General features: G+C 39.3%; 5 protein-coding genes, 6 long non-coding RNA genes and 4 pseudogenes across 31 annotated transcripts, besides 21 other annotated features; 6 read left to right on the forward strand and 9 right to left on the reverse strand.

Moving 5' to 3' along the window:
• OLA1 (Obg like ATPase 1) lies at window positions 622-176,707 on the reverse strand. Of its 3 annotated transcripts, none has more exons than NM_001328688.2 (11): window positions 176,627-176,707; window positions 174,890-174,990; window positions 157,483-157,626; window positions 151,208-151,335; window positions 70,000-70,175; window positions 51,770-51,850; window positions 51,355-51,452; window positions 10,099-10,176; window positions 9,327-9,423; window positions 7,143-7,265; window positions 622-3,702 (listed from the first exon to the last, which is right to left on the reverse strand). In NM_001328688.2, the coding sequence occupies exons 2-11, from the start codon at window positions 174,988-174,990 to the stop codon at window positions 3,601-3,603; spliced, it is 1,128 nt and encodes a 375-aa protein (NP_001315617.1). In that variant the 5' UTR covers window positions 176,627-176,707; the 3' UTR covers window positions 622-3,600. The 3 variants fall into 3 exon arrangements, with proteins under 3 accessions (NP_001315617.1, NP_037473.3, NP_001011708.1); NM_013341.5 differs by having other exon boundaries at window positions 10,099-10,239; NM_001011708.3 differs by lacking the exon at window positions 174,890-174,990 and having other exon boundaries at window positions 10,099-10,239.
• Window positions 11,950-12,552: an enhancer, noted in NCBI's record as "NANOG hESC enhancer chr2:174948503-174949105 (GRCh37/hg19 assembly coordinates)". NCBI's record gives its function as "activates a minimal SCP1, AML or CMV promoter by ChIP-STARR-seq in primed H9 embryonic stem cells {active_cell/tissue: H9 hESC(primed)}" and the evidence as "EXISTENCE:reporter gene assay evidence [ECO:0000049][PMID:30033119]".
• Window positions 48,991-50,911: an enhancer, noted in NCBI's record as "VISTA enhancer hs243". NCBI's record gives its function as "enhancer in: limb[9/10]" and the evidence as "EXISTENCE:transgenic organism evidence [ECO:0001131][PMID:17130149]".
• Window positions 52,184-53,810: an enhancer, noted in NCBI's record as "VISTA enhancer hs244". NCBI's record gives its function as "enhancer in: forebrain[11/14]" and the evidence as "EXISTENCE:transgenic organism evidence [ECO:0001131][PMID:17130149]".
• Window positions 86,343-86,392: a silencer, noted in NCBI's record as "silent region_12123". NCBI's record gives its function as "represses an Ori minimal core promoter by ATAC-STARR-seq in GM12878 lymphoblastoid cells {active_cell/tissue: GM12878}" and the evidence as "EXISTENCE:reporter gene assay evidence [ECO:0000049][PMID:35858748]".
• Window positions 113,175-144,270, reverse strand: LOC124907906 (uncharacterized). The gene is made up of 2 exons (XR_007087307.1): window positions 140,935-144,270; window positions 113,175-139,579 (listed from the first exon to the last, which is right to left on the reverse strand). It is a non-coding gene; the product is annotated as an uncharacterized LOC124907906 (long non-coding RNA).
• Window positions 161,282-161,482: a silencer, noted in NCBI's record as "peak3933 fragment used in MPRA reporter construct". NCBI's record gives its function as "represses an SCP1 promoter by STARR-seq MPRAs in K562 erythroleukemia cells {active_cell/tissue: K562}" and the evidence as "EXISTENCE:reporter gene assay evidence [ECO:0000049][PMID:32103011]".
• Window positions 168,318-168,632, reverse strand: RN7SL65P (RNA, 7SL, cytoplasmic 65, pseudogene; annotated as a pseudogene).
• Window positions 176,493-177,012: a silencer, noted in NCBI's record as "silent region_12124". NCBI's record gives its function as "represses an Ori minimal core promoter by ATAC-STARR-seq in GM12878 lymphoblastoid cells {active_cell/tissue: GM12878}" and the evidence as "EXISTENCE:reporter gene assay evidence [ECO:0000049][PMID:35858748]".
• Window positions 228,179-229,158, reverse strand: LRRC2P1 (LRRC2 pseudogene 1; annotated as a pseudogene).
• On the reverse strand, window positions 237,794-239,198 carry HNRNPA1P39 (heterogeneous nuclear ribonucleoprotein A1 pseudogene 39; annotated as a pseudogene).
• On the forward strand, window positions 254,202-258,818 carry LINC01305 (long intergenic non-protein coding RNA 1305). Its single transcript, NR_038897.1, has 3 exons — window positions 254,202-255,585; window positions 256,632-257,011; window positions 257,460-258,818. It is a non-coding gene; the product is annotated as a long intergenic non-protein coding RNA 1305 (long non-coding RNA).
• Window positions 254,306-255,123: an enhancer, noted in NCBI's record as "H3K27ac-H3K4me1 hESC enhancer chr2:175190859-175191676 (GRCh37/hg19 assembly coordinates)". NCBI's record gives its function as "activates a minimal SCP1, AML or CMV promoter by ChIP-STARR-seq in primed H9 embryonic stem cells {active_cell/tissue: H9 hESC(primed)}" and the evidence as "EXISTENCE:reporter gene assay evidence [ECO:0000049][PMID:30033119]".
• Window positions 254,591-254,710: an enhancer, noted in NCBI's record as "active region_16771". NCBI's record gives its function as "activates an Ori minimal core promoter by ATAC-STARR-seq in GM12878 lymphoblastoid cells {active_cell/tissue: GM12878}" and the evidence as "EXISTENCE:reporter gene assay evidence [ECO:0000049][PMID:35858748]".
• Window positions 256,760-257,575: an enhancer, noted in NCBI's record as "H3K4me1 hESC enhancer chr2:175193313-175194128 (GRCh37/hg19 assembly coordinates)". NCBI's record gives its function as "activates a minimal SCP1, AML or CMV promoter by ChIP-STARR-seq in naive H9 embryonic stem cells {active_cell/tissue: H9 hESC(naive)}" and the evidence as "EXISTENCE:reporter gene assay evidence [ECO:0000049][PMID:30033119]".
• Window positions 259,490-260,561: an enhancer, noted in NCBI's record as "VISTA enhancer hs860". NCBI's record gives its function as "enhancer in: forebrain[5/9]" and the evidence as "EXISTENCE:transgenic organism evidence [ECO:0001131][PMID:17130149]".
• Window positions 261,169-263,151, reverse strand: LOC102724194 (uncharacterized). The gene is made up of 3 exons (XR_427194.5): window positions 261,915-263,151; window positions 261,732-261,800; window positions 261,169-261,235 (listed from the first exon to the last, which is right to left on the reverse strand). It is a non-coding gene; the product is annotated as an uncharacterized LOC102724194 (long non-coding RNA).
• SP9 (Sp9 transcription factor) lies at window positions 263,129-266,675 on the forward strand. Its single transcript, NM_001145250.2, has 2 exons — window positions 263,129-263,288; window positions 264,282-266,675. Exons 1-2 carry the CDS (start codon window positions 263,268-263,270, stop codon window positions 265,713-265,715), a joined length of 1,455 nt encoding a protein of 484 aa, NP_001138722.1. The 5' UTR covers window positions 263,129-263,267; the 3' UTR covers window positions 265,716-266,675.
• Window positions 265,061-265,270: a silencer, noted in NCBI's record as "silent region_12125". NCBI's record gives its function as "represses an Ori minimal core promoter by ATAC-STARR-seq in GM12878 lymphoblastoid cells {active_cell/tissue: GM12878}" and the evidence as "EXISTENCE:reporter gene assay evidence [ECO:0000049][PMID:35858748]".
• Window positions 266,710-268,342: an enhancer, noted in NCBI's record as "VISTA enhancer hs953". NCBI's record gives its function as "enhancer in: neural tube[13/13] | hindbrain (rhombencephalon)[11/13] | forebrain[10/13]" and the evidence as "EXISTENCE:transgenic organism evidence [ECO:0001131][PMID:17130149]".
• Window positions 269,756-270,050: a silencer, noted in NCBI's record as "tiled region #8106; K562 Repressive DNase unmatched - State 4:PromP". NCBI's record gives its function as "represses a minimal TATA promoter and a strong SV40 promoter by Sharpr-MPRA in K562 cells {active_cell/tissue: K562}" and the evidence as "EXISTENCE:reporter gene assay evidence [ECO:0000049][PMID:27701403]".
• Window positions 276,197-323,887, reverse strand: CIRSR (corepressor of RBPJ and splicing regulator). The gene is made up of 10 exons (NM_004882.4): window positions 323,726-323,887; window positions 315,860-315,954; window positions 309,879-309,952; window positions 308,979-308,989; window positions 308,826-308,890; window positions 308,377-308,425; window positions 307,098-307,215; window positions 279,794-279,900; window positions 278,835-278,920; window positions 276,197-277,347 (listed from the first exon to the last, which is right to left on the reverse strand). Exons 1-10 carry the CDS (start codon window positions 323,795-323,797, stop codon window positions 276,672-276,674), a joined length of 1,353 nt encoding a protein of 450 aa, NP_004873.3. The 5' UTR covers window positions 323,798-323,887; the 3' UTR covers window positions 276,197-276,671.
• Window positions 320,235-320,399: a silencer, noted in NCBI's record as "fragment chr2:175256788-175256952 (GRCh37/hg19 assembly coordinates)". NCBI's record gives its function as "represses an EF-1alpha promoter that drives an FKBP-Casp9 reporter gene in an ReSE screen in K562 erythroleukemia cells {active_cell/tissue: K562}" and the evidence as "EXISTENCE:reporter gene assay evidence [ECO:0000049][PMID:32094911]".
• Window positions 323,786-323,835: an enhancer, noted in NCBI's record as "active region_16772". NCBI's record gives its function as "activates an Ori minimal core promoter by ATAC-STARR-seq in GM12878 lymphoblastoid cells {active_cell/tissue: GM12878}" and the evidence as "EXISTENCE:reporter gene assay evidence [ECO:0000049][PMID:35858748]".
• SCRN3 (secernin 3) lies at window positions 323,905-358,246 on the forward strand. 11 transcript variants are annotated; one of them, NM_001412208.1, is made up of 9 exons: window positions 323,905-324,468; window positions 325,511-325,579; window positions 326,450-326,617; window positions 328,097-328,278; window positions 329,165-329,364; window positions 332,278-332,490; window positions 351,060-351,222; window positions 352,650-352,824; window positions 355,888-358,246. In NM_001412208.1, exons 3-9 carry the CDS (start codon window positions 326,459-326,461, stop codon window positions 356,068-356,070), a joined length of 1,275 nt encoding a protein of 424 aa, NP_001399137.1. In that variant the 5' UTR covers window positions 323,905-324,468; window positions 325,511-325,579; window positions 326,450-326,458; the 3' UTR covers window positions 356,071-358,246. The 11 variants fall into 11 exon arrangements, with proteins under 11 accessions (NP_001399137.1, NP_001399135.1, NP_001399131.1 ...); NM_001412206.1 differs by having other exon boundaries at window positions 323,905-323,992; NM_001412202.1 differs by lacking the exon at window positions 325,511-325,579 and having other exon boundaries at window positions 323,905-325,050.
• Window positions 324,333-324,833: an enhancer, noted in NCBI's record as "H3K4me1 hESC enhancer chr2:175260886-175261386 (GRCh37/hg19 assembly coordinates)". NCBI's record gives its function as "activates a minimal SCP1, AML or CMV promoter by ChIP-STARR-seq in naive H9 embryonic stem cells {active_cell/tissue: H9 hESC(naive)}" and the evidence as "EXISTENCE:reporter gene assay evidence [ECO:0000049][PMID:30033119]".
• Window positions 337,784-338,385: an enhancer, noted in NCBI's record as "NANOG-H3K27ac-H3K4me1 hESC enhancer chr2:175274337-175274938 (GRCh37/hg19 assembly coordinates)". NCBI's record gives its function as "activates a minimal SCP1, AML or CMV promoter by ChIP-STARR-seq in naive and primed H9 embryonic stem cells {active_cell/tissue: H9 hESC(naive and primed)}" and the evidence as "EXISTENCE:reporter gene assay evidence [ECO:0000049][PMID:30033119]".
• Window positions 358,247-359,745: 1,499 nt separating the features above from the next.
• On the reverse strand, window positions 359,746-415,204 carry GPR155 (G protein-coupled receptor 155). Of its 7 annotated transcripts, none has more exons than XM_017003485.3 (18): window positions 415,048-415,204; window positions 411,185-411,333; window positions 411,048-411,093; window positions 409,672-410,162; window positions 401,140-401,539; window positions 398,565-398,730; window positions 397,087-397,242; window positions 394,719-394,802; window positions 393,960-394,077; window positions 389,763-389,847; window positions 389,577-389,667; window positions 388,053-388,263; window positions 381,912-382,016; window positions 374,786-374,922; window positions 373,256-373,351; window positions 370,294-370,358; window positions 368,073-368,210; window positions 359,746-364,591 (listed from the first exon to the last, which is right to left on the reverse strand). In XM_017003485.3, exons 4-18 carry the CDS (start codon window positions 410,129-410,131, stop codon window positions 364,291-364,293), a joined length of 2,613 nt encoding a protein of 870 aa, XP_016858974.1. In that variant the 5' UTR covers window positions 410,132-410,162; window positions 411,048-411,093; window positions 411,185-411,333; window positions 415,048-415,204; the 3' UTR covers window positions 359,746-364,290. The 7 variants fall into 7 exon arrangements, with proteins under 7 accessions (XP_016858974.1, XP_047299488.1, NP_001253979.1 ...); XM_047443532.1 differs by having other exon boundaries at window positions 411,048-411,110; NM_001267050.2 differs by lacking the exon at window positions 411,185-411,333.
• Window positions 414,719-414,901: a silencer, noted in NCBI's record as "fragment chr2:175351272-175351454 (GRCh37/hg19 assembly coordinates)". NCBI's record gives its function as "represses an EF-1alpha promoter that drives an FKBP-Casp9 reporter gene in an ReSE screen in HepG2 liver carcinoma cells and phorbol 12-myristate 13-acetate-treated (for megakaryocytic differentiation) K562 erythroleukemia cells {active_cell/tissue: HepG2 | K562(+PMA)}" and the evidence as "EXISTENCE:reporter gene assay evidence [ECO:0000049][PMID:32094911]".
• Window positions 414,755-414,824: an enhancer, noted in NCBI's record as "active region_16773". NCBI's record gives its function as "activates an Ori minimal core promoter by ATAC-STARR-seq in GM12878 lymphoblastoid cells {active_cell/tissue: GM12878}" and the evidence as "EXISTENCE:reporter gene assay evidence [ECO:0000049][PMID:35858748]".
• Window positions 415,165-415,344: a silencer, noted in NCBI's record as "silent region_12126". NCBI's record gives its function as "represses an Ori minimal core promoter by ATAC-STARR-seq in GM12878 lymphoblastoid cells {active_cell/tissue: GM12878}" and the evidence as "EXISTENCE:reporter gene assay evidence [ECO:0000049][PMID:35858748]".
• Window positions 415,563-420,977, forward strand: GPR155-DT (GPR155 divergent transcript). Of its 3 annotated transcripts, none has more exons than NR_183818.1 (3): window positions 415,563-416,002; window positions 416,210-417,089; window positions 417,183-420,977. It is a non-coding gene; the product is annotated as a GPR155 divergent transcript (long non-coding RNA). The 3 variants fall into 3 exon arrangements; NR_183817.1 differs by having other exon boundaries at window positions 415,563-415,704; NR_183819.1 differs by having other exon boundaries at window positions 415,563-415,591.
• Window positions 417,995-418,094: an enhancer, noted in NCBI's record as "active region_16774". NCBI's record gives its function as "activates an Ori minimal core promoter by ATAC-STARR-seq in GM12878 lymphoblastoid cells {active_cell/tissue: GM12878}" and the evidence as "EXISTENCE:reporter gene assay evidence [ECO:0000049][PMID:35858748]".
• On the forward strand, window positions 430,089-430,687 carry RPA3P1 (RPA3 pseudogene 1; annotated as a pseudogene).
• Window positions 430,688-449,397: 18,710 nt separating this feature from the next.
• On the reverse strand, window positions 449,398-476,198 carry LOC124906097 (uncharacterized). Its single transcript, XR_007087309.1, has 3 exons — window positions 472,958-476,198; window positions 463,451-463,619; window positions 449,398-451,171 (listed from the first exon to the last, which is right to left on the reverse strand). It is a non-coding gene; the product is annotated as an uncharacterized LOC124906097 (long non-coding RNA).
• LOC124906096 (uncharacterized) lies at window positions 451,592-478,254 on the forward strand. Its single transcript, XR_007087308.1, has 4 exons — window positions 451,592-451,848; window positions 474,562-474,713; window positions 475,279-475,423; window positions 475,544-478,254. It is a non-coding gene; the product is annotated as an uncharacterized LOC124906096 (long non-coding RNA).
• Window positions 478,255-479,810: the final 1,556 nt, after the last annotated feature.

A 479,810-nucleotide genomic window follows, 5' to 3' on the forward strand; every position in this document is an offset into this window, starting at 1 on the left:
AAAAGAATTGCTAACATTTGTTGAGCACTTACTAGGTACTAAGCAGCTTTAGCCTTTTCCATGTATACATAAGTTAATTTAACCCTCACAAAAACCCCATGAGGGTGGTCCTATTATCCCCATTTTACAGGCGAGGAAACAGATTCTGAGTGGTTAAGTAGCTTGTATAACTAAGGTCATACAACTAGGAAGTGGTACAGTCAGGTACAGAGCCTGGCCTCCTGACTCCTGAGGATGGGCCTTAACCAGCATCTGTTACTGATATATCAGGAACATCTACTGTAAGTGAAGAACTTGTCATTCTAATTTATAAATTAGGCTCTTAGATGTTTGGAAAGTGTTATAACACGGCATTGCTGAGCTGAAGAAAATCAGTTCCTAGACCTGCAGGGCCAAAGAGCAGATTAGATGTGTGGTTTGAGAACTCTGTGAAGCGCTTGCTGCCTGGGTGGTCACGTGAGTCCCTTTTTTGTATTTCCTAATTGCAACACAAGGCTTTTCACTGAAGCACTAATTTACAAGTGGTTTGGGAAATTCATAGACCATGAAGGTGATTCAAGAACGGTCAGTTTTTATAAGGGGCCCAAAACCAGTTAGGAAGACAAAAAAGTCACTCAAAAGTCAAACCCAGCTCTTTTATTTTATCACCACAGTGTATTTTACAAGCTTAAAATAAGTTGAAATGAATTTTCCCAGCTAAAGTAGTTTGCCATTAGGAACAACCGACATTTCTCAAGTCTCTTGTAAAATAAAAAGAGCATCAAGTGAATTTAAGTAGACTAATCAGAACAATAGAAGAGGCAGGAGGAGGAGATACCGTCTCTGACTCTCTGAATGAAAGGAGACGGGGTTTACAAAGGAGCTTTGGAAATATTATACACAGACAACTAGAGACAAACATCAAACTGGAATTTTAATATAGGAATATTGATGAATCATGAGTAAGGGGACTTATTCCACCAATGAAACTGGCAAGTTATAAGTGAACAGAGGCTTCACTCATAACTAAGTTAGCGACAAAAACTATTTGTGCTTCCTTGGGAGATCCGGCTCTGCTCTGAGCCATATGCAAAATGCATGTTATGAAGATAACATGATAAAACACAACTAAATGCTATTACAATCTTTCTTCAAGCTTTGGGCACAAGCCTTCTCAAGTTTCTCTTTCTCTTTGGAGACAGGGTCTCACTCTGTTGCCCAGGCTGGAGTGCAGTGGCATGATCATGGCTCACAGTAGCCTCCACCTCCCAGGCTCAAGCGATCGATCAATCCTCCCATCTCAGCCTCCTAAGTAGCTGGGACTACAGGTGTGTGCCATGATGCCCAGCTAATTTTTGTATATATGTATTTTTTTATGTAGAGATGATGTTTCATGATGTTGCACAGGCTGGTCTCAAACTCCTGTGCTCAAGTGATCCTCCCACCTCGGCCTCCCAAAGTGTTGGGATTATAGGTGTGAGCCTCCACGCCTGGCCTCAAATCTCTTTTAACCATAAATTTGATTAAGATGGAGCTACAGATACATGCAAAAATATTTACATAACATCCTAAAATATATTAACTTTATCAATATTAAAGGAGGGAAAACGTTTAGATATAGGCATATATATGATTATATGTAACAGTTCTTGGAATTCTCGACTTTCAGAGAAAATGAAATTTTGTATATGTACATACAATGTTGTAGAACTTCTAACCAAATTAAACATTTTTAACATTTATTTTCAGCCCCTAATGAATGCAGTTACCTCAAAACTAACTCCTTTCTTTTATTAATGGTTCTGTTGCACAATGTGCAATTTACCACATTAGAAGCTAGACAAAGTAAAATTGCATGATCCTAATGTCTTTTTACTGATTTCAAACTTCTTTAAGAAGTCCATGCAATTTACTTTGGAGAAGACCCAAAAGCAAGATATTTGATTCTTTCTTATACTGCTGAAATCCCTAACAATCCACTAATCTACACATTACTCCAATACAGAAATAGATATAACAAGGATTTTTCACAGCAAACTTGGTCAGCTATACCTGTAGCCTAGTTTTATTTGTTTTATTTAGTTCTTTTAAAAAACCCTTCATTAGTTTTATTCTTATTTCTCTGCTGTAGTTTACTCATTTTTATGTTAGCAAAAGAAGATCACTATTTGATACTAAAAAAATACTCACTGGAGAGCTTCTAAATTATACTCACGACTCAACCTCATCCTCTTTAAATATCTTAAGTATAGCCAAATCTTTAAAAAATCACCCCTTTTCTTGCCTCTAGTGCTACATTTGGTAACTTTCCATTTTAAGTTTGTGTGTGTTCTAATACTTCTGCATCTTTAAAGTCCCAAAGCGATACAGTAGAGGCAAAGGCTGGCTGGGTATGAATCTGCATTCCATGGAAATGGTCCTGTGATCACAGAAGAGCACAAAAGGGCAGAGGACAAGGACAAGGAAGGGAGGTCTCACAGGAATGGAAACATGGGAGAGAAAGGGAGGCTCAGGGCCGAGAGAGCTTTCAGGCCATCATCACAAGAGAAGGCTAAGTGGCAAAGGGTCTCCAAATTACCAATTTGTTCTAGTCTTTCTTTTGGAATTTTCTGCTACAATGTTAAGAAGTGCTTAACTTACCCATACTACCACTTCGACTGCTCTCAAATATCTGAAAAGTAAGAATGAAAGAATTTTTAAAATTTTCAAAGTCTGATCTTAGTATTTCAAAATCAGTGTAGGAACTTTTATACACATTGCTGAATTGAAGCAAAACATAACCCACCAGACATCAATGGGTCAGTTTTTACAATTTAATAATTTCAAAGGAAAGATTAAAAGTGAACCTCTTTTCAATATGGTCAGAACAACAATAACAAACAAAATTCTTTAATTTTTGAGACAGAATTTTCTTCTTTGTGGTCAGTCACCTATCTCATATCCCTCATAATATCATTGCTATCATCTTTCAATAAATGTTGATCTATAAATTAATTAACTTTTTTGAGACAAATCCCTGGTATACTATTCTTCTGATTCCCATGAAAGACTCACTTTTAAGATACAATTGCAGCTGCCCCACACTGCCAGTTACTGTGTCATACACACGCCTTAAAATTCTGTAATCAGCAACCACCAGGTGCCGTATCGCATTCAGCACACCACAGTCAGTCAATACAGACATCCCCAAACACACCAAGGCTGGTTTTGTCAAATGTTTTATTGAGTGTAGACATCTGGAGTACTGTAAAACATGCATTATCTGTAGATTCAAAAAGGAGCAAGCCACATTGTCCTCACTGTCAAATGTGTCAGGCTTGGCATACATGATGGAGATTAATGAAGTATCATGAGAGTAATATGGTTCCTGAAAAGCTTCTACAATTTGGAGTAGGGTCTTAATCACGTGAAAAGCAAAGCTGTTCACATTTAGTGAACCTGCATTTCATGGGGGGGGGGGGGTACACAGTATTTTAATTTTAAAACAAATAAAAATAATTTGTTTGTCAAAGATTCCCATCTCCCCAACTTTATTTGTCGCATTGGTTTTCAGAAATTTTAATTTTTTAAAAATCAGATGCCTTTTGGAAGTTGTATGTTTATCTGAGCAATAACTAAATTTTATTTCTTCTTCGGTTGTTGAGGTGTGTTAAATTTGAAGAAGATAATATCTCCATCTTCAACAATATAATTTCTGCCTTGTTGTCTGTACTTTCCAGCAGCCTGCAAACAGAAAATATAGAGGAAATGGGTTATTAGTTTACAACTAAATACATGGGGTAAATGGTGGCAGCAGATATAAAAAGTATTATACTACTTGGGTGATATAAAAAAAGAAAAAATGAAATATAGGAAGGCATACAAGTTCAAAACTAGACTTGGAGAGAAGCAAAGTATTCTTGATTTGGGCAGAACTAGATTTTCCATATATACATAATCATAATGTATTCTCCACTAAATTGTTGGTACATAAATGTAATTATACCAATATCATTAAGTTTCATTACACGCTGTTTATGGTACATTTCTGATGTGTCTGCAAACATCCAGCAAGTCACTGTAACAAAACAGATCAAACCAGGCAGAAAGAAAAAGACTATATAACTAGTTAAAAGCTGCTTTATTTGCTTAAAGAAATCCTTTGGTGACACTGGTGATGCCAAAAATATAGTTGGTATAAGGAAAATTATGATCAGTTGTTGTGTAAGATTCTGAACTACTTCCTTGTAGTTTTTAAAATTTAGTCTTGACAATGTGTATACATAGAAGTATGTACTAGAATTCATCATACGGTTTCCTGACTAATGGCCCTAGTTACAAGGAGACTCTAACAGGTTGCAGTTGCAAAGACAGATATTTCTTCCACTTGTAAATTAGTCAGCAAAGCAACTGATTCCACCTGCTGGTATGCAGATCCAGACATGCAATCTGCTGGTAATTTTAATAGAAGCAAGCAGCAGTTCCAGAAAACCAGGTTTAGTCCATGGCATGAACTTTACTTTACCATAAGTAAAACAGGCTCTGCAGCACCCACACTTAACACTGCACACAGCTGACATGGTCCCACATGACCCCACCATCGACTCCTCAACAATAAGGACTTGAGGATCTTTTGGGGGAAATTCTCAAAAGTTTTTCCCTTCTGTTAGAATGTATTGAGAAGAAACCTTTGCCCAACAGGATTAGTGCTTCTCTTTGAAGATATTGATAAGAATGTTCAAAGCCAAGTGAAATTATACTAATCTGTAACAAAAACACTAATAAAGATCATACATCTGAGGGTAAAATCAACAAACCAGATTGCAGAGCCCTAGTAAGCATATTTTCAATTATCTAGACCACATATAAAACTGTCCTGATTTTAACAGAATATAAATATATGAAGAATATATAAAGCTTATTTCTAGAAAGCCAACGTAACGTACCCTACAATTAAAGGCATATGTGTGTGTGTGTATACATATATATTTATATTTATATATATTTCATATATATGACACATATGTGTGTGTGTATATATATAAAAATACATATTTTCACATGTTTTTATAAAGACATGCAATGTATTGAAGGCCATAAGCTACTTATTTCTAGAATCTATAGCCCACTGTTATAAAACTATATAGACAATATAAATCAAGTACATATTGACATGACATATTAATGTAACTTTATATACTTTGTTACCACTCAAGTTTACTATTAATTAAAAGTGACAGTGTTCCTTTAAATTCTCTAGAGACCATTTAATCCATTTCCACTGCTATCAGAAACACTGGTTGAAAAAAAAAATCAATACCCATTTGTGAATCTTGAGTATGTATTAAACAAGACACGTCTAACCAGTTCATTTGCACTTGAAAGCAGCCATCTGTAGAAGCCAGCTTTGCCTAAGCAGATATGATTGCTAATAATGTGATATCCCTGTAGACTACAAAGCCCACACAGAGCTATTCAGTATATAGTTCACAGCACTGGCATTAAATTAGTTATGCTGCACTGGTGTTAGAAATACATATACATACATACATACATACATACATACATACATACATACATACACACACATATACACAATTTTGCTCTCAAATCTAAAACCTACTTGATAATCTGCAAGTAAACATTTGTTGAATAAAGGAGCAGAGAGCAATTCCTAAATGCTTCATTTTACTTGGACTTCAAATTTTGAAATATTAGTTTTGGAGGTTAAAACAACGTAAAATATTTAATGGTATCCTAGGTGAAAATGTCAGAGTCAACCTTTTCTAATTTATAGTATAAAAGCTGCCAGTTAGTGGTAAATAGTCTTACAAGCAGGAAATATTATTTTATTGGATATTATAAAGTTTCTCTCAATTGTTAAAGGAAATATTTACAATTCATCTATCAAGTTTATTACAACATAGATCTACTAAGGATTGGTAAACAGGCTTACCATTTTAAGAGTATAAAAAAAGAAGCATCTGATCTCTGAATTCTAGTAATAGAAAACATCCTCATTTTTATCTTCCTTATGAAAAATAGATATGCCAACATGATGTAGCATGTTGACAAATAATCTGAGATTTTTGTTCGTCTAATTAGTATTCCTGACAAAGTTCAATCTCAGTATTTTTGCACACCTACCTATATCTATACAGATGCCACCATCAAAAAATTAACAACTGTGTTTACTTGTAAACTGTTATTCCTTCCACTCTTTCAAAAAAACAAAATGGTTCTCATTCAACATTGAACCAATTATACCAAGATTTTCCCCCTCCTCTTCCTGGTGTTCCAACAGTTCTATTAAAGTCCTGCTGTTCGGTATGACCTTTCCAATGATACCAGTGAAAATAAAGTAAACCTGAAATAAACTTTTTTGTATTCCTTTCAACTTATGAAATAGTAAACACAAGAATCTTCTTTAAATTCTATAACATTTACTATAGTAGTCTTCAAATATTAAATTAAATTAAAGAACCTTCCTACAATGTCAGTTTAACCAGCTAATCTGTCTATATTAGAGATTGCTAGATTTCTCTAAGTAACATCTAATAAATCAAACAAAATTAATTTTGCAACAGAATTTACATTTAACAAGTCATCTACTACTCATGTATAAAACTGCTTCACTATTAGTGTCTGCAAACCAAATTATCCTTATTAGCTAAAATAAAGCACAATTTTGGACCTGCCCTCTAGTGTTGAGAAAGCAAATCAAATCCCCAAGTATCTTTAAACAACAAACAAGTAAAACCATGAAGTTTTAGAAAGAACAGCTTTTATTTAACTAACTTTCTATCTCTATTCTTGAAGTAATTATAAGCATATATATTATACTTCAGCTATTCAAATGTAATAAGTACAATTTTTCATTGGCCATGAGTGAACAAATTCTTCGAAATTATTTACAATTACTTAAACCTAATTTATTTTATTTTCAATTATAGAAAAAAACCTCCACAAAACTACTGACAATTCACACATTTTTAAAATGATCTAAAAGTATGTAAACATCTATAGCTCTTAAGTCAGTTGATAGTAACACTAAACGCTGATCATCTTATTACTTTATTTTAGACTACACTCAGTTTAAAAGATAATTATCATTCATTTTTATCATGACTAACTTCGCATCAGTGGAAACATTGTGAAATACAAAAATAAAAACAATTCTTTACCTTGACTGCATTTTCAGAACCTTCCTCTTTAAAATCTTCGTATTTCATTACTTCAGCCATAATGAATCCCTTTTCAAAATCTGTGTGAATCTTTCCTGCAGCCTGAGGAGCCTTAGTCCCTTTCTTTGAAAAGAAAGACCAGAGAAAACTAATTGCATTTAAGATGACTGATTGTAAGCACAGAGTTTCTTTTCTCTGATCTGCAGTTGGGCTCAACTAGAACTTAGTTTAATATCTGTTAAGATGTCAGGTATATAATTAGTACATTTTCAACACTGGGTAGTATCTGTGCAGCAGATTTAGCATAGATCAGTAGATATTAAAGAAGCGTGGCTTTGTTTTTCCTAACAGTCATCCACTGTTTTATTGATTTAGAAGCAGTGGTCTGGTTTTGGTGTAGGTTTCATTTCGATTTTCTATTCTTCACAGTGGAAAAAAATAGATTTTTAAGTAACTTTCAAGCTGAATTATCAAAGGTTTTAAAAAGATAAAAAGCTCTCAAAATTTCAGCTCATCTAAAGAACATATAAAAATCAATATACAAAGGGACATTTTAAAGGCATTTCCAACAAATCATATTGGAAATCTACATTCAGCAAATAATTGTGAAACTCTCAAAAAATTTCGATAATAAAATTTTTGAACATTTTGCATAATATTCCCTGCCTCTAACCATCATGAAGGAAATTCAAGTTGATATAGGGAGAGAAATGTCTTATAATTAACCCATATGTTATATTACAAGGATATATATTCCACACACACATAACCATGGAAAGAAATTTGAGAAATAACGGTGACCTAAAGGCTGCTTAATAAAGCATGTTAAAGTGATAAGGAGTCTGACACTAGAAAGCACAGTTTTTACAATAAAAGATGTATTGGGTTAATATAGCTACTCACTGATGCTTACCTGACTAAATATCTTAGCACATTAAATCATGGATACTTACAATCAGTCTTAAGATAAACCAGCTTTCACATTTTCAAGCCCAGAACATGCTATCTTTCCTACCTCCACATACTTAAGTTAGAAAGTTTTAAGGCTTTAAAATACATCTTTAAAATATATAGTAAAAATAAATCCTGGCAATTTGTTTACCAACTTGGATTTGCTTTGACATTATTTTTAAAATCTATATAAAAGGACCTTGGTTAGAAGTCAATCAAACATTTTTTTACAAAGGGGAGAGGAGATAAAAGAAAAGTAAATCTCACATTCACACAAGGCATTTAACATTATGTTAACTGCCTCCATGTTTCTATCCATATTAAATCAAAATACATGTAACAATAAATTACAGTAGTCACTGAAAACAGGAATCAAAGCACCACTAAAATTTATCGTGTAGCATATATTTAAAAAGCATAATAAAAGACTGAATAAGACACTATTTCTAAAAGTTCTGGTATTATTTTTATATTCTGTAACATACTATTTAGGATCACATATATTTCAAAATATTTTTCAATAGTAACTACTATGTTACAATATATTTAAATTTAAAAGCAAACCATTACAGTTCAGTTTCTATTGTCCTCTGGGAATAAATTAGTCATTCTCTCTGTTGTATTCAGTATACATCAATTTTTAAAATACATATCACATTTTTAAAGAAGTAAGACTGAACATATAACACTGAAAATAAACATTACTTCTATGAATTCAAATTTAAAAAGGCATGAATTATTACACGTTGAGTTTAGCTTTTTGAGCCCAACTGTGTATCTATGAAGAGCATAATGATGTCATATTGCTTTTATTGCTGAAAATGTAATCCGAGCAAAGCAAAGGAGGAAAGAACCACCCGCAACCCAAACAAACTTAGCGAATACAAAATGAAAAGCAACATCAATTTCACTGCAGACAAACCCAGTCACACAGATTAAGCAAGCACAATACTGGTGCGTCTTATCTCTGACCACAGGAGGAGGGTAGACAGATTCTACAGGATGAAGAAATTCAGACTATGTAATAGGCAGAATCAATTGTTACCTGCCTCAATCAATGCCGCTCCACTTTCACTGTTCAGCAGCTCACAAATAATTAAAGTTATCCTGGACAAAAACCTCATCTGTAATGACTAGCTAACCGCCACCATGACAAACTTCAAAGTCAGTGATATCAATCTGAATTCAATAGTGTGGAACTGGATATAGCTGATGAATAAGTATGAATCTTACCCTGATGGTCCATGCACGCACTTCATCTGGGCCTGCAGTGAAAAAGTATTCTAGTTGGAGTGCTGCAAACCCAGCCTTAATGATCTTTGGCAAAGCACTGAAATCAAATGAAACAAATTCACCCAACACATAAGTTGATTGTGCCAGAAATTGGTATAGAGCTAAAATTATTCATTTCAAGCAGAAAATGTTAAAGATAGTAGTAAATGACCATTCATCTTTCAGAATACACTGGAAGGGTTCAGAAAGCAAGTAACTGTTTTTAAAAACCTCTCTTCTAAAATTGGTTTTAATTGTATTAGCCTGAAGATATTATTTTGAATTGTTTGCTATTTAAAAAAAGAAAAATTATGACTATTTTCATCCAAAATTAATTATTTCCAGGACCTGGCCATAAAAGCAAAATTATTTGATTGAAATCTGATATTTAAACAATATATTACTGTTACTCAGAAAAAATTATGGCAACTGATTCACCCTTTCCCCTCCCCCACTGAACATGACGAAAGAGTTTTGGCGATCATTCCTTCTCAAAAATATACATAACTAATACCTATGTTATAATTAAAACACTGTACGGAGATGACAGATGACAGTTAAAAACTTAATTTAAAATAAATCTTTTCACTCTGTCTCATGGTAAAGAAAGGAGAAGATTCCCTCTTTATAATGGTAATTACTCTGTCATTTATTATTCTATCAGCGCAAGCAATTAAATTACTGCAAGGAAATAGTTGATAATAAAGTGTAGGGAAAATGAATGCTAATTAACCTTTGTGTCATGTTCGCTTCCAGATACTTCTGTCTCTCCTCAGCACTCAATTCTTGCAACTTGAGTTCCAAGGCCCCACTAAAAGGAATGACCAAAGCACCTGGGTCATACTTGTCCACCCACTCTTTAATTTTTATCAACCTGTAGACAAAAAAGGGCACAACATTATCTTGTAGTGCATGCATGACTGTACCACATTCATTATTATCAAGTAGCACATACATATTCATAAGAATTGCACGGTTTTATGATGCCATCTTTTTGTATATAGCTTTCCAAGGTCAAGGCATTAACAGGCAGCAACTGCTTCAGGTATACGCCATAGTATTTTACTGTAACCTAGTTTTACTTTAGCACATTATCTATGGAAACTATTATACAAATATTTAAAAACTTTTTTTAGTTACACTAAAATTGTTCAGCATTAACACCTGTACCCTTGAATAAAGCTTCCATTTTATAATTTTTTGTTTTCCTTACTTTACAAAGTAAATTTTTAAAAGAAGACATAAAGTTCTGTTTGTACAGGAATCATACCTAAAAATACCAGCTAATTCTGAAGAGCCCTTCACAAATAAATAATTTGTTCCAGCCAGATATCTATATGCCTGGTTTAGTTCCTTCATGGACTAACAGAACTCACAGTGGTCACTAGTTTTGAGGAAGCTTTTTCCTAGCCAGAACAAGCACGTGCAGAAATACAGATTTACAAATATGGTTGATCACGTACGCAGCTGTATGAACCTGACTTTTGTGAGAACAAGAATAATAGAACTGCAGAGGAAAGAAATTCCTTTAATCACAAAGGATTTGGAAAGCCAAATCAGTTAGGAAACTGATCCTAGTTGTTACCTGAAAAGACATTATTGAGTCATTTTTTTTCCTTCCAAAGCATGGAGTATTTGGCAAAGTAGTAATTAGAACATAAATGAAATAAGTGTAGTGAATATATTAATTAGGTTCAGAGCCTAACACTTTCCTAGCTTTTTATTACTGGGCAGGTTACTGAACGTTTCTAAGCCTCAGTTTCCTCACTTGTAAAAATAGAGATAATAATAGTACATATTATATTGTAAGGAACCTAGAAAAGCCTGCAAATAGTAAAGAATTAACAGCAGTTACTATTATTAATTTTCCTTCTCAGATAATCATAGCATACATTCCTATGAATCTGGAACTGAGTTTAGTGTGAGACTATACATTCCATTAAAATTTTTATAAAATTATGCTATAGGCTTACATAATTCCACTAGACTGCTATATTTAGACAAAGGTTTTAATAGTTATTATGGCAAAATGCTGTGGCAGAAGTCCTTTAAATAATTAATGTAAATGCCACTTTAGGGGAAAAGAAAAACAAGAACTAAGTCACAAATCCATCAATGGCAGGGGAGCAGAGTTATTAGAAAATTAAGACTATGGCCCATTGAGCAGGATTTAGGATGGGAGAAAGGAATGAAAAACAATCACACAAGAGTTTGTATATGTTTGTTATACAAAGGTAACTACTTATTTAGTATGTTATTTGTGGTTTTCAATCTTCATAATAGTATTTTTTCTTTTGTTCATATCCCAAAAAATGGACCAAGTCCTATGATTTATGTTGCCTTTAACATAAAATTCAAACTAGATGTTTTCTTAACCAAAATTAAGAAGGACAGGTTAAAAAAAAGGTGGGGGGACTGAAATTGGTGCTTCTGTCTCCGTTAACATTATGGTATTCTAAGTTACTTCACAGACTTACACTATTCAAACAAAAGTCTATATTCAAATGTTATCATCAATGGTTTAGTAACTTACTTTCATTATACAAGTTAAAATCAAATATGTAATTTTAAAAAAGCAGATCACATACCAAATAGATTCAATGAAAGTGAAATAAAACAAGCCCATGTAAAAGGAGAATATAAAAATATCATACACACTTTATTTCATAAATATGGTCAACAGAACTAATAAAACTAGAACTGTTATGAAACAACAAGATAAGAAATAATTACTTTAGCTAACACATCAATTCAGAATAACAATAGTCCTACCCTGTCATTTTAACAGCCTTTCCTGCAGAGTTCTCAGAGGGATTATTTGCATTCCTCAGGTGTTCTATTGTACAATTCAAATGAATAAAGACTTACAAATCATTCCTCTACCGCCAATGTGAGACTTTGATCTGGTGAATACACTATTGTACCTTAACTATAATTGGCAAAAAACCTGACAGTGTAGAGCATCACAAGCTTAATAACAAAGGAGAATATCTCAAAGTGTTGACAGATGATCTTCATAATGCAGAAGCAGAGCTGGTACATTTTAGCAGTAAATGAGCACTGAGGTCTAAAGGTCTCTAAAGTGACTGACATCAGACCTGCTATAGCCTCACTAAAAGAAAAAGGTACCGTAGCACTCTCCCGTAAAGTGAGTTAGGCTCTTTGCCTGCCAGCTTCACTTTTGTGACTTTCACTGTCATAGAAAACACAGGGAAGATGAAAAGTGAGTGAGGTTCTTTGGCTGTCTGCTTTACTTTTGTGACTTTTACTATCAAACAAAAGTGGGAAATGTCCCAAAATGATTTTTAATTACATCTATGAAATAAACCTAGGGTAATTAAAAATATTATTTGATTTCAAGATTATAGACTGAAATATATGTGGTGTATCTATTAGGTCTGATGGTTACAAAAGTGTGATAATGAGGCCAAGATCACAAATCTGAACCCCATGGGGACCAGTTACCTTTTGCAGAAAAATGTCTATTCTCTTTCTACAAACCATACCCCAAACTATAGCTAGTCATCTCAAAAATGTGTGCTATTGGCACGAGGGATATAGAAAATTAAAGTTGAGCTCAGTACCACTACTAGAAAAACAATTCCAAGCCATTCTGCCGAAGTGCCTGAATAATAATCTCTATGTACAAATGTTAGCAAATGTCTAAAGAAAGTCATCCAGTTGCTAGTGATCAAAATAATAATGATATTGTCAAAGAATATCAAATTATATGGTGGGTGGGAGGAGAAGGAACAGTAAAGACAGTAGACCCCTAAAGAGTTAAACTGTAAAGCCTTTCATAGACTTCATTTTGCAAATCTGTCTGAGCAGATTACTGCAAAGGGATCCATCCTTCCTCATAAGCAGCCAAAGACACACTTGATTTCCTCAGTCTTAGGAGTAACAAATGGAAAGTGGAAATGCCATTAGTTGTATTTTTCTTCCCGGTAGTGATTCCACAGCAAGGGGACAAAGAAAGGACAACTAGTTTTAAGACAAAAAGGATGATACTTTGAGATACACTGGCAAGTTGTGGTCTACAATAGGAGTCCTCAACCCCTGGACTGTGGACTGGTACCAGGCCATGGCCTGTTAGGAATCAGGCTGCACAGCAGGAGGTGAGTGGGGAACGAGCATCACCACTTGAGCCCTGCCTCGTGTCAGATCAGCGGCAGCATTAGATTCTCACAGAAGCCCAAACCCTATTGTGAATTGCACGTGCAAGGGATCCAGGTTGTGCGCTCCTTACAAGAATCTAATGCCTGATGATCTGAGGTGGAACAGTTTCATCCTGAAACCACACCCCCATCACCCACCCATGGAAAAATTGTCTTCCATGAAACCAGTCCCTGGTGCCAACAAGGTCGGGGACCGCTTGTCTACAGATTCTTCGGCAGAATGAGACCATTAGTATTAAATTAATATCAAATTTCCAAAAGATCATGTCTCAAATTTACTTTTAGCCTTGTGATCTGACTTTCTTAGCCAGCCTTAAAATTCCAGATGCCAAAACTTGATTTTCCCAGGGTTAGTTTACATTGTTTATATTTCTTTTCCCAGATATGAATTTTATTACTAAACATTCTATTTGTTTCTTCCAAATCTACTTGCTTTAATTGGGTAATATTTTAAACTTGTTTAATAAGTTCTTTGTCCCTTTCAACATTAATTTGCAAGTTCTTTTCAGACTGCTTTGACTTATAGTTTCTTAACTCCCCTCTCAAATCCCCCTGTCCCCATTTGTCATCTGCTAATGATCTTTCAGGACAGTTGGTTCCTGCATATGGGCTATATTTGTGTATGTGTGGTCATTTTGGCAGCTGCAGATATTTCTAAGGGAGTCTGGTGGTCCCCAGGATTGAGATGTATCTATGGGGTAGTCTTGTGGTTACTTCTTCTAGGGAGAGATCTACGGAGGGTCCTGGGATCCAGGGAAGTTTTATTAATGTTTTTAGGCTTAGTGTTTCTGCACTAGGTTATGGGTAATGCTTCTTACAGTGCAGTCTCAGTTTCTAATTTCCTGAGAATAACAGTTTCCTCCCTTGTTTGGAAGCAGGGAGGGGTATTTTTCTAGTATCTGGTCATGGAAATGACAGCTTCTTCTGGGCTTTATGAGTGGGCCTCGCTCTAGTTATCTACAGCCTGGAAACTGTTCCTTGACTCTTATTCCTATATGGACACTAAAGCCTCTAAACCACATACGGTAGCCCCCATTTTTCCGATGGGGATATGTTTCAAGATCCTCAGTGGATGCCTAAACCCTCGGACAGTACCAAACCCTATATATACTATGTTTTTTCCTGAAGCTGAAAACTTTCCACCTTTTCACTTAAAGGAAGCACTTTATGGCTTCTCTTTGGCAAATCCAAATTGCCAGCATCATATACTTAATAATGCCTTTGGGGCCATTATTAAGTAAATTAAGGGACGCTTGAACACAAGCACCATGATACCTTGACAGTCTGGATAACCAAGACGGCTACTAAGTGACTAATGGGCAGGTCGCATCCACAGTGGATACGCTGGACAAAGGTACAGTTCACATTCGGGGGTGGTGGTTCAGGATTTCATCAAACTACTCAGAGCGGTGTGTAATTTAACACTTAGAAATTGTTTATTTTTGCCCATTTAGTATTTTCAGACTGCGGTTGACAGCGGGAACTGAAACGGCAGAAAGCAAAACTGCAGATAAGGGGGAGCTGCTATATTAGCTCCGTTTTCTCTGAAGGCCATGCACCATCAACTTCATTCTCTACTGTTACTGAGTTTCGTTCTTGTTTTTGGCACCTAGAGAGTCCTTTTCTTGCTTTCAAGTCCTATTGTATATTCTTTCTTTTTTTCTTTTTTTTTTTTTTGAGACAAAGTCTCGCTCTGTCGCCAGGCTGGAGTGCAGTGGTGTGATCTCGGCTCACTGCAACCTCTGCCTCCCAGGTTCAAGTGATTCTCCTACCTCAGCCTCCTGAGTAGCTGGGATTACAGGTGCCCGCCACCACACCCAGACAATTTTTGTATTTTAGTAGAGATGGGGTTTCACCATGTTGGCCAAGAGGGTCTCGGTCTCTTGACCTCAGGTGATCCACCCGCCTCGGCCTCCCAAAGTGCTGGGATTGCAGGCGTGAGCCACTGCACTCGGCCCCTATTGTATATTCTAAAACTACCACACCATCATCAATACCAATTTTTTCTGATTATTGTTTCTGGTGTTTCTACGTATTAGGAACAAGAAGGAAGGAAGCTTCCTGTATTGGCCCAGTTCACCATCTTAACAGGAAGCACTTCATACTACAGTTAAATGTCCATTCTATAATGTTCTAATACAATATCTTTCAAACTTTTTTTTGACCACACCCCCTAGTAAAAAATAGATTTTACACTTTGACTCAAACATATGGTATACAGACATATTATTTTCACACACATTATAAAGGGAACAGAGAAATCCCAGTAGTGCTATTTGATATTTTGCATAAAATCCAAAACCAAATTCTTGCAACTTAAAACACAACCCTGAAATAGTTTTCTCCAGCATACGTTAATAAGAAACTTATTGTATTATTTTCCCCACCTCATGCCTTTCTAACCTTTCAACTACCTCTAGCCACTCAAATTCTGATTATAATTTCTGAAAATCCTTTAAAGATGGGTCAATCCAATAATAAAGCCAAGTTATATTACCATTTATGGCATCTTTGTTGATATACATTAGGACATTCTCAAATCTGATTTTTTTAATATCAAAGTATACTTAAAATATATTTTTAAATGTTACATATGGTATTATTAGACATTTACAAACACCTTATATAGTTACCTGTTTGAACTTACATCTTCACTTTAAAAATAAATCAACAGTGATATCTTGCTTCTCTAATTGTATATAACTGGTGTCAAGAACCACATCTCAATATACACAAAATGATGCAACTTACATAAAAGAGGCTCCAGGGCTGGTTAATTAAGTAACGTAGCATCATTCAGTCATTAAGGACTTGGCTTTTACTAAGCTAGCTCCCCTCATGTTGTCCATGGTATGGATGTACCATTAATCCAGGGGGTTCTGTTAAACACTGATGTCATTTCTACTTTTCTCCCTTGAAGGTTTACACTCATTTCTATTACAACTGCTCAGAGTCCCAAAGCATGACTTCAAGATATCAGAGTCCTCTTTACCACTTTCCAAATAAGATTACTATAAATTAATGTCAGTTTATAGTATTAACCTGTAAACCTGTTATAGCAGGTTTATAACCTGCACTAAAATCAATACCACAAACAATATACAAACTAAAATATGTCATAAATAATATTCTTTCAAAGTCAAAATTCCAAAATTCTCAACTCTTCAAAATTCTTTGAATAAAATTATTAAAATTCAACACATCTTTACTTTTATTTTACTTCTGCTTATAACCATTTTCTGAATGGAGGTTATTAAGGAAGTCTGTGGTGAAAATAAGGAGAAAGAAGAAATACCAAAAAAGTAAATTCTAGTTTAACTAATGTTTGAAAGTCTAATCCCTCTTCTAAAAGAGAGCTAAGGCCGGGCTTGGTGGTTCATGCCTATAATCCCAGCACTTTGGGAGGCTGAGGCGGGAGGACTGCTTGAGCCCAGGAGTTCAAGGCTACAGTGAGCTATAAGAGCACAATCATACTCCAGCCTGGATGACAGAGTGAAATCCTGTCTCAAAAATAAATAAATAAATAAATAAATAAATAAATAAATAAAGCTCCATCTTCCATACATGTAAGAGACTTCAAGTTTCAATGTTCTTGTCTGACTTCACGGAGTTGTACAGAATAACATAATTGCAACTTTGCTACGCAAAGTGTGATCATATCACTTGAGTGTGTGATAGAAATGCAGGAATCTTAGCTGGTCATGGTGGTTCACACATGTAGTCCTAGCTACTTGGGAGGCTGAGGCAGGAGGATCCCTTGAGCCCAGGAGTTGGAGGCTACAGTGAGCTATGATCCTGCCTGGCCAAATGAGTGAGACCTCATCAAAAAGAAAAGAAAAAAGAATAAAAGGAAATGCAGAATCTTGAACCCCACCTCAGATCAGAATCTGCACTTTAACAAGCTCCCTGGGTGATTCATATGCATGTTAAACTTTCAGAAGCACTGAACTAAAGGACTTTGAAAATAAACGCACATGAACTGAAAGTACAAAAATGTCTGAGATAACTATGCAGACCAACTGATAAACTAGAGGCAGATATTGACTACCTATACTGCTGATAGTGGAGAACAGTAAGGATAGGAAAATTCCTGCTTATATTTCCCAGGTTCAAAACCAGAAAAGGAAAATGTCACCAAAATTTCAGGAAGTATAAGGAAAATGTTTGCTCTGAATCCTCTGCAATGTCAAAGAAGTCTCAGATTCACATTACTATGGTCAACAGTGTCTTACTTTATAAGACATAATTATTGGCTGGGTGCAGTGGCTCATGCCTGTAATCCCAGGACTTTGGGAGGCCGAGGCGGGGGGATTGCTTGAGCTCATGAGTTCGAGACCAGCCTGGGCAACATGGTGAAACGACGTTTCTACAAAAAATACAAAAATTATCCAGGCATGGTAGCCCATGCCTGTAGTCCCAACTACTTGGAAGGCTGAGGTGGGAGGATCGCTTCAGCCCAGGAGGAGAAGGTTGCAGGGAGTCGAGATCATGCTACCGCACTCTAGCCTTTGCGACAGGGCGAGACCCTGTCTCAAAAAAAAAAAAAAAAAAAGGACATAATTATGCTTTTCTTATCCTAATAACCTCAATACCTGGGGAAACATCTGTAGTAAGTTAGCTTTGGAGTCTAGATTCAGAATATAAGAAGTGATTCCAGCACAGAGGACTGTGAAATCTAAATTTATATCAAGTGAAAGATACATTACCACAAGTTGTTCCCTATGAGAACCTCACAGAACTACTGGCTGAAAAACCCCATTCATTTTAGTGACTATAATAAGACAGCATGTGTGTGTGTATGTGTAAGAAAATAAATTCTAGAGAAATGGCCATTTCTTTTGCAGCATATAAAAATTGGATTTCAGACTTTCTGTTTTGAGGATTAACGCACTTTCTGATTCCAGTGATAACTGGAAGGCTACCACAAAATTGAAATGACGAGTGTTACAACAGGCAGGCAACCTTAAAAGCAAATTAGAATGTTTAGCAAAAAGGCTCCACTTAAAAAAAGTTCTTTACAATGAATGAATAAACAGGTGGAAAGAAAACATTAGGGTAAATTCTAATTAGTTTGAGTTAATCATAGTTCCCCATTCTCCAGCTGGCAAACGGTTTGAGGGGGCATGTGAACCAGTTCTAATCAAAGGAGCCAATGGAGTTTGTGGGAAGGCCTGCTAAGAGACTTTAGGAAAAAGAACCAAAAGGCTCCTCTGGCTCTTAAAAAGAGAACAGAAGAGGCTCTCTGGTGGAGACTATTTTGGATTTCATCCTTGGAACTCTAGTGGCCATTTTGTGACCGTAAGAAGGGAAGTGGGGAAAGATGGGAAAACCCTTGTTCTTGAAATCATAGGAACACTTAATTAACCAACCCAGGAGACAAACTACCTCGGGTCTTAGGTACTGGGATTATAATATTTGTAGCTGAAGGCATCCCGATACTGATAATGATGACATTTAGGGTTATTTTCAAGTAAGTATATAACTGTAGCTCCTCTTAACTGGTCTAACTCTAATTTGTTCTTTAAGATAAGAATCTCCTTGAGAGCCTTCCCTGAACTCCCATGTGGGCCAGAGCTATCACCACATTCCACTGTATACTATAATATTGCCCATAGTTTTCTGTTTATCTCTTCACACTATAGAAAACAATTTCTTGAGGTCGGAGACTGTGGCTTTACTCCCTATTGTATCCACAGAAATCTCCTAGCACAATGCCTGGCACATAGTGGGTGCTCAAATATTTTCTAAATAGATAATAAGGGGGAAAGAGTCTCAGCTAATACCTAGCTGAGTGACTCCAGGTGGTTATTTAACATCTCTTAGCTTTAATATACTCATCTGCAAACTGGTCTAGATAAGTAGTTTTCAACCTCTTCTGAGTTCTGTAAAAGGATTTCCCAATGTGGAAGGAAGAGAAAGGGCAGGGAGAACAAGGGAAGAAGGGACAGTGAGGTTTTGGATTTTCCACTCTTGCATTTTAACCAGAAATGCTTCATTTTTATATGATGGGTTTCTGCATAAGATTTTATCTGAAGATTTTATCTGTCATCATCTGTTTTATCTGTTGTTTTTAATGACTCTAAAGTTCACTGGTTAAATTATCTCTTTCAGATGGAAAATTCTGTAACTTTATGGCATATGCCAGAAATTAAACAAGTACAAGTGCTGAAATCTTCAGGTACTTCATTCAGATTTCTGCTTAAATGTTACTTTTTAACATCTTTTAAAAAATAGCAGCTGGGTACGGTGGCTCATGCCTGTAATCCCAGCACTTTGGGAGGCTGAGGTGGGCAGAACACCTGAGGTCAGGAGTTTGAGACCAGCCTGGCTAACATGGTGAAACACCATCTCTACTATGAGCCGGGTATGGTGGCGGGCACCTGTAGTCCCAGCTACTCAGAGGCTGAGGCAGGAGAATCGCTTAAACCTGGGAGGTGGAGTTGCAGTGAGCGGAGATCATGCTACTGCACTCCAGCCTGGGAGACAGCGAGACTCTGCCTCAAAAAAAAAAAAAAAAAAAAAAAAAAAAAAAAAAAAAAGCCTCTCCCTTCTCATTTTCTGCCAATCTCTATTCCCTTACATTGACTTATTTTTATTCATGGCACTTATTATATTATGTACTTAATGTTAACTGTCTTCCACCTGGCATTAGTGGATAGATAAACAGAGAATCACTTGAACCTGGGAGGCGGAGGTTGCAGTGAGCCAAGATCATGCCTCTGCACTCCAGCCTAGGCAACAAGAGCAAAACTCCATCTCAAAAAAAAAAAAAAAGAAAGAAAAGAAAAGAAAAAAGGAAAGGAGAGGAGAGGAGAGAGGAGGGGAGGGGTTATTGACCAGTTATTGAGCCAAGGAACTTTTCGATTATTTTGTACACTGCAGTAAATCTCCAGCACCACCTATAATAGTGCTTGGCATAAGCAGATGCTCAATAAATGTTGGATCAGTGAATATGAATAAATTGAGTTGAAACTTAATCTAAAAAAGACTAGGTAAAAGAACATTTAGGGCCAGGTATCTGGGTGGTGGCTCACGCCTGTAATCCCAGCACTTTGGGAGGCAGAGGCAGGTGGATCATTTGAGGCCAGGAGTTTGAGACCAGCCTGGGCAACATGGTGAAACCCCGTCTCTATAAAAAAATACAAAAATTAGGTGTGGTGGCATGTGCCTGTAGTCCCAGCTACTAGGGAGGCTGAGGTGGGAGGATCACCTGAGCCCAGGAGTTCGAGGTTGTGGTGAGCTGTGATCGCACCACTGCACTCCAGCCTGGGTGACAGAGTTAGACTCTGTCTCAAAAAGAACATTCAGAGAAGCATGTATTATTCTTACATACCTTATCTACTTGTCTTCTACCAGAGTCAACCTTCAGAAATTAATATGCTTGTTTAGTTTAGAAATTAGTATGCTTGTTTTTTAGCTGGAACTGTGAAGTGAAAATCACAACAGGACCTGGGGAGGCATATCTGATTGCTATAAGGCTATATATAAAAAAATCATAGTACAGTGGGGTTATTTTCATTCCCAGGTTATATCTGTTGCTTGACCTACTACAATTCAAGTCTGAACCGTCAAGCTACTAACCACCTCAAGGTTCACTGTGAATGTACAAAACAAGCACCTCAAACTTTTAGATCATTCCCGAATCTCCGGCTTCTTACTCTGCTTCAAGGCTACTAAGACTTGTGTTCAGACTAAGTGGCCTCCAGCAGGTTACATTTTTGAAACTTTAAAGCAGTTTTTCTCAAAATATCGTTTGTGAACAACCTGTGAATCCAGGCTTTACAAAAAAAGCTAAATTGGCTGGGTGCAATGGCTCACGCCTGTAATCCCAGCATTTTGGGGATTTGGTGGGAAGATGGCTTGGGCCCAGGAATTCAAGAATAGCCTGAGCAACATAGTGAGACCCCATCTCTATGAATAAAAAATAAAATAAAATAAAATAATAAAAAAATTAGCCAGGCATGGTGGTGAGCACCTATAGTCAAGCCACCCAGGAGGTTGAGGTGGGAGGATCACTTGAACCCAGGAGAGGCTGCAGTGACCCATGATTGCACCGCTGCACTGCACTACAGCCTGGGTGACAGAAGAAGACCTCTTCTCAAAAAAAAAACCAAACAAACCACCAACCAACCAACCAATCAAACACCGCCACCACCAACAAAAAAACAACTAAATTTACGATCTCTAGAAGCAAGGAATATGCATTTAACTCTTACAACACTTTGTACTCGGACGTCTGAAAATCACTATTTTTTAATCTGTATCTATTCCTTGTAATTTTATATTCTGGTTGTAAACATCGCACATGGAAACATTCTGTAATTATAGTTGTCACGAGATATGAAGCCAATATTTGTATCTAGAGACTGTGAAACTCAGTTAGCTACAAGAAAATTTCCCAACCCTATATTATGTTCCTATATACAAGATAAACTTATATCTGGCCATGAGGCCGCAGGATAAACTATCTCTCTTTTCCATTTTTGTTCAAAGAGGACAACAACAATAGGCTGATGTAGTTTATAATCAAAATATAAGTTTATAGGGAGAGCCACAAATCTTGATTTAACTACCACTACATATCATTTTCTTAGAATGTGATCAGAGATGGAACTTCCATATCCAAACTATTTATGAAGATGGAAGAAAGTCAAAAGAATCCCTCTGATATACCGGGATAGATGAGGAGAGGATGCTGAGACTAGAGAGGGCCTGCATCACAGCATGTGTGGCCCAGTGGTACATAAGGAAGAAACACTACCTTAAAGAAGACAAAAACGTCAGTAGAGTCTTTCTGAGACTGGCTGAAACTGCAGGGTCTACAAATGACACAAACTAAACTGAGACAGAAATATATTTAACAAAAGAAGTGTAAGACTCTTACATGGAAAAAGACAAAGCATCACTGAAAGAGATTAGAGAGCTAAGTAAATGGAAAGACATCCATGTGAGTAAACTGAAAGACTTAATCTTAACATGGCAACGTTCCTCAAACAGATCTACAGATTCAATGCAATTCTTTTCAAAATCCCGGATTTTTTCCCCCAGAAACTGACAAGTCAATCCTAAAATTCATATGAAAATGCAAGGGCCAAGAATAGCCAAAACAATCCTGAAAAAGAACAAAGTCGCAGGGCTTAACCTCCCCTCTTTTAAAACTGACTATATAACTACAGTACTCAAGACTCGGCAGCACTGGCACGAGACTAGACGTAAAGATCCGTGGAAGAGAATTGGGAGTCCAGAAATAAATCCATACACTTATGGTCAACTGATTTTTTAAAAAATTGGGGTAAAGAACACTTGCATTTACTATCTTAACACTTGTAAATTTACCAAGTATACAGTTCAACAGTGCTAACTCTATTTACATTGTTGTGCAACGGCTCTACAGAACTTTTTCATCTTGTAGATCTAAAACTCTATAGCCATTGAATAACACCTTCCTGTTCCCCTGACAACCACTATTCTATTTCTGTTTTTATGAGTTTGACTACTTTAGAAACTGCACATAAGTGGAATCATATAGTATTTGTCTTTTTGTGACTGGCTTATTTCAGTTAGCATAATGTCCTCAAGGTTCATTCATGTTTTAGCATGTGACATGATTTCCTTAATTTTAAAGCTGAAAAATATTCTATTGTTTGTATGTCTATACTACATTTTCTTTATCCATTCACTTATTGATGGATATTTGGGTTGCTTCTATCGCTAGCTGTTGTAAATAATGCTGTAATGAACATGGGTGTGCAAATATCTCTTCAAGCCCCTGCCTTCAATTCTTTAGGATATTTACCCAGAAGTGGGCTTGCTGGATCACATAGTAATTCTATGCTTAGCTTTTTGAGGAACCATCAAACTGTTTTCCATAGTGGCTGCATCACCTTTTACATTCCTACCAGTACTGCACAAGGGTTCTAATTTCTCCACATCTTTGCCAGCACTTGTTATTTCCTGTTTTTTTTTTTTTTTTTTTTTTTTGTTGTTGTTGTTGTTTTTATAGTGGCTTCCCAATGGGTGTGGGATGATGTCTCATTGTGGTTTTGATTTGCATTTCTCTTATGATTACTGACGTTGTGCATCTTTTCATGCTTGTTGGCCACTTGTATATCTTCTTTGGAGAAATGTCTACTCAAGTCCTCCGCTCTTGTTTTTAACTGGATGGGTTGTTTGTTGTAAAGTTTATTTGTGGTTAATTGATTTTTGACAAAGGTACCAAAACAATTCAATGGGTAAAGAAGAGTCAACAAATGGTGCTTAGACAACTGGATATCCACATACAAAAATTAAAATGGACCAAAGATCTAAATGTAAGAGTTAAAAAGTAAAAAGTTTATGTAACAAAAGATACTATCAAGAAAGTGAAAAGGCAGTCCACAGAATGGGATAAAATATTTGGAAGTCATACATATGACAGAGGTCCAGTATCCAGAATATATAAAGAACTCTTATAACTCAACGATAAAAAGACAGAAATTAAGTTTAAAAATAGGCAAATAATTTGAATAGACAGGTCTCCCTGGAGAATATATAATAACAACAACAATATTATATAGCAATAAACATAAAAATATAATAATATAGCAATAAACATAATAAAAAGATGTTCATCATTAGTCATTACAAGAATGTAAATCAAAACCACAGTGAGATACCACTTCACATCTACTAGGATGATTATAATTAAGAAGACAGACAATAAGTAGTATATCCATACAACAGAATATTATTCAGCAATAAAAAGAAATGAGGTACTGATACACACTACAACATGGGTGAACGTTGAAAACACTATGCTAGACACAAAAGGCCACATATTGTGTGATTCAATTTATGTGAAATAGCCTCAATAGGCAAATCCAAAGAGACTGAAAGTAGGTTAGTGGTTACCAGGGATTAGGTTGGAGAGGCAATGGGAAATGCTTGTTAATAGGCATGGGTTTCATTTTTGGGGTGATGAAAATGTTCTGGAATTAGTGATAGGGACACAACAATGTGAATATACTAAAAACCACTGAATTGTGTGCTTTAAAAGGGAGAATTTTGTGTATGTGAATTATATCTAAAAAATAAAACCCCAAAAGTAAACTGAGAGCTAATCTAAAGATTACAAAACAGAAATGCTAATATTCCCCACATTATGATCATATGACGTCTGACCTTCCTTTGGAAATAGTATGGGCCAATAGAAAAAGCAGAGATTTTGGAGTAAGGTGAGTATCAATTCAAATTACAGCTCAATTACATACTAGCTATAAGATCCTGGGGAAGCCATTTAAGCCTCCCCAGCCTCAGTTTAATCACATGTAACTAAAATAATACCTACCCTCACAGGTGGATGTTAGGATTAAAATCCCTTGAATATAGGAGGCCTGCACACAGTAGCCCCCAATTTTAACTGTCTGCTGTCAGTGAGTGGGTCATTCTCAATAGTTACTGTAGAGTTAAAAATACTGTTATATTGCCTATGAATAAAGAATGGGAGCTCTTTTGAAAAATCAGGTCTTGGTTGGGAGTGGTGGCTCACGCCTGTAATCTCAGCACTTTGGGAAGCCAAGGCGGGCAGATCACGAGGTCAGGAGTTCGAGACCAGCCTGGCCAACATGGCGAAACCCCGTCTCTACTAAAAATACAAAAATTGGCCGGGCGTGGTGGCAGGTGCCTGTAATCCCAGCTACTTGGGAGGCTGAGGCAGGAGAATCGGTTGAAACCGGAAAGCGAAGGTTGCAGTGAGCCGAGATCGCACCACTACACTCCAGCCTGGGCGAAAGAGCAAAACTCCGTCTCAAAATAAATAAATTAATTTTAAAAAATAAAAATCAGGTCTTTATTTCTGAGAAGTCTTGCCTAACTGAATATTTATAGATAGGGAGGTAACTGGAAGGGAAAGAATTCAAGCACAATGACTGGAAAAATACATTTAAGCAACTATGTGTATTAATAAGCATTATGCTGGATCTTGAGGATGCAACTTTGAAAAAGGAGTGTAGGGGATGGGAAAGGAAAGCAATATATTTAATAGTCTTTTCAGTGACATACATAAAACTTTTTTAGGTTAAATTCAGTTAGAACAAGAAAAACAGAAAAGGAAAGGTTTTTGTTCATAACAGAGCTGGGATTCTGTGGGGCCAGTAAGAAAGTGAGAAACTCCTGGCTGGGTGCAGTGGCTCATGCTTGTAATCCTAGCACTTTGGGAGGCCGAGGTGGGTGGATCACTTGGGGCCAGGAGTCTGAGACCAGCCTGTAATCCCAGCTACTTGGGAGGCTGAGGCATAGAACCTGGGTGGTGGAGGTTGCACAGAGCTGAGATCACGCCATTGCACTCCAGCCTGGGCGACAGAGTGAGACTGTCTCAAAAAAAGAAAAAAAAAAAAAGAAAGTAAGACACTTGCAAGGGAAAGATAAATGTGGATGCGTATGACAGAACCCACTTGCACAGACATCCCTTCCCAAGTGGATCTTTCTTCCTGAAGTTGTTCTTAATTCATCCTCTGGAGGATGCTTCCTTATTCTAATAAAAGAGTCCATTCCATGATCCCATTTATCCAAATCGTCTCACTATTTACCATGTGGGGTATATGTAGTTTCATAAAGGAGTAGACACTGAAGGATACAAAGCCAAGGCAAACAGTCATTGTAAAAAAGGGAAAGTCACTGTTTCTGGATCTTTAGAGAAAAGGAATTTGAGCACAGGGGAGAAACAAGAAGCACTAAAAAAGGACTGGTGGCTCTTATTCAAGCTTTAATAGTTACAAAGTTTCAATAGTTTAGTTACAAATAGGCACGTGAAACAATTCCTATTGACATATATTTTCAGTGGAACCATGTTAGATGAGAAATAAAATATTTTGGGAAAAACATTTACTCTATATACTTTTCCCTACGAGCAGTACGCATGCAACCTGTGGCAAAACTTTCAGCTGCTTCTGAAAGACTTATTCTTTCTTAAAGAAATGTTTATTTTAACATAATTTGGTGTTTACGGTCTTATACAAAGTGCCACTGGCTTAATGGAATATTCTGACATGAGAAAAGGAAGGATCGGGAAATGTGTGAGTAGAATCATACCCACCAAAATTTGTAGTTGGCTTCATAGCTTATAGTTTTACAAAAAGAATTTTACAAAAAGAATTTTTGTAAATAAAATACAAGAGTTAATTTAATTTCATTAAAGAAATTCTATAATTAAAGAACTCCCACAAGCAACCTGTTTGCAAAGGAGGTAGCATGGAATATGGTTATAGAACACTGGGGCCAGACAAGGGGGATACGGGCCATGCCATGGAACTTTCTAAAGTCTCAGTTTTCTCACCTATAAATGGAGGTAATAATAGTAGCTACTTCAGAGGGTTATGATGAAGATTAAATAAGGACGTACACAGAAAATGCTTAGCATGGTATCTGATACAAGGTAAATGCTCAACATGTATTAGCTATTATTATTATTTATAAAGTGAAGAATGGCTTCCACAATGTTCAGGTCACATTTTCCTAAACAGAATTCTGTTGTATTTACCTGTGATGTGGCTATTAATCAGTTTTATCTGAGAAGGCAGGTCTAAGCACTAATCACTTCAAAGGCATTTTTTTTTCTTTTCCTCCTTAAATTATTCTGTCCGTTGTATAGACAAAGCAAGTTTTGCTATTCATTAAAAATCACTGCTGAGTGATCACCCTGCAGTTTCTAAGAAGGGGCAAAAAAACTATGTAGAGTTGCAAATACCATACAAGAAATAGATTTGAGGTAAACCAGTAGAAAGCGTATTTGAGTTTGACTTTGTTATTTTATTTATTTTTTTTTTTTTTGAGACGGAGTCTCGCTCTGTCACCAGGCTGGAGTGCAGTGGTGCGATCTCAGCTCACTGCAAACTCCACCTCCTGGGTTCAAGCGATTCCCCTGCCTCAGCCTCCCGAGTAGCTGGGACTACAGGTGCGTGCCACCACGCCCAGCTAATTTTTGCATTTTTAGTAGACACAGGGCTTCACCATGTTGGCCAGGATGGTCTCGATCTCTTGAACTTATGATCCGCCCGCCTTGGCCTCCTGAAGTGCTGGGGTTACAGGCGTGAGCCACTGCGCCTGGCCGACTTTGTTGTATTTTCTAAATCAATACCACTCTAAGTAGCCAGTGAAGGAACTATTTGTTACTTGGCCCTGTGTATGAAAAGCTGTTTCATATACTCCATTCTCTGGCCATATTAGGGAAGACAAACACCGATGAAACATTTATTCCTTTGCTACTATCCCCATTGCAAAGTTCTTTCCATCATCCAGACACATTGCCTTTATGTTTACCTACTGTTTACATATAAATTAATTCACTTGAAAATAAATTGCCAAAATAATTTTATTAATGACATATAATAAATATTCTTGAGTGGTTTCTCATACTTTAAGATTTCTGCTCTTAGTATCAAAATAATAATCATAAATGAGAAATCAAATGCTATGTAATTGACTTAAGTCCATTTTAAATTTTGTTCCCAGTGGAGACACAGAATAGGTTTCCATCTTCTAATAATTAGTCTAACAGTTATTAAATGCATCTTATCTTTCCATTGTAATCAAAGAAATAAAATGAAAACAATATATCACTATTTGTCTATCAAATTGGTACAGATTAAAACAATAATAACAACCCAGTGTTGGCTGGGGTTAAGACAAATGTATTTCCTAGAATGGCTGCATAAGTGTTTAATGTATCTTATTTTTTAAAAAAGTAAATAACCAAAGCAAGAAACACTGGGGGACCTGGATCAATAATATGTAGTACATCAAAATAATAATATGTCACACAGCAATGAAAATATGTGGAAAAACATTCATGGTAAATTGAGAATATTTATTCACACAAGAAGTATTTATTAAATATTTACTATGTGTCAGATACTGTGCTAGCTGGGTAATGGGTTGGTAGGAATAAGTAAGACCGACATTGTCCTTGTCTTCACAGAGATGACCAAGTCTGCTGTTGATTGACCTCTCTAGGTATTTTGTATGTATATTTATATATACCTAGTAGGAAACAAGGAGACATTAATAACTTTTTTTTTGGAAACAGGGTCTCACTCTGTTGCCCAGGCTGGAGTGCAGTGGCACAATCATGGTTCACTGCAGCCTCAAATTCCTGGGCTTACCAATCCTCCCACGCTCAGCCTTCTGAGTAGCTGGGACTACAGGCATTCACCACCACACATAGCTAATTTTTAAATCAATTTTTTAAGAGACAGAGTCTCACTGTGCTACCTATGCTGGTCTTGAACTCCTGGCTTCAAATGATCCCCGCCTCAGCCTCCAGAAAAAAATATTTTCTATTGAGGTAGAATTAACAAATAATTAAAATGTACAGATCTTAGATGTTCTGTTGAATGAGTTTTGAAAATTTTATATGCACATATAACTATCCCCCCACAAAGATATGGAACATTTCCACAGAAAGTTCCCCTATGCTCCCTTCCATGAATCCTCACCTTCTTTCCAAGTTGCTCTGTGTATTTTCTTGGTGAGGTGTATGATTTCCACAGCAAAAATAGACCACAACTTATCCATTTTCCTATTGATGGACATGTGAGCTGTTTCCAGTTTTGAACTATCATGAATAAGGCTGCTACTCTGTGTAGTAAATGCATGTATAAGATATGAACATGTTTCTATTTCTTTTGAGTAAATACTGAAAGTTGGAATTACTGGATCACAGTGTAGATACATGCTTAACTTAAATGAAAACGCCAATTTTCCAAAGCAGTTGTACCACTTTATATTCCCACCAGCAATGCATGACAGTTCCTTTTGTTCCCCTTCCTTATCCACACTTGGTGGTGTTATTTTCATTTTAGCCATTCTATTAAGTATGAAATCATATTCAATTATGGTTATAATCTGCCTTTCCATGATCGCTTAAAGATGCTGAGTACTTTTCCATGTTTATTCATTTATCTTCTTTTATAAAGTATATGTTCAAGTCTTGCTGATTTTAAAAGCTGGGTCATTGGTCTTTATATTGTTCATTTGCAGAAAATTTAAAAATATACATTCTGAAAACAAGTCCTTTGCCAGATATTTGTGTTGTGAATATATTTTTGTAGCTGGTGGCTACTCTACTTAATGGTGTTTTTTGATGAACAGAAGTTTTTCAACATAATGAGGTCCATTTATTTTTCCTTTTATGGTTAGTGCTTTTTGTGACTTATCCAAGAGATCTTTGCCTATCCTGGGTTGTGAAGATATTCTTCTATGTTTCAGTGAAGGATTCTGACATGAGAAAATGGCAGAGTGGAAGTGTTTGAAGCTAATCAGAATGCCCTGCATAGGAAAAGAAGCAACAGAGTCAAGGACAGTAAGTTAGGAGGCAGTTACCTAATTTCAAAATGAAGTGATGCAGTTTTAGTCTTGCTTGACAAGCAGTGTAACTGAAGAGGAAGAGATGAATAAAGGTGAGATTTAGAAGAAAAAAACATGAAACTTGATTAACTGAATATCATATATAAAAGAAGATATGTTAAAATGATTTGAAGAGCCCAAGCCTAAATGACTCACAGGGTGCCAATACTAACAAAGACAGGAAAGTCCGAAAGTAGATTCCATTGTGGATATTACTATAGAAAAAATAGGCAGTTTAGTTTTATATATCTTACATTTAGTACGATAAGAGAATATTCAAATGAAGATTTCTTGTTGACAATCAGGAATAATGAAACTTGAAAAGGGCAAAGAGGAGAAACTAAGGCTAGGTTTATAAGTCATTAGCAGAGAGCAATCCTTCTCAAAGTATCATCCAAGTGTCAGCAACATCAATATCACCTGGGAGCACGCTGGACAACTGTCAGGCCCCATCTGAATCAGAAACTTGGAAGGTGAGGTCCTGCAGTCTGTTTTAATAAAGCCTCCAGATGATTCTAATGCACACTAAAGTGTGAGAACCAACAGCACACAAGCTACAGCTGAGGCATAAGCACAAAAGGCAAGTGAAAAAAGTTAACAATTCCACAATTACTAATCCCTAGGGAAGAGTCATGGCCGACAGAGAAAACTCAGTAGAGACGAGATTAGAAATGAAAGGCTAATAAGCCTGTCATCCAAAAGCCAAGCAGAAGAGGGTGTCATGAAGTTTCTAAGTTTGGTTTATTCTGAGAGAGAAAGAGACAGAAAGAGAAAAGCACATAGAATGAAAGTGCTCTTTCTCCATTCAAGACCCCCACCCCCAAAATGAAGGTCATATAGTTTTGAGGAAGAACATTAATCATGATCTACTTTCCAGACTAGCTTTCCTTCGAATAAGGGAAATCTGCAGAGTAATAATAAAACATATATTGCTACACAGCCACATGTTTTTGAAAGGGAAAGCAGAAACTGACAGGCATTTTACATATGCCATTTCATTTACTACTTAATGATTTCAGATTGGTATCATTTGTCTACAGTGGTAAATGCAGGATTCAAGCCCATCTAACTTCAAAGTTCCTGATCTTCCTATTGTATCAAGTTGCCTGTTTATTTTCAAAAACTCAATTTGTGAATTGAGAGCTATACTTTTCAAATGATATTTTTTCCTTCATTTGTACACAGAAGACTGCTGAGCTTTTTATGGGGGCCCAAGTGACAATGAGTAATATGCCACTTTCAAGGAAGAAGGAGAGAAATGAGCAGTAGTGTGAAAGGCAAGCAGGGTCAAAATATGCTGTTGTTCTAAGATCGGAGAAATAACATCATGCTTATATGCTACTGGGGAACATCCACTGAGGGAGGAAGAACTGATGATGCAGGAGAGAGAGATGAACTACTTCAGGAGATGAATGGAGATATATAATCATGTGTACATGTGTATCATGTGTATTTGGCTAATAGCATAACTGGGGGTTAAGCAAATCACTGCACATATTTTTGTGCAGCGAATGGCCTGTAGGCTTTTAAATGACTTAAAAAAAAGAAAAATATTTTGTGACAGTGAAATTACATAAAACTCAAATTTCAGTGTCCATAAATAAAATTCTGTTTGAACAACGACATGCCCATGCCCATCTGTTTACACTATTGTCTATGGCTGCTTTTGCATTACAATGACAAAGTTGAGTAGCTACAACAGAGACTGTGTGGTCCTAGACAAAAATATCCTGATCTATTATAGACAGTATGTGCTAACCCTGGCATACACAGCCTATCCACCTGTGCTCTAAACTGTAGATGTATCTAACCAGAATAGATTGACTTCAAATCATCCAAATAGTTTATTAATGAAGACTAAAAGTCAGTGTTGAACAAAAGGGATACATTCAATGGATTTCATCCAGCCAGCTATTTGATCAATCAACAATATTTACTGAGTCCAGTGCCAAGCATTGGAAATACAAAATGAACAAAACATGCATGGTCCTTATTCTCATGGAATTTAAATTCTTACAAGACAAAAAACAAAACAAAAACAAGAGACAAGTAACCAAGATGATACAGCTTGTGATAAGTGCTCTGAAGGAAATAAACATGATGCTATGATAGAGAACAAAAGGGAATCTGGGGGTGTTATTCTAGACAAGGCAGTCACACAAGGTGTTTCTGTGGAAGCACAGAGTCATCCATCGTAGGGGGAAGTGGTATGGGTAAAGCAGACCATTAAATACTCTGAGATTTCCGTAGACATAGAAACAGGAGGATGGAGAAATTTATACATTGTGAAGAGCATATGCAGAGACTACTTTCCCTGATGAATTTTCCAATGGTATTTTTACTACAAAGTACACACAGTGTAATTATATAATGGGTCCAAATGGTTCAGGAACAAAATACAAATTAAAAAAAAAAACACAACACTATATAATTACTTAATTACCCGAAGGACAAGAATGGTTCCAGAGAGCCATTTCTGCTTATCAGGTATATACAGTAACACTTTTGTCTTTTTTAAAATGGGGGAAAAGCATTCCACACAATGTAAGTTTTCAGGATGCTGGCAAATGTGCACATACCAAAGAAAGTATAAATGGTAGGCACTGCTTAAAATAACATTAAACTTTTCCTACTTTTTAATTCTAAGAACACATTACAACAATTAAATATCAAAATGATCATAAAAGAATAAATATTAGAAAGAGTAGAATATTCTTTGGTTGTAATTCATACATAGCTAATGCAGCATAACATAGCAGTTGAAGCTTGACAAACGATAAGCTATGAACTTTGGGAAAGAGCTAGCGTCACTTGGTTCTTAATTTCTTTCTTGGCATATACCAGCATAACTACTTAAAATACAATCTGTCCATTTTGTGGGATGGTTATGCAGTTTTTTCCATGTTTTAAAATAAATCTTAAATTAACCTGTTTCTAGAGTAAAACCAACTTTCTACTTAAAATTTAAGCAGTTTGAAGCAGCACAAAAACTGTTCAGTAGTCTTTTAAATATTTATAAAATAATTATGCAATTCCGGTTTATTTCTCCTGATGAAAAATGATAAAAACACATGATTTTCAACCACTTGAAAAGCCAGACACACAGGTCTATTGAAACATAGGTACAATTCAATGTAATGATTCATAGTGTCTCTAATAGAAAGATTCAGCAGTTCTCAATCGAGACCTTTATTCCTTCTCTGAATAAATGATGCCTGAAATTTTTATTCTTGTTCTAATGGAATTTCAATGGCCTTCACTGCAAATCTACTGGAAATTTTTGCATATTAAGTGGAAAAAATTAAATGATGTTAACCACATTTTAATGTGATTAAGGCTGACAGGGTCATTATTTCTGCTAATCACTCAGTTTAAAAAGCTCAAACAAAACTTTATAACAGACAAGGTTTTTAATTTTATGTATATCTTGTTGAAATAGAAAAAAAAAGGTAGAAGAAAAAGAAGGGAAAAACTACACTATAGTCCTTGAGAAAAATCAATGAGTAGTTCCTACAATTTGCAGATGGGTTTCATTATACTTAATCTGGTGATGTAAAAACAGAAATGCAAAACAATCTTATACTGCACATCATCCTCTGGTTTCTTTCCTTTTAAATACGAAGATGGCAAGAAAATGTACTTTGTAGAATTTTGAGTTCTGTGTTTTCTATTTGCTGCTAAATGAAAACAAATATAGTTTTTTCTTTAGATCTTATAGCAAACTAAAAACAGAATTAATGTATAACACCACCTCAAACAATTCTTCAATGTTCTGTTTTCTAGATTAATCTATGCCATACAACTACGAATATTTCAAATATGTCAGGGTAAACTGAAAATCTTCACTGACAGAAAATCTCCAAAAAGAGTGACCCTAACTGCTATCAGAAGAATAATAAGGATTCTAATGAACAGCAGTACTTACAGATAATCTGTTTGCTGATAAGTTTACTTTTCTCACTGGTTATTCTATACTAGAAGCTTAATATTAAATTAATTCTTTAAGATTGCAGGTGTATTTGATATAATTTTGGTGCTCCAATTGCAAAGGACTGTTTTTAAAAGTACGTTATAATATTCTTGAAGCAAAAATGAGTACGAACCTAGCCAAAAAGACTTAACGAGTATCTTCTCTAACTTTCTGAGCATTTCAATATTTTCCGTAAACGGCAACAATTAAGCTAGGTACATACACACACAACTATACAAGAATGAATCAAATATCTCAGTATCTCTTTTTGTTGGCTGTCAACTGCTTAACCAATACTTGTTGAAAATTATCTTTATCTTTCAGCTATTAAAATGGTAATTTCTAAAAATCATTTGAGGACATATGAAAGTAATATCACTATTCCTAATCTAGTAGTTATAGTGTTTTACACAAACAAAATTAATTTGCTTTTTAAAAATAGGACAAGCAAATTGTTTTTAAAAAGAAATACACACCTGAAGTTCAGACAATCTAATTCATACTAATTCATCCCAATCTGGTAAACTTAAACCAAATTCATTAACTAAAAACAAAACATCTCATATATAAATAAGTAAATATATTTTGTATTGTCGTTTTCTAAAGCAGTATGAAACTACGATCATTGCAAATAATAGTCAAACCAACAATTATAAAACTTAAGCTACAGGTGCAGTACCTTTATCCAAAACCCGATCATTCTTTTCATGGTAAATTACTCAATTGCATGCAAATAGATAAATGAGTTTACCTCACTGATCACAATCTAAGCAGCTAACAAAAGCAGAGCACCTGGCCACAAACAAGTCTTTTGAAATGCAATTTAGTATTAAAGTTTGAGAAATTGCTGTTGTGCTTTCGTATTAAAAATCATAACCAAACTGTTTTCAGCAAGAAGTTCAGCCGTTTGTGAAGAGAAAGTGATTGGAGCCTAGTAGATTACATAAATATCAAGAAAAGAAGTCAATAATAATGCTGCATTGTGGCCATAATCTTTGGTGTCCACAGACAGGATTATTGTTAAGCTATTCTTATTTTAGTGTGATGCTATGCACTGGTGCATCAACTAATCACCCTCCAGAATTTCTGTGCTCATCTAAAAAGAGTCCCTGCTGAATGTTCTAATGCATCTTATTGTGAATCTTCAGCAAATAAAACTTCATGTATCAGCTCATGATGTGCTTTGCTGCTGGAAAGTCACAGACTCTGTGGGAGGCTCTTTATCTTCCCAGCAGTCAGTTCTCTGAGAACATCAGTGCAGCTACTGTAGTTACCTGTAGATTACTTGTATTTTCTCACATCTGTGTCCAGCAATCTAAACCATGATGATAAAGGGTCATTAGGTTTTGAGTGAGGAAGGGGATGGACTAGACAATTTGCTCTGATAAGCTCCTTGTTGGGAGCTCCAGTTTAGAATGTGAAATGTCGATTATGTACAGTTTTACACTAAAAGGAAAAAAGGATTTCACTTTTCTGCATTAACAATTAAAAATGATGTGGTTTAATGTCTCACTCTTGTCTACTGACTCACATTTTACTTGGGTACTTTATAATTAAAAGTATTTAAGAGAAATAATTTTCTGTTTGTAAAATGGACGTCCACGCTCTATTAGCCACAAAGAATTCAGGTACAATTACTAAGATAACTGCTGTTTGGAGCACAGCAAAGCAATTTCCCACAGTGGGACTTACAGTTCAATTTACCAGTTGGGCAAATATTTTGTGCTCTGTAGTGGCCTAGAGAGTTAAAAGCTATAGGTAACATTCGAGTAGTGTTATACTTGGAGAAAAGTTTCTTCAATCTAAATGAATGGTTTAGATTTCAAAGCAAAGACAGTATCCTAAAAACATTTCCCCAAATTAATAGTATAAATTTTAAAACCAACATAAAATACAGTTGTCACAGAAACCCTGACTGACCTCTCGTTCCCCTAAAACAGGGGCTGAGAATTTGGAACTTCATTATTTTCATATTTGTATTGGATCCTAAATCATTCTGATATTTAATCACATTTTGGAAGTCATCAGCTGATAGAATATACTATATTCTCGATTAGATTATAGAATGAGAATATGAATTGCTTAATTTCAAATGGTTTAGGATAATTGTGTCAGATTACAAAAATATAAAAATAATTTGGACAGGGCATCCTTCAGATATTATACACCATATAGATAGGATAAAAAAGGGAGGTGTTTTAAAGAAAGATAGAGGGGCTTAAAATATGCTCTCTAAATTTACTTTCATAATTTACCCCTTTATTTAGGTATGCTTATTGTAGTACAATATTATCTCTTTTCAAAATTTCTACCTATCATCCTTTGAAAGGAAATTTTAAGAGAAAATAGTGACTGCAACAAATAAAATACTGCCTTGCCTCAAAGAACTATGTTAAAATAACAAAAGTATGTGAATAAAAGCGTATAATATTTTAAAATGAAACATCAGTGATTTGGTTTTTTTGGAAATAGTTTTAAAATGGTATTCATTTAGACTGTTTGAAGGCTTTCCAATGTTGCTAGGGAAGAAAAATAAAAATACTTATTTTCAAAATCGTTTGCTAGCACTAAACATAAGCAAGCAATATTTTCCAACAGATTAAAGATAATGTAAGCATTTAAAAACTCCTGTTCTTCCTTTCAATTACATGAATTGTCTAAAAACCTTTGATGAAAGTCTGTAAGATAGAAGATATGTCACAATTATCAATATAGAGACATTTCTTAAAATAAAAATTATCATAAAATATAACATTTTGGTAACTAACATTAACATCCAAAGGCAATATGAGAACTCAAATCCATAATAATTATTCATACACCAAACCACTGTAAACCTAAATCATTTCTGAAGACCTGAATGTGTCAAGAACTTTGACAATTATGACTGGAGCCAGGAAACTGGAGCAGTGCAGAATTTCTTATGAATTTCTCCAGTTACTTTTTATAAATGCTGTCTTGGATGACAGCTTAATGTGTACCACATGCAATATTTATTCTTCTTCAGTGTCAGACTGTCTAGCCATCCAAGGGAATACAAAGAATGTCACTTATTAGGATAAAAGCACAAGGAAGGTAATCAAGGACATATGTAACATCAGCCAATCATGCCCTATTTCAACATCCTATTCCATTCATAACAGTTCAACAATTATTTGCTTACTGATAACTTGCTTTCAGGCTGTTTGTGTTCACCATAATGGTGGTTTGCATTTATTTTGCTCTTTAGAATGGGACACTTGCTGTGCCACACGTGTTTGTCAAAACTTTGTATCTTCCATCAGAAATGGCTTAGAGTATCAAATAATTTCTATTTGTCAGGAACTACTAATGCAACAATTAGTAACCCTTGATGTTAACAGGGCAGGGAAATAACTATAAAATAGCAAATGTGTAACTATTGAATATTTCATAGCAAAAAAAGTCTATTAAGTGATACATAGTAAGAAAGTAGGTATTATTAGCTAAGCCACACTCACATATCTTCTTATGGCTAAGAATGTTTAATCAGCATTGTTTTTTCTTTTTTTCTGTTTTCCAAAATTATGAAGCTGACAAAACTTCCCAGTCTACCCCACTGGTCTTTAAGCTATATATGCAAAATGTCCAAGATATAGCAAGTTGTACTAAAACTTATACTTGGCCACCAATACATATTTTACTTAATAATAGATTTTAAAAAAATAATGTCCCATCACATACCATAATCATGAACTGTGTAATTGCTGAAACAATTATTTAATTGTGCTTAATCAGAAAATTTCAACCAGATATGGCTTTAACAATGTATTCCAGTAACACTTAAAAGCTTTTACAAGTACTAATTTCAAGAGATCCAGGCAACTGAGATGTTTGTCTTTGAATACGGGAAAGGAAACAAATGGCTGATATTCTCCATATCCTCTTTCTTGGTCTCTTTCTTTTCTGTCTCTATTTCAATTTGGCCTGAAGCAGAGCAAGTTCTATGATGCAAGGAATATGCCATGCAAACTATTCTGTATAATTTTTCAAAATAAGACTCAGGAAAAAAAAACACTTTTAAATAATAAAAGCATTATCACCCATTTTTCTCTTCCAGTCCTAAAACATGATGAGAGTTAACAAAATTTTTATTTTGGGTTTGGGGCTACATGTGAAGGTTCGTTACATGAACACATCACAGGCTTTTTTTGTACCTATCACCCAGGTATTAAGCTCAGTAACCAATAGTTATCCTTTCTGCTCCTCTCTCTCTTCCCACCCTCTTTCCTCAAGTAGACCCCAGTGTCTACTGTTTCCTTCTTTGTGTTCATAAGTTCTCATCATTTAGCTCCCGCTTATAAGTGAGAACCTCTGGTATTCAGTTTTCTATCCCTGTGTTAGTTTGCTAAGGATTTTTTTTTTTTTTTTTTTTTTGAGACAAAGTCTTGTTCTGTCGCCCAGTCTGGAGTGCAGTGGTGCGGCATGATCTTGGCTCACTGCAATCTCTGCCTTTTGGGTTCGATCTCCGCTCACTGCAACCTCCACCTCCCGAGTTCAAATGATTCTCTTATGTTTCAGCCTCCCAAGTAGCTGGGATTACAGGCATGTGCCACCATGCTTGGATTTTTTTTTTTTTTTTTTTTTGTATTTTTAGTAGAGACGAGTTTTCAACATGTTGCCCAGGCTGGTCTTGAATTCCTGGTCTCAAGTGATGTGCCCACCTCGGCCTCCCAAAATGCTGGTATTACAGATGTGAGACACCGTGCCCGGCCAATTTTTTTTTGAGACAGGGTGTCACTCTGTCACCCAGGCTGGAGTACACTGGCACAATCAAAGCTTACTGCAGCCTCGAATTCCTGGGCTCAAGCAATCCTTCCACCTCAGCCTCCCACATAGCTGGGACTACAGGTGCAGGCCATCACAAGAGGCTAATTTCTTTTTAATTTCTGTAGAGGCAGGGTCCCACTATATTGCTCAGGCTGGTCTTGAATTCCTGGGCTCAAGTGATCTTCCCGCCTCAGCCTCCTGAGTAGCTGGGACTATAGGCGCATGCCACTGTGTCTGGCTAATGTTTTTATTTTTTGTAGACGTAGGATGTACCTATATTGCTTAGGCTGGTCTCGAAATCCTGGCCTCAAATGATCCTCCTGCCTCGGTCTCCCAAAGCACTAAGATTACAGGAGTGAGCCACTGCACTTGGCCTAATTGCAACGTTTTATATAAGCAGGACTCAAGTTAGTTAAGAGAGTTTATTATGTAATTACAACTGCCAGGAACTAGCCAATTAACTGTCAATCTATCTATGTTCATACACATACATATGCTTTTCTCTTAGAATTATGATAAATAAATTATATTTCAAGTCAAACAGATCTGACACAGAATAATTTCTGCCACAGGATAATTTCATTTAATATATGTAACATATTTTATTTAATTCTCATAATTCTATAAGAAAATCATTACTCTCTCTGACAGGTGAGGAAACCAAGGGCTATAAGGCAACTAACCAAACATTCTTGAGTCATGCTTACACAAAATATTGCAATTATGTTTGCTCTCCGATAGGTATAAGTTTCTGTGTAATTTTCACTAGGATACAAACAACATAAAAAACTCCTTGTCTACTTTTGTTGCATGAAAAGCATGCTATAAATGCATAAAATGTTTTATACTTTCTCTCATGAATTTGAGCTAAAAGAAGTTTCCAAAATATTTAACTAGATTTCTTACTTCACTTCTCTGAGCCTTAGGTTCTCATTAGTAAATGGATAGAAATTTGCCTTCCAAGGTTGTTATGGGGATTAAACGAAATGATAGAACATATGTAAACACCCCAAAGTGCAGCATATAATAGATGCTCAACAAATGGTAGTCATTAGTTTTGCCCGACCTGGATGTACATGTACATATACATATACATATACGTATACAATGTTCATTATATTGCTATGCACTAATATAGTACTAAACCAGAACATTATACAAAACATCCATTTGTATTTCAGCTAATAAAGGAGATATGTACAAACACACACAGTCTCACACACTTCCCTACTCCCAAAGTAGTTCTCAAAAACAAATCCAAGTTAGTGAAAATGCAAGGAAACAGAATAAGTCAGTACATGGTTAAAAACAAATACACAAATAAAACAAGTGGTTGAAGAAAGTAGTTTTCTTGAGAAAAGTAGCAATAATATGTATTTTCAATATAAAAATATATAAACTCTTTTATGTACTGTCCCTACAATGGCTATTAAATTGGAAAATAGTTTTTAGAGAGAAGTCCATACAATTAAAGATACAATTTTAGGTACAATTTTTTAAAAAATACCACTCTCAGTTGGCATTTTCTAATTAGGTTATAATGAATTTTTAGTCTCAGATTTTATAGTGCATGAACTGTCTAACAACAAAACCTTACCTAAATGAAATTCATAGTAATAGGAAATGTGACTGGTATATGACACATTTCTCAGGCCTTGTCTACCTTTCCAGCATCACCAGTGCCCCAGTGCTGAGATACTATGGCTTAGCAGTTAGTGAGGAACATGAGCTCTGCAGATGAACTGCTTACAATTGGATGTCGGCACCACTGACTGGTTATGTAACTTTGGCCAAGTTCCTTAATCTCTCCATACTTGCTTTTCATTTCCTTAAAATGTGGGTAATAATGGCACCTACTTTACAAGCTTGTTGGGAATCTTAAATATAACTGGCATAAGGTCAAGTGTGAAGTGTTGACTGAATGACGACTACTACAAATACAACATTAGGCATACAAATTATCTGCCATTGCTCTACCTCATAGTGCTGTGGTTTGAATGTGCCCCCCAAGGTTCGTGTGTTAGGAATCCTAAGCCCCCAGTGCAATGGGATTGGGAAGTGGGACCTTTAAGAGGTGGCTAGGTCATGAGGGCTCACCCCTTATGAAGCAATTAATGCTGTAATCATGGGAGTAGGTTAGTTATTTCAGGAGTGGACTCCTGATACAGAGAATGAGTTTGACCCACTTTGCTCTCTGTCTCCCACTTGTTTCTGCCTTCTGCTCTTCTGCCATGGGATGACCCTCAGAAGATGCCAGTGACATACTCTCAGGCTTCCTGGGCTCCAGAACCATGAACCAAATAAATTTCTCTTCTTTATAAATTACCTAGTCTGTGGTATCTGTTACAGCAGCAGAAAACAAACTAACACGTGATATTCTCTCATTTCCCTATTTCTATAACATCAACTCCCTCACCCCATCACTGAAGAATTATTATTATTACTATTTTTGAGATGGAGATTCACTCTTGTTGCCCAGGCTGGAGTGCAATGGCATGATCTTGACTCACTGCAACCTCCATCTCCCAGGCTCAAGCGATTCTCCTGCCTCAGCCTCCCGAGTAGCTGGGATTACAGGTGCCCGCCACCAAGCCCAGCTAATTTTTTTGTATTTTTTAAGTAGAGATGGGGTTTCACCATGTCGGTCAGGTTGATCTCAAACTCCTGACCTCAGGTGATCCACCCTTCTCAACCTCCCAAAGTGCTGGGATTACAGGCTTAAGCCACTGTGCCCAGTCAAATAATTATTTTTAACAAATTATGGTTTGCTATAACAGAAAAAGTTAAATCCTGTTTATCATATCAATATATAAAAACCAATCTGTGGTTACAGGTATGTTTTTGGGGGGTTTATTCTGTACCACTATTTTAGACTTGGCAATTTCATATAATTTTTAATTTCGGTTTCAATAAGAGCCATTGTATTTTCTCCACCAAAATTTTTATACATGATATTGCGTAAAAATGCAAGCTAAGGTGGGTCCTAAAATATATTGCTGTTGCCTCTTAACAATGTTATTAAATAGTTAATAAAATTACGAGACAAGGCAAAAACAGCAGCAGCAAATGCTTATTATCCTAAAAAAAAACCCACAAATGTTGTCTTGAGAATTGTTCTTTTTAACTAAAATCCTAATTTAGTTTATTAACTAAACAATTGGATGGAGATTAAACTTTCTGAGATAAAACAAAGCAAAATGCTAAAGTTGCTGACGTGATATTTTCAAAGATTTCTGGAGATTCACAAACATATCTTGTACTGTCGCTTAGCTGTCAGTCATCCTGTGTGGAACAGTCGCATTCAGGTCAAATGGATCTATTTCTACCACTTACCTGCTCCAAGAACTTGGGCATGTTTTATAATCTTTCCAACCGCCTGCCCTATCTGTAAAATGGGCATGATAATATCTGCTTGATAAGTATAATATCATACATCTCAGCAATTTCCAAGCTCAGAATGCCCATCACATAGCAGGAACTCAACAATAAATAATGGTTTGCTATGTATGTCTTTTAGTTTGGTATAAGAAAAGCTAAATCGGCCGGGCGCGGTGGCTCATGCCTGTAATCCCAGCACTTTGGGAGGCTGAGACGGGCGGATCACGAGGTCAGGAGATCAAGACCATCCTGGCTAACACGGTGAAACCCTGTCTCTACTAAAAATACAAAAAAAAAAAAAAAAAAAAATTAGCCAGCCTGGTGGCGGGCGCCTGTAGTCCCAGCTACTCGGAAGGCTGAGACAGGAGAATGGCGTGAACCCGGGAGGAGGAGCTTGCAGTGGGCAGAGATCGCGCCACTGCACTCCAGCCTGGGCGACAGAGCAAGACTCCGCCTCAAAAAAAAAAAAAAAAAAAAAAAAAAAAAAAAGCTAAATCAATTATATTAAATGGAGGAAGCGGGGAAGCAGGACATACAAAAGAAAAATGACAAAACTTAAAAGTCATGTTTGAAAACTGCTAGTGACCTTCATGTTGGACATCCATATACGTTCCTGGGGAAAAATCTTTTAAAATTTCATTTAAAAAGGCTAAAAATGATTACCAATGAACAGATGCTATTTGATCTTTTCCTTTTAAATTTCAAAATGGATTAAATCCAACAACATTTCCCACAGCCCCATAATACATTCTTTTAAAAGAATCTCTAAGGAAAATGCTGATTATCACCCAGGAATACTGATGACTACCCCTTGATTTCAATGACAAATATTTAAAGTACTGAAAAGGCACTGCTAAATCTTTGCTAATGAAAAGACAAAGCTTATTTCTCTCTCTGTTGGAGTAACCCATTCCTAAACTAATATGCAGAACTCTTATTCCAATGATGCAAATGCTTCATTTTGGCCAGGTATAGTGGTTCACACCTGTAATCTCAGCACTTTGAGAGGCCAAGGCACGTGGATCGCTTGAGCCAAGGAGTTCTAGACCAGCCTGGGCAACATGGGAAACCCTGACTCTTACAAAAAATACAAAAACTAGCCAGGTGTGGTAGCCTGCGCCCGTCAGGGAGGTCCAGACTGCAATGAGCTGTGATTGCACCACTGCACTCCAGCCTGGTCAAGAGAGTGAGACCCTGTCTCTGAAAAAAAAAGAAAAGGAAAAAAATGCTTCATTTTAGTAAACATTCAATTCAAGGCCAATGTAATAGTGTAATGAGGGTCATCTCGGAATTTGAGGATCAAATGAAATAAAAAAGCTGAAACACCGTAAGGCTCTAGACAAATGTTGGCTGCTGTTATTTCTTAATAAAGTTCAACCTATTTCTTTGAAGTTGTACATCGAGGGGCTTTTAAAAAGTGCTTCATAATTGGTAGCATGAATCAACAAGTCACTAGACAAGCATGGAAAAGGAAAGATGAAATTTGAAATAAATTGCAATTATTACTTTAAAGGCTGTTTAAAACACTTAGCAATCAAAAATATTTCTGGACTATAAGAAATCAACGAAAGCAAACTAGAAAATACATTATGGTTATTCTTAAAACCCAAATAAAATTTTAGAACACATTTAGAACATGTTTAAAATGTTTCAATGGTATGTACTTAAATAAAAACATATACGTTTTTTCAAGTGGTTGTCTTCACATTTTATTCCTTTTTGATGGCCCATTATGCTCTACATCAACTGACTCCTGTTTCCTTCTCCAACTTCAATTCCTATAACTCGTATTCTGTTTTATTCCATCTAGCTACCTCAGAGCCTTTGTACTTGCAGTTTCCTCTCCCTGAACTGAGCTTTCCATGGATTCTCTCATGGCATGTATCCTTATTTCATAAGGTCTTCCCCAGCCGCCCTAACTAAAACAGTTTCCTCTTACTCTGCTTTGTTTTTATTCACGGTCCTAATCATTCCCTGCATTATATTAAATGTCTGTTTGTTGGATGTCTATTACTCCATGAGACTGTAAGTCTTCCAGGAGAAAGGGCTTTTTCTGTTCACCACCTAAGATAATACATGACACACAGAAGGGCTTAATAATTCTTAATAATTATTTGCTTAAAAAGGAAAAAGAAAACAGTACCCACCTCCTCAATGAGCTCACAGTCTTCAAAAGGAACATAAATTTGAAATTTGCATTTATAATGACAGTTTTTTTTACCAAGTTTTGCTTTTCTTGATGTAAAGCATTAAAAATACAGATTGCACAGCAATGTGCAGTCCCAGCCTTATATAAACAGGAGTATATGCAAAGTTCATAAGTCGGTTATTTTAAAACACATTTTTAAAAAGCAGAATTTTAAAACTGGTCGTAAAAATGGTCACAGATACAAAAATATTTCTCAAATTGTTCTATTTCTACTACATTGTGAATTAAATAGGCTTTTGAGGGTGAGTCTCACATTCTAATGTTTTTGATGGGACATGCTTTCTAGGTCAATTTAGAATAAAGGAATATAATAGTTTAAGTAATGTTACTGATCTCAAATATAGATATGCCAATTCACTTTGCTCTTATTCTAGCCAAAGCAACAGCTGCCCACTAAGATAAAAGATGGGAAGAAACATGGTGAGATGCAGAAAAGGCTTATTTTCAAGGCCCTGAGATATGGAAGAGGGAATGAGAGTAGGAAAAAAGATCAGGTCTTATCTGTAACCCAGCCCAGAAAAGTTGCTCTTAAATTGGGCTGCAACCTCAGGAATGCTCTGTACGCAATTAGGAAAAGTTACTATGGCAAACCTAGATATTTGCATGGGTATCTTTTCTTTATGAATTCATTACACTTCATTAAAATCATAAAATTCTAGCCCTGGAAGGGAACCTTAGAGATGATCTTTAATTCTTTACTAACTTGCACTGCCTCACCCCCAACACATACATACATACATTCATACTCAGAGAGACTGAGATATATGAAATCACAATGAAACTGTTTTAAAAGGTTTTTAAAAGAATAAACAATTTTCTTTAAAAAATCATGCTACTGTAACATGATTTTACATAAAGACTGTACATATTGTAACAATGTAAACAAAGAATGATTTACTCTAATGGAAGCCAAGGGTGACAATAAAATCCTCTAAGCTGCAAATGGTGAAGTTATAGGGCCCAACCTGAAAGAGGGGATGGGGTTGTAGAGAACATGGCAGTGATATCATGGGAGTCTCACTGTTATATTTATACATGTAATAAATTTTGTTCCTTAATCCAATAACAGAAATAAAAACCAAGGTAATGTATCCAAAAGATGCATTCACAAGGCCAAAACAAGTTCTTTTTCCATTATTGAATACTTTTTGAGCTATAAGTAAATTTGGGAAACATTATTTATACAGAACACATTTTATATGAACAATCTCAATGAATTATCTTCTACATGAAAGGCTAAGTAATTTAAATGGCCAAGTTCAAAGAGCTACTTATAGTAGCAAATAAAGACCATAGCACTTGTATTTCAAATTCTAAAGTAGTATTCTTCTTAACACACCCAACTCCTTGATAGTTTCTACTCCCTAGGTTACAAATAGACCATATTCTCCAGTTTTTTAGGATTCGTTTTCTTTATAGAAACAATATTATTAATGGTCCCTAACATTTTGGGCTAGGCTTCAAGTCTATTTAACTCATCAAATAGTTAAACTACAACATTAAATCCAAAGGTAGATGCTGTGTCTGGGGAACATGCTGCACAGGAAAGAACGGTAGAGACAAATAATGCTCTTCCTCCTATCCCACACAAGCAGGACACATTAGGCTGTAAAACACTGACATTGTTCACCTTTCCTTTTCTCCACCCTTCTCCCAGGAAAACCTGTTATTCAAATCCTACAAACTATCTTGAACCTCCATTCTAAATCCTTCCCGAGGTCCTGCCCTATATTTCCCACTCCCAACAGTCCTGAGATTTCTGAGCTTCAAAATTCTCCACTACCCTCTTCACCAACTACTAAACTCCTGTATTAGTCCATTCTCACATTGCTATAAAGAAATACCTGAGACTGGGTAATTTATAAAGAAAAGAGGTCTAACTGGCTCACAGTTCTGCAGGCTGTGAGGCACGGCTGGGGAGGCCTCAGGAAACTTCCAATCATGGCAAAGGTAAACAGGAAGCAGGCACAGCCGGAGAAGGAGGAAGAGAGCAAAGGTGTAGGTGCTACACACTTTTAAACAACCAGATCTCATGAGAACTCACTCATTATCACGAGAACAGCAAGAAGGAAATCCACCCCTGCGGTCCAATCGTCTCATACCAGGCCCCTCCTCCAACACTGGGAATTATAATTCAACATGAGATTCGGGCAGAGACAAAAATCCAAACCATATCAACTCCGGTTGTAAAAGTGTAGCTCATCCCAACTCAGTGTTTTGGTAACAAAATATGACTCAGAGATCCTTAATCTCTAGTGCAGATTTTTAAGGGGATTGTTTTTGAATTATTCAACAAAGTGAGTAGGGTAGGGAAGCAAAGAAATTCTTTGTGTAGATGAATCATTTGTAATTTGAAGAACACTGGATAGCTATAAACCAAACTTTATATTTCATTTCCTAGAACATAGATGTGTGTACATGTATAGAGAATATATATTTTAATTTCACATGACAGAATCCTAAGGAACACTTAATTTTTTAAAAAGTACTTATAAACCTTTTAATCTGTGGAAGCTAGAAAAAATTTTATATAACTTTTCCTGTTTATGTGGAGTGAAATTCTTCAGCTAGTTTGAAAAAGATGAAAGTCCTGACATATTTGATAAATTACATCACTCACAAATCAGTAAGTCAGCAGATGGTGCTAATGAAGATTACAACGGGCACTCCCAAATGTATCACTTTCTTGAATTCAGTGAACCATCTGGCAAATAGAAATCATTGGCTATAAATAGTATTGCAAAAAATACAAACAGGCCAAGGGAAATTCCTAATATGCATAGGGTCAGTAGCATTATGTTCATATAAAAAAAGTGCTTTCGTATATAATTATCTCTTTCATAAGAAACCAGAAGTGCACTACTGTATTGTTATCTCTCGATAAGAATATGAAATTGTCGAAAGAATATTCAAAACCCATTTAATGAAAACCAAATAGGAATTCACAAATATTATTACATGTAAAAATATATTCAAATGCAAAAGTACATTTGACCAAAAAAGAAAAAAAAAAAAGATTCCTGAATGGGCAAAGGTTTTTCCCCATCCCCACTTCTTTCAGCCTTCCATCTCCTGTAATAAAAAGATCATTTTTCTTTATCATATTCTTTTTAATTCTAAAGATTCTGATCAGAGAAAGAAATAATCAATTCCACAAAATTCATTCACCAAAAAATTATTTGAAATCCTAATTCATAGTATAAATAATACTGTTAACAATAAGCTTTATCATAATACAAAGTAATCTTTCCAAAGCAGAATGTCTGTGTTATATTTCTAGCTTAAATGATCTTGTCAGAAACTGATGACCTCCTACAATAGTTCTATAGAAATAGTTTTTTATATTTATATGCATATATGTGTTTGTATATATATGCACACATACAGAAATAGAAAATTGTGTGTCAAAAATATACACACTTCCACCTACATATACACTTACTGAGATATAGTAGCTGTAATTTTTATAGGCAGCTCAAGAAATCAAGAAAATATATTTATTCCATGATTCCCCCCAAACCAAGCACATAATGTGTAGTATCCCCAAACTATTTTTAGTTGTTATGTACAAATTATGTGGAAAACTAATGAACACATAAAGATGGGAAAGGGGAAGGAACTGAATCATGGTATAATAAGAATAATAAAACATTTTTCTATTTAAAATGCATTTAGTGAACTTGACACATTGCCCTTCATTATTAAACAACTTAAAAGACTTTCCAAGTATTTGTCTACCTATCTTGAATCAATTTCATCACTCAGATTAATTGACTCATATAATATTACCCAAAAGGTAATGTTAAATGACTACAAGCCCACCAGGGCATATGAAAATGTGTGTATAACACACACACACACAAACACACACACACACACACACACAGTCTGCGTATCTAAAAGTTTAGTTATATTTTCCAGTTGAACATAAATATGTAGTATAATAAATAATAAAATATAATTATCCTTTATTAACAGTTTCAAGAAAGGTAGGATCACAAAAATGAAACATAATTGATGGCTGGTAGGTGTAAAAAATATGTAAAATTAGTTTATTCTACTGATTTCATAATTGGATGGCATATTCTACTAACAGAGCAGCAAGGGTGCAAAGATTGAAATTTAAACCCCTAATTAAGCAGTAGTTTGACAGTTCTAATGTCCTGTACCTGCTTGACACCATGACTCAGTAAGCAATCTCAAATGAAAATTAATACCGTCTATAGTATAATCTTAGTTATAAGTAACAGCTGATCGTGTTTAGAAAATGAAAACCTCAAGTGTTCAAAAATGCTTGTGCTCACCAAAAACAACAAAAACTTCTATATAGTTTTACTCATTCAAGAAACAGCAATTTGTAATAATAAAAAATGGTTTGTGGATTCACTTACAACATCTTGATTACTGTCATTTGATCATAACACAACTGCAACCAACCCGGCTGCCATGTCAGCTTCTCTTCAGGGGCTAGGTCTTTAGTCATAAATCAATGAAATGACTAATTCAATGACTAATGCTTGCAGCCATTCCAGTTTTTGCATCTCACAAAATGTCAATATAGCTACTCAATAACACAATAGACTTATCTTTCAAAATGCTTCCTTCTTTTCTAGGGTTGAAAAATAACACATTACCATTTACATTTAGGGTGAACTTCAGTAACTAAAGTGTTCAATACTTCTGAAATGGTGACCTGCTAAAATAACAACAGTTTTAGTCTCCTCTTGTGGCCAAAGTCACAAACCTCTCCTCTCCTCTTTCTTGATGGTTTAAAATAGTTTTCCAGATCTAAAAGACCCATGAAAGTATTTATTACTGTTTCCTGCATCAGTCTTATTTGCTATAGTAACATTACATGTTAATCTTAAAAAACAAAAACTTTTTCTTTTGCTAAAGAAGCAACTAATAATGCAAATGGAGCTTAGATGTAAACATTACCAAAAAACAAGATGCTAACACAATTAAAAGGATTTAGTAGTTAAAATGGATTTTAACTATTTACATCTGCTTTCAGTGTTATAAATGATGAAAACCTAGTGTTCATATCCCTCATAATAAAAATTTATTCTGCACTTTAATACAAAGGCTATGTTGCATAAACAGAGAGGATTTAAAGCTGTAGCAGAGTGGCTGAATGAAAGGAAAATGGCAATCTTTCTGGCTCCAGTAGATGCCATTCCCTATCACACAATATTTCCCACTCATAAATATATGACAAATACTTCCTCAATCATTTTTTACGAGCAGGGATGCACAGGGGGTAGTCAATGGCTAGCTTGAGGGAAAATAGGAACAGCAGGCGGCAGAAACTGTACAGAAAATGGCTATGTGGTAAATTCTCTTCTGGAACATCATTCAGTTACCCAGTCTTTGATCTTTCAGCTACAATTACACTAACTTCCACAAGATCTGGATCCCTCCCAACCCTCCCCCCAAGACATACACACACCAACCCCAAGCCAGATCATTAGTTATACATAAAACCTATTAAGATTTGGTTTTATAAAATAGGATCATTCATACCTCTACATTATTATAAATTAAAATTTGCTATTTAGACAAGGGTTTACTTTCAATTGGCTATAACCATGTCATCATCACAACTGGTCTCACAAAAAACATGGGGTGTCTGGCGACAGCTAAATCACAGACTGGCGTCTCCTAAGCAGTCTGTCTACCATTAGGGTCTGGGAAATGGTATTTACTATACAATTAGAGCCAGGGAGTTCTACCTGTAATCATCCAAATACAGGTGTGAGAAGTCCCTTTGGGCAAGGAAACTGACTCATCCCTTTTCATGTAAACTTTGATGTCTGTATTGTTTCACAGAGCCTCAGGAAACCTTACCATTCATACCACAATGAGAAGATTTATTAACTGAGGTCAAGTAATAAATTTTAAAATTCATTCCTAAAGGTAACAATTTTTAACACATTAATCATCAAATTTATAAGAATTTGAAAGGCGACAGAACTGATTATTTTAAAGTTAATTACCTGATGGAGGATACTGACCAGCTGAATGAAATCTTTATGTTAAATTTATGCTTTTTAGAACATTACCAATAAAGAGGCTAAATTCATCTTCCTATCAGGAACACAAAATGTCTTATAGTAATATCAACAGGGCATTTTTAGTTGCAGTAATTTCACAGAATTTATTCTAATGATTTATTGGAGTTAACCATCTGACATTAATTATTGTTTTGGCTTCCAGTCTATGAATGTTTATTTTTCAGTTTAAAGCCTTCTCACTCTTTGATATCATATGGAAATGAGAATTTTTAATGGAAAATTGAAACCATGTGCATCTAAGTACTTAATGAAGTACAGGGAGAAACAGACAATATAGTTTAGGAGAATTCAGATATTTTGCTTTGGATAGTTTTGATTTGTTTGTATGACTCAATAGTATAAAATACTTAAGAGTCCAGTGAGGCAAGTCAAAGTGAGTGGTATGCCAAATGTGGACATGCCCACAGGTACATGAACATATAATTTTCTGAAGTTATCAGTGATAGTAACAAATCTTGTACATTTTGGTTACATGCCAAAAATGACAATCAATACATGAATGCATAGTTTTTACCTCGATGTACTTTTAAAGCATTTGAAACAGGTACTGGTCTTTCCCCACACACAGTCTTTTTTTTTTTTTTTTTAAAGCATTCAATCTGGATTTTAAAATTCATGCCCAGCTACAACCCCAGGTGGGTATTTTAAAGTCACTTATAATATCAACACAGCTAGAAATTCCTAGTGTAAGAAGTTTTATTGTTGTGACTACATTTATTCTCATTTTGCAATGGAAATAAACGATAATGTCTAATAAACTTACATTTGATAAGTAAATGTATATAATTCAATATTGCTTATTTAATTCAGTTTTTCTTAAGTTCTCTAAGTCAATTAGAAGACTCATCTGTGAAGGTAAATACCAAGCACAGCTTTCTCATCCATTTTAAACTTTTTAATAAGGAGAAAAATATTAAAATTAAACATTGCCGTTAAGTACATATATGTGGGTGTGTGTTTGTGTGTGTACAGAGATGATGCATCTGGGTATATCTGGTGAGGAAAAACTTACCATTTGTTTTTCTTTCTAATGTAGTCTTTTTCAGAAAGATTAACCAAGTAGACCATTGGTTTTGAAGTCAAAAATAAGTGTTTATTCAACACTTCAATCTAAAGTGGGAGATGGAGAAAGAATCCCTTTTAAAAGTTTAGTAAATATGGAGTAAATCACTGAAGAATTTGAAAGTAAACATTCCTTAAAACAAGTAGGCATTTTCATTTTTATAATTCTTCTTTCCAAAAGATTAGTGGTTATGAAATATCATGAGTGGGGGAAAAGAAAAAAATAACAAGCCCAGGAATAAGCAATCACTGACAGAAATAAAAATTTAGATATAATGGTAAGTGTAAAATAACAACAACTCTAATTTGTTCCCTAGCAAATGAAAGCAAAGGCAGTAATAGATGGCATGATATTTACAACTTACCTCTTTGTCATTCCAATCATGATAGAAGCGAACAGGTTTCTTTTGATCTATAACCCAGGATTTTACTTTGCACATTATATCCTACACATGATTGAGAAAAAGGTAAATATATATGAATAACTAAACATTTAGATACTAAATATTAAAAAGTTTTCAAATTTTCAAAATAAAAATAGATTGTTTTAATGAAAGGGGGCTAGGTCACACAAATAATTATTTTCAATATCTCATTTAAAAACCAATTACTAATAAAACATTGTGGCATTAAATTTTTAATGTATAAAATGGACAATATTAGCAAAAATTAGTAACAGCCTGAAAAATGTCAAGACAATTCAATTACATCAAAGACTAATACAAGAGTTACTACCATTTCAATATTACCTAGTGATGCCATATAGAAGACAAACATGCTATTAGAAAATGGAGTGAGGGGATATACTGAAGAAAGACTAAATTATATTTTTCCCCTAAGAAGAAAAACAAACAAGACAAAATTGAGCCTATTATCGATGATCCAGCCTCCAAAATATTAAATCAACTGACCAGATCCCTTTTTATTTTAGATTAATTTTTTGCCAACACCTTCTCCCTGCCCACTTCTCCCGCAGCCGCACCCCCAATACCCCCAACTCCCCCACCCCCCGAACCTGCCAAAGCCTCCATTACACAATGGCAAGAGCCCTGCACTGGTGACCTCCAACCAGCTGCATTCACTTTCAGAACATCTCTCTCTGCTGGAAATCTAAAGGCCTTTTAGTTAGCAAGCTAGTGTGCATTCAGAAGGAGTAACTGCAGGAAGAGCCCAATGTGCTTTGTTTCTCTGGCCTTTCTTCACAGAAAGATTAATCATCTGTGAAATGGAAACGGCAAACAGCAAGTGACACAAACTGAACCCTTCAAGCCTTTCCTCATCAGTTTTGTGGTTCTGAATCTAAAAGCTGCGTGTGGCAAGGTTCTCCTTACAGGCAGGTGTTAATAAAAGGCTCTGGGGTCTGAAAGGTCAAATTTAGCTCTTCCAGAAGAAGTGCATTTGAGAGTCATCTGGGTGTCTGTTGTTGTTGTTACTAAAGATAATTTATGGATATGTTTTAAATATGCATTTCTCAAAATTTATTGTAACACAATTATTAGTAATCAATTTCCTGGATTTTTATCAATGTATTTTACTTTACCATAATCAGTTATTCTTCTTTAAATATCCATTTGTATAAATTATCTCAATATTTAGTATACCTTCCTTCCAAATTTTGCTGTTACCAACAGGAAAAATAAGGAAAAAGCCTTATATCCTTAGATCCTGATTTGAAACCCTCCAGGCAAAGGACTTCCCACAGATTTTAACAAGGAAGGGGCAAGCTGAAAACTTTTAATGAAATCTAACATGTTCGGCTTAAGAATAATCACTTTTACTCTTCTATAACTGAATTTCACTCATAAATGTTTAAAAGTGGCTAATGTAACACCATTTCCTACAAGGAGAAGATCAAAGTGCTATATTACAAATGCATTATGATTAAAAAAGCCCTGTGCAGCCTTGCTATTAACTGTTCTTTAAACCCTAAAAGGCTTCCCATAGATCTCACTTGGCACTGCATATACAACCTTTGACAAGTAATGTAGACCATTTTTATTCATTGCCTAAAATTGTAGGCAATTATGTGCGTCACACTGGCCACCTGCAAATTCTGAATGCCTGCTCTAGTTGTCAGTGCAAAAAACTAATGTCGGAGGGGATTAATCTAGGGGGAGAGAGTCCTCTTTAATGGCTCCAGCAGGTGAAATGGCCCAGCTGGTTACTATGATGAGTGGCCAGAACAGCTTATGTAGAGACACGCAACAAGATTATACAAAAGAAAGAAAAAACAGTCGTACCATCTTATATTTGGTTCCATTAGTTTTTTCAATTAAAGAAAGAAAACAGACAAAAGAAAGCCAAACAAAAAATAGGGGAAGAAATTAAATTTTAATCATATAAAAAGTATAAAATACTTCTGTAACTACAAACATTTTTACAAAACCTCAGAGCCTCAATAAGTGCTGATCACCAGTGAAGGAATTTCAGTATTTCTCTTTCATTTTAAATTAACTGGACCATTATTTCAGATATAGAAATCTTATCACAAAAGCATTTTGGCATTTGCTTTTTCTCACATTACAAATTACATTACAAATTAGAAGCACTCAAAAAATTTTTTGCAGTCAAGTTTTAATTAAATAGAATTCACTTATAATCAAAGTTCTTGAACAGCACAGTATTCCTTAAAGCCACATTCAAATATTTTTAGAGAAATTTATATATTATAACCTAGTTTTTGGACAGTTGAAATAAAAACATTTTGTACTCAGTGCTCTCTTAATTATTCCCACAAAAGATTTAACAGCCAAGAAAAGACAACTTAGATTTACTAAAAGATGTCAGTTTTATTTAAGACAAATCAAAAATAGATTGCTTTTCAGATAAGACTATCTTATATAAATGATCAGTATATGGTATAGTTTCAATGTGCTCTTTTTCTTACATAAAGTAAAAATTCTAATTTTAGCAAAAAATTAAAAGATGTTATATTCTTTATCGGAAAAACTTCTAAACAGATGAAAGAAAACATTTGGGCTTGTTTGGATATAATACTTATTGGTTGATTGAATTTATTTCCTTATGTTCATATATATAAATACATATATAAATAACGATGATTAGAACAATAAAAGGTTCCAGTTAACTGAGCTTGGTTAACTGGAAAAAAAAATTGAATACCCAATGCATTCAGAAGTTGCCTTAGGTTCCATATTTCTTTACTATCATTATATAGAAATGCAGATGTAGGGGTACTAAATTGGGCTGTTTTGGTAACTTTAACAAATCCCTCATTTTCAAAATAAATTCTGTACATTATAGAGATACATAAAAATTCCTGGTCATTTGAACTTTTCGGTTAGACTGCAGTTACATGAGTGGACTAATTCAAGAGGTAACAGTATAATGCTTAAGCATGGGAATAAATCCTAGCCACTTACCAGGTCTGTGACCTACTTCATTGATAAAATGCAGAGGATGAGATCTACCTCCTAGGGAGTGTTGTGAAGATTAAAAGAGATAGTGCATATAGTGTTTAGCACAGTTCTTGGCACAGAATGAATTCTCAATAAATGTGAGTAGTTGCCATTGTTGTTATGATTGCTGAAAGATTAAATCCCAGTGATCTACAAAATGGCAATATGTTCTCTTGGGTGCTCCTTTAAAGCATATGTATACTTTTTCATCTGTATAATTGTTCACTAGTCCTTTTCTTCAAATTTCTGAGTTTCTAAAAATACTGGCTTTTTTCATGAAATCTCAAGTCAGGCTTCTAATCTTAACATTCTGCAAGAACTAGCTTTTGCTAAATGACTATCTTTTAACTGCAAAGAAACTTAACCCAAACTCACCTTGAATACCTCACTCTTCTGCTTTGACTCTTCTTACTCAGAGCTTCACATTTAAAATTAGAAATGCTCTATTTTCTTGATATATTTTATTATTGTTATTGTTAACAGCAACTGTAATGTATTTAGACTCACAGCTTCATGTGTGACTTGCCTAAATTCCCATAGCTAGTAAGTGGCAGAGATGAGATTCAAATTCAGGTCTAAGTGACTTGAAGGTTCATGTTCTCTTCCATACCCTGGCATATTTGTCTTCCTTACTGCTTTTATAACTGTTCCTTGTTTAGCCTAGACATCCCCCAAGGTTGTTACCCAAAATCCTCATTCTCATTCAGGCTATCAGAGAAATTCAATATTCTTATTTTAATTATTTGGGTACAATAGCTGATCATTAATCCATGTATCACAAAAATAGTAATTTTTCTTTGCAGACAATTATATAATAATCCAGTCATTTATTATACATTCCTAAAATACTAGACTTCTCTATCTTGGTATCTTCAGTTCCCATAGCAGGAATTATTAACCTATGATCCATAAATAGATTGCAGGGGTTCCTTACCACCCTGAAACTGTACATAAAGTTCCGTTTATGTGCCTTTGAGGGAAGATGGCACATAACTTTCAAATGCTTTTCAAAGGGATCCATAATCCAAAAATCCAAGAACCATGGCTATTAGTGACTTTGATGGCAATACTCAAATGTCCCAACAACAGTTAATTAAGTAAATGTTCTAGGTCCAGGGACTCCCAGACCAGAGGTTGAGACACTGACCCAAAACATGCTTTAGCCAGACCCTGCACTGAAAATTTCTCTATCCTGTCCAATACTGCACTGATAAAAATTCCACCTTTTATAATGTTTATCTAACAAATTCCAGTTAAAATCATAATAGGGATGTTGGAGAATATTATATATTAAATATATCATTATTCTAAAAGAACTACTTGCTCGAGGGTAAAAAAATGTTTAGGGAGAAAAATATAGGACTTGTCCTACTAGATATTAAAATAAACCATAAAACTATAGTAATTAGAATAGTATGACACTGGCACAAGAAGACAGATATAGATTAGAAACAATCTAAAAAGCCAGGCATGGTGGCTCATGCTTGTAATCCCAGCATTTTGGGAGGCTGAGGCAGGAGGCTGGCTTGAGGCTAGGAGTTTGAGACCGTCTTGGGCAACATAGTGAGACCCCATCTCTACAAAAAATAAAAAAATAAAAAATTAACTGGGCGTGGTGGTGTGTGTCTGTAGTTCCAGCTACTCAAGAGGCTGAGGTTGAGGGGGGTATTGCTTGAGTCCAGTATGAGGCTGCAGCAAACTACGATCACGCCATGCACTCCAGCCTGGGTGACAGAGCGAGACCCTGTCTCCAAAAAAAAAATGAAAGAAATAAACATTTTTTTTTTAAATAAAATATAGGCTGGGCACAGTGGCTCATGCCTATAATCCTAGCACTTTGGGAAGCCAAGGCAGGTGGATCACCTGAGGTCAGGAGTTTGAGAACAGCTTGGCCAACATAGCGAAACCCCATCTCTACTAAAATAAATAAATAAATAAATTAGCTAGATGTGGTGACAGGCACCTGTAATCCCATCTACTCAGGAGGCTGAGGCAGTAGAATCACTTGAACCCGGGAAGTGGAGGTTGCAGTGAGCCGAGATTGCACCACTGCATTCCAGCCTGGGGGACAAGAGCAAAACTTGTCTCAAAAAAAAAAAAAATAAAATAAAATAAACAAAGAAAATCTAAAAAGCCATTAATTGGAGATTTGCTAATTAAGTTATGGGGCACTGATACAACAGAACACTTTGTAGTCATTAAGATGAGATATATCTATATGTACATTTGCATGGGAAAATGTCCAAAATATACTGCTAAGTGAGAACAGCAGGTTTAGAACAATGGAATATGGTTAAGAATATGGATTTTGGCCATATTCCTCAAGATCTGAGTTCAAGTCCTGGTTCTAACACTTTCTGGCTGAGTAATTTTGGGGAAGTTACCTAACCTCTCTCAGCTTGTTTCTGTGAAACTGTATAACTCCAATAAAATATGGTGATTGTGAAAATAAAACAAGAAAATACATGTAAAACAACTGGCAAGTTCTAGGCACACAGTAAATACTCAATAAATAATAATATTTATGGAGCTGGGCGCAGTGGCTCACGCCTGTAATCCCAGCACTTTGGGAGGCCGAGGCAGGCGGATCACGAGGTCAGGAGATCGATACCATCCTGGCTAACACAGTGAAACCCCGTCTCTACTAAAAATACAAAAAATTAGCCAGGTGTGGTGGCAGGTGCCTGTAGTCCCAGCTACTCGGGAGGCTGAGGCAGGAGAATGGTGTGAACCCGGGAGGCGGAGCTTGCAGTGAGCCAAGATGGTGCCACTGCACTCCAGCCTGGGCAACACAGCGAGACTCCGTCTCAATAAATAAATAAATAAATAAATAAATAAATAAATAAATAAATAATATTTATGGCAGAATGCATAATGTGATTCCATTTATGGTTTTGAAACTATATATAATATATATAAATAGACATACTCAAATAATGAAACTGGTTAGATAACACACTAAATAATTAGCAATAGAAATCTCTAGAAGGTTAGATGCCAGACAGCTTTTCCCTTTCTGCCTTCTTTTTAAAACTACAACATTTTAAAAAATTTTAACCAACAAATATCACTGTTATAATAGGAAAAAAATAAAGGTATATTCACAGGGTAAGGGGAGAGGGGAAACTTCATCTATTCTCTGTCCACCATCTGTAATCCTAAAATTTGATGGCTAAATGGATAGACTTGGTGGTTTATCAGGGTGACTCACTCTTATTCTGTAATAATTATAACTTCCAAGTTATACTTACCTTCAGGAAAACCTGTCACCACAATTCTAATGCTGATATCCAGATGAACTGACTTATGCTGGTTAGGTAGCTTTAACAAAGACAGCCAACAATGCACTCAGACTACAAGAATTAGGGCAAGGCTTCCGGTTCAAAACAGTCGCTAGAAGTCCACTAATACAGCATCCTCCAACTATTCCCTTTAAACACCCGAAATTGAAGAAAAAAAATCAAACTAAGCTTTCTCTTATAAAATAGACCTCCACTGTGTATTCTACTAATGATGTTTGGGATCTCTCTGAATCACAGTATTAAGCATTTGTTGCTCTACTAGATAAATGCTGCTATTTATGGAGGCAGGAGTACTGATCCCTGGACAACATCTTTCTATATACCTGAATGACTGAAACTCCCAGAAAAGGATTGGGCAATAATGAATGGAACTAGCAGTAATGCTCTACATGACTATGCGTGTATGGGGGTGAGGGGAACCCCCCAAGAATTAACACAATAGGCTAATTCTAGCAATAACCTTGGTAGAATACATGCTGCCAATTGTAGGCTTTCAGTTATATGATTCACTGAAGTAGATAGTAAGACCACCCCCAGAATATAATGTTCCTGGCCCCTGTCTGCAATAAAGTGGCAACCAAAATGGACACCAATTTACTTCTGAGGCATAGATCTCAGCAAAGGATCTGGCTATTAGTAAAGAGAAGAAGGCAACTGTCCCTATGATTCCTGAAAATAAGTTTGAATGCATTTTACCATGTTTGAGGAAGGGTCTGGAAGTTGTGGGGAAGCCAACAAATCTGATTTTAATAAAAGGAATACTGATAATTTATGGAAAGTAGAGTCATAGAAAAAACACATCTTTAAAAATGACTGAGAAACAAAAAAACCTCAATGAATTATTTGTCATACTTAGTAGAATGCAAAAAGATAAGAGCATCTACACAATAGGAGCAGATGAACTGACTTATGCTGGTTAGGAAGCTTTAACAAAGACAGCCAACAATGCACTCGAGGTCACAAAAAGAGAACAGTGAGGTTAGAAAAAAATGGATGAGATATATCTAGAGAGTTGATAAAAGTACAAATATTTTTAATGAAACCAAAATCAAAGTAGGAAAATAAATACATTCAGTATAACATATCTAAGTGCCCAAATGAACTACCAGAGAATGAACACGTCTGTAATTACCACCCTGATCAACATATAGAAGATTATTAGTAGTACAGTTACAATGTTCCACTCCTCTTCAGAGATAATCACTACTTCTGGCTTCTTTGCATCACAAATTAGCCTGTTATTGAAACTTATAGAAATAATCACACAATATATATTACTTTGCGTCTGGCTTCTTCTGCTCAATATTATTTGTGAATTCATCCATGTCATTCCATGTAGCAGTATTGTGTTTTTCTCTGTGGTATAATATTTCACTGTAGGAATAGTGCACAATTTATACATTCTACTGTTAATGGACATCTAGGCTGTTTACACTTTAAGGCTATTAGGAATAAAGTTGCTATAAACATTCTTGTACATATATTTTGGTAAATTTGTGCATGCATTTCTCTTGAGTATATACCTAAGACTGGAATTGCTTGGTTGTAGGTCAGGTATTTATCCAAACTTCATACATATTGCTAATAAATTTTCAAAAGCAGATGTACTAATTTATACTCCCATCAGCACTGTATGACAATTTCATTTGCTTCACATTCTTCCCAACACTTGGTATTGTCAGTCTTATTAATTTATGGCAAGTGTATGGTATCTCACCGTAGTCTGAATTTGCATTTCTGTGGTGATTAATGAGGAATTTCTTCTTTTGTGAAGTACTTGTGAAGTCTCTGCATATTTTTCTATCAGGCTGTCTTTTTCTTATTTATTTGTAGGAATTCTTTGTTAGATGCTGCAAATATCTTCTTTCTCTGAGGAATGGCCTTTTATGTTCATGAAAGAGATTCACCTATAATTTTTCTCTCTTACATTGTAAGATTTTGGTATCAGGACTATTCTGACCTCACACAAGTTTTTCCTCTTTTTCTACTGTATGGAAGAGTGTGATTGAGACTTTACATGTATAGTAAAGTCATCTGGGTCAGGACATTTCTTTATAGTAAGGTTTAAAATTATGAGTTCGATTTCTTTGATAGATATAAGACTATTTACATTTTTTATTTCTTTTTACACTCATTTTCTTAAGCAGTCTTTTAAATTTGCCCATCTCATATATTTTTCAAATTCATTGCCATAAGTTGCTTATAATATCCTCTTAGTAGCCTATTGATGTCTACAGAATCTACAGTAACACATTTTCGTTCATAATGCTAGTTTCGCTTTTCTTTTTCCCCGTTCACTAGTCTTGCTAAGAATTTATATTTTACTAGTGTTTTCAAACGACGAACTTTTGGCCTTTTTGATCCTTTTTATTACATGCTTCTTTCCTATTTCATTAATATTTACTTTCATCTTAATTGTTTCCCTTTATCTAATTTCTCTGGGTTCCTTTTATTGTTCTTTTTCTAACTCCTTCATAAGAATACTTTCAGATCACTGATTTCACCTTTCCTTATTTTGAGACATATACATTTATGACTAAATGTATAGAACTTGAGTTTATACATTAGAAAACAACAAATTTGGTATATTGCATGTTTATTATCATAAACTATTTTCTTTCCATAGTGATTTCTTCTTTGAAACATGACATCTTTTAGAATTATACTGCTTAACTTCCAGACATTTAGACAATTTCTAGTAATCTTCCCATTATTGACTGCTAAGTTTAATTCCATAGTGTTCAGGTAATATATTCTTTATGACTTCAATAATTTGAAATTTGTTTAATTGTTTTATGGCCAATGAAATGGTCAATTTTGGTAAATGTTCCATTTGTACTTGAAAAGAATGTACATTCTACTGTTGTTGGGTGTGGTATCCTATATATGTCAATTAGGTCAAATTCCTTGAGTTGTTTAACTCTTCTATATTCTTTACTAAAATTCTGTCTGCTTATTCTATCAATTACTAAAAGTATTAAGATTTTCTTTTAGTACTACAGTTTTTGTTTTGTTTTGTCTTTCAATCCTGCCACTTTTTGCACTATGTGTTTTGAGGTTATATTATTATGCATATACAAACTTAAGTTATTGTGCCTCCTAGTATACTGAACATTTGGCATTATGAAATGCCACTTTTAACTCCTTTAAAGTCTACTTTGATATCGTATACTACACTAACTTTTTTGTTGTTGTTAGGGCTTGCACAGTGTATATTTCTCCATTCTTTGCTTTCAACTTTTCTGCATCTTCAACTTACAATGGTTCGTTCGATTTAAGATTTTTTACTTTACTGGGACATAACCGCATTGTACGTCAAGGAGAATTTGGACCTATGATGGTTTAGCTTATGACTTCTGGGTTTTATGATGGGTTTACTGGGTTATTAGTGCTTTTTGTTTTGACATACAATATTTTCTTTTCTTTCTGAGACACAGACTCACTCTCTCACCCAGGCTGGAGTGCAGTGGCGCAACCTCGACTCACTGCAACCTCCGCCTCTCAGGTTCAAGCCATTCTCGTGCTTCGGCCTTCCAAGTAGCTGGGATTACAGGCATGTGCCAGAATGCCCAACTGATTTTTGTATTTTTAGTAGAGACAGGGTTATGCCATGTTGTTTTCTTGGCCTCAAGCAATCCACCCCCTCAGCCTCCCAAAGTACTGGGATTACAGGCGTGAGCCACTGCACCAGGCTGACATACAATACTTTCAACTTATGGTGTAACCCCAACGTAAGTCCAGGAGCATCTGTATTTAAGGTGTGTTTCTTGTAAGCAGCAGAGAGGTGGACTTTTCAAATCCAATCTGACATTCTTTGTCTTTTTTAATTTTTAAAAAAATTACATAAAATTAGCCATCTGAACATAATCTAGTACTAAAGCATTTCATGCACTCACAATGTTATACAAACCACCTCTATCTAGATCCAAAACATTTCCATCACTCCAAAATAAAGCAATGTATTCATTAAGCAGTTTCTACCCATTATTCCTCCCCCTAGTCTCTGACAACCACCAATATGCAGTTCTGTCTCTATGGATTTGCCTATTCTGAACACTTCATATATATGGAATCATTCACGATGTGACCTTTTGTGCCTGGCTTCTTTCACATGGCATAATGTTTTTGAGGCTCATGCACATTGTAGTATCAGTACTTCATTCCTTTTTGGCTATTATGAATATTGCCACTATGAACATACATGCACATATATTGTTTGAGTAACTGTGTTGGGTATATACACAGAAGTAGAATTGCTAGTTCATATGGTAAGTCTATAATTAACTTTTAGAGAAACTGTCAAACTCATTTTTTTTCTTTCCCCAGAGAAAGTAAATTTCGTTGAAGTTTTATTTTTAACTGACACATAATAACTGTATATGTTTATGGGACACAGTGTGATGTTTTGATAGACGTACACTTTGTGTAATTATAAATCTGGGTATTAAGCATATTCATCACCTCATACATTCATCATTACTTTGTAGTAAGAACATTCTTCTAGTTATTCTGAAATATAATCTTTGTCTTTTATTGCAGTATTATAACATTTTTACTCCACTACCCTCTCTTGCCCTTTCTGTATTATTGTCATGTATTTTAACTGAACTCTATACATTAAAACATGTTATCATTATTGTTTTGTTTTTACTTTTTATTTTGAAAACATTTTAAACTTACAGATAAGCTGTAAGAATAATAAAGGCACAAAGTTCCAGTATGAAATGATGAAAAAGTTCTGAAAACATATAGGGGTAATGGTTGTACAATATTATAAATGTACTTAATGCTAGTGAATTGTATACTTAAAATGGTTAATGGTATATTTTATGTTATGTATAGTTTACCACAATAAAAAAGTTGTTTTTAAGGAACAAGAAACTTTTGCTTTAGGCTATGTCTTGAAGAATGCCTAAGACATGGGAATGGGGCCGGGCGTGGTGGCTCATGCCTGTAATCCCAGCCCTTTGGGAGGCTGAGGCCGGCGGATCACAAGGTCAGGAGATGGAGACCATCCTGGCTAACATGGTGAAACCCCTACTCTACTAAAAATACAAAAATTAGCCAGGCATGGTGGCGGGCGCCTGTAGTCCCAGCTACTCAGGAGGCTGAGGCAGGAGACTGGCATGAACCCGGGAGGTAGAGTTAGCAGTGAGCCAAGATCGTGCCACTGCACTCCAGCCTGGGCGACAGAGCAAGACTCCGCCTCCAAAAAAAAAAAAAAAAAAAGAAATGGGAATGGAAGAGCACCAAACAGGTAAAGTTCTGGTAAATGACCTCATGTAAAATCAGTACGTTTAAAGTCCTACGTTCACTGTCAGGAGAGTTGAGAAAAAAGTAATGGTAAGCCAGGCAAACCCAAATCACAAAGAACTTTGTGAGCCATGGCCTTTATGTTGGCACTATCCCATAGGAAATAGGTAATTTAATCAAGGGAATAACATGATTAGTTCTTCATTTTGTATTTGTGGAAAACAAGAGCAAGCTACAGACAAAAAGATCAGTTAAACTGCAAAAATAAATTAAGCATAAGTGAGGCTCAAACCAAAGAAGTAGTAATAAAAGCAGGAGGAAGAAAGAGGTATGGGGAATATTCAAGAGATAAAATCAACAGGATGAGATGTAGATGGTGCAAAAGAGGAAGGAGTCACAGATACAGCTTTTCTGTTAAACAATTTGGTTCCACTAACTAGAGATTATGAGGACTGAGAGTTCAGCCTTACCAAAAATTAGTATCACGTTCTTTTAGAAATGATCTCTTTAAGTCATATATGAATAGACCTGAAAGGACACACAACAGTCTAAAGAGAAGAAAGAGGTAAATGTGAAGATAAAAGGAGGAAGAATATATTTTTACAGTACAACCATACCTCAGAGATACTGCAGGTTTAGTTCCAATAAAGTGAGTATCGCTATAAAGCAAGTAAAAGTAAGTGCAATAAAGTGAGTATCGCTATAAAGCAAGTCACACAAATTTTTGTTTCCTAGTAAGCATGAGTTATGCTTAAACTATATTGTAGTCTATTAAGCGTACAATAGCATGTCTACAAAAACAATGTATAAACCTTAATTTAAAAATATTTTTACTAAAAAATGCTAATGATCATCTCTGCTGTCAGTGAGTTGTAATCTTTTTGCTGGTGGAGGGTCGTGCCTTAATGTTGATGGCTGCTGACTAATCAGGGTAGTGGTTGCTGAAGGTTGGGTGGCTGTGACAATTTCTTAAAATATGAAAACAACGAAGTTTGCCATATCAATCAACTCTTCCTTTCACAAAAAAATTTCCCTGTGACATGCAGTGCTATTTCATAGCATTTTACCCACATTTCAACTTCTCTCAAAACTGAAGCCAATCCTCTCAAACCCCGCCACTGCCTTACCAACTAAGTGTATGTGATATTCTAAATCCTTTGTTGTCATTTCAACAATATTCACAGCATCTTCACCAGCAGTAGATTCCATCTCAAGAAACCACTTTCTTTGCTCACCCATAACAGGCAACTTCTCATCCATTCAAGTTTTATCATGAGATTACAGCAGTTCCATCATGTCTTCAGGTTCCACATCTACATCTAGTTCTCTTGCTGTTTCCACCACATCTGCAGTTACTTCCTCCACTGAAGTCTTGAGCCTCTCAAAGTCATCCATGTGGGTTTGGAATCAACTCATCCCAAACCCCTATTAATGTTGATGTTTTGACCTCTCATGAATCATGAATATTCTTTTTTTTTTTTTTTCCTGAGACGAGTCTTGGTCTGTAACCCAGGCTGTAGTGCAGTGGTGTGATCTTGGTTCACTGCAACCTCAGCCTCCCAGGTTCAAGCAATTCTCCTGCCTCAGCCTCTCGAGTAGCTAGGATTACAGGCACATGCTGCCACGCCTGGTTAATTTTTTTTTTGTATTTTCAGTAGAGACAGGGTTTCACCATGTTGGCCAGGCTGGTCTTGAACTCCTGACCTCGTGATCTACCCTCCTTGGCCTCCCAAAGTGCTGGGATTATAGGCGTGAGCCACCACGCCCGGCCATGAAAATTCATCTAGAATGGTGAATCCCTTCCAAAAGGTTTTCAATTTATTATGCCCAGATCCATCAGATAAATCACTACCTATGATAGTTACAGTCTTATGAAATGTATTTCTTAAATAATAAGATAGGAACATCAAAATTATTCCTTGATCTATGGGTTGCAGAATGGATGTTGTCTTAGCAGGCATGAAAACAACATTAACCTCCTAGCACATCTCCATCAGAGCTCTGGAATGATCAGGTACTTTGTCAATGAGCAGTAGGTCTCAATGAAAGGAATTGTTTTTTCTGAGCAGTAGGTCTCAAGAGTGGGCTTAAAATATTCAGTGAACCATGCTGTAAACAGATGTGCTGTCATCCAGGTTTCGTTGTTCCACTTATATAGCACAGGCAGAATAGATTTAGTATAACTCGCAAAGGCTCTAGGATTTTCAGAATGGTAATAAGCATTGGTTTCAACTTAAAGTCACCAACCGCATTAGCCCTTAACAAGGGAGTCAGCATATCCTTTGAAGCCAGGCATTGACTTCTCTTCTCAAGCAATTAAAGTCCTAGATGGCCTCTTCTTCCAAGGCTGTTTTGTTGACATTGAACATCTGTTGTTTTCATTGTCTTCATCAATGATCTTAGTTAGACCTTCTGGAGAACTTGCTGCAGCTTCTACATTAGCACTTGCTGCTTCACCTTGCAGTTTTATGTTAGGGCTATGGCTTCTTTTCTTAAACCACATGAAACAACCTCTGTAAGCTTCCAACTTTTCTTCTGCAGCTTCCTCACCTCTCTCAGTTTTCTAACTCTAGAATTAAAGAGAGTTAGGACCTTGCTCTGGAATAGTCCTTCGCTTAAGGGAATATTGTGGATAGTTTGATCTTCTATCAAGAACGCTAAAACTTTCTCCATATTAGTCAGGCATGGTGGTACACACCTATAATCCCAGCTACTTGGGAGGCTGAGGCAAGAGGATCACTTAAGCCCAGGGGTTTGGAACCAGCCTGGGCAACACAGTGAGACACCATGTCAAAACAAAACAAAACAAAAAATCCCTTTCTCCCTATCAGCAATAAAGCTGTTTTGCTTTCTTCTCATTCGTGTGTTCTCTGGAGGAGCACTTTTAATTTCCTTCAAGAACTTTTCCTTTGCATTCACAACTTGGCTAACGTGGTGCAAAAGACCTGGCTTTCAGCCTATCTTAGCTGTCAACATGCCTTCCTCACTAAGCTTAATCATTTCTAGCTTTTGATTTAAAATGAGAGATGTGACTCTTCCTTTCACTTGAACACTTAGAAGCCATCGTAGGGGTATTATTAATATTTGGCCCAATTTCAATGTTGTGTCTCAGGGAACACAGACAACCCGGGAGAGGGAGAAAGATGGGAAATGGCCAGTAGGTGGAGCAATCAGAGCACACCCAACATTTATCGACTAAGTTTGCTGTCTTCTATGTGCATCGTTCATGGCTCCCTAAAGCAGTTATAACAGGAACATCAAAGATCACCAGTCAAAGACCACTTTAACAGATACAATAATAACAAAAAGGTTTGAAACCTTGTAAGAATTACCAAAATGTGACACAGAGACACAAAGGGAGCACATGCTGTTGGAAAAATGGCATTGAGTTTCTCAACACAGCGTTGCCACAAACCTTCGATTTGTAAAACAACAACAAAAACCCCCAAAACCCACAATATCTGTGGAACCGAATAAAGTGAAGGTCAATAAAATGAAGTATGCCTGTATGCTACTCTGAATCTTTCAATGTTCGTTAAAAACAAATAGCTTAAATATTTCAAAAGTTATGTTAATACCAGTTTTAAAAATTGCCTTAAGAATATAATAAGAAATCTGCTAACAGCTACATATTACTGAGGACATTAATTTTTTACTCAGATGTTTTCAGAAAAAAAGACTCAATTATAATTTCTGGTAGTCTTTAGTTCTTCAATTAGCTAATTATTAGTTCTATGAATATTTTCTAAGTATAATGCTTTCCAAATAATCGATACAAAATAAATTGTTCCTTAAGCCCTCCTAACTTCATTTTTCAAATTTCATTTTTCCAAATGGGATGTACATACACTTAAATAGATTTAAAATTAACCTTGATCTTGATGACTTGGTATTATAGATTGAATCCCATCCCTGATACTCAGAAAGTGAACTTATTTGGGAATTAATTAAGATGAAGCCATACTTAGAGGAAGGTGGGCCTTTAAGCCAATATTACTTGTGTCCTTATAAGAAGAGAGAAATTTGGACAGAGACACACAGGAAAGGTGGCCATGTGAAGACTAAGGCAGAGATTGGAGTTCTGCTGTCACAAGGCAAGGGACACCTGGAGCTACCAGAAGCTAGAACTTCTCCCCCAGAGAGGCTTCAGAGAGAGCATGGCCCTGCCAACACCCTGACTTCAGACTTCTCATCCTCCAGAACCGGGAAAGAAGACATTGTTGTTTAAAGTCATCCTGTTCATGGTGCTTGTTACAGCAACCCTAGGAAACAAACACACTTGGCTGATACCAAGAGAAAATGCTTATCCCACTCCTGCCTTCTTTATTTAGTGCCTGGGTTTTACTTCAGACAGCAAGACTCACTATAGAAGGTGTATCTTGGCCGGGCACAGTGGCTCACGCCTGTAATTCCAGCACTTCGGGAGGCCGAGGTGGGTGGATCACGAGGTCAGGGGTTTGACACCAGCCTGGCCAATACAATGAAACCCCGTCTCTACTAAAAATACAAAAATTAGCCGGGTGTGGTGGCATGCACCTGTAGTCCCAGCCACTCAGGAGGCTGAGGCAGAAGAATCACTTCAACCAGGGAGGCGGAGGTTGCAGTGAGCCGAGATAGTGCCACTGAACTCCAGCCTGGGCAACAGAGTGAGACTCAGTCTCAAAAAAAAAAAAAAAAGAAAGAAAGAAAGAAAAAAAAAAGGTATATCTTATGTCAGAGTATATCTACCTTGCTCTCAGGAAAAACTCTTCTTTAACATTAAAAAGTCAGCTCATGTTTCATGCTAGAGTATATTTAACCTAAGTCTTTCACGCTTATTGACATAAAAATACAAATGGCATCCAAATCTAGAAACTGGAAACTTAATAGGAAAAGAGGTTTGAATGTTGAATTTCTGAAAGATTACCCAGAAAATAAAGATACATTTAAATGAACAGGAAGAATCAACAACATTAAAGAAGAATAGGTAAATACCTGGTAAACAAAATGACCTGCCTATCTTTCTCATAAATTTCAAGTAGCTATCTCTTTTATATCCATCACATTTTTGTACCTTTAGACCATTTGCTAGAGAACTTAAGAAATATATTTCTAAAAGAAACTTCCCTACAGTAACTAGTTGATATCATAATCATATAGTTATCCCTTTTCTTTTCTTTTTCTTTCTTTTTTTTTTTTAATTGAGACCGAGTCTCACTCTGTCGCCCAGCCTGGAGTGCAGTGGCATGATCTGGGCTCACTGCAGCCTCCACCTCCCAGGTTCCAGTGATTCTCCTGCCTCAGCCTCCTCAGTAGGTGAGATTACAGGCGTGCACCACCACGCCTGGCTAATTTTTGTATTTTTAGTCGAGATGGGGTTTCACAATGTTAGCCATGCTGGTCTCAATCTCCTGATCTCAGGCGATCCACCTGCCTTGGCCTCCCAAAGTGCTGGAATTACAGGATTACCCTGCCCAAAATCCCCTTTGCCATCATGGGTCTAGTACATGGTGATGGCTTAAGGTAAGCATCTGTTAGTCTGACTAAATTCTATGCTCAAACCACAAAGACATCAGGCACCAAGGAGTTAACACTCCTAGGAGTAGCCCATAGCCAGTAACTGATATAAATTGGTTGATAATTACCCCAGCTTCTTTACTCTTGCCAATGGGGGTAACCTGCTCATTTACATACTGTGTGTTGGTTACTTTCTCTTACTAGTTTCATTTTATTTTATTTTTAAAAATATTTTATTTATTTATTTATTTGAGACAGAGTCTCACTCTATCACCAGGCTGGAGTGCAATGGCACGATCTTGGCTCACTGCAACCTCCGCCTCCCGGGTTCAAGCAATTCTCCTGCCTCAGCCTCCCAAGTAGCTGGGATTACAAGCACCTACCACCACACCCAGCTAATTTTTGTATTTTTAGTAGGGACAGGGTTTCGCCATGTTGGCTAGGCTGGTCTTGAACTTCTGATCTCAGGTGATCCACCCGCCTCAGCTTCCCAAAGTGCTGGGATTATAGGCGTGAGCCACCACGCCTGGCCAGGGCACCGTTTCTTAAATGTTAAAGACAATTCAATCATATGTAAACTAAAAGCTTCAAAATACATTTTGGAACATTTATTACAATGTTACTAATAATCATTCATTATAATGTGATAGAAAACACATTTGAATATTAAGAACAATGAGGCATGTTTTCATTCCATAAAATATTAAAATGATCTGTCTACTTTAAGAGTGTATTCATTTAGTCCACCCCTATGGAGAACCAGGTCTTTGTATAAATCACTTCTTCAAATCCATGAAAACTGTATGAGTCATTTCACCAAATCCAGTAAGTTTTTCATCATAAACCACACTTTATTAACACTAAAACTTGAAGGCCTACATAGTAATCATGTAAACACTCACTATTACTGCTAACTACTGCTTGCTTAGAACCGCCTAAATAGCCTATCACCATGGCCCTTGGTTGTTTAAAAATAAAGTTCCTTAACAATTTTTTTTAACAGAAATAACCCTTGGCTTCTAAAATTCCATAACAATATTAGATGTATCATATGCATTATTTAAAAAATTTAATCAAGAAAAATAAACTCTTGAGTATCTAAAGAAGCTGTAAATTTTTACTTACATATTCAGGTTTTAGTTTTTTATCTCCTCCTCTCACAGCCACCTTTTCTAGTTTATCTATAATGGGCCCAATCATTTCCTCATCTTTAAGCTGAAGCTCTTCATGTATTATTTCTATATCTCGAATAGGATCTACACTTCCTTCAACGTGCGTGATATCATCATCTTCAAAAGCACCTAAAATGAATTAAAGGGAAGCAATTCAATAAACAAATAATACAGCGTGTTCATTATGATAGAGTGAAAGATTCCTAGAAGGTTAACAAATAAATATAATAAATAAATTACTCTGGCTTCTTGGCAAGTAGGATATAGCATTTTTCCCCCATTTAGTAATACTGAGGCTACTGGCAATAAAACTATAGTTCAAGAGCCTCCATATTTCAAAAATTGATTTAAATAAATAAAATTATGGTCTTTACAAAAACAAAATTATGTTCTAGAACTACTGGCATTTCCAAGTTTGGTAAATTAAAAGATACTGAATTCCAGGCATGAAAGATTGAAGTTCTAAACTGCACTATTAGGGTTTCCAAGGGAAACCAGATTTAGGGAGGGGGGGTCTGAAATCATCTGGCAGACCTCTTCCCTGCTTCAATCTACTTTATCACTGTGGTTCTGACGGTGATTAGATAATGAACCACTCAGACACACAATTTACACAGCAGCTAATTTCATCGGCCTGATTTGAGGGTATGGTTTTTAGGGGGCTATCAAAGAAGCAGATGAAGGTGCATTTGTCATATATGAGTGACAACCATTCACACTATCTGAACAAAATGATGCTGGCCCTTATTAGAAACACATGCTATTATCACATATTTAAAGTGCAGTTGAAGCCATAATTTCAAATTGCCAACTGGAAACATAAGGGTAAAACAACCAGATATTACTGAAGCATGTGTACTGACTTTATGCCCTTTTGAAGACATAATGTGGCAACATAATTCAACTGGGATTTACTCAAATTACCAGATAAAGAATAGTATCATAAAAAATGAACAAATACTAAGAAATATTACAAACAGAAAGCAATGATATATCCACCAAACAATACACACATTTATAAACAAATTAATTTCATTAAAACTACCAATTAGATTATAGTCCCAAAATGAGATGTTTTCAAACATAAAGTATCAATTATTTTAGACAGAGGTATCAAAAAAATCATGAGAGTTTGATTGAGTTTGGTAAGAGAAACAGTGAACACAGCTCATTCTTAAATACCAAAAACCAAGATACTCTTGATACAAGTTATAAATTGTTTTTAAATATAATTTCCCAGAATTAAAAATAATTAAGTTGTATCTAAATGTGGATTATTCAGTAACAATAAAACATAAATATACTATTACAATTAAAGTATAGGTATGTAAAGCAATATTTAAGTTTTTTGCATACAAATAATATACTATTTAATGTCAAATTCATATGAGCAAAATTAGCAGAAATGAGGAGCTATATTATGTTTTACTAACAAACACAATAGACAGTGGTTTAGGTAAATTTTTTGAATCTTTGAAAATATGAAGGAAATCTCCCTAAAAGCACAATATTATTTACTTCTTGTCAAGATTTGAGGCATCTTATGCAAATAGCATGATAAAATAGGAAAATAAAAATGGAAGCTTCCTGGCAGTCAAGCAACACAAATAACACTGTAACTTACAGGAGTGACTAAGCTTTCTGTGACACTCAGAATGAAAAATATCCTATATAGTTGTCTCTATGTAGGGTCCAAAGACTAACCATAGTGATGTCCTCAACAACATCCCTACAGTAAATGCATTAGCAGGTTTTAAATGGCAATTCTTAATTACAACCCCCAATTTTAACCAAGTGGATAATAGAGAGAAACTTAGTAACTGCAATTCTTCTGAAAGCAAAGAAAACAAAGCCCTCTGATGATCTAAAAGAATCCAAAGAAAAAAAGAGAATAAAGGAGGAAGGGGAAGAAATCATGTGTCTATCTTGCAACCTTCAAATTATCTTTTAGGTTGGGTGTGGTGGCTCACACCTGTAATCCCAGCACTTTGGGTGGCCAAGGTGGGAGGATCACTTGAGCCCAGGAGTCTAAGACCTGGGCAACAAGGCAAGATCCTGTCTCTACAAGAAATTTTTAAAAAATATAGTCGGGCATGGTGGTATGCGCTTATACTCTTGGCTACTGGGGAGGCTAAGGTAGGAGGACTGCTTCAGGTCAGGAGTGAGCTGTAACAAGCCATGATCATGCCACTACACTCTAGCCTGGGCAACAGAGCAAGACCTTGTCGAGCAAGACCTTGTCAAGCAAAAACAAAAACCTACCAAAAAAAACCAAATTATTTTCTAGATTGTACCTTACCTAGACTCTGCCAAGGACTAGCCTAGGAAAGGAGTTATGACTGTATCATCACTAATCTATTCCCCCTACTATAAGAAAAAAACTCAAGCCACAGACCTTACATATGCTGGTGGCACTGTTGCTCCCTGCCCCAAGGTTAGTATTATTGTTATATTCCTTTGTATTGTGAGGTGGTAACATACCATAAGTAGAATTTAAATTTATTTCTGAAAAAAAATTGTCAAATATTAAGATAAAAATTAAGTAATGGGAACACTAAGGCTATCCTGTCAAATGGAATACCCTAGAACGGGCCTAGAACACCCATAAACTAAAAGCTTCCATAAAATTTGGTGGCCATTTGGGTAACTTCTCATTTCTTAGAGCTGAAAAATTGGAGATTCTTTTCCAAAGACATGCTTCTGGGTCAACGAACTTCATCATACACTTATGTCATAGCATTTTTTTTGCATCTTGCCTTCTTTAGTACAAGATTTAATGCTTAAGAATATAGTCTTTGAGGCCCGGCATGGTGGCTCACACCTGTAATCCTAACACTTTGGGAGGCTGAGGCAGGAGGATCGCCTGAGCTCAGGAGTTTGAGATCAGCCTAGGCAACATTGTGAGACCTTGTCCCTAAATAAAAAAATTAGCCACGCATGGTGGTGCACGCCTGTGGTCTCAGCTACTTGGAGATCTGAGGTGGGAGACTGCTTGAACCCGGGAGGTTGAGGCTGCAGTGAGCTGTGATCACGCTGGGCGACAGAGTAAGACCCTGTTTAAAAAAAAAAAAAAAAAAAAAATATATATATATATATATATATATATATATAATCACGGAATATATATATTCCGTGAACTCAGAAAGGTTTGCTGATCATAGAATCTTAGACAAATTACCTAACCTCTATAGATCTTATCTTCACATCTTTAAAATGAGGATGCTTCTACCTCTCAGAGAATGCATATGATTAAATCAGATAATATATGTCAAGTGTTCAGCAGAGAGCCCAACACACAAAATTCTTTCAGTGATTGGGGAATATACTATTTTTTTATAATGTAGGAATTACTAATTTAGAAGAATTCCTCAGCAATATACTCAAAACATTAATTTTGAGTAATATAGTTTCAAGCTATTCAATTCACCTTGGAAAGAATTAAAATAAACAGAGTTTCTAGGGTTTTTTTTCCCCCAGAAATTCTCACTAGTTCACTAGCACACTTTTACCCTAGTCCATGGCCTAAGTTATTTCAACTTCACATGAACTAAAATAGCATTTAGTTTTAGTGCACTGGTAAATTCAGAGGACAGACTACACTACATTACACTGCAACGCTCGATGAGAAAGTTACTTTTATTACAATTCTCTTTCAATTTGTCTATGTCAAGAAGGTCTCAGTTTAATGCTGTTGGTCTTTAATGTTTATCTTTTTCTCAACAGAGCAAGCCTTAGTCTCAGAGCTTCTAAAGAGTAAAAAAAATTAAAAACTGCAATTTTCATTGTATTTATTTTTATTAGCTTCAATTTTGACATGTGATACTAATTTTCCACTTACATTAGTGACAAAGTTCCCTGTTTAAATAAATTTAGCCAAAAATGTGAGTAATTATGTATAAAGTAACAATCATATATTCTGGTAAAATAACTCCTATCAAGAGAAATGCCTGAAAATACTAACTATAATCATATTGATGATGATAGGATATGATACAGTTTTTGTGAAATTTATTTTTGGTGCCAGTCTACATAAAATAGGGCAATATGATAGAGCACGTATGTGTGTGCTGAGAAGAGTGAGGAGTTGTGCAATACTTCAGCTAGGATAGGCAGGAAGAGCTCTCTGAGATGACATCTGAGCCAAACGGCCAGAGGGAGGCAGTAATGTGAGGATCTGAGGGAAGAGGGTTCTTCTAAGTATAAAAGCCTAAAAATAGCAATAAATTTGAAGTGCTTCAGAAAGAAATATGGTCAGTATAGGTGAACCATGGCAGGGGATGGAAGATAAAGAGTTTAAGGTGGAGAGGTAAAGCAGTTCACATACATTTGTAAACCATGAGAGTTTGGATTTATTCTAGCTGTAATGGGAAGTCTGGATATTGACTGGATAGTTTTAAACAAAGGGAAGGCAGGGTGATAAGATAAGACTTATGATTTAAAGAGGACACTTTAGCTACTTTAAAAAGAACAGATTCCAAGAGAGGAGGCAAGAATGACTGCAGACAAAGTTAGGAGGTGGCTTTAGTGGTGCCAATGAGTGATAACCAGATAAGTGGTACTCAAGACTGTGGAGAACAAGAGGAGCGTTTGTACTAGGACTATATTTTAGAGATAGGCTAGATGTAGGATGTAAGATCATGAATGAAGATATAAAATTGACAGTTATCAAATGTGTTTAAAGTAACAAATCTGAGTGACATCACCTAGAGAGAGCACTCCAACACTCAGATGACTGAGGGAGGAGAAGAACTTGGCAAGAGACTGAGAAGGACTGACCTAAAGTCAGAGAAAAACTAGGAGTATGCTCTTATGAGAGCGAGGGAAAAAAATGTTTCAAGAAGGAAGGTGTATTCAACCGTCAGATACTATTTAGAGATAAAGACAGATAAAATTTCTTATAACTCAAGAGTCCAAAAGAGCTAAATTTTAGCTTTTCTAAATTCACTGAATTTTGAGAACATTTCCTCTTTCTATAAGCGCACTAATTATATAAAGTAAGAAACCCTAAGATTTCCTACAGTCTGTGAAAGTGATCCTATCAGTCAAGAAGGTGGCCTACTTAGAAATCATAGCCACTTTCAAAGGCTCACATTCCAAATAAAATGGCATAAATAAACACCAAAATAAAAAGTATACTTGACCAACTGCAGGATGGTCAACCAACTGACACCACACATACCATCAAGAGCAGCAGAAGAAAACTACACTCATACAAGCATTAAAATCAAGTCACACATTTTCAAGTTGTGTGACTGAACAGCAACAACAAAAAAGGCCAGGTGCGGTGGCTCACCCCTGTAATCCCAGCACTTTGGGAGGCCGAGGTGGGCGGATCACCTGAGGTCAGGAGTTCGAGACCAGCCTGACCGACATGGAGAAAACACATCTCTACTAAAAATACAAAACTAGCCGGGCATGGTGGTGCATGCCTGTAATGCCCAGCTACTCAGGAGACTGAGGCAGGAGAATTGCTTGAACCCGGGAGGCAGAGGTTGCGGTGAGCCGAGATCGTGCCACTGCACTCCAGCCTGGGCAACGAGAGCGAAACTCCGTCTCAAAAAAAAGAAAAAGAAAAAAAATCAAGTCCACCTAAGGCTTCAGAATTCTCTCTTATGGCCTAAAGGATCATTTAAGAACCTATCTTTTGTAAAAATAAAAACATAAAAAAACCATACTTGAGGTTCAGTAATTTCTTCTGTATTATTTCTTTTTCTTTCAAACTCAAAATAAAATTTAGTAGTCTATTTGAAATAGCACATACACTACATGATCACATTTGTATAAAGTCATTTCTCTCTCTTAATGACACCGACCAAATGCTAATGAGAATTTCTGGGAAGTGAGCTACTGAGTAATTTTTTAAAAACTTCTTCATCAGTTTTGTCTCATTTAAACTTTTTATAATAAACATGCATTGTTTATAGAAAAACAAGTCTTTTTTATTGTTTGTTTGTTTATTTATTTATTTTTGAGACAGAGTCTTGCTCTGTCGCTCAGGCTGGAGTGTAGTGGTGGGATCTCAGCTCACTGCAATCTCCACCTCCCAGGTTCAAGCAATTCTAGTGCCTCAGCCTCCTGAATAGCTGGGATTTCAGGTGCGTGCCACCATGTGTGGCTTTTCTGTACTTTCAGTAGACGGGGTTTTGCCATGTTGGCCAGGCTGGTCTTGAATTCTGGCCTCAAGTGGTCTGCCTGCCTGGCCTTTTTAAGTCACTTTTTAAAAAAACAAAATAGGCCGGGCGTGGTGGCTCACGCCTGTAACCCCAGCACTTTGGGAGGCCGAGGCGGGCAGATAACCTGAGGTCAGGAGTTCTAGACCAGCTTGGCCAATGTGGTGAAACCCCATCTCTAATAAAAATATAAATAATTAGCCAGGCTTGGTGGCATGCGCCTGTGGTCCCAGCTACTTGGGGGTGCTGAGGCAGGAGCACTGCTTGAACCTGGGAGGTGGAGGTTGCAGTGAGCCAAGACGGTGCCACTGTACTCCAGCCGGAGCGACAAGAGTGAGACTACATCTCAAATAAACAAAACAAAACAAAAAACACAATAAACAAGTTTAATTTGCACAAGGAGAAATACTCACATAATGCGTAACTAAAATGTTAACTATGGTAAACTCTCATTTAAAAAACTATTTGTTACAGAAAAAAAATTAACCATAATAGGCTTAAGCTGGATTCTATCACAGAGATTTCTTACCCAGCAATCCTACAGTGTTTCCTTTCACAACAAAGTACTCTTTTCAAACCTTCTTGACTTCCCTCACATTTCTAGTGCTTTCTAGTTCTCCCCTGCTACCTTAACCTTCCCCACTTCACAGGGAAATGCATGTCATTTCTGGAGAGCCAACCCCCTTTTTGTTGTTACCTAACTAACTTTTCCTTCTTCCCAGCAGTAAAATAGACAACATCACCCCTTCTACTATTTCTGGTTAGTCTCCCTCCCATCTCTGTGCTGGATATTAGCCCCTCCCAAGGAAGTTTGCACCATAGATTGTTGCTTCTATTTCCTCAGACCTCAATCTATTACACCTCTCTCCTGTATTTGTATCTCCTCCATTTCCACTAACACTTTCTCATCAACATTTAAGCATGCTTAAGATTCTGCATTAAATCAATCATGTCATTCACCCTGGACGTTAATTTCTCCTCTAGTTATTGCTTTCATTCCTCCAGTTCAGAGCCAAGCTTCTTGAAGGAGCTGTCTACATGTGCTCTCTCCACTTTTTCCGCCTATTTACAACTCAACCCACTATAGTCTGACATATGCCAGCACCAAGCTAACAAACTGATCTTAGAAAGGACATCAGTGATTTGCCTTAATGATTTTAAATCTAACAGCCATTCTATAGGAATCTTGAATGCCCACTCAGTAGCACCTAACTTCAGAGCACTGAAATAGTAGTCTCTTTCATTGCTTCTTTCTAACTGCATTCTCCTGATTTTCTTTTATTTTCTCTGGTCATTTCTTTTCTTGTTATAACTTCCCCATATATGTTGATGTCTTTCTTAGCTCTCTTCTCTTACCCCTCTATTACACTTTCACTAACAGAATCTCCAACTCAGAACTCCCCTGAGTGGCTCCAATATACTCTGAGGCAGTATCAAATGAAATAAACCAAAAAATATTTTTAGTTAGTTATATAAACCGTTTCTAATATAAAATCTATTCACTAAGTGAATAAACGCAAAATGTCAATGCTTACTCTAAAATTATGACTTTTCTAATTTCTGTACCTCCCTTACTGAGGTCCACTCAAAACAGATATTTACGTGGTGAGATACATTTGACTATTCCTGTGGTACTGGACATTCTGCATGCTACTTATTTATTGGTATGATTTGGCAGAAATGATGAGTTGGCTCTTTTCAATGATTATAAATGGACTGAAGATTAATCAGTTTGCTCATTCACTCAAGGCCTGTTCTTACTCCATAAAGATGTGAGTAAAAAGGATAAATCTACACTCTGTTTAGGATGCTGAATCTAACCTGAAGGACTTCAGAAACAAAAATATACTTTGGAAATTCAGGACTTCAGTGAACCACTTTCCTATATTACTACATAAACTTGGGTTGCATTCAGTTTCTAGAGTAAAGAATCCCTAGATAGACATAGAAATACATGATGTATTGAAGAGTAGAGGCTTCATTCACAGCAATACTTATAAACCATCTGTCATAGAAAACCTGGGCTATAGTTTCAATGTGTTCCGCGAAAGTTCATGTGTTGGAAACTTGATCTCCAATGCAGCAGTGTTGAGAAGTGGGATCTCTGGGAAGTGACTGGGTCATGAGGGCTCTGCCCCCACAATGGATTAAGCCATTCATGGATTTTTGGGTTATCAAGGGGGTGGGCTACTTATCACCAGAGTGGGTTTGTTATAAAAAGTTCGGCCATCTCTTATGAGCTCCACCACCATATGATGGCCTGTGCTGTGCTGCCTTGGGACTCTACAGAAAGTCCCCACTAGCAAGAAGACCCTCACCAGCTGCAGCCCGCTGAGCTTGTACTTTCCAGGCTCCATGATTGTAAGAAATAAGTTTCTTTTCTTTATAAATTACTCAGTCTCAGGTATTCAGTTACAGCAAGAGAAAACATATTAAGATACCTTGATATTCCACATAGCATGTCTAGAGTTTTCTTGGGAATAAGAGGGTATGTAATCAAAATAGACCTATCTGACTTATGCTTTTTCCATATTCTACCACTATACAATACAGAGACACAGAATTCCTTGGTATATAAACCAATGCATAAACTGCCACCCTTTCAACACATATGCAAACTACAATATGCCTTGTTAAATATAAGTTTTCCAATTGGAGAAAGCCTCCTTATATACCCAACAATGTGCTAAGTCTGTGAGAATTAAAATCAAAAGTCAAAATAAAAGGATCTTGATCTCAGTAACTGGACAATCTGGTTAGGAAACAAATTTAACCTATTAAAAAGGGAGAGCAATATTCACTAGCAAAGACTTTAAATCTAAGCATAATTAATAACAGGTAGCAGCAAGGCCTTTAAAAATAGAAAAAATTAGAATAGGTTAAGAAGAAGAAGAAAGGCATGACAAGCAACAGGAGAAAGCATCAGATAAAAAATAAAATTTGAAATGAACAAAGCTTACTGGAGAGTTGATCACAGTGAGAAATTGTGTTGAAGAGTAGAAGATGATAAAAGGTGGGCATGGAGGATAGGGAAGTCCAAATATCAGGGTAAGTCTGGAGCTCATCTTCTAGTCATAGGGAGCCAATCATGAGTCTTACATGAATGAGTAATACAGAAAGCAGCATTTTAGAAAGACTAACCAGAAGTAAAGAACCAGCTAAAAGGGAATCGCTGTTCTCTACATACGATCAGAAGAACGGCATTAGAATTCTGATGGGACACATGAAAACAGGATGAACAGTGCAAATTAACTCAAGAAAACGATGTCAACCAGATAACCACTCTTCTAAAATGCAAACTTCAGAAAAAGAGAAATAAAATTATTACACAAATATATGGTCATATCAAATCACAGCACCAAAACAAACTATATGCTACATTATTTTACATTGCTTTCCAGTTTGTCCTACGCGTTAACAGTAAATGTTTTGAGTATTTATATTCTAATCCAGAGTCCCACCACAATCATTCAGAGGTTAGGGGCCAGATTCCTAAACCAATAGAAGATCAATTATTAAATACAATGTTAGAAATCAAGACAAGAATATACTGCTAAAAAAAAAACTTTATGTTTTCAAATTTCCAATCCATTCTTCAAAACAAAGTATTACCTTATGTCAGAACTCTGGTTCCCAACTCCCTTATAGTTCTCTAGCTCATTAATATTTCAAGAGAAGGGAGAGAGCTAAACATGCATTGGCAATTCATTTAATATCTATAGTTTTATTAATAAACACTGGAAAATACAAACTCCTATTTATTTTCCATAAATGACATGACAAAAATTCTTTATTGCATTGGGGTGCGAGTGGGGATGTGAACGGGACGAGGGACGAGGTATAAAACTAGTTATTGCACACTCCAAAAGCTCTGATTTGAAAATATAGTTTAAGCCCTGGTTTACAGAAACACTTTAAAACTCTAGTCTTAATCTAGCTAAAGCTCCTTACCATCTTGGCAACAAAAGCAATTTGAGCAATTTGAGCAAAACCATAATCTAATTTAACCTAAAGCTTGTAATATGTATCTTTGCATTAAGTAAGATGTGTAGTTTTAATTACTTTCCTTAAGTTAGAAAGTAGGGCCCAGTGCAGTGGCTCACGCCTGTAATCCCAGCACTTTGGGAGGCCTAGGTGGGCAGATCACCTAAGGTCAGGAGTTCGAGACCAGCCTGGCCAACATAGTGAAACCCTGTCTTTACTAAAAATACAAAATTAGCCGGGCATGGTGGTGCCTGTAGTACCAGCTACTCAGGAGGCTGAGGCAGGAGAATTGTTTGAACCTGGGGAGGTGGAGGTTGTAGTGGGTGGAGATTGGGCCACTGCACTCCAGCCTGGGTGACAGAGTAAGACTCCGTCTCAAAAAATAAAAATAAAAAAAAGTTAAAAAGTGGGAGAAGAGCATCTCAATTTATTATATTCACTTCAAAAATCAATTTGCCTTTCTTAAAACAAGGCAAATTTTGGAATACACAAAATAACTAATAGCACATTCTGCTAACAAGATTCCACTCAAAAAGATGTAGGTTTACGTTTCTAGCCTTCAGAGTTTGAAACAAATGAAAAGAGTCGTATTAATCAGTGAATATATATTTAGATCTCTGGAGAAACAAAATATTTTGTAAATATATAAAAATGGAAATAATTGGTCTAGTAATGTAAACTGTTAATTACTTGATGCAAAAGCATAATGGAATAGTATAACTGGAATTGGTGGGTTGTACTGATTTACAATAAGATATCAATCAAAAGTAACTCTTAAGTCTTTAATATTTGTTTTCCAGGGAAAAGTCTATTAAAATAGATATAACAAAGGCCATAAAATAATCCAGTCTGTGCTAGTCTAATTGTTTAATGCTGGAATAGAAAACAGAACTACAAGTAGCCAGAAGAATGTGCTTTTGCTTTGCTTCTCTCCCCTCTCCTCTTCCTTCCTCCTCTCTCATTACAGGAAACAGCTCTAAAACTCAATCTAGACCAAGAGGAATAAAACTACCATCCCTTTGACACATTCAAAAGTTGATTAAGTTTTCAAAAAGCTTAGTAAAATAAAAGGCATATGTAGCTGACTTTGAGGGACTAGTCTAAAATTAAAGAAATTATAAATGATTCCTACAGGACTTTCACGCAAAGTAAACTTACATGGGAGCAATCAAGCAAGGCTGTAAGTAAAAATAATTCCAAACCTTGAGATAAACAGATATTTAGCATAGGAGAGAATAATAAAGTGGGTCAATTCAGTTCTGAGAAACCTTAAAAATTGTTATTTTCTTCTAATTTTAAGAGTTCTCTTAAATTAAAAATAATATACTTTAAAGCAGTGAAAAACAATATTGAATAGTAAGATGAGATAAAGAGAAAGCACGTAGAAAGACATGAAAAACATTAAAATTGGAGCTTATATTTAGTATAGTAGCAATCAAAAAAGCCTTCTGGTTATCACTGACACCACTTAACTGACAAGAAGCAACACATTACAATATTATACAGTGTAATTCTTCTAAATGTACAGAACACCAGAAAATTCTGCCTGGTATTTTACTTGTACTGTAGATAATTAGACATCCGCACCATTAAAGAATCCTTAAAGTCACTTAAAAGTTATGAATTATAACCCAGAGTCAACACCTGTACTTAATTATATTCAATTGCTCAAGGGTTTTAAATTTTTAGTTGCTGCAACATAGCAACTCTTTTCAAAGAAGTAGGCAAAAAAGAAGTATCTTAATGAGAACTAGCATTCGGCTTTCAACAAGATTTTTCACTTCTTATTCCTTATTATATAACAGATACTTTAAATGTGTAAAAGGCAAAATTAACCAATGTTATTTTGTTTTTGTTTTGAGGTGGGGTCTTGTTCTGTTGCCCAGGCTGGAGTGCAGTGGCACAATCACGACTCATTGCAGCCTTGATCTCCTGGTCTTAAGCCATCCTACTGCCTCAGCCTCCTGAGTAGGTGGAACTACGAGTGCCTGCCACTGAGTCTGGCTAATTTTTTTGTTTGTTTTCAGTAGACATGAGGTCTTGTTATCTCGCCCAGGCTGATCTTGAACTGCTGGGTGGAAGCAATCCTCCCGCCTCAGCTGCCCAAAGTGCTGGGATTACACGTGAGCTGCTGCACTCAGCCAATCAATGCTATTTTGAATTAATATTGAGATTCTGCCCTACTTCCAATATTGAGCTGACTGTTTCTGTTGTATTTACCCTTTGCAATAGCCATCTCGCTATTTTCTTAACTTACAAAACATCACTTAGCCTTCTGCCTGTAGAAATAGCCCTGTATAAACTGACCTTGCCCTCACCCTTCAAACCTTACCATCACCAACTCTCCAGAAATCCTCAGCTCAAGCCAAACTCTTGTGCTGACTCATAAAGGCCAGAAAGTTCCTCATGTTCAACTGTCACTGTATTTTTTTCCCACTGACTTTTTTGGGCCTAAAAGATAAAAAAAAATCCTTTCTTTCTATTACAAATTACATCCGTCCTTAAAATGTACAGTTTAGTTTCCCCATTTACAAGGCAATTCTAGAGGAATTCAGGTCTAAGAGATCTCTACCATACTTGAGTCATAGAGGAGTTGTAGAGACTTGTCTGGAATAAAGTACAGTAAAACTGGTGGTTACATATTTTACCTTAAATATGGCTTCTGAGAAAATCCATTTTTACACCGAAAAAAATGCAAACACAGAAATTAACAAAAACTAGAATTCTGTCTTTATTAGCAATACTGTAAGATATGGATAAAGGGGACATGTGAACCATTCATTATTCAAGAAATAAACTAAACAGCAAATCAGAGCTTAAATTTTTCTAACATTGGCACCCACAATATCCATTTTCAATCAAACTGAATTACTATCAATGCTTTCATTTCTCATCTTTCATGCTGTTACTCATCCCTCTGCTTGGAATATTCTTCCTTCTTACTTCTGCCTTTCAAAAAAACCTTACATATCTTTCATGGCCTTAATGAAATGTCACTGAAATGGTATCTCCATAGCAATATGCCTTCTCTAACCATACCCTCTATTTGAACTGCCACAATAATCTATCCATTCTATTCATCTGACCTATAGCATGTACATCTAGTGTTAGAATATGTGATTCTATGCCTAGTTACCTAAGCTTGGGGATTATGTGTATCTTAAGTGTCTTTCTAGTTCCCACAAGGGCCCTGATCAGAGCTGATGCACAACAGGCCCAAAAAAGGGGTGAGCAAAAATACAAGTGAAGACATGACTGAAGAAGGAATCAATGAATGAAAGAACGCCTCAAGCAGTTATTGGCACTTGAATGAAAAACTGTTAGAGGGAAACTACAGATTCTAGATGAAGCTAAACATGCAGCACAACAGAAAAAGATCAATTTCACAGCACACAATAAGACATTTAGTGAGCATTTCAAAGAAACTAGTGCTAAGCATATCAATCACAAAAATTACTAGAGAAGCAAAGCATAAAACATGGCAAACTACAGACTGCAATAGAAGACACAAGAAATTTCTTGTTATCTCTTCATCCCTGAATTGCTTAACTATTAGTGAAGGACAGACAATTACCTTCTGAAGACTTCTTGGGTGTTTGCATTAGATTACATATTTTAGTAAATACAAACAATTGTTTAAATGTATAAGTCAAACTAAGGAGCGGGAACACATACCTACATACTATAACTAAGACCAATGAATGTAGCAATAAAAAAAGAGAAAAAAGACAGACCGAGAGAGCAGGGATAGATCAGCATGAATCAGGATTAAGGAGGGAAGGTCAGCATAAAGACGAGGACTTTCAGGGACAGATATTTGCAAAGGGACGCAGAGAGTAAAGAAGAAATTCCAGCAGGATGGAAGTATAACAGAAGTGATTAAGGGCACATACTCTGGAATCAGAACATCTGGATTCAAATCTGGATTTCAGACTGACTGATTAGTTGTTGGATGAATTTCTCTATGCCTTAGTTTCCTCTGTAAAATGTACACAATAACAGTACCTACCTCCTAAGACTGTCCTGAAGATTTAGAGTGATAATGTATGTAAACAGCTTAGGACAGGACCTCATACAGAGCAGGCCCTCAATGTATTTAACTATTAAATATATTTATAAATGAAAAGCTAAAGACAAGGTATACCAGGGTTCCTCAACCTTGGCACTACAAACATTTTGGGACAGATAATTATTTGTCGTGAAGGGCTGACCTGTGCATTGTAGGATGTTTAATGGCACCCCCTGGCCTCTATAAACTAGATGCCAGTAACACACACGCACACAAGCACCCCAGCTATAAAGATAAAAAATCTCCAGACATTGCCAACCTACAGTTGAAATGCATTAGTACATACTGAAAGACAAAAATTGTGCTATGTAGTAACCAAAAGATATTACCATAGGTTCAAATGTGTAGATGTCAATTGATGGAAAGGCTCTAACACTGAGCTGAGGAGTTGAAATTTAATTTCTTAGATGAGAAAATTCTATGGAGATTTTCAGAGACGTATTCTTGTGATCTTGCTCATGCTGGCTTGTTTGCTCCCACACTCTTTTTTTTTTTTTTTTTTTTTTTGAGATGGAGTTTTGCTATTGTTGCCCAGGCTGGAGTGCAGTGGCGCCATCTTGGCTCACTGCAACCCCCACCTACCGTGTTCAAGCCATTCTCCTGCCTCAGCCTCCGGAGTAGCTGGGATTACAGGCGCCCACCACCACACCCAGCTGATTTTTGTATTTTTAGTAGAGACAGGGTTTCACCATGTTAGCCAGGCTGGTGTCGAACTCCTAATGTCAGATGATCCACCCACCTCAGCCCTCCAAAGTGCTGGGATTACAGGCATGAGCCACCATGCCCAGCCTGCTACCACACTCTTTAAATGATTCTGTCAATTATGTTGAAGATCTAATAGCTTGGAGAGAGACTGATGGTCACAAAGTAGTTGACTGTTGGGTAGTAGTAACAGAAATGACATCAAAATGGTCAAATCTAAAAAAAAAAAAAAATGAAAGAAAACAAAGTAGAATTTACAAAGTTTTTTGGTCTAGTGGGCAAAAAGAATGATAACAAACTGAGAAGAAATAAAATGTGGCATGTCATCCACTTGGAGGTGTATAAATAGTTAAAAAGATACATATTTTAAGAGACATATTTAACAAATGTTTACTGGATGTTAATCACAAAGAGAATGGTGCCAGGAGCTGGAAGGCAAATTTCTGAGATAAGAAAAAGCGGAACACAACTAGTTTCTGCTTTCAAAAGTGATTACAGCCTAACAGGGGAGACAGATCAGCATATAATAAAAACAAGAAAGTAAACCCAAGATGAAGGGGAACAGGGAAGGAGTCAGTATTCACACAAGTTGATGGAAAAAGACAGCCTTCAAGGTTTCAAATTTGAGCACTGGTGTTATGTAGATGCCATTTAAAAGTTATACTAAGAGTCATGTACAGGTTTTGATGAAAGTATAAACTATTTTTAATCCCATATTTAAGTGTATTTTGATGCTGTGAGAAGAGAGAAAATACTGTCTCTGCTGGAATTTGAAACTAGTGTTTAAATGCTTGGAAAATGTAAACATGGGACAGGTATTAATCAGTCAAGTAAATGCCTGGCTGTTTAAAAAAACTATTTTATAACCTTTATTCATAATGTCAATGGATTTTGACTTCTATCTAATTTTTCTAAGATATAGAAGGGGAAATACAGAAATGTAAGAGGGATGACTCACCAAGAACACCTAGTGTTATAATAGGAAGATGATGGTCTGATTAAATCCACATTACACAATAGAGATCACATTCTTGGGTCCAAATGAAAAGTACTGTGATGGTAGATGCCCTGAAACCAGATAATATACCTCACAAAATACACCATTAAATGCATTAACACACAGTTCTAAAATGAGAGTAGAAACATGTAAGAAAGGATAAGACCTAGGGAGATGAAGGACAAGCAAGCAACCACATCCTTTGGGAGCAGACTGTGTAAGGGAGGCCACTGCATCCTCAATACTTTTCTGATGTAACCCACCTCAACTGGCCCAACAAAATGGGTATGATCTCCCTGAGATCTTTCTAGAATTTCTACTGCAATCTTATAACGTCCTAGTCAGTCTACAAGATCTAGTCCTCACCAGTTAAGCTAGAGCTATCACCACCAGGTGGTGCCAAATCAAAGCCAGTATCAGAATGGATTTGGATGGGCCAGGACCTTGTGACACCCCTTATTCCCCTGTGGTCAGCTGTGCAGGTTCATCCTGTCATTTCATTCACCTAGAAATACAGTGATCGCATATTTTATGCAAATGAAACTTTTGGACCCACACAGCACGTTATGGTACAGAAGGGGTGGTTATTGTATTATATTCTTGGTGGGCGACAGACAGTACAACCGGGCTGTTTTAAGACTAGTTACAAATGAATACATTAAAAAAATTTCTTTCCTGCTTTATGCCATATTTCATTAATATAAACTCAGATACAGTCTTGAAAGTAATCAGAAAATCATAAATAAGAATGCAGTGTACAAAAAGTTCTGACATCATCAAGACTTTAGTTAAATATGAATACATTTAATGCATCAAGGCTCTTACTAAGGAGCCATGATCTTTACGACATGATTTTCCACAAAAGTGAAAGGATATTATCAACGATCCTCCTGCAAAAAGTTCAGTGATCCCATTAGCTCTTTTGTCTACAGAACTATTTTGTCTTTAGAGCAAAAAACAGGGGGACTATTGTAATAAAGTAGAGAAATCTCTCCACCTATTTACCCCTCCAATGTAAAATCAGAACGAAAAAACTATGAATATTTATCTAAAGTCCTCTAAGAATCACCTCAAATTTTACAGTAAAAGACTTCATGGCAAACTTATTCCCCTCCATTTCCATCTAATCCCCCCACCATGGGATTTTAGCACTGCTAATATGTTATACCTGTCAAGATCTGATGACTGTATGTTATGTATTCATCTGAACAGAACCACTACACTTAGTTACAGGCTATCATCAACCAATTCATTCTCTTGCTAAAATCAAGTCATCCAATTACTCCTTGACTAATCAAGGCTGTTTTGGCTTTTTCTTTTTTCAAAAGGTACTCAACAGCATAAACAGTTCACTTACAAGAAATGGAAAGGGGCTAATCAGCAGAATTATTGTTTTGCTGCTACAATTTGCAGTATTTAAATTTAGTTGCTGATTGGACTGAAAGTTTTATGATATAGCATATGAAACTAGTTTAATACAACTGTGAAGCTGTGTAGCTGTATTGTCTTGCCACGGCTATATTGGTCTACTTTGTAGGATAAATAAGTGACTACTTTCTTTAAAATAAGGATATTTTAAAATAATAAGTTTTAGTGTACTTTCCCACATACACTGATTTTATAAACAAAGGTACACAGCTATTCATTCCCCAGTATTGTTTTTAAAGTTAGCACCTGCATGCAACACCATACACATGTGTGTGTTACATGTGTACAAAAAAACCCACAACTGCTTTGGTTTTTCACCTACATTTATTTTGGATTTTAAGCAATAATAAACTAAGGACAGAATTATTATTTAAGAAAATAAGACTTATCTAAATGTTTAAAATAAATACATGTTACTGCTTATATAATAAATAAAATGATTAACATTACTTCTAAAATGGGGAGTATTACAATTATAAGAATAATTCTGGGTGCCATAAACTATAAAGTTATTATCCATCAGTATTGCTATTCCTATCTATATAGAATGTCTGAGAGAACATCCAACAAAATGACTAATGTTGGAACACCAGACTAAAGCCTTGAGTTATATTTATGTTATGTATATATTTATTACAAAGTATTTAAAGAAAATGTTTTTATATGTCACACCTTGATTAAAATCTTCAGAAAATTTTGAAAAGAGATGAGATCCAGTCTTGAGACTGAGATTTATTTACTTCATTAAATACAGCGATATATTAACCAAACTAACAAGTTTTACTTCATAGGAGAAAATAAATTTATAAAATGCTATTATATTAAAATAATTTAACTTTTTAAAACCTTAAACCATAAATAAATTCTTTGTACCTTGAAATAACAATATACATTAATCATCAACAAGAACATACATCTTAGAAAATACAACATACATATAGGATTAAAACAATTTCTGAATTTTTTATACATATGCACATAGAAGTAACATTTCATAGAAGTAATCCTCCATAGGCTTATATTTTGCATACTAAAACCTATCTGGAAATGAAATTCTATACAAAATTGTAAAACTATACTTCCACTAAATGTCTGATACGGTTATTCAACGTATAAACATTTCAGCAAAGTCTTGATTTCAGAAATGCATTAACAAGGCATATAAATGCCAGTACATTTCAAACAAATTATTCTCAATTTTTTAAAAATTGCTACCTTTTAATAATATTTTTGAAAAGAGATTCAACCTGGTTATGCTGAGATTCAAAAAAGCAAATAAATTAAAAACCAAAATAAATGAACAGAGAACTAATATTCTTTAAAGATGAATACTTCCCAGAGTAGGCACACCTGCCAATATATTAAAAATAAGTAAAATCAACTACAAAAGTAATAAATCAAATGCCATGGTAGACTTGACTTCTCGAGACAGCATTTTCAAGCCGTCTTTGTGGCTTTGTTTGGCGCCATGGTCCTTTAAGTTTTGTCTTCATAAAGCCCTAACTAGTTGTAATCATTTGCAGCCTAATTGTGGACATTTATCTGCTTTTCTTATGCATAGAACATAGCTATTAAAGCTGAATGGTGATGGTGTGAAGTATAGGTTAAATTGGGTGAAATTAAAGCAAATTACTCCGGGATGTGGAAATCTGAAAATAGAAACCACCAATGATTTGCAACCCTCTTGATGATCAGCTTCACAGAACCCTAAACGACAAGAAAACTTACATATTTTAAAGTTAACTAGGTTTTTAAAAATAATATGTATAAATGTATTTTTAACTACAGCACCTCTTGGTAATGGTGGAAAGATTATTTGTTTAACTCAGCTGCAACGTTAAAAAGATCATGAGTTTCTATTTTAAATAGTGCAGTTCATTTTTTAAATAAGATTTCCATTTCTTCATATAAATTTTTACCTATAAGAATGCATCCAACTATATCACATACATAGTTAATACAATGCCATATAATATTTTGCTAGCTAAGTTTTAATCCTGAATAAAAGTATAATATGAGACAACATAAGTTATAGTAACAAAAGCAAACTAACAATGTAAACATAAATGTATTATATGCCTATAACTTATATAGGCCTACTTATACACATGCTGTATATAAATATGCATGTGACTAGCATAAAGAAAAATACACAGTGGCCTAGAAATAAATGTAAAACAGTAAAATATAAGAACTTTATTTTCATTTATCTAAAATCTTATTGCTTGACTAACAGATTTGGATAAAGACAATAAAAACATATATTGACCAGGAGCAGTGGTTCACGCCTATAATTAGCCAGGTATGGCAGCACACACCTGTGGTCCTGGCTACTTGGGAAACTGAGATGGGAGGACTGCTTTAGCCCAAGTGTTCGAGGCTGCAGTGAGCTATGATGGCACCACTGCACTCCAGCCTGGGTGACAGACTAAGACTTTGTCTCTTTAAAAAAAAAAAAATACACACACACACACACACACACACACACACACACATAGATAGATAGACACACATACATACATTTGCACCCTGCATATTCTCTTAGGTAACCAAACAAAGTAGTCGAAAAAATGTACTAGACCACATCTAGATAAGCTTACACTGAAGTAAGAAAAAATTTCTAGCAATGAAACTGATATCCTTCCTCCTTTTATTGACTGCTATGTAAAAAGCGTATTTTAGGTATCTAGGGAGAGATGAAATTAAATGACATGGCCCATACTGTCAAGGAGTTTACAGTCTAGTAGGAGAAATAAGACAAGAATATGTAACTAAACCATGGCATCAAAAAATGATCCTACATGTAGAAGGCTCCTAATCTCAAAGGCAGGAAAAGTGAGCAAAAGGGGGACAGACGAAGTTCACAGAGGATATGGACCTTAAAGGACAAAACTTAGCTAGAGGTACAGCAAAGGCAAGGGTAGAATACATAAGGTACATTCAGGACACAGAGTAAATATGTCTGAGGAAAATTTAGAACAGAAAAGAAAGCACTGGAAAACATACTAATGTTTAACAATGAAGAGTATTGAGTACCAGGCAGAAAATGGAATTCCCAGGAAGGCACGAATGTTTTACAAGAGGCAGTAACATAATCAAATGCAATGACCCTCAAGCAATGATACATCTAATTTCTCAAAGGCCATATCACAACTAAAGGTGATATGCCAAATATGTGGTCCTATGGAATAACAGCAATACTCATGGACCTTAAGTCCTTGTCCCATACCAGGCTACGAAGGTATTATTGCTTCCTATTTAATAACTGTATGCTTATGTGTTATCTTTTTGTTTTATAGTTAGTATAGTACAAAATTGAATATTCACTGCAATGTTCAGCTACTGGTAGATTTTTATTTGTGTGTATTTTCAAACCATGGCAATAATATATACGTCTAAATAATACTATGATGCTGATAAAACTTAAGTTAGAAATTTAACAAAATACACATAATTATTTTCTGTTTTGTGAAAAATAGACTTTTAACCCCTCTATGGTATAGGAAACCAAGTACTGGGGCAGATCACTAAGTGATATAATTGTGGTTAAGAATCACTGCTCCTATAATCCCAGCCCTTTGGGAGGCCGAGGCGGGCGGATCGCTTGAGTACAGGAGTTTGAGACCAGCCTGGGCAATGTGGCGAAACTCCTGTCTCTGCAAAAAATACAAAAATTAACTGGGTGTGGTGGAACGTGTATGTAGTCCCAGCTACTCAGGAGGCTGAGGTGGAGAATTGATTGAGCCTGAGAGATGGAGGGTCCAGTGAGCCTTGATAGTGCCACTGCACTCCAGCCTGGGCAACAGAGTGAGACTGTCTCAAACAAAGAAAAGAACCACTGCTCTTAAAGGAAGAAACTGGAAGAAGACTGTAACAGTTATTCTCAAAAATCTTCTAGTGTGCAGATGATTCCCAGCCCACTCCTTGATTCTGGATTACTAGGGAGAAGCCTGAGATTCTGCATTTTAAAGCAAACATATGTCTGAGACAAGTGATTACAGGGTCACACTGATCAGAAAAAGAGAGCCCCAGCAACAATTTATTAGTAAGGGCAGTTAAATGGTAGTGAAAATAGAATAAGGCAAAAAAAGAAGAGAAGTACTTCCAGAAAAGACTGATAGAACTTGATGACAGATAATAGCAATAATATAAGGCAAATCAATTTTATTAATTAAAAATAAATATGCCGGGTGTGGTGGCTCACGCCTGTAATCCCAGAACTTTGGGAGGCCAAGGCAGGCGGATCACCTGAGGTCAGGAGTTAGAGACCAGCCTGGCCAACATGGTGAAACCCCCGTCTCTACTAAAACTACGAAAATTAGCCGGGCATGGTGGCAGGCACCTATAAATCCCAGCTACTCGGGAGGCTGAGGCAGGAGAATTGCTTGAACCCGGGAGGCAGAGGTTGCAATGAGCTGAGATCGCGCCATTGCACTCCAGCCTGGGGGAGAAGAACGAGACCTTGTCTCAAAAATAAAATAAATAAATAAATATATATATATATATATATATATATATATATATATATATATATATATATATATATATATATATAAATAAATGTTTGGGTGCCTGCTTAGAAAGCTGATCCAAAAAAAAAGTTTTTTCATTTAGAGTACAAAACTACTCTATTTAACCACATAGACTGTTTAAAAAGAAACAGAAATGAAACTTTTAAAACGTGGTGGTACAATTTGGCTGTGTCCCCAACCAAATCTCATCTTGAATTGTAGTACCCACAATCCTCATGTGTGGTGGGAGGGACCTGGTGGGAGGTAATTGAATCATGGGAGTGGTTACCCCCATTCTGTTCTTGTGATAGTGAGTTCACACAAGATGTGATGGTTTTATAAGGGGCTTTTCCCTTTACTCATTCTGTCTCCTGCCGCCCTGTGAAGAGGTGCCTTCCACCATGCTTGTAAGTCTCCTGAGGCCTCCTCAGCCTCATGCAGAACTGTAAGTCAATTAAACCTATTTTCTTTATAAATTACCCAGTCTCGGGTATTTTCTTCATAGCAGCATGAGAATAGACTAATACACACAGCATTTAATAAAGTTTCAATTTATCCTATGCTCTGACTTTCTCCCATATGGACAAGGTTAGAAGGTTAGAGTTGGCACTACGCAATACCATTCTGCATAGTGCAGAATGGATACCATTCTGTTTTATGTTTGGTGATCCCACGAAACGGTTTAATTTTCACAAACAATAAGCTTCACCACATATTTAATGAAGAGGAAACATTTTTATTACAATTCTGGTAATGAAATTTCATCAGAATTATACTGCTCTAACTCTCATAATAGTGTGATGTTTTAAACCAGTATTATGAAGTATTACCAAGATGAGATAAATGTATTTTCCAGTCAAGAATCAAAGTAAATAGGTTCTTAAAATTTTTTAAGTGTAAAATTTCACAGGTATTTTCTCCCCTCTCCAAATTCACAGAATTATCAATAACAATTTCAAGTTTATCACTGATAGGTAGAGATTTGTTGTTCAGGCATTTATCTATACTCTCTTCTAGCTCCCCAACTACTGCTTAGGAATTTACGTAACTTCAGGTAAGATTATTTTATCTGCTCACAGTGACTACTGAAGGATTGATTGGGCATGTGACTTAAGCTGGTCCAATGGAGGAAATTTCAAAATTTATTGCAAGACTTGAACAAAGTCAGTCTTTTTCCTCTGACAGATGTGAACTAAAAACCACATGGCCAGTGAAATGCAGGAAGCCATGTTACAACCATGAGAGGAATCAGCCAAAAGATGAGTAAAGCTGGCCAAAAGGTAGAGTAGAGACAGAAAGAAATTAAGACCTTAGGGAAAGTTCTGAGTCAGTGCACTGATCATGTATTGCATGAAACCATGTATCTTATCTTCTCAGTAACTGCAAGCCAATATATAGACTATCTTTATTTTCTAAGCCATTTTGAACTGGAATTCTACTGTAACTGAAAGTATTACAACTCATATATTACGCTTCCTACCTAAATAAAACATTGTAATAATGAGTATCTACTGTCCCATATTTAAAATGGGATACAGCAAAAACAAGGGTGGAATGCATAAGGTATATTCAGAAAACAAATATGTTTAAGGAAAATACATCCAACTGACATAAGAGGTGAAAGAAAGGGTATGTTCAGGCCAACAACAGTCCTGTCTTCAGAAATTGTGAGTTCTGCCATTAACTTGCCCAAGGTCATATAGCTAACAACAATCTTTTTCAAAGGTTTCTTCGTTTCCAAACACTGATAATATGTACTGAAAAACACTGTGAAGCGAAATTTCTGACACAAAGATGGTATAGAACGAATGTTGATCCTATTCCTGCCTTTGCTGGAGAGTCCACGCCAAAGAAATTCTTGTTCCCTTTCATCTAACCAAAGTCTTTCCAGTTAAAGTTTTCTTCCTTAAATGTAAAATAATTTGTTTAAATAATGTTTAAGCGCTTATCATATGCAAGAGTATCACCTATCAAAGGACCGGATTAGCTTATCAAATTAAATAATTTCAGTAACAGAGACAAAAAGAAACACACTTTATAAGAATGAGAATGCCGTTCCTCTATTCATTGTCTAGCAAATGATTTACCATTCATAACTCAAATGTCAGGCTGGGCGCAGTGGCTCACGCCTGTAATCCCAACACTCTGAGAGGCTGAGGCAGGCTGATCACTTGAGGTCAGGAGTTTGAGACCAGTCTGGGCAACATGGTGAAACCCCATCTCCACCAAAAAATACAAAAAAAGTAGCCGGACATGGTGGCATGTGCCTGTAGTCCCCAGCTACTTGGGAGGCTGAGGCAGGAGAATCGCTTGAACCCGGGAGGCAGAGGTCACATGAGCAGAGATCGTGCCACTGCACTCCAGCCTGGGCAACAGAGTGAGACTCCATTAAAAAAAAAAAAAAAACCTCAAATGTCACCTCCTATTCCTTATTAGAAGATAGTATCTGATAAATTTGTAACTAATTGATGAACATTTAATTTTTGACCTAATTCAGAACATTTCAATTCACATACTAAAAATAAGCCAAAGTATTTACAAGTGGGACCAAAATTTACCACCTGCAGAGGAAGAAAATATGATAGAGCCTCTGAGAAGCAGTTTCTTAGACAGATTGAGTTTCTTAGACAGAACAGATACCAGATTTGAGCAAGCAGATACAAGAAGACAAGGAAGCTCTCCTTAGAAACCCAACTGTGGGAGTCGCAGTACTGGTTCACATACTTGGGAAACATGATCTGAACATGAACTCTCAACAGCAATAACAACAAAGATTGGCAGCCAATTCAAATTCCTTCTGTGTATCACAGATCTAGGTAAATGTTTACTTGAATGGGTCTCTGATTTCCTAGAAGAAAGTCATTTCTATTACTACTATAGCACGGTGCAATAGTGCTTTTTGTCATTTTGCTAAGTATTGCCATTTATATGATTTTAAATATCTACAAAATTCTGTTCTGTAATAACACAGATGTCTACAAAATTTATCTAAGTGAAAATCATAACTATTATCTTTAAAGTATGGGGGCACAAAAATGCAGCAGATTGTATTTCTTGTACTGTTGATTTACCCAACTACTACTCCACCTTATGGCCCCAAATTACCCTGCTAAAAGATTGTATTAACTTTTTTAGGGTAATTTAATAAGGGGCCTTCTTTATGGGAAAAATATTTTTAAGTTCCCCTTCTTTCTCCTATAACCCCCGTTTAGTTAAGAATTCACTTAATGTCTACTTTTGTAATAGTGTCATAATAATTGTTATGCAAGATAAAGATTAACTAACATTAAAAGGAGTCAACAATTATGTCTTAAAGAAATTTTGAGTAAACTGAAAAAGAAGAGAGGGAAAGAACCCACAAGTCAACACAACATTTAGCCTATCCTCAGCAAAAAAAAAAAAGTGCCCCATTAGACATCAGTAAATATAAACTAGTTACAATTTAGTCACTATCATACTGGACTGAATCTTTTACATCTTCTTCAATTCATCCTCAAAGACTACATGAGAGATAGGACTCTGGCACAAGTAAATTCAGAATTTATAGAAATACAATCCTTAGCCCAGGCGCAGTGGCTCACGCCTGTAATCCCAACACTTTGGGAGGCCAAGGTGGGTGGATCACTTGAGGTCAGGAGTTCAAGACCAGGCTGACCAACATGGTGAAACCCTGTCTCTACTAAAAATGCAAAAATTAGCTGGGCATGGTGGTGCATGCCTGTAATCCCAGCTACTTGGGAGGCTGAGGAAGCAGAATCGCTTGAACCTGTGAGGCGGAGGTTGCAGTGAGCAGAAATTGCACCATTGCACTCCAGCCTGGGCAACAAGAGCAAAACTTCATCCAAAATATACATATATAATCCTTATAATTATCAGTTATTCACTTGATAAAATGTATTACATAGTAATTAAGGTATGATGGTAATAAATTAATACTAAAGATTAAATAGTATGTAATAATCAATATAAGAATATGATTATACTTGGTAGTAAGTTAAAATTAACTATAAATCACAAATATTTTTTCCTTAAGGTTCAAAACCCACTGTCTTAGTATGCATGCTATCACTATAGGAAGTAAAGTACTGGTACATAAAACTGATAAGAAGTACTACTGACTTATTACGTAGCCTAAAATTCCAACCAAGGGCTTTCATTTTCAATAATGACATAGTAAGATCTCACTGGAAAACTACCACTGACCACCCTGGTGGGGAAAAACACTATAAAACACAGACAAGATACAAAAAGCAGCTACCTAAGCTGCACTGGAGAGCAAAGGAAATCAGAAAGACTGCTTAGGAGTACATGCTCAAAGAAGGGGAATTATATGAAGGAAATTCATCTTTTCAAAGCTTTTAGCTCGCAACCAAGTGTTGCCAACACAGGGCAAGCTACAGATAAATCATGGTCTTTCTGTCCTAGAGAAGCAGAAAACCAAAGCTAGGGAAACTGTAGCGATGGAAGAATGCAAAGGGAAGAGAAAGAGACAGGAAAAATAGAAGAAATCCCCACCTCTTTGATTGATACCAGAACCATGCATAGGGAGGGGAGACTCAAAGCAGACCAGCTAATGACAAACTGAAGTGAGACTGGAGCTGCCATCTAAGAAATCGAGGTTGCAGTTCAAGTCCAACTGTCTACTAATACAAAACCAAAAAAAAACAAAACAAACCCGCTACACATATGAGAGAAAAACTGGAACCTAGAATCGCCATAATGTAACATTCATAATGTCCAGGATACAATCTAAAATTACCTAAAAAAATCAAGCATAATGCTATCAGAAAACAAGTGAGATTGAATTTGAGATTATCCAGATGCTGAAAGTAGCTGAAAAAAATTTTAAGTGTCTATTAAAACTACCTTCAATAAATAAAAGTAAATTATGCACACAATGAACTGGGAGACAGGCACTCCCAGCAGAGAAATAGAAATGGTGGGAGAGAAGGAAGAAGAGAAGAAGAAAGGAGGGCAGGGAGGAAGGGAGACAAATTTAGAACTGATAAACACAATATGTATATCTATCTATCTATCTATCTATCTATCTATCTATCTATCTATCTATCTAGATATATGGACATAACAGCCAAATTAAGATGACTGAGGAAAAGAATATGTCAAAGATAAATCAACAGAAACTAATCTGAACACACAGAAGACAGAATAAAAACGAACAGAGCCTCAGGGACCTACTAGATAATATAAAATGGTTCAACATGCATATAATTTTTCTTCTGTTTTGAGACGGAGTCTCGCCCTGTTGCCCAGGCTGGAGTGCAATGGCGCAATCTCAGCTCACTGCAACCTCAGCCTCCCAGGTTCAAGCGATTCTCCCAAGTAGCTGGGATTACAGGCACACACCACCACGCCCAGCTAATTTTTTGTATCTTTAGTAGAGATGGGGTTTCGCCATGTTGGCCAGGCTGGTCTCGAACTCCTGACCTCATGATCTGCCTGCCTTGGCCTCCCAAAGTGCTGGGATTGTAGGCATGAGCCACTGCACCCAGCCCCAACATGCATATAATTAAAGTCCTAAAAGGAGAGGGGAAAGAGATGGGGAGAAAAAAAAACTTGAAGCATTAATGAATAAAAATTTACACAATTTATTGAAAGCAATTTACAAATTGAAGTGCAATGCTAAGACATACAATAGCAGAGGTATGACACAAATGTCGAAGGTAAAGAGCAATTCTTGAAAGAAGCAAAAAAAGTTTCAATTAATCATTGACTTTTTCATTAGAAATTAAGGACAGAAGAGAGTGCAACAATATTTTTAAAGTGCAGAAAAAAAATTAAACAGACCTGTCAACCAAGAATTTTATACCCAGCAAAAATATTCTTAAAGAATGAATCTTGTAATAAAAACATTTTCAGATGAAAGAAAACTAAGAGAATTTATTGCCAACAGCCCTGCGCTATAATTAATGCTATAGAACGGTCTTCAAAGTTAAAAGAAATGATAAGTAGAACCTCAGATTCTCAGAAAGAAAAGAAAAGCATCAAAAATGGCAGATATCTTAGTAAGTGCAAAAGGCTTTTTGTTTTTTCTTTTCATGGTTTCCTCATAATACAAATATATGTTTAAACAAAAGTCATTTATGATGTACTAAATGCCACTGAAATGTACATTTTTAAATGGTTAATTTTAGGTAAGGTAAATTTTATCTCAATTTTTTAAATTGTGGGATTTACAAAATGTGTAGAGTATTACATACAACTATGGCATAAAAGACAGGGAGGGAATATGGGATTATATACTTTCAAGTTTTCTATATTTTACATGAAGTGATACAATATAAACTGTAAACTAACACGGTGAAACCCCGTCACTACTAAAAATACATAAAATTAGCCGGGCATGGTGGCGGGCGCCTGTAGTCCCAGCTACTCCAGAGGCTGAGGCAGGAGAATGGCGTGAACCCGGGAGGCGGAACTTGCAGTGAGCCGAGATCGCGCCACTGCACTCCAGCCTGGGCTACAGAGCGAGACTCCGTCTCAAAAAGAAAGAAAAAAAATACAAAAACAACAACAACAACAAAATAAAAATAAAGGGCACCTGTAAACAAACTGAAAAGTTAAGGAGGTATATTGTAATCACTAGAGCAATCACTTAAAAAAAGTGAAATCTAGTTGGAATCCAAGATGAATATTAAAATAAAATCCTAACAGATATTCAAATAATCAAAAAAATGTAGAGAGACAGAGGAACAAACCACAGAAGCAACAAATAAAACACAAATAAAAAGATACAAATCCAAACCTATCAAGTCCATTAGACAATGAAATAAGCACTTTAAAAGGTGTTGACTATCAGAATTGATAATAAAATAGAACACAATCATATGTTCTGTATAAGAGATACATTTTAATATAAAGACATGGCAAGCCCAGTGGCTCACACTAGTAATCCCAACACTTTTGGGAGGCTGAGACAGAAGGACTGCTTGAGGCCAGGAGTTCAAGATCAGCCGAGGCAACATAGCAAGATCCCATTTCTACAAAAACTTAAAACTAAAAAATTAGCCAGGCATGGTGACATGAGCCTGTAGTCCCACTTACTCAAGAGGCTGAAGTGGGAGGATTGCCTGAGCCCAGAAGTTTGAGGCTGCAGTGAACCGTGATTGTGGCACTGCACCCTAGCCTGTGTAACAGCATAAGACTGTCTCCAAGCAAACAAACAAACACGGATAGGTTGAAAGTAAATGGATGGAAAACAGTAAGTATAAGACGGCTATAGTAGCTGTATTAATATCAGATTAAATTGATTTCAAAATAAAAAGTACTGCATATTTTTAAATGAGAAAAAAGTAAATTCATCCAAAAGGCATAATATTCACATAAGGCATAATATACACATAATGTGTATGTGCCTAATAACAGCTTCAAATTACAGGGAGCCAAAATCAACAGAAGTAAAGATGAAATGAACAATTCTACAATCAGAACTGGAGATCTTAACGCCCTTCTCTTAACTAAATTAATGGAACTAGACAAAAAAATCAGTAAAAATGCAGAAGATATGAACAATGCTATTAATCATCTTGAACGAAATATTTATAGAACATTACATTCAATAATAACAAAACATATTCTTTTCAAGAGCATGTAGTTCATTTGGCCCAGACTACGCATAGCCAAAAGACAAGTTTCAAATTTAAAAGGACTGAAATCACACAGAGGATGATCCCTATCTATTAAAAAAAATTAAATTAGAAATCAATAACAGTAAGAATGTTAGAAAAGCTCCAAATACTTGGAAATACACAAACGTTTTAAGAATCAACAGATCAAAGAAGTCACAAGAGAAATAAGGAAATATTTTAAATTAAGGGATAATAAAAATATAACCTATCAACGTATGTGGGATGCAGCTAAAGCAGTGCTTAGAGAGAAGTTTGTAACTTTAAATAATCATATTAGAAAACAACCTCCAAAATTAATAATCTGAGTTCTCACCCTAAGAAATTAGAGAAAGAAAAAGTAAATTAAAACCAAACAGGCGTTTGATGGGCAGCAGGAGAGGAGAGTGGACTCCAGAGAGCCCTGAGCAGCCCCCAACCACTACTGCCTTCGGGGCCTCACACGGGAGGAGCCGCAGCTGGTGCAGCAGGCCCACTCACCACCTCCGCAACCACTGGGGAGACCCAGCAGACGCCGCGCCCCCGCCCTCAGCGCTGCCAACAGCCAGCCCACCACCACGGGCAGCGGCACAGGGAGCGGGGCCCCGGCGGTCTCCAGCTGGGACAACATAGACCAGCAGGGACAAGAAGGTCATCACTATGAAAGTTTTGGGAACAGTAAAACGGTTCAATGTAAGAAAAGGATATGGATTCATCAACAGGAATGACACCAAGTGAGATGTATTTGTACACCAGACTGCCATAAAGAATAACCCCAAGAAGTACCTTGGCAGTGGAGGAGCTGGAGAGATGTGGCGTTTGATGTTGAAGGAGAAAAGAATGTGGAGGCAGCCAGTACTGCAGGCCGTGGTGGAGTTCCAGTTCAAGGCAGTAAATATGCAGCCAACTGTACCTTTATAAGCTCCTATCTACCTCCTAGGGGTCCTCCAGGCAACTGCCAGCAGAATTACCGTAATAGTGAGAGTGGCGAAAAGAGTGCTCCCGAAGGCCAGGCCCAACACGCAGGGCCTACGGAAGGAAAAGTTCCCACCTTCCTATATGTGGGCAAGGAAAAGTTCCCACCTTCCTACCTCCTGACAAGGAAAAGTTCCCACCTTCCTACATGCGGAGACCCTATATGCGGGGAGAAGTGCTGGAGGGTACCCACAACCAGTGGGCAAGGGAACAAGGCAGACCAGTGGGGCGGAGTAGGTATCGGGGATACAGACCATGATTCTGCAGGGACCCTCTGCCAAAGGTAGTCTAGAGAGGACAGAAATGAAGAGGATAGGGAAAAATCAAGGAGATGATATCCAAGGTCAGCAGCCACCTCAGCAACAGTGCCACTACAACTTCAAGTACCAGTGCAGACACCTGAAAACTCTTGATATGGTTTGCCTGTTTTGTCTCCTCCAAATCTCATGTTGAAATGTAATCCCCAGTGTTGGAGGTGGGGTCTGGTGGGACATGCTTGGGTCATGGTGGCAGATCCCTCATGAAAGACTTGGTGCTGTCCTCACCATAAGGAGTTCTTGCTCTGAGTTCAGTGCGATCTGGTTGTTTAAAAGAGAGTGGCACTCTCTCTAGCTCCATCTCACTTGTTCCCTCTCTAGCCATGTGATATGCCGCCTCCCCCTTTGCCTTCTGCCATGACTCTAAGCTCCTGGGGCCTCACCAGAAGCAGATGCTGGTGGCATGCTTCCTGTACAACCTGCAGAACCATGAGCCAAAATAAACTTATTTTGTTTATAAATTACCCAGCTTCAGGTGTTTCTTTATAGCAATGCAAAAATGGACTAACACAACTCTAAACCACAAGACAGCAAAGTGGCGAAAAACATCAGATCCACCAGCAGATAAGGCTCTCAAGACTCTCTACCATCATCCTGTTTAGTCATCTAATAAGAAGAAATGATTATAAAATTCCAGCAATAAGAAATTAACAAAATATTGGAGCTGAAGACCTTAAGTACTTGCTTTCGTCGAATGGTCAGATAACTAGAACTATTTTCATTACCTATACGGCGTGAGGTTTTTATTACTTTTACCTAAATATGTTTCTTTCTGTTAATAACAAACATATTTTTAAGCCTTTTTTTCTCAATCTGACTTTAAAGAAAGGTTTTAAAATTGTTTTGTATTTGTTCAAGTTAAGATTTTTAAGAACTTCATTTTAAATCTGTGATAAAAGTTTACAACTTGATTTTTTTTATAAGTCAAAAAACTGCAAGCACCTGTTAAAAAAGGTCTTAAATAATTTGAAAATACCCAAATAGGTAGAAAGAAGGAAATAATAAAAGATATGAGAACAAACTGGTGAAATAGGAAATGAACAAAGAAAAAAAAATCAGTGAAACCCATAGTCCTTTAAAAAGCTCAATAAAATTGATAAGCCTCTAGATAGACTAATCAAAAAGAAAGACAAAAATTACACTTCATTCTAACATCACAAAGGAAAGAGGAGACATTATAGGTCCTAAGTCATTAAACATATGAGAATATTAATAACTTTATGCCCAATAAATTTGACAGCTTAAATGAAGTAATCAAAATGCTAGAAAGACAAAAATTACCAAAACTGAACTAAGAAGAAATAGAAAACACGAATAGTCCTACATCAGTTCAAGAAATTGAATCTGAAATAAAAACCTTCCCATACATACACACACACACACACACACAAAAAAAAAAAAAAAAACAAAAAAAAACTCCACGCCTAGATGGCTTTACTGGTAAATTTTATCAAGCATTTAGGGGAGAAATAACATGAATCCTCCATAAACTCTTCGAGGAAATCAAAGATAAAATACTTTACAAGTGATTTTACAAGGTTCATATTACCCTGCTATCAAATTCAGACAAAAATTACAAGAAAAGAAAACCACAGAAACAATAATCCCTCATTAATACAGATGTAAAAATCCTTTAAAATATTTTTAGCAAATCAAATTCAAAAGCACACAGGTTTATTTATAATGATGGAGTGAGTTTATCTTGGGAATAACAAAAGCTTACCAATCAAAAATCAGTCTATGTAATTTACCATATTAATAGAATAAAAAAGAAAAACCAGATCATTCCAATAGATAAAAGAAATTCATTTGACAAAATTCAACACCTATTCAGGATAAAAACTCTCAGCAAACTAGGAATAACGAGTAACTACTTCAACCTGATTAAGGGCTTCTAAAAATAACCTATAATATCACTTATAATAGCAGCAAAATATTAAACACCTAGGGATAAAATTAACAAAATATGTGTAAGATTTGTATTCTGTAACCTATAAAATACTGTTGAGAAGAGACCTAAATAAATTTAAAAATTTAATCGCCTTCATGGATTGGTAGTCTCCACTGACAGTTTCAATACAAAGTCAAAAATCAATGAAATTCCAGCAAGCTTTTTTTTCAGGTTCTTAAATTTATACAGAAATGCAAAGGAACTAGAAAAGCTAAAGCAATCTTAAAAAATAGGAAAAGGGTCAGAAGACCTACACTATCTAATTTTAAGACTTACTCTAAAGCTATAATAATCAAGACAGTATGGTATTGCCAAAACAAATAGATCAATGGAACAGAATAGAGTGTGTAAACTGACCTGCACTTGACCTCCTAAACAGTTATTTGATTTTTGACACGGTGCCAGGTTAATTCAGTGAGAGAAAAGATATTCAACAAATAATTCTGGAAAAACTATGCATCTGTATGGAAGAAAATTAACACCTTACCTCATGCCATATGCAAAATTAACTAGAAAGATGACAGGCCCGAATGTAAGAGCTAAAGTTATTTAAAATTAAACTTTAACAGAAGAAAATATCTGTAACACAGCGCTGGGTAAAGATTTCTGAACCGGACACAAAAAACACAAATATCAGAGAAAATCAACTGATAAAATGAACATCCTAATGAAAAATTTTGTTCTTTTAAAGACAGAATTAAAAAAAAAAAAAAGCCAGCCACAGACTAGGAGAAAATTTCATATAACATATACTTGACAAAGAACTTGTATCCAGTTCTTTGATACTGGATCAAAATAAGACAAACAATCCAATTAAAAATGGACAAAAGATTTAGACAGATACTTCACCAAAGAAGATATACAGTTTGGAAGTAAGCAAATGAAAAGATGGTCATCACTAATAGGCTGGAAAATAGAAATGAAAGCCACAATATTCTCTATAATGCCTAAACTAGAAACAATTGACAATATCAAGTGCTAGAAAGGATGTGGAGGAACTGGAACTCATATTGCTGGTGTGAAATCAAAATGTTACAGTCACTTTGGAAAACAGTATGGCAGTATTTTATAAAGCTAAACATACAGTTACCATACACTTCAGCTATCCCATTTCTAGATATTTACCCAAAAGAAATAGAAACATATATCCATACAAACATTTCTACACAAATAATTCGTAACAATAAAAACTGGAAACAATTCAAATGTCCACCAGTTAATGAATGGATAAGCAAAGTGATAATATTAAAGGCTACATAGTAATAAGAAAGTATTAACGTACACAATATGAATGAATATCAAAAACATTATGCTAGATCTAAAAAAAGTCAAACAGAAAAAACTACATACTATATGATACTACATGAAATTCTAAATATGATAAAAATGCAACAATAGAAAGCAGATCAGTGAGTACTTAAGCATAAGGGTTAGGGGAGAGGATCAACTGCAAAAGGACACAAATAAACATTTTAGGATGATTGAAACATTGTGTATTTTGACTGTGACAGTAGATCTACGACTGTGTACAATAAACTTCATCAAACTGTACACTAAGAATATATGATTTTTGTTACATGTATATTTTACCTTAATGATGTCTGGAGAAGACACCATACAGACAAACTTGATATACATACATTATCTTTGATAAGGTTTCATACTTGATTACTAAAGTTCAACATTATAGGCTGATATGAAATTAACTAAGATTGAATTTTACCTATTCTGAAATCTTAATATGGGAGAATAGCAGTTTATAATAATTTGCTGTTAAATGAATTTCAAAAATTATTTTGGCCTCAGGTTTCTGGAAATAAAAACAAAAGTTGATTTAATAAAAACAAAAATTGGAAAAAATATCAATTTAAAATACATGTCACAAATATGCATAATAAAAAACAATTTGAGGGGAACCAATTTGCTATAGGGGATTAATTACTTTCTACTTCTAATGATTTGGGGATTTTCCTAGACTCATTCTCAATGACCAGGGGCTTTTCTAAACTCCTTCTCAGGTGCCCCTGTGCTTATGCAAGAAGGCTCTTGAAATAGTACTCTAGGATATTAAAAGCTAAACATTTCACCGTGGTAAGGTCTTACACCTAGAGAGACAAAGAGCTCTTTACCACAAAAAAGTGGGAGGTATGGGGATGAATTAAAATAAAGTAAACAATGCATGTTTCTGCGAAAACTTTATTTTCAAAAAGAACCATTTTATTTTAGATGCTAAACTCATCAATTCAAAATTTTGTTTTCAAAAGATTCCCTCAATAAAGCAATTCATTTCTGTGCTATTTAGTTTGCTGTATTTTTACAAGCACCAGACTGAGCAAACCATGATTGAGAGAAGCCATCTTATGCACATTGCTGTTGTCCCACATCATTCAGAACAAACCTTTTTAGATCGTTAACTACCACAGGAGTGCTGATTACACAGGCACCAGCAATTTCCTAACCAATGACCACCTGAACAATGATGTGTTCAGCTTCTCAGACCCTGCAGCCTTTCAAAGGTGAATCATTTCACAGTTTGGAACTAGATCTCCATAGCAACTTCCCTTTGAGGGTTTTAGAATCACCATCCAGTAATTCTATGATCATCAAGCTCAACCATTCCCAATGGTTCTTTTCACAGCAGATGGAAAAGGAAGCCTTGAAATTTTACAGTCTATTTCAAGCAATTCATCTGGCAGCCTATTAGAATTCAAAATATTTCGACCTTCAATCACAAAGCATGTTATCTGAAGCTGTGGTGATCTCAAGTCAAGACAAGCAGACGTTTTAGTCTAATCATCCATGATGAGAAGAGACTGACAAAAACTCTTAATTCAACCACCATCAAAATGCTTATTTTAACTGCATGAAAGTCTTTCAACAGGCAATGAAAACATACCATGTGCCATTTTATCACAACCTTCTGTTCAAGGAAAATATGAATTCTGAATATTGACATGCATCTCTGCACTTCTTAGACTGCTTGGAACAAATATGTTTCTTAAAAGTTAGCATAAATCCAATTTAAGAGCACTATTATTCACTGCTGCAAAAGCTAGAAACCTTAAGCAAATAGCAATGGACTTTTGACAAAGTCAGCTAGCTTAATAAAATCAAGTACATTTGGATTTCTTAAATTTTTTTCAGACTTTTGACAAAGTCAGCCAGCTTAATAAAATCAAGTACATCTGGATTTCTTAAAGTTTTTCCAGACTTTTGACAAAGTCAGCCAGCTTAATAAAATCAAATACATTTGGATTTCTTAAATTTTTTTCAGATACAACCTAAAATGATTAATCAGAAAATTAATATCAACTCCTCAGGAAATTAATATCAATTAAAAGGAAAGAATAGATCTCAAAAAAAACTTAATTTACAAAAAGTTGTTGACTTTTCCCCAATTCAACTAATTCTCTAGTGATTTCAAAATATACTAGCCCTATTTTTAAAACACTGAATTAAACCACATAAAAAAGCTGTACATTTCAAATTGCTACTGAACAACAGTTAATTTATCCAAACTCTTTTTATACCTAAAGTATAAATGCTTTTAGGTATAAAAAGATATAAATAAATGCTATGTAATAATTTCATTAATGTTCAGTATTTATTATAGGTATTAGCCAAATACAGGCATTTATTTCAGTATTTATTATAGATGTTTGATGGCATAAGCCTACGCAAAAGTTAAAAACACCTATTTTCTATTTATTAATTAAATCAAAACACAGCTCTCTGGGAAGAACTAAACTAATTTTACAAATAAACTAAATCAAAATAAACACTGGTAAAACAAGACAATTTTAGTTTATAAATCCACTCCTTCCACAAAGGAACACTATAAATAATCACCAGTTCCAAAGCCTCAGTGATTTGGAAAAGTAAGATCAAAATTTAATTAATTCATGAGCAAGAAAAAATATAGTAAACTTACTCTACTTCCTTAAGACAAACATACACTTGATATGATCAAATTGTTACTACTTTCTGCATGCGTTATGTCAGCTAACTTAAACTGTCTTTATATGGGCCTATGAACAAAGTACATTTCAAATCAAATATAGTATATATGCTATTTTCTATTCAACATCTTTAACCTAAGCTTTATACTTGGTTTAAATGTCTAATCACAAAATGAGAAGATAGCAAAATTATTTTATGTTGTAAAACTAGTTCCAAAAAACTTGTACAAACTTGATAAATTCCTGACTTCTGAAACTAAGTACAAATTTGCAAAGAAATAAGCAATTTATCAATTATTTCAGTAAGAGCAAAATTAAAACTTTGCTCCTAAACAGCATTACCTTTTATTTGCAAAAGTTCTACTTCCACCAGAAAGGAATGAGTACAGCAAGAAAGATGCCATATCTTATCCATTTCTTACTTGCCTTATTTTGTATTGGTTTAGTTTATGATCTGAGCTATATAACTTATATTAAAACTATATTAGATATTTTAAAGAGCAAATGCGAGTAGAGATTTTAACCAAAGATAATGCTTAAGTTAAAAGGATAATGAATGAGCAGAAAATTATATGCATATGCATGCACGTATCTTTTAACTGTAAGTAGTTTATTTTACACATATCCAGGATAAAACATAACCATGAAAAAAAAAACGTGCTAACGAAATTCCTAAAGTACAATTTTATGGTTACAGTTTGATAAACTGTGAGAAATGACTGGCTATTAGTACAACACATCAAAGTTTAAATAAATAGAAACGTCTCAAAATAGTTATGCATGAGTACTCAGTATAATACACTGACTGCAGTTTATTAAATATTCAAAACTTCATGTCCATGTGCTAGATATTTAAATATATATATATTTGTTAGACTAAAGGCTTATTTATGGGAACCTTATATTAACTTAGGAATACTTCTTTAAAAAACTCTTCAATATCAACAGTTACGGAACCTGTAAATATTTTTGCTGAATTATCTGAAAAACAGAAAAAGACTCATGTGGGATAAACATATAAAGGTTTTTAGACATATCTACTGGATAACAATATTATAATAAATTTCCTAAAACTACATGCTCCTTACAAAGCAGATTTACTAACATTTACATACTGACTAAATGGTTCCACTGGGCTTTGAACTTCTTAAGGACAGATATATTATGAATTTTACTAACCCAGACCTTAGGGTTTTACATCTGACACTGTAAGCACTTAATAAATGTTTGCTATCAATTATTAGACAGTAGTGAAGCTATAATTGAAACACTCCTTGTTTCTGAAACATTCTGGACTGGCAACTTTTCACTTGCAAGTCACATAATGAGAACCAGAAATAAAAACAGATTAATTTAATGAAAAAGCATAATAAAATAGAAAAATATCTTGATAGAGCTTTGTTTTTTATTTTTATCTTCTCCTTTCCTCACAAATTTATAAGAAATCTGTTTCTAGGTTATAAGCTAACATAAAACTACTGAGTCTAACAGACTAGGGCAACCTTAAGTTTATTTTATAACATATAATCAAGCAACATACTGTAATTGAAGCACACTGAAAACAGCAGTTACTAGCTAATTAACATTAGCAGAAACATTTTTCTCAATGAAGGTTAAAAAAATCTAAAGATTCCATAATAAAATATAGTTTGTTATAAATATTATATTTATGTGGAAAACTATTAATATTTTACCTTCAGTCTAATACTGAGACAATTATAAAACAAATGTATCCATTTCTATTCTTATCAATAGCTTTATCTGCATTTTGACTACAAAATGCTGGGATCAGATAAGTAAAACCAGACTACTCAGCTTTAAGTACAGCACCAGAAATCCAGCCATATAATCTGAGTACAAATTTGTTGTATGTGTGTTAGTGCTCTATTTCTTCCATCAATATAGCAAAAGTGTAGTTACCACAGTACTTGACCTCTGACTGGGGCAGCAATCTAAAGGAAAGCACCTCTAGCAAATGTGTTATTCCTCAGATAAGACAGCAGGATGCAGTATAATGGCTAAAACCTTTTTTCCTAAAGACAGTCATGCTGCTTCAATGACATTCTAAGTATCCACTGTCCTGTGGACACAAAACTTGAGGAGAACCCTTTTCTACTGGCCTACTTGGCCCTAACCGAATATTCAAGTATGAAAATACAAGTTACACTGGAAATACTGCATATATCATTTGGTCCTGGCAGTCTGGGAAAAGATAGAAATCAAAAGTAGTAAAATAATCTGTTTTAAGAAGTGTCCATGATAAATGCCATAGTTTTAAAAACAAACAAATCCTAACTGCATGTTTTGGTTAAGGAGGTTGCTTACTAGCAAGTAATAAAAGCCCTTAAAAATGCACACACCCTTTGACTCAGTACTTTTAGGAAATTATCATTTTAGTACCTTTAGGTATTTATCTCAAAGGAAAACAAATCAGGCAAGAGGACAATGGCACATACAAGGAATGTACAAGGAGGCTGGTAGCATCATTCACTCACTCATTCAACAAATATTGAAGAGCACCCACATACCTATGGTCTTGGATCTTACATTCTAGTATGGCAAAACAAATAATAAAAAAAAACATGATTTGCTAATACTTAATCAGAGAAAACTATGGAAAAGGAGCATCTGGCAACATAGAGGTCACTGGTGACATAAACAAGGGGGCATTTTAAAATGCTCTTTTGGGAGCAAAACTTCACTGGAGTAGGTTTTTAAAAGGAATCGAATGTGAAGAAGTGGAGATGACCTCTTTTTAGCTTTGTTGTGAAGGCAAACAAAGAAATGAAACAGTAGCTGGGGAGAGGAGGGAATGAGGGCCAAGGGACTCTGTTGTTTTGGTGTTTTTCTTTTATGTTCATTTTTTAAAGATGGGTGATATTACTGCATGTTTGCAAGCTCAGGGGAACCAACTAGAGAGAAAATGTGAAATACGTAAGAGAGGGCATGACAGCAGGATCATAGTCCTATATGACAGAGGGAAGCAGATTTCACGTGCAAGTGGATGGGGTTGGCCTGGGCAGGGACAACTCACTTGTTATGATCAGAGGGAAAGGTAGAGTATATGATGCAAGTGGATGTAGGGTGACAGAACTCAGAAAGAGCAGGCCTCACTCAGCTTCACGGCACTCGCATTTGCTGTTGCCTCTGTTTACAAATATTTACGTGATTTTTTCCCTTACCTCCTTCAGTTATTTACTCAACTGTCAACTTCAGTGAGTCTCTCTCCTTGCCTTTAAAACCGCAAACTCCACCCCAACACTTACTATACTATGCTCCTTCCCTACTTTTTCTCCTCAGTATTTATTGCCATCTAATATACAACATACTTTACTTTTGAAACACCTTGTTTATTGTCTATCTCCCTCCTTTAGTATATAAGCACTTTGAGGGCACAGATTTTTGTTTCATTTGTTCACTATCATATCCTTGAGTGAATAAATTGTGGGAAAAGAGGGAGGTAATTCTTTTCTGACTGCTTCTGTTTTCTCAATAAAATAAGGAACTGAAAGAGGGAAGAAAGAGTTAAATATCTGAAGAACTAAAAATCTGAAATGACCTAAATATCCATCATTTAAGTAAACTGTAGTATGTTCCTATGACAGAATGCTACATAACCATTAAAAAGAGTAAGAGTGATCTACATGTATTATATGCAATTTAATTTCTTTTTAAAAATCTCTTTCGGCCGGGCGCGGTGGCTCACGCCTGTAATCCCAGCACTTTGGGAGGCCGAGGTGGGCGGAACACCTGAGGTCGGGAGTTCGAGATCAGCCTGACCAACATGAAGAACCCCTGTCTCTACTAAAAATACAAAAAATTAGCCAGGCGTGGTGGCACATGCCTGTAATTCCACTTACTCAGGAGGCTGAGGCAGAAGAATCGCTTGAACCCAGGAGGTGTAGGTTGTGGTGAGCCGAGATCGTGCCATTGCAACTCCAGCCTGGGCAACAAGAGCAAAACTCCGTCTCAAAAAAATAAAAATAAAAATAAAAATGAAATTAAAAAATCTCTTTCAATTTCTGTGAGGTATAAATGGGTGTTGAGGAAGGTGCACACATATGACAGCAATGGGCCACTTCACCTACAATATAAATGTATTACTGTGGTCATAATTAGACAGAAAATAATTTTTGTTTCTCCCAAATAAAAAAACCCACTGTTTTCATCCCTCAATTCACCATCTTTTCAACAACCTTCCCAAGCAGGTCTCTCCAGGTTAGGGCTATGTCTTTTTATCCTGTTTTTATAAGATGCCATGCAATATGCAAGATGTTTTGAGTTGATTTGATGGTGACAACAAAACTGCCAGTTACTCCATCCCCAATTACCTCATCTAATTGCGGGAGTTAAACTAAAAGTTTTCCATAAATGCCAGAATCTCACTGTTTGTCAAAGAATTTAGTTCACTGAAAAGTAGGTGTGTACTGCCTCAGCTAATAAAATGTTAAAGACAGTTTCACCCTTAAGTGGCTCCATACGATCTCTAAAAACGTCATTTTTTTTTAAAAGTCCAGTATCACATCTTTAATAAAATGGGACACTACTTCAGCAAAAAAAATGGTCAATCTTGGCTAATGTAACTACTGTATCTGCACATAACTTACTCCCAGAAAAAAAACACAACAAGTGCAGTTCTGAGGGAGGGATTAGTTACAATGTGTTGGCATACCAAGACCCGAAGTTAGCAGAAAGTAGGCCACTGGCATCAGAATGAGCTGGCCAATAGCAAAGTCAGACTTGATAATCCAGCCACCAGCTGTGCAATGATGAGCCAAACTAAGACCAGAAGAGTTCAGTCTCTCATGGGTTTCTTCAGATATTTCAGGAAGTATGCACTAGGGCAGAGAAAACAGGTGGAAAACAGAGTGCACAAGATCCAGGTTGGAGAAGAGAGAACCCTAGCTGGAAAATCTGAATTCACCACTTAGCATTAGTGGCCTTTATCTCTCCATGCTATCTGTTCAGTACTCCCAAATAGCTACCTTATCCCTCTATCAAATACCATACTCCTCTGATAACTAGATTGTTCTCATTGATATAGAACTAGTGGTACTGTGATGTGTAAGAGGACAAAAGCAAGCAAACAACGATTTTGATCTGGAGGCTACCACTGCATGTTGAAAGTGTTAAGCAAGTCAAAATCTAAGTCTCAGTTTCCTCATTTGTAAAATGTAGATAATAGTAGTACTTTCCTCTTAGGATTAAATGAGATGATTCATGTAGAAGGCCTTGCAGAGTCCTGACCTCAAGTGGAACTCAATAAACGGTACTCAATATCTCTTCTCATTAATACTACCAGAAATGTTCAGGTCTCTAGAGACAGGAATTTAGCTTTGATTTCCAAATCAAGATGACCAATAGAAAAACTGGGGCTTTGGGGTTGAGACACAGGTATATTCTTTGATTTCATTTCTTCCTCTCCTGTTCTCAACCAGCAGGCTATACTCCATGCAACTAAAGAAGGAAATTCCAGCCTGATTCCATGCTGGCTGCTCAGCTGTCCATAGGATGAAAATTTTTTATAAAAATCCAAGTATCCAAAGTTGGTCTGGTGAACATGAAAACTAACATCTATCAAATTAAATTTAGCATTTAAGAATGAGTGTTTCCTCCTCTGCTTTAAGAGTGGCCCAAGTTTATCCTGCTTCCAAAAGAAAAATATGGAAAGGAAAGAACAGTAACTTTGCAGGGGAGAAACCTGACCAACATTACCTTAACCAAGCAAGGAAGATCACTAATGGCATGTAGTTATCATGTACTCCAGGATATGATGTGAAGTATACTTTACCTCTATAATATTCTTTCCAAAAACCCATAACTCCAGTTTAATGATGAGGAAGATACCAGATGAGCCCAATATAAGGAATAGACTATAAAATATCTGAACAGTGAAGTATGTCAAGGTTATGAAAAATAAAGAAAGACTAAGAAACTATCAGGAGAACAGAGAAGACTAAGGAAACATGACAAGTAAATGTAATGTGATATCCTGGATTGAATCCTGGACCGGAAAAATGACATTAGTGAAACTGGTGAAATCTAAATGAAGTCTAGAGTTTAGTTAACAGCAATATACCAATGTTGGTTCCTTAGTTTTGACAAATGTACCATAGTAAAATGATAACATAAGAGGGAATTGAAACTGAGTGAGGGGTATATGAGAACTCGATGTATCATCTGTGAAACTTTTCTGTAAATCTGACACTGTTCCAAAATAAAACATTTATTTCAACAAAATGGGCAAGATATTCAGACTATGTTAAACAAGAAAAACAAGTTTAAGCATCATATGCATAATATGTTCTCAAGTTGTTTGAAAAATAGCTTTTTAAAAAAATTATAAAGTAATATGTATGTATATAATATGTGAAGAAAATGCAGGTATATTAGCTAGGATAAATAAGGCTATGGAAGTGAAAGGGATTCCAAAATACTATGGCTTAACAAACAGAAAAGTTTATTTCTCTTTAATTTCAATCTTAACATAAATGGTCCAGCTTGGTGGAGCAGATCCCCGTTCCTTGTAGTCATTCACAGATTCAGGTACTTTCCAAGTCATGGCTCTGCTCTTCACTAAGGCACTGTCATCATCTGAATGGTCTGAGTACTTCCAATTAAAACAGCATAAAAGGAAAAGAGCAACTACTAGGAAAGGCACAATGTCTTGAGATCCAGTCCAAAAAGTATCACATACCAATTCCTTTCACAACCCATTGCAGAAAACACAAACACATATTCTCAAGGTTAACTGGGAAGTGTAGTAAAAAATAAAATAAAATAAAATGTAGTAAAGATGAGCAGCCATGTGCCAAGAAGAAGGAGAGCATGGATTATGGTTGACAACTAGTAATCACCACTAAAATAGGTAGGCAAAAGAAGAAATCATCTAGAAATCTATAAATAACCACTGTCAACATTCGAATACTTATTTTTTGAGACTTTTTTCCTATGAGCATTTTTTTTTATATTCAACCTATATATTAGTCACCAAGGAAGAAAGAATATTTTTCACATTTTCCTTAGGTAATCTCTACAGTACTTAATAAAGAATTACACAAACAAACTGATCTTTTAAAGTATTTTTCAGGCCGGGCACGGTGGCTCACACCTGTAATCCCAGCACATTGGGAGGCTGAAGTGAGTGGATCATCTGAGGTCAGGAGTTCAAGACCAGCCTGGCCAACATGGCAAAACCTCGTTTCTACTAAAAATACAAAAATTAGCCAGGTGTGGTAGCACGTGCCTGTAGTCCTAGCTACTTGGGAGGCTGAGACAGGAGAATCACTACCTCCAGGAGGTAGAGGTTGCAGTGAACCAAGATCATGCCATTGCACTCCAGCCTAGATGACAAAGCAAGACTCCAACTCAAATAAATAAATAAATAAAGTATTTTTCACATATAAACAGCAATCAGAAAACATTACATAAGAGAATAACACATTTACAATACCAACAAAAAAGAGACAAGACATCTAGAAATAAACTTTACAAGAAATGTACAAAACCAACATGAGAGACCTTTAACACATTTCTAAATGCTCTAATAGTAGACTTCAACAAGTAAAAGAACATATCATGTTTTTGAATGGGAAGATTCAAAACATGTAAGTAAGTTAACATATAAATTTATTGTCTTCACAATAATAATTCCAACAAGATTTCTGCTTGTAGGATGAAGAAAGCCGATTCTTAAGTTTGTATGGAAAAAATAAACAAGTAAGACCAAACACTCTGAATATGAAAGGAAATAAGCTTGACAAGATAAGGTTGAACTCCATAATCCAAAAATCTGAAACCCAAAATGCTCCAATATCCAAAACTTTATGAGCTCCAACATGACACCACAGGTGGAAAATTTCAAACCTGACTTCTGTGACAGCTCACAGTCAAAATGCAAGTGCACAGCACACAGTTTATTCAGCATCCCCAAGAGAAAAAAAGACCCTCTTAGTCCTCTTGAGCTGGCATATCTTTTCCGATCATACCCAGATTCCCCCAGGCAAGCACATCCACAAAGGGTAGTAAAATGGCACGTGTTGTACAGGCTGGACACACAGGTTCCCTGCTGATGTTCCTACCTAAGGCCAAGACCTATGTGCATTACTCGCTATTTTTTTTTGCTTATTCTGTGCTCTGCGGTGTAAAAAATTATCGAAAATGTTGGAAAAAAGGCCTGCAGATGCCCCTATAGGTAACAGTGATAAGAAAAAAAGGAAATGTTTATGTTTATCTATAGCACAGAAAGACCTGGAGAAACTGGACAGCGGGGTAAGTGTGAAACGTCCTGCAGGAGAGCATGATGTTGAAATGTCCACCATATAAGACATGAAGAAACAAGGGCAAACTGTTGACACTCCATACCAAAAGTGATGAACAGAAGTTAATGAAAAACAGAAAAATACCAAATAAAGCTAAAAATGAAGATCTCCATCATGTATTGAAAAAGTGGATCCATCAGTATCACAGTGAACACATGCCATTTAATAATATGATCAAAAAACAAACAAAGATTCACATGAAGAACTAAAAATTAAAGGGAATTGTGAATATTCAACAGTTTGGTTGCAGAAATTTAAGACACTCTATTCAATTTTTAAAATTTTGTGGTAATAAAGCATCTGCTGATCACAAATCAATGAAAAATACACTGACACATTTGCCAAGGTCATCACTGATGAAAATGTGATGCCAGAACAAGTCTATATTGCTCGAGAAAAATCACTACTGTTTTGGTGTTATTGCCCCAGAAAGATACTGACTACAGGTAATAAGACAGTTCCTAAGGAATTAAGGATGCCAACAACAGAATACCTGTGCTAGGATGTGCTAATACAGCAGGCACATTTGCTGTGAGAGCCAAAAGCTTGCATCCTTGCTATTTTCAAGGAGTGAACTTCTTACCAGTCCATTATGCTAACAAAAAGGCATGGATCACCACAGACACCATTTCTAATTGGTTTCACAAACATTTTGTACCAGCAGCTCATGCTCACTGTAGGGAAGCTGGATTGGATGACACTGCAAGATTTTGTTATTCCTTGGAAATTGTTTTGCTCATCCTCCAGCTGAAATTCTCATCAAAAGTAATATTTATGCCATGTACTTTCCTCCGATGTGACTTCTTTAACTAAGTCATGTGATCAGGGTATCCTTAGATCAACGAAGAGTAAATAGAAAAACACTTTCTTGAATAGCATGCTAGTAGCAGTGAACAGAGGCAGGGGTATGGAAGGTTTTCAAAAGGAGTTTAGCATGAAGGAAGCCACATATGTTGTTGCCAATGTTTGGAACACAGTAACTAAAGACACAACCTCTGTCCTGTGACTATGCTGAGTGATGATGAATAAGGTGGTGACTGTGAAGGATTCTGTATGTCCAGTGAGAAAAAATGATGCCTGACCTCCTTATATATGCAAAATATATACCTTCAGAGTCTGTCAGCAAGCTGGAATGAGGCTCCAGTTGTTCATTCATTGACCAGTGGTTAAACGGCCAAAATGGTTCTGAATCAAGGTGATCATGATAAAACCAATGATGGAGAGGACATTAATTCTGCAGAAGTACATATGGACCACATGGTGAAAATGTGTGATGGGCTTATAGAAGGACTAGAACAACATGCGTTCATAACAGAACAAGGAATCATGTCAGTTTACAAAATCAGAGAGGTTGTTAAGACACAAAAATGTTGTTAATGAGGCAGATGATCTGGAGCAAACATTTTAAAAAGCCATCGAGCAGAATGTCTCCTCACGCCTACAAAACCCACTTTCTGGTCCTTCAATTGCCTCTAATGTTTCTTTCCTCCTAAAAATAATAATAATAATAATAATAATAAATACCGTATACAGTAAACTTTTTGTCAAAATACAGCATCATAGATGGAGACTGAAAGCCTGCTGCTGTTGGATGTTGTTGTCTAACAGCTGACACGGGTATTCTGGTGATGCTACTGTGCTGCTGAGTTACCCTGAACACATTATCTTTTCACATATTAATGACATGTTATATTTACTGTTAAGTACTTAGATGTAAATAAGTGTAAGAAAATGGCTGCTTATCAGCAGCATTTAAATTCAGAGTCAGGAAGGATGGTGATGCAAAACAACTACAGATTGTCCCCATGGGTGGCTGAGATACTGACACCTTTGCTTTCTGATGGTTTGACATATACAAACTTTTGTTTCATGCACAAAATTATTAAAAAATATTGTATAAAATTACTTTCAGCTATGTGTATAAGGTGTATATGAAACATAAATAAATTTCATGTTTAGACTTGGGTCCCATACCCAAGATATCTCATTATGTATATGCAAATGTTCCAAAATCTGAGAAAATCCAAAATCCAAAACACTTCTGGCCCCAAGCACTTCAGATAAGAGATATTCACCTTATATTACTATATCTTAATTATATAAAAGGTATGGCATTAAGAAAAATACATTGGCATATTGATGAAACAGAATAGGAAGATCTGAAATGGCCTAAATACTCATAGGAATCTAGCATATGATAAAAGCAGCTCAAATCCATAAATATAGACTTTTTAATACACATTATTGAATAACCAAAGAGCTGTTTTCAAAAAACATAAAAAGGTAGGATCTAGGTCTCAGTGCATATAAACTGTAAGTGGATTAGAGATTTACAAAGAAAAAAATGAAATAATAAAAGTACTGAAAGAAAATATAAGTGAATTATTTTGTAACCATGGGTTGAGGAAAACCTTTCTGATAACTCAGTTCAACTAAAAAAAACTTTGAATAGCACAAGACATCACAAAGAAAGTTAAAGCACAAATGACAAACATGGAAAAAAATCTGCAACTCATACAACATAGGGCTGATATCTATAAAGAAGTCTTAGGTGTTAAGAAATTTAAAAATGAAAGAAAGAACAATACAATAAGGGACAAGCAACTTGAACAGGCAATCCATTAAAAAAATAGCTCTTAAATATGAAGAGATGTTCGGTCTCACTCACTCATAATGAGAAAAGCAAAGTAAAACTATACCAACATATCAATTCTCTCCTAGCAAAGTGCAAAAATATGCAGGTTTAACACATTCTGCTGGCAAGGTCATAGAGAAATAGGCATTCGCATACACTGTTGGTAGCAGTACAAAATGGTATAACTCCTAAATGGGAAACTTGAATATCTACCATAATTACTGATGCATTTTCTCTTTGACCCAACAATCCCATTTTTGTAAATCTATCTCCCATTCAGTATACAAGTAGGAAATGACATATATACTGAATTATGAATTTGGCCTTGTGGCATTATAATATAATCAGAGCAAAAAAAAAAAAAACAAAACACACACACACACAACTGGAAAACACTCAAGTACCCACCAATACTGAATGATCTGAATAAACAACATTACAGCCATAAAATGAAATAAAATACATCTGAGAAGAAAAATGAAAACAATAACTGTGCGCTGCTGTGGAGGCCCTCCAGGAGACTGTAAATGCCAAAAGTAAGGTACTTCAGTGTACCTGGTAGGCTATTTTTCATTTAAGAAAGAGGAAAAAAATATTGAATTGCATTTGTTTATATTTGTATAAAGAAATTACAGAAAAATAAATAAGGAACTAGTAAAAATAAATGCTGTGGGCGTGAGGAGGGACATGGTAGATACAGACAAGGAGTAAACCTTCTCGGCATATACCTTTATGTCTGTTTTACTTTTGTGCCACATACGTAATTACCTGCTCAAAACAATTACTTTTGGATTTAAATTTGTTTAGTATTTCTCAGTAATTAATATTTGACATATATCTCATTTAATTATGACTATAAACCGAATATGAAAATCATCTCCATTTCACATATGAGGAAACTGAGACTCACGAAGCTTAAATATTACTCCTTGCACAAAACTAGTAAGTTACAAAGCTGGGACTAAAATACACAGACCTATTTCCAAATATTGGGTTATTTGAAATATATGAAATATATTCTATATTTATATATTTTATAGAATTTCATAGAATGAAATTCTATGTTGGATACATGAAATTCTATCTTCAAAGGCAGTAAGTACTGCTTCAAATGATTTACCTGAAAGTTACAAGCACAATATTAAGAACAGATTTTGATCAACCACACATTAGTAATTATCAAAGAGTAATGTGGAAGCATTCCTATTTTAGTACATTCAGCAGTATTCCAAAGGACAAAAATATACCTTAGCTCTAGGAATAATGGGTGTGTACCTAATAAAAGGTTATGTTTCACAAATCAATTCTGAAAACTTCTTACATTAGAAAGTAACTCTGGGTCGAATGGCTTGAACCCGGGAGGCAGAGCTTGCAGTGAGCCGAGATTGCGCCACTGTACTCCAGCCTGGGCAACAGAGCAAGACTTCGTCTCAAAAAAAAAAAAAAAAAAAAAAAAAGGAAAGTAACTCTGGGTCAAAGGATATAAAATAAAATTTCACTTAGACAAGAAGAATCCATTCAAGAGCTCTATTGTACATAACAGTGAGTATAGTTAATACTATATTTGTATCCTTGAAAATTGCTAAGAGTAGATTTCAAGTGTTCCCCCAACCAAAAAAATGACAAGTATGTGAGGTAATGTATAAACACCTTGATTTAGCCAATCCACAACGTATACATATACGAAAACATCATGTTGTACAACATAAATATACAATTTATACTTAAAAATATATGTATATACAGAAAAATAATTCCTGATCCAATGTCATTTAGGAAACTGACAAGACAGAACAGCTTCAGCGTATGTTTACAATAACACTTTCTCCTTTATTTCAGAAAAGTCTTCCTAAAGTCTAAAACACAATGTCCCCTTTTATCTTTACCCACATTCACCCAAGTCAATTTTTTCCCCTAAAATGAAAATTCTTTTCTTTTTTTTTTTCTTTTGTGAAGACAGGGTCCTGGCTCTGGCTCTGTCGCTCAGGCTGGAGTGCAGAGGTGAAATCACAGCTCACTGCAGCCTTGAACTACTGGGCTGAAGTGATCTTCCCGCCTCAGCCCACTGAGTAGCTGGGACTAGAGGCACCCGTCACCATACTCAGCTAATTTATTATTTTTTAAAATTTGTGTAGATATGGGGTCTCACTGTGTTGCCCAGGCTGGTCTCAAACTCCTGACCTCAAGCAATCCTCTCAGCTTGGCCTCCAACAGTGTTGGGATTATAGGCATGAGCCACCACATCCAACCAAAAATTGTTTCTTGAAAAAAAAATTACCAGTAAACTGGTGGATCACACCGTGCATTATCTAAATTCTTCCTCATGCACATGTTTATGGCTGTCTAAATTCTAGATGCACTCTAAGTCCAGGAATTCTCTCGATCACAGCACATATGTACAAACAAATGAAACTAGCCGGCAGCAGTTTGCCAATCCCTGATTTAGAATATTCACATTTAATATTATTGATATGACTGGACTAAAATCTACCATCTTGCTAGCAATTTTCTACTTACTCCAGCTATTCTTTCTTTCTTCCTCTTTCTCTGACTTGTGCTAAGGATTTTTTTATAATTCCATTTTGTCTCTTCTATAGATTTATTATTATGACTCTATTTCAAAACTTTCAGTAGTTGTCCAAAGGTTTACAATATACATTTTTCATTAATCTGAGTCCACCTTTAAGTGATATTATAAGTATCCCTTATCCAAAATGCCTGAGACCAGAAGTGTTTCAGATTTTGGATTTATTTTGGATTTTGGAATATGTGCATTATACTTATCAGTTAAGCATCCATAATCTAAAAATCCAAAATCTAAAATGCTCCTACAAGCATTTCCTTTGAGCGTCATGTCAGCCCTCAAAAAGTTTCAGATTTTGAAGCATTTTAATTTTGAATTTTTAGATTAGAGATACTCAGCCTACACACCACTTCATATTTGGTACGTGCTCATTCATTCATTCATATTTCACACGACAACTGCAAAGTTGAGTAGTTTCAAAAACCATATGACCCTCAAAGCCTATAATATTTATTATCTAATCTTTATATAAAAAGTTTGCTGATTCTTATTTCAGAAGAATTAGCAATAAAATATCAATTTTTTCCTTCATTTATTCCATCTGCCTGAAGAACTTGCTTTAACATTTCTTGTAGAGTAGGTCTACTGGCAATGAATTCCTAGTCTTTGTTTGCCTATGAAAGACTATTTCTGTTTCATTTCTGAAAAACATTCTCATTAGGCACAGATTTCTGGGCTGAGTTTTTTTCTTTCAGCACTTCCAAAGTGTCATTCCACTGTCTCCTAGCTTCCATAGTTTCGAAAAGTCAGCCATCACACAAACTTCCTATCATTGTTCTCTATACATAATGTTACCTTTTTCTCCGGGTGCCTTAGAGATTTTCTTTTTACCTTTCATTTTAAGCAGCTTGAATACTACATGTCCACGTGTGTAAGCGTATGTGTGTGGTATTTATCCTGCTTGTTATTCTCTGAGCTTTTTGGACCTATGGTTTTGTGTCTCATTAATTTTGGAAAATTCTTGGTCATTATTTCTTAAAATATTTCTTTCTTTCTTTTTTTTTTTTTTTGAGATGGGGGTCTCGCTCTGTTGCCCAGGCTGGAGTGCAGTGGCACAATCTCAGCTCACTGCAACTTCCGCCCTCTGGATTCAAGCGATTCTCGTGCCTCAGCTTCCCGAGTAGCTGGGATTATAGGCATGCACCACCATGCCCAGCTAATTTCTGTATTTTTAGCAGAGATGAGGTTTCACCATGTTGACCAGGCTGGTCTTAAACTCCTGACCTCAGGTGATCCACCCACCTCGGCCTCCCAAAGGGCTGGGATTACAGGCGTGAGCCACTGCACCCAGCTGTCTAAGGCTAGTTTCAATGATTGCTTTATCCCTGAGTGCTTTTTTTTCTTGCTTTTTAAATACATCTCATGGTTTTTTGTTGTTGTTGTTATTGGAAGCTGATCCTCTTGTGTGCAACAGTAGAAACTAAATAGTTTTTATGCCTAAAATGGGGCAAGACTTTTCTTCTCCTAGGCCTTTACTGAAGGGTTAGAGTTTATCTAGTTAGGCACTGGGCTGGGTTTGAAGTTAGCACTATTGTTACCCTGAGTATACTACAGGCTTTAAACTCCTGTAGAAATATCTTGTTTTTATGATGGGCCTTAATTTATCAGAGTAATGTCTATTCTATTGTGAGTTCAGCTCTTTCTTTTACACCAGGAATCGCTGTCTATTCTTTTTTCCTCTCCTGTCTCTAACCCAGCAGCTGTTAATTATTATTAGAAACCTGTTAGTTTGATGGTGAGAAATGGTTGGGGGCCCAGATCAATCCTCTGTTGTTCTGAGCAAGGCTCAGCCTTAGTCACATGTCAGCCTGGGTCTTGAAGATATAGCTGTATCAGTTATCTAACCTCCTGCCCTAAACTACAGTTGTGGGCCCCGCATATTCCTGACAAAGTAGACACACACACGTGCACGCACTTTCCTCTCCCCAACTGCAATGAATTTCAGAATTTCATCAAGGCCCTAAGGCTTGCTGTGCTTACTACCTCCTTTCCACTCCACTGTTCCCAGATGATGGCTTTTGTTGTATAGTGGAGAGAAGGAAGAAGCCACGTGTCACCGCTGTTCTCGTCCCCAGGGTGTGTGCCACATCGCATACTTTTGGGGACTCTTTCCCATTTCCCATCTCCTGGGATTCCTACCCCATCCACTAGTGAAGAAAGAATATACAAGAGGGTACCAGGTTCCCCAATTTCTGCAGCCTTCACGGACATCACAAATTCTTGCTGGCCTGGACTCAACCTTCACTAATCTGTCCCAATTCTAGCTGAACTCTTCTCACTGGTGTCCCGTTGTGTCTATCCAAGTTGAGTGTGGGTTCATGTCTCCTCCATCCCCATAGGCACTGTATATCCTTACATTTTAAAGTTAGTCAGGCTCTTTTTCATTGCGAGGGTGGGAGTGATACTCCTTCCGGCTCTCTACACCCCAGGGCAAAAACTAGAGGGCCTCACAACTTTTTAAAACCCCTTTTTAAAATAAAAATATTTCCCGATGACTGGTCTATATTTCAAAGATTTAAAAATCCCAATACGTAAATTAACATGTGCCCAATTCTTACTCAAACCCCCATATTCTCCTTTAATTACACTCATTATTTTCTTGTAAAAAAGTTTAATTGAACAGCTAAGTATAAATTTTTGAAGGAAAGAAGAGCCAATTTCTTCTTTCGATTGCACCCTTTAGTGAAAATTAACTATGATCACAAGAATTTGTCTCCTGTGGCTTGTTGATTATAAAGAATAAAACATACATACATTTACCACAACTCTATGTCATCATCCTCTGGTATTCTACAATGTGCTCTTGGTTAGGAGTTTTTATCTTGTATACAACATACAAACGTGCATATTCATATTTTCTCTCTCTCTCTCTGCAACTTTGAAACTATGGTAATATTCCAGATCGGAAGGGACCCACGATATGGTCTGCAGTTTCAGTTAAACATCCTATCTGAATCCTGCTGTGCTTCAGCCTTCATCTGAATTTATGTCCTGTTGTAATAACATTATTTCTAAGAATATTTCCTCAGGTAAGACATTAAGACTTATGGGTCTGTAATGTAAAATCCTACCATAAATAACCATTTTAAGGCATATAAAAGTTAAATTTTATACACTTATTGCTATCCTTTATTACTATGCTCAAAAAAAAAATCACTGCTGTAATTTTTTTATTCCAATATCACAGGCACAAATTTTCCAGTTGCATGCATGAAAAAATTTTTTTTAAATATGCTGTCTTCATATAGTAACTAATCCAAAATAGAAAACTATCCTTGTACCAACTGAAGTCTCAGGGACAGATGCACTGATTAGAGACTTCAACAACATAACTCATGCTGTCTGAAAGGCCTTCTCAGGCAGATGTTCCATCTTATGACTCATTTAATCATTTACTTATATACTAATGTCCACTACATTATACTGCTCACATCAAAGCAACCAAGCAGTGAAAAAGAAATGCCAAATCTTGTTCCTGCAAATATAAAGTTCTCATTTAGATTGTTTCTAAAAAGAACAAAAAGGTCTTATTTTAAGTAGTTTTCCTGCTTTTAATCACTGAATTCATGTAGAGTTTCTGTATGCCAACTATTATTGAGGTTTAGCAAGCCAATTATATTGCAGAGGCATACCACTGGCTACTTTAGAAAACATCCTTATACTATACCTTTTACCTGTTATTAAAATTAAAACTAAATATACCTTTTACCTATTATTAAATAACAGTGACATTCTTAAAGCTTTTTACAAAGTACAAGATAATAAACTTACTTTAAATGAGTAATTTTATTCCATTAGTCCCGAAACATGTTCAGTGAAATAATTATCTAAAAATACTTGTCAACCCAAATAATGTCAATATACTAGTACTGTTAACTTACTCAAATAAATTATAACCAGGATTATTTAACAAAACATTAAAGGAAAAAAACTCAATTACTTAGAATGCATTGGTATGGTTCTCTAAGCATCTAGATTGCTGTGTAGAGTTAATGCTCATGCGAATATAAAAGAAGTTATCTAACAGTCTAAATATTTATTCCAATATCAATCTTAAGTTTTAATCAGTTATATTTTGTTCCTTTTTAACAGAAGAAAATGAATTAAAATGAGTGCAAAATGCTTTTAACTGGGAATTTAAAAATTAGAAAAATACTATTAAAGTGATCATGAATGTATCATATTAAGAGCATTAAATTTCATTTGAAAATCAAATTGTATAATTGAAGGATTTTCACACACATGGGATTTTCCACACTTTATCTCTTAATGTAATATTTATTCAAAGTACATTTTAAAATTGAGAAATACCTTTAATATTACAACACCTTCTTATTTGCTACCAAAATAAGGGAGAGATTTTTATGAAACTGTCATTTTAAATAATAGTCAATAGCTGCACACATTAAGTAAACAAATTCAGTTCAAGGGAAGAACTTCATCACCATTTGGTGGTTGTAATTTAGATTATTCTAGCGTGTAATACTTTAATTGTATAAAACAAAGCTGATGTCACAAATACAAAAGAATTTCTTGCAAAGCAAGTACCACAAGTAATTTCTATGCTGCCACTGATGGCTGACAAGTGATGAGCACTTTGTTCAAATGTATATGCTATGCACATAAGACAACAGGTGGTTTATAAAAAGAAAATACTGAAGAGAAGCTTTTAACATGTTCACAATCAACGTTTTTATAATATGCCCTGTCAGAATATCTGCTATAATCTTTGAATAACTAAAAGAACTCTTAAATAGGGAAATATAATATTCTCAACCTAAAAAAGAAGCTGAATCAGACAAACTAGAATTAATGCTGGGCTAAAAATGTTTATATAAGACAATGTATTGATATATTACCAATGTAGTAATATGTTGCCAGTGTATTCTATAGGTTAATAATTTATGTTACAATATTTTCAAATATTTTTTAACATTTGTTCTATTAACCCATTTACACCAGAGGTGGCAAGTTGTTTTTTTGTGTGAAAAATCAGACCATGGAGAAGACCTTGTGCAGTAAGATATAAATAACTCCCACAAGCTTAGTGTTCCAATAATGGAACACTTAGGCATAAATAGGTTAATTGATATCTGGCTACTGTTACTCAGTGCTGGAGAAAACCTTCCCATAGAAGCTAAACAAAACAACAAACACCCAAGCTCTAAAGGCCTAATTAACTGCAGTGTTGGGGGCAGTTTCTCACTGATGGCAAAAATTGAAACAGATGGCAGTGTCCAGAATGATTAGCATTCCCCCCTACTACCACCACCTAAGGATTTAACCTTTTAATAAAGCGCTAGAAGGTATGTTGTTTTGATGTTGTTGGTTTGTTGTTTTTTTTTTTTATGAGAATAATTCCAAGTCAGAATGAAATTAAACTTCAAAAGTCTGAAACATAGGTACTCGCTCTCCCACCCCCAACTCCAATGAAGCCCAGGGGGGAAAATTTTTGATTAGGAATGAATTACACTGTGAAGGATTCTTCCCACTTCCCTACCTCTAAATGTTCCTGTACACAAAGGATCCTTATTTCTCTTAAGTGATTTTAGCTGTTCTAGTTCAAAGGGTGACAATTGCTGTAGTTTAAAGGGTGAAGAGGGATGGAATTAAGCTACTAAGAAATGAAGAAAAAATAAATAGGCAAATGTGATCTACAACTTCTCTTACAGTCACATTAATATAAGCAAGGAATACCTCAAACCCACATTAAAACTGTTTAATGCTGGAGTGTAGGTTTAACATCCAATTTATTGACACAGTATAGCCAAATATTAATTTGTAAGCAAGGGGTTCAAAACATACAATAGCTATTCAGTCTTTTCAAATGATCACGTAGCTGAAAGCTCTGCACATTTGCAATAAAGGTTTGTTTTGTTTTGTTTTGAGATGGAGTCTTGCTCTGTCGCCAGACTGGAGTGCAGTGGCATGATCTCGGCTCACTGCAATCTCTGCCTCTCAGGTTCAAGCGATTCTCCTGCCTCAGCACCCCCTAGTAGCTGGGATTACAGGCATGCCACCACGTCCAGCTAATTTTTATATTTTTAGTAGAGACGGGGCTTCACCATGTTGGCCAGGATGATCTCGATCTCCTGACCTTGTGATCCGCCTGCCTTGGCCTCCCAAAGTGCTGGGATTACAGGCATGAGCCACCGTGCCCAGCCTGCAATAAAATTTTATATGCAATGCTTGCAAAGCAAAAATGGTAAAACTGAGTTCTAAATTAATGTCATTTACATGCACTTGTAGGAACTGAAGAAATCCAAGTTAAAAACAAGAAAGTGGGCAGATTAATAAAGACTAATATAGGCTTCTGGATATTTTCAAATAACTTAAAGCAGGGGTTCTTAAAGTATGGTCCATAAACCCCTGGGAGTCTTCAAGGTCAAAATATTATTTTAGGCCAGGCACAGTAGCTCATGCCTGTAATCCTAGCACTTTGGGAGGCCAAGGCAGGCAAATCATTTGAGGTCAAGAGTTCCGAGACCAGCCTGGCCAAGATGGCAAAACCCTGTCTCTACTAAAAATACATAAATTAGCCGGGTATGGCAGTGGGCACCTGTAATCCCAGCTACTCAGGAAGCTGAGGCACAAGAATTGCTTGAACCTGGGAGGCAGACGTTGCAGTGAGCCAAGATCACACCACTACACTCCAGCCTGGGTGATGGAGTGAGCCTCTGTCTCAAAATTTCTCTCTGTCTATATATATATAGTTTTACATATATGTAATTTCATAATAATATTAACATGTTATTTGCCTTTTTCACTGTATTGACATCAGCAGTCATGGTACAAAAGTAATTGTGGGAAAAACTGCTAGTATCTTAGCATGAATCAAGGTCATATTGTACTTGGTCAATGTATTCATCACAATTAAAAATAAACAACCCAGTTTCACCTAAGGCAGTCCTTGATGAATCAGTAAGGGCTATTAATTTTATTGTATCTCAACCCTTGGGTATACATCTCTAACGTGCTGGGTGAGGAAACAGAAGTATGCATAAAATGTTTCTGCTACATACCAAAATAATGGTTGTTAAAGGAAAGCATTTGGGTTGCAAGCTGAACTGGCCACTTTTTTGTAGAACCCCATTTCTATGTGAAAAAATAACTGACATTCAAACTATGGTTATTTAATCTTTTGTATCTGGCAGCCATTTTCTTGTAAATTATAAAATTCAGGCTCTCAGCCACCGGGGGAAAGCTCAGGATGGGGCAGACACAGACCACACCACCCAAAAACATTCCCATGTTCCCAATTCCCTGAATTACACACTAGCAGGGGGCAGCTGCTCAAACACAGCCAATGCTCCATTCCTTGTCAAGTGTTAATAAGACCTGGCAAGATAGTGGGGGGTTGGGAGGTGGCAGGATTCAGACTTTCAAGTAAAAATTATAATTTTTGAAAATGTGCATTTGCCACTGTAACCCTGACAACTTCCCAATATTTAAAGATTTTTCTGATGAGATCTGTGGTGATATCAACAGATTTGATTTTTTTGATACTGTATCACATAAGGTCTCAAGATTTGGAATATCTGTATCACTCACCAAGAATCAGCATTTTCCAAACAACCAAATGGGTAAAAGAGTCACTCAAAGTACAAGATAGACTAAGGGACTTTAATATGAGTACAGAATGTTCATTGTTATAGTTGCAGATTCCACATTCCGATTAACTTTTAAGATACTATTATTTGTCAAGTTTTGATGTAGTATCAAAGAAGAATATTCACAATTATCTGAAAGGTTATTAAAATACTCTTCCCTTTTCTAACCACATATCTGAGGCCAGGTTTTCTTTATATACCTCAGCCAAAACAACATACAGTGTTAGATTAAATGTACAAGCAGATATAAGAATCCAGCTGTCCTCTCTTATGCTGGACATTAAAGAAATTTATTTAAAAAAAAAAGCAATCCCTCTTGGTCTCATTAAATATTTTTGTTTTAGAAAATGTAATCATTTCTCAAAAAATATATTATGTACACATATAATGGGTTTACTGTGGTTTTAAAATGAATTATTAAGTCATTTTAAAAATCTTAGTTTTAATTTTTAATACGGTAAATACTGATTGACATTTACCTACAAAAGCACAAGGTTTTGAGAGCCCTTAATAATTTTAAAAGTTTTAGAGTCTCGAGATAAAAAATTTTGAGAACCATTACTTTGGAGGCTATTAATACCAATTCCTTCCAAGATATATTTCTGTCTTTCCATAGGAAGACAGGTGGATGAAGAGTTACATTCTTTTCTATAAAAATACGTTTTTCTAGGAGCTACAAAGGATAGTTGAGTGAGAAAGATTATAGCAGTTAGAAAAAGAAACCAAGGCTCCTTGGACACTTGGCTATTTCCAGAACTGGGGAGGATATAAAAAGATAGGCCTGGAACACCCTTGAGATCATACCAGACAGCAAGAAAGCTATCAAAGACCACTAATGTGGCATCAAAAGTGCTCAGGAACCAACTTGAAGAGATTCCCCTGGAACAACTGGAATATCAATATGGATAACTGCAATGGACGGACACATAACAAATGTTTAAACCCAGGAGGTTTAAAGAAATCAGAAGGTATCATTATCTACCTTTGGAGGAGCCTAATGAACCAACTCATTATTTTAACAACTTTATCCAAAGAAAACATCAATATAATTCTTTTTTTTTTAATCCCATCCACATCTCCAAGGAGTAAGGGGAGGAGGCTTAAGACAGTAAAGCATTTCAATGGAATCCTCATTTGGTAAAAATAAGATCTTGTAACCCTTAAATACAATTGTTTAAATTCTGCAGAAAATACTGATTCATTGATACTAATCAATAGTAAGCATCTACTTTCTAAAGTAAACTATATTTCCCTTACCATACATAAATTGCCTTCAAAGAAACCTACACCAAACACCTACCTTTAAGAACCAAACAAAATTACAACTTGTCTGACTAAAGATGATCTCTCTTGCCCTCTCCACTCTATTCCTAGAAATGCTTGTCGGCATCAAAGTATCATCACGAGTATTTTAGGTTCAAAAAGAGAATGCGAAGATTTTCTTAAGTAAATGGGTTGTAAGGTAGAGGAGACTAAAGGCTTAAAGCATGTAACCATGAGTGTTATAGTCAATTAACTAAAAATGCACACAACATACAATATGAGAGAAGTTAAAATGATGGGTTTCAGGTCACAGATCCTAGATTAAACTCTCAGTTCTTCCATTTACTAACTTAAGCAAGTCACTTCATCTCTCTTTTTAAGAGACAGTGTCTGGGTCTTCCTTTAATGCCCAGGCTGGAGTGCAGTGGCACAATCATGGCTCACTGCAGCCTCAAATTCCTGAGCTTGAGTGATCCTCCCACCTCAGTAGATCCTCAGCCACCTGAGTAACTGAGACTACAGGCACACGCCACCATGCCCGGCTGATTTTTTTTATTGTTTAGTAGAGAAGGGGGGTCTCACTATGTTGTCCTGGCTGGACTTGAACTTCTAGACTCAAGCGATCTTCCTGCCACAGCCCCCTCAAAGTACTAGAATTGTTTCTTTAGTATGCAAAATGGGAATAGTACTGCGTACTTCATGCAAATCTTGAGAGAGTTAATAGATGTAATAATAAAGCCTTTATTATACTGCTTATAACACATTAATCCTCAATAAATAAAGCCTCTCATAAAAGTACATTGTTACCATTCGTATCATGTAATGGGAAAGAAAGAAGATAATGGGAAAACGCTGGGTAAAACAGCTCCTTTTACCAACTATCAAGGGATATCATTATCAGTCCAATAAAGGTAAGCTACCATTTTGCCTTTAGCCAGTATGGGTAGTTATAAAAATGACATGGAAATATAATAGAATTGACCCTGAACAACATGGCTTTGAACTGAGAGGGTTCACTTGCCTGTGGATTTTTTTCAATAAACATATTTTTAAATTTTTGAAGATTTGCAAGTTTGAAAAAAACTCACAGATAAACCGGGTAACCTAGAAATACTGAAAAATGTTTACAGTTAGGTATGTCATGAATGCATAAAAATATGCAAACACTAGTCTATCATCTACTAACATAAAATATATATAAATTATAAAAACTTAAGAATTTATCAAAATGTACACATGCGCACTTAGATTGTTATATGACACCATTCACAGTTGAAAGAAATGTAAACAAACATAAAGATGCAGTATGAAATCATAACTGCATAAAATTAACTGTACTCCATACTGTACTACCATAATAATTTCACCGCCACCTCCTGTTGCTATTGGGATGAGCTTGAGTGTTGCGAGTATCCGCTTAAGACACTGTGAGACATTAATCATCTTCCTGTGAGCAGTTTATCTCTCCAGAAAATTGTGTATTACAGTAAAAAGTGATCTCTTGCAGTTCTTGTGTTTTTTTCATTGTGTTTAATGCTATATTGTAAACCTTGAATAACACCATGGGAGCCATACCAAGTGCCACTAGTGATGCTGGCAGTGCTCCCAAGAAGCAGAGAAATGTCATGACTTGACAACGAAATGTTGAATTGGACCACAGATTAGAAGGTCCACTTAATAGGGACCGTAGATTGAGATCTACAGCTGTGGTTGCTACCATTTCAGAAGACTCATCTTGTAAACAGATAATATGAACTTATGGTATCAGAAGTACAGTACTGTAAATTATTTTCCTTATGATTTTCTTAATAATAGTCTTTCCTCTAGCTTACTTCAAAAATACGGTATATAACACATATACAAAATATGTGTCAATCAACTGTTTATGTCATTGGTAAGGCTTCTGCTCAACAGTAGAGATTTTGGGGAGTCAGAATCTCCCCAGAACTCAGTTACACACAGTTCAACTGAGTGGGAGGTCAGCATCCTTAACCCCTGTGTTGTTCAAGGGTCAACTGTACATAAATGTGCACACATTTTCACAGAAACCATCTGTAACTATACTATCTGAAATGACATCAACTTTGTCTCCTTTTCTAGATTTAATAAAATATTATCGAACATGTCATTTACTGAAAAAAAAATAGTGACGTTTAAAACATAATGATCCTTCTACGTAAATATTCAGTATAAACCTTCTATTTGCAAGTAAAATAGGCCAGTCTCCTAAGGCTTCTCAAATCAAATGAAGCAAACTAAAATTCTCTCACCATAAATTACAATGTTAGCAAAGAAAGGGTGATGAGAAGAACAGAAAGGGATTTTAACAAAGAGGGATTAAAATTCAAATTTAAATTATAGCCTGATCTTTATTTACATCAAATTCAATTCGTAAAGATTAACTGCAACACCCTGCCAATTACAGCAAACCAGGTACAAACCATCACCCTAACAAATTCAAGTGCACTCACTCCTAACTACTGTCTAGCTAACATCTTTTTTTTTTTTTTTTTAAGAGATGGGGTCTTGCTTTATTACCCAGGCTGATCTCGAACTCCTGGCTTCAAGTGATCCTCTTGCCTCAGCCTCCCAAAATGCTGGGATTACAGGCAGAAGCCACTGTGCCTGGTCTCTATCAGCTTTAGAAACAGTTCTATTCTCGGGACTTCTCCAGCTGTTTCCACATGATGGTTCCCCAGCTCCTCCATTTTACTCTAGATAGGGTAAATAGATGCTTTGTTATTTTATTTTACTGAAATACATACACTTTAAGTTATTCCCTATGTATACTGTACAATTTTATATTTACAGTTGGTTAAACGGAGTAGGATTTTTTTTTTTTTTTGACAGAGTCTCACTCCGTCGCCCAGGCTGGAGTGCAACAGCACGATCTCGGCTCACTGCAACCTCTGCCGCCCGGGTTCAAGTGATTCTCCTGCCTCAGCCTCCCGAGTAACTGGGATTACAGGTGTGCACCACTGCGCCCAGCTAATTTTTGTATTTTTAGTAGAGACGAGGTCTCACCATCTTGGCCAAGCTGGTCTTGAACTCCTGACCTCGTGATCCACCTGCCTTGGCCTCCCAAAGTGCTGGGATTACAGGTGTGAGCCACTGTGCCCAGCCAGTAATTATTTTTAAAAAGCAAATTTAGTCCAGGCGCAGTGGCTCACGCCTGTAATCCCAGCACTTTGGGAGGCCGAGGCGGGCGGATCACAAGATCAGGAGATCGAGACCATCCTGGCTAACATGGTGAAACCCCGTCTCCACTAAAATTACAAAAAATTAGCCGGGTGTGGTGGCGGGCGCCTGTAGTCCCAGCTACTCGGGAGGCTGACGCAGGAGAATGGCATGAACCCAGGAGGCAAAGCTTGCAGTGAGCCGAGATGGCACCACTGCTCTCCAGCCTGGGCGACAGAGCGAGACTCTGTCTCAAAAAAAGAAAAGCAAATTTAAAAAATCCTTTTGGAAATCAACATGGTATTGTATAACAAGAGCCACTAGAAGAGAAATATAATCTTTGATTCATTAATTTATCTCCAATAAATACTTTGTAAGGAAAAATTCAATAAAGATAAAAATATAAATGGATAAAGTCACTCACTAAAGAGCTACCTATAATAGCAAAATAACTGAAAACATCCAGCTGTCTAAAAATTAGAGAATGATAAATCGTACACCATTGAGACAATGAAATATTATTCCTTCACTAAAGCTATTATTAATAATAAAGCTATTCCAAAACAAGAAAAATGTTTTAAGATATAATATTCATAAAAAAAAACTTTAAGAAATAGATATACAGTAGAGGAAAGATAGAAGTTTTGCTAAAAATCTTGATTCCGCCACTTAGCAGCTATGTGATTTTTTGACAAATTTTTAAATTCTCCGAGAATCAGTTTCCCCATCTCTAAAATGCGGTAATAATATGAAATTCATAGGTTCCTAGGAGAATCAAATTATATCACCATAAAGTTTCTGGCCCCCTAACATCAATAAATTCCCTTCCCTGTTACTCAGTTGACTCCCTTCCCATTACAGCACCATAAGTATATAAACAGCAGGTCATATCTAAAACGGTGTTAAAGTGTTAAGATTGTGGTTCTACATTTAAATTATCGCATATAGTAAACTTCCTTATTGGTATATCTTCCTCAGTTCTTTAAAAGTCATCAACCCCTGGTATAGCTGTTACCCTGAATATAACACTGCTTCAATTTTTTAAAAATCATATTCAAAATAATTTCAATTTAGAGTTCTTTCCCAAATGAAATTGTTACCTACAATATACAAATCAGAATTCAGCCTATATATACAAAAATGGGGAAAAAAACAAGTTAGGAAAATGGGCGGAGAAGATTTCAAGACACCTGCCCTGCACCTTCACACCTAATACTTTTAAATATACTTGAACATTGAGTTAATTGGAAGATAAAGAACACTATTCCCAGAAATCTATAAAGTAATCCCTAGTTTTTGATTCTACTCATCTGGCAACCTGAAATGCAAGAGAAGACCTTCATAGCTGAACTGAACAGAAGGTGGATACAGTTGTCCTTTTCACCTCAGGAACTAGGGAAGAGGAACAAGACCATCTCCCCTGACCTAACCCCTTACCTGTGAGAAATACAAACAAAATATCTAAATCTCTGCTGGTTCAATGGGGTCTTCCTTAGGTACTATGGCAAGAGCTGAGTCAGTCAAATCCAGGACAGTCAGGTAATGTTCCTTCCTGCCACAGAGTGAGCAAGGACAGCAAAGACAGAGTTGGAGTGGGAGGAGAAGATGGACCGGTCAAGGGGACACCATGGCCCTGAATAAACAAATTCCAGGCACATGGACAGTCTGGGGATTCTGAGGGGAAGCCCTGACATCGCCAATGTAGAGACAGAAAACTTGTGATTATTTTGACCAGTCCTGCAACACAGCCTACAGCCCATAGAGCCTTAGAGCCCTATAGCCCTGCCTTTCCTTCAACTGCCAGGGCTAGCAAATGGCACTACCAAGCCATAAGCTCAAAATTATAAGTCACTGACGTAGGAAAACTGTATCTGGCATGCAATGAGTGGTGTAAAGGCATCAATGTAAAATTTGAAAAAGGACAGTTATAAGGAAATGAAGATTCACTTTAATAAAACACAAATGCTCAACTGATTTCATTCATCCAAGTTACATATAACAACAAGTGCCTTCATTTTCAAAACCAAATCAGTCTCAATACTTACATTTTTAACTTATAATGACAGCATTCTGACAAGAAAAATGAGGTTCAAACTTGATGCTAAGTTGGGCACAGTGGTGCAAGCCTGCAGTCCCAGCTACTCAGGAGGCTGAGGCAGGAAGATTGTTAGTGCCCAGAAATTTGAAGACAGCCTAGGCAACATGGTGAGACCTCATCTCTTAAAAAAACAAACAAACAAACAAAAAAAAACTGATCATTAAAGATCAAGAGACTCTCCAGTACCTTAGAAGTTGCCCTCACATCCCTGAGGAATTTCAAGATACCAGAGTTTCTGTATCAGAACCCAGTCAGCTATTTTGGGCAGAGAGGACAGGAAAGAAGACCTTCAAAAACATGTCAGAAAAGATATTCCAGAAAAAAATACAAATGCCTCAATCACCAATCACTTAGATATAAGACCACCATGAATGAATATAAGGATATATTCATGAAATTAAATTGTAAATAGCCAGTAGATTAAATAGCTTGATACAATATTACAATGCAAAGTAGAAGGAACTGCTTCCTACTGCTGCAATATTTTCCACAATAAACAGAAGTTGGTTATTAGAATGCATTGTATATGTAGATGAGAACCACTGCATAATTACTTAACCCATTGAATTTGTACTGAAGAAACAAAGAAAACATATGGTTTTTGGTCAGATTGTTTACTGCAATCCAATACTAGAGTAATTTAATAAATACTGCTGAAAAAGAAAATTACAGGACCCAAGGAAAAAACTCCATTATTTTAGGATACAATCAAAGACAGCTTTATATTGGCAATTTGTGTCTAGGCAAAAATGTGTGACTCATTTAAAACTTTTAAATGATGTGCTTATGGCGGAGGAAGGTGGGCTCTTGAAAACAGTAATTTATGTTCATGGTTACTAAAGGTGATTTACAAGACATATAAACAACACCTAACTTAACCTAAGTTGGGGGGGAGCAATTAAATGAAGGCATTTTTACCTTCTCATTTAGCAGTTCAATAAAGCTGTAATGCCTTAAGGGCTACAATTCCATATAAACTAAAAAGGCAACTTAGAAACTATTTTTTCATCAGTGCCACCTTCACCTCTTTTTAACCAAACACCCACAACAAAACTAAAGTAGCTCTCTGGAATCTTATTTTTAAAGCCCTGAGCAATTTAAACATATGAAATTCAAACAGATACAGAGGAACAGTGATATAAAACAGAATGAAGTCACATCTGTCATTAATAACAAAGGAAAAAGGATAAGGGCTTTTATTTTTCCTAGCCAAAAATTCTAACCATTTGCACAAAAATCACCTACATCGATTGATGTTAGTTCTATTTCCTTAAGAACTTGTCTGACCAGCCTATGAGTGGTGAAGGCCAAGGGAGAAGTGAAATCAGTCAATGGTGAATATCACATTTGGGGAGATGGGGGCAAGAGATGGAATTATTTTTCTAATAACTATAAAACTGTATAGATCTTTCAAAATAAAGAGTGACATCAAAACCAGTACAGCTAGCAGTTATTCAAAAAAATTGATATGCTCTACTTACTAAAATAGACTCTTTTAAGGAAAATACAGATTGAAAAGTAAAATCAAACAGAAATTAAATTATTGGCTAAAAAAACTTAAGTCTAACATTGCAAATATCACTATGAGAGAAAATAAGTAAAGTTGACTCTTGAACAACACAGGTTTGAACTGCACAGATTCACTTAAACACAGACCTTTTCAACCAAATGTGGACAGAAAATACAGTATTGGCCCAATGCAAAATATAGGCACTCGTGGAACTGATCTCCCTACATATAGCGAGGGATGACTGTAATGCATTTCTATGTTACAAAATTTGCACACTTTATTTAGATTTGCAAAGGACATTAAGGCTCATAAATACAGTTCACCTATAACCTTTATCATCCACGACTTTATAAATACAGCAAAAAAATTGATGTTACTGCTGGGAGAAGGATGCGTAGAAAACAATAAAATGATCTGCTATAATCACTTGGCTAATCAGCCTCTGAGCTCTAGCCATTCAAATTAATGGGTCAGCAAAATTACAAGTAAATATCATGTCCTGTATCTTCAGAATCGCTTAAAAATAGTCCAAACCATTATTATTAAATTAGAAAAGGTCAAGGGTCTACTATAATGCCTATATTTCTACTTTCCCTCAACTTCTTTGCCCCAAAAAGGGGTAGTATGAATTTTCCTCCCTCTGAAAAATGCACCTCTGAAAATGCGCCTCTCTAATCAGCTATACAACATACCACGTAGCAATCATCTTTGCTATTCATGACTCTCTTCCTCTCACCTCAGAAGAATATAGGGCTTGGTCTGTCCAAGATGTTTCAAAATCAAATTCGGCGTTAAAGCTTTTTTATGGTCACCAATATCAATTTACCATGTGATGGGAGCAAAGCAGTACCAGGAGTCAAATTGAAAATTTTAAAAGCTGAAAGTAGATTATACATTTCCCTCTTATTCAAAGCTCTCCCACCAAACCTGATGTTCACCAGTGGTACTATCAGCATAAGGTGTGCTCTGTTTACTCTACATATCTGTACTCCCTCCTCCATGCATATCCATCACCAACTTCCACACACACAACTTCTTATCTATTCCCTTAGCCAGGTTCTCTTCTCAGAACTTTGGCAGAAAGGACAATAGCTTTAATGTATCAGAGCATCAAATAAATGGACAATATACAAAAACTGCGTAAAGTTAGTAAAAACACTACCATCAACTCTATACTCATGTCTACGTCTTTCAAGTCTGTCCCTTCCTTTCTATTTTGAGGCCTCTAACATGGACTGTTAAAACAATGCATTCTCTGGGCATGGTGGCGCATGACTGTAGTTTCAGCTATTGCTTGCGAGACTGAGACAGTAGGACTGCTTGAGCTTAGAAATTTGAGACCACCCTGGGCAACAAACATCATGAGATCCAGCTTCTAAATAAATAAATAAACAAAACAATGTTTTCACTAATCACCCATCTTATAGTCTTCTTCAAATCTAATACATTTCCTGAAACACTTACGAAGCTATACACTTGCCAGCATAAAAATCATCAATACATTCTACTACTCATAAAAATAATTCTGTATTTTCATCCTGATATCTATATAACCTGACCCAAACTATCTCTAGAGCTTCTATCCCTCTCTGATATATGACTAATTTTATATACCATTCATCTGGCCACTTATCACATGCTGTTTTTCATATCCCAAGTATACATAATTTCCAATTTTTTTTCTAAGCAAATGAAAGGGCCCAAGAATCCTGGGCCGGGCTAGGTTTCCTGAGCACACAGAGTGGGCACATTGGGCTAGCTGCCAAATCAAGGGTCAGCAAGAAACATCAACTCCAAAGGAGCAGGGAGAGATTAAAAACTCGGGCTGAAGCAGAGGTGAACAATTTAAGATAAGGAGATTCAAGAAGTAGGGGCAAAAGAGACTCTATTGGTAGCTGCATACAGTAGAAACTTGGGCTCTAAAGAAAAAATAATCATAATGTTGGTTCACTGTCCCCTCCCAGGTGGCCTAATAAGACTGTAAAGGTGAAGATCTTAGAATTTTCCTAAATGAAGAAATAAATTGATGTAATTATAAAATGATATATTTTTAGAATAGTAATTTCACTTGGGATCTATCCTTCAGAACTATTCACATAAGTTTGCAAAAGAATAACGTGAATGTTCTGTGTAACAATGTTCACTTCAGAATTGTTTATAACAATATTATAAGGAACTATTAACCAATGATATATCCATATAATGAAATCTGTATAGCTGCTAAAAAATAAAGTATCAATATTGACAAGGAAAGATGAAAAAATTATATCAAAGATCAAATTAAATCATCAAGGAAGTATATACAGAATTATTCTACTTGTGGGAAAAAATTAACAACAATTTACATTAAGATATATTCAAGAATAAAAACAAACTTGGAGGCATATGCTCCAAAACTGACAGTAGATGTCATAGGATTTCACTTTCTACATTATATCTATCATATTTTAATTACTGAAAACGAATACTGTACAACATACATGTGCTACACATATAATCAGGAGAAGAAAAGCATATGTCCTTTCTGATTTTAAAAACAAGGAAAAGCAGTTACTTCTGGAGACTGGGAACAGGGGCAAACATGATATTTTATTTTGAACCTTAATTATTTCCTATTTTGTTTAAAATACGCATACATCATTTAGAATTTTTATATATTACATATACATTTTGTAACATGTATTACAAAGTTACAATTAATTTTTTTAAGTAATAGCATTTGTTTGGTCATTTATAATCAAAAGGAGTGCAAAACTGATAAAACCAAAACTGTCTACTCATAAGGTATAAGGGAAAGGGGTGTAAACACATAATTAAATCATAACTTTATATGTACTATAGAATGACCCTCATTTTTTCTAAAACACAAGTTTTTGTACCTAAATTGCATACAGTTAAATCTACTATAAGGGAATGCTTTTTGCTAGCAAGTAGATGACTACTGATTATATCAAACAACAGTGGCTGGCATAACTAGCATAGGTTTTCCTTTGCTTTGACAAATCAAGAAAAGAATTTTGTTTAAGTGATTCTGCACTGCATATATTAAAACAACTGGTATAAAGACAATAAGATTGCTGAAATCTACTTAAAAGGCTGTGCTTCTTCCTCTATCATCATTCTTACCTTTGAAAAAGAAAAGGCCATATGAAATGAAATACTGAATTCTCAATGATGTTCCCTCCAGCTTTGCATCCTTCTAAGTCCAGCTTAAGTTAAGTGGCCACTTCCTGGCTCTACCTGGCAGAGGATAGATAAGGCCCCTTCACACTCCTGAGGTGGAAGGAGGAAGCTAGATAATATTCCCTCACCAAGAATACACAGAATAGGGAAAAGTCAGTTGCGTGCAAAGAAATTCATTTGTTATTAGGACAAAGAGGTAAGGGCAGCCGTCCCTTCCCTTAGCCTCCCTTCCTCCTCCCCACAACACACACACACACACACACACACACTCTCTCTCTCTCTCTCTTTCTCTCACTACACTAAAGTTTCTTAGAATATCACTTTATGGTAGAACAGAGTGTACAAACATAACACTATGAGAACAATCGAGGAAGTAAGTTCTCTAACAACAGAACCCACTAAGTTCATTATCTGAGGGTAAACCCCTTACCTAAATCATCCTGGTAGAACCACCATGATTAGCCCAGCTTAAAAAACAAACATTTTAGAAATACATTATTGATAACTCCATACATCACATCATTCTAAGCCAAAATCATCCTATCATTGTTTTAATGCAGAACTCTAGAAAATTATATTTGAATCATTTGTACATATCATATCCAAAACTGGTATTTAAAATGAAAAATTCCTCATATTTAAAAATCAGAATAATACATATTCGCTTTTTTAAAAGCAAAGGGTCTAAAATGAAAAATAAAAATCACCCATTTCTCCCTCCACCCCAGTTCTATTTTTCAGAAATCTATCAATAGTATAATGTATCTTTTTCAAATTTTTTTCTATGCTTATAGTACAGGGCTTGGCTGTCCAATACTGTAGCAAATAGCCACAAGATATTAAGTACCATTAAGTTATTAAGAAGTACTTGAAATATGGCTAGTCCATACTGACATACTGACATATTGAAATAATATTTTTGGTTACATTAAATATTATTAAAATTGATTTCACCTGTTTCTTTTTAACTTTTTTAATGTGGCTATCAGAAAAATTTTAAATTACATATGTAGCTCACATTTATGGCTTTTATTATATTTCCATTGGTCAGCACTGGTACAAAGGCAAACAGTGCTGTTTTTAGAGTCAGACTTGCCTTATTGAGTACTATTCCCAACTACAGACATGAGTTGCTTAATAATGGGGACACATCTGAGAAATGCATCTTCAGGCAATTTCATCATTATGTGAACATCATAGAGGGTACTTACACAAACCTAGATGGTATAACCTACTACACACCTAGGCTAAATGGTATAGCCTATTGCTCCTAGGCTACAAACCTGTATAGCATGTTACTATACTGAATACTGAAAGCACTTGTAACACAATGGTAAGTATTTGTGTATCTAAACATATTTAAATATAAAGTACAGTAAAAATGCAGTATAAAAGACAAAAAAAATCATACATCTGTATAGGGCACTTGCCATGAATGAAACTTACAGACTAGAAGTTGCTCTGGCTAAGTCAGTGATTGAGTGGTGAGTGAATGTGAATGACTGGAACATTGACATAGACAAGTGTAGACTTTATAAACCATGTACATTTAGGCTATTCTAAATTTATGTTAATTTTTTTCTTCAATAATCAATTAGCCTTAGCTTACCATAACTTTTTACTTTATAAACTTTTTAATTTTTTTAACGTTTGGACTCTTGTAATAACAATTAGCTTAAATCACAAACACATTGTACAACTGTATAAAAATATTTTCTTTATATTATCTATAAGCTTTTTTCCATTTTTTAAATTTTATTTTTATTTTTAAACCTTTTTGTTAAAAACTAAGACACAAATACACACAGTAGCCTAAGCTTACACAGGGTGAGGATCATCAGTGTCACTGTCTTCCACCTCCACATCTTGTCCCACTGGAAGGTCTTCAGGGGCAATAACACCCATGGAGCTGTCATCTCCTATGATAACAATGGCTTCTTCTGGATAGCTCCGGAAGGACCTGCCTGAGGCTGTTTTACAGTTAACTTTTCTTTTTAATAACTAGAAAGAGTACACTCTAACGAGAAAAAGTATAGTGACTGAAATTCACACAAAAAGTTCAAAATAAATCCACAGGCAGAAAATTTAACTACAACAATTGGTGACCAGAACTCAGGAAAGAATAGGGCAATATATTCCCTACTCCCACCATCACCGTCAAACACACATACACACATACATGCACATGCAAACTTAGCTGAAAATAAATTATATTTGAAATTTTGTTTTCCACAACTATAACTAATTATATACCAGTCCCATATATGAGACCCTCCTACTATACGTTTCTAAACCGGGAAGAAAACTGTCCCATAGCTCAGAAAGCAACACTCTTGCTTCTAGTCTCCAAGGTCATATCTCTAAGTACCTATTGAGAAACCTTAACAAGTTTTATCTGTGAATAGCCTGACAGTAGGTATAGTGATACTGCCAAAGGTGCTATGCTTCAAATAACACACAAATGTCTTAGATTCCTGTTGAAATGTAACTTCAAAACTTCTAACGACAGCTTTAAAAAGTTAAGAATCTTTACTCAGTGATCTTTATGTGTCAAAAGAAAAAAAAAAGGCTAAGGATTTGGTGAAATCAATAGCTTCATCATATTCAAATATTTAAAAATCCAGCAATAGTAAGTTATATTGCTTCCAAAAACTGGCGAAGTCATATTGGCTCAATGAGCCCTAGAGAAAAAGTTAGTGGTTTTTCCAAATAACGCACCCTGCTTTCAGATAAGTTACTGTATGTATGAATTTAAAAAGAATTTGCTTCCTATAAAATGATTGCTGTTTCCTTCTCCTGTATTTAATCTTTGGCAGGCCGTTTTATCTGAGCATGATTCTGTTTACTGAAGATGAAAGAGAAAAATCTATCATAAAAGTTTTTTAAAAAGGGTATTCATTAGCAATGTCATTTGTAATTTTTTAAAAGTACATGTGAATGTACTTAATGCCACTGAACTCTATACTTAAAAATTATTAAGTAGCAAATTTTATGTTATGTATATATTACCATAATTTTTTTAAATATAAAAAATGAAAAAAAGTGTTGAAATTTAAAACCTACTTTCACCAAAAAAAAAACCCAACAATGCATCATTAAAAACAATAAAGCAAGGCCAGGCGCAGTACCTCACGCCTGTAATCCCAGCACTTTGGGAGGCCGAGGCAGGCAGATCATTTGAGGTCAGGAGTTGGAGACTAGCCTGGCCAACATGGTAAAACCCCGTCTCTACTAAAAATTCAAAAATTGGCCAGGCGTGGTGGTGCACACCTGTAGTCCCAGCTACTCAGAGGGCTAAGGCATGAGAATAGCTTGAACCCAGGAGGCAGAGGTTGCAGTGAGCCAAGACTGTGCCACTGCACTCCAGCCTGGGCAACAGAGAGAGACTCCGCCTCAAAAAAATAAATAAATAAACAGTACTAACTAAGCAAAGTGCTATAAAAATATTCATTATTATAATTGTAAGTTGCACTTAGTAGTTTGGTCAGGTAGGCCTCTTGGTTGCCCTAGGGTTATATCTTAACCTAAGATCCTGCCTCTCAAACTGGGACTGCTGGAAATACAGAAAACAAAAAACCATGAGATTCTAAAAACTTCTCCTTGAAGTAAAGTGTGTGGCACTACACCACGTACCAAAAGTCATCATGTTCCTTATCCTTTGTGGTTAGGGCCCTTGGGTGGAAAAATTTAACAAACACAAGAGTCTTGCCATTTTCATATTATCCTGTATTTTCCAGACATTTTATATGTTTCAGAAATAGGCAGCTCTGCCCGTTAGTTCAAAATTTAGTTTGGTTTAACACAAAATTTTGTTAAGCATTTTAAAAAGGGGCTGGGAGTGGTGGCTCATGCCTGTAATCCCAGCACTTTGGGAGGCCGAGGTGGGTGGATCACCTGAGGTCAGGAGTTCGAGACCAGCCTGGCCAACATGATGAAACCCCGTCTCTACTAAAAATACAAAAATTATCTAGGCATGGTGGCAGGTGACTGGAATTCCAGCTACTGGGGAGGCTGAGGCAAGAGAATTGCTTGAACCCAGGAGGTGGAGGTTGCAGTAAGTCAAGATCGCGCCATTACACTCCAGCCTGGGCGACAGAGTGAGACTATCTCAAAAAAAAAAAAAAGAATTTTTAAAAAGCAAACTTCGGAAGAAAATAAGAGCAATATTTCCAAAACAACAAGAATGAAAAGAACATTCTGGTATTTAAAGACACCTAAAAGATCCATAAAAGAATGTGAGTAGAAGGGAGCTTTTGGGGTGATGAAAGTGTTCTGTAGCCATACTCTTGTGGTGGTTTTATGAATCTATAAGCATGTTAAATTCATAGAACTGTAAACCCAGAATGTTACGTTACTGTATGACAATTTGTAAAATAAAATATGTAAACTCCTGAACTTTACAAATATTTTTAAATGCTTTACATAACAAATTTACTAATAAACTCGTCAATAAATACTTCAGTTCATCCTTGAACTTAGGTTTGAATTTCAAGGATTTGAATTTCAAGGATTCACTTACACACAGACTTTTTTTCAATAACTATAATGGAAAATTTTTTGAAGATTTGCAACAATTTGAAAAAACTTGTAGATGAAACATGTAGCCTAGAAATATGGAAAAAAATAAGAAAAAACTAGGTATGCCATGCATGCATAAAATATACATAGATACTTGTCAATTTTATCACTTACTACTGTAAAATATATACAACTCTATTATAAAAAGTTAAAATTTATCAAAACTTAGACACACTTACAGACCATACATGGAACCATTCACATTTAAGGGAAATGTAAATAAACTAAAAATGCCATATAAAATCATAACTGCATAAAGTTAATTGTAGTCCATATTGTACTACCATAATTATTTCACAGCCACCTCCGGTTGCTATTGGGATAAGCTTGAGTGTTCCAAGTATCCTTATCTTAAAACACTGTGAGACATTAATCATCATCACATGAGCAGTTCATTTCTCCAGTAAATCGTGTATTGCTGTAAAAAGTAATCCCTTGAGGTTCCTGCATATTAATATTTTTCATCATGGTCGCAATACTATAAATGTTGAATAACATAAGCCAGGCAAGTGGCTCACACCTGTAATCCCAGCACTTTGGGAGGCCAAGGCAGGAGGACTGCTTGAGCCCAGGAGTTTGAGACCAGCCTGGCAACACAGCAAGACCCTGTATCTACAAAAAAAAACATATATATATAATTAGCTGGGTATTGTGGTGCACACCTGTAGTCCTAGCTACTTGAGGGGCTGAGGCAGGAGGATAACTTGAGCCAAGGAGTTCCAGGCTGCAATGAGCTATGATTGTACCACTGCACTCCAGCCTGAGCAACAGAGCTAAACCCTATCTCTAAAACAATAATAATAAAATAAAAAATAACATTATGGGACCTATACAAAGTGCTATTAGTGATGCTGGAAATGCTCCCAAGAAGCAGAGAAGAGAAAAGTCATTGACAATACAAGAAAAAGGTGAACTGCTTGATATGGACTATAGACTGAGGTCTGCACCTGGGGTTACTGCCATTTCAGACAAACAATTAATCTTGTGAATAGATGACAGTATCAATAAAATACAGTATAGTACTGTAAATGCATATTCTCTTACTTTTTATTTTTAAGACAGGGTCTCACTCTGTCACCCAGGCTGGAGTACAGTGGCACAATCATAGCTCACCACAGCCTCAAACTCTTGGGCTCAAGCAATCCTCCTGCCTCAGCCTCTTGAGTAGCTAGGACTACAGGTGCACGCCACAATGCTGGCTAATGTTATCTTTTGTAGATGTGGATCTCTCTATGTTGACCAGGCTGGTCTCAAACTCCTAGACTCAAGCAATCCTCCTCCCTCAGCCTCCAAATGCTGCGATTACAAGCCTGAGCCACCGCACCTGGCCATGATTTTCTTGAAAACATTTTCTTTTCTCTAGCTTACTTTATTGTAAGAATATAGAATATAAATATATAACATACAAGATGTGTGTTAATAGTTTATATTACTTGTAAGGCTTCCAGTCAGCAGTAAGCTATTTGTAGTTAAGTTTTTGGGGAGTTAAAAGTTATATCCGAATTTCAACTGTGCAAGGGTCAGCTCCCCTAACCCCAGTATGTTCAAGGGTCAACTGTATTTTGGAATCAAGTTTAACAAATTCTGTAACTGAAAATATTTTGTACTTCCAAGACTGATGTATCAGAGAGAAATAATTTCACTACAATTGCACCAAAACCCAAAGTTCTTCATAAAATGTTAAGGCTCAAAAATAATCAGGTTTTATTTTTCCTTTCAATTTTTTTTTCTAGAGATGAGATCTCACTATGTTGCCCAGGCTGCTCTCGCACTCCTGGGCTCAACTAATCCACTCGCCTCAGCCTCCCAAAGTGCTAGGATTACAGGTATGAGCCACTATACCCAGCCCTATTTTCATTTTTAAATCAATACAAATAGCTGCACCAACCTGCTAATTATTATCTAAAAATATGACATTATTTCCAACGCTTACAGTGCTGAAACAGAGTACAAGCAAAGCTCCCCTAAAAGGAAAAGTATAAGAAAAGTTTTCTTTCCCACTTTTTTTGCTTTAATGAGGTGAAAGTGACATACAACAAAATGTGCAAAAAGTGTACAGTCAGATGTATACATGTCTTGACATATGCATACACCTGTGAAACCATCGCTACAAACAAGATTATGAGCATATCCACCACCCCCAAGAGTTTCCTCACAGCCCTTTATAATCCCTCTCTCTGCCCCTCCCCCAGGCTACCGTGATCTGCTTTCTAATTAGTATGCATTTTCTAGAATCTTATATAAATGGAATCATAGTATACGCTCTTTTTTTGGACTGCCTTCTTCCACTCAGCATAATTATTTTGAGATTCATCCATATTATTGTGTATAGAAAAATTTTTAATGCTGCATCTACCTGCTATATAAAATTAGTCCACATTTGCTGCAAACTGGGCTTACACACAAGATGAGAATCTTCAATTAGCTATATGTGAAGCTTCACCTAGACAGCAGATTATTAGGTCATTCTTGAATCAGTATTCTCTTTCTTTTTTTTTTAAAGAAGCAAAGTCTCCCTGTGTTGCCCAGGCTACAGTGCAGTGGCTAGTCACAGACACAATCATAACACATTACAACCTCAACTACTGGGCTCAAACAATCCTCGGGCCTCAGCCTTCTGAGTAGCTAGGATTACCAGCATGTGCCACTGCAACTGGCTTTGAATTTTTTTTTTCAGCTCCTTACTATCAATGAAGAACCAATATTTTTTTGGAAAAGTATTCCAAGGATTTAAACTAGGGCAAGAAAAATAAGTGACCCTCCGATAAATGAAGACTGATTCTGTTTTCAAATTAAATTTAATAAGCAGACATTCATTTGTACTGTAAAAACACTTCTCACAAAGCTTTCCTGATGAAAAAAAAACCACCAGAATTAAAAGATGAGCTCTTGTAATTCCTCATGCAAATTCTGACAGTTGTTATGTTTATTAAGTGTCAAAATAAGACCTAACTTTCACCTCAGCAGCACTTGTTTAGTGAAAGATAAACTCCCGTTTATATAGCTGAATCCATAGTTACGAGTTAGCATACAGTAACTTCAAAAATATACTTTAAAAAACTACAGTAACTCCAGATCTGCACATATTCAAACAAGAAAATAATCTTTCATTATTTCTACTATCTTGCATGTCCTCATTAGTACACTTTGCAAACAAACCTACTGAAAATAAAACTTCAGCGAAAACTCTAAATGACTAATGGGGGTAAGGATCTGAAATACCTTTACATTAGGCAGCAAACCCCAGGGGTGGGAGGGGACATTATTTGGGGGTAAACAAACTAAGTAACATGTATTGATTCTTTTAATCTTTTTTATTTTTTTAGAGAGAGGATCTTGTTGTCATCCAAGCTGGAGTACAGTGGTGCAATCACAGGTCATTGCAGCCTCGAACTCTTGAGCTCAAGTGATTCTCCTGCCTCAGCCTCGCAAGTAGCTGGAACTACAAGGCACAGGCCACCAAGGCCGGCTAATTTTTTTTTTTTTTTTTTGTAGCAATGTGGTCTCCCTGTGCTTCCCGGGCCAATCTTGAACTCCTAAGCTCAAGTGATCTGCGTAGGTCTCCCAAAGTGCTAGGATTATAGGCATGAGCCACCACACCTGGGCAAATACATGTTGTGTGTGAAAGAAGCTTTACACATTACTGGCCGGACACGGTGGCTCATGACTGTAATCCCAGCACTTTGGCAGGCCAAGGCGGAGGACTGCTTGAGTCCAGGAGTTCAAGACCAGCCCGGATAACATAGCAAGACCCTGACTCTTTAAAAAAAAAAAAAAAAGTATTCTAAGTATTCTATATTGTTTATGCTCATACATCATCTAGGGAAATCATTATCAGTATCTTGGAAATATAGTTTTATACAAAATGAAAATTCAAACTATTGGCAACTTACTCCATTTTATTTCCCTTTTTTTTTTTTTTTTTTTTTTTTTGCGATGGGTCTCACTCTGCCACCCAGGTTGGAGTGCAGTGGCGCAATGTTGGCTCACTGCAACTTCTGCCTCACAGGCTCAAGCAGCCCTCCCAATCCAGCCTCGAGTAGCTGAGACCACAGGCACATGCCACCATACCCAGCTAATTTTTTGTATTTTTGGTAGAGACAGGAGTCTAACCATGTTGCCCAGACTGGTCTTGAACTCAAGCAATCTGCCTGCCCCAGTCTCCCAAAATGCTGGGGTTACAGGCATGAGCCACCGTGCTCAGCCCATTTTGATTGGTTAAAACATTAAAAGTGCAACTCAACTGAATACTGTAATTGCAAAATAAGCTACTGGAACAATTTCATCTGCCTCCATCCCCACCTCAACTGTCCATTTAAAATCCTTTATATTTAGGCTGGGCACAGTGGCTCACACCTGTAATCTCAGCACTTTGGGAGGCTGAGGTGGGCATATCACTTGAGGTGAGGAGTTCAGGACCAGCCTGGCCAACATGGTGAAATCCCGTCTCTACTAAAAATACAAAAAGTAGCCTGGTGTGGTGGTGTGCCTCTGTAATCCCAGGTATTGGAGAGGTTGAGGCACGAGAATTGCTAGAACCTGGGAGGTGGAGGTTTCAGTGAGCCGAGATGATGCCACTGCACTCCAGCCTGGGAGACAGAGCAAGACTCCATCTCAAATAAATAAATAAAATCCTTTAGATTTAAGCCATTTGAGATGGATATCTTTAATATGGTGAACTTAATCACATCCCTAACTATATCCCTGGGCTCTTTTCCATCGCTCCTACTCCTCATCATTCATTCTAACCACCATGGCAGTTCTTAAGGCAGCAGGCTCCTTTCTACCATAGGGCCTTGAAACAAACCATTTACTCTGAATAATAATCTTTCCTTTCCTCCTTTTGCTAACTTAGTTCCCATTCAGCTTTTACCTCTCAGCATCACTGTCACCTCCTCAAGGTAACACTGCATACTCACACACATATTCCTTTCTCCTTGTACACAACTAGAAAGACATCTAATATTTATGTGACCATTTTATTCAATGTCTGTATCCTCCACTGTATTATAAGCTCATGAGAAAAATGGTCACATCTGTTTTTACTTACCAATACATCCCTCAGCATCTAGCACACTTATAAGAGTCAAATCAGTCAAATGAATAAGATAGAGTGATTTAAAGATTTAAAGCCAAAGCAAATCCACCAAGATGAGTATTTGCATTTTAAACAAGTATATGTGTTTGCAACAATGTATATATTTTACATATTTCTAATAGCCAAGGGAAGTAAACAAGGTGAGGCAAAAGTTAATTTTTAAAAATTAATCAAATTAATGGAGAGAAACATGATATTAATAAATTAAAATTCAGTGATAAACTAAAACTTCTCATTAACAATTTTTTCTGTCCCCTAACTTTCGGATGTTCTAATAGAAAGCTGAAAAGTACTCTAAACACTAACATATATCTGACTGTTGAAATTAAAGAATTATCAATTTTCATAGCCTCAAAGTAATCCATAATCTTTCTAATCTCTACAAGTCTTTTTTTCTGACTATAAATCTAAGGATTTTTTTAAAATTCTGATTATAAATGTATCATTCAGTGCTTTATGTACTATACAATGATATATACACTGTATTTCATCAATTCTAAGATGCGTATTTTGGCACTTTCACATTCTGAGATCAATCATACTAAGAGAGCATAGTATCTACTTTAATTGGATTTTCTTTCCTTCCTTAATGATGGTATCTTTAGCCTGACTTAAATACAATATAGTATGTATGCTCCTCACCAAATTCATTTCCCCCCCCACAAGGGTTAGAAAATCACATCAAATGAATATTATGTAAGAAACAACAAAACCAGAGATATTTTTATTACCAACATCATCAGGACCTTACCATCATCCTAAATTGCTCCAGCCTGGAAAATTTTAAGTCAAATATCCCTCCCTAACCACACGACAGCCTTACACTCAACCTACCTGTTCTGAAACCTTATCAGGGAATCAGATCCATAAGCCTTCCATTTTTCAGTGCTCTCCTATTTTCACTCCCACTCTATTTTAAGTTCTTTTCCACCCATCAACTCACTTTCTCATACCCAAATCTTCAGTTCTCTTGCCCCGATCCTTCTGTCACGTGTGTCCTATCAATTCTACTTTCTGACAGACACCTATCAGGATGCCCCAACTACAAAATTTTTTAAATTGTCCCAAACTGAACTCATCATCATCTCTCTCAATACTTGCTGCTTTTTCTGTGTTTAACGTTTCAACAAATGGTATCACAATTCATTCAAGTGACCTGGTCCAGAAATCCAGGAGTCACACTTCACTCTACCTTCTCTATGAAATCCTCACATCAGTCACCAAAACCAGAAGAAAACCAGTCAGGAAAACAGACGTTCTGCCAATGTACAGGCTTTAGTTAAAACTTCTCTACAAAACTGGATCACTTCCCCATCACAGCCTCATTCTTTTATCTAGACTTCCCAGAGGTCTCACCATACCTTCACTCAAATTTAAACTACCTAGATCAATGCTTCTCAAATTGTCTGTCATGGGGTTTTGTAAAATACAATACAAATGAATTATATGGTTGGTACAAAAGTAATTGCAGTTTTGGGCATTATGTTGGCAAAATTGCAATTACTTTTGCACCAACCTGATTCTAGGCAAACAAATCTTTTTTCTAGCCAGCTTATGCAAACCACAGAGGTAAATGGTGTTTTATAAAAGGCACACAAAAAGTACCGGCAGAATTTTATTATTACTTTATTCAAATGACCAAAAAATTAGTCAAATTGCTATATTTTCTAAATGCTTACTCTCAGTTACTATAGTTATCTAGTTGAGGACCAGAAACAAATGCACTTAACCAGACACAGCTGGCCCTCTCACCTCTAACTTGTGTTTTCTTGTTTCTATTAATTTGCTCATTATAATACTATTAACACAAAGTACAGCCTTGACCTAAGCCTTAACCTAAACTCTATTTTGTCAGAAAATTACTATGTGATTGGCTCACTTTTATAGTCAGTCAACAGAGCCCAAACTAAGCCACAGTCCTATTTTTTCTCTTTCCTTTATATTCCTCTCTCCATAAGGACTAGCTGATCTATAGTTTCTCTTTAATCCTTTCATCTCTAATAGATAACCCAGAAGCCTTTCTCTGTTGTTAAATAATCAGAATCCCCTTCTCTAACAATTCTGCCTCCTTAACACACAGAAAAGCAATAAAGTTCCACAATTTAAGATAATTTCAGAATGCCTTTACAATGAACAAAGTTCCATATAGAAACACTTCTTGATTGCTCTAATCCAGAACAGGGAATAAAGTTCAATTAGAATATAATCTCAATGCAGCATATACTTGCTATGGAATAAGCCTTCAGATACGGAGATGATACTAAGTAACATTAAAGTCACAGATTTACAGACAAACCCAAGATTCATCTGGTAAAGCAAAGCAATCTTCCATTAGTCATTTCTAATTTTATTTGTGCACTAATGGAAAGAAAACACTGATCTGAATGAAATCAATGATTAAATAAACAACTGTACTTACGTGTTAGATGAAAGATGCCATCACAGGCACTAATATGAGATAAAAAAGCATTCCCCAGGCCCTGCCCATTGTGAGCTCCTTTCACAAGGCCAGCAATATCCACCACATTTAGAAAGGCAGGAATTTTGCTGAAAAACAAAAGATGGCTTTATTATAAAACAGTACTAAAAACTTATCTATCAACCAAATGAATTCTCCAAACATTTCACATAAATTCTTTCCTTTCTAGAACAATGGAACAATAATGATTTGATAAATGAATATCCACCCCTCCCCCCAAAAAAAATTAGAAATGGCCTTGTAATACATTTGGACTTTCTTACCTAGGATAATAAGTGAGAAAACTAAAACAGAATAAATGTATTTATCGTGTTTCTGAAATTAAAACTCTTATCATTAATTTTACTATAAAGTTCTATTGGCACATGCACACACACTCAAAAGCGGTGAAGAATGTTTAGAGTATGCTGAGGTAATCATCATAAAATGAGCCAACTAACTTTGTGCCAGACACTAAATTAAGTATTCTACATGTATTATCTCACTTCAAAGTTCAAATCAACTCTATAAGATGGATGCTATTTATTAAGCCCACTTTACAGATAAGGAAATTATGCCTTAGAGGAGTTACGAAATCTATTGTATTCAAGATCACTCAGCCAGCAGTGACAAAACTGGGATTCAAACACAGGCTGTCTGGGTTTGCATTTGATCACCCACATGTTATATAGACAAAAAAAAAAAAAAAAAAAAAAAGCGTGTAATGCTGAGAACCAGTTATCAGCATAGTAATAACCTAGCTGTTGATAACAGCAACCAAATTAGGCTATATACAAAATAACCTTTGCTTTGCTAAATAAAGGCACATTTAACACCAGTTAAAAACCAAGTTAGGAAAATCAGTTTGCCATGTAAAAATGGAGATTTAAGTATATCAATAAATAAAAGCTACTTTTAATGTCATATGACAAAGGTATATATAATGTAATTGTGTATCCTTTGTCAATTTTCAAGAGCATTCATTTTTCAGAATGTCAATTTCACTACCTGATAAAATACAACATAAAAGTTCCACAAAAGACTTCCCTATTATTGGCATGGAAAATGAGTCCTTTCAAAACAATTATTCTATGAAGTATTACAGATTGAAATTACTTGATTATTGTTACCACCAAATCCACTAAAACCACATAAATGTGGTTAGTTTTTTGTTGTTGGACACAGTGACTGCCTCCCCAGCATCCACTGCCCCCTCTCGGTACCTATACGGATTTTCATTTTGGTAGCCATTCCTCTCCAGCAGAGCCCAGCGCTTTGGAGAAGCTTGCTCTACCCCTAACTCTAGAAGTGGGGCATGTAGCTCCGGCCTTCACTAAGCAGTTTAATCGCATTCCTAGGGAAAGTAAAACAATTCTAGGACCTTCACCTTGCCCTAATTGCCTCAAAGAACTTAAGAAGCCAGGCATGGTGGCATACATCTGTAGTCCCAAGTATTTGGGAGGCTGAGGCAGGAGGGAGGATGGCTTGAGCCCAGGAGTTCAAGTTCAGCCTGGGCAACATGGTGAGACTCCACCTCTTAAAAAACAAAAAAGACATGAAAAGACTTAAGAAGAGGTTTACTGGAGGGGGTGTAGGAGGCTGTTAAATAGAAGCTCATCAGTCTTCTGGGAGAACTTCTAGAAGCAATCCCGTTTCACTCTGAACATGGATGAGAAAGTACACAGATCTATCCTGTGACCACAAGGGGAAGACAACCTTATGGTCAAGTTGATAAAGTAAATTGAAGAGGGGAAAGAAGCCAGGCCTTTGATGATATCACTGAGCTAAACACTGTGCTACCTGTTACTAACTCAATAAATCAGCTCTTTAAGTCACTGTGTTAAGGGCAACTAAATTCATCCTAAATGATATTTCTAACAACTAAAACCACTCATATGATAAATATGAAGTTGATATAGTTTGGATGTTCTGTCACCTCCAAAACTTATGTTGAAATGTGATGCGTAATGGTGGAGGTGGGGCCTGGTGGGAGGCGTTTGGGTCACGGGGTGGATCCCTCATGAATGGCTTGGTGCCCTCTCCATAGTAATGAGTGAGTTCTCGCTCTGTTAGTTCACTGGAGAGCAGGTTGTTTAAAATGGTCTGGTGCCTGTCTCCACTCTCTCTTGCTCCCCCTGTCTCCATGTGACACACCCACTCCCCTTTTCATCTTCTGGCCATGAGTTAAAGCTGCCTCGTCCGGGTGCAGTGGCTCACGCCTGTAATCTCAGCACTTTGGAAGGCCAAGGTGGGTGGATCACCTAAGGTCAGGAGTTTGAGACCAGCCTGACCAACATGGAGAAACCCCATCTCTACTAAAAATACAAAATTAGAAGGGTGTGGTAGCACATGCCTGTAATCCCAGCTACTCAGGAGGCTGGGGCAGGAAATCACTTGAACCCAGGAGGCGGAGGTTGCAGTGAGCTGAGATCGCGCCATTGCACTCCAGCCTGGGCAACAATGGCGAAACTCCCTCTCAAAAAAAAAAGCTTTCTGAGGCCTCGCCAGAAGCCAAACAGATGCTGGTGCTGTGTTTATATGGCCTGCAGAACCATGAGCCAAATAAACCTATTTTCTTTATAAATTACCCAGCCTCAGGTAACCCTTTACAGCAATACAAAATGGACTAATGCAGAAGTACAGTAAGTAGCATGCATTTGGGTAGAATGGCCTAAATTTGAAGTGAGAAGCTTTGAGTTCTATTTCTGGTTGACATAACTATAAGTGTGACCATGAACAAATTATTTCATCTTTCTAGGCTTCACGTTTCTTTTTATGAGGAAACTAGACAGGAAGATATTCAGCTCTGAGATTCTATTTTCTATTGAAAATGAGCTTCTCGGCCGGGCGCGGTGGCTCACGCCTGTAATCCCAGCACTTTGGGAGGCCGAGGCGGGCGGATCACGAGGTCAAGAGATCGAGACCATCCCGGCTAAAACGGTGAAACCCCGTCTCTACTAAAAAAAAATACAAAAAAATTAGCCGGGCGTAGTGGCGGGCGCCTGTAGTCCCAGCTACTTGGGAGGCTGAGGCAGGAGAATGGCGTGAACCCGGGAGGCGGAGCTTGCAGTGAGCCGAGATCCCGCCACTGCACTCCAGCCTGGGCGACAGAGCGAGACTCCGTCTCAAAAAAAAAAAAAAAAAAAGAAAATGAGCTTCTCAATTCTGATTTGTGATTTATGGCTAGGATAAGGTTTAAACTATTAATACAATATCTCAAAAAATTAAAACTTGAGATTTAATTCAGGGATTTCTGATGTATTACACTAATGATCTCATGACTACTTGAACAAAATACTTCTAGAATAAAATACTACTTTAGAACTCTCGAGACTAAAATGATGTTAAAAATATTTTTAATCGCTATACTGTAATGAACACAGACTACCAAAAACATTTATTAATGTTCTTTTTTTTTTTGGCAGGAATTTCTTTTGTTCTTTTTTTGAGACAGTTTTGCTCTTGTTGCCCAGGCTGGAGTGTAATGGCGCCATCTTGGCTCACTGCAACCTCTGCCTGCCAAGTTCAAGCGATTCTCCTGCCTCAGCCTCCTGAGTAGCTGGGATTACAGCCATGGGCCACCACGTCCGGCTACTTTTGTATTTTTAGTAGAAATGGGGTTTCTCCATGTTAGTCAGGCTGGTCTTGAACTCTTGACCTCAGGTGATCTTCCCACCTCGGCCTCCCAAAGTGCTGGGATCACAGGCTTGAGCCACTGCACACGGCCTTATTAATGTTCTTCAATAGAAACAGGCTGGTGGGGCTCGGCACAAATTTGGGAGGCCAAGACAGGAGGATTACTTGAGCCCAGGAGTTCAAGCCAGCCTAGGCAACATGGCAAGACCTCATCTCTCCAAAAAATTTAAAAATTAGCCAGGCACAGTGGCATGTGCCTGTAGTCCCAGCTACTCAGGAGGCTGAGGTGAGAGAATCATTTGACCGTGCCCAGGAGTTTGAGGCTACAGTGAGCTGTGATCACACCACTGCACTCCAGCCTGGGCAACACAGTAAGATTCTGTCTTTAAAAAAAAAAAGAAAGAAAGAAAAGAAAGGCCAGGCACAGTAGTTCATGCCTGTAATCCCACCATTTTGGGAGGATGAGGCAGGAGGAATGCTTGAGGCCGACAGTTCAAGACCACCCTGGGGCAACACAGCAAGACCCCATCTCTATTTTAAAAAGAAAAGAAAAGGAAAAAATAAGATAAAACAACTGAACAAACACATGATCCTGGTTTAGATGCAACAAAGCATATTATTGGAACAACTGAAAAAATCTAAATAAAGTCTATGAATTAGATGGTAATATGGGGTCAGTGTTAATCCCATAGTAAACTACCCTGATTTTGATGTTTTACTATGGTTGTGTGGGAGGATATCTTTGTATTTAGTAAATACAAACTAAAGAACCGAAGTATAATATGGCACATGTCTACAACTTATTCTCAAAAGTTCTAAGAATCTGGGTATGCAAGGGTATATAAGCACTTGTGTACTTTTGCAGCTTTTATATAAATTTAAAATCATTTAAAAATAAAAAGGTTTTAGAAAGGACACTGAAGTCAGCCTGAAGAGCCAATCTGAGGGATATAATTTGAGCATCAAATCAATGTTTGTGACAGATTAAAACCAATAAAATAACACTCATCTGAATAAATACATGAATGAACAGATGAAGATGAGAAAGCTTTTCCTTACAGTACAATAGTAACAAATGAAGGAGGAATGATAGAATTACAAAATCACCATGTGAGAATCCTCATAGTAAAAATTAATTCATCAAAAAAATCAATGGATGCTACAACTAGTAAGTGAAAGTGAAAAAAGTGAATGAGTTCAGTATATACTTTGTAATTAGAACTCACAAAATTGCTGATAAGACTGGATACGGGGTGAGGGGAGAGAAGAATCAAAGATAAATGGTGGGCACTGATTTAAGCAACTGAGGAAATGACAGTGCTATTTATTGAGTTATGGCAGTCCTAAAGAAGAATTTGGTGCAAGAAGGTGAAATCAAGAGGTCATTTTGGACATATCAAGTCTAAGGCACCTATTCAGACCTCCAAGTGTCAATATCAAGGAGGCAGTTAGATATAGAAATCTGGAGTTCTGCAGAGTTCAGGACACCAGACAGAAACCTGGGATTTATCAGGACATTAAAAATAGTAAAATATTAAAAACAAATTATATTATCAATAATAAGCAAATGGTAAACTGTGCTACATTCATATAATATAGCAATAAATATAAGTATTATATTAGAAATTATTACTTAAGTCTGTATTGCTTAATCCAGAAAGATATTAATAATATCCCAAGTAAAACAAGTATTCTATTTCTGTAAGTAAGTGTGCACAAAGTCAGGAAATTATGGAAGGATATATCCCCAAAGTATTTACAACTGTTATATCAAGGTAGAGGAAGTAGAGGTGGTTTTCACCCCTCTCATTATATATTTCCCTACTGTCTGAACTTCCTACAATGAACTTAAACTATCTCACTTTTTCCTAATAAAACAGTTTTACTTATTTTTTTAATTGAAGACATAATACATGCTTATTGTAAAAAAATTCAAACATAGAGGAATATAAGAATAAAGTAAAAATCACCTAAAAATTCTACTACCCAGAGATAATCATCAGTCTATGATCATTTCATACATTTTTTATGCATATAAACAAACACATTTAGTTTTACATGAACGAGATCATATAATACAGACTAATTACTCCATTTTATACTCCCCAGAAAAAAATAATTGCAATGTTAACAACTGGGTATACCCTTCTACACCCTTCTCCATACTCTGCATTACTTTTTTCTTTTTGAGACGGAGTCTTGCTCTGTTGCCCAGGCTGAAGTGCAGTGGCGTAACTTGGCTCACTGCAACCTCCACCTCCTGGGTTCAAGCAATTCTCCTGCCTCAGCCTCCCAAGTAGCTGGGATTACAGGCACCTGCCACCACACCCAGCTAAATTTTGTATTTTTAGTAGACAGTGGTTTCACCATGTTGGCCAGGCTGGTCTCAAACTCCTAACCTTGTGATCTGCCCTCCTGGGCCTCCCAAAGTGCTGAGATTACAGGTGTGAGCCACCGCACCCAGCCCTCTGCATGACTTTTATAATCACCCAAAACAATAATGCTACATTAATTTTAAAAGAAAAACTCTTCTATATGACTTTAAACATCTGCCCAATCTACACAAAATCACCAAATAAATAGCATAAAATATCTCTTACCTTGCTGGTTTGTGGTATTGACAAAGAAAGTCAAACCTTTCATCTGGCACAGGTACTCTGCTCTCATTAGGATCAATAGTGCAGAACGGGAAGTTTTCTGCTGAAGCCTGACTATTGGTTAACACATTGAAGAAAGTAGATTTCCTAAAACAAATAAAAGCAATTTCAATCAATTCTTAGGTTAACACCAAGAAAAATTTATCTCACTCTAATTTCAATGCTCAAATAAGATCCATGAGGAATATAAAACCAATCTACAAAGAGAGGGAAAAAGGAACAATACATTTTTTACTAACAGAAGTGAATGAAATTTACAACAGTAAAGCGGCAGCTCATGACTTATAATTAGGTTATTTCCCCATCACAGTCTATTTGAAACTTGAAAAGCATGTTCTCAAAGAATCTTTGTTATAAGTTAGAGTTTCATGTCATACTACAAAATCTATTTTTTTTCCATAATATACCTGATCGTACCAGCATCACTTCATCCATACCTAACAAAACCTTCTCTAGCATGAAATGTAGAAGTCATGTCTCTAGTTAAGTCAATGACTTTCCAAAAACTCTGAATTGGGAAAGAGATGCTAAATGTCTGGTATCTGATAGGAAATGGGAGGTTGGCACTCAGAACTGCCTTCTAATCATTAGTATGTAAGGATTACTGGTAAGTCTAGAATTGTGAATTATGAAAGTCAAAATGTGAATTTTATTCAAGGTATGACTTAAATCAAGAAAATATAATATCTATTAATATGGAATAAACTAGTCACTACTTTTCTAATCATTTGACTGCTATCAAGTAATACGTGCTCAGAGAAAGCCCACTCACGTTAACATTTTTAAAAAATGTGATAACACTTTATCATTCATGTCTTAAAAAATGAAAAAAGAAATAAAATTTTAAAAATAAAAAATAAAATATGATAATACGGTGCCAAATATCATACAGAGTAAAATCCAAAACAAAATTTTAAACTCACAGTGGCCATCTTTTAAGAATGCTAGGTGATTAACTCTTTGAAGACTGTTAAAGTGGTTACCGTGTCTTTCCTATAGAAACTGTACTTTCAGAATAACCAATAGTTATGAAAAGAAAATTACTTTATAGACATATTCCAGCCAATAAATGAGGAAAGAATAAAAACTTAGAATAGCACCATTCTGCATCCCCTAACAAATTAATGGATCTTGGTAATAATTACCAATGACAGTTAGTGCTGCAAAAACAGGAGAAAAAAATAGTACCTCCTGAAAGAAGTATATACATCATCTGTCATCTTAATCTGACCAACACTTTACATGTTACTGCTAGTTTACAGGAAATATAGAGGACAGAAGAACATATTAAATGATACCATGGGGATAAAGTCAATAAAATCCAGACTCTGGAAAATTTTATAAGACTAAAAACCAGATTTCTTCAACAGGTCATCTGGGGGCTGGAAGTAAGTGAGAAACTTCTCCTTCTGGATGAGATGTAGAAGCTAACAGCAGTCCAACAATCCCAACCAGAACTAGAAAAGCCATCTAAAATGCAGGATACAGAAGGCATCTGTTTGAAGGGTCTGGGATTCTGAAAATGAAAACAAAAAATTTGGAAGAAGTGATTTGACCTCTACAGCCACTTTTACCCTGGGGACCTGTGCCCATTCTGGGCAAAAGAAGGATGCAAGGATCCAGACTTTATACACATAGAAAGCTGATGCTGAAGGAGAAAGAAACCAGCAAAACATTTGGAGGAAACTTGGAGAACCTCAGGCACACCACCAGTTTTCCCACTGGGGATATTTTCCTCAAGAGAAAACTACAAAAGCCTACTCAAGTAATTGGTAACACAGACTGGCCCACTCTCCATTCCTTCTTCCCCTCTCCATGAAAAAATTTAAAATAAAGAGTGATAGTTAAGTTGCCAGAACAGTCCAGGAATCCTTATTTATCTAAAATGTAATGAAAATATTGTATACCTACAATGGAAATATTGCAGAATAATGTTGTAATAAAAGTACTTAAGACAAAATTTAAATCTATTAATTTAAACATTTATAGGACACTTGGGCCTAACGTTATGAAGACAAAATAAAATGCTATTGCATTTTCGTATACTGTAGTTTAAAAACTGCTCATTACTATTACCACAGTCAGCTGCAATTCTAAAAAGGCCATAGGTTGTTTATGGAGTTTTTTTCAAATTTATGGCGATTACTGTGTACAGTATTTTATATCGTCTACCTGGACAAAAATAAGTATGTTTTGTGATTTTTTAAAATGTATCCCTTAAAACATATTATATGGTAAAACATAGCAAAAGAAAATTCCTTAGGCAGAAAAAATTCTTACATACATTCAAACTAAACTTAGAAGACAAATATCCATATTCACAGACTGTCTCATTTTAGATGAATATTAAATGTCGTGAAACCCAAGTCATCTGTAGCTTCTAACAGCTTTGCAGGTATAAAAAAAGTAAAAAGAAATAAGGAAGAAGGAAAAAGAAAAATTTCTAAGGATCATTACTATAGGCTTCAGTGGCAACTAAAGACATTTTGATCTATTCAAATCTATTAAGAAAAGCCTCGCGAAAGCAAAGAATTTGAAAGTTTTGGCCTATGCCTGAAGTGTTAAAGCCCATATGCTTTTTGTAAAATGAGAACTTTTTAAACACACACACACGCACCCCTAGATCCCTTGAGGTTAATATTAAAGCTTAAAAGCAGGAGAAAGATTCAAAGTTGTAGGAATTTCTCTCATGCAAGAATGGGTTTACATAACTTATTTCAGCAATGATAGATAGCATTAAAAGAAAAAAAACACAGTGACTAGACTAAATGTATGCCCCCTAGACTTAGGACCTACATACTTTATTTTGGAAATTACTATTTTACTCTGTTAAGTCAATCTGACTGAATAGATGTTTTATGTAAAACTTTACACAAAATTGCAGCATGTAATGGGAAGTAGGGATACCAGTGCAAATTCCCACAGCATTCTGAATTAACTATTTATATATAATATCCATCCAAAACATGGGAAAAGAAGTAGAAAGTTCTTTCAAAATGTTTTCAATTAGATATAACTAAACTGTTAAAAGCATCTATCTGATAGATACACAAATACGTAAGATGACAGAAATAAATGCCAATCCATGTATACATGGGTGAGTATAATTACATATTTTCTACTTCCATCGGAGAAGAAGGCCTAAAAACAGCAACACTTCAGCAGCAATGATCACACCTAGAGAAATGTCTGTTCTCAACAGATTATTTCTCCAAAGAGACACAAATGGCTAAAAAAATATGAAAAGATGCTCAACCACTAATCACTAGAGAAATGCAAATCAAAACCACAATGAGATATAACCTTACAATTATTAGGATGGCCACTATCAAAAAAACAAGATGATAAGTGTTGGCAAGAGTACAGAGAAATTAGAACTCCGTGCACTGCTGGTAGGAATGTAAAGTGGTATAGACGCTACGGAAAACAGTTTGAGGTTCCTCAAAAAAGTAAAAATAGAATTACCATACGATCCAGCAATCTCACTTCTGGGTATATATCCAAAAGAGTTGAAAGCAGGATCTCAAAGAGATATTTACAAACCCATGTTCATTGATGCATTATTCATAATAGCCAAGAGGTAGAACCAAATGTCCATCAACAGATGAATGGATAAAGAAAATGTTATCTACATATGATAGAACATTACTCAGCCCTTAAAAAGAAGGAAATCCTGTCACATGCTACAACATGAATAAACTTTAAGGACACTATGCTGAGTAAAATAAGCTAGTCGCAAAAGTATAAACACTTTATGATTCCACTTATATTCATATACTCAAATATGAATATACTTATATGAGATATCTAGAGTAGTCAAAATCATGGAAACAGTAGAATGGTGGTTTCCAGGGGCTGGGGGGAAAGAGAAATGGGAAGTTGTTCAATGGGTATACAGTTTCAGTTACGCAAGATGAAAAAGTTCTAGAGATCTGTTATACAACAATGAATACAGTTAACACAATTGAACTGCACATTAAAAAACGATTAAGATGGTAAATTGTATAATATATTACATTTTTTATTTTGAGACAGAATCTCACTCTGTCACCCGGCTAGAGTGCAGTGTCACGATCTCGGCTTACTGCAACCTCCGCCTCCTGGGTTCAAGCGATTCTCATGCCTCAGCCTCCAGAGTAGCTGGGACTACAGGTGCATGACACCACGGCCAGCTAATTTTTTGTACTTTTAGTAGAGATGGGGTTTTGCCATGTTGGCCAGGTTGGCCTTGAACTCCTGAACTCAAGTGATCCTCCTGCCTCAGCCTCCCAAAGTGCTAGGATTATAGGCGTGAGCCACTGTGCGTGGCCATATATTATGTGTTTATTACCATAATTTCTTTAAAAAGTATCAAACTCAAATGGATAAATATTATACAAAATACCTAACCAGTACTCTTCAAAAATAAATCTTTGAAGGTCAGGAAAAATAAAACATTCAGAAACTGTCAAAGATTGGAGGAGATAGGAGACATGAAGACTAAAACACAACATGGTATTCAACACTGGAAAAGACAAAGGACATTAGTGGGAAAACTGGTGAAATCCAAATAAAGTCTGTGGTTTAGTAAAGCAAATACAGTTAACCCTTGAACAACACTGGTTTGAAATGCATGTTCAAAGTGCATGTGTCCACTTATACACAGATTATTTTCAATAAAATTTACACTGAATGTGCCTGCCCCTCCTTCCTCTCCTTCCACTTCCTCTCTATCTTCTGCCTCTGCCACCTGAGACAGCAAGACCAAACCCTCCACCTCCTTCTCCTCCTCAACCCACTCAACATGAAGACAACAAAGACCTTTATGATGATCCACTTTCACTTAGTGAATAGTAGCTACGTTTTCTCTTCCTTATGATTTTCTTAATAACATTATTTTCTCTAGCTTAGTTTATTGTAAGAATATAGTATAGAATAATACAACATACAAAATATAGCTTAATCAACTGTTTATGTTATTGGTAAGGCTTCCAGTCAATAGTTGGTTATTAGTAGTTAAGTTTTGGGGGAATCAAAAATTACACACAAATCTTTGACTGGGCCAGGGGTCAGTGCTCCTAATCCCCGAGCTGTTCAAGGGTCAACTGTAATTTCTTTTTTAACTTTCTTATTTTTTGGAGATAGGGTCTCACTTTATTGCCCAGGCTGGAGAGCAGTGGCATGAACATGGCTCACTGCAGCCTTGACCTCCCAGGATCAAGAGATCCTCCCGCTTCAGCCTCTCAAGCAGCTGGGACTACACGTGCGTACCACCACCCCTGGCTAATATCTGTATTTTTTGTAGAGACAGGGTTTCACCCTGTTGCACAGGCTGGTCTTCATCTCCTAAACTCAAGCAATCTGCCAGCTTCAGCCTCGTAAAGTGCTGGGATTATGGGTATGAGTCACCATGCCCAGCCCTCAACTGTACCTTAAGGAGAAAAAAAAAAATTATTTGAAATTATGTGGTGATACAGCAATACAGACTAGATTAGAATTCTGAAAAAGAAACTCATTTAAAATTTTAAAACTAGGCGGGGCATGGTAGCCCAAGCCTGTAATCCCAGCATTTTGGAAGGCAGAGGCGGGCAGATCACTTGAGGTCAGGAGTTTAAGACCAACCTGGTCAGTATGATGAAAGCCCATCTCTACTAAAAATACAAAAATTAGCCAGGCATGGTGGCACATGCCTGTAATCGCAGCTACGTGGGAGGCTGCGGTAGGAGAATTGCTTGAACCCAGGAGGCAGAGGTTGCAGTGAGTGGAGATCGCACCACTGCACTCCAGCCCGGGCAACAGAGCGAGACTTTGTCTTGGGAAAAAAATAAATAAATAAAACGTAAAACCCATTAATCTATGAAGTACCTCTAAGGCACACAGTTACTGCTGAATACTAGGAAAGAGTGATTAGGAAAACAGATCTGTTATTCAAAAAGATCATTCAGAACATATTAAAAAGAGAAAGTAAATAAGTCCCAAATCATAGATTTCTATGAAAGAACAGGCATTCTGGAATATTGACAAGCAGACAGTAAGATTTAAATTCATTTAAAATGGTTTTGGGGAGTTTTGCTTCCCCTCTGCTACAAGAACTGCCCTCCTGCTACAAAGAGCTAGAAAACCAGACAAAAATCTATGAAATAATAGTTTTCACACAAAGGACAATATGCATCACAGGACTGTGTTCCCTGAGAGAAGAATAACAAATAAACTAAGCTCTACAATTGCTCCAGCTTACTGCCTACTGATGCTTTCAAAGTCACCATTCCAAGAGGGGAAACCAACAGAACCCAGTAGTCACACCAAGTTGAAGAGACTAAGATGAGAGTTAGGAGGCCAAGGCAGCTAGAATTTATGGGAGAGTATACTAGAAAGGTGGGAGCTGCACAGAGAAAACGCTCTGAAGAGCTGCAGAGGGTCCCCTCAAGAACGCAGCTAAGTAATGATTTGCGCATGAGTAAATTCAATCACTACAAGTCCAGGGAAAGAACCACCCAAACAGAGTAGGATGAACAGTTCTCAGGGCTCACATGGAGATTGGAACAGTTCACATTCCTATGAGCCACAGTGGAGAGATCCTGTAATACAAGGGAATTTGGATAGAGTCCTCAAAAGGGTCAAGTCTTAGTACTAGGGCTTAAGTAGCACCAGAGCACAAAATCATATTAATCCATCATAAGAAGACTCAAAACAATTAATCTGATACATAAATAACTAAATGCCATACCGAGGTCCAACACTCTTTAAAGGAAAACAACAATATTTAGCATTTAACATAAAATCCACAGTGTATAGAATCCAATAAAAATTATAAGACATGCAAAAAAGCAGAAATATATATACCAAAATCAGGATAAAAGTCAGTAAATACAAATATAGTAATGAGAGATGAAGTAGCATAAAAGGACCTTAAAATAAATGTTACAAATCTTTTAAAATTTTTCTTAAGGATATAAAAGCTAATATAAAGACAGTGAGGAAGAAAATGAAACACATAATATCCAAATAAAATTATTGTTAAAAAGATACAATATTTGAAATAAAATGAAATTGAAATGAAAAATACACTGGACATGATTAACAGAAGATTGGACACTGCAAGCAAAAGACCTTGAAGACAGCAATAAAAGTATCCAAATGAAGCACAAAGAGAGAAAAAGACTGGAGAAAGAAATAACCAGAGCTTCAGCAGGATACTATCTAGGGAAGAACATGCATTTACAGCCATACATCGCTTAATGATGGAGATACATTCTGAGAAATGGGTCCTTAGGCAATTTCATCATCGTGCGAACATTACAGAGTATATTTACACAAACCTAGATGGTACAGCCTACTACACACCTAGGCTATATGGGATAGCCTATTGCTTCTAGGCTAAACCTGTACAGCATGTTACTGTACTGAACACTGTAGACAAATGTAACACAATGGCAGGTACTATATATCTAAACATAGAAAAGGAACAGTAAAAATACATATAAAAGTGAAATAGGACGCTTACCATGAGTGGAGCTTGCAGGCCTGGAAGGTGCTCTGGGTGAGTCAATGAGTGATGGTGAGTGAATGTGAGGGCCTAGGACATTACTGCACACTACTGTAGACTTTATGAACATTGTACATTCAGGATACACTAAAATTATTTTTTAATATTTTTCTTTCTTCAATAAATTAGCCTTAGCTTACCAATACTTTTTACTTTATCAACTTTAATTTTAACTTACTGACTCTTTTGTAATAACACTTAGCTTAAAATACAAATACACTGTATAGCTGTACAAAAATATTTTTTCTTTATATCCTTATTCCATATGCTTTTTTATATCTTTAAAATGTGTGCTTTTTTTAAAAACTTTTTTGTTAAACACCGAGACATAAACACATACATTAACCCAGGCCTACATGGAGTCTGATCATGAATATCACTGTCTTCCACCTACACATTTTGTCCCACAGGAAGGTTTTCAGGGGCAATAACACACATGGAGCTGTCATCTCCTATGATAACAATGCTTCCTTCTGGAATACCTCCTGAAGGAACTGCCAACGGCTGTTTTACAGTTACTTTTTTTTTTTATAAGTAGAAAGAGTACACTCTAAAGTAACCATAAAAATTACAGTATAGGCTGGGCATGGAGGCTAATGCCTGTAATCCCAGCACAAAGAGACTGAGGCAAAGAGATCGCTTGAAGCCAGGAGTTCAAGACCAGCCTAGGCAACACAGGAAGTCCCCATCTCTACAAAAATATATCTTTTTAATTACTCAGGTGGGGTGGCGTGTGCCTGTAGTCACAGCTATACTCAGGTGGCTGAGGCAGGAGGATTGCTTGAGCCCAGGAGCTCTAGGCTGCAGTAAGCTATGATCAGGCAACTACACTCCAGCCTGGGCAATGGAGCAAGACTCTGTCTCAAAAAACAAACAAACAAAAATTAACTATAGTAAATACATAAGCCAGTAACTGTCATTTATTATCAAGTATTACGTACTGTACATAATTGTATATGCTATACTTTTATATGACTGGCAGCACAGGCTTGTTTACACTAGCATCACCACAAACGTGAGTAATGCCTTGCACTATGAAATTACCACAACTACAGTATCACCAGGTGATAGAAAATTTTCACCTCCATTATAATCTCATGGGACCTCCGTCATATATGCAGTCAGTCATTGACCAACATCATTATGCAGCACTTGTCTGTAATAGGCATCCCAGAAAGGGAATAAAGTAGAAGATTATCTTCAAAGCACTAGAAGAATAACTGTTAACCTAGAATTCTACCCAGTGAAAATATCTTTCAAAATGAAGAAGTGATAAGCACATGAAAAGATGTCAATATTCTTAGCCATCAAGAAAACACCAATTGGCCAGCCACGGTGGCTCATACCTGTAATCCCAGCACTTTGGGAGGCGGAGGCAGGCGGATCACCTGAGGTCAGGAGTTTGAGACCAGCCTGGGTCAACATGGTGAAATCCTGGCTCTATTAAAAATACAAAAATTACCTGGTGGTGGCGCATGCCTATAATCCCTGTTACTTAGGAGGCTGAGGCAGGAGAATCACTTGAACCCAGGAGGTGGAGGCTGCAGTGAGCCAAGACTGTGCCACAGAACTCCAGCCTGGGCAACAGAGTGAGACTCTATGTCCAAAAAAAAAAAAAAAAAAAGAGAAAAAACACCAATCAAAAACTTCACAACTTGGCTATAATCAAAAAGATAACAACAAATGTTGACAAGGATGTGAAATATTGGAACCCACATACACCACCTGTGCGCACATAAAATGGTGCAGCCACTTTGGAAAACAGTTTGGCAGTCCTCAATAGTTAAATATACAGTCACATGTGACCCAGAAATTCTACTTCTAAATATATACCTAAGAGAAATAAAATCATATATCTAAATAAAAATTTATGTATCCTAAGGCTGAAGCAGACAGAGTACAAATAACATATTGTACTGAAATATAAAATATGTTGTATATAACTGAAAGATACTGTGGTGTCAGAAAGTAGAAAGCACTCAAAAAATAAAGAGGACATGTCAAAAGGAATATAAGTGAACATAAAGGCTCCTAATCACCAAATATGGGCAATTAGAGTGACAAAATAACAACAGTAATGGATTATAACCAAAAGAATAAATTAAGAATCTATACTGATATAAATAAATTATAATCAAATACATGAATAAATGGGAAACTCTTTTGTACAATAGGATTTTACACAATAGAAGTTCCATTGTTCCTTCTACAAATTGTTTCTTCTAAATGTAGAAGAAATAAGGGATATTTTTTAATCACCATTTGGCAAACACCACAATAATAACTGTTTCAGTAAGAATCAATAACACATGCCAAAATTAGGGGGCAAAAGTATGAGAAACAATATATGTACAAAATTTCAAAGGACCCCCTACAAGATGCTTATTAATTGCAATGGGAAAAATAACCCTTTCAGTGAAGAAATCTGTCAGATACCAACGAGCAATCAAAGTTAATATCACCAAAAATGGACAAATCAACATCATGTGCTTTCTAATACACTGTATTGAAAAGCATATGTCACTTATGTGCTCAAAAGTACATAACTTGAAATTAATTATGAGGAAACATCAGACAAACCCCAAATGAGAGCTGTACATAATAACTGGCCAGTACTCTTCAAAAGTGTCAAGGATATCAAACACAAAAAGAGACTGAGAATGTGTTCCAGGTTAAAGGAAACTAAGGAAACAAAACACTTAAATGCAGCTGGGCACAGTGGCTCATGCATATAATCCCAGCACTTGGAAGGACGAGGTGGGAGGATCACTTGAGGCCAGGAGTTTGAGACCAGCCTGGGCAACATAGTGAGAACCCATCTCTACAAAAAAAAAAAAAAAAAAAAAAGTTAAAAATTAGCCTGACATAATAAAATGTGCCTGCAGTCCCAGCTATTCAGGTGGCTGAGGTGGAAGCATCACTTGAGCCCAGGAATTTGAGGCTGCAGTGAGCTATGATCAGGCCAAGGTACTCCAGCCTGGATGACAGAGCGAGACTCTATCTCAAAAAAAAAACAAAAAACAATTAAATGCAACATACAATTATGGATTGAATCTTGGACCAAAAAAAGGACATTAGAGGGACAATTAGTAAATCAATGTTTATTTCCTGATTTTGATCATTGTATTATAGTTATAAAGATTTTAACACTTAGGGGATCCAAGCAGAGGTTAAATAGGAATTTTTAAAACTATTTTTGCAACTGTGAGTTTTTTTAAGCATGAAATTATTTCAAAAGAAATTTTTTTTCCATATGGGTCTTACTATATTGTCCAGGCTAGAGTGTAGTGGCTATTCAGAGATCTCACTACCCATCAGGACAGGAGTTTTGATCTGCTCTGTTTTTGACCTGGACCAGTTCACCCTCCTTAGACAACCTAGTGATCCTCCACTCCTGATAGGTCACCATATTGATGCTGAACTTAGTGCTGACACTGGATCACCACTGTGGGTGGCGTTGCAGACACCCAATCAGCATAGCACAACACAGCCCAGAACTCCTGGGCTCAAGGTATCCTCCTACCTCAACCTCCTGAGTAGCTGAGACTACATGTGGGCACCACTGAGACCAGCTCAAATTTTTTTTTAATTTAATCTTAAGTGAAAAGTCAAGCAAACTGGCAAGAGATCATTGTAATACATATCCAACAAAGAACTCATATCCAGAATAAAAAACTAATCATTAAGAAAAAAAAAGACTTTTTACATAAGATATCCAATAACATATGGAAAGATGCTCAAAATCACAAGCCATCAAGAGATATCTCTGATATCCATAGATACCTGTCTTCTCGGTAGACATGGGAATCTGACTCTTAGCTTAATTTTATCAGCTCTTTAGAATGAAAATACTCAGATCATCAGTATTTGCAGCCTAGAGAATAATTTTCCTCCTGTGAGTTCCTTTGAGCAATCAAGAATGGAGCTTCTAAAACACAAGTGAGCTAAGAATCAACTAGGCAGACTTCTAGGAACACATAGACATCACATATTTTGTATCAGGAAAATAGTGGACTGCAGTGGATTGAAGATGGCCACACATTTTTTGTCACTCCTCCCATCAAGAGGTAGAGTCTATTTCCCCTCTCCCCATGTCTCTGGGCTGGTGTCATGACTTGCCTTGACCAAAAGATTTCTGTGTAAGTTTGCTATGCCACTGCCACACCTCCATTCTCTCGAGAGCCAGACGCCAAGATATAAGGAAGCTTGGTCTAGAGACCACTTAGAAAGAGAATGAGGCCAAGTATAAGAGAAGTGCCCCAGACTTCCAGTCAATCCAGCTAAGGCCCCAGATCTGTTAAAATGGCCATCTTGGATCTTTCAGTCTCAACTAGCCACCAGCTGAATGCAGTCACATGAGGGATCCCAATGAGACTGGCAGAAGACCTTTCTAACTCACTACATTCCCGACGAACAAAAATTGTTACTATTTTAAACCATGAACTTTTGGAATGGTTTGCTACACATCAACAGATAACTATACAATGGTGATAATTCTCTTGTGATTTTTTCTTTTTTTTAGCATTTTCTACAACCTTTTCCCTCAGCAATGGTAAATGGCTTTCACAGACGCTGTGATTGGTCTGCAGAAATTTGGGAGAAGGCAATTTGCAGGGACACCAAAATGCATTCCCAGAAGGATCAGCTAAACAAGACAATTACTCTCCTGGGGCAGTTTGTGAGTGTTTGAACACAGTATACTAGTTGCCCATAATATCCATTTTCCCCTTCTTTCAGAGTAATCGTTTTTTGTTTTTTCTTTTTAAGACAGAGTCGCACTCTGTGGCCCAGGTTGGAGTGCAGTGGCACAATCTTGGTTCACTGCAACCTCTGCCTCCCAGGTTCAAGCCATTCTCCTGCCTCGGCCTCCCGAGTAGCTGGGATTAGAGGCGTGCGCCACCACACCCAGGTAATTTTTGTATTTTTAGTAGACATGGGGTTTCACCATGTTGGCCAGCCTGTTCTCAAACTCCTGACCTCAAGTGATCCGCTTGCCTCAGCCTCCCAAAGTGCTGGGATTACAGGCGTGAGCCTCTGCACCCAGCCAAGAGTAACAGAATTTTTAACCAAACATGTGGCTGTCAAAATAAAGACTACATTTCCTTGCCTTCCTTGCAACTAAATTCTTGTGACTAAATTCTGGACAAAGGGATGTTGGCAGAAGTATGGTATGGCAGTTTACAGGAAAAAGGCTGCTAGTCAAGTTTGGCCCCCTGACCCTTCGGATAACCAGCTGCCTGGAATTCACAACACCTTAGACCAGCAGCCGCCAACCTTTTTGGCACCAGGGACTGGACCGTGAATTGGCTGATGGAAGCCAATTTTTCCACGGACCAAGGGTGTGGGGGATGGTTTCAGGATGAAACTGCCCCATTTTAGATCATCAGGCATTAGTTCGATTCTCATAAGGAGCGTGCAACCTAGATCTCTTGCATGCGCAGTTCACAACAGGGCCTGCGCTCCTCTGAGAATCGAATGCTGCTGCTGACCTGACCGGAGGTGGAGCTAAGGTGGGAATGCTCACTCGCCTGCTGCTCGCCTCCTGCCATGCAGCCTGGTTCTTCACACGCCACAGATCGGTACCAGTCCCCAGCATGAGGTTCGGGAACCCTAGCTCTAGACCATGAGGATGAGGCCACATCCTAGGGATTGCCAAGCTGTGAAGTGAAAGGAGCATGGGTTCCTGAGGACTTCATAAAGCAGGTCCACTATACCAAGCTATGACTGCAAAATGTACATTTTTACATGAAGAAAAAAAACTGGTTATCTGGGGTTTTCTGATGCTCTTAATTGAACCTAATCCCATCTGATGCAGTGGATAGCAACAAGAAGAGCTATCCCTCACAGAAATAAAGAAGTTTGGAACACTGTATCAAAACGTACTTTCGCCCCCAATATTCTCTAAGCCTCACAACCACAATAATACACTGCTCCAACAGGAGCTCATTTATAAAGGGTCACTCAGGTAAGAAAAAGCAGTACAGAACTAGAAACCAAATCTCCATATTCTTTCTACTTCATTAAAAGAGGTCATTTAATTGCCCAGCACGGTGGCTCACACCTGTAATTCCAGCAGGCGTGAGCCACCACACGGGGCAAGGAGACAGGCTTTTTTGTGTTTTTGTTGTTTTTTTTTTCAGATGGAGTCTCGCTCTGTCACCCAGGCTAGAGTGCAGTGGCGCGATCTCAGCTCACTGATACCTCCGCCTCCCAGGTTGAAGCAATTCTCCTGCCTCAGCCTCCTGAGTAGCTGGGATTACAGGGGCGTGCCACCACACCTGGCTAATTTTTGTATTTTTAGTAGAGATGGGGTTTCACCACGCTGGTCAGGCTGTGAAACCAGCCTCAGGGCAGCATGGTGAAACTCCATCTACAAACAATACAAAAATTAACCAGGCACGGTGTTTTGTGTGCCTGCAGTTCCAGCTATTCAGGAGGCTGAGGAGTAGGGACTGCTTGAGCCCGGGAGATTTAGGCTGCAGTGAGCCATGATCATGCCACCGCACTCCAGCCTGGGCAAGAGAATAAAATCTTGTTCAAAAAACAAAAACATGTCTCCTTATCACTAAATCTACATCCAGCCGTCAAAGGGGAAATATGTATCCCATTAACAAATAATTACTAAATATCTACTATGTTCCTAACACCATCGTGTCCCGTTAACAAATAATTACTAAATATCTACTATGTTTCTAACACCAGTCTAGGCACTAGAAATATACCAATAAGCAAGAACGAGACAATCGGTACCTTCCTACCTTCACAGAATTTAAATTGCAATGGAGGGGAATGTCAAACCACTTATTAAATTAGATAATATATATAAAGTACTCAAAATAGCGATTGGCATATAGTAAATGTTCAATATCTGATTAGCTATAAATATTACCTCTAAGTTTCTGGGTCATCAGCCTTATGCAGACTAAAAAGTAAGCCTTCCTATTCACCCAGCTAAAAACCAAGAGATTCTCTAGATGGTTTTGTACTGAATGTCCTTACTTTTGATCAGCAGGCCATCCTTTAGAGAACCGTCTCCCTCCCACAATCTATATCTTGTAGATCTATACAGAAGCACACAAGTCCGGTCGGATTTCCTTACTCAGGAATTGGAATTACAGGAGAGACAGGAAATGAGAAACACCCAGAAATCCAGGGATTCACATGGCTGAGCTCCACATGGACCCATTTCTGCCAGCACCACTTGGCTCTTATCCCTCTTGAGGCCTGGCTGTTCAGATTGTAATTCACTTATTCCAATAAACCTCTTTTTCCTGCTGAAAACAGCCAGAATTGTGTTGCTTACAAAGAATCCTACCTGATACAGTTGTGTGAAGTAAGATCATTCTACAAAAAGTAGTGTTTACAACCAAATACAATTGCCGAAACTCATTAAACTGTACCTTTAAAATGAGTGAATTTTACTATTTGTGAAGTATACCTCAATGACACTGGGAGGGGAAAGCATTTTATTTAAAAGTGTAAACAGCACACACACTTATTCTGAATAATAAAATATTTTTAGGTTACTTCCACGTACATTAATTTCATTATGCTCTATGACTAAAAAGCTATGGTCGTCCCTCCATAGCTGCAGGGGATTGGTTCTAAGATTCCAGCAGATTGAGTCCCTTATATACAATGGTGTAGTATAATACCTAATGCAATGTAAATGATAGGTAAATAGTTGTTTACTATTTTTTTTACTGTTATATTCTCATTTTTTATTTAATTAAAAAAAAATTTTTTTTTTTTGAGACGGAGTCTCGCTCTGTCACCCAGGCTGGGGTGCAGTGGCGGGACCTTGGCTCACTGCAACCTCCACCCCCCGGGCTCAAGCTGTTTCTCCTGCCCCAGCCTCCCGAGTATCTGGAATTACAGGCTCCTGCCACCATGTCCGGCTAATTTTTGTTGTGTTTTTTTAAAGTAGAGATGGGGTTTCGCCATGTTGGCCAGGCTGGTTTCAAGCTCCTGACCTCAAGTGATCCACCCACCTCGGCCTCCCAAAGTGCTGAGATTACAGGCATGAATCACCATGCCCAGCCAATTTTTTAAAAAAATATTTTTGATTTGAGATTGGTTGAATCCAAGGATGTGAAACCACAGATACAGAGGGTTGCCTATATGTACAGAAAACACTTAATATGGCCCATTTTAATATAGTCCCATTTAAAATCAAGTTGTAGTAACTGCAACAATTCTAGAATGAGAAGTATGTCAATATCTCAAAACTTAACTTCCTTACTAGTGCAATAAAGCTCACAACATAAATAATGATCATAGCTTGCTTTCACGTTTATTGATAGCACCCTACAGTATTTTGATTAATTATTTGTTTTGCTTACATTTCAACTCTCTACTTAGTCTTACTCTGCAAGCAGACTATATCACAGCAGGAAACCCCTTCAAAATGAAAACCTCTTCAAGCTCCAGGAAAGACTGAAATCAGGACAGCCACACTTGCTCATGTTTTACATTACATGAATTTAAGACATGCCTCACTTGGTCACGCCATGCTCTGTTCATTGAGGAATCTCTATGACAGGAGCTCCTCGGAATACCTAAGAACATGATTGTCCTACTTGCCACCAATCTAAAAGGCCACCCTTGATCACTTTCACAAATCCACACTGAATCTGCTACCTATTAGTACACCCTAATCACTTTTGAGATGTTTTATATTTTAAGGTTAGTGAAAGGATAAATAATGAAAAAGGAACACTTGGACCCAGTGCAGTGGCTCACACCTGTAATCCCAGCACTTTGGGAAGCCAAGGCAGGCAGATCACCTGAGGTCAGGAGTTCAACACCAGCCTGGCCAACATGGTAAAACCCCGTCTCTACTAAAAATAGAAAAATTAGCCGGGCGTGGTGGCACATGCCTGTAATCCCAGCTACCCGGGAGGCAGAGGCAGGATAATTGCTGGAACCTGGGAGGCAGAGGCTGCAGTGAGCTGAGATCACGTCACTGCACTCCAGCCTGGGCAAAAGAGCAAGACTCCATCTCAAAAAAAAAGAAGACTTTGAACACTTAAGTTGCGTGTGTATAGAGTTATGATAAACCCCACATATATTTCCTATCACTCTCTTATTTGCATATATTCAATTCACTGTAACTTTGAAAACATTACAGCTGGGCTCAGTGGCTCATGCCTGTAATCCCAGCACTATAAGAGGCTGAGGCAGGTGGATCATATGAGGTCAGGGGTTCAAGACCAGCCTGGCCAACATGGTGAAACCCCGTCTCTACTAAAAATACAAAAATTAGCTGGGCGTGGTGGTGCGCGCCTGTAATCCCAGCTACTCAGGAAGCTGAGACAGGAGAATCACTTGAACCCGGGAGGCAGAGGTTGCAGTGAGTCAAGATCATGCCACTGCATTCCAGCCTGGGCGACAGAGTGAGACTCCATCTCAAAAAAAAAAAAGAAAAAGAAAAGAAAATATTACAAAACTCAAATTTCTGCTCTCAGAACTTTCAGATTTAGACTCTTTATAACAGCAAACCTTTTACGATTTCCACTACGAAATTCAAAACTGTCACCTCCTTCTCCATCAAGCTTATTATGGTGGAGCTTTCAAATCAATTTCCTAAAGTAGCCTACTGCATGGCCTCTGGTAGACAGCCTATGTAGGTACCACACATAGCCAACCAGCACTGAAATCAATAAAATACATCTAAACTAAAGCCTAATTTTGCAATATTAATAGTCCAGCTTCCTGGCCTCTTTTCTTCAACTTAAAGTTTAATTACCTCACGGTTCCCATTTCTACAATAGGACCCAAAATATTTACAAAATGAAAATCACAAAAGCCCCAACGTTCACCTACCCAACATTTGGCAATCCAACAATACCAATTTTCAGTGAGGTTCCAAATCTTCCAATGATTGGGGGTGGTTTAATTCCATCACCTCCCTTTTTAGGGGGCATCTGAAATACCAAAGCAAACATATGAACAAAACTTTTTACTATCCACATGGACCCAAAACACATTTCATCACATACAATATATTATTGAATTAAGATTAAGAACAAAACATACTGTATATAGCGATCCAAAACTAACACAGAGCTAAATCCACTTTTTTTTCAGCAAAAATGTTTAAAAAGTTCTGTAAACATATCCGTTGTCAAAAGAGTCATTGCTGAGAAGTCCCAGAAAGACTGATCTAAAATCAATATTTGTTGGGCCGGGCACGGTGGCTCAGGCCTGTAATCCCAGCACTTTGGGAGGGGGAGGCCGAGGTGGGCAGACTGCTTGAGACCAGGAGTCGAGACCAGCCTGGCCAACACGGAGAAACCCCGTCTCTACTAAAAAGAAAAACAAATACAAAAAAATTAGCCGGCCATCAGGCGCGCAGCCTGTAATTCCAGCTACTCGGGAGGCTGAGGCTCGAGAACTGCTTGAACTCGGGAGGCGAAGGTTGCGGTGCGCCAAGATCACGCCACTGGGCTCTGCCTGAGCGACAAAGCTAGGCTCTGTCTTAAATAAATAAATAAATAAATAAAATATTTGTGGCACCAGGAATCAAAGATAAACTTAGAGTTTAGCTACCAATCTTCCATCCAGACTGCTCACAAAACACTTTATATCTTAACCTGATATATGGTTATATGAAAGAAAGCATTTGGAAGCAAGTACACAGAAGACAGTCAAAGAAAATTCCATTGTGGAACCACCAGCAGCCAAGTCACCCTTCACACCAAACCATTCCTCTATAATCTGGAATCTTATCTTTCCCATTCGCCCACAACCCCCATTTTTCACATAGATGAACACCCACCAGGTACTGGGGTCCTTCCACCAAGTCCCTCCCACCTTTGGCACTGAAGGTACGGCTCATCAGTCCTCATAAGCAACCTCCAAAATCTACATTATGGTTACTATTTCTAATGGTAAATTAATCGACGGAACCTTTTTATTTACAAGTCGAAACTTTCTCTGTCCCTTACTAGTTCTGTCTCCAAATCATGCGTGCAGAATTACTCCCACCCTTGGACTGCAAAGTGAAATCACAAAGACCGCTAAGCTCACGTCTCAGAAGCTGGGAACTAAAACTGTCCCAGTCTTCTGGCTGAGAGTTGTACCTCCTAGGACCACGCTGGGGCCCTGCCCTTGCAGTAGTATTCCAGCCTCTGATCCCTGACCCCGAGGGCCAGGAATTTCCCTTCTCAGCGTCCTGACACCTGTTCCTGGCCAACTCCCAGGCCTCCAAAGAACAGATACAGGAACAGCGCCTGTCGGGTCCTCTGGCCTACAGAGAGGTGGCCGGCAGCCCACCCAAAGTGGGCCCCACCCCCCATCCTCCTCTCCGGACTGGGCCACCGGGCGTCCTGGCGTCGGGAGAAGGCTTTCCCCAGGGCTTTCCCGCGTGAGGCGTAGGCCGATCTCCCGACGCGCGGCCTAGTCCGACAGCGCCTCATTCATCCACACATCCCCAAGCCACCCGCTGCCCTGGCCCCATCTTGGCCACTGGGCCCGGGCCCCGCGCCAGCCTCAGGGCAATGAGCCCAGGCGCCGAAGACCTGGCGGAGATCGCGCCCCCGGGCTCCCTGAGGGCCTCACCGTGCTCGGCCTGGGCGATGACACGGGGTCCCAGCGGCAGCGAGAGAAAGGTCCTGCCGGCAGCTGGAGGCGGGGAGGAAGGAGGAGAGAACGCAGGCCCGTCCCCTCCGCCGAGCGGCACGCACGACGGCGGCGACAGCGGCGGAACGGGCGGGCCGGGCGCCGAGCGGCACCTGCGCGCAGACCATGGGCCCCGCCCCTCCCCGCCTTGCCCGCGCGTCCCGCCCATTGGCCTAACCGGCCGGGGAGGCGGGAGTAGGGCGGGAGGAGCCCAGGGTGGGAGGAGCCGCGCGGCGGCAGGGAGCTGGAGAGGGGAAGGCGCTGGCTAGGCCGTTCCCGGGAGCTCTAGTCTTCCGCTTCGGCACGTGGGCTTCTCGGTTCTAGGTCTCCGCTTCCGTCTGGCTGCGCGGCCTGGGTTACCTGCTCACGTTCACTCGCGGGCCTACAGCCCCAAGCTTTCCCAGCTGGACTGCGGAGTGCCTTGGGCCCTGACTTCCCTCCGGGAGATCCGGGGCGTCTGAAGTCAGGCAAACAGCCACACCAGCCCCGAGGACCGCGTGGCCGCTAGCCCATCTCCCTTTTCTATAACTTTATTCGCTCAGTCTGTGCGGAGAGAAGCTGTTAACTAAAAGTTCTTGAAGGAAAAGGGGCTAAGGGAAACTTTGGTCTAGGGATTTCTTCCTCGCCTTATAGTTAAAGCGTCGCACACAGGTACTGGATCACAGAATGCGTTTAATTGAGCCAATTTCCCCCCTTTTCCTCTTGGTAGTTGAGAGCAGGGGCCTTTGAAATTTGGGAATTTCCAATCTGGATTTCGCCACTCATTGACTGTATGACCCTAGACAAATTAACTTCTCTGGACTTCAATTTCGTTCTGGATAAAATGAGGCTATTAAAACCACCTTATGAGGTTATTCGTGTGAGAATAAAATGAGACAATGCGTGTTGAGCTCATAACAACAGTACTCAGCACATACAGAAAAGGCTTGTGAGTAGTCGCTGTTGTTAATATTAGGATTTCATCCCATCTCACCCACATCATATCAATACCATGAGCGCCACTGGAGAAGGAATTCTTTCATTTAGGTCCTGGCCTTCAGATGTCATTCAGGTATTTGTTGTAATGAATATGATACCTGTCCAAAAATTGTGACACTAGAAGCTCCTTTTAAAGGGATTAGTTGCTATTAATATTAAAGGATGTAAATAGGTCGCCATCCCCATTTTACAAGTGAGGAAACAATATCAGAAAGGTTGATTAATTTGGATGAAGTCACACAACTAGTAAATGGCAGCAGCATATTTCAAACCACAATCTAACTGAAAATCTGGCCGTAATCCCAGCACTTTGGGAGGCCAAGATAGGGGGATCAGTTGAGCCTAGGAGTTGGAGAACAGCCTGGACAACGTGGTGAGACCCCATCTCTACCAAAAAACAAAAATTAGCTGGGTGTAGTGGCACATACCTGTAGTCCCAGCTACTCAGGAGGCTGAGGTGAGAGGATGGCTTGAGCCTGAGAGCTCAAGGTTGCAGTGAGCTATGATCACTGCCGCAGCACTCTAGCCTGGGTGTAGAGCAAGACCTTATCTCTAACAAAATAAATACAAATAAAAAGTAAAACTAAAACTATCTGAAAAATCTGTTTCCTTTCAGCGAGAATTCATTTTTATTTTTTGAGATGGAGTCTCACTCTGTCGCCCAGGCTGGAGTGCAGTGGCGTGATCTGGGCTCACGGCAACCTCCGCCTCCCGAGTTCAAGCAATTCTCCTGCCTTAGCCTCCTAAGTAGCTGGAATTACAGGTGCACACCACCACACCCAGCTAATTTTTGTATTTTTAGTAGAGACGGGGTTTCACCATGTTGGTCAGGCTGGTCTCGAATTCCCGACCTTGTGATCCACCCACCTCGGCCTCCCAAAGTGCTGTGATTACAGGCGTGAGCCACCGCACCCAGACGAGAATTCATTCAAATAGAGACTCCCTATAAGCTCTGAGCCAGTATTCATAATAAAATTGCATTAAGGCTTTTCCTTAGCCCTGTAACAGTGCTCTAGTGAGGTGAGTTAAAGAGCTTTCTCTACAATTTTGGAAATTCTCAAGGACACAGGCAACTTGATTTGGTTTTGTATTACTTTTTCTTAATATTATATATTAATGTGCCCTATTTATATTCTTGGTCTAGTACCCTTGTCACCAAAACTATATATGTATAAAACAGCTATCTTGGTGCACTTTAACTATGAAAAAGAGGGCTAACTAGCCCAAATTTTGTGGCCACTGTGAAAATAACTCTCAGGAACAGCCCTTCAAAGTGATTCCTGAATCATGTACTGATATTTTAGTAATGAAGCTCTATAGTGGATTCACACTGCTGCTTGTGGAAATAGAGAGGAACCATTACTTAAAAAGCTTGCCGGGTGCGGTGGCTCACGCTTGTAATCCCAGCACTTTGGGAGGCCGAGGCGGGCGGATCACGAGGTCAGGAGATCAAGACCCTGGGGAAACCCCGTCTCTACTAAAAATACAAAAAATTAGCCGGGCGTGGTTGCGGGCAGCTGTAGTTCCTGCTACTCGGAGAAGCTGAGGCAGGAGAATGGCATGAACCCGGGAGGCGCAGCTTGCAGTGAGCCGAGATTGCGCCACTGCACTCCAGCCTGGGCAACAGAGCGAGACACCGTCTCAAAAAAAAAAAAAAAAAAAAGCTCAAGAGGCCAGGTCTGGTGGCTCACACCTGTAATTCCAGCACTCTGGGAGGCCAAGGCAGGCAGATCACCTGAGGCCAGGAGTTCAAGACCAGCCTGGCCAATATGATGAAACCCCGTCTCAACTTAAAATACAAAAATGAGCTGAGTGTGATGGCGGGTACCTGTAATCTCAGCTACTCGGGAGGCTGAGGCAGGAGAATCGCTTGAACGTGGGAGGCGGGGGCTGTAGTGAGCCAAGATCACACCACTGCACCCCAGCCCGAGCAATAGAGCAAGACTCCATCTCAAAAAAAAAAAAAAAAAAAAAAACTCAAGAATCCCAGAGAGCCCTCTCTGCCCAGCAACCAGCCACTCCAATACTGATTGAAAATGTTCCCCGGTCATGGAGTACTAGAATCATCTTCAACTTATCACTGTCTTTTGGCCAAATCTAGATACTTCTTCAATATCAGAATCTCTCAGATCTACCCATTTCCTTAAATCTACACTATCAAGTTCTTAATCACTTGTTTCTCTATAACTACATCTTTCTTACCTGCACTTTTAACCACCTTTAAAGCGCCTTCCCAAAACAGGTTACACAAATCTCAGGCAGTATTCAGGAGTGGCCAGCTGGTGCTGCCAACACTTGCCTGATAATAGGACTCCATTTCCAACTCACTGTCACTGGGGGTAAATTTGTATTCACAAGAAAGAAGATGTGATTGGCCCAGTTCTGGTAAAGTTCTAACAAGGGTCCCATCAGCAATGGCTACGTGGGTAAGGGTCACATAGTCAAAAAGCTGTATGAGTGACCTCTCCCTGCCTACCAACGAAACACATAGTTCTCAGAAAAGACCCTAGTGGGTATCTACTATTCTACAACGCTAAAGGAAGACTCAGTGAAACAAACAGGATATTAGTAGTTAACACTGGCCCCCGCCACGGTGGCTCATGCGTGTAATCCCAGCACTTTGAGAGGCTAAGGTGGGCGGATCATCGGAGGTTGGGAGTTCAAGACCAGCCTGACCAACATGGAGAAACCCCGTCTCTACTAAAAATACAAAATTAGCTGGGCATGGTGGCGCATGCCTGTAATCCCACCTACTCGGGAAGGCTGAGGCAGGAGAATCGCTTGAACCCGGGAGGCGGAGGTTGCGGTGAGCCGAGATTGCACCTTTGCACTCCAGCCTGGGCAACAAGAGCAAAACTCTGTCTCAAAAAAAAACAAAAACAAACAAACACACAAAAAAATAGTTAACACTAATGCCAAGCCTAAAAAAGGGACTTTGAATAGAGGAAAGCATGTTTTTGAGCCTTTGCACAAAGGGAAGTCTATTTAGTACCCATTGGGCTCAATGATTAAGTTAAACCTAGAGGAAAGAATCAGATGTGGTCTAGAATGAAAACTGAGCAAAAGATTTCAGTCAGAGGGGGAATGAGAATAGACCATCAGGTCAGGTCAACAGAAGGTTGCTACTAAGGAAAGATCAATGGAATGAAAAAAAGTAGAGCCCATGGTTTCACTCTTTGCTATCGTTACCCTCTCTGGATTTTTCTTTCCTTACCAGGCTCAGCCAATGACCAGGGATCAAGTGAGTTGACCTAAGGTCACAAAGGATCTAGAGAATGGCTTGGGGTCAGTAATTTATCCCCAAATACAGAGTAGCTCTGCTGGAAATTCAGAGATTTATTGATCCTGTGCAGAAAGCTAAGCAACAGGAGACAGAAAGAGTACACAAAGAGAGAGGATGAGAAGGAAAAGAGGAAAATAGCAGCAACGTATTCACCATGTGCTAGCACGGCCTGACTACACCTGTTGGCCAGCCCCGTCCACATCTGTGAGGGGCATAACAGAAAACAGAATAATAGTAATAACTACACTAAAAGGGAAATTGAGTCCTGATAATAACTTTAGGAGGGGAAGGGGACAAGTGCACAAAAATAACTACCCTATATAGGTAGTTAACTTAAATTGCACTTTTCTTTTATTACCTGTATCAGATGTTTTTCTCTCTCTACACTAAGCTTACTATCATATCCAGAATTCAGATGAAGGACTAGGATAGTCCCATATGCTTAGAATATCCTACTCTGAACATTTTTGTTATTGTCTTTTATATAAAATTATGTTCTTGAACACCTACTCCATCCCAGGCATTGCTGTAGGCCTTGGAGTAGTGAAGAATAAGATAAATATGATTGGCCGGGTGCGGTGGCTCACTCCTGTAATCCCAGCACTTTGGGAGGCCGAGGTGGGCGGATCACGAGGTCAGGAGATCGAGACCACCCTGGCTAACACGATGAAACCCCATATCTACTACAAATACAAAAAATTAGCCAGGCGTGGTGGCGGGCACCTGTAGTCCCAGCTACTTGGGAGGCTGAGGCAGGAGAATGGTGTGAACCCAGGAGGCAGAGCTTGCAGTGAGCCGAGATTACACTATTGCACTCCAGCCTCGGTGACAGAGCGAGACTCCATCTCAAAAAAGCAAAAAACAAAACAAACAAACAAACAAAATATATATAATATATTATATATTATATATAATATATTTTATAATATATATAATATATTATATATTATATATAATATATTTTATAATATATAAAATATATTATATATAATATATAATATATTTTATAATATATATAATATATTATATATAATATATAATATATTTTATAATATATATAATATATTATATATATTATATATTTATATTTATTTATATATTCATAAATATATATTTATATATAATATATTTTATAATATATTATATATAATATATAATATATTTTATAATATATTATAATATATAATATATAATATATTTTATAATATATATAATATATAATATATTATATATTTATATTTATTTATATATTCATAAATATATATATTTATATTAATATATTATATATATGTTTTGTTTGTTTGTTTTGTAATATATATATATATATATATATATATAATCCTTGCCCTGAAGGAGCTAGCAATCTAGTGGAGTAGACAAATAAGTGACTACACAAATAATTATATAAGAAGCTGATAAAATATATAGAAGGATACCTAAATAACTACAGTTTGAAAGTTTAAAATAAACCATCTTGGTTTTCACTTACCTTCACAACTTCTGATATTATGTACGAGGCAGTGCCTAATCATCATCCCCTTTCCTTTTCCATCACCAGCAATACTCAGACCCTCTTAGGCATCAGCAAAGAAACAGATTTTCCATTTTCTTTCTTTCTTTTTTTTTTTTTGAGACAGGGTCTTGCTCTGTTGCCCAGGCTGGAGTGCAGTGGCCAGATCACAGCTCACTGCGGTCTCGACCTCCTGGACTCAAGCGATCCTCCTATCTCAGCCTCCCAAGTAGCTGGGACTACAGGTGTGCCCCATCATGACAGGCCTTTTTTTTTTGTATTTTTTGTAGAGGCGAGTTTTCTCCATGTTGCTCAGGCTAGTCTCGAACTCCTGGAGTCAATTGAGCCACCCTCCTAAGCCTCCCAAAGTGCTGGGATTACAGGCATGAGCCACCGTGCCCGGCCCAGATTTTCCATTGTCATTCTTATGCTTGAAGAGTCTGTTTCTTGAGTTATTGAATTTGGACCATAAGTTACCAGTGAAGTAAAACACAAGTAATCAATTGCTTCTATTCTAGAATTTCTCATAGTATTTGAAAGAATGCTGATTAAAAGAGCCATGTATCCTAGAAACTGCTGGAGTTTTGTAATATCTATTGTAATTCATGGTTTAAAATTTAGGAATCATTTTGTTCTTGTTGTTAAGATACAAAGTCTCCCTATGTTGCCCAGGCTGGAATGGAGTGGCTATTCACAGAAGTGCAGTGGCTATTCACCAAGGGCTGTTCATAGCACACTGCAGCCTTGAACTCCTGGGCTTAAGAGATCCTTCCACCTCAGCCTCCCAAGTAGCTGGGACTACAGGTGCATAACACCACACCCAGCTAATTTATTTTTCTTTGGTAGAGACAGGGTCTCAGTATGTTGCTCAGTCTACATTCAAAGTACTAGGGCTCAAGCAATCCTCCCTCCTCAGCCTCCCAAAGTGCTGGAATTACAGGCATGAGCCACCATGACCAGCCTCAATTTAGGAATTCTTAAAAGAAAACTATATATATTATTTTCTCAGAGGCAACATAAAAAGACATATCCTAATCCAGGAAAGTAAATATATTATCATTGTATTAGCTAGCTAATACTTTGAGATATAAATAACAGAAGTTTTGATTCAATGAAAATGTATCATATATAACAGAAAGTACAGAGCGGGAGAACAAGGGTGATAGATTCAATAGCTCAACACTATTTGCAAGGAGACTAGTTCTTTCCATATAATGTCCCTGTCTTCCTTGGGCTTCCCTGGTTTTATTCTTAAGCTAACAGCAAGCTATGATAGCAGTTCTAGGCAGCATAACCAGAATGACAATATTGGGGTAGAGTGGGACCATCTCTTTCAGTAGCTCTCTTTTAGTAAAAAGGGAAACATGTTTCAGATCTCTCCAGATAACTTCTTCTATTTCACTGGGCAAAATTGGGTCTCATGCCTGTGCCTGAACCAGACACTGGCAGGGAAAATGAACTTACCCTTAGACCATTTAGTCCATCCTTGGGACTAGAGGAGAAGTCAACTTCCTCTGAGGCACATGGCTGTGTGAAGTATGGATAGATATCTGAGCAAAAGCAGGGTTGTATAAGAAAAGGACACCAGCAATATTCACTTCCTGAACCATTTTTTCAAGATAACACATTGAGCAGAGTATGGTAATTCTGGAAAATATCAGTGGCATTGGTGGTCATCTGATATGATATATACAAATTGTAATATGATAAACGTTGGCACACCTAGTTCACTGAGAAAACATTGAAGAAAACTGATCATCTTCTAACAACACTTAATGGTGTTATAAAATGACAGCATGTGAAAACAATATGTCTACTAACCTTTACAAGATACTAAAAATTCCCATCATGGAAGTGGAAGGTTGCTTACCAAAAGGTGTCACAGTGGTCACATCGGTTGAGCTGGAAATTGGGGAATCTTGTGCATGGGCCTAGGTCACCCAATTCATGGCCTCAACATCAGCTCAGCTTAATGTATCATTTTCATTGCAGTTTTGAACCTGTGTCGTTCATTTCAAAGAATACTTGTACTACTCAGAATAGGCTATATAATAATATAATAGCAAACAACTCCAGAATTTGAGGGGCTTAACAGAATAAAATTCTTTTCTTCCATTAAGTCCACTGGAGATCTGCCAGCTGTCCATGAGTTGGCCCATTACTTTTCAGGATGCTTCCATCTCAAAACCCTTCCATATCAAGGTGCTGTTACCCAAATGTAACATGTCATTGGCCAAGTTAAATCACATGGCCACATCTAACCTCAAGGGACTGGGAATCCTCCTTGTACCCAGAAGTAGAGGAAAATTAGGTATTGATAAATAGTGATAATGCCTAACCCACTATTCATTCAGAAATAGATTCGTGAAGGACATTCTTTCTGAATGAATTTGGTATTGTAATGCACATTGGGTATCCTTTATCCAAAATGCTTGGGACCGGAAGTGTTTCAGATTTTAAATGTCTTTAAATTTTGCAATATTTGCGTATATGTAATGAGATATCTTGGGGAGGGGACCCAACTCTAAACACAAAATGTATGTTTCAGGCTGGGGGCGTTGGCTCACACTTGTAATCCCAGCAACTCAGAAGTCTGAGTTAGGAGCATCACATGAGGCCAGGAGTTTGAGATCAGCCTGAGCTACATAGCAAGAACCCATCTCTACAAAAAAATTTAAAAATTAGGCTGGGCGCGGTGGCTCACGCCTGTAATCCCAGCACTTTGGGAGGCTGAGACGGGGGGATCACGAGGTCAGGAGATCAAGACCATCCTGGCTAACATGGTGAAACCCCGTCTCTACTAAAAATAAAAAAAAAAAATTAGCCGGGCGTGGTGGCGGGTGCCTGTAGTCCCAGCTACTCAGGAGGCTGAGGCAGGAGAATGGCATGAACCCAGGAGGCAGAGCTTGCAGTGAGCCAAGATCGTGCCACTGCACTCCAGCCTGGGTGACAGAGTGAGATTCTGTCTCAAAAAAAAAAAAAAGAAAGAAAGAAAAAAAATTTAAAAATTAGCCAGGCATGGTGGTGCATGCCTGTAGTACCAGCTACTCTGGAGGCTGAGGCAGGAGGCTCACTTGAGCCCAGGAGTTCGAGGCTGCAGTGAATTGTGATTGCATCACTGCACTCCAGCCTGGGCGACACAGCGAGATCCTATCTCAAAAAAAAGCAAGTCCACAACACAAAGAAATGATAAATATTTGGGGTAATGGACATCCCACTTACCCTAATTTGATCCTTAGACATTGTATACATGTATCAATGTGTGTATCCCATAAATATGCAGAATTATTATTATTTTTTTGAGATGGAATCTCACTCTGTCACCCAGGCTAGAGTGCAATGGCACAATTTTGGCTCACTGAAACCTCCACCTCCGAGGTTCAAGTGATTCTCCTGCCTCAGCCTCCCAAGTAAACTGGGATTACAGATACGTGCCACCACGCTCGACTAATTTTTGTATTTTTAGTAGAGATGGGGTTTCACCATGTTGGCCAGGCTGGTCTCAAACTCCTGACCTCAGGTGATCCGCCCACTTCAGCCTCCCAAAGTGCTGGGATTACAGGCCTGAGTCACCGTGCCCAGCCAAATATGCAGAATTATTGTATGTCAATTTTTTAAAGTTTCAGATTTGGAAATATTTTAGGTTTTCAGATTAGGATGCTTAACCTATATATGAAATACTATAATCAAGGCTAGCCTTCTAAGATGAGTCTTGTTTTTTTTTTTTTTTTTTTTTTTTTTTGAGTTGGAGTTTTGCTCTTGTTGCCCAGGCTAGAGCCAATAGCACAGTCTCGACTCACTGCAGCCTCCGCCTCCCAGGTTCAAGCCATTCTCCTGCCTGAACCTCCGAAGTACCTGGGATGACAGGCATGTGCCACCACACCCAGCTAATTTTGTATTTTTAGTAGAGACGGGATTTCACCATGTTGGCCAGACTGGTCTCAAACTTATGACCTCAGGTGATCCACCCACCTCAGCCTCCCAAAGTGCTGGGATTACAGGCGTGAGCCACTGCACCCGGCCCTAAGATGATTCTTAGAAGTCATGACTTTGGTGGTGCCTATCATCCCATAACCCCTTCACTCTAAGAAGAGTTAATTTTCCTCATCAAACTGAGACCAAGCTTTTCTGCTTATAGCACATGAACCCTCCAGTTACAGTAGATTGGATAGGGATAGATGAAAACCTGACCCAAGCTGTGCAAATTGAGATTCTCTTTCTCTATAGAAGCTGGACTTAGAACATAGCAACAGATAATATCTGCTGCTTAAAAGGGAACATAGGATCAGGTCATGTCAGACAATTTCTTGACAGGTGGATACTCTAAAGAAAGAGAAAAATAAAATATGCAGGGAGGAAGAAGGGTACTTAATCAACCATCTGTATGGTCCTGGGGAAACTGAGAGAGGAGAGAGTCATCACAAGTTCTGAGTTTCCGGTTCCAGAGTTTAGTTCTCCTAAAGCCTTGTGTATTTTCTGGCCTCGGACTCTGTGAGATAGCACTGTGTTCTACCAAGAATTTCCATTTTCAATTTAAATACATGTGCAGTGGTTTCTGTTTCTTATAGCCAGACAATGGTTGCAATGGCCAAAGCAAACAAAAATGTATACTCTCCTGAAAACTGTTAATATGTTTTGGGGCATATTGGTCCAATGTTCCTCTTAGCTGTAGTTTTTTCTTTTGGTTTGTTTTTTTGTAGAAAGAGTCTTGCCATGTTGCCCAGGCTGGATTTGAACTCCTGGCCTCAAGCCTCCCACCTCAAGCCTCCCACATTAGTATTGGGATTACAGGTGTGAGCCACCACACCTGGCCCCTCTTACCTGTAGTTTTAGGTTATAAGACATTATTTCCCACAGTGTATTCTGTGGAACAATGACACTCCATGTTGCTCTGTGAAATAAGAGATCCAGGATCAGATAACTTTAGGAAGTGCTGTAAAACCCCTTTGGGAGACTGATAATATATATTAGTATATTTAAAGTTTTGAGAAATTCTGCAGGAAAAAAAGATCTGTTAACACCCCTTAACCCAGAATTACCAAATGTGTATAGCCTTCTTGATATAATGAGCACTAAAATCTCTTGGAACACATACTCTCTGGAGAGCAACTCTTTGAAGATTGCTACTATAGTGATTTAGGAGAACTCTTGTTGCAGAAAAAAATATTGAAGAGTGCTCTCTTCCCTTGCCTTTTAACAACTAACAAACAAAATGATTACTTAACAAGGAAAAAGAAAAGTGAGTTTCAATCCTAAGGAAAACAATGCTCCCACAAGGTGTCTATCAAGAAAAAATTTAAAATTAGAATTAAGAGTCTGGCCGGGCGCAGTGGCTCACGCCTGTAATCCCAGCACTTTGGGAGGCCAAAGCGGGCACATCATGAGGTCAAGAGATCGAGACCATCCTGGCCAACATGGTGAAACCTCGTCTCTACTAAAAATACAAAAATTAGCTGGGCGTGGTGGCGTGCACCTGTAGTCCCATCTACTCAGGAGCCTGAGGCAGGAGAATTGCTTGAATCCAGGAGGTGGAGGTTGCAGTGAGCCAAGATAGCGCCACTGCACTCCAGCCTGCCAATAGAGCGAGACTCCATCTCAAAAAAAAAAAAAAAAAGAGAGAATTAAGAGTCTTGAACTATATTTCATTCTGGATGAGAAAATGTGTTTTCAAGTGGAGTAAAAGATCTCCAAAGAGTAGGATGAAATTTGTAGCTTTTCTTAAATGACCTTGTCAAATTAGGGATCTCTCTCTAGAAACTATCTTTAGGATGTCCTGTCTGACAGCCAGTACAAGAACCCCTGATTAGAATAGCCACTTTTTAATACATTTCTGTGCCCTGTATGAGCTAGCAAGACTAAAAAGATTGCTTAATACATTGGCTTCCTGCCCAGCTGAAGTAATAAATAAGGGCTCAGTTTGGTACTTCTTTTAAATTACAGCTGGATTACACAAATGACCTAAAAATCAAGGGAGGACGGTACTAACAATCATTCTCAGGATCAAGCCATTTTTTCTGTTTATGTTTGCCTTAAGAGGTTTTTAGGTTGAGAGAAAGATAATGATTAAATCCCTATTTTATGAAATACTGTGCTAGCCACTTTACATTTGGGACCTAATTTACTGCTCAAGATAACTTTCTATGAGTATGTATTATTACAACCCGTTTACAGCTAAGGACACCAAGTCTGTAAAAAGTCAGGAAATTGTATTAGTTTTATTTATTTATTTATTTATTTATTTATTGGTCAGAGTCTCGCTCTGTTGCCCCCGCCTGGAGTGTAGTGGCGCGATCTCGGATCACTGCAACCTCCGCCTCCCGGGTTCAAGCAATTCTCCTGCCTCAGCCTCCAGAGTAACTAGGATTACAGGCATGTGCTACCATGCCCAGCTAATTTTTGTATTTTTAATAGAGACGGGGTTTCACCATGTAGGCCAGGCTGGTCTTGAACTCCTGACCTCAGATGATCCGCCTGCCTTGGCCTCCCAAAGTGCTGGGATTACAGGCGTGAGCCACTGTGCCCAGCCACTGTTTTTTATCAACTTTTAACAACTGTTAGGTTGCATAAAACCAGTTCCATCTGACTTCAGAGTTCTTGTACTTTCTATTTAAACAGTTTTTCCAACAGTAGCCAAATGATGTTACATAGTATAGTAAACAATGCAATCTGACTAACAGTATAGATGAAAAAAAAGTGACTACACACCTATTAGAATGGCCAAACTCCAGAACACTGAAAACACTGAATGATGGCAATCACATGGAGCAACAGGAACTCTCACTTATTGCTGATGCGAGTGCAAAATGGCACAGCCACTTTGGAAGACGGTTTGACAGTTTCCTACAAAATTAAACATACTTTTGCCATACAATCTAGCAAATTGCACTTCTTGGTATTTACCCGAAGTAGTTGAAAACTTACATTAACACAAAAACCTGCACATGGATAGCAGCTGTATTCATAATTGCCAAAACCTGGAAGAAACCAATATGCCCTTCAGTAAGAATTCTGGATAAATAGTGTTACATCTAGACTATGGAATATTATTCAGTGCTGAAAAGAAATGAGTCATCAAGCCATAAAAAGACATGGAGAAAACTCAAAAAGCATATTGCTAAGTGAAAGAAACACATCTAAAAAGGCTACATATTGTATGATTCCAACAATATGACATTCTGTGGAAGGCAAAAACAATGGAGTCAGTGAAAGGATCAGTGGTTGCTAGGGTTAGGGGGAAGGGAGGAATGAATAAGCAGAGTACGGAGGATTTTTACGGCAGTGAAATTACTCTGTATGATACTATAATGGTGAATATTTGTCATTATGCATCTGTCCCAACCCACAGAATGTACAACACCAAGAGTGAATCCTAATGTAAACTACGGACTTTGGGTGATATTGATGTGTCAGTGTGTAGGTTCATCAGTTGTAACAAATGCACCACTCTGGTGAGGACGTTGATAATAGGGAGGTTATGCATGAGTGGGGCAGGAGTATATGGGAAATCTCTATACCTTCCTCTCAATTCTGCTGTGAACCTAAAACCACTGTAAAAAAATAAAGTCTGTTTGTTTGTTTTAGAGAGTCTTGCTCTGTCGCCCAGGCTGGAGCACAATGGTGCGATCTTGGCTCACTGCAACCCTCACCTCCCAGGTTCAAGCAATTCTCTGCCTCAGCCTCCCAAGTAGCTGGGATTATAGGTGCCCACCACCATGCCCAGCTAATTTTTGTATTTTTAGTAAAGACAAGGTTTCACCATCTTGGCCAGGCTGGTCTTAAGCTGCTGACCTCGTGATCCACCCGCCTCCGCCTCCCAAAGTGCTAGGATTACAGGCGTGAACCATCGCACCTGGCCAGTCTGTTTTTTAAAAGAGAAGACAGCTGGGCATGGTGGCTCACACCTGTTATCCCAACACTGTGGGAGGCCAAGGAACGCAGATTGCTTGAACCCAGGAGTTTGAGACCAGCCTGGGCAATATAGTGAAACCCTGTCTCTATAAAAAATACAAAAATTTAGTTGAGCATGGTGATGTGCACTTGTAGTCTCAGCTACCTGCAGGCTGAGGTGGGAGAATCACCTGAGCCCAGGGAGGTCGACACTGCAATGAGCTGTGATCATGCCACTGCACTTTAGCCTAGGTGACTGACTGAGACCCTGTCTCAAAAAAAAAAAAAAAAAAAAAAAAAGGAAGGAACGTGTGTGGGTGTGGGTGTGGGTGTGTGTTCTTTTTACTGAAGCAAAATATTAATTCAAATATTTTATATAAAAAAAAGAATTGACCGCAAAGGGAATTTCTGGCTAGGATTTCTGTTTTTAATCATGACTATTTCAGTTCTGTAAATATGACTATTAACAGTGTTAGAAGACATATTCCATATATCAGTAGACTTCGGTATTCAAAGAGAAACAAGAGCCTGGAAACATTAAGGCTTCAATGTTCATGATGTGACCAGGATTATCTAAATTGAGGCAATGATTAAAATGTTTTGTCAGGGAGTAGTTTATTCAGGGAATCCTGGATGAATTGCCGTGAAATCAATGGTGAACTATTAAATGATGCATATAAGTAGGAAGATGAGGTCCCAGACGGTTTTGTCCCATTTCTTCTGTCTTTTAACCTCAGTTCTCATTGCAGCTTGAAAACAACTATTTTCTAATGATGCTTATAAAATAGAACAAAGAACATTGCCTGAAAAAGTACCAAAAAAAAAACTGTTCTAAAATAAATAAACTTAACTGTATATCAAGTTGACATAATAAAAAAAAACTGTTCTAAAACAAATGAATTTAACTGTGTATCGAGTTGACATAACCATAAAGGAAAGAACTATTTACAATTATTTTAGAACATAAGACTTTGACTATGTATTCTTAGAAATACGTATTCTAAGGTCAAAAAGGTGAATTTTTTTTTTTTTTTTGAGACAAAGTCTCACTCTGTCACCCAGGCTGGAGTGCAGTGGCATGATCTTGGCTCACTGCAACCTCCGCCTCCTGAGTTCAAGTGATTCTCCTGCCTCAGCCTCCTGAGTAACTGGGATTATAGGCATGCACCACCACACCCGGCTAATTTTTGTATTTTTAGTAGAGATGGGGTTTCACCACGTTAGCCAGGCTGGTCTCAAACTCAAAAAGGCTAATTTTAAACTTCATTTAGGCCAGGTGCAGTGGCTCGCGCCTGTAATCCCAGCACTTAGGGAGGCCAAGGTGGGTGGATCACTTGAGGTCGGGAGTTCAAGACCAGCCTGGCCAACATGGTGAAGCCCTGTTTCTACTAAAAATACAAAAACTAGCCGGGCGAGGTGGCATTCACCTGTACATCCCAGCTACTTGGGAGGCTCAGGCAGGAGAATGGCTTGAACCCAGGAGAGACAGGTTGCAGTGAGCCAAGATCACACCACTGCTCTCCAGCCTGGGTGACAGAGCAAGACCCCATCTTAAATAAATAAATAAAATTTTAAAAACTTCAATTAATAGTCTAATGGTTAGCAAATATATATATGTGTATGTATCATTTTGAAACTTTTGTAGCTATTATAGTAAAAATGATTATGTTAATGTGTTAGGTCTAAAACTTTCCATGTGAGAGATAAAAGATACAAATAGAAAAACGAAGAAGTAAAAGCCCTATAATCTTTTATTTCCTGAAAAAAGCTTAGATGCAGTGGCAACCTAGTAGCAATGAACAGTCATATGCCCAGATTATACAATGATCCCCCTTAACCATGGTTTCAATTTTCAAGGTTTCAGTTACCCATGGTCCAAAAAATATTAAATGGAAAATTCCAGAAATAAACAATTCATAAGCTTTAAACTGTGCAATGTTCTGAGTAGCATGATGAAATCTTGAGCCGTCCCTCTCTGTCTTACCCAGGATGTGAATCATCCCTTTGTCCAGTGTATCCATGCCCTGTATGCTACCTGCCCATTAGTCACCGACATCATCTGTTCCTGACAGCCAACCGTTGCCACTGTCAGGGCTGGGTGATCCAGGATCACCCAAAGCAAATCCTCTTTCTTTTGATGTATTTTCAGGTTAATTGTAGTCTAACACTAAGTTACAATGCCTATGTCATTCACCTCACTTCATTTAATCACATAGGGATTTTATCATCTCACATCACCACAAGAAGTATTGTACAGTACAGTAAGATATTTTGAGAGAGACCATATTCACATAACTTTTTTTTTTTTTTTTTTTGTCTGAGACAGAGTCTCGCTCTGTCGCCCAGGCTGGAGTGCAGTGGCACGATCTCGGCTCACTGCAAGCTCCACCTCCCGGGTTCATGCCATTCTCCTGCCTCAGCCTCCCGAGTAGCTGGGACTACAGGCACCCACCACCATGCCTGGCTAATTTTTTTTTATTTTTTATTTTTAGTAGAGACAGGGTTTCACTGTGTTAGCCAGGATGATCTTGATCTCCTGACCTTGTGATCCGCCTGCCTCGGCCTCCCAAAGTGCTGGGCTTACAGGCGTGAGCCACCACGCCCGGACTCACATAACATTTATTACACTATATTTTTGTATTTGTTCTGTTTTATTATTAGTTAATTTTGCTAATATTTGCCTGTTTTAATTTATGAATTAAACTTTTTTTAGGCTAGTCAAGTAAAGAAGTGGGAGTGAAGAAGGAACAAAAGGAACATATAACTGGTTGTGATCAAATTAGTTGTAAACACCACTGCACTTGGACAAGCCTATAAATTAAACTTTATCACAGTTATATGTAGGAAAAACTTCTTATACATAGGATTTGGTACTATCTCTGGTTTCCGGCATCCACTGCAAGTCTTGGAATGTATCCCCCATGGATAAGGAGGGACTACTGTACCATTTTTAAGATAGTTGCTTCCAGGTCTAGGACAGAAAATGTACCTGAAAGCAAGAGAGTTATCAAAGACTACCGGGGTTATATCAAAATGACCCAAAAATTAACTTCCTCTGGGGCTTCCTCTGGCCAAATATGGAAATATTTAAACATTCAAAACAAAAAATAACTGCAACCAATTGAAACACACTGATTGTATAAAATCCACGAATTCACAGTGATATGAAAAAGAAAAAGAAAGCTAATTAATCAGTTAAACAAAAAGTCACTGGTCATCATTAGAAGTAGCTGGCTACTATAATGAAGGACCACTGACTGGGTGGCTTAAAACAACAGGAATTTATTTTCTCACAACTCTGGAAGCTAGAAATTTGAGATCAAGGCATTGACAGGGTTGGTTTCTTCTGAGGCCTCTGTCCTTGACTTGTAGATTGCCGTCTTCTCTTGTGTCTTCATATGGTCTTCCCTCTGTACCGTCTGTACCCAAATTTCCTCTTCTTATAAGGATAGCATTTATATTGGATTACAGCCCACCCTGATGACCTCATTTTAACTTAGTTACCTCTTTAAAGACCTGTCTATAAAAACAGGAATGGAAGGTTAGGACTTCAACATATGAATTTCAGGGGACACAATGTAGTAAGGACAGGCACGAAGTGTATACTTTGAAAATTTAAAATTAAAGGAGAAGAAGAAAGAATTTATCCTGCCTCTCCTGTACAAACTGTATTTTAAAATCACTAAATAGCCCTAATTGAAAAGAGAAGGGCCAGGTGTGGTGGCTTATGCCTGTAATCCCAGCACTTTGGGAGGCCAAGGTGGGCGGATCACCTGAGGTCCGGAGTTCGAGATCAGCCAGGCCCACATGGCGAACTCTGTCTCTACTAAAAACACAAAAATTAGCCGGGCATGTGGCATGTGTCTGTAATCCCAGCTACTCGGGAGGGTGAGGGGCGAGAATGGCTTGAACCCGGGAAGCAAATGTTGCAGTGAGCCGAGATTGCGCCATTGCACACCAGCCTGGGTGACAGAGTGAGACTCCATCTCAAAAGAAAAAAAAAAAAAAAAATGAAAAGAGAAATCCAGTTAATAAATGTAAAAGGAATGATAGACTTAGAAAACCACTATTATGTGGGTTAGGCAGTGCTCATCAATGAGATGATTGATTGATAGGCAGATGATTCATACCGTAGGCGTCAAATGAAAAAAAAAAGATCAATAGATGGAAGATATTTATCATAAGGCATTGGCTTATGCAATTATGGAGACTGAGACGTCCCACGATCTCCCTCTGCAATCTGGAGCCCTGGAGATGGTATAAATCCAGTTGAGGGCAGGAGGAGACATGTCCCAGCTCAAGCATTCAGGCAGAGAGAAGGAATCTCCCCTTCCTCCACCTTTTTGTTCTATTTAGGGCCCCACTGGATTGGCTGATGCTCACCCACAATGGGGAGGGCAGTCTTTTTTGCTCAGTCTCCCAATTTAAATGCTAATCTCATCCAGCAACACCTTCACAGACACATACAGAAATAGTGCTTAATCTGCGCACCCTATGTACTGGTCAAGTTGACCTATAAAACTAACCATCACACTGAGCGTCTTTTCAAGACTCATCCATGTTTTAGCATGTATCAGTACTTTACTTCTTTTTATTGCCAAGTGATTTTCAATTATATGGATATACCACATTTTGTTTATTCATTCATCAGTTGATAGACAATTGGGTTGTTTTCACTTTTTGGCTATAAGAATAATGCTATAAACACTAATTTATAGTTTTATTTACTTTAAAATAAGGATTCCTACAGAATATTTTAAGTAAGGTTAATATTTGTTTCTGTTTTTAGTTTAGTTTCTTTTTTCTTTCTTTTTTTTGGGGGGGGGTTTACTTTAAGATCGTAGACAATATTTTAAAAAAGAAAGCTGTCTAAAGAAAAACCGATTTCTGGAGGGAGAAATTGGGGCTATAATGAATGCTTAGATGAAGTGTAGAGTGTGAAGTTAGAAATTACAGGTCCACTCTACTAATCAAACTCATAACCCCAGGAGGATGACAAGAACATAAAAGAGAATTCAAGCTGTTTTTCAGAGGTGGGGGGGGATTTATACAACAAAACTTAAATAAAATTTCTCTTGTTTCAAGATTTATAGGAAGTATAAACCAAATAAAATTGCCTTGTTATGAAGATTTGGGTAAAGAATTCTTTTCCAACTAGTTATTTAACATAGCAACAGACAGAGTGCTTGCCTCCCCGTCCTGTTTCTTGTTCTGAGAGTGTTTTGTTTTTACATGTAATTAACGGTCCCCAGATGTACTTGCTTTTCAGAGCTTTATCTTCTCACTTTCATCTTCCTTAGGGAACAGAGGTTTCCAATATTTCCTTAAGCCTAAAGTTAAAAAGGACCAAACAACAGAGCTATGTTGATAGAACTTTTATGGAATGTTTCCTTTAGGTCTAATAGAAATGTCTCTTATGTAATCTCTGCACACAGCTCCTCTCATTTAATACTGACTTTAAGACCTTGTGACTGTGTGAAACTGCTCTTCCTCTGAAATCTTTCGGCAGACTCCTCACTTTTTCACCACCACTGCCTAAGCATCTTCATTCCATGTCTATCCTGTCATGAAACCTGCTCTTCAGCCTCATCTCTACCCCTAGTATCTTAGATGTTCAGACTTCTAGCCCCTCCTGCTTCCTTTCCTTCCCCTCATGCCTGGATCCCAAATCATCAGCCACCCTCTCCCCAGCCCCCTCAATTCCCTCAGCCCAGGGTTTTGGCCCCCTCGATCCTGTCAGCCGTGCAAACAGAAATCAACCCAGTTCAATTTCTTGGGTCCAGGACTGCTGTCCTCTGGCCTCTTAGCACCCTTAAGAGAATCTTACCTCTGCTGGGGTTTCAGTGTGGCTCAGAAATGCCTATTTTCCCTTTCTACTTACAGTGACTATCCAAACATTTGCTACTCTCTTCAATCCCAGATTATCCACCATTCTCGTGGTAGAAGCAAAAGCAACAAAATAGAGGCCGTCAGGCTGGCATTTTAAGATTCTCACCCATTTACAAACGGATTTGACCCTTTCCTCATCCTCACTTTTTTTTCTCCTTTCTTCATGGATCTCTTTCTCTGTGCCTTTTGTGCCCCTTTCTTTTCCTTCAGGACCTTATTCTGTCAACTTCCTCATTTATAGACTCAGGTACTTCCACACCATTTCCTCCCCTACAGTGTCTGCATGCCATCCTAAAAACCCTCTCCTTCTAGCTTACCTGGCCTCTCCAGATTCACCTTTAACTTCTTAGTTTCTCTGCCTTCAAACACTTTTCCTTTCTACAATCCAGTCCCTACAATGCAGACAGAGCATTCAAAATTTGGTTGTGTTATTTCCATAATTTAAATTTTTCTATGGCTCCTCATAGTCTTCAGGATAAAGTCTAAACTCCTTAGCTTGGCAGGTAAGACCCTTAATCCTATGAGCCCCATCTACCTGTCCAGCCCCATCTCTCCTCCCTCTTCCAGGGGCGCATTATGTTTCTACCACAGCAAACACTCAGTGATCATGATGTGCTTTCATGTCTTCATGCCCCTGCCTACAATGTTCTGTTATGGGCTGAATTAAGTTGAATTGTGTTCAAAATTCATATGTTGAAATCCTAGCCTCCCAACCCCCACACCTTATAATGTGGCTGTATTTGGAGACAGGGCTAAGACATAATTAAGGTAAAATGAGGTTATACAGGTTGTTCAAGCCAATATGACAGGTGTCCTTATAAGAAGAGGAGATTAGGACACAGACAAAAAAGGATGACAATGTGAAGACAGAAGGAGAAGCTGGCCATCTACAAGCCAAGGACACAGGCCTCAGAAGAAACCAAACCTGTTGTCACCTTGATCTTAGACTCGTAACTTCCAGAACTGTAAGGAAATAAATTTCTGTTGTTTAAGCCACCCAGTCTGTGGCACTTTGTTATTGCACCTCTAGCAAACAAATATATTCCCTGTGCACTCCTCCAGAATCTTCTTTTAAATACCTATTATATAGGCCACCTACTCCTTCCTTCAAACTTTGTGAAGGGCCTGCTAACACATGGCCCTCTTATCTGGAGCTGCATTTTTCCGGGGGTCCTGCATGACCAATAGGCACCATTACATTATCACCATAATCTGTCATCAGTGTTCTGTATGCCTCAGTTGATTTTTAATCCAGAAGCAGCTAAAGGCCGTATGTGTATTACTGTTGTAATCAGACTTTTTCTCTGGACACTGACTATCTAGGACCATATATTTCTTTTTCTGATAGAGACACCAGTAGCCTTAGAAACTATCAAAATTTCATTCACATCCATATGAAATTTTCTCAGAAGAAGGCTTCAGATGATCAAATTACTCTGAGCTACGGGAGGACATTCAAACCAAAGGCAAAGAAGTTGAAAACTTTGAAAAAAATTTAGAAGAATGTATAACTAGAATAACCAATACAGAGAAGCGCTTAAAGGAGCTGATGGAGCTGAAAACCAAGGCTCGAGAACTACGTGAAGAATGCAGAAGCCTCAGGAGCTGATGCGATCAACTGGAAGAAAGGGTATCAGCAATGGAAGATGAAATGAATGAAATGAAGCGAGAAGGGAAGTTTAGAGAAAAAAGAATAAAAAGAAATGAGCAAAGCCTCCAAGAAATATGGGACTTTGTGAAAAGACCAAATCTACGTCTGATTGGTGTACCTGAAAGTGATGGGGAGAATGGAACCAAGTTGGAAAACACTCTGCAGGATATTATCCAGGAGAACTTCCCCAATCTAGCAAGGCAGGCCAACGTTCAGATTCAGGAAATACAGAGAACGCCACAAAGATACTCCTCGAGAAGAGCAACTCCAAGACACATAATTGTCAGATTCACCAAAGTTGAAATGAAGGAAAAAATGTTAAGGGCAGCCAGAGAGAAAGGTCGGGTTACCCTCAAAGGGAAGCCCATCAGACTAACAGCAGATCTCTCGGCAGAAACCCTACAAGCCAGAAGAGAGTGGGGGCCAATATTCAACATTCTTAAACAAAAGAATTTTCAACCCAGAATTTCATATCCAGCCAAACTAAGCTTCATAAGTGAAGGAGAAATTAAATCCTTTACAGACAAGCAAATGCTGAGAGATTTTTGTCACCACCAGGCCTGCCCTACAAGAGCTCCTGAAGGAAGCGCTAAACATGGAAAGGAACAACCGGTACCAGCCGCTGCAAAATCATGCCAAAATGTAAAGACCATCGAGACTAGGAAGAAACTGCATCAACTAACGAGCAAAATCACCAGCTAACATCATAATGACAGGATCAAATTCACACATAACAACATTAACTTTAAATGTAAATGGACTAAATTCTCCAATTAAAAGACACAGATTGGCAAATTGGATAAAGAGTCAAGACCCATCAGTGTGCTGTATTCAGGAAACCCATCTCACGTGCAGAGACACACATAGGCTCAAAATAAAAGGATGGAGGAAGATCTACCAAGCAAATGGAAAACAAAAAAAGGCAGGGGTTGCAATCCTAGTCTCTGATAAAACAGACTTTAAACCAACAAAGATCAAAAGAGACAAAGAAGGCCATTACATAATGGTAAAGGGATCAATTCAACAAGAAGAGCTAACTACCCTAAATATATATGCACCCAATACAGGAGCACCCAGATTCATAAAGCAAGTCCTGAGTGACCTACAAAGAGACTTAGACTCCCACACATTAATAATGGGAGACTTTAACACCCCACTGTCAACATTAGACAGATCAACGAGACAGAAAGTCAACAAGGATACCCAGGAATTGAACTCAGCTCTGCACCAAGCAGACCTAATAGACATCTACAGAACTCTCCACCCCAAATCAACAGAATATACATTTTTTTCAGCACCACACCACACCTATTCCAAAATTGACCACATACTTGGAAGTAAAGCTCTCCTCAGCAAATGTAAAAGAACAGAAATTATAACAAACTATCTCTCAGACCACAGTGCAATCAAACTAGAACTCAGGATTAAGAATCTCACTCAAAGCTGCTCAACTACATGGAAACTGAACAACCTGCTCCTGAATGACTACTGGGTACATAACGAAATGAAGGCAGAAATAAAGATGTTCTTTGAAACCAACGAGAACAAAGACATGACATACCAGAATCTCTGGGACACATTCAAAGCAGTGTGTAGAGGGAAATTTATAGCACTAAATGCCCACAAGAGAAAGCAGGAAAGATCCAAAATTGACACCCTAACATCACAATTAAAAGAACTAGAAAAGCAAGAGCAAACACATTCAAAAGCTAGCAGAAGGCAAGAAATAACTAAAATCAGAGCAGAACTGAAGGAAATAGAGACACAAAAAGCCATTCAAAAAATCAATGAATCCAGGAGCTGGTTTTTTGAAAGGATCAACAAAATTGATAGACCGCTAGCAATACTAATAAAGAAAAAAAGAGAGAAGAATCAAATAGACACAATAAAAAATGATAAAGGGGATATCACCACCGATCCCACAGAAATACAAACTACCATCAGAGAATACTACAAACACCTCTACGCAAATAAACTAGAAAATCTAGAAGAAATGGATAAATTCCTCGACACATACACTCTCCCAAGACTAAACCAGGAAGAAGTTGAATCTCTGAATAGACCAATAACAGGATCTGAAATTGTGGCAATAATCAATAGTTTACCAACCAAAAAGAGTCCAGGAGCAGATGGATTCACAGCCGAATTCTACCAGAGGTACAAGGAGGAACTGGTACCATTCCTTCTGAAACTATTCCAATCAATAGAAAAAGAGGGAATCCTCCCTAACTCATTTTATGAGGCCAGCATCATTCTGATACCAAAGCCGGGCAGAGACACAACCAAAAAAGACAATTTTAGACCAATATCCTTGATGAACATTGATGCAAAAATCCTCAATAAAATACTGGCAAACCAAATCCAGCAGCACATCAAAAAGCTTATCCACCATGATCAAGTGGGCTTCATCCCTGGGATGCAAGGCTGGTTCAATATATGCAAATCAATAAATGTAATCCAGCATATAAACAGAGCCAAAGACAAAAACCACATGATTATCTCAATAGATGCAGAAAAAGCCTTTGACAAAATTCAACAACCCTTCATGCTAAAAACTCTCAATAAATTAGGTATTGATGGGACGTATTTCAAAATGATAAGAGCTATCTATGACAAACCCACAGCCAATATCATACTGAATGGGCAAAAACTGGAAGCATTCCCTTTGAAAACTGGCACAAGACAGGGATGCCCTCTCTCACCACTCCTATTCAACATAGTGTTGGAAGTTCTGGCCAGGGCAATTAGGCAGGAGAAGGAAATAAAGAGTATTCAATTAGGAAAAGAGGAAGTCAAATTGTCCCTGTTTGCAGACGACATGATTGTATATCTAGAAAACCCCATTGTCTCAGCCCAAAATCTCCTTAAGCTGATAAGCAACTTCAGCAAAGTCTCAGGATACAAAATCAATGTGCAAAAATCACAAGCATTCTTATACACCAACAACAGACAAACAGAGAGCCAAATCATGAGTGAACTCCCATTCACAATTGCTTCAAAGAGAATAAAATACCTAGGAATCCAACTTACAAGGGATGTGAAGGACCTCTTCAAGGAGAACTACAAACCACTGCTCAAAGAAATAAAAGAGGATACAAACAAATGGAAGAACATTCCATGCTCATGGGTAGGAAGAATCAATATCGTGAAAATGGCCATACTGCCCAAGGTAATTTACAGATTCAATGCCATCCCCATCAAGCTACCAATGACTTTCTTCACAGAATTGGAAAACACTACTTTAAAGTTCATATGGAACCAAAAAAGAGCCTGCATCACCAAGTCAATCCTAAGCCAAAAGAACAAAGCTGGAGGAATCACACTACCTGACTTCAAACTATACTACAAGGCTACAGTAACCAAAACAGCATGGTACTGGTACCAAAACAGAGATATAGATCAATGGAACAGAACAGAGCCCTCAGAAATAACGCCGCATACCTACAACTATCTGATCTTTGACAAACCTGAGAAAAACAAGCAATGGGGAAAGGATTCCCTATTTAATAAATGGTGCTGGGAAAACTGGCTAGCCATATGTAGAAAGCTGAAACTGGATCCCTTCCTTACACCTTATACAAAAATCAATTCAAGATGGATCAAAGATTTAAACGTTAGACCTAAAACCATAAAAACCCTAGAAGAAAACCTAGGCATTACCATTCAGGACATAGGCGTGGGCAAGGACTTCATGTCCAAAACACCAAAAGCAATGGCAACAAAAGACAAAATTGACAAATGGGATCTAATTAAACTAAAGAGCTTCTGCACAGCAAAAGAAACTACCATCAGAGTGAACAGGCAACCTACAAAATGGGAGAAAATTTTCGCAACCTACTCATCTGACAAAGGGCTAATATCCAGAATCTACAATGAACTCAAACAAATTTACAAGAGAAAAACAAACAACCCCATCAAAAAGTGGGCGAAGGACATGAACAGACACTTCTCAAAAGAAGACATTTATGCAGCCAAAAAACACATGAAAAAATGCTCATCATCACTGGCCATCAGAGAAATGCAAATCAAAACCACTATGAGATACCATCTCACACCAGTTAGAATGGCAATCATTAAAAAGTCAGGAAACAACAGGTGCTGGAGAGGATGTGGAGAAACAGGAACACTTTTACACTGTTGGTGGGACTGTAAACTAGTTCAACCATTGTGGAAGTCAGTGTGGCGATTCCTCAGGGATCTAGAACTAGAAATACCATTTGATCCAGCCATCCCATTACTGGGTATATACCCAAATGACTATAAATCATGCTGCTGCTATAAAGACACATGCACACGTATGTTTATTGTGGCATTATTCACAATAGCAAAGACTTGGAACCAACCCAAATGTCCAACAATGATAGACTGGATTAAGAAAATGTGGCACATATACACCATGGAATACTATGCAGCCATAAAAAATGATGAGTTCACGTCCTTTGTAGGGACATGGATGAAATTGGAAATCATCATTCTCAGTAAACTATCGCAAGAACAAAAAACCAAACACCGCATATTCTCACTCATAGGTGGGAATTGAACAATGAGATCACATGGACACAGGAAGGGGAATATCACACTCTGGGGACTGTGGTGGGGTGGGGGTAGGGGGGAGGGATAGCATTGGGAGATATACCTAATGCTAGATGACGAGTTAGTGGGTGCAGCGCACCAGCACGGCACATGTATACATACGTAACTAACCTGCACAATGTGCACATGTACCCTAAAACTTAAAGTGTAATAAAAAATAAATAAATTAAAAAAAAAAGAAATTTTCTCTGTATCTTTCATTAGACCCACAACTTGATGTGGTCTGAAAATATATTATGTCATACAAATTTTCATTAAAGAAGTTTCAGTTGACCTTAACTGAACGTTAAGGTATAATTAATAACACGTATGTTATTTACCATGTATAATTTACCATGTATAATTAATAACATGTTTATAATTCTTAAACTGAGCTTTTCAGATCTTACTTGTAGCCTTTACACCTCCTGAGTGCATTGTTGAGCCTAGTGATTAAGGACTTGGGGGGAATTTTACATAAGAAAACAGGTGGTTATAGAGTGTTGCTTTTATAAAGACACCCCAAAGTAAAGAGTTACAACCTTTGTTGGACCAGCTGGAGTTCTTACAAGATTGCAAAAGGCATCTTCCTTTAAAGATAGCACTTTCTGCAGTAACGATGGAGACAGAATCTGGCTGCATGCTATCTGAGGTCAGAGGAGTAAAGAGAAAGGAGCGGTGACATGTGTCTGTAGCCTCACTCATTAGAGCCGGAAAGAGCATCCTAGGCAGACATACAACAAAAGAGACTACAGGAAGATCATCTCTATCATGATGAAGGCATTGGGAGAACCGTGTGCTTGCTATACAGTTTGAGGTTGAAATCATCTCACTAAAGCTTTGCTTCAAGCACTTTTCAGGATGATTGTATGGCTATCCAGCTTCCTTGTGACTCGATTCTTACATTTTAAAGGAAATGAAAAATTCGGTACACACTTCAACTGTAGAATTTAAAGGCAGAAATTCCATTTTGCAAGTAGAAGATAACACCTCCAAAAAATCTAGTCTTTTTTTTATTATAGTTTAAGTTTTAGGGTACATGTGCACGACGTGCAGGTTTGTTACATACGTATACATGTGCTGCATGTTGGTGTGCTGCAACCATTAACTTGTCATTTAACATTAGGTATATCTCCTAATGCTATCCCTCCCCACTCCCCCCACAAAAATCTAGTCTTTAAAAAACAAACAAACAAAAGACAGCTCAGGGAATTATGGAGGAAGAGTTGCCACAGAAAATAATACATGGGAGACTATAGAGCGTCATTTTCATTGCTACAAAATACTCTGGAGCAGTAAAGGAAGACAGTCCCATTTCTTGGCCTATACCTTCCTCACTTATTGCTTGAGTCACTGTCCTCTTCAGTTTCCAGCAAAAACTTCCTCACTTATTGCATAAGTCACTGTCCTACTCAGTTTCTAGCAAAAAATCAGTCTAAATCCAATCTGGATTTTGTGCTAACTCTGTTACCTTGTCTGTTTCTGACTTTGCATTATCCATCTTCCATCCTATATAAATTGCAGTATCTTATTAGTGTGGAAGAGGAGAGTGACTTAAGCAATTGGAAAAGTCATGGTCGACGTAATGGGACAGATGCCCTTTGTTCTCCAGGGCTTTAATACAGCAATGGAAATGAGATTAGGGACCATGCTTCTTCTTCCTTTGTGGTAATCAGTGTCAGATTTCTCTCTTTCTTGTCCTCTTTTCCTCTCATTTACGAGCCGAGATCGTGCCACTGCACTCCAGCCTGGGTGGCAGAGTGAGACTCCGTCTCAAAAAAATAAATAAATAAAAATAAAGTTAAAATTTTTAGGTGTGAAGAAAAGGATATCTGGGGCAAAGTAACCAAACTGCAGTACTCCCTACCAACCCTTTATGTGATCATATGTTCTGTACATTTTTCCATCCTGTTGGTAACTTTATGTTATATCTGTGGAAAACACCCTGGACTCAGAACCTGGATTTAAAGTTTAAATTTAGGCTGGGCGCGGTGGCTCACACCTGTAATCCCAGCACTTTGGGAAGCGAGGTGGGCAGATCACCTGAGGTCAGGAGTTCGAGACCAGCCTGGCCAACATGGTGAAACCCTGTTGGTGTGCCAGGTGTGGTGGCACTTGCGTGTAATCCCAGCTACTCAGGAGGCTGAGGCAGGAGAATGGCTTAAACCCGGGAGGCAGAGGTTGCAGTGAGCCGAGACTGTGCCGCTGCACTCCTGCCTGGGCAACAGAGTGAGACTCCATCTCGAAAAAAAAAAAAAAAAAAGTTTAAATGTGTTGGCCTGCACTCTTCATCCTCCTAACTGTCCCAATTGCTGCCCTGCTGTGTGTTGCACGGTCTCATAGGCAATAACTCATTTTGTTATTGTGACCTTGAAACAAAGTGATGTATTGAAAGCTCTGTATAAACTCACTTGTTATACAAATATTAGGCCACGTGCGGTGGCTCACACCTGTAATCCCAGTGCTTTGGAAGGCGGAGGAGAGTAGATCACTTGAGCCCAGGAGCTTGAGCCCAGCCCTGGTAACACAGTAAGACCTTGTCTCTACAAAAAATACAAGAATTAGCCAGACACGGGAAGCTGAGGCAGGAGTTCGAGGTTACAGTGAGCTGTGATTGCTCCATTGCACTCCAGCCTGGATGACAGAGCAAGACCCTATCTCAAAAAAAACTAATATTAGTAGTCATTTTTATTGTCTAACATGTCAGATACACTGGAAACAGTGCCCTACAATTCATTTGTTTCTTCACACATTCATTTATTCATCAACATATTGCTGACTTTAGAGATACAGAGGTAAATAAATATGTTTTATAATGATAGCTACCATTTCTTCACTTTTACTTTGTGCAAAAAACTATATAAATACTTTACATAATTTATTTTATTTAATTCTCACAAAAACTCCGTGGATAGGTATTATTCCTGTTTGCATACGAGGAACCTGTGGCTCCTATATAACCCAAGATCTCCTAACTTTTAAATGGCAGAAATGGTTCTCAACTAGTCCTTTTTTAAAAATTGTGGTAATATATGCATAACATAAAATTTACCATTTTAGCCATTTGTAAGTGTACAATTTAGTGGCATTACACATGTTCATATTATGCAACCATCACCACTGTCCATCTCCAGAACTTTTCCGTGATCCCAAATTGAAACTCTATACATTTTAAGCAATAACTCCTCATTTTCCCTTTTCCCTACCCCCCGGTAACAACTATCCTACTTTCTGTCTGCTTTCTGTCTCTAGGAATTTGACTATTCTGTGTATCTCATGTAAGTACCATCACATAATACATGTCCTTTTGTGTCTGGCTTATTTCACTTAGCATGTTTTCAAGGTTCATCTGTGTTGTAGCATCAGAATTTCATTCTTTTTTAAGGCTGAATAATATATCATTGAATGTATATACCATATTTTGTTTATCTAGTTATCCCTTAATGGACATTTAGCCCAGGTCTTTTGAATGACAAACCTCTTAGCCACTAAACCAAGCCTAATTGTTATTCTAATTGCTATTATGCTGACAGATTAAAGCTAAACTGGTGCCCTCAGAATTTTACTCTGGGTGATTCTGGGAATCATTTAATTTCCTTAGCATGGTTGGACATTAAATTTAATAGGGGCCAAGCATGGTGGTGTGCACCCATAGTCCTAGCTACTCAGGAGGCTGAGGCAGGAGGATCACTTGAGCCAGGAGTTTGAGGCTGCAGTGAGCTATGATTGCAACACTCCACTGCAACTTGGGGGACAGAGCAAGACCTCATCTCTAACAAATGAATGAAAGAATAAAATAGGATTTCTAGTCTAATATTATAATGTGAACTCAGATTATCAAGGACAGTAGGAAAAGAATACCTGGCAGAATTGTATCATTCTAAAATCAGAGTTTATTTTGGAGAATTACTTTTCTTATTTCAAAGTTAAAATCTATTAGCATATTGGCAATTGGTGCCAATCACCAATTCTTTTTTTTTTTTTTTGAGACAGAGTCTCACTCTGTCACCCAGGCTAGACTGCGGTGGTGCGATCTCGGCTCACTGCAAGCTCCACCTCCCGGGTTCACACCATTCTCCTGCCCCAGCCTCCCGAGTAGCTGGGACTACAGGTGTCCGCCACCACACCGGGCTAATTTTTTGTATTTTTAGTAGAGATGGGGTTTCACCGTGTTAGCCGGCATAGTCTTGATCTCCTGACCTCCTCTGATCACCAATTCTAATTGTATACAATAAGAAAATGTTTCATGTTCAAAAACAGATAATCTAATGGTAACATCGGAATTTAGCCTAATGGAAATTTACCAAGGGGGAGGGTGATCTTGACCAAATTCTGACCTCTCGTGTTTATCCATCCACAGGAAATCCTAACCCTGATGCATTCCAATTATGATTTCGAAGACTTCTGACAATGTCATCTGGCAATTACGTGTTTGATCTTCAGAAATTGGATATTTATTTATTTATTTATTTATTTATTTTGAGATCAAGTTTCACTCTATCACCCTGGCCGGAGTGCAGTGGCGCCATCTCAGCTCACTGTAACCTCCACCTCCCAGGTTCAAGTGATTCTCCTGCCTCAGCCTCCAGAGTAGCTGGGACTACAAGCATGCACAACCACGCCCAGCTAATTTTTTGTAATTTCGGTAGAGACGGGGTTTCACCATGTTGGCCAGGCTGGTCTCGAACTCCTGACCTTAGGTGATCCATCCGGCTTGGCCTCCCAAAGTGCTGGGATTACAGGCAAGAGCCACCGTGCCCAGCAGATCTTTATGTTGAAGTATAAATGACATACAATGAACTATATTTAAAATGTGCAACTTGGTAAGTATACACACATTCATTGTTTTGCATGTGGATATATAAGAGTTCCAGCATCATTTGTTGGAAAGATTATCTTGAATTTCCTTTATACCTTTGTCAAAAAATCTGTTGTCCATATAGTATGGGCCTATATATCTTAACTCTTTTCTATTTCATTTGTCTATATTTGTGCCAATATACCTAAACGTATACCTCAAAATACACTCAAGTAATTGTCTTGGTTACTGAAGCTTTATAAAGCCTTGAAATCAGATAGCATAAGTCTTTCAACTTTGTTCTTTTTTGGTTGTTTTGGCTATTCTAGATCTTTTGCATTTTCATGCAAAATTTAGTATCAGTTTGTCAATTTCTACAAAACAGCCTGCAGAGTTTTTTTATTTTGATTGCATTGAATCTATAGATCAATTTGGGAAGAACTGACATCGTAGCAATGTTGCATTTTCAACTCCATGAACAAAGTATAACTTTTCTTTATTTAGATCTTCTTTAACTTCTTTCAGCAGTATTACATCATTTTTAGTGTAATTGTTTTGTGGGTCTTTAGACAAAAACATAGTTTTGATGCTATTATAAATGCTTCTTTTTCTTAAAAAGTCAAATCTTTAAATTGTATTAATTCATCTTTAACTACAGAATATTTGAGTATATAAGAATATGGCTGTGGCCGGGCATGGTGGCTCACACCTGTAATCCCAGTACTTTGGTAGGCCAAGGCAGGTGGATCACTTGAGGTCAAGAGTTCGGGACCAGCCTGGCCAACATGGTGAAACCCCATCTCTACTAAAACTACAAAAATTAGCCGGGCATCATGGTGCATGCCTGTAATCCCAGCTACTCAGGAAGCTGAGGTGGGAGAATCACTTGAACCCGGGAGGCAGAGGTTGCAGTGAGCCGAGATTGTGCCACTGCACTCCAGCCTGGGTGACAGAGTGAGACTCCATCACACACACACACACACACACACACAAGAAAAACAGAAAAAAAAGAAAAGAATATGGCTGTATGTTTTGGGTGTAGATGTGTTATGGGTTTTAATGTCAAGAATCTGTAAAAGTTTCCATACTTCTGGTTCTTTTTTTTTCTTTTTCAAGACAGGGTCTGGCTCTGCCACCCAGGCTGGAGTGCAGTGGTGCAATCACGGCTCACTGCAACCTCTGCCTCCTAGGCTCAAGCGATCCTCCTCCCTTCTGAGCCTTCTGAGTAGCTGGGGGCTATAGGCACACACCACCATGCCTGGCTAATTGCGTGTGTGTGTGTGTGTGTTTGTGTGTTTTGTGTGTGTGTATGTGTATTTTGTGTGTGTGTGTATTTTGTGTGTGTGTGTGTGTGTGTGAAGATGGGGTTTCACCATGTTGCCCAGACTGGTTTTGAACTCCTGAGCTCAAGCAATCCGCCCGCCTTGGCCTCCCAAAGTGCTGGGATTAGAGACGTGAGCCACCATACCCAGCCTAGTTTTGTTTGTTAGGGCTAACAAGTAGAATAAATGGTTTTGGTGGAAAGGCTTCATCCAAATGGTTAAACATTTCAGTCCTTATTTATAGTTATACCTTCCCACTACAAAGAAAACTTACTTCTCTTTGCTGTCTCTCTCTCTCTCTTTTTTTTTTTCTGAGACAGAGCCTTGCTCTGTCACCCAGGCTGGAGTACAGTGGCATGATCATAGCTCACAGCAGCTGACAACTCGTGAGCTCAAGTTACCCTCTTGCCTTATCCTCTAAAGTAGCTGGGACTACAGGCACACCACCATGCCTGTCTGAGAAGAAAAAGGTCTCCTTATGTTGCTTAGGCTGGTCTCGACTTCCTGGACTCAAATGATCCTCCCATCTTGGCCTCCCAAAGTACTAGGATTATAGGTGTGCGCCACCACTGCACCTGGCCTTCTTTCTTTTTCTAACTAAGAAACTCATGAAATATAAATATATATATATATATATATATATATATTTCAGTGGGAATTTTGGAGCCAACTTCTATTTTCTATTTTTCTGTTGAATAAAAACATTTCCATCGAATAAAAACATTTCCATCTTTCCATCCCAATCCTGGAAGTTGCTTAACAAATATTTGTTTTGAAGGAATGCATCATTAACACATGAAGTGCAAAGGCTCTCTGGGAAGATGCTTTCTGCAGTTGGAGGAGTCACGTTCTTTTATCAAAGCTCTGCCTGGGTTTCATCACTTCACACAATTTAGTTGTACTCACTACTTGGTATTTCAAAGAACCTTTAAAATGAGAGACACTTGAAAATGCTTAAATGTCGATGGAAAGGAGTCAGTAGAGAGGGATTAAAGTTAATAAAAGGAAAAAGCAGTAACAGTTCAAGTTCTCTGAGAAAACAGAGGAGAATGGAATCCCGGGTGCAGATGGAGGGGTTGTCATTACACGGGAAGGGAGTGAAGTTGGAGGAATGTGGGTTATAGATGCAGTGTAGGCTGTAGGTGTGTTGCCAAGACATTGAGAGACCCAGACTAATGGCACCTCCTTTCTCTGAGAATGAGGAATGGGGTGGTAAGGCAGGAGAACAGGAAAGTTGTGCAGGGAGAGTCCAGTGGAGAAAAATAGCATCATATTCTACACTGTCTATTAGTGAGAGGTTTATGTTTAGACTACAGAATTATTCTGTTTTCTTCTCCCCACCACTATCCCAAACCTTTGCCAAGATGTTGGTCAGAGCTACAGTCATATGAAGGCTGCTTGGAACTAGAGGACAGCTCATTCACACGGTTCTTGACAGAAGGCCTCACTTACTCATGTGGGCTGTTGGTGGGAGGCTTCAGTTCCTCACCCAGGAGGGCCTCTCCATAGGACTGCTTGAGTGTCCTCATGAGATGGCAACTGCTTTCCCCAGAGTCAGTGTTTCAAGGGAGAGCAAGGATGAAGACATAGTGACTTTTATGACCCAGTCTCTATAGGCAGGACTCATCATTTTCATCACATGCTATTTGTCATTAAGTCCAGCCAGCTATCAAGGAGAGGGGAATTAAATGCCACCTCCTGAAGGGAAGAGTTCCAAAGAATCTGTGAAGATATTTTGAAATCACCACAGAGCTAATATTGTTTCCTTATGGTAATGCAGAGAGCAAAGCTTTGTAAAAGGACTTCCTAGTGGCCGGGCGTGGTGGCTCATGCCTGTAATCCCAGCACTTTGGGAGGCCGAGGTGGGCGGATCACCTGAGTTCAGGAGTTTGAGACCAGCCTGGCCAAAATGGTGAAGCCCTGTCTCCACTAAAAATACAAAAATTAGCCGTGCGTGGTGGCAGGCACCTGTAATCCCAGCTACTCAGGAGGCTGAGACAGGAGAATTGCTTGAACCCTGGAGGCAAAGGTTGCAGTGAGCTGAGATAGTGCCACTGCACTCCAGCCTGGGCAACAAAGAGTGAAACTCTGTCTCAAAAAAAAAAAAAAAAAAAGAAAAAAAAGGACTTTCTAGTTTAAGTTCCTCAGAAATGCCCATAACTTCCCACCCATCTTTTTTGGGGAACATGGTGAAGAAACCGGCCTTACAGGGGCTGTTTTGTGCCAGACATGACTTGCTTTTCTAATTGTGAATGGGAAGTAATCCTCACTATGCTCCTCCTTCCCCTCCAAGCAGGCTGTGGCTCAGCTAGTGGTTAAAATAGCTCAACAACCTGCAATCATAAATGTTGTAGAGCTATAGGAAGAGAGAAAAAGCTTGAAGTGGGTGTTATTTTCTCCCTCTGTGGTATACATAGCGATGGAAATACCAAGTGGAATTACCACAAGACATTGCTGCATGGTTCCAGGACCTGTCCAACCAGAGGCCAGCACTCCATAGCCCCATAGCCAATGGACATATGAGCATTCACGTTTTAATAAAAACACCTTCATTTTATACAACTTTGGACTGTGGCATCCCTTTAAGTAGCCAAGACAATTAGCACATTTAAACTATTTATTTTAAAATTTGATTTATAGGGATACATGAGAGATACATCGGCAGAGCTCTAGGAGCCTATCAAAGTTATACAGCTTCCTAAAGCATCTAGTTTATAAGCAGCAAGTAGTTTAAGTAGTGAAAGCATTGGGCTGATTCCAGGGCTGCCTTAGCTGACAATCTGAAGGGAAATTGAGTGCAGTACAAGATGGAATCAAATTCTGATCTTTCTTCGAATGCCTATTGTCCGTTTTATCAAAGACATTCGATATCGACAGTGCAGGCTATTGAGTCTCAATAAAATCTATTATTCGCTTTCTTCTACCTCATCTGCAGACTGTTGACATTTTCTTTTATTTCAACACTGATGTTTTTCTTTTACATGGGAGATTTTAGCACTGATGTTGTAATTGCTTATCACACAGCTGGCCCTGTTATGATGTTCTCGTGAATGTCCCTTCATTTTCCTGATGGTCCTGTGATCCAATCTACAATCCATTTAAAAACAAAACATTTCATGTGCCATTTTATGCGGTGGCTCTTTTGGAGTTCCATTTCAGCTTCATTAATATTGATGCTGTCTGTCTCCTTGCTTATTTCAGAAGATTCTTTTAAATTAATCTTCAGAATTTGCTGTGATTTGTTGCTGTTTTGTGCGTCAGCCCCAGTACAGCTTGTCTCTCGTTAATTTTGTTTTTCTTTATTTTTATGCGTCTGCTATGACTGTTCTCCTACTTGTACTACTGATGTGTGTCAGGTCCTTTATGGAATCCCGGTTTCGTCTCTGCCTTTCACGGTGATTTTCCATCATTAGGGACCTCTTGAATAAAAATGTAGCCCTTGTTTCTGACAGAGTCCATGTTCCTTTTCTTTTCTTTCTGTGTGATTTTCCATCATTATGGTTCTTAAATTTCTTGAATAGTGATATATACATGAACAGACGGACAGAGCAGTAATGGCTTCATCAGTGTTTTCTAAAATATATCTGCAGCTTTGAGAGCACACAGTGCCACATTAGAATCTACTATGTATGTAAAAGAATTTTTAAGATAGATTTTGTGGTCTGTTGGTGACAATGCTATGGTGCATTAATAATTCACGTTCTTGCTTACAGCATCTGCTTGTTAGAATGCCAGTTCCACGGCAGCCAGATTGGAGATTAGCCTTAGGTCTGAAAGTCTCTGAGGAAAATTGGTACAACGCTATCTCTGCTTTTCTTTCTATAACATTTTCAAAGGTAGCCAATATTTCTTTGATCAAGAATGCTAAACTGGCAATTGCACTAATTTCAAAAAATGAGGTAGATGAAGTCAAACTTTCCTAATTTGAGATATTTTGTCTGTTGGGTCAATTAATTTCATTGACCACTTCTGAATAAAATAACTCCATACCTTCAGTTACAAAGAGGCAAGGGATAGAAGAACAGGATTTAGATCTAGCAACTACTATTGACTAAATCCAAGTCAATAAATGCAATGAAATAAGAGGGTAAAGCTCAAGTATTGGCTGTCCAATCATTTCTAGAAAAATAAGAAGAGAAAGTAATACTAAAATAAGACATGTAAAATACACTTTTCACCATTGGTTATATATGCTTGCTTCATGTTCAGAATACCAATTACCAAGTGAAGAATTCAGAGTCAGCTCAAGCAGTTTGCTCTTTGAAAATGCCCTATTTAAACTATAAAAACCTATAGCCAGCAGGTCATTCAGAGAGTTATACAAATCTATGATGCTCAAGTGTTTACAAAATTAAGTTAAAAATATTTAGTGGTTTCCCTTAGATGAAAACCAATGTAACTTGGACTTGAACCTAGAATTCTGAATCTTCAGTTTTATTGTTAATACTGTATTTCATTATAATTATATTAGTTCTTTTATCAATACTTTCCATGTTTTAAATAGAAGCAAAAATAGAAAAAATTAGCCAGGCGTGGTGGCGCACACCTGTAGTCCCAGCTACTTGGGAGGCTGAGGCAGGAGAATTGCATGAACCCAGGAGGCAAAGGTTGCAGTGAGCCGAGATCGCACCACTGCACTCCAGCCTGGGTGACAGTGCAAGACTGTCTTAAAAAAAAAAAAAAAAAAAAAGAAGCAGCAAAAATGCCTTGAAAACAAATAGATATTCAAATGCAAAATAATGAAGTTGGATCCTTGTCTTACAAGATACAAAAAAATTAATTCAAAATGAATCAAAGACCTAACTGTCGGAGCTGACACTATAAAAGTCTTAGAAGAAAACATAAAAGTACATCTTCATGATCTTGGGTTAGGCAGTGACTTCTTAGCTGTGACACATAAAGTACCAGAAACAAGAAAAAGTAGATAAATTGGACCTTAACAAAATTAAAAACAATTGTGTTTCAAAGGACATCATCAAGAAAGTGAAAAGACAAACCAAAAAAATAGAAGAAAGTATTTACAAACCATATACGTGATAAAGGTCTAGGATCTAGAATATATAAAGAACTCTCATGGCTCAGTAATAAAAGACAACCCAATTTTTTTTTTTTCTTGAGATGGAATTTCACTCTCTTGTTGCCCAGGCTGGAGTGCAACGGCGTGATCTTGGCTCACTGCAACCTCCACCTCCCAGGTTCAAGCGATTCTCCTGCCTCAGGCTCCCGAGTAGCTAGAATTACAGGCTTGCACCACCACGCCCAGCTAATTTTGTATTCTTAGTAGAGATGGGGTATCTCCATGTTGGTCAGGCTGGTCTTGAACTCCCGACCTCAGGTGATCTGCCCATCTTGGCCTCCCAAAGTGTTAGGATTACAGTCATGAGCCACCACACCCGGCCGACAGCCCAATTTTTAAATGGACAGAGGAATCAATAAACATTTCTCCAAAGAAAATATACAAAAGGCCAAAAAGCACATAAATGGTGTTTAACATTAATCGTTAGGGAACCTCAAATCAAAATCACAAGGAGACACCACTTCACAACTACAAGGATGGCTATAATAAAAAAGATGGACAATAACAAGTGCTGACAAGGATGTGAAGAAATTGGATCTTTCATACATTGATGGTGGCAAAGTAAAATAATACAACTACTTTGAAAAACACTGGCAATTTCAAACAGTTAAACAGAACTACCATATAAGCCAGCAATTTCACTTTTAGGTATATACCTAAGAGAATTAAAACATATCTTCACACAAAAGCTTGTACCTTGAACTTTTATTTGAAGTAAGAATATTAATAACTTTTTTGAGAATTCCTAATTATGTGATAAATCAGATGTAAAGAATCAGAAAGTGGTGAATACTCTCAGTTCACAGTCCTCCTTTGAAGTTCCCAGGAATGCTCTCAATTCAGGGCTACATTCCTTTCTTCCTGCTCCCAACAGACAAGGCCATCAAATTAGCAGAACAACTTCTGGTGAGCAGCTGAATTCTAGGGCTACCATCTGGGCTCCTGGCTCTTGGCACAAGGTGACAGATTCCTGGTGGAGATACCTCCAATGATCCTAACAGCTCCTCACTATGGCAGCCTCCGTTACTATAGTCCACCGCCAAGTCTGAAGGCTTGAAAGTGGGTCTCATATTATACTCTTAACTTTACCACCCTTTTTTTCACCATTATGACTTAAGTGTCACCTTACCACCAATGCAGATTTGCTCCTTAAGGGAGCAATGTATGGGGAGGGTCTGAACAGTAAAGTGATTTACGTGATGCTGAGCCTTTCATCTACCACAAAATAGGCTGCAGAAGGCCAGCAGCAGACAAATTGGAGTCCTGTGTGGCACTTCAAAGGAGACAGGATAGTTGGGTGCAACTTCCAGAAATTCATCCAAATTAATTTGTAGTATTCACCAATCTTCAAATGGATCTTCTGGAATCAAATGCCTCCTGGATATTATCTTTGTGACAGCAGAAATAGAGAACGTGCAGGGAGCAATATATACTCATTATCCTTTAAAAGAAAAGGCCTGCTGGAATAGGAAGGACTGTGGAACAGCTGTTTTCTCCCCAGTTTTACACATAAAAGAATTCTATATGTAAAACACCTGCAGAGCAAGGATTATCTAATATGTTTATTATAGATCCACTACCTGATATATTGTTTATCCCATCATGAGTCTGAGCAAACATTATACCATATGAAAGCCTACCATCTGTAGACCTGGAATCTGGCCACCACTGGAAAGATTTGTTAGCTCTGAAAACATTGCCTTTTATTCTTTGATGTTGCCTATGTGAGAGTGAATTAATTCTCCCCAAACAATAGAATGAAGTCAGATTGGGAACAGGTTCAGGTTGGTGTATCCTAGTTCATAGAAATTTCCAGGGCACAAGAATTTTTTTTTTAATGGGGGTCTCATTCTGTCACCCAGGCTGGAGTGCAGTGACATGATCTCGGCTCACTGCAACCTCCATCTCCCAGGCTTAAGCAATCCTCCCACCTCAGCCTCTTGAGTATTTGGGGCCACAGGTGCACATCACCACACCTGGTTAATGTTTTGTATTTTTGGTTTAGATGGGGTTTTGCCATGTTTCCCAGGCTGGTCTTGAATTCCTGAGCTCAGGTGATTCATCTGCTTCAGCCTCCCAAAGTGCTAGGATTACAGGCATGAGCCACTGCGTCCACCTAAGAAAGACATTTTAAACTACTTAAACATATAAGTAATTTTACCTGGACCAAGCAAGAGTACTTAATCCAGAAACTAAAGTATCTAATGAAAAAGGCTAGAGAGAAAGATGACCCAGCCTTCCCCAAGGAGGCAGACCTGAGCTCATTTATGCCTTCTGCTGCACAAGTGAAGAGAAAGTACCCCAAAAAAGCAAAACGTCTACTTGGAGCAGAAGGTCCTATCATGGTACAAAAGCAAGGAAAATAAAAAATTTCATGTATTTAATTACAGTGACACCTGCCCACAAAATATTGTGATCTAGTAAGTTTCTCCAAGTCTGGCTAAAGTATCAACTCCTTCTCCCTGGAGAAAGGGGCAGGAGATTTCCCTGGCTCTTTTAAGAGTTTTAAGAACAGATTATGCCAAATTGTAAAGACTATTGATGCTAGGAAGAAACTGCATCAACTAACGAGCAAAATAACTAGCTTACAACATAATGACATGATCAAATTCACACATAACAATATTAACCTTAAATGTAAATAGGCTACAAGCTCCAATTAAAAGACAGAGACTGGCAAATTGGATAAAGAGTCAAGACCCATCAGTGTGCTGTATTCAGGAGACCCATCTCATGTGCAGAGACGCACATAGGCTCAAAATAAAGGGATGGAGGAAGATCTACCAAGCAAATGGAAAACAAAAAAAGGCAGGGGTTGCAATCCTAGTCTCTGATAAAACAGACTTTAAACCAACAAAGATCAAAAGAGACAAAGAAGGCCATTACATAATGGTAAGGGGATCAATTCAACAAGAAGAGCTAACCATCCTAAATATATATGCACCCAATACAGAAGCACCCAGATTCATAAAGCAAGTCCTTAGAGACCTACAAAGAGACTTAGACTCCCACACAATAATAATGGGAGACTTTAACACCCCACTGTCAATATTAGACAGATCAACGAGACAGAAAGTTAAAAAGGATATCCAGGAATTGAACTCAGCTCTGCACCAAGTGGACCTAATAGACAGCTACAGAACTCTCCACCCCAAATCAACAGAATATACATTCTTCTCAGCACCACATCACACCTATTCCAAAATTGACCACATAGTTGGAAGTAAAGCTCTCCTCAGCAAATGTAAAAGAACAGAAATTGTAACAAACTGTCTCTCAGACCACAGTGCACTCAAACTAGAACTCAGGATTAAGAACTCACTCAAAACCACTCAACGACATGGAAACTGAACAACCTGCTCCTGAATGACTACTGGGTACATAACGAAATGAAGGCAGAAATAAAGATGTTCTTTGAAACCAAAGAGAAAAAAGACACAACATACCAGAATCTCTGGGACACATTTAAAGCAGTGTGTAGAGGGAAATTTATAGCACTAAATGCCCACAAGAGAAAGCAGGAAAGATCTAAAATTGACACCCTAACATCACAATTAAAAGAACTAGAGAAGCAAGAGCAAACACATTCAAAGGCTAGCAGAAGGCAAGAAATAACTAAGATCAGAGAAGAACTAAAGGAGATAGAGACACAAAAAACCCTTCAAAAAATCAATGAATCCAGGAGCTGGTTTTCTGAAAAGATCAACAAAATTGATAGACTGCTAGCAAGACTAATAAAGAAGAAAAGAGAGAAGAATCAAATAGACGCAATAAAAAATGATAAAGGGGATATCACCACCAATCCCACAGAAATCAAAACTACCATCAGAGAATACTATAAACACCTCTATGCAAATAAACTAGAAAATCTAGAAGAAATGGATAAATTCCTGGACACACACACCCTCCCAAGACTAAACCAGGAAGTTGAATCACTGAATAGGCCAATAACAAGCTCTGAAATTGAGGCAATAATTAATAGCCTACCAACCAAAAAAAGTCCAGGACCAGACGGACTCACAGCTGAATTCTACCAGAGGTACAAGGAGGAACTGGTACCATTCCTTCTGAAACTATTCCAATCAATAGAAAAAGAGGGAATCTACCCTGACTCATTTTGTAAGGCCAGCATCATCCTGATACCAAAGCCTGGCAGAGACACAACAAAAAAAGAGAATTTTAGACCACTATCCCTGATGAACATGGAAGGAAAAGTCCTCAATAAAATACTGGCAAACCGAATCCAGCAGCACATCAAAAAGCTTATCCACCATGATCAAGTGGGCTTCATCCCTGGGATGCAAGGCTGGTTCAACATACGCAAATCAATAAACATAATCCAGCATATAAACAGAACCAAAGAAAAAACCACATGATTATCTCAATAGATGCAGAAAAGGCCTTCACCAAAATTCAACAACCCTTCATGCTAAAAACTCTCAACAAATTAGGTATTGATGGGACATATCTCAAAATAATAAGAGCTATTTATGACAAACCCACAGCCAATATCATCCTGAATGGGCAAAAACTGGAAGCATTCCCTTTGAAAACTGGCACAAGACAGGGATGCCCTCTCTCACCACTTCTATTCAACATAGTGTTGGAAGTTCTGGCCAGGGCAATGAGGCAGGAGAAAGAAATAAAGGGTATTCAATGAGGAAAAGAGGAAGTCAAATTGTCCCTGTTTGCAGATGACATGACTGTGTATTTAGAAAACCCCATCGTCTCAGCCCAAAATCTCCTTAAGCTGATAAGCAACTTCAGCAAAGTCTCAGGATACAAAATCAATGTGCAAAAATCACAAGCATGCTTATACACCAATAACAGACAGAGAGCCAAATCATGAGTGAACTCCCATTCACAACTGCTTCAAAGAGAATAAAATAGCTAGGAATCCAACTTACAAGGGATGTGAAGGACCTCTTCAAGGAGAACTGCAAACCACTGCTCAAGGAAATAAAAGAGGACACAAACAAATGGAAGAACATTCCATGCTCATGGATAGGAAGAATCAATATCATGAAAATGGCCATACTGCCCAAGGTAATTTATAGATTCAATGCCATCTCCATCAAGCTACCAATGACTTTCTTCACAGAAGTGGAAAAAACTACTTTAAAGTTCACATGAAACAAAAAAAGAGCCCCCATTGCCAAGACAATCCTAAGCCAAAAGAACAAAGCTGGAGGCATCACACTACCTGACTTCAAACTATACTACAAGGCTACAGTAACCAAAACAGCATGGTACTGGTACCAAAACAGAGATATAGATCAATGGAACAGAACAGAGCCCTCAGAAATAATACCACACATCTATAACCATCTGATCTTTGACAAACCTGACAAAAACAAGAAATGGGGAAAGGATTCCCTATTTAATAAATGGTGCTGGGAAAACTGGCTAGCCATATGTAGAAAGCTGAAAGTGGATCCCTTCCTTATACCTTATACAAAAATTAATTCAAGATGGATTAAAGACTTAAGTGTTAGACCTAAAGCCACAAAAACCCTAGAAGAAAACCTAAGCAATACCATTTAAGGCATAGGCATGGGCAAGAACTTCATGTCTAAAACACCAAAAGCAATGACAACAACAGTCAAAATTGACAAATGAGATCTAATTAAACTAAAGAGCTTCTGCACAGCAAAAGAAACTACCATCAGAGTGAACAGGCAACCTACAGAATGGGAAAAAATTTTTTGCAATCTATTCATCTGACAAAGGGCTAATATCCAGAATCTACAAAGAACTCAAACAAATTTACAAGAAAAAACAAACAACCCCATCAAAAAGTGGGTGAAGGATATGAACAGACACTTCTCAGAAGAAGACATTTATACAGCCAACAGACATATGAAAAAATGCTCATCATCACTGGCTATCAGAGAAATGCAAATCAAAACCACGATGAGATACCATCTCACACCAGTTAGAATGGTAATCTTTAAAAAGTCAGGAAACGACAGGTGCTAGAGAGGATGTGGAGAAATAGGAACACTTTTACACTGTTGGTGGGACTGTAAACTAGTTCAACCATTGTGGAAGACAGTGTGGCAATTCCTCAAGGATCTAGAACTAGAAATACCATTTGACCTAGCCATCCCATTACTGGGTATATACCCAAAGGATTATAAATTATGCTACTATAAAGACACATGCACATGTATGTTTATTGTGGCACTATTCACAATAGCAAAGACTTGGAACCAACCCAAATGTCCATCAATGATAGACTGGATTAAGAAAATGTGGCACATATACACCGTGGAATACTATGTAGCCATGAAAAAGAATGAGTTCATGTCCTTTGTAGGGACATGAATGAAGCTGGAAACCATCATTCTCAGCAAACTATCGCAAGGACAAAAAACCAAACACCACATGTTCTCACTCATAGGTGGGAATTGAACAATGAGAACTCTTGGACATAGGAAGGGGAACATCACACATTGGTGCCTGTCGTGGGGTTGTGGGAGGGGTGAGGGATAGCATTGGGAGAAATACCTAATGTAAATGATGAGTTAATGGGTGTAGCACACCAACATGGCACATGTATATATATGTAACAAACCTGCATGTTGTGCACATGTACCCTAGAACTTAAAGTATAATAATAATAATTTAAAAAAAGAGAACAGAGGCCAGGAGTGGTGGCTCATACCTGTAATCCCAGCACTTTGGGAAGCTGAGGTAGCCCGACCACTTGAGGCCAGCAGTTCGAGGCCAGCATGGCCAACATGGAGAAACCCTGTCTCTACTAAACACACACACACACACACACACACACACACACACACACACACACAAAGCCGGGTGTGGTGGTGTGTGCCTGTAATCCCAGCTACTTGGGAGGCTGAGACAAGATAATCATTTGAGCCCAGGAGGCAGAGGTTATAGTGAGCTGAGATCCCACCACTGCACTCCAGCCTGGCCTGGGCCACAAAGTGAGATTCTGTCTCAAAAAAAAATGTTTACAAAACACAAATTCCTTATCAAAAAGACTAGCTTTCAACCCAGGTTGGCTTTGACTAACACAGCCCTTCTTCCATGCTTTGCTCCTGCCCAGTCTTAGTTAGACACTTGGTGAAACTGCTCAGACAGCTAGCCAGAGCAAGATCTGGCCAGGTACCAATACTAGAACCGACAGAATTTTCTGTCTCTTCCAGAAATTACCTGCTGGTTCTTATCACAGGGTGTAGGCCCAAGGCCCTAGCCAGTTTCACCAGCCACCTTGTCTCTTGAGTGCCGCCTTTTGCTAACCCCTAGTAATGGAAGGGAGAGAATTCCTTCTCTGGTTTAAAAATTTCTTGTTTGAGTTGATTTTTGTATATGGCATTTGATAACGATCCAACTTCATAATTTTGCACATGGACATCCAGTTTTCTCAATACCATGTATTGAAGAGACTATCCTTTCCTCATTGTGTATCCTTGGCACTCTTGTCAAAAATCGTACATATAAAGTTGAACAGAAAAAATTTATATCTATGAAATACATGTAAATTTATAAAGTTTGTATGAATGAAATAAGTTCATACATATAAAGTTGATTGACTTTTTATGTATGAGTTTATTTCTTGACTCTATTCTGTTCCATTGGTCTATGTCTGGCTTTAGGCCAGTACCATACTGTTTTGATTACTGTAGTTTTGTAATATATTTTGAAATCAGAAAATGTGAGGCCTCTGGCTTTGTTTTTCTCACCCAAGACTGCTTGGTTATTCAGAGTCTTTTGTGGTTCCATATGAATTTTAGGATTGTTTTTCCTATTTTTGTAAAAAAAAGCCATTGGGATTTTTTTTTTTTTTTTCTGAGATGGATTTTCACTCTGTTGCCCAGCTGGAGTGCCGTGGGATGATCTTGGCTCACTGCAACCTTCACCTCCCAGGTTCAAACGATTCTTCTTTCTCAGCCTCCCGAGTAGCTATCATTACAGGCATGTGCCACCACGCCTGGCTAATTTTTGTATTTTTAGTAGAGATGGGGTTTCACCCTGTTGGCCAGGCTGGTCCCGAACTCCTGACCTCAGGTGATCCACCCGCCTTGGCCTGCCAAAGTGCTGGGATTACAGTTGTAAGCCACCATGCCCAGCTGCCATTGGGATTTTGATAGGGATTTCAATTAATTTATAGATTGCTTTGACTAGCATTGACATTTTAATAACATTAATTCTTCCAGTCTCTAAACACAAGATATCTTTTCATTTATTTGTGTTTTCTTTAATTTCTTTCATCAATATTTTATAGGTTTTGGTGTACAAGATTTCATCTCCTTAGCTAAGTTTATTTCCAAGTATTTTATTCTTTTGATGCTATTGTAAATGGGATTATTCTCTTAATTTCCTTTATGAATAGTTCATTGTTAGTGTATAGAAATGCAACTGATTTTTGCATGTTGATTTTGCATCTTGTAACTTTCCCAAATTCATTTATTAGTTTTAACAGATTTTTTTGCGGTCTTTAGGTCTTTAGTGTCTACTATATATAAGATCATGTCATCTGCAAACAGAACTTGTTTTACTTCTTCATTTGCAAGTTGGATGCCTTTTATTTCTTTTTCTTTTTCTTGCCTAATTGCTGTGACTCGGCCTTTTAGTACTAGTAACCTTAACCCTAACTCTTCTATTAATAGTACTATTCCAGTACTCTCCCACTATGGTGAGAGTGGGCATCTGAAACAATAACACTTCTAGAAGAAAGCATAGGGAAAAAAGCTTTTTGACATTGTTCTTGGCAATGTTTTCTTGGATATGACACCGAAAGCACAGGCAACAAAAGCCAAAACAGACAAGTGGAATTACACCAAACTAAAAAGCTTTTTCACAACAAAGGAAACAATCAACAAAATGACAAGGCAACCTACAAAAAGAAAAAATGTATTTGCAAACCATATATCTGATAAGGGGTTAATATTTAAAATATATAAGGAACACCTACAACTTAACAGCAAAAACAAAAACTAAAAACAATCCATCTTTAAAATAGGCAAAAGATCTGAATAGCTATTTCTCCAAAGAAGACATACAAATGGCCAACATGTATATGAAAGGCGCTTAACATAAGTAACCATCAGGGAAGTGCAAATCAAAACCACAAGGAGCTATTACTCACACACATTAGAATGACCATTATATATAAACAAAACAAAACAAAAAAACAAAAGTGTTGGTGAAATAGAGAGAAAAGAAAACCCCAATACATTGTTAGTGGGAATGTAAATTGGTACAGCCACTATGGAAGACAGTATGGAAACTCCTCAAAAAATTAAAAAGAGAACTACCATATGATCCAACAATCCCATTTCTGAGTATATATTTGTAGAGGAGCTGAAATCAGCATGTCAAAAAAATCTGCAAATATGTATATATTGCCACATATCCAAAATATATATATGGAAGTAACCTAAATATCCATCAGTGGATAAATGGATAAAGAAAGTATGGTATATGCATAAAATAGGATATTATTTAGCCTTAAAAAATAAAGAAACTCTGCCACTTGCAATAATATGGATGAACCTGGGGGATATTATGCTAAGTGAAGTAAGCCAGACATGGAAAAATGAGTAACTGCCTGATCCCACTTATATGAGGAATCTTGGATAGTAACACTCATAGGAGCAGAAAGCAGCATGGTGGTTTACAGAAACTGGTAGAAGGGGAAATGTGAAGTTGTTGGTCAAAGGGTACAAATTTTCAGTTACACAACATGGATAAGTTCTGGAGACCTACTACACAGCATAGCGCCTATAGTTAACAGTACTGTAACGTACACTTATATATTTTCTAGGAGTGTAGGTCTTATGTTAACTGTTCTTAGCACAAAAAATAATAATAAATAAATAACGGGAGAGGAAGAAAACTTTTGGAGGTGATAGATATGTATGTTTATGGCCTGGATTGTGATGATGGTTTCAGGAGCGTATACATATTTCCAAATTAATCATTATATACATTTAATACATACAGTTTTTGTGTCTCAATCATACCTCCATAAAGTGATTTTTAAAAATTCCTTGGAGGAATCCTGTATTGACTGGCTAGTCAGTCCTTTCACACTGATGAAGATGGGCTGTACTTTTGTCATCTGACCATCTTTCTCCATCCCTTTTCGGGTTTCTGAAGCCCTTTTGCTGGTGTATTGTGAAGGCTTTTAAGGAACATTTGCTTCCTCAGCAATGTCATTCATCCAAGTTTCCACAGTGAGTGTTCCATCTTATGTCAGCATCCCACCAGGGCAAGCAGAAGAATTTATGACCCTTCAAGTTCAAAGTTTATGCCTCTCTGTTGGATCATCCACTCAGTTGCTCATTTTTATCTCTCAGAAACCTCAAACTCTTCACTCATGTGCCTGGGAAAGATCACAGGCAAGTTCTTAAGCCCAAAGAACAATCTCACCTTTACCTACTGTATCAGGTCTACCTATTACCCAGAATCTCTTTGATGACTCATCTCACCCAATAATACTGATTGACACTTTTCTCTCTAAAGATAAAGTGAGAGTTTAGGGAGTGATTCTCCCATATGCACTAAAAAGCAAAATTAAGCAACAGTATCAGAAAGTTCATCATATCACAATGGAAACTGAAAAACAGGGTGGCATCAAGCAACAGATGAAAATTAAGGTATTTAAAACTACAGTGGGGCTCAATCTCTTTCAAAAACATATAAAATCTGATATCATACCAAAATTCTTGAAGCACAAATGAAGACTTAGACAATCTGTGTGGTGGCCGGGCACAATGGCTCACACCTGTAATGCCAGTACTTTGGGAGGCCGAGGTGGGCGGATCACTTGAGGTCAGGAGTTCGAGACCAGCCTGGCCAACATGGTGAAATCCCGTTTCTACTAAAAATACAAAAATTAGCCAGGCGTGGTGGTGGGCACCTGCAATCCCAGTTACTAGGGAGGCTCAGGCAGGAGAATTGCTTGAACCTGGGAGGCAGAGGTTGCAGTGAGCCAAGACAGTGTCACTGCACACCAGCCTGGGCAACGGAGCGAGACTCAGTCTCAAAAAACAAACAAACAAAAAATCTGTGTGGTAGCTGAGCTCATCAAAAACAGTTCCAGCTGGGCACAATGGCTCATGCCTATAATCTTTGGGAGGCTGTGGTGGGAGGATTGCTTGAGCCTAGGCGTTTGGGACCAGCCTGGGAAACACAGGAAGACTCCATCTCTACAAAAAAATTGAAAATTAGCCAGGTGTGGTGGTGTGCGCCTGTAGTCCCAGCCACTCAGGAGGTTGAGGTGGGAGGATTGCCTGAGCCTGGGAGGTTGCAGCTGTAGTGAGCCACGATGGCGCCACTGCCCTCCAGCCTGAGCAACAGAGCAAGACCCTGTCTCAAAAGAAAACCAAACAGGCCGAGTGTGGCAGCTCACGCCTGTAATCCCAACACTTTGGGAGGCCAAGGCAGGTGGATCACTTGAGGTCAGGAGTTCGAGACCAGCCTGGCCAACATGGTGAAATCCCATCTCTAACTAAAAACACAAAAATTAGCCAGGCGTGGTGGTGTGCACCTGTAATCCCAGCTCCTCAGGAGGGTGAGGCAGGAGAATCACTTGAACTTGGGAGGCAGAGGTTGCAGTGAACTGAGATCGCACCATTGCACTCCAGCCTGGGCAACAGAGCGAGACTCCATCTCAAAACAACAACAACAACAACCAAACAGCCGGCCACAGTGGCTCAAGCCTGTAATCCCAGCACTTTGGGAGGCTGAGGTGGGTGGATCACTTGAGGTCAGGAGTTCGAGACCAGCCTGGCCAACGTGGTGAAACCCCATCTCTACTAAAAATACAAAAAAAAAAATTAGCTAGGTGTGGGGGTGCACACCTGTAGTCCCAGCTACTGGGGAGGCTGAGGCAAGAGAATCACTCAAACCCGGGATGCAGAGGCTGCAGTGAGCCGAGAACACACCACAACACTGCAGCCTGGGCAACAGAGCAAAACTCTGTCTCAAAAAAAAAAAAAAGACAACCAACCAAACAAAAAACAGTTCCCTGCCCAAGACATGAGATGTGGATATGTGTGGCATCAGGGTAACAGTTAGCTCTGATAAGCTAAGGTGGGGGTGCAGGATGATTACCGCCAGAAGAATTGCTATAAGGATATACACTGACATTCTGCTTCAATGTGGCATCTCAATAGAATACTGGAAAAACATCAGTGACAGTGCTTCCTGAGAAAAGATTTTGAGTAGAGGATACATTTTAAGGGACAAAGTTACAAATAGTAATAAGGACTGTGAAGGGTGGTGACTGCTATACATTTAAAAAGAACATGTGAGCCATATGTGGGAAGAAATGCTTTGGGCATTGCTGTTAGAGAGAATGGTCATTTCTTTGGCAGAACTAGTGGTTGGTCCTGTTAAGGAGGTTTTTCTCCCCTATCTTTCCACCTAAAAAACACCTTAGCACTGAGTAGCAAGGGTTTGTATTTCACTATAAGATGCATGATTCTGAAATTGAAAGTGTGGTGATAAAACCTGAAAGGATATTACATAGACCACCAGGTTGGTCTTATTTGAATGCTGAGACCAGAACAGTCTGTTGAATTATTTCTTCATTTGACATATTTCTTTTAATAACTGTGGAAGACTGCATTTTTGTTCTCGATTATTCCCCACACTTCCCATAAGAGAATTTTATATCCTACATATTTCCATGTGACTTGCAGTGCCTTCCTACAGGTGCAGACTTCCCCACTCTATTAAGGTTAGGTTAACCCATGTGATTTCCTTCAGCCAATGAAATGTGAGGCATAAGCCATGTTTACCATCTAAACAGGAATTAAAGAGACATTGCATGGCTTAGCCATTGTACTCTTTTCTCTCTGTCACAGTAACGAATGTCTTTCATCTGTGTTACTCCGTCAACCTGGATTCTGAAATGAATACCCATTGAGCTAAGCTGCAGCTGACATGTACCAAGAGGGAGAAATAAACCTTTGTTGTCATAAACCACTGAGATTTGGGGGTGTTTCTTATTGCCACATAAACTAGCAAGAGCTCATTAATGCAATAATCTTACAAATTAGCACGGGAGCTATCCACTGACCGCAGTTATCAAGTATGCAATTACATATTCCAGATGAAGTGCTAGAGTCCAAATAGCTAAGATAAAAACATGCCTCACAAAGAAATGTAATTGATATTAATCTTAATTTTCTACCTAGAACTTTTCTTCACCTATTTGGTAGGTCGATAACAGGTTATAGAGTATAATATTTCCAGCTTCTGCATGTTCATTAAAAAGACCTCCATTGTACTCCATCAAATTAAGACTGTAATTAACCTAACATGTCTCCAAATAAAAGCCAACTTTTTCTGCTAACTTTTAAGGAAATCCTCACTTTCATTCAAAGATTCCTAATTCTAGCGGTGAGAAAACTATTTGCATTTACAACTTTGAATAAACAATTCAATTGACCTCCAACCTTCCCAACAGTTTCAAAAGCAAAATCATACATTAGAATACAACACAAAAGCACTAGGAGCCAGGCAACATTCCATAGGTTTTAACAGCCAATGAAACTCCAGACCATAATTAGTTCCTCTCTCAGTATTTTATCATAAAAGCCTAAGAAGTTTTTACAATTTCTAGGCTTGATATCTTTTAAGGCCAAATAATGTAGCCTCATTTATTTTTACTCTTTTTAAAAAATTTTTTGGAGGGAGGTATTCATATATTTGACATTTGAAAATCACTTTTCTTAACAACTATGATAGTGGTTTCTAGACTTTGTCCTTAAGCACAAGCCATTCTTCCTACATGACATGACCCATAACACAAAAACTTAAAGCTCCACAGAATAGTGAGACTTTGCTGTCTTCTGATGGATGATATCAAAGTTGAAGGCTAAAAGACCCTTTGGTGGTATAGCTTGGGACAGATTCTCTTTCCTTAAGATCTTCAATATAGGCTTTCATACATTCTTGTTTTTTTGAGACAGAACCTCACTCTGTCACCCGGACTGGAGTGTGGTGGCACAATCTTGGCTCCCTACAACCTTTGCCTTCTGGGTTCAAGTGATTCTCCTGCCTCAGCCTCCAGAGTAGCTGGCATTACAGGCACGTGCCACCACACCCCACTAATTTTTGTATTTTTAGTAGAGACAGGGTCTCACCATGTTGGCCAAGCTGGTCTCAAACTCCTGACCTCAACCGATCCACCTACCTTGGCTTCCCAAAGTGCTGGGATTACGGGCATGAGCCACCGCACCCAGCCTCATAAATTCTTTATCAAGGCTCATGCCTATATTTCTAACACTTTGGGAGGCCAAGGCGGGCGGAAAACTTGAGCCCAGGAGTTCGAGACTAGCCTGGCCAACATGGCAAAACCCCATCTCTACTAAAAATACAAAAATTAGCCAGGTGTGGTGGTGCACAGCTCTGGTCCCAACTACTCAGGAGGCTGAGGTGGAGGAATCGCTTGAACTCAGGAGGTGGAGGTTGCAGTGAGCTGAGATCGTGCCACTGCACTCAAGCCTGGGTGACAGAGCAAGACTCTGTCAAAAAAAAGGAGGGGATTGTTTATAAGGCTTACAAATTTTAAAGGTGTGGAGGAGTCACAAAGAGCAGCTGAAAGCTCCACCAAGTGGTCCCCATTGACGACTAACAAGGTGCGCTTCTTCAGGTTAAGCATGGGGTAAGGAAGGTAGGTCAACTTGCTTCTATACAAGAGAAAGCCCTGCGGCTCTTCCAGCCTGTATCTTGCCGCAAGGCAGTCAGGTTATTGTTGCTGATATCCAACCACTGCAAATAGACATCCTCAGGACACAGACTGGGACACTGGAAAACTTGTTTGCTGAGATATCTACGAATGCAACTGGCTTCCAATTACTTAATTCAAAAGGCAGCTCTGTGAATTCCAGATTTCCAGAACAATCCAGTCCCTCTAGATTTCACAATCTCCCAGCTCTGGAGGAATGCTCTTCAGATAGTTGAAACTCACATTGAGTTATTTCAGGTTCTTCAAACAACTGAGTTTAGCTGGAAAATGTGAGATTTGTTTCTTTGGCAGATCCTGAATTCTCATCGCTTGAAACAGCTCAATATATGTGGGAGTAATTTGAATCAGGGTGTCGCATACATGCCATTCTCTCAGGTGCGTCTGCTCCTTTAACAAATCTGGCAGCTCCGTCCAGTACTCCCCAGAAAGTCCAAACACAAACACACTGCTCCATTTGCCTCTGTCCTTGGGAAGTGAACTCTGCCTTGTGAGAGCTTTCCTTTCTATCTTTTCCAGAAGCTGCATGCTATGAATGTCTATGAAGCCACTATCCCAGCCAGTACTCAGCCCAGGAGATGCCTTTCCTCCTGCACTTGACCTCAAGGGGCCACTCCTCCTTTGTCTTTTCTGATGCACTCTTCTCAAGACTTTCTGCCTCCTTCTTCTGCCAAACTTGTGCTTCTTGACACAAGTTTCCCACAAGGCTCTGACAACAGAAATGTCAAATATGACCACTTTGTATCCCATTTTGGGAGCACGAAATTACCCGTGGGGAATGCGGATCTTTTCGGTGGGTTCTGGTCCTTGGGTGAGACAGGATTTTTTGTGGCTGAAAGGCTAGCGCCCTGGAGTTCTGGACTGTCTTCAGCCCAGCCAATACCAACATCACCAGACTGAGGGCCTCGGTTCCCTCCTCTCTTCTTTCTTTTTTAGAGACAGGATCTTGCTCTGTCACCTAGGCTGGAGTACAGTGGTGCGATCACAGTTCACTGCAGTCTCAAACTCCTGGCCTCATGTTATCCTCCTGCCTTGGCCTCACAAAGCCCTGGGATTTTGGGTGTGAGCCACTGCACCTGACCACTCAATTTTTAAAGAAAGAATTTATTTTAAATCCTGTATCTGTACAATATCCAAACAATTCATCAAATCAATGAAAAATGTTAGGCAATTCAGCTGTTCGATGCAACATTGGCACAAAGTGAGTCTCCAACTCCTGCCCTCAAGCACTCCTCCCACCTTGGCCTCCCAAAGCACTGGGATTATAGGTGTGGACCACTGTGCCTGGCTGTTTTTGTTTTCCTTAAGAAAAAAAAAAAACAATGGCTTGGTTTTATAACTACCAAATTGGAAAATTGGCTTGGCCTCTGGGCCAGACAGGTGTTATAATATTTCTACTGAGTTTAGCATACTATTCAGTCACAGGTAGAGATCCCGGGCAATGCTGAACCCCTTAGCCTCCCCTCCAAACAAACCAATGCTTTCTCCTATTGTTGTCTCACATTTTACTTCCACATATGCTGTAAACCTCATACTCTGTTATTACTTTTAACAATCATCTTTTTTTATTTTGGGTTTTCTTTGCTTTTATTATTATTTTAAATGGACACATAGTAATTGTACATATTTATGAGGTACAGTGTGATATTTAGATACATGTGTACAATGTATAATGACCAAATCCAGGTAATTAGCATATCCGTCACCTCAAATATCTATCATTTCTTTGTTTTGGGAGCATTCAAAATCTGCTTTTCTAGCTATTTGAAAATATACAATAAATCGTTGTTAATTATAGTCTCCCTGTAGTGTTATAGAACACCAGGAATTATTCCTCCTACCTAGTTGTATTTTTACTTCTGTCAACCAACTTTTGCCTATCTTCCCCTCCCCACCAACTCATCTCTGCCTCTAGTAACCACTATTCTACTTTCTATCTCTAAGAGATCAACTTTGTAGCTTCCACGTATGAGGAAGAACACACAGTATTTATCTTTCTCTGTCTGGATTATTTCACTTAACCTAACGTCCTCCAAGTTCATTCAGGTTGCTGTGAATGACAGAATTTTTTAATTTGTTATGGCAGTATTCTGTTGTGCATATACACCATGCTTTCTTTCTTTTTTTTTTGAGACGGAGTTTTGCTCTTGTTGCCCAGGCTGGAGTGCAGTGGTCTGATCTCGGTTCACTGAAACCTTCGCCTCTCAGATTCAAGTGATTCTCCTGCCTCAGACTCCTGAGTAGCTGGGATTACAGGCATCCGCCACCACGCCAGGCTAATTTTTTGTATTTTTAGTAGAGATGGGTTTTCACCATGTTGGCCAGGCTGGTCTCGAACTCCTGACCTCAGGTGATCCACCTGCCTCGGCCTCCCAAAATGCTAGGATTACAGACTTGAGCCACTGCACCCGGCCCTATACCATGCTTTCTTTATGTATTTTTATTTTTATTTGAGACGGAGTTTCGCTCTGTCACCAGGCTGGAGTGCAGTGGCCCAATCTCGGCCCCCTGCAATCTCCGCCTCCCGGGTTCAAGTGATTCTCCTGCCTCAGCCTCCCGAGTAGCTGTGCTATGCTTTTTTTTTTTTTTTTTTTTTTTTTTTTTTTGAGATGATGTTTCACTCTTGTTGCCCAGGCTGGAGTGCAACGGCACGATCTCAGCTCACCGCAACCTCCACCTCCTGGGTTCAAGCGATTCTCCTGTCTCAACCTCCTGAGTAGCTGGGATTACAGGCGCCCGCCACCATGCCCAGCTAATTTTGCATTAGCTGGTCTCGAATTCCTGACCTCAGGTGATCTGCCCGCCTCAGCCTCCCAAAGTGCTGGGATTACAGATGTGAGCCACTGTGCCCAGCCTGTACCATGCTTTCTTTATCCATTCATCTGTTGATGGATATGTAGGTGGATTCCATGTCTTAACTATTGTGAACAGTGCCACAATAAACATGAGAGTGCAGATATCTCTCTGACATATTGATGTCCTTTCCTTTGGATATATACCTAGATGTGGGATTGCTGGATCATATGGTAGTTCTATTTTTAGGGGTTTTTGGGTTTTTTTGTTTTGTTTTGTTTGTTTGTTTTTTGAGAGGGAGTCTCGCTCTGTTGCCCAGGCTGGAGTGCAGTGGCGCGATCTTGGTGCACTGCAACCTCTGTCTCCTGGGTTCAAGCTATTCTTCTGCCTCAGCCCCCTGAGTAGCTGGAATCACAGGCATCCGCCACCACACCCGGCTAATTTTTTGTATTTTTAGTAGAGATGGGGTTTCACCATTTTGGCCAGGCTGGTCTGGAACTCCTGATCTCAAGTGACCCACCTGCCTAGGCCTCCCAAAGTGCTGGGATTACAGGCATGAGCCACTGTGCCTGGCCTATTTTTAGTTTCTCGAGGAACGTCCACACTGTTTTCCATAATGACTGCTAATTTATATGGCTACAAACAGGGCATAAGAGTTCTCCTTTCTCACTGGGCGCGGTGGCTCACACCTATAATCGCAGCACTTTGGGAGGCCAAGGTGGGTGGATCACGAGGTCAGGAGATCGAGACCATCCTGGCTAACACGGTGAAAACCCGTCTCTACTAAAAATACAAAAAAATTAGCCGGGCACGGTGGCGGGCGCCTGTAGTCCCAGCTACTCGGGAGGCTGAGGCAGGAGGATGGCGTGACCTGGGAGGCGGAGCCTGCAGTGAGCCGAGATCGGACCACTGCACTCCAGCCTGGGCAACAGAGAGAGACTCCATCTCAAAAAAAAAAGAGTTCTCCTTTCTCCACCTCCCTACAAGCATTTGTTGGGTATTTTTTTGTTTTTGTTTTTTGTTTTTAATAATAGCCTTTCCAACTGGGGTAAGAGAACTTATTGTGGTTTTGATTTGTATTTCTCTGATGATTAGTAATGTTGAACATCTTTTCATATACCTGTGGGCCATTTGTATATCTTCTTGAATGAGAGATATCAGTTCAGCTCATTTGCCTATTTTTCATTTATTTATTTTTTTCTGTTGAGTTGTTTGCATTCCTTGAGTTCCTTGTATACTCTGGATATTAATCCCTGGCTGGATAAATAGCTTGCAAATATTTTCTAACATTCTGTAAGTCGTCTCTTCACTCTGTTGATTGTTTTCTTTGCTGTGCAGAAGCTTTTTCATTTGACAGAATTCCATTTGTCTGTTTTTGCCTTTATTGCCTATACTTATGAGGTCTTTTCCATAAAAATCTTTGACCAGGCAATGTCCTGAAGCATTTCTCCTGTCTTTATAGTTTTTGGTCTTACATTTAAATCTTTTTTTGTTTTTTGTTTTTTTTTCTTTTTTTTGAGATGGAGTTTCAAAGAGTTTCACTCTTGTTGCCCAGGCTGGATTGCAATGGCATGATCTCGGCTCACTGCAACCTCTGCCTCCTGAGTTTGAGCGATTCTCCTGCCTCAGCCTCCTGAGTAGCGCCCACCACCACGCCCGGCTAATTTTTTTGTATTTTTAGTAGAAACAGGGTTTCACCATGTTGATCAGGCTGGTCTTGAACTCCTGTCCTCAAGTGATCCACCTGCCTTGGCCTCCCAAAGTTCTGGGATTACAAGTGTGAGCCACTGTGCCCAGCCTACATTTAAATCTTTAATCCATTTTGAGGTTTGTTTGTTTGCATTTTTTTGTGATGGAGTTTCGTTATTTTTGCCCAGGCTGGAGTGCAATGGCGTGATCTCGGCTCACTGCAACCTCTGCCTCCGGGCTTCAAGTGATTCTCCTGCCTCAGCCTCCTGAGTAGCTGGGATTACAGGCAGGTGCCACCACACCTGGCTAATTTTGTATTTTTAGTAGAGATGGGGTTTCTCCATGTTGGTCAAGCTGGTCTTGAACTCCCGACCTCAGGTGATCCACCCACCTCGGCCTCCCAAAGTGCTGGGATTATAGGCATGAGCCACCATGCCTGGCTTTTTTTTTTTTTTAATATGGTGAGAGACAGGGGTCTAGTTTTATTTTTTCACATACAAATATTCAGTTTTCCAGCACCATTTATTGAAAAGACTGCCCCTTCCCCAATAAATGTTCTTGGCATCTTTGTTGAAAATAAGCTAACTGCAAATATGTGGATTTATTTTTGGGCTCTCTATTCTGTCCCATTCATCTGTGTGCCTGCTTTTGTGCCAGTGCCATGTTGTTTTGTTACTATAGCTCTTGTAGTATATTTTGAATTCCAGTAGTGTGATGCCTCCAATTTTGTTCTTTTTGCTCAAGATTGCTTTGGCCATTCATGGCTTCTTGTGGTTCCATAGAAATTTTAAGGTTTTTTTTCTATTTCTGTGAAGAGAGTCATTAATATTTTGATAGGGATGGTATTTAATCTGTAGATCACTTTTAATAGTATGGTCATTTTCACAATATTCTTCCAAGAATATTGGAAACATGAACATGGGATGTCTTTCCATTTTTGAGTGTGTCCTCTTCAATTTATTTCATCGGTGTTTTATAGTTTTCCTGTAGTTTATAGAGAAAGATCTTTAGCTTTCACCTTCTTTGTTAAATTTATTCCCATGAATTTTTTTTGGTAGCTATTGAAAGTTGGATTGCTTTCTTGATTCCTTCTTCTGCTTGCTCACTGTTGATGTATAAAAATGCTACTGATTTTTGTATGTTGATTTTGTATCCTGCAATGTTACTAAATTTTTTTTTATTAGTTCTAAGAGTTTTTGGTGGCACTTTTAGGGTTTTCTATATATAAGATCATGTTGTTTGCAAACAGGGGCAATTTGACTTTGACTTTCTCCTTCCCACTTGGATGCCCTTCATTTCTTTCTCTGGCTAGGCAATCATCTTTTTTTTTTTTTTTTTTTTTTTTTTTGAGATGGAGTCTTGCTCTGTTGCTCAGGCTGGAGTGCAATGGCACAATCTCGGCTCACTGCAACCTCCACCTTCCGGGTTCAAGTGATTCTCCTGCCTCAGCCTCCTGAGTAGCTGGGACTACAGGTGCATGCCACAGGCCTGGCTAATTTTTTGTATTTTTAGCAGAGACAGGGTTTCACCGTGTTAGCCAGGATGGTATCGAACTCCTGACATCGTGATCTGCCCGCCTCAGCCTCCCAAAGTGCTGGGATTACAGGCGTGAGCCACTGTGCCCAGCTTATCTTTTTAAAATATTGAAATAATGTTAAAAATTTTATTTATTTACCTACATAGTTACCATTTCCAATGCTCTTTATTCCTTTAGGTAGACTTATATTTCCCACTGTTCTTTCTGCCTAAAAGATTTCCTTTAATATTTTCTGTAATGTGGATATTCAGGTGATAAGTCCTTTCAGCTTTTTAATGTCTAAAAATGTCTCTATTTTGTCTTCATTTTTAAGATATATTTATTTATTTAGAGATGGGGTCTAAATATGTTGCCCAGGCTGAACTCAAACTCCTGGGCTCAAGTGATCCTCCTACCTCAGCCTCCTGAATAGCTGGGACTACAGGCAGGCACCACCATCCCTGGCTTAAAAGATATCTTAATATACAATTTTAGGTTGACAGCTTTTTCTTTTTAAGTACTTTAAAGATGTTGTTCCACTATTTTCTTTTGTTTACCTTGTCTCTAACAAGAAATGTTCTGTCATCATTATGTCTGTGCTTCTGTACATATCATATCTTCTTTCTCCTCTGGCTGCTTTTTTTTTTTTTTTTTGAGATGGAGTCTCGCTCTGTCACCCAGGCTGGGGTGCAGTGGCGCAATCTCGGCTCACTGCAACCTCCACCTCCCGGGTTCAAGCAATTCTCCTGCCTCAGCTTCCCGAGGAGCTGGGATTACAGGCGCCCACCATCATACCTGGCTAATTTTTATATTTTTAGTAGAGACAAGGTTTCACCCAGTTGGTCAGGTTGGTCTTGAACTCCTTACCTCAGGTCATCTGCCCACCTCAGCCTCCCAAAGTGCTGGGATTACAGGTGTGAGCCACCGCGCCCAGCCCTCTGGCTGCTTTTAATATTTTTTATTTATAATTTATTTTAAGCGACTTGATTATGATTTTGCTTTAGTGTAGTTTTCTTCACATTTCTTGTGCTTTGGTTTGTTGAGCTTCTTGGATCTGTTGGTTTATAGCTTTTATCAAATTTGGAAATGTCATGGCTTTTATTTCTTTTGAGATATTTTTTCTGTCACCCCTTTTCCTCAGGACTCCAACAACATATATGTTAGGCCACTTGATGTTGTCCCACAGCTTACTGATGATCTGTTTCTTTTTTCTTATACCCCAGACTTATATTTTGAGTTTTATTTTGCATAGCTTATATTGACATGTTTTAAAGTTCACTCATGTTTTCTGCAATGTCTAACCTGTCATTGATTCTATCCAGTGTATTTTTAATCTCAGTCATTGTCATTTTTATATCCAAAAGTTCAATTTGTATCTTTTTCATATTTCCTATGTCTTTACTTAACATATTCAATCATTCCTCTAGATCTGAGTTTCTCAACCTCAGCACTTCTGACAATTTGGGCTAGATAATTTTTTGTCGTGGGGGGCTGTTCTGTGCATGAAGAATGTTTAGCAACATCTCTGGATTCTACCTACATCATGCCAGTGTCACCACTACCCCCAAATTGTGGCAACCAAACTGTCTCCAGACATTGCCAAATGTCACCAGGGATGGGGAATCATGCCTCTACTGAAAACTATTACTCTAGATTTTGAGATATAAGGAATACATTTATAATTGCTGTTTTAATCTCCTTGCCTACTTTTTTTTTTTAGACAGGGTCTTACCCATGATAGAGTGTAGTGGTGCGATCTTGGCTCACTGCAGCCTCAACCTCCCCAGGCTCAGGTGATTCTCTCACCTCAGGGACTACAGGCATGTGCCATAACACTTGGCTAATTTTTGCATTTTTTGTAGAGATGGGGTTTCGCCATGTTGCCCAGGCTGGTCTCAAACTCCTGGGCTCAAAGGATCTGCCCGCCTTACCCTCCCAAAGTACTAGCGTTACAGGCGTGAGCCACCGCGTCCGGCCCTTGTCTACTGTTATCATCTATGTCCATTTTAAGCAGTTTTGATTAATTGATTTTTTTCTCATTATAATTTTTCTGCTTCTTTGCATGCCTTACAGTTGTCTTTTTTTAATTAAATGTCAGACATTGTAAATTTTACTTTGTTGGGTGCTGGATATTTTTATATACCTGTAAACATCCTTGAGCTTTTGAGACGCAACTAAGTTAACCTGGAAAAAGTTTGATCCTTTTGGTTCTTGCTTTTAAGCCTCATTAGGTGAGATCAGAATAGCATTTAATCTAGGGCCAACTTTCCTCCACTATGGAGGCAAGACCCTTCTGAGTACTCTCCCCTAATACCCCATGAATTGCGAGATTTTCAAGTCTGGATGGGGGAAATGGCACTATTCCTGGCCCCACACGAGCTTCTTATGAGTAGTTCTTTTCATGTGTTGTTTTCTCCCGTGCATGTGCTGATAAGCAGTCAGCTAAGTACGTGAGGGAGAACCTCTCGACGTTTTGGTGATTCTCTCTTTCTCTGAGACCCTTTCTTCTCTCCGGTATTTTATTCTGCAAACTCCAACAGCTTTGGTTTTTTGATCTTCCCCAGCATCAGCTCTTCAACTCTCAGCTCTTCTCCTTAAGTCCGGGAGGTCACTGCATCTTGCCTGGCTTCGCCTTAACTCCCCGTGCACTGCAGCCTGGAAACTCTCCTCAGGCACTAAGCCTGGACAATCACTGGGCTCACTTGACTAGCTTCCCATCTCTCAGGGATCACTCTTCTTCATTGTCTCGTGTCCAGTGCCTTAAAAACCATTGTTTCATAGATTTTGTCTGATTTTTTCAGTGATTTCAGGCAGAAAGGTAAATCTGGTCTCTGTGACTCCATCTAGGCTGGAAACAAATCTGTACCGCACTTGTTTTTAATTTACCTGGAATTTATATGGCTGTTAAATCTTCTTGAGTTATTAAATTTCTGAGAATAAGTGTGCTTTACTCTCACTCTTGATTGAAAAGTTTGAATGGAAGTAAAATTCTACACTTAAAATAACTTTCACTCTAAACTTTGAAGGTATATTTTCTGTTTTTGAGCATCCAGTGTTGATAGGAAATCTGATGTTTGTTTGATTCTTGCTCCTTTTTTTCCAAGAGAATTAAATTGTTTATTGATTACACATGATAATGGATGATACACAAGCTTCATTCCCATCTATAATTTTATCTGGTACCATTAATCAATTTAGATATATTGCATAGGATGTGCCAACAATTATTTTTATAACCAATAATTCCATGATTTTGCTTGGGTAATCCCTTTTAATGGTGAACTTCAGGTCGCAACAGTAACTGTCAGTTCAACGACACCAAGGTTTCTCAAGACAATGGCTTCTCCATCCAAGCAGGTTGTATATAAATTCCAAATATAACCTGGCATCACCCTGAAGGAATTCTAACTTCACACTGTTGGGGGAAATTTACCAAGATGGCTTCAGAGTAGACTAACTTTAAACAGCATATTAAAGAAAAAAAGGTTGTTTATTCAGCATCATGATCAGACTATTACATTTAGCAATCAACAGCATGGGTGCAAAAATAAATCTATATTAAAGCCCTTTGTTGAAATGCTTTACACTTTCCACAGAACAGAAACTAAAATAACCTGTTATACCATTAGTCACAAATACAGTCCTCGAGTTTTTTTGCCCATACACAAGAGTATTTGTCTAAAACATGTATTCTTTGTAGCAGCTAGCCCCTGCCACCACCGTGCTTGGCTGAGTTCACAAATCTGTTGTAACCTGTGGCTTTCCTGTCACTTCTCTGGCTCTCCTCTCCTGCTAAGCTTTGTGTCCTAATTAAAATATTCTGCCACTGCCACAGTTACTGCTGCTACTGGAACCGCCATAGCCACCTTGGTTTCGTGGTTTGGCAGAGTATTGGCCTCTACCACCATAGGGGCCAGAGCTTCTGTCTTCAAAGTTTCCTCCCTTCATGGGTCCAAAATTTGAAGACTGATTGTTGTAATTGCCAAAATTGTTGTAGCTTCCACCACCTCCAAAATTGCTTCCATCATTACCAAATCCATTATAGCCATCCCCACTGCCACCATATCCACCACCACCACGGCTGCCACCAAAGCCACCACGACGACTAAAGTTCCCTCCAAGACCAAAGTTGTCATTCCCACCGAAACCACCTCCGCGACCGCCACCAAAGTTTCCAGAACCACTTCGACCTCTGTGGCTGGATGAAGCACTTACCATCTCTTGCTTTGACAGGGCTTTCTTAGCTTCTCAGTTGTGGCCATTCACAGGATGGTATTTCTGAATGACAGTCTTCTCCACGGAGTCATGGTTGTCAAAGGTTACAAAGGCAAAGCCCCTTTTCTTGTCACTGCCTCAGTCAGTCATGATTTCAATCACTTCATTTTTTCCACACTGTTCAGGATAATCTCTTGGGTGATGTTCTTCAGTGTCTTCTTTAAAGCCCCCAACAAATATCTTCTTCATAGTTAAGTGGGCACCTGGTCTTTGAGAATCTCCTGAGACAGCTGTCTTTGTCTCCACAACTCTTCCATCCACCTTGTGTGGCCTTGCATTCATGGCTGCATCCACCTCCTCCACAGTGGCACATGTGACAAATCCACAGCCCCTGGAGCGCTTGGTGTTTGGATCTCTCATTACCACACAGCCCGTGAGCATTCCGTGTTGCTCAAAATGGCCCCTCAGGCTCTCATTGGTTGTTTCAAAGCTCAAGCCTTCAATGAAGAGCTTCCTCAGCTGTTCGGGCTCTTTAGGAGACTCTGACTTAGACATGACGCCAGGGAGAAGAGAAACTTTAACGATACTTCTTCGGCGGCGTCCATGATTCTTTCTCCTTTGTAAGTAACTTTTTTTCTTTCTACAGGATTTTAGAATCATCTCTTATTTATAATGTTCTGAAATTTCAGTGATCTATCTAGGTAGAGGTTTTTAAAAAATAGTATCTGTGATATTATGAGTTTGACAGTCTAATTTTGATTTTATAACCTATTATAAAATAAATATATGTTTATTAAGATAAAAATATTTGTCCATGCCACCTAAAATCCAGTATCACCAGTGTTATGTCTATCACTTTTGGAAAACTTTGGATTAAAGAATAGCATTAAGAAAAATTACATGGCGGGTGCCTGTAATCCCAGCTACTCATGAGGCTGAGGCAGGAGAATGGCTTGATCCCAGGAGGCGGAGGTTACGGTGAGCCGAGATAGTGCCACTGTACTCCAGCCTGGGTGACAGAGCGAGACTCTGTCTCAAAAAGAAAAGAAAAGAAAAGAAAAATTACAATAAATTATCAGGGAAAATTCTGAATGGGTGATGACTGGGTATCTTTTCAGTGGGAGTTGTCTAAGAGATCCTTTGGAATTATCTGACTATATGGAGAGTTGTGGTTTTCATCACAGACTGATGGTTATATGCAACTCTGTAAGTTGTTGAAAACTTATAGTAATGCAAGACCAGGGGAGGTGGCTCACATCTGTAATCCCAGCCCTTTGGGAGGTCAAGGCAGGCGGATCACTTGAGGCCAGGAGTTCAAGATCAGCCTGGCTAACATGGTAAAACCCTGTCTCTACTAAAAATACAAAAATTAGCCAGGCATAGTGGTACATGCTTGTAACACCAGCTACTCGAGAGGCTGAGGCATGAGAATCACTTGAACCCAGGAGGTGGAGGTTGCAGTGAGCCGATATGGCACCACTGCATTCCAGCCTGGACGACAGAGCAAGACCCTGTCTTTAAAAAAAAAAAAAAATCTTATAGTAATGCAAATGAGTCTTGTCCATAGACATGGCAATAAATTGTGTCCGGTGAAGATGAAATTGATGACCACTCTGTGGAAAAGATGATTCCAAGCATTATTCTATTTCTTGTAAATATTGCTCAGTTTTTCATCTATTGACAAATTCATTTTGGCATTCCTGATTGCCTCTATGTGTGTTTGTTCTTTTAATCCCCTTTGAACTGGTTTTAATGTATTGGTGTTTTCCTTACTAATTAGTGTGTTAAATAAAATCTTTGACTTGTTATTTTTATTTTATTTTTGAGATAAAGTTTCACTCTGTCATCCAGGCTGGAGTGCAGCGGTGGGATCTCAGCTCACTGCAACCTCCGCCTCCCAGGTTCAAGTGATTCTCCTGCCTCAGCCTCCCAAGTAGCTGGGACTACAGTTGCACCACCACACCTGGCTAATTTTTGTATTTTTAGTAGAGATGAGGTTTTACCAGGTTGGCCAGGCTGGTCTCGAACTCCTGACCTCAAGTGATCCACCCCTTTCAGCCTCCCAAAGTGTTGGGATTCTAGGCATGAGCCACCATGCCTGGCCAAATTTTTAACTTTTTAAAATATTTGTATGACGGTCACACTTTTGCCTTATTTTAAAAATAACATTTTATTAGTAGCATATATGAATTATAATGTATATCATTATTATAATGTTTGAGAGGAGTTGGAGAACAGACTGGCCTTTGGAACAGAGTACATTTTAGGTAAGTCCTGGCTTCTTATTAAATCCTCTACAACAAATCTGGCTGGTCACCTATTTCTATAAATAAAGTTTTGTTGGCACACAGCCAAACTCATTCATTTACATATTTTCTCTGGCTGCTTTTGTTCTGCAAAAACAAAGCTGAGAGTTGCAACAAAGACCATATGACCCACAGGCCAGGGAGCAGAAGCTCCCTCTACCCCTGTAGAACATTGGAACCAAAAGGTGACAAAAGGATTTTTGAGTCCCTACTGCCTCCTGTTTGGTAACAGTTGTTAATGGAATGAAGTCTGAGTGCTGCTAGAGAATGCACTGTTCCTTGGGACTGCAACAAGAAGTGATGTCATGATATTATGGCATGATTTTCCTGAAGTAGCTAAAAAGGGAGCAACATTCTCCTGGAGTCTCTGGTGTTTCCCTTGTGATTTTGAGGATGACTGTGCCTTTATCTCCTATCTGCCACCTGTGTCGTGTTAGGTGAGTCCTTTAATTGCTCTGGGCTCAGTTTCCTCATACATAACTTGAGGTTATTGGATGACTTCCCGGGTCTCTTCTATCTTTACAAGTTCATGTCAATTTCATATATAGTTTGTTTCTTAATTTTGTTCTCACTTATCAAACATTTATTTTATATCTATTACGTGTCAGGCATTTTACCAGTCACTAGAGATATAGCAGTGAATAATGGGACATGGACTCTGGCCTCACATTAATAAAAATGACAGCAAGCACATTATCAATAATATCTGATATCACACTATACTATAGGTTCTGAAACACTTTTACAGGCATTTTTATATTTGGCCTTCAGTACAGCACTGTTAACTGGATAGGCCAGGTATTATTATTTGTATTTTACATATGAAGAAACTCAAACACAGAAACATTAAATTGGCCAAGGTTACATGGTACTGATATCACCAACTAAGATGTAGATATTTTGATCCTGATTATTTTCAAAAAAGTTTGTTCAATGAAACATTTCAGGCTGGGAGCAGTGGCTCACGCCTGTACTCCCAACACTTTAGGAGGCTGAGGCAGGCAGAGCATGAAGTCAGGAGATCAAGACCATCCTGGCTAACATGGTGAAACCCCATCTCTACTAAAACTATAAAAAAATTACCCGGGCATGGTGGCAGGCGCCTGTAGTCCCAGCTACTTGGGAGGCTGAGGCAGGAGAATGGCGTGAACCCGGGAGGCGATGCTTGCAGTGAGCCAAGATCGTACCACTGCACTCCAGCCTGGGCGACAGAGCGAGACTCCGTCTCAAAAAGAAAAAAAAGAAAAAGAAACATTTCAAACATATAAAAAATAATAGTACAGTAAATCCCATGTACTCATACCCCCAATTTAAAAAATAAATTTTTTTTTGAGACCAGATCTCATTCTGTCACCCAGGATGGGGTGCAGTGGCATGATCCCACAGCTCACTGCAGCCTCGACCTCCTGGGCTTAGCTGATCCTCCCACCCCAGGCTCCCAAGTAGCTGGGAACACAGGCATGCACCACCATGCCCAGCTAATTTTTGTATTTTTTATAGAGATGAGATTTTTGCCATGTTGCCCAGGTTGGTCTCGAACTCTTGGACTCGAGGGATCTGCCCATCTCGACCTCTGAAAGTGCGGGGATTACAGGTGTGAGCCACTGCCCCCAACCCCAAATTAGCAATTATCAAGATTTTGACTATATTTTTTTCATCTTCCCCCTTTTTTCTTTGTAGAAGTTTTTTGTTTCTGTTTTGTTTGGGGTTGTTTGTTTGTTTGTTTGTTTGAGAGAAGGTCTTGCTCTTTCACTCAGGCTGGAATATAGTGGCTTGAACACAGCTCACTGCAGTCTCAACCTCCAGGGCTCAAGCAATCCTTCCACCTCAGCCTCCCCAGTAGCTTGGACTGACTACAGGTGTGCCACCACGCCTGGTTAATTTTTAAATTTTTTGTGGAGACAGTGTCCCACTATGTTGCTCAGGCTGGTCTCGAACTCCAGGGCTCAAGAGAATCTCCTGCCTCAGCCTTCCAAAGTGCTGGGATTACAGGCATGAGCCATTGCACTTGGCCTGTAGACGTATTTTAAGAAAATGCCAAACATCATGTCATTTCACCCCTTTATCCTCAATATAAATCTTTAAAAAGTAAGGGCATTTTTCTAACACCACCACAATGCCACTTTCACCCTTAATAACATCAAAAATAATGTTTTGTCTCATTTAAATCTAATTCTTGAATTCTTGATGTTCATTTGGGTAGAATAAAGTTTAAAATCATTTTGCTATTTGGTCACACACTGACTAACCAAGGATCATATAAATTTGTTTCACAACAGTTTATTGGTTCCTAGATCATCTCTCCTTTCCTAAAAGACTTATTTTGTGTCAGGGAATATTATATGTTAGCTCCCCTTTTTCCTTAGTGCCTTAGTCCATTTGTGCTGCTATAACAGAATACCTGAGACTGGGGAATTTATAACAAACAGATATTTATTGTTCACAGTTGTGGAGGCTGAGAAGTCTGAGATCAAGGTGCCAGCAGTTTAGGCATCTAGTGAGGGTCCGGTCTCTGCCTCCAAGATGGTACCTTGAACTCTGCATCCTCCAGAGGAGGGGGAACACTGTTCCTCACGTAGCAGAAGAGCAGAAGAGAGAGAGCCCACTCCTGCAAGCTCTTTTTTTAAAGCAGCATTAATCCACACACAAGGGTAGAGCCCTCATGACTGAAATGCCTCCCATTCAGCCCCACCTCTCAACACTGTTGCAATGAGGATTAAGGTTCCAGCACATAAATTTGAGGGGAACAAAAACATTCAAACCATAGTATTTGGTTATAGAATTTTTAGCTAGAAACACAGCCACAGGAAAAAAAAACTGTATTTCCCAACCTTCCTTGCTGCTGGATATGGCTTCTGAGTAAATTCTAGTCCATGAGATGTTAACTGAATTGTTGAGTTGAGTTTCTGGGAAGTGTTTGTAAGGGTAGACGGCATGTTTTCTTTGCCCTTTCTCCTTCCTGCTCACTAGAATAGAGAAACAGTAGCTGGACCTGAAGCATCTTGACCTATGAGGCTGTGTACCAAGAAGAATAGGTAAGACATTAAGAGAGAAGCACTCAATGAGGATGCTAAGGCATAAAAATAATACAATGCACTTTGGAGACTCAGGGGAAAGAGTGGAAGGGGGGTGAGAAATAAAAGACTACATGTTGGGTACAGTGTACACCGCTTGGGTGATGGGTGCACCAAAATCTCAGAAATCACCACTAAAGAACTTATCTATGTAACCAAACACCACCTGTTCCCCCAAAACCTATTGAAATAAAAAATGATTTTTAAAAATCATAGATGACACAAGAAATGAGAAAAAAAGAGGGAGAGAAAAACACTCAGATCCCTGATGATCCACGGAGTCACCATATCAGTTTGGAAGTAAACTTTTTTCTGCACTTCAAGCCAATGTTCTGTATTTTGGTTTCTGATTGCTTTCAAACCTGTAGCCAAACAAACCCTAACTTATACACATTGCTCTATACTTCTTTCCCCATCGCTCAATTATGGTAGGACTAGACACAGAGAAAACTGGATTTGCTCTGAGCTAAGGCCTCCTCATCTAACATAACTGTTAACTGAGATGTATTCCATTAAACTTAATGTTTTTTTGTTTTTGGGTTTTGTTTTAGAGACAAGGTCTTGCTCTATCACTCAGGCTGGAGTGCAGTGGGGCTATCACAGCTCACTGTACTCTGAAATTCCCGGGCTCAAGTGATCCTCCCACCTCAGCCTCCTGGGTAGCTGGGACTACAGGCGCACACCACCATATCACCCTAATTTAAAAAAAATTCTTTTTTTTTTGGTGGAGATGGGATCTCACTACATAGCCCAAGCTGGTCGCGAACTCCTGGCCTCAAATGATTCTCTTGTGATTTGCTGGGATTACAGACATAAGCCATAGCACCCAGCCAAACTTAATGTTTTAAAATGAAAAATGTTCAACTTTCAAAACTCCTTTCCCTTAGGTCTGTCCTTGCTATATAATCAACATCTCCTCTGCCTTCTTAATTGATTGGCTACTCAAATATAGCAGTTTCTTGGTTTTTAAAAGTAGTGTTCTGGCCAGGTGCTGTAGCTCACGCCTGTAATCCTAGCACTTTAGAAGGCCGAGGCTGATCACTTGAGCCCAGGAGTTCGAGATCAGCCTGGGCAACATGGCAAAACCCCGACTCTAAAAAAAATTACAAAAATTAGCCGGGCATGGTGGTATGTGCCTGTAGTCCCAGCTACTTGGGAGGCTAAGGTGGGAGGGTCACTTGAGCCTGGGGAGGTTGAGGCTACAGTGGGCTGTGATCGCGCCACTGCACTCCAGTCTGAGTGACAGGATGAGACCTTGTCTCAAAAAAAAAAAAAAGAGTAATGTTTTGTTCATATGGTTTGCAAAAAAGGATTTGGAGAAGGCTAGAAAAGATCTGAAATACTGAATGAGTAACAATCACTGAATGCCGGAAAAAGCCCAGCCTTGTTACCTTCTCTGATCTCTGAAAATACATCAGCAATTGCAGAGCTGTTGCTGGTGAGCTACAGTGAGCTGTCACCATTGATGTAGTCATTATTAGAAGATCACAGTATATGCACAGAAGTTCAAATATTGTTAACAGGTCTACATTTAAAAGGTTTCTTATGTAATTTTACAGCTGATAAAGCAACCCCTGATGACACAGTGAAATAGGATCAGGATATTAAAGCATTTAAACATAGGTTTTTAATTTATTAACCAAACATTAGGACATTTCCTCAGTCTCTTTTCATATTTAAAAAAAGGAAAAGAGAAAAATACTTGCGGTAACAAAGAAAAGTCTTAAGGTTTCTTTCAAAGATGCAGGCTGATTTCCAATATTCCAAACCTTTGAATTACGTAATGAAATGGGAGCTAATAAAAAAGAATGCACACCTGACAGATTGAATATTTTTTCTATGATTAATAATTCTCTATTAAAGCAATCTATTAACTTTTATTTTAAAGAGATGTGAGTGATCGAGTTATTAGATCAGCACCCTCAATTTTGGGCCAAATGAGAAACTCCTGTAGATTTTGTAATTCTAGACACCTCGTGAGCTGCTGTTCATTTGCTGATGAGATGTTTAAAGAATTGCAATGCACTAAGTTGTACATGTAAGACCAAAATGTTAATCAAAACACTGCGGCCAGATATGGTGGCTTACACCTGTAATCCCAGCACTTTGGGAGGCCGAGGCAGGTGGATCACTTGAGGTCAGGAGTTCGAGACCAGCCTGGCCAACATGATGAAACCCTGCCTCTACTAAAAGTAGAAAAATTAGCCTGGTGTGGTGGTGTGCACCTGTAATCCCAGCTACTCGGGAGGCTAAGGCATGAGAATTGCTTGAACGTGGGATGTGGAGGTTGCAGTGAGCCAAGATCAAGCCACTGCACTCCAACCTGGGTGATGGAGTGAGACTCTGTCTCAAAAATAATAATAATAATAAAATAAAAATAAAAAAAAAACTGCAAATCTTACACTTTCAAGACATTTATGGAAAATAATTCCTAATAAAGAAGGCATAGGGGATATGTAAAATTCTTCTTTATATCTTAGTCTTTGAGGAAATACTTTAAATTTCAACCACCATAGACAGTGAAAAATAACTCTCAGATGCCTATTCTTTGCACTCTGTTAGATGCTCCCTTTATGTGTTCATATATGTTTTATTGCAGACTGTATTTTCCCAAAGTGGCTGAAACAGTATCTGCTATTCCAAGTGCTCTTTTTATAATGTGACCTTAACATTTGTCTTATGGATAAGTGGAGTTTATGTCTTTTCCCCTTAAACTTGGGCAAACACTTGCGACTGTCTCAATAAAAGAGTACTGGAGAGTGATGTTACATAAATTTTGAGTCTAGATCACAAAAATGCCATGTTTCATCTTGCTGTCTTAGGACACTCAATACAGGAATTCAGCTGTATGCTGTAAGGAAGCCCGCACTTACCCATGCAGAGACCACATGATAGGTGTCCTGGTTAAAACCCAGCATGCTGCTGGGTGCAGTGGCTCACGCCTGTAATCCCAGCACTTTGGGAGGCCAAGGCGGGCAGATTACCTGACGGTAGGAGTTTGAGACCAGCCTGGCTAACATGGTGAAACCTTGTTTCTACTAAAAATACAAAATTAGCCGGGCATGATGGTGCAAGCCTGTAACCCCAACTATTCGGGAGGCTGAGGCAGGAGACTCACTTGAACCTGGGAGGTGGAGGTTGCAGTGAGCCGAGATTGTGCCATTGTACGCCAGCTTGGGCAATAAGAGCGAAATTCCATCTAAAAAAAAAAAGCCGGCATCATCTGCCAGATAAGTGAGTGAAGTCATATCCAGGTGATTCCAGCCCCCAATCGTTGCATTACCCACAGCCTTTGAGTCTTCCTGACTGAGGTTTCAGATATGGTGGAGTGAAGACAATCATCCATACCCACTGTACCCAATCTGAATTCCTAACCCAGAGAATCTGTGAGCATAATAAAATGGTCATTTTATGCCACTAAGTTTTCAGGTAATTTGTTACACAATAATGGTAACTGGGACATATATGTTACCTACAAGCCATATTAATGACAATACTCTCAATTTCTTATAAATTTCCCCTGGATAAAACCATACAATAAGCCTCATGTATTTTCAAAGTAGTCTTCAAATGTGAAAGAAGAATAATAGCAAATGACCCTAAAGGGAACCAAGATATGAAAAAGTTACAATTCATATATTAATAGAATCACATGCCTTTTCATTGGCCAGAATTAAGACCTTTTGCCTTTCAGAATTAGCCTTTTCCTCAAAATCCATGTCCTCAAACAAATTAGTCCCACTTAGTTTTTTCTTCAAATTGTTATCTTTCTAAGTAGTCTCTTTCTTGAGTTCTAGATCCTTGACTCTCAGTCTGCTGAGCCTTTTTTTTTTTTTTTTTTTTTGAGATGGAGTGTTGCTCTGTTGCCCAGGCTGGAGTGCAGTGGCATGATCTTGGCTCACTGAAGCCTCTGCCTCCCAGGTTCAAGAAATTTTCCCACCTCAGCCTCCTGAGGAGCTGGGATTACAGGGGCGCACCACCATATCTGGCTAATTTTTGTATTTTTAGTAGAGACAGGGTTTCACCGTGTTGGCCAGACTGGTTTTGAACCCCTGACCTCAGGTGATCCACCTGCCTCGGCCTCCCAAAGTGCTGGGATTACAGGCGTGAACCACCACACCCGGCCGAGCTTTTCTGCTTAGACATTCCACCATTCTCTCAAACTTAGTTGGTCTCAAACCAAACCCATGTCTTCTTTGAAAATCTGAATCTTCTGAGAGAGTAACAAAGCAAATGATGCAAAATGTTAAAACCTGGCGAATCTCCTAAAAGATAAACAGGAATGTTTCTTTGTAAGATTCTAGCAACTTTTCTGTAAGCTTCTAATTATATTTCAAAATAAGGAGCATGTTAAAACAGAAAAGAAAAGGGATAAGGACTGGAAACAAGAACTGAATTTACTACACAGCTCTCTAATTCTGGTAGTAATGTCTGTTGTTACTGGTGGTTAAATACTTCAGAGTAATCTTTCATTCCAGATTTCCTCAGCTCTTCTAATTAATCAATATTAATTTGTCTTTCTTTTTTGCTATCTGTAGTTAATATTTCTATTTCTCTCTTCCCAAAACCCAGCACCCCTTCTTATGCTAAAAGTGTCAAGATTTTCCTCTGGAGAGCCATTCTTCCCCAGTTTTAGATCTTACATAAGGGTGGGATTCAAGAATGAAAATGTAACCCAGGTATAGCATCTTGCAGATGGTCAACAAAGGAGGAGCAAATTCCTTTAATAAAGTTTAAGTAGTTAAGAAAAAGTCCTAACAGATCTTGCTGGTTTTGCTCTCTTTTACATTTTGCTTTAAAAAATGTGCTTATTAGGACTTTATATAATATGTATGTATGTGTATATATATATGTGTGTGTGTGTATACACACACACATAAACACAGAGACAGGGAGAGAGAGTTAGTGCGGGGTGAGTTTAGTATAGAAAAATTACATTTTCTGCAAAAAGAGTTGATTCTCTTTCTGTTTTTTTAGTTCTTGCCTTGGTCAAAATATAATTCCTCAAGTCAAAATATTATACTTAGGTAGGTAGGGCAATCTAAAATAAAATCCCAAGGATGAGAACCTTCATTCTTTCAAACTTTGTTGAACTGTTATATTGAAAGAATAACCTCCTGTTTTGGATTTTGGCTTCTTTTGGTCCTCTGCAGAATGACTAAGTAAATGAGCCCCAGAAGGCCCATGAAAGGCAGTCTCTTACTAACAGGGGCAGAACCACCCCATACTTCTTTTGCCATCTATTGACTTACCCACACTATAGCTCCAGGTCTTAAAACCTTCTATTCAAGAGAAAGGATATGGATATTTTTATAAAATCAGTTTGTGTGTGTGTTTTTAAGAAAAGAAACCTAGAGCTATCTGCATTACAAGCATGACTGAGAAGGGGATTTTGTTCAGAGGGAAGTAAATATTTTCACCAACATTCAGAGTCTAGTTGCTCCCAGAAGTCCTAATGTATATCTTTTTTTCCTTGCTGAGTCTTACCTACTTCACCTCCTTAAAATGCCAACCCATGAGCTGGGTGCATTGGCTCATGCCTGTAATCCCAGCACTTTGGGAGACCAAGGCAGGCAGATCACGAAGTCAGGAGTTCGAGGCCAGCCTGACCAACATGGTGAAACCCCGTCTCTACTAAAAATACAAAAATTAGCTGGGCGTGGTGGCACGTGCCTGTAATCCCAGCTACTCAGGAGGCTGAGGCAGGAGAATCACTTGAACCCGGGAGGCAGAGGTTGCAATGAGCCAAGATCGCACCATTGTACTCCAGTGCTCCAGCCTGGGCAAAAGAGAAAGACTTTGTCTCAAAAAAAAAAAAAAAAAAGCCAACCCATGGTTTATCAAATCTACAAAACTCAATGCAATGTGCATCACCCCCTTTCTTCTTCCTTTTTCTCATTAACTAGCATCATTGCCCTCTTTGGCAACTGCACAGTTACTAGGTATTGCCAGAAAGATTCTATAATAGACTATTGGCTCTTCTGCTCACTTTTTCCTCCTGCTAAGTTTTTTTTTTTTTTTTTTGAGTTGGAGTCTCGGTCTGTTGCCCAGGCTGGAGTGCAGTGGCATGATCTCGGCTCACTGCAGCCTCTGTCTCCCAGGTTCAAGCAATTCGCCCACCTCAGCCTCCCGAGTAGCTGGAATTACAGGTGTGCGCCACCACACCTGGCTAATTTCTGTATTTTTAGTAGAGATGAGGTTTCACCACGTTGGCCAGGTTGGTCTCGAACTCCTGACCTCAGGTGATCTGCCAGCCTTGGCCTCCCAAAGTGCTCGGATTACAGGCGTGAGCCACGCACCCGGCCTTTTGCTAAGTTTTTAGGGACTGTTCTAATACCCTTTAACCATCCCTCCTCTTTTTTTCTTTTTTCCCCTTTTTAAAATAAATGAAGCCTTTAGATTTGTTTTAGTTTTTCTTCTCACCTACAAGCTCCACTGGCAGGTTGAGGCCCTTGTATGGTATCCAGTGATAGACGTTGAATCCATCCTTACTGGTATTTGCTCCTTGGAGGTGAAAAAAATAAATGTTTTATAAAGGTCAAATTGGCCTTATCAAACAAAACATCTGCTAGATCAGTGAATGACTGGTGACAGCAGGAGACAGCAGTGCTGGCCTCTCCAATAGAAGTCACTGCAGTTAATGGAAGCTATTATGGGAAAATTCTGGCAAGAAGTTTTCTTTTTTTTTTTTTTCTCCTTCAGACAGCTAAAATTTTTTTAAAGAAAAAATGTATTCAGTTGCTAGGGTAACTGTGGTTTCAAAACTACCATAACAAAAGCCAGATATCACATATCAAACTACCAAATTATTAATTTGACTGGTATTTTAAAATAATTGCTTGAAAGAGATGTTTTCTCCTTATCTTAGCTATACAGAAAAGAGGGAAAGGGAGATCAGGAAGAAAAGAAGAAAAAGGGAGAAAAAAACTGATAGATCTGTTAAGAAATGTTTTTGCCTTGCTAAATATTTGTTGGAAGTAAAAATTCTTTTACATTATGGATACATTTGCATGCAGGATTTATTTAGTCAGATTCAAAACATAAGGAGGATACTGGGTTATTCTGTTTTCAATTTCTATTCCCGCATTTCAAGCCTTGCCTGGGTTTTAAGTGAACAGTTTTCCATTGGGTATTTGGTAAAGGAAATGGTTACTTAGGGGAGTCATGCATGTTCTGAAATCTTTTATGAGTGATTGTGTTTTTTCTGTGCCTTGCTTTTCATCACTTGATTTAAAGTGAATATAATAAAGCCATTAATTGCTTGGATTCTGGAATCAGTCATATCTTGGACTAAATTCCTTTTCTATCCCTTACTAAATTCCTTTAACATCTCTGAGTTTCTTTATTTTTAAAAAGAGTAAGTCCAGGCAAAGTGGCTTACTCCTGTAATCTGAACACTTTGGGATGCCGAGGCGGGTGGATCACTTGAGCCCAGGAGTTTGAGACCAGCCTGAGCAACATGGTGAAACCCTGTCTCTACTAAAAGTAAACAAATAAATAAATTGCTGGGCATGGTGGCATGTTCCTGTAGTACCAGCCACCTGGGAGGCTGAGATAGGAGGATCCATTGAGCCCGGAAGGTCAGGGTGCAGTGAGCCATGATTGCACCACTGTTCTCCAGCCTGGGCGACAGAGTGAGACCTTGTCTCTAAATTAATTAATTAATTAATTAAAACTTTAAATATAAAAGAATATCAGCTGAGGGCTGTGGTGTGCATCTGTAGTCCCAGCTACTGGAGAGGCTGAGGTAGGAGGATCCCTTGGGACCAGGAGTTTGAGCCTATAGTGCGTTATGATCCCACCTGTGAATAGCAACTGGAGTCTGGCCTGGAAAACGTAGTGGGACCCTGTCTGTTAAAAAAACAGGGTGGGGGGTTGGGGGGAGGGGGATATCAGAACAAATGACTGACTGACTTCAACAAATAAATTGCAAGGAAAGGAAAAGAGAGAGAGGAACCTATAGATTAAAAGACACTTGGGAGGTATATTAACTAAATGCAATGTGTGCATGTTTAGATCTGATTTGAAAAAAAAAACTAAAAAAATCATTTTTGACACAACTGGGGAGACTTGAACATTGATTAGATATCTAATAATATTAAGGAATCATTTTAAATGTGTTTAGATATAATTATAGAGTAACATGGTATTGGAGGATTTTTGGTGTTATTTTTTGACATTTTGATACATACCGTAACATTTACAAATAAAGTAATATAATATCTGAGATTTGCCTCAAAATAAGGAAGAGGGAAATGGATGGGATAGAGATGAAACAAGTTTGGCCATGAGCTGACAACTGTTGACACTGGGTGATGGAGATAGAGGGGTTCGTTAAAATATTCTGTCTATTTCTAAATAAATACTTGATTTTTTTTTTCAATTTTCGGACAGGATCTTGCTCTGTCTCCCAGTCTGGAGTGCAGCGGCGCAATCAAGGCTCACTGCAGCTTCGACCTCCCAGGCTCAATCTATTCTCCCATGTCAGCCTCCCCAGTAGCTGGGACCATACGCACACACAACCATGCTCAGCTAATTTTTGTATTTTTTTATAGAGACAGGGTTTTACCATGTTGCCTAGGCTGCTCTCAAACTCCTGGGCTCAAGGGATCTGCCCTGCCTTGGCTTCCCAAAGTGCTGGGATTATAAGCTTGAGCCACTGTGCCCAGCAGATATTTTCTACAATAAAAGTTTTTAAAAAGATATCAGTAAGACTCACCTGGTAAGATTATTGTGTGGATTAAATGAGATGCTGTGTGTAAAGCACTTGGCAGAATGCCTGGTATATAATAACCGCTCAATAAATATTAGCTATTACTTTTAGAGACAAGGCCTCCTCTTCCCCTCCTGGAGAACTATGAAAGCCAGACCATGAAATGTGTGGCTGACTGGAGCAGCTAACCTTACTCCTTCCAAATCAGGCAGCTGCAGGCTGTCATTGCATTCATCCTCATCCAACCTTGCTTCTGTACTAGGCCCTGTGCTTCCCACACACACACTAAAATTCTGTTTTATAGCGGCTGTTGGCTTTGCCTTTAGTTTCACAGTAAGTTTTAGCTGGGAATGTTATTTCAGTGGAAAATGGAAGGCAAGAACTTTTTTAGCTCAACTATTAATAAGTATGGAGCACATTGTTAGGAATTTTCCTATATAGTTTTATTTAACCTTCATAACAATCCTTCAAAGTCGAAATTATTAGCTTCATTTTAGAGAGAAGGAAACACAAGTTTCAAGGCCCGCCCAAGGTCACAGGGCCTTAAGTGGTGGGCCTTAAGTGGTGGGCCTTAATTCACACCCACCTCCTGAGACCTCCAAAGGGCTTGTGCTTACCCAGGAGCCCTAGCTATCAGCTCTGTTGCCTTTCTTTTCCTTATCCTAGCTTAAAAACAACTGCCATCCAGAAAAGGTTAAGTTGACATTCCTAATCAAAAGAGTCTGGACCAGACGCGGTGACTCACGTCTGTAATCCCAGCGCTTTGGGAGGCCCAGGTGGGTGGATCACGAGGTCAGGAGTTCGAGACCAGCCTGACCAAGATGGTGAAACCCCGTCTCTACTAAAAATACAAAAAATTAGGCGGGCGTGGTGCCGGGCGCCTGTAATCCCAGCTTCTAGGGAGGCTGGAGCAGGAGAATCGCTTGAACCCGGGAGGCGGAGGTCGCAGTCAGCCGAGATCACGCCACTGCATTCCAGCCTGGGCGACTGGGTGAGACTCTTTTCAAAAAAAAAAAAAAAAGAGTCTGACGCCGTATTTATCTGTCTTGTAGAGGCAGAGGCAGCACTGGTTTGCAGCCCAGCGGTAAGAGGTCTGCCCAACTGATGAGGAGAGTTACAGGCTTGGGAGTAGCTTGGGCCGGGCAGAGGGGAGGCTCTGAATGTAGTAATAGAGAGAAAAAGGTTTTCAGGATTGCACCGATATTTGTGTTTCATTTCCCCCTTGTTCCAAATGCTGTTCAACTTAAGGGAAGAAGAAAGCAGGGAGGGATACCTTATACGAAAACTGTTCCATTCCGAAAATTAAAAACAGCCAGCTGCCATCAAATACCAAGGGCCCTTATATTCAAACTTCAGCTGTAATTTAGTTGGGAGGTTGCAATGGCACCCTAAACTGTCAAATGATTTGACCTTAGAATCCTGCTTACATAAAGCCGGACAATTCCATGCAAGGGGGGTGTCTGGTTACAACTGAAGTTATTGGTTGTTTACGTCCGACTTGTCCGGGAATGGAGCAGAGAAAGAGGAACCAGAAGAAAGAGAAACTCGCGACAACAGAGTTGCCGAAAGAGAAGTGTTGGCGCCTCAAACTTGAGGATCAGCTTCTTGGGCCCCACTCCAGGGTGTCGCGGGGGTCGGGTTCTTTCCGCCGCCCCCCGAAAGATTCTCAGCTAACCCTTTCCCCGCCGAGACCAAGAGGCCCTCACTCTGACACCACTCCGGGAGCCAAGCTACTGTAAGGAGCTGATACCACCCCTCGCCGGCGCGAACCGCCCATCTCCCCAGACCCGCCCACCCCCTGCTGCGAATCCCTGACGTTCTAGCCCGGCGAAGGTCCTCTTAAATTAGGAAACAATAGCTATTTAAGAAGAAGCGCAAATAACCCGCGCTCTGCGCGCCCAATCGTGGGATTCTTGGGAGTTCCCCGCGGGCAAGGAAGTCTGCTGCTCCCCGCAGCTGCGGAGGAGAGGAGGGAGCCTGCGTGCTGGGGCAGGGTGTCGCGAACTTGGGGCAACCCACCTCCAGAGCCCCGCCCCCGCTTTCCCGCCTGCCGGGGACCTGCCGAACGCGGAACCACCCTCCTTCCTGAGGCAAATTTGGGAGGGGAGAGGTCCAGAAGCTGTAGAGTCGGGGCGCCAAGCGCCAGATTCTGCCGCTCGGAAGTTGGGGGCAGTCCCCAGTCCCGCCTCAGGCCCCCGCGCTCACAGGGCGCTCCGCCGAGGGCGCGGGCCAGGCGCGCGGTGTCACCTCCACGAAGTCATTTACTTGCCCTGAAGGAGCTGGCCCTCGACCCCTTGGAGGATGGAGATTCCTCCCATTCCCTCCTCCGCCTCCCCCAGGTCGGCGAAGAGACGTGGAATTGAGCTGGACCGATGATTCCGCGAGCTCTGTAATTATGCACACACTGAAATCTTCACCGTTGACTTAAGTTACTTGGCGCTGCGAGGGCTGGGGCCCTGCATATTGATTAAATGCAGCCTCTATTTACCTAAACAATAAATGTAGAGATTAGCAACGTTCACTTGATCACAATAATGGGATTGACAATTAAGGGGCAATGCATCCCAGATGTAGCGGAACCTATGGGCTGCGTGCAGCAGGCAGAGGGCTTCTCAGAGAGGGGCGCTGGGCAGTTGCGGCGGCGGAGGTAGTGCAGAGCAGGAAGCAGCGCGGAAGCACAGCGGGAGGCGGAGGGGGACGCCCAGCCTCGTCAAGGTCTTCGGCCACCCCGCCCGGGAGGCTCGAAACTGGCTTTGGGGTACCTGAATGCCTCGACTCCCAGGGAGACATCGGGAGCTCGGAGCCACTCTCCCTGTGGCGATGGCACCTGCCTCAAGGCCGTCTCGCTTGCTGATGCCTGGCCGGGAAGGAGGATGGACGCCGCTGGCATGTGCCCTGGTAAGTGTGTCTGTTTGTCATCAGTGTACATTCTGCATGTGGCAGCAGGGCGAGGGGGAGGCGCACGTGTCTAAAGTGCACGGAGCCTTCCTCTACCCCTATGTATATACCCTTCAGTCAATGTTCCAAGAAGCGGGTCAGGGCGGAGGGTATCCATCTGGACTCTGGAAGGGCGTGGGTTTGACATCGGTAGGTGTGACAGGAAAGTCCAGCCTGTCAGAGTTGGGCTCTACAGTGGCCGAAATCAAGAAAGGATGGACGTGTCGGCCCAGGGCTGGCCTGTTTCCGGATATGTCACGGGGGTGCCTCGTTCCTCGAGGGGAGTTTTAGGATGTATCTTTTTTTCTCACCCTCTCACTGAACTGTAGGGTTCTGAGAAGAGGTTCTAGGAAGGAGAGGGCTGAAAGGAACTAAGAAAAGAACCCAGGAGAGTGGAACATGGGGTAATAAAAGACAGATGAGCACAGTTGGGTGTGTGTGTGAAACCGTGATCCACCTGGAAGGGGTTCCAAACCCTGGACTAACATCGCATACTGGCTGCAAAAGACACATGCGTGTTGCTTCTCTGCTCTTTCCCTCTTCTGTCTGAGCCCCATTATCAACCTGGAAGGCTTCTCATTCCACATTTAGACACAAACAAAAGGATTTGTCCCAGACACTCAAGAACAAGCCAGGACGAAGCCCTTTCCCGCCAAACCACGAAGGCCGGGAAATAAACAGCGCCTGCCCAGGCTCTGGGCGCGCGAGCCCAGGAGAGGACTTGGGTGGGAAGAGGATCTAGAAGATCGGAAGGAGGGAGAGAGGGAGGGAGAGAGGGAGGGAGGGAGAAGCTTGGAAAGAGAAGAGGGAGGAGGAAGAGGAGGGACCAGCAAGGCAGAGTTGGACCCGGGGTTCTGTTATAACCGCCCTTCCCCGCCCAGGGTCTTTCCATCCCCTGTCCCCCTCCCCCATTTCAGAGCTGAAGGCCGACTGTGGGAGGAGGAGGTTAAACAAAGGGAATCCTCCTCCTCTGGGACGGGTGAAGTGCGTTTGTCTTCTCCTTGCAGGCTCTGGAAAAACTGGCAGGAATTTCCTTGTCGTGAGAAGATGGACGAGTGTGTCTGCAGCCGAGGAGACAACTACAAACAGACTTTGGGCAGGGAAGGCGGGCGGGCGGGGGTGGGGGTGGGGGCGGGGGCCTGCTTTGATCGCTCCAGCTCTGTTGTAATTTTGTCTTCGCCAGATAGATTAGCTGGAACCGCCAGCCCTAGCTTGGAGTTCCGTTCCACGGAGTACCCTCCCTCCCCACCCCCAGCGTCATCTCGCGCCTGGAGCCGGGTCGCCGCTCCTTCCGAAGTCTCGCTGGAAACTTCAAGGGCTGATGGTTCTGTGTTCTTGACGTAATTAGGAGGCCACGCAGCTCTCCAACACTCCGTTAAACAAATATGTAAGTCGTCCTCCCCCTCTCTGGGGACAGACTCTAGGGAAGGAGGCAGCTGGGCCCGCTCCGGGTGGTGTCCTTGGCTAGCGGAGTGGCGTCGCTGTGACCTTCCGCCGCCCCTCGGGGCCTTGGTCTTTCTAAGCTCTTTCTTAGGAAGCGGAGAGAGGGGCAGAAAACGTGCACCTCGCCACCCACCGGACAAGCCGAGAGGACCTTGTCTTTGCTTGAAAAGTTTTCTAGATAAATCGCTCGGGTGGTTCTAAGCTATGACGAACTAGAGGCTGGGCCCGGTTCTTCTCCAGAACAGCGTGTGGATGTAAAGGAGATGAAATCGTCCTCCCCCACTGCTTTCTTTTTCTTCCCCATATAAATCAGTCATATAATTCATTCGCATTGTTTAAGGTACATTGATCAATCTAATGGCTTGTAATAGTCTCCTAATTGCCACTTGCAGACTCCTGCAGGCTCAGATTTGAAGAGGGAAGGTTCCAGCCAAGTCCACCTTAAGCCTGAGTTTGGGCGACTACAGAATCCAGGAAGAAAATCTAGATGGCATGGTCGCTCCGGTCTCAGTTCTACAGGGGAGGGAAGAAAGGGGGTGTTAGTGGGGATATTTGCTGTTCATTTTTCCCGCAATCTCCCTTCCAAATCAGTCACTGATTAATGAGCAAAGCCCATGCCACAAGTTATAGATTACTGTGGACTGAGGATCATTTTGTTAATATCAGGCAAGAAACTTGCCTTACTTGCATCCCTGTGTCTGTATTTACAGTAACAACTTCCTTAGTCACAAACTGATATGCTTTTAGCCATACCTTTTCTTCTTACTTACTTATTTTTAGCATCATCAGGAGTTGGGATAGGAAATAACATGGGGGAGGGGTGTGTTAAAGGGAAGGAAGGAAAAGCCATCCTTTATCCCAGAGTGTCCTGGAGGTATGCCTACACTCCTGTTTAACATCTTGTGGTTGTAGTGCCTTCTCCAAGCCCTGGATGGAGGAGGAAAGAGTTGGAAGCCTCCTCAAATCTGCCTATGAAAGGGTAAAACTGAGGAAACTGGTACCCTAGCTATGAGAAGCTGAGTAATGATCAGAATCCTCTGGCCTCTGGCTTTTCTTGATATTAGTTCAGGTCTATGCAAAAAAATTGCTTTAGTGTCTCCAAAGGTGGTTCCATTAGAGTTGGCTGAGACAATACATGTGCATCATTTTGGAAGAGATGCTCTTAAAAAGAAGAAAGCCACTACAGAATGCCACATTTGCTTAGGTCTAAGACCCTTCTGTGGTAGTCGGTGAGGGAGGGAGGAAAGTAAAACCCCAAGCTGAATAGGCCCCCCATAGTTTCCGAGTGATGCAGTAAACAAATCTATGATGCTTGTTGAATAATCTTCCAATAATTGCAGTCATTAAAATCATCACACAGTCTACAGTCACCTTCCTTCCTTTGACACACCAGTCTTTCCCTTAATTGTTAATGCATTTTTGGCTCAGATAAACACATAGAGGCCAGCTTAAAATATATGGCCCAGATACATCTAACAGCAGAAAATTAGTTGTGTAACAAACGTTTGGACTGTGCTTAATAGACTAGGGGTTTTCAATTTCTTCAGCAGACCCTACAGAGGCAAGAAAGATTTGCATCTTCTACCACTGCTAAATAGCAGTGACGCCTCTGAGATACAAAAAAAAAAAAAAAAGAAAAAAAAGATGAAAGTCCCATTGGCCTATTGAATCTTCCTTGCTCTTTCATTTGCAAGGGTTGGGCTGGAATTAGGACATTATAGAACAAATATTAAAGGAAAGCTTAACAGAAACTGTGGGAGAGTTCCTCAATTTTCAATTAATTTTCTCCATCCATTTGATCTCAACAACTGGTGCTTTAAAAAATATAAATATGTGTCAACTATAAAAGATTCCCTGCTAATCAAAGGCTGTATTTCATTTTCACCCACCACTGACAAGACACCAACCGTGGAAAGGATTCACCCGACTCAACAGGCACTATGGACCTTCCTGGGCTTCCTTCTCCCTTGTTCATGGCAGGCAACATTGGTACACAAGGGCAGCTTTTTCTTTTTTTAACTCAAGTTATTAATGTATCTCCGCAACTCCCACACCGTGCTGACCTGATAATCACTGCTCTAGTGAAGATCATGCAAATGAAAAGCATAATTAATTGCACAAATGATTTAAAAAGGAGCGCTGTGGCTTTGCAAATAAATAAAGGCAGTTGGGAGGACAGGTCAGATAAATGCTTTTTATAGGCTGGGCTCCCTTCACCCCCACCCCCGCCTCCTGGTCCCGGTGGTCCAGACTTTGACTGCAGCCAGCCTGGCCAAGGCGAGCACCTTCCGTTCCTCCTCCCCTAACGCCTCCCCTTCAACCTTATTCCGGAGTCCCCCTAACTCCACCTCACCCCACCCCAACCTCACCCCACCCCAGTGGTGTATACCCGCTGCTAGACTCTGTGCTAGGTCAAAGCTCCGGGGAGACTGGGCAGCCACCTAATATTTAACCAGCTACTACATATCCAGTTATTCAGAAAATAACTGGTCCTCCCAGTCGCCACTACGCTTCCTGCACATCAGGAAGAAGCATTTTATCTGTGGCTATTGGACCTGTGAAGGAGGTCCAATCCTTCCGATTAGCGCTAATGACCGAATTGTTTCCCTGGCTTTGCCTGCTAAACAGAGCAACTTGAGCAGTTGCTCAGATCAAAGCTCCCGGGAGAGGCAAGATGGGAGAAACAATATTTGTTCAAAGGAAGTGAACTCTTCCCTTTAATTACCCTATTCTTCTTTATTAGGAATCGTATTGAATTTTTTTGCAAAAAAATTATGTTGGTTTAACCATAGTGTATTTATGATGTAAATATATTCCAAGATGAAAACGTCACGGATCAATTGTAAAGGACCCGGATACATAATTTTAAAAAATCAGTTTCAGTGTATATGAGGTTCTCACCCCACTTTCGCTGCTCAGTCAGATTTGTTTATGCAGAATCGACATTTAATAGTGCTAATTGCACTCCAGTTAAATTGCCCTGATTGCAGAAAGGGAAGCAATTTTCGTGCTCTCTGTCTGGGTTTGGAAGAAATTGTTTTATATTCACCTCTTTATAAAGAAGTGGAGATAAGGCACCGGGGCCTTTGCACAAATTGCACTTAGGGGCTGACTGGCAGCATTCAGGCGCTATAATAGAGCATTATTTGGCCGTTTTGAATAATGTAAAGCGTTTGCTGAAAGCTATTCTCCTGAAAATTGCTTTAACTTTTAAAAGGGTGATGATTCACTCCAAACCAGGCCTTTGTTACATTGTCATTATTTCCCCAAATGTTTTAACAGTCAGCTCAACACTTTAGCATAACACATTGATCTTTGTTTAAAAACTAGATTTTTTTAGAGGATGAAAAAAATCTGTCAGACGAAAAAAATCTGGACTTCCTCCGAAAGATTTCCTTGGGGCCCCACCTTAGAGTTGAAGTGGCCCGGGTGTTTGCCTGCGTTCGTTTGGAAGATTTCCCTAACTTTTATTGTGATGCAGACGCGTGTATCTAAAGGAATATGCGAGTGCCCACGTCTAGAGTCTGACAGCTGGAACTACGGGGAAAACGGCGGGAGGGGGAGGGGAGGGGATCCGAGGGGAGGAGGAGAAGAGGAAGGCGAGCAGGGCGCCGGAGCCCGAGGTGTCTGCGAGAACTGTTTTAAATGGTTGGCTTGAAAATGTCACTAGTGCTAAGTGGCTTTTCGGATTGTCTTATTTATTACTTTGTCAGGTTTCCTTAAGGAGAGGGTGTGTTGGGGGTGGGGGAGGAGGTGGACTGGGGAAACCTCTGCGTTTCTCCTCCTCGGCTGCACAGGGTGAGTAGGAAACGCCTCGCTGCCACTTAACAATCCCTCTATTAGTAAATCTACGCGGAGACTCTATGGGAAGCCGAGAACCAGTGTCTTCTTCCAGGGCAGAAGTCACCTGTTGGGAACGGCCCCCGGGTCCCCCTGCTGGGCTTTCCGGCTCTTCTAGGCGGCCTGATTTCTCCTCAGCCCTCCACCCAGCGTCCCTCAGGGACTTTTCACACCTCCCCACCCCCATTTCCACTACAGTCTCCCAGGGCACAGCACTTCATTGACAGCCACACGAGCCTTCTCGTTCTCTTCTCCTCTGTTCCTTCTCTTTCTCTTCTCCTCTGTTCCTTCTCTTTCTCTGTCATAATTTCCTTGGTGCTTTCGCCACCTTAAACAAAAAAGAGAAAAAAATAAAATAAAAAAAACCCATTCTGAGCCAAAGTATTTTAAGATGAATCCAAGAAAGCGACCCACATAGCCCTCCCCACCCACGGAGTGCGCCAAGACGCACCCAGGCTCCATCACAGGGCCGAGAGCAGCGCCACTCTGGTCGTACTTTTGGGTCAAGAGATCTTGCAAAAGAGGAGAGAAAACACGGGAGGCACAGTTCCACATCCTTGTCACTTGCACCGGCTCCGCGACAACTCGTCGTTTGCACCCGAGGGTTTGGGGTTGGTAGTTTAATTTTTTTTTTTTCCTAAGAAGCAGGGTGTGGGTTTAGTGGGGAGTGTGCTATATTAAAACCAGTGCCCAGGTCTGCCCGAGGGCGCTGGTATTTCTGGTTCAAAAACAGCTTCTGGCTACCCTGGAGAAGAAAGAGAAAGCGGGGCCCAGAAAGAGAAAAACAAGCAGGTCAGCGGTTGCTGGGGGACTCGAAGACGCACCCTGGTCTGCTTGAGGACGCCTCTTTTCACACTGACAAGGTCCAGGGAGGACTTCAGGATGCTTCCAGCCTGCAAAATGTGGAAGCGCCCACGTGTGGCCTGGTCCTCCGCCCTCCCGGGTGAAAGTCCTGGAGAGATTTCTCGGGCGCGTCCGTGAAAGCAGGGCACTAATGGGGAGCCTACCTCTTAAAACAGCGCACTTGCCCTACGGACGAGCCTCTAGGCCCTGGTGGTCTGGAATGGGAGTGGGTTGGAGCTGGGACAAGAAAACTCCACTCCAGGATGAAACGCGACATGCAAATCTTCACCGGGTTAAACAAACAGCCGAGCAAGCTGCAGCTTCAGCGGAGGTGGAGGTGGGGGCGGACGCCGCTCGCGCCGGTCTCTGTTTCCAAAGTTGTTACAGTGAGAAAATAAGCGGCTTCGTGCAGCGTGTTGTATGGGCTGATGCCTCCCACCCCCATGCCAGCCCACAGCAAAACCCGGCAGATAATCAGCACATCCCACTGTTTAGTCATATTTGACAACTGGGTTAACCTGGTATCTAAGCGCTGGCGAAACCGTACAAAGGGTGCCCTCAATTACCACCAGAAGCCTCTAGCGTGAGTGGCACTTGTATTACCCCCCGGGTCAGAGGCCAGAGCGACAATTAGGAAGTCACTTACACCGCTGGGGGGAAATGGCGGGATGCAGCAGGCTCCAGGCCCTCCCAACAAATCTGTGGATGTAGATCTGTACAGAGAGGCCTATTTCGCTCCTCTCGGAGGAGCTGTCCCTTCGCGCCCCCTCCCCAGTATAACTGTGAGAGTGAAATTGAATCTAGTGGAATAAGGAATTGGGTAGAAGACACACGAAAATGATAAAAATCACAAGCAAGAATGATAGATACAAGCTGAAGTTGTGTTCTGTAGGCAAAAGCCTGGACACACAAAGTGAGGGCTCACATTTCCGTCTCCACTTGGGCCCTGCTGGTGCGGGCTGTGTCTGGGTGTCTCCTCCCCTCCTGCCTCCTTTCCTACAAGTGGGGAGTCGAGTAGGACTGTCAGCCCTAACTTGCAACATCTCGGGGTGGTTTGTGTGTGGGGGGGTGCTTGTGGCTCGGTTTCATTGGTACTTAAACCTGGCTTGGTGCGTGAGTGTAAATTTTTAATTGCACTGTAATTTCTTCAGTCCCCAGCCCGCCCTCGCCCCCCCCCCGCAAGTATCCCCCACTACTCCCCCCCACCCCCGCGGCCCTAGCTAGCTGACTTGACTGGCACGCGCCGGGAGCCCGGGCTCGGGCCCCTCGGAGCGTCTGATTGGCTGCGGGGCAGCTCCGGTCTGCTCTGCCTGCGCCCTCATTGGGCGAGAGGCGCAGCCAGCGGCACTTCAAAGCGGGTGCTCCTCGCACTTAGGCTGAGTTTAGCCGGCGGGAGCCTGGAGTCCGCTCGGCACGAGCGCGGGGACGCGGGAGCCGCGCGGGACCCAAGCAGTTTTTCCGAGCAGCCGCCAGGCTCAGCCCCGCTCCCAGCCTCGCTGCGCAGCCAGAGACCTGCTATGGCCACGTCTATACTCGGGGTAAGTCGCAAGCGCGGCAACGCATTTGCTTGTTTTAACCGGAGTAATTTTTCGTTATGGCTTCTGGGGTCTGCGGCTCCGGAGAAACTGTTGCTGCTAGACTGCAGCTTCAGCTTCTATTAGCACTTTCCACATTTCTGGGACTGATTTTTCCCCAAGTTTTTGGAACCCAGAAAGATGCCTTTGCAAGAAAAGGCCTTCTTAATCAAGTCCTTTTTCATTTGGTTTCAAAAAAAAGCTAGAGGTTTCTTTTCTTCCCCTCGTGATTTATACCCCATCCCCCGCATTGCTTTGGGGATTTTGTTGCAATTATGCGACAATGGTGTTTCCAGAAAACAGTCTTAATCGTTTTGCAGTCCATCTAGTCACGCTAATAAACATTTACATTTCCGCGGCTCCCCAATTCGCCCATGACTTTGAAATCTGTCTCTGGCCGCTTATCCTCGGATTATTGTTTTCATAATCGCTGTTTTTGTGTGTATGTAAACTTTAAAACCAAACGTTTTCTATTAAAAAAGAAAAGTCAAGTCGTAGCCACCCTGGGAGAGCTGCAAGTTTCGCCCGTCCCTGGCAGCTGTTTCGGCCGCCTCCGCCCTCACCCGGTGTTTGTTGTCTCTGGTCTCTGTGTTTACCTTCGCGCTTCACCCCGAAGGGCGACTTGGGGTCTTCTGGGAGATGAGCCGGTTTACGGCGACAACCCAAGTCCGGTTGTAGGCAGGGTTGCAGCGGGGAACACGGAGGCATCTTTGATTTATAGCCTCAGCGAAGTGCAACTTTCCGGCGCCTGGACCTTCGCCCGGGTGATCGCCCCTGCTCCGCGCCCGGTGCGGCGACTCCTCCGCGGGCGCGTGGGGAGGAGGCGCGAGGCGGGGAGCCAGGACCCCCCGGGAGCAGCCGCAGGGGACGAGGCTGCTCACGGGTGCACTTTGTTTCTTCCCCCACTTCCTCTTGCCCTCCTCCTTCTTGCTCCCTCCCCCATCCCACCCACTCTAGGAAGAGCCGCGCTTCGGAACGACCCCGTTGGCCATGCTGGCGGCGACCTGCAACAAGATCGGCAACACGAGCCCGCTGACGACGCTGCCAGAGTCGAGCGCCTTCGCCAAAGGCGGCTTTCACCCCTGGAAGCGCTCCTCGTCCAGCTGCAACCTCGGCTCCAGCCTCTCGGGCTTCGCGGTGGCCACCGGGGGCCGTGGCTCGGGCGGCCTGGCGGGCGGCTCGGGCGCCGCCAACAGCGCCTTCTGCCTGGCCTCCACGTCGCCCACGTCGTCCGCCTTCAGCAGCGACTACGGCGGCCTCTTCTCCAACTCGGCGGCTGCCGCGGCGGCAGCGGCCGGGGTGTCCCCGCAGGAGGCGGGTGGCCAGTCGGCCTTCATTTCCAAGGTGCACACGACGGCAGCCGACGGGCTGTACCCGCGCGTGGGCATGGCGCACCCGTACGAGTCCTGGTACAAGTCGGGCTTCCATTCGACGCTGGCGGCCGGCGAGGTGACCAACGGCGCGGCGTCGTCGTGGTGGGACGTGCACAGCAGCCCGGGCTCGTGGCTGGAAGTGCAGAACCCCGCTGGGGGGCTCCAGAGCTCGCTGCACTCGGGCGCCCCCCAGGCCTCGCTGCACTCGCAGCTGGGCACCTACAACCCCGACTTCAGCTCGCTCACGCACTCCGCCTTCAGCTCCACGGGCCTCGGCTCCTCCGCCGCCGCCGCCTCCCACCTGCTCTCCACCAGCCAGCACCTGCTGGCCCAGGACGGCTTCAAGCCGGTGTTGCCCTCCTATTCGGACTCCAGCGCCGCCGTGGCAGCCGCCGCCGCCAGCGCCATGATATCGGGCGCCGCGGCTGCCGCCGCCGGGGGGAGCTCGGCACGCTCTGCCCGCCGCTACTCGGGCCGCGCCACCTGCGACTGCCCCAACTGCCAGGAGGCGGAGCGGCTGGGCCCGGCCGGGGCGAGCCTGCGGCGCAAGGGCCTGCACAGCTGCCACATTCCGGGCTGCGGCAAGGTGTACGGGAAGACGTCGCACCTGAAGGCGCACCTGCGCTGGCACACGGGCGAGCGGCCCTTCGTGTGCAACTGGCTCTTCTGCGGCAAGCGCTTCACGCGCTCGGACGAGCTGCAGCGGCATCTGCGGACTCACACGGGCGAGAAGCGCTTCGCCTGTCCGGTGTGCAACAAGCGCTTCATGCGCAGCGACCACCTGAGCAAACACATTAAGACGCACAACGGGGGCGGCGGGGGCAAAAAGGGCAGCGACAGTGACACGGACGCCAGCAACCTGGAGACGCCCCGTTCCGAATCCCCCGACCTCATCCTGCATGACTCCGGCGTCAGTGCCGCCCGGGCGGCGGCAGCGGCGGCGGCGGCAGCGGCGGCGGCGGCGGCGGCGGCCTCCGCGGGAGGCAAGGAAGCAGCGTCTGGCCCCAACGACTCTTAGAGGCCGGGCGAGAGGCGCGAGCACACAAGCGAGTAGAGACACCGAGAACGAACGAGAGGTTCGGAGGGCGAGCGAGCGGGAGGCGGGAGGGCAGGGGCTTCAGTGACGCCCCCAGGGCCCGGGCTGGGCGCGAGGTGGAGCCGCTCAGGGCTCCCGGGCTGCGGTTCGCCCGCTGTGCGAGGAGCTCCCCTCTGCCTTCCGCGCCCGGATAAGAATCGAACGCGTGGTCCGGAAACAAAAGCGAACCATCCTCCGACACAAACACTTTAAAAACTGTACTCCCAGACGTACACATACACCGGAGACCTACAACCACAAGCACGCACACTCGCGCGCGCACACACATACCACTCGCCCAAACTTCTCGAGCGAAGAGCAATACATAGAAAGGCTCCCTCTTTGCCCACTCTCCACCTCCCTCCAACACCCGTCTCTTTCCTTTTCTCAAAAACAAGCCACCACCCAGCAAAGGACTGTCAGAACATTTGAAAACAAACGGGACCGATAAAAACACCCTTTGTTTGGATTATATTATATATAAAATGCTCCAAGTCCTGCCTGATATCTACTTACAATGAGACTTTTTTCCTAAAAAAGGAAGCATCAAAAGGCTTAAGGTGAGAAATTAAACTGGAAGTCTAGCGACAGTTTCTCTGTATTTCATAACATCTGTATAAATAGGGTTCAAAAGATTGTGTTCTCTTTTATTTTCTTGTAAATGTTCATTCGAATAGAGTTTTTTTGGGTGAATCCCTGAAATTCAGGGAGTTTTTTTTAATTTTCTGATGCACTTTGTGAAAGTCAGTATATATGTAAAAGATATTTAAAATGTTGAGTTATCATTTCACTCACAAACACGTAAGTTAAGGTCATCTAAAGAAATTAAATGCGTTTATCTGTATCAAGAAAATCTTGACATCATATTTTCATTTTGGTATTATTAAAGGACTCTGAACAATACATTTCCTTTTTTAAAAATCCTGTTTCCCCCTCAATAACCTTTTCGTGGGTCGATTTTTTTTTCGGTTGGGAAAAAATTCCCTTAATGTTAGTTGTAGGTAATGTAAAGTTTATGTGGGTTATAAAAGCCATACTACATATACGTTTTTGAGAAGTCAAAATTATTTATTTGTATATCAACAACATAAATTAAATTGGGTTGTAAGGACGTGTAGTTGTATTACTTAATGTGAAGGCTCTCAAAAGGTGACATTTTAAAACTCTGGAGCGCCTAAAAAATGCAAAGGTCCTTGGCAGCTTTAATTGGGGAGGTGCCTAAACCTCTGGGAGGGGTCAGAGAAAACTCTGGTGGGTTTGTTTGTTTTTAAAAAGTGATTTAAAAACAACTGTGAAAGGAAAACGCTTAAAAAAAAAGAAGTCTTTTAGCTCCCAAGGCCCTGTATGTTGGAAGGCAACTCAAGGGAATAAATCGCTAGAGTCAATACCCCGGAAAAGACATTTCATGCCTAAATGAAAATCTTGTTAAATGTTATTAATTTTGACTTAGAGCACACAGCAGCCCCCTGTGCCTTGTATTCCCTTATTAGGGATTCATGTCTTATCAAATATCTAATTAATCTCCTAGACATCATTTGTTCTGGCCAACTTTATCTCAGCTGGTCCGCGGGGAAAACTCCAAATATTCTCTGTGACAAAGCTCCCTTGAAGATCTTTTTAATTGTCTAAATTAACTGCACCAAATTTGCATGTCAAACGGTAAAGGGCAACCTGAGATAAAATGTAAACGTTTTAAAAAGCCCCCAAACTAAGCACTTGATTTGATAACTAGGCTTTTTAATGTTATGGAAGACAACTGCTCCTTTCCTTTTCAAAGACGGCTGATCTATGCAAATAGTGAATTGGAAATGCCTAGGTCCCCGCGCCGTCAAATGGCCCTCGCAGGTTATTTGAATATCAGTGGCGCTGCTTCTGAAAAGGTTCAAGGATGCTCTCTGACTTCTTTGTGATTACTCAGTGCGGCGTCTTATTCTGAAGAAAAAAACTCAGGAATAATTAAAGGCTGGGATCAGGCCTGGGAACACATTTGGGACAGGAATCTCATTTAGACAGTCTCTTTCAAAATAAGGCACAGTTAAATTGACCAGAAGGCAATTATTGAAATGAAAATTATTTTCACTCTCTTTGTCTTCTGACCACCAACTTAACAGCCCCAGTTTAAAAGAGGGAGAAAAGAGGGAGAGACAAAAAGAAAATTGGTAAATGAGATAATTTCGCAATTCGAAAAAAATGTTAATTTAGAAAATAAAGTACATATTTACAGAATAAAAATATTTCTAAAAGATTTCCCACACAAGAGGAAATACAAGCGAAGTCAGCACCAACATATTTTTTTTTTCCATTTTTGATTACTGTCCGCCTTGGGAATTTGAGCGAAGATTTTGATTTTTAGGAAAGAAAAAATAAATTCTTGTTATTAACAATCAGCAAAATGTTTTCTCGGAAACTGTTCTGAAACACCAAGTCGCAAAGTAGCGATAAAACAGAACGAAGGTCCCCAGCAGGGAGTTTGCAGCGTGACATTCAATGGCTTCTTCCTTCTCCTTCTTGAGCTCCCCGCGGCCAGGCTGCCCCGCTCTTCTTACTCGAGTTTTTCTTCACTTTGGCCATTTTCTCTCCCCGATCAAGCTGTTCATAACCGGGAGCCCCCCACTCCCTAAGCGCCTCTGGTCGGGGGATGGTCTTCCGGAGAGCCGGCTGGCAGGGACGCGTTTTCCGGAGGGGCTTCGGGCCGGGGCACTGGAGGCCCAGAGGGTGCCTGGCGCGTTTGGGGGCCGCGGGCTGGCGGCGCGGAGTAGAGGGTGTGGTGGGTCTCCCCAGGAACGCGGGCGCCCGGGCGTCGGGCCCAGGGAGCTTTGTTTCTCGTTGATAATAAAGGCAGATCAAAGGGCCCGGTCGTGCAGGTCCCGCTGGCCGCGCGGCTCCCTCCGCAGGCCAGTGATCAAGGCCTGTGTGCGCTGCCTCTGCCCCGCGGGTCAGCGGACGTCCATCACCCAGGCTCCCGGGAGCGGCGGGCGGCGGCCCCGGACCGAGCGTCCAGCCGGGAGACAGCAGTCCGCGGAACCTGAGCCCAGAGGCAGCGGGGCCCCGGGGCCCCGGCCGAAGCCAACAGGCGAAAACAGGGCCTAGGCCCCCTGCCCGGCCTCCCCCAAGCCCTAGGCGCCCCTGGGGGCGCGGGGAACCTTGACCTGAGCGGGTGGCGACCGGCCGGCCGGTGATGACCAAATTGGAGACAGCGCGCGTGGGAGGCGAGATCCCGCCAGTTACAACACGAGTTCGGTCCCCAATTGCGGTGGGGCCTCGCCTCCCCAGGGCCACCTCGGGGCCCCAGAGGCCTGTGCCTTTCCGGCTCAGGGGCCAGAAGGAGCTGGAGGCGGTGGTCAGGGGCCCAAGCTCAGAGGCGGGTAGCGGCCTGGAGGTCGGTGGGGGCGGGGGACGCGGCCTGGGGGCCCAGAGTCTCGCCCGGGCCCGGTAAGGGCAGTGCGATTTCGAGTCCCCCGGTTTCCCTGGCATTTCCTGTCCCATAGCTTCCAGCGCAACAGAGGAACGAAAAGCAAGTTTTCCTCGGCCCTGCGCCCACCCAGCCACGATCCGCACCATCCTCCAGCGTTTCCTTTTCTGACACCAGTTTTCTGCCCTTGGAATGAATTGGATTCTACCTGATGAGGAAAAAGAAAAAGAAAAGAAAGAGATTTTCTTTCCTCGAGGAGGGAAACAACATTATTTTGACTAGATTAGATTGTGCACCTGAATGGTGCGTCTGGACTTTCCGTCAAATCGTTACAAGTCGTGTAAAATTGAATTTCTTTTTATTCGGATGGAAACTTTATTTATTTTAACTCTAATCTTATTTGCATCTATTATCTGTATTCACTAAGGCTCTCTTCCACTACAAAAATGCAGATGAAGTAAATCTCACATAAATCCCGCCCATTTGTGTAATTGGTATACTAAGTGTTTATTTTAAGTGAGAATAATTTAGCTACAAATTTTCTTAAGGAATAACATTCTTAACACATTAAAAAAACTGAAAACTCTGATTTGCTTTTATGTTTGACAGTAGCTCTTGATTCCCATAAGAGGAGCTTAGCTAGTGCGGCTCGCTGGCGCCACCTAGAGCTCCGAGGCGGAAAGGCCGTCGCCTGCCCGGCTCGCGGCTGTCAGCGCGTGGAGACCGGCTTTTGCCGCGAGCAGCAGCAACCAAGAGGATCCTGCGAAGAAACGCGACAGTTTGCGTTCCAGCGGGGAACGAGCCCTGCTATTGGGGGTGGGGAGCACTACATGGCAGTGGCTTTTGGGCAAAAGGGTCGTTTCTGGAACGTGCTAACTGAAAATCCAAACAAAACAAAATAACGACCGGTTGGCCCTGGTCTTAGAATTGTCCATTTAACATCCTTTTCAAGGCAACTTCAGGGTCTTCCAACTTAAGAGTTGAGAGGGCTGAAGCGTTGTCGGCGGCGACGTGGACCCCAGGATGTGGGGATCCAGCTGTGGACGCAGACCCCTCTGACTCTGCATCCGTGGCTCCCGGCCCGCGAGGCCCGCGTGGACTACCCGGGGCCCGGCTGGAACCAGGCCGATTCAAACAGGCCACCAAACCATCCCACCCCCCTACCCCCTCGTGGGCAATCAGGGAGGCAAGGGACCCGCCGCTTTCGCAGCCCCAACCCGAGGCGGGCCGGAGCAGCCTTCTGCATTGCCTTCGTCCTCCGGCGGACACCCCAGCCCGAGTGGGGCGCGGGGGGCGGCTGGGCAGGCAGGAGCCGGGCCGGTCGCGCAGGGCCCCCGAGGGCGGCGAGAAGCCCCCAAATTCCCCGCTCGAGGCCTCCCCAAAGGGTGCGCACACCCTCCTGGAGCAAACCGACCCCTTTTGTCCTCTCCTTTTCCCTTTGAAACCCAAATCTGAAATCGGGTAACAGTTGGGGGCGTTGGCCGATTTTCTCTCCTCTCAGCGTATCGTCCTCCCCCTGCCGCCCCTTTCCCTCCTCTTCCAGTCCACTATCTCCCCGACCCCAGCCCGTCTTCATACTGCGTGGAGTGACTTCCTCCTCCTCCATTTTTGTGCCCCCCACCCCCAGCGCGTATTTATTGTATTTTAATTTAAAAAGCGACACCTTCAAACCCTGCGCCCGAGGCGGCGGAGGCGCCGTCACCCGCAGCCGCGAGAGCCCGGCCAAGGCGCCTGGGTGCCGGGCTCCCTGAACTCGCGCCGGGGAGAAGCAGTGCGTTTCCGGGGACTCGCAGCCACCTTTGCGGCGGGTAACTCGGCTGGGTTTGTATTTGCTGTTTTAATACAAACCCCGCCGCACTGCCTATTTCAAAGATGTGCTAATTACTACTTGGATAGCAGGGCGCAAAGTCCTTGTCCATTTCCCAGTACAAAGTAGGTTGCTAGAAAATTTGAAATTGCCTTTCAGCCTAAAGCTGCCTTACCTGAATGTCATAATTACAGTAATTATGTACATCCAAATTACATGCTAATTAAATTAGAATCAAATCGTTCTAAATCGAAATCAAATGAGGTAGTGAAGAATTAATCAATGACAACATAAATAGAGAGCTTCCTTCAGAGATATTTATTGTAACGATACAAGGAGGAATTTGATCTGAAAAAGTCACCTGTTTGTTTACTTTCAAATTAGTAATCAGTTATTATCGCTTCTCCATAATTTTAACCGTTCAGTGTTATTTACCCCCCACCCTTCCCAGACGCTGGAGTGTATAGAAATATGTATGAGGTAAATACATACAGACATGCCTCCCCCATATATTGTTGATGTAAATATAGACTGTGTGTTTGCATCTCCAGTTAAGGAAAGGGTTTCAGAATGTCCGTGGGGACACGTCCCTCCAGGGCCGGCTGTCGAGGACCCGGAAAACCACAGCCCCTAAGAGTTCCAGATTTTCCAAGACCCTTATACTCTCTTCCTGTAGAATTTCATACTGGGGGTTTTGCATTGTTTTGCAGGCATGTAACCATTTCTGGGTGATTCATTTATCTATAAAGGAAATGCAAAGTGGCAGGGTGTCTGCCCCAGTCCGCATTCTGCTTGCAGATTGCTGACGAAAGTTGATATCTTCATGTTTGTCCCAGGAGCTTCATAAAGCGCCCTCTTCACCTGTGGAGCCCGAGCGACCAGAAAAATTCGCTCGCTTTCCTAACTGCTGAAGGCGAGTCCGGCCCGCGCGGGGGACTGCGCCCGAGGCCCGGCAAGCTTAGGCGGGGACTAGCAGGGCCCTCGGCGGGCGGGCCCCCAGCGAAAAGGCCTGAGAATTGCTTCTGGGGGGTGGCTTGGGCCAACGGGGGCGAGGGAGCCGCGCAGAGGGCAGGCCCCGACCCTTCCCCGCCGCACCTTGTGGGTCGGGTGTTGGGCGGCCTCCTGGCGCGGGAGGCGCATCTGCTAGGAAGGGTGTGCGCTCCCCCCTTCTCGGCCTCCCCATTTCGGTTTGGGGTGTTTTCGCAAGGTTGCCAGACGGTGCATCCAGAAGGAAACCACCAGAGCACGCAGGGGGGCGTCGCCTCAGGATGGGAAGGGGCGACCTCAGCCAGGATTCATCCCATCACCCTACTCCACCCCCATTCCGGCTTCCTTTAGGTTTAGGGCGACGTCCTCCTGGGAAGCCCTGCTCTGTCAACCCAGGAGCCCTCGGACCTCCACTTCTGTCCACCCCCTCGCGAAGCCCTTCAAGCCCAAGGGACTGGAGAAAGGCGGCTCCGGGGCAGCTCGGGCCGGAGGGTGCGTTTCTTTTCATTCCAGGCAGCTCTCCGCGTTCGTCCCGCACATCTTCGTCATTACTGCTACATTCTGGGCATTCTGGGGGTGATAAGTGTGGCGTGAAGGGAGGAGAAAGGGGAAGGTGCTGTGGAGTTACCTCTTCCTTTTCCATTAGCAGGAACCGGGTTTTAGGAGCCTCGATCAGGTAGGAGAGCTTTCAGAGGCCCCCGCTTTCCCAAACCTTAGTTTCCCCGGTCTGACTTGTTCCTCACAACTTTTTAAAGGTCTTTCTCCTTTTTGATCAGAGAATGCTCCCAAGGCCTGCAGGTATTGCATGCTTTTATCTCTTTTCAAGAAATGATAACTATAGCAGAGCTTTTCTTTTTCAGAAAACCTAAATAAGATTTTTAAATATCCTTCAGCTGCTGAAGCTAAAAATGCTACTTTCTTCCTGGTCTTACGTCCGGAGTGTGGAGTTGCGGCCCTCCAGAGCTACCTCCACCAGCGTCTTGGCCCAGTGGTCATTAGGTAAGGAGAAGAGTGAAATGGCTCAGGTGGATTTTGAACTCTGAGCTTCAATGCCAAAGCATACGAAATGTTCAGTGATTAAAACTGGGAAACGCCTGCTCCCAGCAGCGTGGAATGATTTGATTCACTATCAGCAAGCAGTCTCATGGAAGAACAGCAAGAAAGGTCTCTTCAAGCCTTTCAGATGAAAAGCTTTCTTAAGATTACAGCCCTATGGTTCAAAACAAGATCTCCGCTTCACAATGCAAGGTAAGCAGACCTGCCACTATGCTGCAGAAACCTCTGCCCATTTTGGCCTTTATTAAAATAAATTATGACTAATTTACCACAGAGACGTTCAGATAAACAAGTTCTAACCTAGCAACTTGGTATTTCCTGATTATTTATAAATCGACAGCACCTCCTACAGGAATTAATTTGTTAGTGTTATGTTAAATGTTAGGTTAGGGGAAAAGTCCCTGCGAAGGCAGAGGGAGAAATGCCTCCAAAATGTGTCCTATGCCTCGTGCAGTTCCAGGCTCATGGATAAATAAGAAACTTGTAAGTGTGCCAAGATTTTAAAGGAACTTCTCTATTAAGGGTAAGAATGACAAATTTCACCAGGCTGGTTTTCTAAAAAATATCCCCGTTGAGGACTTTTGTTTGGGTTCTTAAGTCGTAGATTTATTAAACGTGGAGGATTCTTCTTAGGCTTTAGGTACGTAGAGGAATCTCTACACGTACTAGACATCCCTTTTATTATGAGGTTCATCTTATGAGGTTCATCTCCTTGGTCTCTACCTTATATTTCAAAACAAAAGTAGAATTACATGTCCAATATTTTTATTTTAAAAAATTATTTTCCATCATTAGGGTATGTGGAACACATTAACTGAGCCTCTTTAAAGCTATTTGTTATCATGGTATGATTTTGTGTGAAAATGCCTCTCTTCCGTTTTTAAGTTTACAGTTAGAATGGTAGTTCGTTAGGGCTTTTGAGCACCCTTGGGTGACCAAGGCTGAAAGCCAAACAAAATGAACATCTTCCATAACTACATGGAAATTTTTTCTCAGAATTAGATGGTTAAAAATATTGGAGATTTTGGCAGTACTTTATAGTTTCTCAATCCTAACAATAAGGATAATTAAATCAGAGACTAAAAAAAATCTCATGGCCACTTTATAAAAAGTGGACCACATTGGCCAGGCATGGTGGTTCACGCCTATAATCCCAGCACTTTGGGAGGTTGAGGCAGGCAGATTGCTTGAATTCAGGAGTTCAAGACCAGCCTGAGCAACATAGCAAGATCTCATCTGCATTAAAAAAGTGGACCACGGTTTGTGAGTCAAATGAAAAAAGTGTAAGAAATAACGTTTTAAATTCATTTTTAATTTTAGGATGCATTTCAGCATTTCTCTTCATGAACACTGTATTGCTTCAGAAACCCTTTAAGGTAGTAAGTATTGCATAGGTTTTGACATTATAAAAATTATAAAGTCTAAAAAGGCATAAGGTAGAAAATAATCACTGCAACACTGATGAACTCAAGGTGTAAATTAGCAGTGTTTACCAATTTCAAATGCATGCTTTTTTTTAAGTGAAGAAGGGATCTTTGAGGTGCGCTGTAAGTTATTTAACAATACTGTGGAAGGAATTCAAGTTCCTCCCCGCCCCACCCCCACCCTGCGTCTTAAAAATCTAAATAATCAAGGGTTGTTTACCTCTTCACTTAAGTTTTTCTTAGAGGACACTTGTTTTGTGTGTGTGCACAGACAAGTCAAAGACATAATCAGATGATGTGGAGTGGTTTTACTTCTTTCAAATGTTACTCCTACAGAATTTATGAAATTGTGACTGCCAACTATCAAAACCATCTAATCAGTATTTGTTTTGTATTAAATAGCAGATGGTTAAAAAATATAGAACACTGATAAAAAAACTTGTGTCCAAGATGTGAAGTTATGTTTTTTGGAACTGCATGTTACTTGTGATTTGTACCAGTTCTTTCTGTAGTTTTCCTTTACCATATCCTTTGAAACACAAGGGAAAATTTGCAGCTAAATTTAAATATGCCTTATATACCTATACTGGTGAAATATCAAAACAGTTTGCATTGTTTCATTTGAAAATCTACCCCCTGCCCCCCGCCACGGACCACTGGTACGATCAACCAGGTATGAAGTAAAATCTTTAATAGTTGTATGCCAGTAATAGAAGGGCCAATTGTGGAAGGCAGAATAATAGTCCCTCATAGATGTACACATCCTAACCCCTGGAACCTGTGAATATGTTACATTACAAAGAAAAGGGGAATTAAAGTTGCAGATAGAATTAACATTGATATTAAAATTGGGAGATTATTGCATGATTCTTCAGGTGGGCCTGATGTAATCACAAGGTCCTTAAAATTGGAAGAGGGATGCAGAATGGCAAAGTGTCAGAATGATTAGATTTGAGAAGGACTTGACTCCTCTCTCTTAGCTTTGAAAACAGAGGAGGGGGGGCCAGGAGCCAAGAAATGCAGGCAGCATCTAGAAGCTGGAACAGGCAAGCAAACATATTTTCCCCTTGAGCCTCTAGAAGAAACACAATTCTATTGACATCTTGACTTTAGCCCATGTCAAACTTCTGACTTCTAGAACTGTTAATACAGCTGGACTGTTTTTTGTTTTGTTTTGTTTTGAGATGGAGTCTTGCTCTGTCACCCAGGCTGGAGTGCAGTGGCGTGATCTTGGCTCACTGCAACCTCCGCTCCTGGGTTCAAGCAATTCTCCCACCTCAGCCTCCTGAGTAGCTGGGACTACAGGTGCGCACCACCATGCCTGGCTTTTTTTTTTTTTTTTTTTTTTGAGACGGAGTCTCACTCTGTCGCCCATGCTGGAGTGCAGTGGCGTAATCTTGGCTCACTGCAACCTCCACCTCCCAGGTTCAAGCGTTTCTCCTGCCTCAGCCTCCCGAATAGCTAGAACTACACTGCATGCCACCATGCCCAGCTAATTTTTTGTATTTTTAGTAGACACGGGGTTTCACCATGTTGGCTAGGCTGGTCTCGAAACTCCTGACCTCAGGTGATCCGCCCGCCTGGGCCTCCCAAAGTGCTGTGATTACAGGCGTAAAGCCACCGTGCCTGGCCCCGTTGGACTGTTTTAAGTTTGAGGTAATTTGTATACCTGCACAGAAAACTAATATTATCCAAATGTAAACAGCTTATTCTATAGAACAAAACACCTAAAGGGGGCTTAAAAGTCTTAAAGATTTATTAATCCTTAATTTATACTAATGAATTTGAATAATTATTACAATTCACTTCAAGCAAATTCAAATCCTAGAATAACAAATTTGAATTGAAAAAAGTAAATTATACCCATTCAATGTACTGTCATTCTTTTAATGATGTTTCAGAACAAAGAAAATGTCACAGAGTTATATGCGGTTTTTATCTGGTATGGGGAACAAGAAACAGTTACCAACAGAAAATATTTCCACAGCCCCAAAATAGCTTACTTACAAATATTTGCAAAATTCATTCTTATAGTACTCATGTAGTTTTGTACTTGAATTGACAGTCTAGAGATGAAAAATTAAAATTGAGCTTTTTTATTAGAAAGACAACAGTACATAATTTACCCCTTGCTAAAGGTATTCAATAAAAAAGTGGAGATATTTTTATTCCCAGGTAATTGTCACATACAGTCTTTCTTCTCTACTTCTGCTTCATTCTCTTTGTGTCACTTTAGTATGTGTACCTCCTGGGTGCTCTCTGTACATTTTTTCTCCTCTATACAAGTCTGTGCCATGGCTTCTGCTGTCATTTCTTCTGCTTTGCTCTTCACCAGGATTTCGCTGTGCCCGTTTCCTTGTCTCCCTTTGCTTGTAACTACCAGGACTTCTGCTCCGGCTTCTCCGGCTCCTTTCCTCCCTGCCGTGGCTTCTGCTGCTCCCCTCCTTTCTTTCAGAGCCTCTCTTCTCTGGGCTATGTTTATGGGTTCTGGACTTTTTGTCAGAATCAGAATGGCTCCATTTGCTGTCCTCCCTAGAACTCTCGTGTTTTAAGAACCTGGGCTTTTCCTTGGCTTTTTCCCGGTTATGGTGACTGCTAGAAAGTTCTTCATGAAGCTTTCTCTTCTTAGACTTGTCCTTCTCTTCAGAATCACTGTTGTTATGCCCTGAACACTTGTTTTTCTTTCTTTTCTTCCTTTGTATTTTTTTTTCTTTATTGTTACTCTCACTCTCACTACTGCTTTCTGAAGTCTCAGTAGAGGAAGAGGAGGAGGAGGAGGAAGATGAGGAAGAAGAGGACTTATGTTTTTTGTGTTTACTTCTGCTCTTCTGAAACTTTTTCTTTTTTCTATCTTTTTTCTTTTTTTTCTTCTCCAGTCGATCTAATTTCCTGTAATTGGGAAATAAACAGTAACAGACTGTGTGAAAAACAGTTATTTCATCAACTGTAAGTTATGAACAAACAATATATTTTCTTAGAAGTTATTAAAAATAGTATCCATGGCAGAGCGCGCTGGCTCATACCTGTAATCCCAGCACTTTGGGAGGCCACGGCGGGCGGATCACAAGGTCAGGAGTTCGAGACCAGCCTGACCAACATGGTGAAACCCCATCTCTAGTAAAAATACAAAAATTAGCTGGGCATGGTGGCACCTGCCTGTAATCCCAGCTACTCAGGAGGCTGAGGCAGAAGAATCGCTTGAACCCGGGAGGCGGAGGTTGCAGTGAGTCAAAATCATGCCACTGCACTCCAGCTTGGGCAAAAGAGTGAGACTCTGTCTTAAAAAAAAAAAAAAAAAAAAAAAGAACTGGTATCCATATATGAACGCATTGTTTACTAAATGACAACTCATTTTCTTCCTTTAAAATTATTCAAAGCGTGAATACATTAAATTAAAAAATTAAATGCATCAAGCCAATTTTCTGACTATACTTCAATAGTAATGACTACTTTTTTGTTAAATTCTTACTGAGTTGAAATTATATAGCACTCTAAAGGGTCATCCTAAAGAAAGCCTGTGAAAGGTGTGTAACATCAGTTGGAACTACTAAAAAAGCAAATATATAGCTATAATCAGATGAAAAATTAATTTTATGTACTATTTTATAGTATATAAATATTAATCAACGTTATCAAAATTCAAGAGAATATTCTCCAGAAATTCTGAGTAAGAGTACACATTAAACTTCTGAAATATTGGTTTTATAAAATAATATAGTTAATACTTGTTTTCAACAATTGTTTAGTTTTATAAATAGGACAATCCTATTAAAACATTCTGAATTTCTAGAGTACTTCACATTCTTGGAGGAGTAACTTGTTTATATGGTATGTTTGAGTTACTCTGAAAATAAGTCTCTAGGTTCTGTCTAGCCATTCTCAAAACTCTACATACTGAAAGCATCATGAGCTCCCTCTATTGGACCCAGCAGACATTTCTTGGATTCTTTTAATTCAGAGGTAGTCTGTTTAACAAAATTCACGTTTACCTTAAATTTAAGCATTCTTTCTGCATTCTCATAAAATTTTACAAAACATTTTAAAAATGGCCAAAAATGTTTCCTAAGAACAAATTGTGTGCGAAGATACACACAAATCTATTTTGAAAAGTAAAAGCTATAAATAAGTCTAATTCTAAATTAAACATTCTGAAAAGTGCAATCGTTTTGTGGTACAATCTGAGTATACAATCTTACACTCATTTCCATGTTACTGAAAAGACAGACAAAATTGTATTAGCTATGGGTGAAGAATAATCAATAAATGTGATGCATGGTATAAGGACCTTCATGAGCTCTTAGGATCAGAGTTGAATACGATACTGAGATGAATACTAAGGAAAAAATAAATCTATTAAATATATACTTCTAAATTACCTGAGAAGTTTCTGTTTTTGTTTGGTTGTTAGTGACTTTAAAAATTCAACTTCTGGATCTTCTTCACCCTCACTTGCAACATACTCCTGAGTCAACAAAGATATCATTAAATTGCTAGATTTCAACACAAGGTAGTTAGTAGATAAAAAAGAAAACATTTATAAATAAGTTTTGTATCAGGGACACACTGTAGATGAATATGATATTTTGGATTGGGAAGTGGGAGAGAATTAAAAAATTTTTTTGTAGTCTCCCTGCCGAAGTGGATCATACAGCACTAAGAGGTTAACATGACTGCTTTGCCAGCATTAGGAAACTTTTCCAGGAAAAGGATGATAGACACACACAGATAAAATGTTTAGAGCATGACTTCCATTCTCTATCTCTTGAATGTTAACTCTTGCCAGTTTAAATACTTTATTTTTAATTTAATGAAATATAAAAAAGAAGATTATGAGTTTTACAGGAATGTCAAAATATCCACAATTTTAGCTTTTATTATAATTTCAACAGCACATTATCAAATATATAATAATATAGCCCTTCAAACTCAATCATTTTCTGGATCTATGTATAGTTTAATAAAATAAATAAGTTTAAAATATTTTCTACAATTTTTAGGAGTTTTTACATACTTCTAACCATTGGTTCTATTTAATGTCATATCAGGGGTAAGTTAGCAGGAAGGAAAAACCAACAACCTCATCACCAGTTCAGTTAGATATTTTATCCACATAAACTCAGAGGAGCAGTTTCATTTATTAAAATACAGGTTTATAAACAATTTCTCATTTAGATTAAAATAATAAAGCAAAATCAAAACACATTTTGGGCATTTTCTTTGCTCTATCTTACTTTCCTATGGATATATGCATATTGGAAAACATTAAGTAGCAATTCACAAGCAATCACATTTAGATTTATAGACATTTTCAGCTTACTGATAAAAAGATCATTACCTGTGATGGATCATTTGCGGTCAAGTTTCTCCCCAGTACATTTCGTTTCAGTGCAAACCCACTGTTTCTCATCTCCGCTATTAGCTCCGAGGGGTGCATCGATGGCCCTGTTCACAAAAATCACAGTTTGAATGTATCATTTATATCTCTCTACCTTTTTCGGACTCCACAGTAGGAATGCAGTTGAAGCTTTGTTAAGTAAAATCACAGCTAAATCAACTCAATAATCTTCTGCTGAGCAAATAATCAGATATGATTTTCTAAAACAGCAGTCTGGAGATTCAGAATAGAAAATAATTGCATTTTTCTTTACGTGCAAGGGGAGTCTTCTTATGTAACTTTGTCATATTGAAAAAGATACATTTAGATGTTATCTGGTTGGCAGTTTTTAGTATAAAATCAAAGCAAAATATTATAATAAAAAACTACAATTAAACTTTTAGTAGTTATTCTCTCAGTAAGAGTTCATTTAAAAGATGTATTTTTAAAGGTACATGAGGAATTTATCATCCTTATTTCCAATTCAAAATTCCTCATCCTTATTTGTCAAATAACAATACTGAATACATTGCCAAGTGGTTGCTAATCACACACACACACACACACACATACACACACACACACACCTATGGGTAACCACCAAGTACTTTAATTAATCTTGCTTTTATTCCCAGATTTCAAAATTTTTAATTACTAGCTTGGGTTGCTAACAAGCAGTTTTAGGCTGGCTATTGGTATGTATGTTTTATATTTTTTTACACTACACTTCCACTTTTGCAAAATCTCAGACTGAAAAGTGAGCTTTTTGTTTCCCAAATATGAACTAACAATAAATTTTAAAAATTTTCAGCTGGGAGTGGTGACTCATGCGTGTAATCCCAGCATTTTGAGAGGCAGAGGCGGGAGGATCACTTGAGCCCAGGAGGCCAACTTGGCCAACATGGCAAAACCATGTCTCTAAATAAATAAATAATTTTTTTTTAAAGGTTTGCCCCCTGCCCTCAAACATAAGGTTTATGTAAGGTAAGAGAGACTCTTATCTCATTTTGTATATTCCTGTTTCATTTTGTTTTCCCTGCAGATAGCAAACTAATGACAACATTTCATGGCAGCTATTTAAAGTTGCCAGCCTAAATCACCTACACTGGCTTAAATGACGTACTCCAGCTGATGTGTCTGTCACTTAGGGAAGAATGAGACAGTTACTGCCAAAAAGGAGTTCATACGGGAGGGTAGGGGGATAGAAAAATATTCAGAAATGAGTTCTTTAGTTTGCTGGTTGAATACTTTGTCTATTTCTTTTTACTGCTTTGTTGGTCTTTTACCACTTATTTGCGCACTCACCTGCATATTATCATGGAAAGCAAAAGGCAATCAGTTCAAATTTGTTTACCTGTCAATAGCAGATGTGGTTAAAAATTTGGTGAGAAAAACTCAGTTATAAGATAATATATTTTACTGGACTTTCCAGGCTTTACCATTCCATTCATATTGCGAAGAACAACTGTAAGTTTGCCCTAGGTACTAGGGAGATGATGGGGAAAAACTGTCTATTATTGGAGTATGGGGGAAGTTATTAATGATGTCATAGTTTTAGGAAAAAAAGCCTTATTTAGTTAAAAACAAACAAAAACACCTGTCTTATATTAATATTTCATTTTAAACCAAGAGGGTTTTTAATTTTTTTCTTCTATACAAAATGTTTAATTCCTATGTATTACTTTAATGGCCCTTTAATTATTCAGTCTGGTTGTTAACATTGATAATACAATCTTAAATAAAATTGAATTTTAAATATTAATACTGGTTGCCTCTAAATGGCATAGAGGTGCTCATACAATTAAGAGCTTTTTGTGTGTGTGTGTGTGAGATGGAGTCTTGCTCTGTTGCCCAGGCTGGAGTGCAGTGGCACGATCTCGGCTCACTGCAACCTCCGCCACCTGGGTTAAAGCAATTCTCCTGCCTCAGCCTCTGGAGTAGCTGGGATTACAGGCAACTGCCACCATGCCTGGCTAATTTTCGTATTTGTAGTAGAAACGGGGTTTCACCATGTTGGTCAGGCTGGTCTCAAACTCCTGACCTCGTGATCTGCCAGCCTCAGCCTCCTAAAGTGCTGGGATTACAGCCGTGAGCCACCGCGCCCGGCTCAATTAAGAGCTTTAAATGAATAATAGAATGTTTACTTTGGTGGCTTCTCAAATTTCACATGTAGGAACTTAATTTTATAAAGTAGAAAATGTCTCTTCTGAAGTGTCAAAACTACATTTCCTTGTCAACAATTTTATTAGATATCGAATGAATTCAGACACCAAACTTGTTAATAATTAGAATAAAAACCACTCCAATAAAGGGTCACAAAGCTTGGCCATCATGATGAGAGGTTATACTAATTTCATCAGTTTTCATCACAAGATGGGTAATTTTAATAAGATGTTATAGAAAGCATGCCTTCTTTACAGTACTTCCAACTATGTCAAGAAAATGATGTATTTCCCCAGTGTTACAGAGATTATACAGACTATTAAACAATCATTACTCTTCTAGCATTTATATTTTTCAAAAATCCCAACTGAAAACTCTGTGTAGTATATAAATTTAGCACACTTTCACAATGTATGACTGTAAATAGAGTGCTTAGTGAAGTGCTCGACAAATAGTACTTAATAAAGAGTAACAACTATTATTTTTACCAGTACCTATTCAACTTTCTTATATAAGAAATTGTCTTTTTATAAGATATATTATATATGTACATATATTACTTATATATGTACATATATATTTTATATATTATATATAATATATATTATATGATATATATAATATATTATATAATATAATATATAAAATATATATAATATATATTATATTATATAAATTATATTATATATATCATATAATATATTTTATATATTATATAATATATATTATATTATATATATTTTATATATTATATTATATATTATATATATCATATAATATATATTATATTATATATTTTATATATTATATAATATATATTATATATTTTTATATATTATATAATATATATTATATATTTTATATATTATATAATACATATATTATATATAATATAATATATATTATATAATATATATTTTACATATGTATATATATTATATATATATATATTTTTTTTTTTGGTAGAGACAGGGTTTTGCCATGTTGCCCAGGCTGGTCTTGAATGCCTCAGCTCAAATAATACACCTGCCTAGGTCTCCCAAAGTACTGGGATTACAGTTGTAAGCCACTGCACCCGGCCACTATCCAAATTCCATGACTATCTTACGGTACTTTTCATAATACAAAAAAATGCTCTTAGTAGTAATACTTTTCACAATGCAGTCTTATTCACATTTTTTTTATACTTAAACCTTCTCCTATCAACCAAAGTTCTGAGTTTAAAGTTCTAGGTTTAGGAGATGAAACAAGTCAGGTTTAATCAAGATATATTTAGCAAGTATCTTTCTACTTTCACATTATTATGACAGAGGCTACGTAGAGTTACACTGACAGAAATGACTCCAGATCTTTTGAGAACTCAAAATTTGGTTGATAAAATAGATGATTACAGATACGTTGATAAAATAGATTACACAAATATGTTCAAATGTAAAATAACTACTTTTATGTATGGTGCCTTAATAATTTCAATTATAGCTGGAGTTGGATCTTAAAAATTGTTTGGCTTATTCTTAAATTTGTCATGGTAGAATAATACTAGAGAATTCAGAAAGAAGGCATTTGTTCTAAAATGCAGATTTGTGAGGGCTCCTTTCTAGATCATCTCAGCCAAGCCTTCACAGCATTGAAAACCAATGTTCCCACTTAGAAAAGCAGGTCCACTGAAGAAACTGCTTTCAACATTCATTTATTTTACAAACTTTTCTTTGCTGTGATATGGATAAGTATCAAAATACCAATTGTGTACAGTTCCATGTTCTGATTAGACCCAGGCTCTACTAGAAAAATACCATGAAATCGAGTCTCAGGAAAGAAAAAATTCCTAGAAGGTAAATTATGCTATACAAAATTATGTGTGTAAAGCGCTTAATCTACTCACTAAGAGTATTCATTTTTACAGAACAAAAACAATGAAAGGTAAAAAAAGAATGTCCTGTTGTAAAATAGGTATTTTATCAAAGAATAATATATAAACTCAAAAGTTCTGGCTATGAGGAAATGGCATACAACTGACTCCACAATTATAGTATGGCAGTCCCAGGGGAATGCCACAAATGGCATAGGAGGGAGACTAAAGCTGAAGTCAAAGACACTTGTGTTTCACTGCAAACACTAGGTCCATCTGCTCCATTCGAAGTTCATCATTCTTTTCTTTAGCCAGGATGGTCTTGATCTCCTGACCTCGTGATCCACCCACCTCGGCCTCCCAAAGTGCTGGGATTACAGGTGTGAGCCACCACACCTGGCCCATCATTCTTTTCAAACAATGCATTATCACCTACAATTTTATGGTATTAAGTAGGAGAAAAGGGGGCAGTGAGTTGTAGGTTAGGTAAGGCTGAATTAGAAATGCCTTTCCTGGCCAGGCGCAGTGGCTCATGCCTGTAGTCCCGGCACTTTGGGAGGCAGAGGCGGGTGGATCGCCTGAGTCCAGGAGTTCAAGACCAGCTTGGGCAACATGGTGAGACCCTGTCTCTACAAAAAATACAAAAATTAGCTGGCCGTGGTGGCGCACATGCCTATACTCCCAGCTACTAGAGAGGGTGAGGTGGGAGGATCACTTGAACACAGGAGGTTGAGGGTGCAGTGAGCCTGTGATCTCACCACTGCACTCCGGCCTCAGCAACAGAGTGAGATCCTGTCAAAAGACAGACAGAAAAAAAGACAGACGGGAAGGAAGAAGGGAAGGAAGAAAGAAAGAAAGAAGAAAGGAAGGAAGGAAGGAAGGAAAGGAAGAAAGAAAGGAGAAAGAAAGGAAAGAAAGAAAGAGGGAGGGAGGGAAGAAGGAAGGAAGGAAGAAGGGGAAGGGGAAGGAAAGAGGACAGACTGACTGACTGGCCTGTCTCTCCTTCTCCCAAATTTAATATATTATGTACTTAATTTATAGGATGCCACTGTTGGCTGAAACTAAATTGCTACCCTAAAGTGAATATAGTTTTGCTTCCTATTACAGTGATGATCTATTTTTTTTCCCTTCTCATTGTGTGTGTGTTTTAATTTAACTTTATACTACGGAAAATTGCAAACCTACATCACATAGCTTCAACAATTAACAATATTTTGTCATTCTTGTCTTAGCTATTACTTCCAAATTTATTTTTTTCATAGAATATTTTAAATAAAATCTCAACCTCAATACCTTTATTATGCTTCTCAACATTGATAATTTTAAAATGTCATCGAATAGTCAACATTCAGATTTCTCAAACTGTCTCAAAAGTATCTTTTTACAGTTGGTTTGCTCAGATTAGGATACAAACAAGGTCCACATATTGTATTTGATTTATAGATCTCTTTTAATCTAAAACATTTACCTATCTTCCCCTCCCTATTGTTATTCATTTGTTAAAGAAATTGGGTAATTTGTCCTGTAGATTTCCCACATTCTGGACAGTGATGCCATTTAACATGTTTCTCTAGCTCTTATATTTCCTATAAATTGGTAGTTAAGTCTAGAGGCTTATTATTAAATTATTTTGATATTTTATACCACATACTTTGGGGGAATATATGGCAAGTTTTGTAAAGTTTGGATTTAGGAAAATGACACCTGAAAATACACTTCTGGTTAATTAAAACATGTTTCTAGCTAAAGAAAAAGGAGGCCAAGACTACTTGTATGTTCTTGTAATCACTTTCCCATGTATTTATTGCAGTCAAACTAACAGTAATATAACCATAAAAGTTGTTTTAAAATAAACCCCAACATTATCACAAATGAAAGAAAGTACAATCTTCTGTCCCTTTTTCTTTCCTAAAGTTAAATTGGCTATATCTAGCGAATAAGCCAGTCCCTGTCACTAAATGTAAAAAGGACAGTTAGACACTAGTTAGAGTATGTGATCAGGAGGGAGATATGTGTCTAATGGGACTTATCAAGAATTATCTTACACTTATATTTGATTACTAATATTACCATAACCTTTCTGCTTTTAAGAAAGCTTAAAGTTATCTTTTAAAAAGACTTAAAAAAGGGGCTCAGTAGGAACATGCAGCATAACACCCAGGAAAAAAAGTGAACAAAGCTATTAATAAAGTGTGTGGGTGATTTTTATTTATATAGATGTGAATGTTTTATGTATGATTTTCTAAAGGTTATGCAAGAACCAACTGTACTGAATTGTAATAAAACTGCTCCATACTGGGAATTTTCCTGACACACTGCCAGTTCATCTTAGTGGAGGCTGGAAACATAGGGTTTCTTATTGCCCTCATCCCAAGTTCATACTGAAGACAGCTAATTGATGTCTATTGAAACACACAATGTAAAGGAAAAACTAAACATTTCGTTTTAGTCTATGTGTCTGGAAAGTACACAAAGGCAAAGAAATATGAAACTGTCCTTATTGTATGCTAGTAAAAAAAATCACTGTTTATTAGAAACTTTGCCTTACACAATGAAGATATTTTATTTTTATTTATTTTTATTTTTTTGAGAGGGAATCTTGCTCTATCGCCCAGGCTGAAGTGCAATGACACCATCTCAGCTCACTGCAACTTCCACCTCCTGGGTTCAAGCGATTCTCCTGCCTCAGCCTCCCAGCAGCTGTGATTACAGGCGCTGGCCACAAAACCCGGCTAATTTTTGTATTTCAGTAGAGACGGGGTTTCATCATGTTGGTCAGGCTGGTCTCGAACTCCTGACCTCAAATGATCCACCAGCCTTGGCCTCCCAAAGTGCTGGGATTACAGGCGTGAGCCACTGTGCCCGGCCTAGAATGAATATAAAGATATATGACTTATATGTAATTACTTATATTTTCAACTTAATTTATATGCAAATATTTTAGTGATGATATATCTGGCAATAATAGTTAATTCATAGCCCTACAAGACTACAAAAAATCATTTGTGCTGTGATGAACCTGAAGTATTAGAAGTTAGCATTATTATTACTATTATTTTTTGAGACAGAGTCTCAGCCTGTTGCCCAGACTGGAGTGCAGTGGCACAATCTCAGCTCACTGCAACCTCTGCCTCCCAGGTTCAAGCAATCCTCTTGCCTCAGTCTCTCAAGGAGCTGGGATTACAGGTGCACGCCACCACGCCCAGCTAATTTCTGTATTTTTAGTAGAGATGAGGTTCACCATATCGGCCAGGCTGGTCTCGAACTCCTGATTTCAGCCTCTCAAAGTGCTGGGATTACAGGCGTGGGCCACTGTGCCCAGCCCAGAAGTTAGCATTATGTTTTAAATGAGTTATGGGAATATGAATGCTCTTGAAAAGTTAGGCATCCATGAGCCTCAAAAACTTGTTGAATCAAAGAAATGAGATACAAAAGAGTACCTACTGTATGATTTCACTTATAAGAAGCTCAAGAACAGATAAAATTCATATACTGGATTAGGAATTAGAAAAATGGTTGTGGGAGGAGAAGGCAGCCTGGAAAAGGACAGAAGGGCATTTTCTAGGGTGATGGCAATGCTCTGTATCTTGTCAGGGATGTTGGTTACCTGGGTGTATACATTTGTCAAATTCAAACTCTACATTTAAGACCAGTGCATTTTACTTAAAAAAAAAAAAAAAAAAGAGATTTTAAATCCATAAACAGTGATTACTGAGTGACTATGGTACTGTAGCCACTCATTATATCTATATATTATATATCTCTCTATGAGAAGACCTCTGCATAGGGAATTCAAACTTACATATCCCAAGTATATAACTTAGAAAATGGTTTAAAAAATTAGTGTGTAATACCAGTTAGAATGGCGATCATTAAAAAGTCAGGAAACAACAGGTGCTGGAGAGGATGTGGAGAAATAGGAACGCTTTTACACTGTTGGTGGGAGTGTAAACTAGTTCAACCACTGTGGAAGACAGTGTGGCAATTCCTCAAGGATGTAGAACTAGAAATACCATTTGACCCAGCGATTCCATTACTGGGTATATACCCAAAGGATTATAAATCATGCTACTATAAAGACACATGCACACTTATGTTTACTGCAGCACTATTCACAATAGCAAAGACTTGGAACCAAAGCAAATGTCCATCAATGACAGATTGGATTAAGAAAATGTGGCACATCTACACCATGGAATACTATGCAGCCATAAAAAAGGATGAGTTCATGTCCTTTGTAGCAACATGGATGAAGCTGGAAACCATCATTCTGGGCAAACTATCGCAAGGACAGAAAACCAAACACCGCATGTTCTCACTCATAGGTAGGAATTGAACAATGAGAACACTCGGACACAGGAAAGGGGACATCACACACTGGGGCCTGTTGTGAGGTGGGGGAATGGGGGAGGGATAGCATTAGGAGAAATACCTAATGTAAATGACGAGTTAATGGGCGCAGCAAACCAACATGGCACATGTATACATATGTAACAAACTGCACGTTGTGCACATGCACCCTAGAACTTAAAGTAAAATAAATAATTTTAAAAAACTGGTGTGTAATATTGAGAGTTTATTATTTTATCTCCTTAGTACTTGAGAGAGCTTGTTTTTTGCCTTCAAGTTTATAATATTTTGGGGAAAATTATTTCATAGGAAAGACTTAAATTGTAAATTTTTATTATACATTCAGAAGAGATTATAAATGGTAATGTTTAGAATAGTTAGCAAAGCCTTTCCATTCACTCACTCACTAAACCAGTAGTGGAACATGGGGGTTTGTGTTAAATTCATTAAGTATGATTTGGGTAGAAGAATTAATATTTACTGAGTGAACTAAATTTCATTCATTCTCCTTTTCTCAGGTAATCACAAGCTAATTTCTTTACTTGAAGCTGATAGACCTTGAGTAGATGAAATGATGGTAATAGGAAGAGTCATGTAAAAGAGAGTTATGACTGTGATTGGAGAATCATAATGCCCCTTTGAGATTATGGGAGGTGTAGCTTCCACTAGTACATGCCTTTAACATCAAGCAGGGTCATTTACTGACAGAACAAGATTGTAATTAAAAATTTGTTCAAGTCAACAAAATTTCAAGGAACAGCCATGCTAACAACAAATTTAATTACAAAATTATAATAATGTGTATAAATAATTTGAAATGACTTAACCATTGGTAATACCTAAAATAAAATAGCCAAAATTTGAAGTACTAATAAGGAACATCATTTTGACCTTTGAAGTACTATGACTGGACAAGTTTTACTAAAATACCTTGTTAATAGGCCAGTATTTCTTTTCAACTAACTAGCTTCCTCTTGCATAAAAAAATTTTAAACATCAAATCACCTACATATTATAAAGGAGAGACTTATAATCAACTATAATCAAGTACAATCAACTACGATCAACTACGATCAACTATATATTATAAAAGAGTTGAAATGGTGCCTAACTTCACTTCTTTATTTTGAGGTCAGTTCTTTATTTACTAGTTTCAATATTTGCCTGTTTTAGGAGTTTAGCTTTAATAAAATTCTGGTAACACAAATGTTTTTCTGCAGTAGAATTATGTTGGAGGATTAAAAAGAAGTCTGCCATTAGATACAGGGCTATGAGTAGCTATCCTGGTAGGACTTCACCTCTCCAAGGAGTTGCATAAGGGAACTGCTCTGTAACAGATTCAGGTAGGATTGCCAGAAGGGCAACTGAGTTTGTCATCTTTCTTTCTACAGGAAGTTCCTCTGGTATGCTCCTAGCTGTCTTCCTAGCAAATATTATGATCAGACAATTATTTTGGTAAATTTCCCAAATGTGTTCCCAAGCAACAAAAATGCCTTCAACACGAAAGGTTTATGAAAAGATGGAGGAGAAGCATGTGCAGCGCTTCTTGCAAAAAATGTCTATCAGTACCATGGCTTAGTGCAGCATTCTTCAAGAAAAATTAAATCAAGAATTAGGAAAAATTAGGCAAGGAGAAGAACACTGACACACAAACAAATCTTTGCAGCAAGTGTAAAATAAAACTTCCTTAGTTTAAATTGTTCATTTTCATATGGTTAGAACACACTAAAAACTATAGTGTAAACAAGATTGGATAGAAACATTTGAGGCATTAAGTCCTTATCATATTTTACCCATTTGTGGTGTGTCTAGAACTCAGACTTAGGCAATTCTTATTTTTTTTTAAAAGCAATTTTGTATATGTATAGTGTATCTGGTGACATTATTTTGAATTTGAAATTTACTTTTATTCAAATCATGAAATTTACCATATTATCCTATCTACTCAGTCCCAAATATTTGAAAAAATTAGCTAAATTTAAAAAAATTATGGCAGGGCTGGGCATTGTGGCTTATGCCTGTAATCCCAGCACTTTGGGAGGCTGAGGCCAGAGGAACACTTGAACCTGGGAGTTTGAGACTAGCCTGGGCAACATAGTGAGAGCCTGTAAATTTTTTTACAAAAAAAAATTGAAAATGAGCCAGGCATTGTGGTATATGCCTGTGGTCCCAGCTACTCTGAAGGCTGAGGTGGGAGGATTGCTTGAGCCCAGGAGGTCGAGGCTGCAGTGAGCTGCGACTGTGCCACTGCACTCCGGCCTGGGGGACAAAGCGAGACCTTTTCTCAACAAAAACAAAAACAAAAACAAAAACAAAAAATTATGGCAAAGTAACTAGAAATATATAATAAACTGAAAAATCCAAAACTCAATTAGTAAAATATGAAATAAATGTTAACAAATTTGGAGTCAATGTTTATTCACTTTTTGTTGCTTTTATAACTTTGAGCTTGAAAGTCCTCTTATTCTCATAACAAGAAAAAAGCTGAAACAACAGAAAATTTAAAAATCTTAATTAGCCAGGCGTGGTGATGGGCGCCTGTAGTCCCAGCTACTCAGGAGGCTGAGGCAGGAGAATGGCATGAACCCGGGAGGGAGGTGGAACTTGCAGTGAGCCGAGATCACGCCACTGCACTCCAGCCTGGGTGACAGAGCGAGACTCTGCCTCAAAAAAAAAAAAAAAAAAAAAAAAAAAAATCTTACATTTATCAGAGAATTGAGGTCGCAGGGCAAACCGCTGCCCTGAAAACTGGAGAGATAGGTAATACAGAGTATTATAGCTTGCTGGAATGAGAAACTACTGCTGGAGCCAGCCATTGGTAGGAATACTTAGAGTAATTTGACTAATTGTTGGAGACTGAGCATGGACTAGCTTGACAGATAAAAGCTCCTAGAGGCCCAACCATAGTAGAGCCCCCTTTCATGAGTTTTATTTCCAGAGTCTCCACCAGGTTCTCATTGTGAAGACCAAAGAACAATCTCCGTGTGCTTCCCTTCCATCAGTGGGAAGGGAAAAGTAACCATTTCCAAATATACCCAGAGCATTTTGTTTTCCTTAACAAATGCTAACTCTCAAGGGCAACTATGTCACCATAGCCAAGCCTACATGGGAAAATAAAGCTGAGAAGCACATGTGAAGGTTACAGCCCACAAGCACAGGCTCACTGAAAGACTAAGACCTAATCACAGAATAAGAGAATGCTTCCTTCTCCCCTATATCTTACTACCACATCAGGAGCATTCCTGTATAATATCAGGGGATTAAAAATGAAAGAACTGCAAGGCTCAGACCCTTAATCCTGAAAGAGGAGTCTTTTGGGAAAGCTAAAGATAAGAGCAGACAAAAACAAGGACACTAGAGGAAATTTTAGCCTCTGACATCTACAGTGACAGCAAACAGTAGACACAGTCTTAAGGCCTAGCCAGATAAACATAAAACCTCACCTTACAGGCCTGTTTACCTCAGTTCCTTTTACCTGATACACCATGTCCAGCTTTCAACAAAAAATTATAAGGTATGCTGTATTAGTCTGTTTTCATGCTGCTGATAAAGACATACCCTAGACTGGGAAATTTACAAAAGAAAGAGGTTTAATTGGACTTATAGTTCCACGTGGCTGGGGAAGCCTCACAATCATGGTGGAAGGCAAGGAGGAGCAAGTCATGTCTTACATGGATGGCAGCAGGCAAAGAGAGAGAGCTTGTGCAGGGGAATTCCTCTTTTTAAAACCATCGGATCTTGTGAGACTTAATCGCTGTCACAAGAACAGCATGGGAAAGACTTGATCCCATGATTCAATTACCTCCCACTGGGTCCCTCCCATAACACATGGGAATTCAAGATGAGATCTGGGTGGGGACACGGCCAAACCATATCATCCCACCCCTGGCCCTTCCCCAATCTCACATCCTCACATTTCAAAACAAATAATGCCTTCCCAACAGTCCCCCGAAGGCCTAACTCATTTCAGCATCAACTCAAAAGTCCACAGTCCAAAGTTCCATCCAAGACAAAGCAAATCTCTTCTGCCTATGAGCCTCTAAAATCAAAAGCAGGTTAGTTACTTCCTAGATTCAGTGGGAGTACAGGTATTGGCTAAATTCAGCCATGCCAAATGAGAGAAATTGGCCCCTTTGTTTTCACAGGGGCTACAGGCTCCATGCAAGTCCAAAATCCAGCAGGACGGTCAAATCTTAAAGCTCCAAAATGATCTCCTTTGACTCCATGTCTCACATCCAGGTCACGCTGATACAAGAGGTGGGTTCCCATGGCCTTGGGCAGCTCAGCCCCTGTGGCTTTGCAAGGTATAGCCTCCCTCCTGGCTGCTTTCATATGCTGGCGTTGAGCACCTGCAGCTTTTCCAGGCACACTGTGCAAGCTGTCAGTGGATCTACCATTCTGGGGTCTGCAGGACGGTGGCCCTCTTCTCACAGCTCTACTAAGCAGTGCCCCAGTACTGCTTAGTAGCCTCTGTGTGGGGGGCTCCAACCCCACATTTCCCTTCTGCACTGCCCTAGCAGAGGTTCTCCATGAGGGCCCTGCCCCTGCAGCAAACTTCTGCCTGGACATCTGGGAGTCTCCATACATCTGAAATCTAGGTGGAGGTTCCCAAATCTCAATTCTTGACTTCTGCACACTTACAGGCTCAACACCACATGGAAGCTGCCAAGGCTTGGGGCTTGCACCCTCTGAAGCCATGTCCCAAGATCTACATTGGCCTCTTTCAGCCACAGCTGGAGTGGCTGGGACACAGGGCACCAGGTCCCTGGGCTGCACACAGCACAGAACCCTGGGCCTGGCACACAAAACCACTTTTTCCTCCTAGGCCTCTGGGCCTGTAATGGGAGGGGCTGCCATGAAGACTTCTGACATGCTCTGGAGATACTTTCCCCACTGTCTTGGGGATTAACATTCGGTTCCTTGTTACTCATGCAAATTTCTGTAGCCGGCTTGAATTTCTCCTCAGAAATTGGGATTTTCTTTTTTATCATATTGTCAGGCTGCAAATTTTCCAAACTTTCATGCTCTGCTTCCCTTAAAAAACTGAATGTTTTTAATAGCACCCACGTCAACTCCTGAATGCTCTGCTGCTTAGAAATTTCTTCCGCCAGATATCCTAAATCATCTCTCTCAAGTTCAAACTTCCACAAATCTCTAGGGCAGGAGCAAAATGCTGCCAGTCTCTTTGCTAAAACACAAGAGTCACCTTTGCTCAGTTCCCAAGTTCCTCATCTCCATCTGAGATCACCTCAGCCTGGACCTTATTGTTCATATTGCTATCAATATTTTTGTCAAAGCTATTCAACAAGTCTCTAGGAAGTTCCAAACTTTCCTACATTTTCCTGTCCTCTTCTGAGCCCTCCAAACTGTTCCAACCTCTGCTGTTACCCAGTTCCAAAGTTGCTTCCACATTTTCAGTTATCTTTTCAGCAACACCTCACTCTATTGGTACCAATTTACTATATTAGTCCATTTTCACATGCTGATAAAGCTATACCCCAAACTTACAATTTACAAAAGAAAGAGGTTTAACTGGACTTACAGTTCCATGTGGCTGGGGAAGCCTCACAATCATGATGGAAGGCAAGGAGGAGCAAGTCACATCTTTCATGGATGGCAGCAGGCAAAGAGAGAAAGCTTGTGTATGGGAATTCCTCTTTTTAAAACCATCAGATCTCATGAGACGTATTCACTGTCACAAGAACAGCATGGGAAAGACTTGTCCCCATGATTCATTTACCTCCCACTGGGTCCTTCCCACAACACGTGGGGATTTAAGATGAGATCTGGGTGGGGACACAGCCAAACCATATCATATGCCAAAAAGCAAAAGCCACAGTCTCAAGAGAAAAGCAAGCATCAGAACCAGACTTAGATATGGCAGAGATTCTGGAAGTATCAGACTGGGAATCTAAAATACTAAGATTAATATGTTAAGGGCTCTAATGGAAAAACTGGACAACATGCAAGAACAGATGGATAATGTAAGCAAAGAGATGGAAACTCTTAGAATCAAAGGAAATGCTGAAATCAAAAACACTATCAGACTTAGATTAGTCGTAAATTCATATTTACAATGCCTTTGACGGGCTCCTCAGGAGGAAGGAACCAGTGGGCTTTAAGATATGTCAGTGGAAACTTCCCAAACTGAAAAGAGAGAAAAGAAAAAGAATATTCAAGAACTGTGGGACAATTATGAAAGGTGTTACATGTGTATAATGGAAATAATAGAAGAATAGAGAGAAAGGAACAGAAGAAATATTTGAAATAACAATGGCTGAGGATTTCCCAAAACTAACGATATATACCAAACCACATATCCAGAGCCCAGAAAACACCAAGCAAGATAAATACCAAAAAATCTATACCTAAGCATATCACATTCACACTGTGAAAAAATCAAAGATGAAGAAATTTAGTATCTAGTGCAAGTATCCTTCAAAAGTGAAGAAGAAATAAAGACCTTCTCAGACAACAAAAATGGAGGAATTTTTTGCCAGTAGACTTGTCTTGAAGGAAATATTAAAAGAAGCTCCTTAGTGAGAAGGAAAATGATATAAGCCAGAAACTCAGATCTACATAAAGAAAGGCAGAATGTTTGAGAAAGAAATGAAGTTTGTAAAATACAATCTTTTATTTTTCATATTCTTAACTGATCTAAAAGACAGGTTTGTTCAAAACAATGAAAACTGCAAAATACTGGGTATTACAGCTTAGGTATGAATGAAATGTATGGCAGCAATGTTATAAGGGATGCGAGGGAGCTATTCAGTTGTAGAACAGGAATTGGGTTACTCTGTTATGAGATACTTGTACTAACCATGAAATTGTATAGTATTCGAAAGTGGACTTAGATTAGTTGTAAATCCATATTTACAACTGTGGCATACATACAAAAGTGGTTCTAGGGCAATCGCTAAAAAAATTTTTAGAGTATAATTAATATGCTAAAAGAGGAGATAAAATGGATTCCTATCAAATGCTCAATTAACACCAGAGAAAACAGAAACTAAGAGACAAAAAAAGGAAACAAAAAATTAGGGTAATGAATAGAAAACAATTACAAATATAGTAGATATTAATCCAACTATTTCAATCATTGCTTTTGATAAGAATGGTCTTAACACACCAATTAAAAGACAGAGGCTGGGTGTGGTGGCTCACACCTGTAATCCCAGTGTTTTGGGAGGCCAAGACAGGAGGCCAGGAGTTGAAGACCAGCCTGTGCAACATAATGAGAGCCTGTCTCTCCAAAAAGTTTTTAAAAAATTAGCTGGGCATTGGGCGCGGTGGCTAACGCCTGTATTCCCAGCACTTTGGGAGGCCGAGGCAGACGGATCACGAGGTCAAGAGATCGAGACCATCCTGGCTAACACAGTGAAACCCCGTCTCTACTAAAACTACAAAAAAATTAGCCGGGTGTGGTGGGGGGCGCCTGTAGTCCCAGCTACTTGTGAGGCTGAGGCAGGAGAATCGTTTGAACCCTGGAGGCGGAGGTTGCAGTAAGCCGAGATCATGCCACTGCACTCCAGCTGGGCAACAGACCGAGACTCTGTCCCCCACCAAAAAAATATTTGGTGGGCATGATTGTGCATGCCTGTCATCCTAGTTACTTAGGAGGCTAAGGTGGGAAGATAGCTTAAGCCTAGGAGTTTGAGACCACAGTGAGCTATGACCTCGCCACTGCACTCCAGCCTGGGCAAGAGAGAGAGAGATGCTGTCTCTTAAAAAAAAAAAAAAAAAAAAGACTATTTGAGTAGATAAAAAAAAAAAAAAGACCCAACTACCCAACTATATGTTATTGCTGTCCACAAGAAACCTACTTTAGAAATAAAGACACAGATAAATTAAAAGGACAGAAAAAGATATACCATGCTAACACTAATTGATAAGGCTGGAGTAACTATATTAATGTCAGACAAGTAGATTTCAGAGCAAGGAAAATCATCAAGGATAAAGAGAGACATCACATAAATTATAAAGGGGTCAATTACCCAGGAAGACACAACAATCCCATGTGTACATGCCTAACAACAGGGCATCAAAATATATGAGGCAAAAACATATATAAATGTTTTTAGAAATAGACAAATCCACGATAATAGCTGGAGATGTCAACACCCCTCTATCAGTAACTGACAGATTCAGCAAGCAGAAAATCAGGAGGATATAGTTCAACTGAATAGTACCATCCATCAACTGGATGTACTAACATTAATAGAATACTTCCTCTAACAACAGCAGAATATACATTCTTCTCCCACTTGTATAGAACATTCACCAAATAGACCACATTCTGGGCCATATGACACACCTTAACAAAGGTAAAAGAATAGAAATCATACAAAGCATGCTCTCAGACCATAATGGAATTCAACCAGAAATCAGTAACAGAAAGATAGCTGGAAAATCCCCAAATACTTAGAGATCTAAAAACACACTTATAAATAAACACAGGAGTCAAAAAAGTAGTCTCAAGAGAAAGTTAAAAAATATATATTTTGAACTAAAGAAAATGGCTGGGCGTGGTGGCTCACATCAGTAATCCCAGCACTTTGGGAGACCAAGGCAGGAGGACTGCTTGAGCCCAGGAGTTTGAAGCTGCAGTGAGCTATGACTGTGCCATTGCATTTCAGCTCAGGCAACAGAGACCCTGTCTCTAAAAAAGAAAATGAAAATACAACTGCTGTGTAATAAGGAATTTGGCTGGTCTTTGTCCCTAGAGCTCTTGGGTCACTAGGTGCATTGTAAATGAGCAGTAAGATTTTAAAAGGCATCTTTTCTCCTGAGCAGCAATTCTCAACAATGGGCTTAAAATCTTCAGTAAATCATGCTGTAAACAGATGTGCTGTCATCTAGGCTTTGTTCTTCCATTTACAGAGCACATGCAAAGTAGATTTAGCATAATTCTTAAGGGCCCCAGAATTTTCAGAATGATAAATGAACATTGGCTTCAGAAATTACCAGCTGCATTAGCCTCTAACAAGAGAGTCAGCTTGTCCTTTGAAGCTCTGAAGCCAGGTACTGACTTCTCTGCTAGCTATGAAAGTCGTAGATGGCATCTTTTTCCAATAGAAGGCTGTTTCATCTACATTGAAACTCTGTTGTTTAGTGTAACTAACTTCATCAATTATCTTAGCTATATTTTCTGGAGAACTTGCTGCAGCTTCTACATCAGCATTTGCTGCTTCACCTTGCAGTTTTGTTAGGGTTGTGGCTTCTTCCCTTAAACCTTATGAATCAATCTCTGCTAGCTTCCAACTTTTCTTCTGCAGCTTCCTCACCTCTATTACCCTTCACAGAGTTGAAGAGAGTCTGGGGCCTTGCTTTGGCTTAAGGGAATGTTGTGGATGGTTTGAACTTCTATCCAGATTACTAAATTTTCCTCCATATCAGCAGTAAGGCTGTTTCACTTTTTTCTCATTTGTGTGTTCACTGGAGTAGCACTTTTGATTTCCTTCAAGAACTTTCCCTTTGCATTCACAAGTTAGCTAATTGGTGTAGGAGGCCTACCTTTCTACCTATCTCGGCTTTCAACATGCTTTCCTTATAAAGCTTAATCATTTCTAGCTTTTGATTAAAGTGAGAGATGTGTGATTCTTCCTTTCATTTGAACACTTAGAGGCCACTGTATGGTTATTAATTGCCTAAATTCAATATCATTGTGTCTCAGAGAACAGGGAGGCCTGAAGAAAGGGAGAGAGATAAGGGAAGAGGCAGTGGGTGGAGCATTCAGAATACACAAAATGTTTATCCATTAAGTTTGCCATCTTCTATAGGTGCAGTTTGCGGCATCTCAACACAATTACGATAGTAATGTCAAAGATCACTGAGCACAGATCACCATAATGATATAATAATACAAGTTTGAATTATTGCAATAATTACCAAAAATGTGACCCAGAGACAAAGTAAGCACATACGGTTGGAAAACTGGTGCTGATAGATTTGCTCAGCACAGGCTTACCAGAAACCTTCAATTTGTAACACAGCATCTGCAAAGGGCAAGAAAGTGAAGCATGATCAAATAAGGCATGCCTGCATTAGAGTTTCAGGGCTGGTTCATCCACTATCACTGCTGGTGTAGAGCTGAGTTCAACGGCGGGCATAATGGGTGGTTGAGAAGCAGGCTGAAGGAGAGCTAGCACTCCCAGCAACCCCAGCTCTAGCTTTCCTATACAGTAACTGTTTATTTATTTACAAAAAGTTTCTGTAGCAATAGGGTCTTGCTGTGTTGCCAAAGTTGGTCTCAAACGCTGGTCTTGAACTATCCTCCCCTCTCAGCCTCCCAAAGTGAGGAGATTATGGGTGTGGGCCACCACACCTGGCCCAGAGTGACTGTTTAGTGTTACCTGTTTGCTTTGTGAAGAAATAAATCTGCAATTCAAACATGGAAAGATGTGCAAAATCTTTGTTTGCTTGGGGAAAAGAATTACTTAATAGATAGAATTTTGCTTTATATTTATTTTGACAATCTTACTAACATTAATTTGCTTTATAGGTACCTATACACAAATTCTTATCCCCTTGTGGGTTAGAAACTTTAATTATTATAAGACTATGCACTCTGCTGTGTGTATGTGTTTAAGCATCACAGAAAAATACATTCTACGGGCTGGGCACCATGGCTCACGCCTGTAATCCCAGCACTTTGCAACACCGAGGTGGGCGGATCACGAGGTCAGGAGATTGAGACCATCCTGGCTAACACGGTGAAACCCCATCTCTACTAAAAAAAAATATTAGCCAGGTGTGGTGGCAGGCGCCTGTAGTCCCAGCTACTTGGGAGGCTGAGGCAAGAGAATGGTGTGAACCCAGGAGGTGGAGCTTGCAGTGAGCCAAGATCGAGCCACTGCAATCCATCCTGGGTGACAGAGCGAGACTCCGTCTCAAAAAAAAAAAAAAAGAAAAGAAAAGAAAAATGCTCCATGGATGAATGTGGGGCAGGTATCAGTGGTTTTACTTGTATTACACTGTGAAATTCAAAGGCAAAGAAAATGGTATTAAAACCACGTTCTTTCACTCATATTATATGATTCTATTTATATAAAAAGTACAGAGTAGGCAAATCTATAGAGACAGAAAAAATTAGGTGGTTGCCTGAGGCTGGGGACTAGAGGGTGAGGGCTAACAGGTATCTTTCTTGGGTAACAAAAATATTCTAAAATTGACTGTGGTGATGGATGTATAACTCTGTGAATATACTAAAGGCCATTGAATTGTATGCTTCAAATAGGTAAATTGTATGGTATGCAAATTATAGTTCACGAAAGTTGTTAAAAGAAAACAAACTTGCTGTTGATATATCCCACTGTGGATTTAAAAATGTTTAATTTAAATATACATTAAAAACACAAGTAGCTGACAGATGTTAAGAGTCAATGATAAGAATAAGGGCTATAGAATATAGATAAAAGCCAGGTGGGCTGGCCATTTAATTGTATTGTAGTATAAAAATATTTTATAAAAATTCAGTCAGCACTGAAGCTTACAAGTTTTACATATAATTTTGATTATCTGGAGTGGATGAAAACTTATAAAGTTAAGATGATCTTATCAGTAGAAAAGATATTCTAAACCATTTTAGCCCAAAGAAGCATTTTGATTGCCTAATTTAACTTTGCAAAGGAGAAGTAAATCTTATGCTGGTCTCTGTAAACCTCACAGCTGGAACATTCTAACAGCACCTTGCAGTTTCCAGTGATCAAAGTAAGTTACTTTATATACTAAACTAAGAATTTCATAATAGAAATAATGCAACACCAGGGGGTGTGGTTATCATGAAATAATTACACTCCTGAGAGATTACAGGCACAAGGCTGTACCCCAGGAGTGTGATTATCCCATGATAACCACATCCACTGAAATTGCCTTATTGCAAAAATAATCTCTATTCACTGGTGAGACATTATTCAATAGGTGATTTTTTTTTAAATGAAAAGACTTTTTTTGTAGCTTGAATCAGCAAGTGGATTAGAAAATTGGTCAGTTTATTTTTCATTGCATTCAAATTCAGAACACAACATCATTATTTGCTTTCCTATTTCATACAGAATTTTGATTTTGATTTTGAGAAATCTTTAAGAGTTTCTATTAGCTTTAGTTAAGTACTACTGCTAAATTTTAAGTCAAACTTTAAAGGCATTAATTGAGCAATTCAATTTTAAATAATTTACTTCTATGTACAGTTTTTAATTCTTCTAAAACAATGTTAATTTAAAAAACTTATAAATGTAATGTACCTTCACTAATGGAATTACAGGTAAGCCAAAAAGATGAAATTAAAAGTCGCAAGTAATCCTACCACCCAGACACAACCACTGTTAATATTTGTCTATCTCCTTCCAATCCTTTTTCTAAAAGTATCTGTCTCTCTGTCTACATGTCTACCTAAAGATACAAAGAGAAACACAAATGTAACTACTGTTTCATAACCTGCTTTTCTTATTTGACCAAAGGTTGTAAACAATGTCCATATCATTAAGAAATCTTCATATCATTTAATGGGATAATATTCCACTGTAACAATATTCTATAATTACTCACTTAATATCATTTTATTAGATATCTAGGTGTTCTTTCTCTATTTTTTTTTCTCTGTAGCCCAGGCTGGAGTGCAGTGGCACAATTTCAGCTCACCGCAACCTCTGCCTCCCAGGTTTGAGCGATTCTCGTGCCTCAGCCTCCTGAGTGGCTGGGATTACAGGCGCCACCACCACGCCCAGCTAATTTTTATATTTTTAGTAGAGACAGGGTTTCTCAGTGTTGTCCAGGCTGGTCTCAAACTCCTGACCTCAGATGATTTGGCTGCCTTGGCCTCCCGAAGAGTTGGGATTACAGGTGTGAGCCACCGAGCCTGGCCTCTCTTTTACTGTAATATTATATACAATCCTTTGTGACTGAATGTTTGAACATATCCATGATTATTTCCTTAGGGTAGATTCATGACTTTGTAATAAGTAAAACATAATTTAAAGAAACAGAAAAATGTACTTTGCTCCCAAATCGTCAATTGTTCTTACATATAGTTTAAGCTGATGGTTCTCAACCTTGATGATGCCTAAGAAATAGATCAGTAACTTTCATCATTTTATGTGGCATCACAGATGGTGAAAGTTACTGATTTTTTAAATCATAATTTTATCATAGAGTTCAGACATTCTAAGATACAAGATTTAAGAAATTAAAATATCCAATGTATTTACAAGTATTTGTTCTCAAACCATGTCAGTTTGAATGGAAAAACTGGAAATGGAAATTTCCCTAGCATCTTATTCTATAAGACTGAGACAAAGAATTAATTCAGTCGGCTAGTTATTTCTCATCATGAACATAGCCTTTACAACACACCAGTAACTCTGCTTTTTTTAGCTGTTCCAATTATTCTGAAAATAAGTTTAATACAGGAGTACAAAGGAAAACATTAGCCTTCTGAAGAATATCATGTGACAGTCAATGTTTGAAAAGCCTAAATTTTAAGTTTCTTTTTAATCACACATTTTAATATAAAAATAAAATTACCTGTAATTTCACCTAATTAACATACTATTTTAATTTTTCTGTTTCTTTCCAGTCCTAATTTACATGCCCATAGATTTATATTAGAATCATAGCATAGATTCAATTGTATTCCTTAGTTTACTCAAGATATCAACAGTTGACTTTGCCATTCCCCTAGGGCTGGATATTTAGACTGTTTACAATGGTGAAAAATTAGAAATGTTGAAAATGTCTTCCCTCACCTTAAAAAAAAAAAAAAAAGCTCTTTCAACACATTACCACCTTTCCTTTTCCTCAATACTATCCCCCTGTGTGTGTGTGTGTATGTTTTGCCTGTTTCTCACAAGCAAAACACACACATACACACACACATACACACACACTCTTCCATGGCATTAATTTTGCTTACAATGGTTTCACCAAACTTTCAGATCGTGAACGTCATCTTGGAGAGTAAGATGCTCAGACTTCTCCCTCCTCTCAGGGCTCTTCTACAACAGCCCCTCTGCAACAGGGGCTTGGGAACCAACATTTACACAAAATACTTAAGTGAACCTTTACATTAGGTAAGTTTGAGTAAACACTGGCTACAGCATCAGTGGCCAAGCCCTTTCGGCCAGCTTTTTGAGAGCCATTTAAATCTGTTGCTATCATTTAAAGTCATCCAAGTTAAATCTTCTGTGCTTATGTTTTTCTTTGAATCTTTCTTTTTTGGTCAACCTTTCTTTCTACCTAAGTTTTAATTCTTCAAAGCTCATTTTAGTCCCACCTCCTCTATTAGCTACATAATTTAACACTCAGTTACTCTCTATTAAATAGAGCCTTACGTAATACTGTACTTTGTTTTCCTGACTAGGTTGTAAACTGGGATTACTCTATGTTATTTTGATGTGTCTGATTAGATTGTAAATCAGGGGTTGTGCCTGTATCTTCTATGAGCTTGGGTTCAAAAAAATAAAACTTACTGGCTGATGTGCAAGATGTCAAATACAGAATTGGCAAATACAATTATTTCAAAAAGTAAGCAAAAAACTTCAGTTCTAAGAATTAAGCAAATGCAGGCAGAGAGATGTTAAGCAGCTTGCCTAAAGTTACACAGACACTAAGTAGCAAAGCAGTTAGCTACGTATGGAGCTACAAAGATGCCTGGCTGTAAACCTGGCAGCTGTGTAGCTCCACAGCTCCTCAGTCTGTGTGCTTAACCGCTAAGTACATGGCTTCTCAGAACTGATGGTTTCCTCTATACGAAAGGTTATTCCTTTTGCCTAAGATGCTCAATACTCTTTTCCCATGTCTTGCATGCCAGCATCCTTCCTGTCATTTAGGTCTCAGCTTAACATTGCTTCCTTAGAGGAGCCCTTCCTGATCACTTAATCTAAAGTAATTCCCCATTTAGTTCTTATCACAGTAACCAATTAAACATTCATCACAGCACTTATAAATACCTGAGATTTTCTTATTTATTAGTTTACTGTGTGTCATTCCCAATATAATGAAAGGTTTTGGTATTCTGTTCCTAGAGCCTAGAACAAGGCCTGGCACAGAAAAAGTGCTCCATAAATGATGATTGAATAAATATGTTTATCTTACAAACCACTGATGAACATTTAGGGTTGTTGCCAATCTTTCACTACTATAAATCTTTGAAAATCTGCCTTATCACTTTTTTAAATAAATTACTGGAGGGCAAATTTCTAGGTAAAAAGGTATGCATGTTTTTCAGGCTTTTGATATATATCAGCAAATATATAACCTCTCCAGAAAGGTTGCTCTAATTTATCAAGAGAGGATTAAAATGTTCATTTTGGCTGGGCACGGTATATCACACCTGTAATCCCAGCACTGTGGGAGGCTGAGGTGGGATGATCATTTGAGCTCAGGAGTTTGAGACCAGCCTGGGCAACATGGTGAAACCCCATCTCTACAAAAAGTACAAAAATTAGCTGGGCATGGTGGCTTATGCCTGTGAGTCCCAGCTACTCAGGAGGCTGAGGTGAGGGGATTGCTTGAGCCTGGGAAGCAAAGGTTGCAGTGAGTTGAGACCCGTGTCACTGCCCTCCAGTCTGGGCAACAGGATGACACCGTCTCAAAAAAAACCAAAAAACAAAATAAAATGTTCATTTTACCACACTTGTGCCAATATTGGATGCATACTTTTTAAAAATCTTTACCAAGGTTCGATGGGCAAAAAGGTAACATATTTAGTTTTCATTCCTTTGGTTATTAATGTTGAAAATATTTTCATATGTTTAATGGTCATCTGAATTCCTCCTTTTGTAAACTATCTTTATGTCCTTTGCTCCTTTATGTTTGCGTGTTCATCTTTTTCTTATTGACTTGAAAGAACATTTTTGTTTTTGAGATAGTCTCGCTTTGTCACCTGGGCTGGAGCACAGTGGTGCAAACCTGGCTCACTGCAGCCTCAACCTTCTGGCTCAAACAATCCTCCTGCCTCAGCCTCTCAAGTAGCTGTGACTACAGGTGCAGACCACCAAGCCCAGCTAGAATTTTTTGTATTTTTTGTAGAGATGGGGTTTCATCACGTTGCCCAGGCTGGTCTCAAACTCCTGAGCTCAAGCAATCCTCCTGCCTTGGGCTTTCAACGTGCTGGGATTACAGGCAAGAGCCACCATGCCCAGCCCTGAAAGAACATTTTATATGTTAGGGGTATCCGCCTCATGCAGAGAAACCATACTATTTCCACAAAGGTAATGTTCTCATCTTCTCCCACCCAGGTGCTCAATTCATTTAGATAGAGAAAAAGAATCACTAATATGTAGACTTCTTAAGCCTGGTTACATAAATGTTAAAACTTGATAGGAACCAAATACTTGAGCATTTTTTCTACTTCATTCACTTGATCCTGAAAAAGTTCATTTTACTAAGGAATAGTACCACAGTAAAACCCCACCATAAGAGGGTTCCAAAAATGTCAATTGTATAAATTGAGTGACTGAGTTATTATAAGGTTAATGAATAGAAATGGAGGGCTGGAGGGCCGGGCGCGGTGGCTCACATCTGTAATCCCAGGACTTTGGGAGGCCGAGGCGAGTGGATCATGAGGTCAGGAGATCAAGACCATCCTGGCTAACATGGTGAAACCCTGTCTCTACTAAAAATACAAAAAAATTAGCCAGGCGTGGTGGCAGGCACCTGTAGTCCCAGCTACTCGGGAGGCTGAGGCAGGAGAACGGCATGAACCTGGGAGGCGGAGCTCGCAGTGAGCCAAGATCGTGCCACCACACTCCAGCCTGGGTGGCAAAGCGAGACTCTGTCTCAGGGAAAAAAAAAAAAAAAAAAAGAAAGAAATGGAGGGCTGGAGAAGAGCCAATAACCAGCTTTATTATATCTGAATTCACATAATTATGGGCATGTTTTTTTGAGGTTTTAGTGTTTTCAATACTCTTAAAAACAGGTTAACTATTCAGTTAGCACAAGTTCTTTTGAATGTTAGCAGACTTTCTAATACAGACTCAAAGAAAATCAAGTCTACTGATTATTAAAAGAAAGCACTGAGTCTGGAGTCTATACTACTCAGGATCAGAGTTACACAAGGCTGAGGCATAAAGACAACCACTACTTCTGCCTGTCCCAAGTCAACCCATGAGTCATGCAGTCATAGGGGCACTATAAAGTTCGAGTGAAAGAAAAGATAAGATGCAACCCTTTCCAGAAAACAGGTTATACTTGCAGATATAACAACAAATCCCTGTGACTAAAAAAGAAGTGGTCAGAAATATTTGAGCCAACGGGTATATAACACACACCACTCCATTTTCTTTGGGGCTTTATTTCCTTTGAGGCCTTTCTCCCTTCTTCTACTAGTTAGCTGGGGGCAAGGGAGGAGGAGGCATTAGGTATGTAAGCTTTTAAGGGTACCTGTACTGGGGTATCAGTGGGATGTTCTTTTGTCAGAGATTGCCAGACCTGTTGTGTCACCTGACAATACTGAGCGAATAATTTCCTTCTACTTAAACTGCACAAATAGTTTCCTTCTACTTAAAAGGTGGTTACTGGCCAGGCATGGTGGCTCATGTCTGTAATCCCAGCACTTTGGGAGGCCGAGGCAGGTGGATCAATTTGAGCCCAGGAGTTCAAGACCAGCCTAGGCAACATGGCAAAACCCTATCTCTATTAAAAAATACAAAAACTAGCCAGGCATGGTGGTGTGTGTGTCGGTAGTCTCAGCTAGCTACTCGGGGGGCTGAGGTGGGAAGAGAGCTTGAGCCCGGAAATTGGAGGTTGCAGTGAGCCGAGATTGCGCCACTGCACTCCAGCCTGGGCAACAGAGCCAGACGCCATCTCAAAAAAAAAAAAAAAAAAAAAAACCAAACTTATTCATCAAATTCCTAAACCCCTAATAGGAGAACTGGCACTTTGAACCCTATAGCCTGAATCAGCTTGCTGGAAAGAAGCAGGATCTCTAGCTAGTGATTAGTGGCTGAAGAACGTATGTTGATTGAGGGTAAACCCTGGGCTCAGAATGAGGCAGCAGTGAAAGCCAAAGGAAGTCTAAGGAGGTGCATCACAGGCCTTGGTGGCCTGAGAGGACAGGGCTTCATGCCCAGAGCATCTGCTTCAATAGAGCAGCCCTGCTTTTATATGTTCTGTATACTGAGGTTTCATGTAAGATTTCTTAAAAGAAAAAAAAAAGGTTCTCTAGCTGCTTTAAAAATGCAAAAAATCTCTGAGTTATACTATCACCCTTATTTTAAAATAAGGAGCTGAAGTTCATAAAAGTGAAAGGACTTGCTTAAGGTTACAGGATTAAACAGATTATTTCTATTATGATCTATTACAGGTTAGGGTTGGATTATTGTGCCTGTTTCAATAATATACTAACAAAGCACTAATAAATTTAAGTTAAAACTTCTCAGTTTAATATCTCTTTAGAAAAAGAACCAAAATAATCTAAACCAAATTAGATCAATTTTTCTGAAGTAGACAGTAATATGTAGGACAGTAAGTAACTTTAAGTAAAAAACAATTTTAACATACTCAGCTTTGTTTTTACCTCTGTACTAAAAAGAGATGGCTGCTGAGGCTTTCAGTACAGTCTATTTTTATAATTCAGGATATGAGTATGAGAAATAAGCATTTTTTCCTTCCATTTTTAGGCTACTAGCCTGATAAACTATGTTTAATGTATTTTACTTTAAAACTTAGTTCATAGGGCCTTTGGCTGGAAAAATTAAACTTAATCCTATTACACAGCATTTTAATTCAACATATATGATCAGAGTTTCCCATTAATCATATTTTGGGAATGGTCTTAGTCAAAAACAAACAAACAAGCCCCACACACAAACCCAAATAAAACAATACCCAGAAAGAGTAAAGAAAAATGTTGTTTTATCTTTCCTTGTTTGTCCTCTCCCGAAACAAATCATGTCTAGTGCCTACCTGAGCCATCAGTGGGAACCGAACTTGCATTGATTCCAGAAAGACCAAACAAAGGACATTCTCGATCTGTGTTGACATGACCCCATTTGTGACATTTAATGCACCTCACATTTCGAACCTGAGAAATAATGAATGTGATTTTGGTTACTAAAAAAGTAAGAATCTAACCAATGTTCAAATTCCTATTCCTTGATAGAATTTAAGCTAAATTACATTTTTAAAAGATCTCCAGGGAAAAAGACTCCAAACTATGTTTGGTAATTTAATACAAAGACTAAAATCTTTCACTATAAATTTTGCCTAGAAACTAAGCTGAATCCCATTTCTTTTTGCCTCTCACTTGGTGGCAATATAATGTCATCCAAAAAGAAATGGTAAAATACCAAAAAGAATTAGGGCGTTATGTGAAGAATTTAAGCTTAAATTCTCTCATTTTAATAAGTAAACCTTTAAAGTTTCAAATTTCAAAACCTGGAGCTGGTAAACATTTTCTGTAAAGGTCCAAATGTAGTCAATATTTTAGGCTTTTTGGGACAGATGTTGTCTATTCTAACGACTCAACTCTGCTGCTGCAGTGGGAAAGCAGCCACAGCCAATAAGTAAATGAATAGGCAAAGCGGTGTTCCAATAAAACTTTCTTTACAAGGATTTGCCCTCTGATGATAGTCTGTCCCGATTCTAAACCAATAATAGATTTAAATCTTTTCTTGACCTTGAGCTGATTCTCCAAATTTTTTGAAAACTGCAGAGACCAATATCATTATAGCTCTCACTATAAAAGTTTGATTCCTGTCTTTTTTTTTTTTTTTTTTTTTTTTTGAGATGGAGTCTCGCTCTATTGCCCAGGCTGGAGTGCAATGGTGCAGTCTCGGCTCACTGCAACCTCCACCTCCTGGGTTCCAGCGATTCTCCTGCCTCAGCCTCCTGAGTAGCTGGGATTACAGGCGCCTGCCACCATGGCTAGCTAATTTTTTGCATTTTTAGTAGAGACAGGGTTTCACCATGTCGGCCTGGCTGGTCTCGAACTCCTGACCTTGTGATCCGCCCGCCTCGGCCTCCCAAAGCGCTGAAATTACAGGCATGAGCCACCACACCCAGCCTGATTTCTGTCTTTTATCAGCCTACTACATTTTATGTTTTCTCCTCTATTCCTTATATTATCTGATACAAATAAAAACCATAGTGCCCCTTTTCAGCTTAAACACCTTTTAGACAACAATATAAAGATACATTTATTAAATAAAAATTATTCTTACAGAGTAAAATATGTGTCACTTGCCTGAATACCAAAGGGCTGATCTCTGATGTTCATGTCATCTTTGGCATATCTATTAAATAGAGGAAATGTACAAACACAATATTAAGAATAATTTAAAAAATTAAACAGCAGTTAATCAGAAAAATAGTTTTACAGTTCTAAGAACATTATGAAATATATTACTTCAGTAAGAATACAGAACTATAAAATCTATCTAGTATTTCCAAACACCATTTAGTTATTATGTGTCTAGTCTGATAATTTGTGATATTAAAAAAATGAAAAAGTATATAAAACAAAAGACTATGAGCAAGCAGATTAGTTGAATAAGACAGCTAATTAAAATCATTAAAGATAACTTTTCACATCAGTTGCCTCCTCTAATGATTGAAAAAGCAACATAAGATGGGATATCAGTAAATGTAAACTTAATGATACATATCTTGTCTTAAAAGTAAACCAGTCCTTACTTTTCTCGTGGGGCTCCTTTCTGCCATTCAAATTTGTATTCGGTCTCTCCTTCTGTTTCTTCTTTCTAAAAACATTCATTGAAAATTCTTTTAATTTTTCCATATAATACAATCAACTGCAAGTAAATTCAGACATAGAAAATAGTACTTTACCTCTTTGTTTTCTTGATTGCATATCAAAAATATGGAAGAAAAAAGGTATGACAAGTTAAAAACTTCAATATAAAAATCTACTGTATACACTATGATATCATGTTATTTAATTGTCACTTGTAAGAATTCATTGGTTTGACTTTTTTTCTTCTTTCACATGATAAAAATTCAGACTATTGCAGGACAAAATACAAAATTAAAATTAATAAGTATGTTAATTCACAGTTTTTAAACTTTTCACTGTTCATTGACAGTGAATATTATGTTTTTTATTTACAAATGCATTAAATATTTAGTAAGAAGGACTAAAGATACATATGCAAATTATTAAAGAATAAGTGTACTTTGGACATGAAAGTTTCTTCCTTCTCAAAGGGCACATTATGAAATATTATCAGATTAGAAAGATATTTTTTAGTATTTATTCTGTTGTATGATTATAGTTTTTATTATCTTCACAGGATAACAGCAATTTTAAAAGATGGAGAGCAACTTTAAAAAAATATCTGTCATAGTACTTTTCCATGTTTAGCTGCAAACACATCAAAGACTTAAAAGAAAAGGAAGGAGGCCAGGTGCGGTGGCTCACGCTTGTAATCCCAGCACTTTGGGAGGCCGAGGTAGGTGGATCACGAGGTCAGGAGTTCAAGACCAGCCTGGCCAACATGGTGAAACTCTGTCTCTATTAAAGATACAAAAATTAGCCAGGCGTGGTGGCGTGCTCCTGTAATCCCAACTACTCGGGAGGCTGAGGCAGGAGAATTGCTCCAACTCAGGAGGTGGATGGAGGTTGTAGTGTGCTGAGATGGCACCACTGCACTCCAGCCTGGACGACAGGGCAAGACTGTGCCTCAGAAAAAAAAAAAAGAAAGAAAAAAAGAAACGGAAGAAGATAAGTACCTTTTTTAGCTCCTGGTGGGGCTTCATACATGAAATTAAGGCCATTCTTTACACGTTCATCTCCCATAAGCAATCTAAGTGAAACAAGACAAAGTTAACGATTTTATGTAGGACAAAAAAAAAAATTATAGAATAATCCACTCCCCACCAAAAAGCCTAAGGGAATTAAGATAAAATATTTTTGTTAGAAACAGAGTTCTAAAACTTTACTCCACTAACTAGATTACATCTGAATGGAAATTAAACAGTGCTGTCTCTTTAGTAACTAGTTATAAGCTCTGAGACTTTCTTACTACCTGAGAGATCCTACCCATCCTAACAAAAAAGGGGAAAAATAACATGGTCATTTTTCTTACAGGATTTTCTTAAACCCTGAAATGCTGTGGAAATTATGACAACTTTGAAATCCCATATGCCATCACAAATTTACAATTAAGTTAAATAGTGCCAACACTTTTTCTTGATTGTAAGGGATCAAACGGTTTTGTTTTTTCCCACCAAAAAAAGAAAAGGCAAAGGAATCAGTTTTGGAAAAAATAAGTCTCTCAGGGATTTCTTTAGGAAGTCAAATCCAATCAGGGCTTGTAAGAGTCACAGTAAATGAGAAAATAAAATTCTTTCGTGAGGCCAGTGAAAAAAGAATAAAAGTCTGCAGCTGGGCACAGTGGCTCACACCTGTAATCCCAGCACGCTGGGAGGCCAAAGCAAGTAGATCACCTGAGGTCAGGAGTTTGAGACCAGCCTGGTCAACATGCAGAAACCCCGTCTCTACCAAAAATACAAAAATTAGCCAGGCGTAGTGCTGCGTGCCTGTAATCCCAGCTACTCGGGAGGCTGAGGCAGGAGAATCACTTGAATGTGGGAGGCGGAGGTTGCAGTGAGCCGAGATCGTGCCACTGGACTCCAGCCTGGGCGACAGAGCCAGGCTCTGTCTCAAAAACAACAATAGCAAAAAAGTCTACACATGCCAAGTAGTATGATGGACTCAGTGTCTGGTGCATGACAAAAATCACATTCTTTATAGTTCTGTTTTAACACTCAAAGTTCCCTGTTTGAGCTCTGTTTAAAAAAAGATACACTAGGCTTTTTAGAAAAAAAAAGCTCTGTAACAAATGGAATGACTGGTTCAGTCAAAGTTTTAATTCATAAGATCCAAGTAAAAATAATAAAGAAGGAGGCTAAAGAGTGAATATAATTTCTCCTTATATTTGGAAAAGACAATCACAAAGGATATATGACATGAGTATAATTCCTCTCCTTATATCCACTGGATTCTATAAAGACCTGTAAAAAAGAAGCAAAAGGCCACAGGGATCTACATCCAATATATGTAGATATAAATAGAGTGATATTCAGCAATAAAAGGGACTGAAGTACTAGTATATGCAATACCGTGGGTCAACTTCAAAAGCATTATGCTATGTGAAAGAAGCCAGTCACAAAAGACCACATGACATATGATCTAATTTATAGGTCATGTCCAGAATAGGTAAATCTATAGAGACAGCAAGTAAATTAGTGGCTGCTCAGTGCTGAGAGGTAGAAGGAGAAAAAGGCAGGGGAATGAGAAGTGACTGCTAATGGGTAGAAGATTTCTTTTTTGGATAATGCAAATGTTCTGAAATTAGATTACAGTGATGGCTCCAAAAGTCTAAATATACTTAAAAACAACAAACACTTTAAACAGGTGTATAAGTTACATTTTAAATTCACATCATTAAAAATATCAAAATCAGCTGGGCACGGGGGCTCACATCTGTAATCCCAGCACTTTGGGAGGCTGAGGCGGGTGGATCACCTCAGGTCAGGAGTTCGAGACCAGCTTGGCCAACATGGTGAAACTCCGTCTCTACTAAAAATACAAAAATTAGCCGGGCGTGGTGGCAGGCACCTGTAGTCCCAGCTATTTGGGAGGCTGAGGCACAAAAATCGCTTGAACCTCGCAGGCAGAGGTTGGAGTGAGCCGAGATCGCACCACTGCACTCCAGGCTGGGTGATAGAGTGAGACTCCGTCTCAAAAAAAAAAAAAAAAAAAAATCAAAATCAAATACACTGAAAGCCAAGCTCGGTATCACTAGTTATTAGGGAAATGCAAATCAAAATCACAATGAGATATCACCTTGCACCTACTGGCTAGCTATCTTCCAAAAAAAAAAAAAAAAAAGAAAATAACAAATGTTAGAGAGGATATGGAGAAACTGAAACCCAAGTCCATTACTAGTAGGAAATGTAAAATTGTGTAGTCACTGTGACAACCAGTTTCATGGTTCCTCAAAACGCTAAATATAAACCTACCATGTGATCCAGCAATTCCACTCCTAGGTATATACCCAAAGGAACTAAAAACAAGGACTTGACCAGGTATTTCTATGCCAATGTTTATAGCAGCATTATTCACAATAGCCAAAAGGTGGAAGTAACCCAATACTCAAACAGATGGATAAACAAAATGTGGTATGTACATACAAAAGAGAATTATTCAGCCACAAAAAGGAATACAGTGCTGATACATATTACAACATATATGAACCTTGGACACATTATACTAAGTGAAACAAGCCAGACACAAAGGAACAAATATATGATTCAATTTATATGAGGCATTTAGAATAGGCAAATTCATAGACACAGAAAGTAGAATGGTGGTTGCCAGGGGCTGTGGGCCAAGGGGAATAGGGAATTATTCTTTAATGGTTTAATGGTTACAAAGTTTCTGTTTGAGATAACGAAAAAGTTTTGGAAATGATGATGGTTCACCACACTGAATTTAAGGGTACACTGAATTGCACACTTAAAATGGTAAATTTTATGCAATATATATTTTACAAAAAAACCCACAGACAAACCATTTCATTTATATGTGTATTTTTTATTTATTTCTCTTTGTTTTTTGGGGTTTTTTTTAGAGACAAAGTCTCACTATGTTGCCCATGCTGGTCTCAAACTCCTGGACTCAAGCAATCCTCCTGCCACAAAGTGTTGGGATTACAGGCATAAGCCATTGTGCCCAGCCCAATTCATTTATATTGAAAAAAAATAATAATAAAACCCAAACTAAAAGATTGTTTTCCACTTTATGCAAAATTCAAGACATATATAAAATAAAAGGTAAAGGTATAATATTGGTATTTTTGTTTCAACCTCAACTGAAAATTTACATAGATTTTTTTGACATCCCATAAAATCTTTGTATGTATCTAGACAGAATAATAAATGTGATTTTCAGCTGGGCATGGCGGCTCATGCCTGTAATCCCAGCACTTTGGGAGGCCAAGGCGGGAGGATTGCTTGAGTCCAGGAGTTCAAGATCAGACTGATCAACACAGTGAGTGAGAGACCCTGTCTCTACAAAAAAGAAAAAATTAGCTGGGTGTGGTGGTGTGTGCCTGTAGTTCCAGCTATTCAGGAGACCGAAGCAGGAGGATCGCTTGAACCCAGAAGTTTGAGGCTGCAGTGAGACATAATCATACCACTGCACTCCAGCCTGGGCAACAGAGTGAGACCTTCCTCTCAAAAAAAAAAAAAAAAAAAAAATTTTTTTTTTCATCTTAGGAAAAAAGTATAAAGCGACTAAGGTGATTGATATAATAAACATTAAGAAATCTCTAGGACAGTAAAAACAAAAGAGAAACAATAGATTACTGAAGAATGAAATTGGCTATCAAAAACAGTACTTTTGAATGAGGAAGAAATAAACACTTGGCAAATGACCAATTACTCATAAATTTGCATTCAAATGACCAAACCTAGAAGTAATAATATCTTAGTAGCAATGAACACACTTAGTGCTCAGATCGTGGTTTCTAAATATCATTCACCAATGAAAGGAATCTGGGTGCCTAAGAAAACTGGTTGATTCCAATGCTGCAGCAGGGAAAATAAAAGACGAGTCTGACCACCTTGTGGGACCAGAAGCAGCATTAAAAAAACAAAACAAAACAGGGTTGGTGCATGTTAAATGGATATACGAGCCAATCTAACAGAGCTCTCAATGGCCCAAACTGAAACAACTGGAGCAAGAAAATAAGTAACAATAGTATTATATTATAATCCAAAGAATTAAATAAACAGCCATGAGTCCATATTGATAGAAAATTAATAGTAACTAGATAAGGGAAATTCTTCCTTACAGAGGAATTCAAATTAATAAATGTAGAGGGAATGATAGAAATAGAAAATAACCATTAGAACATCACAGAAATATATAATTGATGCAAGCAAGATCTACTGATGAATACCAAAATTAGGCAAAAGTCCAAGGAGAAACAGGGTATTTGCAGGGCTTCAAATATTAATTAAAAGGGAAAATAGTAACTTTTTTTAAAGATAAAGAATAAACATGAACACTGTGATCTGTTTCAAACCTAGTTTTTCACCTCCACTCTGTTTTTATCCCTCTAACTCAACAACTGTTTCCTGAATACCCTCTCCATTTTCCAATATGTTTTTACTATTAATAATATAAAAATAAGGTTTTTGTTGTTGTTGTTTATCTGAGACGGAGTTTCGCTCTTGTTGGCCACGCTGGAGTTCAGTGGCGTGATCTTGGCTTAGCACAACTTCTGCCTCCCAGGTGCAAGCAATTCTCCTGCCTCAGCCTCCTGAGTAGCTGGGATTACAGGCATGCACTACCAGGTTTGGCTAACTTTGTATTTCTTAGTAGAAACGGGGTTTCTCCATGTTGGTCAGGCTGGTCTCGAACTCCCGACTTCAGGTGATCTGCCCGCCTTGGCCTCCCAAAGTGCTGGGATTACAGGCATGAGCCACTGCGCCCGACCAAATTAGGGTTTTTAAACAGTGATGCTATTGACATTTTGAACTAGATAGTTCTTTGTTGTGTGGAGCTGTCCTGTGCATTGTAGGCTGTTTTGCGGCATCCATAGTCTCCACCCACTAGATGTTGATAGCACCCCAGTCCGCAGTTGTGACAATCAAAACAATGTCTCCAAACATTGCCACGTTCCCTGGGCAGGGTGGCAGGGAGGGCGCAAAAAACGGCGCTCAGTTGAGAACCACCTATCTAAATCCTTATCATTCTTCAGAGTTCAGCTTAAATGTCACCTCTTCCATAAAGTCTTCTGTTAACCTAAATGGAATTATTATTTCCTATACTAACATGCTGTATTTTTAAAAGCAGTGTATGTTTTTAATATATCAGTTATTATATTTGGCCTTCAACTATATGTATTTGTATCTCTTACTAGGGTTTCTTAAGGATAAACTACACTTCACACACTTTTATAGGTCCCTATAATACCACTTATTGCCATGCATGGAGTACTCAATAAAAGTTACTAAGATTAAATAAAATTAGTGAGAAAGCTACTTAACTTTTATTTCTTTAACTTTCCTCTCAATATATTATATTTTAAAGAGTAGTAATAGTTTAGTATTAGTTTGCTAAATTCCATATTTTGATTGAAAACTGAACTTCATGGGCAATTTACCAAAACACCACTATTCAGTGGCTTAAGATTAACCAAGAGAAACCAGCTTCAGTGTTAGATCTGCATATACAAACACAATAGTTAAAGGCAGGTACCATGTTAGAAGACACCAATGAAGAACTCTAGCCACGAAACAGCTTTTAACAGAACAATGACATGCGTGTCAAATAAAGTCACTTTACCTTTCCTCTTGAAAGTATGCTGGGTATCTTTTGTGTTAAAGAAATAAGTCTGTAAGAGGTCTCAGCAGTTCAAGTGTAGACATGATTGTTCTTCTAAGCTTTGCCTAATTTGAGACTTGCTCAAAGACTGTATATGAGTCACGTGAATCTATATTTTACGTGAATTATGGGTAAAGCTGGAAAAAGTGGTCATCTACAGGTATGAGAGTAAAAGAGATAGCCCTCACGGAAAGACACGAATCCTATAATTGGGTATTTGATTCCAAAAAACTGACTTAATATATCATTCAGTAGGAAATTATTCCCATGAAATTGATAATTCTAGATATACTGGCATAACAGAATTTCTTACCTATTATCATATGATTCTTGTTCTTTAAGATATTGCTGCATCAATTCTTCTTGTTTCTTCTTATCATATGATATTTTCTGTTCTGCCATCCATACCTAGATTAGTGAAGTAAAAATGCAAATTAAATTGTTGGATTTAAATTAAACAAACTTTGCTTTTCTTGTATAATAAAATATAAAATGCAATTGTTTAAAGCAGGAGTGCCCAATCTTTTGGCTTCCCTGGGCCACAGAAAACACACTAATACACAGTGGAAGAAGAAGAATTGTCTTGGGCCACACAAAATATACTAACGATAGCCAACGAGCTAAAAAAAAGAAAAGGGCAAAAAAATCTCATAATGTTTTAAGAAAGTTTACAAATTTGTGTTGGGCCACATTCAAAGCCGTCCTGGGCCACATGTGACCCACAGGCCAAGAGCTGGATAAACTTGGCTGAAAGTTTACAACATAATCCAATTTGGCCGCAATTACATCATTACAAATTAACACCTGAAAAATCTGAAGTGTCTTGATACGAGTTCTTTTTATTTTTGAGACGAAGTCTGGCTATCACCCAGACTGGAGTGCAATGGCATGATCTTGGCTCACTGCAACCTCTTCCTCCCAGGTTGAAGTGATTTTCCTGCCTCAGCCTCCGGAGTAGCTGGGATTACAGGACCCTGCCACCACACCAAACTAATTTTTTTGTATTTTTAGTAGAGAAGGGGTTTCGCTATGTTGGCCAGGCTGGTCTTGAACTCCTGACCTCAGGCAATCCGCCTGCCTCAGCCTCCCCAAGTGCTGGGATTACAGGCGTAAGCCACTGTGCCCAGTCCACAGAATGCTTTATAGCAAGTTTGGGTTTTTTCAAAGCTGTATTTATAGTTTAAATTATATTAACTATATTCATAGGTAGTCAATGTTATACATTTCTTATATATCCTTCCAAGATGTTCTAATATATATATATATGCAAAAGAACATATACCACATTCTTCTTATATAAATGGTAACATATTTTACGCAAACACACACACGCACACAAAATATATATAAAATAAAATTATATATCATGGAGATCTGATATGGTTTGGCTGTGTCCCCACACAAATCTCATCTTGAATCATAGTTCCCATAATCCCCATGTGTCATGGGAGGGACCCGGTGGGATGTAATTGAATCATGGGGGCGGTTACACTTCATGCTGTTCTCATGACAGTGGGTGAGTTCTCACAAGATCTGATGGTTTTATAAGGGGTTTTTCCTCTTTTGCTCAGCACTTCTCCTCACTGCTACCATGTGAGGAAGGACATGTTTGCTTCCCCTTCTGCCATGATTGTAAGTTTCCTGTCAATTAAACCTCTTGCCTTTATAAATTACTCAGTCTTGGTCATTTCTTCATAGCAGCGTGAGAATAGACTAATATAGTAAATTGGTATAGGTAGAATGGAGGGCTGCTAAAAGGATACCCGAAAATGTGGAAGTGACTTTAGAACTGGGTAACAGGTGGAGGTTGGAACAGGAAAATGTGGGAAACTCTGGAACTTCCTAGAGAATTGGAGTGCTCAGAAAACAGGAAGATGTGGGAAAGTATGGAACTTCCTAGAGACTTGTTGAATGGCTTTAACCAAAATGCTGATAGTAATATGGACAATGAAGTCCAGGATGAGGTGGTCTCAGATGGAGATGGGAAACCTTTTGGGAAGTGGAGTAAAAGTCTCTCTTGCTAGGCAAAGAAACTGGTGGCATTTTGCCTCTGCCCCAGAGATCTGTGGAACTTTGAACTTGAGAGAGATGACTTAAGGTATCCGGTAGAAGAAATTTCTAAGCAGTAAAGCATTCAAGAGGAAGCACAGCATAAAATTCTGGAAATTCTGCAGCCTGACAATGGAATAGAGAAGAAAACCCTATTTTCTGGGGAGAAATTCAAGCCGGCTGCAGAAATTTGCATAAATAATGAGAAGTCGAATGTTAATCACCAAGACAAGGGAAAATGTCTCCAGGGTATGTCAGAGACCTTCACAGCAGCCCCTCCCATCATAGGCCTGGAGGCCTAGGAGAAGGAAAAAAGTGGTTTCCTGGGCCGGGTCCAGCCTCTCAACTGCTGGGTACAACCTTTGGTCTTCGTGCCCTGCATTCCAGCCACTCCAGCTATGGCCACTGCTTCAGAGAATGCAAGCCCCAAACCTTGGCAGCTTCCATGTGATGTTGGGCCTACACGTGCGCAGAAGGCAAGAACTGAGGTTTGGGAACCTCTGCCTAGATTTCAGAAGATGTATGGAAACACCTGGATGTTCAGGCAGATGTTTGCTGCAGGGGTGGAACCCTCTTGGAGAACCTCTACTAGGGCAGTGCGGAAGGGAAATGTGGGGTCGGAGCCCCCACACAGAGTCCCTACTGGGGTACTGCCTAGTGGAGCTGCGAGAAGAGGGCCTCTGTCCTCCAGACCCCAGTATAGTAGATCCACCAACTTGTACCATGTGCCTGGAAAAGCCACAGACACTCAACACCAGCCCATGAAAGCATCCAGGAGAGGGGTTATACCCTGCAAAGCCACAGGGGCAGAGCTGCCCAAGGCTTTGGGAGCCTACCTCTTGCATCAGCACACCCTGGATATGAGACATGAAGTCAAAGGAGATCCTTTTGGCACTTTAAGGTTTAATGACTGCCCTATTGGATTTTGGACTTGCATGGGGCCTGTAGCCCCTTTGTTTTGTCCAAATTGTCCCATTGGGGATGGGTGTATTTACCCAATGCCTGTACTCCTGTTGTATCCAGGAAGTCATTAACTTGCTTTTGATTTTACAGGCTCATAGGTGGAAGGGACTTGCCTTGTCTTACATGAGACTTTGGACTTAGACATTTGAGTTAATGCTGGAATGAGTTAAGACTTTGGTTGTTAAGGGCAGGATTGTGTTTTGAAATGTGAGGACATGAGATCTGGAAGGGGCTGGGGTGGAATGGTATGGTTTGGCTGTGTCCCCACCCAATCTCATCTTGAATTGTAGTTCCCATAATCCCCGCGTATCGTGGGAGGAACCCGATGGGAGGTAACTGAATAAAAGGGGCTGTTACCTCCATGGTGTTTTCGTGATAGTGAGTGAGTTCTCAGGAAATTTGATGGATAAAACCATCAGAAAAGGAGCTTTTCCTCTTTTGCTCGGCATTTCTCCTTGCTGTCACCATGTGAAGAAAGACGTGTTTGCTTCCCCTTCTGCCATGATTTTAAGTTTCCTGAGGCCTCCCCAGCCCTGCAGAACTGCAAGTCAATTAAAATTCTTTCCTTATAAATTACCCAGTCTCAGGTATTTCTTCATAGCAGCATGAGAACAGACTAATACTAATACAAGACTAATATGGATCAGTAAACAAACACTTTCTTCTTTTGGGTGGTAAAGTTGCATATTGTGGGACTATACCATAATTTATAATTTATTTATCTCATACTGTATAAATGGGCACTTAAGAAATTTCCAGTATTTTGCTATTAAAAATTTTGCTGCAAGAACTCAATACACAGGTAATTTCACACACATTTGACAGGGTTTTGAAAAGGATCAAGGCATGGCCAAGGAAAAAAACAGGGCAAGATATAACTGGCAGAGAGAATGACTCAGGCAAAGGCCCAGAGATATAAAATAGAACGTAAGTAGTTCAATATTACTAACATATAAAATCTTAGGTTGGGCTGAGGTGGGCAGATCACCTTAAGTCAGGAGTCTGAGACCAGCCTGGCCAACATGGTGAAACTCCATCTCTACTAAAAATACAAAAATTAGCCAGGCGTGGTGGTGTGTATCTGTAATCCCAGCTACTCGGAAAGCTGAGGCAGGAGAATCACCTAAGCCTGGGAGGTAGAGGCTTCAGTGAGCTGAGACTGCATCACTGCACTCTAGCCTGGGCAACAGAGTGAGCCTCCATCTCAAAAAATAAATAAATAAATAAATCTGAGGTGGGAGAATAGTAGGAGGGGAGAAGGAGAAAAACGATGGAGTGAGATTACTTGGACTCAATCCTGTAATATTTTAATAACAGGCTGAAAGAGATCAGATTTGTGCTTAAAAAAAGACAATTCTATCGAAATAACTTACATTCATACAATGGAATATTATTTAGCAATAAAAAGGAAAAAGTACCAATACATGCCATACCATGGATAAACTTCAAAAACATTATGGTGAGAGTAGCCAGTCAAAAAAGACCACAGATTGCATGATTCCATTTAAATGAATTTCCAGAATAGGCAAATCCACTAACAGAAAGTAGATTAGTGCTTGCCTAGGGCTGGAGAGAGGGAGAAGAGTTAAGGAAAAATGGGAGTGACTAACAGGTATGCAGGTTTCTTTTTTTTTGAGTCAGTGTCTCACTGTCACCCAGGCTGGAGTGCAGTGGCGCAATCTTGGCTCACTGCAATCTCCGCCTCCCGGGTTCATGCGATTCTCCCACCTCAGCCTCCCAAGTAGCTGGGATTACAAGCGCCCGCCACCACACCCAGCTAATTTTTGTACTTTTAGTAGAGACAGGGTTTCACCATGTTGGCCAGGCTGTCTTGAATTCCTGACCTCGGGTGATCCACCCACCTCAGCCACCCAAAGTGCAGAGATTACAGGTGTGAGCCACCATGCCCAGCGGGGGTTTCTTTTTGGGGTGATGACAAAGTTCTAAAATTGTTTGTGGTAATGATTACTTAACTCCATGAATACATTTTAAAAACCACTAAATTGTACATTTTACATGGGTGTTTGTATGATATGTAAATTTATCTCAGCAGAGCTGTTAAAATGAAAAATGACTATTCTGATGGCTGTGTAGTGAATGGATTTGAGAGGACTCAAGATTGGAGGCAGTAGAACCACTTAGGAAATGCAACAATATAGGTGAAAGATGATGAGGGTCTGAATTAAGACACAAGCAGCAGTGACAGAAAGGAAAGATGGATTCAAGAGATATTTGGAAGGTAAGACCAATAGCATTCAGTGATTGACTAGATAAAGGAGTGATGGGAAAAGGGATGAATCCTGAGCTTCTGGTTTGGGCAACAGGATGAGGGACTGTTTTACTATCTATATTTCTACCCATATGAGATAGCAAGTATAAAAAGGGCTGATTTGGGGTAAAAAACTTTTATATCAGATATGTTGAGTTTGAGGTGCCTATAGGACATCAAGATGCAAATGTCTAGTAGATAGCTGTCTTGAGCCACATCAAAGTTAAGAAGAGAAAACTGGGACTGCAGATTTGAGTCATGAGTAAACAGGCTAGTTAAAACAGGCTAGTTGGATGTGATTGCTTGGGGCAAGCATACTAAGTAAGCAAGAAGTGGGCCAAGGATGAAACTCTGGGGAACACTTATATTTTAGGAGCAGGCTAAGAATAAAGATCCAGTGAAGTTGATGGGAAAAGAACAGTCTAATAAGAGAGCTGGAAAACTAGAAGAGAGTAGTTATTACAGCTAAGGGAACAGAGAGTTTCACAAAAAAGGGAGTTTACAGTGATGCAATTGTCAATAGCCAGTTTATGAACTGTTTGCCAGTCCACAAGAAGACTAAAGAGCTTGGACCACAATGTAAATTAACTGCTTCCTTCATTAACAAAATCAAGAAAAAAAAAGAACAGCTGAACAAAACAGTGTATCCTGTGACATAAATGATTGAGGCAGCGCATAACAATACACAACAGAGTGACCAGCAGATATACAGCATTCACTCTTATTTTTGGTGAACAAATGAGACCTTAAAACCTACTGGACTTTTTATAAGCTTGGGAAACTGAAAACAAACAAGGAAAAAAAGAACCTACTGGACTTTAATAAACCCAACATGCCTAATTTTACAATTAGAATTTTCTTTCTTTCTTTTTAAATATAGATGGGGTCTCACTTTGTTGCCTATGCTGGTCTTGAATTCCTGGCCTCTCAAAGTGCTGGAATTATAGGTATGAGCCACCATACCTGGCCCTTAAAATTTTCATGGTGGAACTCTTTTGCACTCTTTGATCAAACTCCTTTGTTTCTTCCACTTCTATTAAAAAAAAAAAAAAACTTTACTGGAGTATGACATATAAAAAGCTGTACATATTTAATGTATACAACCTGAGTTTGGTGACAAGTATATCCCTGTGAAACCATCATCACAATCTACACTATAAACATATCCATCACCTCCAAAAGTTTCCTCCTACCCTAATAAATTTTTCTATTTATCTTCATTTAATATAGTTCCTTTATCCTTAGTTAATAAAGAATGCTAGAGGTCACCCCCTCTCCCCATAAAGTGTTAACTATCTAGAAAGGTCTGCTAATCAAAAACATTTCATTCTTCTCCTCTATCCTGGGAAAAGTATAAAACAGATCAAAGAGGCCAACAATATTTGGTACATTTTACATAACACTTTACACAGATGAGAAGAATGTAGGTTCTAAGCCTATAACTGCTTTACTGAATTTCTCATAGCGGACTTGCAAAAGTTATTCTCTGTGGATTTCTTTTTTCTTGTAAGAAAGCTGATACATTGAAATTTATAAAGCGAAATGTCAAAAGTTCCAGTAAAAAATTATGATTTCTCAGGTATATTTGTCTCTAAATATAAACAGCAAATAAGCAAGCACCTGAATTCCATCTAATCTCTTCATTCTTGTAAAAATAGTAACAGCTGACCCCCTAAGTATGCAGAGAAAGGAAATGTCTGTGTTTGGTGTCAAAAGTTATTGAGCCAACCAAATACAAGAAACCTCTCCCTCCCACAGTTGCAACCACACAAACACAAACTGGTGCAGTGGAAAAAAAATCACTGGGTTAATCAGGTGTTCCAGATCCTAGTTCTGGTACAACATTTAACTAGCTGTGTAACTCTTGGCAAATTTGTTTCCTCATTTATAAAATGAGGAGATGGGGCTGGATGATTACCAAAGAGCTTTCAAGGTGTATCTGTGTTATTAAAATTTCATGGGGGAGTTATTAAGAAAAAATGTTTAATAAGACTCCTTAGGAAGGTAACAGTGAAAAAAAAGTTGAGAATCACTGGTCTAGAAGTGAGAGTATATAGCAGTATCTCATCACCTCAACTCGTTCTAAAAACAAATAAAAGCTTAGTTATTTTCACAAGTTTCTATGTAGGGGCAATCAACATTTTATTGAGCACCTCCTCTCTGTAGTGGACACAGTGATAGATGCCTACGTTGTTTCAAATCCTTTATCTTCACTATTTCACTTAATCCTCACAATTAAGTCAATCATCCTTAATTTACAGATTAGAAGACTGAGGGTCAGATATTACAAATATTTTGTGCAAGGTCTTAAGGCTAAAAGTGACTGCTCGAATAACTAGAATCCAGGTTTGACTCCAAAGCTGATTCTTTCTACTTCACTCTTTTGCTTTTCATTACTATGATATTCACCAAAGTATTACAACTGGTAGACCTGTAATTATGTAAAACACTAAACTTCAACGAGTTTAGTCATCAAAAAGACACTAGATTATTAGGTAATTTTTTTAAAGATCTATCTTAAGTAAACGGGGAGGCTTCTTTGTACAGAAAAGTAGAGTTCAGAAGCCGTGATCCCTGGGATCCGAAAAGACAAAAAACCAGAATCAGCTGAAGGAAGTACTGAGGAATTTTGACATTAGTCTTCGCATATTATGGATTTGCATTCTGGCCGACAAAGATTCTCTAGGCCACCGGTCTCCTCGCTGTTGCAGAATAAACGCTGAGGACCCGCTGCGTCAGCGAGCTGCTCAGCAGAGAAAGGCGAGACCACCAGGGCTTTAGGCCTAGAGAAGCGGAGGCTGTCCTAGGGATCTCAGAGACACCATCACTTTCACTTCCAGCAGCCTCTGGGAAGGCGGTCCCTGTGGGCCTAATCCCTCCCCGGGTCTGTTTACTCACTTTTTTGATATTGGATTTGGAGGCAGGATGAAAGTCTTTCTTGCACATGAAGTTGGCGAAGGATTTCCCCATCTTGGAACTGGAACTAGGGAAAGCAGGGGCTAGATCTGTTAGCAACGTAAACAAACTCAGCCGCCTAACCGGAACTGCGTTTCCAGCAGCAAGGGGGAACTTCCGAGATCAAAGGTGACAGCTTCCGGCAACTGATGCCTCCACTGGCCACTCCTCCCTCCGTCCACCTGTCACTTCGGGTAGCTGGGAGGCCAGGTGAGGGGCGCGCACGGGGGAGGGGCGTGCATAGTTGAGACAGAAACCCGGAAGACCCAACTGTGGCGCGGCACTGCTTGACCGAGGGGCTCCGGAGCCCAGCTGCACCGGCTGCGGTTTGAGCGCCCAGGGCCGGGGTGCGGGGTGGACCGCGGCGGCCCTTCGACCAAAGGTGCTTGAAGCTCGAGCCCATTACTTTCTGTGGACTCTGACTCGAGCTGCAAAAGCTTTTCTGCACTGTTTTTCTCATCTATGTTATGAAGATAATAATTCCGGCCCTAACCGTAGTATGCTTGCGAGAATCCAACAATATGATGTTTCTGAAAGCGCCGGCTGAACTAAGAGCGCGTGAAATAGAATGACAGACAGCTCTGCAAGAACGGAGGCCCTGTCTATTTTGTACCCAGCTGTACGGTACTGGCGCCGAAAGACGTTCAATAAATACTTATTGAATGACGAATACGCGTTAGGAGTTGGTAAAATCTCTCAAGGCTTCACCTCCTCAGTGGGCTAGGTGCAATTCTAACCAGGGGGCAAGTTTCCTTAGCTTTCCCTACGACCCCAGTTAGGCAGCTCAGGTTACTATTGCAGCTTGATGGCCCTTGGGACTCCAGGTTTTTGAGTGGACGTGGCTGCTACTGCAGCAGGTGATCCACCAACCAAGTTCTCTATCAGGGTAATGTTAAGAATAAACCTTGGCCGGGCGCGGTAGCTCACGCCTGTAATCCCAGCACTTTGGGAGGCCAAGGTGGGTGGATCACCTGAGGTCAGGAGTTCAAGACCAGCCTGGCCAACATGGTGAAACCCCGTCTCTACTAAAAACACGAAAAATTAGCCGGGTGTGGTGGCACGCGCCTGTAATCCCAGCTACTCGGGAGGTTGAGGCAGGAGAATCACTTGAACGCGGGAGGCGGAGGTTGCAGTGAGCCAAGACTGCTCCATTGCACTCCAGCCCGGGCAACAAGAGTTAAACTCCATCAAAAAAAAAAAACAAAAAACGAATAAGCCTTTATGAGAAATTTTCTCTCCTACCAAATAATAACAATAACAGCTTTCATGTGAGTATCTACTATGTTCTATGCACTGTGCAAAACACTTTACGTGTTGCCTTATTAAGTTCTCATAACAGCCCATCAAATAGTGTCTTATTTTTCTGATGAGGCAGAAGGCATAGGTAAGAGAGAGATTAAATAGTCTGCCAAAGTTATATAGTGATAGAACTAACTATAAAACACAAATAGAAGGAGATCCAGGACATAAGAGTTGAAATACAGAAAGAAAATAACAGAAGCCATCAAGACATCAGACTTCTCGTCACTGAGGAGAAGAGGAAAACCCTTAAGAGTTTCAGTCTGAAGTTTTTATTTAGTCATTTTCTTTTCTTTTTAAGGAAACATTTATTATATTTAAATTTTGTTTTTAAGTTGCTAGCATCTGCCTGTGTAAAGCCATTTTAAGGTTTTGCCATTATTAAAGGAAAGAAGGAAACTCTGTAAAACAATGTGTCTGTTCTGGCAGCAAAATAAGGACCTTTAGGTGTTCTATTATAAGTGAAGATCTAAGATTTTCCAAGTTACAACTGAAGAGGTAATCTAGATATTAAAGTATATAATTGCGATTTATAAATTAAATATGTGAACTTTCTCCTAGAAATATCAGCAATTTGGAATTATATTGACATATTTTTGTCTGAATCAATGAGTCTGTTTCAAAATTTCAGTCTCATCAGAATTATAATGTGTATTATTTCCCAGCTCAAATAAGACCCCTTCTTCCTTCCTTTGAGGAAGTACTGGGCACGTAAGATTTTTTTCCATAAGACAAGTTCCAGCAAAGAGAATATAAAGATTAGTAAGACATACTCCCAGCCCTCAAGGATCTCATTGTCCAGTAAAGGGATTTATATATACACGAATGTAATGGAATCTAGCCTTTACAACAATAGAGCTAGGTACACGGATTCCCAAATATGGAAATGGTGAAACGAAATTCAGGGAAGACTTTAGGAGAGAAAGGTCTTAGAGAATAAATGTGAACTATACAGTAGAAGAAGGTAGTTCTCATTGCCATTTTCTTACTGAGTTGTAGTACCAGATTGAGTCCCAAGTCATATTCTTACTGATTTTTAGGCTGTAGTATACAAAATTTAAAACTTTAATGAACAGCCAAGCACGGTCACTCATGCCTGTAATCCCAGGGCTTTGGGAGGCAGAAGGGGGAGGATCTCCTGAGCCCAGGAGTTCCAGGCTGCAGTAAGCCCTGATCATACAACTGCACTCCAGCCTGGGTGAAAGAGCTAGACCTTGTCTCCAAAAAATAAAAATAAAAAAATCAAAGCTTTAATGAACATCCTTAATTAGATATGGCAATAATATCCTTTGGTCATTGAGTAAAACTCTTTATTTTTATATACTTAAAAGTGTTCTTTTTATTTTAAAACATCTGTATAATTTTTAGTTAAAAAAAATGGAACCTTTTTCCTGTGACACTTTCGTGGCATTACCTCCAGCAACAGTCGATAACAGGATTATTTTTGGAAAAAATTCAGATAGACTCTATGATGAAGTACAAGAGGTGGTTTATTTTCCTGCTGTAGTTCATGATAACCTGGGAGAACGTCTTAAGGTAGGTGAAATAAATGTTTTGTTAGCAATATGCCTTTTAAAAATATCATAAAGTTATTTCTATACATAGCAATTTGGAAGAAACTGTAGAAGTTAAAATTGAGGAGTTTACATTTGAAAAATAAATGAGTCAGAAATAAACTGTGATCTTTTATTTCAGTGATTCGGAGGACGTTGAAATAACAATAATAAAATTATCCATTGTTTGAATAAATATTTGAATGCTTTCCATATGCAAGCATGTTAGATAGGGCAAGAGATTTAAAGTCAGCTGTCAAGACTCTGTTCCAGGAGCTTAGAGTCTAGTATAGCAATAAGATGTGTATGCATTATACCCCATTATAAAATAGGATGGTTTAAATGCTAAATTTAAGTAACAGTAGCATGCTGTGGCAGCGGAAGAGAATGAACATTTAATTCAGCTTGGAGTTAGCTGGAATTTGATGGACAAAAAGGATTCTGATTCTGAATTGGCTTAGGTTCTACTTGATGTAGAATAGGAAAGTCATCCCAGACTTTAGGAATGACAGTTTTATGACACATCAAAAAAGGTTTATTAGGCCCTATGTTAACACTATCAATATACATTTTATGCAGTCACTTGGTAGTATACACATTAATTAAAGGATCCTTTAAAAACTTATTTTAAAAACCCATTTAATGTGGAACTTAAAATGAGAGCTTCAAATTATGCTATTGTTGCTAATTCATACTTTTTAGATTTTATTTTATTGATATTCTAATATTAAAACATATTAAATATTAGACTTTTTTCTGTATCCTATGCCATATTTTTTTCTTTTGCTAAGACCACTTATTCATCTGTGATACCACTTCCACTTTATTTCTTCATATTTAAATATAGCCTGTCCTGTAAACCAGTGGTTCTCATTCTTTTCATTGCTGTGGGCATACCTAATGGTTGACTTCAAAATGTGATGTGAGATTCCTATGACAAAACTCTTGTATTCGAAGGCTACCATGTGAGTAATTATATCACTAATCAAGAAACACTGGATATTGAGGTTGAGAACTACTTCCTTAAGCTTCAACTCACACATCTACAAAAATGTTTCAAGATATTACAGCTAGAGACCATCTTTCTCCTGAGCTCCAATAGCACCTTGTCTTCACTTCATGACCCTAATACTTTATACTTTATTTTATCTTAATGTAGAAGTTTTAGTTTCTCAAAAGTGAGATCTTTATCTGATTCATCTTTGTAACTAACATATCTCTTGGCAGAATGTTTTATAATAGGAAATGCTCAGCAAATATTTGAATGAATAAATATTTTAGGGTTATTCTGAATATGTTTTAAGGGTAATGCCTTTATTATTGAAAATTTCAATTTACTTATATTTCCTTTACCTCTTTCATAACAGTTTTGTCTTCTGACTGATTTTTTTAAATTCTGGATTTTGATAACTTTTCTGGTTTTGTGGTTCTTGCTATGACTTTTTTTTTTTTTTTTTTACAGTGTACATATATAGAAATTGATCAAGTTCCTGAAACATATGCTGTTGTCCTGAGTCGCCCAGCGTGGTTGTGGGGGGCAGAAATGGGAGCCAATGAGCATGGAGTTTGCATTGGGAATGAAGCTGTATGGGGAAGAGAAGAAGTTTGTGATGAAGAAGCACTATTAGGAATGGACCTTGTCAGGTTATTTTTTGTTACATTTTATACTACAGACCTTGTCTAAATTTATAATTTTTGTGTAACTCTTACTTGTTTTATTTTCCTATTTTTGAGGGGGCTTTGATACTTTGCAGTTTGTGTCAAAATGGTTTAAAGTACCGGCATGCAATTTCATGACTCTCAGTTTTGTTTGGTTTTTTAAAATTAATTAATTTTTATTTTTTTGAGATGAGATCTCACTGTGTCATGCAGGCTGGAGTATAATGGTGTGATCATGGCTCACTGTGCCCTTGAATTCCTGAGCTCAAGCAATCATCCCACCTAAGTCACCCAAGTAGCTTGGATCAAAGGCACGTGCCACCACACCTGGCTAATTTTTAATTAAAAAAAATTTTTTTTTCAGAGACTAGGGTCTTGCTATGTTGCTTATACTTGTCTTGAACTCCTGGCCTCTAGCCATTCTCCTGCCTCAGCTCCTGAGTAACTGGGATTACCAGCACAGGCACCATGCCCAGCTTTCAGATATTATTATTTGGGAGAAGGGAAGAAGTAGGAAATTATAATTCATTGGAAGTACCTAACATACTTTAATCACACCTTAACTAATTCTCACAATAACCTCATGGGCTATCGTGCTCATTTTACAAATGAGATATCTGAGGTTCAGAGATAAAGTAACTTGACAGTGAATTACCAACTTCGAATTTGATAGGTTTGTTTGACTCCAGAAACTTTATTTCCATGATTCCAAACTGACTTCAGAAGGAAAAGTTTTAAAGTTAGATGTCATTTCATCTGTTAACTTGGAAGAAATTTTACTTTGAATCTAAAAAATCTCATGAGCATGAAATTATTTAAAAAAAATAATGGAAATTTATTTTAATATGAGAACTTTATATTTTTGTTTTAGACTTGGCCTTGAAAGAGCTGATACAGCTGAAAAAGCCCTCAATGTCATTGTTGACTTACTAGAAAAATATGGCCAGGGTGGAAATTGCACAGAGGGTAGAATGGTATTTAGCTATCACAACAGTTTCCTGATAGCTGATAGGAATGAAGCCTGGATTCTGGAGACTGCAGGGAAGTACTGGGCAGCAGAAAAAGTACAAGGTATGGACAACTTTTTGTGATTTAACTTGTTTTTGCAATTAATAAAATACACCCTTACCTATAGATATTGCATTTAATTGCTTCCAAGATTAATAATCTAGTGTAATGAAGGGTTGAACTGCAAGGGAAATTTAAAAATTTGAAAGAACAGTGAAAAAGTGCCATAAAGAGCTTTCTTGAAAAAGATAAAAAGGTAGCATTACCTCTGGGAATATGAATTTCATATAACCTGTATATACTTTCTTTGCTGCAGCTCTTGGCCATTTCATAGTACTTTTTCACTTTAATAATCCCTTACAATTTCTTCCCCTTTAAACTTTGGGCTGCACTCCAAAATCTTATGTGTAAGTGTGGAGGTGAGGAAATGGGAGTGGGGTTAGAGACAGGTGTTTGTGAGTTGGTGGTTGAAAAAGCTGTGTTGATACAATAGTAAAACACAAAAGTTTGATATCTTTGAATAAAACAACATTATTTGATTGTTTTAGAATGCTTTGATTTTTCATTCTCATTTTCTTTGTGATCATATATTCCTCTAATTTTTCAAGTGAGGAAAGCCAGAGATGTAAAGTGATTTAAGGTGGTAAATGAAAGACCTAGAATTTAAATCTTTTCATCTTGAATCTCATCACTAGAACATAGCCTTATGTTTAAGCATAATCATGTCCTTCTCGGGTATTTAACTTCTGGACTCCTAGTTTACTAGAGAGATAAGATACACATGTGAAAATGTTAAATGGTGCACGAATGATACAGACACATAGATGATTTGAACATTTAGAGAACAGAAAGGTTATTATCGTGAGCTAGAGGAGTTCAGAAAGGCTTCATGAAGGTAGCCTTGAACTTTGGAGGATTTGGGTGTTATTTTTCAAAACAGGTCATTACCAGTTGTTTTGACGGACATTTTGTTTTATGTTTTGCATATATGTTTATTAATATATAACATTGTAGTTAGACTTTTTCTTTTTGTGATAATTGGCTTGATAATACCATTGAGCACTTTTATTTTATTAAATGTACTACGTGCAAGAGAGAACTGAATAAATACATTTTGTTGAAAAAGTGCCACCTGGCCATCTAAAATGAACACCTTCATTGGGTCTCATTGTCTAGCTGTAGATTAATTTTGCCAATTGTTTTCTCTTTCTATTACTAACTAAGCCCAAGAACTAAATTGTTAAATGATAGGGAATTATTTATTAGATGGAAAATTATTGGCTGGGCATGGTGGCTCATGCCTATAATCCCAGCACTTTGAGAGGCTGAGGCAGGAGGATCACTTCAGCCCAGGAGTGTGAGACCAGCTTGGGCAACACAGTGAGACCTCAATTCTACAAAAAATACGAAAATTAGCTGAGTGTGGTGGTGTGTACCTATAGTTCCAGCTACTCAAGAGGCTGAGGTGGGGAGGATAGCTTGAACCCAGGAGGTCGAGGCTGCAGTGAGCTATTATTATGCCACTGTACTCTAGCCTGGGCGAGAGAGTGAGACCCTGTTGAAAGAAAAGAAAAGAGGGAAGGAGAAGGGGAAAGAAAGAAAAGAAAATTCTTCCATCTGATTCTTTCATGACTTGGATCTGGTTTTTGTAATGAGGGTATCCCAAGTATGACCTCATTAGAGTAATTTCATTGATTTTTACTTGACAGACTGTCATTTCAGCTGTTTTTAAAACATTATCGATTTTTGTTTATCGTGATCTGTTTCATTTAGTATAATCTCTAAGACAGGCTTTTATTTTTTCTATTTTGTATTTTAGTTGAAAACTTTGTTTATAGCTTCATGCCATAATATTTTTGGAAGTCATATATTTTGGTTCTAGACTTATTTATAATTTAAAAAAATTTATAGAAAGGACTACTATCTGGAATATATAAAGAGCAGTCAAAACTCAGTAGTAAAAAAAAAAAAATCCAGTTAGAAAATAGGCAAAAGATATGAAGAGTCATTTCACCCAAAGGGATATACAGATTTGAAATAAGCATGAAATGATGTTCAACATTATTAGCCATTAGGGAAATGCAAAACCCCAAAGAGATTTTACTACACCTCTATCACAGTGACTGAAATAAAGGTAAGAATGTACAGCTAGCCACTCTAGAAAATAGTTTGTCAGTTAAAAAAAAAAAACTAAACATGCAACTACCATACAACTTAGCAACTGTACTCCTGTGCATTTATCCCAGAGAAATAAAAACTTACATACATTTACACAAGAACCTGTACGCAAGTATAGCAGCTTTTTCCATGATGACCAAAAACTAGGAACAATTCAGATATCCTTTACCTTGTGAATAAGTAAGCAAGTTATCATACATTCATACCATGGAATATTACTCACCAATAAAAATAATAAACTATTGATATATACAATAACATAGATGAATCTTTAGCGAATTGTGCTCAGTAAAACCAAAAGCTTACATATTATTCCATTTATATAACATTCTTGAAATTACAGTTATAGAAATGGAGAACAGAATAGCTGTTACCTGAGGTTAATGAAGGATTTGGGGTGGGAGATAAGTAGGTGTGGCTATAAAAGGGCAACATGAGGGATCCTTGTGGTGATGGAAGTATTCTTTATCTTGACTATAGCAATACCAATATTCTGGTTGTGATATTATACTACAGTTTGGCAAGATGTTACCATTGGGGGAAACTGGGTAAAGGGTACACAGTATCTCTCAGTATTATTTTTTTATAACTGCATGTGAATCTATAATTATCTTAAAATCAGTTTAATTTTAAAAGTAATTCATTTATCTTTTTGAATATGTAATAGATGCCCATGGCACAAAATTTAGAAGTCTATATTTATGTTTACATAGTGATTAGGAATCATGATATACAGATACATGCTTTATGTTAAATATGACTTTTCTTCTCCTTTCTCCTCTTCTTCTTTGAAAATAGAGGGAGTTCGTAATATTTCTAATCAACTTTCCATAACAACCAAGATTGCCCGGGAACACCCAGACATGAGAAACTATGCTAAGCGGAAAGGTTGGTGGGATGGTAAAAAGGAGTTTGATTTTGCTGCAGCATATTCCTATCTTGACACAGCCAAGATGATGACTTCATCAGGCAGATACTGTGAGGGCTACAAGCTTCTAAATAAGCACAAAGGTAATTTTATCATATAAATAATATTAGGATGACAAACTACATTTTGTGTAGATGTAATATGGGAATGATAACATCTGTTTTGGGGAATTATAATTAGTAAAAATATTGTTCTATTAAAATGAAAAATATTTATTATAAACCTATTTTTTTTTTATTATACTTTAAGTTTTAGGGTACATGTGCACATTGTGCAGGTTAGTTACATATGTATACATGTGCCATGCTGGTGCACTGCACCCACTAACTCGTCATCTAGCATTAGGTATATCTCCCAATGCTATCCCTCCCCCCTCCCCCCACCCCACCACAGTCCCCAGAGTGTGATATTCCCCTTCCTGTGTCCATGTGATCTCATTGTTCAATTCCCACCTATGAGTGAGAATATGCGGTGTTTGGTTTTTTGTTCTTGCGATAGTTTACTGAGAATGATGATTTCCAATTTCATCCATGTCCCTACAAAGGACACGAACTCATCATTTTTTATGGCTGCATAGTATTCCATGGTGTATATGTGCCACATTTTCTTAATCCAGTCTATCATTGTTGGACATTTGGGTTGGTTCCAAGTCTTTGCTATTGTGAATAATGCCGCAATAAACATACCTGTGCATGTGTCTTTATAGCAGCATGATTTATAGTCATTTGGGTATATACCCAGTAATGGGATGGCTGGGTCAAATGGTATTTCTAGTTCTAGATCCCTGAGGAATTGCCACACTGACTTCCACAATGGTTGAACTAGTTTACAGTCCCACCAACAGTGTAAAAGTGTTCCTATTTCTCCACATCCTCTCCAGCACCTGTTGTTTCCTGACTTTTTAATGATTGCCATTCTAACTGGTGTGAGATGGTATCTCATAGTGGTTTTGATTTGCATTTCTCTGATGGCCAGTGATGATGAGCATTTTTTCATGTGTTTTTTGGCTGCATAAATGTCTTCTTTTGAGAAGTGTCTGTTCATGTCCTTCGCCCACTTTTTGATGGGGTTGTTTGTTTTTTTCTTGTACATTTGTTTGAGTTCATTGTAGATTCTGGATATTAGCCCTTTGTCAGATGAGTAGGTTGCGAAAATTTTCTCCCATTTTGTAGGTTGCCTGTTCACTCTGATGGTAGTTTCTTTTGCTGTGCAGAAGCTCTTTAGTTTAATTAGATCCCATTTGTCAATTTTGTCTTTTGTTGCCATTGCTTTTGGTGTTTTAGACATGAAGTCCTTGCCCATGCCTATGTCCTGAATGGTAATGCCTAGGTTTTCTTCTAGGGTTTTTATGGTTTTAGGTCTAAAGTTTAAGTCTTTAATCCATCTTGAATTGATTTTTGTATAAGGTGTAAGGGAGGGATCCAGTTTCAGCTTCCTACATATGGCTAGCCAGTTTTCCCAGCACCATTTATTAAATAGGGAATCCTTTCCCCATTGCTTGTTTTTCTCAGGTTTGTCAAAGATCAGATAGTTGTAGTTATGTGGTGTTATTTCTGAGGGCTCTGTTCTGTTCCATTGATCTATATCTCTGTTTTGGTACCAGTACCATGCTGTTTTGGTTACTGTAGCCTTGTAGTATAGTTTGAAGTCAGGTAGTGTGATTCCTCCAGCTTTGTTCTTTTGGCTTAGGATTGACTTGGCGATGCGGGCTCTTTTTTGGTTCCATATGAACTTTAAAGTAGTTTTTTCCAATTCTGTGAAGAAAGTCATTGGTAGCTTGATGGGGATGGCATTGAATCTGTAAATTACCTTGGGCAGTATGGCCATTTTCACAATATTGATTCTTCCTACCCATAAGCATGGAATGTTCTTCCATTTGTTTGTATCCTCTTTTATTTCTTTGAGCAGTGGTTTGTAGTTCTCCTTGAAGAGGTCCTTCACATCCCTTGTAAGTTGGATTCCTAGGTATTTTATTCTCTTTGAAGCAATTGTGAATGGGAGTTCACTCATGATTTGGCTCTCTGTTTGTCTGTTATTGGTGTATAGGAATGCTTGTGATTTGTGCACATTGATTTTGTATCCTGAGACTTTGCTGAAGTTGCTTATCAGCTTAAGGAGATTTTGGGCTGAGACAATGGGGTTTTCTAGATATACAATCATGTCGTCTGCAAACAGGGACAATTTGACTTCCTCTTTTCCTAATTGAATACCCTTTATTTCCTTCTCCTGCCTAATTGCCCTGGCCAGAACTTCCAACACTATGTTGAATAGGAGTGGTCAGAGAGGGCATCCCTGTCTTGTGCCAGTTTTCAAAGGAAATGCTTCCAGTTTTTGCCCATTCAGTATGATATTGGCTGTGGGTTTGTCAGAGATAGCTCTTATCATTTTGAAATATGTCCCATCAATACCTAATTTATTGAGAGGTTTTAGCATGAAGGGTTGTTGAATTTTGTCAAAGGCTTTTTCTGCCTCTATTGAGATAATCATGTGGTTTTTGTCTTTGGCTCTGTTTATATGCTGGATTACATTTATTGATTTGCGTATATTGAACCAGCCTTGCATCCCAGGGATGAAGCCCACTTGATCATGGTGGATAAGCTTTTTGATGTGCTGCTGGATTTGGTTTGACAGTATTTTATTGAGGATTTTTGCATCAATGTTCATCAAGGATATTGGTCTAAAATTCTCTTTTTTGGTTGTGTCTCTGCCCAGCTTTGGTATCAGAATGATGCTGGCCTCATAAAATGAGTTAGGGAGGATTCCCTCTTTTTCTATTGATTGGAATAGTTTCAGAAGGAATGGTACCAGTTCCTCCTTGTACCTCTGGTAGAATTCGGCTGTGAATCCATCTGGTCCTGGACTCTTTTTGGTTGGTAAACTATTGATTATTGCCACAATTTCAGCTCCTGTTATTGGTCTATTCAGAGATTCAACTTCTTCCTAGTTTAGTCTTGGGAGAGTGTATGTGTCGAGGAATTTATCCATTTCTTCTAGATTTTCTAGTTTATTTGCGTAGAGGTGTTTGTAGTATTCTCTGATGGTAGTTTGTATTTCTGTGGGATCGGTGGTGATATCCCCTTTATCATTTTTTATTGTGTCTATTTGATTCTTCTCTCTTTTTTTCTTTATTAGTCTTGCTAGCGGTCTATCAATTTTGTTGATCCTTTCAAAAAACCAGCTCCTGGATTCATTGATTTTTTGAAGGGTTTTTTGTGTCTCTATTTCCTTCAGTTCTGCTCTGATTTTAGTTATTTCTTGCCTTCTGCTAGCTTTTGAATGTGTTTGCTCTTGCTTTTCTAGTTCTTTTAATTGTGATGTTAGGGTGTCAATTTTGGATCTTTCCTGCTTTCTCTTGTGGGCATTTAGTGCTATAAATTTCCCTCTACACACTGCTTTGAATGCGTCCCAGAGATTCTGGTATGTTGTGTCTTTCTTCTCGTTGGTTTCAAAGAACATCTTTATTTCTGCCTTCATTTCGTTATGTACCCAGTAGTCATTCAGGAGCAGGTTGTTCAGTTTCCATGTAGTTGAGCGGCTTTGAGTGGGATTCTTAATCCTGAGTTCTAGTTTGATTGCACTGTGGTCTGAGAGATAGTTTGTTATAATTTCTGTTCTTTTACATTTGCTGAGGAGAGCTTTACTTCCAAGTATGTGGTCAATTTTGGAATAGGTGTGGTGTGGTGCTGAAAAAAATGTATATTCTGTTGATTTGGGGTGGAGAGTTCTGTAGATGTCTATTAGGTCCGCTTGGTGCAGAGCTGAGTTCAATTCCTGGGTATCCTTGTTGACTTTCTGTCTCATTGATCTGTCTAATGTTGACAGTGGGGTGTTAAAGTCTCCCATTATTAATGTGTGGGAGTCTAAGTCTCTTTGTAGGTCACTCAGGACTTGCTTTATGAATCTGGGTGCTCCTGTATTGGGTGCATATATATTTAGGATAGTTAGCTCTTCTTGTTGAATTGATCCCTTTACCATTATGTAATGGCCTTCTTTGTCTCTTTTGATCTTTGTTGGTTTAAAGTCTGTTTTATCAGAGACTAGGATTGCAACCCCTGCCTTTTTTTGTTTTCCATTTGCTTGGTAGATCTTCCTCCATCCTTTTATTTTGAGCCTATGTGTGTCTCTGCACGTGAGATGGGTTTCCTGAATACAGCACACTGATGGATCTTGACTCTATCCAATTTGCCAGTCTGTGTCTTTTAATTGGAGAATTTAGTCCATTTATATTTAAAGTTAATATTGTTATGTGTGAATTTGATCCTGTCATTATGATGATAGCTGGTGATTTTGCTCGTTAGTTGATGCAGTTTCTTCCTAGTCTCGGTGGTCTTTACATTTTGGCATGATTTTGCAGCGGCTGGTACCGGTTGTTCCTTTCCATGTTTAGCGCTTCCTTCAGGAGCTCTTTTAGGGCAGGCCTGGTGGTGACAAAATCGGTCAGCATTTGCTTGTCTGTAAAGTATTTTATTTCTCCTTCACTTATGAAGCTTAGTTTGGCTGGATATGAAATTCTGGGTTGAAAATTCTTTTGTTTAAGAATGTTGAATATTGGCCCCCACTCTCTTCTGGCTTGTAGGGTTTCTGCCGAGAGATCTGCTGTTAGTCTGATGGGCTTCCCTTTGAGGGTAACCCGACCTTTCTCTCTGGCTGCCCTTAACATTTTTTCCTTCATTTCAACTTTGGTGAATCTGACAATTATGTGTCTTGGAGTTGCTCTTCTCGAGGAGTATCTTTGTGGCGTTCTCTGTATTTCCTGAATCTGAACGTTGGCCTGCCTTGCTAGATTGGGGAAGTTCTCCTGGATAATATCCTGCAGAGTGTTTTCCAACTTGGTTCCATTCTCCCCATCACTTTCAGGTACACCAATCAGATGTAGATTTGGTCTTTTCACATAGTCCCATATTTCTTGGAGGCTTTGCTCATTTCTTTTTATTCTTTTTTCTCTAAACTTCCCTTCTCGCTTCATTTCATTCATTTCATCTTCCATTGCTGATACCCTTTCTTCCAGTTGATCGCGTCGGCTCCTGAGGCTTCTGCATTCTTCACGTAGTTCTCGAGCCTTGGTTTTCAGCTCCATCAGCTCCTTTACGCACTTCTCTGTATTGGTTATTCTAGTTATACATTCTTCTAAATTTTTTTCAAAGTTTTTAACTTCTTTGCCTTTGGTTTGAATGTCCTCCCGTAGCTCAGAGTAATTTGATCGTCTGAAGCCTTCTTCTCTCAGCTCGTCAAAGTCATTCTCCATCCAGCTTTGTTCTGTTGCTGGTGAGGAACTGCGTTCCTTTGGAGGAGGAGAGACGCTCTGCGTTTTAGAGTTTCCAGTTTTTCTGTTCTGTTTTTTCCCCATCTTTGTGGTTTTATCTACTTTTGGTCTTTGATGATGGTGATGTACAGATGGGTTTTCGGTGTGGATGTCCTTTCTGTTTGTTAGTTTTCCTTCTAACAGACAGGACCCTCAGCTGCAGGTCTGTTGGAATACCCTGCCGTGTGAGGTGTCAGTGTGCCCCTGCTGGGAGGTGCCTCCCAGTTAGGCTGCTCGGGGGTCAGGGGTCAGGGACCCACTTGAGCAGGCAGTCTGCCGGTTCTCAGATCTCCAGCTGCGTGCTGGGAGAACCACTGCTCTCTTCAAAGCTGTCAGACAGGGACATTTAAGTCTGTAGAGGTTACTGCTGTCTTTTTGTTTGTCTGTGCCCTGCCCCCAGAGGTGGAGCCTACAGAGGCAGGCAGGCCTCCTTGAGCTGTGGTGGGCTCCACCCAGTTCGAGCTTCCCGGCTGCTTTGTTTACCTAAGCAAGCCTGGGCAATGGCGGGTGCCCCTCCCCCAGCCTCGCTGCCGCCTTGCAGTTTGATCTCAGACCGCTGTGCTAGCAATCAGCGAGATTCCGTGGGCGTAGGACCCTCCGAGCCAGGTGTGGGATATAGTCTCGTGGTGCGCCGTTTTTTAAGCCGGTCTGAAAAGCGCAATATTCGGGTGGGAGTGACCCGATTTTCCAGGTGCGTCCGTCACCCCTTTCTTTGACTCGGAAAGGGAACTCCCTGACCCCTTGCGCTTCCCAGGTGAGGCAATGCCTCGCCCTGCTTCGGCTCGCGCACGGTGCGCGCTCCCACTGGCCTGCGCCCACTGTCTGGCACTCCCTAGTGAGATGAACCCGGTACCTCAGATGGAAATGCAGAAATCACCCCTCTTCTGCGTCGCTCACGCTGGGAGCTGTAGACCAGAGCTGTTCCTATTCGGCCATCTTGGCTCCTCCAGAATAAACCTATTTTTTGAGGTAAGTATTATACAATTGTGAGAGGGTCATGATTCTTTTGAAGGTCAAGTTCAGATTTTCAATGCTCAGATGCATTTTTTCAGTTCTTATTAATATTCTTAAAACAAAATTGAGATTACTTTTCTTCTGAGAATTCATTGCAACCTGGAGACAGGCTTCTTTGACTATTGCTGCTGCTGCTGTTATTTATTTTTGGGTAGTACTCTTATCAGTTATTTTCTTGTATATAGAACTTCTGGCCAGAAGACAAACTGAGCAGATATAGGAATTCCCTCTTTCCACTCCAAAACTTGAGAAATGTTGAATAAAATATTTAAACATTCAAGACATATATAGCTAAGTTCAAATACAAGAAGAGAAAATCACCAGGTACCAAAAATGAAGAGAGGGCCCACACAATCCTCCTCATCTCTGTGTCAGTTGGGGGATTCTGGACCAGATATACACCTTAGAGGCTAGAGTGTTAACATCCATGAGAATGTAGGTGTACAGGTGAAAAAGATCCATTTGGGGAGCAGGAACTGGACTCCTTATTACGGCTATGAGTCTGAAAAATGCTACTCCACTCCCTACCCAGAGTTTAGGATGGAACTGAGCTGCCTGCTGCTCCAGGATGTGGATCAATACAGTTTCTTGTGAGAGATTGAACTCTCAGCCACATTTATTTTGTGGGCTCACCTGGAGCTACCTGGTGAGGAACAAACACTGGTTTGTAACCAGTAAACCAGACAAGATCCCAGCATACCTGTATTTCTATACCCACTATATGAATATTTGGTATGACAGATATTTATATTTTACTCAAATTTCCCATCCAAATGGGAAATCTGCTATAATGAATCTACATGTATTTGCCACTGAAAATATTTGTTACATGGGGGTTCAGTTGAAGATGTAGTTTCTACGACTATTATGATAGTTTCTACTGTAATGTCCTCAAGTTCACTTCTCTTTTCTTCTGCATGATTTAATCTGCTGTTAATCTCATCTAGTAATATTTTGATTTGTTATTATAATTTTAATCTCTACAAGTTCCATTGGTTCGTTCTGTATAACTCCCATTTCTCTATTCTTTACTTTCAAGTTTTTAAAAAATCGTTAAGCACGTTTAGCATCTTTATAATAATAATTAGAGTGGCTGGGTTCTGTGGCTCACGTATGTAATCCCAGCACTTTGGAAGGCCAAGGAGGGCAGTTCATTTGAGGTCAGGAGTTCGAGACCACCCTGGCCAATATGGTGAAACCCCGTCTCTACTAAAAATACAAAAATTAGCCAGGTATGGTGCAGGCACCTGTAATCCCAGCTACTTGGGAGGCTGAGGCAGGAGAATCGCTTGAACCTGGGAGGCAGAGGTTGCAATGAGCCGAGATTGCACCACTGCACTCCAGCCTGGGTGTCAGAGCCAGGCTCTGTCTCAAAAAAAATTTTTTTAATTAAAAATTAAATAATTAGAGTATAGTTCATTAACATTTAATGGAAGCTGGTTCTCGTTGCGGGTAAGATGGAATAAGTAAACTCTACTCTGTCTCTCTCTCTCTGAATATAACTAAAAATCTGGAAAGAATGCATGGAACAGCTTTCGGAGGAGTCTTAAAAGTAAAACGGAGCAGTTAGCAGGGCAAAAAAAAAACCAGAAGTCAAAGTAGGAATGATCCAGGAGTGAGTTTCATGGTTGTTGTTGTTCTTGTTTTTCTCATTTCATCCAGCCTTGTGTTAAACAGCATGAATCCCAGAACCGTGTACTGGGTGTCAACAGAAAGAGCTCCAAGAGAAACCTTCTTTTTCTTGTCTGAGGAGAGGGAAGGTGGGCACCAACAAGACATAGCATGGGAGAAATCTCCTGGGAATTTTTTTTTTTTTTCTGCTTTCTTTCTGTCTTGTCCCAGCTCCCAGGCAAACTCCAGTCCTGAATCTGCAATCTTGTGATGGTTATGTGATGAGGGTAGCAGCTGCTGGGAGGCATCTAAAACTCTGAAGGAAGGGAATTCTCTCCCATCTAGAGGAATTGTGGTCCAAATACCACAGGAGAAATTCTGTTGCTTTTTGCCCTCTCTCTGTTTTCCTGCCTCTTGGCTTCAGAGGCAGACCCAGATGTGGGAAGCAGTTGGGCAAAGAAGGGAGACCACCAAGGCTCTGTTGTTCTAGCTAGAGGACCTGGAAGGGGGATCCCTGGAAGCCAGAATGTCAGGGAGAATTGAGGAGCAGAAGTAGCTCAGGAAAGAAATCCCATGAAGTTGTGTAAGAATGCTTGGGCCTACCCTAAGCTGCACATAGGTGTATCTGACCCTAAACAGCATACCAAAGCCTTTGAGAACTAACCTATAGAGTAGACAACTGCTCAGTTTCCATATAGTGCTTTTTTTTTTTTTTTTTTTTTTTTGAGATGGGGTTTCACTCTTGTTGCCCAGGCTGGATTGCAATGGCGCGATCTCAGCTCACCACAACCTCTGCCTCCCCGGGTTCAAGCGATTCTCCTGCCTCAGACTCCCTAGTAGCTGGGATTACAGGCATGTGCCACCACACCCGGCTAATTTTGTAATTTTTTTTAGTAGAGATGGGGTTTCTCCATGTTGGTCAGGCTGGTCTTGAACTCCCGACCTCAGGTGATCCACCCGTCTCGGCCTCCCAAAGTGCTGGGATTACGGGCATGAGCCACCACACCCGGCCGATAGTGCTCTTTTAGGACAGCAAAAGAGCACTGCAAAAAGGTTTTGTAAACAACTGACATGGGAATCTAGTCCACAAAAGATGGCTCAAAACCATGATTTCTGAGGAAATGAACCAGTTCCTTGAAAGCTACAAATCACCAAAATTCACCTAAGAACAAATAGATAATTCTTGTTTTAGCAGCTACTTTAGTTGGTTGTACTCAGCCTGCAAATTCTGTCTCTTGGTTGGCAACTCAAATTTCAGTTTAGCTCTTTTATCCTTAGCTGAGCTGCTTGCAGTCTGCCCCACACATGCTTAATCAGCAATCAGATGGAGATTTGGGCAGTTCTTTTACATAGAATTTGGGAATTCTCCTCTCTGACTCTCTCTTTTATGGGATTGCCCCCTCACTTTTCTTTTTTTTTGTCTTTCCTTTTTTTTTTTTTTTTTTTTTTGAGACAGAGTTTTGCTCTGTTACCCAAGCTGGAGTGCAGTGGTACGATCTTGGCTCACTGCAACCTCCTCCTCCCGGGTTCAAGCAATTCTCTTGTGTCAGCCTCTTGAATAGCTGGGACTACAGGCACATGTCACCATGCCCAGCTAATTTTTGTATTTTTAGTAGAGATGGGGTTTCACCATATTGGTCAGGCTGGTCTCGAACTCCTGACCTCAGATGTTCCACCCACCTAGGCCTCCCAAAGTGCTGGGATTACAGGTGTGAGCCACCGCACCCAGCCTGCCCCCTCACTTCCTACTGCTTGTGGTTGAGGTCTGGTTCTTCAGGCCAGAAAGACCAAAGTTTTCTATTGCTGTCTGCATAGAATGACACAGCATTGACCATGGGCTTCCCTCAAGCTAAAGCCATAACAAAAATAAACTTACCCTATGCTTCATTCTGTCTCCCAACTTTCACCTTTCCTCCAGAATGTTACTTCATTTGTTAATTGTAAAGAGCCTTCAGGTAGTTGTTTTTCTGTATTTTGTCCCAAGTTGATAGTTATCTGCGGGAGGATTGGCCTGATAGGAGCTCACTTAGCCACATTGAAAGTAGAACTCCTTCCCATGCCATTTAATATTCTATGATATTATTTTACTTATAAAAATTAATATATTCACATGATTCAAAATTCTAAAGTACACAAGATTATACAATGAAGTCTCTCTTTCCTACCCTGTCCTGAGATACTTAGTTTTTTTTCCCATATGCAGTTCCTTATGTGTTCTTCCAGAGATGATATATGCTTAATGAAACAAATATGTAATTTTTCTTTTTTTACAGAAATGATAGCATGCTATTTACACTTTTCTCCACATAACTTTAGTTAGCAATATACGATGTAGATCAGTTAGCAATATATGATGTAGATCATTCTGTTTCAATATATACAGAACATTCTCATTTTTTAAAACAGATATGTAGTATCCTATTATTTTGTTATTCCCTTATGGTAGTATTTTAATCATTGTATAATAAAGATTGATTGTATGAATCATACTTTAGCTATCAAATCCCTGTTATTTGGGTTATTTTTAGTTTTTCATTATTGAAATTATATAACATGCTTATAGCTTATTTATATTCATATCCATGACTATTTTCTTTTCTATTTTCTTTTTTTTTTTTTTTTGAGACAGAGTCTTGCTGTGTCCCCCAGGCTGGAATGCAGTGGCACCATCTCAGCTCACTGCAACCTCTGCCTCCTGGATTCCAGCGATTCTCCTGCCTCAGCCTCCCAAGTAGCTGGGATTACAGGTGCCTGCCACCACGCCTGGCTAATTTTTTTATTTTTTGTAGAGATGGGTTTCACCGTGTTGGCCAGGCTGGTCTCTAACTTAACTGACCTCAAATGAGCCGCCCACCTTGGCCTCCCAAAGTGCTGGGATTATAGGCGTGAGCCACTGCACCCAGCCAAGCCACCGCACCCAGCCCCATGACTATTTTCTAAAAATGAGTTTGTAGTAGAATGTCAGGTCAAAGCTTATGTACATTTGAAGGTTTTTGAAACACATTGTTAAATGACCACCAGAAAAGTTACATAAATTTAAATTACTGCCAATAATATTTGAGTACCCATTTTCTAACATGCTTATCAATAGAGGATTTTTTTTCAACCTTTATAAATTTTGTAGGCAAAATGGCATGTAAATATATACACCTACTATGTACCCACAAAGAGAAATAAGAAAAAAAATGGCATGTTACAATTTTAATATTTTTTTTAGTGAAATTAGATATATTCTTACATTTACTGAAAATTTGTAATTGCTTTGTGAGTTGTTTATTAATGTATCCTTTTCCCATTTTCATGTTGGGTTATTACTAACTCTTAAAAAATAACTTCCAATGTATTTTCTCCTTTTGCTTCCAAATAATTCCAGCAAAGTAAGCTTTATTTAGATTACTGAGTGGCAGATAATTGCTAAAAGGGTCATGCTACTAATAAAAATGTGATTAATATACCCTCCTTCACTTGAAGGATAAAATGTTTGTATTAAAAAAATTTTTTTTGAGACAATGTCTCGATCCAATACTCAGGCTGGAGTGCAGTGGCGTAATCTCAGCTCACTGCAACCTCTGCCTCCTGGGTTCAAGCTATTCTCGTGCCTCAACCTCCCAAATAGCTGGGATTCCAGGTGTGCACTACCATGCTAGGCTAATTTTTGTATTTTTTGTAGAGCTAGGGTTTCACCATGTTGTTCAGGGTGGTGTCGAATTCCTGGGCTCAAACCATCTGCCCACCTTGGCCTATCAAAGTGCTGAGATTACAGGTGCGAGCCATTGTGCCTGGCTGGTAAATGGTTCTATAAAGCGGTCAGAAAGCAACTACTCTGAGATGGATCAGTGATTGATATTTGCTTCTCATGTATTCATTAAACAAATTATATGGTAGTTATTATGAGGGTGTGGCCAAAACATTAAGGAATTGATTACAACAGTACAGGATGGCTTGGTCTGGGGTCCAGGGCCACCAAGCAAGGTTATGGAGATCATGCCCTGCACAAGGGGGTAAGTAGGGCTGAAATCCAGCCCCACTATCTGCCCCAAAGAAGAGGCTCCTTTCTCTAATTTTCTTAAAGGTTAGCTAGCCCAGAAATAGCAGTGGTGGCATGGAGTTGGAGCAAAGTGGACAGATTTGGCATATACTTTGGTGGCAGAATGGACAGGACTTAATTAATTAGAGTGAAGGTTAGAGAGAGAAAGATGTCATAAATGAATACCAGGTTTCTGCTGGGAACCAGTGAACAGTTGGAAATGCCATTTGTAGAGATAGGATAGATGGAAGATTTGAGGGTAAAGAGTGTAGTTTTCCATTTTAGAAGAATCAACTACTCTGAGATAATAACCTAACCATCCCAGAGGGATGATTTGCATCTTCCTTTGTCTGAGAGGACAACTCATCCTCTTCCCTTCCTGGGTTTAGAACTTCACCCAAAAGGTGTTGGTGATTGAGGGTGGAGCATAGGGTAGGAGTAGTCTTAGGAGGTGGGCACTCCTATCTACTTGAAAGTCAAGATATTAACTCAGACCTGTAGCAAAAATAGAGTGAGACTCTAGAATAAAGCTGATGCTGTTGGATATTTTCAGTCTTTTATTGACAGGTACACAGGAAGTGGCAAAGGATCTTTTTACGTGAAGTTATGAGTACATTCCCCTGTATATATGTTTCTTTTACTTTTTATTATTAGTGTTGTTTGGTGCTAATACAGCTATTTAAATAAATCCAATCTCAGTATAAAAAAAGGAAAACGTTTGACAGAATATTTATAGAATGCCTTTACATTATTGTTTTCAAAGTAGTTAATATCTTATTTATATTTTAATTTCCAAAAGAACATGTTATAATTTGAAAAGTTTTCTGTAAAGTTTCTTAATGTTATAGTTTAATAAATAGGTTATCTAAACTATCTTTTTCCCCCATGTAGATAGATATGTAGAAAATGCTAAAGCATGTTATACTAAGGATTTTAATTTTAGACTTATTGTAAAAGGAGAGCATCAGGAAAAATAGCTAATGCATGTGGGGCGTAATACCTAGGTGATGGGTTGATAGGTGCAGCAAACCACCATGGCACACGTTTACCCATGTAACAAACCTGCATGTCCTGCACATGTATCCCGGAACTCAAAATTTAAAAAAAGAAAAAAAAAGTAGATCAGGAGTAGCTGTTGCAGCAACACCTACTCCCATTTATTAAGTGCTTTTATCAAGGGCCAGATACTGTGCTAAATGATTTAATTATATTATTCTTTTTTTTTGAGGCAGAGTCTTACACTGTCGACTGGGCTGGAATGCAGTAGCATGATCTCAGCTCACTGCAACCTCTGCCTCCCGGGTTTAAGCGATTCTCCTGCCTCAGCCTCCCAAGTAGCTGGGATTACAGGCACTCACCACCAAGCCCAGCTAATTTTTTGTATTTTTAGTAGAGACAGGGTTTCATTTTGTTGGCCAGGCTGGTGTCAAACTTCTGACCTCATGATCCGCCCACCTCGGCCTCCCAAAGTGCTGGAATTACAGGCGTCAGCCGCCGCACCTGGCCTAATTATATTATTCTCTAAGCAACCATGTGAAATAGATATCTTCATTTTACAAATGAAGAAACCAGCAGTGTTTGTGCTCTTCTCTATGAAACTGAAAAAAATGGACTTTCTTACTTGTCGTATTTTTCTCTCAGCACCTAATTCATTATGTTGTGTGTGCTTAGTAAGTATTGAATAAATTAACAAAGTATTGTTAGTTGATTTGAATTAAATTGTAATTTGCAGATAGCTTAACAAAGATCACTGTTGCATACTTTTTGCTAGTAATAAACTTAAAGGCTCAGGAAATAAATTTAGCAGATATTCTTTAAAAATGAAGAACAACAATGCATAATCAAGATGGAGAGGAAAATGCCAAGAATTCTAAGGTTTAGGGTAATTGGACAAAAGAAAGAAAGAAAAAAGAAATAATTATAAGCCAATTAGCTACTACATCATAATAATAATTCAGTTATATTTAAGAATAACTGAATCATAGATTTGAAATGCATACATGATTATAGGAATAGATGCATCTGACATGAAACTTACTTTTTCTCAAGTGTGAAATATAGTTCATCTAGCTTTCTGTGCTTTGACAAAAGAATATGTCTTTCTAATACTTTCACAGAAAATTGTCTACCAGTACGTTATAGTTAATTTTTCCTATGATTTTTCTAGTTAGAACAGCCTACCTCTCTTCTTTCCAACTATCCCTACCTGATAGCTGTTAACTGTGCTGCATGTATATCCAAATTGAATCTATATTCACTCATATATTTTAAATAACTAGCTTAAATTGCAATGAAATTACACCCTATGTTTTGCATTTATTTTACTGAACCCTGCCACTGCAGTCTCAGTACTTACTCAGTGCTTGCTAGTGGATTACTTATGGCTATCCCACTCAAGTGATCATGTAAATCCTCCTTTCATTTTGAGAATTGTAGGTTTTGAATACAGAAAATATTTTCATAATACCTGTATTATCACAGTATTATGGTTCTGACACTGTTTTTTATTAAAACTTGCCATTTATAGGAATTTGGATTTGAATCATTTTTAAGGCTCACTAGGTGTTGAAACTATGTGCCTGATATATAGGTGTGGATGGCAGGTTTTTGCTTTATTGTTTAGTTTTAATATTAAGGGCTGCTTTTAGGCGCACCTTCTTTACTGTGTTTTTCAAAACTAACAGAAATATATTATTTCTGTAACAAGTTATCTATAAATTCAATAAGTTATTTTTCTTGATTTTGAAGTAATGGCTATATTGTGGAGAAACTGGATAAGAGAATGTAGACTTGTATAAATCTGTTGTCATTAACATAAAATAGTTGGTAGCCTGCATAATTAACTGAGGGCAGAACATTAGATTATTTTATATGGAAGTCAGTTTTAATTTGAAATATTGTGAATTACAATTTGGATACAGGCTTGCTGTGAGCTTTTTCTTTTAATTCCCAATTATGGGAATAGTTGGGGGAGAGATTCTTGCTTTTCATGCTCTCTTTGTTTTTATGAGTTACTTCATTTTTTAATTCTTTTACTGTCATTATAGGGTTTTGAGAGAGAGGAAGGAGATACCTGTGTTTAATCAACCATATTAAATGAAAGTTTTTTTGTTTCTTTAGAACTCATGGAAATACAATAATTAAACATTTCCATATAAAGTATCTAAAAATATCTGTTGGCAGAAACTATGTTTTGTGATTGATTGAGTGATTGACAGGGTCTTGCACTGTCGCCCAGGCTGGAGTGCGGTGGCACGATCATAGTTTACTGTAACCTCAATCTCCTGGGCTTAAACAATCCTCCTGCCTCAGCCTCCTGAGAAGCTGGAACTACAGGCATGCATTACCACACCTGGCTAAATTTTTTTTTTTGGTAATAGACGGCGGACTTGCCATGTTGCCCAGGCTGGTCTCAAACTCCTGGGCTCACAGTATCAAGTGATACTCCTGCCTCAGACTCCCAAACTGGTGGGATTACAGGCATAAGCCAGCTTGCCTGGCCTGTGTTTTTTGTTGTTGTTGTTGTTTTTTAAACTGTACTTGTTACTTGTTACCTGGATTCACCACATTCATTACTGTTATTAAGAAATTGGTACTACTTCAGGATAAAAAGAGACTTATGTATTTAATAAATGGGAGGCATAATAGTGCAGTGGAGTGGTTAAAAAGCACAGGGCTGGTTATGAAGGAGTAACTGGTATTAGACCAACTTCCTTCCAGGAATAGCTATGAGATCTGCAGGGAAAAAACCTCTCTTGTTGGAAGACATGGATGAATACCCAAAAGAGTACACAAAAGAGTAGAGACGAAGGGCCTAGATCCTGAAGGCTGAGAGAAGACTCTACACATTGAGAAGACCTTGACTTTCTGTGTCACAGTTTCTTAACGCAATTGCCAACTTCTAAGCAGCACATAGGTAGGATGAGACACAACACTGAGAAATCAAGCAGAAAGTAGCTGCTAGGAGCCTTAAAAGCTAAGCAGAGATTTTTTTTTGCAGTCTCACAAGGCCTTAGGGACAAAAATTTGACTGGAGGGCCAGCCGAGAAGAAGGTACCTGGGAAATACCCCTAAGCTTTCAATTGAGATCCCAGAAATGCTACTCCTTAGGAAGAGTAAGAACAAACAAGGGATAGACTAGTCTCAACACTGGATCAAGGTAATCTACCTATATTCTATCTGGTTGCCAAAAGAATATTAAATGCTCTGCGAAAGAAAATATCATGCAGAGCCTCTGTAAAATTTCATTCAATGGAAAGTATCAGGCATGCTAAGAAATAAGACCAAATGACTGAAAACCAAGAGAAAAAGTAGATAGTAGAAACTGACCCACAGGCTGTCTACACATTAGCTTTATTGGAAACAGACTTTGAAATTACTATTATATATTCAAAATAATTAGAAGAAAAGATGGAGAATTTCATCAGGGAACTGGAGTCTGTAAAAGAACCAAATGGAAATAATACAACTGAAAAATTATAACTGAAATTAAGAATCCAATAGATTGATTTAACAACAGATTAGGTATAACAGGAGAAAAACATTAGTGAACTGGAGGATCAGTAGAAAAGATTCCAATTCAAACAGAAATAAAAGTTTAGAAAATATAGACAAGGATCTGAGAAGCATGTATAGGACTCAGTGAAAAGGTCTCACATACATAAGATTGGAGACTCAACAGGAAAGGGGAGAGAAAATAGGGAAGGGCAAAAGCAATAGTTGAAGGATACTGGCCAAGAATTTCCCCAAACTGATAAAAGTCATCAAGCAACAGCCTCAAGAAGCTCTGCAAATCCCGAGAAGGACAAATAAGAGGAAGCCACACCTAGGCCCATCATAGTAAGATTTCTGAGGGGGAAAAAAGACAGAAAAATCTGAAACACATCCAGAGGAAAAAAAATATCTTCAAGGAACAAATATAAAGCTGACAGCTAACTTTTCAACAGAAGGGAGGGGATTCTAAAGATTGTAAAATGACAACTTTAAGGTGATGGAGAAAGATAAACTACTAATTTAGAATTGTATATCTAGTGAAAAATATCCTCTAAAAATAGAGGTGAAATAAAACAGAGAATTACTAGCTAATTGGCACTAAAAGAAATGCTAACGGGCATTCTTCAGGCAGATAGAAGCAAGGTACGCAGGAGTAGATGAAGAGCAACAGAAACAGTAAATACATAGGTAAAACTAGACAAACATTGTTGAAAATAATAATAACTTTCTAACCAATGGCCACAGCTGCAGTGCTTAAAGTCTATTGTGCATGGATTTCATGGAGCACTCTATTTTTCACAGGATGCTTTTAGCCAGTGACTGAGAGCAGCAGGGAGACAAAGGCAGGTCCATTCTAGGGATACACAGGACTCCTCTAATGGCTGACTTGGATCAAGGACTCCCTGACAGCCTGGCCCAGCTTTCCTTAGATGGCATGGCAGCCTGGGATACTTCTCCAACTTCTCTTCCTTCTCTACTAAACTCAGACTTCAGATTGTATCATAGTCTGATGATTCTCTGAGGCTTTCCAGGTTCCCTCCCCATTTTCTGTCACAGGCATTTCTCCTAAAATATTTGATCCCATGTTGTGGCATCTGCTTCTCAGAAGACCCAGACGAACACAGTAGAAATTAAAGTGCATTAGAATAGCACAAAAGATAGGCAGTAATTGGAGCTAAGTTCTGTATGGGTCCTGCTTGCGTTAATTGGTAAGTGGTAAAGAGTTAATTTAAGGCCCACTGTAGTAAATCAAGAGAAAGTAATAAGATTTTTTTAAGTGTATAAATAATAAGCTGATGGGAGAACTGGAGTAATAAATAATTGATAAAAAGAAGACAAGAATGGAGAAAAAGAGACAAAGAATAGATGGAATATATAGAAAACTAATAATAAAATGGTCTACTTAAATCCAAATCATCAGTAACTATATTATATTTACTTAATTTTTTCAATTAAAGACAAAAGCCTAGGCACAGTGGCTCATTTCTGTAATCCTGGCACTTTGGGAGGCTGATGGGGGAGGATTGCTTAAGGCCAGGCATTGGAGACCAGCCTGGGCAACATAGCAAGACCCCCATCTCTACAGAAAAATTTTAAAATTAGCAGGCATAGGCTGGGTGCAGTGGCTCACACCTGTAATCCCAGCACTTCGGGAGGCCGAGCTGGGGAGGATCACCTGAGGTCAGGAGTTCAAGACCAGCCTGGCCAACATGGTGAAACCCTGTCTCTACCAAAAATACAAAAATTAGTTGGGCATGGTGACATGCGACTTTAGTCCCAGCTACTTGGGAGGCTGAGGCACGAGAATCACTTGAACCCAGGAGACAGAGATTGCAGTGAGCCAAGATTGCACCACTGCACTCTAGCCTGACAGAACAAGACTCTGTCTCAAAAAAAAAAAAAAAAAATTCTGTAAGGGCAATGGGATTGAATATATTTTTGCGTTATTAATTCCTTTTTCTAGGGATTTTTTTACCTGTTACAATGGCTTTGAGACTTTGCATAGTTTATATTTAAAATAACATACCTTTCCTGTGACAGTGGAATGAATCTAATTGTAGTTGATACAAAGTTTGTTTATAGTCAGTCTCTTAATTTATGTCAAGACTAATATCTCACATATTATCAGTAGAGAAAGCAGTTCATATTTGCAAGGCATCCGTATATGCATATGTATTTGATGATTTTAAAAATTATTTCTCTAGGAAATATAACTTTTGAAACAATGATGGAAATTCTTCGAGATAAACCAAGTGGCATTAATATGGAGGGAGAATTCCTGACCACTGCAAGCATGGTTTCTATTTTACCTCAAGACTCCAGCCTTCCTTGCATTCACTTCTTTACAGGGACTCCTGATCCTGAGAGGTGAAGCCACAAAATACTATAAACCAGCAAGGGGTCAGGGGATGGAGTAGAGTCATTAGTATGTTAATAATTTTGTCAGGATAAATTTTTGTTATACAACTAGGACAATAATTTTTAATATATTTTCTGTTCAGGCTTTAATCTGCAATATCCACAAATGTGTAACTGTTCTCTTTTTATGGGAAGGAAATGTGAATAGTTTCTTGTATGCGTTATCCCTACTCCTTCTTCGTACAAATAGATTTAACATAGTCAAGAAAAGAAAGTAGATAGATTTTCTTACTCACATTTCAGATATGATATTAGATAATTCATAACAGTAAAAATGTTAAATGATGTAGTTGTGCAGGATTTACTTATGCACTTGTATCTAGAAAATACATGTGAAACTTAAAATATCAATAGTTCCAGTTTTATTTAATTATTATTATTACTATTTTGAGACAGAGTCTCGCTCTGTCACCCAGGTTGGAGTGCAATGGCATGATCTCAGCTCACTGCAACCTCTGCCTCCCAAGTTCAAGAGATTCTCATGCCTCAGCCTCCCTAGTAGCTGGGATTACATGCGTGCGCCACCACACCCAGCTAATTTTTTGTATTTTTAGTAGAGACAGGGTTTCACTGTGTTAGCCAGGATGGTCTTGATCTCCTGACTTTGTGATCCGCCCACCTCGGCCTCCCAACATGCTGGGATTACAGGCGTGAGCCACCGCACCCGGCCAAGTCTTCCTTTTTTTTTTTTTTTTTTTTTTTTTTGACACAGGGCCTTGCTCTGTCACCCAGGCTAGAATGGAGTGCAGTGGCACAGTCAGCATGCTGTAGCCTTGAACTCCTGGGCTCGAGTGATCCTCCTGCCTTAGCTTCCCAAATAGCTGGTACTGCAGGTGCATGCCACCATGCCTGGCTAATTTTTAATTTTTTTGTGGAGATGGGGTTCTGGCTATGTTGCCCAAGGCTATTCTTGAACTCCTGGTCTCAAGAGATTCTCCCACCTTGACCTCTGAAAGTGCTGGGATTACAGGCATGAGCCACTGTGCCCAGCATGTGTCCTCCTTTACTGACACTGGCGCTGATGTTCACCCCAAGTCCTAATCCTCTTCTGTAACATTAAAGGTTGTTCTTATCCTCCAACTGTGGAATGTGAAGTAGGAAAGACAAACTATTACTTTGCTGACACTGTTTATGTGCCAGGTCCTCTGTTAGGTTCATGGGAACACAACACTAAATAAAGTATGGTTCCCTGCCCCAAAGGAGATCCCAGTGTCCCCAGGGAAGACAGGCATGGGTATAACTAATGTGACAGGAACAAGTTAGTATGTAGCATCATTAACAGAAACTTCTAATTGAGAGAATCTTAGAAGACTTAGACTAACACTGAATATTTTTATATATTGACATGATAATTTAATAAAGACTCTTTTTTCTAGATCTGTTTTTAAGCCTTTCATATTTGTGCCACATATTTCACAACTATTGGATACCAGTTCACCAACATTTGAACTTGAAGATCTAGTTAAAAAGAAATCACATTTTAAGCCTGACAGAAGACACCCACTCTACCAAAAACATCAACAGGCATTGGAAGTAGTAAATAATAATGAGGTATGCTAGATTATATTCTTTGTTATATCATTAAGTGTAAAGTTAGATTCAATCCGTATTTTGAACTTTGGAGTATCAGCTTTCCTCCCTTCTTATAAGAAATAGTTTTAGGAATAGTTTAGATGCTCAGACTATAGTAGAGCTGTATTATTTTTATCTTTGGTTATGAATACATGTATGTGAATCTTGTAGAGAAACTTAGTACATTAAACATAATAATAATAGCTAACATTTGTTGAACACTTACATAGCACTTTTACATGAATTATTTTATCTAATCTTCACAACCACTTTATGAAATGGGTACTATTTTGATTCCCACTTTGCTGATAAAGTATCTGAGTCTAGGAGAGTTTGAGTAACTTGCTTAGTATATATCCCACACCAAAAATTACAAAGCCTCCAAAGAGCGGTTGACCTGGTTTCTTAACGTAATGTTCTTGATGATACAGACCCAGATTAAAATTAATTGAAAGTGACTTAAAACCCCAGAGACTTAAAATAATAATGAGTTTTAGTTTTTAAAAAGTGATACATCCTCATTATTTTAAAATGTAAGCATTATATAAGAGCAATATATCACTCAAAATCTCTTCTCTAGAAATAAGGATTTATTTTTTTCTGGTATAGATAGATAGGTCATTTTATAATGTCTATACCTATTCAGCTCGCTAAAGAAAAATAATGGATAAGAAGCGAATAGAAAGGCTGCCTAAAGCCATCCATCTGTTGACCCCCTGCAATGAAAGAAAACATTAACCATCTTAAATCTTTTCTCGTCTGTTTCTACCTCCTGGTTTTTCTTGCCTGTAATTCCTTTTACTTTGTCAAGGCATATACATTTACATTCTGTCCACACTGAAACGGATTAAATGAATTTTCCTCCAGGTAATAATTTATTTATTTTTGTCTGCAGTGTTGGCATTGTTTCTATGCCTTTTTTTCTCTCACCTATTTCACTTATGCTCAAAGCAACAAGCTCTGCCAGACTTCTTATTTTTATTTGAAAATTTTTATTTAAATTTTTTATTTTTAAATAAAAATTCTAAAGCTGTAAGTATTTTAGGCTTTACTTAAAAATCATAAGATGTCGATTGACAACTTAAAGTAGTGGAAAGATAATGGAATTTGAGGGAAGAAGAGTAAAAGAGCTGGGTTCTGGTCCTGGCTCTGTAAATAACTACTTTTGTGTGTTAGGGAGAGTCAATCCTATTGGTAGTTTTAATTTACATTTCTTGATTACTAGTAAGATTAAAAGCCTTCTCCTATGTCTATTGGTCATGAGTATTTTATTTTAAATTACTTGTCTATTTTTTCCCTTAGGCTATTTTTCCATTGATTTTGGGTTATTTTTGTTTTTTGGTTTAAATAGGTAAAAATATGTGAATATTAACTGTTTGTAATAAGGCGGAATTTTATCCCAGTTTATTGTTTGACATTTAGCTTTTTTGTCAGACAAAAATTTTAAACTTAGTCAATTATATTTATTAGTCTTTTGCTTTAAGGCACCTTGATTTCATGTTTCAAAAGGCCTGCCTCACCTCAATATAAATATAACTTCTAGCATATATATGTTTTTTAAAAATTTAGTTCTTTAGTCCATCTGGAATTTACTTTTGTGTATTTGATGAAGTAGGGATTTTAACTCTGTTTTCCAAAAAGGTAACAAATTATTCCAATACCATTTATAGACAAAATCCATTTTTTTCCCACTAATATGAAATGTAGTGTTTCCTCAGAAAAAAGCTGCATACAATTTCATACTGAAGTCCATGTTAAGGTTATTTGTTTTGTAGAGTTCTACCCCATAATGGTTCAAATTTTAAAAATTATGCTCACAGGCCGGGCGCGGTGGCTCACGCCTATAATCCCAGCACTTTGGGAGGCCAAGGCGGGTAGATCAACTTAGGTCAGGAGTTTGACACCAGCCTGACCAACATGATGAAACCCCGTCTGTACTAAAACTACAAAAATTAGCCAGGCTTGGTGGCGGGTGCCTGTAATACCAACTACTCGGGAGGCTGAGGCAGGGGAATCGCTTGAACCCAGGAGGCGGAGGTTGCAGTGAGCTGAGACTGTGCTATTGCACTTTAGCCTGGGCGACAGAATGAGACTCCATCTCCAAAACAAAACAAAACAAAACAAAAACAAAAACAAATTATGCTCACTTTCTAGTAACTTTTTATTTATTTATTTATTTTGAGACAGAGTCTCACTCTGTCGTCCAGGCTGGAGTGCCCTGGTGCGATCTCAGCTCACTGCAACCTCCGCCTTCCAGGTTCAAGCGATTCTCCTGCCTCAGCCTCCCGAGTAGCTGGGACTACAGGCGTGCGCCACCACGCCCAGCTAATTTTTGTATTTTTAGTAGAGACGGGGTTTTACCATATTGGCAGGCTGGTCTCGAACTCCTGACCTCGTGATCCACCCGCCATGGCCTCCCAAAGTGCTGGGGTTACAGGCGTGAGCCACTGCGCCTGGCCAAGTTTTTTCTTACATACTTTTTCTTTAGATAAGTACCTTATAACTGATCATGGTGATTCATCAACAATTTAAAAATTACTTCTTTCTGTAAGAATCATAGACCTTTTTTCTCCCTTTATTGAATAAGGATGAAGTCATAGAGGAAATGTCTTCTTTTGGTTGATTTTTTCCTGAACATTATTGTTCTATTGTATTAATCTGATAATATTGGTTTTAAATGTAAAAGATCAAAATTGATAAAAATATTTCAGCCTCAGTTTTCAGCAACCTTCCACATACACAGTTCATATGAGATTTTCTATTGTCCTGTTGTCTTTTAGGTTTTTTACTTATAAACTACTCTTATAATTGTTTTTGTCTTTTCTACTAAAAATAATTTGGTATTCATGCATTAACTCAATCTAGAGCAATGATTTTCCCAAAGAATTTCATTTCATTCTTTCTGTCTCTAAAGAACAAGAAGGGAACCAAACCACAATCAGAAGCCAGCATGAACAAACCTTATTTGTAGAGATGGGTTGAATTTGGTTAGATTTATGTGTATATGTATATGTGTTTATCTTTATATTTTTAATTGTTTAGGAAAAAGCCAAAATAATGTTGGACAACATGAGGAAACTGGAGAAAGAACTATTCAGAGAGATGGAATCAATCCTTCAAAACAAGCATCTTGATGTGGAGAAAATTGTTAATCTCTTTCCTCAGTGTACAAAAGATGAAATTCAAATTTATCAGTCAAATTTATCAGTCAAAGTTAGTTCTTAGTGATCATATGGTCAGCTAATATTAGTTCTTAGTGATCAGTGGTCAGTAATCTTCAAAGTCAGAATCTATCACCTTGGTAAATTATATAAACCTAACTTGAGCAGATCTGATTATTCTTGGATAGTATTCAAGTGGTATCTTGACTATTAAACTACGTATAGTGTTGCTGAAATAGAAAGAAAACAGCATTGGAATTGGATTCATGTATCGTGGGATACAGGTGTTATTTCAGGTGATGTACTTGCATTATTTTCTTTAGCCATAGTAACTTTTTGTCACAATAACTAAGTATTCAATTATATATAAAGAGTGAAACATTAAAATGACGCATGGATTTATATTTATTATAATTATGTAGTACCCTCAAATCATTTTGTCAGTTACATCAAGAAAGCAGATTTTTCTTTAGTCATGAAAAATATCTCAAGTGGTAAGTTGTTTGTGCTTTAGGCAAACATTAACCAGCTCTAACAAGAAAAATGTCTAGATTTACACATTGTCAATACAGTATATTAGTTCTGCAAATGCACTTTTGTTAAACTCAAACATGCTCTTTGTCAAGACTTGGCTAACCAGTGAGCTTGTAGCTCTGATTATCTAGCATTTTTAGGGTCATTCTCCTTAATAGGCTTTTATGTTAATAAGATATATTTTTAGAAGAGCTTGTTTGGGAGATTAGAGAATAAGATAAAAGAACCAAAACCTTAGGATATACTGTTTCTGGGTCTGAAATCTCTCTCATTGTTTACTTCTGTTCACTCAGTGAAAACAGAAACAAGAATGAGGTAGTGGCAATGAAATAGAATTATTAGTATATTATGAACATTATAACATTTTGAACACTATAATGCATTATATATTATGAACTTTTATGAACTTTATACATGAGTAATAGCTTCCTAAAGTTTATAAAACATTGTTTAGGTTACATAAAGATTACCAAGTAAGACTCAAAATTGCAAATATAAACAAAAGAAAAATCCAACTGAAAATAACACTAAGTATTTTTGAGTTCCTAGAATGTCCATTTTGGTATTTGGTTACATTATCATATTTACTAGTCACTATCAGCACAATTAGGTTAATAAAGAAGTGGGTCATTATATTCAAAGAGTGCTCAGGAAGTTATGTGTTCAAAGTTCTCTCATAAATACCATCGTCTGCCTGATACTGCTCTTGTCTAATAGAGGGTTGACATTACAAAAGAAAAGATGTCTGACTCAAGAACTCAGTTGATTCTGTTTGCCTTAAGTTTGGTTCAGTGATAGGCTGTCTTCTAACCCCTATACTCCTCTTCTCTCCTTTAATAGATGAGGAAACTAAGGGCAAACAGTTCGTTACACTTACGGGAATCTTATTTCCCTCTCTAGGGGCAGCATGTTTTCACCTTCTCCTTTGCTGCCACCTTGGCCTAAACTAGCACCGTCTTTTAGCTAGACCATTGCGTTAACTGTTCTCCTACACCCATTTTTGTTCTTTATTTCCACCCACATGAGTCACTGCAGCCAATCTATTACAAATTTAAATCTGATTATGAATTCCCCTCCTAAAACTCTTTTTTAAAAGAGACTTTATTTTTTGGAGCAGTTTTAGGTTCACAGCAAAATTGAACAGAAAGTACAGAGTTCCAATACAGCCCCTATCAGCATACATGCATAGCCTCCCCCACTATCAACATCCCAGCACCAGAATGGTACATTTGTTAGAATCAATGGCCCTACATTGACACATTATCACCCAAAGGCCATGGTTCAAGTTAGAGATCACTCTTGATGTAGTACATCCTATGGGCTTTGATAATTATAAAATGACATGTATCCACCATTATAGTATTATACAGAGTAGTTTCACTGCCCTAAAAATCTTCTGTGTTCTGCCTATTTATCCCACCCTCCCTCCAACCCCTGGCAACCACTGATCTTTTTACTGTCTCCATAGTTTTGCCTTTTCCATATGTCATATCATTGGAATCATACAGTATGTGACCTCTTAAGATTGTCTTCTTTAACTTACTTAGTAATATCCATTTAAGGTTCCTGCATGTCTTTTCATGACTTGATAGCTCATTTCTTTTAGTGCTAAGTAATATTCGATTGTCTGAATATACTACTACTGAAGGACATCTTGGTTGCTTCCAAGTTTTGAAAATTATGAATAAACCTGCCGTAGACATCCATGTGAAGGTTTCTGTGTGGACGTGTTTTCAACTAATTTTTTGTAAATACTAAGGAGCACAATTGCTGGATCATGTGGTAAGACTATGTTTAGTTTCCCAAGAAACTGCCAAACTGTCTTCCACAGTGGCTACCATTTTGCATCCCTATCAGCAATGAATAAGAGCTTCTGTTGCCGTATATTCTTGTCAGCATTTATTGTTGTCAGCATTTTGGATTTTGGCCATTCTAATAGGTGTGTAATGGTATCTTGTTTTAATTTACAATTCCCTGATGATATATGGTGTTGGACATTTTCACATGCTTTTATCTGTTTATCTTCTTTGGTGAGTTGTCTGTTCAGATCTTTTGCCCATTGTTTACCTAGGTTGTTAATTTTCTTATTTTTGAGTCTAAAACTTTTTTTTTTTTTTTTGAGACAAAGTCTCATTCTTGTCCCCCAGGCTGGAGTGTGGAGTGCAATGTCGCATTCTCAGCTCACTGCAACCTCTGCCTCCTGGGTTCAGGCGATTCTCCTGCCTCAGCCACCCGAGTAGCTGGGATTAGAGGCGCCTGCCACCACGCCCGGCTAATTTTTGTATTTTTTAGTAAAGACAGGGTTTTACCAGGTTGGCCAGGCTGATCTAGAACTCCTGACCTCAGGTGATCCACCTGCCTTGCCCTCCCAAAGTGCTGGGATTATAGGCGTGAGCCACTGTGCCCAGCCTAAACCTCTTTAAATACCAAAGGGATCCCACTGATCTGCCTCATTTATATCTTATTACACCTTCAACCGTTGTTTTTTAGGTTTCTACTATGCTGCTTTTTCATGTCCTTGAATGTGCCTTCCTCATGGCCGTATTTGTCTGCTTGCACTATTCATTCCATGTGCTCCCTTTTATATAAGTAATACTTGACACCCTTTAGAGTTTTGCTAAAATATGACTTCCTCAGGGGAGTTTTCCTCACACCAGAAGGTCTCTCTAATACTCTTGGAGGCACAGGTGATCCTGGTCACAGGTCAATCATGTTTAACATCTGTTTTTCACAGAATAGAAGCTCCATGCAGATAGGAATCATATTTATTCCCACTGTTGTGTGCTCAGTGTTCAGATTGTGTCTGGCACATGCTAGATGCTCGATACATATTTGTTAAATGAATATTCAAGTACTGATGGGAAGAATTTACACAGCCCTCTTCTCTACCTGTAGAAATGTAAAGTTGAAGAAACTAGCTAGACAATCTATCTGCACAACTTGGTATCCTTTGATAAGTCTCAGGTCAACCTGTCACCTCTTAGATACTGGTATTATTTACCATTACTTAATAAGCCAGGGGAATAATACGAGTATTCTAGACAAGGCTATTTTGTTTGATCTTTGATGAAAACACCAGCTTATATATGTTAATCATGAATCAAAAGTTTTGCTTTAGAAATAACTACATAGCCTAGAATTTTGGAGAGTTAGTTTCTTCTTGTAAAGTGTGCCCAAAACAGGTCTACAGAGCTAATGTTTTCTTTTTCATTAATTATTTCAACCTTTTATCATACCAATTGCAGAAATTTATAATCTCATCTTTTCTTGAAGAATGATGATAACATTTATGATCCTGAACTTTTCTCCAGCCATCACTCATGACAGGACTACCTATGTGCAGTGGCCTAAAGTAATTTAATATTTTACATGATGAGATATGAAGGGGCAAACACTAAGAGCCGCATTCTGCTGCGTAACAAACATATAAAACACTAGTTTCACATTTTTCTTGCTTTAGAAATTTACTGACCATTAATTGTTGTTCTCAAAATGCCAAATACACTTTGTCTTAGTCTAAAAATATTGAAAGCTAAGCACAAGCTAGGCATGGAGTTACTCATTGAGAGTTAAGAAAACAATTGACTATGCTGAAGAAAAAGAGATAGGTTTTAATCAAAATTTTATCATTTTTCTAGCTGTCACTCTACATATTGGAAATGATGAAATGTATGAAAAGGACTCAATGTCATATTGACTCATTCATAAAAGTGTTTATAGAATGCGTAATTGGGAAACCCTGTTTGCAGAGCCCAGAGTCATGAAGAACAGAACTCAGGAAACCCATTTAAGAAAACATTGAGAATGTATAGAAAAGACCTCTATGATGGCTTCTGCATTATTCAGATTACTCAAAGAAAAGATGTCAGTAATGCAAGTTAAAATAGGTATTTTATTGAGAAACTTGCTTTGTCAGTGAGAAAGTTAACAGTTACAAATATTTTCATTTAATAAAATTAGCATATTTTTAATTCTAAAAATGTCTCTTAAAAGCCTTTATTATCTGAAACTGCAGATCATTCTGATCCAGGGTTTTCTTTTAGGGTCTCCCATGGAAAAAGATATTGCAGATTCCATTCATGCAAATAACAGAAGTAGTATGACTTGTTCACAAACAAATTCTCCACTTGAGTTTCAGTTGTCTGCATGCATGTGAATTAACATCTTTATTACTGTAACTAGAAAAATCTCCTGGTAACAGCAATGAGGCCTTAGACTTACCCTTGAGCATTCAGAGTCATAATATGGTCTTATTAAAAAAGGAAAGTTCCGCAGCAAGACAATTCAGCTTAAAAACATCCCCATTCCCTAATCACAACTTAAAATTGGTATAGGTTAATAGTACACTAAAGTATAATTTATTTGTTATTAATAAATATACTAGGCTTCCATGCAGGTTTTTTTTTTTTTTTTTTTGCGATGGAGTCTCACTCTGTCGCCCAGGCTGGAGTGCAGTGGCGCGATCTTGGTTCACTGCAAGCTCCGCCTTCCGGGTTCATGCCATTCTCCTGCCTCAGCCTCCCGAGTAGCTGGGACTATAGGTGCCCACCACCACGTCTGGCTAATTTTTTGTATTTTTAGTAGAGACGGGATTTCACCGCATTAATCAGGGTGGTCTCGATCTCCTGACCTCGTGATCCGCCAGCCTCGACCTCCCAAAGTGCTGGGATTGCAGGTATGAACCACCGCGCCTGGCCCCCATGCAGGTTTTTAAAAAACTGTTTATTTGTTGCATTAAAAGGGCAATGACTCTAACCCTATAAATTATTTTATAAATAACTTTTTTACATGAGACACTTAAAGTATAATTAAATAAATATCTGAAACGTTTAAAATAAGTTAAACTAGCACTGACATCTAATAATTAAGATGCTCAAAGGTCATCTAAATAGATCTCTTTAATTTACTGAAGATAAAGTTTACCTGAAGATGCTATGGTCTAAATGTCTGTGTCCTCCTAGAATTCTTATGTTGAAACCTAATCCTCAATCATGTTTAACATCTGTTTTTCACAGGAGAATAGAAGCTCCATGAGGATAGGAATCATATTTGTTCCAACTGTTGTGTGCTCAGTGTTCAGATTGTGTCTGGAACATGCTAGATGCTCGATAAGTTATTTGTTAAATGAACATTCAAGTACTGATGGGAAGAATTTACACAGCCCCACTTCTCTGCCTGTAGAAATGTAAAGTTGAAGTCACATCCTCAATGTGTTAGTATTAGGAGGTAGGGCCTTTGAGAGGTTATTAGATCATGAGGGTGGAGCCTATTGAGTGGAATTAATGTCCTTATAAGGGGCCAATGAGACCAGTTCTTCCCATCTACCATGTGGGGACACAGCAAGAAGGTACCATCTATGAGCCAGAAATTTGCCTTACCAGACACTAGATCTGTTAGTGCCTTAATCTTGGACTTCACAGCCTCCAAAACTGTGAGAAATAAGTTTATGTTGTTTATAAGCTATCCAGTTTATATTTTGTTTTAGTAGCTAAAATATTAGACTAAGAGAAAAGGCAACATTTAGTAATTTTAAAAATTATATATTTTTATACATGGACACTTTAAAAAGACTAAATTCTAAATGTAATCTTTAGAATTTTTTTTTTTTTTTCTGAGACAGAGTCTCACTCTGACACTCAGGCTGGAGTGCAGTGGCACGATCTCAGCTCACTGCAACCTCTGCCTCCTGGTTTCAAGCAATTTTCCTGCCTCAGCCTCCTGGGTAGCTGGGATTACAGGTGCACACCACCACACCTGGCTAATTTTTTTTTTTTTTTTTTTTTTTAGTAGAGATGGGGTTTCACCACATTGGCCAGGCTGGTCTCGAACTCCTGGGCTGAAGCAATTCACCTGCCTCGGCCTCCCAAAGTGCTGGGATTACAGGTATGAGTCACCATGCCCAGCCTAGGTTTAGAATTTTTAAATATTGGCTTGAACTATATAGTTTTTTTTTTTTTAACTACAGGGAATAAAGTAGAAGTTATCCTGCATTACGATGCTTTGTTCAAACACAGAAATGATACATCATATGGCAATAATTTTGTTGATAAAATTCAAATTAATCTACTCAAATTATTATTTGTAGCATGAAAGTTAAAGATCAGATTGTACTTCTGCAGGACTGTGGAGATAATAATACATATGGAGGTTCTTATTCCTTTCCTTAATGGCATAGATTAGTAATTTGGGTAGAAAAGAAAAGACAAACTTTAAAAAAAAATAGTGCCTCTAGGTTTTTTTTGCTTGTTTTTTGTTTTTGAGACAGGGTCTTGCTCTGTCACCCAGGTTGAAGTGCAGTGATGTGATCTTGGTTCACTGCAACCTGCGCCTCCCAGGCTCAAGGGGTACTCCCACCTCAGTCTCCAAAGTAGCTGGGACTACAGGCATGCACTACCACACCTGGGTATTCTTTTTTCTTTTTCTTTTTCTTTTTTTTTTTTTTTAGTACAGACCGGGTTTCACCACGTTGCCCGGGCTGGTCTTGAACTCCTGACCTCAAGCGATCTGCCCGCCTCAGCCTCCCAAAGTGCTGAGATTACAGGCGTGAGCCACTAAGCCTAGCCCTCTAGTTTTTAAATGAGTACTATTTGTCAAGGAAATGGAAAAAAGAAAAAGAACCTCTTATTAGAATCATTAAAATTCTTTTTCAAGAGATGCTATCAAAAAATATAAAGTTGTCATAATTTAAGGTCCATCTCCTGCTAGTAATACACTTGCCAAATTTGATAATTTATAGGAACAGTTAATAGGATATTAATTTTGAAATTATAGTAAACAGTTGCAGAAAGCAATGATTATATAATGTTGGCATATTCGTATTATTTATAGTACAGTTGACCCTCCATATGCACAGGTTCCACATCCATAGATTCAATCAACCGCAGATAAAAAGATGTAGTCAGGCTTAACAATGGTTGCATCTGTAGTGAACATGTACAGACTGTTTTTCTTATTGTTATTCCCTAAACAATACAGTATAACAACAACTATTTACATAGCATTTACATTGTATTAGGCATTATAAGTATCTAAAGATGATTAAACTATATGGGAGAATGTGCATAGGTTATATGCAAATACTACACCATTTTATTAATTATTTTATTTTATTTTATTTTATTTTTGAGATAGAGTCTTGCTCTGTTGCTCAGGCTGGAGTGCAGTGGCACGATCTCGGCTCACAGCAACCTCTGCCTCCCAGATTCAAGCGATTCTCCTGCCTCAGCCTCCTGAGTAGCTGGGATTACAGGCACCCGCCACCACACCCAACTAATTTTTTGTATTTTATAGTAGAGACGGGGTTTCGCCATGTTGGCCAGGCTGGTCTTGAACTCCTGACCTCAGGTGATCCACCTGACTCGGCCTCCCAAAGTACTGGGATTACAGGCGTGAGCCACCATGCCCGGCCTACACCATTTTATATAAGGGACTTGAGTATCCTCAGATTTTGGGATCTTCAGGAGTCCTGGAACCAATCCCCTTGGATACTAAAGGATGACTATATTATATTCATTATCAGAACTTTAATTTGGTTTTCTCTTTTTCCTAAGTCAGCTTCCTATGTGTTTTACATACATGTAAAATCACAGACCCTGCGCATGTGGTGGGAGCACATCTTTTCACATTTTACAGAAGAGACAACTGAGGCTCAGAGAGGTTGCCTCTGTTAACTTGCCCAAGGTCACCCAGCTAAAAACTAATGAATACGCGGCTAGAATATGATTCCATGTAGGGTTCTCCCCTGCATAATTTAGGTCTTAGGGGAATGTGAGGGTGGGGATGAATGCTCAATTTCTTTATATCTTTCCTGTTGGAGAGTGTTTGCATTAATAGCAGGAGGACTCTGTTCAGGACTCTTTTGAAGAAATCTGTAAAACAAGTACTCATCCCGGAATTCATACTCGTTGGTAATATGTTGGATGACTCCCCCTTGTACCAGCCTGTCTCCGTATATCACAGCTTCACCACGGTCGGAGGCAAGGCCGACTTCAATTAGCCAGCTCACCAGGTCACAGCCACAGAAAGTTCCAGCAGAAGTCTTTGCACCACACCTGTGTCAAAGGAATGATTCACCCATATTTTCTGTAAATCTGGTATCAGCACTGCATGATAGAGGACAAGCAAGAAAAAATAGAAGGAAACAAGGAAAGACAGCATGGTAGTTACAAGCATAGCAGGAAGGAAACTGTTCTGAATAGAAAGGGTTTGTTAACTCTCCTGACCTAGAAAGACCCACTGGAGAAAAAGAAAATATGCCAGTAATGCTTGTGAAAACAGAAATGCTTAAACAATACCAAAAAAAGTCATAGATAATGTAAATGCACTTACAAAGAAATACTTTTTATAGTAGCCTGTTATCAGATCTGTCCTGTAATAGCTGAATATGACATATTTTATAATTTATACTTTTAGTTATACTAAGTAATTTGTGTCAGGAACACTAAATATTTTTCACGAGCTCTTAAGAAGTGATTATTTTCACTATTCAAATCAAACTTTATTTTTAGCTCCATATACATCATGTATACGTATGCACTACATACATCATAGTGCCCCACAAGTAGCCTTTCTTCTTGCCCTCAGCAGGCAAGACAATCCTACTGATATGTTTGTCAGAAATTTGCTTCATTAGGAAGCAAGGAAAGAATAAGTGAGATCTAACTTGCTACAAATCTAAGATTTTTAAAATGTGCTTTGTGAATCTACTTCTTGAATATTTAAAAATCTATCTTCCTGATGCAAATATGGGATGTCTTAAGTATGTACAAATAAACAAAGGATAGAGAGATACAGGGAAAAAAATCCAATTACACGAGTGCTGTACATTTCCACACAAATACACTATAGATAGACAACATGAATCTGTCCACAAGCATCATTCAGGCTACAAAACCTAAAGTGCTTGACGTGGGAAATGGTGGATGAAGATCAAGGTGAAAGGAGAAATAGGTGACAAAAATTTAAAAACATTTCACCATAAATGAATATTCATTAGAGTTTATATAAGAATTAGAAAAAAAGGTTAATACTCATGAAAAGTTTTCTCAAATACATAAAACTACATTATTTTAACATCAGTATTTCATTTAGAGATAAGTTATCTTAATTTATGCCTTGCAACTAGAAACACCACATTCGACAAAAGCCTGGATATTATACTCTGTGTTAGCCTTCTTTTTGCTTGTTGATTTTTTTATTTATGGCCTAACACCTTTTTTTTTTTTTTTTTTTTTTGAGACAAAGTTTCACTCTTGTTGCCCAGGCTGGAGTGCAATGGCACGATCTCAGCTTACCCCACAACCTCCGTCTCCTGGGTTCAAGTGATTCTCTTGCCTCAGCCTCCCGAGTAGATGGGATTACAGGCATGCGCCACCACACCTGGCTAATTTTGTGTTTTTAGTAGAGACGGGATTTCTCCATGTTGGTCAGGCTGGTCTCGAACTCCCGACCTCAGGTGATCTGCCCACCTCAGCCTCCCAAAGTGCTGGGATTACAGGCGTGAGCCACCGTGCCTGGCCTATAGCCTGACACCTTCTATTCCAGACACCAACAGAGTATTTATTTCCTGATGACTGTGATCAGGCAGCTATAATAACAGCCCATGGCTGGGTATGGTGGCTCACGCTTGTAATCCCAGCACTTTTTTTGGGAGGCCGAGGTGGGCAGATCACTTGAGCTCAGGAGTTTGAGACCAGCCTGGCCAACATGGCAAAACTCCATCTCTACTAAAAAAATACAAAAAATTAGCTGGGTATGGTGGCACGCACCTGTAGTTCCAGCTTCTCAGAAGGCTGAGCCCAGGAGATTGGGGCTGCAGTGAGATTGCGCCACTGCACTCCAGCCTGGGCGATGGGAGTAAGACTCTGTCTCAAAGAAACAAACAAAAAAACCAGCCCATGGAGCTGTACAAAGTGGCAGAGAATGTGACACTGTACAGGCTGTAGAGCCTGGAAAGGGGCAGGAAACAGGCTGGCACGCTCCCAGCCAGTGTCCATTCAGCCAAATGGGACTGAGGCAGACTGGCAGCCCTGCAAATTGCAAAAGCTATGCTTCCTTCCCAAGAGCTGGCAATCACACTGGGCCTCAAAGAGCTAACCCGGAGTTCTCTTTTTTAATTTTAAAAAGCAGGGTTATTTTGTGGGTTTTTGTTTGTTTGTTTTTGAGACAGAGTCTTGCTCTGTTGCCCAGCCAGAGTGCAGTGGCGTGATCTCAGCTCATTGCAACCTCCACCTCCCGGGTTCAAGCGATTCTTGTGCTGCAGCCTCCTGAGTAGCTTGAATTACAGGCGCCCGCCAACACACCCGGCTAGTTTTGTATTTTTAGTAGAGACAGGGTTTCACCATGTTGGCCAGGCTGGTCTTGAACTCCTGACCTCAGGTGACCCTCCCACCTTGGCCTCCTAAAGTGCTGGGATTACAGGCATGAGCCAGCACGCCCGGCCCTAAAAAGCAGTTTTAAATTGTCGAAACTATTCATAGATGGCACTTTGAAATAATTGTGCTCAGAAGGGTGAAAAACTAACTTTTCTTCATAGTTTACTGTTGCCAGAAAGTGGGCTATGCCTATCACAGACATTCTGTCATCTAATTCAACAATCCCAAGAATTCGATATTTTAAAGAAGAGGAAAACTAAAATTTAGAGAATTGAACTTGCCCAATGTCACACAGCCAACAAGCGGCAGTTCAGGAGCTGAGTTCTAGTATTAGTCCACACCCACTGCAGCCCCTTTTCCACTCTCCGTACCAGGCTACCTTCTGATTATAATGATATATATGTTAAATACAGTGGCATAATATATGTAAATAAATTATCCTCCATATGAATTTTCATACATTTCATATTTTCAGTTATAGACATAAAAGTATTTGGTTCTTTATATTTTGTTTTGTTTTCTCTTTTATGACAAAGAGAAATACTGGTAGTATAGTATTTATTCAAAGTTCATAATTTCCTGCTGTATACTTCGTTTATAAAAAAATTTTTTTCCTCATCCAAAATTAAAAGAGAACCTGCTATATACTTCATACCTTAAGGATTAGTATAATAAATATTATGTCACAGACTAAAGATTAGAACTTGAAGTGAAACATAAGCAACAAAATTAAGAGGCAGAAATTTCATTTCATTTTCTTGACAAATACATTTGTCAAGAAATGCTGAGGTGGGAATATAACATCACTTCTAAATCCAATGTATCTCAAAGTTTTGTGAGAGACACTACTGGCCAACTTGAAATCAGTGTCAATATTCTATGACATTTTGGTTCACTCTAAACTGAAGTGTTCACATTTTATATGGCAATCAGAAGTTATATGACATTTTTAAAATATTAAAATCAACGTAAATGGTTCTTTTATATGCCATTTCTGAAACTATAAACTCACTCATAATTCCTGTAACTTTTACATGCATATGTAAAAATAATCATGTAATCAGTCACAACCACCTCATTTAGCCTATTACAATCCAAAATTAATCAATTAATCATTTAAAATATAATTGTCTAGAACCTGTACTGGCACTTTGCTTACCTTCTTTCTTTGACAATGTTTCGGATACAGAGGTCACGGTGATAATGGATAAATTGTTGACAGGTCATTTTTATTTCCTCTGAAACAGGAGAATCCCTGTTTTCTGCTGTGTCTTTATTGTTCCATAGGAATTCAAGTCTGAAAATCAAATTTATGGCCATTTTTAAGGACAGAAAAGCACTGAGAGAGAACTCTTCCTGCCTTATCACCCCATCAAAATGGCTGTTCCAAAGCTGTCGATCACCAAAGCTGTCATCTACAATACCCAGACATCGTTAGTCTCAGAAGCAAAAACATTCTACATTCCAGACATCATTAGTCTCAGAAGCAAAAACATTCTACATTCAATTTCCTATTCAAAGCATACTGGGGTGGAAGACTTAATCATTTTATAAACCCTCCAGACATGTTTGATCCATTTCAGGTTCTACTAATAAATGTTCCTTACTCTACATTCTACTGTTTTGAAATGCAAAGATAAATTAGAGATCAAATATTTTGTTTAATCACTTTTCTATTTTAGTACCACAGAGACAAATACCAAAAACTCGTACTCCAAAAACTGGAGTACGAAACAGTTTTGTTTCAGCAAGCCTACACATTAGAATCGTTGATTATTTTACCCAGTCAACAAATGAAGCTGATAACTAAGTTCAATGACTTTCCAATTATGCTTTTCTTCTTTCATGAAATGATTATGAACCTAGCAACTACATCTTGATGATAATGATAAAGATGAAGAAGAAAGAACCATTAGCATTTACTGGGCACTTTTCATAGCGCTGGTGGGATACATTTCTTTAGCACTTCCAGTTTCTACAAATTTTGACTTTGAAAACACAAGAAGTAGAAAGATTTGTCCCGACCTCTTCCTCCTACCCCCACATTGGAGTATTACTACTTGTTATTTTTCATAAAGAAATCCCTGATCTTAATTCAAAGAAACCCTTCACTAAGCTGATAAAAAAACCAACAATTTAGAAAGAAACTTGAGTTTTCCGTAAGCTGTCAGTTTGATAAAAAGAGAAATTGTGTTGTCAAAGGAGACAGACAATCAAATATAGACCATAGGGGCACACCACCTACTACTTCCATTTCCAAAGACATTTTCAAGTTTCATTTAACTTTATGTAATAGTTAATAGCATAGATAGAAATCAATGTCCATCAATTCTTGTTAAAGTGCAAATTACAATGCCAGATTTGTAATAGTTCCTCCAATTTTTTTTTGCAGTTGTTTATAACCTTTGTGTGGCATTTAGTGGTGTCTTCGCAGTTACTAAAGGTTTAAAAACATCACTATCTTTTTTTTAAGCATAATATAGCAAATTTTTATTTGACATTCAAGTGTTGAAATTAAGCATTTTATGTACCATCATTTGGACACTCAAATATATTTTCTTAGGTTTATAATTTAGGCATTAAAAATACGTCCTAGTAAAAGTTTCACCATACAAAGCCTAGGATAGGGGCATCACAGGGCTAATTTTACCAATCAAATTAAAATATATATATATTTAAAAAATTTTTTTTAATTTTTATTTTTATTATTATACTTTAAGTTCTAGGGTACATGTAAAAAACATGCAGGTTTGTTACATATGTATACATGTGCCATGTTGGTGTGCTGCACCCATTAACTCGTCGTTTACATTAGGTATATCTCCTAATGCTATCCCTCCCACCTTACCCTACCCCACGACAGGCCCCGGTGTGTGATGTTCCCCACCGTGTGTCCAAGTGTTCTCATTGTTCAGTTGCCACCTATGAGTGAGAACATGCTGTGTTTGGTTTTCTGTCCTTGCGATAGAAAAACATCAGTATCTTTGTGTGTGTGTGTGTGTGTGTGTGTGTGCGTGTGTGTGTGACAGGATCTTGCTCTGTCGCCCAGGCTGGAGTGCAGTGGCACAATCTTGGCTCACTGCAACCTCTGCCTCCCAGGTTCAAGCCATCCTCCTGCCTCAACCTCCTGAGTAGCTGGGACTACAAAAGCATGCCACCACACCTGGCTAATTTTTGTATTTTTTTTTTTGTAGAGACTAGGTTTCACTATGTTGCCCAGGCTGGTCTTGAACTCCTGAGTTCAAGCAATCTGCCCACCCTGGCCTCCCAAAGTACTGGGATTACAAGTAGCCACCATGCATGGCCCCATATCAGTATCTTAATATAATGGCTTTGTCATCACATTTACAGATACAGATTTATTTCAAAACTTAATTTACCTTCTTTTGAAAGGCAGGATGATTAAATGTTTATCTAATCCAAAGATTCCAAAGGAAATAAATCCCTAGGGAAGAAAACAAAGTTATTTTTTTCAGAATTCAACAATAACATTTTAAAACAGAGAAGTTAAGGAAGTCACCAAATTTAGTGTTTGAGGAGACAAACCTATAGTGACAAGAGCAACATTTTAAGTGGAACACACAAAGTAGGCCCTTCAAAGGCAGGTATGATGCTTTGCTGCCTTTTCCCAATCATTCTATCCCACTCATTGTGATGGGTGATACAAACCAGGGCTGAGCAGCCGCATTTACATGATAGTAAAATGAAAACGTTTAAGGGCATATATGTCTTTGTTTCCCCTTTATAAAAAGAAAATATTTCCCACTGTGCGTAAGTATTTATTATTTTTCCATGAAACCTCACAAATTATATAATTAACAAGTGTTGCAGTATCTAATAATAATGCAGTAATTGAACAGAATTTATGTAAAGTGAAACTGGCTAGTGGTTAGGAGAAGAGTTCAAGGATTTGTGAGTGTCAAGGCAAATGCCTAGCACCAGGTATCAGCCACAGGTTAGGACAATTTAAAGACTCTTTTTGAGAGATAGGAAGTTGGGAGCTGCCATCTGTGTCACACTGGGATAAGGATCTGAGTGCAACTTGATAGAAGTAGAATGGAGAATGCAGAAGGACCCAAATTTCTTCATCCCCCATACTATAAACAGCCAGAAGGGAATGAGCTTACCATACCACCTCCCCAAGAGGAAAATGGGATGGGAATGGGGTTTCTGTCTGTCTTGCTCCATTGAACCACTTCGGCCTTAAGTTGTGGGGCAGCATTTTAAATGCAACATTCCTGGCATTAGCTGCTGTTGATGACACAGCCCTATGGAATGAAGCTCATCCCAGTCCCAGTTCTGGATAGCTCAGCTTAGAATGGGCTTTCTGAATGCAAAATGCTAAGTCAGACTATGATTTTTCAACTCAGTATTTTATAGTTCTTAGATACAAAATCAGATCTTAAACAGTATCACAAAGTGAGATATCAAGTAGGATGCTCATGTCTGTCTGTAATAAACTGATTAAGGTCATTTGTCTCTGTGGGCATAGCCATTTTTGCTCCCATCATAATGGCCAAACTGTAAATATTGTAAGAAATTAATATTAGGAAAAACAGCAACATCTATTGACAAATGTTAACTCATTCATATGGCAAATTATTTTAGATTTAATAGACAAACTCAGTGATTTCAAATGTGTGGGGTTTTTTGTTTTTTGACCTGATACTCAGTCTGTGGACTAATATTCTGTAATGCAAAAGTAAGGGCTGGGTGCGGTGGCCCATGCCCGTTAATACCAGCACTTTGGGAGGCCAAGGCAGGTGGATCACTTGAGGTCAGGAGTTCAAGACCAGCCTGGCCAACATGGTGAAACCTCATCTCTACTGAAAATACAAAAATTAGCTGGGCATGGTAGCAGGTGCCTGTAGTCCTAGCTACTCAGGAGGCTGAGGTAGGAGAACCACCTGAACCCAGGAGGTGGAGGTTGCAGTGAGCTAATGCCAATGCACTCCAGCCTGGATGACAGAATGAGACTCCATCTCAATTAAAAAAAAAAAGTAAGGAGTTAAAGGTCAAAATTTGGAATTTGCACATAAAAAATATTTTCCCAATATGTAAGATGTAATTTATCCTTAAGTATCCATTTTAATAGTGACATAAACATAGACAATAGCACCTATCATATTACTTGTTTATGGAATTTTAGTTTCCTAATTCATAAACTGGGGGTGATAATACTACTTTGCAGGTGTTGTCATGATGTTTAAATGAGATAATGAATGTAAAATGCTTAACGATGGTTGGCACATAGTAGACTATCAAGGAATGGTAACTGCTATCCCTAGCCAAAATTTATTTATATACCACATGATTTTTCTTTTTAAGATTTAAGTATCTATTGTTCAAGAAACATCAAAATGTAAATGAAATGATGTCCACTAATTTAAGGAGATGGCCGGGTGTGGTGGCTCATGCCTGTAATCCCAGCACTTTGGGAGGCTGAGGTGGGTGGATCTCCTGAGGTTGGGAGTTGGAGACTAGCCTGAGCAACTGGAGAAACCCCGTCTCTACTAAAAATACAAAATTAGCCGGGCGTAGTGGTGCATGCCTGTAATCCCAGCTACTCAGGAGGCTGAGACAGGAGAATTGCTTGAACCTGAGAGGCAGAGGTTGCAGTGAGCTGAGATCACGCCATTGCACTCCAGCCTGGGCAACAAGAGCGAAACTCCGTCTCAAAAAAAAAAAAAAAATTTAAGGAGCTAAATTAAAAGTTCAGGGAAATTAAGTTATTTTCCCAAAGTGACCTTTTTTTTTTTTTTTTTTTTTGAGACAGTCTCATCTCACTCTGTCACCCAGGCTGGAGTGCAGTAGCACAGTCTCAGCTCGCTGCAACCTCCACTTCCTGGGTTCAAGTGATTCTTGTGCCTCAGCCTCTGCAGTAGCTTGGATTATCGGCATGGACTACCACGTCTGGCTAATTTTTTTGTATTTTTTTGTAGAGATGGGGTTTCACCATGTTGGCTAGGCTGGTTTTGAACTCCTGGCCTCAAGTGACCTGCCCACCTTGGCCTCCCAAAGTGCTGGGGTTACAGGTGTGAGCCAATGAGCCCGGTCCCAATGTGACTTATTAAGATCACACCAAAGTTACTACCTGGCATTTTTCTGGTGGAAGCACTCAGCGTACATTCTGATGACTTTAACCAATATAATAATTCGTCTCTACTAGAAGACAAGCAGCAGCTGTCAGCTGCCATGCATACCAGCAGCTGGCAAACAAACTAAATCCTTTTTATGTGAAAGAAAACAACATCCTAATCCACTCCCCGCTTCCCCCGACCCCCTACCAATCAACCTATCCAGGAAGACAAAAACCCCTCAAAGTTCTCCATAAATAAATACCTGACCAAAGTTAAACACGGCACAGAAAAACTGTAACTCAACATAAAGTCTTCCAGGCTCTTGGTTGAATAGCCACCATAAACAACTGGAAAGATTCTGTAAAGAAAGGAGAAAAGAGTATTTTAAAATCAAGCAAGCTGATAATTCCTCTCCATCCACAGCATAGTACAATAACTTACCTACTTAATAATTACAGGGAAAAAGACTAGACGGAAAAACACTGAGAGAATATAGAGGCTTTATCTTTTCAATAAGAAAGTTTCAACCTCTCCTCCTGACAGATGTCATTCAAACAGTTATCTATTCTGATCAGATTTGAAGCAAGAAGACATGAGCCATAATACAGAAGCTTACATAATGTATCAAGATTGCCAACTAGCCTAAGACAGGCCTGATTTTAAATTTAGTTCTACACAATGAAAACAATTACATCACTAAGCAATTCTTGGCAGCATTTCTTATTTTTTGATTTTTGTTCTTAAATGGCACTTAAAGTGGTATTGGCTGATATCACACTATCTCACGAGCATCCCAGTGTGCAAAGCGTTCCTTCATAGGTTATCTGGTCCATCTCCTACCTCTGGACGAGTTACACTTGAACCATCTCAAAGAATTATATAATAAGAACTGATAATTCACAAATAGGACATTTAGTAATCAAAGAAATGCATGTAGTCTAAAAATAAAATACTGTATTTTAATTTTCTCTATTTTGTAAGGGTCTATTATATGAAGTAGTTATGTTATTTTGATAATTGAAAATTATTTTTTAAAGTTTATCTGAGGAATATGTTCTGAGAGGTTTTTTGGTTTTCTTTTTTTTTTTCTGGTGGACACTGAGGTTTCATGTTCTGAGACATTAATGTAGGCATTTATCCACTTTGGTCAGTCAGGTATGTTAGGAATAAGTGGCCCTGTGTACATTATTGAAATAGCTGCTTTTGGGCCTGGCGCAGTGGCTCACGCCTGTAATTCCAGCACTTTGGGAGGCTAAGGAGGGTGGATCACCTGAGGTCAGGGGTTCAAGACCAGCCTGACCAACATGATGAAACCCCGTCTCTACTACAAATACAAAAATTAGCCAGGCATGGTGGCATGCGCCTGTAATCCCAACTACTCAGGAGACTGAAGCAGGAGAATCGCTTGAACCCGGGAGGCAGAGGTTGCAGTGAGCTGAGATCATGCCACTTCACTCCAGCCTGGGCAACAGAGTTAGACTCTGTCTCAAAAAAAAAAAAAATAAAAAATAAAAAGAAATAGCTGCTTTTACCAAATTCTAGGTTCAGAGCATAGAATGAATAAATGATTCTAAGCAGAATAAGCTATTGGAGCACTCAGGCCTCAGAGTAATGTGAATGATTCATCTCTTCCCCTCACACCTGCAATTATTTAGCTCAAGATCCAAATTCAGGTGACCTAGCTACCACACTTCTGGAAAGCAGCAACTAAGTTTTTCCCGGATGCCTGAATAAAACCTTTGCCAAAAATTTAAAGAAATGGCCCCAAAACAAAACCAGAAAAAACCATTACAGCGAACAGGCCAATGATGAGAAGTAAACACAGCAACACATGTCGGGTCAGTTGCTGGTCTCCACTCTGTAGATACTGTTCTTCTTCCTGGGCTAATATGCAGCTCTGGGAGTTACAGCGACTCACACAATGATTGTCTATAAAAGAGTAAGCACAACAATTTGTAATCAGAGCTTTTTATCTAAATGCATTTTAAATTTGTAATGACTTCCTAAGAGAAACAACAGAAAAGCACATTCAGCTAAGAATCAGTATATTATTTTAGATGAAATTGGAAGAAAGCTCCTTCATGTTGCTTTAGAAGAATTCTAGCTGAAATGTTTTTATCTCAAAAAACATAAGTAGAATACAATAGTTCCCTTTTACACTATTCAACAATGTTTTATATATATAATTATCTAACATAAGTTATATAATTTGGTCTTTAAAAATTATACATAATTTGCCTGGGTGCGGTGGCTCATGCCTGTAATCCCAGCACTTTGGGATGCCGAGGCAGGCAGATTACTTGAGATTAGGAGTTCAAGACCAGCCTGGCCAACACGGTGAAACCTCATCCCTACTAAAAATACACAAATTAACTGGGTGTGGTGGCGGGCACCCGTAATTCCAGCTACTTGGAAGGCTGAGGCAGGAGAATCGCTTGAACCCAGGAGGCAGAGGTTGTGGTGAGCCAAGACTGCACCACAGAGTAAGACTCTGTCTCAAAAAAAATTAAAAAAAATAATAAAAAATTATATATAATTTTTATATAATTAATATAATTAAGTATAAATTATATATAATTTTTATTTTATATATTAGTTATATAAATAATATATACACATTACATATATAATTATATAACAATTATATATTATGTTATAAATGTATATTATATATCAGTATATATTATAATCATATAAATTTATATATAATTATATATGTAATTTGTGCATATTATATAAATTACAAATTAATATATAAGCATATATAAATAAAAATTTTATATTTAATTATATTTATAATTTACATATATAAATTATATATTAAATATATAATATATATTAGATATTATATATATCCTAAGTGAATTAACACAGGAACAGAAAACCAAGTACTGCATGTGCTTACTTATAAGTGGGAGCTAAATATCAGATACTCATGGACATAAAGATGGCAACAATAGGAACTGGGGACTACTAGAGGTGAGGAGGGAGGAAGGGGGACAAAGGTTGAAAAAGTATATAATATATATTTTTATTTTTATATTGTATATATTAAAATTATATACATATAATTTTAAAGGCCGAATTAATAACTCAAGTTTTATCACTGATAAATCTACATATTAGTCATGAATACCCTATTTTGGCTAACTGTGAAACAAATTATTATTATCTCTTAACCTCTCATTAAAGAGTTTACAATTTGCCTTAACCCCTGCCTTTCACCATATACAAAAATTAACTCAAGATGGACTAAGATTTAAATGTAATGTCTCAGCCAGGCACGGTGGCTCACGCCTGTAATCCTAGCAATTTGGGAGGCTGAGATGGGCGGATCACTTGAGGTCAGGAGTTCAAGACCAGCCTGGCCAACATGGTGAAACCCTGTCTCTACTAAAAATACAAAAATTAGCCAGGCATGGTGGCGGCCGCCTGTAATCCCAGCTATTTGGGAGGCTGAGGCAAGGGAATTGCTTGAACCTGGGAGCAGAGGTTACAGTGAGCCAACATCGTGCCATGGCACTCCAGCATGGGCAACAGAGCAAGACTGTGTCTCAAAAAAAAGTAATGCCTCAAACTATAAGAATCCTAGAAGAAAACCTAGGAAACACCATTCTGGACATCGACCTTTGGGAAGAATTTATGACTCAGTCCTCAAAAGCAATTGTAACAAAAACACTATACTGGGAAGTTTTTTGTTTTTTGTTTTTTGTTTTTTTTTTTTTTTTTTGAGACGGAGTCTCGCTCTGTCGCCCAGGCCGGACTGCGGACTGCAGTGGCGCAATCTCGGCTCACTGCAAGCTCCGCTTCCCGGGTTCACGCCATTCTCCTGCCTCAGCCTCCCGAGTAGCTGGGACTACAGGCACCCGCCACTGCGCCCGGCTAATTTTTTGTATTTTTAGTAGAGACGGGGTTTCACCTTGTTAGCCAGGATGGTCTCGATCTCCTGACCTCATGATCCACCCGCCTCGGCCTCCCAAAGTGCTGGGATTACAGGCGTGAGCCACCGCGCCCGGCCTACTGGGAAGTTTTAAGGTAAAAACAAAAACAAAACCAAAAATTGACAAGTGGGACCTAATTAAACTAAAGAGCTTCTGCATAGCAGAAGAAACTATGAACAGAGTAGACAGACAACCTACAGAATGGGAGAAAATATTCGCACACTATGCATCTAACAAGGCCTAATATCCAGAATCTATAAGGAACTTAAACAATTGAACAAACAAAACACAAATAACTCCATTAAAAAATGCACAAAAGACATGAACAGACACTTCTCAAAGAAGACATACAAGCGGCCAACAAACATGAAAAAATGCTGCACATCACTAATCATCAGAGAAATCAAAACCACAATGAGATACCGTCTTGCATCAGTCAGAAGGGCTATTATTAAAAAATCAATAAACAACAGATGCTGGTGAGGCTGTAGAGAAAAGGGAATGCTTTATACCATTGGTGGGAATGTAAATTAGTTCAGTCACTGTGGAAAGCAGCCTGGAGATTTCTCAAAGAACTTAGAACAGGACTACCATATGACCCAGCAATCCCATTACTGGGTACATATCCAAAAGAAAAAAAATGGTTCTACCAAAAGACTCATGCACTTGCATGTTCATCACAGCACTACTCACAACAGCAAAGCATGGAATCAAACTAGGTGCCCATCGATGGTGGACTGGATAAAGAAAATGTGCTACATATATACCATGGAATACTATGTAGCCATAAAAAGAATGAAATAGGCCAGGCACAGTGGCTCATGCCTGTAGTCCCAGAACTTTGGGAGGACAAGGCGGGCAGATCGCTTGAGCTCAGGAGTTCGAGACCAGCCTGGGCAACATGGCGAAACCCTGTCTCTAAAAAACTAAACAAGTCCGGATGCGGTGGCTCACGCCTGTAATCCTAGCACTTTGGGAGGCTGAGGTGGGCAGATCACCTGAGGTCAGGAGTTTGACACCAGCCTGACCAATATGGTGAAATCCCGTCTCTACTAAAAATATAAAAATTAGCCGGGCATGGTGGCAGGTGCCTGTAGTCCCAGCTACTCGGGAGGCTGAGACAGGAGAATTGCTTGAACCTGGGAGGCGGAGGTTGCAGTGAGCCAAGATCGTGCCACTGCACTCCAGCCTGGACGACAGAGCGAGACTCCATCTCAAAAACAAAACAAAACAAAAATTAGCCAGGCGTGGTTGCACACGTCCGTAGTCCTGGCTACTTGGTAGGCTGAGGTGGGATGATGGCTTGAGCCTAGAAGGCAACAGTTGCAGTGAGCTGTGCACTCCAGCCTGGGTGGCAGAACCAGATCCTGTCTTGAAAAAAAAAAAAAAAGAATGAAATAATGTCCTTTGCAGCAACACGGATGCATCTGGAGGCCATAATCCTAAGTGAATTAACACAGAAACAGAAAACCAAGTGCTGCATGTGCTCACTTATAAGTGGGAACTAAACATCAGATACTCATGGACATAAAGATGGTAATGATGGAAACTGGGGACTACGAGAGGTGGAAAGGAGGGAGAGGGCAAGGGCTAAAAAACTACTGGGTACTATGCTTAGTACCTGGGTGATGGGATCATTTGTTTGTACCCCAAACCTCAGCATCACATAATATACCCAGGTAGCAAAACTGCACACGTACCCACTGAATCTAAAGTAAAAGTTGAAAAAAACTTTGCCTTAGGAAACACCTTTGAGGAACCATAAAAGTATTATATGCCATGTTTTGTTCACATATGGATACAAACACAAGTCACAGGCATGACTCTTTTCTGGCCAAAAATAGAGGTGAGGGACTTTTCACAGGAAGCCTTTGTTTTTCTACCTTAGCTCCATTCTATATATGGGAGCAAAAGCAAAGAAAAACATTTTTTTTACAAAATAGATGTCTAGTCCAACATATAGTCTTATACAAGTCAGTGATTAAAAACCACAATTCTATAGCTCTTGCCCTCAAGCTAAAAGAAAAAATTTGTATTTCCTAAAACCACATTTTAGAAAAGGCCATGTATACCCATTAAACATGGTCTAGCACAATTGCTGATGGCATGGGGGAAGGTTCATAATGTTGCTAAGTATAAAGAAAGTAGGTTGCCAAACTGTCTCTGTAGTATGATCCTATTTGAATAAAAATTATTTGTATATATGTGTGGAAAAATCCTGGAAGTATACCTATATATAATAAATCTGGTTTTAAAATATTGTGTACAAGCCAGGCACGGCAGCTGACGCCTGTAATCCCAGAACTTTGGGAGGCCGAGGTGGGAGGATCACTTGAGATCAGGAGTTTGACACCAGCCTGGCCAACATGGTGAAACCCCGTCTCTACTAAAAATACAAAAAAAAATTAGCTGGGTGTGGTGGCAGGTGCCTGTAATCCCAGCTACTTGGGAGCCTGAGGCAGGAGAATTGCTTGAACCCGGGAGGCAGAGGTTGCAGTGAGCCAAGACTGCGCCACTGCACTCTAGCCTGGATGACAGAGCGAGACTCCATCTCAAAAAAAAAAAAATTTTTTATACAGATATTACAAAAATGGATAAAAATAAATCTTCTTTCATTTGCTTTTTCATACATTGTTGCCATTCAACAATCTAAATGTGATACTTATTTTTGCCTTTGTACTATGCCAAGGGGTAGAGAATAAATTATATTGTCAACTCTAAAAATTCTAATTTGCCCATGGTTTAATTTCCTTCAGGCTTTATTTTAGGCTTAGGGATGGCACTAAATTGTATGATTAGATGAAGTCCCTATATAATGGCTCTCATTCTATATAATTTTTATAAAATATGATCAGAAAATCCAAGCCCCTACAATTTAAGAGAATTTTCAATGATCAACTTTTTGTTTGTTTATTTTTGAGACAGGGTCTTGCTCTGTTGCTCAGACATGATCATGGCCTATTGCAGCTGCAACCTCCTGGGCTCAAGCGATCCTCCCACCCCAGCCTCCTGGGTAGCTGGGATTACAGGCATGAGCCACTGCATTCAGCTAATTTTTTTGATTCTTTGTAGAGATAGGGTCTGGCTATGTTGCCCAGGCTGGTCTTGAACTCCTGGGCTCAAGCACGATCCTCTTGCCTTTGCCTCCCAAAGTGGTGGGATTACAGGAGTGAGCCACCACGCTCAGGCGAGAATCAACATTATTAATGAAGAAAATGACAGATAAGCAAAGCCTAAGGAGATTTGGGGAGGGAAAAAGAAATTTGCCAAATCAGATTACATGTTGAATTTGTTAATGGATTTTACTACTAGGTATATTGTGTAGGGAGATAACAATAAGGAGGAAAACCTTGGGAATTCTGATGTAAAGAAACGATTTTAGAAAAAAAGCAGACAGATAAAACAAAGACAGTGTAACTGCCAGAAAGGGTTTCTTGTAAAAGAAAAAAAAGTCAATGAATGTTTCATATCTGATATGTTTTCACTACTTTTTATGGAAATGTGAATTCTATTATTATTTAAGATTCATTCCTTGCCAGCAGATAGCCAAATATAAATCCCATCTGAATAACAATAATTACTACTGCTACTACATATTTTAATGACCATTTACTATGTATACCACATACTGTGCTAAGTGATTTGCATACATTGTTTTCTATAATCCTTACATTTCTTATATAAAAACATAATGCCTTTAGCAATAATACAGTTGACATAGGCCTTATCAAAAAGAGCATTTTTGGGGGTTTCCCTTTTTAGTTTGATTATAAATAAGTATAATCAACGAAAAATGCACTGCAATTCCACATAAGTATGTTCGGTTGTTTTGAATAATTTGAAATTTAGGCCACAAATGTAATTCAGCCTCTTAGTCAAAAGGTTATTACTTTTTTTTTCCCCCTAGATGGAGTCTTGCTCTGTCACCTAGGTTGCAGTGCAGTGGCGTGATCTTGGCTCACTGCAACCTCCGCCTCCTGTGTTCAAGCAATTCTCCTGCCTCAGCCTCCCAAGTAGCTGGGATTACAGTTGGGTGGGATTACCACCACACCCAACTAATTTTTGTATTTTCAGTAGAGACGGGGTTTCACCATGTTGGCCAGGCTGGTCTCGAACTCCTGACCTTGTGATCCACCCGCCTCGGCCTCCCAAAGTGCTGGGATTACAGGCGTGAGCCACCTTGTCTGGCCAAGAGGTTATTACTTTTAAAGGTGTTTGTTCCTTATTTTATAAGAATGGCCATATTTAAAGCATAAAGATTCAAAATATAATTAAGAACTAATTAATTAGTCCTGGTCCTAGGGGATGAGAATGGGGGAAAAGTCTGTTTCTAAAACAAGAAAAAAGCTTCCCTCTCTCCACCTCCCACCAAAATGCCCTTTAGGGCAAACTTCCTGGATTTGTCACTTGGGTTAAATTTATTGGAAAATGTGTGTATGACACTACCTATTATCACTTTGTGAGAACTTTATTTTTTAAAGTGAGTATTCTGTCTATGCACAATTATTCCCTATTAGCACTTCTTTGCTCTTAATTGAGGATCTATATTCTTGATGTTTGTAACTTCTATAGATATTCTATGTAGAGTTCTTTTGAGGGATAAGAATAAGGAATCTTCTGGCCGGGTGTGGTAGCTCACGCCTGTAATCCCAGCACTTTGGGAGGCCGAGGCAGGCAGATCACGAGGTCAGGAGATCGAGACCATCCTGGCTAACACAGTGAAACTCCGTCTCTACTAAAAATACAAAAAATTAGCTGGGCATGGTGGTGGGCGCCTGTAGTCCCAGCTACTCAGGAGGCTGAGGCAGGAGAATGGCGTGAACCTGGGAGGCACAGCTTGCAGTGAGCCAAGATAGCGCCACTGCACTCCAGCCTGGGTGACAGAGCAAGACTCCGTCTCAAAAAAAAGAAAAAAAAAAAAAAGAATAAGGAATCTTCTGTCCCTTAATCCCATCCTCATAGTCCAGAGGCACTTACTTTTCTCAAACGAAGGAATCACAGGCTCACTGGTGCTTGTGTTTGCTATTGGCTCTATTGATGGGCAGTGTAATTCACCATTTCCCATGGAGCAGGAGCAGCAACCTATATCAATCAAATAGTATGTGAGAGTAGAGCCCAACCACAACAGAAATGGACAATTTTAAGAAATGCCAAAGAAAACAAAACAAAATCCACTCACACACACTTCCCATGTAGCCTCAATAGTTTTCACATGGTATCTATCCAAAAGTATTCAAATGTTCTCACTCATATACAAAATAAAAAAAACTTAATCTCATAGAAGCACTGAATGTGGCCAGGCATGGTAGCTTACACCTGTTGCTTCAGGAGGCTGAGGTGGCAGGATCACTTAAGGCTAGGATTTTGTTTTGTTTTGTTCTGTTTTTTTGTTTTTTGAGGTGGAGTCTCACTCTGTTGCCCAGGCTGGAGTGCAGTGGCGCAATCTCGGCTCACTGCAACCTCCGCCTCCTGGGTTCAAGCGATTGTCCCGCCTCAGCTTCCGAGTAGCTGGGATTACAGGCACCTGCCACCAGGCCCAGCTAATTTTTGAATTTTTAGTAGAGACAGGGTTTCACCATGCTGGCCAGGCTGGTCTAGAACTCCCGACCTCAGGCGATCTGCCCGCCTCGGCCTCCCAAAGTGCTGGGATTACAAGTGTGAGCCACCATGCCCAGCCGAGGCTAGGAACCTAAGATCAGCCTGGGTAATACAGCAAGACTCTGTCTTTACAAAAAGCTTTTTAAAAAATAGCTGGGCATGCTGGCATATGGCTATAGTACAGCTTCTTGGGAGGATGAGGTGGGAGGACTGCTTGAGTCCAGGAGTTTGAGATTACAGGGAGCAGTCACGCTCCAGCCTGGGGAAAGAAGGAAGGAAGGAAGGAAGGAGGGAGGGAAGAAGGGAAGGAGGGAAGGAGGGAGGGAGGGAAGGAAGGGAAAGGAAGGAAAGGAAAGGAAGGGAAGAAAGGGAAGGGAAGGAAGGAAAAGGAAGGAAGGGAGAGGAAGGAAGGGAAAGGAAGGAAAGGGAAGGAAAGGGAAGGAAGGGAAGGGAAGGAAGGGAAAGGAAGGAAAAGAAAGGAAGGAAAAGGAAGGAAGGGAAGGAAGGGAAAGGAAGGAAGAGAAGGAAGGGAAAGGAAGGAAGGATGAGTAGTGGGTACCGGATACTTGGGCAGGTAGGGGGTGGCAGGGATGGGGTCAACAGGTACAAAGTTACATTAGAATAAGTTCTAGTGCCCTATCATACAGTATGGTGGCTATAGTCAACAAAGATACTGTACATCTCAAAATAGAAGAGAGGATTTTGTATGTTCCTACAACAAAGAAATTATACATTTTGAAGTGATAGATATGCTAATTACCCTGATTTGATCATTACACAATGATCTCCAGCCTGGGCAACAGAGCGAGACTCCATCTCAAAAAAATAAAAATAAAAATAACAACAACAACAACAACAAAAACACAAACAAATGACCAAACAGAGAAATTAGTGAGCTTCGGTTTTAAAGGCCCTGAAGAGAAGTGATAACATGAGTGCCGAGTGCTGGACGGACCAAAGAATGGAAGGTTCACTGGGTAGCTCAGGCAGCTGCAGGGAGAGGTGGCAGAATAGGCTCGGAGAGGGAATATGGCTGGCAGTGGAAGGGCTTGGGCACTACGTGCAGCGCTTTGGGCATCACGGGCACTGCAAGGCCCTTGCAGCCTCTGAAGCAGGAGCCTGATGTGGCCAGAACTCCGTGAGGAAGGTTAATTTGGCCATTTCCCTTATAAAACAGACTGGACCAGAGTGACAAGAAACAGGAAGTTCAGTTAGGAGGGAATTACAAGAATCCAGCAGAGAGACTGGAGGCCCAAGTCGGGAGATGGGAGGTCAGGGGGAGGAGGGGGACCCTGCAGAGGGAGAACTCCACGCCCTGAATGGCTAATTCACCTCAAGGGGAAACAGCAGAGATGTTGCTGAGCTGGGAAGTTCTAAAGAATGATGGAACCACTAAAAGAAAGATAATTGTTTGTTTAAAAAGCTCCAGTACCTTTGACAAAGAGAACAAGTGCTGTCCACGTATTCAGAAAGAGACGTAAATAATTTTTTATTTTTTTTTTAGATGAAGTTTCGCTCTGTCACCCAGGCTGGAGTGCAGTGGCACAATCTTGGCTCACTGCAACCTCTGCCTCCCAGGTTCAAGCGATTCTCATGCCTCAGCCTCCCGAGTAGCTGGGTCTACAGGCGTCTGCCACCACAGCCTGGCAAATTCTTGTATTTTTAGTAGAGACGGGGTTTCACCATGTTGGCCAGGCTGGTCTCAAACACCTGACCTCAAGTGATCTGCTTGCCTTGGCTTCCCAAAGTTCTGGGATTACAGGTGTGAGCCACCACGCCTGGCTGAGATATAAATAATATATGTGTAGACAGCAGGAAATCTGGGATTGGATCTGTATAAAGGGGTCAGGTTAGAGATGCAACATTAGGAACAAAGTACAAAGGGTTCACATTAAAGCCATGGGAACTTACCTATTTCCTGTGACCCAGGAATTACCATCCTAGGTATAATTTTTTTTTTTTTTTGAGACAGTGTCTCGCTCCGTTTCCCAGGCCAGAGTGCAGTGGTGCACTCTTGGCTCACTGCAGCCTCTGCTTTCCAGGCTCTGGTGATCCTCCCACCTCAGCCTCCTGAGTAGCTCGGACTACAGGCACATGCTACCATGCCTAGCTAATTTTTTATTTTTTGTAGAGATGGGTTTTGCCATGTTGCCCAGGCTGGTCTCCAACTCCTGAGCTTAGGCAATTCACCTGCCTCAGCCTCCCAAAGTGCTAGAATTACAGGTGTGAAACACTGCACTCAGCAACATCCTAGGTATAATCTTGATGTATCTTGATGTATACTCAAGGAGATGTGAATAAAGCTGTACATTACAGCATTGTTTCTAATAGCAAAATATTTTAAAGCAACTTAATCCATCAATAAGGAAATTAATAAATAAAATTTGGTATATGCATATCATTGATTACATCTACAAAATGAATTCAAAAATATTGAGTGCAAGAAGACAACTACAGTATAAGATTTATATAAAAATGTAAAAGCATATAAAAATACTATATATTGTTGATGGAAAACCACACATATTGTAAAAGTATAGTAAAATTGTGCTCTGGAAGGATACAATCCAAATTCATAATAGTGGTTACTTCTGGAGTTAACAGGAATGAAAGATTCTAACAAACATTCTGACTTTATTGGTAAGTTTTATTTCTTTTAAAAAAGAAAACTGGGCCAGGCGCAGTGGCTCATGCCTGTATTCCCAGCACTTTGGGAGGCTGACGCAGGCAGATCACTTGAGGTCAGAAGTTCGAGACCAGCCTGGCCAACATGGTGAAAACCCACCTCTACTAAAAATACAAAAATTAGCCAGGCATGGTGGCACACACCTGTAGACCCGGCTACTTGGGAAGCTGAAGAGGGAGGATTACTTGAACCCAGGAGGTGGAAGCTGCAGTGTGCCAAGACTGCTCCACTGCGCTCCAGCCTGAGAGACAGAGAAAGACTTTGTTTCAAAAGAAGAGAAGAGAAAGACTTTGTTTCAAAAGAAGAGAAGAAGAGAAGAGAAGCACCATACAATAAATAAGTTAATATATTTGATTACAAATCAAGACACAAAGAAATCTCAGTCCTGATAGGCTTAGGCAAATACTGAAGTCCTGTCTTAGACTTTTTTTGAGACAGAGTCTTGCTCTGTCACCCAGACTGGAATGCAGTGGCACGATCTCAGCTCACTGCAACCTCTGCCTCCCTGGTTCAAGCGATTCTTCTGCCTCAGCCTCTGGAGTAGCTGGGATTACAGGCACCCGCCACCACACCTAGCTAATTTTTGTATTTTTAGTAGAGATGGTGTTTCACCATGTTAGCCAGGCTGATCTCAAACTCCTGACCTTGTGATCCGCCCACCTCAGCCTCCCAAAGTTCTGGGATTAGAGGTGTGAGCCACCGCACCAGGCCTTGACTTTTTTTTTAAAGACAGGATCACGTCTATTGCCCAGGCTGGATTGCTGTGGCGTGACCATGGCTCACTGCAGCTTCGACCTCCTGGGCTCAAGCAATCCTCCTGCCTCAGCCTCCTGAGTAGCTAGGACTACAGGTGTGTACCACCACATCCAGCTAATTTTTTATTTTTTGTAGAGTCAGGGTCTCACTATGTTGCCCAGGCTGGTCTTGAACTCCTGGGCTCAAGCAATCCTTCCAAAGTGCTGGGGTTACAGGTGTGAGCAACCATACCCAGCTTTGTCCTAGACTTTTAAAAGCCAGATGCAAAAATTCAGGATTGGAGAGAAACTGTTCAGTAATGTACTCGGGGTGGGAGGCAGGTTTTTAGTTGCTCATAAATTCAAGATGAAATCATCAGAATAAGTTAATGCAATGTTAGGCAGAATTAAAAGTTTCTTTTCTAAGTAAGGACAGGAATGATTCTCTTATTCTTCACTCAGTCAACAAGCATTCATCAAATATTGAATGCTCACTGTGTCCTAGGACCATGGTAACTGGAATGTTATATTCAGATCTAAGCATCCCATTTTAAGAGGTACACTGAGAAACTAAAATGAATCCTTGGTGTCTCATGCATCTCAAACTTAGAAGGGTCAAATTGAACTCATTATCTTCCCCTACATATTCTGTTCTCTGTGAATTCTTCTTAGGTAATACCCACAATTATACATTCACTTAAACTAGATTTCTGGAAGTTGTTCTCAGTTTCTCTCTTAGCCCTCACCCAGCTTCTAATCAAGTACCAAACCCTGTCAATACAACTTTGCCTGAGTTTGGCCTCTCCTGTTTATCCAATACCTACTGCCTTAGTATAGGCCCCAAAGACTCAACTCTGCCATTATAGCATGAAGGTAGCCATAGATGATATATAAATGAATGAGCATGGCTATGTTTCAATAAAATTATGGACATGAAATTAAAATTTCATGTAGTTTTTAAGAGTCACGAAGTATTTGTCTTCTTTTAATTTTTCTTCAACCCTTTAAAAATGTAAAAAACATTTTTAGGCTGGGTGCAGTGGCTCACACCTGTAATCCCAGCACATTGGGAGGCCGAGGCGGGTGGATCACCTGAGGTCAGGAGTTCTAGACCAGCCTGACCAATATGGTGAAACCCCATCTCTACTAAAAATACAAAAATTAGCCAGGCGTGGTGGCGTGCGACTGTAGTCTCAGCTACTGGGGAGGCTGAGACAGGCGAATTGCTTGAACCCAGGAGGTAGAGGTTACGGTGAGCCAAGGGTACTGCACTCCACCCTGGGTAACAGAGCGAGACTCTGTGGCAAAAATAAATAAATAAACAAACAAAGAAAAAAAACATTTTTAGCTGGTGGACCATACAAAAACAGGTGGTGGGCCAGATTTGGCCTATGGACTATAGTTTGCCCAAAACTGACTTACATCATTAATCTGGCTTTAAACAGGCCTCCTTTAGTTCATATTATTGATGGTGCTTGCCTGATACAATATTGTTAAATTAACTTATGTATGTGCTTCGTTTCCTAGTTAGGGCCTTCCTTCAGTTGTTACTTTTTTCTATATTCTCAGGTCCAGGGAAGTTTTAGGATTTAACAAAAGTGTATACTCACAATAAGACTTATAAACAAAAATCTAATGAATAATTTTACAAGCAAGTTTGTTGACTATGATTCAAATTCTTCATTTGACAAGCACTCATGATATTCAAACTAGTTCAAGGAAGTTTCCCATAAACAAAACATTTAGGATACATGCTATAAAGGCATGTAGCAGTTTCTTTATATTTAAAGATCAGGCTGGCTCATGCCTGTAATCCCAGCACTGTGGGAGGCCGAGGCGGGTGAATCGCCTGAGCTCAGCAGGTCGAGACCAGCCTGGGCAACATGGCGAAACCCCATCTCTACTAAAAATACAAAAATTAGCAGGGCATGGTGGCAGGCACCTGTAGTCCTAGCTACTCTGGAGGCTCAGGTGGCAGAATCGCTTAAACACAGGAGGCGGAGGTTGCAGTGAGCTGAGATCATGCCACTGCACTCCAGCCGGGATGATAGAGCAAGATTCTGTCTCAAATAAATAAAAATAAAATTAAAAAGATCATACTTGTTTCTGGAATAGAGCTTGTAAAAAGTTCTGGTTCATTTACTGGTGCTGGACTCTCCTCAAAAGCAGTATTTCCAGGCTCCACCACTTTGTGGCTCTGAGACTGATCGAAACCTTCATAGCTTCCTGCTTGGGCAGTCTGGTTCATGCACATGAGGGATATGCCAGCTATCAGGATGCTGCAGAACAGGGTGACTGCTGTGGTGATCATCTGCCGACATGAAAAAAAGATATCAGGCCACTTTTCACAACTTCATCTTGATAATCTTAGGGCACATTTTTTTTTTTTTTTTTTTTTTTTGAGATGGAGTCTTGCTCTGTCGCCCAGGCTGGAGTGCAGTGACACAATCTCGGCTCACTGCAACCTCTTCCTCCCAGGTTCACGCCATTCTCCTGCCTCAGCCTCCCAAGTAGCTGGGAATACAGGCGCCCGCCACCACAACCCAGCTAATTTTTTGTATTTTTTAGTAGAGACAGGGTTTCACCGTGTTAGCCAGGATGGTCTCAATCTTCTGATCTCGTGACCCACCCGCCTCGGCCTCCCAAACTGCTGGGATTACAGGTGTAAGCCACCGCACCCAGCCATCTTAGGGCACGTTTTTGATGGACAATATATCTCCACAGTTTTAAATACTCTAGAACAGTAGCTCTTTTAAAAAGGTAAGTGTATATAAGGAATGTAAGTTACTTGGAGAGAAATTAGGGTTTGCTTGTAATTACACAAGGTTTTAGATGCTTCTTTCATGTATAACAATTGGTTACCAACACAGCCACTGGTTTCCTTTACAAGGAATCTAAATGATTTCTCTCCGATGTTTTCTTTACTCCTGTTTCTGCTCACTTCCACGTATAATTCACGCATACTTCAGTCACTAAGATGTTTTTATGGTAATGATATTAAAAATAATTATAGCTAATATTTATTGAGCACTAACCAGATGCCAAGACTACTCTAAATCTTTTATATGTATAATCTTATTTATTCTCACAAAAACACAATAAAATCCAAAATTGCAAAACAGAAAAAAAGAGTAAGAAATCAAAATTATGTGGAGAGGCTTTTTAAAAACACATCTTTGGACTCCACTCCTAAAGAATTCTGCAGGTCCCACAAGCCACCTACTCTATAGCTTTTCAAGAATATTTTTCCTAGATACGTTTTGTCCTGAAATTTATATTTATGATAGGATTAAGAGTCAAGAATTTGACCTTTATTATTACTGCTAACTTATTAAATGGTTTTAAATTAATCACTCTTTTCTCCAGCACAGGAAACACAATTCCTAAGTGTGATTAAGAACATTCAATAAGTTTTAAGCATTTAGAAATCTTCAGCTAAAAATGGACTTAGACATGTAAAATGTTCATGTTCTAGATGAGACAAAGTGATATAGGATCACCAATCTGATATGCAATAAATTGAAATAGATTTTCAAAGTTAATTTTAATATAAGTCTAGCAAGGCACATAACGAGCTAAAAAGAGACATTCTCAAGAACAGAACTGCCAGTAAACTCTTCCCACCTGTTCTTTTCCATAAAAGAAGGCTGAGTCAATGCTATCTCCATTGTGTTTTCCAGTTATCAAAAGAACACCAACAAGGAGAGCAGGAATTCTGTAATCACAAGTGATATTGGGAGAGAAAAAGAAAGGATGAATAGTAACTGTCTATATGGAAAGGTGTAAGCAAACAGAGAACTACCAACTTACCCCCAGCCAGATATTATGATTATTCCAACAGGAATTTGTACCCTCTCTCGCTTTTTCAAAAGAAACAAAGAAATTGCTAGAAGGCCTAAGAATAAGAAGATTGAAAGAGAGACAGTTACTCAACATTGATCAGACTTTATGAAACTTTATTTCCTTTTTATTTTTTTAAACCAAGCTTATTTCATAGTAGTGTGTGGTTTTTGCTTTAGAATTTCTTCCTTCTAAATAAATGCTATCCTCAATATTTTGAAACAAGTTTTAATTCAAAATCATTCATTGTTTCCCTCATATATTGTTTCTTTACTCAATTCTTTTTATCTGTGAGGATTTATTTTATTTTCTCTCTGGTTTTTGTTGTTTGTTTTTTGGATAGGGTCTCACTCTGTTGCCCAGGCTGGAGTGCAGAGGTGTGATCACAGCTCCCTGCAGCCTTGACCTCCAGGGTTCAAGTGATCCTTCCACCTCAGCCTCCTGAGTAGCTGGGACCACAGCCACATGCCACCATGCCTGGCTAAATAAGAATTTTTTTTTGTAGAGACAGAGTCATACTATGTTGCCCTAGCTGGTCTTGAACTCCTGAGCTCAGTGGATCCTCCCACTTCTGCCTCCCAAAGTGCTGGGATTACAGGCATGAGCCACTGCGTCTGGAGAAGTATTTCTCTCCAAAAGCCCTAATCATTTTATTGTTTTGATTCATGTGTTTGGAATCTAAGTATAACTGAAAAACATTTTTTTTTTCTTTAGACAGAGTCTTACTCCGTTGCCCAGGCTGGAGTTCAGTGGCATGATCTTGGTTCACTGCAACCTCTGCCTCCCGGGTTCAAGCAATTTTCATGCCTTAGCCAAACAAGTAGCTGGGATTACAGGTGTGCACCACCATGTCAGGCTAATTTTGTATTTTTAGTAGAGATGGGTTTCACCATGTTGCCCATGCTGGTCTTGAACTGCTGGCCTCAAGTGATCCACCTGCCTTGGCCTCCCAAAGTTCTGGAATTATAGGCATAAGCCATTATGCCCAGCTGAAAAACATTTTTTAATTGAATACAGGACAATTCTAAAAATAAAAACATCCCCCTCTTCTGGTGCTAAGAAGTATGGGCAACTCTTACCCAGGTTATGTTTTTAGAAAACGCCCTAAGTGTAATGATAGCACTTAATACAAACACACTCTGAATTTAATACAAACACAAATGTTTTGAAGTTCTTGAACTTTCCTTACAACTTATATGTAATTATGTATGCAAGTAACATTTTATTTAATAAATTCTACATAGTTATAGGATCTTAGAACTTTAAAGTTGAAAGGGACCTCTATTTTTAAATGAGCACCTTAGATGTGGAAATGAGGGTTTGCCCAAGTCATACAGCCAGCAGAGGGCAGAGTGAGACTAGAAACCTGGCCTTTTGACACAAGCTAAATTCTTTGTTTCTTGAATCAGTTTCTCAAACTCAGATTTGTGGACCCCTAGGGTACCTAAGACATATTCTTCAGGATCTGGGAATTTCTATGAGAAATTTTAAGTCTTTTTTTTTTCTTTCTTTTTTTTTTTTCAGTGGTAGTCAGCTGTGTATCCACCTTGCAACCAACATGCAGTCTCATGATTTCAGAATTTACATTGGGTTTATTTTTATTTTATTTTAGAGATGGGGGTCTCACTTTGTTAACCAGGTTGGGGTACAGTAGCACAATTACTGCTCAAAATTCTGGGCTCAAGGGATCCTCCTGCCTCAGCCTCCTGAGTAGCTGGGACTACAGGCATGTACCAGCATGCAAAGCTAATTTTCAAATTTTTTATAGAGAGAGGGTCTTACTATATTGCCCAGGCTAGTCTCGAACTACTGGCCTCAAGCGATCCTCCTGCCTGGATCTCCCAAAGTGTTGGGATTACAGGCATGAGCCACTGTGCCTGGCCAGAGCTTACAATGGGTTTTATATTAAGTTTGAGTCAAGTGAAGGCCAAATGATATTACAACGCACAGTCCAAATGAAATGGTAGTTTGAAGAAAGAATATCAGTGAGATAACAAGGTCAAAACCCCACATATGGAAGTAAAGGCAAGGCAAAAAAGCCATAGCAGTGAGTTCCATTTTATGTTTCAAGCTATGATTTACATTAGCAAAACAAGATCCTTTGTCATGTTAATTAATGTTGCTAATTAGAATTACTGGGTTTGTAGTTTTGTTTGAATAGAATCTGTGAATTTGCTTTGGTTTTAGAATTGCATATTAGCTGTATATAAAGAATACATACCTAGATTTAAGATTGTCCAGATTAAATAACACTGTGCTAGATTTAATATAAATTGACATTGAGGTCCTTGAGAATTGGTTTTCTTTACCACTTTTCCTCCCTCAATCCATTTGTACACTGTGTAGTTGCAGTGCCAGGGAAACAAGTAACCAATCACAAAAGGGTGCCATCTTTGTTACAGTAGCAAAGGCAGTCTTTAAAATTCTAATGTGCATCACTCCTGCCTTGTGAAAAGAACTATATACAAACAGGCAGAATCCAGCTAGCCCTGGATGTCTCACTGAAGCTGTGAGAGCTCCTGCCTAAATCAGTCTATCTTTTTGGGCCTATTTCTCAGTTTGCAAAATGAAGGATTTAAATTAGACCAGTGTTTCCTAAGGTGTAGAGATTATAGGTGTCACAAAGGTGAAAATGTTTTGACTAGTTATATGTTTATTTTAATGCATATTTGAAAAAAACTAATTAGCAAATGAAACCTGGGATTTTACTGATATAAGGCTCAACTGATTAAAGTTTAAAAAAAGTAAATCAATTTTAAGGAAAAAAGAACAAGTAGTATGCAGATATGGCAAAAATTGTGAGGATGGTATGAAAATGAGTAGAACTAAAAATGATCGAATGGGATGACTTAAAATGACATTTTCAGGTCTAAAATTCTGTCATAGCATAATAACCTGATGGTTAAAGGGCACCTTTATTGGGTTTTGGGAATTCAGAATGACTTCTTTGAATAGACTTTGGCGTGCATGCTTGAAGGGGGTTTCAGAGAGACTTAGGACATTTTAATTGATTGATCTAGTTGCTGCTCTGTTATTCTGATTATAAAGTTAACCTGAGTAAGCCTAGTTATTAGACATCAAGTTGGTCCATCGATATTTTGAAATATAAAGTCTTTAGGCTCTTTTAATTTGACATTGCATAAAAACTCATGCTATGCAAGATGTAGTTGCCTTTAAGAAGCACAAACCATCTTCTGTTTGTGCTGAATTTTTCATTCCATGATTCCTCACCACATTGTTGCTTCACTTCAAAAGGCTGTTGACTGAGATGGGACCTGCTTTTGATCCTGAAGGCATGAAATCAAAGGTCCGTCCTTTGTGGACACTTCCTGACACCTGCCTCCTACCATTCTACTATTTCCTTTCATGTGCCATTTTATAGGTTCAAATTTGTAGGATGAATACAAAACAGCCAGACAGAATTTTTCACAAACATACCAGAATGCATGCATCCACATAAATATTATACTTCAAAATAGCAATGTGCTACAACATTTTGAATATCCTTTTTGGAGCCAGCTGAAATGAGAAACAGTCTTTCTCACTGGGTCCTTTTCTATTTCCATGCCTTTTTATTCCCCTAGTTTTCTTCTTCTCTTATTACCTCTAATTCTTCTATTTAATAACTAACATAGTTCTATTTATTTAGTGCCTACCATGTACCAGACATAAATACTCAACATTTCAGTTTGTCCTCAAAGTAACTCTGTAAGGTGCTGTAACCTAGTTTTACAAATGAGGAAACTGAGGCTTCAAAAGTTAAGTAATTTGCATGAGGCAGAGCCAGAATTTCCCTGTTCAGCAGGACTCGATAGTGAGCTCTGGAACACACCTCACGCATCTTTCCCATTCCCGCCTTTCTCCATCTGCCTTCAGTATCTTCCCTCTTGTCTCCAAAAGGGAGCAGCACTGACAGCAGCCTAGAGCCACAGGCCCTGGGGAAAAGGACCATGTGACTGGACAAGGCTCTAAGCCCAGGCAGGAATAGAGTACATTAGGAAACAGAACTCAGCTTTGCCGATGGCCTCTGTGGGTGGGCTGATCTGCCTCAGTGCATGCCTTGATCCTGTACTACCAGACTTCAAATAGATCACTAGAAGCTCAGGGCTATTAGGAATGGGGTGGGGTGGGGAACAGATCTCAATTTCCATTCATAATCCAACTCACCTGTCCACAGGTAGGTGCTATAGAGGGAGCTGTACAATAGAACAAACACCAAAATTTGTCCAACAAAATTTTTTTCTTTAACAAAATTCCATATCATCATTCCAGCACAGACAATAGACTAAGGAAAAAATTATTAAAAGACTTTGTAAATAGCTAAGAAAACCATATAATTCAATACTGCAACAGAAAATTCCAATTAAGCCAGCCATATTCATCTTTCATTCACAGCAAATATAATTATTTGTTTAAAATTTTTTGTGAATAATTATCAAGTATTACACACTACTTATACTAAAACTTCAAACTTTATGTTAAAAATCCATTTTATAACAGAGCCTTTGACAATATACATATCCAATTGAAACAGATGACTTCATTCTAAATATTAATTTTATACCTGTATTTAGTAATGGCTTACATTAAAATTGCTAAAGTTCTTTCCATTATAATTTGAGACATGCAAAGATTAATTAGAAAAATGATTGTGAAAGAGTTCAATTATTAATGATTAAATTGTTTCTATTAAAAAATGCAAAGTTATCATCAAATGCCATTATTAGCCTCAACTTTAGATAGTTTAAGACATTTTGCAATATTAAATATGTTAGGCGTATAGTAGTTGTAATCAAACTGTAATTGACTGCATTTGGTAATACTTCTGACTTCATAACTAGAAAAACCTAGCAAAGTTATTTTCTCCTCTACAGTAGAATAATCCATTAGAAAAACATAGTTCTAAATATCAGTAGTTTTACTAACCTGAGCAATGAGTAAATTAGTTGTAAGCATATGAGGAAGCTGTTTATATTTCTTACTCAAAAGAAGAATAGCCAGAGACCAGATCTTGAAGACAAAAGGTTCAAAAGTTATTCATGTTTCTTAATCTTTATAATTACTTATTAAATAACACAATGATTAGCCTCTTTAAATAACCCTCTTTGTCCTGGTTCGGAAAGAATTTCCAATATTTTATTTAATCTGTCTAGTTCCAAAAAGGTAAATTATTATAACCAATGTAAAATAACAAGCATGGAGAGATCCCATAATAAATTAACTCTCCAAAAATTACAGGGTCTTTAAGAACTTATGTGGCCAGGCATCGTGGCTCATTCCTATAATCTTAGCACTTTGGGAGGCCAAGGCAGGTGGATCACCTGAAGTCAGGAGTTCGAGACCAGCCTGGCCAACATGACGAAACCCTGTCTCTACTAAAAATACAAAAATTAGCTGGGCACAGTGGCGGGCGCCTGTAATCCCAGCTATTCAGAAGGCTAAGGCAGAAGAATTGCTTGAACCTGGGAGGTGGAGGTTGCAGTGAGCCAAGATTGCACCACTGCACTCTAGCCTGGGTGACAGAGCAAGACTCCATCTCAAAAAACAAAACAAAACAAAACAAAACAAAACAAAGCAAAACAAAAAAAAACTAATGCCTTGGCCAGGTGCAGTGGCTCACGCCTGTAATCCCAGCACTTTGGGAGGCCCAGACAGGCGGATCACTTGAGGTTAAGAGTTCGAGACTAGCCTGGCCAACATGGCGAAACCCCACCTCTACTGGGTGTGGTGGTGTATGCCTGTAATCCCAGCTACTTGGGAGGCTAAGGGAGGAGAACTGCTTGAACCCAGGAGGGAGAAGTTGCAGTGAGCCAAGCCAAGATCATACCACTGCACTCCAGCCTGGGCAACAGAGGGAGACTCTGTCTCAACAAAAAAGAACTAATCCCTTGACCAGGGCCATGTTCTAACTATGCCTACCTTCCGTGTCTGGGGTGGGACACAGGGTCACAGACAACTATTCAGGGAAGGAGCTTTAGTGGGAGATAGTTATAATAATGCACTATTCTAAGTTTTTTTCCTTTTCTATTTCCAACATATTGTCTCATGGGGTATCTAAATGCCAGGCTGTTTTACTTCAAACAACACATACCACACACCTTTAAGATTAATCATCTTACATTCTTCATTTTTTATTCTTTGTGTGTGTGTGAGACAGAGTCTCACTGAAGTGCAGTGGTGCGATCTCGGCTCACTGAAACCTCTGCCTCCCAGACTCAAGTGACTCTTGTGCCTCCAGCCACCCAGGTAGCTGGGATTACAGATGCATACCACCATGCCTGACTAATTTTATATTTTTAGTAGAGATGGGGATTCTCCATGTTGGCCAGGCTGGTCTCGAACTCCTGGCCTCAAGTGATCTGCCTGCCTCTGCCTCCCAAAGTGTTGGGATTACAGGCATGAGCCACGGTGCCAGATCACATTCCTCATATTTTAAAGGATTGGGTTTCCATTCTACCTACGTATTGGCCAGGTAAGTATCCTGGCGACTTCCTTCTTTCCTCATTGCCAACTGAAATGTATATGGTCTCTTTCCCCAAACTGCCCTGTTATGAATGGGTGTAGTAGATTTTAAGAACATGTGACAGAGGTGGAATTTCTTTAAAATTAATCACACATTTATCTGTTACCAATATACATATTCACCCCCACCTCCATTAACTGTACACATTGTCTTTTTTTTCAGCCAGAATATCTGTAGTTTTACTAACATGAATTCAATAGGCCATTTGATCTGTAAGATACTCTAGCTGTCATATACTTAATTATTTAATTTTAGTTAGATATATTCAGTTTGAGAAGTAACCAAAAGTTTCATTAACATTAAATAGGCGGTTGGACTTGAACTCAAAGATACCTTCTGACCCCATGATTCTAGAACAGCTAGGAATTCTATAGTGATTCATCATTTGCAGAATGCTTTTCACATATATTATTTCATGTAACCCCTTAAAAAACCCATGGAAATATGTGAAATTATTGTCATTATTTTATGCTGGAAAACAGAAATTTAGAGAGGTTAAGGTAACTCCACAGAGGCATACAGCTAGTTTGTGAGAGGGCCAGGAATAAAATCCAGGTGTGACTAAATCTCATGTCTTGTCTGCTATAGAACTCTAACTCCCAAATAGAAAAACAAAACTCAGTTAATCAGAAGGCTGACATTATATTTTATGGGCAGGCTTTAGCTTTCTTTATTTCATAAGAAACTAGATTTTTAAATCCCTTCTGTTAACAGTCTATTCTCAAAACTCATTCTGTGGTTTCCATTCATTTTGGGATGCAACGTACTTACCAAGGAGATCAGGCTGACAATACTTATATCAAAACTAACATTCTGGATGGCATATGCCAATGGCTTAGGGTCCATAGTGGGAAAGGTCAGTAACCAGGCAGAAACGTACATGATGGGAGCAGACACAAATGTGCTTATCACCATCCCTGAGGTTATCTGCAAAAATGAAATCAAACAGAGGAGTTACAATCTCAATTAAACAGTATTTTAAACTTTAAATAACCACGGCACACTAAAGCATTCTAAAATAAAAATGAGACACAGTAAAGACATTATAAAATCCAGCATGTTATCCAATACCATACTTCCCCTTTCTGAGAATCCTTAATACAAAATACAATTGAGTTACCTTGGTTCCTCTTCTAATCTATGCTTAATTTATATTTACGCATAATAAATACTAGAAATTTACTGTTGATGGTTAGTTATCCTCTAAGTTCTAGAAAATAAACTGTAGCAATGATATAAATAAACCTGTTTCACAAACTATGTGGCAAAAAAGAAAAGGAATTCAAAAAAAGAAAATTACCATGCAAATATTTATTTTACAGATTAAATAACAGAATTGACCTCCATTAAACAACTTAGTTCCTTTGTATTATATTTAAAAATCATTTACTCTGATGCTGTAGATACCATTTACAATACATTTAGACACTGTTAATAATTTGGTGTCAATTGATTTTAGCTATCTGCTGCAGTTATTATGCAGTATTTTGCATCTGGTGCTTGAAATTATCAATGATAAAATAGGCATTTTTTTCTTCAAAATTTCAAAGTTACCTTTCTGTAAATAATTTTTAGGTTTCTGTCTAAGTACAGAAATAAAATAGTTAAAACTAAAAAAACTGATTAAAAAAAGTCAGGGCTGACTAAAGACCCCAGATTAAATGACTGTTGTTACATTATGTTACATGATGCCTATTTCTTATAATGAGATAGCTTATAGGCATCAAATTCTCATAAAAAACAATGCTGCTTGCTCTGTCACCCAGGCTGGAGTACAGTGGTGCAATCTTAACTCACTGCAACCTCTGCCTCCTGGGTTCAAACAAATCTTGTGCCTCAGCCACCCAAGTAGCTGGGATTACAGGCAACTACCACCACACCCAGCTAATGTTTGTATTTTTAGTAGAGACAGGGTTTCGCCATGTTGGCCAGGCTGGTCTCAAACTCCTGGCCTCAAGTGGTCTGCCCACCTCAGCCTCCCAAAGTGCTGGACCTCATAAAAAACAACATTGCTTTCTATGTTTAGAAATTAAAATGGGCTGGGCACGGTGGCTCATGCCTGTAATCCCAGCACTTTGGGAGGCCAAGGCAGAAGGCAGGAGTTTGAAACCAGCCTGGGGCAACATAGTGAGACCCCCGTCGTCTCTATTTTTTCATTTTTAAAAAAGAATTTTAAAAAATTTGAAATGAATTTAAAAATTTTTTTCGACTAAACACACCATCAAACTTAGAAAGTACTATATACATACAATTTCTACTTCCATGTTGAATTGTGTTGCAAAGATAGCCACTCCTGGTGCTACAGGAAATACACCATACAGAAATGCATAATTTGATAAACTTGTATGGTTCACCACACTGTCGCCCTTGTCCAAGAGTTCCACCATTTCTCTGCACAGAAGTGGCAGCACCAGACTGAAGAAAAAAGAAAAACATCATTTACCTGATATCAAAGCATGGTTGTCCCCAGTAGCAGGCTGCTCTGGTGAATTTGGCATCAGGTTCTCCTGCCCAGAAGGTATGTCTATTTGCATGCACATATTCTGTGCATGTCTACCTGGGCACATTTTGTTGAAAAAAATCAAGAATTCAACTTGGAGCCATTTAAAGTGTAACAATATTCTGGAAATACCTCACACATCAGGGATTAGGAGGGAAAAAAAGATGTTTTTGGTTCTACAAATAATTTTTGTTTTTTGCCAAAAGATGGTAAAAGTTGCAATTCTAGCTACTTTCTTGCTTCCTCTATCAGTTTACTGAAATGTTCAAAGAAAGAAAGAAGGTTGACAATCTGCATAAAAACTTCTTTCAAGAGAATCACTAAACTCTTTTTCTTTCTTTCAAAGTATTCTAGAGAGACAGAAACTCCTGTTTTGAAAAAAAAAAAAAAAAGCTGAACTTTATCATGATTAGGGGTTGAAATGGTTCAGTTAATAACAACATTGCTTAATAAGATTCTAAAATCCTGCCGGCATGGTGGCTCAAGCCTGTAATCCCAGCACTTTGGGAGGCTGAGGCAGGCGGATCACGAGTTCAGGTCAGGAGTTGAAGACCAGCCTGGCTAACATGGTGAAACCCCATCTCTACTAAAGATACAAAAAATTAGCCGGGCATGATGGCACATGCCTGTAATCCCAGCTACTCAGGAGGCTGAGGCTGGAGAACTGCTTGAACCCAGGAGGTGGAGGTGCAGTGAGCTGAGATCATGCCAGCCATTGTACTCCAGCCTGGGTGACACAGCAAGACTCTGTCTCAAAAAAAAAAAAAAAAAAAAGATTCCAAAATCCTGTAGAAAAATAGGTATCTTCAAGTAGCTCTTCATCTTTGTAAAAAAAAAAAAAAAAAAAATTAGCAAAGGAACTAAAACAACTGAGATGGAGCAGAAAACTAGTGAAATGCAGACCTGTTGAAGAGTCAATTATTAAACAAATTTTTCAGGATTTCATAGAATGAGCAAATCCACAGTAGTTGAGCAAATAGGGCTCTCCTTTAAAATCAGCAAGACCAAGATTGTTAACATTTTCACAGCAGCACCTAGCAAGGCCCTCTGGGATGGAGTAAAGAACTACTCTGATCTGTACTTTTTAAATTAAAAAACTTAAATATCTAATTAAGTATCAAAGACCCCCCATCTTTAAAATTAGAATATTTAAATTCTACTTATAAGCAAAAGTTGATAATACCATTATTGTTTAAACTATACTTATTACTTCCACAATACTAATACTTTGTTTCTGAAGAGCATAACATCGCCATAAATAATTTTCAGTACTTATATTCATTTTTATTATTATGAAAACAGTAGATTATGTTGTACTGGTCTCATGAATATAACTGTCTATACATGAGGGGAATTCCATAGTTAAGTATGCCTCAAGTACTTTGGGATAATCTTGCAGTAAAATTATGTCACCTGCACCATCATGTAGAACTCCATGGCTAATGGACCAAGTAAGCTGAAGAACTATTAACTAAGAAGTTGAGGCTGGGCACGGTGGCTCATGCCTGTAATCCCAGCACTTTGGGAGGCCGAGATGGATGGATCACCTGAGGTCAGGAGTTTGAGACCAGTCTGACCAACATGGTGAAATCCCGTCTCTACTAAAAATATAAAAATCAGCCAGGTGTGGTGGCAGGCACCTGTAATCCCAGCTACTTGGGAGGCTGAGGCAGGAGAATAGCTTGAACCTACGAGGTGGAGGTTGCAGTGAGCCAAGATCGCATGACTGCACTCCAGTCTAGTTGACAGAGCAAGACTCTGTTTCAAACAAAAACAAAAACAACAACAACAAAAAAGAAGTTGATGAGCACTTTTCATTTGGCAAGCCAGGATCATATGGCTGATAATAATCATTCATATTGACTTGGCTGTATTTAGAAAATTTGGCCAACCTCAGAACTACAAAATACTTTTCCCAAATTCATGAAAAAAAGTTTGCATTAGAAATTATTGTTCTGGTTATCACTAAGATGCTTTTGTCTTTAGGGTCTTTATGGATTTGGAAAAGTCAGAAATGCTGCAAAATTTATTTGAAAATACTGTCAAACTGGGACATGAGGAGATACTGAGTAAACTTTATGTAAAAGCTGAAGGGAAACCCATCATCTTTATCCTCTGACAGTAAGATGGAAAGAATAAGCTACTGGGAATAAGGAAATGACTTTCCACAATACACCATCACATTTTCCTTTATCTCACAACTATTCTACAAGGAGGGGTTATTAATATTCAAAGGGGAAAATGGTTGCAGACATACCCCTGATGAATTGGCTAAATACGGCTTTCAAAAAGTACAATTCTCAAGTTAAATAAGTGATGCTTACAGTTTAGCTGTGATGAGAAGAATTAGTACTACAAATGCCGACTTCTTCAGTCTCTTTATTTTTCCCACCATCGTGAGACCAAGATAAAATAGGGCTGATCCAGAAAAAGAATTTCCAAGTCCATCAAGAAAATTTTCGACATATACAGGTACCTTTCGATCAAGAATAAAATTGAAGGCGATGCCAATGAAGACCATAAATACTATTGGGTTCTGTAATACACGCAGGAGTCCGAGTCCCACAATTTTTATTTTATTTTGAGAAGCATTTTGAGTGTCTTTCCACTTTTGGATTTCACAGAAAATAAACCCTATAGGGTTTAACATCATAAGAGATATTGGTGCCACCAAATAAATGTACTGGAGATATTCTGGGTATGTAGTTTGATATAAAGCTTCAACTGCAAAACAAGAATATTGATTTTTAAATGATGACCACAGAAATACAGATATATGTTATGTATATAACATTTTCTGTACTTTATAGCAATGATAAATCTAAAATTTTCAAAATGACCCAAATAGCCTATTTTGGAAAAGTACATTTTAGTAATAAAGCTGAAAAAAGAAAAACATAATAAATATCATATAGCTTATAAAATGATAACCAAGTTTACACATTATTTTTAAACCTCACTAATTTTTACCATCTAAGGGTTAAAATTAGTCTCCAAAAATGAGCAGAATTGTAGAATTTTTAGAAGAAACAATTCAAAGTAAAAATCTAGGGACAAACTAAACATTTAAGTAGTAATAGCAAAAATGTGTTTATTGGTATCCATGGAAAGAACAGTTTTACTGGAGTGGTAAGAGACAGAAGTCAGATCACAGAGGGTTGAGGAGAGAGTAGGAGTTATTTCAGGAACTAAAAAGGAGCACGGATGTGGAATCCAAGCTGTGTAAGAAAAGAAATGAAGATGGGAGATGTTTGGAGGCCTCTAGGAATTAGGGACAGTTGGAAGTGCGGGAGTTCAGAGTAAAACAGCTAATGAGCTACTCAGTTAAATATTTTCCAGATGACAAGGTCCAGGATGTGGCTATGGGACTTAGTGGCTGAAATGGAGTAAAGGAAAACATCACTGGAGAAGAGGAGGTCAAGGAAATGACAGGGCAGAGAATTTCATGGTAGTTCACAAGACAATGACAAAACTTGGGATAAAGGTAAATGAGAGGGAATGCCTAGAATGAGGTCAGCAGGTAACAGCAGAGAGGATCAGTGGTCTAGCCGGAAAGTATGAACCTCAAAGCAGTTTTTAACAGCAGAGCAGAGGGATGGTCTAGCAATGGTCCACAGTAGCTGTGGGGATGCCAGTCCTACCTTCCACTGCTCATGTGGTGTGCTGGCAATGGGAAAATGAACAACCTCCATTTGAGAGGAATGAAAAGGAATGAATGCCTTCAAAGAAGACCAGTGGAGATACTTAAGGAGTAGAGATAGAAAGGTGGATCTTACAATGTTTGGGAGGGAAATACAGTAGAGTCACATCAATGCACATTTAGTTAACACAAATTCAACCATACCCTCTTGGGAAAACAAAAGCTTCATTTCCCCCCACCCCCCATAGCATGTTTCCAAGTGCAAACAAATTATTTCAACTGCTGTTCATTGAAGAACAATGCTAGCTAAAAAAATCTGGCTGTGTTAGACTTATGAAAAATGGTACAATATAGACAAAGTATGTGTGCTGTATTTGGTGGGCATTTTCAAGAGTTTGAATATACAAGATGACTTTAGGACTTAACCACTGCATAAGATGTGTTTTTTTAATCTCATGAGGGAGGTGAGTGAGTGGGATCAGACTTCTAGCAGTTTCCTGGTAGACGTGAGGGTTGGTGACCTAGTCTTTAGTTTATTAGAGCAACTTAGGGCCTTTCAGTAAACAACTGGTCTCTAGCACATTTTTGACAATGGGTCCCGAAATTATACAATCTAATGCAAATAAAGGCTGATTTATAATTGATTTGAAGTTGAGAAAGATAAAAAAGAACAGCCACAGTCGTTCACAAGGAGAGAGGCAAACGTGAAAACATGTAAAAGATTAGGTTTCTCGGCCGGGCGCGGTGGCTCACGCCTGTAATCCCAGCACTTTGGGAGGCCGAGGCGGGCGGATCACGAGGTCAGGAGATCGAGACCATCCCGGCTAAAATGGTGAAACCCCGTCTCTACTAAAAATACAAAAAATTAGCCGGGCGTAGTGGCGGGCGCCTGTAGTCCCAGCTACTTGGGAGGCTGAGGCGGGAGAATGGCGTGAACCCGGGAGGCGGAGCTTGCAGTGAGCCGAGATCCCGCCACTGCACTCCAGCCTGGGCGACAGAGCGAGACTCCGTCTCAAAAAAAAAAAAAAAAAAAAAAAAAAAAAAAATTAGGTTTCTCAATTTACACTAAGATAAAATGATATAGGTAGGAAAATACACTTGTTTACTTACTCAGGATATGTAAGTTCAGTTAATGTCATGCACATGTCCCATTAAAGTTATATAACTAGATTATGTAACCTTTAGAAGGTCACCTTTTTCATAAAAGCTAAAACCTATTTTTTTTTAACAGATTCAATCCCCATTTTCTCAGCTAAGTAAATTCAAGATCTATAATATCTCCAAAATGAAGCAGTGGCTAAAAAATATTTGATTACATAAAACTTTATAAGTTCTTTCCACTGGTTTCCAAATTAGATATGCTAGTTATATAAAGTTAGTGGTTTTCTTTCAGGTTTCATAAGGCTTCATCTTTTAAACAAAAAGCAGCACTTTTGATAACTATTTTTAGATAATTATATTTCTGATTCTCTTGAGATATTTTATCTCAAGAGAAAGATGTTCATACCTGCCCACCAACTTTTATAATAGAGCAGATATTTTCGAAAAGTCTTATGTTTTCATCTGAGTATCAGAATTTTTCCTAACCAGCCACAACAATAAGATGCATAACATGTTTTCCTTTGACAACACAGCTATACAGTTCTGTGATCTACTCAAAGCCCCTTATATTAATGCCTTTTTCCAGAAATTTACTTTCCTGGCACACTAGCATTTAATCACTACCGCATAATGAACTTTACATTGTTTTAAGAACTCAGTGCAAATTTAAGCAACAGTTTTTATATTTGGCCATTCACCACATTCTTTCTTTCTTCTTTGGAAGGATGTTCTCCTCTTGATTGCTACTACAATTATTAGTCAAAAATCTCAAAATTAGATTACTTCATGTGTTTACCAACCAACATTCTCTTGGATTTTCTCAACCACCTTCTTCATCCATTTTATTCACAGCTAACAGTACCATCTAAATCTAAACTTTCAAAAGGTAAGATTTTCTCACGGTTCTCACTGCCCACAGAAACAGCTACAAAACCTTTCTTTTACCGGGCATGGTGGCTCATGCCTGTAATCCCAGCACTTTGGGAGGACAAGGCAGGCAGATCATGAGGTCAGGAGTTCAAGAAGAGCCTGGCCAACACGGTGAAACCCCATCTCTACTAAAAATACAAAAATTAGCTGGGTGTGGTGGCGCACTCCCATAGTCCCAGCTACTTGGGAGGCTGAGGCAGGATAATTGCTTGAACCTGGGAGGCGGAGATTGCAGTGAGCCAAGACTGCACCATTGCATTACAGCCTGGGCAACAGAGTGAGACTCTGTCTCAAAAAACAAAAAACAAAACAAAAAAAAACCTTTCTTTTAACATCCACAGTCCAGTCTCCACAATTGGCCCCTTGCTTATCCACCCCATCCTTAATGCAAAGACTCCATCAGCCAGTTTAATAACAGTTAAACCAGACAACTACCACATTCATAATTAGTAGTTCTTTATGCTGTTCATACCGTCACCCCCTAACTTCTTAATATCTCCTTTTTTTACCTAAATCTCACCTACTACTTAAGGCCTGTCTCTGGCACTACATTTCCCACCAAGTCTTCAACCTACATCATTAATCTCCCCTCCTCTGGTATTCTGTAGTACTTTGTTTCATACTAGTGCCACCTCAACAAATTCTAAGTTCCTTGAAAGCATCATTTTAATAGCCCTCAGTCCCTGGCATAATGCTTGAGAAAATCTGAAAATACTTGCTGAATGGTACGAACACATCAATGAACATCAAAAGTTTCAGATGTAGTAAACATGTATTTTCTAATACGCAGCTCTTTACATCGAATTGTTGTCAATGAATCCATTTTTATATCCATTTTTAAACTTTATTTTTACTTTTAAAACTTTATTTTTAATTGACAAATATAAATTATATATATTTATAATGTACATAATGTTTTAAAATATGTATACATTATGGAATGGCTAAATCAAGCTAATTAAAATATGCATAATCTCACATATTTATCATTTTTTCTGATGAGAACACAAAATCTATTCTCAGCAATTTTCAAGAATATGTTGTTATTAACCATCGTCACCATGTTATACAATAAATCTAATGGAAATTTTGTAACTTTTTTTACATTTTACACATTATGAATATTTATAAAGCAGGTTACTATTGAGGTATTTTAAGTCAGCTGAACAAGCATAGAGGCAGAAGAAGTGTAGTCTAGAGGGAACACACAGAAAAATTGTGATTAAATAAATACATGTTAAATTACTAGAATAGGGTTCAACATGGGAATTTCAGTCTACTTTCTGCCATTCATTTGCATAATTAACATTACATCTTTATCTATAAATTGGCAGTGCTTTTTTTTTGCTATCAATCTGAAGATGGTTTTTAAAACCTGAAAAAATATACATGAAAGCAGTACGGTATAGTATAGTAACTAAAATTAGGTTTACAATCATTATATCAACTTTTAGGTTCTAATTAATTAATGCTTATAAATAAGGCTCTTGGAGGGCAGGGAGAATCCCATTATGAGGAGTTATTATATAGCTTTGAAGAACTAAGAGACAAAATTAGCCACCCACTGTGCTTCCTATTTTGATTCCTGCAGGGTTTCAATCCCTAGCATATAACACAAAGACCCAGATAAAATCATTCTATTATGTAATGGCATATAGTTAAATGCTTCATTTCCTTTCTGTTTACAGCTCAAGCACTAGACCATAATTATGATTAGTCAGAGTACTTATGCTATCAGCATTGTTTGAAGAATAAATTATAGGACTTAACTATGCTCTATTAGTATCTTTTAATGACAGGCAGGGAACCATTCTGATATGCTGAAATCAACATTTTGCCACGGGAGATTCTTAGTTTCTTCTCATACTTGGATTTTTAAAAGTACTTTAGAAAAGAATTGCTCTAAAACACAGTGAGCTTCTTTTATTTTTATTTTTTGAGAGACAGGGTCTCACTGTCACCCAGGCTGGAGTACAGTAGCCATCTGCGGCCTTGAACTCCTAGGCTCAACAGATCTCCTGGCTCAGCCTCCCAGGTAGCTGGAACTACAGGCTTGTACCACACCTGGCTAATTTTGCTGTTGTTGTTGTAGAGACAGGGTTTTCACTATGTTGTCCAGGATGGTCTCAAACTCCTGGACTTAAGGAATCCCTCTGTCTCAGCCTTCCAAAATGTTGGGATTACAGGCATGAGCCACCATGTCCAGCCTTCTTTTTTAGTTGCAACATGCACTATTCTGTTACTGGAGTAATAATACATCATTTTAATGTAATGTCATAGACTGTTATAGTTGTCATAGTATGTAGCGAAAGAAAACGTAACTATCTTTTTTCTTTGTTCATTAACTTATATGTCTTCTCCTTGCCAGCATTTCCTGTGTTACCTGTAAATTGGACAGATGTGGAACAAATGCAGTCTTAAAAAGGACATTTCTTATAACCCATGATCGATGCTTGTCTGTGAGCAAGAGAGTGGGAATTCCTTGGAGAGGCCAGGAAACAAAAGACAGAAAGGTCTTCTCTCTGGGGACAGTATTCTTTCTCTGTTCACCGAGAACAAGGCCAGAAGGCAGATGGGCACAGCAGCAGTAATAAGTTACCTCATCAGGCAGCAGATACTCACCCCTAATAGTTCTACATCACACCTTCCAACGTCTAGATATATGAAAAAGCACTCGTCTAATATATTGGTTTTTAGCAAAGTTATATTCTACAACTTAATATTACAAGAGCTTTTGTTATTGTGATTTAAAAAAACAAAAACATAAAAACAAAAATTATACCTCGAAATCAACAAACAACCATCAGGGAAATTTGGGCTGGCACACGGCTAGAAACATAATTATTACCAGATTCACTGACTTAATGTGGGACATAAGAAAAGCAGTGATAAAATGGCTGATTACATTTTTTATTTGGAAAGTCTGCCTCAATATGACAATAGATTAACTATTCTAATAGGTCTTTTTCCACTACTACTCATTTTATGGAATATTTTAGAGGAAAAAAACCCTTTCATTTTTTCTGGAACTAGTATATTACAAGGCTGGTTGGGTCTTCTGAAAATTGAACTGGCACATTATGTAACTGCATGGCATAAGAGAGTGCCCAGGATTTGCAACCAGAAGACCTAGGTTTGGGTGTCAGTCACCTGCTAGTTGTATGACCTGGGATAAAATAATTAAATCTCTGTAAGCCAGTTTCCTTATTTGAAAATGAGGATAAAAATATCTGCCCTACCCAAATGAGATAAGTATATAAGAAAGTACTCTGTAAACTACATAGTTATAAATGTTAGTTCTATTTCATTATCGGCTCACTAATCTATGGGAGCATGAAACTATATACTTCTAGTTTATGTCTAAAGATACATAATATTTGTCAGATATTTAACACTGTGGTGCCGAGTCAGTTCTAAGGTCCTTATACCATAAATACCTTGAGAAATTTACCTTATTAATTCTCCTGAGGAAATGGACAAACATGTTAACTCCTTGCTGTTTTCTTTCCAAAAGTCTTTATTTCCTTTTGAAATTCAATAACCTTAAAGGAACACCTATCTAGTTTCTGACTATTTGTAGCTCAATTATCTATGAGCCCAGTTTTTCCTGTCTCTTAAACCTCCAGCTTTACTGACAGTTATTTAACTTCTTAGGTGTTTCTCTCTTTCTGGTAACAAGATAGAGGAAAGTCAAAAGTAGAGACAGAAGTGAAAAGTATAGTTAAATAGAATCTTTTTGGTACCAGCAGTGAAATAAGTTGGGGTTTGAGGGGAAAGGATAAAACTGCTAGGTAAGAAACTTGAAAGTTAATTGTAGATTTCAATTGTATCCTTCAATAGGCTCAAGTCTCTGCTCAGAAGACATATCATCAGAGAGGCCTTCATTGACCACCCTACCTCAAATAGCACCTCCACATTCCTATCCTTCTACGTGACTTTATTTTTATGGCCCTTGTCACCACCTGACATGATTTTAATTTTATTATTCTCCCATTACAATGTAAATTTAATATGTGCAATAACTTTGTTCACAGCTATAATCCCAACAGTCAGCACAGCCACTGGTACGAAACAGTTCCTTATGAGTGAGTGAATGAATGAATGAATGAATATATCTATAATATTCAAGTCCTCATACTTGATAGATGATCAAAGTATATATAACTTTAATTTAAAATATAAAAAAGTAATTTAAAATATACATTTTCTTGGTGACAGAGTGTTCTGAAATATAGAATGTTTCCTTTCAAGATATGTCAATATCCCAAACTGGTACGTTTACTGTTTCATTAGTAAAACATATACACATAGAAACATAAAATTAGGCTGCTGAAAGAGTCAGAAACATAAAAAAGGAAAAGTTAGAAAGGTAAAAAAGCTCTCACCATTTTTTTTCTTAAACAAGAAATTAACTGCAACTAAAATACATTAAAATTTTGAATAACAAGCTCAAAAACAATTTTTTTTTTTAAATTTGAGACAGGGTCTCACTCTGTCACCCAGGCTGGAGTACAGTGGTATAATATTGACCCACTGCAACCTCTGCCTCCTGGGCTCAAGCAATCCTCCTGCCTCAGCCTCTTGGGTAGCTGGGACTACAGCCTTGTGCCACCACAGCTGACTAATTTTTTGTTGTTGTTATTTTTTTATACAGACGAGGTTTCACCCTGTTGCCCAGGCTGGTCTCGAACTCCTAGGCTCAAGTGATCTGCCCCCCTCGGCCTCCCAAAGTGCTGGGATTATAGGTGTGAGCCACATCTGGCCCCAGAACAATTTCTGATATAAAATAATACATATTCTAGATGGTAGGAAAAATAAATTCCTTTCACAAACACTTAATAATAACTATTTTTATATAGACATAAATCTACTTTTTTAACATAATTTAAATCACAATTGGATCCTTTCTAAAAATTAAGCTTCTTTCATATGTGCTTACCGGGAAGAAAAAAATACAATTAGGACTGTTCACAGTGGTTATTAGAATATGACCGTTTATTTTAGGTAGATGTTTAAAGGATCCTCAAACTCTGAAGTTTAGGAAAAACTATGATTCATCCTAAGACATATTTGAGAAAAAAATGAAAAACTTCTTAGATATGAGAGTAAGAATCTGTTACTAACAAATGCCTAAATAAATTAAAATTGAATTTTTTAAACACTTGAAAAATAAAAATTAACTTACCTATAGGGTATCCCAATGCAAAGTCATTACTTTGTGTAGCAAAAATAGGGAATAGTCCAGCTTTGCTAAATCGACTATCAGGACTGGCAACCAATAAGGTTAATACACATACAATGAAAAATACAGAAGCTTTGGCAATTAAGATACTATATAGGAAGGACCAGTCCACATTGGAAAAATTAAGTACAACCATGTTTTTGAATAATAAAGCTGGAAGTGCAAATCTGGAGACAAAATTTCCTAGTCCTTTGGCCTGGGTTGATGTTATGACATTGGCCCTTCCTGCTATGTAGCCACAAAGGACAATGCCAAAGCATTCCAGTAAGGCTGGAAAAAGCCTTGTAATTGACATTGAAGGTGGGTCATTAGTGGAATTAAATCCATGCGTTACTGCTGTAGGCAAAGTCTTGGTCATATTGACTGCAATGGTTAAGTTCTCTGCAGGTAAATTAGAATTCATTTTCTCTCACCCTCCAACTCCAACCAGATCTCTGGAAAGAAAGGAAGAAAGATTCAGTATGGCCATCAACAAGAATTCTAGTTGAAATAATACACTGGCAAACCTAGATTTGTTTACTTATTAAATGGCCAAATAAATATACATACCCCTAGATTTATTTACTTATTCAATGGCCAAATAAATATACATACCATCAGGGAAAATACAATGGAAAAAAAAGTGGGGGGTTGCTAACAATAATCGCTTCACTCTCAAAGGCAGGTCAGCTCAAAATATTTATGTTGCTAAGTTCTATACTCAGTATTAGACATGAGTAAAATAAGATCCGCAAATATTAGAGCTGCAGTGATGCCCTGTGGTTCTCTCCAGTGATTCTCTCCATCAATTGAGCTCCGCCTGGTGGATAAGGGCATCGGGCACACATAGTCTCCGCTGAATGTCCCCATGCATCCAAATTCTCTGGAAATTTCAGAAGTTCTCAAGGCTACATTGAGGAGTCACCCAGGGACCAGAGTCCTTTCCAGCCCGTGGTCATATTTGAATATAGGATGGGAAGAAGGGTATAGTAGAGCACTACTAATCAACTTTAAACCAATAACTTTTTTTTCTAAAGACAGGGTCTTGCTCTGTCTCCCAGGCTGGAGTGCAGTGGTGCAATCTCAGCTCAGTGCAACCTCTGTCTCCTGGGTTCAAGCGATTCGTGTGCCACCACGCCCGGCTAATTTTTGTATTTTTGTAGCGACATGTTGCTTAGGCTGGTTTTGAACTCCTGACCTCAGGTGATCTGCCTGCCTCAGCATCCCACAGTGCTGGGATTACAGGCATGAGCCACTGTGCCCGACCTGAACGAATTAACTTTAACTTTTCTGTGTCTCACCTTCTTCACCTGTAAAATGGCAATAATAGTAATACCTACCACATGGGAACTTGCGATTATTCCACTGAAGTCTTTATAATCACATCTGGAACAGAGTAATTACTTAACGGAAGTTAAATATAACTTTTGGTAGAACATGAGAGAGAGAAAAAAATGACGACCTCCCACCAATATACCTTTAGCTCCTTCTACACCCGCCACACACACTGGCCCCAGGGACTTTGTGCCACAGGGACTTTGCACATTCAGTTCACTCAAGTGTCACGGAAGCAGGGACTATGCATGTTTTTGCTCAATGTTGTGTCCTTAACATCTAGGACAGTACCTGGCATACACGAGACAGAAAAAAAAATTTTTTTTAATGAATAACTATAATTACTTATACTTAAACCTTTTACCCTTTCATGGATCAATGTTCTCTTTCAGGCACTATTTAGTTTACAGACAGAATTTTTTTTTGTTTTCTGAATGATAAAGTATTATAAGTTTTCCACTACAGCAACAGAACCAAGAACACAAAATATGTCTAAAGGTGTTCATGAAATGTTAAAAAATACAAAATGTTTTGTAAAATGTTCTAAAGAGGTTCAGAAAATGCTAAAGCATGGAACAAATTCAAAACACGAATAGTACAATAATTATCAGACCCCCTCTTGCTGCCAGGAACACAATGAACATGAGGTCTGGATAACTCTAAAGCTAATCAGCTTTTATTAGTATCTTGAAATTAAAATGACGACAATTGCCAATTTCTTTTTCTTTTTTTTTCAGATGGAGTTTTGTTCTTGTTGCCCAGGCTGGAGTGTAATGGCGTGATTGCGGCTCACCTCAACCTCCGCCTCCCAGGTTCAAGAGATTCTCCTGCCTTAGCCTTCCCGAGTAGCTGGGATTACAGGCATGCACCACCATGCCTGGCTAATTTTGAATTTTTAGTAGAGACGGGGTTTCTCCATGTTGGTCAGGTTCGTCTCAAACTCCCAACCTCAGGTGATCTGCCCGCCTCGGCCTCCCAAAATGCTGGGATTATAGGTGTGAGCCACCACGCCCAGCCAACAATAGCCAATTTCTAAGTGATTATTCTGGGTTTACCATCTAAAGTAGACTGATATAAGGTAGAAAGTAAAAAGCTCATGCTTCCAGAAATTTACAATGCTCAGGTTAAGTCCTCAAACATCTATATCACATTAAAAAGACTTAGATGGCAGCCCAGAGATCACCAACAACTGATAGCTGGCGTGGGTACAAGGGAATTTTCTCTGTGCTACCCTTGTATAAACCGAACCATTTGAAAACCTTATATTTAATCTGGATTAGGACAAGTATTTTCCTACTAGGATTAGATAGCAGTGGTCAATATAGTACATGAAACCTACACTACTCACATACTTGAAGTTTACCAAATAAGCATCAAATTATATCTTGGGAAAGCTACCGGTTGGTACAGATACACATACTTGAAGTAAGGAGCTGGTAAACAATTAAACAAAGGCGTTAAACATTTGGAGCCCTTAAGACGGTGTGTACTTGGAAAGGCAGTGCTAAACAGGAAAGTGATAAATTAATCCAGTCTTCTGTTCACTTTCAAAAGTGCCTAGAGTATTAATAACTCATTCTGCTTATAAGCCCTTACTTGTACAACACGAGCATGTCAAGGCATTCCAATAATATTTTTTAACCAACAGTTTAAACTAGCAGAAGTTCAGTGGAGAGTCAAACAGATTCTGAGCTTTATGGTTTATCAACTCATAAGTTACTTAGTCTTTCTGAACCTTTGTTTCCTCAACTGTAAAATGAGAGTAAAAACCTCCCTATAGGGATCAGTCATAGCAGCTCACGCCTGTAATCCCAGCATTTTGAGAGGCCCAGGCAGGTGGACTGTGTGAGCCCAGGAGTTTCAGACCAGCCTGGCCAACATGGCAAAACCTTAGTCTCTACAAAAAATTAGCTGAGCTTAGTCATGCGTGCCTGTTGTCCCAGCTACCTGGGAGGCTGAGGTGGGAGGATCACCTGAGCCTAGGAGGTCTCTGCAGTGAGCCATGATCACACCACTGCACTCCAGCCTGAGTAAGACCCTGTCTCAAACAAAGACCTCCTTAGAGGGATATTGTGTGGATAGAATATTTTATATACAGCTTATCACAGAGTAGGCCTTCAAAAAACGGCAGCAATTGCTATTAGGAACTGTTGTCTTACTACTAATAATGATAAAAAAGTAAACATGTTAGTTCTTCAAACATAACTGGTAAAAGATCCACCAACTAAAAAAAGAGGGATGGGATGCGTCATAAATTTATCAGTTTTTGTTTTATACCAAACAATTAAGATAAGTTGAATTTAATTTGGTTTGATAGTAAATGGTTAACAGTGAAGGCAGAGCTCTTCATTTTTCTCAGGGTGATGGTCAAATAGTTGTAGCAATGTCCAAGATTAACTTTCAATTCGTTGAAAAATTAAAAAACAAAAAAACAAAACAAAAAAAAGGGCCGGGCGCAGTGGCTCACGCCTGTAATCCCAGCACTCTGGGAGGTCGAGGCGGGCGGATCACCTGAGGTCGGGAGTTGGAGACCAGCCTGGCCAGCATGGTGAAACCCTGTCTCTACTAAAAAGACAAAAATTAGCCGGGCTTGGTGGCAGATGCCTGTAATCCCAGCTACTCGGGAAGCTGAGGCAGGAGAATCTCTTGCACCCGGGAGGCAGAGGTTGCAGTGAGCCGAGATCCTGCCATTGCCCTCCAGCCTGAGCAACAGAGCAAGACTCCGTCTCAAGAAAAAAAAAAAAAAAAAGCAATCTGCCCCTCCCCATGAGGTTTCTTTTAACGTTTCTCAGTATTATAAAAGAAATACCTGCTGAGGTAAAGTCAAAATAATCAAAATGACTTTAAAAGTTTCATTTCATCCTAATCTTTTTTAAACGGGAAGATAATATGCTTTCTAAAGCATATTTTAAAATGAACAGGAACCACAGCAAGGGAAGTTTTAAAAAAAAAATTACATCCAGCCTTTTTATCTATAAAAACAAAGCTTGTTACAGAACAAACACGTTCACAGTAAAAGACCACTCGCTGAGGCACGAACTGAAGAAATGCTACTGTACTTACAAACCGCTTCTAGCCACATCACATTTGGCTTAGATCACATAAACGAACCACTGATACTGTAAATAACTGCTATTAAGTGAAAATGCGGGGGGAAGGCGAGGGTTGACTAACTTCATAGAGAAAGCTTTAAACTCTCAGGCTATTTCTCAAACATCCAACATCCTTTATCCCGTGGGATAAGTGTAATACAGTGTGGTACTATTAGAGCACTCTTCAACATTAATAGTCGCACCATTCACCCACTCCTACCTACTTGCAGGGCGCCAAATGTCCTCCCTAGAGACCCAGGGTAGGGAGCGCTGAGCACTGCCTCCTTGCCTCGTCTGCAGGGACAGACTGTGGCCCTCCAAGATAAGGGGCGCAGAGAGTTCCTAACCGAATAGGCTGCTCGGAGAGCAGCTGCCAGCCAACCCCTGGGAAGGCAGCTGTGGAAGTGGAAAGGCAGCCAGGGGTCTTTGCCTGGCGTAAGAAAAAGGTGGTCGCTAGTCTTCCCAGGGCACGGGAGTCACAACGTCATGGTAACTAACATACCCCAAAAACGGGTAAGGGAGAAAATTTGGCGCAGTGCTCCAGGTGCCTGGGCAGAAGCCTTCGGAAGGGCCAGATACTGAGGGTACCCTCGGGATAAAGGGAAGAGTCTAAGAAAGACAGGGTGGACGCCCGTGCAGTGAGGAGCTTCCCAAACTAGGGATGGCAGTTCTGTCTCCGGAGGGGACGAGACACCCCCTCCCCCGCGCGAGCCTTCCCGGGTGATCTCACACGTTCCACAGGCAGGCGCTGCGGGGCAGAGACAGCAGGTCCAGACAACGGGCCGCGGGGCCAGGGCGCAGAGGGTCGGCGGCTGCCCACGTGCCCAGGCCTGAGGGGCAGAGGCAGGGGTACCCCGTGCCCGCAAGGGAGAACCAGGACCCAGCAGGTCCGCGCTCCAGGGGCCCCTCTCACCTGCTTCGTCTGCAACCTTGGAGTGGCGAGGAGAAGGGAGCTGGTGCTCGCAGGGTGCCAAGCAGGGAGAAGACCACCGTCATCTCCCGCCCCCAGCCCTCTTCGCCGAGCGCAACCGGGTGCCAGCTGCAGCAGCTTAGGCACGTTCCGATAAAGTAAGGTGGGGTAAGCCGATGCGGCCCTGTCAGCTCAGCCCCTCGCCGGCCGCGAGGCCCCGCCCCCGCCCCGCCTTCAGGCCCCGCTCCCTCCCAGCCCCGCCTTCAGACCCCGCCCCCAGCCCCGAACTTCCAGCAAGACGGGCCGCTTCCCGCCCTCGAGCCCCGCCCATTTCCAGGAGCCTTGAGCCCAGAGTCTCCGTCCCGCCCTCAGGCCCCACCCACAGCCTCGGGCCTCCGAGCCACACGTTCCCCAACCCCGCCTTCAGTCCCCGCCCCCTCCTCCAGCCTCGGAGCCCCAGGGTACCCGGCCCCGCCCTGCCGGCTGGGAGCCTCCCAGCCGCGATCCTCCGGGGCGGGACTTCCGGCTTCCCTGCTCCCACAAAATGGTAGCCGCCGTGGGGGATGTCCAGTTTTTTTTCCTCTTCCCAAGTACAGACGCAGAGCAGACTTGTCTTTCCGCTTAACCTCAACCTCGTGTGATCTGCCAGTTTCGCTCCCGGTTAGCCCAGGACTTTTTATAGCATAGAGTTTTAAAGCAAGGGCTTAGAATCAGACCTGGGTCAAAATCCTGCCTTCCACCTTCACCAAGGCAGTGTGACCTTGACGTTCCTACATAAGAGATTAAAATGTAAACCCTTAGCCCTGAGCTTGTTTTAGAATCTGGGCCCCGTCCATGACTGCTTCTATTCTATTGCGGTACGGGGGTGGGGTGGGGGTGGGGAACTACATGCATGTCCACTCAGTATACTGAAACTGGTTACATTGATGGAAAACTTCCAAAGCTTCTTGAAATAAAGGTATTGAAACTATCCTCACAGGGTTTATAAGAATTCTGGACAAAAATATAATTAAGCATTAATCAGGCTACACTTTGACCCACTTCCTTGTAACCCGAAAGTCGGGTAGAGCTAGATAGTACATTTGTATCCCGTTGTCCCTATAGATAGGCTTTCTGATGTTAAGAGTCGTAAGGCTTTTTAAGAATTGCTTAAAATGTTTTTCAGACGCCAAATTCCAGCGAAACAGCTGATGCCAGCCAGCTTGAAGACCCCTGCCACAGAAGAAGGGAATCAGCATGAGAATACAGCTTCTTCATCTCGCTGTCCCATGACTTCGCCCTGTACTCTTCAGCCAATTAATGATCTCCACACTTGGGACCACTCTAAAACCCTTAAGAACCTGAGACTCAAAGTCCTCCTGGAGACGAATTTGAGGTTTCCTCCTATCTGTGTTTGGTGGCCCTATGATTAAACCTCTTTCTCTTCTGCAACCTGGTGTCCCAGTGTATTAACTTGCCATGGGCATCAGACAACAAACCTATATATAGTATCCCAAATATGGTGCTCCACTTTGAAACCTGAAGAAATCCTGCAATTGAGTTAGCCTTTTGAAATAAAAATTATTTCAAATTTTAAAATATTTATATATGTTTCCACTTAAGATATCTACAAGCATTTGTTTACAACCTTTTATCTTGCTTTGCATCTTAAACATTTCTGTATGGCAATTTCCGTGTCTTCCTATCATCTCGGCCATCTTAGTGCAAAGATACAAAATTGTGTGGCTTATTAAGAAAAATTACAGTAAGCTAAGGGTAGGTTAAAGGATCTGAAACTTAGCAGGAAAAATGAGCAGAAATTAAAGCTATAAAAGGCATGGATCCTGCTCCAGTTCTCTTTGCTTCTCCTTTGTTCTCTGTCTTCCTCACTTTTAACTGCCTTCTTTGTTTCCCTTGAACCTGACTACTTAAAAAAAAAATTGAAGATCTAAATTATCTCAAGGCTAAAAGGATTTTTGTTTAGGAAGTATGAAGATTAATTCAATTAAATAAATACTTATTGAGCATTGACTATCAGGGGAATACTGGAAGATAGGCCTGCAGAGGTAAGTTACGGTCAACCTGTAGGAGGTTCCTTGGGTTAGTTTGAACCTTATCCTTTGGCCACAGTAAAACATGTAACTTTTCTTTCCCCACAGGAACATGTCAGAATGATCACACTATTTGTGGGTGTGTAATCTGGAAGCTGTACCATGATTAGTTGAAAGAGAGACTGAAGGCAAGAAAAACAGTGTGGTGACTTGGAGAAGAACCAAGACATAAGGAAATGAAGACCTACTCTTGGGTGATGACAGTAAAAATAATGGAATAGGCCTGAGAGACAGGAAAAGGGAGAACTGATGAGACTCAGTTACTGATAGGGCTAAAGAGGAGGAAGGACAGGGCAAGGTGGCTCACGCCTGTAATCCCAGCACTTTGGGAGGCAAGGCAGGAAGATCACTTGAGCCCAGGAATTCAAGACCAGCCTGAGCAACATGACAAAACCCCATCTCTACAAAAAATACAAAAATTAGGCTGGGCGCAGTGGCCCAGGCCTGTAATCCCAGCACTTTGGGAGGCCGAGGTGGGTGGATCACCTGAGGTCAGGAGTTCGAGACCAGCCTGGCCAACATGGTGAAACCCCATCTCTACTAAAAATACAAAAATTAGCCGGGCGTGGTGGTGTGCGCCTGTAATCCCAGCTACTTGGGAGGCTGAGACAGGAGAATCGCTTGAACCCGGGAGGCAGAGGTTGCAGTGAGCTGAGATCGTGCCATTGCACTCCAGCCTGGTGACAGAGCAAAACTTGGTCTTTAAAAAAAAAAAAAATTAGCGGGGTGTGGTGGCACACACCTGTGGTTCCAGCAACCCAGGCAGCTGAGATGAGAAGATTGCTTGAGCCCAGGAGGCGAAGGCTGCAGTGAGCCAAGATCGCACCACTGCACTCCACCCAGAGCAACAGAGTGAGACCCTGTCTGAAAACGACAAAAAAAAAAGAGAGAGAGAGAGAAGGAAGGATTTAACAAGCTTATGTATTTCCTCATCCATTAAAATAAAGAAAAGAAATTGAGCTAGAGAGCTTCTAGTATCCTGTCCAGCCATAAAATTTCGTTGTTTTCTATTATTCTGTTACCTGAAAATGAAAGGAAGAACTATTTCAGTGGGAGAAGCAGTTTCAAGGAGAAAATAATGAATGTGGTTTTAGACCTCAAATCTAAAACCTTGAGAAATTTTCTAGTTCAGTTTTCTCTCTTGAAGTTATCATCCTCTCCATCTGAGACTCTAGGAGATTAAGCAGTTGGTCTAAGAACACTCAACTAGTCCATGACAGAGAATGAGAATAAAAGCCCCCCCGTCCTGTAAACAAACTTCTCATAAAGGCATCAGCACATGTATGTAGAGATTTCCGGTAGACCCCTAGGGAGAAAACAGAAAAGAGAGAGAAAGAGCAGAAATAAAGATATGGTTTGAGAAGACATCCGTACAGAATTGATGAAGTTTCTTGTGGAAACCTCATTGGTGAGGTTTCCTTCCACAGAGCAGCTTGTGGAAGGAAACTCTAAGAACAAAATGTAAACAAAGATGAAAGACTTCATTAAAAAGTCACCCTCAGAGAAGTAGTTACCAATGAACGCCACGAGAAACTAACTTAATTCCACTGCCATATCTGCTAATCATTCTGTGAGATGCTGACTTATTCTATACTATTAACTGGAAAAAATGAAGAAAAGCTAAAAGTAATGCAGAATAATGGAGGGAAAACTGTAAATTAATCATAACTTTCATTTACAAATAAGTGGGACCTATAAACTTCAAGCACACTGATATCCCGATTTCCCTCAAGTCCCGCTGATCAAAATTGACAGGAGAAACAAACCAAATGGTTTGATACAATGACAAAGGTCATGTAGGATATATGTTGAGGCAATATGATGTACATGTGGATTCCTGGTGAATTTTATCTTTTCCAAAATGAAGTACTTCTAATGTTTCTTTCTATGAAAGTAATAACAATGATAACATATTCAGATAATACAGAAAGGAATGAAGAAAGTGAAAATCATACCTATGGATAACTTCTTTAATATTATACCATATATGTATCATTTTATGCAAATATAGATTATTTAAGAAAAATAGGATTATACATATGATTTTCATACACATGATTTTAGTCACTTCTCATTTAGTAATACCTTTTTAATCCATAAACAATTTATTCATATAGATAGATTTATATCATTTTTAATGCCTATTAAATACTCCCTAGCGAAATTTTGAGGATGATCTTCTTCGAAAAAGTGGAAACTGGGCCATCTATAAAGTCTAATCAAAGTTGAGTAAAGCATAGAAAAATAAAAGAGAGTGACTTAAAATGTGCTGTTTGAACATGTCTAGTACGATGCCAGATTTTGTTTAAAAACTTTTAGTTTCTTTAAAACTCCCCTTCCCCTTCCCAATAGCATCATTTTCTCTTTAGGGATTCATGTTTCCAGAGAAGTTGACTTCACTCTCCCTTCAGAGATGATGTAACTAATGTAGGCTGTCCAATCAGTGTATTTCATCCCTTTGCACTTAATGATTAGTCAGGGTAGGCACTGATCCTGAAGTAGCTCAGCTGAATAATTTTCAGGACTTTTGCAGAGAATGCTGATCTTCTCTTTCTTGCTAGACAAGAGGAAGATGCCGACAGCCATTTTAGAACCATAAGAGAAGCCAGTCTTAGAATGGTGCAGAGACCAAGGTAGCCACAGCAGAGAGAAGGAAATAAACAGGGACCTTGATGACATATTGAGTTGTGGGGTCAAGCCCCACCTAAAGCAGCCTCACCGGTTGGCCTGTGGACTCTTCATTGATGTGTACCAATCAGTTTTCTTCATTGTTTAAACAAGTTTGAGTTGGGTTTTCTATTACTTAAAATCAAATGCATAGGAAAAATGCTAAAGGAAAATGCAACAGTAATTATCTCTGAGTGGTAAGAATACACATGATTTAAATTTTTTTTTTCTGTGCAGAAAAGTTTCCCTTTTTCTTGATAAAATTAATATACAAAGTATGTATTTTGGCTATATGAAAATCTTCTAAAACAAATTTTAAAACGATGATCGTTTATTAAACCAGGAATATATATGAAATCCACCCATAAAATAGAATGATTTAAGAGCATGGATATGATGCAGCCTATGACCTTAGAGAAGACAAAGGCCTTGCTTTTGTTGATCTTTGTATTCTCAGCATTTAGAATAGTGCTTTCCCTGACATATGGCAGGCATTCTGTAAATGGTTTTTGAATGATTTAATAAAACATAATTGCCTATCAGCTATCTAGGAAGTTGGATTGTAACTATGGGAAGTATTTGATACAAGCAACTGTGACATAGATCTTTTACAGTAACTGGATTTCTTGTTTCCAGCTTTTCACTTGGCCAAGTTTTATAGCTTTATTTAAATATTCCCCCTGGCTAGACACAGTGGCTCACACCTATAATCCCAGCACTTTGGAAGGCTGAGGTGGACAGATCATGTGAAGCCAGGCTGGCCAACAGGGTGAAACCCTGTCTCCACTAAAAATGCAAAAATTAGCTGGGTGTGATGGCGCGTGCCTGTAATCCCAGCTACTTGAGAGGCTGAGGCAGGCGAATTGCTTGAACCGGGGAGGCGAAGGTTGCAGTGAGCCAAGATCACGCCACTGCACTCCAGTCTGGGCGACAGAGCAAGACTTCATCTCAAATAAATAAATAAATAAATATTCCGCCAAATTGTTGACTCCTTTTTGTGATTGTAAATGCTAGAATTAAATAATTATTTCTGATCTGTCAAGTTAAAACCCTGAGTATTATCTTTTAATATACATATATATGTTTATGTGTGCATAAATATACGATAGCTTTTTTTTTCTTTCGATCTGCTACTGAAATATTCTCACAAAAGCAATAAAGTGGAACCTAAACATCTCACGTGGCTATTGATCTTGTTATTGACCCCAAGAAAGGCTCAAATGTGATTAAATGGGCAGAGGCTTTTGTCTAGGCCAGCACTTAAGAAGTTAAGCAGAGGCCGGGCGCGGTGGCTCACGCCTGTAATCCCAGCACTTTGGGAGGCCAAGGCAGACGGATCACTGAGGTCAGGAGTTCAAGACCAGCCTGGCCAACATGGTAAAACCCTGTCTCTACTAAAAATACAAAAATTAGCCAGGTGCAGTGGAACGCGCCTATAATCCCAGGTACTGGGGAGGCTGAGGCAGGAGAACTGCTTCAACTTGGGACACGGAGGTTGTGGTGAGCCCAGATCATGCCACTGCACTCCAGCTCGGGGGCCACAGAGCAAGACTCTGTCTAAAAAAAAAAAATGTTAAGCAGAAAAACAATGAAACCAGAACTAGCTTATGAAACTGAAAGTTAAATCGATGACTTACGTAAGATAGGCTGCAGAAATCATACAATAGAAGCATGGTAACTTTGGGGGCCGCACCAGTCTGTTTCAAGACTTAGCTTCTTGATACTTGTGGTTTTGTTTTGACCACTTTTTTTTTGAAAGGAGTTAGAGATCAGGAACATGAAGATGAAAAACAAAAAAATACACTTGTTCCTACTTCTGAATTGTTCATTTAAAAGTGGGCTCACTAACAAATTTATTTAATAGGCAGCCTTTAAAGAAATAATATTTTAACTGTGCAGAGCACTTTCTAATTTGAATAATGCCTAAGTTGAAAAACTAAAACTAACCAACATTGTAAAACACAAGCAGGAAGTGGAGAAATCTCAGATTTTAACCTTGACTTTAGATTAAGAATGTTTTTAGCTGATTCTAGTTAAAACATTTTCGAGTAAATAGCTAGCTCAAAAAAAGGCTATCACATCCTCAGCACAACAGTGAAGCACATACCTCAGGTGCATTCTTCCAGTAGAGGAAATTTTTCAGGGGTTCCAGTCTCCTTCCTTCCTTGAAGGGGCAGGTCCTCTATCTGTGTTGATTTCTGTAGTCTCTTCAGTATCAGAACAGTATTTGGTAGAATAGAAAGTAGAAACTTGATCAACTTTTGTTGCCCTACTAAATCTTACAATAGAGCTAAATAAGTTGGTGACATTTTTGTATTTAGAGAATCACTCAAAACAGAAACACCTGTTCTTTTTTTTTTTTTTTTTTCCTCGAGACAGTCTCACTCTGTCGCTCAGGCTGGAGTGCAGTGGCACGAGCACAGCTCACTGCAGCCTCAACGTCCCAGGATCAAGTCATCCTCCCACCTCAGCCTCCCGAGTAGCTAGGACCACAGGATGCACCACCACACCCGGCTACTTTTTGTATTTGTTTTTGTAGAGATGGGGTTTTGTCATGTTGGCCAGGCTGGTATGAAACTCTTGGGCTCAAGTGATTCGCCCACTTCAGCCTCCCAAAGTGCTGGTATTATAGGCATGAGCCACCACGCCGGGTCCCTGCTCTTTCTTAGACTGCTTCTTTCCGCTATTAACAAAAGTAACTGATAGAGAAGAATTATCAAAACTCAAGTGTCTACATGGCAGCAGAGGAACTAGACAATTTTTATAAATGACAGTGGCTGAAACAGGATAAATCATGGGGACTCATCATTGATATTACATAGACTAAATATGATAGTGTTCCATTAATTAATTCTACAAATATTTAAATGTTCTCAGAATTTCAAACATTATTTAGACTTTTCTTCACCTTAACTCTTATGTAAGCTTTCCCTAGACCTTCCCAAAAAGTTGAGACAGGAAAGGAAACTTAAGACTTCTGAAACACAAGAGCATTCACCAGGCCTACTCACTAAGAGGTCTGGACACTAGATTGGAGATTGTTACTCTTGGAGAACAACCTTGATAAAACTATGCTTCCCAGTGCAGTGTGAATTGGGGTCTCGGTCTCTATAGTCTATAGCTAATAGCATAATTAACTATATCAAGTCTGACCTATTATTAGTCCAAATGGCGTAACTCAAATCCTGTCCCATAGGTTTATTATACTCATATATTTTGGAGACAATAAGATGTTTATAGTAATGTTAAAACTTGAGGCCAGGCACAGTGGCTCACACCTGTAATGCCAGCACTTTGGGAGGCCAAGGCAGGAGGATTGCTTGAGCCCAGGAATTTAAGACCAGCCTGGGCAACAAAGTGAGCCCTCATCTCCACAAAAAATAAAATAATTAGCCGGGTGTGGGAGTGTATGCCTGTGTAGTCCCAGCTACTCGAGAGCCTGAGACAGGAGGATTGCTTGAGCCCAGGAGTTTGAGGATGCAGTGAGCTCTAATCGCATCACTGCACTCCAGCCTGAGTGACAGAGTGAGACCTTCCCTCTAAAAAAAAAAAAAAAAAAAGACAAAATTCCTAGAGGATTCTTAAAAATTTCCTTTCATATATTGTCTCAGTGGCTGGTCAAGGATTTGTTGTTGTTGTTGTTTTAACCCAATAGTCTTTGTCAAACCAAGAACTGGTATTGAAAATTTCAGCCCAACATTTGCCATAGTGAATAAATCATTTATCCTACAGGAAAAAGAAGATCAAATCTGAGGGCAATTGAAGCAGTTTTTAGAAATCTTCAAACCACAAGCAGACATCCCAGTGAAATTCAGAAGTCCTTGTCTGAATCTCTCTTCATAACCATTTTAGTCTCACCCATCCAGCCATGAGTGTCAAAAATTAGAGTCTGTAGGTAACGTTTGTCCAAAACCAGTTTGTCCAGATTTCCTCTGTTAACTTCTGAAGGTGGTAAGCAGGGAAGGAGCATGAGCTCTGTTACAGAGAACTTAGCCTGTGTGAAGGTTAGAGAGGAAAAAGCCTTCGTGGGATTAGCTAGACATTCCAAACAGTGTAGAACATCAGTAAGAGTAATAGCAAATTAACTGAAGAAGAGGCAGTTGTCTCCTCAGCACTCAGGGAAATAACAGAAGGTTTGTATCAGTCCCATTGAGGCTGGCGACCAATGGGAAGCTGTTGCTAAGGAGACGGCTGGTGCAAGGATTACTACAGGCAGGATGAAGGGAGGAGGGTATGGGTTTATGCATTTGCTCCCATTCCTTGTTTCCTCTTTTAGGCTTGATGTGCTTCCAGGCTCTCGATCATTCTTTCTCTTTCTCAGCATTTTCTCACTGTCTCAAGTCTTCTCATTTCATTGTTATTACATGCTAGGGACTTGGTGCTACCAGGCTACCTGCTTGCTCCATACATTATTTGTTCAACATGATTTGCATATATGGGTTACTGATCAAGAACCTAGGAAGGTCAAGTGAGCAAACAGATGGAAGAATAAGGGGGCGGGGACAGTCATAAAGATTGAGGGCTATTACAGATCATTCTACCAAAAGCTTAATCACAGTCAAGAATCCAAAAGTTCTGTCACAGTAGTTCTCAACTGGAGCTTCACACCAGAATCACAGGGGGAATATAATTTTTAAAAACATGGATGCCAGGGCCCAGCCAGACTTTACTCAATCAATGCCACAGGAATCAGGTCCAAGGCCTGTATTTTTTCCGCCAGATTCTGCAGATTATTCTATTGCAAATTCCTAGTTAAGAGCTTCTGATTTAGGGAATAAACCAGAAATTATGTCTTTTTTTTTTAAGAGACGAGGTCTTGCTTTGTCACCCAGGCTGGAGTGCAGTAGTGTGATCATAGCTCACTGCAGTTCCAAATTCCTGGGCTCAAGTAGTCCTCTCGCCTCAGCCTCGGAGTAGCTAGGTGTGCGCCACCACACCCAGCTAATTTTTTTTTTGTAGAGACAGCGTCTGGCTATGGTGACCAGACCGGTCTTAAACTCCTGACTTCAAGCAGTCCTCTTGCCTTGGCCTCCCAAAGTGTTGGGATTATAGGTGTAACCCACCATGGCCAGCCTGTAAGTCTGTCTTAAGAGTAAGTAGGAATATTTATCTTAGAGGAGGGCAAAAAAATTTTTCTATGGTCTCAGTGCTCATTGGGAGAAATATGTTTTCATCATTAAAAAAGGGCACATTGAGTCTGGCATTTTCCATTAGAAATCCATTTCAGTAACTGTTTTCCTATGACATTGTTCCTCATGTGAAACCCATTTCTTTTGATTTGCTCTTTGTGAAGAAAAACAAAACAAACCAGTTGGCTGTCTTCATTCCTTGTACATATACACCATGTCTTCACTATGATGTCATTTCCAAACCCCAGTTAGAAAGTTCACATTATAGGTAAAACTAGGTGAGGTAATATTCTGACACATTCAATAACTAAGCCAATACATTGAATGTGTTGTCGATTATGTAGTAAAACCCCAGTGTAGTCTTTTCACCATCTCTTAAAGCTTTGGTTTTTGAGAAACAATTATAATTCCTCTTATCTTTCTTCAGAGATGTTATTTTCTAAAATTTGGCTTTTTAATAATCTTTTCCTTTATAGTTTGTGCATTTGGTATCTTTTAAAGAAATCCTTCCTTGCATCAAGGTCATAATGATATTTACCTACGTTTTCTTCTAAAAGCTAAATGTTTTGTAAAATTGTTTTTCTTTGTATCATTTTTCAATTCTCATCTGTTATTAGAGCCCCACTCTAGATCCAGAATGTACAAAGTTTCTGTCCCACAGAGAATAATACTTCTGCAGCTCCTGCTAGAGTCTGGATCAAAAAACTCTCAATGTAGAATAAAGTGAAATAGGAGTGTTCAAAGAGATTTTAAAATTTATAAAATGTGGTAAAAGAAGATAGCAGATGGCTGGGTGTGGTGGCTTGCACCTGTAATCCTAGCACTTTGGAGGCCAAGGTGGGAGGATTGCTTGAGCCCAGGAGTTTGAGACCAGCCTTGGCAACACACTGAGACCCTGTCTCTATTTATTTAAAAAAAAAAAAAAAGGGCCAGGTGCGGTGGCTCACACCTGTAACTCACTTTGGAAGGCCAAGGCAGGTGGATTACTTGAGGTCAGGAGTTCTAGACCAGCCTGGCCAACATGGTGAAACCCTGTCTCTACTAAAAATACAAAAATTAGCTGGGCATGGTAGCACATGCCTGTAATCCCAGCTACTTGGGAGGCTGAGACAGAAGAATCACTTGAACCTGGAAGGTGGAGGTTGCAGTGAGCCAAGACCATGCCACTGCACTCCAGCCTGGGTGACAGAGCGAGACTCTGTCTCAAAAAAAGAAAAGGTAGCAGAGCAGTAAGAGCAGTATCAGCTAATGGAAATATAAATTATCTTAAAGCCAACCCTCCAGAGATACTGAAGAGATGAGGCCTTAAACCTTGAGAAGAGTGAGCAAATGCAGTATGTGTGGTCTAATGGCCAGTAGCCATGTTGTGGATAAACTTATCACATGTTTGTCAAATGTCTAGCACAGATATGCTTATCATATATTTGTCAAATATCTAGCAGGACCTTGAAGATGCCCTTGAAGAAAAGTCACTTCACAGTCCCATGTCATGGCTAATAAGTAGCCAACCACTCAGAGTGAGGTGAGGTGTTTCATTCCTGTAATCCCAGTAACTCAAGAGGCTAAGGCAGGAGGATCATTTGAGGCCAGGCGTTCAGGATCAGCATGGAAGACACAGTGAAGCCTTGTCTCCAAAAAACAAAGTCATCTCAAAGACAGAACTCTTTGGTGGTACACTCCTGTAGTCCTAGCTACTCAGGAGGCTGAAGTGGGAGGATCACTTGAGCCCAGCAGTTTGAGGCTGCAGCAAGCTATGATTGCACCACTGCACTCCAGTCTGGGTGACAGAGTGATGGTCTGTCTCCAAAAAAAATTAAATTAAAAAAAATTAAAAATAATATAAGAAAGAAATCCTTGGATACAGTTCCTAGGTGTCCCACACAGCTGAACCCTGCTATGGCTCCAGCCTCCCATGTCCACCTGCTCCCTTAGGTCCTTGGCTCAACTTTGGAACTGGTTGTTGCACTTTGGGCTCCAGCCCTTGTGCCGCTCTGTGAATATCTATCACCTCCTGTCTTCTGCCTGCCCCAGTGGTGCTGCTCTATTATTGACTTGGCTCACTTGTACACTCAGAATCAGAGGGACTTCGTGATCCCTAATATCACCTCAAGCTGATACGAGTAAGCTTCTAGCCTTACCTGACCCGCTGTTACCTGGTGGAGACTATTGCTTGTACTGGTAAAGCCAAACCATTATGAGAGCTCCACATACTCAAATGGTCTTGATGACAGTCCTCTAGCAAAGGAGGCATTTCCATAGATACGAAATCATCTGTTTTCAAAGGTGTGACCTGTGTTAGGCTACCCTGGGCTGAGTAGGCCCATCCTTTGTAGGAAGACCTATTTTCCTCCCACCAAGTGACTCTGATAGTTTGGTGGGTTCGAGGGATGATTCCCCTCCTCACCAGCAACCGACTTCCCTGCTGTCCACTATAAGAAGTGTTACTTCTGGCTGGGTGCGGTGGCTCATGCCTGTAATAGTAGCTCTTTGGGAGGCCGAGGCGGGTGGATCACCTGACTTCAAGAGTTTGGGACCAGTCTGGCCTACGTGGTGAAACCCCGCCTCTACTAAAAATACAAAAATTAGCTGGGCGTGGTGGCACCTGCCTGTAATCCCAGCTACTGGGGAGGCTGAGGCAGGAGAATCTCCTGAACCCAGGGGGCGGAGGTTGCAGTGAGCCAAGATCGTACCACTATACTCCAGCGTGGGCAACAGAGTGAGACTCCATCTCAAAAAAAAAAAAAAAAAGAAATGTTACTTCTCTTCTGTCACTGCAACCCTGCCCAGGACTGCCTGGGCCTCTGGACGTGGGAGTGAACTGACAGTGCTGGCTCAGCTGCCTCGGCTGGCAGGGCAGATGGCCCTTTCCTTCCTCACTATTTTGTGTACTTTCCCCCAAAGTTTACCTCCTCAATAAAAAGGCACTGCCTGACAAGCTTTCCTTTCTGCCACTTCCAAATTCTCTCTGCCCTGGAATAGCCAAGGAATCTCACACAGTCAGGCTCTGACATCTTGGATCCCCTAAAATCATTGCCTGTGGGCTCTCCTTTGTGCCATGCTGCAAACTCCCCAGTGGTTAGCATTCTACATGGAAGCAAAATTTGTGCCTGGAGAAATCTCGGGCCATAGGTCTGACCTGTCACCAGGGTCCCTGTAGCAGCGTAGGGCCCTGGCCACCATAACAGCCACTGAAACTTTGCTTCAAGAATTATAGGTGTAGAGGACTCTCCTCCTGCTTCCTTAAGTCCCAGTGGACTACTAGCACTCCTGGTGTTTCTTCTCTGAAGGTAAACCTTGTAAACCAACAAGTATCTCAGAGACGTCTCCATCAGTTTAGAGGCTTATTTTGCAAATATTAAGGACCATGGTCTGTGACACAGCCTCAGGAGGTCCTGAGAACATGTGCCCAAGGTGGTTTGGTTACCGCTCAGTTTTATGCATTTTAGGGAGACAGAAGTTACAAGTTAAAAACATAAATCAATACATGGAAGGTATATATTTGTTTGGCCTGGAAAGGCAGAACATCTTGAATGAGGTGGCTTCCAGGTTATAGGTGGATTCAAAGATTTCCTGACTGGCAATTCGTTGAGAAGTTAAGCTTCACCCCTTAAGAGTTTGAAGTCAGCATAAAGAAATTCTTGAGTTAAGATAAGAGGAGTTGTGGAAGCCAAGGTTCTGGTCATGTAGATGAAGCCTCCAGGTAGCAGGCTTCAGAGAGAATAGATGGTAAATGTCTCTTATTGGACCTTAAAGGCATCAATCTTTCTGGAAAAGACCTAGTTATGGAAGGAGATTCTCTACAGAAGACACATTTCCCACAAGAGACAGCTTTGCAGGGCCATTACAAAATTTGTCAAAGAAATATATTTTGGGGTGAAATACTTTGCTTTCCTTCAGGGCCTGTGATCTGCCATGGGATGCTATACCAGAGTCCAGTTGGAATTTGGTATCTTACTGCTACAGTCTGTTGTCAGTCTTTTGAGTTAGTGCTGGTCAGTTGTGCCTAAACTCAAAAGGCAGGAGGGTAAAAGAAGGTGTATCCAGCTTTGCCATTCCCATCATGGCATGAAGTAGTTTTTCAGGTTTCTTTGGGATCCTGTTGGCCAACAGAAGGGTCTATTTAGCCAACTGGGGTGCTTAGAATTTTATTTTTGGTTTCCATTCTCCCCTTTCTGGCCAAGATTTGCCAGAAGCACCATCAATGGCCAAACTTTTATTTTGTTGCGCATTGTTGCCACGGCGGTGTGGCCACCTGACCTGCACCCATCCTGTCCCTTGCTGGGACCTCCATAGCCAAGACACTTAGATCTAAAAGACTCATAGTCAATTCAAGCATTCTAGGCCAGGCAGGAATGGAGGTGGGCAGGCGTTCATCAAACCTTTAAAATCTTCTAAGTAATATAAGAGTCAAAAAGCCGAAAGGCAAGTTTACAGAACTGATTTATCTATAAATTTTATGCATTGAGCTACTGCAGTCTTGGTTTTAGTTACAGACTTGTAGCAATTAGCTATACAGAACATAAGCATTTTGTTAAAACCATTTAAACTAGAGAGTTTAGAGACTTTGTTGTATTGCAACACTTTTTGCAGTCTTTTTAGTAATTTGTTCTAAGATGGCTAATAAAAAAATAATAAGATCTCCCCAGGCACAAAAACTATACATAATTATATCTGTCTATCTTCATAAATCTCATAACTGGGAGCACTATACCCAGGAAGCTTTTTGTCAGTTGATATCCTCTCTGCAATTTTCTTTTAACTCTACTGGAAGTAGGAAATTCTTTATGGTTGGGGTAGATGGAAATGGGCCACAGAATGACCCAGGAGGAAAAGTCTCTCATTTTGTCAGCTGTTTAGGCATCTGCATACCCACCCTTGATGTGGAGGTTCTGAACTAATTCTGTCCCTCATAATCCATACTTACAATCCCACATGCCCACTGCTTCCGCAGTAATCCCTGCCTAGAGGGAAGGTGCTTATATTTCCCCTAGAGGTAAGTTTTAGCAGTGGGACATTAGCAATGAAAGTAGATTCAGCCCAGTGGGATTCTAAATAAGTTTTAAATTTTGGAGCTTTCAGGTACAGAGAGAAAGGTAGTATTTGTTGCTTTACCCAATTTTGTAAGCTATAAATAGCTCAAAAAGAAAAAGGGGTTTTTCGTGGTTTTCCCATCCACTGCAGTGTTGGACCATAATCATGGTGGACATGATGGAGTTGCCCAGGTTGCGCATCAACGCTGGCACGCTAGCTCAGTTCATCGATAAGCCTGTCTGCTTCGTAGGGAGGCTGGAAAAGATTCATCCCACTGGAAAAATGTTTGTTCTTTTAGATGGAGAAGGAAAAAATGGAACCATCAAACTGATGGAACCCCTTGATGAAGAAATCTCTGGAATTATGGAAGTGGTTGGAAGAGTAACCGCTAAGGCCACCATCATGTGTAAACTTATGTCCAGTTTAAAGAGGTAACCATCCTTTTGATCTTGGACTTTACAATGAAGCTGTGAAAATTATCCATGAGTTTCCTCAGTTTTATCCTTTAGGGATTGTGCATCATAATTGATCTTGATGGATTTTCATATGATTGCAAATGAGCTATATTAAAGACTATTAAAGGAAGCCCCTCTTGTTTGAGGGAGAGATTTCTGTGCTTTCTCATATTTAATTTGCTCTTTTTAAGGTATTCCAGCCTAGAGTTTTTGATGGAACTGATATATTGACAGGTCTCACCTAAGTCCTTTTATAAAGAATTGCTACTCCAATTTATGGTCAGATTATATGCAAGAACAAAGCAGTTGTCTGAGTTTAGGTTTCTATTTTATTAATAAAAACTAAAATGGTAAAGAAAAGAAAAGAAAAGAAAAAGCGGTTTTTGTTTGTCTGTTTTTTCTACTGTGGAAAACAAAACAAAAGGACATAAGCCCTGCCTGGCTCTGACAATGACAGGAAAGGGAAACTGACAAACAACAAGTAAACATTTAAATTATCTAATATTAAGGCACAGAACAATGATTTTAATTTGGATAGAGGACTGTTGCCAGGCTGGAGTGCAGTGGCGCAATCTCAGCTCACTGCAATCTCTGCCTCCTGGATTCAAGTGATTCTCCTGTCTCAGCCACCTGAGTAGCTGGGATTACAGGCGTGTGCCACCACACCTGGTTAATTTTTGTATTTTTAGTAGAGACGGGATTTCACATGTTGGCCGGGATGGTCTTGATCTTCTGACCTCATGATCCGCCCGCCTTGGCCTCCCAAAGTGTTGGGATTACAGGCGTGAGCCATCGCACCCAGCCGAGGAAAAATTATTAAATCAGTATTTATGCTTTTGAATATAGGTCTTGTCCAGTGTGATTTAAAAAAATTTTTTAGCTGAATTAAATTTAAGAGTTTAATTGAGCAATGAATGATTCACGAATCAGGCAACCTCATGAGATAGGCTCTGAGACTGCAGCACAGCCACGTGGTGGAAGAAGATTTATGGACAGAAAAAGTAAGGTGATGCACAGAAAATACAAGTGAGGTAGAGAAAAAGCTGGATTGGTTACAGGTTGGCATTTGCCTTATTTGAACAGTTGGCCTTATTTGAACAGTTGAACAGTTGGTTACATCTGATTGCCCAAAACTCGGTGATTGGCACAAGTATAGGCTACAGTCTGTTTATACCTCTGTTTGTTCACAATATACAGAGAAACCTTTAGGCCAAACTTAAAATATGTAAGGAGGCAGCTTTAGGCTAAACTTGTTTTAACAAGTGTAACATGAAAGTGGTTTCTTTTGGCTGTTACCATCTCTCAGGTCTGAGGATGAGGTTTTGGTTAAATTAAGTTTGCTGCCAGATAACAGTATTGACATTTAAGATTTACTAGGAGTCAAGTGTTCCTTTGAGATGACATAGGAGTACCTAGGAGTCACACCCCTTCAACTTAACAGCACAAGAGCTAGTTAACATATTTGATAAAGACCCTATTTAATGGGAATGGAGGGAATCTCTCAACTGATGTCTAATCATCAGGCTGGAGGTGATGATACTAAAGTTTATCTTAATTGGAAGCTATAGAAAGATTCTATAACCTTGGGGTGATTTTTATAGTTCTGATAAGGTCCCAGCAATAAATCTAAGTCAGAGGCTTAAGTTAGGATTTGATTTTTGAGACTGTTTGTCAAAAAATGTTAAAAGACTCAAAACATTTTATTGAAACAGAATCACGGGTCATTATAAAATAATAGTTATTCACTTAACCAGAGTGATAATAAAAAGACTTTATTTTTATTGTTATTATTTTTGAGACAGTCTTACTCTGTTGCCCAGGCTGGAGTGCAGTGACCTAATCTTGGCTCACTGCAACCTCTGCCTCCCTGGTTCAAGGGATCCTCCTGCCTCAGCCTCCTGAGTAGGTGGGTTTACAGGTTCACGCCACCACGCCCAGCTATTTTTGTGTTTTTAGTAGAGATGGGGTTTCACTATGTTTCCCAGGCTGGTCTCAAACTCCTGGCCCCAAGTGATCCACACACCTTGGCCTACCAGAGTGCTGGGATTACAGGCGTGAGCCACCGAGCTGGCCAAAAGACTTTAAAAGCTGTATAGGAAGTTATATGGATGTAAAAACCTTAACTCTTTTAAAGTTTAGTTTTTAAGAGTAATTTTAGGACGGGTGCGGTGGCTCATGCCTGTAATCCCAGCACGTTGGGAGGCCAAGATGGGCAGATCACGAAGTCAGGAGATTGAGACCATCCTGGCTAACACAGTGAAACCCTGCCTCTATTAAAAAAAAAAAAAAAAATTAGCCGGGCTTGGTGGCGGTCACCTGTAGTCCCAGCCACTCGGGAGGCTGAGGCAGGAGAATGGCGTGAACCCGGGAGGTGGAGGTTGCAGTGAGCTGAGATCACACCACTGCCCTCCAGCCTGGGTGACAGAGCGAGACTCTGTCTCAAGAAAAAAAATAAATAAAAAATAAGTAATTTTTAAAAACCTGATAAAAACAACATAGAAATTATCTTAAAATTTTTGTTTCTTAGGCTAGTTGCCAAAAAGGAGGAAAAAAAACCTCTTCTACAGTGATTGTTTTTCCTTATGGGAAGCCCATTTGGATAACCTGAATGTCAGACTTGCTGAAAAGATAAATTAATCAGACACACAGAAAGAGTGTGTCCCAGGTTGAGTGACCACTATATTACAGAGGCCTTGAGGGGGGAAATATGTGACTCTTAGCTACAGCATGGGAAGTTGTCTGGTTATGTTGACCACTTTAGACGTATCTTGGGCTTCAGAAAACAATACCCCAAAATGATAACTGTGAACCCAGAAAATCTGAGACAGGCTCAGTTAATTTAGAAAGTTTATTTTGCCAAGGTTGAGGACCTGCCCATGACGCAGCCTCAGGAAGTCCTGACGACATGTGCCCAAGGTGGTCAGGGCACAGCTTGTTTTTACACATTTTAGGGAGGCATGAGACATCAATCAATGTAAGTAAGAAGTAGGAAGTTGCTTGGAAAGGCAACTTGAAGCAAAGGCAGGAGGACCGGAAGTCCGGAGGGAGCTTCCAGGTCACAGATAGTTGAGACACAAATGGTTGCATTCTTCTGAGTTTCTGACTGGCCTTTCCAAAAGAGGCAGTCAGATATGCACCTATGTCAGTGAGCAGAGGGATGACTTTGAATAGAATGGGAGGCAGGTTTTGCCCTAAGCAGTTTCCAGCTTGAGTTTGCCTTAGAGATTGTGGGCGGCCATGGTATCTTCCTTTCACATAACCAAAGGAGCAGCCTCAGAAGTAAAAGTTTCTCTTTGGCCTTCTCCTGCCCTCCTGTTTCTCAGTCCCATTTTCCCTTTAGGCTGGCTATAGAAACTAGAATCTTTCTTCCCCAAGGTGGGCCCCAGAAACCACAGCCCATTTTCATCAAAGCCAGCCATAACACTTAAAAATATTCCTCTAATTTTTTCTCCACTTTACTGTGTGAAAACTGGCCATGAAGAAATTCTCTGAACTTCCTTGTTGGACTATAGGTTATAAGACCCCTACACCCAGAAGGATGGAAATGCATACTCAGGGAGGTGAAGAAGAATCTAGGCAGACAGGCCTTGCTCCTTTCCCCACACAGTCTACTAGCGTTCAATTGTATCTGTAGTTTTTTACAAGGCTGTTCATACTTTGTTGAACCTAAGCATAAAAATGAACAATTTTCCCTGTATCTTGGGTCTTTACTCTGAAGATTGTCACATATATATGCCAAACAAATCTATACGCTTTCTCTTCAACCAATCTGTCTTTTGTGAGTTGATTTTTTTCAGCAAACCTTTGGGGGGGCCCTTGGCCCCTAAATATGTTAGAAAAAGCCAAGAGTACAGAATTAAGTTATACTGGAGGAAAATATGGCCTTCTTTTTTTAATTATTATTTTTTAATTTTTAATTTTTTTGAGACAGGATCTTGCTCCATCACCCAGACTGGAGTGCAGTGGCGCAATCTTGGCTCACTGCATTCTTGACCTCATGGGCTCAAGCAATTCTCCCACCTCAGCCTCTTGAGTAGCTGGGACTACAGGCGTGTGTCACCATGCCTGGCTAATTTTTTTAAAAAAAATTTTCTGTAGAGATCAGTGTTACTATGCTGCCCTTGCTGGCCTTGAACTCCTGGGCTAAAGCATTTCTCCTGCCTTGGCCTCCCACAATGGCTGGGATTACAGATGTGAACCACTATGCCCAAAATATTGCCTTCTTTAAAAACTTTCAAGATAAAACATTTTACATCAGGCCATAAAAACAGATTTAGAACTGGAGGAAAAAGAAAAAAAAAAAAGTCACAGAAGCCAACAAAATTTGAAGGAGAGCATTACCATCCTAGGCCTTTCCAAAGGGATAAAAAGCTGAAAGCAGCAGAGTATGGCAGAAGGTGAACTTCTGAGATATCAATCTGAGAAATTTTAAAAAGAAGCAGATTAGGGAAGTCGAGCAAGATGGTCAAATAGAAGCATCCAATGATTATCCCTCTCACAATCCCCTGCAGGAACAACAAATTGAACAACTATCCACATAAGAACACCTTCATAAGAACCAAAAATCAGGTGAGTAATTATAGTGCCTGGTTTTAACACCATATTAAAGAAAGAAGCACTGAAGAGGGTAGGAGAAACAGCCTTGAATCACCTACATCACCCTTACTTCATCCCCTGGCAGTGCATAGAGAGACCCTGTGCATCTGGAAGAGAGAAAGCACAGCGAGTGTCGGGGGCTTTGCATTGGAACCCAGTGCTGCCCTGTCATAGTGGAAAGCAACATGGGGCAAAACTCAGCTGGCACCCACAAAGGGAGCATTCAGACTAGCCCTAGCCAGAGGCAAATCATCCATCCTAGTGGTGGGAACCTGAGTTCTGGCAAGCCCTGCCATTATGAGCTAAAATGCTCTGGGGTCCTAAATAAACATGAAAGGCAGTTTAGGTCACAGGACCTCAATTCCCAGGCAAGGCCTGGGCTGTGCTGGCTTCAGGTCTGACCTAGCACTGTCCCATTAGTGGTGACCACAGGGGTGCTTGTGTCCACCCTCCCCCAGCTCTAAGCAGTCAGCTGAGAGAGAGAGACTTCATTTGTTTGGGGGAAAGTAGGGGAAGAGAGGAAGAGTCTCTGCCTATTGATCCAGGGAACTCTCCTGGATCTTACCCAGGTGTTGTGCTGGGCTCAGAGCCAGGAGACTTAGGAGACACACAACCCAGTGAGATACCAGCTGGGGCAGCGAAGGGAGTGTTTGCATCACCACTCCCCCAGCCCCAGGCAGTGCAGCTCACAGCTCCAACAGAGACTCCTTCCCATTGCTTGAGGAGAGAAGAGGGGAGAGTATAGAGGACTTTGTCTTATAACTTGGATACCAGCTCAGCCACAGTAGAATAGGGCAACAGGCAGAGTCCTGAAGCCTGCATTCCAGTCTCTAGCTCCCAGACAACATTTCTAAACACACCCTGGGCCAGAAGGAACCTACTGCCTAGAAAGGAAGGATCCAGTCCTGGCAGGATTCATCACCTGCTGACTATAGAGTCCCTGGACCCTGAATAAGCAGCAGCAGTAGCTAGGTAGTACTCTCTGCAGGCCTTGGGTGAGACTCAGAGCTGTGCTGGCTTCAGGTGTGACCCAGCACATTCCCAGCTATGGTGGCTATGGAGAGAGATCCCTTCTGCTTGAGGAAAGGAGAGGGAAGAGTAAAGAGGATTTTGTCTTACAGCATGAGTACCAGCTCAGCCACAGTTGGGTAGAGCACCAAGTGGACTCCTGCGGTCGCTGATTCTAGGCCTTGGCTCTTGGACGGCATTTCTGGACCTGCCCTAGGCCAAAGGGACCACACTGTCCTAAAAGGAGAGACTAAGGACTGGCAGAATTCACCACAAGCTGACTGAAGAGCCCTTGGGCCTTGAGTGAACATGGTGGTAGCCTGGCAGTGCTTGCCATGGGCCTGGGAGTGAGTGGGCTATGGTGGCCATGGTGAGAGACTCCTCTTCTTGAAGTAAGGGGAGGGAGATGTGGAAAGGACTTTGTCCTGTGGCTTGGGTGCCAGCTCAGCCACAGTAGAGTAGAGCACAAGGTAGATTTCTAAGGTTCCCAACTCCAGACCCTGGCTCCCAGACAGCATCTCTGGACCCACCGGGAACAAGGGGAACTCACTGCCCTGGAGGGAAGAACACAAGCCTAGTTGGCTTTGCCACCTGATGATTGTAGGGCCCTTGGTGCTTGAGTAAACACAGGCAGTAGCCAGGCAGTGGTCACTGCAGGCCTTGGGTGAGACCTAGGGCTGTGCTGGCTTCAGGTCTGACCCAGCACTGTCCCAGTGGTGGTGACCACAGGAGTGCTTGTGTCAACCCTCCCCCAGCTCTAAGCAGTCAGCTGAGAGAGAGAGAGATACTTCACTTGTTTGGGGGAAAGTAAGGGAAGAGAGGAAGAGTCTCTGCCTACTAATCCAGGGAACTCTCCTGGATCTTACCCAAGACTACCAAGGCAGTACCTCTATGAGTTTGCAAGAGCCACAGCATTGCTGGGCTTTAAGTGCCTGCTAAAGCAGATATGGCTGCAGTGACCAAAGACTTAGATCACAACATTCAAGTCCCTTTGAATACCTGGAAAGCCCTCCTAAGAAGGATGGGTACACACAAGCCCAGACTGCAAAGACTATAATAAAAACCTAACTCTTCAATGCTCAGACACTGACAAACATCCACAAGCATCAAGACCGTACAGGAAAACATGACCAAACGAAGTAAGCAAGTCACGAGAGACAAATCCCAGAGAGACAGAGATATGTGACCTTTCAGACAAAGAATTCGAAATAGCTGTTTTGGTGACGTTTAACAAAATCCAAGATAACAGAGAGAAGGAATTTAGAATCCTATCAGATAAATGTAACAGATTGAAATAATTAAAAAAGAGTCAGACTGGATGCAGTGGCTCATGTCTGTAATCCCAGAACTCTGGGAGGCTGAGGTGGGTAGATCACATGAGCCCAGGAGTTCAAGACCAGCCTGGGCAACATGGCAAAACCCTGCCTCTACAAAAAATACAAAAATTAGCCAGATGCGGTGGTGCACACCTGTAGTCCTAGTTACTTGAAAGGCTGAGACAGGAGGATCTATTGAGCCCAGGAGGTCAAGGCTGCAGTGAGCTGTGATCATGTCATTGCATTCTAGCCTGGGCAACAGAATGAGACCCTATCTTAAAAAAAAAATCAAGCAGAAATCCTGGAGCTGAAAAATGCAATTGACATAATGAAGAATTCATCACAATCTCTCTCTCTCTCTTTTTTTTTTGAGTGCAGTGGCATGATCTCGGCTCACTGCAACCTCTGCCTCCCAGGTTCAAGCGATTCTCCTCCCTCAGCCTCCCGAGTAGCTGGGATTACAGGCGAGCACCACCACACCCAGCTAATTTTGTATTTTTAGTAGAGACAGGATTTCACCATGTTGGCTAGGCTGGTCTCAAACTCCTGACCTCAGGTGATCTGTCCACCTTGGCATCCCAAAGTGCTGGGATTACAGGCGTGAGCCACCACACCTGGCCAACATCACAATCTCTTAACAGCAGAATTGATCAAGCAGAAGAAAGAATTAGTGAGCTTGAAGATAGGCTATTTGAAAATACACAGTTTGAGGAGACAAAAGAAAAATGAATAAAATAGAATGAAGCATACCTACAAGATTTAGAAAATAGCCTCAAAAGGGCAAATCTAAACTACTGGCCTTAAAGAGGAGGTAAAAAGAGAGATTAGGGTAGAAGTTTATTCAAAAGGATAATAAGAGAGCTTCCCAAACTTAGAGAAAGATATCAATATTCAAATACAAGAAGGTTATAGAGCACCAAGCAGATTTAACCCAAACAAAATTGCCTCAAGGCAATTACTAATCAAACTCCCAAAGGTCAAGGATAAAGAGAGGATCCAAAAAGCAGCAAAAGAAAAGAAACATACAAAGAAGCTCCAATATGTTTGCAGCAGACTTCTCAGTGGAAACCTCACAGGGCAAGAGAGAGTGGCATGACATAATAAAGCTGCTGAAGGAGAATGCAACATTTAAAACTTCCTATAATTCAATTTTATTAAGAGTAAATCAACACTTTAAAAAAATCTTGGGCTGGGCGCAGTGGCTTACGCCTGTAATCCCAGCATTTTGGGAGGCCCAGGCAGGTGAATCATGCGAAGTCAGGAGTTTGAGACCAGCCTGGCCAACATGGTGAAACCCCATCTCTAATTAGCCAGGCGTGATGGTGCATGACTGTAGTCCCAGCTACTCAGGAGGCCAAGGCAGGAGAATCACTTGAACCAGGAGGCAGAGGTTGCAGTGAGCTGAGATCACACCACTGCATTCCAGCCTGGGCTACAGAGTGCAACTCCATCTCAGGAAAAAAAAAAGAAAGAAAATATGTTGTTCTAATCAATTATTTAGTGTCTTAGTGTGTTTTTAATATCAAAGCCCAATCTCTAGAAAGATGATTATAATTTCCTTTTAATTATAGACACCTTAATCACATACAAAATTTCTTTCATAAGTTCTCCTTTTGTGAACCTTAACGTGACTTACACAGACCATTTATGACTTGCTTGGACTTTCTGTTTTGTCCTAAGCATCCCTCTTTTTAAAATAACCAGTCATTTTACCATTTACCAGGGTAAAAGGAGGCATGTCCAAACTTGCCTTTCCCATCATGGCCTGAAGTAGTCTCTCAGGTTTCTTTGGGATCCTGTTGGCCAAGAGAGAGGCCTGTTTAGCCAACTGGGGGGCTTAGAATTTTATTTTGGTTTACAACCTCCACTCAACTAACCCCTGAGTTACAGTTGCTCTGTAAGGCCCATGTGACATTCTACTTACAGTTCACAGCTCTCTCCTGGGCTTACAGGTGAGGCTTAGGTCACAGGCACATGCTAACTTCTGGCAAAAAATGCAGAGGGCCACTGAGGGTGCCCCACGGTGTGATGACTACTCCTGACTGATCTGGTCTGTGTGCTGTAAACTCCTGAGGTTTATCGGCCAGAGAAGGAACGCTGGCCGCTGGCCACAGTTCATTTAATTCATTTTATTTTATTTTTTTTTTTTTTGAGAAGAAGTTTCGCTCTTGTCGCCCAGGCTGGAGTGCAGTGACGCGATCCTGGCTCACTGCAACTTCCACCTCCTGAGTTCAAGCAATTCTCCTGTCTCAGTCTCTCCTGTAGCTGGGATTACAGGCACCCACTGCCACGCCCAGCTGATTTTTGTATTTTTTTGTAGTAGAGATGGGGTTTCACCATGTTGGCCAGGCTGGTCTTGAACTCCTGACCTCAGGTGATCCACCCACCTCAGCCTCCCCAAGTGCTGGGATTACAGGCGTGAGCCACTGTGCCCGGCCCATTTAATTAATTCTATCAGTGGGAACGAAGGTAAATTCCGTGTTCTTCCTCATAATAAGGTCTCATAGTGTCTTTATATATGTTTTTAGTGTTTTTACCCTTTAACTGTTAACTTTTGCATTTAACTAAACCTACAAAGCAACCCAAAAAGCCCAAAGTCCAAGATTTATCTCTGATCACTTCCTGGACTTTCCACACTTACTAGAGAACAAAGCTCACTCCTGCTTTTCCTCCATCTGCCTTGTCAGTATTGCCAAGAATTTTAGTTTTGTTTCTTAAAAGAACACATAAGAATTCAATTCTCTCAAGTTTTAAAAACATATTACCCTCATATTGCTACTCATTTCTGTGCCTGCTGCTCTTTCCTGAGTCTGACTCCTTCCCCCCGGGCTCTGGGAGTGGTGAGGACGTACACAGGCTTCAAAGCCAGGCTGCCTGGTGTAGAGCCTTGACTGCCACTTTACAGCTGTGTGATCTTGGATAAGTAACTCAACCTTTCTGTGCTTCAGTTTTCTTTTGTGTAAAATCAGGGTAATTATAGTAGCTCCCTCAAGATTGCTGTGAGAATTAAATGACTTTTGGGCTTTGAACACTATCTTTGCATATAGTAAGTATTCAATAAGTGTTTGCTGTTATTATTATTTTTCTATACTATGTCCTTTTCATCAATGGTCTTTCAGTTATAGTTCTCAGGTGCTTTTAAATGATAGTTTATGTGGGTACAGATTTTTAGGTTGATGGTTATTTATCATCAGCACTAACTTCCATTATTACCGGTTGTCCTCTGGCACTTGTTTTTGGCGATGAAAAGTCAGGGGTCCATCTAATCATCATTCCTTTGTAAGCAATCTCTACTTTCTTTCTGGGAGCTTTAAGAGTTTTCCTCTTCAGCTTTGATTTTCTGTTGTTCCATCGTAATGTGTAGGTGTAAGTTTACTTTCACTTTTCCTGCTCTGTACCTCCTGTTACTTTTAATCTGAAGGATTCTGCCTTTGTCAAAGTCTATCAGTGTATTAGCTATTATCTCTTCAAATAGCACTTCTCTTCCATTTCCTTTGTTCACTTCTGGGACTCCTGTTTGAAGTAGTTTGGAACCTCTCCACATATTGTCTGTGTCTCTCAATGGCTATTTTCATATTGGATAATATTATCATATTTAATATTCACTATTAGCACAGTTAGGATAATAAAGAAGTGGGTCGTTATATTTGAAGAGTGTCCAGGAAGTTATGTTTTCAAAATTATCTCATAAAAATCATCATCTGCCTGATACTGCTCTTGTCTAATATAGGGCTGCCATTACAAAGGAAAAGATGTCTGACTCAAGCATTCAGTTGATTCTGTTTGCCTTACGTTTGGTTCAGTGATAGGTTATCCCTAAATCATGAAGACCTCTGGCCAACTCCCATAGTCCTCTTCTCTCTCTCTTTTAATAGATGAGGAAACTAAGGCCAAACAGTTCATCGACTTCCGGAGAGACACGTCTGTAAATCTTATTCCCCTCTAGGGCCAGCATGTTTTCATCTTCTCCTTTGCGGCCACCTGAGACCAAACTAGCACCATCTCTCACCTGGACCACTGCAGTTAACTGTTCTTCTACACCCATTTTTGTTCTTTATTTCCACCCACATGGGTCAGTGAAGCCAGAGTGACCTCTTAAAAATAAAAATCTGATCATGATTTCCCCTCCTAAAACTCTTTTTTTAAAAAATAGACTACTTTTTAGAGCCAGTTTTAGGTTCATAGCAAAATTGCCTAGATGTTCCACAGTTTACTTATTCATTCACTTACTGAAGGACATCATGGTTGCTTCCAAGTTTTAGCAACTATGAATAAACCTGCTATAAACATCAGTGTGCAGGTTTCTGTAAGGACGTAAGTTTTCAACTCCTTTAGGTGAATACCAAGGAGCACAACTGCTGGATTGTTTGGTAACAGGATGTTTAGCTTTGTAGAAAACGACTAAACCATCTTCCAAAGTAGCTGTATCATTTTGCATTTCTACTAGCAATGAATGGAGAGATCCTGTTGCTGAACATCCTCATCAGCATTTGGTGCTGTCAGTGTTTCAAATTTTTTTGTTAGTATTAACATGGTATGTCTTTCTCCATCTGTTACTTTTAATATTTACATGTCTTTATATTCAAAGTGGGTTTCTTATAGACAACATATTGATAAGTCTTTTATGAACCACCTTGACAATCACTGTCTTTTAATTGGTATATTTAGGCCATTGATGTTAAAGTGATCATTGATATAGTCTGATGGACATCTACCATATTTGTTACTGTTTTCTATTTGTTAAGCTTATTTCTTTTCTTCTCTTTCTTTCCATGCCCCTTGCCAGCGGGGATCTATTTTTTGTCTGTCATTCTTTTTCTGCCTTTTATGGTTTTAAATAAGCCTTTTATGTTATTCCATTTTCTCTTATTTTTTGGCTATACTTCTTTTGTCACTTCTTTATAGTGATTGCTCTAGAGTTTACATTATACTTTTACAACTAATCCAAGCCAACTTCCAAATAACCCTATACCATTTCACAGGTAGAGTGAGTATCATATAAGAGCAAAATAATCCTAATTCCTCCCTCCCGATCTTTACATAATTGCTGTCATTTATTTCACATATATAAGTACATATAGACTATGATATATATGTAATATATAATGTGCATATATGTATAATATACCGAACATATACATAAGCATACACAATTGAATGCATTATTTCTGTTATTATTTTGAATGAACTGTTACCTGTTAGGTCAATTAAGAATAAGAAAAATAAAAGTTGGGTGGGCATGGTGGCTCACACCTGTAATCCCAGGACTTTGGGAGGCCAAGGCAGGCAGATCACCCGAAGTCGGGAGTTTGAGACCAGCCTGATCAACATGGAGAAACCCCGTCTCTACCAAAAATACAAAATTAGCCGGGTGTGGTGGCGGGTGCCTGTAGTCCCAGCTACTTGGGAGGCTGAGGCAGGAGAATCGCTTGAACCTGGGAGGTGGGGGTTGTGGGGAGCCGAGATTGCACCATTGCAGTCCAGCCTGGGCAACAAGAGCAAAACTCCATCTCAAAAAAAAAAAAAAAAAAAGAAAGAAAGAAAGAAAGGAAGGAAGGAAGGAAGAAAGAAAGAAAAATTTTTTTTTTTGAGATGGAGTCTCGCTCTGTCACCCAGCCTGGAGGGCAGTGGTGCAATACCTGCTCACTGCAGTCTCCACCTCCCGGGTTCAAGTGATTCTATGCCTTAGCCTCCCAAGTAGCTGGGATTACAGGCATGTGTCACCACACCTGGCTATTTTTTGTCTTTTTAGTAGAGACAAGGTTTCACCCTGTTGGCCAGGCTGGTCTCGAACTCCTGGCCTCAAGTGATCCACCTGCCTTGGCCTCTGAAAGTGCTGGAATTACAGGCATGAGCCACTGTGCCTGGCCTCTCCTTCACTTTTGAAGGATAATTTTTCTGGTTGCAGAATCTTGGGTTGGTGGTCTTTTTCTCTCAACACTTTAAATATTGCACTCCACTATCTTTTTGCTTGCATAATTTCTGATTAGAGTTGGATATAATTCTTATCTTTGGTCTTCTGTAGGTAAGAATATTTTTCCCTCTGGCTTTTTTAGAATTTTTCTTTCCTTTGATTACCTGTAATATAAAAATGATATGGTGGCCGGGCATGGTGGCTCACGCCTGTAATCCCAGCACTTTGGGAGGCCAAGGCGTCACAAAGTCAGGAGTTCAAGACCAGCCTGGCCAAGATGGTGAAACTCCGTCTCTACTAAAAATACAAAAATTAGCCAGGCGTGGTGGCGGGAGGCTACTTGGGAGGCTGACGCAGAGAATTGCTTGAACCCAGGAGGCAGAGTTTGCATTGAGCCGAGATCGGGCCACTGCACTCCAGCCTGGGTGACAGAGCGAGACTCTGTCTCAAAAAAAAAAAAAAAAATGATATGGCAAGGAGTGATTTTTTGCCCTTATCCTCTTTGGGGTTTTCCAAGCTTTCTAGATCTGTGGTTTGGTATCAGACATTAATTGGGGGAAATTATCAGATATTGTTTTTTCAAATATTTCTTCTGTTCTTTTCTGTCTTTCTTCTCATTTTAGTATTCCCATTATGAGTTTGTTATACCTTTCGTAGTTGTCCCAGTTCTTGGATATTTTGTACTGTTTTGGGGTTTTTTTTTTCAGTCTTTGTTCTCTTTGCTTTTCAGTTTTAGAGGTTTCTACTGACGTAGTCTCAAGTTCAGAAATTCTTTCCTCAGCCATGTCCAATCTGCTAACAAGCCCCACAAAGACATTCTTTATTTCTGTCACAGTGTTTTGAAAATCTCTAACATTTCTTTTTTTTTTTTTTTTTTTTTGAGACAGAGTCTCGCTCTGTTGCCCACGCTGGAGTGCAATGGGGTGATTTTAGCTCACTGCAACCTCTGCCTCCTGGATTAAAGTGATTCTCCTGCCTCAGTCTCCCAAGTAGCTGGGATTACAGGCGTGTGCCACCACGCCCGGCTAATTTTTGTATTTTTAGTAGAGATGGGGTTTCACCATTTTGGCCCGGCTGGTCTTGAACTCCTGACCTCAGGTGATCCACCCTACTTGGCCTCCCAAAGTGTTGGGATTACAGGTATGAGCCACCGTGCCTGGCCTGTTTTTGTTTATTTTAGGATTTCTGTCTCTGCTTACATTGTCCATCTGTTCTTGCACACTGCCTGCTTTATTCAGTAGAGCCCTTAGCATGTGAATTATTGTTATTTGAAATTCCCTCTCTGGTAACTTCAACATTCCTGTGGTGCCTGTTTCTTCAAACTGTGTTTTTTGCCTTTTAGTATGCCTTGTAATTTTTTCGTGATAGCCAAGCATGGTGTATTGGGTAGAAAGAAGTTATAAACAGGCTTTTAGTGATGAGGTGGTGAGGTGTGGTGGGGAAAGGAAGCTATATTTCTTAAGTTTTTCTCTTTGTCTCTTATCTAACGAGGACATGCTGGTCACATTGATATAGTTTAGACTTCCAAATGAATTCTCCCCTTCCAGTGACTCAGGCTGTCCCTCTTCTCCTTCTCACTGCCATCTCATATGCTATCACTTTGTGCCTAGTCTCCTGTCTGCTCCAGCTCCCTTCAGCATTTCCTCATTTCATGTGATTTCGCTGTGACAATGAAATACTTTCAATTTCAAGGGATAGATAACTCAGACAAATGTAAGCAATGGAAGTGATTTATTGGCTAAAAAGTCCAAGGTATGATAGGCTTCAGGGGAGGTTTAATTTAGTTGTTCAGCCATGTTATACAAGACCTGCCTTCTTTACCTTTCTCTTCTCTGTCTTCAGTCTTGTCAACTTCATTCTAGATCTTGCTTCTCTCAGAGTGGCAAAATGAATCTAGAGATTCAGGTTTCATATCCCTATACCATTCTGCCCAGAAGAGGAGAGAGTGTCCTCTGTGGTGGCTCTCAGAAAAGTAAGAAAGTGTCTTTCTAGAAGCCCCAGTGAACATCCTTTGCATGTTACTAGACAACATTTGCCAGATGCCCTTCCTGAATCAACATCTGTGCCTGCGAAAGAGCATGCACTAGTTGGCTTAGGTCTGGGTTGTATGAACCAATACTGTGGAAAGAGAGATAGGATAACCTGATGGACTTCGACTCATACAGCTGGGAGTGCAATCAGATTCTCCTTAAACATGTGAGAGAAGTAGGCATCTGATGGAAAACCTGGACAGAGTGTGGACCAAGGACAGGGAAAATGGATGCCAAGTAGCTAAAAATGCCCACTACCCTTGTACGTGGTTACTTCAAAAATCCTAATAAAACACCATTTTTATTTTATTGCTCTACTGCTCTAGCCCAAAGGCCAAGTCCAATCTGCCAGTGTTTTTGTTGTTGTTGTTGTTTATTTTTTTTATTTTTCGAGATGGGTTCTCCTTCTACCACCCAGGCTGGAGTGCAGTGGTGTGATCGTAGCTCACCATAACCTCAAACTCCTGGCCACAAGGGATCCTCCCACCTCAGCCTCCTGAGTCACTGGGACTGCAGGCATGAGCCACCATGCCCCACAGCCACCTGTTTTCTTTCTTCTTCTTCTTTTTTTCTTGAGATGGAGTCTCATTCTGTCACCCAGGCTGGAGTGCAGTGGCGCGATTTCAGCTCACTGCAACCTCTGCTTCCTAGGTTCAAGCGATTCTCCTGCCTCAGCCTCCCGAGTAGCTGGGACTACAGGCAAGTGCCACCACGCCTGGCTAATTTTTTGTATTTTTACTAGAGATGGGGAGATGGGGTTTTACCGGGTTAGCCAGGCTGGTCTCAATCTCCTGACCTAGTGATCCGCCTGCCTCAGCCTCCCAAAGTGCTGGGATTACAGACATGAGCCACCACACCCAGCCTATCTGTTTTCATTAGTAGCTTTATTGAAACAGCCATGCTTATTTTCAAAGTTTTGTGTATGGCTGCCTTCACACTACAATGAAAAAGTTGAGAGTTGAGATGAAGATTGCATAGTCTTCCAAACGAAAAATATCTACCACCTAGCCCTTTTCAGAAAAAGCTTACAGATCCCTGGCATAAAAGAGTAAATTTATTTTGTTTTATTTACGTATTTATTTTTGAGACAGGGTGTTGCTCTGTTGCCAAGGCTGGAATGCAGTGGTGTGATCTTGGCTCACTGAAACCTCTGCCTTCCAGATTCAAGTGATTCTTGTGTCTCACCCTCCCAAGTAGCTGGGATTATAGGTGAATGCCACCACGCCCAGCTAATTTTTGTATTTTTTGTAGAGTTGAGGTTTCACCATGTTGGCCAGGCTGGTCTTGAACTCCTGACCTCAAGTGATCCCCCTGCCTCAGCCTCCCAAAGTGCTGGGATTACAGGCCTGAGCCACTGCACCCAGCCTAAAAGATTAAATCTAAACTCCTCCTGGATTTCAGTCCTCTATCATCTATCCTCACTTTACTGACCTAATTTTATTGGCATTATTTACTGTATCTAAGCTCTCTAATCTGATCAAATCAGTTTACTCATCCACCCTAAATATTGCACAATCATTGTCCACTTTTCTCTTTTCTTTCGTTCATGCCTAATCCACCCTGGAATGCTCTCCTGTCTCATGTATCTTCAAAGGCCCATCTGAAGTCCATGGAGCCTTCCTTGTTACCTTTATCGGCACAGAGGCCTTCTTTCCTACCTTTATTGCCTCTATCAATCACACACTAAGGCATTCTGAGTCTGTATATATTTTATAAATATGTCATATGTATACCATCTTTTTTGTTCAATTTAATGTAAACCTCCTGAATATTAGTCTTAGTGATATAATATTTTCTATAAGGTATTCCCTTATAGAATTTCAAGTAACGGTGGACCAAGAAAAGGCACTTAACTAATAATTACTAGTCCTGTCAAACTCTACCTCACACATATCTAGAATTAGCCCACTTCTCTCCAGCTCACTAACTACTTGATTCTGAGCCCCATTTACTCTCATCTGGCCTGTGCTAGCCTCCCAGATGCACCCTACCCGCTTTGCCCCACTGCAGTTTTTTCCCACGTAGCAGGTGGACCCACTAAATGTTTAAATCAGCAGGTGTTACTCTCCTGCTTAAGATTCTCTACCGGGTGCGGTGGCTCACACCTGTAATCCCAGCGCTTTGGGACGCTGAGGCGGGCGGATCACCTGAGGTCAGGAATTTGAGACCAGCCTGGCTAACATGGTGAAACCCCATCGCTACTAAAAACACAAAAATTAGCCGGGCGTGCTGGTGCATGCCTGTAGTCCCAGCTACTCGGGAGGCTGAGGCAGGAGAATCACTTGAACTCGGGAGGCGGAAGTTGCAGTGAGCCGAGATGGCGCCATCGCATTCCAGCCTGGGGGACAAGAACGAGACTTCGTCTTAAAAAAAAAAAAAGATTCTCCACTTCTGTGATGTGTCTTAGAAAGTAAGTCATGAACTGTCTCTGCCTACATCTTCCAGTTTATCTCCTTCTGCTTGTCAATGGTCCCTCTGCTGCAGTTTCTCTCTGCTCCCTCTGCCTGGAATGCCCTTCCCTCAGCTCAAGAATGTCTGACTCCTCATGATTATTGGGTCTCAGCTCTCTTCTCCTTGCCTGACCACCAATCTGAACGGGCTCCCCACTTCCTGTCCATCATGTTAGGTCACATCATCCGGCTTTGCTCTCCTCTTGGCTCTGATCTCAACCCCAATATGTCTTGTTTACTGTTAACCCTCTGAGTACAAGCCCTCTGAGATTAGTGAGTCTGTCCCATTGGTTCACCCCTGTATTTCCAGGTCCTAGAATGTCCCAGCACATAAGAGGGACTCAATAGCTCTTTGTGGCATAAATGAACTAAACCATTCATAGATTTATTCTCTTTTGAAATAAAAAGGAATACACTGTCACAAAATGTATTCACTGTCACAAAATGCATTTGCCATGTGCCTATTCTCATGGTTTCACTTCTTAGGGTTTTGCCAAAGAATCTGCTCTTAGGGGTTGCATTAGGTTCACTGTCACAAAAATGCATTTGTATTCACAGTCACAAAAATGCATTTACCATGTGCTTATTCTCATGGTTTTACTTCTTAGGGTTTTGCCAAAAAATCTGCTCTTAGGGGTTGCATTAGGTTCCAATGGCTGCTATAACCAAGTGGCACAAAATGAGTAGCTTAAAACAACAGAAATGTATTCTGTCACCATTCAGGAGGCCAGAAGTCCCAAATCAAAGTGTGGGTAAGCTTAGTTCCTCCTAGAAGCTCCGAGGGAGAAACCTCCTCATGCCTCTTTCTTAGCTTTTGGCGACCCGGCAATCCTTGGTGTTCCTTGCCTGGTGGGTGCATTGCTCCAATCTCTGCCTCCGTCTTCACATCACTTGCTTCTCTGTGTGTCTCTGTGCTTGCTGTTTTGACTCTTATAAAGACAATCATTAGATTTACGGTCCACTCTAATCCAGTGAGGTCTCGTCTTGATCCTTAACTAATAACATCAGCAGTAACTCTATTTCTATACAAAGTTGCATTCTGAGGTTCTGCATGGATATGCACTTTTCAGAGACACTACTTGCCCCACGCTAGAGCTTTAGAATACAACACAGAAACTTACAATCTACTCTTGCTGTAATGTAATGCACATACGTTGTTTTTTCGGTGGCCAGCAACCAAGAGCACCCTTCCCAGGAGTACCCCAATTTCCTATTGCATCTTCCAGTTGGAGGACAGTCTTGATCGGAATGTAACTCAATATTTCTCATCTCCTCTCTGCAACCAAGGAGCTACATGTGACCCAAAGTAAGACAACTGGACTCCTGGGATAACTTCTTTTCCCAAATGTATGCTATTTTATGTTTTGGCAAACTTTCAAGAGAGCTTTCATTCCATACTAAATTTCCTTTTTTTTTTAGAGAGAGAAGATCTCTGTCAGTCACTCAGACTGGAGTACAGTGGTGCGATCACCACTCACTGTATGCAGTTTTGAACTCCCTGGCTCAAGCAATCCTCCCACCTTAGCCTCCCAAGTAGCTGGTACTACAGATGTGCACCACCACGCCTGGCTAACTTATTTATTTATTTATCTGTAGAGACACTGTCTCACTATGTTGCCCAGGCTGGTCTCGAATTCCTGGACTCAAGTGATTCTCTTGCCTTGGCCTCCCAAAGTGCTGGGATTACAGGCATGAGCCACTGCACCTGGTCTCACATATTTTTAGTACTATAAATCTGTGAATGCCCAGCAAACATCAAGCAGACTGTACTCTTGGAACTTTTCATCTTGAGTGGAGGCGCATAAGGAATGGGAAAATATTGGAACACATATACTGGAGGAGCAGCACCCAGATAAGATCCTTCAGTTGTTCATGCTGCCTGGACTCCAGGAATTGCCTTCATTCCTGTCTTGTGTCCTGATTTGGCTCTCCAGCCTCCCATCTATCCTGAGTTCCTAGCTAGCACCCTGTTAAAAGTCTCTTTTTGCTTCTGTTAGTCAGAATCCATTTCCATCATTTGCATCCAAAGACATTCAACTATTACACCGAGATCCAAGATTTTTTTCAGCACTGTCGCTGTTTTGCATATTTAGCTCTGAGTTCTGACATGCTGAGTTTACTACTATATGAGATACTACCTTCAAAATGTCAATTTCATCCAAACCCACACATTAGTGCAATTACAAGACAGTACATTAGCATTATTATTAATTTATTTATAACCCAGCTTGTTCCAAAAGGATTTCATTGTGTTAAATTATCCTACAGAGGTATGGCAAGAAAAAAAACATTTAAAATAAGGAACAAAAATGAAACAAAGGAAGAATAAGAGGTAGAAAAGTGAGATGAAGCCACAAGAGAACCTAATCCATAAAAATGGTTACTGCCAAGGCTAGACAATAGGTAGGGGAAAGATGCAGTATCGTGAAAAGGTCTGCAGGCTACAGTTGTTGCCATGGTATTTGGCAACAATATTTTCTATTTTTCATAGTTCCTTCTCAACCTGAATTTCTGTTAAAAGCTTGCAATCTCTCGACATTGAAATGGGACCATGAGATAATTAAGCAGTTGCCAAATGGGAACTAACTGAATAACAGAAAAGAATACATTTGCTTAAAGTCTTTACGTTATTACTTTAAAGATGGTAAAAACCCTGAGATATCTGCTTTAATCTTCATCTCTCTTTCTTTCTCTTTCTTTTGTTTTTTTTGGTTAATATTAGTCAAAACCTGGAAGCTGCAGTGCCTTATTTCAAGTTATGATTTTTTAAATTTTGCTTTTCACAATAGATGGACCTTGAAAAATTTATTCTGTTATCTGTTTTTACAAATTCAAACACTCTAAATGGAAGACAGAAACTATTTAAAAGAAGATTTATAGTCAATCTTTTTGCAAACCAGGCATTACATTTTTACTTATTATTTTAGCGATGTGGGGTTTTCACATGTTATAGAAATGTCAGTTCCCGTCTTGCAGTTTTTATCAAGAAAGCAAAGCTCAGATTTTAAATGCAAATACTGCATAAAGATATTGCTCATACATAGTAACATAGTAAACACAATCATGCTGATCTTCATTATTGTAATGACGATTTTCCCATTTTAATATTTATTGCATTTTTTTTTCTATCAAACCTTTTTCAAAAAGGATCGGAGGCAACTGTGGAATACATCACAAGTGCCACCTAGTGCTTCCTTTGAAAATAATGCTTTTTTTTTTTGGTCTTCAGAAATAGGAACAAAACAAGATGTAGAACACCCATGCTCGTAGGCTGGATCTTGCTTAAGTAGTTCTGCTTCCTAAAAATGAGTGCATTTGTTTTCAGCCAAAACATATGTTGAAAGAAGAATTTGGAAGTGAGTTTCCTTGACTGTGCTCAGACCTCCCAATACTGCTTGGTTTTAATTCTACATAGGTAGACATGGCATTAAGTAAAGGATGCTAAAGAAAGGAAACATAAAATAAGGAATTTCATTAAACAAGAAGTAGCAGTAATTATTTCAAAAAGTATTTTTTCCATCTCCCAGTAGGAGTTGGCATCTTACTAAGTTTGATTTCCATCATCATCATCATCATTATTATTATTTTTTGAGACTGAGTCTCGCTCTGTCACCCAGGCTGGAGTGCAGTTGCGCAATCTTGGCTCACTGCAACCTCCACCTCCCGGGTTTAAGCAATTCTCCCGCCTCAGCCTCCTGAGTAGCTGGGATTACAGGTGCCCACCACCATGCCCGGCTAATTTTTGTATTTTTGTAGGGACGGGGTTTCACCATGTTGGCCAGGCTGGTCTTGAACTCCTGACCTCAGGTGTTCCACCTGCCTCAGCCTCCCAAAGTGCTGGGATTACAGGTGTGAGCCACTGCACCCGGCCCCATCATCATTATGCCCCAAATGACTCCTCTTCCCCATTTTCCCCATCTATAAAGCACTGTGACATCATCATCACCACCACCACCATCAACCACACGCATCAGCTGAGTGCCTATGGTGGTAGGCCTCAGAGCTGGTTGTCAATAAAACACACTCAGGCTTTAGGCTCTGCCTTCAAGGAGCCTAAAATTAACCTGTGAAGAGGAAGAGGAAAAGAAGAAGGAGGAGGACAAGAATGAGGCTGAAAAGTATGTGTACAATGATCAAACAGCAATACTAGATAAAAGCTTTCACCATTTTCCTGGTTCACAGACCAGAAAACTTTGGAACCATCCCCTCTCCTCTATCCAATCCTGGTACTTGGGTCCTATAGCATCCTCCTTTGGAATGCCTTCCTGATTTGTTTTTTCCTTCCCTATTGTGGGTTTACTCCTCCACCTCATACCTGGAAAATGGCAACAGACATACCACTTGGCCTCCTTCCTCTCCTACTGCCAGGCTACCTTGCCTAAAATGCTGCCTTTAACTTTTCATTCTCTTCCTTAAGAACAAGTTGTGGCTCTCTGGTGCTTCTCAGACCACGGGTACACATCTCAGAGCCTAATTTTGAAGATCTTTCCTAATCTACACAGACTTTATTCAATTTGATGAGCCATTACACTGCAACACTAAATTTTTACTCCTAGAGAGCAGGTCTCTCTTTACATTGGAAGCAAGGGGGCACATTATGCTTTCATTTCCTTTTTAAAAAATTATGTTTTTGTTTTGTTTTGTTTTTTCTTTTCTCTTGAGATGGAGTCTCCCTCTGTTGCCCAGACTGCAGTGCAGTGGCACAATCTCAGCTCACTGCAACCTCCACCTCATGGGTTCAAGCAGTTCCCCCACCTCAGTCTCCTGAGTAGCTGAGACCACAGGTGCCCGCCATCATGCCCAGCTAATTTTTGAATTTTTTTAGTAGAGACGGGGTTTCGCCATGTTGGCCAGGATGGTTTCAAACTCCTGACCTCAAGTGATCTGCCCACCTTGGCCTCCCAAAGTGCTGGGATTACAGACGTGAGCCACCACTTCTGGCCAATGGTTTTTTTTTTTTCTTGTGGTATTTCTAGCTGCCTTTTTTTTTTTTTTTGCACCTCTTGTGTCATTTGCCTTTATAATATATTCAACCTTTTTTCAGTTACTTCATTTTATTACTTAAAACCATTCCCCTCCTCCATGTACACTTTTTTCACTGGTGACTTTCCTCCTGCGGCGTCACCTTCTCCTCCAATCTCTACTGGTTACTCTTTCATCTTGCCTCATAGCAAGTCACATTGCAACTTCCCTTTCCTGTTTTTTGGGTTTGTTTCACTGTTTTCTGGATCACTGGTCTTCCCCTTTCTTCATTTTCTCCTTGTTTTGCTGCAGAATATTTTTAAGCAATTTCCCAAAAATGGGCACATGGGAGGTAATTGCTTCAAGTCCTTGCATGTGTGGAAAAGTGTCTTTATTCCACCTTCACACTTAATTGTGCTTGCCTGGCCACACTATTGCAGTTCATAATCATGTTACCAATAACAGTAGCTATTTCCTCGTTGTGTTTTAGTACCTTTTTGTCTTAGTCCGATTGTGCTGTTATAACAAAATATCATAGACTGGGTAATTTATAAAGAACAGAAATGTACTTTCTCACAGTTCTAAAGGCTGGAAGTCCACAGTCAGGGTGCTGGCAGGTTCAGTTGTCTGGTGAGGGCTGTCCTCTGTTTCCAAGATGACTCTTATTGCTGCATCCTCCAGTGGGAAGGAACGCTGTGTCCTCTCATGGCAGAAGACAGAAGGGCAAGAGAGCTGAAAGCTGCCTGAAGCCTGTTTTATAACGGCCTTCATCCCATTTGTGAGGGAGAAGCCCTCATGGTCTAACCACCTCTTAAAAACCCCACCTCTTAAGAGTATCACATTGACCAACAAGGTTTAATCTAACATCTGAATTTTGGAGGGGACACATTCAAACCATAGCACAGTGTTGCTGATGAGAAGTCCAATGTCAGTCTGACTCTTGTTCTTTGTAACATGGAAGATAAATTGTTCCAATTGCACTGCTGTCAAGTTAAATCCTAACAACCCATTTCCCATTTCTAAAATTGAGACTCACAGGTCACACTGTGCTTTTAGTGCTAACTAATGACATATCAGAGTCTGGCTCTGAAAATACAGAACTTCATAATTTAAAAAAATGTCTAATAAAGAGGTGAAAAAGATATTTCTTCTCCATAGCAACTAGAGAGAGGGAGAGAAAGAGATCGTTTCATAGCTTAAAACTTTGTAAAAGAATCTGATGAGGTAAGATGTTAAATGTGAACTCTCACAAGACATCAGTCTTATTTCCAGTGTGATATAAAGTCTTGCACAAATATTCCCAACTTCTACCCACTTTTTCTGTTTTAAGTAAATTTATCATTGAAATTATTATTGAACAAAGAAGTCCTGTAGATGCTAGAAATTTTAGAAATTGTTGCCATATAGCGTAAGCATGACCTTCAACAACATTAGTAATTCTGGCTCATAGTCTTACTTGTTGGTTTGTTGCCTTGGTGATAATGTAGTTGATGCCTATGTTCCCAGTGATATAAACATTAACAGGGTTTCTCAGTCAAATCAAAAAGAGGATTGGCTTTCTCTCCTTTTTCCTATTTGCATAATGGACAAATAAAAGTCTATTCTGCTAGAGTCTTCAACACAAAAAAAAGTTTAAGGTCTTGTCCTAGTTACATCTCCACAGAGATACCAGTTGCTTCAGCATTGTGACTTCTCAAACTAAGTGTTGGTTTTACAAGATGTTTTATTTAGGATACCTGAGCACTATTCACAACATGGTACCTTTTCAGTATTATTTGCAACATGTATTGTTTAGATGCCCTTAAGGAAACTTTGGAAGGGGGAAGGAATATTTGATATCAGTGTAAAAGGCAAAGGGGGGCCGGGCATGGTGGCTCACGCCTGTAATCCCAGCACTTTGGGAGGCTGAGGCAGGTGGGTCATGAGGTCAGGAGTTCGACACCAGCCTTACCAACATGGTGAAACCCCGTCTCTACTAAAAATACAAAAATTAGCAGGGTGTGGTGGCAGGCACCTGTAACCCCAGCTACTCAGGAGGCTGAGGCAGGAGAATCACTTGAACCCGGGAGGTGGAGGTTGTAGTGAGCAGAGATCACGCCACTGCACTCCAGCCTGGGTGACAGAGCAAGACTCTGTCTCAAAAAAATAAAAAATAAAAAAAAAAAGGCAAAGTGGTAGTTCCCTTAATTTACAAAAATTCAAAACCAAAAACATTTTCTATATTACCGTAGTATTAAATCTTTACTAAATGTATTATTGTATAGAGTAACCAGCTCCACAACATAGACTAGTAGAAAAAAATAATGCTGTGGAAAGAAACCTTTTTCAGGTCCATATGAGCCTTTATATCATCATTGAAAGTGATCTAATAGACAGTAGATAAACAGAATGGAATAGAGTCCAGGCATAGACCCGTACACAGAGGATTACTTAATTTATCACAAATATGCCAATGAAATTCAGTGTGGAAAGGAAGGGCTTTTCAATAAATGGTGTTGGTTCAAAGGATATTTGCATTTGAAAATTGGATAAATGTTATCAAATTATTCCTTAGAAAGCTTATACTAATTTATAGTCTCACCAACTTGATTGAAAAGTGTTCTGTGGTCTATTCATGTAAATGTTCAAAGATGTTTGCAAAGAATGGATATTTTGTTTATTGGGCACAAAGTCCTCTTTCTATGTGTGTGTATAATGCATTGTATTTATTATTCAAGCAACAAGGGTTTATTGAATGCCTCTGTACATGCTAGGTACTGTTCTAGGCCCCAGGGATTTGGCCGAAGGCAAAGTAACCTACTTTCTTGGAGCTTACATTCTTGTAGGGGAAGACAGATAATAAAGAGACAAAAATAATATAGTTTCACATGGTTGTGTAAGTTGTGTGAGGGAAAAACCCATCAGTTTAAGAGGATAGAGGGAGACTGGGGTGAGGGCTGTATTTCAGATCCGAGAGTCAGGGAAGGCTTCTCTGCATGTTGAGAAGGAGGGAGCCACGTGGTCTGAGGGGAAGGCATGTGTCCCAGGCAGAAGCTCAGGGAGTATGTGGGAAAGGGTCAGAGGGAGGCCAGGGTGGCTGGAGAGTGTGGGAGATGCTCAGAGAGGTAGGTAGGCAGGGGCCATATCACACTGGCCTTATTGACCATAGCATGATGTTTAGGCTTTGTTTCAGTGTAATGGGAAAGCATCAGAGGCTCCTCAGTCCTGCTGTGGCATGATCTGATTTACGTTAAGAGATAATTTTGTGCTGTGGGGAAATGAATTGGAAGGGGACAAAAGAAGCAAAAAGACTGAGTTGCGGCCACGGTGACAGTAGCATGGACTAGGTGGTAGCTGGGGAAGTGGTAAAATGTGACCAAGCTTAGTCTGTATCTGGGTGATATAACGAGATGTGCTGATTGTTTGGATGTCAGAAGTGGGGTGGGGCCAAGGGAAAGAGAGGAATCAAAGGTGACTCCTAAGTTTTGAGCCTAGTACCTGGGTCAGTTGTGGTGCCACCAGCTGAGATAGAGATGACTGGGGAGGAGGGGAGTTGGGGCTGGGGTGCAATGGGAAGAAAAACTTTGGTATGTATTGACGGAAACAACCCAGTGTGTCCATCAGCAGACAAATGGATAAACAAAATGTGGTATATCCATACAGTGGAATATTATTCATCTATGAAAAGGAATGACAACATACTGATACGTGCTACCACATTAATGAACCTTGAAAGCATCATACTAAGTGACAAAAACCACACACAAAACACCCCATGTTGTATGATTCCATTTATATGAAATATCCAAAATAGGCAAATCTATAGAGATAAAAAAAAAAGCCAGGGGTTCACGTCAGTGAAAGAGTAACTGGGAATGATTGATTAATAAATATGGAGTTCCCATTAGGGGTGATGAAAAAGTCCTGGACCTAGATAGTGGAGCTGGTTGAACAGCACTGTGAATGTACAAGTGCCATGGAATTGTACACTTTAAAATGGTTACAATGGTCAATGTTCTGTTCCATGTATTTTACCATAATAAAAAAGAATCTGAGACAACAACCAAAAACTTCAGGATGTACGTAGTGAAGCTGAGAGTTTAGTTTAAGATATGTTAAATTTGAGATGCTTATCAGATATTCATGTGGATTTGGATAAAGGAATCTGAAGCTTGGGTGAGTTCAGGATGGGAGGAATAAATCTGGGAGTCATAAACATGGAATGGCACTTAAAGACTGAGGACTGGATGGGCATGGTGGCTCATGCCTGTAATCCCAGCACTTTGGGAGGCCGAGGAAGGCAGGCAGATCATGAGGTCAGGAGTTCGAGACCAGCCTGGCCAATATGGTGAAACCCTGTCTCTAATAAAAATACAAAAATCAGACAGGCATAGTTGTGCGTGCCTGCAGTCCCAGCTACTCAGCAGCTGAGGCAAGAGAATCACTTGAACCTGGGAGGCGGAGGTTGCAGTGAGCCAAGATTGCACCACTGCACTCCAGCCTGGGCGACAGAGTGAGACTCCATATACAAAAAAAAAAAAAAGTACTGAGGACTAGTGAGATCCCCTAGGAAGGCAGTGTAGAGAGAGGAGAGGAAGGAGAAAGGGAAGACTGCGTCCTGGGCTATCTCAACACTAGGAGGTCACAAACAGGAGGAGGCATCAGCAAAGCAGACTGGCCACGCTGGACCCATAAAGTAGCAGGAAAGTTAGGAGAGCATAGAATCTCCAGAGCGCAGTGCCAAATGTGTCCATTGCTGCCTGGAGGTGGAGTAAGGTGAACATAGTTGGATTTTGCGCAAGTAAGGTTCCTGCCGTCTATACAAAGTTGTTCAAGGTGGTTAAATGCACTGCTCAAATACGCTTGATGACTTCTTTTGTCTATCAATTTCTGAAATAGATGGATTACGGTTTTCCCCCATTATAATAGATTGATTTTAATTTCTTCTTGTATTTCTAACATCTTTGTTTTCTGAATTTTGAAGTTCTATATTGAGTGAATAAAAGTTCTTGGCTCTCGTGTCTTGTTAGTGAATTGTGACTTTTATCATTTGGAAATAGCCTTCTTTTCTGTTAATATTTTAGGTATCTGTTTTGTAAACAGCATACACAGTAGTCCCCACTTAGCAGAGGGGAATAGTTCCAAGGCCCCCAAGTGGATGCTGAAGCCTCGGGTAGTATCAAACCCGATTGCCATCAGTCAGAACACATTTCTTTCCTTGTCTTCCACCCACAAACTTAATGCCATTTCCATCTTAACTAAACACTTAGCATACACCGTGGCTGAGACTTTTGCAGTTTGAGGTGCACCAGCAAAATTAGCACAAATTTCTTTTTCTTTCTTCTTAATTTCAGGGATAGAAAATTCATTCTTAAAGTAGATCTTAACAACCTCAGCATACGATGTTTTTTTCTTCCCTTAAGTTGAGAACTTTCACCTTTTCACTTAAAGGAAGCACTTTACAGCTTCTCTTTGGCATATCCAAATTACCAGCATGACTAGTCTTGTAAAATAAGGGTTACTTGGACACAAGCACTGTGATACCATGACAGTCAATCCGATAACTGAGAAGGCCAAGTGACTAACGGATGGCTGGTGTCTCCAGCATGGATACGCTGGGACAGAGGGGTGGTTCATGCCCCAGGCAGGGCTGAGCAGGGCAATGTGGGATTTCATCATGCTACTCAGAACGGCTCACAACTGAAAACTTAAGACTTGTTTATTTCTGAATTTTCCATTTAACATTTTTGGACCATGGTTGACCATGGGTAACTGAAACTGCAGAATTGCTGCAGATAAAAGAGCCTACTGTAACTGCAGTCTTTGTAACCCAAATCAGGACTAAATTTTTAAATAAAGGAGCACAGAACATGCAGCCAATTTTGGATGTGTGGGTTTTTATTTTTTCCCCACTGTCAATGTTGTTGATCTTATTTAACGTCTATCTACCAGACATTTGAAAAATGTTCTGATAATGGACACCCTTTCCTATTTTCCAGAGACTCTAGCATTTGTGATTTTTAATTCGTGGTTTTAATCCAGGCATTCATGGTTTTAAATTCATTCACATTTATTGGTAGTAGTATGCTTAAATATATTTCTGTTATGTTGATACGTGCTTTCTTTCCATGTTGCTTTTTTGCTGTTTCTTTTTTCTCATTCCTCTTTCATTAGATTGATCAAGTTTTCTTTGTTCCATTTGTTTTCCTTCAAGGGTTGGCAGAGTTACGTATTCTATTTTTTTTTTTTTCAGACAAAGTCTCACTCTGTTGCCAGGCTGGAGTGCAGTGGCGCTATCTCAGCTCACTGCAACCTCTGCCTCCCAGGTTCAAGCGATTCTCCTGCCTCAGCTTCCCGAGTAGCTGGGATTACAAGCACCCACCAACATGCCCTACTAATTTTTGTATTTTTAGTAGAGACGGGGTTTCACCATGTTGGTCAGGCTGGTCTCGAACTCCTGACCTCAAGTGATCCACCCGCCTCAGCCTCCTAAAGTGCTGGGATTACAGGTGTGAGCCACCACGCCCGGCCAGAGTTATGTATTCTATTTCAATTATTTACATGGTTAACTTAAAATGTTTACTCCCACGATTATATATGGTTTCTATGAGCACCTAGAATTAATCTATCTTTATATTGTAGGGGAGGCAAAATTTGACTTCTACCCTTTTAGAGCTTTCAGTTGGGCCTGAAAATTAAATTGACATAGAACAGATTAACAGGGGAAAAGTATACAAATTTATATAAATTTTACATGACATGAGGACCTTCATGGAAACAAAGGACCAAAGAAGTGCTAAATCTACATACTAGAGAAGCAAACGAAGAAAAGTAACCAAGTCAGCCGGTAGCGGTGGCTCATGCCTGTAATCCCAGCACTTTGGGAGGCCGAGGAGGGCAGATCACCTGAAGTCAGGAGTTGGAGACCAGCCTGGCTAACATGGTGAAACCCCTTTTCTACTAAAAATACAAAAAATTAGCCAGGCATCATGGCACACGCCTGTAATCCCAACTACTCAGGAGGCTGAGGCAGGAGAATGGCTTGAACCCGGGAGGCAGAGTTTGCAGTGAGCCGAGATCATGCCACTGCACTCCAGCCTGGGTGACAGAGCGAGACTCCATCTCAAAAAAAAAAAAAAAAGAAGAAGAAAATTAACCAAGTTATGTGGGGAGGCTACAGGAAGATAGGAACTATTTTAACAAAGGCTGTTTGTACAGGATTCTCTTGGCTATGACTCCTTGTTGAAGAATGTTTCCTTTCTCCTGGTACAAGGAGGACATCTTTCATATGGGAGTTTTTATTTCCTGTTTCCAGGAAGAAAAAGGGAGATGAGAATGTGCATTTTTCATCTGCTATTTTTCAAGTGCCTTCAGCTTAAAAATAATCTTTAGGCCAAAGTGGCATTTTTTGGGTGGCATATTCTGCCACCCTTCAATATTTTCCTATTAAACAAGAAATTTACACTCTCTGACTTCCTCCTTCCTCCACTGCTACTTCTACAGGGTAAGCACTTTTACCAGATTAGTTTTATTCTTAGTTAAGTATAAGTTTTACAGTTTTTTTGGGGGGGCGGGGTGGGGCAGGGGGCACTTACCCTTTTACTTGTATCCCACATTATATTTTTCTTTGGAGTACTTTTTGTCATTATTGTTTTGTTATAGCTCATTTTGTAATTATTTTGGAGATAGTGTGTTTGTGGCAAAACTTCTGAGTCCTTGTATGTTCAAACATGTTTTCACATTTGATTGTAAGTTTACCTCCATATAGACTTCCAATTCAAGACCTGTTTTCCTCTCAGAATTGTGAAGATAATGTTTTGGCGTCTTCAGCAGCCAGGATTGTTGGTGAGAAAGTCTGATGCCAATCTGCTCATTGTTTATTTATGTGGAATTTTTCAGAACGATTTTCTTTATCTGTGGGTTTCTTAAATGTTACTAGTACTTGCCAGTGGGCCCCTTTCATCTAAAAGTGTGCTTTCTTCAGCTCTGGTAAGTTTTATTTAATTTTTTCCTTGATGATTTCACTATCCATTGCTTCTTTACTTTCGTTCTGGAACTCCTGTTAAATGGATTTTCAATCACCTGGATTAATTCCGCATACTGCTTAAGTTCTTTCTTTCTTTTTTTTTTTTTTTGAGACAGAGTCTTCCTCTGTTGCCCAGGCTGGAGTGCAGTGGCGAAATCTCGGCTCACTGCAAACTCCGCCTCCCGGGTTCACGCCATTCTCCTGCCTCAGCCTCCCAAGTAGCTGGGACTATAGGCGCCCGCCGCCACGCCCGGTTAATTTTTTGTGTTTTTAGTAGAGATGGGGTTTCACTGTGTTAGCCAGGATGGTCTCGATCTCCTGACCTCGTGATCCGCCCGCCTCGGCCTCCCAAAGTGCTGGGATTACAGGCAGAGCCACCGCGCCTGGCCTGCTTAAGTTATTTCTTATGTCTCCCATTTACTTTGTCCTTTTAATTTCTTTCTTTTCTTTTTTGTTTTTTTGAGACGGAGTTTTGCTCTTGTTGTTCAGGCTGGAGTGCAATGGTGCGATCTCGGCTCACTGCAACCTCCACCTCCCGGGTTCAAGCGATTCTCCTGCCACAGTCTCCCAAGTAGCTGGGATTACAGGTGCCTGCCACTACACCCAGCTAATTTTTTTGTATTTTTACAAAATATAAAAATACACCTTGGCCTCTCAAAATGTTGGGATTACAGGCGTGAGCCACCATGCCTGGCCTAATTTCAATTTTGAAAGTTTCTTACCTTTATTATTCAGATCACTAATTTTATTTTCTATTGTATAGGTTCCACTGATCTTTCATTCATTCAACAAATATTTAGTGAGTTTCTAGCATGCTCTACCACACCTGGATAATTAAAAACATTTTTTTTTTTTTTTTTTGTAGATATAGGGTGTCACTATATTGCCCAGTCTGGTCTGGAACTCCTGGGCTAAAGTCATCCTCCCACCTCAGCCTCCCAAAGTGCTGGGATTACAGACGTAAGCCACATGCCCAGCCTCTCAGTCAACATTCTTGATTATAAGTAACATATACTGGCTCTGGGTAATTTATGCAAGAAATAATTTATTGGCAGGCTTTAGGTAGCTCATGAAATTAACCAGAAGGCCGAGAATCAGGCTTGGAAAACCAGCAGGAACCAAGGAGGCCACAGTCTGGTCAAGTCATTGTTGCCTTGGCTGATATCACCTCAGATTCAGGTCCTGAGGGGAGCAGCCACGGCTCCAGCTGCCAAACCAGGCTGCAGGTCATCTGCCAGGCAGCCAATGACCACACGTAGGGGCAGAATAATGGCCCTGAATCCCCACAATCTGTGCACATGTTCTCTTATGTGGCAAAAGGGACTTTACAGATTTGATTAAATTAAGGCACTTAACATGAAGAGATGGGCGGGGCACGGTGGCTCACGCCTGTAATCCCAGCACTTTGGGAGGCCGAGGCGGGCGGATCACGAGGTCAGGAGATCGAGACCATCCTGGTTAACACGGTGAAACCCCATCTCTACTAAAAATACAAAAAAAAATAGCCAGGCATGGTGGCAGGTGCCTGTAGTCCCAGCTACTCGGGAGGCTGAGGCAGGAGAATGGCGTGAACCCAGGAGGCGGAGCCTGCAGTGAGCCGAGATTGCACCACTGCACTCCAGCCTGGGTGACAGAGCGAGACTCCCTCTTAAGAAAAAAAAAAAAAAAAAACATGAAGAGATGATCCTAAATTATCCAGGTGGGCCCACCCATATGATTCCTTAAAAACAGAGACTCTTTCCCAGCTATGGCCAGAGGAAGAGATGACTGTGAAAGAAGGGTCAGAGAGGTGCGACACTGCTGGCTTTGAAGGTGGAAGAAGAGGGCCAGGAGCTAAGAAACATGGGTGGACACTAGCAGCCAGAAAAGCCTCCCCTAGAGTCTCCAGGAAGGGATGTACCCTGTGGCCTGAGGGCACCTTGGTTGTAGCCCTGAGGGACCTATGGCAGACTTCTGACCTACAGAACAATAAAATAGCAAATCTGTGTTGTTTTAAGCCACCAAGTTTGTGGTAATTTATTATGGCGGTGATAGAAAACCAATACACCACACATGGGCAGGACTTCCCTGCCATGATGCTGAAGAAAGGCAGGTTTCACACTGGTGGCGGACCCTGCGCATTTTTTGGTTGTAGGGCTGCTTGGCCTCCTCCTAACACTTCCTCTTGTGCATGCGCCTCCCAAGCCCCACTTGGCACCCCAACAACACTCCCCAGGCCAGACACTACTGATGTTTTCTTTCAGCCAGCTTAGGAGTGGGGGAAGGCCATGGGCCCCATGTGCTGGCTACAGCTCTTTAATAAATTATACTGTTGGTTGGTCCAGAGCCTTCTTCTGGATTCTTGATTATTGTAATTGTCCTTCTGAGTTTGGAATCTGTCTGGATTTGTTATCTTTCCATTATTTTAATTATTTATTTGGTTCATTTTTTGCAGCCAATTTTGTTCTTTTTTTTTTCCCCCTCAATCCCTGGGAGCTCAGAACATGCAGCCAATTTTGGATGTGTGAGGTTTTCTTTTCCCACTCTTGTCAATGTTAATTTTATATAACTTCTATCTACCAGATATTTCAAAAATGTTCTGATAAGGGGCGCCCTTTCCTATTTTCCAGTGCTGAGTGGATCTCATCTTTAAAAACAACACACTCCCCCTTGTTATTGTAAAAAAAATTGGGTGGAAGGAGATAGGATCTTATGAGCTCAGCTCACTATCTTAAGCTAATCACTGCTCATTATTTAGACTGGTTGTTCTGTACCTGGGGCTCAGACAGAATGCGAAGGACTGGAACATCTCAGAAGGGTGGGCCACGTGGTCCTGCTGCAATGGCAGGCAGTGGGAGACATGCAGATGGATGGTGGGTCAGCACCAGGCCAGTCCAGGAGGAGGCAGAGGTTGGGAGGGTCTGGGTTGGCATCAAAGAAGCCCTTTAACAGAAAGAGAAAAGACAGACCTCATTTCAAATCCTGATTTTGCCCCTTGACAACTACGTAACCTTAGGCAAGTTTAGTCTCATTGAGCTTCCGTTTCTTCACTTGCAAAATCAGGATAACACCATCTGTCAGAGCGTTGCTGCAAGGATTAAGGAGATCATATTGATAAAGTTCTTACAATAGGCTTGGCATGTAATACTACTGGATATTTCCTGAGTAAATTTACATGGATTAATCTGGTATAATCCTGATCATTAAGCCTATTACACAGATCAGGAAACTGAGGAATAGAGAATTTAAGTAAGCTGCTTAAGGTTATAACCATTAAGTGGCAGAACAGGGATTTGAACCTAGGCAGCCGGGCTCTGTCATCTTTGCATATAAACACCGTGCCACAGAGCACCCTGTGGGCGAGGACTATGGGGCTGAATGCTCTTCTCTAGCTTTTTAAATTTCCTGTGCAGTTCTCGGGGTAGGGAGCCAGATTCATTTTATGAATTGGGATGGGATTGAGTCAGCAGGCTGGGATAAGTGGCCCCAGTAACAGGCAAGCTGCAGCTAGCAAGTCATTATAGGTTATTGTGTCTGTGTTTGTTTATTGGCTTGTTTGCTTTTATGATGTATTTATTTTTGTGGAGGTAACATTCACATAACAGTAACTGCGCAAATATTAAGTTTGCAGCTCAAAGAATTCTTACATATGTATACACCTGTGTAATCACCATGTAGATCAAGAAATAGAGAGTTTCCAGTCTCATAGAAGACCCGGCCAAAGGTAACTAGCGTATGAACCTCTACAGGCGAGTGTAGTCTGTTTTTGAATTTCATATAAATGGAACATACAGTTTGTGCTCTTTCATGTTTGGTTTCTTTTACTCATCCTGTTTGTTATTTTGATAAAAAACAAGATGCATTACAGGCCAGGAACTGGTGAGCAGATGGCCACAAGGAGCAGATAGCTAAGATCTCCCAGCATGGCCCCCCAGGGCTCTGGACACAGATATAAACCTTGGTGCAGCCAGCAGTGGGGGATGGAAATGAGGAGAAAAACCAGACTGGGTAGGGCCGCCATCTGCTCTGACACACCACTGGGAGGGCTCTCAGGACGCCCTGGGCCCCAGGGGAAAGTGTTCTTGGAAACTTACAGGTGTGCAGTGAATGTCAGTTCCTTTTCTCTCAGTTCCCCATGAGTCAGGTTTGAAGATGGGACAACTGCTGAGGTTTGGCTGAGGGTGGCACATTCCTCGCCCTTTTGCAGCTGTGGTGGAGCGGAAAACTCTGAATTGCTCCACACACTTGGGTGCAAGAGATGTGCACCCCTTTTTCCTGCCTCTGGGATCCCCTCTTCTTTGAGGAGCAGCGTATCTGTCTCTCCTGTGAAACAGTGGCTTCCATTGCTTTCCTTTCTGGATAATTCCATTTCTTTCCTGAAGAGCCAAGAACTTTCTTTTTTTTTTTTTTTTGAGATGGAGTCTCACTCTATCACCGAGGCTGGAGTGCAGTGGCGTGATCTTGGCTCACTGCAACCTCCGCCTCCCGGGTTCAAGCGATTCTCCTGCTTCAGGCTCCTGAGTAGCTGGGACTATAGGCGAACGCCACCACGCCTGGCTAATTTTTGTATTTTTAGTAGAGACAGGGTTTCACCATATTGGTCAGGCTGGTCTTGAACTCCTGACCTCATGATCCACCCACCTCAGCCTCCCAAAGTGTTGGGATTACAGGCGTGAGCCATTGCGCCCGGCCAAGCCAAGAACTTTCAAAAGTCCTGGTTGAACTTTTTCCAGGACAGCTTATAAAACACACAGAAGTTCTGAGAGCTCATTCACTTGAGCATACGAGAGTCTGAAACCTCAGAGCAAAAGGCTAGTTTTCTTTCCAGAGAGGAAGCGCAGGGAGAAAGCACCCTCTTCTTCTATCAAATATGTCTCCAATAGAAATAAGAACAGGGCACAAATTACCACATCAATAATTTACCCTGCCCCACTGGATCCCCAATCCCTCTGGGACTAACTTAGAGAGCCTTGAAAAATTTCCCTCTCAGCCCGTTTCTTCAGCTACAAACGGTGCTGATACTGAGCTTACAAAGACATTGTGACTAGGAAATGAAATAGCTATTTGTGAAGCTCAATACTTAGGGTTCTAATAAGTATATTTTCTTTTCTTTTTTTCTTCATAAGAGGAATTGCCTGCTTTCATGGAATTATAATATCTGAATTGGGTGGCTCAGATTACAGGGGTCTGAGAACAGAACATTGTGCTGGGGGGGTGGGGTGGGGGAAGGGGAGAGCAAGTGGGGAAGGAGCAGGGTGGGGTTCCCAGAGGCTTGTCTCCCCTTCTCTTTGCGGGGAGGTGAGGAGCAGGACTGGGGGGATATGGAAGGAGCAGGCTGGGGCTCCCAAAGGCTTGTCTCCCCTTCTCTTTATGGTTCTGAGCAGGTGTCTTAGGTATTGGGAGGCCCCTTTGTATCTTCAACGGTGGCTCCAAACCTGACTGATCACTAAAATTACGTGGAGAATCTTAAAACATTCCTACCCCAGCCCCTTACAGCCCTTTCTCTCTGGCTAAGAATCTGATTCAGTAGGGCTGGGTAAGATGAGTGAAAATGCTTATTTTTTAAAAGTCCCCACGTGATTCTGATGACCAGTAAGGTTTGATTTATTATTCTAAAATACATAAAATATACGCTATTCTAAAATATATTCCTGCCTGAAAGTCTGATAGTGAAAAATATGTCCATATTATCTCAGTGAGGTGCATAAAGAGTAGTGCAGGGAAGCCATGAGCTGCCTTGACTTCCCAGAAGGGAAGATACTTCTGTGCCACTATCAAAACCACACGGACATTGTGGCATACTTCATAAAGCCTGAGTCCTGATTTCTTTTCTGTGAGAAAATTTTCATCAAGGTAGGGAAGATCAAAGCCTACCAAGTGCCTTGCTCAAGTAATCTGAGCTGCTCTCATTCCCAAACACTTTCATGAGGGAGACCTTACTTTTTTCTTTTCTTTTCTTTTTTTTTTTTTTTTTGAGATGGAGTCTCACTCCATTGCCCAGGCTGGAGTGCAATTCTGCGATCTCGGCTCTCTGCAACCTCTGCCTCCTGGGTTCCAGTGATTCTCCTGCCTCACCCTCCCGAGTAGCTGGGACTATAGGCACACGCCACCATGCCTGGCTAATTTTTGTATTTTTTAGTACAGACAGGGTTTTGCAATGTTGGCAAGGCTGGTCTGGAACTCCTGACCTCAGGTGATTTGCCCGCCTTGGCCTCCCAAAGTGCTGGGATTACAGGCATGAGCCACCGTTCCTAGCCCGAGGTAGACCTTTAATTAGTAATTTCTTTTTATGTGAAAGTAAATCATAATGACCAGAAACACTTGAAACCTTTTTTTCTTCTCTATATTCTCTCTTTTGTTCCAGTTATTGAAAGCATGGGAACCCCTACCTCTCTAAGATGCAACCTCTGAGCATTCTGGGTTTTTTTGTTTGTTTGCTTGATTTTTTTGAGACGGAGTCACTCTGTTGCCGAGGCTGGAGTGCAGTGGCACAATCTCAGCTCACTGCAACCTCCACCTCCCAGATTCAAGCAATTCTTCCGCCTTAGCCCCCTAAGTAGCTGGGACTGCAGGAAGGAGCCACCATGCCTGGCTAATTTTTTGTATTTTTAGTAGAGACAGGTTTTCACCATATTGGCTAGGCTGGTCTTGAACTCTTGAGTTCAAGTGATTCGCCTGCCTTGGCCTCCCAAAGTGCTGGGATTACAAGTGTGCGCCACCACGCCCGGCCTCTCTGAGCATTCTGATGAGAGAAAATATGAGGATAATAGGCCTGAGGACTGTGAACTGGCTGCTGAGAGGGTCTATTAGAAGCCGGTTAATCAGATTTATTTCCTAACTACTAGATTAGATCAGCACGCTGAGAAAATGAGAATTAGAGTTTTGGCGGAAGAGAGTTTGGGGAATCAAAAGAATTTGGGAGCATTTAACATTTAGAGAAAGGCTCAGGGAGGCCAGAGGACAGGAGAGCACCGTGAGCCTAGGTGGGGAGGAAGAGGGAGGGGCCAGAGACTAAGAAGATCACAGAGGTAGAAAGCTTCCAAAAATAATAATTATTTCCCTCAGTCCCTTATGGTTCTTGCCAGCCTATTCCCATCCCACATTTCCCTCAGCTCTTGTCTCTCTCTCATCCTGGTAGAAGTGAGAATCAAGCTAGTTTCTTGAGCTAGTTTCAAAATGACCAAAGTGGAAGTCTAGGAAACCCTTGGATGTAGTCAGTAAAATGCCCAAATGTCTCTACAGCTTTGTGCCTTTGTAGAGATGCCTTAGTGGGGCCGTGCTCAGGGATCTTTCACAAGCATTCTGGAGCTTGGAGGACATCTTCATTACTCACATTTTAAAAAACGTTTAAATAATGTCTGTCTATGCTGTTTGCGGTGTGTGTATGCATTTTGCATTTTTTAATAGGGCTGGGATACTGAAGTCATGTTGAAACAAAACTGGCTCACTACTGTTAAGAGGTTTGGTTTTTGAGTTTGCTGTCATTTATAGCAGGCAAACAAAATCTAAAAATTAAGTTTCCTGATTCTAAGTGCACTGACTTACACCTTTTCAAAAGGAACAAAGGATGTACTGAAAGTGAATAAATGATTGCAGGGCTTCAGACACCAACTTTAACAGCACCAAGTAGTAAAATATTACTAGATTTTTTTATTTTTGTCTAAAAAGTTATGCTTAGGCCAGGCGCAGTGGCTCACACTTGTAATCCCAGGACTTTGGGAGGCAGAGGCAGGCGGATCACCTGAGGTCAGGAGTTGGAGATCAGCCTGGGCAACACGGTGAAACCCCACCTCTACTAAAAATACAAAATTAGCCGGGCGCAGTGGCACATGCCTGTAATCCCAGCTACTTGGGAGGCTGAGGCAGGAGAATCACTTGAACCTGGGAGGCGGAGGATGCTGTGAGCTGAGATCGTACCATTGCACTCCAGCCTGGGCAACAAGAGTAAATCTCCGTCTCACCAAAAAAAAAAAAAAAAAAAAAAAAAAGTTATGCTTAGGACCTCATTGGATAGAATTAACATTCTATAACCTATAACACTTATTTCAATGGGGTTAAGTTTACTTGGGGGTACTTAGCATAGGATAGTCAGGAAGACTTTTCTGCATTTTCTTATAATAATGATGGTGATATCAGAAGTTCTCACTTCCAGCCTGCTGCTGTAAGTACTCCCTTGAGACATCCTTGACTGGGTGACCTGGAGGAAGCAGATGGACTGTTCCCAGGAGCCTGAGGTGCACATCACTGTCAGTTTCTGCCCTGGGCCATGAAATCCCAAACTGAAGTCCATTGGCCCAAACTGGTGACTGAGTCACACAGGATTGTTTACCTGACTTTCCCTCTTTTCTTATTTTTATTCTTTTCTCATCTCTTGTGTAAAAAAATGAAATATACTTTGGGAGGCCAAGGCAGGAGGATTGTTTGAGTCCAGGAGTTCGAGACCAGCCTTGGTAACACAGTGAGACCCTGTCTCTACAAAAACTTTAGAAATTAGCCAAGTATTGTGGCATGTTCCTGTAGTCCCAGCTACTCAGAAGGCTGAGGCAGGAGGATCACACAAGCCCAGGAATTCGCGGCTGCAGTGATCCATGATTGCGTCACTGCACTCTGACCTGGGTGACAGAGTGAGACCCTTTCTCTAAAACAAAACAAAAACAAAAAAACCAAATGTATAAAAATTGTTATTTCAAAATAAAAACAGAATTGTATAAGGAACGCCCAGGTACACATCACCCAGCTTCCCAACTATTATTCACAGCCAGGCATTTCCTACCCTCACTTCCTTACTTCTACTGGACTTTTTGGAGACATTTGAGGTAAATCTCAGATGTCATATTTCTGCTATAAATATGTCAGCATGTGCCTCTAAAAAATACTAACTCTTTTAGAAGACATAACCACAATACCTTTATCCTTTCTAAAAATATTGACAATAAGTCCTTAATATCATCAAATATCCAGTCAGGTTTAAATTTCCTCAATCATTTTATAGGTGTCATTTTACAATTACTGTGTTTGAATCAGGATCCAAACAGGGTCCAAACATTAATCATTTTAATCTATAAATGCTCCTTCTCTTAAGTACATTTTAATCTAAGATGCTCCCTCTCCTTTTTTTTTGAGACAGAGTCTTGCTCTGTCGCCCAGGCTGGAATGCAGTGGCACAGTCTCAGCTCACTGCAACCTCCGCCTCCCGGGTTCAAGCGATTAACCTGCCTCACTCTCCTGAGTAGCTGTGATTACAGGCGCGTGCCACCATGCCTGGCTGATGTTTGTATTTTTAGTAGAGACAGGGTTTCACCATGTTGGTCAGGCTGGTCTCGAACTCCTGACCTCGTGATCTGCCCACCTCAGCCTCCCAAAGTGCTGGGATTATAGGCATGAGCCACCGCACCCAGCCTCCTTTTCTGTTATTCACTAAGCCAGGTCATTTGTTCTGGATTTTGCTGACTACAACCCCATGGTTGTGTTTAATAAGTTGCTTTCTTCCCTGTACTTCCTGTAGGTTGGGTGTTAGATCTAGAGGTTTAATCGGATTTGATTTGTGTTTTTGGCAAGAACACTTTATAGGTGGCATTGTATACTTCTGTAGGAAGGCATTTTGCTTATCTCTTTTTTTGTGATGTTAGCAGCAATTAATTATCACTGTCTAGAATATTTTCTTTCTTCATTTTTGATCACCCCTCAACCCAACCATCAAGTTACACACCCCTTCAGACCCCCTCCTCACACCAACTCTCTCCTTTGTACTGTTTCAACTGATTAGAAAATGATTTACTTGAGGCCGGGTGTGGTGGCTCATGCCTGTAATCCCAGCACTTTGGGAGGCCAAGGCGGGTGGATCACCAGAGGTCAGGAGTTTGAGACCAGCCTGGTCAGTATGGTGAAACCCTGTCTCAACTAAAAATACAAAAAGTAGCCAGGTGTGGTGGCGCATGCCTGTAATCCCAGCTACTCTGGAGGCTAAAGCAGGAGAATCACTTGAACCTGGGAGGTGGAGGTTGCAGTGAGCTGAGATTGCGCCACTGCACTCCAGCCTAGGCAACAAGAGTGAAACTCCATCTCAAAAAAAAAAAAAAAGTAAAGAAAAAGAAAATGGTTACTTGGTTCTAAATTCATTTCACAGATACAGTCTCCATGGGAAATAAACAGAATGCTCATTAACCTTCAGTGTATGTACATAGAGTTTTCTAAGTTCCCACTTACAGCAGCTATTTTTGGCTGTGTCCTGTTTTAAGTGCTGGTAGGGCCTCCTCCCACTATAGGGGCTGATCAGCCACTCACTATTTGAAGCCTGGGTGTTTTCTGGGGAGCTCTTTCTCCTCATCATAATGAGGACACTCTTGTCCTTTGGCCTTCAGGTGATGTATTAGGAAGTTATTAGAGCTGCAGTGGCCCTCTTCTGACCATAGAGGCAAGCTTTAGGATTAAAACCGATGTGCCCAGGATGATGGGTTGAAATGTGGAAAGAGTCTAGGTCCTCAGTAAGACACTGAGTCACTGAATTATTAAATAGGAGAATTGGAATTTGTGAATTTTCTCTCTTGCAACAAAACAGTTCCCGAGTTTCAGACTGAATGTACAAGCTTAGCAAGCAGAGCCAACCTGCAAATGCCCTACCTCCACACTTCTTATTCTAGGGGATTATGAATTTAATCTACTTTAGTTGATTACTTGCAGCTGCAAACAACCAAGCAGACACAGTGATTAAATACAAATAAATCTATTCTATGTTTCTGTTTACTATATATTTAAAGCTTTGATGGAGAGAAGAAGCCAATGGAAACTGACCTTGAGTTTTCCATAAAACTGAACTCTTCCTTGATGACCCTAATAGAGCTAAAACTATGATTGAGATTGCACAAAGCATTGAATCATCAAAAGTAACGTATTATGATGTCATATATTAAATAAACTCAGCTTTTGGTAGGATATAAGTTGAAAAAGCACACAGCAACTTAAAAGTGGAGATGGAGGCTTAGAAACTTCTATGTTGGTGAGAGGAGGTGGAATTAGAATATTTTCCAAGGATTATTCTCAAAGCACATAACTGAGAATTGACTTTGAGTGTTGGCAATAAAGGAAGACTTTTCTCCTATTACGATATGCTAGACATAACATTCTTATTAAAGTAAGGAGGAGAATTGGAGTTTCTGAATCTCCTCCTTTGCAACAAAACAGCTCCCCTGTTTCAAATTGAATGTACAAGATTAGCAAGCAGAGAGATGAAGATTTAAGAAAAAAAGTATGGGCTGGGTGCAGTGGCTTACACCTGTAATCCTAGCACTTTGGGAGGCCGAGGCTGGAGGATGGCTTGAGTCTAGGAGGTCAAGACCAGCCTGGGCAACATAGCAAGACCCTATCTCTACAACAAATACAAAAATTCACCGAGTGTGGTGGCGTGCACCTGTAGTCCTAGGGACTTGGGAGGCTGAAGTGGGAGGATTGCCTGAGTCTGGGAGGTCAAGGCTGCAGTGTGCTGTGATGGTGCCACTGCACTCTAGCTTGGACAACAGAGCGAGACCCTGTCTCAAAAAAAAAAAAAAAAGAAAGAAAAAGAAAAAAAGTATGATGTTCAAAATCTATTTAAGAGGGAGCCATAGAGCTTGAGAAAGCAGAGGATAGCTGATGATCTGCCCTGTTCTTGCTCCTGCTTCTTATATTTTGCATTCCCACATTGTGTTGTATGGAAGCAAAACATCATTGTTTTACTGGTGAGTAGATTGCACCTTTCTCCTTGCAGACAAGGTGGTGACAGCAACCGGTTCCAGGAAGCCCCTGGTAACAACCCTTCTTTGTGTTGTGTGAGGAAGCTATGGCTCATAAGTGACCTCAGCAGATTTCCCACCCACTACGCTGGGTCCCTCAACTCACAGAGACTCATTGTTAAGGGCTTTCACTCTGAACAGCTGCTGGCGCTTGCTGGCTTCATTCACTATGAAGATGGTGATCAAACACCCCAGATTTCAAATAATCTGTCCTATGATCAGACCATGGGTCAGCCCATTTGCCCTGGTGTCTGATTAGGAAAGTATGATCACTGTCACCATAGAACAACGCCTCCCAACTTCTCTACCCACTTGGATGTTTTCCCCACTCACTTCATTGTTTTGGATATCACTTTAGATTGTGGCCCTTCTCTTTCTGCCAGAAGCAAAATTCCCCCATGTGTCTACAGTAGAAATGCCCTCTCTTCAGGGATCATGCCTGAAATTCCATTTCGTCAATTAAAATTAGACAAAGTATGGCAGGAGCCTAGCTCCCTTTGAAAAGCTACCTACCTAATCAGTATTCCAAGTGATTTAAACGTCCATTATCACAATAAAGTTCAAAGCCTTTAAAGATGCATGAAGTGATGCATTCAAGCAGGTGAACATTACTTGTCTTGGAAAAGTCACTGGAGGGTGGAAGGCAGGGTTAGGGTTCAGCTTTTGAGATTAGATAAGAGCAAAGAGCAACTTCAAAACTCCCTGGGGGCAGGCTTGCTGTCACCAGTGGTGGGGCAGGCAGTGGGCTTACTGTTCTCTCTGACACTGTGGCTTGTGTGACCAGGGCACAGAATATGTCAGAATCTTGGGTATCTTCTATGGTACTTAGCCCCGTGAGTCAGATACACCAGAGGTGCTGAGGGGATGCTTGTAGACTCGCTTTTACAGATAACTTTCACGTAGATCTAATGTGTGTGGCACACCAGATCGATGCATTTGCAACCACCTTCCTGGTCCACAGCGTCAAAACATGCCTGAAATGCCAAGAAGAATGTTTGTATTTGAGCATAATTTTTCAGGGAGGCAGTGCTTTGATTTTCCTGATTTTTTTGTGTTTCATTTTTTTAACCTGACTATGTAGCAAGAATATTAGAAATAAAATTTAGGAGAGGATAGACAATCCTTGGGTGTATGGAGACAGGGAATGGCTCCCGGCAGCTGAATAAATAGCATGCATGTATCTGGCTTTCTGGGCCCTACCCAAGCCTTTTTACAACTACCAGGTGTTTTATAGACACATTTTTCTATGAAGTAGTCAAACTGTAAACAGCATGAATCCTGAATGATAATCGTGTCTTAATAATAATAAAAGAAAGAAAATAAGAGACAAGCATCACGATTTTCCCAATTGAAATGTCTTTTGGTTTTGCCTTTGGTGGCACAGGGTCAAGGGTGTGGGGGCATTTGTGTGGCATTCACTATTCTTTCAACCTGTCCTGATTATGGAACCCTTTAAGGTCCGTCCACTTGGAACCACGGTGCTCTGAGAGGACGCTGAACTCACAGCAGCCCACACACAATTCCAGTGATACTACTGCAATGTTTTGTACACAGAATCTTAGGTTTGTTGGGTAAATGTAGCATCATATTTTGTTTTAGCAATTTGTGAACAGTCTTGCTTCTCTTCACACTTATAAGCTCATCAGGCTAAGGATTAAATCGTATGCACCCAAATACCTCTTAGTATACAAACGTCTGCACTCAGTAGCGTTTCTGGCTGAGCAGGTGGAAGAAGGGCCACGTTCGCCAATGTCATGAGGGGCCAGCATCTTTAACCTTCACGCCCACATCACCAGCCTTGCCTTCTTCACAACAGAAATGTTGTCCCACTTCCTTTCCAGGTCTCTCAGATTCATGGTACGAGTTGGAAAGAGACCTGAGAGATTATTTAGGCTAAACGTTTCATTTTATAAATGACAAAATTAGGGTTGAGCAAAATGTGGTGATTTTGTCTGTGCAAAGCCAAGAAAAAAAATTAGAGCCTCTTAAAAGTCATTTTTCCCCTGAAATAAAGTATCTTCATTTCACTGTTAAATATATGTCCTCATGTAGTTGCTATAATCAACCACTTCTCAAGAAAACTCTAAAAGCTGTATTTCCCATATGACACATTTCAGAATATTACATAAGAAGCTCTCACCAAGACACCAAGGTAAAATATATATGACAAGCCAAAGACAGGTGCCATAAAAAAATAAGAAATCTTCAAAGGGGAAAGAAATTCCAAAAGTGGCAACATGACACCACTCATTCTCTGCCTACTTTCGAGGTAAGACGATGTTGAAGTTCTGAGGGGGCTCAGTAAATAACACCTCTCTTCCCCCTCCAGGTCCTGCACAAATTGAAAACATAAAAGGTAGCAGATGGACTCAAATGCCACCTTCATGACTGAGGTGCCAAGCTGGAGGGCAGGAGTTGCCCTCTGGTCCTGGTTTAGGCTGACCTTCTGAACGGGGCCTGAGGGCAGGACCACACGGGCAGGGATCAGAAAGGAGCTGGAGGAGAGCTCAGAAGGGAGGGCGGGCCCAGCTCTCTTGGCGGCCAAGGAAAAAGCCTGGCATGTTAGAGCTGGTGCAGGACTCTCCAGGGTGACCGAGCCACCCAGAAGAGGGAAAAGCCATTCTCCATAACAAAAAGTCAGGACCGGCTGAAAGCCCCTCCCAGCCCTCCACCCTCCTTCGGCGGGGCTTCTTTCTGAGCTTTGCCCCATCCCTGCCCCGTGCTGGTGACTGGTGTTTGGCTCCCTCCTAGAGAAAGAGATGGGCCTGGGTTGGTTGAGAGAGAAAGAGAGAGAAAGGGAGAGACAGAGAGAAGGCTTAGCTCTTGTCCAACAGGGCCACCTAGAGGGACTCTCAGGCTTGAGCGGGAGAAGCAGAGTTTTGAGGCAGAGCTGATCAAGGGAACCTCAACAAACAACCCCAGCCATGGAGGCGGCGGTGTCTTTGAAGACCCCATGAGAGCATCAAACAAGGGAGAGAGGTAACTTTAAATACCACAACCTAGCCCAGGAAGAAAGAATGGGCCCTCTGAGACGATCAATTAATTAAGAGCTTTTCTCCCTTTCTCCCTCCTCCTCCTCCTCCCTCTTCCTGCTTTGAGCCTGGAACAAATCATGGTAGTAAAATGGCGGCAGAGAGCTAGTAATGTGTCTGCAATTGGTGGGTTCTTGGTCGCACTGACTTCAAGAATGAAGCCGCGGACCCTCACGGTGAGTGTTACAATTCTTAAAAGTGGCGTGTCCGGAATTTGTTCCTTCTGATGTTCGGAGTTTCTTCCTTCTGGTGGGTTCGTGGTCTCGCTGGCTCAGGAGTGAAGCTGCAGACCTTCGCAGTGAGCGTTACAGCTCTTAAGGTGGTGTTTCTGGAGTTGTTCGTTCCTTCCGGTGGCTTCATAGTCTCGCTGGCTCAGGAGTGAAGCTGCAGACCTTCGCAGTGAGCGTTACAGCTCTTAAGGTGGTGTTTCTGGAGTTGTTCGTTCCTTCCGGTGGCTTCATAGTCTCGCTGGCTTCAGGAGTGAAGCTGCAGACCTTCCTGGTGAGTGTTACAGCTCTTAAGGCGGTGCGTCTGGAGTTGTTCGTTTCTCCCGGTGGGTTCGTGGTCTCGCTGGCTTTAAGAGTGAAGCTGCAGACCTTCACGGTGAATGTTACAGCTCATAAAGGCAGTGTGGACCTAAAGAGTGAGCAGCAGCAAGATTTATTGCAAAGAGAGGAAGAATAAGGCTTCCACAGTGTGCAAGGGGACCCCAACAGGTTGCCACCGCTGGCTTGGGCAGCCTGCTTTTATTGTCTTATCTGGCCCCACTGACATCCTGCTGATTGGTCCATTTTACAGAGAGCCGAGTGGTCTGTTTTGACAGGGTGCTGATTGGTGCGTTTACAATCCCTGAGCTAGACACAAAGGTTCTCCACCTCCCCACCAGAGTAGCTAGATACAGAATGTTGATTGGTGCATTCACGAACCCTGAGCTAGACAGAGGGTGCTGATTGGTGTGTCTACAAACCTTGAGCTAGATACAGAGTGCCGATTGGTGTATTTACAATCCCTTAGCTAGACATAAGGGTTCTCCAAGTCCCCACCAGAGTAGCTAGATACAGTGTCGATTGGTGCATTCACAAACCGTGAGCTAGACAGAGGGTGCTGATTGGTGTGTTTACAAACCTTGAGCTAGATACAGAGTGCTGATTGGTGTATTTACAATCCCTTAGCTAGACATAAACGTTCTCCAAGTCCCCACCACACTCAGGAGCCCAGCTGGCTTCACCCAGTGGATCATGCACCCAGGCCACAGGTGGAGCTGCCTGCCAGTCCCACGCTGTGCGCCTGCACTCCTCAGCCCTTGGGTGGTCGATGGGACTGGGCACCGTAGAGCAGTGGGCGGCGCTCGTCGGAGAGGCTCTGGCCGCGCAGGAGCCCATGGAGGCCGGTGGGGGAGGCTCAGGCATGGCGGGCTGCAGGTCCCCAGCCCTGCCCGGCGGGAAGGCAGCTAAGGCCCGGGGAGAAATTGACCACAGCAGCTGCTGGCCCAGATGCTAAGCCCCTCACTGCCCGGGGCCGCAGCCGCTCCGAGTGCCGGGCCCGCCAAGCCCACACCCACCCGGAACTGGCACTGGCCCTGGCCCACAAGCACAGTGCGCAGCCCCGGTTCCTGCCCCTGCCTCTCCCTCCTCACCTCCCCGCAAGCTTAGGGAGCCGGCTCCGGCCTTGGCCAGCCCAGAAAGGGGCTCCCACAGTGCAGCGGTGGGCTGAAGGGCTCCTCAAGTGCCGCCAAAGTGGGAGCCCAGGCAGAGGAGGTGCGGAGAGCGAGCCAGGGCTGTGAGGACTGCCAGCACGCTGTCACCTTTCAGTAGGTGGACGACAAGAAAAGATGTCTCCCGCCCCTCTTTACCTGGCTTCCTGGCTGCAGAAGGCCCCACACAGGTGAAGGGAGAAGCTTCAACTTGAAATCTGGTTTTAAGAATTGATTATGGGCCAGGAGCTGTGGCTCACCCCTGTAATCCCAGCACTTTGGGAGGCCGAAGTGGGCGGATCAAGAGGTCAGGAGATTGAGACCATCCTGGCCAACTTGGTGAAACCCTGTCTCTACTAAAAATACAAACAATTAGCCGGGCGTGGTGGCAGGCGCCTGTAGTCCCAGCTACTCGGGAGGCTGAGGCAGGAGAATTGCTTGAACCCGGGACGCGGAGGTTGCAGTGAGCCGAGATAGCGCCACTGCACTCCAGCCTGGGCGACGGAGCGAGACTTCATCTAAAAAAAAAAAAATTGATTATGACACAAAACTAGATATTCTAACTTCTCAGTTGAGACTGTTGGAGACTTAGAGTGACTATAGGACTTTTTATTACTTAAGAGTGATTAAAACGAGTTGTAAGATTATGGAGATTTTCATTCTGGAGCAAGAGAAGAACTTTTCCCCTATTGAGTAATCTGAAAAGGACAGCGGGAATCAAAAACAAGGTTGCTTTCTCCTTTGAATATATTGTTTTCTTCTTCAAATCTAAAAATCTGTTGATTTCATGTTTTCCCTTTTATTTCTCTAACCCACTGAAATGTGATTGCTTCTGGTATCCCTAAGTTTATCAAGCATACTACTAAACCAGCATTTGGGACATTAAGAACACTGGACACTCCAACTAACCAGGGGCTGAATCCTACTGACTGCACTCGCTATGTTTTGTCCAGGTGGCACGGTGCCTGGGAAGCAACTGCAGGGCTGTTCCTCCAGCAGTTTATGAACTCAAGAAGTAAAATGAGAGGAGAACCCAGGGGGCACCAGGCTGCTGCCTCTTGGTTTTGGTTCAAAAAAAAAGAAAAGAAGAACAATGATAAATGTATTACAGTCAGTAACCGTTTCTGATTTACACTCAAGGTGGTCTTGCTATGATCTCAAAGCGCTCTTCCAGCAAACAGCACTGCTATTAAAACCTGTTGGTGATACAAATTGTTTAAGAATAAAAATCGGCTGGGTGTGGTGGCTCACACTTGTAATCCTAGCACTTTGGGATGCTGAGGCGGGTGGATCACCTGAGGTCAGGCGTTCAAGACCAGCCTGGCCAAGATTGTGAAACACCTTCTCTACTAAAAATACAAAAATACAAAAATTAGCCAGGCATGGTGACGGGCACCTGTAATCCCAGCTACTCGGGAGGCTGAGGCAAAGAATTGCTTGAACCTGGGAGGCGGAGTTTGCAGTGAGCTGAGATTGCACCACTGCACTCCAGCCTGGGCGACAGAGCAAGACTCTGTCTCAAAAAAAAAAAGAATAAAAATTAAAAACACACACAAGAAAACAAAGTAAAACTTGTTGGTGAGTAAACCGAATGAAATATGTTAAATCTCTGTCCAATCCTGTCCAAAGTCAGGCAGAGGAGGCCAACTTGAGTACTTATCACCATCTCCCAGCACCTTTTGTTGTTTGATTAGAATAGATTCCCTCTGTAAGACATTAATGATTTCCAAGGCTGCTTTAAGAAGTTTCTTTGTTATACGGGAAGTGATTGAGAACTGGCAATCATGAATCTGGCTGTCTCTGCTCAGGAGCTTAAAGACTGTTCTGATGACGATAATTACATTTTTATGAATATCCTGCCTAGAGAGTAACAATTTTACTATGTCAAACCGCACCACACAAAGATGCATCAATTTCATCTGCAATGAAAAATAGAGCCTAATAGTACAGTTATATTTATATGATAGTCAAACATCAAGATGTAACGTAAGTGCTTCAACTAAAAGAATTCCGATCATTATTTAACCTTGAGATGATTAAGGTGAAAGCTTGTCAGCTTCCATGAATTACTTTTTTCATGATTTTTGCTGTTTTGGTTTGATTTTTAAAAATCCATAATTAACATTTATTAACATTTGGATTCTACTCCAACCTCCATGATGTGTGGGCAAGGGAAAAACAACAACAAAAAAGATCCATAGATATGATTAATGGTCAAAGAGAGAGTATTAGGTAATTATAAGTCATAATTATGTTCTTGGTAAAATACCATACTAACTGGTTTTCTCCTTTCTCCTTTTCTCTGCTAAGTTTCTTCAACTATAATGCAAATTATGGACAATGTATTTAGGTTAGATGCTATACATACATATTAATTTAATACAAAGAAAACTGTTTCATTGTGATTGTGCACCAGAGCTATGCCAAGTGTGGTCTGAGAACCAGCAACATTAAGCATTACTCAAAAACCTGTTGGAAATGCAAATTCTCAGGCGTTACCCCAGATCTCTTGAATCCGAATCTGTAGCAGTGGGCACAGGCCCCCGGGACTCTGTGTTAACAAGCCTTCCAGGAGGTGCGATGAGGTGTGAGAATCACTGCTCCAGCATCTTGTAACTCATTCTCCCCTGGCTAAAGTGAA

The sequence above is a fragment of the Homo sapiens genome, chromosome 2, assembly GCF_000001405.40.
Source record: "Homo sapiens chromosome 2, GRCh38.p14 Primary Assembly".
In the NCBI taxonomy this organism is placed as follows: Eukaryota; Metazoa; Chordata; class Mammalia; order Primates; family Hominidae; genus Homo; species Homo sapiens.

Coding starts and splice junctions, on each gene's coding strand:
- GPR155 (NM_152529.7), bottom strand. CDS start 410,131: ATGAATTCTAATTTACCTGCAGAGAACTTAACCATTGCAGTCAATATG. Junction 401,540..409,671: donor TGCATTGGGATACCCTATAG/GTAAGTTAATTT, acceptor CTTGTTTTGCAG/TTGAAGCTTTATATCAAACT. Junction 398,731..401,139: donor CTTCTCATCACAGCTAAACT/GTAAGCATCACT, acceptor TTTTTTCTTCAG/TCTGGTGCTGCCACTTCTGT.
- OLA1 (NM_013341.5), bottom strand. CDS start 174,990: ATGCCCCCTAAAAAGGGAGGTGATGGAATTAAACCACCCCCAATCATT. Junction 51,851..69,999: donor AAAAACTAAAACCTGAATAT/GTAAGTAAAAAT, acceptor AATCATGTGTAG/GATATAATGTGCAAAGTAAA. Junction 7,266..9,326: donor TGCGTGCATGGACCATCAGG/GTAAGATTCATA, acceptor TTCTTTTCAAAG/AAAGGGACTAAGGCTCCTCA.
- SCRN3 (NM_001412210.1), top strand. CDS start 324,351: ATGACAGACAGCTCTGCAAGAACGGAGGCCCTGTCTATTTTGTACCCA. Junction 326,618..328,096: donor ACCTGGGAGAACGTCTTAAG/GTAGGTGAAATA, acceptor TTTTTTTTACAG/TGTACATATATAGAAATTGA. Junction 328,279..329,164: donor TTAGGAATGGACCTTGTCAG/GTTATTTTTTGT, acceptor TTTTTGTTTTAG/ACTTGGCCTTGAAAGAGCTG.
- CIRSR (NM_004882.4), bottom strand. CDS start 323,797: ATGGGGAAATCCTTCGCCAACTTCATGTGCAAGAAAGACTTTCATCCT. Junction 315,955..323,725: donor CCAAATCCAATATCAAAAAA/GTGAGTAAACAG, acceptor TCACTAATCTAG/GTATGGATGGCAGAACAGAA. Junction 308,426..308,825: donor AAAGGAGCCCCACGAGAAAA/GTAAGGACTGGT, acceptor TCTATTTAATAG/ATATGCCAAAGATGACATGA.
- SP9 (NM_001145250.2), top strand. CDS start 263,268: ATGGCCACGTCTATACTCGGG. Junction 263,289..264,281: donor TGGCCACGTCTATACTCGGG/GTAAGTCGCAAG, acceptor CACCCACTCTAG/GAAGAGCCGCGCTTCGGAAC.